Raw genomic sequence first — 576,716 nt, 5'->3', positions numbered from 1 at the left:
CACGGCACTGCCCCTGGATGAAGCGCCAGCCGCATCATGCCCCCCAACAAGCCCCCGATGATGTGCGGATCGTGACATGCCCCCCAACACGCCCCCCCAGGAAAGCCCGGGACTTATGCGCATCCCGGGGCTTTGCGTGCGCCGGAAGCCTATGCAACATAGGCTCGGCGCGCGCAGGGGGTGTTTGGGCCAGGTTTTCGGGGGGGTACGCGCGTATCTTACGCACATACCCCTTTGAAAATCTGGCCTTAAGTGTTTTCTAAATGCCAGGAAAGTTTTGGTTTCTTTCCCTCTTTCTCCAGTGTCTTAATATCCTGCACTTTTTTTTTTTTCGGGCATGATTTCTAGGTAAAGCTTTGCCTTTTTTTTATTCTCCTTTTGCCTTATCTCCTGCTTACTCTCTGCCCCTTTTTTCCCTGTTTCTTTCTAATGATCAGGATGAAAAGATTTATATTATTTTGTTTTCCTATATGTGATCCTTTATTTTGATTATATGTGTCCTGTAATTTCCATACAAAGTTGTATACTTTGTTTATATAAAAATACTATAAAAAAAAAGTTTAAAAAAAAGGAAAGAAAAGGTGGAAGAAAGGCTAAACGACTATCAGCATGGTCAAAAGCGGGGTGAGAGAGCTATAATAGCTAAAAGAACATCTTTCAAAAAATGGAAAAGGATCCAAAAGAAGGAAACAGAATAAGCTGTGGCAAGTTAGATGCAAAGCACTGATAAGGAAAGCAAAGATAGAATTTGAAATGAAGTTTACCCTGGAAACAAAAACTCATAATAAATACGTTTACAGATACATTTGAAGAAAAAGTCTGCGAGAGAGTCAGCTGGCCCATTAGATAATCAAGAGGTAAAAGAAGCACTTAGGGATGACAAAGCCATAGCAGAGAGACTAATTGAATACTTAAGTCTTAAGGAAGTCTTGAGGAAGATGTAAGAGAGACACCCATACCAGAAATAATATTAAAAAATGATGATGCAGAGGAACTGAAATAAATCTCAGTGAACCTGGAAGATGTACTAAAGCAAAGTGACAAACTAAATAGCAAATCACTGGACCAGATGGTATATGTCACAGAGTGCTGAAAGAACTGAAAAATAAAATTGCAGACTTGCTATTGGAAAATTGTAAACTATCATTAGAATTGTCTATATACTTGAAAACTAGAGGGTTGCCAATGTAACTTCAATTTTTAAAAAGGGATCAAGGGGTGTTCCAGAAACTACAAACTAGTGAGTCTGACATCTCGCCAAGCAAAATGATAAAAACTATCAAAGAACTAAATTGCTGAATATATAGATAGGCTTAGTTTAATGGGACAAAGCCAACATGGATTTAGCCAAGGGAAGTCTGGCCTCACCAATCTGCTACATTTCTTTGAGGGTATAAATAAACGTATTGATAAAGGTGAGCCAGTTGATATAGAGGTAGATTTTAAAAACATACGCGCGCGTACTTTTGTTCGCGCACCAGGCGCAAACAAAAGTACGCTGGATTTTATAAGATACGCGCCCTATCTAGACCCCTCCCTACCTTTATCGGAGAAGTTACTACTGCCTCCGGGCAGTAGTAACTTACGCGCGCCGGCGCAGCAGGGCCCGACACAGGCCGCTGTGTCGGGGCACTCAGCCATGCCCCCGGACCGCCCACACACCCCCGATCCCTAACCGCGCCCCCTGGCCACGCCTCCGACTGCCCCTTTTTGCAAGCCCCGGGACTTACGTGCGTCCCGGGGCTTGTGCGCGCCGCCGAGCCTATGCAAAATAGGCTCAGCGCGTACAGGGGGGGTTTGGGGTAGGTTTTCGGGGGGTATGCGCGTATCTTACGCACGTACCCCTTTGAAAATCTACCCCATAGTGTAACTGGATGTCTGGAAAACATTTGACAAAGTCCCTCATGAGAGACTTCTTATGAAATTAAAAAGTCATGGGATAGGGGGCATTGTCCTCTTGTGGATTATGAACGGGTTAAAAGACAGAGAGTAGGGCTAAAGGGTAAATTTTCCCAGTGGAGAAAGGTGAATACTGGAGTGCCCAGGGATCTGTTCTGGGTCTTCTGCTTTTTAATATATTGGAAATGGGAATGACAAGTGAGATGATCAAATTTGCTGATGACACAAACATTCAAAATTGTTAAATCACAAGAGGATTGTGAGAAATTGCAAGAGGACCTTGCAAAACTGTGAGACTGGGTATGCAAATGGAAAATGAAATTTAATGTGGATAAGTGCAGTGTGCTGCACTTAGGGAAGAGTAACCCAAATTATAGCTACACAATGCAAGGTTCTATATTCATCACTCAGCAAAAGGATCTAGGTGTCACCGTTGATAGTATGTTGAAATCTTCTGCTCAGTGTGCAGAAGCAGCCAAGAAAATAAATAGAATACTAGGGATTATTAGTAAAGAAATGGAGAATAAAAGAGAAAATATCATAATGCCTCTTTATCGCTCCATGGTGAGACCTCATCTTGAGTATTGTGTGCAGTTCTGATCACTACATCTCAAGAAAGATATAGCAGAATTAAAAAAGGTACAGAAAAGAGTAACCAAAATTATAAAGAGGATGGAATAATTCCTCTATGAAGAAAGGCTAAAGAGGTTAGGACTCTTCAGCTTGGAGAAGAGACAGCTGAGGGAAGATATGATAAAGGTTTATAAAATAATGAGAGGATTGGAACAAGTTAATCAGTTGTTCACTCTTTCAAAAAGTTCAAAGACTAGGGAACACACAATGAAATTACTAGGTGATACATTTAAACTAATAAGAGAAAACATTTTTTTTTACTGAATGCATAATTAAGCTCTGGAATTTATTGCCAGAGGATATGGTGAAAGCTATTAGTGTAGCTGCATTTAAAAAAGATTTGGACAAATTCCTGGAGGAAAATCCCATTAACCATTATTAAGGTGGAGTTGCAGAAATCCACTGCATATCCCTGGGATAAGCAACTTGAATCTATCTACCCTTTGAAATCCCTGCCAGGTACTTGTGACCTGGATTGGCCACTGTTAGAAACAGGATACTGGGCTTGATGGACCTTTGGTCTGATCCAGTATGGCAAGTCTTATGCTCTTAGGCCCGGATTTTAAAAGGCCTACGCGTGTAAATCCACTGGATTTACGCATGTAGGAGGCCTTACGCATGCCGGGCCTATTTTAAAAATGGAGCAGGACTGGTCTCCTGGTTCATAGTCCACTGCTCTAACCACTAGGCTATTCCTCCTCCCCAGACAATGGCCAGATCAGGAGATGCTTGCAATAATGCCAAAGCTCTAATAAAAAATTAATTTAAAAAAAAAATAATCCTCTGTGCCTATCCCAGGCTTTCTTGAATTCGGATACCATTCCATTTTTGCTTCCACCTTCTCCCGTGGAAGATTATTTTTTGTATCCGCCATCCTTTATTACCTGATTCCTTAATCTAGTCCCCTCTAGGCTCATAGCGAACATTGCCTCTCATCTGAAAAATGCTTGTTTCCTCTGCTTTATTTATACCTTTGATGTATTTGAAGGCCTCAGTCATATCCTTCCTCTCCCTCCTTTCCTCTAGGTTATGCACATTTAAACTTCAAGTCTCTTCTTCTAGGGATTTTGGTACGGACTCTGCACCAATTCATCCATAGCAAGGGGACACACAGTCTGGGTCTGTTGTTTTGCAGCACCACCTTTATTCTATAACTACTAGCTGAGAAAACAACTGTTTCCCCAGTGGTATGATCAGACCACTTCCTAATATCTCTTGTGAGAAAGGGAGCTTCAGCATGCCTTGCCACCTCTAGGCACTGTTAATTCTGTCACCCCACCCCCATAAGGTCAGAACAAGAGGGAGCAGAAGGTCTCTAAGGCATAGCCCACAGTTTCCTCAGGGGTGGATTATGTGGCACGATTTAAAAATTCTGAAGCATGTTGGCAAACATTTCCCTTTTTTTTATATTATGTTATAAAAATGAAGTAATTTTCCAAACGTGCTCGTTTATTTTTTTAATTGGGTGAGGAAAAGAAATCGCAAGCATCAGCAGAGGGAGGAGATCTCAGGAATCAGGAGAGGAGAAGTAGAGGATGAGAGGACCAGGGATGGGAAGAGACGGGAGGAAGAAGAGGAATGAGGAATGAGGTGAGGAGGCGAAAGGACTGGAGATGGGTGGAAAAGTGTGATAAGCAAAGAGGAGTGAGGATAGGGAGGATGGGAGATAGGGGGAATTAAGGAAGATCAAGACTCTGGGAAGGAGAGAGCGGGAGGGAGGTTCTGGGATTGAGGAAGGGGAGGATGGCGTAGGAAGGGTTGGGGGTGAGTTCCAAGATCCAGGGCCAGCGCGGCCTTTAGGCGAACTTAGGAGGTCACCTATAGCGCCAACCAGTAGGGGGAGCCGAAGAGCAGCCATGTGGTGCCTATCCCACTCATGACAAAGAGCAATAGAGATTTGTCGGGCCTTGAGCAGCGCCCAACCTGCTTGCAGCCCTGAGAAACACACAGTTGACAGCACAAATGAGGTAGGAGTTGGGGCACGATCAGAGGGCTGGGCATCACGACAGGGGAGGGCCAGCCAGGGCCGGTATTAGCTTTTTTGCTGCCCTGTGTGAAAAATTACTGTGATGCCCTCCCCCCCCCAACACACTCACACACCTTTCTTTCATTCTCTGTCCCGGGACCACCCAAAAAACACCCAGCTCCCTTCAATGATACAAACTTCAACTGACACCATTCCTCCTCCTCCGAACCAATGGCTAGTGAAAGGGTATTAGGTGCCCTGGGCAAACCTTATGGCCTTGCACAACACCCCCTGCCCCATTCCACACACACACTTAAGAGTTATGCATTTATATATTACATGAAAAATATCAAAGTACAGCAGTATACTGCTGTGATGCCAACCAGAAATCCCTGCAAAAGAGACACTTGAAACCCATATGCTATTAGGCCTATTGTGATGTGTGTTGGGTATGCACTTGATCCTCCGAAAATCTTAAAACACTAATACTCTCCCTATTAGGAGAATGCCTCACCTCAGTCACACATGCAGAACATAAACCTACCCTCACCAAGTATAGAACAGAGCAACTATAAAGTCAAAAAACAAACATGCAGACAAAAACTGAACTGGACATTGAGTGTCTGACAAGACGTCAGACACTCAATGCAGTAAAACAATGAAAAGACAGAATCATTACTATTCCTCAAATATCAAACAATAAAATCAAGAAATAAAATAAATACATAATCATAATACTAAAAACATTAATAATATTTCAAAAAAAGCTGATGAATAAAAGATCAAATAATTAAAAACTCATAGACAAGTTTTTTTTTTAAATGTCCCAAACACCAATATTTATTTATTTATTTATTTATTTATTTATTTATTTTAAAACTTTCTATACCATTGTTTAAGTTAAATAACCATCACAACGGTTTATAGAAGGGCACAATAATGAAAAATATGGGTGGTATAGCTAACAAATTAATCATGTGCCATCATAGTACGGTAACAATTTAAAATAATAAACAATGGGGTAGATTTTCAAACCGCGCGAATTGGCGTACTTTTGCTGGCGCATCCCGGAGGGAGACGTAAATCCCCGCGCGCCAGCAGGCCGCTTGCACGCCGGGACGTGACCTGGGGGTGGGTACGGAGGGCGCGGCCACGCCCTCGGACCGCCCCGGGCCGTAACCACGCCCCCGGGCCCGCCCCCAAAACGCTGCTGACACGCCCCCAAAACGCCGCGCCAACCGGGCCCGCCCCCGACACGCCCCCCTCGCCAAACCCCGGGACTTACGCGAGTCCCGGGGCTCTGCGCGCGCCGGTAGGCCTATGTAAAATAGGCGCACCGGCGCGCAGGGCCCTGCTCGCCTAAATCCGCCCAGATTTAGGCGAGCAGGGCTCTTAAAATCCGCTCCTAAGTGTGTAAGTTAAGCCTGTTTGTTAGGAACATATTAGGTGGTTTGATTTTAACATTAATTTGTTTGTAGGTTAAAAATAACAACTTCTAGCTGGGTGCGTCCTTATCCATCAACTGTTTTTCTCATTTTCTTTATCTTTGTAAAAGGCTTGTTTAAAGAACCAGGTTTTCAGATTGGTTTTGAATATTTTCGAATTTCTCTGCAGCCTTATTTCGAGTGGCATGGTGTTCCATAGTACAGGACCAGCCAGCGACAGTGCTCTTTCCCTTACTTGCGTGAGACGTGCTGATTTGACAGAGGGGACAGTTAGTAGAGCCTTATTCGCAGATCTCAGGTTTCTTTGTGGGACATGAATGCGAAGTGCAGTGTTAAGCCAGTCGGCTTTTTCATCGTCGATTAGTTTATGGATTATACATAGTGCCTTATATTGTATTCTTTGTTCAATTAGAAGCCAGTGTAATTCGGCGAGTGTTCCTGTAATGTGGTCACTCTTTTTTTTGCCTGTCAATATTCTAGCAGCGGAATTTTACAATATTTGCAGAGGCTGAATCATAGATTGAGGTAGTCCTAATAGCAGGGAGTTACAATAATCTGTGCTTGCGAATATCATTGCCTGTAGAACTGTGCGAAAATTGTTTAGCGTTAATGGAGGTTTTAGTCTTCTCAGTATCATTAGTTTTGCATATCAAAACAGCAGACACAGCAAATAACACCTGAAAAATAAAACAAAAATGATTTAAAAAATTCACGCTCTCCATACCTGGGAACTTTGATTTCCAGTCCACCCCGAGATTGTCATGGATTAGTGGAAGAGGGATGCACAAACTTTCTCCTCTCTTTCTTATATACACACACACACACATACAAGCTCATACACACATTCGCTCCCTCTACAAACCCATGGGCATCTCCAGTTTTTCTTTGGTTGGGATCTACCAGCAGCGTCAGGCCCTCATCTTCATTTCAGCAGCTGGCAGTTTGGAATCCTCCTGCAGCTCCCATTCTAACACACACACATGCATACACACACACACACGCACACAGAGCTCCCATTCTAACACACACCCACATACACATGCACACACAGAGCTCCCATTCTAACACACACACACACACACACACACAGCTCCCATTCTAACATACACACACACACAGCTCCCATTCTAACATACACACACACACACACACACAGAGCTCCCATTCTAACATACACACACACACACACACACAGAGCTCCCATTTTAACATATACACATACACACACACACAGAGCTCCCATTCTAACACACACACACATACACATGCACACACAGAGCTCCCATTATAACACACACACACACACACACACAGAGCTCCCATTCTAACATACACACACACACACACACAGAGCTCCCATTCTAATATACACACACACACACAGAGCTCCCATTCTAACACACACACACACACACTGAAGACAAACCCCCCTCTCTTTCTTTTGCCAGCAACCTCAGAGCCTCTCCCGTTCTTCTATTGCTGCTGTCACTGCTGCCATGTGGATACTGGGGAGGCGCCAATCGCTGCTACTGGCACTGAAGCCCCTTCTGCTGCCTCCTCTGTGCAGGCCCCGCAGTATTAAACATTTGCGAGGCTTCCAGTTCCTTCATGCTGATCTCGTACATTGCGAGATCGGCATAGAGAAAGTGCTACTCTTGCACATTCTCAAAGGTAACATACACCAATCACTAAAAATTCAAAATGATTTTTTTTTTTTTACCTTTGCTGTCTGATCTTAGTTTTCTAATCTGTTGGTCACAGGCTTTTTTTTTCCACCTTCCCTTTCTTGGACTTTTGCTAATTCATTTTACAGGGTCTCTTGTTTTTCTGATTCTTCTCTATCCATCTGTCTTCTTCTTTTCTTCCCTCAAATAGATAGGCTCTCACACGCTGGCTCTCTCTCTCACACACTCAGGGTCTCATTCTCAAACACTGTCTCTCTCTCTCTCTCATACATACACACACAGGTACAGGCTCTCACACTCATATGTTGTCTCACACACAGTTCTCACTCTCAAATGCTCTCTCTCATACATAAATACACACTGTCTCTCCTTCACATGCTGTCTCTCACACACATACACAGGCTCTCTCTCACATGTTGTCTCACACAAACACACAGGCTATGACTCTCATATGCTGTCTCACACAAACACACAAGCTCCGACTCTCACATGCTATCTCACACAAACATACAGGCTTCACTCTCACATGCTGTCTCACACACACACACACACACACACATGCTGTCTCTCTGATCATACAGGTTTTCACGCCCACACACAGTCTCTCAACTCACTTTCTCTCACACACAATCTCTTAACTCACTCTCATTCACACACACACAGTCTACAGGGCCTCAGCCTCTCTCTCACCTCTTGACCTCCTCTTCACGGGTCGGCGCAAAGCAGAAGGTTCGCCTAGGGCATCTAATACTCTTGCACTGGCCCTGCCAAGATCTGAGGAGAAGGGAAAAGTAGGAAGAAAGGGAGGTTCCAAGATCTTGGAGAAAAAAATCTTAGGTCAAGAAACAGCAGATCTGAATTGCATTGGTGAAGATAGTAGAGATGTGAATCGGAACCAGAATCGGTTCGGATTCCGGTTCCGATTCACATGTGGGTTTTTTTCCATTGGGCCCGATCACGGTTTTGTTTATTGACTGCGCCCGAGCCGATAAACAAAAAACCCACCCCGACCCTTTAAAACTAATCCCTTTGCTTCCCCCACCCTCCCGATCCTCCTAAAAACATTTTACAGGTACCTGGTGGTCCAGTGGGGGTCCCGGAAGTGATCTCCCGCTCCCAGGCCGTCGGCTGCCACTAATCAAAATGGCACCGATCGCCCTTTGTCCTTACCATGTGACAGGGTATCCGTGCCATTGGCCGGCCCCTGTCACATGGAAGGAGCACTGGATGGCCGGCGCCATCTTTAAAAATGGCGCGGGCCATCCAGTGCTCCTACCATGTGACAGGGGCCGGCCAATGTCACGGATACCCTGTCACATGGTAAGGGCAAAGGGCCATCAGCGCCATTTTGATTAGTGGCAGCCGACGGCCCGGGAGCCGTGTCACACACATCTGCCACCAATCCCTTCTCTCTCACAAACATAAAGCCACTACCCTCTTCCCCCTCTTGCCTTCTCTTTCATACACAGACATGTCCCCCAGCAGATCCCCTCTCATTCCACAGCTTCTTTCCTCATCTCTCTATAATCTCTCTTCAGCCCTTCCTAACCTCCCCAAAATGTTTCTCCTTTGCTTTGTCTGCTCCAGGCTCACCACTGCTCCCCCCTCCCCCCTATCCTGTTCTCTCCAGGTTGCCTGAGAAGGGAGGAGAGGGACTAGATCAGGAAACAGAGGGCTGTTCTCTGCTGTGTGAGATTCAGCACAGCTAGAAGGCAGCAAATCTTCTGCCAGCCTGCTGTCCCCCAGATGTTTGCTGCCCTTGGTATAGGCTTGGTGTGCCAGTTGACAAATCCAGGTCACACATAAGAACATGCAGAAATATAGGACAGGAAAAGACCTTACAGCAACCAATCTGTATACCCCGGAAGAGAGAAGATGCAGAGGGGATATGATACAGAACTCTAGAGACCTGAAAGGTTTTAATGATGCATGAACTTCGAACCTTTTCCGTTGGAAAGGAATCAGTAGAACTAGGGGTCACGAAATGAAACTTCAGGGAGGACGACTCCGAACCAACGTCAGGAAATATTTCTTCACGGAGAGGGGTGGTGGATGCTTGGAATAGCCCTTCCGGAGGAGGTGGTGAAGACAAGAACAGTCAAAGAATTCAAAGTGGCATGGGATAAACTCTGTGGATCCTTAAAGGCTGGAGGATGGAAATGAAGGAAAGGGTGCATGGGGGTAACTTGGTGGTGTGGCGGTTTCTACCCTTAACCAATAAGCCTTCATACTTTTGATGCAACTGCAACATTGCTCTCTTCTTCAATGGCAAGGGGTAAAGGATAGCTGGATTCAGACAATAATCATCACGGGCCTTGACATTTAAAGTCTGGGGAAGTGATAGGCATGGGGGGGTAACCTGAATGGAACCTCCGTTACTATCCTTAACAGAAGGCATAGTGATTACTACCCTTAACCAATAAGCCTTGATGCTTTTGACGCAACTGCAACATTGCTCTTTGCGTTGATGGCAGTGGGTGGTGGTGGTGGTAGAAGAGGAATTGGATTCAGACAACAATCAACATGGGCCCTGACTTTTATGGTCTGGGGTACTGATATGCAGAACTAAGGGGAAAAAAACAAAACACAGAACTGCTTCTAAGGCCAAGTCCATAAGCAAAACATGTCAAGCAGCACTGTCTGAATTTTCATGAAAACTCATCAGCCAGTAAAAATGTTGCTAGCAGTAAATTGTTTATAGGTTATCATAAGGTTTGGGAATAACTGCACGGAGCGGCAGTTGCTACCCTTAAGAGAAACATGGGGATAACCAGCACGGCACCGCAGATACTACCATAAGAAGCTTGCTGGGCAGGCTGGATGGACCATTTGGTCCTTTTCTGCCATCATTACTATGTTACTATGTAATATAGCCACAGCTTTAGAAAATCCAGACTTCCTCCCTGAGAACATAGACATCAACATTGTGGTAGACAACTGGAGCCAGACCAGAAAACAAATTAGCTCCAATTAAGACAAAAACAGCAAACTCCGTGAGGAACTAAAAGATCTTAAAAAAAAAAATAGGATGAAAACTTGAAAAGATCTGGTCCACTTGTAAACAAAGTAAGCAAGCTAATCTACAGATGCCACCTGTAGATCAGAAAACGTTAAAAAAAAAAAAAGCTAGTTCTCAAACAAAATATCCCAAGCTGAAAGCAGACCAAATAGTTTATTTATGGCTTCAAAAAAGATAAGTAAATCTCCTGCACAACTAACCAAGGGCAACACAATTCCAGAAAACCTGACAGCCACTGCCTTCTCAGATTTCTTCAAGGAAAACGTAGAGAAGATCTGGACAACGCTCGAAGAGATCCTATTGGACTCCTCAGAACCAAGAATGTACTAAAAATACCCACATTGGACTCTTCAAGGCCACCAGTTGGAACTTCACACCAGCCAGACATCCTCCTGTAAACCGCACTTTGGCAAGGAAGTCACACTTCAGAGGCTGCAGAGCACTAACCGCTCAGTCTAACCCCTGGAAAAGCAGGCACGGATTTGCTCTGTGAGGAGCAGGATTGCCTGTGAGGCCCAAGGTGTCCTGTCTTCACAGGTGTTTTTCTGTTTATAAACTGTTGTCCTGCTTTCACGGTGTCCTGCTTCTACAGCCATCTTTCTGTTTCTGTTTGCTAATGCTGTGTTCATGCTTTTATTCTGAGAGGTCAGGTAGGCTTCATGCCTGCCCGACCAAGATAATATGGCGCCAGGCTCGCTGATGCAAGCCTGGCTGGTGTCATGCAGGGTGGAGGGGAGCCTCGAGGTGGCTGGCTGGCCCCCGGGCTCCTCGTGCTTCCTGCTGCTCTGGGATTGGTAGTTCTTTTGAACCACATAGTGGTGGGAGCCGATTGGCTCCTGTGGTGTCTAGTTGGGAGGGGGGAGGAGGAGTTGGAAGAGAGACTACCTGATTCATCGGGTCTGTCTCTCTTCTCGGCCTGGCATCTGGCGCTGCATCCCACCCGCCCATCCTTGTTATTATTGTTTGTTGTGGGGGGTTTTATTGTTGTCGCACCTTCATGGGGGGGGGGGGGGTGGCGGGTAGCCCAAGCCGATTGGTGGGGGGTTGTGCTGTGGTATCTGGTGGCTGACCTGGCAGGGGGGCAGGTCAGTGGTCCCTAGCCAAACAACTGGGTGCAGTTGTGGCTGGTACGGCTCCTTGCTGGACGGTGGCGGGGGTCGATTTATTCGGCTCCTTGCTAGACAGTGGTGGGGGTCGATTTATTCGGCTCCTTGCTTGATTGCGGCGGGAGTCGTGGGAACGTGATAAAAGTGGGTTAGCCTGGGGAGCGCCCATCTGGCAGGCTGGGATAGCCTGGGTTTATACAATTTGCAGGCTGGGTTAGCCTGGGTTGCCCATCTTGCTAGCGTGCGGAGGATGGGTGTAAATGGGGGAAATTCAAGGTTATATGTGTATGGCTCGGGCTCTGGGGTGTTTAATAAAGCTGCGGCCTGTTGACTCCCAAATCTGTGTTTGTGTATTATGTGGTTGTAAAGGGGTGGGCTTGGGCAGAAGCGTCAGTCCTGGCTGCCCATATTATGCATAGTTTCTTGTTTTCTGTTATACTGACAACTGGTGGTCAGCCTGCATTTTCACAGCTTCTGCTGTATTCAGTGTAGTTGGCTCTAAAGGGTTAATCTCTGATATGGAAGCAGAGGATCCTGGGTGTTTTTCCTCATGTTTTTTTTAGATAGCTTTGATTAACTCTGTCCTGTCTGACCTGCATAATGCAGCAGTTAATCCAGCCTAGCCCTGCAAAACAATGCTTAGTTTGCCTGTCTTTATTTCTGTTTCCCAGTGTTAGAGGGAAAAAATGTGTTACTGCTGATCTTGAGCCAGGGTCTTCCTGGTTTGGGGTCAATGACTTATGCAGAGAGCCACAGAATGCCTCAGAGAATGCCAGCCTCAGATTGCAGATAGCCTGCACTATGGCTCTGCCCCTGATGATCCAGATTTATTCTCAGGGGATTCAAAAGTAGTGTAGGAACACTTGGAAGGTATTCCTTCTGCCTTGCCTTGGGGCCAACTTAGGCTTTCTGCCTTGCCTTGGGGCCTACCTTGACCTTCTGCCTCGCTTTGCGTCTACATTGGCTTCCATTCCAAGCTTACCTACCTTACTCAGTATCTTTCCAGGCTTTTTGGCCTTACTCTGCAGCCTTCCAGGCCCCACTCTGTGGCCTTCCAGGCCTACCTGGTCTTGCTTTAGGCCTTTCCAGGCCTTCTGACCTTGCTCTGTGGCCTTTCAGGCTCATATGCCATGCTCAGTGCCCTCTTGGATTTTCCTGTCCAGCCTTGTGGCCTTTGGGTCTTCTAGAGTCACCTAGCCAGCCTTGTGCCCTGTTGGGATTTCCTGTTTATTGTTGCCTGTTCTATCAAGTCCTTGTCCAGTCCTTGTCTGATCCTGTCCTTGCCTTGCCCTGCCTAGTCCAGTCCCTTATATGCTTTCCTAGGCCTTGCCTTTGCCTCTGGTTTCAACCTGTACCATGTTCCAGCTCCTAACCTATACTGGGTTCCAGCTCCCAGCCTGTACCAGCTTCCAGCCCTGCCTATATCCATCTCCTGCCTGCTCTCAATACCAGCCCATCCTCCAGCCCTGCCTGTATCCAACTCCCAGCCTATGTCTAAATCCAGCACCAGCCATGATGTTCATGAGAAGATGAGTCCTACCAGCCCCCAGAACTCAAGGGTTCAACCTGCAGGGAAGGGGGATGGTTAGGCAGAAGACCAGCTCCAGTCCTGTCCGGCAGCCATGTGCCACTTCTTCAGGGATGATCCTTGACTCCAGCCCACTGAACCATGACAAATGATATGTGTAATATTGCAAGCACAGCAAGTAAGAAAGCTGTGAGCCAGCTTAGGTCCACTTTCAGGAGCTCCCAGTTCCAGTCATTAGAATATCTCACTTTCCTAACATGGATCAATTTGGGATAAGAGCTTGCAGCAGCAATATCTTCAGCAAAGTATTGATCAGGGACATGACAGTTTGATCAAAGAGATTAGAGTGGAAGTAGAATCTCAAATGGAATGTTCAAAAGAAACTGCATCTCCGTGCTCCAGGTCTTCTAGACGCACAACAAAATCCTCAAAATCAACACATTCAAACCTATTTTCAACACGTGCAATCGCCGCCAGAGCACATGCTGAAGCAGAAGCCACACAAGTATGTGCATCCTGCAGCAGGAAAAAGACAGCCTTAAAACTAAAAAGAGTCAGAGTGGAGGAGGAGGAAGAGTGAAATGCTGCCTCCACCTCTGCACACAAGAAAGTAGAGTTAGAAGCTAATCGAGAAGTATTACAAGGAAAAAAAAAAAACCAGCTGCAATTAAGGCTCAGGCTGAGATCTTTGAACAAGATGGCAGGAGAACTGGATTAGTAAAATTGCCTCAGAGGATCCAGTTCAGCATACCAGAGAGTATGTGCTAAACTATTCTGCTAGATAGTCCAGCTTGCCCTCTCAATATGATGAGGAGGTATCAGATGTTGAGGTAATGCAATGTTTTCATGAACATCACTCCTGACAGAGACCAGCTTAACACATGCCCTACTATGGATGCAATATCACTGGCTCCAGATTCAAGAGCATCTACTCGGAGGTACATACAATTTCCTGCACACATTCAACTACCCCACATGAAAAGGGGGGGGGGGGGTGTCATGGTATAGCTGCAACCTTGCCTCCACCAAAGATACCTGACACACACCCTTCACATGGCCAGTGTGCACCTGAGCAAACTTGCCCTACCTTCGTATTCAAAACTGACATGCTGGGTGATGAACAAAGACATGTAACTTCCAAGAGTATCCCATAAGTATTTTATCATACATAGACTGAGGCCACAGGCGGGTCAGATCTTGCCTAGTACATGATTCGTCATGAGCTTGTCAATAAAGGGCTCACCAAGTTAGATGATCACCCGGAAAACTACAGATCATAGAAATCTATATTCAAATAAAATAGAACTCACTCTCCCATATATAAATACTAGCCGTTAAGCCCGTGGCTACATTTTTTTTTTTCAGTCCATTTTCGAACACAGCGGCCTTCTATGCTTTTTCTCCCTCATTCCCCCTTCTCCTCGGTCACTCACCCCCTTCCCTCCCCTCAGTCTTACTCACCCTCTGTCTCCCACTGCCTCCCTCCCCTTACTCTCACCTCCCTCCCCTCACTCAATCACTCCCCACCCTCACTCTCATCCCTCCAATCCCTCTCAGCTCATCCACAACCCCTTCCCTCTCCCTCAGCCCTCCCCCACTCCCTCTTTTCTCTGCTCCACAACTTCTTACCCTTCCACTTACTCACATTCTCTGTCTCTCATTCTTCCCCTCTCACCTCCCCTCACTCTCACCCTCACCTCCCCTCACTCTCCCCTCCTACCTCCCCTCCCTCCCCTCACTCTCACCTCCTACCTCCCTCCCTCCCCTCACCTCCCTTCACTCTCACCTCCTACCTCCCCTCCCTCCCCTCACTCTTCCTCCCTCTCTCACCACCGGGTTCACTGCTCCTCGCCGACGCCGCTGCTGCTCGCAGCCTCTACTGCTCCTCACTGACACTGCTACTGCTCGCGGCCTCTACTGCTCCTCGCCGCCACCATGTTTTCAAAGAGCTGACACTCTGCTCTGACTGACGTGCTCGCCCGCACATTGTCTTATATATAATCATCTGGTACAAATGATAATCTTTTTCAAAATAATTTTTTAAAGTTGCATTTAAAAACTTATCTGTGCTTAGTGTTCAGAAGATACATATCCCATCCCGACACGGTCCGCGTTTTGAAACTAACGTTTCTGCATTGGGGATAATTTGCTTGCGATTCTTTACTTTGTATTTTTCAATTACATTCAGTGACAGCATTCTCATGAAATGACACCAATCTATATTCAAAGGCATCATCTCAGAACTGAATATTACCCTAAATGAGGAGATTCACCTGGTGAAATGGTTGGGAAACAAATCTTCAGAGCGCATAAAGAGACTATTGTAATTTGTAAGTGCCTGACCGTAATGTGGCAAAGACTTGAACAATGCTATGGTAGCCAGAAGTAACTCAGAGTGCTCTGTTCAAGAGTATTTAGAACTTTCCAAAAATCTCAAACAAAGATAATCACAAACTCTCAGGCTGATACAGAAAGAAACACGGGAGAGCAGGAGCGGCGGCTGTCAGCGAGTTTGACAGCTGACACTCAATTTTGCCGGCATTGGTTCTCAAACCCGCTGACAGCCACGGGTTCGGAAACCAGACGCTGGCAAAATTGAGCGTCCGGTTTTCAACCCGCAAGCCAATTTAAAATTTTTTTTTAAAATTTTTGATTATTTTTAACCTTTGGACCTCCGACTTAATATTGCCATGATATTAAGACGGAGGGTGTACAGAAAACCAGTTTTTACTGCTTTTCTGTGCACTTTCCCGGTGCCAACAGAAATTAACGCCTACCTTTGGGTAGGTGCTAATTTCTGAAAGTAAAATGTGCAGCTTGGCTGCACATTTTACTTTCTGAATCGCGCGGGAATAGCTAATAGGGCCATCAATATGCCTTTGCATGTTGCGGGCGCTATTAGTTTCGGGGGGGTGGGGGGTTGGACGTGCATTTTCGATGCGCTATTACCCCTTACTGAATAAGGGGTAAATCTAGAGCGTCAAAAACGAGCGTCCAACCACGGGTTAATAGTGCGCTCCACCGGAGCGCACTGTACTGTATCGACCTGTCTAAGAGCTTGGAATCTACTACTGGAACTTAAGAAAGCTAAAACTGACTCATATCTTCCAGACCTCAGCTATCTAGACACTGCCCATGGAGTAAGGCTAATCTTAAAGAAGCTGCAAAGGAGTTGCCGATTTGATGAATAAAAATATTTACACATTTAAAAATCTTTGAAACTTGGGACTGACTTTATATCACTGCATCTCCTTGGTGACTTGATTACTGATTTTGGAGAGCAGTATCCGCTCCGTCTGATGTTTGTGTATTTATTTATTTAGACATTTTATATACCATCGTTCCATGTATGGATCACAACGGTTTACAAGTGACATTCATAGTTATAAATTCAGAAAACAATCAGAAACAAAACAATTGGTTACAATATTGTTAATCGTCTGGAGGTATTGATTTCCATCTATCTAAAGACGGTACTCCCTCTAACCATGTACTTCAAAAATCAACTCCCCCAAAGTTTCTATCTCAAAGTGTGGCAGGGAGGGAGCATTACCAGAAGTCATTCCCAAATGCACTAAAGTTTGTGGACAAGGACATGGTGGCAGATCCTGCTCAAATATGTCTTGTTAAGGTACATCCTAAGGGCAACCCTAACAGATCAGTAATTATGTACGAAATCTTGGATAATCAGAGAATTAAATCACTGGCCAGGTCAGAGTTTTTCGACTTGTTTAAAATTCAGGAACATGTGAAAGGACAATAGAGACTACTGGGAGGAGGGTGACTAGTTATGTGATATAAGGTGTAGATAGCAGCATTGTGCTACCTTTCCCTACTCTTATACAGGCCTATCCAGTACCGAGCGGTAGGAAGAGCTGCGTTAGTGCCTACGGCACCCGCGGTTACCGCCCGCACAGTGCAGCTCACCTACCGCTCGATCCTGAAGCCTAATTATATGTAAATGTAAGCCGTGTCCGAAAAGCCTTAGGCCCGCGCAACCCAGGATACTGGATAGAGCGCCTATACAGGATCCTGGGTGCACGGGCCTAAGGCTTCACGCCACGCTGGTATCTGTCATTTCAAATGTCATTTGAAATGACAGATACCAGGAAGCAACGGCGGCGACAGCGCAGAAACAACGGCGAAACGACTTGTCAGTGTCCCCCCTCCTCTCGGAGCAGGGCGCGAAAAGCCGCCTTGCTCCGGGAGGAGGAGGGACACTGACAGCGGCGAAGCAACGGCGAAGACAGTGGCGAAGCAACGGCGAAGACAGCGGCGAAACGACTTTTCAGTGTCCCCCCTCCTCTCGGAGCAGGGCGGAAAAGCCGCCTTGCTCCGAGAGCAAGCCAATTGCACGCTGTCCCCGTGCAGGCGGCCAATTGCACGCTGTCCCCGTGCAGGCGGCCATCTTGTCGGGAGGAGCTAAGGCAGGCCAGATCGTGTTCTTGCTCATGGCTGGCTGCAAAAAAGTAAGTTTTTTTGCCGGCGTCCGGGCTGGGGGAAAGCTTCGCCGCTGTCATCTCTCTCCCCCCCTCCCGGAGCAAGGCTGCTTTTTGCGCCCTGCTCCGGGAGGGGGGGAGAAGAGATGACAGTGGCGAAGCAACTTACTTTTAGCTTTTAAGTTTTTTTCGCTTATTTTTTGGATTCGCCGCTGTCATCTCTTCCCCCCCCCCCCCCCCTCCCGGAGCAAGGCTGCTTTTCGCAGCCCTGCTCCGGGAGGGGGGGAGAAGAGATGACAGTGGCGAAGCAACTTACTTTTAGCTTTTAAGTTTTTTTCGCTTATTTTTTGGATTCGCCGCTGTCATTCTCTCCCCCCCCCCCCCCTCCAGGAGCAAGGCAGCTTTTCGCGCCCTGCTCCGGGAGGGGGGAGAAGAGACAAGCGGCGAAACAACTTACTTGCACGGGGGGAAAGCGGTCTCCGTGGCAGCCCCAGTCCTCTCCCCTCCTCCCGAAGCCAAAAAAAAAAAAAGCTTTTTTTTTTTTGGCTTCGGGAGGAGGGGAGAGGACTGGGGCTGCCACGGAGACCGGCACCCATGATCGCGGCCGGGGCAGGTGAGCGGGGGCTGGGGGAAAGCTTGCCACCTACCCTTACCCATGCCTCTACCGCCTGGGTCAGGGTAGGCGGTAAGTTTGCAGGTTAAACGCGCGACAAAACGGCAGGGAAAGGTAGCGTTAGTCGGGGCGCGGGTTACGGGATGCTAGGGGAATAGCTAATTGGCTCGTTTGCATGCAATATCGAGCTAATTCGCTCGTTTGCATGCAATATACATGCCGCGGGCGGAAGGGGTTACCCGGGGAATTTAGGACGCGGTAGGAGTAGGTTAAAGGGGATTCGGGATCGCAGGAAGGGCTAACGCGGCCGGAACGTGAGTTAAAAGCGGCTTAGGAGCAGGGTAAACGCGGCCACACTTTACAGGATAGGCCTGATAGAAAGCAATCAGATACCAGACAACAGAAATGAAATCCCTACACCAGAGGCTGCATGGTATCAGCCCTGCCTAAAAGCCAAAGCCAATTTATCCCACCTATAGATCATAATGCACAGATCCTGCTTCTACTTGGTAGGGATATTCTGAGACTTCACATCGTTTATCAGCAATGTTAACGTTCCTTATGCCCAAAGACTGGCCCTTGGCTGGGTAACAGTAGGTGATGTTCGCATTGGCAGAATACGCAAGCCAGACAGCATTGATGTTTTCACTACAAGTGTACTAGAAAATGAATAGATATCTTTTTGCAAATCAAGTCCTAATAATTTCTTCATTAAAAAAAAAAATGTCTGGCTACAAAGAACAACCAGGTCATCCTGCACAGACCTATCTGAACACTTTCACATAAGGGTCTTGGAAGCACAGCATTCCAGACTATGGGAGTCATTTTCTATTGCTTATCGTGTGCGATAGCTTGCTGGGGCAGAGTCGGGGCGATGAGGAGGCGGACACTGCGATGTCTTTGCTGGCAGCGATAAGGTAAGCACCGTTATCATCGCTATTAGCGTGTCTAATAGCACCACCTTTCACAATAGCGCTATTGGGTGCAAAAGCCGGCAGCGATAACACCACGGTGGTGCGATGGCTGCTGGCTTTCGCAGGCCCGCCTTCCCTTCGCCCCCCGATTTCGTTAGAGTCACCATTCTGCATTACCTGGTGGTCCAGCGGGGGTCCCAGGAGTGTTCTCTCGCGCTCGGGCTGTCGGCCAATAAATAAAAAACCCACCCCGACCCTTTAAAACCACTCCCTTAGCCTCCCCCACCCCCCCCACCCCCCCCCCCCCCCAAAAAAAAAAAAAAATTTTAAAATTACCTGGTGGTCCAGTGGGCCCCGGGAGTGATCTTCCGCTCTCGGGCCATCGGCTGCCACTAATAAAAATGGCACTGATGGCCCTTTGCCCTTACCATGTGACAGGATAGGACACCTTTAAAAAATATTCAGTTCTGTCCATGTGTGCCATGTATGATATTCAACTAAATACAAAACAACACAATCAGACGCTGGTAGGAACCTGAAAATGTCCCAGATAATTTTGTATATATATATATATATATGTATAGAAGGTAAAGACCTCATATAATACTGTACAGAGTACACAAATTGTGTACAAATAGCTGAAATAGCTGAAATACAAATAACTGAAATAGCCACATACTTCAAAAAGAAAATCTCAAACCTCATTGCGCCGCTCATGAATAACAATCTAACTCTCCCTCCACCCCCCATTACGGCATCTGCACTTCTGAATACAAAACTTGAAACCTTCGAGCCTACCTCATCATTGGAGATAGAAATCATTCTCAAAAAGCTCAAACCAGCATCTCACCCTTTGGACACGATTCCAACCAATCTACTCATCTCCATATCTAGTACCATTTCCAAACATTTTGCAGAGATCATAATTGCTCCTTATCACAGGGCCATGTCCCTGACCCCCTTAAACTTGCTATCCTAAAACCGCTGTTGAAAAAGCCTAATCTATCGCCGGACGACCCAGCCAATTTCTGCCCTATTGCAAACCTTCCATTCCTCGCCAAAATATTGGAAAGAATAGTAAATCAGCAACTCACAGAATTCTTGAACAACAACAAAATCCTCTCCCCTTATCAGTTCGGATTCAGGAAATCCCGCAACACTGAATCCCTCTTAATCACACTAACAGACACCATACTCATGAGTCTGGACAAAAAACAACCTTGTCTTCTCATTCTCCTCGACCTTTCTGCGGCTTTTGACATGGTGAACCAGGCCTTTCTCTTAGATCGGTTATCGGACATTGGCATCAAAGGCACCGCCCTTAGCTGGTTCAGGTCGTTCCTTCAAAACAGGACCTACAAGGTCAAAATTAACAACAAAGAGTCCCACCCCGTCTGCTCTACTTTGGGTGTACCACAAGGTTCCTCCTTATCCCCAACCCTCTTCAACATCTTCCTGCTCCCACTCTGCCAACTCCTCTCCAAACTAAATCTAATCTATTATCTATATGCAGACGATGTACAAATTCTCCTACCGATCACTGAATCTTTAAACAAAACCCTTGACTTCTGGGATACCTGCCTTAAGTCTATAAACAGCCTTCTATCAAGCCTCAACTTGATCCTGAACACTAACAAGACGGAACTCCTACTCATCTCTCACAACGGAAATCTCACACTGCCCATCCTTCATCCCGCAACCCTTCCTACCTTCTTCCCCCAAGTCAGAAACTTAGGAGTCATCATGGATAAACAACTGAGCTTCAAAAGTTTCATCAGCAACACGACTAAGGACTGCTTTTTCAAACTTCAAGTATTAAAATGATTGAGACCTCTCCTCCACTTCCATGACTTCCGTACAGTGCTCCAGGCAATCATCTTCTCAAAAATAGATTACTGTAACTCTCTTTTGATCGGCCTACCTGCTAATACTATCAAACCATTACAGATGCTGCAAAATGCAGCAGCCAGAATTCTTACCAGGACCAAAAAAAGGGACCACATTATTCCCATCCTGATGAACCTCCACTGGCTCCCTATCAAATTCAGAATCTTGTACAAAGCTCTTACCATTACCCACAAAGCGCTCTACAACATCACTCCGCTAGAGCTCAAGATCCCTCTCCGACCGCGCTTACCATCCAGGCCGGTAAGAGCAGCATATAAAGACACCCTCCAGGTCCCCCCATTAAAAACCACATTAAGAAAGAGAGCCATCTCATCGTCTGGACCAACACAGTGGAACTCTCTTCCGCCAGACCTCCGGCTTGAACATTGCCCTGTCACATTTAAGAAAAGACTCAAAACCTGGCTTTTCAAGCAGGCCTTTGCTTAAATCAGATGCCTGTTGAACCAAATCAGTTCACTCACTAGTAGTCCATTGGCTTTTCCAACCTTCTCTCGATATAGACGAACACTATTTGTCCATCTAAAGTCCAAATCCCAAGATCATTTGCCAATACTACTGTCTCAAACCAATCATAACCCTACCAGACTTTTAATATTGTTATTGAGTTATACCCTTGGTTTTTTCATCAATTCATGATCCTAGTTTTGTATACCCTTGGTTATACCCTTGGTTTTTTTCATCAATTCATGATCCTAGTTTTGTATTCCCTTGTTTCAATGTAATTGCACTCTCTGAGGCACTGTTACTGTTACAATGTAAACCAAATTGATTTGTAACCTCTTAAAAGAATTTCGGTATATAAAACTGTTAAATAAATTAAATAAATAAATAAATATGTGCTCACATATTTGTACACAAATATGTGTTCACATATTTGTGTACTCTGTACAGTATTATATGAGGTCTTTACCTTCTATACATATATATATATATATATATATATAATTATCTGGGACATTTTCAGGTTCCTACCAGCGTCTGATTGTGTGTTTTGTATTTAGATGTTACAGGTTACAGCACATTTGCAGTTAATCTGAAGTACATGTATGATATTCAGTCAAGTGTATTTTTCTCTGTCTTGTTTAAGTAGGATACAAGGCAATTTAAAAGAAAAAGGACTGTCCTGTATAATGCAGGAAACCTGGCCACCCTATGAGGTGAGATGTTGGCTGTTTTCGTGTGATTGAACTAAGGGAGTCCCTCATATTGGAAGTAGGGTTAGGAAGTAATTACAATATACTCTCTAAGTGGGGATAAAAAGCTCAAGCTACAAACTTGAAAAAATGAACTTCAATCATAGATTTTAAGATGAACAATTGGTTAAAAATGTAAAGGGAGAAAAGGGATGAACCATTGGATGAAACACCTATTGGTTTAGAACTTAGTCAATCTACAATAATAATAAAAGATATTGGAGGTTGCCCTTCTGATTGAATGAAAGTCATACCACAGGCTTTGTGACTGATATGATTGGTCACATTTAAAAGTCCTCAGGATATACAAGCACTTAACCATAAACTGTCTTTGTAAGCAGTCGAGATAATGAATACGGCAGAATCTCAATAGGAACAATGAGCAGCATTGCCCTGAAGTAGCTGATTTGCAGTGTAAAGTATGCCATGTTGACATTTTTTCAGCATTTAAAGGTAGATCTTCAAACGATACGCGAGCACGTACTTTTGTTCGCGCAGCAGGCGTGAACAAAAGTACGCTGGATTTTATAAGATACGCGCGTATCTTATAAAATCCGGGGTCGGCGCACGCAAGGCTGCGCAAAATCGGCAGCCTGCACGCGCCGAGCCGCGCAGCCTGCCTCCGTTCCCTCCGAGGCCGCTCCGATTTCGGAGCGGCCTCAGAGGGAACTTTCCTTCGCCCTCCCCCCACCTTCCCCTCCCTTCCCCTACCTAACCCACCCCCCCCCCCCCCGGCCCTATCTAAACCACCCCCCTTACCTTTGTCGGCAAAGTTACGCCTGCTGAAAGCAGGCGTAACTTTGCACATGCCGGCCGGCAGCCCCGCTCCGTCCTCCGGTCCCGGGGGTTGGTCCGGAGGCCTCGACCACGCCCCCGGGCAGGCGCCACGCCCCCTCCTGCCCCTTTTCGAAAGCCCCGGGACTTACGCACGTCCCGGGGCTTTACGTGCACCGGCGGCCTATGCAAAATAGGCGCACCGGCGCGCGCAGTCCTTTTAAAATCCGCCCCTTATTGAGACGCGCAGCCTGCCTCCATTCCCTACGAGGCCGCTCCGATTTCGGAGCGGCCTCACAGGGAACTTTCCTTCGCCCTCCCCCCACCTTCCCTCCCCTATCTAACCCCCCCCCCTTATCTTTGTTGGCAAAGGGCTTTCAGCAGGCGTAACTTTGTGCGCGCCAGCCGGCAGGCCCGCTCCGTCCTCTGGTCCCGGGGGTTGGTCCGGAGGCCTCGACCACGCCCCCGGGCCGGCGCCACACCCCCGAAATGCCGCATCGTTTCGGGAATGCCCCCGGACACGCCCCCTCCCGCCCCTTTTCGAAAGCCCCGGGACTTGCACGCATCCCGGGGCTTTACGCGCGCCGGCGGCCTGCGCGCGTAAATCCTTCTGGATTTACGCGCGCAGGCCTTTTAAAATCCGCCCCTGTATGTTTACAGTTTTGACTATCTCATGGCTCTATAACATTGGCAATCCGTTTTTCAGAAATTATGAGTATTTGGAAGAAGAATAAGCCTTGATGAGATAAGCCACATTTTAAAAAGAGATATGAAAAGTTTTCTGAATATCTTTGTGATACAAACAAGTCTATGCTACAATATAGAGACATGTTATTACAGATTCTAGGTCACAGAGGATAAAATTATAGAAATGAGATTATAGATCACAGAAACAAAAATATAGGTGTCACAGAGGAAAAGGTTATAGACAAGTTTGTTTTTTAAAAAAAATTATGAATAATCATTAAGTATAACACTAAATAAAAAAGAATTCAATAAAAAGAAAATATAAATTTAAAAGAAAAGGAAGGATGGAGGTTTATATGACCAATGACTTACTTCTAAGGTTGTTTGAAATCTGTGAAAATCAGGCTGGTTTCTGAGGACTTTTCCTCCGTTTAAAAATTAAACAATTAGAAGACTGAAAATTAAAATTATCAGATATTAATTGAAGTTACCCCTTCAAGGCTTAAAACAGTTTTGGAAGTTCATTTTTTCAAGTTTCAAGGGTTAAGAAGTATTACATTTTGTTGTAGATAGACAACCCACTGTTATTTTTTTTTTTACTAGATATCTTTATTAATTTATAATGTTTTCATGGTAATGTGCCTCCTATGTGCATTTTGTACATTATTCAAGAGCCCTCGTGAATTATGTCCTGGTATTGGAGTCTGTCATCATCTCATTATATTGCAACACATCTTTGCATCCCTGTGAGGATTTGGTTTGAGAGGAAAACTATTTTTAGAGCATTTTAGGGAAGTATCTACATTGTTTACAGTATTTCCAGGGCAATGGCCCTGCCATTCGGAATTTAGATTCAGTTTCCCAAACTCCGTGGAACACTTTGTGATGTCATCACATTGTGGTATCTATATGAGGTCAGGGATTGTGAGAACTTTCATGAACCTCAGAGAAAGCATATAAGAAGTGTGCAGTCATCATTTATTTAGATCCTAATAGAGAAACATGACAGCAGAAAAGGACTGTATGGCCTATCCAGTCTGCCCATCCGCTCAACTAATTTAGCTTTAAAATCCCATTATTTTCTCTGAGATTCCCTGTGTTTAGAACATAAGAACATAAGAAATTTTGCTATACTGATCAAACTGAGGGTCCAACAAGCCCAGCATCATGTTTCCAACAGTGACCAATCCAGGTTACAAGAACCTTGCAAGTACCCAAATAGTAGATAAATCTCATGTTACTAATGCTGATAATAAGTGTGGCTATTTCTGAAATCAACTACTGCCTTAACCACATTCTCCAGCATTTAATTCCAGAGCTTAATTGTGCATTAAGTGAAAAAAAAATTCTTTGATTTGTTTTAAATGTGCAACTTGCTAACTTCATGGAGTGCCCCAGTCATTGTATTATCTGAAAGAGTAAATAAATGATCCACATTTGCCCATTTTAGTCATCTCAAGCTTTTATAGACCTCTATCATATCCCCCATCTCATCTCCAAGTTGAACAAAGCCATTTCTTCCCCTTTATCAGTTTGGTCGCCCTTCTGTGTACCTTCTCCAATGCAACTATATCTTTTTTGAGATATGGCGACCAGAATTGCACACAGTACTCAAGGTGCAGACTCATCATAGAACAATATAAAGATATGATGACATTCTCCGTTTTATACACCATTCTTTTCCTAATAATTCCTAACTTTGTTTGCTTTTTTAACCACCGCCACACACTGAGCCAAGCATTTCAATGTATTGTCCACTAAGACACCTAAATATTTTTTCTATGTGGTAATTCCTAAAATGGTACCTAACTTTGTGTAACTACAGTGTGAGTTACTTTTCTCTATGTGTATCACCTTGCACTTGTCTCACAAAATCCTACAATTTATCACAATCAGTTTGTGAATTAATAACTCTGAATAATTTTGTGTCATCTGCAAATTTGATCACCTCACTCATCATTCCCTTTTCCAGATCATTTATAAATATATTAAAAAGCACCAGTCCCAGTAGTTTCCTGAGGCAGACCACTGTTTACTTTTCTCCAATCAGAAAAATGACCATTTAATCCTACTCTCTGTTTTCTATCTTTTAACCAGTTTGCAATCCACAAAAAGATATTGCCTCCTATCGATGACTGTTTAATTTTCTTAGGAATCCTCATGAGGGAATTTGTCAAATTCCTTCTGAAAATCCAAATACACCATATCTACCAGTTCATTTTTATCCACATTTATTAACCCCTTCCAAAAAATATAGCAGATTGTATAGGTAAGACATCCCTTGCATAAATCTTTGCTGGCTGTGTCCCATTAAACCATATCTATCTATTTATTCTGTCAATTTGTTCTTTAGGATAGTTTCCACTATTTTACCTGGCAATGAAATCAGGCTAAACAGGTCTATAGTTTTCCAGATCACTCCTAGAACCCTATTTTAATACAGGGGTTACATTGGATGTCCTCCAGTCTTCAGGTACAATGGACGATTTTAATGATATGTTACTAGTAATTTGTAACCTAACTAAAATTTCATTTTTTAATTCTTTCAAAACCCAGGGGTGTATATCATCAGGTCTGGGCAATTTGCTACTCTTCGGTTTGTCAATCTGCCCTACTACATCTTCCAGGTTCATTGTGATTTGGTTCAGTTTATGTGAATCATCCCCCTTGGGCAGTGGAGTGCCTCAGGGATCTATATTGAGACCCGTACTTTTCAATATTTTTATAAATGATCTGGAAAGGAATATGACGAGTGAGGTAATCAAATTTGCAGATGATACAAAATTATTCAGAGTAGTTAAATCACACGAGGATTGTGATAAATTGCAGGAGGACCTTGTGAGATAGTAAAATTGGGCATCCAAATGGCAGATGAAATTTAATGTGGATAAGTGCAAGATGATGCATATAGGGAAAAATAACCCATGCTATAGTTACACAATATTAGGTTACATATTAGGAGCTACCACCCAAGAAAGAGATCTAGATGTCATAGTGAATAACACATTGAAATCGTCGGTTCAGTGTGCTGCTGCAGTCAAAAAAGCAAACAATGATAGGAATTATTAGGAAGGGAATGGTGAATAAAATGGAAAATGTCATAATGCCTCTGTATCACTCCATGGTGAGACTACACCTTGAATACTGTGTACAATTCTGGTTGCCGCATTTCAAAAGAGATGTAGTTGGGATGGAGAAGGTACAGAGAAGGGCAACCAAAATGATAAAGGGGATGGAACAGCTCCCCTAAGAGCAAAGACTACAGCGGTTAGGACTGTTCAGCTTGGAGAAGAGGTGGCTGAGGGGGGGATATGATAGAGGTATTTAAAATCATGAGAGATCTAGAATGGGTAAATGTGAATCAGTTATTTACTCTTTCGGATAATAGAATGACTAGGGGGCACTCCATGAAGTTAGCATGTGGCACATTTAAAACTAATCAGAGAAAATTCTTTTTCACTCAACGCACAATTAAATTCTGGAATTTGTTGTCAGGGGATGTGGTAAGTGCAGTTAGTGTAGCTGGGTTTAAAAAAGGATTGGATAAGTTCTTAGAGGAGAAGTCCATTACCTGCTATTAATCAAGATGACAGAAAATAGCCACTGCTATTACTAGCATCAGTAGCATGGGATAAACTTAGTTTTTGGGTTCTTGCCAGGTACTTATAGCCTGGATTGGCCACTGTTGGAAACAGGATGCTGGGCTTGATGGACCCTTGGTCTGACCCAGTATGGCATGTTCTTATGCTCTTATGTTGAAAACCATTTCCGGAATGGGTATAACCACAACATCCTCATTAGTAAACACCAAAAGAAAGAATTAATTTAGTCTTACTGTGTTGGTCTTATCTTCCTGTAAGTGCCCCTTTAATACCTCATTCATCTAATGGTCCAACTGACTCCTTCATAGGCTTCCTGCTTCAGATATGTTTTTTAAAGTTCTTATGAGCTTTTCCTTCTATGGCCAGCTTCTTTTCAAATTCTCTCTTCGCCTATCTTAAGAATACTTATACTTTTTCTTATTTTCTTCAGATGGATCTTTCTTCTAATATTTGAGAGAAAATGGCCTCTTTCACCTCGCCTTTTAACTATGCCAGCAATCATTTGACCTTCCTTCCATCTTTTTTAATGTGTGGTATAATTCTGTACTGGGCTTTTAAGATGATATTTTTAAACAATGTCCTCACTTTTTGTACACTCAACCTTTGTAGCTGCACCTTTCAGTTTTTTTTCTATTTTCCTGGTTTTATCAAAGTCTCCCTTTTAAAAGTTTAATGCTTGAACTGTAGTTTTATTTAATGTTCCCCTTCCAGTCATTAAGTCAAATTTGATTGCACTATGATCTCTATTGCTAAGTGGCTCCACCATCATTACTTCTCACAGCAAACCCAGCATTCTACTAAGAATTAGATCTAAAATGGCTCCCCTTCTCATCAGTTCTTGAAAAAATGTCTCCATCAGTCATTTATTCCATCCAGGAATTTTATGTCTCTAGCATGTCCTGATGTTACATTTACCCAGTCAATATTGGGGTAATTGAAATGTCCCGTTATTACTGTGCTGCCAAATTTGTTAGCTTCCCTAATTTCTCTTAGCATTTCATCATCTGTTTGATCATTTTGGCCAGGTGGTCAGTAGTATACCCCCATTGCTATAATCTTCACCATCACACATAGGATTTCTACCCATAACAATTCTACTATGCATTTAGTCTCCTGCAGGATTTTTATTCTGTTGGACTCTATGCCATCCCTAACATAAATTCTCCACTATGTTGTTCAACCCTATCATTGTGATTTGTCCCCTTGTATAGAACTGTCCCATTGGTTTTCCTCCTTCCACCAGATCTTTTGAGATGCCAATTTTTGTCTACCTCTTCATTCACTGCTACACCCACTAACTCTTCAATCTTACTTCTTAGACTTCTGATATTTTTGTTTCTATTAACAACCTGCTTATCAGTTGTCAGGGATAATTCGGAATCTTATAACTCAGGTGGTTCTTTACTTATAGGTACATGGACTACTTTTGCTTTTATTCAAACCTCGCAGTTGGGACATGCTAACTCTCTTGATTCATTAATATCTTTCAAAGATACCTCCCTCCAAACCATGTGCTACTGAGTGACTGTCAGCTTTCCCCTTTGTTCTACTTTAAAAACTGCTTTCTTGAATTCAGATACCATTTTTGTCTCCACTAACCTCTTTGTAATTAAATATTTTCTAAGATTACTCCTGAGTCTGCCTCCTTTCACCCTCATCCCATGACCCTTTATTGCACAGCCTCCTTTCTCTTGAAAGAGGCTTGCCTGCTGTGCATGGAAACCTTTGAGAGATTTAAATGTCTCTTATCATATTTCCCCTTTCCTCTAGGGTTACATGCTTAAATCTTTAAGTCTATTCCCATATGCTTTAGAATAAAGAACACTTGCCATTTTAATAGCTGCCCTCTGGGCTGACTCTAAGCAGTCTATATCTTTTTGAAGGTGCAGAATTGTACACAGTATTCCAAATGAAGTCTCACTAGGGACCTATACAGGGGCAATATCACCTCCCTTTTTCTGCTTATTCCTCTCCCGGCGTGCGCCTAGGCCACTCTCCTGGGCGCGCAATCCACTAAATAAATTTATGTAAATGAGGGCCCACGGTGAAAGCAGGCGCTAGGGACACTAGCGCCTCCTTAGCGCCTCCTTTTTGACAGAAGTGGCGGCTGTCAGCAGGTTTGACAGCTGACGCTCAATTTTACCGGCATCGGTTCTCAAACCCGCTGACAGCCATGGGTTCGGAAAACGGAGGCCGGCTAAATTGAGCGTCCGTCTTCCAACCCGCAGGCAGATTTTTAATTTTTTTTTAATTTTGGGGCCTCCGACTTAATATCGCTATGATATTAAGTCGGAGGGTGTTCAGAAAAGCAGTTTTTTCTGCTTTTCTGTACACTTTCCCGGTGCCAGCCTTTGGCTGCTGTTACTTTCTGGATCATGCGGGAATAACTAATAGGCCATCAACATGAATTTGCATGGTGCAGGCGCTATTAGTTTCGGGGGGGTTGGCCACACGTTTTCAATGCGCTATTACCCCTTACTGTATAAGGGGTAAAAATAGCGCATCGAAAACGCGTGGCCAAACACGGGCTAACAGTGCGCTCCACCGGAACCCACTTTACTGTATCCGCCTGCCTATGCAGCCAAGCATCTTTCTGGCTTTTTGCCTTCACTTTATCCACCTGTTTGGCCAACTTAAGCTCATCAGATACAATCATCCCAAATAACTCTCTTCTTTGATGCTTAGAATTTTACCTCTAATACTGTACCTTTCCCTTGGGTTTTTTGCATCCTAAATGCAAAACCCCTAAATTCTGCATTTTTTTTAACATTAAATCTTAGTTGCCAGACCCTAGTAGACCATTCCTTGAGTTTTGCTAGATTCCTCCTCCTGTTTTCCATATTTTCCTGGCTGTCTACCCCATTGTGGCTTTTGATATCATCAGCAAAAAGAAAAAACTTTCCTGTCAATCCTTCCACTATGTTGCTCACAAAAATGTTGAAAAGAACCTGTCCAAGAACCAGTTCCTGAGGGACACCCCTAGTAATGCTTCCCTGCTGAACATCTGAGTAGATCTGCAACATAGATTGGTAAGGAGATATGTTTCCTCTCATTTTGGTTTACCAGCTTGTTTCACACAGTACCATATGCGCTTGCACACACACATTTCAGTGACAGAAAATGAGTTGCCCCTAAGAGAAAGATACCAACTTCTAGAAGAAGGAACTGGATTATTATGGCCATGTGTACTCTCTTCAATACAGGCCTATGTATTATTTGCTCTAATTAAAGCAATTGCATGCTTTCACCTGCTCAGGATTGAATCATTAGACAAGCACTGAAGCAAATCATCATTTCAATCTCCTTAGTGGACGCTAAACTATACAACGATATTGGGAACTACTCACATGTAAAATTGGGTGGGCAGGGTGGGGAGGATTTGAAACTTAAATTTGTTTTTCAGTCTTCAAAGAACAAAGTAAGTAATGCTTAGTGAGAGAGAAATTATCTCTGGATGAAACCTTTCGGTGCCCAGTCTAAACAAAAACCAAAAAAATAACAGCTGTTTCCCAGAATGCAGGACAAGGTAAAATTGTGGTTTTACACCAAACTACTTGGTGAAGCTAAACTCTGGTGATTCTGGGTGAGTCATGATAACAGAGTGTGTAGGTGCCTCTCCTGCAGGAGGAACAGGGCAAATATTCTCCTTAGTTTTGTTATGCTTCTTCCTTGGAGCTATGCAATAACAACAAAACATAAATTTCAACAATCACATAAGCCTCAATCTTTGGTCTCTCCATAAATGTAGAGAGCTATTAGATACAGTGGAAATCTCTCTGTATATTTAATCGGTTGACAGAGAAAATTGCTCCAATGAGTAAGAGCTGCTGTCAAGTCTACTTTAGCATCAACAAAAAAAGAGAGCTGCATGCACGCTTCTACCAGAGAAAGCAGTCAGTGCTTTCCTACACAGAAATGCGTCACATGGTATTATCCACCAGTACCACGGAAGAAGCATGTAGCAGCATTTTTCTAAGATAAAAGGTTTTCCTTTCACTGAAAAAGCTGAATGAGTGCGGTGTTTCCCCACCTCCACTCCGGCGACAAGCACCGATGTAAACAGTGGCTCACGCCGGCGTAAAGGGCAAGGGTTTTTTTTTGTTTTGTTTGTTTTTCACCTGAATCATGTGCATTTTCCACAGAAACACTTCTGCCACACAGGCCTTTGCTCATTTCCCCTTCAGCCAACATCCCCTCCCCCCACCAGCTACTACGGTGTTTACGGTAAACAGAACCAGATCATGGCCGTGCGTATATAGTTTAGAAGAATCCGTGGGACTCGCTTACGGTCTTGCACGTCTCACGACCTAAATAACCAAGTGCGGGGGTGCAAACAGGCACCTTCTCTTTGGGTTTTTTTTTTGTTAAGAATAACTTATACTGTGATCATGGGAATAAAACATGCAGTAACTCCCAGGACAGGTTAGTGCTTAATTAACTTTCAGCTATGATTTAAGCTTCTGGAGCAGGAAGGAAGCAGAGCACAAACCCAGCATTACAGCTGCAGAATGTAACAGAAGCTAGGAAGTGCTTCAGATACTGCAGCTTTCAGATAGTGGCTGTCAAACTGGGAAAATGTCTTTCATTGACCTGATCAGCCTTTACTGAAAATCTGACTTCCCACTGGATTTGTGATTGCGCTTGCACCTTCTTCCAGGAGAAGCCTATGGCCTGTGGCCCTGGCCCCCACACCCCCTACCATGGCTGGGCTAGACGTTTCGGCAATGGGGCCCTATAAAATTAGGAAAACCGTTGATAGTTGCTAGTGGAAGCTCATGGCACCATAGCACAGCAAAAACCGGTTCTGACTGAGCTGAAAGTCGAAAGAAGCAGGCGGAAATTGCCAGTCCCAAAAAAATAAATAAATGATCGGTCCACAATGTCATGTAGCACAACTACTTATTGTTTTATTTCTCTTCTCACGCTGTAAAAAACAAATACTGTATTTTTTTTTCCAAGATTGCTTAGGCCCCATTTGTCCTAATCCTCTGTGATAAAATTCCACTAATATACAACTGCATATATATACATTTTGCCCTTATTTTCCTCTCCAATATTATTGTTATCTTTTTGATCCCAACCTAAAAAATATGGTCGCATCCCTCCCTGCCAGTTATCGTGTGAACTGTGAACGGGAGCTGCACCTGAAATAAGAATACAGCAGTGATCCTAATGTGGATCCCGTGAAACGAGAGATGGCATTCCTCTGTCAGTTGAGGCCGTCTGTTACTGGTGATGGTCAGCACCAAGGCCAGCACACCAAGCAGCTTTGGCCATGGATGGAAAGAGACACGATGCAAGCTTGCTGCTCGCACATGCTCCCTTATATGCCAAGGCAGTGGCTCTCAAGATAGCACAATGAAAAATATAGGCTTGTAATCTAAGAACAAAGTCAATTTGCATATTATGGTTACCCAAAAACCAGACCTGTTTCACAGTCATAAGAACAGGAGTTAAGGTCTCCTGCCCCCAAGGCCAAAAACATTATTTACACAACGCGTTTGGTTTTACTGCTGGCTGCTGAGCACAGGCCTTCTACATGAAAGAAAGCTGCTGCTGCTGCTGTGCACTCAGTGAGGTCCCTATTACTTAGATGTATTTTCTTGTGTGATTATCTTGCCTTTTTTAAAGGCAATAATAATATTCAGGATTTATACAGTATACTTAGTGTACCCAAGACCCTACAAGAAAGCCTCTTGCTTACAATGTCCTTGGTTCCACAGAGCTCAACATCTGTCCCTGAGCAAAACAAGGTTCAGTAACTTGCTTAAGGCCGCACACAAAATGGCATCTAAGGGAAGCTTCCAGACTGCCTGAGCTCTGGGCTCAAACCATAAGCTACAGCAGAGGTCGTCAACCCGTTGGCACCCTGCCGCTGTCACTCAATTTGAATGCCAACTCCCAGCCTCAGCAAAAGCTCTGAGCCGTCTGCAAGCGTTTTCAAAATCCATGGGCCGACATGTCCTGAGTGAGCTGATTCTGCGAGGGTCAAAAAGGCTTGCAGGCGACAGAGCTTGTACAGAGGCCAGATTGAAGAGGCTGCATGTTAGGTAAAAGACACTCCCCCCCCTCCTATCACAAAGGAGGCAGAATTACTGGGAGGAAGGCCCCCTCCCCTCCCTTCAGCACAGCAACACCTCTAATAGCAATTTTGCCGCTTTTTTTGGCATTTGGGCAAAAGAGGTTGCTGAACTCTGTGATACAGAAGGTACTGTCTGACCGCAGCACTTCATTCTGCCAGAACACGCTGGCATCTAAAGACAAGTACCACACATCAGTCTCTCCATAGTGAAGCCCGGGTGCTGTGAAATATGTATATTCCTGGAAGGAAAAGTGATGTCAAATACACTTGAATAGGGTACCTGCCAGGAAACAACTGCTCACTTTCAAGCAGTGACCTGGAGAATGTGCTGCTCAGCACACGCAAGCTTCCATGCTCCTCGCCTACTACCTGCCAAGGTGGCACGGTGTGCAGGAGGCTGTAACTCAGCCCGATAGGCTTCCATCCTAGGCAACACTTGAGGTGTGGAAGAATGATGCCACCTTTCACGAGACTTTACAGAAGAGCCAAGCGCTCACAACCCAGAAGCTGTTTTATTTTTTCCTGACCTTTTATGGTGCAACAGAAAAAAAAAAGATAACGACCAAAAAGTCAGTAAGACTCAAGTACAGCAGGATAAATACTGCAAATTAGCCCGTGTCGCTCCATCTTCAGTCATGTAGAAAGAGTGCAGCCACCGAGCCTCCCCTCAGTCCCCTGAACACGGGGCAGTTTTTCCTAATTGCTCGTACATCTAACAAACATTTTAAGAACAGCAACACAAAGACAGCAACCTCAAAATACACTAGATGAAATAAAGCATTATGAAATTTTTGGAGGTAAATCTTACAGGCAATGTTTAAAGGTTTCCAGGAGAATTCCTATACAATTCACAGTTGTATTCCAACACTCAAGTAACCAAATGTACATTTGCTCAGCACATAACTGTTTTATGCATTGTTCTACTATGGGCACTTGCATACTACTATGAAGAGGGTTCCCTGACGCTGACTGCTCTAGATAGTACTCTCAATAAAGATTCCTGTGTTTTGAAGTGTTTATAATAATAAAACCATAACTGAACTGAAAAGAGGTAAGCTTGGTCTTGTAACCCAGCTTGGCAGGCGAGAGCAATCTTGTTCTAAAAGACCTTGGGCAAGCAGTGATAAGAAAGAAGGTCACAGAACCTACATTTTCAAAAAATGTAGCATCAAGCAGCTGCAAATTAAACACAAAAACAAAGCTTGAGCTGACTAAAGCTTTTGGTTGTACCTCAAAAATCAAGGTATCTGATTCACTCCCAGACCAGAAATACTATGCAATGCCAAAAAAAAAAAAAAAAAAGGCATAATCTCTTTGGTAAGAAAAAGAGAGTGAGAGAAAAGGGGATGGGGAAGAAAGATGAAGAGAGAAAAGATGGTGGGATATTATATCCCAGATTATTTTGCATCTCTGAGATGCACAGATATATTTGTGATGCACATATCTGAAGCCTGATCAAATATAACTGTTAAAACAAGCATTTCTTCAAGGGAAAATACATTATTCAGTACAACAGATATCTTTGTTCAGAAACTGAAAAGAAAACAATACAAGCAAAAAAAGAAAGAAAAGTGAAGTCCTTTTTCACAATCAAGCAAATAATAAGTGTCTGCCCTACACTGTCCTGCCATATTGTGTGCTTTCTTTGGCAACGGGACAGATCTTTGAAGAATTTCCTGAGTAATATTCTACAAACTAGTTTTGATAAATATTCACAAACGAGCAGTACAGTTCAAGACAGCATGCTCGGCCAGGACCTCCATGGTGTAAGCCAGCTGAGAGCGAGCACATGCACTGGACATTCACATTTTCTGTCCCATATGCTGCTCCTGCAGCTGGCAGAAGATACTGGCCTCTCCTGCCCCTTCTAGTAACGTGGTGATCCTAAACTGCTTGCGAGGGGCTGCAGTGGGGTTATAAATGGAGAAATATCTCACCTAGTTAAGCTATTATCTTAAGGAAATGGCGGGGGGGGGGTGGGGGGGGGACGACAACAGATAAGACAAGGGCAAGGAGAGGGAAGGGGAGAGGAGACCAGTGGGGAAAGGATGAGGAGGAAAGGGGAGGAAGGGTTGAATCTACAAAAAAATGCAATGATCCCCCAATAACAGACTGAATAGCATTTGCCGAACCTTTTTGCTAGAAATGCCAGCATGAATTTATCGGCTTTTGGCTTCAGGCCACGTGAGTAAACACTGAGGTCTTATGAAGGGCCAGAGAGGCATCGCTTCTTTCAGCAGTTACCTTCTGGCGTGGCTCCCAAACAAGCTGAGCAGCCACACTGATAACCGAGCGACTTCCGAGCTGCTGATTTACAAGTGGTCAATCCTTGCAACAAAAATACATCTTTAAGAGGACTAAAAAAAAAAAAATCAAAGTTTTTTCTTGGATACTTGAAAAATGTACACTGAGACAGGTAGAAAAATAGAAGTACATTGCTATCGGCGATTCTGAAAGGTTAAAATACTCTGATAAAACAATTTGCCGCGCAGTATGGGGGTCCATTTGCAAAATTAGTCAAACTCTTCTGACTAACTTTGGCAGGAGATTCAGTGGTGCAGGCACACCACCAAATATGCCTAACAAATATAGCCGGCTAAAGTTATCCAACTAACTTTAGGACTATTCTAAGGCATGACCAGAGCTAGTTGGATAACTTATCCAGCAAACTTAACTCTACTCAGGTACACCCCAGAACGCCCATATGTTATCTGGCTAAATTTTAGCCACGTAAATGCCCAAAATATTCAAAAAAGTCAGCATTTAGCTGCATAATTCACAAGTTATCCAGCTAAAAGCTGTTGCATATAGACCCCCCTGTATTTCTGCTGCCGATTTTCACATGGGCAACATTTTTCTCATTTAGATACAGAAACTGTACTGGGAATCAAATGCTACCAGCCCTGAGATTTAGTATAACAAATAAATAGCTCTTAAAAAGGCACATGTAAACATCGCTGAATGCAATTGTCTTGTCAGTTTTCAGTTAAGCCTTTGAGACGGCGGAGCCTGGTGCCCAGGCATTAGCTGAAGACCATCTCACCGTGTCATGAAATTCTGGTACTAGCAATACCCTTGTCATGTTTCTGAGTCCTTTTGTAAGTCTGAGCACATCCAGCTATGAAAGAATCCCTGCGACCCATTCCTGTCTGATGCTCTTCTCTGCGAAATCTTTCCGGTGCAGTCAGGTCACCCTTTTTTTTTGGCACGGCGAGATTGGGGGGGAGGGGGGGGTGAGGGGCAGAGAGGCGCTGGCATTTATTCCTGAATGGAGGAATGGCGAAGAGATCTGTGGTATTCCTCTGGGCTGTTGATGTGCTCTGCCAATTCATAACTCCTCACAAAATGTCCGCTGTTTTGCTGAGCAAAGTAAATCAGCTGTCTTGCAAGCATAGGCGTGATCTAAAAAAAAAAAAATATATATATATATAAGATGGGAAAAGTTATTGGTACAAATGCTGCAAGACTCTTTAAGAGATGTTCACAGCCCACACTGCAACAGATTTTTAAAAAATGAGGGAGGGGCCGAGGGATTAAATAAAGCCCTTGCATTTCACTGTAGCCCCAGAGCTCATAATGCCACGCTGGGTCACCCCAATGGTCCACGGAGCCCAGCGTCCTGTCTCTAGCAGCAGCAGTCTGGGAAAACCCAACAGGGAAAGTTCCTTTCCCTATTGCTCCCTCCCAAAACAATGAAGTGGAGGCACACAATCCTATCTGGCTTGTAATGGTTTATGGTCCTGTAACTCAGCTGTACTGCTAGACTTGATCGCATGCTCTGGCAACAAATTCCATGGCTAAATTGTTTGTGGGCTGACTTTTTAAAATTTGTGATTTAAATCTACTCCCTGTTATTTTCATGGCATGCCCTCCCAGCATAGTATTGTGTGATCGAGGAAGTAACTGGTTTCCTATTTAATTATTCTACACCACTCAAGCTTTTGTAAACCTCTGTCGTGGCCCCCTTTCAGGCATCTCTTCATCGAGTTGAAGAGCCCTAACCTTTCAGAGCTGAAGTGCAGATGGTACCTAGCTTTCCCGGTATCAGTTCATTCCCACGTGGACAGGAGCCCATGTAGAGATGCTGCAAAAAAGTGACCCACAGTGCTTCTCCCCATGGGCGGTACTTGTGAGCCGCTCTGCTTGCGGCGTGACCAGCCAGCTTTCATCCTTCCCCCTCCCTTCCCCTCCACAATTGCCAAGACGAGTCCATTCGTCTCCGATTATCCATAAAGACTTGACTGATTGTTTCCCTATGCTTCTCTCCTTCAGACAAATATTCCGTTTCACTTTGCGAAACGGAATATTACCAGGATGTTCCTAAACTGCATGTCAGTGATTTGGCGCTGATAGGCGAGAACGAGCCACTAGTTTTCTGTATTAACATTGGTTTTAACCTTGACAACTGTACATTTCTAGTCCATTTACTTATGCATGGTAGGGAAATGGGTACATCACTCATTTATCAGTTCTAACTTCTAATGACTAACAATAGTCCCTTGGAGCCCAGTTCTCCCTGGATATAATGTTGCTTTTTTGTTTTTTTTTTCCCCAGTTCTCAGTCACATCCACACAGTTAAACATGTGGGCCCTCCTTGGCCACTAGAGGTGTACTAGCAGTGTAAAGGAATGGGTTTATCGTTTAATACTGAGAATCTTCCAGCAGTGGAAGAGATCAGAGGTGTTCTGGAGTGTTTCTATTTGCTACTATTGGGAATCATCTAGCACAGGAAGCTCAGAGGGAGCTCATGAGGGTGCATGCAATTTATTGAAGCGAGAGAGTGGGTCTTCCACAAAGGGGATGAATAAAATTGGGGAGTATTAAAATGCCTCCCACGAGGCACAGGGTAGAGTGTTTTGGAGTTGATATTTTCATGCGCACCGGAGAGGCCTTTTCTGTGAAGCACCGGTGCATGCTGAGTTGAGAAGCAGTGACGTATAAGGAGCTGGGAGAAAGGGAGGAAGAAGAAGAAGAATGTGTCTTGGCCTGCCTCTGGGAAAGAAGAGAATGTTTTCCATGGGGTATTCCTGACGTGAGATATGGAACATCTGTCCACCTGAACAAGGGAGGATTCTCGTGATCATCATCATCTACTGAGCTGTGAGTACTGTATGAAAGATCAAGGGAGACTCTGTACTTTATTTTTGGTAACAACAGATAACTTGTGAAGGAAGAAACAAGGTGCAGAGCCTTACAGAGCATAAGATCTGCTTATCTGAAGAGTAATGGTAGAAGAATGTCTTTTCTATCTGGATTTGCCTGCTATTTCTACTATAGACTTTTCTATGGGTTGTTTTGGGGTTTTTTTTGCTGTGGACTTTTGTTTTTATATTGCTGAAACTGGTTATTTTACAAGTAAGCATTCTTTCTATTTGGAGCACAAGGACTGATGTGGACATTTCTTTTTTGGAGGCAACTTCTACCTCCACTCCACAGGACCCAGAGAGACTTCTCCCCCACCCTGGTTGAGCAAGCTCAGGGCTCGGAAGGCGACCCCTGGTGAATGGTGTGGGGGGGAAAGGTTACAAACCGAAAAATGGTAGCTCAACAGGAGAGATAACAATGCTCAGCAAGCATTCACCGCCCAAACAGAAGCTAGGAAAGAACTCGTCCAATCCCCTTAACCTCCTGCCACCCTCAAATATGCTGCTACCACAGGAACGGGCGGGTGCCGTTTCTGTATCATTAAAGGCTGAGAACAGATTTAACCAGCTCATACTTGGGCTGTGATGAGCTTCCTCTGCTTCTGTGGGTCCGGAAACTCTTCACCAAAACATAAGACAATCTGGAATCGTGGCATAGGGTGCCCATGATGGACAAAGGCTTGCAGTTCTAAAACAGAGAAAAAAAAAATGGTGGTTAAAAGTGGAGCAGTTGCTGCTTCTAGTGTTTAACTAAAATTGGTTGCAGGGAAACTCCATATAACAATGAAGCTGCTGCACTGGCTTGCGGTGCCGGACATTTATTGCTCAGTCTCTATTTGTTTTTTTTAAAATCCCAACACAGAAACATATATTTTTATTTTAAATTATTGTTGTATGTTATATGTTCTCATGGTTTTATGTTGTGCTGACTCGTATTTTTTTATATTATGTATATTTTTACCGTACCCTGCCTTGAATTGTAGAACAGCGGGCTATACATTTTTAAATTAAAGTCACATATTCCCTGTGAAACAGATCTTGACAAAATATTTTACTATTGAATTAGGTACCTGGCATCTGTGGCTTTAGAAAGAGCAATTTGTCTGATTAAAGATGACAGAAATGTACTAAGCCAGTCCATAATGTAGAAAGGTAACATGAATGCCTAAGGGTCACATTTAGGGATAAAGTAAAAGAAGTCCACAAGTCGGTTCGCTGACACAATTGTAAAGTAGCACATTGCCTGCCCAAAGCTTTCATGTCCCGCAACAAAGCTGTGCAAGCAAGAACTCATGCAATCAGGACTGCGGGACTTTTTCTCTCTCCTCACTCATGCGCCGTAATGGAAAAGGCCTCACAGCGCTTTTCTTGCACAGTTTATGCTACAAACATAGAACATGACTGCAGATAAAGAGCATCCAGGCTGCCCAGCCACATCTCCTGCTCAGCTCTGTAGTCCCTTCCTATCCCTCACAGATCCTCTGTGCTTCTCCCATATATATATTTATTTATTTTTTAAGTCTGACACTGCCCTCGTCTCCATCTACTCCACAGGGAGGCAGTTCCATGCATCTGTAGAGTTATTTCCTTATATTACTGCTGAGCCTACCCCCTTTCACCCTCATCCCATGACCTCCTCATTTCCGCTGAAAGAGTCTCGCCTCCTGTCCATTTATGCCAGGTCAATTCTATGGCAGTTTTGAGTCTTGTACTCAAAACTGCCATAGAATTGACCTGGACATGATGTTTTTTTTCACATTTATCAATTTACATTTATTAAAAACTATGTTACCGAACCTTATGGCACCTTTGTAAACTGAAAGATTTTAATTGCATTACTTTTATGTGCCTTTATGTAAACCGTTGTGACGGTACCCACCTTAACGACGGTATAGAAATGTTTTTAAATAAATAAATAAAATAAAATAAATATTCCTTGGAGGCATTTAAATGCCTCTGTCGTATCCCCCCTTTCCCTCCAGGGTATAGACATCTGCCCCCATTTGCTTTGTGATGAGGACCATTCACCATTTTATAGCTGCCCTCTGGACCTGGGGATGGTTTTCCCTTCCATAAGTTACTCAGGTTGCCTCCTGACCCAGATCCAGGTCTGGATTGTGCCCCCGTTGTATCTAGGCCTGCCTTTCTTAAGAGAAATTGGAATTGCTGAGTCCATAGACATAGCAGGCAAAATCAGAAAAAGGATCACCCTGGCAGGAAGAATCTGGGTCCGATGGCAATCCTACAAGCTGCTGGAAATCAGACCCTTGGCCCAAAGAGTCATTATTTCAAAACTGAGCCAGCAAACTGAATTGCAGTCTTTCTGCACTTTTTTTTTGGGCCTTGTTTTTTTAACCAGTGATTAAATCAGACCCTGTGTTTGTTTGTTGGTTTTTTTTTTGGTTTTTTTTTGGGGGGGGATGTTTCTAGGCACACCAGCAACATTTATAGAACAAACATCTGACTGCTCCGACTACACAAGATCTGGGCTTCTTGACTACCACTTAAGCTACCTCTTTACTCTTAACTGTCTCTGCAGCTTCAGTAGCAGCCCCAGACTGAACAGGAAATATTGAACATGCTTTAAATTCAGAAAGAACAAGCTGTGGTAGCCCAGGCTGCCACACTTGCCAGTCAGTCTGGGAATGTCCATCACAGCAGTAACCGCAGAATTTGGAAGATTTCCGTGTTATGTAATACGGGGGGCGGGGGGGGGGAGGGAAACGGTGACATTGAGGAGTTACTGCCACCAGCTCTCAAGATATACAGTCAGATATTCTATGGGGCTGTAATTACTTCAGTCATCTGCGCCCCTTGAACTGAATGCTATAATACTTCCAATAAGAAGTGATAATCTGGCCCAAGGTCGTGTAGGCACCTGACAGAAGGCACGCAGTGCAGCGAACAGTAGGGACAGGGAAGACTACAGCAGGACACAGCAGTGCTGAAAACAAACTGACAAAGAAGAAGGCTTGCAACTAAGAGTCAGGATACCATATCTGTGTAACAGATATCAGCACCCCCCCCCCCCCCCCCCTCCCAGCAGCAAGTCAGGGTCTCACTACCGGCCGCTCCCTAAGACAATATCCGTGCTGTGCTGTCGGTGAATTCCACAGATAGTCAACAAACTTCAGTGCATCTCTTTTTTCAGTGTTCAGAAAAGAAACCACACTGCTTCACGTTTTTCTAAGGATTTTAAACACACAACCTCTTCTATTTCAATACCCTTTCTTACCACTCACTATACCCAGAAGCAAGGTACAACCCACACATCAAGCATGTAAAACCCGCTTCATTCACGCACGGCTGGGGAATCCTCAGCAGGGCGCATCTACGCTTTACTTTCAAATGTTCGAACCATTTGGCCCCCCCCGAGTATCTTTCCCAATTGCTGCTCACCCCCCATTTCCTCGAGGGAACGTTTTTTTTTTTTTTTTAACCACCAATAACCTCTTTTCCACTCCCCACTCCCTCATCACTGGCAGCAGCTGGACTCTCATGCACAAGGCTTCGCACATTTAGCTACTCTGCACCCAGAATTTGGAACCAAATACCTCTACTGCCATGCCTGGAAACTTGTTACCTTACCTTCCACAAAAAAAATAATAATAATAATAAAACGGTTATTTGGCCAGGCCTTTCCCTAGACTTCTCTAGAGAGATTCTTCCCACTCTCAGCCTGTCTTCCTAAACCTTTAACCCTAGATTCCCCTGGTTGTTCCTTCCTGATAGTATTAGATTCATTATTCATGCACTCAGTGTACCTCACACCCACTCTACAAGGCTTATATCTGCAGGTATGCATCATCCATGGGCTCTTGCTTCTTTGTAATCTGCCTTTTGCCTTGCCCTAGGAAGAGGCAGAACCTCAAATGTATATTAAATAATAAAATCAGAAACACCTGTCTTTTCTAGGGGCACGCCATTGCTACAAAGTACTGTTTATTGTTAGTCCATCTATTTTGGGAGCCTTCTCTGCGAACTTATTTTACCAAAATTTGGTAAGGGGATCCCCTTCTCAAGTTCACAGCTGTCCTGCCAAATTTCAACCAGCTCGGTGCATACAGAAAGCCCCCTTCACATGGTAGGGGGAACAGGGCCATATGAGCCATCCGAGGAAACTGCTGCCTACCCACCACAACAGGACGCTTGTGAGGGATTTGTCAATCACAGCCCCACCAAAGCCACAGAAGTAACCAGTGACTGTACATTGCCCAGAGAAAAGAAAGGCAATTTGGTCCGATACATTCACCATCTAAAACACTAATGGGTAGATTTGAAAAGGGTCATGCTATTTTATAACCTATGCACAGCCCTTATATCTGCCCCAGCTCCTTGAGAGGGGAGAGAGAGTGAGAGCACCTCTGTATGGGGTCAGTCTGACACTCTACTTATGGACCAATGTAAGGGGGCACTTTGAGTCAGATTGAGCTTTCGGGAGATGGGTTGGGGTTAGGGGAGTGTGGTTACAGACACATTCAGAGGTATCCATTGTAAAATTGACATCAGTAAAGAATTTTTGACCTTATAAGTGATGAAAAGGAGTTGATTTGTACAATGGAGCTAGCGGAGACTGCAGGGTACAAATCAACTCCTCTTGTTAGACTTTTCATTTTTTTATAGAGTCTAAAATTCTTTAATGATGTCAATTTTATAATGGATACCTCTGAGTATGTCTGTAACCACACCCCCCCTAACAAGGAGTTGTAACAAAGTGGCGCGCATAACATACGCGCACTGGCCGAGGAAAAATTGCAGTTACGTGTGCCAGTGCTGGCCCCGCCTCTGGAACGCCCATGCCCTGCCCCTTTTCTGCGGCGTGCATACATTCAGGTACGCGCGCCCTTCCTGGCTATTAAACATTCACGTAGCCCCTGTGCGGCCCACTTTTGCACACACAAGGCTTTTAAAATCTACCTCCAAGTCATACATCTACATTGTGTTACTTCTCCAACTTGTTTTTTGTCCTGCACATTGAAAGTGGACGTATACCACTATTGTTAACAAGAAGGTGACTGAAAGTTCCCGAAGCATACATGATATATATTAGAAATATGAGTTGCATATATAAAATATAGCATGTCAGTAATATATTGCCTTTGGACTTGACTTTATCCATAATTTAATTTAATACAATTATTTATATTTCACCTTTTCTAGTGGAGGCTATTTCAAGGTAGATTACAGTATATAATATTAAAAAATAACACACAGTCACAGAAAACACACAACTGACAACTAGCACCCCAAACACCACATCTATATAGTGCCCTCATCATGTTGTAACAGATTAAAATGAAACATTTAGTAATGTACAATCATAAAAATACAAGAACATAAATGCCATATTGGGTCAGACCAAAGGTCCATCAAGCCCAGCGGCCAATCCAAGTCACGAGTACCTGCTAGGTTCCCAAAGAATATATCCAATACTTCTTGCTCATAACCAGAAATAAGCAGTGGCTTTACCAAGTGGCCATTGGCTAATAATGGTTTAAAGACTTCTTCCAGAAACTTGTCCAAATCCTTTTTAAACCCAGCTAAGCTAATTGCTTTCACCATTTGCTCTAGCAACAAATTTCACAGTTTAACTGTGTGCTGCGTGAAAAAATACTTTCCCTGATTTGTTTTAAATGTACCACCTATTAGCATTATAGAGTGTCCCCTAGTCCCAATACTATGTGAAAGGGTTAAATTACCGTTCCCTGTTTACCCATTCCACCCAAGATTTTATAGACTCTTTCTATCATATCTCCACTCAGCCCTATCCTGTTTAACTTTTCCTCATAGGGAAGCAGTTCCATCCCCTTTATCATTTTGGTCATCCTTCTCGATATCTTTTCTAGGTCTGCTATGTCTTTTTTTGAGATAGGGCAACCAGAAATGCACACAATATCCAAGGTGAAGTCACACCATGGATCAATGCAGAGGAATTATGATATCTTCTGTTTTAGTTTCCATTCCTTTCCTTATAATACCTAATATTCTCTTTGCTTTTTTGACTGCCACATACGCTAGGCCAAAGATTTCAAAGTAATGTCCACAATGATTCCAAGATCTTTTCCTGGGTGGTGACGCCAAATATGGAATCCAGCATCGTGCACCTATAGTTTGGATTATTCTTCCCTATATGAATTACTTTACACATTCATTTTCAGCTGCATTTTAGATGTCCAATCCCCCAGTCTTGCAAGGTCCTCCTGCATTGCCTCACAACTGGCTAGTGATATGACAACTTTATGCCATTTGCAAATTTGATCACCTCACTCATCACTCTGTTTTGCAGACCATTTCTAAATATATTAGAAAGGTGTGAGCAGTAGTCACAGTACAGATCCCTGAAGCACTTCAATATTTACCTTTCTCCGTTGAGAGAAATGACCCATTCAGTCCTGTTCTCTGCTTCCTATCCTTTAGCCAGTTATCAATCCACAGTAGGACACTGCTTCCTATCCCAATGTTTCCCAACCCTCTCCTGGAGGCACACCTAACAGGTCTGGTTTTCAGGATATCCATAATGAATATACATGACAGATTTACATACCCACTGGATCTCCAATATATGCAAATCTCTCTCATGCATATTAGCTGCACAAATCCTGAAAACCTAACTGGCTAGATGTGCCTCCAGGAGAGGGTTGGAAGACACTGTCCTATCCCATGACTTTTTCATTCCCTGAGGAATCTCTCATAAGGGACTTTGTTGAATGCCTTCTGAAAATCCAGAAACACTACATCAGCTGAATCACCCTTGTCCACGTGTTTGTTAACTTCTTCAAAACAATCTAACAGATTTGTAAGACAAAGCTTCCTTTTGCTAAATCCAAGTTGGCTCTGCCCCATTAATCTCTGTCTATCCACATGGCAGGTAATTTTGTTTTTCAGAATATCTTCTGCCATTTTTCCCAGTACCAATTTCAGGCTCACTGGTCTATAATTTCCAAGATCACTTGTGGAGTCCTTTATAAAAATGGGCATTAAGTTGGCCACCCTCCAGTTCTCAGGTACCACAGCTGACTGGAATGAGAAGTTAGACATTACTAGTAATAATTCTGCAATTTCAGCACTCTGGGGTGTCTATCAGCCAGTCCCGGTAATTTGTTACTCTTCAGTTTGTCAATTTACCCTATTATATCTTCTTAGGTCCCTATGATTTGATTCTGTTCTTCTGAATCACCACTCTCAAAGAATGTTACCACTGTGGGTATCTCCCTGACACCTTCCTGAGTAAAGATGGAAGCAAACAATAAGTTTAGTTCTTCTGGTCTGGCCTTGTCTTCCCTGAGCGCCCCTTTTACCCCTTGATTATCTGGTGATCCAACCGAGTCCCTCACAGGCTTCTTGCTTTGAATATACCTGAAAAAGATTTTATTTAAAGTTTTTGACTCTTTGGCAAGTCTCTTTTCTAATTCCCTTTTGGCCTGCCTTATTAATATTTTACATCTAAGTTGACAGTGCTTATGCACGTTCCTATTTTCTTCATTTGGCTCCACCTTCCAGTTTTTTTAAGTCATCCTTTTGACATTAATAGCCTTTTCGCCTCACCGTGTAACCATGCTGGCCTTCATTTGGTCTTCTTTATACTTTTTTTTAATGAATAAAATCCATCTAGTCTGGGCTTCCAAGCTGGTGTTTTTAAACAGCATCCACACTGCATTCATACTTTTAGCATCTCCTTTTAGTTTTTTCTAAATTCCTTATTTTATTATAGTCTTAACTTTTTAAACTTAAATTCTACTACTGTTGTTTTTTCTTAATGTCCTCCCTTCAGTGATTATGTTAAATGTGATTGCATTACGATCACTATTGCCAAGCAGCTCCACCACTGCTAATTCAGCAAAGCTGAACATGGTGGTGGGGGGCTGAAATAATTTGCTAGCAGGAGAGGTGCAGGCAATCTTTTTGGCACGCTCAGGATAGTGGTGGGAAAAGTGTTGAGGATACCTAAAAGACTTGGAGGGAGGAGGGTGGTGGAGTTGGGTTGCCTATTGGTTTTCTTTGTGCATACACTGAAATTGAATGAACTTCTAATGGGTAGATTGGATGGACTATTTTGGTCTTTATCTGCTGTCATTTAATATGTTACTATATTAATTCTACCCCATTACCATGCCTATATCCCTCCCTGCCATATTAATCTCAATGAAGCCTTATTAAAATTGCAATACCCCTTATCAACGGCCTAGCCTATTTTTCACACTAATTGTTGATTGCCCAGCCCAAAATAAATGGCCACCAACACAGAGCCCTTACATGCTGCAAAATCATGTTTCTTTAATTGTTTAATCATGGATATCCATCAGGTTTCGAGACAATGTGCCAAATGTAGCAAGTTTTTGCTCCTGTGCCAAGACTGCTCCAGTTTTGCACCAGCCAGTTTTTTTTACATTGAAAATCCTGGGAAATTGTCATTGAACCACCTGGAGAAATCTTTTGCAGTGGAGCAAAACTGATACACATCTGCCTCAAGTTCCTCAAATAGCTAGGACTAGTTTAAAAAGTGAACAGGTACTGGAGAGGGGCTTTACCCAATATGGAAATGTATTCTTAACCAAGTTTTTTGAGTCAGGGAGGTAAAGTAACACATCTGGTACACTGGAGAGATTCAAACACATGTGTACGTATCATACAAGTCACAAGACTCATTAATTGCACTGCCCAAGAAACTAAAAACTCTCTTTCAACTGACTTAAAGGTTAAGGGACATGTTGAACCTATCTCACACCACTACTATGAAGGTACATTGCTCTTTGACTGGCAGGATACACTAAGCATAGTGGGAATGAGAGAGAGGAAGAGGCTGTCTCTGATTCAATATTGAAAGTTACTCATGACAGATGGCTTTCTTTGCCCCAAATTTACCAGACTCTGCAAATAAGAATGCTGAAGAAGCAAATAGAAACATACAGCTCCTTGTGGATCCAACCTGCACCCAAAACTGAAACCTAGAAGAACAGACTCCACCTATTGTCCTCTCAAGCTGATATGCACAGCATGCCACAATCATTTCTAAGGCTCCTCTTCATGAAGGGCTCCGTTTCAAAATGAAAACAGTTGGCAAATCCCACAATACATGTAAGACCACATTAATTAATAAGACAAGTCAAAACGGGGCCTGGCCCACACCAGCCAAGAAACAGGCACCTGGAATTAATTTCTTCAAGTTACTAAACATAGTTATTTCAAGATTGTTTTTAAAATGCTCAAGTGTATGACTTTATAAGGATGCCAATTTACTAATAAAACAAACCCTAATCAAGGCTCTTTGTCCCATCAACTGTAGAACACCTTGCTAAGACAGTTCTGCATGGCAGAAAGAGAAGAGAGAACCTGGACAGCAGCAGGACCAAATAAATGACAAAATATCTATTTGTTCTGTTTTTCCAGCTCCTCTCATTCTTTGCAGGCTGTGATACCTTTTCTTTATTGAGTTAGTTATTTTGGCTTATCACCTGCCCGATTGCATCAAAAGATGCTCTTGGTGGATTATTATGGATGGTGATGAGCAGGAGCTTTTGATATCATAAAGGTCTCCAAGTCACATCTAAAATTGTGACCTATGTGGTTTTGAAAGCTCCAGTACATTGTCATCGTTGGGTAATTCTTATGTTGGCACCATGAAATGCACCATAAGCAGTGGACATCCCAGTTATCATCAGCACCATAATGGCAACTAGAGCTCTGTATTCCAGGTCACTATACATATTTTGCTATGAGCTACTGTATAGAATCTGGAAACATTCTTTAAAAACAAAACAAAACACAATTCAGCCTTCACAAACAGCACAGAAATTGGTCTAAACAATGAATAATGATAACTTATGTTTTACTTGAATTAAAAGTGAGTGGCACAAAATAACATCATAGTGGGAAACAGCATTTCACAATATATCATGCTGCTGAATATCACTATAGCAAATCTACCACCTAAAATGGTACTATTGCATGACACATCATAGTATTGTGTATCGTGGGTCATTAGATGGCATCAAAGTAGTAACATTTAACATACTACTCCTCTACTATACATAAAATACCTGAGCAAGAGTAAAGCACTTAAGACACAGTGAATGTATTTAACTTGCTATTTTCTCCTCTATCAAGTCTTCCTAGGATTTTGACTGATTACTATATGAAAACAACAAATTACCTGTTAAAAACTGTTGTGTATCAAAAAGTTTGCAGGTCTGCTCCCTCTCCAGCTTGTTAGGCCGGTCATTGTACACAGACAGGGGCCCTTCCCAATAGATTCTGCTTTGACACAGTCTTTTGGCATAAAGCCCATCTGGTGCCATCCAAAGTACCACGCCCCGATCTAGGTGGCTGAGCAATTTTTCGATGTTCTTTCTCTGGCCATTATCCTCAGGATATGGGAAAAGAACCTGGTCCAGACGGCCGCCCTCATAACTTGGATTAGGTGCGATTCTGCAGCCCTCTGGACTTGAAGTGGTCATCTCCTCAACCAGTGTTTCACGGTAATACAAACTAATATGCAACCGGCAGTCTGTGAAAATAAAAAGATGATTACTGGAGTGCTGCACAGCGTGAAAGTATTTATAAACCAGGAATATCCATTCGCTGTTGCCGGTCCACTGCTTCGGAATTCATTACCAGAGGGTCTATAATCTGAAGGATGTACAAAAGCCTTTAGGAAAATGATTAAAGGATTCCTATTCAAACAGGCTTTTGAAGGTTGAGTTTCTCCAGTTTATTAGTACCGTGCTGGCGGATTGGCAGTAATTATCTGTGATTTAATGTGTTTGGCAAATACTGGTCTTGTGTCGATTTTAAAGTGTGTATGTTCATTTGTTATTCATTTAGGAATTTCTGCTAGGAGTGTTAAAAATAGTTTTAATAAAAATAAATAAAATAAAAACCTAAAGAATGTGGTTAAAACTTAACTGTGGCCAGTACTGAGAAAGGCTATTATCATGTACTACAAAATAAAAAGAAGAGGGGTGTGAAAAAAGGAGACACATAAAACAGGAAAGGTACAGCAAAATGATACATGTGAGAGAAACCCATGCACATCAGGAAATGAGACAGAATGAGAAATCTGAGAACCAAGAGTCTGGAAGGAAAGAGACATGGAACGAATAATGGGAAAAGAAGTGCAGAGTGCTAGAAAAAGAAAGAGATAAAATAAAGAATGGGAGACAGAAATCTAAACAACTGAAGAAGATAAAAGGCTGCAGATCATTCATTCCCCCACCCTACCCCTACATTAATTCAGTAAATAAAATATAGTTGTTCATAAAATAAATAAGATTCATGAGTAATAACAAAATAGAAAGAAATCAAATTGGAGAAGTGGGTGTTTGCAGAGGAACATATTGGACAGGTTTCATAGTCTACCGATTCTTCTGTAAACTCAAGACAGAATAGTCCTGGTGTGGGCGGGGCCCTGGGCTGAGTGGGAGGGGCTAGAATTGTGACCTCAGCAGAGTATGCTCAGCCTTGAGGAGCAGTGAGAGTTACAAGACCTGGTATATAGATGCAAAACAAACAGGTCAATAATCATTTTAGATATATACTGTATGGTTAAAACCTGAAAGGTCTCATTTTTTGGTTTCCCTTGTCCCTTTCGAAAAAGGGTGCAGGCTGCTTGCAGCAGGGCATCACATATGTGGTACAGCTGGACAAACTACCAATACCTTCAGGCGCTTTCCTACATTATGAACTGTCCCCGCAAAGTCCAACAATGATCAGTTCGTCATGCGGTGCTGTCTGGTCAACGCTAATGATCTGCTACATACAAAATGATTTACATTTCAGCACAATTCTGTTCTGATTTGGGTTTAATATATTAAAGTCAGAATGAATACAGCCCCTGATTTCTGCCAACTAGCCATGTGTTTTGGCTTCATTTTTCTTGTCAATGTGTTATCAAATATTTATCACTTAGATACATGTTTTGCAAAGCCTCTCAGTTGCTTTTTTGAGTACTAAGGCTGTACAGGAGCCAGCTGCTATTTCATTTCCTGCCCCTAATGTTTCTATCTAAGCTTTCTCAGTCCTTGTATCAATTAATATGTTGTTGGCCTGCCAATAAGAATACCTGTCTTTCCTATTTGTCATGCTTTCCTAGTATTGAGTACTCCTCCCTTCCATTAGTTGTGGATTGGCAGCATTAGTGATATGGATAACTTATTTATCTTTTTCTAATTTAATTTTCTTTAGCATTTTTCATTTTTGCACACTGAGTTATATACAAAAAGTGATTTCTTGGCTTTGCATTAAAAATACAATAAACAGAAAATAAAACTGAGAGCCGGCATGTCAGTTACACTTCACCTGAGGCATTGGCAGTGCCAATCTTTGTATAGGATGAGCTGGACGGTTGCCATGAGCAACATGAGCTGAGGGGTGCTCGGGGCACTGCCAGCATCACTCATCCTGTAGTGGTTGAGGAGAGGCCTAGCAGAGCTGCAGTGAACCCCATCCCGCTATGGCCTGAAGAGAGGCCTGGTGGGGCCATGGCAGACGCCATCCCACCACAGCCCGAAGAGACACTTGGTGGGCTGCAGCAAACACAATCCAACTGTGGCCCAAAGAGGGGGAGGCTCTGAGAATGGGTGTCTGTGTCTGAGAGAGCATGAAAGCCTGTGTGTGTAAGCCTATGTATGTGTGTATGTGAGAGAGAAGGGGTGTGTGTTAGAGCCTGTGTGCATGTGATTGTGTGGGAGTGTGAGACTGTGTCTGTGAGAGAGAGGGAGATTGTATGAGAGAGGGAGTATGTGAAAGAATGAACGCATGTAAATGTGTGTGTGTGAGAAATCCTGTCTGCATGTGTGTGTGAGACCTTATGTCTCTCACACACACATGTGAGTGTGTGCAAGAGAGTCTGTGTGCATGCGTGTTAGACAGAAAGAGCCTGTGTGGTAGAGAGAAGGAAAATGTGTGTGCATGTGTATGAGCGAGAGAGAACCTATGCATGTTAAAGAGCAGGAGTTGTGTGTGAGCATGGGCATGTGTATGAGAGAGGGAATGTGCGAGAGAATGAACATGTGTAAACGTGCGAGTGTCTGAGAGAGTATAAAGTTTATGTGGCCCCTTCCCCCAATCCACAATAATCTCAGGTGACTGGAAATAAAAAAAAAAATCCCAGGTATGGAAAACAGGAAATGTTTAATCCTTATTAGTTTTAATTATTGGATGTTATTTGATGTTTGTGGTTTTGAAATATTTTATTGGTGTTTTAGGAAATATATATTTTTTAATCATTGGATGTTCAATTCATCAGATGTTTTGAAATATTTATTTTTTATTTTGCTCCATGATTTATATTTCTTGATTTTATTGTTTGATGTTTTATGAGGAATGGTAATGTTGCACTACATACAGCATTTGGCTTGTTGTGATTTCCAGTTCAATTTATGTTTGCACATTTCTATTTATGTTTTATGGTCTCTTTATTTTGTATTTGTCTCCACCAGTTAATTGATATCTGAGGGCATATTTTGTGTTACATTATCTGAATAAGATATAGTATCCATTTTCTAAAATTGTTGATGCGATGCTTTCAAATGACTTAAAAAAACAACTGTTTTGCTGGGTGGCTAGAACTGGCTAGGGTTTTATTGCACATAAGTGCCCTTATGAGTTTTTCTTGCAATGTCTTATAGCCAAGTTGCCAGCTACAGGACAGATGTCAGGCCAAGATGTGATTAGTCTAGGGGTGTGCTCTACTTCTTGGTTATTTAAACATTTAAAATTTGTGTTGGAGAACTTGTGGCTTCATTCTGTTGGTGATTGTGATCCAGGAATACATGATTGACAGAAAATGTAAATATATGTCTGTTTTTTTTCTCTATAGACATATATATCTAGAGAATATATTATATATTTCTAAGGCCAGCAGTGGAATGGGGAGAGTGCTGATGTTGGGAGGAGATATAAAGTGTGCCCACCACTGCTAATCCATATCAGTCTGAGTGGGGAGGGCTGTTCGCCCTTCTCCCTCCCCTCCCCCACCTGCCTTCCTTATCCTTTGCCCCAGAGGAGCAGGGATCAGCTGGGGGGAGGGCACAATCAACAATTTCCAACCAGGGTGCCATTTTCCCTAGAGCCGGCCCTGGCTGTTGGGGTCAAAACATACCTTAAATACCTTGCTTTGCTTATGTAGCTGTCAAATGTAAAAAAACGGCAAAATTGAAGTTGCTGAGCTACCTGTGATGAGGTTAAATCTAATTTAATGTAATCTCATATAATGTTGGAAATATTTCTTCAAAGACAGTGGAAGTGATGGAGATGAGAACTGCACTGGAGTTTGAGACAGCGGGCGACGAGCAGAGAGTGCTCTCAAAGTGGGGAAACTCATTTAAAGCCGGAGAGCAAACAGGGCCTACGGGTCCCTCTGGTAGGAAGAGAGAATGTGAAGGCCGGATAAGCCCGGAGTTGCTTATTTGCCATTACAACATTTGCTCCGACAAAACTGTGAGAGGAAAGAATCCTTTTTTAAAACTGGAACATATATCATTCATATTATGAGAATTTAGTGCTCCTGAAAGATGCCAGACTGAGAACACGAGATGAAAGACTCTGGTTCTCTTGAGAACAACCTGGGTGTGGGCAGCGACAGTTAAAGACTCCCTGTGAAGCCTTATGCATGAGCCTTGAGTGCGCTGTGGAAAGAGGGAGGAATTCAGTCTTAGCCAGACCGCGCCTCTCTGCTATGACTGACAATGCTGTTGCCAATGAATGCTAAATTGTGATGGTGAGGGAGGGTTTTTGTTTTTTTTTGTAAGTGGGACACCTGTCCAGCAGAAGCTCATTTGCAACAATCAACTCATTTCACATAAGCCAGCGAACAGCTGTCAGAGAGTGATGACTCTGGGTAACTACTGACCTGAGTCAGATTTAAGCTGGTGATGCCCGGACGAAAAGGCTCTGTGACCCTGGTGCCAATCCCCTGGGCCATGCAGTGCCCCGGCAAAGATACTTCTTCACATTAATATGCGTTAGAACATTATTTTAAAAAAAGTTTACAACTCACTTTTTCTTAGGGAATTTTGAAATAGCCCATCCTTTGTCTAAGCCTTAAATTTCACCCAAGGGAATAAAATTGTACGCACACACAAAAATAGAACCATGCAAGCAAAAACTTGTGCAAATAAATAAGAGCCACGGTAGTTTCGCCCAATGATTTAGTTTTTCAAAGCTGGCAACACTAATTGGCTGACTTGCACTTGAAAATTGGCTCTGAAACAAACCATGAGACTAGGGCAAAAGTAAAAACGACATGCTTACCTGACAATGCAATCGCCTCGCCAGACCTCATGCTCGTTTCTACTGGAATCCCAGGAATCGGTGATTCAGAGGGTGCGCAGGCAAAAAAGGATCCAGTCACCTTATAACCTGAATTCACAAACAACAATCAAATGCTAGTTCCCTTACTAGTATCAAAACTGACAAGCTGAATTTGTTCAGCCAGAGGTTTGCAACTCCTGATTTATAAAAGACAAATAACCTTACGTTCGCCTGTTCTTCAAGTGCATCTTTAAATTCACTGCATTACAAAAGCCCCAGACCCTTCAGCTAAGATTCTTTAGGGAGAAATTTCACAGAGTGGGTGGCCTAGATCCATCAGAGTGAAAAATCTGCTGTTTATAGCCGCTCAAAACACAGGCATTCTGGAAGGCATGTTCAGGCTTTAGGTGGGGGGGGAGAAAACTATGTATGTATACTGGATTTTCCAATATATGCACATAGAGGTCGATTTTAAAAAAGTGTTGCTCGCGCCAAAATGCCCGCATACACACGTATATGGGCCTCATGCGAGCAATGCGGATTTTAAAAAGCTGGAAAATACACACACCTGTGCATGTGTTTTAAAATTTGCTGACCCACCCGCGTAAAAGCCAACAAGATCCTACGGAAGAACCGCGCGCGCTGGCTGAGCTCGAGTAACCTCTTAAAATTAGGACACACTTACATGCGGTTGATGCATTTTAAAACCTACGTGCGTAAGTGCACGCACAATTAAAAATTCCAGTGTGTCCTCGCTCGCACGTCGACATGCGCGTGTATGGGTGCATGCGCGCTTGTTTTCAAATTGCCATGATAGCATTACCACTTATGTCAACCTGCTAGAAAAACAAGTTTGTACTCTGGATAGTCTGCATATGAAAATCTGCCTGAAGTTGAGGATACAAAAATATCCGTTTCTTTTTTTTTTTCTTAAACACTGAGTGGGTTTTTGAAAATTGCCCACTTAAGAGCCAGATGTACTAACTAGAGGGTTTTCCCCATTCTGCTCCAGATGTATGATACGTTTTTTCCCCATAGACACAAAATGGGAAAAACCCTTTACGGCATCTGGCCCTTTGAGTTGCTTAGCACATCTGGCCTTTATATTTGCAGCCTCACTTACTGTAGCTCAGTTTGACTTATTAATTCTTAGGGGTGTGCATTCGGTCCCTACATATTGGCAATCCGCAACGGATGTGGCCATACTCGTTGTATTCGTGAGGAAGCGAAATGTATCGCGATTCCCCACGAATACACAAATCTTCGCTGAATTATTCGGCCACCTAAAGAAACCAATTTAAACAAACCCCCCACCCTCCTGACCCCCTCCAAGACTTACCAAAACTCCCTGGTGGTCCAGCGGGGGGGTCCGGGAGCCATCCCCTGCACTCACACCCTCGGAGCCGGTTTCAAATGGCACCGATAGCCTTTGACCTACTATGTCACAGGGGCTACCGGTGCCATTGGTCAGCCCCTGTGACATAGTAAGGGCAAAGGCTATCGGTGCCATTTTGATTACTGGCAGCCACGGTCCGAGTGCAGGAGGTCGCTCCCGGACCCCCGCTGGACCACCAGGGACTTTTGGCAAGTCTTGGGGGACCCTCCTGACCCCCACTAGACTTGCCAAAAGTCCAGCGGGGGTCCGGGAGCGACCTCCTGCACTCCGGCCGTCGGATGCCAGTAATCGATGTGCGCACACGAGTGCGAATCCCATCTCGGGCGCATAAGGGGGGGGGGGGAGGAATTTTAGTAGGTACGCGTGGCGCCTCAATAGGCCCATTCTCTAGCCTAATCCTACTTTATAAAGTCATTCTTGAAGCCATCCAAGGCCTTGATGTAAAGAATGGGATAGAAACGAACCAGGAATGTAAGAGCAAAAACTGACGCTGCCTAGTTAGTTGGGTTGAAAGAAGACCAGAGATCTGTTGAGCCCCAACCTTCTCACTGCCCAACAGCTCGCTGTCTCTGCAAAGTAAGCTAGGGAAGCTGACGCAGCAAAGTCTCTTTCTAGATATTTGCTTTCTCTTCAGAAACAGGTGACAGAGACTTTCAGTCCTGTTCCCAAACTAGTTGTGCCACCAACAGAGGAAACCTTTCTGGAAACAGAACAGGTGCACGCTCAAAAAGCAAAACATTTTGACTATGGTAGTTAACTGCCCCTGAGAGCCTCAAAGAGCTCTGCTTTCCAGGGTAACAGAAAGAGACAAATCAGCTATATTTTGATTATTAGAGCCAGGATATACAAAATCATTTCATGAATATTCATTATGGATACCCTAAAAAGCAAACTTTTCCAGCCGTTGAGGATTCAGAGATGGCCACTCCTTTTGACAACAACATGTGGTCTGTCTGCCAACTGTAGGCAACGCCAGTCTGAAATCAAAGGTGTGCATTTCCGGCCTTCAGCAGCCACACACACACCCCGTTTTCTACACTGAATATTCATGAGATATATTTTGGCCTCAGTAAGAAATTTGTATATCATGGACACCCTGGAAATCATACCGGTTTGCTGTCCCTGAGGGCTTGTGTTGTACAAGCAGAGTGCCGCAACACACATGAACCAGATGCATTGGTTTCTTTTTTGTTCTACGCAGTTCTAATTCCTCCATGGCAGAAAAGAACACACCTACGGCTCCCCGAGGAGTGGCGCACGGCTTCAACGTTGGACTCCTGGCAGTCAGTAGCCTACAGCAAACACTGTACTTATTAAATCCTCCAAGCTCAGGTTATACCTCCTTTCATTGCATGACAATCTTCTGATTTCCCCAAGTAAAGCAGGGCTACGTCTTCCTGCATGCAGCATATTACAACCAGCGCTGGCCCAGCATGGCCCTTGTGGCATGAAGTTGTGAGGTCAAGCTAGTTAGAAGGAAATACCGTGATGCTCTCAGGACGTGGTACTGTCCACTCAAAATCAGACAGTATCATTCTAAATAAAGTACAAACTGCCCAAAGCATCATTATCACATCATCAAAAGAGCTGCACTGTGATTAAGGCTTGCCACCAGCATGTTTCTTTCAAAACTCTTAACGAGAAATAAAACAATGTGGTCATTTTTGGAGAGCGGAGAGAATGGGAGTTAGTTAAGCTGCTATAACACACTAGAGAAACGCACAGTAGAGAAAAGAAAGGGGAGGTCCTTGATGACCACGAGTGGATTGCGCGTGGCGCCTCTCTTCCCTCGACAGAAATAGCAGGGAGCCCTAGGATGGGGCACACTGCCCCTGGGCTGAAACTCTAGTACAAACCACACCCTAAAAATCCCAGAGGCCCACGCCCTTACCGTTATCACAAGCTGAGCCTTGCCAAGGGTGACTCCGTGTTGGAAAGGGAACGCTGGCACACTGGTAGGAAAGCTCCGGGTGAGGCTGCTCAGGCGCATAGTCTCTCCACTCGTGGCTCACAATGAAGTTGGGCATCTGTTTAAATTACCCAGAAATATGCATTTTAAAAGCCAGCTGTGAGATGGCAAGGATACACTTAAGGCTTGCCTTTCCCTAATTCTGCATGCCTGTGAGGTCAGATATCTAAAAAAGTTAATCAGAATTTTTTATTTTTACGTTACAGGGAGAAGGCTTCAGAGGGTCTGTGGATGACCCTGAAGGCTCTGTTCTTTGTACTCTTCGCTCTCGCTAATCCTCAATCACCTCCTGCATTTCTTCCTATCAGTTCTGCCCCTCTCTCTGCCTCTAATTCTGCTAGGAAATAGGAATCTAGGCGCCATTTCTTCATTCCACTTTTACCTTTGCTCTGGTATCTTTACTATCTGCCTCAAGGACCAGCTCCACAACTCTCCAGAAAATTCATCCTTTGGTGTCCTTTGATACCTTTCACCGTTTACATGCCATCTTGCTTTCATATCTTGCCTTCAATAGCATTCTTGCCAGGCAATCATGATTTCTTTATGTGCCCATCAACGTCTACAGAACTCAGCTGCCTGCTTCCTTCACCAAATGTCCAAGTGCTCCATCTCCCCTCTCCCAGTGGCTTCCAACTAAGTTTCATGGTCTACTTAAACTTCTGGTCTATTTATGAAATGCATGCATGGCTCCCCTGCCCCATCTTTTTGCTCCCATCTGCCTCTACTCTGCTCTTCGCTTGCTCCTCACACACAGGCCGATACAGTACAGTGCACTCCGGCGGAGTGCACCGTTATTCAGTAAGGGGTAATAGCACGTCAAAAACGCGCTGCCAAACACCCCCCCCCCCCCGAAACTAATAGCGCCCGCACATGCAAATGCATGTTGATGGCCCTATTAGTTATTCCCGCGCGATTCACTAAGTAAAATGTGCAGCCAAGCCGCACATTTTACTTTCAGAAATTAGAACCTACCCAAAGGTAGGCGTTAATTTCTGCTGGCACCGGGAAAGTGCACAGAAAAGCAGTTTTTACTGCTTTTCTGTGCACTTTTCTGTACACCCTCAGACTTAATATCATGGCAATATTAAGTCGAAGGTCCCAAAAGTAAAAAATAATTTAAAATCAGCCCATGGCTCGCGGGTTGAAAACCGGACGCTCAATTTTGCCGGTGTCCGGGTTTGAGAACCGACACGGTGTCAGCGGGTTTGAGAACCGATGCCGGCAAAATTGAGCATCGGCTGTCAAACTCGCTGACAGCCGCCGCTCCTGTCAAAAAAAGAAGTGCCAGGGATGTGCTAGTGTCCCTAGTGCCTCTTTTTACCATGGGCCCTCATTTGAATACTGAATCGCGCGCACAGGAAAGTGGCCTGTGCGCTCGCCCGCTCTCCCGCGACTTTTACTGGATTGGCCTGACAGCCACTTACTTTCCTCGCTGTTCCATGCATTAGCCAAGCTACGTAACATTATTATATCGCTTCCGTTCTTGCTTCTTCACCATGGATTCTGCCTACTAACATCCAAACCTCTCTGTCTCTGCCTGTCTTCCAATCCAGGCTCAAAAAACAAAGTTTTTCACACTGGCCTGTTCCTAACACTACAGGTTTTTTTTGTACACCGTGCGTCCCTGGACTTATGCACTTTTAACTATGTACCATATCCTGGCTGTATTTTATCTCCTTTCTGTAAGGTGCTCTTGGTGGGATGTCAGATAAATATAAAAATAATACTAGCAACAATAACAATGAGATCTCAATAGTCTTAATAGTTTGCATCTTTAAACACTGGTTAGCCTTAAAGCAGTGTCACCTCGAACTAACTACTCTAGAACACATTTTAACTCCTTCACTGCCAAAGTGCTTGGATTCTCCAAAACCCAAAAGAATGTTGTGTTTTTGAAATAAAATGTTTAAAGCAGAATAATTTTTCCATGTATATTTAAGCCAGTGATTCTGAAAACCGTCCTGGGGGAACTCCAACCAGAAAGGTTTTCAGGACACCCACAATGAGCATGCAGCAGATAGGCCTGCAATGAAAATCTGGCTTGTGGGGTCCCTGGGACCAGTTCGGGACGTCCTGAGACAGACTGTGCATCAATATGTGTTTCCTGTTCTGTCCTTTTCTTCCTGGCCACATACAAGATACCCTTTCTACCCCCAGCTCTGACTTTCATTACTGTTCCTTTGATTTTCCTCCCTTTTCCCTTTCCTTAGGGTTAGGACACTGCTCCACCCCTTAAGCCCTTACTTGTGGTCCTCAGCAATGCTATTCTGCCTCAGTCCCTAGGACTAGCCTCAGTTTCTTCCTGTCAGGGTCAAGAGTTCAGAGAAGCCACACAGTGGGGCAGCAGGAAGAGCAGAGAGCAGTTGCAATAGTGTTTGTTTATTCCCCCACCCCAACAGGGCCCTGGAGATCACATCAGATGTGATCCTCCATAGTTACTCTATCGTACTGATTTATCCACTGCCAGTCCAACAGAAAACTGCATCCTACTTCAAAATATGAGGGGAAACCTGCAACCACTTCTACCAAAGCCAGGGCAGTAGGCCTTCAGTTCTCATGTGATGGAATAACTATTTCTTTATATCCACAAAAAGGCTTATGTTCCCCGGCCCAGATAGACTAGGACAAGCAATCTTTAGCAGAGTGGGTTTTAGCAAGGGCGTGCCAAAAGGAAGCAATTATTATCTACGTGTACAGCCCAATATGTGAATTTACAGAGACCCACCTGGGTTGGTAATGGAGTGAAGGAAGGCGGCATTGAGGGGAGGGAATGGTTCAGGATTAGTTGCTGATCATCCATGTTGAGTTGTTTTGCTCCTGTTAAGAACATATCAGTTAAAGACAAGCTCTGGGCCAGCTCCAGAAGACAGGAAGATAATGCTGTGCCTGACTCTAAAATAGCACTCTTGGTGAATTCCTGAGTACACTGCAAGGGGTAATCTACTGACTGTTTCTTTGTCTTTTCTTTTTTTCAGTCTTCCTCAAAAGCTGAACTTCCAGCCACGTCAGAACCTAAGATGCAATGGTGCTACCCTGAGTAGGCCCTACTCTCCTCCTTATTTCATCCATCCAACTCAGCAGCTGTCCTCGGTAGTAAGCCACAGGCTGCAGCCTCCTTCCTGACTCCACCCATAGGTGTCACTGTTATACAATGGATAGAATTCCCTCTGCAACGTCCCCCAACTCTTGCCAACCTGGAACTGAATCCAGACCTCCCAGATAAGAGCACACAGCGCTGCCTCTGAGCTGTCAGACTGGCACAGATATATTTGTTCTGTCCTTGAGTTTCCCTTAGCACCTGACTGTATCTCATCTTGGGATTCACATGCAAGCATCCCAAACTCCAGGAATAGCTGGCGACCACTTGCTCAAAGTACACGCCCAGCCCTTACCATTCCCTGCCACGCCAAAGCTCGTTTACTGAACACAGATCTGACCAGCAATACAGCTTCTGTAAAATAACTTACCTTTTTTTGATCCTTCCGGCACTATTTTGTATACTTTGTATGGGTCAGAGATGTCTAGCTGGCTTCTCTCGACCAATTCTTCAAAATCATTGCTTTTGTTTAAGGCACAGCGTAGCCTAGTTTTCCAGGTTGGAGGATCTGGTTTATCAATTCCCTCTCTGAACTTTCCTTTAAAAAGGGCCCAAGCCTGGAAGATTTTCAATGGTTAGAAAAAAAAAAAAATCAGACCATCTGTTCACAGGACATTACAAATACACCTGCCCATATATTAAAATTACTCCATGAACATTTGTGCCAATTTAATCTTCATGCATCAATATGAATTCATATGAATTATGAAAACTTCTAGCACAGTGAATGTTTTTGAGTTTACAGTTAACACATATCTATAAGTGAGATTTCTTTTGCTACATTCTTTTTTTCCAGCAATTTAGAACAAAAGAAGCATATTAAGAGACATGATTAGTAGCAATAAGTGAAAAATCAACTGCTCTTCTATAATAATCATTACAGCTGAAGCGCAGTAAACTGTGCAAGCTATGTTTATGGTCAGTTATATTATTTCACTCAAGACTGCAGAAGCATCTCCTCCTGACTGCATGCCAGTTTCAATATTTCCATAAACATGCAAATTCATGCACTCTACCTGGGGGACAGCGTCTACCTGGGGGACATGCACTCTACCTGGGGACAGCGTCTTCCCTAACTGTGTGCAAATCCCATCATGCTAAGTTACCGCGGCACTATTCCTCTTACTTTAGAAATTTTCCTCCAAAAAAACTTTGATAATTTTACTTCACAGGTACGGGAAGAAAAACATTTTTTCCTTCATTGAAAATAGTTGGGAGGTTCTTCTAATTAATAGTATTACTTTTAAGGGCACTGCATGATAACTGTTCGTACAGGAGGTTTATCCCCTCCCAGTTTGGTCAGGCTCCAAACAGTTTTGTGTCTTCAGTGGGGGATCGGATGGCAGCGAGTAAACCACCCCATGTAATAAAAGTTCTCACTTTTTGCCCAAAGGCCAAAAAGGGACAGTCCTCAGTGAATGACTCAGATCTTAGGCTAGATCTACCGGTACTTCACAGAGAACAAAAAAAAGACACGCACACACAATCTACCCACAAGATAAAAATCAAGTTAAAAATATTCACAGAAAAACCATTTTGCACTACATATTGAACATCACATGAATTAGGAATACTCTGAAAGGCAAAGTTGTCTCTCTACCCTTTGCTTCTCACACCCCTAAAGGGCATACACCAACCATCACCACCGCTGAGAAAAAGAGAATTGGCTGCAGCCTCTCTGCTTCAAAACCACGAGGCTAGAGTTCACTCCCCGGCACTGGGTTGCTGTAACCCAGGACAAAAAGAATAGTAAAAAAAAAAAATGCTGCTGCCAGATTTAGATCTGCTTATCGCGTATGAATTTGCTCCCATCTGAAACAAATGCAATAAAATATTTTTAAAAATGAAATCAATAGCTGACACAGGGGTGGGAAAACACAGCAATGGTCAAGAGCTCTGGAGCCCCCACCTTAGAGGAGCACAATATTCTCTTTATATAAAATTTTGAACTGCTTCTTCCTCCATCCCCTCCCCCGCCCAAAAAAAAACAAAAAAAAAAGATCATTTCTAAAATTAGCAAAAAAAAAAAATTAAAAAATCCCGATGACCTGCTGCAGGAGGCATTAATAGGAATTTGGTCAACTTGATGCTCTTAGAAGTGATTCCGTGCAGGACCCCCGCCGAGTGCAGGGAGCGGGAAGCCACCGCCTCCCCCCTCCCTTCCTTACCTTGAAGAGGGCGGCGTCCTCGTCGCGGTTGTAGTCCTGCTTGCCGGCGTGCTTCCAGGGGATGCGGAAGATGCTCTTCTCCTCGTTCTCCCACACCAGCCCCGGGTACTTGCCGCTGTCGATCTGCTCGATCAGCCACTGCCGGAGCTTGCCGTTGCCGCAGCTCACGGGGGCGGGCGAGGACATGGCGCGCCACCCGTCCAGCTTCAGGACTGCCGTCCCGGAATCGAGGTCCCGGCCGGGGACAGTGGTGGAGGAGAAGCGGGCGAGCGAGCTGGCACAAAAAAAAAACAAAAAACATACAAACAAAAAAAATATATAAAAGCAAAGCAAATAAAATCGGCGCCCTGAAAAATAAAATAAAGCATAAATACTAGTGCGGGCCGATCGCCCAGGTCCGCAATCTGAGGCTACGGTCACCGTCTTCTTCTGCCTTCGTGCGCTTTGCCCCTATATCCCGCTTACCCGTGGTCTGCACTGCACCCCGCCCTGAAACCCACCCTGTGCACAGAGGGGAGATTCCCTACCCAGGGCTTGGGTTCCCCGAAATACTTTTTGGTACTTTGAGTTTCTTTCTGATCAGTGAAGCGCAAAAGCCACAAGATATCTCCCCCCCCCCCCCGCAAACTCGGTGCAGAGTTCAGCGCATGCCGGCCCGGAGTTCCCGCCGCATCTATCACAGCAGCTCTGCAGCGCTACATTTTCCGCTCTAGAAGGAATTAAGACTAATTTATTTTTTTTTAAGTATCATGCCATCCAGCCCAACCTTTGGTTGGAAGTCCTACAGTAAAACCCACTTTATGAAACTTATGGAGTACTGCATTTTCCCTGGTTTTTGGTTTTTTTTATTCACCTGAAACGAGTGAAGGACTACACCTCATAAGCATCAGTAGGAAAACAACGCGTCGCGCAGCAGTCACAGATTCATTATAGGCAAAAGTTGCAATAGTCCTCACGTATGGGGAGGGAGGGGGGGGAGTTGTCATCTGCCTCCACCGCATGTGCTGGGGGATTCTCTGAGGTGGGGGGGGGGGGGGGAACGCTCGCAACTCAGCCCCGACGGCGTCCGTCCGGAAGAGGGAGAGGGGATCGGGGGCTGCCCTGCTCTGGCCTCCCCGCGCCTCTCTCTCATGGGAACCTTCTATACGTGCTTATTACTATTGCAACCCTTGCCTATAATGAATCTCTAACTGTGGCTGCTGCACTACTCATTGTTTTCTTCTTCTTATTATTATTATTCCCTACAATAAAGGTCCGCATTTTTAAGACAGAAAACGTGGCTTGGTTCTTTTTGAAAGTGGCCTTACCTCTGGTCTGACCCAGTATGGCATTTTCTTATTTTAGGGCAGGGGGAGCTGCAGGTTTCTAATAGGATGTAGTGAATGGGAGAGGGGGGGACGACTGCTCTCCCCCCCCCCCTCCCCGAACCTCCCTCTTTGAGCTCGGAATCTTCGATCCGTCCGGCTCTCATCAGGCACCCCCCTCATGACTCTGCATGGCACTCAAGTTAGAAGGCAGGCGACCTTCTTCTTCTCTGAATCTGAGGAGGGGTCGCCTGCCTCCACCACTTCTGCAGGGGGGGGGGGGGAGATGCTGGCACTCAGCCCCGACGGCGTCCGTGTGGAAGAGAGGGAGAGGGGATCGGGGGCTGCCCGGCTCTCGCCTCACCGCGCTTTCCTCCGACGGGACACGGGGCAGCGTTTTCTCACCGCCGGAGCAGGAAGCGATGGGCCTTATCGGCGGGGCTGAGAATCCGCAAGCGGCCGGGGCGGGAGGAGGAGGACGGGTGAGATCTGAAGGAGGAGGTCGAGAGGGGTGGGGGTGGAGGGGAAGAGATGAAAGGGTTGGCTTCAGCCTCAAGGATCTCCGAAGCTTTAGCCAGGAGAGCAGCAAGTGGGTGCAGTGGGCTGGGCTGCAGTTTGCTACTGGTGCGAACGGGGAGGAGGGGAGGGCGCGCCCAGAGACGAAGCGTCTTGCCGGCATCGCTGCACGCGACCTGTCAAAAGCCTGGTGTGACTTTTGGCCAGAAAGAGCGCCTTCGTGAGCCCAAAACAAGTTTCTTTTTCTTTGCAGCAGAAAAAAAGAAATTGTATATTCCACTCTCCTTTCCCCCCAACAGCGGAATCTAGGGAATCCCTTGAATGTGTCCTGCATCTTTCCGGCCTCCTAACCTTTGGCTGTTTAGATTTGCACCACTTTTATCTTTCCTGACAGCGAAGCTCGCTTTTTGTACATTTCAGCTTAGTGAATTGTTCTGAATTTTGCGTCCCAATGTTCACTAAGAAATATTTCCGGAGTTTTTTGTTGGGTTTTTTTTTGTTTTTTTTAATTCCCCACCATTGAGTTCCTAAGGAAAGGCTTCATTTTCATAGCCAAAAATCTATTAAAAAAAAAAAAAAAAAAAAATATATATATATATATATATATATATATATATATATATATTGACCTATAAAGGGATTTGCCAAAAATGTTCATTCCATCACCTGTTCTTCTATTTAAAAAAAAAGCAAAACAAATAAATAAAGTTAAATGGTTAAAAAAAACTGTAGTATCATGTTACATCCGCCAAAGAAAGCTAGAAGAGGGGCTGGTTTCTTACCTCTGTAATGTCGCCTGAAGAGGAGCGAGAGCTTGCTGAGTCGTTTAAGAGGTGAGAGAAAAGTGAACCCAGGCTAGAAAAAAAAAGGGAACTTTATACGAAGGCGTGCAAAGAGCCAGAGTCGAGCAGCAGGAGGGGGGCGGATCCCCAGCCCAGCACGAGCCGGCGGGGAGGGGGCAGACAGGCAGCGCCGCAGCCGGGACGCCTGCAACTGGAGGCGCTGCTGAAGTAGCCGGGGGAATCCCCGCGCTCACAGCACAGGGGCCCAGCTAAGAATCAGGCCACGTTATTCCAGTAAAAGACCACCGGCCTGCAGATCGGCTGCTCCATTTCGGCTGAGCGGGGCGAAAAGTCAGCCGAGGAGGAAAGAGGGCGCCTACATTTGGAAGTTCTGCTGAGGGTTGGTTGCTGCACCTGCATAGTTCTCGGCTTCACAAGATCATGGGGAGGACATAGCCAACTTTCTTTAGTGGCTTGCATGAAGGACTGCCCCTGTTGTGCTGAAAACAGTCGGTAGTTCTTGCAAGGGGGAATAAAACGAATAAGCAATGCAAAGAATAATTTAACAAAACCCCATCACTGCAAACTGTGAAGCACTTAAAAGACGTGCGTTTCGCCGCCGGAGCTGAGGTGCGCTATAGTTTTGAACCAGAGGGTGTAGCTAGAGTTTCAAGAAAGCATGATGCACTTTAATTGCACAAACTTTCATTGTACTTCGAAAAGAAAAATATGGTTTTAAGGATTTTATTATCCAAAAGGCTGTTAACTGAGAGGAAAGAGATTCTTGAAATGTGAAATCCGCGTTTTGTACAATAAATGTAGCCGATAGAAGTATTTCTTTAAAAAATTAAGATCGGATATGTGTCCTTGCCAGGTTGCATTAGGAAATCACCATCCCCCGTTAGTTTGCAATCTTCACAGGTACTACCCACTATGTCATTAGCTTTCGTCATCTTTTTGGTGCTAAGACATACCATTTACTTTGCAACTATGCCTTTAACTGCTGGAGGCAAATGTAATATAGCTAATGTCCGAGGAGCCGGGCTGTGGCATCGTTCCTAGACCCCACATTTTAGATGTCGCAAGAACTATGTGAAGCTTGGTCATGCAGAGGCTCCGGAAAATCACTGCTTGTGGAGAATAGTGTGTTTATAGCCCTAGCCCCTTTCCCAAGAGTGAAGAACTGGAGTGGCATGCTGGGTCAAGCTAATATGGTCTATTGAGCCCAACACCTTGTTTCTGACAATGGCTAATATGCAAGTACCCCTTAGATCCTCCTGGGGAGATCATTCCACTCCCAGAAGTAAGAGCTGGCAATCTCCAAGTCTACCTGGCTAATAATTTACATCCAGTCTAAACTGCTAGCCTTGACTACATCCTCTGGTAACAATTTCCTCAGCTTTATTGTGCCTTGACCGAATGTTACTCTTAAATTTGTTATAAATCTGCTTCCAGTTAGTTTCATGCAATGTTCACTAGTTCTAGAATTATTTGGAAGAGTAAACTACTGCTCTCTATTGACTTGTTCCACACCACTACTGATTTTATAAACTTATAGCACATCTCAATCTCTTCTCCATAGGGGAGCCATTCCATTTTCTTGTCTGTACCTATCCTCGTTCAGCTATATCTTTTTAGAGATGGGGCGACCAGAGCTGTACACAGTACTCATAATGCCATTGCACTATGGATTAGGGATGTGCATTTGTTGCAACAAAATAGGAAATAAAGACAACATTTCCTATTTCGTTGCATTTCAGGGGGCTGACAAAATGAAAGGAAAACCCACAACATTTGTGTGGTTTTCCTATCATTTTTTTTTGGGGGGGGGGGGAGAAAGAGCACATTAAAAAAAAAACCCAAACCCACCCAACCTTTCAAATTTAATTAGTTACAACTCTCCACCGGCCTGACCCTCCAAGACTTGCCCAACCCCCCCCCCCCCCCATGACTTGCCGAAAGTCCCTGGTGGTCCAGCGGGGGTGCCGTCGGCTGCCACTAATCAAAGTGGCGCCGGTGGCTCTTTGCTCTTACCATGTGACAGGGGCTACTGGTGCCATTGGTTGACCCCTGTCACATGGTAGAGGCAATGGATGGCCCACACCATCTTAAAAAATGGCATTGCTCCTACCATGTGACAGGAGCCGACCAGTGGCACCAGTAGCCCCTGGACTTTTAGAAAGCATTTTAAAAATTTCCTCATGAAAGATTTCCTCAGGAAAGATTCTTCAGGAAATGAAAAAGTTATGGAATAGAAGACAATGTCTTGTTGCAGATTGATAATTGGTTAAAGGATAGGAAACAAAAAGTCATACTAAATGGTCAGCTTCCCAATGGAGAGAGGTGAATAGTGGCATGCCCCATGTATCTGTACTGGAACTAATGTTTAATTTATTTAATAATAATGTGGAAAAGGGAGCAATGAATAATGTGATCAGATATGCAGATGACATAACAAACATTATTCAGAGTAGCTAAAATACAGGCAGACTATGAGGAACCTTGTGAGACTGGGGAACTGGGTATCTAAATGGTAGATGAAATGTAATGTGGATAAGTGCAAAGTGATGCACAACAGGGGTCAATATTGACTGACTTGCCTTTATCCACATGATTATTTTCACCTTCAAATAATTCTAATAGATTAGTGATGCATGGCTTTCCTTTGATAAATCAACACTGGCTCTTTCCCTATATACCCAGTAATTCTTTGATAAATTCTTTGATAAATTCTTTGATAAATCAACACTGGCTCTTTTCCCTATATACCCAGTAATTCTGTTCTTAATAACTTCCACCATTTTGCCAGGCCCTGACAACAGGCTTCTCAGTTAATAGTTGCCTGGGTAAGCACTGGTGCCCTTTTTAAAAATTGGCTTTACATTGTACCCTCCACTTCTCAGGTCAGTGACACAAGTAGTCTATGGGTACACTGTCACTCAAAACTGATGCCAGCCAATCAGCATTCACTTCTGGTCTAAGCCTTGCCTGCTCCCAAAGAAATGAACGGGTATAGCCTTGCCTACTCCACATCCTTCCTGCCCCAGCCATGCCCCTCCTGCCCCTGATTATGCCCCCTAGCTCAGCCCCTTGCTCCACCCATGCTCCTCCCACCCCATAGAAGTGAATGGAGTGGCCCCCTCCCAACCCTGCCCCAAAACCAACCCCCTATGATGTAACTGGCATGACATCACCAGAAGTCCAACCCTTACCACACCCCCAAAAATTACACCTCCCTAGAACATCATCAGAAAAGGCCCTGTCACTTTTTAATGACAACAGAATTAATGGACTCTGGCCATTTTTGATGATCTCACTGGAAGAATAACCCAAACCAAACCCACACCCAAAAATGCACCCCCGACAATGACATCAGAAATGTCCCTGTCACTTTTAATGTTTACAGAGCCGGAAGCAGGTTTCTTTCTAGCCCCTTTGTTTTAAAAGTTACTAGCTGTGACATGGCAGGAAGCTTTCTCTCATTCTATACACAGTGACAGGGAGAATCTCCCCCTTCCCTTATCCCCTCACTGTAGATACACATGCCCAATGGCCCCTATCCTTGCAGAGAGAAATTTCCAGTCGGAGCACTGAGAGCAGAGAATCACCTTGCTGGTGGCTGAAAGGAATCAGTAAGTATGTGCTTAGGACTTTTTTTTTGTAAGTATTGGGGAGAAGTAAACTATTGGGGTATATTATTTAGTGTATTTGTGCTTTTAAGAGTCAGTAAGGTAGCTAATAAACAGAAGTTAGTGTGTTTATTTTTAAATAGTCAGTAAGGCAGCATAAGCAGAAGTTAGTGTGTAAGAGGCGTGGACATTGTTAAAAAATACCTTCCTAGAAGCACAGTCCAGATGAATTCCACACATTAAGAAAGGTGGAAGGAAGGCAAAATGATTACTAGCATGGTTAAAAGGTGAGGTGAAAGAGGCTATTTCAGCCAAAAGATCTTCATTCAAAAATTGGAAGAAGGATCCAGCAGAAGAAAATAGGATAAAGCATAAGCGTTGGCAAGTTAAATGTAAGACATTGATAAGACAGGCTAAGAGAGAATTTGAAAAGAAGTTTGCTGTAGAGGCAAAAACTCACAGCAAAAACTTTTTAAATTATATCCAAAGCAGAAAGCCTGTGAGGGAGTAGTTGGACCATTAGATGATCAATGGGTTAAAGGGGCAATTAGAGAAGATAAGGCCATTGCGGAAAGATTAAACTATTTCTTTGCTTCAGTGTTTACTGAAGAGGATGTCGGGGAGTTACCCATTCTGGAGAAGGTTTTCATTGGTAATGATTCAGATGGACTGAACCAAATCATGGTAAACCTAGAAAATGTGGTAGGCCTGATTGACAAACTGAAGAGTAGTAAATCACCTGGACCAGATGGTATACACCCCATGGTTTTGAAGGAACTAAAAAATGAAATTTCTGATCTATTAGTAAAAATTTGTAACCTATCATTAAAAACATCCATTGTACCTGAAGACTAGAGGGTGGCTAATGTTACCCCAATATTTAAAAAGGGCTCCAGGGGTGATCCGGGAAACTACAGACCAGTTAGCCTGACTTCAGTGCCAGGAAAAATAGTAGAAAGCATTCTAAAGATCAAAATCACAGAACATATAGAAAGACATGGTTTAATGGAACAAAGTCAGCATGGCTTTATCCAAGGTAAGTCTTGCCTCACAACTCTGCTTCACTTTTTTGAAGGAGTTAATAAACATGTGGATAAAGGTGAACCGGTAGATGTAATGTATTTGGATTTTCAGAAGGCATTTGACAAAGTTCCCCATGAGAGGCTTCTAGGAAAAAAAGAAGGGCGAATGCCAAGCCTAAAAATAACCACTTTTTTTTTCTTGGTGTTAACCTGTTGGGGGGGGGGGGGAGGAGAGAGAGAGCCTCTAGGACAGCATGCATAATTGTCATCTATATATACCACTATACGTGGGTAATCTGGTAACTCGAGGTGAGGTTTTGGTGGTGGTCTAGGGTTTGGGGGCCGATTTTACATGCGCAGTGAGACATACGAACAGCACAATACACATCAGTGAAGATTTGATCAAGTTACTAGCTTGCCCTCCTATAGTAGTATAAATAGTTGACTATTATGAGATTCTGCAGGTTCTAAGAAGTGAAATTATGACTGGTTTTTAGTTTTCCAAGAAACAACTTGGACAGATGTCATCAATTTCATGGGGGTTTTTTGTTTGTTTTTTTTAAGGCAAAATCTTCCAGAAATAGTAGTTCTTGTTTTTTCTAGGGATAATAAAATGTACTTGTATAATCATCAATTCTTCCAGTCCACTGTTCCAAATCACAACACATCAAACTAGTCTTCGGGATACACCTAGGCAGTCAGGGTTTCCACAGTGAGTATGCATGAGATTTGCCTGCACTGCCTCCATTTCATATTAATCTATTTCATGCCTATTCGTTGTGGATATCCTGGAAATCTGACTGGTTGAGTGTGTTCTGAGGATTGGGTTGAGAACCATTCATCTGGAGGTCCAATTGACTCCCTTACAAGCTTTTTGCCTTGAATGTATTGAATGGGAATCCCCACACCCAAGGAGTAAAATGGTTGGTCAAGGAAATAGCAGAAAAACTAAATCAGTTTTTTTTGCCTTGATCTTTATTAAGGAAGATGTTAGGGATATACAAACGCCAGAAATGTTGTTTTTTTGATGGTGATGAATCTGAGCAATTAAAGCAAATCGCTATCACCTGCAGGTGACAAATCACAAGGACCAGACAGTTTTTACCCCAGAAGTCTGAAAGAAATCAAACATGAAATTACAAACTTGTTAATAGTAATCTGTAACCTATCATTTAAAACAGCCACAGTACCTGAAGACTGGAGGATGGCCAATGTAACACCAATTTTTTAAAAAGCTGTCTAGGGGTGATCTGGGAAGCTATAGACTGATGAGCCTGATGTTGGTGACAGGCAAAATGGTAGAAGCTATTCTTAAAAACAAAATTATTGACCTATATGAGGTATATTTGCATTTACTACCACCACTGTAAGCAAATATATCTCCTGCATATGCATTGTGAATATCCTGAAAACCAGACCTGTTTGTGGATACCAGGACTGGAGTTGCCTACCCACAACATAGATAGGCATAGCATAATAGGGAAAAGTCAACGAGGTTTTAGCGAAGGCAAGTCATGTCTTACCAATCAATCAGATGTTTGTGAAGATGTAAATAAACATGTGGGTAAAGGTGAGCCAGTGTACATGGATTTTCAGAAAGCATTAGACAAAGTCTCTCATGAGAGACTCCTCAGAAAATTGAAAAGTCATGGGCTAGGAGACAGTGTCTTATTTGAGGATTGGTAACTGGTTAAAAGACTGAAAAGAGAGTAGGATTAAATGGACAGTTATTATCCATATGAAGAAAGGTCAATCGTGGAATTCCCCCAGGGTTCTGTACTGGGTCCTTTGGCTATTTAACATATTTATTCATGATCTGGAAAAGGAAGCAATGAGTGAGGTGATCACATTTTCAGATGACAACATTATTCAAAATTGTTAATACAGCAGCAGAATTGTGAGGCATTGCAGATGGATCGTGACGACTAGGAGTATGGCATTTAAATGGCAGATGAAATTTAATGTGGAAAGTGCAAACAGCAAAGTGATGTTCATTGGAAAATAATAATCCCAACTCCAGCTACAGAATGCTGGGTTGCATATTAGAAATCATTACCCAGGACAAGGATCTTGTCAACAATACTTATCAAATCCTCAACTCAGTGTGCGGTAGTGGTCAAAAAAGCAAATAGAAGTAGGAATTATTTGGCGAGGCATAGAGAATAAAACTGAGGATAGCATAAGGCCTCTGTATCGATCCATGATGTGATCACAGCTTGAGTCCTGCATGCAGTTCTGTTTGCTCCATCTCTAAAACACATAATAGAACTAGAAAAGGTGCAGAGAAGGGGATAGAACAATTTTAAAGGGGATAGAACAGCTTCATTATGAAGAAAGGTTAAACAGGTTATGGTTCTTCAGCTTGGAAGAAATGACTGAGAGGGTATATGATAGAGGTTTATAAAATCATGTGTGGGGCTCTACAGGTAAACGGGAGAATCATTATTTACCCTTTCAAATAATACTAAAACAAGGGAACACTCCGTGAAATGAACAACCAGCAGATTCAAAACAAATCATAGAAAGTATTTTTTCTCTCAAAGCACAATCAAACTATAGAATCTGTTGCCAGAGGACATGGTGAGGGCAATAAGCATGGTGGGTTTTAAAAGAGGTTTGGGCACGCTCCAGGAGGAAAAGTTCCAAACAGACTAGATTATGTGTGACAAGAAAATGTGCATTTTCCATTGCTGCACCTATTTCTGGGGAAATTAGATCAGTAAGGTGCCCAAATAAATTTAAATCTGTTTTAAAAACTCATTTAGTTAAGCAGACATTTAACTTGCCCTAATTTTTAGCCTAACTAACGCACCCCCAGGCACCTCTCCTGGGGGCGTGATGCAATATTTAAATTAGGGCGATTGCGCACTCCTAGCGCCTCCTTGACAGCGTGTGCCAGAGAGAGGTCCACTGTCGGCAGCTGTCCCCCGGTTAAGAAAACAGATGCTGAATTTAGCGTCAATTTTCCTTACCAGCGCACATGCATAGGTTAGGAAAATAGATGCTGATAAATTCAGCGTCCATGTTCCCAACCTGACTACCGGCACCAGAAGGAGTGTATAAATCAATATTAAAGTGTCAAGCACTTAACATTAACTTATTCACTCCTTCACTTATTGCCGATTGGTCCCTTTACTGTCACATGTCAGTGAAATGACCAATCACTTTTCAGAAGGTGGTCCTGAAAGGGGATTGGTCCTTTCACTGACAAATGTCAGTGAAAAGGACCAATGGGCAATAAGTGAAGGAGTGAATAAATTATCAGCGTCCGTTTTCCTAACCCGTGCATGTGCCAAGGGTTCAGGAAACAGACGCTTGTCAAGTGAGCGTCCGCTTCCTGCACCTGACTGCCAGCGCTTTTTTAAACTTTTTTTTAATTATTTTTTTAAAGAGTTGTTCCTCCTACTTAATTATTTTTTTAAAGAGTTGTTCCTCCTACTTAATATCCCAACGATATTAAGTAGGAGGCAGTACAGAAAAGCAGTTTTTGTCTGCTTCTCTGTACTAGTTTTAGTAGTGCTCAGCAATTAACGCCTACTCCAGGCAGGCGTTAATTTCTGATCGTTAAAATGTGCGTCTTAGATGCACATTTTTATTTTTTTTTTGCATTGGGAATGAATAGCTAATAGCCTCATTCACATGCATTTGCATGTGATGAGCGCTATTAGTTTCACTCCATGTTGGACATGCATTGTAGAGGCGCTAATCCCCTGATTGTATATGGGGATTAGTTAGCGCCTATACAACCCGTGTCCAACTGCAGGTTATACAGTGCGCTCGGCTGAGCACACTGTATTACATCAGCCCCAAATAGTCTTGTGATGCTGTTATTTATATTGTATTTGAAGGTATCATTTACATTTTTATCTGGTTTTATTCTTTTATTTTTTACAGTTTTTATGTTTTAAGATTTTATCCTTATGTCTTTGTTCCATGTTTAACTTGTAAGCCATTGCAAGCTTCGGTATTAGTGGCCTACAAATGTAATAAATAAATAAATATAATTATCCAGATAGACGAGGGGGTAAGTATCAAGAAATAGATCTACTTTTTGGGATCTACCGAGTACTTGCAACCTGAACTGGCCACTGTCAGAGACAGGATCCTGGGCTTCATGGACCTTGGTCTGACCCAATAGGGCATTCTTTATGCAACAGACCCAGCACAACTGGGTGTGCATACCAGGCATTTGCACAGAGCGGCACACCCAGGGAGGCGGCGAGCCGGCGGCAGCTGGAGAGGCTGCGGGCCACCGGTGGAGCCTAATCAGCCGGCGGCTGCAGAAAGAGAGAGCGCTGGCACACAGCTTCCACTCCCTTCCCCCCCCCCCCCCAAGCAGGAAAATAGATGGGCCCGAAATGGGCCCGAAGACAGGAGGCCCGCGGGACCGTGGTGGAGTCATCCCACGAAGGCCCGATGATAACAGGAGACCATGTGCGTGAGATTGTATGTATGTGTGAATGAGTGAGAGCCTGTGTGTCTGAGAGCCTATTTGTGTGTGAATATGTGTGTGTGTGTGAGACTGTGTAAGAGCCTATGTGTGTGTGTCTGTGTGAGAACCTGTGTGCCTGTGAATGTGTCTGTGTGAGAGCTTGTGTGTTTGTGTATGTTTTATGCCTGTGGTATGTGTCACATATAGGCTCTCACAGGCACGCACAGACACACATATAATGTATCTTCGAGGGTGAGGGAGAGGCAGCCTGCATATGTTAGAGGGAGTGTGTGAGAGAATGAATGTGTTATTGTGCATGTGTGTGAGAGAGAAGATAAAATTTGTGTAGACCTACCTCCTCCAATCCACGACAATCTCAGGGTGACTGGAAATCAGATCCTAGGTGTGGAGAACAGATTTTTAAATCCTTATTAGTTTTAATTATTGGGTGTAATTTGATGATTCTGCTCTTTTGAAATATTTCTTTGGTGGGGGAGGGGGACTAGAACATGTTTTAATTGGATTTTTTATTCATTAGATTTTTGAAAATTTTTTGGTGTTTGGGAAATTTTCAATATTCTATTCATTAACTGGTTTGAAATATTATTTTTATAAATATGACTTTACTATTATGATTAATGTTTTATTTTTCTTGATTTTATGTAATGTTTTATGAAGATTGGTAATGTTTCTATTTTTCCATTGTTGCGCTGCCTATAGAGGCTGGCTTGTTGTGGGTTCCAGTTCGGTTCTTCTCAGCACGTTTCTGTTTATACTTTCTGATCTCTTTATTCTGTATTTGGTCAAGTGTTCTGCATATGTGACCATGTTGAGGTATTTTGCTGGCATGTAATTTCTGTGTACGGATCTATAGCAGCCTGGTTTCCTAATAAGAGTTTTAGTGGTGTTCTAGGGCCTGGTGTAATATGTGCAGTGTTGCCTTTTCATACATAAGGTTGTTAGGGTTGTTTTGGTATGGGAGGTTTACTATATTGTAATGGTAATTCTGTTTATTCATGGATTTCTGAGGGCCAAGTCCACACCCAGCATGCATTACAAAATGTCTAATTCCATAGGAGCTCCAAGAATCTTTTTTGCAGAGTTTTCTGGTTGGTACCACAGGAGTGCATGCATATATAATATGCATGTTGTGATATTTTTGCCTCAGAAGACTGTACTTTTTGAATGTTCTTTTTCATGTAAAATTTGTTATAAATGTCTAATTTAATTGTGTGCGTCTGTAAAGGGTGTGGGAGTGTGTGTGGGAGGGAGGGATGTGTGTGCAAGGCTGTAAGATTTGCCCGGGATACTTAATATCCTTCGCTATCCATGGGTTTGGAGGGGGGGGGGGGGCGTGTCAGTTTTTATAAATATAGTTTGCAGGATGGAGCTGGGCTTTATTTGATGGGCCCAGGACAGGCACTGAATGAAATGGGGGGGGGGGGGGGGGGGCACAGTAATTTTTCAAACAGGGCAGCAAAAAGGCTAGCACCGGCCCTGTATAGTAACATATTATTGATGGCAGTTAGGTCCATCTAGACTGCCCAGCAAGTTTCTCTTGGTAGTAACTGCCGCTCTGTGCAGGTTACCCCCATGCCTTATGTCTAGGGTAGTAATATTTACAATCAAAACCAAGCAACTGTCAAACCCATAACAAAATTACTGCTAGCAATATTTCTACAGGATAAGCAGCCTTCTTGTTAATTCAGACAATGCTGCTTGAATGTGCTTTGCTTTTGAACTTGACCATAGAAGCAGTCCTGCGCTTTTTACTTAATGTTTGTGTTATCAGTACCCCGGACTGTAAAAGTCAGGGCCTAGCACTGTCTGTCATCTGAATCCAATTCCCCTTCCCCTCTTCCCCCCCCCTGCCGTCGAAGCAGAGAGTGATGTTGCAGTTGTGTTAATATCAAGAAAGCTAATTGGTTAAGGGAAGTAATCCCCAAGCCTTCTGTTAGGGGTAGTAGCTGCTGCTCCATGCAGGTTACTCCCAAGAACCTTTTTCTTCATTTCTACCTCTAGCCTTTAGGGATACACAGTGTTAGATCATGGTACACAAACTTTGCTATTGTGGACCATAACTTAAGGCAGCAGCCATAAACAATTGTTTAAATCACTTCATACTACTACAGTATACCATCGAAGGCAGTGCAACACATCACTGTGCAGTGTGTATGGGGCATATACACCAAGTATTGTTTCCTGAGATAGAAAATGGGAGAAACCCTTAGTACAGCTGTCCATGAATCTCCTCGCACACTTTATTGCTTTTCTATAATTTTTGTCTTGTCACCCTTTTCTTCAACATGCTTTCACAAATGCTGTTTCCTATGTCATCTTTAAAAGATACTGTAAGTGATTTTTTTTTTCTGAGTTAATACTTTATGGTGTCTTCTGCAGGTGAAAGCTGTTTAATGTTTTTGCCTTTGAACAATGTCATCAAATCCTAAGCTGCAGTTTCATTTGGAGCATGTACTGACCATTTTCTCAGGCAAGCCCACACTTTTGTTTTTTATGAAAAGCAGTTATGGAAATGTACCCAGAGTGAGATGAAATCTCTGTAGTCCCACATTTTGAACAATGACGTCAATTATGGAAGTGTAATACACTCTTGATGGCCATCGTTGTCCTGGCTCCCTTTCACTTCAACCTGTCATAAACAGAGAACACTAACTTGATCTGGTTTAGGATTAACATATAACACTGTAATCTAGAGTTCCACGGGCCAGTATGGCTCCCAAATGTGAGCTATCAGCTTTCACACCCTTTGAGTAGAAACAAGTTGCATGCTTATCTACTCCGTTCATGCACTGCAGCTCAACCATGTTTCCTCATTTCATATGTCTGTCACGGCCTTGGAATTTCCTGTACCGTTTCAGTCCCCTGCTTAAGGAACACCACCTGACTCCTCTAGGCAAGGAGCAACAGCTTTCTCTCGTGTGTTTTGTGCATGATGGTTCTATGACTTCTATTTGTTGGAAATTCAGGAACAGACACAGATAGAAAGTGTATTTTAATAAGAATCAAATCAGTTCATTTTTTGACCACACATCTGTGTTGCAGAAGTGAACCCTTGGACCGAGGTGAGACTGGCACTACCCACCGGTAGGAGCCCTGCAGGTCCTCACTGTCAGCAGGTGGAGCTGGCTGGAGCAGAGGCCCAACAGGAACTTCACCAAAACCAGCCCTCGTTCCCCTTAGGTTGAGTCCTCAGGTGCCGGGGCCAGCTGGACTTCGGCGCGGGCCTCTGTGAAGAGATGAATCTGTAGCAGGAAAGATAGTTGGCCAGTGGGAAGAGAACAAAGTCATTCCAAGCAGAGGTCAGGGCAGGCAGCAGCCAGCAGAGACAAGCAGGCCGAGGTCAGGGGCAGGCAGAAGTCCAACATGGTTGAGAAGAGATCCGAAGTCAAGCCAAGAATCCAAATGAAGACAAAGTCCGGGGTCAATTCGGGGGGAAGAAGGCAAGGCGGAACAGCAGGAAGACACCGAAGACAGACAAGGGGCCACAAGACGAGAACATAGGAACTCCGAAGAAGCAGGAAGGAACCAGGATCATGAAGACAAGGCACTGGAACAGAAGCAGGATCAGGAACCAGGAACAAGATGGCAAACAGTTACTCTGAGGAGTTTGACTTATTGCCGAGGCTTCTGAGGCAGAGCAGAGCAGGCCTTATATAGGAAGAGGCCTGTGATGTCAACCAGAGGTGCCACGGAGGATTTCCCGCTGCGGGCCCTTTAAAAGTGCTCGAGTCGGCGCATGCGTGCGAACCTAGGGACGCCCCACTCAGCTGAGTGGTGCTCCTAGCATGGCATGTCAGACCTGCATGGTGGCCGGCCATGGCTGGAGGTAAGAGCAACTGGTCATGGGTCAGACCCACGATGGCCAAACGCAACAAACAATGCACTGAGAGTATGAGACTTAGTTGCTGGATTTTGCTGGGCATGGCCATGCAACGTTCCAGTCACCCCAGAAGACTTATTCCCCCAATTTATGGTTAACACATGGGCAGACAATGCTGTACTGTACACTGCTATGGATCGTCAAGATCAGAACAGTGGTTCCTCTGTATAACCCTTACTCTTTGACTTTGTTCATTTGTTATAAAAAGGATTTGTTGTAAGAAAAATTGACTGCTATTTCTGATAGCTGTTAAATATTATTTTGAGGAAAAATTTCTGTTTGTGTGTCAAATAAAGGTATGTCATAAAAGGTTTTTGTGTTTAAGAGGGTTGTCCGATATGTAATCCTTTCCTTTATTAAGGGAATTTCTGAAATGCAGTGACGTGATTGGCTGAGGGCTAGACAAATGCATTAAATTATAGCACCACGATCACATAAGAACATCTAACATCTCAATGTTTCTCAAAATGAATTATCTAGCCTTCAACCCCACCTTTTAAGAATGAATACATCGAGAAAAGAAGCAAAGAAAACCTGAATACAGATCAGTTTACTAAAAGCAATAGGCCATTCAAGGAAAAGTGCTGCTTCCCAGGAAATTGCCTTACAACATGCATAAATCCAATGACCTGTGGTTTAGCCGTATAGCTAGATAAGCAGACTCCTGAGATATTTATTCAATGGAATTAAGAAATACAAATATCTACGCCTGGTTTTTACAGCCAAATTTATAAAAAGTCTTTAACAATTTAAGATTTCACAGTTAGATAACTACAGTGAATATGCCCTTGGTGTACATTATACTGGTAACTGTTTAGATGATGGGTTCCCTAATCCCTGTTGTAGTGCCTCACTATCCCAAGCTTCAGAGGTTGAAAATCTTTTTCAAAATAGGATGATATAAAATGTCTAGGAAGAAGTTTTGAGAGTAATTTTGAAAATTGACCCCTCTTTCTCTCTCTCCATAATGCTAAAAGTATGTGTGTGGGGTGGGGCAGGGGGTAGGCTAGGGTCAGGTGAGGGAAAATACACACAAAGTGGGTGCAAAGTATGGGTAGGGGGCTGCAGACCCCACCAACCAGAATTTTCAAACTCTGCAATGAGTTTCTCTTTTAAAAAAATAGCTTGCAGGCCCACAGAAAGAAAGTCATTTTTGAATTTTTACCCAGCCTCTCCAAACAATGCTCAAAGTAGCTTATAGCACTGTTAGTATTCAGGTAGAATAAGTCCCTGCCCCAAAGAACTTACCATCTAAGTGGGTATCTCTAATGGGAGATCAAGTGACTTGCCTAAGGTCACAAGGCATATCAGTGGAACAACATAATTTGAACCGTGGTCTCCTTGATTCTCAGACCATTACTCAACTCGCTAGGCCACTCCTTCCCCAGGGGTAGCTTACAAATTGCCCTCTTTATATTTGACACATTAGTCGAGGGCAGGAGAGTGATCTCTTTATCCAAAACCCAAATTCCATGAGCAAAAAAAAAAAAAAAAGGAAGTCATCATATTTATGAATAAATTCACTAATAAATATAAGGGGACTTATGCATTTATGGCTATTAATAGCTAATGCCATGTATTAAGCTCCTAAACATGTGCTGTTTGTACATGCGTACATTGGATGGCCTTTAAAATGCTTGAGCATCACTACTGTACTAAATGTAGCATGAGAGAACCATGCTACAAACCAAAGAAAACATTTTATAAAATACACCGTCAAAGCAAGTAGATAGAGGTTATACTTTTATTAGACTAACATGTTTACAAATGCAAGCTGTCAGAACTACGAAGATCCAGTCCTGAGGACATAGCCTGAAGGAAGGGATGTTAGTAGTCCCCAAACAGCCTTACAGGATATACCATTTACTGTGATATAAGAACAGATACAAAGGTGCACAAGGTCAAGGTCAAAATTGTCTCCACAATTTTTAAGCATAGAGTCATTCTGGAAATATTAACAAAGCAGGTGCGCTCCTAATTAAAGAAGGCACCCTAATGATGTAAAGATTTTGTCATAGCTTTAAAAAGAAGTAGGGGAGGAGCACATTAGTGAACTCCTATAATATTATACCACGCAGATAAACTGGCATGTGGACCAAGACTAAGCTTTCATTTCTTCTTCAGACAAATAAGCAAGTTCTACAAAAATCCACAGGAAGCCTCCAGTTTAGCAGGCTGGGATACCATATTTAAGATTTAATATTGATTTACTGAGGGAAGCAAGCACAGTAAAACTGTAGTGGTAGATATTGAGAGAAAAAGTTCATAACAAAGAGACAACGCAGGTCCTTAAAATTTTCTGTAACATATCCCAAGTCCATCACCTACTCTCCTCTTTCCTGTGTCTTTTTCAAAGAGCTTCTTTTATCCAGAAAATAAACAAGAACCAGGTCTCTTTGGCGTTAATTGTGGTTTTAAATGACTTACCTCTGTACTGGAACCACCACAGTTTTAAATTCACATCTTTTTTTCAATATTAGAGAAGCAGCAAGGAGCAATGCAAGGAAATTTTCCTCGATCGTACAGAAGAATGGAAGTGAATTCTACTCTTGCGAAATTCTGTGCTGCGACCGTTGATGTCGGATCACAATATTTTTGTTAAACTTACAGCTGCAATGTCTGCTGGCAACTGATATAATTCAGATGGGCCTTTTCATTAGTTCTAATATGTGTCCCATTATGAAAAAAAATGTAGTATTTCTATGCATGGTTGCTCTTGTTTAACATTAACAGGAAGGACATGCAGAAGGCTGAGTAATTAGTGAGGGGTAAACACATTTGCTTTTACAGCAACATAAATTTGTCCGTGTCAGTTCTGATGCAAACCCAGTGTTGCATAGTATGGCTAGCTTAAAACATGGCAGAAAACACCCAGAATTTCCCTCACCCACTCAATAGTACTCATCTGTGCTTTGTGAAATTTTTGCTCTTCTGAATTAAATCAGGGGAATAATATTCCTCTGAATGTTCTTAATTTTTTTTGTGTTTCTGGTAAATGAAACTGCAGCATTATTATGGGCAAGATTTAGGAATCAAACCAAAATAGGGCCATATAAATGTATGCAAAGCCATGAGTCAACTATACTTGCCCAGTTTTGAGAGAGCATATTTTTTTGCTTAAGGCTTTCCTTTCCTGCAACCTCAGGAAGGGAAACAATTCCAGGCAAACATTCCCCTTTAATGAGCTTTGCAGATAACCTGCAACCATACTGCTTTGGGCTTGGACACTTGTGTGGTCTCAGAAGCTAACCAGGGCTAGGCTAAGTTAGAATTTGGATTGGATATATTCAGAGGTCGCTGGGAGCCTCAGAATATGATGCAATACAGATGGCTCAGGAGGAGGCATGCTGAATCAAATACTCAAATCTATGCCCCGGTACAGGGTTAGGAGGCATTATGCTCTCTTTTGAATAAAACATTAAAATGACATTCTGCGTTCGCTGGACTGTGTCATTGCATCTTTTATAAGCCTAGGGATGTTCATTCCAGCACCATGGAGCACAGGTTGCACGATCTGGCAACAAAATTCCTCAAACAACTAAACTAGCTCAGCAAAGACTGTGAGCAGCAGAAGGGTGACCCTTGACTCAGAAGTCTCCTCTTGCTTCTTTGGGCTTCAAGCTCACTCGGAACCAGGATTAGGATCTGGTGCTGGAAGCAAGAGCCTTCATTCATAACGACCCAGGGATTTTTCCCCTCTGTTGAATCCCCTCCCAGCTCACTTTAGTCCAGTCATTGCAGTGACAGTCCTCAGCAAGGCAGTATGCATCAAGGCTACTTCCAAAACCCTGCAATCAGGAACCCTAAATCTGGCCACTAAGTGTCACCATTCCATGATGAGTGGGACTCCCTCCTCCCCAGCGGCTGTGAACACTACCTCCACAGCATCTCTAGCCCTGGTCGACCCAGGCGACAGAAGACCTAAGCCAGAAATCAAACCCGGGACTGCCATATAGTACTGCACAGCACTGCAACTGAACAATTGAATCAGCCCAAGACTACATTTTTTTTTATTCATTCAAGAGGCATACACACACACACACACACGTATATTTTTTTTTTATTAGTCTGAAGGGGACAAATATGAGAAAGTATTAATTTCTGTGCAAACATCTAGTGCCATAAAATATATTCATCATAAAAGTTGAGATATTTGCCTCACATTTGGAAAACTATTCACAGCATGTCGGAGGCATGGTCTCCTGTAGTCCATAACCTTAATTGGCCTATGTGGAGGGATTCACTCAGATCTGAACACAGCTCTTCTGCTCTCCAGGAGGCCTAGGGGCTGAATATAACTGTTTTGGTTCGATGCCACGACCACACAAATTCAGTCATTTCAATGAGCATGTTTCCTCTGGGAAGAAAATAGCTTCTTCCTGAAATTCTCCTCCTCTTATTTTCCTGTTTCTTAGCTTAGTGTCTTTTGGTGGTTTTTTTTTAATTTTTCCATCCTCCATGCCTGTGAGCTTTAGGCTCCTGTGGCCAAGGTCTTGCTACTTTTCTGCCTGCTTAATGGTATGGTCTTCTTTTAATACTGATGACTTCTTTTTCCTTCCATTCCTCTTTTTTTCTTCTTCACCCTTTCTTTGAGGATGTTCCCCTCAAAGCTACTGTTCCATCCCCATCTACCATCTCGTCATGCGTCCCTCTCACCTCTTCCTTTCTGTGTTTGTCAGGTTCCCTAGCCACACCGGTACAAGTTGGGTTGTTGCAGGGAGAGGAGGCTCTCGGTGGGCTGGTGCATGCAGCTGGAGCTGGGGGCTGGCGTTCGGGGCTAGGACTGGGGCTGGAAATGGAACCAGAGCTGGGTGAGGACCCGGGCCAAGGATCAGAGCTTTGATGTTGTATGGGGAAGAGTTCGCTTCGCCAGAGAGCTTGGTTAGCCTTCTTGTTGCTGGGGCCATCTTCCTGGTTCCCAGCAACCCCCATTTATCCTGGCTTTGCCCAATCCAATATTCAAACTGCCCGCATGACTGCTAGGTCTGCAGGTACTTTTTTGCGCACAGCCTTTGCCCCGGGAATGCCTCTTCCTAGTTTGACTAAAAGTATCCGCATTGTAGAAACCTGCAGTGGGCAAGTTTCTGACAGCCCTTTTACCGGGTAAATTGGCTTTTGAAAATTACACTCTAGATACCTTTTTCTCTTAAAGCTGCAGATGCTGTGTCCCTCTTTTTCTATATACTATTGTATTGATGCATTTTGATGATACTTTGCTGTGAGCCACACAGGGTTTTGTTGGGTTGGGGTTTTTTTTGAGAAGGGCAATACATAAAATGTAAAAGTAATGTAGAGGTCCATATATTCAGCCAATGGCTGGCTAGGAAAGTTAGGAAGACATGTAACCCCCATCCCCGGGTGTGGACTGCACTCCATGGGGCCATAAAAGAATTGATAAGGTCTCTGGGGCAGGAACCCAGGCTAGCTCTTCCACCTTCCTTCCTTTCTAGGGGTGAGTCTTCTCGGTCCCCAGTGCGGGGTGACTAACTTTCCCTCTGGAATTCCCTGGGTTAGGGAAGACCTTCCCCCCCTACTGCCTCGGTGAGGAAGGGGGGGTGCCAGTGACCTCTTGTGAGCCTCCCCAGAGTTATCTTCAGTTTTGCAAGCCTACTTTCAAGATCCAGTTGCAAGTTCTGACTGCCCTTCCCTTCCTGCTGGGAATGTTGAGAATCCTGCTCCAAGGGATCCCTCCCATCAGGGACTTAAAAGAAAAGGATTGCCTAAGAATAAAGAAGGTTTGAATCATCTAACAGTGAGAAAAGGCAAAGCCCACCATTCAAGAGGACACCCATCTGGTGATTCTCCAAGTCACTGGGGAGAGAGAGAAGTTTAACTCTCTGTGCAGCAGCTTAGTATTCCTGCCATCTGGAAGGCGTGTTCTGCCCATCCATAGGACACCCTACTCACCTGGGGACTCTATTTTTTTTTCCAAGCCCTGGAGGGTAGAAGTTCCCCCGGCTGTGGCATAAGACATTCCTGCACAGATTGAGTAAAAACCTGTAAAGAGCATATTTATGGTGCTGTGGACCAGTATTGTGCCATTTTTCAACTATTTGCAACAGTAAAGATTTATTTGGAAACTAACACCCTGGTCCTTTGACTTTTTGGCACACGGCGCATAGCACACAGAGTATCAGAATTTCCCTAACCCAGGGGATTCCAGAGGGAGACTTAGTCACCTCGTACTGGGAATCAAGAGGACTCCTTTCATCCCCCAGTTGAAAGAGCCCGCACCCTGGGAAGGAAGGGAGGTTGGAGAGCTAGCCTGGGTTCCTGCCCCAAAGAACTTATAAATTATTTTATGACCCCATTGGAGTGCAGTCTGCACCCGGAGATGGAGTTACAGATAAATACAGTATATCCAGCTATCTTAAAATTAGTCAGATAAGTCCTTCAGCTGGCCCAAAGTTATCCCCCCTATGTTAGCCAGATATCTGGCTAATTTTGGCAGATAACTGACCTGCCCCAGAACACCCCCACCCCACCCCACTGTGGACTTATCCATATAACGTTTTGTCCATTTAAAATGTAGTCTGATAGGTCTGCAGCAGGTAGACTGGACTTGGCCAGACAAACAGGCTGAATATAGACTTTGTAATGTCATGTAATATAATTGAGCTATAGCGCTATAAGCCTTGGTTGGCAACTACCTGAAGTATTTCATATCATTTTAGAATCTTCATTAACCCGGCCATTGAAGTGACTGTCACTGGCCAGGAAACACAGACCATGATTTCCTCTGGAATCTGGTATGCAGGCACCCGGAGTCTGGCCAGTAGGTATCACCACTGAACAATGGCTGGGACTCCCTTCTCCAAGGGCTTGTGAGAGCTGCCTCTGCAGCATCTCTAGCCCTGATCAGCCTGAGGATTGAAAGCTGGGCAAGGAATCAAACCTGGGTCTTCCTTATTGCAGTGCAAAGTACTTGTTGCTGGCCATCGGGCCAGTGCCCAGGCCAGTACCATCTTTCATACTACCCCCTTGTCTCCCCTTCCACTCTCTTCATCTCTTCTTCACATACTACTTTGCGCTTTTCCTTTTCCTTTCCAATTCTGACCCTCTCTTCATATTTTTTTTCTCTTCACTCAGTTCCTTTTGGTTTTCCCTAAAACATTCCATTCTTAGCCTTTGGTTGGCATTTTGGTTACTGTAACCTCAACTCACATCAGGGCACATAAAGCAATGAGAGGTGCTGACCCTATGAGAATGAAGTCAGATTTGCAAATGTACTTAGTGGCTTCAGGTATTTGCAGATGGTGAAGTGGACCCGGCTAGAAATAGCGCGGTCCGATCACGCTCACTTGACTGGTCAGGGAGAACACTCCCTTTCCCCCTTCCATGAAACCTGGTCCCTGAATAATTCCACAGTGCTGGCACAAATAAAGCATATGAGCAAGGGCACATCACACTCAAGATAATCCAAACTCATAACTTTATTTTTGGTTTTCCAACCAGTCACTATGTGCAGGATAGACACAGGTGAGCAGTTCAGTACTGAATGCATCAGAATCCATGGGCTATAACAGTCCCACTGTAATGTCCCACAGTACACTATGTGGCACCCCAATAAAAAAAAAACATGCCAATCACTCAGCCTTCACTTGGTCAGCAATTAGATATCCCAATTCTCCACATCAATACTGTTCTAGAATGTATGGCTTACATCCGTTTCCATTAATGTATTTAAAATCATCACATGTTAGGTACATTTCCCATCTCATCCCAACCCAACCGACCATAACTGCATATAATACTGCCAGATTTCTCATCCTCTTAACTTTAACTTCCGTGTGGGACATTAGCGTTAAGTTCATTACTCCAGAGGCCTCTAATTCCATATCCCATACTGTTACAGCTCCTCTTGTACTTCTGGTTGGCCTTCCCCTCTCCATCCTTCCAGCAGTGTGCAGGGCTCCCCAGTCACCTCTACTCTGTGGAGATCACTGGAGTCTTCCTCAGTTTGGATCACCCTTTCTCCTTCCCATGCCATCTTCTTCCTCAGGCGGAAGAAATACCTTGGCTCACTGTTGTTCCTTTCCAGTTTTCTCAGGAGGAGGAAATCCTTCCTTCGCCATGGCCTCAGGCCTTTTCCCTTAAAGGGGAAAGCCCCTGCAGGGCCCCACTCCAAACTGGGATGGTCTTCTCCAGGCCCACCCGCCTGTGGGCTGGCTACTCCAGGTTGCCTTCATCCTTTAGGTCCTTCTCTCTACCAATTCTAGCCTAGAAAGCGGTAAACTCCTGCCATATGGCCCAGAATTTATTCCTTCCAGGACACATCTTAAATGTACTGTATTCACATTAAGAATATCACACAGACCTTCCCCACAACTAAATTCATCTTGTGGTCATTCGGTGGTATTAAACACTCAACTAGTTTAAACATTTTAGATAAACTTTAGCCAATGAGAATCCTGGGGTCTCCCCCAACCAAAATATCTTTTACAACTAGAACTGAAAAGGAGCACAAATTTGGAGGTTTCTACACATTACAATACTTTGCCCTATACTGTGTATTACCTTGAACCTCCATCTACATTCAGTATCTCGCTCACACTCCAATGCGTGCGCACGCACACACTCATACATATTTCCCGTAACCTTTGAAAGGGAAAAAAAATATTCCTGAAAAAGAATTCTGCAAGCAAAATCTTCTTGCTCTGTCTGCATGCATTTGGTGCAGACACATTCACTTCCACAATTTCAATTCATTCTCACTCATTCTTTCAACATGAACGTCACATCATGACTAAAACTGAGATGGACACTGCTGCTGCTGCTGCTGCTGCTGCTCCTGCTACTCTGGGGACAGGTGTGGGGTAGGGGGATATCTTAAAAGGAGGTTGTTAATACAAACAAAAAACACACTTTAAAATGTCTGCATGCCAATGCCAGAAGTCTAAGAAGTAAGATGGGAGAGTTAGAATGTATAGTAGTGAATGATGAGAGTGACATAATTGGCATCTCAGAGACCCGATGGAAGAAGGATAACCAATGGGACAGTGCTATATTAGAGTACAAATTATACCACAATGATAAGGAGGATCAACCTGGTAGGGGTGTAGCATTTTATGTCCAAGAGGGTATAGAGACCAACAGGATAAAGATAATACAAAAAGACTAAATACTCAGTAGAATCTATATGGGTAGAAATCCCATGTGTGTTAGGTAAGAGTATAGTGATAGGAGTATACTATCGTCCACTTGGCCAAAATGATCAGACAGATTATGAAATGCTAAGAGAGATCAGGGAAGCTAACCAATTTGGCAGCACAGTAATAATGGAAGATTTCAATTACCCCAATATTGACTGGGTAAATGTAATATCAGGACATGCTAAAGACATAAAATTCCTGGAATAAACAACTGCTTGTTTGTTCAGGAACCAACAAGAGAGGGAGTTATTTTAGATTTAATTTTTAGCAGAAAGCAAGATTTAGTGAGAGCGGTAACAGTGGTGGTGCCAGTTGACAATAGTGATCACAACATGATCAAATTTGAACTAATGACTGGAAGGGGGACAATATGTAAATCTACAGCTCTAAAACTAAATTTTCAAAAGGGAATCTTTGATAAAATGAGGAAAATAGTTAGAAAAAAACTAAAGGGACAGCTTCAAAGGTTAAAAGTGTACAACAGGCATGGACATTGTTTAAAAATACAATCTTAGAAGCTCAGTCCAGATGTATTCCACGCATTAAGAAGGTGGGAGGAAGGCAAAACGATTACCAACATGGTTAAAAGGTGAGGTGAAAGAGGCTATCTTAGCCAAAATAAATCCTTCAAAAATTGGAGGAAGGATCCATCTGAAGAAAATAGGAAAAAGCATAAGCATTGTCAAGTTAAGTGTAAAACATTGATAAGGCAGGCTAAGACAGAATTTGAAATGAAGTTGGCCGTAGAGGCAAAAACTCATAATAAAAAGTTTCTAAAATATATCCAAAGCAAGAAACCTGTGAGGGAGTCGATTGGACCGTTAGATGACCAAGGGTTTAAAGGGACTCTTAGGGAATATAAGGCCATTGCAGAAAGACTAAATTATTTGCTTCTGTTTTTACTAATGAGGATGTTTGAGAGATACCGGTTCCAGAGATTGTTTTCAAGGGTGATGATTCAGATGAACTGAACCAAATCACTGTGAACCTGGAAGATGTAATAGGCCAGATTGACAAGCTAAAGAGTAGCAAATCACCTGGATCGGCTGGTATGCACCCCAGGGTTCTGAAGGAACTAAAAAATGAAATTTCAGATCTACTAGTTAAAATTTGTAACCTATCATTAAAATCATCCATTGTACCTGAAGACTGGAGGGTGGCCAATGTAACCCCAATATTTAAAAAGGGCTCCAGGGGTGATCCAGGAAACTAATAGATCAGTGAGCCTGACTTCAGTGCCTGGAAAAATAGTAGAAACTATTCTAAAGATCAAAATCACAAAGCATACAGAAAGACATGCTTTAATGGAACACAGTCAGCATGGATTTACCCAAGTAAGTCATGCCTCACAAATCTTCATTTTTTTGAAGGTGTTAATAAACATGTGTATAAAGGTGAACCAGTAGTTATAACGTATTTGAATTTTCAGAAGGCGTTTGACAACATCCCTCATGAGACACTTCTAAGGAAACTAAAAAGTCATGGGATAGGAGGCGGTGTCCTTTCATGGATTATAAATTTGTTGAAAGACAGGAAACAGAGAGTAGGATTAAATGGTCAATTTTCTCAGTGGAGGGGGTGGGCAGTGTGGTGCCTCAGGGATCTGTACTAGGACCAGTGTTTTCAATATATTTATAAATGATATGGAAAGGAATATGATGAGTGAGATAATCAAATCTGCAGATGTTACAAAATTATTCAGAATAGTTAAATCACAATGGGATTGTGATAAATTGCAGGAGGACCTTGCGAGACTGGAAGACTAGGCATCCAAATGGCAGATGAAATTTAATGTGGACAAGTGCAAGGTGTTGCATATAGAGAAAAATAACCCATGCTTTAGTTACATGATGTTAGGTTCCATATTAAGAGCTACCACCCAGGAAAAAGATCTAGGCGTCATAGTGGATAATACATTGAAATCGTCAGCTCAGAGCGATGCAGCAGTCAAAAAAGCAAACAGAATGTTAGGAATTATTAGGAAGCGAATGATGAATAAAATGGAAAATGTCATAATACCTTTGTATCGCTCCATGGTGAGACCGCACCTTGAATACTGTGAACAATTCTGGTTGTCGCATCTCAAAAAAGATATAGTTGCGCTGGAGAAGATACAGAGAAGGGTGACCAAAATGATAAATGGTAGGGATGTGCATTAGTTTTTCATGAATTAGACAATTTCAACGAAATTCTCTAATTCATCCTGGTTTGGAAGGACCGAAAAACGAATGCAATTTTTCCGAAATTTCAGAAAAATTTGTTATTTGGGTTAGCGCGTGCGAACTCCCGTTAATGGCTGCTAACTTTAAAATGTTAGCGTGCGCTAACCTGAATATCGGCGTCTCGAAAAAAAAAAATCCTGAACCATGGGAAAATGACATTTCCCGGGCAGGCCAAAAACAAAGCCCAAACCAAAGTGCAGTATCGCTGCACATCTCTAATAAATGGTATGGAACAGCTCCCCTATGAGGAAAGGCTAAAGAGGTTAGGGCTGTTCAGCTTGGAGAAGAGATGGCTGAAGGGGGATATGATAGAAATCTTTAAAATCATGAGAGGTCTAGAACAGGTAAGTGTGAATCAGTTATTTACTCTTTCAAATAACAGAAGGACTAGGAGGCACTCCATGAAGTTAGCAAGTAGCACATTTAAAACTAATCAGAGAAAATTATTTTTCACTCAATGCACAATTAAGATCTGGAATTTGTTGCCAAAGGATATGGTTAGTGCAGTTAGTGTAGCTGGATTTAAAAAAAGTTTGGATACATTCATGGAGAAGTCCATTAACCTGCTATTAATCAAGTTGTCCTAGAGCAGGGGACCCCAACCACCAGTCCGCGGACCAGTACCGGGCCATTGGGGGTTTTTTGCCGGTCCGCGGCACCGCTCTCCCCGGCTGCCATTCATTGGCTGCCGCTGTTGCGGGGAGGTGGGGCGAGGCTGGAGACCGGCCTCCTCCAAACCCACGACCCAAAAAGCAAATTAGCGCTTCGCGGCTGAGCGGTGAACTATGTTGCCGGAGCCGCGCGGGCAGGAAGGAGGAGGAGCTTCAGCCGCGGCAAGAGAGGAGCATTGCGGCCCGAGAAGACCAGGGCCGCTGCAGAGCCCATCCTGCAGTGGCCTGTGAAGAGGAGGCCCAGAGGTGAGAGAGAGGCTGAGGGTCTGTAGAGTGTGTGTGTGTGCGTGTATGAGATGAGTTGAGCGATTGTGTGTGAGAGTGAGTTGAGAGACTGTGTGTGGGAGTGAGGACCTGAATGTTTGCAGAGAGCATGTGAGAATCTCTGTGTGTGTGAGAGAGACAGCATGTGAGAGTGAGAGCCTGTGCTTGAGCAAGACAGCATGTGGGAGTGAGAGAGAGCCTGTGTGTGTGAGACTCAGACAGCATGTGCCAGTGAGAGTCTTTTTGTATGAATGATTGTATGAGAGAGAGCCTGTGTGTGTGTGAGAGTCAGACAGCATGTGCCAGTGAGAGACTGTGTGTATGAATGATTGTATGTGTGTGTATGAATGATTGTATGATTGTATGATAGAGAGCATGTGAGAGTGAGAGCGTGTGTGTTTGTTTGTGTGTGTGTGTGTGAGAGAGAGAGAGAGAAAGCATGTGAGAATGAGAACCTGACTGTGTCTGTGAGGGAAGAAGACAGATGGAGAGAAAAGAAATAGAAAAAAAGGCAATATAAAAGGAATTGGCAAAAAAATAAGAAAGGGAAGGTGGGGAAAAAAAGCCTGTGACCAACCGATTAGAAAACTAAGATCAGACAGCAGATGTAAAAAAAATAAATTACTTTTTACTGATTGGCACATGTAATCTTTGGGAATGTGCAAGAGTAGCACTTTCTCTATGCGGATCTCACAATGTACGAGATCAGCATGGAGAAAGTGGAAGCCCACGGGGCCTGCAGAGAGGAGGCAGCAGAATGGGCTTCAGTGCCAGTAGCAGCAATCAGCACCTCCCCAATAGCCACGCGGCAGCAGTGACAGTGGCAGCCGAAGAATGAGAGAGGCTCTGAGGTTGTGAGGGAGCCAGTGAGAGTGAGAGCATGAGTGTGTATGAGAAAATCCAGGGGAGTAAGAGTGTGTGTGTGTGTGTGTGGGGGGGTGTGTGTGGATTGGGAGAGAGTATCTTACAGCCTGAGAGTGTGTCAGTGTCTGTGAGAGCGAGAACTAATGGTTGGGTATAAGAGCATGAATGTGTATGTATGTGACAGTGTATGTGTGAGAGAGAATGGACATTCTGAACCTATGGTGAGGTGAGTCATATTTACATTATAAATGTCATAATTAAATGATAAGTATGCACTAAAATCCAACCCCATCCATAACCCTGCCCCCATATGACCAAAGCCCCGCCCCTGCCCCACCCCCACCCTGCCTTGCCGGGCCATGGAAAAATGGTCTTGCTTGAAGCCGGTCCCTGGTGCAAAAAAGGTTGGGGACCACTGTCCTAGAGAATAGCTACTGCTATTACTGGCATCAGTAGCATGGGATCTATTTAATGTTTGGGTACTTGCCAGGTTCTTATGTCCTGGATTGGCCACTGTTGGAAACAGGATGCTGGGCTTGATGGACCCTTGGTCTGACCCAGTATGGCAATTTCTTATGTTGTTATGGGGCCTCCCTCATCTCTTTCTCCGTGCTCCTCCCGCTATAGGAGAAATAATTTAAAGATTGTCTATAAAGGTAAAACACAACAGTATGACTTATTCTTCTCTCACACCTGCTTCACCCTCTCCTCCTGTTACCCATTTCTCCTTCCCCTTTATTTCCCTTTTATCCCTGCCAACCCCCCCCCCCCCTCACACACACATACACACACACACACACACACACATACACACACACACACACACACAACACTCCTATTGTTTTTCCATCCTTTCTTGATTTGTGGCATAAAGACATGGGTTCTGTTAGGGTGGAGGACCCACCTTGGCTGGGGAACCCCCATAGGAACAGTCCAGGACTCCAGGGGCAGACTAGACTAGGGGATCTTCGGCCCATACCAACCACCTTCCCCGTAGGTTGAGCCCTTGGGTACTGGTGGCTGGCAGGACTTGAACAAGGGAGGAGACCTAAGGCTAAAGCAGGACTGGAATCTGGAGTGAAGAGGAACAAACCCAGGTGAAGCTGAACAGGCCTGAGGAGTCAGGCTGCAGGGCTGGAGACAGATATCAGGCAGGACTGAAGGGGCAGGCTGCAGGACTGTAGGCTGATCTCAGACAGGACTGGAGACAGAAGCCAGAGCAGACTTGGGATGCAGGCTGCAGGACTGAAGGCCGATGTCTGATGGGACTGGAGCTCAAACAGGAACCAGGGTCAGGGGTGGAACACTGGAGCAAGACAGAGGTTACTAATACCGGCAAGCTTTAGACAAAGGCTTAGGGAAGCCGCAGAGCCAACTTGAGACAGGTGGCTTGGGAGCCAGGGAGCAAGCTTGAAACAGGAAGGGATTGGAAAGACACAGAGCAAGCTTGGAAACAAGGTGGCTTAGGGAAGCCACAAGGTAAGCTTGGAAACAGGAAGGCTTAGGGAAGCCACATGGCAAACTGGGAAACAAGAAGGCTTAGGAAAGCCTCAAGGCAGAAGGCTACAGAGAGCCACAAGGATACAGAGACAGGGGGCCAAGCAAGGAGCCAAGCAGACTCAATGACAAGGTGCTGAATGTAGACGGAGGCAGGGCTAAGTAGGGAGGGATTTGCCGAGTCATGAGGTCAACGAGACCAAAGCTGAAAATGGGGTAGGTGCAGCTCCCAGAGGACCTCTGGTGGTTGGGAGGCTGCATGACAAGCAGAATCACAACAGGTTCTGAAACTATTATTTAGTTATTTGGGACACAGATGGGGCTTGGGTTCAGATATTATCTCATTCATATTAGAATCAGATATGGACCATGGTTATTGTTATTGTTACTGCTATTATTTTTGGCCTGGTTTGCCTTTCTCCAGACCTGGGCTTCTAGCCCGCTGTTACTTATGACATGAGAGTCTGAAGTTGAGGTGCCGTGTGCCTTCATTCACAGCCTTTAGGGCTCATCCCCGATTAGAACCCCACCTTTTCCATCTCTACCCTGGCCTAGCCATTGCAGCGACAGCCTTCGATAGGGACCCACAGCCAGTGGCTTCCATTTAGAACCTGTGCATTCTGAGACCCAACTGCTGGTGTCACCAATTGCTAGAAGTGGAACGGCTTGCAGCAGCATGCCATATTAACTCTTCTTTTTCTGAACTGTATCACATCATGTATTTATAGTCATGATATTGCATTAAGAACATAAGAACAAAAGACTTGCCATACTGGGTCAGACCAAAGGACGTTGCAGCTTTTAAAAAAGATCTTAAAACATGGCTATTCAAGCAAGCATATAAGAGTTCAATGGTAACATAACATTCTTGCAAGAGGAAAACTTTTAAAAGTAAAATTAGTTGAGGCCTATTTTATTTTATTATATTTCTTATTTTTATATTTTATTTGTTTGACTTCTGTTATATTTTATTATTATGTAATTGGAAGATCTTATATTTTCTTATTTTAATCTGTCTTTTTATGTATTATTTTACTTGTTATACTAATGTTAATGGTAGATGGTTTTAATTGTTTATATTTGTAAACTGTTATGATTGTCAAACAGAATAGTGGTATATAAATCTAATAAATAAATAAACAAACAAATAAATAAATAAAATCAAGCTCAGTATCCTGTTTCCAACAGTGGCCAAGCCAGGTCACAAGTACCTGCCAGTATCCCAAGGGGTAGATTGATTCCAAGCTGCTTATCCCAAGAATAAGTAGTGGATTTCTGCAACTCTACTTTAATAATTATTAATTCACTTTTTCTCCAGGAACTTATCCAAACTTTTTCTAAATGCACCTACACTAATAGCTTTCACCAAATCCTCTGGCAACAAATTCCAGAACCTAATTATGCATTGAGTAAAAAAATATTTTCTCTTATTAGTATTAAATGTTTTGCCCAGTAACGTCACTGTGTGCCCCCTGTTCTTTGTACTTTTTGAAAGAGTAAACAATTGATTAGCATTTACTCGTTCCATTCTACCCATTATTTTATAGACCTCTATCATATCACTCTTCAGCTGTCTCTTCTCCAAGCTGAAGAGTCCTAATCTCTTTAGCCTTTCCTCATAGGGGAATTGTTCCATCCCCTTTATCATTTTGGTTGCTCTTCTCTGTACCATTTCTAATTCTGCTATATCTTTCTTCAAATGTGACCGAACTGCACACAATGCTCAAGATGAGGTCACACCATGGAGCAATACAGAGGCATTATGATAATCTCTGTTTTATTTTCCATTCCTTTCCTAATGATCCCTAGCATTCTATTTGCTTTCTTGGCTGCTGCTGCTGCTGCACACTGAGCAGAACATTTCAGCATATTTTCAATGATTTCAAAAGGTAACATGTGTTGCTGAAAAAAATGCCCCCATCCACCCCTATTTCTGCCATTGGTGGGTCTGGTAGATTCAAAAGCACAGAAGCTGCTGTACATCTTGAATCATGGGTAACATAGATAATCTTCACTTTCTCTCCATAAACCCTTGTGTCAGCATAGGCTACTTTGAGGTATAAGCTGATGACAGAAAAAAAAAACAAGCCCTGAGGAGTCCCTCTATAGCCAGCACTGCATTCCTGCTCCCTCTAGCTCCTTGTCTGTGCAGCTTGCAGGCTTTTTGTTTAGAAATTAAGTGCCCTATCAGGGCAGGAGAAGACCGCAGCTGTGCTTTTCTGTGACTCATAGTGGTGCTGCTGGTGCACAGAGAGGAGTGAGGAGCCTGCAGAGGAGGAGAAAGAAAGAGCATGCAGAGGGCTAGGGACAGCCCTAAACATGAAGATGGAAGGTTAAGAAATATCACCAAAACAAGTGATAGAGGAGGAGAGCAAGGCAGGGCAATGAATGGCCCATTTGGGAATCTGGGGACGAGATAGGGTGGGAAAGGGAGACATGAAAGTGAGAAGAGGAGGTGGAGGTGGAGGTGGAGGGATAAAAGATGAAGATGATAGTTGGGAGCAATAGAGAGGAGGGAGGTGAAGAGTTGATATTGAAGGGAAAGAACTAGCTGGAGACATTAGATGGATAGAAATGAGATTAAAGAAAAATGCTCGAGCGGCAAATGGGGGAGGGACCAGATCAAGTAAGGAGGAAGAGGGCAAGAAGAAAAGACAACATAGAAAGGAGATCCAGGGAATGACCTTACAAGACAATATGAAAGCAGAAAAAAAGACTGAGAGGAAAAGAAACACTCAAATAAGAGGGGTGAAAATACCACACAAACCACATTTCAGGAGCCCATATCTCAAAAAGGATAAAGACAAGTTGGAAGCAGTCCAGAGAAAAGCAATCAAAGTGGTGTGGGGTCTATATTGGAAGATCTACAAGGAGAGGTTGAAGGATGTGAATATGTACACCCTGGAGGAAAGGAGGTGTAGGGGAGATATGATACAGACCTTCAGATACCTGACAGGTTTTAATGAAGCACAAACCTTGAACCTTTTCCACTGGAGAGGAAACTGTAGAACTAGGACTCATGATATGCAACTCCGGGGGGAAGACTGAGAACCAACATCAGAAAATATTTATTTACAGAGAGAGTGAGGGATGCCTGGAACACCCTCCCAGAGGAGGTGGTGAAGAAGAGACTAGTAATGGAATTCAAAAGGGCATAGGACAAACACTGCAGATCCCTAGAGGCCAGAACAGTGGTTCTCAACCTTTTTCCCATCGTGACACACCTGATAGGCCACGCTCACTTGTGTGACACACTGCTCATTACAATTCACGGCGGAAATAAAAAGTAAAGGTCCGGTAATTATTTTTATTGTTTAAAATGACACAAGGAAAAGATACGTATTCTGTCTGAACAAAAAGTACATAAATAGTAAACTTCCCACACCAAAACAGCACTTAGGGCCTCATTTTCCAAGCAGTTTACCGTGTGTGATAAATTTGCAACTCGTGTTAACTGCCAGAGAGAGCGCGAGAGAGAGCCTTCCTATAATGCCTATGCCCTAGACAAGTATTTGTATCCCTATGGGAGGGCCACCTAGTAACTCGAGGTGGGGATTAGGTATGAGCGTCGGGGGTTGGGGGCCACTTTCGCATTCCACATGAGACGTACGGAAAGAACAGTGGTCTCTAGTGAAGATTTGCTGGCCGTCGGAGTGAGGAAACACACTCCAAGAGGAGATTTGGGCAACGTTCTCTCCACCTAGCTTGATGGACACTCTACCTGGGCAACAACAAGCTAGGTGGAGAGAATGTAGCCCAAATCTCCTCTTGGAGTGAGTTTCCTCACTCCGACGGCCAGCAAATCTTCACTAGAGACCACTGTTCTTTCCGTACGTCTCATGTGGAATGCGAAAGTGGCCCCCAACCCCCGATGCTCATACCTAATCCCCACCTCGAGTTACTAGGTGGCCCTCCCATAGGGATACAAATACTTGTCTAGGGCATAGGCATTATAGGAAGGCTCTCTCCCTCCCTCCCTCCAGGATACTGAAACAGGCTGCTGGGAATACTCCTGGCTGGACACTTTCGCAAAAACATCGTGCACCACGATAAAACAACCAATGAATCATCATGGTGCACAATGTTTTCGCGATTTGCGACTCCAGTTCCGCGAATGGCAAAAACATCACGTGTGGCGATGTTTCCCCACTGCACGAAAAATGCCTTATTTGCATAGGACACGCCTCCTCATGCGTTACTGCTGCGATATTGGAAAATGAGGCCCTTAAACAGTAACCACCTTACCTAACAAAAGGCAACACTGAAAATATTACACCAGGCCTTAAGACACCAATACATCTCCTATTAGGAAAACGGAACAAGCCAGGCTACTATAGAGCCCTACACAGAAACTACACGCCAGCAGAAAACCTCACCTGAATCACATGTGCTGACCCTCACCTAACAAAGAATAAAGAGACCAAAACTCATAACTAGAAGCATGCAGACAAAACTGAATTGGAAACTGCAACATGCCAGAGTCTCTGTATGCAGTGTAACAAAGGATACATCACCAGTCCTTATAAGACAAATCAAGAAATATAAAATCAGTAGCAGTAAAACCATACTAACAAAAAGAACAGATTCTTTCAAAACAGCGGATGAATGGAATATCCAATAGTTAAAAACTCATATCAAAAATTTCTAGATACCAATAAAATATTTCAAAATAGCAGACACAAAGACCCAGTAATGAAAAATAAGGATACAAAAATGTTTTTGCTCTACATACCTGGGAACGTTTGATATCCGGATTAGGGATGTGCAGCCAAAAAGTTTTCGTTGCATTCGTGATTCGGATTCGTTGGGGCGCAAATACGTTACATTCGGCTGTATGGCGCCCCGATGCGTTAATACGGCGAGTTAAATTCGTGTCCCGGCTAAAATTAAAATTAACGACAACCCCCCACCCTCCTGACCCCCCCAAGACTTACCAAAACTCCCTGGTGGTACAGCGGGGAATCCAGAAGCCATCCCTGCATTCTCACACCCTCGTTTGCCGGTTTTATCACGGCGCCAATAGCCTGTGTCACAGGGGCTGTCACATAGTCACCGGCGCCATCTTGTGCTCCTACCATGTGACAGGGGCTGACCAATGGCACCAGTAGCCCCTGTGACATAGTATGGGCAAAGGCTATTGGCGCCATTTTGAGTCCTGGCATCGGACGGCCGGCATGAAGGAGGTCGCTCCGGGACCCCCGTTGGACCCACAGGGACTTTTGGCCAGCTTGGGGGGGCCTCCTGACCCCCACAAGACTTGCCAAAAGTCCAGCGGGGGTCCGGGAGCGACCTCCTGCACGCCGGCCGGCCGATGCCAATACTCAAAATGGCGTCGATCGCCTTTGCCCTCACTAAAAAGGAGAGATAAGAAGAGAACCAAGACAAGACGGAGTTCCGAAATCCAAGTGAGGTCAGAGTATCAAGAAATAGGTAGTGATCAGCAGTGTCAAAAGCAGCAAGTATGACAAGGATAAGGATCAAGTAAAGCAGGGGTGTTGGATGACTGCTGAATTTGGTGGCATACCAGAAACTTTACTGCTGCCAATGTGACTGAAAAAAACAAGAATTTTGAACTCCTCTAACAAAACTATATCTCACCCTCTCACAGGCTTAAAATCTCAGCATTGAACTATTTTATATACTCCAGCCCATAAAATGTTAAATTAAACATCTATTTATCTTTTTTATGTAGTTCTTACTTTAAAGCTTGTGTTAAATTAGAATGATTTTAGTATTAGAAGAAATCAGGCACAGTACGTCTTACCTAGTCTTTGCAGAGTTCGGACTTCTGGGTATGGATGTTTGTAACCAGCCTTAGGCCTTTGGGACTGGGTGTTGGTAAGAGGTAACCAGTCTTGGGCCTCTGGATCTATGAAGATTCAGCTTTTGTAGTCTGAAGAATTCCAGGAAGTTGGTGAAGCTGTGGTCCCATTCAGGAGGCAATAGGCACAGTTCTCAAGGATAGTAGCTTGTCTGAACAAGGTTGCACAGTTCCTGAGGATATACTGTCTAGGCAGAAACAAGACAGAAGGAGGTCCATATTCAAAAGCAAATAGCCGGCTAACACAGAAGTTAGTCAGTTAAAGGAATATTTGGGCCCATATCCAGCTAAATTCTAGTCGGCTAATAAGTTAGGTGGCTAGAATTTAGCCAGATAAGTTAAGGGCATTCTGGAGGCATAACTGGGAGGAGTTGAGTTAGCTGGCTAAATCTAGTCAGGCCAAAGAGCCTCCTAAAGTTAGCCAAATATAGATAGCTGGCTAACGTTAAGATAACTGGCTATATTAAATAGTGCGGCTGCACTACTGAATATACCTCTAAAGTTAGCTGGATAAGTTTATCTGGATAGCTTTGCTATCTGGTCTGTGTCTGAATATGGACCTCCTCCAGTGTGTAGTAAAGATCCACAGCAAGGTGGCTGGGCAATCTCCTGGCTGCTGGGCTTAGAACACTTCCCAGAACAGTGGTTGCGATTGTAACTGGGTGTGTTCTCCAGTTCGAGTGCAGCTTACGGATGCTAACATTTGAAAGAGGTTGACCTGTGTCTTATTTGGATTTGGTGAAAGTTTATTTACAATATGGTAGTGATTCAGTCTAGCTAATGCAACTGTCAAAGTGGTCTTGATCTGAGTGCAGTCTGCCTTTTCCTATCTTGCCCACTTTCAGTCATTTAAAAGGGAATATGTTATGACCATTTGAAACCCAGCCATCATTGGTGCCTTTTCTATCTCCTGTCTTGTTACTCTCCTACCCCGTCAATCTCCTGAACTCCATACAATATGATCTTGCCTGTGCTCTGCCAGTTTCTGTTGTAAAATAAATCCAAGAGTCAATCTTATTCAGTCCATTATAAATCTCTGTATACTGCATTTACCACTCACAACTCTTTCCACAAATAAATCACAATTTTATCAGTCTCTTCTGCAATCAGGACTTGTGCAAGAGTATTTGGCGCCCTAAGCAAACCCTTCAGTCTTGCAACCCCTCCCCCAGCTTACCTACTGGTGGCAGCTCCAGCACAGTGCCCTCTCCTCCTGGCAAGAGAGGGCACCTCTCTGGGCCTTGCGCTGGTAGGATTTTGTAAACCCACAAAATTTTGGTGCTCTAGGGATTGCTTAGTTTACCTAATGGAAGCATCCGCCCTGCCAGCAGTCTTCCTTAAATCAACCTCACTGCCTTTACTTCATCTTTACTCCACCAGCTGCCATCTCTATTACTTCCTATCTTCCTTTTTTTTTCATAACTTCTTCCTCAGTAAGGTTTCCTCAATCTGCTTCTCCACTCTATGCTCTTCCTCTACCTAGGTCCATAGTGCTCAGTCGTGAACAGGTACTACCAACTTTAAAAAGGGGAGTGCTGAGCAAACCAACTTTAGGCGCTGTTGCCTCTGGTTCTTCCCCCCCTCTCCCTCAGGCACGATTGTTCCCCCTGCTTGCAGGTGGTCAGTGACTGTGACTCACCAACCTCCACAGCTTTCCTGCTAGGGGTTGACATCCTTTTCACACAGGAAGCCTGCTACCATCACTGTGTGGTTTGCCACAGTCCTGTGGAGAGGAGAGGCAGGTGGGCATATACGCGCACGCATGCACAGTGTCAGGACACATCACTTCACCTGCCACTGTCTGGGATGTACTTTGCTAGGAGGAGCCAAGGGCTGCGTAAAGCTTGAGGAATCTGAACATTGCAGGGACAGTCAGGTCAGTGCTCACCACTTTTCTGCCTTCTGCCACTGTCTTCTATCCCTCAGCCAAGCTGAGAGTGGCTGCATTTGCAAGTGCTAGTGAGCCAGGAAAAGGCAAGCCTAAAATGGATCATCTGTTTGGAAGGCTCTGGGGGTTCTATGGGGCAGGGTGAGTGTGTGTGTGTGTGTGGGGGGGGGGGGGGGGGCGCGCTGCTGTCTGAGCGATGGATCATGTGTTGGGGGGGGGGCTCAGGGATGTGTACAGGGGCTCTCTGGGGGGGGGGATTATGTGTTTGGGGGCTCAGGGATGTGAATGGTGGGATCTGGGAAGGCTCTCTGGGGGATGGATCATGTATTTGGGAAGGCTCAGGGATATGTATGGGAGCTTTTTAGGGAATGAATGAAGTGTTTGGGGGCTTTATGGGGGCACTGTCTAGGCAACGGATCAAATATTTGGGGAGTTCAGGGATGTGTATGGTGAGGTCTAGGGAAGCTCCCTGGGGAATGGATTGTGTTTGGAAGGAGGGGCTCAGGGATGTGTATGGGGGGATTTCTGACAGGGGTGAATGTATTATGTGCATGGGGGGCATGTTTATGAGCAGATGTTTACAGGGGGAGGGGGAGAGCTCTGCAGGCCTCTGGCCAGGGCAGCAAAAATATGGGGGCAGCACTTGCTCAGGAAGGGGACCACACCATGGCCTCACAAGGGTTGAAGAATGCAACAACTTCTGTGTCCCCACTCAATATGATCCTTGGGGTCTGAGGTTTGCACTGCCCTCATCCCAATGTGGCTGAAGACCTTAAACTGATTCCCCCATTCTTCCCACTGATATTTCTCTCCCCACTGCTGATCTGGAGTGGCAAGAGGAGAAGGTGAGCAAGCAGTGCTTGGGGCCACATCTTCTAGGGATGTGAATCGTTTTTTGATGATTTAAAATATCGTCCGATATTTTTTAAATCGTCATTAATCGTTAAAGAGTGCGATACAATAGAAATTCCACCGATTTATCGTGAACAAATCGTTAATCGGGTTAGTGCACACTAACGGGAGTTAGGACACAACCTAAAAACCCACCCCGACCCTTTAAAACCGCTCCCTTAGCCTCCACCACCCTCCCGACCCCCCCAAAAACGTTTTAAAATTACCTGGTGGTCCAGCGGGGGTCCCGGGAGCGATCTCCCGCTCTCGGGCCGTTGGCTGCCACTAATAAAAATGGCGCCGATGGCCCTTTGCCCTTACCATGTGACAGGGTAACCGTGCCATTGGCCGGCCCCTGTCACATGGTAGGAGCACTGGATGGCCCACGCCATTTTTAAAGATGGCGCCGACCGTCCACTGGACCACCAGGTAATTTTAAAACGTTTTGGGGGGGGGGGGTCGGGAGGGTGGTGGAGGCTAAGGGAGCAGTTTTAAAGAGTCGGGGTGGGTTTTTTGTTTATCGGCCAACAGCCCGAGCGTGAGAGAACGCTCCCGGGACCCCCGCTGAACCACCAGGTAATTTTAAAACTTTTTGGGGGGGTCAGGAGGGTGGTGGAGGCTAAGGTAGTGGTTTTAAAGGGCCAGGGTGGGTTGTTTATCGGATCGGCGCAGCCGATAAAAAAAACAAACCAATCGGGCCGGACAAAAAAAAATGCACGATTTGAATCGGAACCGGAACCGAACCGATTCCGGTTCCGATTCACATCTCTAACATCTTCCTCTTTGGCTCAGAGTCTGACTGGTGCTTTGAACCACACAGTACATCTCAGTGCAGCTCACTTCAAAGCACAAGTTGGGCCCTGGATGGCAGAAGAGAAGAATGCAACCTCTCTTCCTCTTCTTCCCTTCCCTCCATCTCTGGTCTTCTCTCTGTCCTCATCTAAGTCTCCACTCCTTCCCCAGTCCCCTCTGTCTTCTCCCCCCTCCCCCACCCCATCTCCTTGTCAAACCCATCCTTGTTCCTCTCACTCTCTCCTTCTCCTCTGTCCCTTTCTCTGAGATCAATGCATGCAGAGTCTGGTTCTTGAAGGTCTCCATTTCACGTTTTGTCTGCACATTTTCTAATTTTGTGGTCACTTAGTCCACATTTAGTGATGTACTGTCTCTTGGAGAATGTATCCCTTTTGGGTGCCATCTCATCCCTCACCTCAGTCAGCTGATTACCTTGAACCACCCGTCAGCACCAATTACTGATAAAATAAAGCTCTAATCCTGCTGCCTCCTCCAGCCTGATGTCATCATCAAAGGCTGTCTCAACAGTGCGTGTGTTGGAGTGTCAAAGAGTATTTTGGGCCAGGCGTTCATTGATGGCATCAGGCTGGAGAGGTAGCTTAGAGGGTTGGCAACCTGGGGCCATGTCATGGCTGTGGGAATTTGCATAGTCCTTTTTTGTTGACCTCTAAGACCCACTGTAGCGGTTTACTTAGAAAGGAGGATTATATATGTTTTCTTTTTGTAGACTTCATATGGATGAGGGCTTCTCTGCATGTTTAAGAAGAGTGAGATCCTCATTTTGTTATTTTCTTACTTGACTAGTCATACTGATGTCTGGTTGGAGTAAGTTACCATATTTATTCATTTCAAACTGATGTTTAATTTTATAAATGTATATTGTGATGAATTACTGTTTTCTGTTAATGTAGATATAGATTATGTTATTTATAGCCCCTGCCTCATCTCTCGGGGCATGGAGACTCATGGGCCAACTTGGGTCCCATGCCTCCCAGAGTTCCTCCCAAACAGAGGGGAAAGAGTAAGTTTGTCAAGGCCTTAGGGTTTTTCTCACCTAACCTCTGAAGCTCTTCTACACATCTGTCCAGTCAGGAAAAAAATACCACACTGCACATGGTAGATGTTGTTCAAAAACAAAGCAAATGTTGCTTACCTGTAACAGGTGTTCTCACAGGATAGCAGGATGTTAGTCCTCACATATGGGTGACATCACAGGATGGAGCCCAATCATGGAACACTTTTGTCAAAGTTTCTAGAACTTTGACTGGCACCTACTGGGCATGCCCAGCATGGCACTAAACCTGCAGCCAGCAGCGGTCCCCCTTCAGTCTTGTTTAAAGCTACAGGAAGTGCCGAAAAATAAAATAAGAAAACTTTATGAACCCAACACCGTGGGGCAGCGGGCGGGTTTCGTGAGGACTAACATCCTGCTGTCCTGTGAGAACACCTGTTACAGGTAAGCAACATTTGCTTTCTCACAGGACAAGCAGGATGGTAGTCCTCACATATGGGTGAGTACCGAGCTGAGGATGTCCGAGAAATGCACGAAATGTACCCAGATGTGCAATAGGCACTAGAACTGGGGTGAAATTTGGTAGAGGGCATCCTGAACCCTAACGGGCAGGTGGAAGGGTGTTGGTATGTCAAGTTACAAAAAGGTTGCGCAAGACAGATTGGCCGAAGATGGAATCTTGTCTTCTGGCTTTGTTTAAGCAATAATGGGCTGTAAAGGTATGGAGAGAACTCCAGGTAGCAGCCCTGCAAATGTCAGGAAGCGGCACCAAGCGTAGGTGTTCTACTGAAGTCGCTATGGCCCTCACAGAGTGTGCTTTAACACGGTCTTGAAGTGGAATGCCTGCTTGCTGATAGCAAAAAGATATGCAGTCCGCTAACCAGGAGGAGAGAGTCTGCTTACCCACAGGCTGCCCCAATTTGATGGAATGAAAAGAGACAAACAATTGAGTGCTTTTCCTGTGGGCAGCTGAACGGTCTAGATAGAACGCTAGAGCCCATCTACAGTCAAGGGTATGCAGAGCTTGTTCTCCTGGTTTGGAGTGGGGCCTGGGAAAGAAGTTAGGTAGTATAATGGATTGATTAATGTGAAGGCCGGATACTACCTTAGGGAGGAACTTAGGCCTGAAGATTGGGGTGGCGTAGGCACCCGTCGTTCTGTGTGATCAGAAGCGGGTCCTTTCCCAAAGGAAAATGCCTGCGAATGGAGAGGGCCTGAAGTATTGGAAACCACACTTGGCGAGGCCAGTGAGGTGCTATCAGGATCATGCGTCCCTTGTCCTGATGTAACTTCACGAGAGTCTTTGAGAGAAATGGAAGTGGAGGGAATGCATATAGGAGACCTATTGCCCATGAGAGGGAGAACACATCTCTTGGCTGAGAGTGTTGGCTTCGAGTGAGAGAAAAAAAAGTTCTCTACTTTGTGGTTCTGAGGTGACGCAAAGAGGTCGATGTGGGAGTAACCCCAACATTGGAATACTGAGTCTGCTACAGTGGGGTTGAGGGACCACTCGTGCGGTTGAAAGGCACGACTCAGCTTGTCCACCAACACATTGTCCACTCCCGGCAAGTAGGTGGCCCTGAGGTACATCGAATGGGAGAGGACCTCCGCCCATATCCGTGCAGCAGTAGGTAGGAGCCCGTCCCTCCCTGTTTGTTGATGTACCACATGGCCACCTGGTTGTCTGTCTGAATGAGGATGACCTGGTTGGAAAGTTGATCCTGAAATACCCTGAGAGCATATCTGATTGCTCACAGTTCCAGGAAATTGAATTGGTGTTTGGCTTCCTCTGGAGACCAAGTTCCTTGTGTCTGAAAATCGGCAACATGGGCTCCCCAGCCAAGGTTGGAAGCATCAGTGGTGAGAATTATTTGAGGGTCTGGAGCCTGGAAGGGCAGGCCTTGGAGGAGATTGATCTGATTTTGCCACCAGGCTAGAGACTGACGAAATGAGTCAGTGATGTGGACAGTGGTCGATAGAGACTGGACGGACTGAGTCCATTGTGACCTTAGAGTCCACTACATGACTCTCATGGCCAAGTGGGCCATTGGGGTAACCTGTACTGAGGACGCCATGCGTGCTGTCGTGCGGTGCTGAGACTGTAGCTGGTGTGCGAGAGAGATGAGAGTGAGAGCTCGCTGTTGAGGCAGAAATGCCTTTGCCTGCAAGGTGTCCAAGTCTTCCCCTATGAATGATAAAGTTTGAGATGGGACTAAGCAGGATTTCGCGTAGTTGATGAGAAATCCTAGTGAAGTCAGTGTGCAAAGTAAGACGTAGGGACGACAGAGCAGCTTGCTGATTGGGAGCCCTGATCAACCAATCGCCTAGATAGGGGTAGACATGAACATCTTGAGTCCTGAGGAAGGCTGCTACTACTACGAGGCACTTGGTGAAGACTCGTGGTGCAGGTGCCAGGCCAAATGGTAGCACACAGTACTGATAGTGCTTGGGGGACTACCAGAAATCTCAGGAACCTGCGATGAGATGGTGTTATCGCAATGTGTGTGTTCGCGTCTCGGAGATCGAGAGAGCAGAGCCAGTCTCCTTTTTGTAGAAGAGGAAGGAGGGAACCCAAGGTCACCATCTTGAACTTTTCTCAGTGGAGATACTTGTTGAGGGCACGTAGGTCCAGAATTGGACGAACGCCGCCTGATTCTTTGGGGATTAGAAAGGGAATAGAATCCTAGGTCTTGTTGGGAGTAGGGCACTGGCTCTATTGCTCTGGACTGGAGGAGGAGGGAGACCTCCTGCTCCAGGAGAAGTGAGTGATCGGATGTTCTCCACGGCGGTAGAGGTGGGGAGTCCGGTGGGGTGGAGAGAAAGTTCAGGTGATAACCTTGCGAGATTATGGCAAGGACCCATTGGTCTGAGGTGATCGTGTGCCACCTGTTGTTGAAATGGCACAATCGACCTCCCACTGGTATCTGTGGCAGTGGAAACTGGCTGCTGCTCTCTATGCAGAAGTCAAAATCCTGAAGCAGGACCCGGCTGAGGAGCTGCTTGTGGTTTTTGTTTCCGCGATTGACAAGACTGGACCTTTTGGAAAGGTCTCATGGAACGAGTTCTAGACGGTGGTGGATAGGACTTCTTTGGACGGAAGAATGACTTTTTAGTATCCTTCCTGAAAGGCTGTTTGGAGGAATACCCAGAGGGCATCAGAGAGAGCTGGCGAAGGGTCTCATGATGGTCCTTGAGTTCCGCCACCGTCCGCTGAATCTGTTCGCCAAACAGATTGTCTCCTATGCAGGGCAGATTAGATAATCTGTCTTGTACTTCAGGGTGCAAGTCTGAAGACTTAAGCCAGGCCCATCTTCTTGCCCAAATAGCAGTTGCAGATGCCCTGGAAGCAGTGTCGAAGATATCATAAGAGGATCTTATTTCATGCTTCCCTGCCTCGAAACCTTTGTGTACCAGGGTTTGAAGTTGTTCCTGGAATTGCTGAGGCAGGTACAGGTTACCCCAATGGCCCGCTTGGCCATGAGAGTCATGCAGTGGACTCTTAAGGTCACAACGGACTCATCCGTCCAGTCTCTATCGACCACTGTCCACATCACCGTCTCACTTCGAGAGTCTCTAGCCTGGTGGCAAAATCAGATCAATCTCTTCTACAACCACAGATTGGTGATCCAGCTGAGGTTTCTGGAATCCTGGGGCTGACTGGACCAAATAAGTGGTATCAGCTTTTCAGTTGACTGGAGCAACAAAACCAGGGTGTTACCAGTTCTTTTAAAGGAGATCCAAAAGAACCTGGTGAATACGGATGTAGGTTATTTCCTTAGGAGCATCCAGGAATTGTAACAGCTCCATCATTTGGTGCCTATCATCTTGCTCAGTCTAATTGGAAGGGAACCAATTCAGACATTTCCTTCACAAAATGCATTTATTTATTTATTTATTTTATTTATTTAAATTCTTTTAATATACCGATGCTCAAGACCAGGTCTTATCGTACCGGTTTACAATAAACTAGGGGGAACCAGTTAAACAATGAAAGCAAAAGTTACATTATAACAGGGATAGTGGAACTAGGCTTGTTAGAAAAAAAGGATAGGTTAAACAATTTCTAACTGGAGAGCAGGGCATGTAAGCAGGAGAGAGTGCTTACATGGTGAGAATTATATGCAAATTTACATAGTGTATTATGATTAAGCAAGTTATATGAAAGTGCAATTAGCCAAAAAACAGTTCCTTTGAGTTGCGGAAAGGAACGCAACTGTGGGGTATGTGACTGTCTAGGTGACCCTGAGGCTTCTTCAAGGGTATGCTTGGGCGAACAGCCAAGTTTTTAATTTTTTTCTGAAAGTGATATGGCAATGTTCCTGGCGGAGTTCTGGCGGGAGAGAGTTCCAGTGATGCGGACCAGCAATTGATAGTGCTCGTTTTTCAATCGTGTTGTGAAGAACGGATTTTTGGGGGGAAACTGGAAGTCCTCTGGAGGAGAACGCTTCCTACTTTCAGTAGGAGAAGGTGGCGATGGTAAATCATCGGTGTCTTGAGATGAATCGTCAGTCCAGGTGTCAAAGGGATCAGAACCTGTCCCTGTAGGAATCTGAGAAGATCGGGACGATGGTATTCCTGAAGGTCCTGATCTAGGATCTGAAGGCATTGAGGGAAGTACTGGAGGCAACGATGAAGGCATCGAGGGCACCAGTGCAGGCATCGAGGGCATCGATGGATGGATCGGTGGCACCGATGGGCGCAAAGGCAACGATGGTTGAGGCATCGAAAGGACTCCCGATGGAGGAATGCGGAACGGTGTTTCCCCTCCTGATGACAGGGTAAGTGGGGAAGGCACCGGAGCCATCGGTGACCCAGGATCCATCGGTGGAAAAGCGGCTATGAGCGCTTCCATCTTCGAGAGCAGAAGGTGCCAATGCTGCCGGAATGGGATCGATGGTCGGTTCCATGACCGGCACCGATTTCAGCGCTGGGGGGACCTTGGAGTCCTGAACCATCCGGTCCAGTTCTTCATGGAGACCTGGAGCAAGCAGCCCCGGCTCCGGAAACGAAGAAGGAGGCAGAGGCATAGCCGAAGGGACCATCGTTAAAGGCGGAGTCGCAGCTCCCAATACCCTTCCGGGTGAGGGTTGCCTCAGTGACTCGATCGCAGAAAGGGTCGGTGCCTTTTTTGGATGGGGTTTCTTCGAAAGCGGCTCAGACGATGGCGAGGTCAATGATTTTCCTTCATCGATGGTCCAAGACTTCCAGTGTTGATGCCGATGTTTTTCTCGACGATCCCCTCGGTCCTGAGAGGGAGTAGAGATAGTTGAAGGCTGAGAAGTTGTCGATGCCGGACGGTCACCAATATTGGCACGAAGTGGTTGGTGCCGGTTCAGAAGACGTCGATGCAATAGATGGCTTCGGAGTTTGAGAACGGAAGAGAAGTTCCATTTTCTCCATTCTGGCCTTGCGACCTTTTGGTGTCATTAAGGCACATTTGGTGCAAGTCAGGACATCATGCGCACACCCGAGACACATTACACAGACTTTATGCGGGTCTGTTATGGACATGGTGCAAATACAGTCTGAGCACTGACGGAACCCCGACGCCATGGCCTTTGAAAAATGTACCCGCGGTACGGTCGATGGCCAGTAGGCCACGAGGGCCAAACTCGACGGGAATCGACCGAAAACAGGTAAAAACTTACCAGAGTACCGTGGAGTCAAAAATTCAAAGGAGGGACCCCTGTGGGGTATGAAAGTTTTTAGTAATTCCGTGAGGAAAATTCCTGTCAGGAATCTCTGTGGAGCTCCTTAACCCACATGGCTACTGCTGCGCGGAAAAAAGAAGACTGAAGGGGAACCCCTGCTGGCTGCAGGTTTAGTGCCATGCTGGGCATGCCCAGTAGGTGCCAGTCAAAGTTCTAGAAACTTTGACAAAAGTGTTCCGTGATTGGGCTCCATCCTGTGATGTCACCTATTTGTGAGGACTACCATCCTGCTTGTCCTGTGAGAAAGTTCTTTATTAGTCACTGACAGCAGGAAACAAAATCCACAAAATGACACACCAAACAATACAGGGAAATAAAGTCCAAAAGCAAAAAAAAAAAAAAAAAGGTTTTTCTTACAGTAGCAAAATGCTGTACACCCTAGCAGGAAAGCTGTCATGGGAAGGAACCCTCTCCTTCTGGGCACTTCCTGGATGCAGTTCTCTGTCTCACTCTTTTCTTACTTTATCTAATATTCCAAATAAAAAAGAAATCAGGCAGATTCATTTAAGTCGATAAACTCTTCAGGATCTTTCCTTGTTAGACAGTTTCCTCTCTGAACTCCCATAAAGGTAAAATCCTTCCTCTCCAACTTCTGAAGCACTCTCCCTACACAGATGAGAAGTAGGGACTTATTACATCTCTCTTCCTTGAGACTACCTCTTACCTTCACCAACTTTCAAGATTCTCTCTGCAACACCAAGACCCTTGTCTCCCAAAATCCTGAAAACCTATACACCCCAACCTTGGGCCCCAGACACTTTCCCAGAACAGAATACTCCTTCAAGCACCTTTCTATTGAACGAGGCACCCATTGCTTGGACCTTTCCACTTGGAAGGAAAGACTCCACATCCAGTACCTCTCTATCAAGCGAGACAATGGGAGGAGTATTGGAATGAGTGTTGGCTCACCTTGCTTTTGTCAAAGCTGATTCCACCACCACATCCAAACTCATGTGGGTGTTGCACTTCTTGATGACCAGGACAAGGTTGCATCTTGTACTTAAGATCTAACTTCCTCGCTACAGGTAGTGTAGATAATAGCATTTACCACATTTTAGTTTGGAGATTCTATAATACTGTATGTACTGGAACTGTCACTACTTAATTGGGGGACTGGATATTGTTTAGGACTCCAAATATATCTTCTCAAGGTTCTGTGTCCTCCTGTAAAGTAAATGGAATGGGCTTAGCTATCTTTTGGAGAAAAGCTGGATATTATATGTCCTCTGGAGGAGATGTACTTCTGGGAGATTGAGGAGAAGGGTCTGATGGAAGGCCAGTGGATTGTTCATCAGAATGGTAGGAGAAAGAATCATATGATGATTGTGATCCCTACTCAGAATCCAATAATATTATAGATGGTTCTTCTGTTGTTGTCTTATTCCTGGAGAAATGTGATCTTTGAGACCTAAAATGTGGACCCGGGTGAAGGCCATCTTGATATGGTGGATTAGTAGATTGTGTTTCAGATTTTTGGTCCATGGATTCCAAAATAGGGGACTCCAACTGAGTGGAGATCCAGGAATGTTAATGAAATAATTTTTGAAAAAGTCAAGCCACATTTTCCTCACAAAAACATTTTCTTTTTTCTATAAGAGGAAGAATCTGTAGAAAAGCTATCTGATTCTGGAACTATAATTGGCATATTTTCCTTAGATTCCAATGTAATCACGATTTTTGTTTACTCAGTGCTAATGTCTGTGTTTCACAACTGAGAAATGTATGGTGCTGACATGGATATGGTTCCTTTGCTAGCTGATGGTGCCAGTGAGATGAGCGCCAGGGAGTAGGGATGTCTTGATCTTATACACGGACTCATCATTGGCGCCCACCTGTTTTGGTACTGGAGTGCACAGCTTGTCTCCCTCAGCTGAGACTTTGCCAGGTCATGGTGCTTTGAATGAGAGGACTCTGGCCTTTTTGCTTTAGGCACTGGTCCTTTATCTGGTGATTTCCTCTTTACTGCTCCAGATGGTTGAGAAGAACTTAAATATGACTTATGAATTTCAAGACCCCAGGGGCCATTAGGGCACAGGCAGTGCACTTAGGGATATCATGCACCTGTCCCAAACATCGACGTAATGGTCATGGAATTTTAGTAGAGGCATTTTGTAGGAACATTGAGATATTTTTTAAAGCTTGATTTTTTTTTATTGCCATGACAGAGGCAAAGCTAAGATAGTAACTTTAAAATGTGTCTATGGGCGCACGAGTGCACATATGCAAGAATTTTAAATCATGTGCAGGTGCACACAGATGATTTAAAATAACCTACCAAGCATATGTGTGCTCCTAATTTTAAAGTGGTTACTCAAGCAAACATAATTCATGTATCTTCCTTAGAACTTTGTTAGCTTTAACATGCACAGGTAAGTGGATTTGAAGACATTCCCAATTTTACCAACTAGTCCACCAATTTGCCCAGTCCATCTCAAGGTAACATCCAGTCTTATAGCAGGAAATAATCAGGAAACACCCAGGGCTTCTCCCCTCACCCTTGTTTCCCTTCCTCATACATGAAACAATAATGAATAACAGGGAACAATAAGTACATAACATATATTAGATGCAATGGCCACAGCTGTTTATTAGATACTTAAAGGAATCTAATCTGGGATGTTAGCCTTATGCGCTTAACTGAACTTGTTTCATGGATCAGTGACCCTAGATGTACACTGGAGTATCTTCTCAAGCAGATTGTCCAGAGGTCTCGCTCCTGTGAGCCCCAAAAAATACAGGGAGGCTGTCATCCTGGGAGGAGTCCTCTGTAGACTGCCGCACAGCAAGCCCACCCAGGACCCTCCCCGTCTCCTTCCGGCCAAATCCCTGGGTCCTACATCACCTCCCCCCCTCTCCCCCCGCTTTGCCATCCATTGCATGGTGCTCTAGCCAACAACTTCTTTAAGGGCACCTATTTGCTCACCATCTCCATTGCCCTACATCTCTCATTCTGGACTCTGTCATCCCCGATGGGACAAAGATAACATGTAATCATTTCAACAACTAACAGCTTGTCATGCCTAACTACTGGGTGAACTGGATGGGAATCGCCACGTTCAGGAGCAGAGGAGGAAGAGGAAGCTCTATGGAGCTCAGTGGAATTTTACATTTTGTGCTGGACTGCCTACTCTTCCCATCATAATAGGGCCCCTTTCGGCGAATCACATGGTCTAGTGCCTGCCTGGTCGTGTAAATATGACATAATTGCGTGTGACACCGGACCACTCAAAAGAGGCTGCATCATTATCTGTCGACCAAGGATATCCCACTGCCTTGCCTTCCTGCCACATTGCACTGTCTGCTGACACCTAGGTAAGTATGCATAGGGGAGTGGGAGGGGGGCAGCTGCTCACACAGGTGCTTCATGTGCCCATTACTTGCAGCACCCACACATCCGCGCTGGGGAGTTGCCCATCTCTATGAGATGTTTGTCAGACAGTCAGAAGAAAAGAAACCCAGATTTATCATGTGAATCTTTAACAGATTGGAAAAATTATGCATTCTTTCACTTTTGTCATTTCCTGACTTTCAGCCTTAATCAATTTCTCTCCTCCTGATCCAACCCTCAAACCCCTCTTGCATCTGATGCCTTCCTTCAAACACCTACCTCCTCCAGGCCAGGGTCAGTGACACCATTTTCTTTTGGGCCCCAGACCAAAAGTGGATGACAGCTGGTGAAAAGAGAGGGCTGACTGATGACAGGGATGGATTCAGAGGTGGTTGAGGAGAAAGAAGCAGTGGGAAAACTCCACTGGCCCATGCATAGTCAGCCCTCCCTTCCTCTTTTGATTAGACCCAAGTCTAACAGTGATCAAGTGGGAGAAAAATTAGCAGTGGAAGTCAGCATGGGACCTGTGAATTAAAACAACCTGCAGTGGCCCCAATCCCTCTTTGTGCAGGACTTCCCGTTACCACAGAAACTCATGCAAAGGCAGGGCCACCACAGGGCCTGTATGTCTTGCTTCACAGACCCCCAACACTGACTTCCACTACTAAAGCTGCTGCTAATGGCTGAAAGGCGCTGCCCTTTGCAGCACTTGTGACCTCATTTGGGGGTCCCAGCTCAGTTTCGGAAGCTCTGCTCTTGCACCTGCTTGCCTGGATTATGCAGACTTCTGCATCCACCTGATTGTTCCAAGGCACCAGTTGCCAGCATTACAGGCCCCTATGGGATATAAACAGATCTCCAACATCACCCAATGGTGAAAATTTGTATGGGGAGTATATGTGTGCGAATAGGCAATCTCATGTGGGGTTAAACCACAGGGAGTCTAGAATAGCAGCATGTGAGATTGGGAGATTTTACTTTGAGAGGTAAATCACAAGGATTGCTGTAAAATAGTATTTAAAGGAGGAAGGCCTCTTTGAGAATGAATTATCAAAGTATTAGACAGCAGTATATTCAGGTAGGGTTCTGGTTTTCTCCCAATAGCCACCCCCTAAGACTGATCTGGATGGTGGAGCATACTATTCTTTTTGATGCTGTGCTTTTTCTCCTATTACTCTTTTTATGCACTTTTCTGAATTATATAGCCTACATTTGGGGTGTAGTACACTAGGCCAGATTCAGAGTGTTTTGTGATAAGTTTTTTGTGGACTGATCCCAATAAAAGTCATAGGGTACTTTTTTTCATTTAGAAATATTATAATCTACTCCTAATAAATTTATGGGATCAAGCTTTGTTTCAGTATTTGAAAAAAATTACTCTTTCTATAAGGTATGGCATATTATACAATCAGATGTCTAACATTTTAAATCTTCGTACACATTTGGCTGTTTCACCTTAATTCTGATTTTGCACCTGCTAAGAAAATTACTGTTAAACCCAGAATACTTACACCAGAAACTCTGTGAAAGATTTGCAATTTCACAATTGCAGAAAGATTAACTCTTTATGAACACAATTTGCATACTTGGGCAGAAGAAATGACACTCTGAGCTTGCAGATGTTCAGGCATGTACTGACAAATTGTCTTGATGTAAATGAGAATACAGAACAGCTGTGCAGTGATGAGAGCTTTTTTTTTTTTTTATTTAAATTGGATGTGCACAACTACACAATACATGGGTTACCTCTAACATAATCCCATCCACTTGTTTTTATAATATTTTTCTTTCATTGTGTTAGATAACTATATAAGTGATGGATCAAAATAAACAAAGCTTAACTTTCCAATAAAATCCTAAATATCATAAGGGCATCAAGAGGGTACTTTAAGTGGATAAGATGAAATAACTAAGCAAATTAATCTCACAAAATTACATTCAATGAAGTCACATGTTAGAATGTAATTTTATGTAACACAATACCAGTATATACCATACTACTGATCACCAACACTACATAAATCACAGACAACCTAAGAAGAAAAATATATGTAAATGAGCCCTGGTATGTGTTTGGGTAAGGAGGTGAAAGGAAACTGAATATTTATTTGATCAAATTTCTTAAAAAAAACCCCAAAACTTTCCAAAAGTAACCCAAGGAGATTTACAATGCAGCTATGATTGTAAGAACAGATTATGTAGCCCCATCAAGCCAAACCTAGGGTCCTGAGGATAAGCAATGTCTAGTAAAGTTTGGTAAATGTATGGATTGAATTGCATTTTCTGATAAATAAGGAACAACTTGCGTTTCACATGGAATTTGTTGCCAAAGGATGTGGTTAGTGCAGTTAGTGTAGCTGGGTTCAAAAAAGGTTTGGATAAGTTCTTGGAGGAGAAGTCCATTAATGGCTATTAATCAATTTTACTTAGGGAATAGCCACTGCTATTAATTGCATCAGTAGCATGGGATCTTCTTGGTGTTTGGGTAATTGCCAGGTTCTTGTGGCCTGGTTTTGGCCTCTGTTGGAAACAGGATGCTGGGCTTGATGGACCCTTGGTCTGACCCAGCATGGCAATTTCTTATGTTCTTAACTTAATGTCAGATAATGCCATTGCAGTTGCCCTGACAACATAACCCTCAACATTCTCCTCTAGGTTTCAGAAGAATGAGAAATGCTAATTGAAATTAGTTGTTTACCCAGAGGAAGAACAGCTTTGTTAGAAGCAAAAGAAACGAGAAAGATGACCTTTAGTCTGCTCCTGAAGTTGCCTTTCCATATGTGGTGAGCAGCTTTTCATAAGAGCAAGGAAAAATGTTGAAAAGTTGCCTGAATTTTATGGTGGAATTTCACCATCATCTGAAGTAAAAATTTTGAAGTATGAGCAAGCACCACCTCACCTTTCCAGCTTGGTTCCTATACCGTGAATCTACTGACTCTGTAGGTTGAAGTAACTAGAAGTAGGTGCTGCCAAGTCAGGCACAAGTTCACATGCGTTACTGAAGGGGCTTGTCTCATCTTGCCCCCCCCCCCCCAAGAACTACTTCCCCTTATCACTCTTTTTCTGTGAGAATGGCACTCTCATCGTGCCTGCCCCTTGACCTGTAACTTTGGGGTCAGAATTGATGCTTCGCTTCCCTTCTCCACATACATTAAAAACTGCTACAGCATGCTACTTCTTCCTCTATAATATCACTAAAGTTCATCCCTTCCTTTCTGAGTATGCTACCAAAACACTCATCCATTCTATCACCTCCCTCTTAAAGACTACTGCAACCTGGTCTTCACAGGTCTCCCATTCAATCTTTCTCCATTCGAATATATTCAAAATTCAGCTGCACAAATTATCTTTCTTCAGCGTTATGATGATCATATAACTCTTCTGCTTGAGTCACTTATATTGACTTCCCATCCACTTCTGCATACAGTTCAAGATTCTTTACTCATCTACAAATGCATTTACTCTACAGCTCATTGCCTAACTTCTCTTCTCTCCATACCTTTAATCATGAACTTGGTTCATCTAGCATGTCACTTTTATCTATGTCCTTCTCCAATGGCAACTCCTGATGCTGCACTTTCCACCTTGCTGAGTCATATACTTCCTGAGTTGGTGCATCATAATCTCTCTCTAGTCATATTCAACCCAGTCCAAAACTCACCTTTATCAAGCTTTTAGGATTTGATGTACAAAGCAACTTATGCACATAAAACCATGCTTTGGAAGTCCACGCCATTTCACACATATTTTTACCCACATTAGCAAGAGGTGATCGGAAGGCATACTTTTGATTTTCAAATGTATATACATATATATATATATAAATGACTCCAAACCCAGTGTCACAAACTAATTGGTACAAACTATTTTTTCCTTGGTAGTAGTCAAAATGTACACCAAAAATGAAAAAACTAACATACCACAAACATTTTTCTTAAATTTTTTATGACCATCATATTGGGCATAACATGTGTTCATGGATACACATCATTTAATGTGCAGAGCACATCTTAAAACTTTGCCTCCTCATTCAGGAGAAACAGCCATAGCCACAGAGCCCCCTGTTTTCTTCCTGGAACAAAAAGCTGGTACATACCTGTGCAGGATTGTAGGAGACAAAGATCCACCTTGAACTCACCCCATTTAAGGTAGATACAATTTGCCACCTATTAATCCGGAGACCCTTTAAGTAATTTCAATTTTGCCTATCAGCAAAGATGATTCTTCCAGCTGCTATGTCTATGGCAATTAGAATCATTCCATAGGAAAGCCTAAGCCCACACTTTGTAGGCTTTCTAATGCATGTGGTTAGACCATGTTTAAACCTGCTAGTTCATTTAACTTAGAGTTGGTTTTCTTCACCAGGAAAATTTTGCTGGATATCCAATTCCTGAAGGTCTTCAGCAGGTTTAGAACAACTCTAATATCCAAGAATTTGATTAGGCATCACAATTCTTTGAATGACTTGGGCTACAAAACTCCTTTTATATGAGCTGCCTAGCCTAGTTTGGAAATCCATAATTAGGGCAACTTGAGGATGTGGAAAGATGAAAACCAAGGCTTAAAATGGAATAGAACTGCTACCAGATCATACTAACATAATTTTCCATAACTTACATGAGATCCTCAAGGCTTTCCATGTCCGCAACTTTATGAAGTAGGAAGAAAAAATAATTTGCACCAAGCATTTTTTCACCAGATAAGCACGATGTGCATTTACAAAAAAACATATACACCAAAGAGATGTTAAATAAAAAAAATGTCTGTATATTATAAGCAGTTTTAATACATGCTCTTGGAAATAGCATAAAGTATGTTACATTTACAAATACTGTCAGCTAGAAAAAAGGATCACAGAGTACAGTGTAACTGGATAAATATATATTAGAGCTACACTGAGTTGCTAATTCATATTTATTATAAAAAAAAGGATGTTTCTTAAGCAATAGAAAAGCAAAATATTGTTTTAAACTAAATAAACAATAATTCTGAAATTATGTTAATAAATAAGAGAAACATTGTTAGGATAGCAAGTTTGCTTATCTATAGATAGAGTTCTCTGAAGGCAGCAGGATGAAATAATGCTTGGGTGATGTCATCTGATGGCAGCAATACGGTCCCAGTTCTCAGTAAAACTTTACTGAGCAGGCGCAGGAGTTTTTATGTGCAGTCTCATAAGCCCCTCGTGCCTCTTCCAGAATTTAAGCTTTAGCAAGACAGTCAATTCTCCAGGGAGATGGGTAGCTATTAAGTAAGGATAATTTATCCTGCTTTTTTGTAGAGAAGTCCGTTTATGGATAAGCAAATTTGCTTTCTCCATTGACAAGTAGGCATGGATTAGCCATAAGGTGTGGGAAGTCCCAAGCTGAGGGTTGTGCAGTGGGAGCACATATTTAAAGACAACCCACTCCACCAGGTAGAGAGTGGACTAATCTGAGATCAGACTGCACAAATCTGCTTTCTCACAGCTACTGTCTTCCCTCTGATGGCAATTCCATTCCCAACAAGCTTAAATGAAGATTAAAGCTGAACCCAGATCTCCCATATCACACCGCACAGCATTACAACCTGTCAAGATCATGGTGGGATGAGAAAGGGGTGAACTGATGACCAAGTAGCAGCTTTGCAAATGTCTTCAACAGAAGTGGCTCTCAGAGAAGTCACTGAAGTTGCAATGGCTCTTACTTAATGAGCCTTTAGTCTGTAGTCTGTAAACTAGCCAGCATGTAAAGCAGAGTTGCTTTCCTGTAACAGGTGTTCTCCCAGGACAGCAGGATGTTAGTCCTCACATATGAGTGACATCATCAGTTGGAGCCCTATCACGGAACACTTTTGTCAAAGTTTCTAGAACTTTGACTGGCACACTGAGCATGCCCAGCATATCACTAACCCTGCATCCACCAGGGTTCCCCCTTCAGTCTTGTTTGTAGCAAAACGTACGAGTAAAAAAATAAAATAATAAAACTTTAGCGAACCCAACTCCATGGAGTGGCGGGTGGATTTCATGAGGACTAACATCCTGCTGTCCTGGGAGAACTCTTGTTACAGGTAGGCAACTCTGCTTTCTCCCAGGACAAGCAGGATGGTAGTCCTCACATATGGGTGAATAGCGAGCTACAGGATGCCCGAATAGAGGCAATCAAGCACACCCAACAATGTGCAACAGGCACAACAACAGGGGTGCTGTTGGCAGCCTGAATTTCATAGTGGGCCATAGGTAGGAAGTTGTGTCATTAAACTGGAAACAAATTACGTAGTACAGACTGACCAAAGATGCAGTTTTGCCTGCCAGTTTTGTCGAGGCAGTAATGAGCTACGAAAGTGTGGAGAGAGCTCCAAGTAGCGGCTCTACAGATATCAGCAATAGGTACCGAACGGAGGTGCGCTACTGATGTTGACATGGCTCTAACTGAATGCGCTTTCATGTGTCCCTGTAGTGGAAGGCTTGCTTGTTGATAGCAGAAGGAAATACAGTCTGCCAGCCAGATGGATAGGGTCTGCTTGCCCACTGCAACTCCCAATTTGGTCTTATCAAAAGAGACAAAAAGTTGGGTGGACTTCCTATGGGCTACAGTGCGATCCAAATAAAAGGCGAGCACACACTTACAGTCCAAAGAATGCAGGGCCAACTCCCCTGGGTGTGAGTGAGGCTTAGGAAAAAAGGTGGGCAGTATTATGGATTGATTCAAGTGGAAATCAGACACTACTTTCGGCAGAAATATAGGGTCAGTGCAAAGCGCTACATGGTTGTGGAGAAACCTTGTATAAGGTGGGTATGTTACCAGTGAATGTAGCTCACTGACTCGCGAGCTGATGTTATCGCCACTAGAAAGAGTACTTTCCAAGTGAGATGCCGGAGCTCGCAGGAATGTAGTGGTTTGAACGGGGGGTCGCATGAGCCATGCCAGCACAACATTGAGGTCCGATGCCGCAATTGGGGGACGCAGTGGAGGTTTCAGTTGTAGCAAGCTTCTCAAATAGCACCCTACCAGGGGTTGCTCCGAAATTGGGGCATCTCCTTTACCTTTATGGTAAGCGGCTATGATACTTATATGTACTCGGATGGAGGAATTTTGTAGGCCAGACTCCGAGAAGTGCCAGAGGTAGCCCAGGAACCTTGTGGTGGGGCAGGAAAAGGGATCTATTTCTTTTGCCATGCACCACAAGGAGAACCTTTTCCATTTTGAGTGGTAAAATCTAGTAGAAGGCTTCTGTGAAGTTACGAGGACCTGGGACACATCGTTAGAAAGATTAAGGGACTGTAGAATTAACCTTTCAATATCCATGCAGTCAGAGACAGAGACTGGAGGTTCAGATGACGCAGCAGTCCGTCGTTCTGCGTTATTAGGGTTGGTGTTGTGCCCAGGCGAATTGGATGCTGGACCGACAAGTCGCGTAGAATGGGAAACCAAACTTGACGTGGCCAGTATGGGGCTATGAGGATCATTGTGCCTCGGTCTTGTAATTTCACGAGCGTCTTGCTGATGAGTGGAATAGGAGGGTATGCATATAGAAAACCCATGCTCCATGAGTGGGCGAAGGCATCCAGTGGTGGTGCCTTGCGGCTGCAGTGTAGAAAGTAGAAGCGGTCTACTTTGCAGTTGTGAAATGATGCAAAGAGGTTGATGTGCGGACGACCCCACTGGTGAAAAGTTTTGTTTGCTACAGTGGGATCTAGGGCCCATTCGTGGGGATGAAAGGTCCAGCTGAGACGGTCTGCCATCACATTGTGTATACCTGCCAGGTAGGTTGCTCTCAGCAGCATGGAATGTGAGAGAGCCCAGACCCAGATCTGCACTGTCTCTTGGCATAGCATGTAAGAGCCTGTGCCCCCTTGCTTGTTGAGCTACAACATTGCTACCTGGTTGTCTGTTTGGATTAGGATTACTTTTTTGGATAGGCAATCCTGAAATGCGAATAGGGCATATCGTATCGCCCGGAGCTCCAGAACGTTTATCTGGTGGTGTGCTTCCGCCGTGGTCCAGGTTCCCTGGGTTTGTAGTTCGTTGACATGGGCTTCCCAACTGAGGTTGGAGGCATCTGTAGTCAACATAATCTGAGGATCCAGAGGTTGAAAGGGTAATCCTATCTGGAGATTGGACTCCTGTATCCACCAATCAAGTGAGTGGCGAAGCTGGCTGGTTACGTGGACAATCTGTTACAGATCTTGGTTTGATTGGGACCACTGGGACTTTAAAGTCCATTGTGTTACTCTCATGGCTAGTTGAGCCAGTGGGGTAACAAGCACTGTAGATGCCATGTGACCCAGCAAGGTTTGTAGCTGACGAGCTGAAGTTGACTGACGAGTCTCTACTGCTTTGGCTAATGTTGAGAGTGTATGGCTTGGTCCCTTGGGAGGAACACTTTGGCCTGAATGGTATTTAGATCTGCTCTGATGAATGAGAGGGCGCGGGACGGAGTCAAATGAGATTTTGGGTAATTTATGAGAAATCCCAATGACTGTAGCAGTTGTATGGTAAGACGGAGGGATTGAACTCCTTCTCTGGATGGACCCGAGTAGCCAGTCATCTAGATATGGGTAGGCATGGATACTGCGTTGTCTCAAATAAGCTGCCACGACTGCCAGACATTTCGTGAATACTCGGGGTGCTGATGCTAGGCCGAATGACATCACTCTGTATTGGAAGTGTCTGTGACCTACTATGAATCTGAGATATTTTTGATGAGGAGATCTAGAGAGCAAAGCCAATCTCCCTGTTGCAGGAGGGGGAGCATCAAGTCCAAGGTAACTATTCTGAATTTCTCCTTGCGAAGATGTTTGTTTAGAGCAAATTGGAGAGAAGATAGCCTTCGAAGTATCTTTCTGGAAGGACTATCCTGAAGGGTGAAGGACAAGCTAACTGCACGGGAGCTTCCTGAATATCTAGACATGCTCATCCTTCTGACTGGATCTACTGCCGCCTCCAGCAGCAGGCCCGGGAACTGCGACCTCCGCGGATGCAAGTAATGATGGCCCCATCCTTCTCACATCCGCTTACTGCAGTACCGGCAACACCCCCTACCGCTGCCAGGCCCAAGGAACCTATGCAACTGGGACAGGGTTACCTCTTTCCGCAGAAGAGGCTCCACTGCCGCACCTTGAAACTCTGCTTCTCCTGTGCCGGGAAGGGGTACCAGTTGGCACACTGCCCCCTGAAGCCGGGAAACTAGCAAGCCTAGGAGCCAGTGGGGAGATGATCCTAGGCTTTACCACTCCTGTTCCCCAACTTACCCTTCCAGTGTCTATCACTGCAGGCAACCACAAATTCCCCACCCTAATGTTGGTGGACTCCAACGTGGGAGGGAACTTTATCATGAAGGCCCTCATGAACCATTTGAAGCTGCCTTTGCTTCCCTGGGAACCACTTCTAGGCATTTCTTGCATCCACAGAAAACTACTTCCCGGTTGGAAAACCAAGGCCACAGCTCCTTTGCAGCTCCGCATCGGCATACTGCATGCAGAAAGTATAACTTTCTACATCATTAGAAAGCGGTGCTCCCCATTGTGCTAGGGTTGTCTTGGTTGCAGCTCCATTCTCAATTTGACTGGGGATTGATTCAGCTTATGAGCTGAGGGGCTTGTTGCCATGACTCATGCCTTGTACGAATCAAGCCCACATCAACTATTCCCCCTGGGCTACAACCTCTTTGGGACTGCTACCTCAATATGCAGATTACATAGATGTGTTCTCCAAAAGCAAGGCTGAGTCGCTACCTGATCACCGTGTATTCGATTGCACCATTAATCTGGAACTCAGCGCCAACCCACCACGAAGAAGGGTATATCCTTTTTCAATCCAGGAGACCGAAGCCCTGTCTCAATATGTCAAGGAAAACCTTGACCGGGGTTTTATCAGGCACTCTTATTTATTTATTCATTTTATTTATTTAAAAATGTTTATATACCGCTTTTACAATTCGAAAGAATTAATCAAAACGGTTTACAACCAAACATACATAATGAATAAACATAACAAATAAAACAGATTAAAAACTAACATTAAAAATAACAAGGCAATGAACATTCATGTCCAGCGGTTTTTAAACAATAAAATTAAAATCGAAATTAAATGAAAGAAGGTTATTTCTTGTGAGTAATTGTATAAATTAAAAGAGATATTACTATTGTAACGGAATAAGTGAATATTAGTTTTCTGGGCTAGTTGATAAGTTGTAAGCTTTCTGAAATAAATAAGTTTTCAGTGATTTTTTGAACTGTTGTGTAGAAGAGGTAAGACGGAGATAATCTTCATCTCTAGCTGGGGCAGGGTTCTTCTTTGTGTCCAAGAAAGACTGTTCCCTACATCCTTGCATAGCTTACTGGGGCCTAAACATGATAAAGAAAGATCACTACTCATGTCGGAGCTTTTTGACCACCTTCAGGGAGCTAAAGTATTCACAAAGTTGGCTCTCCGGGGGGGCCTACAATCTTGTTCGGATAAAGCAAGGTGACGAATAGAAGATGGTGTTCAACACACAGGACAGCCATTATGGGTATTTGGTAATGCCCTTTGGCCTATGTAACGCCCCCATAGTATTCCAAAGCATGATGAATGAAATCTTCAGAGATCTTCTGTATGTCTGTATCATGGGTTACCTCGATGACATTCTCATCTTCTCAAACAACCTCCCATCTCATCATCAAGACCTTCGTCAAGTTCTCCAGTGACTATGGGCCAATAAATTATATGCTAAACTGGAAGAGTGCATCTTTGAGAAGGAGAGCCTACTCTTCCTGGGATACATAGTTTCCAGCAGCGGCTTCCATATGGTTCAAGAGAAGGTCAAGTTTATCCAGGATTGGGCTCAACCTTCAGGCCTCCCCGCATTGTAGAGCTTTTTCTGCTTCACCAACTACTACCTGGTCTTCTTCTTGCTGGACTATTACTTCTACAACAGATCCATCTCCACACAGAGATCCGCGTCTAAGTCCAACCAGCCCCAGCACCCAAGGACTCAACCTGAGGAGAAAGAGCTGATGAAGTTCCTGTTGGGCCTCTGCTCCAGCCAACTCCACCTGCCAACAGTGAGGACCTGCAGGGCTCCTCCCTGTGGGTAGTATCAACCTCACTTCGGTCCAAGGGTATAAGCCTGCAACAGTTCTTTCTTGAATTTTGATACCAAAGGGGGGAGAGAGATCAGAGCCCCTTCTACCTGCTAGTGATATGCTACACTGGCAGTGAAATGAACTTTGACTGAAGAGGTCCTAAGGTCTGAGGATGAGAGGTAGAACTGAAACTGAAGCAAGCCCCTTGAGTCACAGCCAGCTGTTTTTCACCAAGTTGAAAACCGCTTAAACCTATTTAAAACTAGAATATTGTATGGTGGATGGTTTCCTAGTGGAAATCAAAACATCCTCAATCTCTTTGGGAAGGTGAAGACTACTGCATATTCAACATTCATGCTGTGAGGGCCAGTACTCATAGGTTTGGACTGCAGAGCCTGCCTTCCTCCTGTGTGACGAGAGTCTGGGATGTTCCTAACAAAACTGGAGAAAGAACAGACAGCCGTAAAAGATATGGATACCACACTTGCCATTGCCAGGCTAATGCTAGGAGGATTATCTTTGCCTTTCCCCAAAGGACCTTTTGGATGGTCTTGGTGAGAGGAATCAGTGGATATGCATAGAGTATACTGATGCTCCAGTCGAGTACAAAAGCATTAGGAGTTGACCTTGCGCTGCTCAGATGCACAAAACAGATGTTCTTGATCTTTCTGTTATCATCTGAAGTGAAAAGATTGATCACTGGCTTTCCCCAATGATTGAACGAGTCATCAGCAATCCATAGATCCAAAGACCACTTTTGCAGTTGTAATCTGCTGAGGCAGTCCACAAAAATGTTCTGGATTCCCAAAAGGTAGGTCTCCTGGAGATAGACATTGTGATGATCTGCCCACAACCAGATTCAGATGACCTCCTGCCAGAAGGCATAGAAGCCCATACCTCTTGCTTCTTTATGAAGAACATGGCCATTTAGTTGTCTATTTGGATCAATATTCTTTTTCCAGAAATAATGTTAAAGAAAGCTCTTAGTGCACAGTGGATGGCTCACAGCTCTGGTTGATTTGTAGATAACTTTCCACTTCTCTGGTGTGCACCTCCCACCCCTTGCTAGAGGCTTTGGTAGACAGTCACTTGATGTAGTAGAATGCATAGTGAAATCCATTGCTATCACTTCTGGATTCATCTGTCGTTGCAGGGATGCTCTTATCCCAGGAGTCACAGAGATTTATTGGGATAATGGCTGACAGTTTATCCCATTTGCTCTTAGGCCCCAGATGTGCAGATGAGTCAGAGGAACCACACATATCACAGAAGCCATGTGTTTGAGGACTCTGACAGACCTTGCTCACGCTCGACCCTGTTAACTGACACAACCTTACTGCAATATTCTCTTTTGATAGGAAAACATTTTTCTTGAAGCGAGTCTATCCTGGTTCCAGTGAACTCTGAGACTGAACCAGGTTTGATGTCAGAGTTTACCTGGAAACCCAAGGACTGGAGGAGCTATATGGTCTCTTCATGGAACTCCAAAACCCCTGATGGAGATGAATCAGTCACCAACTAATCATCCAGGTAAAAGAACATGCAGGTCCCTACTGATGAAGCTGTGTTGCCATTACTGCAAGGAATGTTTTTGAACACCCTCAGGGTCACAGAGAGGCTCAAAGGAAGCACCTTGAATTAGTAGTCTGTTCCAATGGGCAGGGTAAATGGGGATGTGTGCCTAAGTGTCCTTCAGATCCAGAGCACACATCTAATTCCTCAGTTGAATGAAAGGGAGAATTGCCTGGAGGGAATTCATCTTAAACCTTTCCTGCACCAACTTATTTTAAAAATGTATTGGCTGCACATCATCTATAACTTGCTCACTCGCTGCAAGTCCAGGACAGATCTTAGATTGAGGGGCTTATGAGGCAGCGAGTACGCAAAATCATTTGCATGCTCAGAAAAGTTTTACTGAGCTCTGACAGCTAAGTTCAAGTCAGCACCATTGAATGACATAACCCTCACATAGGGATCTTGGTTTTCAATTTTTATTTTATTTTTCCTAGGAATTTCAATATTAGAACAAAAAAGAAATCAATGGAAAAATGACTTTTAAACTGATTTTTCTCCCATATATTATATCAAAGTAATTTTTTCACTGACTTTTTTTTTTTTTATTATAACATTGAAATTCTCAAGCAAAATAAAATAAAAACTGAAAACAAAGGTCCCTACCCTCACATAATGATTAATTCATGTCTGCTTATCGACAGAAAACAAAAGATACAAAGCTGTTGAATAATATACACATTTGAATTTGGATATAAAAACACATTAGATGATTAACTTCCACCTCATCCCTCTTCCTTCTCATTTAGCTTGCAACCTCCCTGTTTTGGCCGTTCATGCTTTAAAGTTCAGATGAGATACTGTATATTAAAGCACATAATGCTGCAATTTGTCCTTTGGGTCTTTTTTTGTTTGTTTTTGTACATTTCCATTACATTCTTAACAACAGCCTATTAAATTATTGACTCTGGTGACGAAATTGATTAAAAAAAAAAAAGATGCATGCCACAGCAATAATTTATTAAATGATGTTAACAATGACATTGCAGTTCGATTGAAGTATATGTATATATAAATAATTTTCTTTTGTTTTAAGTACACTCATGCACATCATGGCAAGTTGTCCTCCATTGAGGTCCTTAACTGGCTGCAGTACTTGATGTCTGCATTAGTAAGAAAGAATACAGGCATAATTCATGAACGTGCCTTTACAAAAACATAGACGATGTAAAGCAATTCAAAACAAAACGGGTTTAATTCTTCATGAGTAAAACATACAGGCTAGATCTTACAAGAAAGGAAGGTAGGCTAAATCAATTGTTTATTGCAGGGGTGGCAACTCTGGTCCTTTAGAACCACAAAACAGGCCTGGGTTTTAGGATGTCCATAATAAATATGCATGAGATATAATAGAAGCAGTGCATTCAGATCTATCTCATACATATTCATTGTGGATAGCCTATAAACCAGACCTGTGTGTGGATCTTGAGGACTGGAGTTGGCCACCTCTGGTTTATTGAGTCTCTTTATACACCACAGAAACTAAAGCTGCTCCGTTTTCTACAGTTTATTGTACCCTGCATTGATTAAACAGATCCCTTCTATCACCTTTTGGCTAAGCTAAAACTATTAAGGGGAAAGGGCAGAGGGAAGTAGCTGCTATGATGCTGGGCAACACTTTTTCAAAAGTTCACTGCAAAATAAAGAGCTCTTAAATTCACACACCGGATGGAACACAAACACAGATAGATGCTTGCTCACAAAATAGAATGTCAGACAGACAGTGTCAAATCTAATTTCCATTTAAGTTAAAATTAATTAATCAAAAAAACACTTTGGAGAAGGCAAAAAATGAACTGGTTACAAACTGCACACACTTACTTTGAACTGAATATTTCTGTATTAAACTGTATACACATCTATCTATATATACACACAGCTCAATTTTTCTTTTAAATACATTTTTCTCCTCCCCCAACCGCCCAGTTTACTTGCATACATGTCACACAACTATACTACACATTCTGTGTGATGGATATACTGAACATGGAAATTATAATTCTTATTACGTTTGCATCTTTCCAAGAAGATTTGTGACATTTTTTTTTAAGCTAAGACAGATTAGTGATAAGGATACATTGTGATTGTCATTGAACAATATTCAGAGTTATTAAAACAATTAACTGATTCCCAAAAACACAGAATATCAATATTGATTTAAAAATTTACATTTAGATTTTTTTTTAAAGTGTTATGTTTAAGAACCTTCTCTTTTCCTACAGTATGAAATATTTTCCTGAGCCCTCCTTTCTCTGCATCAAATACCCAATACGAAAGTTTTATTCTTCACTCAAGACTTAATAAATTTGACCTGCCACACAAACTTTTGCATAAACTTGAATTACTAGAAAGTATGGAAAGTACAATGCTTTTAAAACTGCCAGAGTGGATGGAATTAATGGGGTTTCTCTACCATGTGTTACTTAAACAATATCTGAGTGACTTCACCCCACTGAAAATGCCTAAATATGTAACTTAATACTTATTTTTCATCTCTGGCAACATATTTTGATGATTGCACATTGGGTAACTGACTGCAAGGATTAGCAGTAATCACAATGGTGCTCACACCGTTTTGAGGTAGTTGAGGTGAAATATAAAAACTACAGCAAAAGCTAAAATTTTACAATGGGACTGCTCCAAGTGGTCCTCTTTGAAAATGGTGATGCATGTTTTATAGGCACGCACATTAGAAAGGGTGAGCTTTTAATTGGCTTTAGTGGCACTGAGAGGCAGCATATGGCAACCTTATAGCAGCACTTGGTTATAAACTGCACATTTATGTAGAGAGCAAATATATTTTCTTTTAATAAAGAGCTTCCATAAATTAAATTTGATGGTAGCTTCTACCTACAGTTCACAACCACAACCCCCAACCCCCAAAAACATACACACTTTTTATACTCTTTTGGCTTAAGAAGACAGGAAAAAGCAGCTAATTAAGTGCCTAGAGCTTATGTCTCTGAGGTATAGTTCCCATAAGGTAATGATGACAGTGATGTAAAGTGATTGCTCCATTGCCTCCCAGTAGTCTGAGGTTCTGCTTGCTGCTCCATGTGCTTAACCTGAAGGGCTCTGACTTCCTCCTGATCTTGGAAAGGACTCTCTCCGTAAGTTTCCTTTAGCCATCTTCTGAACTGAAAGAAATGCAACATTGAGCAGGACATTAATAAAACAAAAAAAAAAAAATCACCACACACAAGCATTTGTTTTTTTTTTCTGGGCACGTAGAATATAAAAGCTGGCAGTATAATTTGGACATTGCAAGACTATAACACAGAGGTACAACAAATTAGTTGGCAGCTAAAATAAATTGAGAGAGTTTTGGTTTTCTCCTCATTCTTGTGGAAAACTACATCTGAAATTTATGAAAGTTCCCCACCAAACCACTTCCATTATATACCCTTTGCAAGTGGTGATACTTTTTATTGGAGCAATATATGCTGCATGAAAGATTAGTTGTCTTTTGACACATCATATGAATATTGAATAAATAACCGTATTGGAATGTATCAAGATTTTTGTGGATATTTAAACAGTTTAACACACCTTTACTTTAGAATGGATATTCATTGATGGTTGGGTACATCACTGTTTGCTTTTGCCAAATCCAGGACCTGCTATAGAAGGCCTAAATCTAGCCAGCCAGATGTCTCTTTATCCTGCCAGACTATCAATGTCGGGCAGGGGCCAAATGTCCCATACCTAGTTTCCCCCATGATCCCCTCTTCCTCCCGATCCAATATTGAACGCAGGTGGGGAGGTCTGAATGTCCTCCCAGAATCCCTCTCTCTCCCAGCCCAATGTTACATGTAGGCGTAGGTGAGTGGGGATTGGGGGGGGGGGGGGGGGGGGGGGGGGGTCCAACCCCTCCCCCAACCAGAACACTCTTGAAAATTCTCAAAACCAAGCTAGGAAAACTATATCCACCTCTTAGCTTGTCAAGGAGTTTTTTTTGGGGGGGAGGGGGGGATAGTGGCTTCTGAGGAAGGGAGGAGGTCAGAGTGCAAGGGTGGGGAGGCAGCTGGCCCCCTGTCTGCATTTATCATTGGGCCAGGAAAAAGCCATGATGGGAGCTGTTGAGCCCTCCGCTCTGTATTATACTGTTCTGTAACCAAAATGCTTCCAAAATGAAATAATGTAGTCAAACTTTACTAAATCTGGGTCACTGAGAACGAAAATGATGCTTAAAATTATTGATTGGCTCTAGCTTTCAAGTTATACCACTGGGTCAGAATATATGACCTTTGATTTGGGAATTGCGGAGGATGAGTGAGATAAGAAGGGGAAAGATCTCAAATTAAATCATCTTTGACTGAATCTATGAATAAATCTATGACTGGGTTTACATGGCAAGGAAAAGGTGGGATGCAAAGCCTTCCAGTTAGTGGTAACAAATTTTCTTGGACACAACAAGGCAGATTACAAGATGGTGGAAAATCTCAAGGCATATAAAAGCTTTTGCTGCAACATATTAGTAAAGATACATTTTTTGCACTCTAGATTTTTTTCCACTAAACTGCAGAACAATGAGCATAGCGAGTGATTTCACCAGGATATTGTAGCAATGGAAAAACAGTATCAAGACAAATAAGCCCATCAATGCTTGCAGATTATTGCTGGACAGTGTTGACAGATGCTCCATTTAATGAATCCAAGAGACAAGCCAAGAGCTGAATAGCCACTGAATAAGGACTAAACTATACATAGTAGTTTTGTCCTTTGTTTCATAGTAAATTTTATTTCTATAATTATTTTGCTGATTTAATTTTTAAAGTGTTATAAACAGGACAAGTGAAATATTATGCAACCATAAATAAATGAAAAGACCTAATTTTAACAATTTATGATTAAAGCTCTGCTATCTATGCACTATCTACACAATAGACAGATGTAAAATATAAAAACAAACATTATGGAAATAGTAACCACTCAGCTGATTTGTCATATTTGAATTCAGCATATCAACATCAATAATACCTTATAAATGGGCTCTGACCGACGGCCCGCAAATGCGCAGTAGAGAGCAGCTCTACCGCGCATGTGCGGGCCAGCACGTTGGTCAGAGCCGTGCGTGCCCGAAACAAAAAACATGGCGGTGGGGCCGCAGGAGCGGCGGCGGCCGCGAAGCAGGAGCGGGAGGAGGAGCAGAGGCGAGTGACACCCCCCTCCGAGATCTGCCGGCAGGAGAAGCAGCGCCGCCGCGCGCGAGTGACACCCCTCCCCCGAGATCTGCCGGCAGGAGTGGCAGGAGAAGCAGCGCCGCGCGCGATCGCGGGAGTGACACCCCCCCCCCCCCCCCCGAGATCTGCCGGCAGGAGCGGGAGGAGAAGGTGGTGAGAGGGAAGGTGAGAGAGAGAGAGGGAGGTGAGAGAGAGAGAGGGAGGGAAGGTGAGAGAGAGGGAAGGTGAGAGAGGGGGAGGGAGGTGTGAGAGAGGGGAAGGGAGGTGAGAGAGTGAAGGAGGAGGGAGGGGGTGAGAGAGTGAAGGAGGAGGGAGAATGAGGGGGAGGGAGTGGGAAGGAAACGGACCGAGCCCGTTGTTACGGGCTTAACGGCTAGTCAATAATAAATTACATTTTATTGCTGAAGCAGATGACTTCTAAAAATGTGTATACCAGTGTTATAAAACTTTGGGCGGCTGGGAAGAGAGATCCAGCTCTGCATTAACATTATATTTGAGTGGGTGAGAGTTGACCTTGCTGGCTAGCGCTGATATTCAGCTAAATTTAGACAGAGTATACTAATTCTAGCCAGCTAGATTTATCAAATTTTGACAATCTTGCATCTCTAGATTTGGATATTGGAATTGCTAAGTTAGTTGATAATTGGAATGAGTCCATCACTTTAACTTTGGATGAGATTGCCTTTTCCAAATGGCTCTCAGATGTAAACAACCATTGCTTTGGTATAAGGAAGAGCTTGAAGTGATGAGAAGACACGTCTGATGCTTAGAACGCCAATGGAAAATATCTCAACTTCCCTCGGATCATATGCATCGGAGAAAATGGCCGATTCTTATAGTAAGTGCATGATAAAAAAAAGAAAGCATTCTGAAATGCCATAAGATAAGCAAATATTACTAATAAGGAACTATTCAGGATAGTTTGAATTTTATTGGGTCAGGGACATGAGATTAATAAGAGTCATATTTGATGAGGGATTTCTACCCTGTTGAAGCAGCTAAGCAGGCTTCAGACCATTAAGCTTGTCAAATCAGGTGAACAGTTTTTATGTGGAAGATTTGTTGGCTTTGCCTGGAATAGTCTTTGAAGCCCCTCAGCTAGTTGAGTTTTTGCTAATTAGCTGATTTGGGTTAAAATCAGTGATAGGTAGTATGAGACATGTTAGCAGAAGTTTGGATCTCTGTTCTCTATACTTTATTACACTCATTTCTGGAGGCAGTTTAAATTGGTTATATAAGATTTTCAATACTTCTTTTACTGAAGGGCTATTACTAACTTGTCTTAAAAGATTTGTGGTTAAATCTATTTTGGAAAAAAAAACTGTTGGATCCGCTACATTGTGAAAAGTACAGACCTATTTCTAATTTACCTCTTTTACCTAAGCTTATTGAGAAGGTAGTTAATACTCAATTATCAACTTATTTGGAGTCTTCTGGTGGTCTGGCCAGTAATCAGTCATGCTTTTGACCTGGGCATAATACAGTCAGTTTTGTTGTCTCTGGCTGACAAAGTCATGCATATTTTTGATGCTAGATACTCTACACGTTGTTGGTCTTGCTTGATCTGGAAGACCATCAGCTAATTGGTAAATGTCAGGAAGTAGGGATTACAGGAGAGCCTGTGCATAGATTTTTTTTTTTTTTTGACAGATTGGATTCAGGTAGTACAAGCTCTTGTTCGTTGCCCTTGGCAATGAGTACTGGAGTCCCTCAGGAGTCCTGTATCTTTTTACTCTTGTTTAATATTTTTATGACGCCATTAGATTAATTTTTACAGGAGCTGGGTGTCACTGGCAATATCTATGCTGATGACATCCAGTTCTTGATTTCAACTGAGGATCTGAATGATGCTGTCATGTTTTTTTTTAACATCTGTCTAGTTAAAAATCACATCTTGGTTACAAAGGAGCAATCTGGTTCTGAACATGGGTAAAACAGATATCCACTTGGTGGGCAAGGCCATCGAGAGGCTTCCAACCCTGACTGTTCAACCAGAGTTTTATCTTATTTAAGATCAAAGGTCTGGGGATCATGTTTTCTATGGAGTTTTACATTCATTTAGTTACACAGAGGACCTACTTACAGCTTAAAATACTATGTCATCTTGGACCTTTTTTTGATTCTCAGTCATTAAAATCTGTGGTACCTGCTCTAATTATTTCAGTCTTCAATTATTGTAATGTTTTATATGTTGCTTTATCAGCTAAATTTGCCCATAAACTTCAGGTATCACAAAATAGTGTGGCATGGTTTATCTTTGGAACATCTAAATTTGAAAGGGCTTCTCTCGTTAACACTCTTCATGGGCTGCCAATCATAGAAAGGGCAAAGTTCAATTTAGTAGCCATTGCTTTTTAGTCCATGAGAAGCAATGGCCCTAAGTAATTGTGGGAAAAACTGGCCTGGTATAAGCCTGGAAACATTTTGATATATTTGTAGGGCTGTTTGTTAACAGTAGCCTCAGCTCAAAAAGTGCATTTAAAATGATATGCTGCTCAGCCTTTTTTGGTTCTAGTCCCCAAGGTTTCAAATATCTTACATAAGAACATAAGATATGCCATACTGGGTCAGACCAAGGGTCCATCAAGCCCAGTATCCTGTTTCCATCAGTGGCCAATCCAAATCACAAGTACCTGGCAAGTACCCAAACATTAAATAAATCTCAAGCTACTATTGTTTATTAATAGAAGTTTATGGATTTTTCCTTCTAGAAACTTATCCGAACCGATTCATATTCAGGCAGTCTTAAACTTCCTGATGTTCTGTAAGTGAGTCATGGCATAGTTGTTCCCTAAAGTGATGTGATTTTTGCTGAGAAAGTGTTTTTTGTGATGGTTCCAGTATCTGGTTTTTATGTTTCATTTGTTTCAATCAAATTTCTAAATTTATTTTTTTTGTTTTCATTTAATATATTTGTATTTATGACCATGCATGTATTTTGTGAACCATTTTTATTGTTTTTATTAATTATGCAATACATAGAAGTTTGTAAAACACAAAATCTAAAATCTAGCCTGCTAGTCAACTGAAAGTCAGCTAAATTTGGCTGGCTACATGAGGGGCTCTGTCCTTTTTTGAAAATTGACCCCACAGATTATAGAATTAAAAAATTAAAACTCAAGGTAAGCATTGTTTTAATAGACAGGTTCAGCCATAAGTACATGCTTTTTAATTATTAAAGAATGTTGTAATGTAAGATATAGATATGAGAATTAAAAACAAGAGAAAAATTGGAGTTGAAGGGGGAAGGTGAATGGGGAGAAAAGGAGAAGGGCAATGGTGGCCAACTTTCAGTTGTAAACTCTTCAGCAAAGGGATTTCAGAATCCCAGGATTTACAATACCTTGGCACTGTGTACTTTGAAGATAGATAAGGAGAAATTGTCTTACCTGATAATTTCCTCACCTTTACTTCTCCTACATAAGTCCAAAACCTATGGGTATATCCTCTCATCCAGCACACATGGAGGCAGAGTTCTATTATTTATTTTTTTAAATGACATCACCAGAATATATTCAATGTCTAGAACTAATTCAGCCAGTTTACTACTGTCAGAGCTAAAAAACTAACAATTAATAAGAAATCTGAAACAAATAAAAGAACAATAGACAAACCAAAACTAATTTGCAAATATATATCTTGCAGTGCCACAGCCTAAAAAGCTGAGGCAAATAAAACAACAAAAAAATATTATACAAAATTCTTTCTTGAAAGGAAACAAAATCCATATGCAACACCCAGTAAATATGAAAATAGATAAATTTGAAAATTTGTCCAAACTCTTATCCTATTTATATATACATGGAGTGGTTTTGGACTGGTGTAGGAGAAGTAAAAGAAAGGAAATTAACAGGTAAGACAATTTCTCCTTCCTCTACCTTCTGCTCCTCCAGTCCCAAACCTATGGGAAATACCAAAGCCCTTCTAAGGGTGGGTGGATGACAATCCCGCCTTTACATCTGAAGATCCAAAAATGGTATCTTGCCTAATGAGAAGATCCAACCTATAATGCCTTGCAAATTTCCCCAGAGAAGTCCATGTGGCTGCTTTACAAATTTCCCCTGGACCTGCAGCTGAAGAATCAGTACATGCTCTGCGATGTCATCTCAATCTCCTTGTAAGGCATGAAATGCCTGATGTAAGAACTTGAAAACAAATCAGGCAAAAAAGCACCAGAGCTGGTACTATGAACTTCCTGTTTTGCCTCAAACAGGAAAATCTAACACCAGAACTAATTTGGGAGGTCCTTGACAAATTGGGACCAGCCCTCGATGATGACATTCTGGAAGAATCAACCAAATGGCCACCACTTCTAAGTCAGCCGTTAGAAAGGCTGCCGCTAACGACTCTCTGGTGGCTGGGACTGCTCTTGAAGGAGGCTTTTGCTTACCTGAAGCCTCAATAGAAGGTATCTTTTTAGCAGAAGCAGAGGCTTTCACTAAATCTGGAGAATTAGATTTTCTGCGGGAAATGGAACATAGGCTCCCTTCAGATGAAGTGCGCTTTGCACCACACCCCTTGCAGCAGGGACTTTTTTTCAGATATCAAGAGGCTATAAAGTAGCTCCCAGCTGTGACAGAGCAAGCTGCTTCAAAAACTGCAGGTAAATTGATCTAATTCTCACCAAAAACAATAGCAGAATTAGAGAGCTGAACTCCACCTTGCCAAGAAAAAACGGTAAGGGAGTAAGAAAAAACACAGATTAATGTTGTCAGGGCTCAGTTCACTGTGAGAGTAACATCCGCAGAAGCATGGCCCAAATCTCTAGCCCAGAGCTTTCCAAACTTTTCATTTTGGTGACACACTTTTTAGACAATTTCCCGACACAATAATTCAGTCTACTAGCAAACCAGAGGTTAAAGGTTAAACGAACAAAATGTATTTCGACAATTTATGTATGTTTCCTTAAATATATACATACATTTTTGTGGATTACATAATGTTACACCCACACTGACCCCCAGGCAGCTCCCATTCATTTTCAGACCGCTCTCTCCCCACCCCCCAGGCATGCACACATTCATTCTCACTCACACACACACACCCAAGGCAGGCAGGCACCAATTTATTCTCCCACACATACACTACACACAGGCAGGCACCTATTCTCACACAGACAGACCCCAGGAAAACACCCATTCGTTCTCATACACAAATACAGCCTCAGACAGGCACCCATACATTCACACATATACACCTCCAGACAGACTCCTATTCATACACTTGCACACACTGAAGGTAGACCTCCCTCTCTTTCTTTTGCCAGCAACCTCGGAGCCTCTCTCATCCCTCTACTACTGCTGTCTCTACTGCCGTGTGGATATTTGAGGAGGTGCTGATTGCTGCTACTTGAACTGAAGCCTGTTCTGCTGCCTCCTCTGTGCAGGCCCCGCGGTATTAAATATTTATGGGCTTCCACTTCCTCCATGCCGATCTCGTACATTGCGAGATCGGCATAAAGTGCTACTCTTGCACATTTCCAAAGATAACATATGCCAATCCTTAAAATGTAATTTTTTTTTACCTTTGCTGTCAGTTTTCTAATCGGTTGGTCACAGGCTTTTTTTCCACCTTCCCTTTCTTGTTTTTTGCCAATTCCTTTTACAAGGTCTTTTTTTTCTATTTCTTTTCTCTCCATCTGTCTTCTTCCCTCACACACACAATCAGGTTCTCATTCTCACAGTGGCCCTACTACCGGGTTTCCTCCTCTTCTCGGGCCACCGCGACGTGGGATATGCGGTGGCCCATTAACGCTGCTCTTCTTCTGTACACGGCAGATGCTCCTCCTCCTTCCTGCCCACACGGCTCCAGCAACGTTTTTCTTCTGAGGCTGCCCACAGGCAGGAAGGAGGATGAGTGAACGTGACCCTTTTCTTCAGGCCGTGGTGAGGTAAGCTCCACCATGGCCCCGCTGATCTTCCTGCTGTAGTTCCCTGCTTCCGCTGGCCCTGCTGCTATGTGGACTGGGCGACACACCTTCACACTGCAGGTGACACACTTACGTGTCACGACACACAGTTTGGAAAGCTCTGCTCTAGCCACTTCGACAATAGTAAGAAGGCTGAATCTCTGGGAAAATCCTCTCTATTTTTTTGTTTTGTTTTTGCACTATAAGAGCTGAAGTCCAAACTCCCATCCAACGGCTGGAGGCAGAGAACACTGGCTGAATTTCTAGACATTACATATATTCTGGTGATGTCATTAAAAAATATAGAACTCTGTCTCCATGTGTGCTGGATGAGAGGATATAGCCATAGGTTTATTTTATTTATTTATTAAAATTTCTATACCGGTATTTGGTGGGAGCCGTCATATCTGTTTACAAGGTTACATAAGAACATTTAAATTAAAAATCAAATCAAACATTTACAAATAATAAAATGACAATTCTAATATGTTAAAAAGTCATACAATTTTGGGGACCTCCTAAATTTCTATCATGACGCTCAGAGTCGAGGCCAATTCCCAGCAGACACTACCAAGGCATATATAACGGTCCTAGAAAAACCGGGCAAGGATCTCTCCTCCCCGGCCGCATACAGGCCGATTTCATTGCTTAATGTGGAGGCCAAATTGTTTGCTAAAATTATAGCAGATAGATTAAGTTTAGTCTTTCCGGGCATAATTACACCTAATCAGGTGGGCTTCGTTAAAGGTCGGGCTATCAGTAGGAATATGACGAGGTTAATTGTGGCTATGGAAGAATGTAAAAAACAAAACAAGGCAGCGATGTTGGTGGGCTTCGACTCTGAGAAAGCCTTTGATAGGGTTTCTTGGGAGTATTTGTTTTCAGTGCTCATGAGGTATGGCTTTACAGGGGAGATACTTACCAATATAAAGATGCTATATCACGACCCTCAATCTGCGATAATGGCGAATGGGCAACTTTCCTTAGATTTTGGTCTACGGCGGGGTACGAGGCAGGGGTGCCCGCTCTCTCCACTCCTGTATGTGCTATCAATTGACCCATTATTACACAAGATAGCTGAGGATCCACACATACAGGGCTTCATTTGGGGTTCCCAAGAGTTCAAGGTCTCTGCTTTTGCAGATGATGTGTTGGTTTTTCTGACCTCCCCACAGAGTTCGTTAGAGAGAGTACTGCAACATCAACTGTTATTTGGGTCCTTTGCAGGGTTAAAAATTAATGTAGACAAATCAGAGGCCCTGGACCTTAGCCCGGTAGTTAAACAAGATTGGCGGGGGGCTTTTCCGTTACGTTGGGTAAGACAAGAGATGCGATATCTGGGGATTCAGCTGACCCGAGACCCGATGAAGCTATATGAGGCTAATATAAGGCCTTTACTGTCCCGTATGATAGATAAGCTTAACTTGTGGGAATCCTTACCCCTGTCTATAACCGGTCGCTTAAGTCTACTGAAAATGATGGAGCTGCCTAGGTGGCTGTATGTTCTACAACAATTACCACTGTGGATTACGCCAGCCGATATTAAACGTATTGAAAGTAGGGTGCGAAGGTACCTGTGGGGGGGACGAAAAGCCAGATTGTCATTGGGCATGCTAAAACTGAGCAAGACACAGGGGGGTTTGACATGCCCCAGTTGGAGGGATTACAATTTGGCCTGTTTATTAAGGCATATTCAAGATTGGCTGACGGGTGCGGAGAAATATTCTCTCCTCTCATTTCTCCTGGAGTGGATGGCACCTTATAGGCCGGATGCCCTCATGCAAATAGCTAGCGCTCAGATACCAGTGCGATACCGTCAACATTTGATAGTTCTGTCTAGTTGGAAAGCCTGGCGTTATCTCTGTCTCTCAAAGTTACGCATGGGGAATGTGATCCCCTTATATATACCTCTGAGAGGTAATCCGCAATTCCCAGCGGGGTTAGACAGTGAGGTTTTCAAGCAATGGCAGGGGAAAGGGTTACAAAGGGTTCACCAGTTCTTTATGCCAACAGGGGGGCATATATGGAGCTTTCAGGAGTTACAAGCCCAGTTTAGGCTCTCGAGAAATGACTTTTATGCTTACCTACAGGTACGACACTATTTACAAGGAATGTCTGGGCTGAAACAGGTGGAGGACTATAGGAAGGGTCTTCAGGATATATTTATGGATGCGCATCGAGGAGGAAGGGCATACTCGTGTGCTCATTTTTCTAGAGCCTTGCGAGAGTTACCTGATCCCACAGCTTATTTAGCTATACAAAATAAATGGGTTAAACATGCTAACATTTACTTATCTCAGAAAGATATTGCTCTGTTGCTGGATACATATACTAGGGTCTCGGAAAATGTAACCCTGTGCGAGATGGGGTATAAAATATTACATTGTCTATATATCTCCCAAGACAGGCTCTTTGCGGCCAACCTATGTGACTCTGATACATGTTTAAAATGCCAATCAGCTACGGGCACGTTCTTTCATAGCCTATGGTAATGTACGCAAGTAACTATATTTTGGGGGGAGGTTCTGGATGAACTGGATAAGATCTTGAAGGTACTGATTCCTCGAACACCACGAGTCTGCATTCTGCGATTACTCAAGGATACTCTCGACCAACTGTCGGATTTGGACCATCTCTTTTTGCAGAAAGTGTTGAGTATCGCAGCCCAAACGATCATGCACCAGTGGATCTCCAAACACCGACCCACGGGAGCTCAATGGAAGGCACGCTTGGAAAAGTTATTAATCCATGAGTTGTTAACGGAGGCTACGAAACAACCGGGCACACAAACGACGTGCCATGCAGTATGGAATTGTTTCTGGTGGTCACTCTCTGCCTCAAAACGGGTCCTTATCTCCAAAGCCACCACATATACCTATAGAGACTCCAAAGGCTCACCGAGGAATGCGCAGTTATAGTCAGGACTACCGCTTACCTGCGAGTGACAGCTGGTGATTACTGCTTGGGAGGGATAGGGAGGTGGGGGGAGGGACGGAAGAAATACTAGACAGCATGAATGGATGGAAGTTGCTATGTATAATGTATTTGATTAGGGTTGTGATGTGTACAGTTATAATATGTTAAAAAGTTAATAAAGAAAGGTTTAAAAAAAAAAATTCATACAATTTTCATAATAATGGCCCAACAGTGAGATATTTGGACAACAACATTCAACAGTGTGACCAGATCAGCAATGTTTCACCTCTGCTTTTAGTTCTTTCCTTATTTTGTGATTTTTTGTTTCACAAATTACTTTCACCATCATGAAACGCTTGCTGAAAAAGCCATGTTTTAACTTTTTTTCTAAATGTCGGGACTGGTGGAGCAGAAGGTAGAGGAAGGTAGAGGAAGTAAAAAATATATTTAATTAAGGACTTTTGTACTGGAAGGAACTGAAATCAGGCTTTTTTGGTACAAGTAGCAAGCAAGTAAATATGAGACTGCAGAAGTAACACGTTGACAACTGCAATGCAATATATATATATCAATCCTTTGTTCACTTACCTCACATATATCATGTTTTTCAAACTCCTGAAGCTGCTTCTGGAAGCCCATGTTGGGGTTGGCGCATGTTCTTGCGCCTTTGACAGCAGACAGTGCTTCCTCCCAGCCAAAGTCTGTAACCGTCATGATATATGCTACAACCAAAGTTACACTTCTGGAGACTCCAGCGAGGCTAAACCATGAAAGAAAAAAAAACACATACAAATTCTTTCTAAAGACTAGGGGGTACATTTTCAAAAACAGCGCGTGCGCGAACAAAAGTACACTGGTTTTTATAAGATACGAGCGTAGCTGCGCATATCTTATAAAATCCGGGGTCGGCGCGCGCAAGGGGGTGCACATTTGTGCAACCTGTGCGCACCGAGCCCAGCGCGCCCTGCCTGTTTCCTCCGCCTCCCCTCACCTTCCCCTCCCTAACCCACCCCCCGGCCCTATCTAAACCCCCCCTCCACCTTTGTCGGCAGATTTACGCCTACCCGAGGCAGGTGTAAATCTGTGCGCGCCAGCGGGCTGCTGGCACGCAATCACCCGACCCGAGGGCTGGTCTGGAGGCCTCAGCCACACACCCCGGGCCCGCCCCGAACCGCCCCGGACACGCCCCCTCCCCGCCCCTTTTACGAAGCCCCGGGACGGCTATGTGCGCACCGGCGGCCTATGCAAAATAGGCGCGCGCAGGGCTTCTAAAATCCAGCCCTAGGCCTTTATCCTCTGTGCTAAACGTGCGTGGGGCTACATGATTCTGAAATGGCAGAATCCAGTACATTCTCTATTAGGGCTAAGGTAATTTTTGTAAAAATTATTATTAGAACACTGCTGGTGCTAAGGATCATATGATGTACAAGAGTAACAAGACTACCAATACTACTCACCATTACTATATTTTTTGTTTTCATTAAAAAACTGTATTTCTTTTTAAAATATGTTTTTAACAATATCACAGTTTTTAATGGACAGAGTTTGTTCCTGTGCCAGAATTCCAAGAGCAATGAAAGTGATATTTTATATAATATCTCATCAATATTTTGTATACTTTTAAAATTCTGGATGCTGTATCTCCGAAAGAATACAGGCAGGCTGGAGAAGGTGAAGAGAAAGGCTACCAATATGGTATGTGGTCTGTACCAAAAGCCATATGAGATAAGATTTAAGGACCTAAATATGTATACCCTAGAGGAGATAGAAGGAACATGATAGAGACAGATATCTCAGAGGTATAAATCAGGCATAACACACTAACCTTTATTAGAGGAAAGTAGAATTTAGAATAAGAGGCTAAAGTATGAGACTCAAGGGAGTAGACAAGTAGAAACAGGTTACAGAAAGGGTGGCGATATGTGGAATGGATTCCCACTGAAGGTGTTGGACAAAAAACAGCAATGGAATTCAATAAAAGAATGAGATAATCCCAGAGGATATCTAGTAGTGAAGATGTGATTGTAAAATCAGGGATCAATTTGTGTTTAAGGCACTGCATCAGGAAAACATAAAACAGATTAGATATGCCTAATGATCCTCATCTACTGACATCTATGACTATACTAGGAACAGGGTTGGGATGTTGCAATATTGCAAACAACCTACCTTTTTACTCCCTCAAGAGCAGAGGCAAAGGTAAAGGTGAAAAAGATAAAAGAAATGGTTGCAAAAGGAACCACAATCTAGCAATACTTCAGTCCAAGGGGTAGCCAGATTGGCATCAGATGGTTACAACTCCTCAGAAGCTAACTGGGATAGTACTGGCAGGTTCATGGTGACTGGGTACTGTCCAGCAATGCCATAGGGACGTAGGAGACTTGATGTTGCAGGAACAGCTTCACTAGTTTTGGAAACTGTTCAGATTATGGCAAAGCTTGGTAGTAAATATAAGTGGGGTGGGATGGGATTGAGAGGAGAATGTGTGCTGGATTAAGTATGAGGTTTTATATGCACATCTACCTAGGATGGTAGAGAACCATTGAGAAATAACAGGGAAGCCTGGTTGGGCCAACTGATTTTTTTCTGCTATCATCTACTGGGAAATTAAAATACCATGAAAAATCTGCTGAAAAAAAATGGGTATCAGGTGCAGTTTTCACTGAAAAAAAAATACTGTATTCAGTTTTTAAAATATAAGAACTAGGACACCTGTGGAAATTCCTCATAGGCCCCTATGAATTACTTTCCCCTCCCAGCCCAGCGCTCCCCCCCCTCTCTCCGCTGCCCTAGGAGTAGCACAGCTAACTTTCCCCTGCTCAGCCCCAGCCCAGGCTACCCCTTCCAGCCCAGACACCAATGGAAATTTTCCAGATGCTATTTATTGCCCTTCCCCCTCCAGTCTTCCTCCACCCTTGCAGCCCCAACCCCATCATAGCCTGCCCTCACCCTCAGCAGTCTCGGCATAGCCTGCTCCTCCCACCAGCCCAAACCGCAGCCACTATAGGCTTCAGATATTGGATTAATTCTCCAAGGCTAGGAGTTCTTTGTAATGAGTGCACACATACAGCCTCTCACCATTAACACTCTGTGTAAAAGACTGAATAGCTGCCCCCCCTCCCCCCCCCGCTGGACTACTGTCTGTATCTTAATTTTGTTCAGCTGCTGGTGATTTAAAATTTCTAAGGAAGCAGGGATGTTCAAACTAATCTAAAATCAATTTTCCTTCTCCCAGTTAAGGCATCCTTGTTATAATGTAACTTTTATGCTCCTTTAAAGTGTCCCTTGTTAATTGGTTGACTATTGTTCTGCTTAGTTCGATGTAAACAGAGTTGATTTGATTTGTATCAAGAAAGTCGGTATATAAAAGCCTTAAATAAATAAATAAATAAATAAAATGCTTTTAATCTATGGGTTTATTTTATATTTGTCTATCAATAATCTTCAAGAGTCAACAATTACTTATAACTACCCTGTCACACACCTTCTTGATGCTTCTTTTGAACTAATTTCCTGTTATTGTATCAAATAAAAAAAATTTTTGCTGAAAATTTATAGGTAGAAGCTGTAAAACTAGAGATCATGATATGAAACTCCAAGTGGGTAGACTGCAAATATCTTTTCACGGAAAGGGTTTTGGATGTATGAAATGCTCTCTCAGAAGAGGTGGTGAAGACCATGAAGGGTAATGGAATTCAAAAGGGCATGGGATAAACACAAAGGATCCATAGTGACTAGTGGAGGAAAATGAAAAAAATAACATAACCTCTGTTAATTTTAGGAGCAACAAGGCCAATGTTCAGTAAGCCAGGGTAGTGGACAAGTTAGCCAGATAACTTGTCCTATGCATTCAGAATAAAAGTCCTACTAAATATACTAGCTAAAGTTACCTGACTACATATAGTGTTTGAATATGGCTGGTTAGGCCTAAAGTTATTAGGCCTTGTGTGGTCTGATAACTAGCTACTTAATCAGATATCTTCAAAAGATATCCAGTTAAATTGCCATCCTTTAAAAAAAAAAAAAAAAAATCCCATAAAACAAAACATCTGCAGGCCTCTTGGGCCAATTCCTGCCCCCGACCACACACATTAAAACTCACCCATTGGCCAGAACTTCCCCACCCCCCCCTCACTGAATTGTCTATAATAAATATATCTCTTTCTGTCAGGCCCAGCCCTCCCTTCCCACTAGATATACCTTAAATATGGCCACTTAATGGGATACCGTTTGAAGACATTCAGTTAAGTAACTAGTTATCCAGCCACACAAGGCCAGAAAACTTTAGAACTGCTCTGAAGCAGGTTTAAAATTATCCAACTAACTCAGACAGATATATCTGAAATTTGGCTAAGTTGGCCAGATAACTAAACCCCTCTCCAGAATGCCCCCCCTGAAACATTTTTTAAACTGGTTAAATTACAGCCAGATAATGACTTATCCAGCTATAATTTATCTGGATAAGTGGTTAAAATAAGGCAAAACTTGTCATTTAGATCGATAACTTGTGAATTATTAATTTAAATGGCTTTTGAATATTAACCTCAACATTTCTGCATGGCAGTTACTACCCACAGCAGACAGCATGGGGTAACCTGTACAGAGAAGCAATTACTACCCTAAGCAAATTGCTAGGCAGATTGGTTGGACCATTATGGTCTTCATCTGCCATCAATGATTCTACATACTCTTCATATATGTCCATCTTTGGGAAGAACTCAGACTGTGGATCACAGATGTCTGCTATGTTCCAACCCTGGAGAAAAATGTTATCATACACTTATGATGCAGAAGCAAACTGTGGTGGCATCAGGTGGCAACATAAATAGGGATTGAAGTTTATGATTGTGTCCACTTTTGTGAGGACTTTACTGTTATGGAAGAAGCAGCCAAAAAGACAAAACAAATAAACTATAGGAGATGCAATAATGAAGAGAACAACATTGGGAAATAACCATGGGAAGAGAGAGGTGAGGCTGAATGATTACAAAGCAAGGCTGTTTACCTGTAATCAAGCTTTTTTGTAGACAGTAGTCATAACGTGTGGGAGATGTCATCTGGTGGTACCAACACTGACTCAGGACTCAGAGCTCAGTAAAGAGCATGTGTGAGTTCCCACACATGCACCTTCTCTCATTGGCCCCTCAGTCTCTTCCAGACCTTAAGCCAGGGGTCGGGAACCCATGGCTCGCGAGCCAGATATGGCTCTTTTGAGGGCTGCATCTGGCTCGCGGACAAGTGTCGCCACACTTCGCGGTTCCCCGCTGACCCAGCTGCTCCCCGGTCCTCCGCCGCCCGGGCTTAAAATGCTGTCAGCCCGGGCGGAACGCGGCAGGACAGCTGGAGTCAGCGGTACCGGCGTGCTCTCTTCTCCTCCCCCCCCCCCCGCGGCCCGGAAGAGGAAGTGGAGAGCATCGGGTGCCTGCGCGGGAAGAAGAGACCACACTAGCGTGGTCTCTTCTTCCGCGCAGGCACCCGATGCTCACCACTTCCTCTTCCGGGGCGCGGGGGGGGGGGGGGGGAGAGGAGAAGAGAGAGTCAGCGGCACGACTGGAGTCAGCCGGGTGCCTGCGCGGGAGTCATCGGGTGTCAGCCGGGTGCCAGCGCTGGAGTCATCGGGTGCCTGCGCGGGAGTCATCGGGTGTCAGCCGGGTGCCAGCGCTGGAGTCATCGGGTGCCTGCGCGGGAGTCTTCCCGCGCAGGCACCCGATGCTCACCACTTCCTCTTCCGGGCCGCGGGAAGAAGAGAGCACGCCGGTGCGCTCTCTTCTTCCCGCGGCCCGGAAGAGGAAGTGGTGAGCATCGTGTGCTTGTGCGGGAAGAAGAGGCCACGCTAATGTCCGACGGGAAGAAGACTGCAGCGCGGCTCGGAGGAAAATGAAGAGTTTCAACCGCGACCGATGGGACTCCGCCTTCGCCTCCGCGAGGGCTGAAAATGAAGGAGGTTAGCGTTGGGAGGAGGCTGCTGCTGCCGCGAGTTCCCGGGGTGGGGGAGAGAGAGAGTGAATGAGCGAGCAAGCATGTGTGTTTGAGATCCTGTGTGTGTGAGTGAGAGATTGCATGTATGTGATTGATTGAGAGCCTGTATATGTAAAAGAGAGTATGTCTGTGATTGAGAGCCTGCCTGTGAGAGAGCGAGCATGAATGTAAGTTTACCATTGGGAACCTGTATGTGTAAGTTTGTGATTGAAAACCTGTTTGTGCGAAAGAGTATGTGTGTATGATTGAGATCCTTTGTGTGTGAGAGAAATCATGTGTATGTATGATTAAGAGCCTGTGTGTATAAGTAAGATAGATATCATGTGTGTCTGTGTCTGATTGACAGCTGGTTTAGGTGAAGGAGTATGTGATTGAGAGCCTGTGTTTCAATGAGAGAGAGAGAGACCATGTGTGTCTGTGTGTGATTGAGAGCTGATTTAGGTGAGGGAGCATGTGAGTATGTGATTGAGAGCCTGTGTTTCAATGAGAGAGAGAGACCATGTGTGTCTGTGTGTGATTGAGAGCTGGTTTAGGTGATAGAGCATGTGAGTATGTGATTGAGAGCCTGTGTGTAAATGAGAGAAAGAGAGGACATGTTTGTAAGCATGTGAATGAGAGTCTGTGTGTGAGAGAAAAAGACAGCATGTATTTATGTGATTGAAAGCCTGTGTGTGTGTGTAAGCGTGAAAAGATAGACAGCATATGTGTAAATGTGTAATTAAGAGCCTATATGAGAGAGAAAAAACATGTGTATATGTGAGTACTGAGAACATGTGTGTATAGGTGTGTCATTGAGAGCCAGTGTGAGAGAGAGTGCTGGTATGTGACTGAGAGAGGAGAAAGTTCCAAGCAAACCACCCCACCTCCTGCTAATTCAGAACAATCTCAGGACACCTGGATATCAAACGTTCCCAGGTATGCAGAGCAAAAAAATTTTTGTATCCTTATTATTTTTCATTACTGGATCTTTGTGTCTGCTATTTTGAAATATTTTGTTGGTATCTGGAAATGTTTTATATGAGTTTTTAATTATTGGATATTCCACTCATCAGCTGTTTCGAAATATGTTCTTTTTGTTAGTACAGTTTTACTGCTGATGATTTTATATTTCTCGATTTGTTTTATAAGGATGGGTGATGTTTCTTTTTTCCTTTGTTACACTGCATACAGAGACTCTGGCTTGTTGCAGTTTCCAATTCAGTTTTTTCTGCATGCTTCTTGTTATGCGTTTTGGTCTCTTTATTCTATGTTAGGTGAGGGACAGCACGTGATTCAGGTGAGGTTTTCTGCTGGCGTGTTGTTTCTGTGTAGGACTCTATAGCAGCCTGACTTGGTCCGTTTTCCTAATAGGAGATGTATTGGTGTCTTAAGGCCTGGTGTAATATTTTCAGAGACTTATTGTACATTAAAAGTGTGATCTTACATAAAATGCACATATTTACTTGTATTTAGTTTTAAACATATTGTATGGCTCTCATGGAATTACATTTTAAAATATGTGGCGTTTATGGCTCTCTCAGCCAAAAAGGTTCCTGACCCCTGCCTTAAGCGATAGCTAGACAGTCGAATCTCCAGGGAGGCTGTTGGGTATTTATAGCTAATTCATCCTGCTGTCTACAGAGAATCCAGTTTACACATAAACTAACTTGCTTTTTCAGCTGACAAGCAGGCATAAATTAATCATTATACATGGGGATTCTCAAGCTGAGTACATATTTAAGACAACTGATCCCACCAGGTGGAGAGTAGACTACTGCGCAGAACTGCTTGCCTCCATTTACTAGAACATGCTATCCAGGCAGTAATGGGAAGTGAAGGATTAAACAGATGACCAAGTAGCAGCTTTGCAAATGTCTTCAAAAGATGAATCCCTGATATGAGCCACTAAGTCACCATGGCTTTCATTTGATGAGTCTTGACAAGAGTATATAATCTGTAAACCAGTCAGCATATAACAGTATGTTGTATGGATTGCTAGCCATTTAGACAGAGTTTGTTTGGCAACTGCCCTTCCCAATTTATTTGGATGAAAGGACAAACATTTGAGAAGCTCAATGGTGAGGCAAAGTCCTCTTTAGGTAATATGTCGGGATCTCTTCCAGAACAAGGAGTGAAGAGCCTGTTCTCCTTTGTGTACATGTGGTCTTGGAAAGAATGGAGGTAGCAAAATAGCTTAATTAATGTGAACCTGCAGATAATTTCAGAAGAAATTGGGGAGAATTCGTAGAACCATCCTTTTATGATAAAACTGAAGGCAAGGGGAATATGAAACCAGATCCTGTGTATTTCACTTACTCTTCATGCTGAAGTGACAATCATGAGAAACAACACTTTCCAGGGGAGAAAGTTCAAATCCACTGACTCGAGAAGCTCAAAAGGAGGTTTCATGATCTGAGCTAAGACTACACTGAGGTACCAAGGCAAAGAATATTTCCTGTCTGGAGGTTTGAAATGTCACAGATCTTTCATGAACTTTGATACCAAAGGGTGGAGAGAGAGATTGGAGCCCTTTCCACTTGCTGGTGATATGCTGCAATGGCATGGAGATGAACTTTGACTGAAGAAGTGCTAAGGCCTGAGGCCGAGGCAAAATAAGATGTAGAAGCAAGTCACTCAGCCACAGGAGAAGGGATCCAGTTCACTCTTCCTACACCATGTTGAGAACCTCTTCTATTTGAAATAGTAGCATCTTCTAGTTGAAGGTTTTCTGGCAGAAATCAGAACTTCATCCATCTTTTTGGGAAGGAATAAGGAGGAGACTACTTGGTATTAAACATCCACATTATTGAGGACAAGTTCAAATGGCAGAGCCTACCTTCCTCTTGCATGATGAGAGATGGAGACATTTCCAATGGAACTGGAGATTAAATTGACAGAGGTATGCAATGTGGATACTGCACAAAAATTGCTTGAAAAATATTCACACATTACAATAATCCTTCAAATAGCAAATTCTTAAAAAATTGGAGGAAAAGACCTCATAAACCTGCTCCATGTAAAGACACTGCAAGCTCGCACACTTACTAAAATACTAAACCATTTGAGGGAATATTGTAATTTGTGAATATTTTAAAGCAATTTTTGTACATTATCTGAGGTTTTAGTTGCTTTGTGTTTTTGATTGTGAGATATGGATATCACACATGCTGAAGATTATCCTCGTTTTGTCCTGAAGGATCTTCTGGATAGTCCTTGTGATCACAAGACTTGGTGGATATATATATATTGTGATGTGGTGCAGCCCGGCCGCAGGCAGGAGCTGCCAAGCCACCTTAAAAGCAACGCGAGTACCAAACCCAGACAGCAGGGGGCGCAGGGAAAGATGAGAAGAACTACGAATCCCAGGTTTCCTGAAACACCACCTGACTTGGGAGGAGAGCCTGAAGGTGAACAGGTGTTAGACATAGACCATGATGAGCTAGACACTGATGAGTTCATGGAAGTGGAGGAAGAGGGTGTGCCCACTTGGTGGGAATGGCCACAAAAGCCCAACTCTTGGGAGTCAGAAGAGGAAGAGATGGAGGTAGGTTCAGGGGGAGAAGAGTCCTCCAGTTCGTATATGGATACTGAGTAAGTTGGGGGAGGGGAAGTACACTCCGGAGGCTAAAGGGAAGGCCAGGGAGGAGGGCTCTAGAGGGGCCTGTTATGTTAGATCTGGTAATATGCGCCGGGCATAAGAAACAAATGGTTACTCCCTAAGAGGCCTGCTGGTAAGAAAACCGGAAGGCTGGAAGGGGATGGGAGGAAGCCTCATGTACAGGTTTGTGTTATGTTATAAAGTGCTTGAAAGGAACTAGCGAGCTCTCGGTGTTGTCTTTGGGGATTGGGGAAGGGGTTCACCTACCCCCAACCCTGCTTGAAGGGAGCCTCGGAGCCCCGCCAAACCAGGGCCAGCGGAAGCACGGACCCAGGGATTTGCGTGAGTCGTCCAACTCTCGAGGCCTCGTTCGCTGGGACGGAAGGTGGAAGGGCGATACCTGAGGCCCCAAGGACGGTGAGCAGTGACACTATATATATATATATATATATATATATATATATATATATTGGATTAATATTCCAGTCTAGCACGAAAGGGTCAGGGGCTGATCTGTATCTGTTCAGATGCATAGCGCAGAACTTCTCCACCTTTCTGTTGTCTTCTGAAGCAAATCAGATCAATCGCCAGGATTTCCCAGCAACTGAACAAGTCTTCCCTGATTCCTTGATCCAAGGACCAATTGTGCGATTGTAACACTCTATTGAGGCAGTCTGCCAAAATATTCTGAATTCCTGGAAAGTAAATTGTCTGGACATGGACATTATGATGTCCTGCCCATGACTAGATTCAGAGAGCCTACTAAGCAGGGGCATTAAAGGCCTGTACCGCCTCACTCATTTATGTAGAACATGGCCATTTTGGTGCCCATCTAGACAGAAATTATCTTTCTTGAAAGAAGGTGAGGAAAAGCCCTTAGAGCCCAGAGGATGGCTTTGTAGTTCCAGGTGATCGATTTGTAGATGATTTTCCATCCTTGGGTCTACATCATTCCAGGGTATACCACCTACCTCTTGGTGGAAGTATTGGTAAGAGAGTTACTTGATGCAGTGGAACTTACAGCAGGAGTTTAGAACTTCAGGATTCATCTGCCACTGAAGAGATGCTCTCAACCTGGGGATCATGGAGATCTGGTAGAGTAATGGCTAACAATGCTGATCCCATAGGCTTCAGGAATCCCACTGAAGGCAACATATGTGCAGACAAGTCAAAGGAATCACGTGCACCACAACTGCCATGTATTTGAGAAGGACCAGGACCAACCTTGCTGAGGCTTGGTCCTGTTGAAGGAAAGATTTTATTAGGCTCCAATAGGTGGGTGGACTGCAGGAAAATATCAGCCCAGGGGATTTTTTCAAAAGTGGCCCATAGGGTAACTGACTCCCTTGAGTGCTTTCCCTTCAGCACGTGTTTCAACTGTTTCTAAAAGTATGCAAATCTGAACTTGTGGGGTATATCATATGATCTGAAGGCTGATAGTATTGAGCTAAAAAATCCAACATTATTTTTTTTCCCCCCTAAATAACTTAGAAGTAGAGCATACCCTAGACCAGGGGTGAGCAAACTGAGCTGCAATCCCTGTTTGATTCATGTAAATCGGTCCATGAAACAATGGCAGACAGGGAGGATAACTAAAACAAATGTGTGTAACAGCATAAGAACATAAGAAAATGCCATACTGGGTCAGACCAAGGGTCCATCAAGCCCAGCATCCTGTTTCCAACAGTGGCCAATCCAGGCCATAAGAACCTGGCAAGTACCCAAAAACTAAGTCTATTCCATGTAATCATTGCTAATGGCAGTGGCTATTCTCTAAGTGAACTTAATAGCAGGTAATGGACTTCTCCTCCAAGAACTTATCCAATCCTTTTTTAAACACAGCTATATTAACTGCACTAACCACATCCTCTGGCAACAAATTCCAGAGTTTAATTGTGCGTTGAGTAAAAAAGAACTTTCTCCGATTAGTTTTAAATGTGCCCCATGCTAACTTCATGGAGTGCCCCCTAGTCTTTCTACTATCCGAAAGAGTAAATAACCGATTCACATCTAGACCTCTCATGATTTTAAACACCTCTATCATATCCCCCCTCAGTCGTCTCTTCTCCAAGCTGAAAAGTCCTAACCTCTTTAGTCTTTCCTCATAGGGGAGTTGTTCCATTCCTCTTATCATTTTGGTAGCCCTTCTCTGTACCTTCTCCATCGCAATTATATCTTTTTTGAGATGCGGCGACCAGAATTGTACACAGTATTCAAGGTGCGGTCTCACCATGGAGCGATACAGAGGCATATATGTGTGTATACAGCCGGAAGCACATCTACACAAATATTTTATAAAACAAGCGTATCTCTATACCACAACAATTGCGCAAATATTTGCAATGCAATGCATTGAAACCACCTATATCTCTGGCGTTGAATGCACATACTTTTCCTACCTATTTTAAAAATATATGCGTGCTCATTTTACGCACGACAGTAAAATAAGACTTCTTCATGTAAGTTGGAAAATTTTAAAACATGCACACAGAAATTAAATTAACCAGTTTACCAATTAGTCCATCAATTCACCCAGTCCTTCTACAGGTCATTGAGATCTTCCCGGTTCATCAGCCTGAACTCCTTCAGGTCACCAAGACCACCCACCAAATTAGTTCTGCACAATAAACACGTTTAATATCACTTGCGCCAGATAATTAGTAGGTGTAAAAAATACGCAGTAAGTTGGCAAATGTACATACGTGTCTTTTAAAATAGCAAATTATGTGGGTATGTATTGGCCCTGCCCAGGAACGCCCCTATACTGTCCCTTTCTTATGCACATATAGGTGCATGCAAAAGTAAAGTTATGAACACATTTTCAACTTTTATAAAATATAGAATATGCGAGTAGATGCTACTTATGCACATATATGCTAATTTTTACACATCTAACATTTTAAAAATTCACTCCAGATAGTGTAACTGTGATGAACATCCAGGCCTTGAAGCCATTGACCATAGGGTTACTGACTTTGACCTTTTCCATATTCATTTAATTCAATTTTTTTTTTTTTTTAAAGAACTGAAAAGTTCTGTTTGAGGGGCTGCGAAACAGTGGCAGAAAAACAGAAGACACAACGAGGTAGTATAAGAGCACCAAGGTAAAGCAACAAACAAGTATAAAGAATAAGAAAACAAATACAGAATGATCAACATCAATTACAGCCATATCCACAAAAACAAAAAGCAAAATTAGATGCATGACACTTTTCTGATAAATAAGGTTGGCTGGAAAATACATAAGGAAATTCTTCATGGAATATTCTGAAGCATCAGTCATACATACCAGTGAACGAGACAGCCCTCACCTTCAAGTCGGCATTCATGAATAAACTTAATGCTTTCTTTAAAGTGTCTTGCCCTGAGAAATGAAAACAAATGTGGGTAATATACTAATTTTTTAAATTCAAAGCAGCAACCTATGAAAAAAATTATCTTAACATCTAAGAAGAACATATTCGGATCATATTTGGAAATATTTCTTAAGCAGCCCTCTGATGCAACATTGTATACCTATCTTATCAGATGCAGTACAACCTGTATTTGAGGCTGGGCACTATTATACAGATATAGAGGATTAAAATTAAAAATTGATACCACAAGGTAAGTAAATATCACGGGTGGTTATGATGAGGAAAGCAAAAAGGCTGAATGTATTATTGAACTCTGAAGGTGTTAGGTTAGGGTTCCCGCACATTCACACACACAGTTCTCCTCAGTAATTAATGCAAGGGTTCCTTTCATCTTCAGGTCAAAAAAGGGTTCCTTTCATCTTCAGGTCAAAAAAGGGTACTAAATCCAGTTCAGTAATTACTACTCACTGGGGTAGATTTTTAAAGTTCTGTGCGGGCGTAGATTTGTTCGCGCAACCCGGCGTGAACAAATCTATGCCCGATTTTACAACATGCGCGAGCTGCTGCGTGCATGTTATAAAATCCAGGGTAGGCGCATGCAGGGGGGTGCACAATTGTGCAACCTGGAGCGGCCTCGGAGGGAACTTTTTTCCGGGCCCCCCCCCCCCCACCTTCCCCTCCCTTCCCCTATCTAACCCACCCTCCAGCCCTAACTAAATCCCCCCCTACCTTTGTTAAGAAAGTTACGCGCGCCGGCGCACCATTCCCCGGCCCAGGGGCTGGTTCGGAGGCCTTGACCACGCCCCTGGAACGCCCCCGGGCTGGCACCACGCCCATGACCCTGCCCCGGCACGCCCCCCCCCCAAGTAAAGCCCAGGGACTTACGCGTGTTCCCGGGCTTTGCGCGTGCCGGCGACCTATGCAACATAGGCGCGCAAGTCCCCTGCGCGCGTAAATCCGGTTGGATTTACGCGCGCAGGGCTTTTAAAATCTGCCCCACTATGTTTTAGTCCAGGTCCAATCATCCCATTTTATTTCATAAGAACATAATAAATGTCATGCTGGGTCAGAGCAAGGTCGATTGAGCCAAGTACAGTGGCCAGTCTGAGTCATAAAGTACCCAGAAAATCCATAAACTAGATACAGTTCCTGTTACTCACTCCCAGGGATATTAATAGCTGTTTTAAATATCTACCTGGCTAATATTTTGTGGCCTTTTCCTCCAGGAACTTGTCCAAACCTCTTTTAAACCCCATTATGGTGATAATCTTAATCATATCTTCTGGCAACAGATTCTATGGCTTGACTGTGTGCTGAGTGAAAAAGTACTTCCTACGACTGTTTTAAGTCTGCTGGTTGTTAGTTTCTTGGAATGTCCCCTTGTTTTATTATTATTGGAAAGGATAAATAACCATCTTTTATTTACCTGTTCAATCCCCAACTCATGATTTTATAAACTTCTATCAGGTCCCTTTCAGCTGTCTCTTTTTCAAGATGAAGAGCCCTAACCTACATGTTGTCTCCTAATAGGGGAGCAATTCCACACCTTTTATCATTTTTGTTGTCCTTCTCTGCACCTTTTCTAGTTCTGCTATGTCTTTTTTAAGATAGGGATGACCAGAACTACATGCAAAACTCAAGGTGCAGTTGCACCATGGATCAATATAGAGCTTTAATACTCCATTCCTTTTCGGATCATTCCTAACATTCTATTTGAATTTTTTTTATTTTTTTTTTAAACTGCCATCACACACTGAACCGAGGATTTCAATGTGTTGTCCACAAGGTCCTTTTCCTTGTGGACAACACATTGTGGCAACTCCCAATACAGAACTCAGCATTGTGCACCTGTTTTTGGGATTATTTTTCCCTAAGTGCATTATTTTGCACTTGGTCACATTAAAATTTCATCTGCCCTTCAGATTCCAGTCTCCTCCTAAAGTACCATGCAATTCCATGCTATTTTAACAACTTTGAATAATTTGGTGTCATCTGCAAATCTGATCACCTCACTGGTTGTTTCCAGATCATTTATGAATATGTTAAACAATACAGGTCTAAATGGTACTCTAATGACTTTCTTCCATTTGGAAAACTGACCATTTAGTCCTACCCTTTGTTTCCTTTCTTTTAACCAGTTAATAATTCACAATAGGACACTGCCTCCCATCCTATGAATTTTAATTTCCTAAGGAATCTCTCATGGGGGACTTTGTCAAATGCTTTCTGAAAATCCGAATCCACTATAATCAACCAGTTTACCTTTATCTACATGTTTATTTACACCTATAAAAAAAAAGTTTAAAAGATTGGTAAGGCAAGACTTCCATTTGCTAAAACCATATAACTCTTCCCCATTATGGCATATCTGTTTATATAGCCAGTGATTTTGTTTTTAAGAATAACTTCTACCATTTTGCCCAGCACTGACATCAGGCTCACCAATCTGTGGTTTCCAGGATCATCCCTGGAGCCCTTTTTAAAAATCGGCATCACATTGGTCACCTTCCAGTCTTCAGGTGTTGCGACTGTTTTAAGTTATAGGTTACAGATTACTAGTAACTGGTTTGCAGTTTCATGTTTGAGTTCTTAAGGACATTGGAGAGGATGCCATCCAGTCCTTATTATTGATCTCTAGTTTATCAATTTGATCTAATACATTCTCCATTATCCTAGAGATTTGTTTTAGTTGCACAGAATCTTGACCATTAAAGAATGTTTCAGTTGTGAGCATGTCTCAAACATCCTCTTCAGTAAAGACAGAGGCAAAGAATTAATTCGGTTTTTCTGCAATTTCCTTGTCTTCCATGAATACCCTCTTTACCCATGTCTTCCATGAATACCCTCTTTACCCCATTGACTCCTTTCAGAGGTTTATTACTTAAAATATATTTGAGAAACTTTTTTTATATTAGTTTTTGACTGAGAAACTTCTCAAATTCTCTCTTGGCCAGTCTCATTAGTCTTTTACATCTAACCTTCATTTTTTTGAACAATTCCCTTTTGGATTTAACAGAATTCTATTTCATCTCCCCATTAAACAATGCTAGCAGTCATTGTTCTTCCTCAACCTTTTTTAATGCATAGAATACATTTTATTTGGGCTTCTAAAATGATATTTTTAAACAATGTTCACGCCTCGTAAAATTCAGAGCACAACCCAAGGCACTGGAGCTTCACTTCCTGGCTTCCACAGCACAGCCCTCAGCCATTAAGCTGTGGGAACACTAGATCTTTCTCAGTAATCTCTTCTTGAATCTGAGGACCAATCCAGATGTCAGAGGCTAACAATCGTCTATGGCTGCCTCAACTTAAGGAAGGTCTAAAGAAACAAACCAGAAACAGGTCCAATATTGCAGTAGCAACCAAGAAAAAAGAACCAGTAAACACCAAGGATTCTCAATTCTTTATTCAGCACTAAGCATCAGGCAAGCCCGACTCAGGCCGAGTTTCGCTCAATAGAGCTGCTTCAGGGGCATTGCTGAAAACACTTAGGGGCGGATTTTCAGAGCCCTGCTCGCGTAAATCCGCCCAAAACCGGGCGGATTTACGCGAGCAGGGCCCTGCGCGCCGGTGAGCCTATTTTACATAGGCTCACCGGCGCGCGCAGAACCCCGGGACTCGGGGGTTCTGCGCGCGCCAGAGGGAGGCGTAAATCCCCCGACAAAGGTAGGATGGGGGTTTAGACAGGGCCGGGCGGGTGGGTTAGGTAGGGGAAGGGAGGGGAAGGTGAGGGGAGGGCAAAGGAAAGTTCCCTTCTAGGCCGCTCCGATTTCGGAGCGGCCTAGGAGGGAACGGGGGTAGGCTGCGCGGCTCGGCGCGCGATAGCCTTGCGCGCGCCGATCCAGGATTTTAGCCGATACGCGCGACTACGCGCGTATCTACTAAAATCCAGCATACTTTTGTTTGCGCCTGGAGCGCAAACAAAAGTAGGCTGTTCGCGCTCGTCTGAAAATCTACCCCTTAGATGGGAAGTACTAAAGACCACCAAAGTGAGAAGGACAGAAAACGCAGCAAAAATAGAATTAAATCCCACGGCAACCAACGCGCCTTATTGAAAGTATCTAAGACAGCCAGCGAAAGCGGACCACAAACAGACGCCGCAGCGACTAGTGAAGCGCCAAACCGCTGGCTGTCTGAGATACCTTCAATAAGGCGTGTTGGTTGCCGTGGGATTTAATTCCGTTTTTTCTGCTTTTTCTGTCCTTCTCACTTTGGTGGTCTTTAGTACTTCCCAAGTAAGTGTTTTCAGCAATGCCCCTGAAACAGCTCTATTGAGTGAAACTTGGCCTGAGTCGGACTTGTCTGATGCTTAGTGCTGAATAAAGAATTGAGAATCCTTGGTGTTCACCGGTTCTTTTTTCTTGCCTCAACTTAAGGCCCTCTACATGTAGGGCACCAGTTTCCCCACAGAGCAGACCCTGATTCAAATTCCAACCAAAACATTTTTGTACTAATAGGTCACATGAACTCTGAGTAATTTTCATAGTGATCTGGCACAAATCCATATTTTTCTTTAACCCTGAGACTGGTAATTGATTGATTTTTAACATATAAAAGCATTCAGATGTATACAGGGTCAATTTCATTAAAATGCATTGGAAAATGGCTGGCCTTATGACTTAATGGCAGGGACCCAGGCTTCCCTTCCCTATGTCAACTAGGGCTGAGGATGCTGCAGAAGCAGTGCTCACTGTCCGTGGTTTGAAGGGGGAAGAATAACGGAGGTAAAAGTCATCACAATCCTAGATGTCATGTCTAGGGCCTATGATAGCAGGGTTCCAGAAGGAGCTGTATTACATGGGTCCCAGCTGAGGACAGTAGTTGCGATGACTTGGCTGAATTTAAAATACACATTCATTGACGCTTCAGATTGCTCTTCTAAATGTAACATCATCTCATATTACACTCAATCCAATATCACTATAGTCACACGTAAATCATAAAAATGTTTGAAGGACTCTATCAATGGAACACAATCGGGGTGTGAAATGTTCCTGAAAAAGGGATTTATTATTGTTAATGATTGAAATTCAACTAGATTGTAACTAAAAGAAGTCAATATTACTCTTAAGATCCGAGAAACTTCTAAGCGGCAGCATGTTTAAACATTTTTATGATTTACACGTGGCTATAGTGATATTGGATTAAGAGTGTAATATGAGATGATGTTACATTTAGAAGGGCAATATAGTCTTTTATCAGATGGATTAATGAGCAGCGTGTTGAATTCATTGTATGTATGGTGTGTGTAATAAATTGGTAATATAATAATATGCAATTGATGCTGCGGTTTTTAGCATGTTTGATATAGAAACATAGAAATGACAGTAGAAAAGGACCAAACGGTCCATCCAGTCTGCTCAGCAAGTTATGGTAGTATCTGCCATCTGTACAGGTCGCTCCCATACTTATCAGTTTCTCAGACTGTAAAAGTCAGGGCCTTTGTTTATTGCTGTCTGAGTCCATTGACCCGTTATCTCTTGCCGTTGAAGAAGAAAGCAATGTTGGAGTTGCATCAAAAGTATCAGGCTTGTTGGTTAAGGGTTGCAACAGCCGTATCAGCAAGTTAGCTCCAAGCTTGTTTTCCCAGACCATAAAAGTCAGGGTTCTTGTTGGCTGCTGTCTGAATACAATTCCCCTTTTTCTCTTTTCCCTCTGCCATTGAAGCAGAGAGCAATGATGGAACTGCAACAGTATGAAGGATTATTGGTTAAGGGTAGTAACCACCGCACCAGTAAGTTACCCCCATGCAATTTTTTCATTTCAATCCTCTAGCCTTTAGGGATCCACAGTGTTTATCCCATGCCCCTTTAAACTCTTTCACTGTTTTTGTGTTCATCACCTCCTCTGGAAGGGCATTCCAGGCATTCACCACTCTCTCTGTGAAGAAATATTTCACGACGTTGGTTCTGAGTCAATCTCCCTGAAGTTTCATTTCGTGACCCCTAGTTCTACTGATTTCTTTCCAACGGAAAAGGTTTGTCGATTGTAATTCATTAAAACCTTTCAGGTTTTGATTTAAGATTTTAACAATAGTTCATAAGATTGTCTAGAAGCTGGACAATGAATGGTTGGGAACAAGACTCCAGGTATATATATCTCAAAGAGAGTTACGATCGATGAACAAGGGTTTTTTGGTAATACCCTCTGTTAAGTAAGTTCACTCATGCATGATACATGAAAGGGTCATAATCAGTGGCAAGGCCAATACTCTGGAATGAATACCGGAAGAGCTATGGTTATTGAAAGACCAGAAATTGTTTGAAAGCATCTCTCTACTTTCTGTAAATTCCGTAGAAGGGATGCTCCAATCCACATCTGGAAGTTTAAAATTTCCTACGAGCAACACTTCTTCCTTTTTTCCCACCTTTTGGATGTCCTCAATCAGGTCTCTGTCCAGTTTATCCATTTGGGTTGGTGGTCTATAGATCACGCCAGTAAAAATGGAAGCACCATCTTCTCTTTTTAGGACAGTCCATAATGTTTCTTCTTTACCCCATGTCCCTTGCAATTCAGTTACTTGTGTATTGTTTTTTGACATAAAGAGCTACTCATCCCCCTTTCTTAACAAGTTATAGCCCGGAATGGCCTTATCCCAATCATGACACAAAGTGAACCATGTCTCTGAGACAATTTCCAATTCCGCCTCTATAATTAGGGCCTGCAGGTCTGAGATTTTATTGCTCAAACTACGAGCATTTATGGTCATAGCTTTCCAGCTGTTCTTCCTAGTTGCTTTTTCTGGGTTGTTTGTTTTTTTTAACTGATTGATTTTGTTACTTTCTCTTCCCACTTCCTGTATTGCTTGGGGGTGAAATAATTTCTCTGGCCACCCCCTGCCATCCCCACTCCCTAGTTTTAAATGCCTGTTAATGTATGATCTGAATTTTTCACTTAGCATCCTCTTTCCTGCCACAGACAAATGTAGGCCATCCCTACCATATAAACTTTTATTGCTCCATACATGGCCCCAGCCTCCACTGTATCCAAAACCATTTTCCTTACACCAGGTTTTGAGCCAGACATTGAAATTATCTATATGGCATAACCTTTCCTTTCCCTTTCCATGAACAGGTAATTCTTCTGAAAAGTCTTTGCTATGTATCTTCTGTAGCATGTGTCTAATCGTCTCCCCTAGATTTTGGAAATCTTCCTGTGCCTTGTGGACACTGTTTATAGTGAGATCATTGGTTCCCAGATGGATAACACTGATATCAGCATGCATATGATTCATTGATATTTGTAATAAAATATTTTCTTTGTATATATGACAAAGTGTCATTGATGGAGATACTCATATACATAGTTATAAAAATTTATTGAGTACCCAAACGCTGGAAGTTAATTAAAGCCAGAATTCGATAGGTCAATTTCACCTTTGCCATGCAGAAAATCCTGTAGAAACATCTTATAAGATAGAACACTAACAGTAAACATAGTGTTTACTCCTGTGGGAATTCTGCACTACTGTGGAATGCAGAATTTCCGTAGAGTTCCCCCTTTGCACAGATTTTCACATTTACCTTGCAGAATTCGCTGCTTCCAGGCCCCATCATCGCTCTGACCTCAAATGTAGGCAGGATCGTGGCAATAATGACTCTGTGAGCCTGTTGGAAGAGGAGGGGCTTTAACTGCAGGACTCCAGGATTCCCAGAAGCATGGGCCAGGCTCATGGGAGGCAGCGCAGCATGGGGGCAGGCTTGCAGGAGACAGTGCAGCACAGATTACAGCTGAGTTCTGTGAACTGAAGAGGCCCAGGCCCTGACAGAGTGTATGTGTAAGCCCATGTGTGTTGTGAACCAATGTGGGTAGGTGGTAATTAGGTGTCTGCCTGGGAACCTGTGTGAGAGTGTGTGTGTGAGATTACATATTGTGAGAGAGTGTGTGTGTGTATAAGTCTGCATGGGACATAGAGAGACTAATTGCTTCTCAAATGAAGAAGGTAAACATTCTCTCTAAAGTTTGATTCCTTCTGCTGGAAGGAAATCACAAGCAGGTCGATCCAGTAAAGTGTGCTCCGTCGGAGCGCACTGTCACCCTGCTCTGGACGCGTGTTTTCCCTTACCCCTTATTCAGTAAGGGGAGGAAAACACGCGGCCCACCCGCGGCACCTAATAGCGCCCTCAACATGCAAATGCATGTTGATGGCCCTATTAGGTATGCCCGAGCGATCCAGTAAGTAAAATGTGCAGCCAAGCCGCACATTTTACTCTAAGAAATTAGCGCCGCCCAAAGGTCGGCGCTAATTTCTTCCGGCGCCAGGGAAGTGCACAGAAAAGCAGTAAAAACTGCTTTTCTGTGCACCCTCCGACTTAATATCATAGCGATATTAAGTCGGAGGTCCCCAAAAGTAAAAAAAAGTAAAAAAAAAAAAATAAAAAATTTTGAATTCGGCCCGCGGCTGTCGGGCCGAAAACCGGACGCTCAATTTTGCCGGCGTCCGGTTTCCGAGCCCGTGGCTGTCAGCGGGCTCGAGAACCGACGCTGGCAAAATTGAGCATCGGCTGTCAAACCCGCTGACAGCCGCCGCTCCTGACAAAAAGGAGGCGCTAGGGACGCGCTAGTGTCCCTAGCGCCTCCTTTTCCTCGTTTGCACCGCGTCACCTCATTTAAATACTGGATCGCTCGCACCGGCGAAGGGCCGGTGCGTGCGCTGGGAGAGCGGGAGTTCGTCCGCTCTCCCACGGACTTTACTGGATCGACCTGTAAGTGAGAAAAATGTGAAGGCTCTTTGTTTTCTGTACTATTATTTAAATGGAAATACTGAATTGCACTGAAATGTAGGATGATTATTTTAAAAAAATACTGTGTTATTTTGACAAATAAATGTGCAAACTTTTGCAGAATTTACAGAATGCGTGCGCAAAATTTTCAATTTTTTGCCGCAGAATTTCCTCAGGAGTAAATTGCTGAATATGTATTCAGTCACAGTGAATTAGTGAAGCAAAATATTAAATTGTTAAATGTTTAACTGTTAAGTATAGTCTTACCATTTAGTCATGGGCCCTGCTGTTTAACTGTTTAATATATTACCAGTGAGGAGAACCTGCTGGAAGCAACCAGGAAGCACTAAAGCTGGGGCTTTAGTGCTTCCTGGTTGCAAGCCCGATGGCAGGATCTAGGGGCAGGCTGCCACTTCTTACATGGCACTGATGTAGTTCTGCCAGGCCAGGTGAGCTCTAACAGCAGCTTTTGCTATTTCTTTCCTTCTGTGTTGCAACTGCTGCCAGGCTTGGGTCTGGCTCTGGCTATGCTCCAACACTGCTCCCCCTTGGGTCTCCTGCTCTGCGCATCTTAGCACTTACAATTTCAATTGTTTAAACAAATACCTTTTAAAATAATATTTACAACCCTACAGTGAACATCTTTATTCTTTAAGCGACCCTCCATAACTAGCTCTGCTACTTCGCTCTCCCTCTCTCATACACACAGTTCCACAGACACTGTGTCATGAATTGGTTGAACAGCACAACCTTTGCCTCGGTACTAACTTGCCAACCTACCACATACCTTAAATTTCAGCCAACTCTTGGGCAGCTCAAGCTTAAAAATTTCCGGCATGTTCCCAAGTTGTACCTTTGACTCTGATTGTGTCTGTTTGTTTTAAAATTTAATAAAAAGATTTCAAATATAAACATTTCCGGCTAAAGACTGTTATAGTTCTATTTTCGTAAAATGTTTCTTTGTTCTTAGTTTATATGTATAATTTTAGTTGTGTATGTGAAATTTTACAGTTGTAAACCTCTGCGATCAATGCATGTGGTATATAAATAATTTTAAAATAAATACAATAAAAATAAAATGTTTTCTACAGGTACAGCATGTGAGAAACTCTTTCCAAAAAGTGCCCTTATTGACCTGCACCTCATGTTTGAAAATGAGTCCTATCATAGAAAGGCATGTGCTGCAATGCTTATATGGGTTATGAACACCAATACACCCATTTTCAATGTGTCTAACTTATCAAACTCTTTTGATAGACAGGCTGTCAGGTATCAGCTCCTCAATAAATCAATTGTTAGGATCCTCTCTGCTATGCAGTCAACTGTTAGGATCCTGCCTGCTGTGCAGTCTCCCTGCCACCAGAGGTCTCCATGGAGCTACTCCCGCTCTCATTCCAGCCATAGTGTCCATGGGCTCATGACTCAGCAGGGCTTGGCTTATTTAACCTTGCATCTTGCAATACATGATGCCTTGTCATCGAGTCTATTTAGCTCCCTGCTTGGCCCTGTTCTACCTTATATTGCTCTGTCTTGCCTAGATCTGTGGCCTCCGGGCCTTCCAGCCTTGCCTTCTCTAGTCTTATGGCCTTTAGGCCTTCTAGCTCTGCCTTGCCTAGCCTGCAGCCTCCGGGCCTTCTACTTAGTAGCCTACGGACCTTCTGAACTGCTGCCTTCGGGCCTCTGTGTTCTTTGTTCTGTTCTGTCTTGTTTAGTCTTGCTGTGTCTGGTCCTACCCAATTCTTTCCCTGGTATTTGCTCCCTGTACTGCCAGTGCTTTGCCTTGTCCCAGTCTGCCCAGCTTAGTTCCACATTTGCCCAGCCCTTGTCTCCAGTCCTGCACTGCCTCAGCCTCCAGCCTGTGTCTCCAAGTTCCAGCCTGCACCTTGATTCCAGCCTCAGCCTAAGACCTGCCAGCCGCCAGAACCTAAAGGCTCAACCTGCAGGGGAGGTGACTGGTACAGGTGGAAAATCCTCTCTGCCTTGTCTTGAAGTCTTATGCTGCCCCTGTGGGGGTTCCCCAGCTCTAGGTGGACCCTCAGTTGTGACACCAAACTGCTGTGATCCATCTTCTTTTTCCCAAAAGACAGGTAAATAAGACCTAGATGCCATAATTTAAAGTTAAATATCTATACAGTGTGAAATGGTGGTCCTAAAATGGTGCTTTCCTTCAACAAATAACCTCTTCTGTTCATTGCTCAAGTGCCTTTAACAATTTCACAACAAAAAACAAAACCTTTTTACAATTATTAACAGCCATTAACAAAATCTCTCACCAGTCCTTTGAAAAATGGGCAAGAGCTATGTCCATAACAAAATATCTGACCAAATAGTTTTGGGGTTTTTTTTATTTTATAAATTGTTTTTAAAGTTCTTTAGAGTTAGGACCTAAATTTCCCCTGCTGAAGGAAATAATTGTGAACTATCCACAAGCAGCAGAATTGATGGACCAGAGGCAGCATGGTTTCACCAAGGGAAGGTCCTGTCAGCCAAATCTGATTGACTTTTTTTGATTGGGTGACTAAGGAATTGGATCAAGGAAAAGCGCTTGATGTCATCTACTTGGATTTCAGCAAAGCTTTTGATACGGTCCTGCACAGGAGACTGGTGAATAAAATGAGAAGCTTAGGAGTGAGTGCCAAGGTGGTGGCCTGGATTGCAAACTGGTTGACAGACAGAAGACAATGTATGACGGTAAATGGAACTTACTCTGAAGAGAGAGAGGTGTTAAGTGGTGTACCGCAAAGATCGGTGTTGGGACCGGTCCTGTTCAATATCTTTGTGAGCGACATTGCGGACGGGATAGAAGGTAAGGTTTGTCTTTTTGCAGATGACACTAAGATCTGCAACACAGTGGACACGCCGGAAGGAGCGGAGAGAATAAGACGGGATTTAAGGAAGCTGGAAGAGTGGTCGAAGTTATGGCAGCTGAGATTCAATGCCAAGAAGTGCAGAGTCATGCATTTGGGGTGTGGAAAGCCAAAAGATCAGTATTTGATGGGGGGGGGGGGGGGGGCTTTTGTGCACGGAGCAGGAGAGAGGCCTTGGGGTGATAGTGTCTAACGATCTGCAGTCGGTGAAACAATGTGATAGCTGAAGCCAGAAGGAAGCTGGGCTGCATAGAGAGAGGAATATCAAGCAAGAAAAGGGAAGTGATTATCCCCTTGTACAGGTCCTTGATGAGGCCTCACCTAGAGTACTGTGCTCAGTTCTGGAGACCATATCCCTAAAAGGATAGAGACAGGATGGAAGCAGTCCAGAGAAGGGCGACCAAAAACGTGGAAGGTCTTCATCGAATGACTTACGAGGAGAGATTGAAGAATCTAAATATGTACACCCTGGAGGAAAGGAGGAGCAGAGGTGATATGATACAGACTTTCAGATACTTGAAAGGTTTTAATGATCTAAAGACAATGACAAACCTTTTCCACTGGGAAAAAATGAGCAGAACCAGGGGTCACGATTTGAAACTCCAGGGAGGAAGACTCAGAACCAATGTCAGGAAGTATTTCTTCACGGAGAGGGTGGTGGATGCCTGGAACGCCATTCCGGAGAGTGTTCCAGGCATCCCCCTGTGATGCCTGGAACGCGTTCCCCCTGTGAAGGACTTTGAAGGACTTCAAAGGGGCGTGGGATAAACACTGTGGATCCATAAAGTCTAAAGGATGTGAATGAAGAGAAGAGGCATGGGGGTAGTTTGCGGGAATTACGGCTACTACCTGGAGATTAATACCTTTATTCAACAAACATACTCACTGTCAATGCAACTCCAGCATTGCTCTATGCTTCAACGGCAAGAGGAAATGCGGAAGAAAAGGATTTGCATTCACAAAAAAACTAGGGAGTAGCTGGCTTGTTGCGGCAGTTACTACCCCAAACCAAATAAGTCTGATACTTCAATGCATATCCAGCATAGCTCTCTCCTTCAACGGCAGGGGGGAAAGAAGAAAAGAGGATTTATAGTCAGGCAGCAACCAACAAGGAATGAATTACATAGTCTGGGCAAACAAATAATTATGGGAGTAGCTTGCTTGTTACGGTGGTTACTATCCTGAATCAATTAAGCCTGATACTTCACTGGGAATACATATCCAGTGCAACGCACTGCTTCAACGGCATGGGGAATAAAGAAAAGAGGAATTATATTCAGACAACAAGGACTGAATAGCACAGGCTGGGTAAACAAATAAGCGTGGGAGTAACTACCACTTTATTTGAGAACTCAAACCAATATCAAAAAGTTCAAGAAAGATCTAAAAACTTTCCTTTTTCATACAGTCTACATTAATGATCATCTATATCAACAATCCATCTACAATCAACTCAACCAACCAAACCCAGGCACGAAAGAAAAAGTATCTACAGCTAGCATCAACCATATTCATTACAATTCGGAACTTATAAGAAGTAATGATAGAATCCCTCCTTTATGATAAATTAATACTATTACTGTTACTTCCCTTTTTTCCCTTTTCCTCCCTTTTTCACCCCACCATCTTCCCCTTCCTTCCATTCCCCCCCCCCCCCGCCATTGTTACTTTTTTGTAACTATGTATAATTTATCCTTTTTTGTTTGACTTTGTAAACCGTTATGATGGCTGAACCGAATGACGGTATATATGAATAAATAATTAATAAATAAATAAATAAATAAATATTGCAGCAGTTGCTACCCCTGACCAACTGAGCTGGATGCTTCGCTTGGATGCAGCTCCAGCACTGCTCTCTACATCGATGGTGGGGGTGTAGGGAAACTGGAACCATGGGGTTGCTGATGGGGGCCAAAAGTAACAGATAAGTATGAGGAAAAAAAAAAGTGTGAAAGCTTGCTGGGCAGACTGGATAGGCCGTTTGGTCTTCTTCTGCCGTCATTTCTATGTTTAAATCACCTATCTTAAAGCAAAGTGCCACATTATACTCTTAAATAACTGGATATTATTACCCACCAAAAGCTGGCCTTTTTGTAATAGATCTAAAGTGTTCCATAAGCGCCAAGCTTAGTTAAGGCTTCTCTTGTGCCATATAGGTGGATTGGGTTTCAGTCCCTGTTAAGATTCCCTAGGCTAGCCAGGCATATGAATACAGCTATAGTAGCACTCTACAGTATAGTTCTGCATGCAAAGATACCCAAGTGCTGCTCTTACAGCTATACCGTGATCAAAGAAAGTGCTATAGTACTATTAATGTGGATATGGGAGAAAAATGGAAAATATCGGGAGGCTATGCATGAATGGAAATGAGTACATAAAAAAAGTTTTGCAGAGAAGCCAATACAAACATTTTGCTTTCTAACAAAAGCAAAATGTGTCACATCAAGAAGTGAAAATGAGGCTAGGAAGACATTTACTAATATTGATACATTTTACATGACTGATTACTGGCTGGTAAAAAAAAAAAAAGTGACAATGACAATAGAAAGGCAGGCTCCAACAAAATTATTTGCTGAAATATGCAGTAAAAGACAATCTAGGGGTGTTTACAAAAAAAAAATAAATTCCAAAATGACAGCATGTGATCCTTCACCACTCAATCAAATTAATCTCAACGCTCTCTGACCTCCAAAACAGAATCTTAACATCAGAGCTAAACAAAACTATTTCAATAGAGGCTTTATTATTATAGATATAATTACATTTATATTATATTTCAATTATTTGAGACTTTCTATTAAAGAAACATTTTACATTCTGTACCTCACTAATCAAATAGTTAATTTTAAATGTTACAACCACCAATCTCTACTAGAAAATCAGCAATGCACGGATCATTTTGCAACATCACACAAACTAGCTGGTAAATATGCACAGAAGTTATACCATTTTTAAAAAATGTTTTACATGTAAAACTCCACTTCGAAATTATCCCACCAAACCTATCCACACACACCGTTATACTTGATAAACATCCGCTCAAATTTCCCATGAAAATTTACGTGTATGCTTTTTAAAATCCCAAAGAATGTACCTAAGTGCAAACCTCTCCCCAACACCTCTGCTGAATGGAAGTAAGATGATGAGTGAACTGGACATATGTGCACAGATGGGCAATTTTTAAAAAGAGAATTTCTGCAGGTAAAACACTGTGCTACCCTTTAAAAGACTCTACTATAGCCTTTAATGATGTACTTGGTATTTCTTACTTTCCAATTAGATCACATTATAAATTATTATAATTACCCTCAAGAATTCAGACTAAATATCTGGCTAACACATCATGCTTTAAAAATGGGTAAACAAAGAAAACCTTTGCTTCTGCAGCAATTTTAAGGTAAAATGCTACAAAAAGCATGTTATTTATTGCAATGGTCTCTGTTCCTTCTAGTCTTGGTGCCTCTTGCTTTTCTTCTATTTACACAGAAATCATACTGTCGCTTTTATTGACATTCAGACCTCCTTCTGAAAGGCATACATTTCTCAGGCTGCATACATGGAAAGGCTGCAGAATATAAGTAGAGAAGTATTTTTCCTTTCGTTAGAGTTCAGATTTATTACTGCACTGATGTTAATTGCATTGGGCCCTACTGAAAATATTTTGCAGGGCATGTATATATATATATATATATATATATATATATATATATATATATATATATATATATTTAAGACATATTAAGCAATGCTTTTTTCAGATGCTAAAATACATATTAAAAAAAAAAGCAAGCAATAGAGAGACTGCCAAATTGTCTATCATCATACCAATTTCTTTTTTGGTGAAACTTATCACTTGTAATATTTCCTTCTGTTTTTAACAACCCCCACCATCCACCAAACTCTCCTCCTCCAAATCAAGCATTTCATCATTTAGACTCTGCTCAGGCGATCACCCTTGCCACAGAAGTGTTCTCATTCCATATGTAATATATTAAAAAAAGCAAACTGTCAGTGCAGGAATAAGCAGTGTTTTTCTATCCTCTTAAAGTACTATAGGCATATTACATATTCATATTCACAGCATACAGCACAACAAAAAAAATGTGAAAATAGATATAGTAGAAAAAACTCAGTAAACAAACAAAAAAACAACCCAGCAGATTTAGAATGTACACATTTTCATTAAGAGGAAATATAAGAAACCCAAAATATTTAATTTAGTGCTACCTTCTCTACATCCAAAATTAAGTTAAAATCACTGGAGAATTAGTAGTCCATGGATGTACGCACATTTAATTCACAAAAGACAATCTCAAAGTACAGTGTTGCACTCTATTCCAGAGCAAAAACAAGCATTCTAAAAATGTTCCCCAAGAACATCAGCCAAAATATTGACGTGATCTAAGAGAAACCTAGTGCCGCACTTCCTTCTTCAGGCACCTTTTCAACCACTTCTGTTTCTGGTGCAGAAGTAGTTGGCAGGGAAGTGGTGAAAAAAATAATACATGCAGCGAGCACTTAAAAAAACAATTGGCATCTAAGCATGCTTATCAATTATGTGTTAATTTTAGGATCCTTGCTTCCTCTAATCTGCAATGACCTGGCATCTTCTAGGTGCTAAATTAACCTGCTGATTTTGGAATAAGTTTTCAGTATTGACAGAAAATGCTAACACCTGGAAATTGGAGTACATCATAACATGAAATCACTTAAATAGTTCAGCTGGTTCTGGAGGCCTCTCAAAAATGCAAGTACTCTAAAATGTGATGAATTATATCTGCTTTCTCAAGAAATATATATATATATATATATATATATATATATATATATATGTGTTTGGGGAGTAGGAAAGGAAGGAAAAGAAAGATAACAGCACTCCCAATTGGTACAGAATAGATCACATACATTGTACTTATCTGTCGGCATTATAAAATTAGCTACTCTCCAGTCAAAAGTTCACAAATAGGGACCTTGGATTTCAGTTTTTATTTTATTTTTCCCTGGAATTTATCTGCATTTATTTAATTAACAAAAACAGAAGAAATATCAGTATAAAAAAAGAACATTTTTTCACTAAAGTTCTCCTGTTTTTCTTCATTACAATAAACATGGATAAATTCCTAGGAAAAACAAAATAAAAACTGAAAATGAATATTCCCTTTTCATACAGAAGGCACTGGTCAATGAAGAAATCAAGAGGTCCATATGCAAAAGCCACCTAGATGGAGTAATCCATCTAAATAGCTTACCTGGTTATATTTAGCCCATATCCAGGCTAGCTACCCGGCTAGAATTTGGCTGGATATGATGGGGGTGTTCCGAGGAGGAGCGGAGTTTTTTGGTTAAGTTAACTGGCTAAGGGAGGGGGGGGGGGGGGCGGGCCTGCAAAAGCCAGCACCCTTCGCACCACGGCGGTGCGCCACCTGCCGGCTTTCGCACCGAATAGCGCCTCCGTGAAAGGTGGCGCTATTCGGTGCGCTACTGTTGACGATAATGTTAGTAACATTATCGCCGGCAGCGAAGCCACCGCCGACTCTGCCCTGACTTCCCCCTCCCCCTAATTTGCATTATATCGCATGCGATATGGCCCTAACGCGAGCGATAAAGCTTTAGAAAATAACCCCCTAAGTCTGATATTTGGAGTGACAACTGGCTAACTCTGGTCGGGGCCATAGGGCTGTCCTAAAGTTAACTTTAAGTGACTGTGCCACTGAATATACCCTGCTAGTTAGCCGGATATGTTTATCCGGCTAACTAGCTGAGCCTCACAGCAACAGAAAATGGATGTCCTTTTATTTTCAGTGAGAAATATTATCATAAATTAAATACAGATTGGGCCAACCCCATGGCTTAGTGGGTCCCTGATTTGATCCCCTAGTTGGGTTTTCTCCCAAGTTAATTAGGGCAGGGTTCTCCGTAGATGCCACATTTACAGTTCCTGAGGGAATCATGGTCATTGCTGGTCGGATTCAGAGCCCCTGAATACAGAGTTTTGGCAGGAGCCTGGCCGCCTGACCCCCAGCCAAGGACTATCACTGCAATCACCAGACTACGGACATGGCATATGGGGGAAGGAGGGATATCAAATAGGAGAAAAATCCCCAGGTAGTTGCGAATGAAGGCTCATGCTGCTGCCAGATTCAAGTCCTGGAAGTATACAGTAGCAGGAGGAGAATTGCTGGATTAAAGTAAAAAATACATATTGCCATATTTACTCAAAATTATTTGCCTTTTTGGAGAGAAATTAATATAGCCTAAAACTGATATAAACCTTCTTTGTCCCTATTGTTTTCTTCAATGATAATCCATATTTGACATTACTGACATCTTGAATTATTAATATGATATACAGGAAATATCACCTACAAACTAAGCCTTAGATTCATCAAAATGCTATAAATATAGTGGAAATAGCACCCACGAGAAAAGAGGTGGCATGGTTAGGTTAATTTCCCTGCTCCCGCATCGCATAGGTAATTTCCACGTGATATATTTATCGCACCCTTGCTATTTTTTACGTTGCACGCTGATTAATGCAGACGTGCTATCGACCGAAAAGGTTTTTATCGCAAATGGCAGTTCGGGGGAGAGGGAGAGAGAGCCTCTGTAGAGACCAATATGTAAGTTTGCTATTTATACCACTGTAAGAGGGAGGTTTTGGGGGTGGGGTAGGTTTTGGGGGGCAGTTTTACATAGACAGTCAGAGGTAGGAACAGCAAAGTTGACATCAGTGAAAAGTATAAATGTGTACATACAGACGTATACCATGAAAAAGGTCCATGCTTTATTAAGCAGTCTACAGTTTGCGTGAGATTAATATAGATATTAACACAATATCCAGGAAACATCACCACAAAAAAAATCATGCTGGGTCATTTATCATTTCATGTTAGGGCCTTAACGCTAGCTAGGTAGAGTGCGCATTGTACAAATCGCTCCAAATGACAGAAAATCTTCACTGATGTCAACTTTACTGTTCCTACCTCTGACTGTGTATGTAAAACTGCCCCCCCAAACCTACCCCACCCCCCAAACCTCCCTCTTACAGTGGTATAAATAGCAAACTTACATACTGGTCTCTACAGAGGCTCTCTCTCCCTCTCCCCCAAACTGCCATTTGCGATGAAATCTTTTCAGTCAATAACACCATAATAACAAGTCTCCATTATACACCTTTTCTAAAATTTTCTTGCAAACATGTTTGATCTATGACCACTTGCTGATGTGATAGCATTTTAGCTTGCTCTAAATCTGGGGTAAGCAATTTCAGTCCTGGAGTGCCACAAACAGCTCTGAGTATCAGGATATCCACGATGAATATGCATGAGATAGATCTGCATACTACTGAGGCAGTGCAAGCAAATGTATGTTGTACATATTCATCATGGACATCCTGAAAACCAAACCTGTTTGGCATTCCAGGACCAAAGTTGCCTCTCTCTGCTCTAAATACAGCACTGGTAACCAACTAGATTCCTGAAAATATCACTCCATTTTCTTGGCTCAATTGCTTATTTTTTTTGGTCCTAATCCTTAGATTTCATTTTCCAGTATATTTGTATTTGCATTTCATTATTTGTTAGGGAACAAAGGGGTGTATTTTGTTAAATTATAACTCATGACTGATTTTTGAGGTGTGTAACCACAGGGTGCAATGCTCAAGGGGGCACCATTACCCAGCACCATTCCATATGATATCTACAAGCAATAATACACAGGAGGAAGGACGTTTCTAACTGTAGAAGCTGAAGGATCATCTTACAGAGAGGAGGAGGAGGGGAGCCAAGAAAGAGGTGGATGTGGTTGGGTAAGAAATGGGAGAGAGAGAGAGAGAGAAGAGAATGCTAGCAAGAGAGAAAGGGGATGTTGAGTACTGTAGGCAGAGGGAATTCTGGTGCTGGGCAGAGAAGAAGACAGTGTGGGGTAGATTTTCAAAGGGGTACGCGTGTACAATACGCGCGTACCCCCCGAAAACCTACCCCAAACCCCCCCCTGCGCGCGCCGAGCCTATTTTGCATAGGCTCGGCGGCGCGCGCAAGCCCCGGGACGCGCGTAAGTCCCGGGGCTTGCATGGAGGGGTGTGTCGGGGGGCGTGCCGCGAGTGACGTGGCGTTTCGGGGGCGGGCCCGGGGGCATGGCGCCGGCCCAGGGGCGTGGTCGAGGCCTCCGGACCAGCCCCCGGGTCGGGTGATGGCGCACCAGCAGCCCGCTGTCACGCGCAGATTTACGCCTGCTTTCCGCAGGCATAAATCTGCCAACAAAGGTAGGGGGGGGTTTAGATAGGGCCGGGGGGGGGGGGGTGGGTTAGGTAGGGGAAGGGAGGGGAAGGTGAGGGGAGGCGGAGGGAACAGGCAGCGCGCGCTGGGCTCGGCGCACGCAGGTTGCACAAATGTGCACCCCCCTGCGCGCACCGACCCCGGATTTTATAAGATACGCGCGGCTACGCGCGTATCTTATAAAATCCAGCGTACTTTTGTTCGCGCCTGGTGCACGAACAAAAGTACACCCGCGCGTACATTTATAAAATCTACCCCTGTGTGTGTGGCAGGGGAGGTGAGAGATGGTTATACTGTGCAGGAGCCACCGTCACTGCTGAAGGACAGAGTACTGTGCCAGAGCTGCCACCAAGGGGGTAGGAGGCACAAATGTCAGTTTTCACACACGGTGTCTGTTAGCCTAGAGCCAGTTCTATTATAACTAAACCCCATTTATAAAACCTGAGTCCAATTTTCAGCTGTTCATGCTATATAACTTTGCAAACATCAGTGTGATACTAATGTTGTGGTTAGTACAGCTGCTTCTCTATTTACTCAGATTGATAAAGGCAGGAGTAGCTAAGCAGAAGCAGTTTTAAAATTATTTATATCAATTTAAAAATACAAACAATATCTTAACATATGCAAAATAAAGGAAATAAAAAAAATCCTCATACAGAAATAAATCACACCCCTACAATGAGACCACAAAGGGGGGATTACATAGGAAAATTAGAACTTTATGACTTAAAAATGAAGTCTCTCTACTATGAAAAAACAAAGTTTAAAGTCCATTCTTTGTCATGTTCTAATGCAATCATTACTAAAAGGGTGGCTTGAGATGCAGTATCTGCCAAAGAACCAATAGAACCATTAGATAAATCAAGGCTATCTAATGAATCTTCAGGTCTAATTCTATCTGCATTTTTACCTTCCTCTAGATTCTTTAACTGGCAAATAAAATGCCTTAGTTAAAGGAGGGAATGACTCAGATGGAACATTCAAAATCTGTAACTAAAACTTCCTCAGCATATCTAGAGGAGAGATGGTATCCACTTTAGGAAAATTTACAAATCTTATATTTAATCTTCTAGTATAGATATCTACATTTTCAGTCTGTCGATGGGACCAATCCCTGCCTTTAATCATGAAGGAATCACATTTTTGTGAATCTAAGATCTGTTTGTCCAAATCTTTAATTTTTTCATCATGTTCTTTCAATGCTTGACTAGTGAGGTCTCCATAGATTGATATCACAGAATCCATTTTTTTTTCACATAGAGATTTCCCAAGTCCTACAATAGCTGACCAAATAAAGTCCACTGTAATCACAGCTGGTTTGGAGGGAGATTCAAAGGTAGAGTTCAGGATATTTTGGAGAAGATTACCTCCAAACTGACCCTCCAGCAATTCCACCTAAACCAGAGTTTTCCCATCACTGGAACAGGTGTGAAAAACAGCATTAGTTGAAGACGCACTGCCCCTGGACTGAATGGTGATCTCAAGCCTCATTGTGGGTGGCGTATGAGAGTCAGGACCAAGGGAGATGGATGATCCATGAGAGGTGGCATTAGACACACCAAGCCCAATCTGACCCAAATTAATGCTGATCTTGGAGTCAAAGGATTCTGGAATAGTCACAGCTGGGTCATATTAAGGAAAGAGGCAGAATCAGATGGGATAGGTCTAATGGTTCCCTTCCATTTCTTCCCCATTGACTACTCAATAAAGAATGAAGAGAGTACTTAAAATGATATCCTGTTCCACAGAAATCCACGCTACAGGGCATGCCCCATGGCGTGTGGTTTTAGCTGTGTGCCGCAGGCCTGTATGTGTTATACAGGCACAGCCCAGAGCGGTTCAATGATGTCACGGCAATCTCAGCAGGGAGGGGGGGAGGGAGGAATGCTGGAGCAAAAGGGCAAGCCCAGGCAGGAAACAACACAGGAAATGTAGCAAACAAATTCTCTTCAAACAGCTCACTCCTCGCAGAAGCAGCTTTTAATAACACCAATATCTTCAGAGACATTTAAAAAAAGCAGAACATAAAAAGGGGATCTCAAATGAAACCTGCACTTAGGAGTACACATGACAACTGATAACATATTTTACTGCCAAGTCATTGTTCTTGAGCAGTTTCTTTGCGCTTCTAAGAGCAGGCATGCCTAAGCCAAGTGAGTGACAAAACTAGCTCACCTTCGCTGGATAAGTTTGACTCATTCTAGCTACCATGTCACACAAGACACCACGCACGGAGTATATGGACCAGATTACATTCCATGCAAGATCCTTTGTGACACAGAAACTCCAAAGGGCTCGAAGGAACTGCAAGGAGGAGAGCAACTTAACAAAAATCCTAGAAATGACTTTACACTAATAGTTTTCCACTTGATACGGATTTTGTATTAGTTATCTGCCGCCTAGCTGCAGATAAATGACTATCCAAAGTTTTCAGTATGAGGACCTCTTTGGATCTACTGATAGGTCAGATGAGTCTGAAGTGGGGGGGCAGGGGGAGATCCACCTCAGAGTCTGAGTTTGCTGAGGGCAAGTCCCCTTGCAGTATGCTAAGCAGCAGATTAATAAACCACAGGTACAATTTATTTATTTCAACTTAATCCCTGCCCCCAGCAGCCCCCTTCCTTTTGGCCTCAAGCAATCTCCTCCGCTCCCATCCCCAGCAGCCTCTTCCCTTTGGCCTCAATCCACTCCCCAGAAATCTTCCCCCTTCTGACCTCAATTCCCCCTCTCCTCTCAGTCATTACCCTCTACCTCATTTTTCCCTATTGGATTCCTGCTGCTGCCTTCCCAGGCCTCCTCCACTTCTTTTCAGAGACCTTGGGAATCCCACTGCTCCAGCCCTGCGCCTTCTTCATTTCTTTGCCGATGGGGCCTTTTCTGGTCCACAAATGTCTGAGAGGAGGGGCTCTCTGTGGAAGATCCCTTCAATTGTATGTGTTTCTCACATCACTTGGCATCTCCCTTTCACACCCCACCAACACCTCTTCATGACTTCACTAGTGAGCTGCTTAGGAAGGGGTGGAGAAACGGAGAATCATCATCATGTGGGAGCAGGAAGCTTCCCCACTGTGAATACCTTCAGGCCACAGACAATGTAAAATTTCCAGGGCTCAGCAGCCAGAAAAATATCCACTGGCCACAGTTTGTGCCCCCCCCCCCCAATATAAATAAACCATAACTGTTGCTACTCCCATTACTTTGAGAACAGTATTATAGCAGGACCAAGCATGAGCAAAACAATTGCATCTTCTGCCATACCAACTCTGTTAAAAATCCCTCAGATTTAGATTTTTCGCCTTTTCTTTTCAAAGGAATTAAAGAAAATACACAAAAACTTACAAGTCTTGCGATGGTGAATCAGATGCGGGAATGCAAAGATATTTCATGCCCTGTACAGAAAGCAAAGATGAATACATGTTAAGAAACATCCTAGTAATAAAGCATTATTACTTCTTGAAGAGATGATCTCAGAAGGATTATGTTGCCAAAAGAGATCTGTAAGTCACAGCTATCAGTAGTGTGCTCTCTTGGGACTTATGTCTCCTTCACATGCAAAAATGCTTAAAACCTAGACAAAATGCAGAGGAGCAAGAAGTCATGTTTTAAAAGGTTAAAATAAAAGTACAAAATTTGTTGTTGAACAGCCGAGTTGCACTGAAATCCATATAACGCACAGCTGTCAGTACAAATACAAGTAACAAAGCAGAAACAGGGGCCACACAAAACTTATAAGCAAACTCTGTTTGGGTGTATATCTACTAGCAGGTGACATAAGACAGAAGTAGTCTCACACAGAAATTCCCATACATGTCAAAACATACTTCTCAAAGGTTAAAAACTCCTTGAAACCATTGTGGTTTCTGAGCAGCTCCGATATTCTCTAATTCCAGCTGTTAGAGACCCAGACAAATAAAGGGTGTTTGATTATAAATTTTTGCATGCCACGTTTTAAATTGTGTTTGTACTGAATATAGTCAATTTCCATATTCATGTTATCATTTGTATTTAACCCTGAGCTGATTAGAAGAAATTATTGGGGCATTACATCATTTCTGACAATATGAGTTTTGAAAACACTAAATTTTGCATTTTCTATTGCATTTTGATACTATTAATCAAGAGCAGACCATGCAAGTCAACAAATATAGAATTAATCAGTACATTATAGCTGTGTTTATAATTGCCAATTATATTCCACATTTCCTTAACTAAGTCAAAAGAAAAGGTTCTAACTTGTAACTTCACTGACCCCAAGAATCTTGTTATTTTCTATCTGTGAAGTGTCCCTTACTTTGGAGATTGCACAATATCTTTACTACTGTGGAGACCATTTTTGTCTGTAGAAATTATGTATGTTTGGCAGAGTTGTGTTGCATAGGACTAAATGACTCACAATGGTTTCACTGAAGAATAATGAATCCTAGGAAAAGGGTGTTGCAATTTTTTTTAAAAAGATGAATCAGATTCAAATTGTGCTGCTTCAGAAGATCTCTCTCTCTCTTGTTTGGAGTTGAAGCGCGAGTGGGTGGGCCAAGTCTATTCAGCTTCTAACTCTTCCAAAAGCAGAGTGAGTATTTCGATACATAAGACTTTACAAGTGTTAAAATCTAAAATGGATGGGAAGGAAGAGATGAATACTACACTGTAGCCTATACTCACAAGAATTTGTGCTAGAAAATGTGCCCAGTGATGATCATGGTCCTTTTTTTTTTAATGAGCTTATCAAAGTCTTGAGTGAATTTGTAGGTCCTCTGATAGTTCTGGGGGCAGGGGAGGGAATGTTTACTTAAATCTTCAGGTAGATTGTTCTCACTCAAAAGCATATTGTACAGTACTGGCACTATTACTTCCTTGAACACTATCTAGGGATTTATTAGATATTTGGTGAGAAAAGTATCCTTCCAGTAAATACTATCCCTATTTCTTTCATGCTGTAATTCCTACAGCCATTTAAATTTACTTTGTTTCTCTAATTTGGAAAGAAATGTTACTCATTGTGATATTTTGACCTACCAACTTTCAAATCATCACCCAGTTTTGTTGAACCTATTAGACCATACTTCAAGTTCTTTGCACACATGGAGATTAAATCTTTCTCTTTTGGGTAGGGATGAATTTCTGAAATTGATTAAAAGTGTAATTGCAGATTTTAACTTTTACTACAGTAACCAGGAAAATGACCCTTCACTATGGTGGAAAACTCATAAAGCTGCATTATGGAGTAGAGTAATTAGTTATACCAGCCATGTGAAAAGAGTTAACATGAAGGAGCAGAGGAAGCTGGAAAAGGAGATAGCAGAAACAGAAAGGGAGATAAGAAGAGTTGTTCTCCCAAGGTTTATAGAACATTGTTAATACAAGATCTTATTAGAGCTTTACAGATTCATAAAGTGGAGGCAGCTTTGAGATATATCCAGGACAGCAGGATGTTAAGTCCTCACATGTGGGTGACATCAGAATGAGCCCAATCACGGAACACACTGAGCATGCCCAGCATGCCCCCAACCCTGCATCCAGCAGGGGACCCCCTCAGTCTCGTTTGTAGTAAAAAGCACGAGTGAAAAATAAAATAAGAAAACATAAGCGAACCCAACTCCGCGGGGTGGTGGGCGGGTTTCGTGAGGACTAACATCCTGCTGTCCTGGGAGAACACCTGTTATAGGTAAGCAACTCTGCTTTCTTCCAGGACAAGCAGGATGGTAGTCCTCACATGTGGGTGAGTAGCGAACTACAGGATGCCCAAATATAATAAGCCAAAAACACCCAACGACATGCCACAGGCATAACAACTGGGGTGGTTTTGGTTAGGAGGGCAGCCTGAATTTCACAGTGGGTCGCTGGAAGGAAGTTGGGTTATTAAACTGGAAACAAATTACGCAGGACAGACTGACCGAAGATGGAATCTTGTCTGCCAGCCTTGTCGAGACAGTAATGAGCTGCAAAATTATGAATAGAACTCCATGTTGCAGCTTTGCAGATGTCAACAAGAGGTACAAAATGTAGGTGTGCTACTGACATTGCCATAGCTCTTACTGAATGTGCTCTCACGCGTTCTTGTAGCGGAAGGCCTGCTTGTTGGTAGCAGAAGGAGATACAGTCTGCCAGCCAGGTGGAAATCTGACACTACTTTTGGCAAGAATTTAGGGTGTGTGCGGAGGACCACACGATCTTGAAGGAATCTGGTATAAGGTGGGTATGTTACCAGTGCCTGTAGTTCACTGACTCTGCAAGCCGATGTTATAGCAACTAGAAAGATCACTTTCCAAGTGAGGTGTCGAAGCTCGCAGGAATGCAGAGGCTCGAATGGCAGTCGCATGAGCTGTGCTAGAACAAAATTAAGGTACCACATTGGAACTGGAGGATGCAATGGAAGCTTTAGTTGTAGTAATCCTCTCATAAAGCGCCCAACCAGGGTTTGCACCGAGATCAGGGCATCTCCTACACCTTTGTGGTAAGCTGAAATGGCGCTGATATGTACACGGATGGAGGAAGTTTGTAGGCCAGCTTCCGAGAGATTCCAAAGGTAGTCCAGGAACTTTGGAATGGAACAGGAAAAAATATCTATTTCCTTAGTAGCACACCATATGGAGAATCTTTTCCATTTGGAATGATACGATCTCCTAGTAGAAGGCTTTCGTGAAGCTATGAGAACCTGGGACACACTGTCAGCGAGGTTGAGAGATTGTAGGATTAACCTTTCAACATCCAAGCTGTTAGAGATAGGGCGTGAAGTTTCGGATGACACAACAGCCCATTGTTCGGCGTTATCAGGGTTGGATCTGTGCCCAGGCGAATTGGTTGCTGGACTGAGAGGTCACGGAGGATGGGGAACCAAACCTGACACAACCAGTGAGGGGCTATGAGGATCATTGTGCTCCTGTCCTGCCATAACTTCACGAGAGTCTTGCTGACGAGTAGAAGTGGAGGATAGGCATACAGAAGACCCATTGCCCACAAGTGGGAGAAGGCATCTCATGGTGGTGTGTTGTGGCTGCGGGTAGAGAGCAGAAGTTGTCCACTTTGTTGTTGTGAACTGATGCAAAGAGGTCTATGTGTGGGCGGCCCCACTGGTGGAAAATTTTGTTTGTTACAGTGGGGTCTAGAGATCATTCGTGGGGATGAAAGGTCCAGCTGAGATTGTCAGCTATCACATTGTCCACACCTGCCAGGTATGTCATTCTTAGTAGCATGGAATGGGAGACAGCCCAGGCCCAGATCTGTGCCACTTCTTGACAAAGCAGGTAAAAGCCTGTGCTCCTTGCTTGTTGAGGTATCACATTGCTAACTGGTTGTCGGTCTGAATTAAGACTACCTTGTTGGAGAGGCAATCAAGAAAAGCCAGTAGGGCATATCGAATTGCTCAAAGCTCCAGGAAATTCATATGGTGCTTCGCTTGTTTGGACCAGGTTCCCTGGGTTTGGAGGTTGTTGACATGTGCTCCCCAACCCAGATTGGATGCATCTGTTAGAGTAATTTGAGGTTCAGGCGACTGGAAGGGTAGTCCTGTCTGAAGATTGGATTCCCTTGTCCACCAAGCTAGAGAGAGACGTAGCTGGTTGGTGACTTGGACAATGTGGGACATGGGTCAACTTGACTGGGGCCACTGGTACTTTAAAGTCCACTGTGTTATCCTCATGGTCAGTCGAGCCACTGCAGTGACATGAACTGTAGAAGCCATGTGACCCAAGAGGATTAGGAGATGACGAGCTGTGGTTGTTTGACACGTCTATACCACTTTGGCCAAGGTTGTTAATAAGCGTGCTCGGTTGTTTGGGAGGAATGCTTTGGCCTAGAGAGTGTTCCTATGAACGAAAGGGTGCGTGAAGGAGACATATGTGATTTTGGTTATTGAAAAGGAATCCTAAGGATTGTAGTAGGCTTATGGTGAAATGGAGGGAGTAGAGCACTTCCTGCCGGGATAGGCCTCTGATGAGCCAATCGTCTAGATATGGATAAACGTGAATGTTGTTCTGTCGGAGATGAGCTGCGGCGATTGCGAGGCATTTTGTAAATAAACGGGGTGCTGACGCTAGTCCGAATGGTAGCACCCGGTACTGGTAATGATGGTGGCCTACTACAAACCTTAGATATTTCCAATAAGGAGGATATATGGCAATGTGAGCATAGGCCTCCTGGAGATCTAGAGAGCAGAGCCAATCTCCCTGTTGTAGGAGAGGAAGCATGATGCCCAGGGTTACCAGTCTGAACTTTTCTCTGCAAAGGGGCTTGTTTAGGGCACGCAGGTCTACAACAGGACTAATGTCTCCTGATTTTTTTGGTATTAGAAAATACCAAGAGTAGAACACCTGACCCCATTGCAGTCGAGGCACCGGTTCCACGGCGTTGGAGTCCAGAAGAGTCAAGAGCTCTATCTTGAGAAGCGGAGAGTGATTGATGGAAGCTACCACCGGACAAGGAGAGGTGTTGGGTGGCAGAGTGAGGAAGTTTAGACAGTAACGCTAGTTGACCACGGAAAGGACCCATTGGTCCATAGTAATTGTGCGCCATATGTTGTGGAAAAGGCACAAGCGGCTTCCTACAGGAATGGTGGAAATTGAAGGTTGGCTTCTGCTCTGTAGAAAAGAGTCAAAAACCCGATGCTGGACCTGTCTGCGGGGCTGGTTGGGCTTTTGCAGCCCTGGTTTGTCTAGGTTGGCCTCTCTGGGGAGGTCTGGTCTGCCGGGCACGGGACAGAGGAAGATAGTACCGACATGGTTTATAGGAAAATTTTCTAGGATCACGTCTGAAAGACCTCATGGCTGTAGCTAGAAATTTCGAAGGAAGAGAGGAGAGTTGACGGAAGGTGTCATGATGGTCTTTTAATTGTGTAACCATCTCCTGGATTTTGTCACCAAACAAATTATCTCCGGTGCATGGAAAGTCTGATAGCCTCTTTTGGACCTCCTGGCGTAAATCTGATGATTTGAGCCATGCCCAGCGCCTGGCACTTATACCTGCTGCTGACACTCTTGAGGCAGTATCAAAACATCATATGCTAACCTTTCTTCATTATTTCCAGCATCTAGTCCTTTCTGAAGGATGGAGTTAAAGCCTTCTTGATACTCATCCAGTAGGTTTTCAGAAAACTCCTGGACCTTTTTCCAAAGATTCCTGGAGTATTGCGTCATATAAAGCTGATAAGCTGCTATCCATGCCATCAGCATGGAGCCATGGAAAACTCTGCGTCCAAAGGCATCCAAGGACTCTTGTCCTTTAGCTGAAGGGGCAGAAGTATGAGGTCGAGATCTTTTCAATCTTTTATGAGCAGACTCAACAACAATATATTGGTGGGGAAGTTGGCTTTTTTGAAACTCCGGAGCTGCCTGGATTAAATAGGTGGCATCAGTTTTTCTATTTACTGGTGGAACTGTGCCTGGGTGTTCCCAGTTGCGTTGCAGCATATCAAGGAGCACCTCATGAATTGGAACTGCCATAACCTCTTTAGGTGCATCGACAAATTGTAGCACCTCTAGCATTTTGTGCCTGGTATCCTCCTCCGTTTGTAACTTAAAAGGGATGGTTTCAGCCATCTCCTTGATGAAGTTAGCAAATGTAAGATCTTCAGGAGGGAAGTGGCGGCGTTGTTCTGGGGGTGAAGGCTCTGCCAGGATCTCATCCGAGTCTTGAGTGTCGGAGGAATCATCACCCCATCAATCATAAGGTGCGTCTCTCCAGCACTTTGAGGGCATTTAGATGGAGGTATTAGTCCAAATCCAGCTGGATCTGGAGATGGCACCGATAGAAAGGATGGAGGCAGTGAAGACATCAATGACATCAGTGCTTTCGATGGACGTCGGGGTGGCAGAAGACCCGATGGTCCTGGAACTGGCTCCGGCATTGGTAAATTCTGTTCCTCAGCGAAGGATAACAGAATCTGTATCAGTGGTCTCAGAGGTGCCGATGGCATGGCAGGAAGCGGTGCCAATGGCAAAGCACCGATCAGGACAGCGAGACGGTCAAGCAACGGAGCCAGCATGGTAGGCAATGGATTGGGTGCCGGCATGGGGGCCCGGTGGAGACTGGAACGCTCAAAGTGCCTGGAGAACTGCCTCTTGGACTATCCTGTCCAATTCCTCCCTAGAATCTGGCATAGGTGGCACAGCTATTGGGGGTGAAGGCTCGGAAGGCGTTGCCGGAGGGTCCACATATATTAGTGGAGTCTCGGCTCCCAGCACCGATGCCGGTGGGGAAAGCCTTGATGTCCTGGGTCCAGAAGGGAGTGGGGCCCCCTCTCCCCAGGACTTCTTCGTCAGTGGTTCCTTCGATGCCCATGGCTTGCTGGTGGAGGCATCGACCAAAATGTCTCGTCAATGACGGTGATTCTCTCGATGCTCCATCCGGATCTTGGGGTAGATTTTCAAAAAACGCGAATAGGCGTACTTTTGCTGGCGCATCAGGCGCCAGCAAAAGTACGCTGGATTTTAGTAGATACGCGCGGAGCCGCGCGTATCCACTAAAATCCTGGATCGGCGCGCGCAAGGCTATGAATTCTGTATAGCCGGCGCGCGCCGAGCCGCGCTGCCTACCCCCGTTCCCTCCAAGGCCGCTCCGAAATCGGAGCGGCCTTGGAGGGAATCCTCTAACGCCCTCCCCTCATCTTCCCCTCCCTTCCTCTATCTAACCCACCCGCCCGGCCCTGTCTACACCCCCCCCTTACCTTTCTCCGGGGATTTACGCCTCCCGGAGGGAGAAGTAAATCCCCGCGCGCCAGCGGGCCTCTTGCGCCGGGCCGCGACCTGGGGGCGGGTACGGAGGGCGTGGCAACGCCCCTGGACCGCCCCGGGCCGTAGCCACCCCCCGTACCCGCCCCCAAAATGCTGCCGACACGCCCCCGAAACGCCGGGCCCGCCCCCCCGACACGCCCCCGACACGCCCCCCTCGGAGAACCCCGGGACTTACGCGAGTCCCGGGGCTCTGCGTGCGCCGGTAGGCCTATGTAAAATAGGCTCACCGGCGCGCAGGGCCCTGCTCGTCTAAATCCGCCCGGTTTTGGGCGGATTTAGGCGAGCAGGGCTCTGAAAATCCGCCCCCTTTTCCGGCACCGAGGAAGAAGACGTCGATGCCTTCGAACGTACTGAGGATGGTGAAGGGAGGTCATCGATGATTCGATGTCATTGAGACTTTGACGGCGACGGAGTCGATGAAGACTTACAACTCAATGTTGCTTTCACTGGATTAGTTGGAGATACTCGCTTAAAGAGAAGCTCCATCTTTTCCAAGCGGGCCCTGCGGCCTTTTGGCATCATTTCGGCACAGTTAATGCACTAGTGGATGTCGTGAGCAGGGCCTAAACATAAAACACACACGTCATGAGGGTCCGAAATTGACATCATCCTCGGGCACTCGGGGAACTTACGGAACCCGGTTGCCATAATTTTTTTAAAATATAGGCGTAGCGCGGTCGGTGGCCATTGGGCACCAATGAAAAAATACCGCCAGGAACAGACCGAAAGGGACGAGGTAAACTTACCAAAATCAACGGGTATCGGCAGTCAATGGGGTCCCTGGGATGGGGGAAACGTTTTACATTTTTAAAGTTAATTTCTGTGAAGAAAACATTGTGAGAAATTCTCAGAGAGCTCCAAGATCCGTGAGGCTACTACTGTGTGGAAAAAAAAAAGAGACTGAGGGGGGACCCTGCTGGATGTCACCCACATGTGAGGACTAATATCCTGCTTGTCCTGGGAGAAAGTGATACTATGAGCATGGTAATAAAACTGGTGCTTTGTTGGCAAGGACTGTGAAGAGAAGAGTGTCTCACACATTTATTCATAAGTTGCAGAATGTTAATGGAGAGGTTACCACAGATCCCCAAGAAATGAATCTTTTGGTTAAGCCATATTTTGAAAAATTATATAGGAATGTCAATGATTGTGACAGTGGCCATATACAAATGTTTTTGGATAGCATTAAACTTAAAACACCAATTACTGAACTGGAAATCCAGAGGGCTATCGGTAGTGTGCCTTCTGGAAAAGTCCTAACCTAAATGGTTTTCAGATAGATTTTCATTAAAAAAACATGTGTGGGGGGACCTTGTGCAGTCTTAAAGAGCATTATAATCATCTAAGGTTGCTCCTCTCCTCTGTTCAGGATTTAAAGGATGCTCATATTTACACAAAAAAACAGGCAGGTGAGGAGGAAGTGGGTTCATTCATATCATCCTATTTCACTGATTAATACTGATATTAAGGTATTAGTCAAGGTATTGCAACAGAGGCTGGAATACATTATGCCTTTTATTATCCACCCAAACCAGATGGGATTTTAGAAGGTAGATGGTCAGTGTATAATTTGAGGGGGCTCTTTAAACTTTTACATTTAAGCAGCTGAAAATGTCTGGGGCTGTTGTGGTGTTAAGACGCCAATAAAGCTTTTGACAGAATTTAATAGAGATATCTGTTTGCTGTGCTTGAGAAATTTGGGCTGCTTGAGGAATTTAATCAATGGTTCAAGTGAATGGCACTTTAACATCTCCTTTCATAATTTGTAGTGGCACTAGAGAGGGATGTCCTCTCCCTCCACTTTTTTGATATGGCTATTAAACTCTTGGCGCAAGCCATAAGAGATAGCAAAATTGCTTACCTTGTAATAGGTGTTATCCCAGGACAGCAGGATGTATTTCCTCACATATGGGTGACATCACTGGATGGAGCCCGATCACGGAAAACTTTCTGTCAAAGTTTCTAGAAACTTTTGACTGGCATACTGAGCCCACTGAGCATGCCCAGCATGCCATGATCCCTCGAGCCACAGGGGTCTCCCTTCAATCTCGTGTGTAGCAATAAGCGTTAGCAAAAATAAAATAATAAAACGTATCGGACCCAAATCCGCGGGGTGGCGGGTGGGTTTTGTGAGGACTACATCCTGCTGTCCTGGGATAACACCTATTACAAGGTAAGCAATTTTGCTTTATCCCAGGACAAGCAGGATGCTTGTCATCACATATGGGTGATTAGCAAGCTACAGGCTGAGTCATTCTTGTATTGGACCAACAGTAAACAACTTGTAGGAAAGCACAACAACTGGTATACTGTTGGAAAGGCAGCCTGAAATCACAGTAGGTTGGATGCGAAAGGAGTTGGGATTACGCTGGAAACAAGTTCTTTAAGACAGATTGTCCGTAGGCTGAATCTTGTCTTCCTTCTTTGTCCAAACAGTAATGAGCTGCAAAGGTGTGAAGAGAACTCCATGTTGCAGCTTTATATATGTCAGCTATTGGTACTGAACGATAGTGTGCTACTGAGGTTGACATTGCTCTTACTGAGTGCGCCTTTTACTTGCCCTTGGAAAGGAAGGCCTGCTTTTTCATAGCAGAACTCTATACAATCTGCCAGCCAGTTAGAGAGTTTTTGTTTGCCCACTGCTTTACCTGGTTTGTTCTTATCAAAAGAAACAAAGAGTTGAGTGGATTTCCTATGGACTGCAATGCGGTCTAGGTAATATGCAAGTGCACGTTTACAGTCTAAGGTGTGCAAAACCCTCTCACCTTGGTGAGCGTGAGGTCTTGGGAAGAATGTGTGCAAGACTATTGACTGATTCAAGTGGAATTTTGTAACTACCTTGGGAAGGAATTTAGGGTGAGTACGGAGTACCACTCGGTCATATAAGAACTTTGTATAGTATGTGACAAGTGCTTGCAACTCACTAACCCTTCTAGCAGATGTAATAGCTATTAAGAATATAGCTTTCCATGTCAGAAATTTAGTATCACAGGAGTCCATGGGTTCGAAAGGAGAACGCATGAGTCTTGTTAGTACCACATTAAGGTCCCATTCTGTAACTGGTGGCCATAACAGGGGCTTAAGGTGAATTAGAACTTTCATAAATCTACTGACAAGAGGTTGCACTGATATCAGTGCATCCCGTATTGTATGATAAATCTTAAATGTACCCTTACTGACGTGGTCTGTAGACCAGAGTCTGAAAGGTGCCAGAGATAGTCTAATAAAGATGATGTGGGGCAGGAAAAGGGGTCAATACCTTTTTGAGCACACCACATCATGAATCGTTTCCACTTAGACAGATCGGTTTTTCTTGTGGAAAGTTTACGTGAAGCTACAAGCACTTGAGAGACATTAGCTGAAAGACTGAGTGGTTGCAGGATCAAGCTTTCAACATCCAGGCTGTTAGAGACAGGGATTGAATGTTGGGATGGCGCAATCTGCCCTGATCCTGAGTTATGAGAGTGGGAGCTGTAGCCAGGTGAATCGGTTCTCTGGTCGAGAGGTCGAGAAGTATGGGAAACCATACTTGTTGAGGCCAACATGGGGCTATGAGTATCATTAACCCTTTGTCCTGTTGTAGCTTCACTAGAGTCTTTGGTTATTAGCGGTTTCGGGGGATACGCTTAAAGAAGGCCTGAATTCCAAGGGCGAGCAAAGGCGTCCTTGGCTAACTGGTTTCTCTGTTTGTGCAGGGAGCAGAATCTATCCACTTTGTGATTCAGTTTGGATGCAAATAGGTCCACTTTTGGATGACCCCAATGTTGAAATATCCTGGTCGTTACTAAAGGATCCAGGGACCACTCGTGAGGTTGGAACAGACGACTGAGGCGGTCTGCAATTACGTTGTGAATGCCCGCTAGATAAGTGGCCCGAAGAAACATGGAATGTGTCAGGGCCCCAAATCTGTGCGGATTCTTGACAAAGGAGATACAAGCTCGAACCTCCCTGTTTGTTCAGGCACCACATGGCTACTGTGTTGTCTGTCTGTATAAGAACAGTCTTGTGTGAAAGGCAGTCCTTGAACGCATAGAGGGCCGGATTTTAAATGCCCTGCGCGCGTAAATCCGGCCGGATTTACGCGCGCCGGCGTGCCTATTTTGCATAGGCCGCCGGCACGCGCACAGCCCCGGGACACGTGTCCCGGGGCTTCGTAAAAGGGGCGGGGAGGGGGCATGTCCGGGGGGTCAGGGGGCAGTTCGGGGTGGGACAAAAGGTAGGGGAGGTTTAGACAGGGCCGGGGGGGGGGGCCTCGGAGGGAACAGGCAGCGCATGCTGGGCTTGGTGCACGCAGGTTGCACAAATGTGCACCCCCTTGTGCGCACCGACCCCGGATTTTATAAGATACGCGCAAAATCTACCCCAGAGAGCATAACGTATAACTCGAAGCTCCAGGAAATTTATTTGAAATGTTGCTTCGAGTTTTGTCCAAGTACCTTGGGTTTGGAGATTGTCTATGTGTGCTCCCCAACCTAAGGTGGATGCATCTATAGTTAAAGTTACTTGCGGAACTGGTTGTTGGAAGGGTAGATTTTTGCGCAAGTTGTTCATGTTCGCCCACCAGAGGAGAGATGAACGTAACTGGTGGGTTATGTGTATTAGAGACTAAAGCGGTTGAATGGCTTGGATCCACTGAGATCTTAATGTCCGTTGTGTTACTCTCATGGCTATCCTGGCCATGGGAGTGACATGAACCATCGAAGCCATGTGGCCTAGCAGAGTTAGAAACTGATGGGCTGTTGCAGTGTCTTTTGTGCGCAGAGATTGCCCTAATGTAGAGAGTGTCTCTGTGCGGTCCTTTGGGAGGAAGGCTATTGATATTGTTGTGTTCAACTCTGCTCCGATGAACTGCAGTAGGCAAGATGGCGTGAGATGGGATTTTTGGTAATTGATTAGAAATCCCAACGAGTGGAGTAGGTTGATTGGGAGCTTGAGAGAGTTGAGAGCTCCTTGCTCTGACTGGTTTTTGATGAGCCAGTCATTTAGGTAAGGGAAGACCTGCATCCTTTCCTTGTGTAAGTAGGCTGCTGCTACTGCCAGGCACTTTGTGAATACTCGAGGTGCTGAAGCAAGCCCAAATGATAGAACCCGGTATTGAAAATGTTTATGCCCCACTAGGAAGCGCAAAAATTTGCGATGAGGAGGAAATATTGGAATGTGAGCGTAAGCGTCTTGAAGATCCAGAGAACAGAGCCAATCTCCTGCTTGCAGAAGGGGAAGCAGGGTGCCTAAGGAGACCATTCTGAACTTCTCTTTCCATAGAAATTTGTTGAGATTGCGGAGGTCTAGGATGGGTCGTAGGCCTCCTGTTTTCTTTGGAATGAGGAAATAGCGGGAGTAGAATCCTCTGCCCTGCTGAGGTCGGGGAACTGGTTCCACTGCCATGGCTCTCAGAAGGGTGGATAATTCTGATTGTAGAAGAGTGATATGATCTCTATGTATCCAAAGAGACTTTGGTGGAGAGTCTTTTGGTACTGTGAGAAAATCCAGATGGTAACCTTGTGTTATATTTGATAGTACCCATCGATCTGTTATGATGTTTGCCCAATGTGGCTGAAAGAAAGAGACCTGACCTCCCACTGGTAACTCTAGGATCGGGTTGGTGGAGTGGCTGCTGTCCTCCGTCAGGTTTTCAAAACCCTGATGCTGGGCCTATCTGAGAAGGGGGCTGAGGCCTGGAAGCTCTCGGTTGTCTAGGCTGAGATCTCTGCACAGGTCTGGATGCTCTATTACGAGGTGCTGGTGGGTAGTACCTATGTGGTCTATAGTAGGGCTTTCTAATATCTTTCCTCACTGTCCGACGTGTGGCAGATGAGGTGTCCTGTGGGATAGCAGAGAGTTTACGCAGTGTCTCAGTGTGCTCTTTTAACTGTGCTACTGCATCTTGAACCCTTGTTCCAAAAAGGGTATCACCAGCACAGGGTAGATCCACTAGTTTTTCTTGAACTTTAGGCCTGAGGTCTGAAGCTTTGAGCCAGGTCCAGTGACATGCACTGATTCCCGTTGCAGCTACTCTTGAGGAGGTCTCAAAACTGTCATAGGCAGGATGAGCCAGTCATTTAGGTAAGGGAAGACCTGCATCCTATATATGACCGTGCTTTCCTGCCTCTAAACCCTTGTGAATGATTTCATTTGCTGAGTCCTGGTATAGTTGAGGCAAAGACTCAGCAAACTGTTGCATTTGTTTCCAGAGGTTATGTTGATACTGAGTCATATACAGTTGATATGACGCTATCCTGGAGACCAGCATTGAACCTTGGAAAACTTTCCTTCCTAGAGTGTCTAAGAACTTTTGTTCTTTGCCTGGAGGAGTCTATGAATAGGGGTGTATCCGCTTAGACTTTTTCTGGATGGATTCAACCACCACAGATTGGTGTGGGAGTTGGGCCCTCTGATAACCAGGGATGTGTTGCACCAGATAGATGGTATCCATTCTTTTGTTCATTGGTGGTACTGAACATGGGTGTTCCCACAATCTGTGTTGCAGGTCCACCAGGACTTAATGCACCGGGATTGCTAGGAGGGTCCACAAACTGCAGAACCTCTAAGGTCTTCTGCCTGGTGTCTTCCTCTGATACTAGTTGAAAGGGAATAGTATCAGCCATCTCCTTTATAAAGTTGGTAAAAGAGGTCCTCTGGAGGTGACTTTTTTCTGTCTTCAGGTGGGGATGGCTCAGACGTGTCGGTGTCTCTGTCATACCAAGTATCCGATGCAGGACGTCGTGGAGAAGCATGAGGAACAAAAAGTGGCATCGATGGTTTTTGTGGAGGCATCAATGGAGGAAATAAAGGCATCGATGGAGATATCGGTATTCTTGGTCAAGGAATTCCGGAAGGCCCTGGTATGGGTTCAGATGGCGGAGAATACCCCGAGGCATCATCGTCATTGACGGGAATCAGAGTTTTAGGCGCTGATGGTTGTACAGGGAGAGTTCCGATGAGGGCATAGAGCTTTGTCAGAATTGGCTGAAAAAACTGAGAGAGGTCGGGTACCAGCATCGGCACCGGAGCCGGCATCAGCATAGGAGAAGGTATTGGCATCGGAACAGGCATTGGCCTCGGGGATGGCACCGGCATCGGCTCCAGCAATGTTGATGCCCGAAGATCCTGGAGAGCTTCTTTCACTGCCTGGCGGATAAAACCGTCCAGTTCTTCCCTTATAGCTGGTGAGGTCAGAGCAGCTATAGATGGTGGCAGAGAAGGCGTAATCGGCACTTCCACAGGTCCCTGTGGTGGCTCGATACCTGGCACCTTTGCAGGTGGAGATTGCCTTGGAGTGGTTGGCCTCGATGGCTCTTGCAGACGAGACCTCTTCGGTGATGGTTCTCTGGACAACAGTAAGGCCTCTGGCATCAACGTCCGTTCGATGCCGATGTTTTTCTTTGTGTTCGGTGCTTTTCTTTTCAAGCATGGATGTTGATTTTACCGATGCCCCGGGCGGAGTCTGTGATAGTCGATCTCCAGAGCCGTCAGTGCGATGTTTTCGAACGACCAATCTTTTAGACGCTCTGGCCAGAGACGATTGGGTCGACGTCGATGGAATAAGTTGGATATGGAAGTGATGTCCCATCTGCTCTTGTCGGGCTCTTCTGCCCTTGGCGGTCATTTCTGCACATTGAGGGCAGGAAGAAACATCGTGAAACTCACCCAAGCACAGAACACTGTCGACATGCGGGTCGGTGATCGACATTGTGCGAGGGCACTTCGGGCATTTTTTGAAGCCCGTTGTCATTATGAAGGCCGGACAGCCGTCGACGGCCTTCTGACAGAAAATTTCTTTTAAACCCAATTGAAGCAGGAAAACTCTGTACTCACCGGCCGGTGGAGACAGGGAAACCCCTAAGTAGGGGTTGAAAAGGGAGATTTTTAAACTTTTTCTCTCAACTTTATGTGTGAGGAAATCACACAGGGCTCCTTCACCGCGAATGTAACTGCAGCGCGGAAAAACAAAGACTGAAGGGAGAACCCTGTGGCTCGAGAGATCATGGCATGCTGGGCATGCTCAGTGGGCTCAGTATGCCAGTCAAAAGTTTCTAGAAACTTTGACAGAAAGTTTTCCGTGATAGGGCTCCGTCCAGTAAGGTCACTCGTATGTGAGGACTATCATCCTGCTTGTCCTGGAATAATGCTAAATCCTTTTACACTTTATGATAGATAGTGTGGAGCACAAAATTTCATTATTTATTTTTTATTTATTTATTTATTTATAATCTTTTTATATACCGAATTTTTCATGGAAACATATCAAACCAGTTTATATGCTGACAATGTCCTTCTTTTCATATTTCAAGTGGGGATTTCGGTCCTAAGCTGATGTGGCTGCTGACTGTGTATGGGGTGGTGTCTGGGTGTCAAAATAATTTTACAAGTCAGAAATACTCTTTCAGAATTATATATAGGGGTATTCATCCTGCTGTATGGCTGGATTTAAGTTGGTTGAAGGTAGTTTTGCTTTTATTTAGGTATTAAGATTTCTCCTAATTTGTGTGATCTGTATAAATTTAAATTTTATACCTGTACTGTGTCAGATTAAGAAGGATCTTAAGGACTGGACAGGTCTTTATTTCCTGTGGAGGGAACATATTAATTTGCGTTCCAGCATACTCCATGTAAGATACCTCAGTTTTTACGGAGAGATAGATGGCAAAATAGGGTTGTGTACATTAACTTGGCTACTTTGTGCAGGCGTAAGTGGCAGGGGTTATGGAACTTCTTATGTGCGAAGTTATTATTGGTCCGCACCAATCATCTGTATAAAAGATTGGTCTGATACACATTCATCTGCATTGCTTTATCTGGAGAAAGTACAGGCGAAGAGAGTGGATTTTCTTTTATTATTAATTACGTCTGATGCTTCTTATACTGTGCAAAACATTCTCAGGGATAGCTACATCCTGGCACATATGGTTCCAATCTGGAGAGCAATCTGTACATTTTTAGAGATTCCTGAGGAAAATGTCTCCCATCTGGACAATATCCCTGGATTGGCAAAGAATCCAGGGATATCATACAGTATCTTTTTTCCTGATATGGGTCATTGGGTTTGTGTGGCAAATCTGGTGGGGATTTGGCTCTTTTTGTGATTTATGGGATAAATATCAATTGGATCCCTTTAATCACCATTTTTATTTGCAGTTTAGAAATATACTAGAGAAGTTAGTGGATAAGGGATGGTCTTCTCAAACTACTTAGTGGAAAGATTTCTCAGTGATAAGTCTCTATCAGGCAATGTAGACTGAATAGCAGAAAAGGGTCTTAAAATAAGATGGATAGTGGAGGAGTTTTCAGTGGATGGGAACAGTGAGTTCTGAGGAGTCCGGTATTGTGATTTTTTAAGAGTAAGTTTTGGTGCATAACAAAATATGTTTAAATATATTTTTTTGGAGATTGTTTTTTGGGTTTTTTTTTTGTATATATTTTTATTGATTTCATAAGTACAGACCTTTGGTTACACTTAAAAGAATAGAGAAAGCTTGTAGGCACCGGATCGGAAGTATTCAGTACTACATATTGAGCCTGCTGGAACCGTACTAATGTAGGGCATACGCCCCTCGCCTTACTTTCTAACAATATAATAACAATACATGAGTAGAACCAGAGCTCTAGCAGAACAATGGACAGTGTTGTATACAGTCCTTGAATAGTCAAGATACGGTCCAGAAACTTAAACTGAAACATAAACATGAACATGAACATTCAGTCTCTAGCAAGTTATACCTTTGTTTGCCCCCTCCCTTCCCTCCCTCCACCCCACCCCGAGGTACTTGATGTAATCAATAAACGTAATTGCTGTCTGATATGTACAAAGCTGCGTGATGGATCTACTTAAACTATATATTTGCTGTTAGATATACGAGTGTCATACGTGCATATGTGGTGTACCCAAGTGTATTTGCGCAATTCCCTCTGTCTCCTAATCCACAGTGCCAATTATAAGGGATCTATTGTGGTGGTCATCTGTACCATGGTATCTTGATATTGGTGGAATGACCCCCAAATCTGAGACATCATCTTTTTTTTCTGGTCTGCCTGTGTTTCGGCGGTCATTTGTTCAAAAGTGGCTAGCTTAATCATTTTTTGCATCCAATGATTAAAAGTGGGAGCACTGTCGGAAAGCCAGTGTTGTAGGATTAATTGTTTTGCCAATAGTCCTGCTTTATCTATGAACAAAGCAATGTGTAGTGGTGGACGAGGAAAAGGTAACATATATGAGCCCAGAAGCCATGCCTCCGGTGTTAGTGGAATATCAATGGCACAGATCTTGGAGCAGAAAGTTTGTATGGAGGTCCAAAAGTTTAACATGGACTGGCATGCCCAGAAACTATGGAAGTAACTCCCAACCTCCATTTGACATGTAAGACAAAGGGAAGAAGAACACACTCCCATTTTAGCTGCTGTTTCTGTTGTGACATATATTTGCCATATGAATTTGAACTGTAGTTCTCTTAATTGGGTATTTTCAGTAATCTGTGGAGATCTCTTAAGAAACATTTTGATTTGGGGTTCCGTTATCCTAACTCCCTGTATGCTCCCCCACTTCCCAGCAATCCGCTCCAAACCTTTTGTAGTACGGTAGGGTTTCAGTACTTTAGAAAAATTGGAGCTAGAGTAGAGCACCGGCCTTCCCACTCCCAGGACAGTATTTAAGTGTTCTCTTTGAGCCCCTGGTATACTTGTGAGCTCACTACTGTTGAGGAAGTATCGCAACTGTAGGTAGGCATAAAAGACCGACCTTGGGAGATGATACCTGTCTTGCAAATCTTGAAAACTATATTGGAGATTGTTTATCATTAACAGCATATTTACATCAGATTAAATTATGAGCCTTAAAAAAAAAACAAAGTAGCGATATTAAATGAGAAGTTGATGACTATTTCTGAAGGTTACACAGAGATACTGATTTTGGAACATAGAACTGAAGTTGTAGATATGACAGTGGGACTTGAAGAAAGAGCCGTTTGAAGAATGAAGATGATGAATAGTTTGTGAAAATAACTTGAAGGAATATTAGTATCTTGGGGAGTGGGAAGAGCCATACCACGGAACTATTTTGTTGATTTATATAAATATAGATGTAAATTGAATTTTTTTTAATAATCCCCTGAGGAAGCCTAATATAGGCGAAACAAAAAAGATCCTGTTTTGTAGGGTTTCTATGTGGATAATTTTAACATGATTGTATGGTATGAGTGATGGTGTGAATGGAGTATTAAATATTTTATGTGTGGTTTTTAAGTGTTATGATGGTAATTTTATAATAATAAATTTATTGTTGTAAAATAATGTAAAATAAATTATAATCTTTTGTATATTATTGTTTAGTTTGAAATGTTTCCTTAGGTTTTTTAGTGTTGATTATTTTGGGAACAATTGATGTATACCTTCTGTCAATGTATCACCTATGCTGTTCTTTATATACATGTTTTCTTGTATGACTGTGGTGGCTGTTGATTTAAATAAAAAGTTTTTAAAAATCCACTACTGGTTTTGACTGGGTGGCCATATGGAGCTTAGTGCTCCTTTGCTTGCAATGGCAAGATCTCAAATCCTCTTCTTAAGAATAAGTGAGGCCTGGAAAGTATTTCTTCAAAGGAAAAAAAATGCTTCCTGGGCAGGCCTCTATGGCTCCCCCAGATGGGGGAAAGTGGTTTTGAAGTCCTGCGTGAGTATTGTGGTTATTCTTCTGTACAGCTCTGCCTCAGTGTAATGAAGACATTACCAAGATTAGCCTCACAGGAGACCAGATATCTTCTATAGTTCTTCTGCAGGTCAGGTACATATTTAGGGGCTCATTCAATAAGCCACGGTAAACATAAGCTATTACCATGTGGTATTAAGGGCAAATACTGGACAGTAATAGCTTATGTTTACCACGCATTCAGAAAGACAAAAGAGGCGTGATTATGAAATACTATGCAAAGCAATATTTCATGCATAAAAGCCAGCTTTCCGTGTCTGCTATTTTGAGGGTTGGTCAGGTGTTAGAAGAGAGGAGAGGCATGTACAGATTTTGTCATTACCTTTTCCATTGTCTATAGTCTTTATCTGTAGGTGAAAGAGTGTGTGTGTTTGTTGTGCTTGTCTGTTTGTCCTATTTGTTTAGAGTATGAAAGGACAGCTTGTGTGTGAGTACTAGAGGTGAGGATGGTGAGTGGCGGGGAAGTGAGTGGATATGATAGATGTGTGACTGGGATGAGTAAGGATAGGGAGAAGGGGAGAGAACAGAGGGACAGGAGAGAAGGGTGGGCCAGAAGAAGACTGTGGAAGAGATGAACCAGAATGGCATGCCTGCAAGTTCTCCCAGGAAGAAAATATGGCATGCTGATCGAGGGAGTCCTTGCAAACTGACCAGCTCTTTGAGTGGCACGTAGCCAAAACCTCAAAGGGCATAAAGATCCTGATCAGGAGCAGGACTGCTCACAGGATTGCCAGTGAGGGTGGAGGGAGACATAATAGCAAGCAGGTGGCCCACAGATTTTGGGACTTTAAGGGCAGCCTGAGAAACAAGGATTGGAAAGTACGAAAGGGAGACCAGAGGATGCACCCCTTGACAGCAATGAAACTGCACCTGAGAGACAAACCTGGTCCAGATGTCTGAGGGATTGGCGCCAGATCTGGATGCAGCAGATGATAACATGGCAAGCAAATCTTGGGAAAGTATGAGTGGATGGTACAAGAGGATTGGTGCCAAATTATAAGATAATCACATTTCTATTCAGAAACGTGAACATCTTATGTTATACATCAAGTCTAAATTGTGGTCCACGTCACTCAAACTCTTCAGCTTCTTTTCACAGGACCCAGCATCTGGCAGGCCACCCAAGAGACAGTAGAGCAGGAGGCGCAACAGCAGCAACATCAAGCGGGAAAGACCCAGCCAGAGCCAGAGGAGCAGAAGGAAGACAATGAAGAGCAAGACCTGGTGGATCTTTCATTTACAAAGCTTATTCTCAATCTTCCTTGGGACAAGGAATTGCACACTTTTGACTATCACCAGCACACCACGCTGTGTGCAGGAGGAGGACAGCCAGGATGCAAGAAGAGCAGATGGGATGCAGCACAAGCTTCAAAGCAGTGCATACATTGCCAATGGTGTTACCCGTTATCCAAACTGCTTGGCCAAAACTACAGGCACCCCCACAGCTGGCAGATGTCACAATGCCCAAGATCCAAGAAGACATACGTTTGCAGCAGCAAATGGTGACACTTTCCCAGGGATTCAATATTCATAAGAACATAAGAGTTGCCACACTGAATCAGACCAAAGGTCCATCAAGCCTAGTATCCTGTTTCCAATAGTGGACAAGTCAGATCACAAGTACTTGGCAGGATCCAAAAGACTGATAGATTCCATACTTCTTACACCAGGGTTAAACAGTGGATTTTCCCAAGTCCACTTTATGGACTTTTCTTCCTGGAACTTGTCCAAACCTTTTTTAAACACAGCTACACTAACAGCTTTTACCTCATCCTCTAGCAACAAATTCCAGAGTTTAATTATGCATTAAGTAAAAAAAATATTTTCTATTTGTCTTAAATGTATTACCTAGTAACTTCATTGCGTGTTCTCTAGTCTTTGTACTTTTTGAAAGAGTAAACAACTGATTTGCGTTTACCCATTCCACCCCACTCATTATTTTATAGACTTCTGTCACATCTCTCTTCTGCTGTCTCTTTTCCAAGCTGAAAAACCCTAACCTCTTTAGCCTTTTTTCTTCATAGGGGAATCGTTCCATCCCTTTTATCATGTTGGTCACCCTTCTCTGAGCCTTTTCTAATTCCGCTATATCTTTTTTAAGATGCGGGACTAGAATTGCACACAATACTAAAGGTGCGACACAGAGGCATTAGGATATTCTGTTTTATTCTCCATTGCTTTCCTAATAATTCCTAGTATTGTACTTGCTTTCTTGGCCTCCACCGCTGCATACTGAGTGGAAGATTTCAACATATCCATGATGCTGCCTAGATCCTTTTCCTGGGTAGTGACTCCCGATGTGGAACTTTGCATTGTGCAGCTGTAAGTTGTGTTGCTTTTCCCTATGTGCATCGCTTTGCACTTGTTCACATTAAATGATAAATGTTTGTGGGCCATTCATTGCTCCTACCATGTGACAGGGGCCGACCAATGGCACCGGTAGCCCCTTTGACATAGTAAGGGCAAAGGCTATCTGCGCCATTTTGAATACTGGCAGCCGACGGCCCGAGTACAGGAGATCACTCCTGCACCCCCGCTGGACCACCAGGGACCTTTGGCGTGTTTTGGGAGGTGTCAGGAAGGTGGGGGGGGGTTGTAGTTAATTAACTTTAAAGGGTTGGGATGAGGTTTTTTTGTTTTGTTTTTTTTTCGCAACAAAGAGAATGATAAACATTTTCTGATCCGAGGAGTGGACAGAAATGGCCCTCCCCAACCCATAAATGAAATGGGGACCAAAAAAAATGTTATGCCCTCCCCTAATTTGCTCCATAAGACGCACAGACACCCAGGAACAGAGCCGGTTTAGCATACCATTATTTTTTTTATTTTTAAATTTTCCTGCTCTGAATCCTAGGAGCATCTTAAGGTCAGGTGTGTCTTATGGAGCGAAAAATACGGTAAATTTGAACATGACCATGTTGGAGGCAGTACAAGCCTTTCAGTAGGTGGTCCCCAGGACAGCATCTACCAGCAGTCCTAGGCTTTCTGGCCATGGCCTGGGCAAAGGGTTGATAAGCCCCATGGCAAAAGGCTCAGATGAGGGCAGAAGTAATGAAATCCTGCACAGAAGAGTTGCCCGTCATCAGGGTTTCCTTTGTTAAGTCATCCTAGCATCTGGGCCTGCCCTGGCTTAAGAGTTCATGGGTCTGGGTATTTTGTATAGGTCCTGAAATGATATCTATGGCATATGAAGACTAGTGTAGTGTGCTGCCATCAGGATACAGATGGACTTAGTCATGCATGCTGTGGTTCTACTGTCTGAGAAGGTGGCAGAGTTGCTGACGAATAGTATAACTATATGTGCAGTGGATTATTGCTGACTCAAAATTTCTTCTTACACAGTAAGCGGACCTCTGTTGATCTTGTGTTAGTGGACATGCCCTGTATAAAATTAGCATGTCTTGATCTCCCTCTCCATCCTCCTGCATCTGCCTTTTTCTTGGCTCTTGTAATTTATAATTGAATTCCCATATACCTCTTTCTACACAGCCACTGGCACTTGGCTGCCTGCCCCACACCTCTGAACTCTTAACTAAACGGACTCTATTGCACTTTGCTATACTGAACATGATGTCTGTGCTCTAATAGATAGGGGTGCTACTTCCTCTTAATGTGCCCAGTTATTTGGGTTCACCTGTGTGGTTAAGGATAAGATGATGTGTTTCCAATGTAACCTTTTATCTGTGGGCCTATTGTGGTTGTCTGTATCTATGGCTTCAAATCTGTAAGACGAATAGAAAATCTTGGCTTTTGTCACTTGTTCTTCTTCTGTATGGTGTATTCTTGCAAAGAATAAATGCTACCGTTTTTGTTTTGAAAACCAATTAATTGACAAAAAGATTATATTTTCTGCATAACCACCTCTGGCCTTGTGTGTGTTTTTTTTTTAATTTTATTTATGCATTTTCAAAATATAAACAAGAGATTATATCTTGAAAGTACAAAAATGGAAAATTGAAATAAAGAAAAAAAGAAAAACAAAAGAACAAATGTTAAGAAAGAGAAAAAAAACCCCATTTCATTTTATCATTCAAGGTCCACTAATTGAAGAAATCCAATACACAACTCAAGGAGAATTATATATTATAAAAAGGAAAAAAATCAGTATAAGGCACCCTATATCATAACAGAGATCTAAGTGGAGAGGCTCAAGATTGGGATTTACCAGAAGGACTAACAGCTGGCATTTTATCAATCAAAAATTGGGTCAATTGCGGAGGGGGGGGGGGGGTCAAAAATGTAGGAGTTATTTTGATATTTAATCAAACATTTGCAAGGAAATTTAAGGAAAAAACTACTCCCTACTTGTTGAACCTGAGTACGCAAAAGAAGAAATTGTTTACATTTTCTCTGAGTCTGTTTAGAAACGTCAGGAAACACCTTCACTTTCAGATGTTAAAAGAGTTCAGATCTATGACGAAAAAATAATTTTAATAGCCAGTCTTTATCAGGTTTGAGGACAAAAGAGACAATTAAAGTAGCAGGGAGAGCCAATTCTGAATCAGAGGTTTCAAGCAATGCAGAAATATCCAAAGTAGTATGATCAGGAGATTCCAAAGATACAAAAGCTTTGCACCTCAGAGTTCCTCTTAAATGATGGCGAATAAAATATTTTAGAAACCGGAGGAATAGCAGTCTCAGGAACATGAAGAATCACAATAAGATACCTCCTGAACATCTCTCTAGGTAAAACCAAAGGCATCTTAGGGAAATTTATGAACCTAAGATTCTTGCTTTTAACTATATTTTCAAAACTTTCCATTTTTAAGGCTAAAATTGAATTTTCTTTCATAATCACCTTGAGTATTTTTTACAGCATTTATTTCTAAATGAACTGAAGCAAGTTGTTGTCCCAAATCTAAAGTAGTATTAGTTAGAGTCTGACATCGTTATTCCAATCCAGTATAATTTTGAACCAGAGGAGAAAGCTGCTGAGATAAAGAAGTATCCAGATCAACAATGGAGTCCCAGATAGCTTCAAGAGAGAAAGAAGAAGATCTTCTCACCAAAAAGGACAGCTTAAGTGGAGGTAAAAGCTCAGACATATCACCAACATCTGAAACTGTCTCTTCCTAATCTTCCGGCACTAATATTTTCTTCGCCCGAAGGTTTAGGATCACTGACAAGACATGCCAAGGTTGAACTCTCCATACCATTCCTTGCAGGAGTTGTTGGCTCAGCAGGTACGTTTGCTGATGCTCCTAATGGCCCTCAGGAGATTCAAACCATGGCAGGATTATTGGGCAGCGTTCTCTGAGCCGGGCTAAGCAGTGACAAAGAGCCTGAGAGAGAGGGGAGCTAAGATTCCCCTCCCACTCTCTCCAATGGCGAGTTCCCTGGCAAAATTGAGTGGCTGACAATGTGGGCATCCATTGGACCCGTGAGAGGAGGCTTTGGATGGACCACGGGGAAGTCTCCATTCTTAGGCTTCCTTTTGCAACCCATAGCAAGGAAAAAAAGAAAGCAGGAGAATTTGAGGCAATTGATCCGAGAGAGAACCAATGCTGCCGACTCTTGGATCCTTGGTCTGGTGTGTTTTATGTTAGTGATAAGGTGTCATGTTTCTGTATTCTTGGTTTTAGCATCCTCCCTTTTACAGAGTCTCAGTTTGTCAGCCCTTATGATTACATCTCACTCATGTACATTCCATGTGACTCAGCCCCTTTCACCATGCATTCTGCCACCTTCACAGAGGATGTTACTTTACTCTGGAGATCTGGGCCTCCCATTAAGAAGAATATAGCAGAGTATGTTCTCTGAAATGCTGCTTGCTGGATGTTACCATGCCTTAAGGTTAGTGGGGAAGTCTTCAGTTATAGAGACCAGGCTCCTGTCCAGCATTCTTCCTATTTCTCGGCATTGGGCCTGGCCTAGGCTGAGCCCCTGGCATCAGACTTGGGGATCTGGGTCAAGGCCCCGGCATCAGAACTCGGCTTGCCAACTTGTTTGGATACTTGACGGATAGGTAAGTGAAACTTTTCGGGGGGATTGGGTCTAGGCCAAGACCCCAGGGTCATGCTCAGGCCTAGGCCACAGCCCCTGCTTTGGGCCATGGTCTATGTCCTAAGCGAGGCCCCAGCCATGAGCCTAGGCGCCAGTGTCATGCTCAGCATATGCTGCAGCCCCTGATTTGGGCCTTGGCCTTTGACCTAGGCCAGATGCATTCTTTTTAAACACATGCAACCAATAAAGTTTGGTTGCAATCGGGGAGCCCTCAGTTTGTTTTGGAGCCCCCTGAATGAAACAAATTGCCCGTATTCATCGCATTTTGCACATTCTTTTAAAACAAATGCACATCCCTTATTGATTATCCAGCTACAGTGCATTTGAGATTTGTAGATAATTATGGAAGCACATGTCAAAAACAAAAGAAACATAGATATGACTGCAGCAAGCTCATGGCAGCATCTGCCGTGCCATACAATTCACCCCATACCTAACAGCCTTTCAGACCATCAAGCCAGGGGCCTTGTTGGTTGCTGTTTGAGTCCAATTCCCATCACCTCTTGCCGTTGAAGCAGAGAGAATGATGGAGTTGCAGCAACAGTATGAAGGCTTATTGGTTAAGGGTAACCGCCATATCAGCACTCTTTTCTTCATTTCCATCCTCTAACCTTTAGGGATCCACAGTGTTTATCCCATATCCCTTTGAAATCTTTCACTGATTTAGTCTTCACCACCTCCTCGGGAAGGGCATTCCAGGCATCCACCACCCTCTCTGTGAAGAAATATTTCCTGATGTTGGTTCTGAATCGTCCTCCCTGGAGTTTCATTACATGTCCCCTAGTTCTACTGATTTCTTTCCAATGGAAAAGGTTTGTCAATTGTACATCATTAAAATGTTTCAGGTATCTGAAGATCTGTATCATATCCCCCCCCCCTGCACCTCCTCTCATCCAGGGTATACATATATAAGATCTTCAAACTCTCCTCATTAAGACACTTGATGGAGACCCCCCCCCCCCCCCACACACACACACCATTTTTGTCACCCTTCTCTGGACCACCTCTTTCCTGTCTCTGTCCCTTTTGAGATATGGTCTCCAGAACTGAACACAATACTCCAGGTGAGGCCTCACCAATGATCCTGTACAAGGGGAATATCACCTCCTTTTTCTTACTGGTTATTCCTCTCTCTATGCAGCCCAGCATTCTTCTGGCTTTAGCTATTGCCCTGTCACACTGCTTCACCATCTTCAGATCGCTAGACATTATCACCCCAAGGTCCCTTTCTTGCTCTGTGCACAACGGCCCTTCATCTCTCATCATTTACAGCTCTTTTGGATTACCACACTCTAGATGCATGACTCTGCACTTCTTGGCATTGAATCCTAGCTGCCATATCTTCAACCACTTTTCAAGCCTCCTTAAATCACGTTTCATTCTCTCTACTCCTTCCAGCATGTCCACTCTGTTGCAGATCTTAGTATCTTGTGAAATCAGGCATTTAACATGCAATATACTGTGAAGTAACTCTCTATCACAGTTTAGTGAACGAGCCTCTTAGATTGTAAGCTCTCTGGAGACAGGGAAATACTTACTATAGCTGAATGTAACTCACCTTGAGCTACCAATGAAAAGGTGCAAGCTAAATCTAAAAATAAATAAGTCCACGGGCTGCATACTGGATCTCTGAAGACTAGCACATTCTAATCTATGGTTCTAGAGCTGTCCCTCAGAGCGCAACAACAAAAGATTAACGGGTGGATTTTAAAAACCCGGCATGCGTAAATCCCGGGGTTTACGCACATGGTCTGGCCTTATGCACACCAAGCGAATTTTCAAAGAGGCCTGACCACACACTTAAACCCCGGAATGCGAATAAGTACCAGGCCCAGAGAAAGGGGAGGTCCAGGCGGTGGGGAGGGGCTGGAGGCAGCTGGTACCGCAGCCATTTGCTGCTCTGCCAGGAAAGCACGCGCTGGCAGGCTGCCGGTGCACGCAACTTGCTACTGCTCCTGATGAGAAGCAAAAGGTAAAACAAAAAAAATCAGTGGATAGAATAGGGATGGGGGCGGGGGGGGGGGGGGGAGAGAGGAAGGGGAAGGGAGATTAGGTAGGGAGTTAGGGTAGATCCCTCCTAGTCCGCTCCTTAACTGGAGTGGACTGGGAGGGAACTGGGGAAGGCCGGGATGCATCGCCGTGTGGAAATTGCATAAGTTTCCCCCCCCTTGCGCACACGGATTATAAAATCTGGCGTGCATGTGCACACAGCCCCCCGATTTCATAACGTGCGCTCACTCAGCTTTTTTTTCCCCAATTCTGTGATTATAGCCATACATGCTTAGCCAATTAGGTCCTAAGACGGTGCAAAGGAAGAATGCTACCTATCACTGGACAACATGTTAACCCAGCCAGCCACTGAAAAGCTGCTTTAATAAACCTGGAAACACATATTTTGAGACACATCCTATAGTTAACATTCTAAGTTTCACCTATAGGTCTTACAACCATAAAGAAGCCAACTAGATTAAACTGCTCTACTGCATGTGCATAGCACTATAACATAGCATCTTCCAGCCCTCTGCAGGAGATCTCAGTATCCCCGGGAACACTCAACCAAGCCAATTAAGATGGAAATGAAATTTCAATCAGCAGTGGTGAAATTATCTGTCACATGGTTTTTATACTTTTAAAAAACTGCACAAATTGATAATTAAAAAAACACACTCAAACACTCCCCCCCCCCCCCCCAACTAACTTGGTTAAGATTTTATAAATGGCTACTCTTCCTTGTACAAAGTGTATTTTAATTATTTATATTCTATTTTTCAACACTTCAAAGTGCATTACATTCAGGTACTGTAGTTATTTCTCTATCCCCAGAGGGCTCACAATCTAACAGTAAAGCTGATTCAGCGGGTTGGATGCACCTTTTCTGCCCCTTACTGAATAAGGGGTAAGGGAAAACGTACGTCCAATGACAGGTTAACAGTGCGCTCCGATGTATCGGCCAGATAGTTTGTACCTGAGGCCTGAGTGGGATTTGAACACTGGTCTCCCTGGTTCAGGGTCTGCTGCTCTAACCACTAGGCTATTCCTCCACTTGTCTAAAATACACATTCATTAACTGATAAGAATATGATAGATTGCTACTGGCAATTCTTTTGGTAGCTAAACTTGAAGCTACAGAGCCACATCTAACTTCAAAACACCTGCGCTTCTTGTGAAAAAACGCACACATAATAATAGTTCAGTGTGTTTCACATACAGTGCTTTTCTCCTCTCAGAAATTATTTTTCAGGTTTCAGGGCTCTTCAGTGACCAAGGATCCTCATCTGTTTGAGGTCTTTAAATGCATTCTGGTTTCAGTTTAGTAATTTTAGATATTTCCTCCAAATTAAAAAAAAAATTCTCTTGTCTGTAATAGCTGCACAAACATGAAAAATACATTTACTTTTTGGCACCTTGTGAACACTGCTTCAGCATTACCATTGGCCATTCAAGACAAAATCCATGCACTACTCAAACAAATTGATTCTTAAAAAGGAAAGAATTATTATTATTATTATTAGTAGTAGTAATAATAAAACACAAACTGTAAGGCTGCACAGATTTCAGTAAAATGTTCTCATAATGAGCCTTGCTGCATTAAGTTCTCTTTTTCTGTTTTCTGATATTCCAAATAAAAAAGGGCAAGTCATCCATGACCGGGCTCCCAGTTTATAAATAAGGCAGTTTGGCAAGTCTTTACTAAGCTGGCGGTCTGCGAGGATGAGGTTTCACACTATTCAAATGCTCAGGATTCTGCTGTCATAATAATCCTTCACCCAACAACATCCACACAAAAATAAAAGGCTATTGACCTAAAAAACACAAAGGAAGATATGGAAAAAATGTATACAGAATATAGAAACAGCATCAAATAATGATTAAGCCAAACATAGTACTCGTCATACCCCTTTCTAGATCATTTATAAATATATTAAACAGTACCGGTCCAAGTACAGATCCCTGAGGCACTCCACTGTCTCCCTTTTTCTACTGTGAAAACAGACCATTTAATCTGTTTCCTGACTTTTAACCAGACTACAATCCACAAAAGGACATCTCCTATCCAATGACTTTTTAGTTTTCTTAGAAGTCTCATGAGGGACTTTATCAGATGCCTTCTGAAAATCCAAATCCAAATACACTACATCTACCGGTTCACCTTTATCCACATGTTTATTAACCTCTTCAAAAAAAAAAAAAAAGTAGCAGATTTGAGGCAAGACTTCCCTTGGGTAAATCGATGCTGGCTATGTCCCATTAAATCATGTCTAGCCACATGTTCTGCGATTTTATTCTTTATGACAGTTTTCACAATTTTTCCCAGCCCTAAAGACAGACTCACTGGTCTATAATTTCGCGGATCACCTCTGGAACCCTCCCCCCCCCCACTTTCTTTATTAGAGCTTTCATATAAACCATGACACAGTGAACAGATAGAAGCTCAAGAAGAATACAATTTTACAGTAAAACCAGAAATCGGAGCGGCCTCAGAGGGAACTTTCCTTCCACCCCCCCCCCCCCCCCCCCGCACCTTCCCCTCCCTTACCCACTCCCCAGCCCTATCTAAACCCCCCCTCTACCTTTGTTGGTAAAGTTACACCTGCCCGAGGCAGGCGTAACTTGCGCGTGCCGGGCCGGCCGCCGGTGCGCGAGTCCCCAGCCCGGGAGCAGTTTCGGAGGCCTCGGCCATGTCCCCAAAACACCCCCGGGCCAGAACCATGCCCATGGCCCCGCCCCCGGATGACGCGCCGCCGACATGCCCCCCAGGAAAGCCCTGGGACTTAGGCTCGGCGCGTGCAGGGGGAGCTTGGGGCAGGTTTTCGGGGGGTACGCACGTATCTTACGTGCGTACCCCTTTGAAAATCTGCCTCTAAGGGTTTATAGGAAGAGGATTCATAAACCCAATCCCGAATATGATGTAGTAAGCAGACCAGATTATAGACTTGTAGTTTAGGGCATTTCAAGCCCCCCCCCCCCCCCCTTACTTCCATCTCTCATCAACTCACCTATCTTAATTCTAGCCTTACACCTTTTTCAGATAAAAACATTTTAGAATTAGGGTTTATAAATATACTTTGTATTTTTTTTCTTATCTTTTTTTTTTTCTTCTATTTTACTAATTTTCTACACAATTTTTTTTACTAATTTCTTGTGTGTTTATTTATCTCAACCATATCTTTCCTATGGACGGCCTAGCTGTCCTTGCACGAGATGTAGGTGGGTAGTATCTGCGTGGGCGATAAAATGTTTTTTTAGGATCCCTTCTTGATGATCTTCTCGCAGAAGAAGGGGCCTCGGTGGTCACTGTTGATAATCGACACAGTGTTTCATTGTGGTCTTTCAATTGAGTCACTACATCTTGTATTTTGTCACCTAATAGGTTTTCACCGGTGCAAGGTAAATCTGCAAGTCTGTCCTGGATTTCAGGTCTCAGGTCAGAGGCTTTTAGCCAGGCCCATCTCCTGACACTAATTCCTGTTGCTGACATACGAGAAGCTGTCTCAAAGGAGTCATAAGCAGCACGAACTTCATGTTTACCAGCCTCAAGGCCTTTATGTAATATGGCATTGAGAGCATCTTGTTGTTGTTGAGGAAGAGCTATCCGTGACACCTGCATAGATCCTTGAAACATTTTGCGGCCTAATATGTCAAGGAATTTTTTATCTTTACCAGGAGGATTGGAAGAATGTGGTCTCAGTCTTCTGGATTTCTTTTGTGCAGATTCAACTACCACTGACTGATGGGGTAGTTGTGGTTTTTGGAATCCAGGAATGTGTTGGACAAGATAAGTTGCATCTGTCATTTTATTTACTGGCTGAACAGCACAAGGATGCTCCCAGAGACGATGCTGTAGATCTACTAGTACCTCGTGTATTGGTATTGCTACGACTTCCTTTGGAGCATCAACAAATTGGAGAACTTCCAAACTTTTGTGCCTTGTATCTTCCTCAGTAATGAGATCAAAAGGAATTGTCTCTGACATCTCCCAAACAAAACTGGCAAAGGAAAGGTCTTTTGGGGGAGATTTTCTCCTTTTCTTCCGGAGGAGATGGTTCTGACAGAATATCCTCCGTGGAAGTGTCTGTGTCTACATCTTCCCATGTATCAGAAAAGGTCTCTGGACGAGATCCTGTAGGTGGGAAGAAGATTGGTACTGTAGGACGTATTGGCACCAATGGATCCTTTGATGGCCTCGATGGATGGTGCGATGGCATCGATGGAAAATGCGGGCCTGTCTGTCCTGAGAGCCCTGATGGACCAGGCATTAGTTCAGGCATCGTGAAATGGGACTGGAATCCATACCCTCCTCGTCTGAAGACCCAGGAATTGGAATCGGGGCTTTCAGAGAATGTGCAGGTTTCTTTGGCATCGGTGGTCCCGGTTGCATTGGCAGGGCACCGATGAGTGTATCCAGCATGGTTAGCAATGGTTAGCCCCCATACCGGCCCAGTGTCTGGGTTGGTATGGGGGCTGTAGGTCTCTGAGAGCATCAAGCACTGCCTGGCGGATAAAACCGTTCAGTTCCTCCCTGAAAGCTGGTGTAGTTATCGCAGCTACAGGGGATGGCAGGCTAGGCGATACTGGCACCTCCACAGGGCCCTGTGGGGGCTCAGTACCCAGCACCGATATCTGTGGGGATCGCCTTGGCAGTTTGGGTGGAGAGGGTATTAACTCCTCCACCCGTGTCCTTTTCGCAAGCGGCTCGATAGCCAAGGCTGATGCGGTGTCTGTGCCGGCACCAAGTGAAGACTCACGTCGGTGCCAGTGTCTGTGTTTTACTTGGTGCTCGGCCTGGTCTTTCCCCAGCGCAGAGGTAGATGCTGTCTATGACTTAGACGGAGTAGGTGACGGACAGTCACCACTGCCCTGGTGGTCCCGGCGAGGTTTTATGATCAACTTTTTCGATGCTCCTGCCAGTGAAGATTGGGTGGAAGTCGATGGAGTCAGTTTAATTTTAAACATGGTCTCCATCTTGTCAAGGCGAGCCCGCCTACCCTTAGGAGTCATTTGGGCACAACTTGGGCAAGTAGATATTAATACGTCGTGATATGTCATGTGATGAGCCAAGGCACAGCACACAAGCATCATGCGGGTCGGTAATCGACATGGTTCGGGGGCATTCCGGACATTTTCGGAAACCTGTTGCCATGATGGCAGAGGTTGAGGCCCAAAAAACGGTCGATGGACTGCGGACACTGAAAGAGTATAGTGGGAACTGACCCGGATAGTACATTTTTTACTCACTGAACGAAGGGAAACTTTCCCCAATGGGAGACCCCCTTTGAGGGAATGTTTTTCTGAGGTAAATTTTGAGATTTTTCCGTGAGGAAATATGTGTGAGAAATTTCACAGAGCTCCTAACCGCAAAGCAAACTGCAGCGTGGAAAAAGAAAGAGAGACTGAAGGGAGAACCCTGTGGCTCAAGGGATCATGGCATGCCCAGTGTGCCAGTCAAAAGTTCTAGAAACTTTGACAGGAAAGTTTTCCGTGATAGGGCTCCATCCAGTGACGTCACCCACATGTGAGGACTACCATCCTGCTTGTCCTGGCAGAAAGCATTTTACCAGCTTTGTTTCCAAAGCGGAAAAAATTCAGTTCAGAGAACTGAATAGCCTGTTGCGCATGCCTATGTAAATGCTCATTGAGACTATTTAGTGCATTATGATATTCTGTCTTAGTGTCTATGTTAACTTGAATTGCTAATTTTTTTTTTGCTCTTTGAAGCCTATTTTCCCGCATGAGAATAGTTTTAGTAAGCTGTTTCAGTTTGCTTAAATATGCAATAATTTCCCCTCTTAAAGCTACCTTACTGGTTTCACAAAATAAAACTGGAGAATCCTTATGTTGAGCATTATTCCTTGCAAATGCCTCCCATCTCTGTTGTAAAAAAACATTTGAAATCCAGATCATGCACAAGCTGAGCTGGAAACCTCCAAATTCTCTACCCCCGTCTCCTGAAATCAAAATACAATTCTGCCCATACCATTGCATGATCAGCTATTTCTATGACTCCAATACCCGCTTGTCTGAACATTTGAGAATGATGATTCAGAAGTCAAAATATAATCTATGTGAGTCGTCATTAGATTCGTCCGAGACACATAGGTGTAATCCTTAGCTTCTGGATGTAGAAGCATCCATACATTAAGTACCTTTAATTGCTTTCATAAAAAAAAAAGTGATGTCCTTATCCTTCCCCAATCAGGGAGACACAGCACTAGAGGATTTATCCAAAATATGATCATGGACAAAATTAAAATCTCCAAGCACAATTAATGAGCCTTGTAGATTTTCTAATAAGACATATGACAACTTAAGAAAAAAGGAATGATTGTACACATTGGGGGCATATACATTGCATATAGCAGAGTTGCTTACCTGTAACAGGTGTTCTCACAAGACAGCAGGATGTTAGTCCTCACATTTGGGTGACATCATCAGGATGAAGCCCAATCACGGAACACTTTTGTCAAAGTTTCCAGAACTTTGACTGGCACCTACTGGGCATGCCCAGCATAGCACCAACCCTGCAGCCAGCAGGGGTCCCCCTTCAGTCTCGTCTTATAGTAAAACGTACATGCAAAAAATAAAATAATAAATCGTAAGCGAACCCAACTCCGCGGGGTGGTGGGCGGGTTTCGTGAGGACTAACATCCTGCTGTCCTGTGAGAACACCTGTTACAGGAAAGCAACTCTGCTTTCTCACAGGACAAGCAGGATGATAGTCCTCACATATGGGTGACTACCGAGCTGAGGATGCCCGAGCAATGCACCAAATGTACCCAAAGATGTGCAACAGGCACAAGAACTGGGGTGGAATTTGGTAGAGGGCATCCTGAACCCTACCAGGTTGGAGGAAGGATGTTGGTACCTCAGTTCGCAAATAAGTTGCGTAGCACAGACTGGCCAGAGATGGAATCTTGTCTACCAGCCTTGTCTAAACAATAATGGGCTGCGAAGGTGTGGAGAGAGCTCCAGGTAGCTGCCTTACAGATGTCAGCAAGCGGCACCAAGCGTAGGTGCGCTACTGATGTTGCCATGGCCCTGACAGAATGTGCTTTAACACTGTCTTGAAGCGGAATGCCTGCCTGTTGGTAACAAAAGGAAATACAGTCCACTAACCAGGAGGAGAGATTCTGCTTACCCACATGTTTGCCCAATTTGATGGGATCAAAAGAAACAAACTAGTGCATTTCCTGTGGGCAGCTGTACGGTCTAGATAAAATGCTAGAGCACATTTACAGTCAAGGGTATGCAGAGCCCATTCTCCTGGGTTTGAGTGGGGCCTGGGAAAGAAGGTGGGTAGTATAATGGGTTGATTGATATGAAACTCCGATATTACCTTAGGCAAAAACAGGGTGAGTGCGGAGTATTACTCTATCATGCAGAAGTTTAGTGTAAGGCGGGTAGGTAACTAAGGCCTGTAACTCACTAACTCTACGAGCAGATGTGATCACCAAAAGAAAAATCACCTTCCAGGTGAGATGGCAGAGATCACAGGCTTGGAGAGGCTCAAACAGCGGTTTCATGAGCCGTCCCAAAACCAAGTTGAGGTCCCAGGAAGGGGCCAGAGGGTGCAGTGGAAGTTTAAGGTGGAGCAAGCCCTTCAAAAAGCGTGTTACAAGGGGTTGTACTGAAATAGGTACACCCCGGACACCTTTATGGAAGGCGGCTACCGCAATGACATGTACTCTGATGGAAGAAGTTTGGAGACCTGACTCTGACAGATGCCAGAGATAGTCCAAAACTTCAGTGTGGAACAAGTGAAGGGATCAATGGGCATGGAAGTACACCATACCGTAAACCTGTTCCATTTGTAACGATAAGACTGCCTTGTGGAAGGCTTTCGTGAAGCTACTAGAACACGGGAGACCGGCTCTGAAAGGTTAAGAGGTTGAAGTAAGTAACTTTTCAACATCCAGGCAGTCAGGGAGAGGGCCTGGAGGTTGGGGTGACGAAGGCAGCTGTTGTTCTGAGCGATCAGAAGTGGGTCCTTTCCCAGAGGAATGTGCCGGTGTACTGATAGGTCGTGGAGAATTGTAAACCAGACCTGGCGTGGCCAATGAAGGGCTATGAGAATCATTAGTCCCTTGTCCCTTCGCAACTTCACGAGAGTCTTCGAAATGAGTGGAAGTGGAGGGTACGCATAAAGGAGACCGCTGGACCACAAGAGGGAGAAAGCGTCTCTTGGTTGAAGGTGTTGGCTGCGAGTGAGAGAGCAGAAGTTCCCTACTTTGCGGCTGTGAATTGACACAAAGAGGTTTATGTGAGGGTAACCCCAACATTGGAATATTGAGTCTGCTACAGTGGGGTTGAGGGACCACTCGTGCGGTTGAAAAGTGCGACTCAGCTTGTCTGCCAACACACTGTCCACTCCCGGCAAGTAGGTGGCCTTGAGGTACATTGAGTGGGAAAGGGCTTCCGCCCATATTTGTGCAGCTTCCTGACACAGGAGGTAGGAGCCTGTTCCCCCTTGCTTGATGATGTACCACATAGCCACCTGGTTGTCTGTCTGAATCAGGATGACCTGGTTGGAAAGGTGATCCTGAAAAGCCCTGAGAGCATATCTGATTGCACGAAGCTCCAGGAAATTTATTTGGTGGAGACCAAATGCCCTGAGTTTGCAGGATTGCAACATGTGCACCCCAGCCGAGGTTGGAGGCATCTGTTGTCAAAGTTATTTGAGGTTCTGGAGCCTGAAATGGAAGACTTTGAAGAAGATTGGATTGGTTTATCCACCAAGCCAGCGATAAGCGGAGCTGGTTGGTGATGTGGACAATGGTGGACATTGGCTGAGAAGACTGAATCCACTGCGATTTTAGAGTCCACTGCATTACTCTCATGGCCAGGCGGGCCATGGGAGTGACATGCACTGAGGAGACCATATGACCCTGTAAAGATCAGAAAGTGACGTGCAGTTGAGTGTTGTTGAGACTGCAGTCGATGGGCCAGAGAGGTGAGAGTGAAAGCTCGATCCTGAGGTAGGAAGGCTTTCGCTTTTAGAGTGTTCAAGTCGGCCCCTATGAACGATAGGGTTTGAGAGGGAACTAGCCTGGATTTTGGATAGTTTATGAGAAACCCTAGGGAGATCAGGGTATGGCATGTGACACGTAGAGACGTCAGTGCAGCTTGCTGAGTAGGAGCCTTGATCAATCAATCGTCGAGATAGGGGTAGACGTGAACACTGACTCCTGAGAAAGGCAGCTACCACTACGAGGCACTTGGTGAAGACTTGCGGGGCAGATGCTAGGCCAAATGGTAACACTCGATATTGGAAGTGTTTCAGGCCTACTAGGAATCGCAGGAATCTGCGATGTGTCTGAGTAATTGAAATGTGTGTGTAGGCGTCCTGGAGGTCTAGACAGCAGAGCCAGTCTTCCCTTTGGAGAAGGGGAAGAAGAGAACCCAAGGTCACCATCTTGAACTTTTCTCTTTGTAGGTATTTGTTTTAAGGTGCGAAGGTCCAGTATTGGGCGAACACCACCTGACTTTTTTGGTATCAAGAAATACCGGGAATAGAAACCTTGCCCCTGGTTGGGAGAGGGGCACTGGTTCTATTGCTCGGGACTGGAGGAGGAGTGAGACCTCCTGCTCCAGAAGCGATGAGTGGTCGGATGTTCCCCACGTCAGCCGAGTGGGGAATCCAGTGGAACAGAGAGAAAGTTGAGGTGGTAACCTGGGAATAGCCGGAAGTGGAGGCTGGGTACTGCTCTCTAGGAAGGAGTTAAAAGCCAGACACTGGACCGGGCTGGGGGGCTGGCTGTGACTTCTGAACTCGAGGTTGCTTGGATTGGCCTTTTTGGTAAGGCTTAGAAGCTCAAGCTCTGGACGCTGGGGGATAGAATTGTCTCTTGGAGTCTCTTCTAAAAGATCGTTTGGAAGAGGAAGAGAGATCAGAAGGCAGTAAGGAGAGCTGGTGCAGAGTCTCTTGGTGGTCCTTGAGCTGCGCCACTGCTTCTTGAATCTTTTCTCTGAAAAAATTATCCCCAGCAGAGGGCAAGTCAGACTTCAGACCTGTACTTCTGGTCTGAGGTCTGAAGACTTTAGCCAGGCCCATCTTCTCACACTAATTCCTGCCGCCGAAACTCTGGAGGCAGTGTCGAAGATGTCATATGCCGAACGTACTTCATGTTTGGCAGCATATAGACCCTTTTGTGCTAGGGCATGAAGTTGGTCCTGGAATTGCAGAGGTAAGGCTTCAGCAAATTCCTGAATCTTCGTAAACAGGGCCCTATTGTACTGGTCATGTATAATTGATAGGAAGCAATGCGAGAGAGGAGCATTGACCCATGAAATACTTGTCTTCAAAACACATCCAGAAATTTCTGTTCCTTTCCTGGGGGAATGAAAGAGTGGGGTTTGGAGTGTTGTGCCCTCTTCTGAGCTGACTCCACAACTACTGAATGATGATCTAGTTGAGCTCTCTGGAAGCCAGGGGCTGGCTGAACTAGATAGGTGGCATCTGCCTTACGGTTGACAGGTGCCACAGAGCCAGGGTGCTCCCAATTTCTCTTTAAAAGGTCCGAGGATGTCATAAATAGGGATAGACATGATTTTCTTAGTAGCATCGAGAAATTGGAGAAGTTGTAACATCTGATGCCTAGAGTCATCTTCGATCTGAAGCTGGAATGGAACTATTTTATTTAACTTCTTTTACTATACAGACACTCAAGACCAGGTCTTATCGTACCGGTTTACATTAGAACAAGGGGAAAAAACCAATTAACGTATAAGTGGAAATGAGAAGTTACATTAAAACAGGGAGAGTAAAAACATGGATGTCGGAAGATAGGACAGAATTAAGTAATCAAACAATAAGTTAACAAAAATTCCAAACTATAAATTAACATAAAACAATAAATTTCAGACATTTCTTTAACAAAGTTGATAAAGGACAAGTCCTCTGGAGGAGAACACTTCCTTTCATCAGGAGGAGAGGGCTGTGAAGGCAAATCATCTGAATCCTGAGACGAATCATTGGTCCAGGGATTGTATGGCTTATCACCAGTTCCCATATGTTCATCAGAAGGGAGTAATGGTGATATTCCAGAAGGTTCGGGCCTAGGCATCGATGGCCTTGGAGGTGGATCCGAAGGCACCGATGGAATCTGTGACATCGATGGATGTGTCGGCGGTAGCACTCCGGAGGGTGGAATGGAGATCGGTGATTCTTCTTCTTCTTCTGATGACAAAGGTATCAGTGAGGAAGGAATCGGAGCCATCGGTTCCTTTGGATGCACCGGTGGAAGGGCAACGATTAACTTATCCATTCTTGCCAATAGCGGTGCAAGCGCCATGGGTATCGGATCGATGGCCAGAGCAGGAACCGGCACAGGCATCGATGGAGGTGTGAACCCCTGGAGTGCTTTACCGATGGCCTCTTGGATCATCTGATCCAATTCCTCACGGAAACCTGGATGGATGGATACCCAGTTCCGGAGTAGGAGGCAGCACTGGCGTAGCCGGAGGGTCCACTGGTGAAGGAGGAATCGTGGATCCCTGCACCTGTCCAAGTGGGGAACGCCTCTGTGACCCAGAGACAGAAGAGGATGGGGCCTTTTCTGTTCGGGACTTCTTTGTCTGTGGCTCAGACAACGTCGATGCAGAGGGCTTGCCTGTACTGGTGGCCTGAGCTTTTCGATGGTGGTGTCGATGTTTTTCTCGATGTTCTCCTCGGTCTTTCTCCTGAGGAGGAACAGAGGGGGGTCAACACCAGCGGAGTTGTCGAAGCTGGTCGGGCAGCAGCGGTTTCCCGGTGCTGGCGAGAAGTAGATGTTACTGGTTCAGACGACGTCGAAGCTATCAACGGAGTCTGGGTTTTTGGCCGAAAGAGAAGTCACATCTTCGCCAGCCTAGCCTTGTGACCCTTTCGTGTCATTTGGGCATATTTGATGCAAGTAAGGACATCATGGTCGGACCCCAAACACATCACACAGACCGTGTGAGGGTTAGTGATGGACTTCGTTCGAGTGCAGTCAGGGCACCAAAGAAAACCCGAAGCCATGGCCTCGACAAACTTTAGCCGCGGTGCAGTCGATGGCTGGTAGACCACAAGGGAAAAACTTGACGGGAATCGACCGCAAGCAGGTAAAAAACTTACCGTTCGACCACGGAGCAACGATATCCATAAGGGGACCCCCGTGGGGTAACTTTTTTAACAAAGTTCCGTGAGGAAAATTCCTGTCAGGAATCTCTGAAGAGCGTGGCTACTACTGCGCGGAAAAAAGAAGACTGAAGGGGGACCCATGCTGGCTGCAGGGTTGGTGCTATGCTGGGCATGCCCAATAGGTGCCAGTCAAAGTTCTGGAAACTGTGACAAAAGTGTTCCGTGATTGGGCTCCATCCTGATGATTTCACCCATATGTGAGGACTACCATCCTGCTTGTCCTGTGAGAAGGTAGCAAACTTCCTATTAATTGTCCCCACCAAGATCATATACCTACCCTCAAATTTTATTTCTTTACTAACTTGAAAACCGGTACCTTTTTTAAATCAAAACCTGCTTTTTTCCCCAATACGGGAGAAAAGTAGCATGCCTCCACCCAGTCTTTATTCAATTTAAGACTTTCAGCTATAGACAGGTGTGTTTCCTAAATGCAGGCAATATCTATTTTGTTTTAAAGCTTGCAGTACTTTCTTCCTTTCCATGGGGGAACCCAATCCATCAACATTCCATGATATTAATTTAAACTTAGCCCCAATCAATGATGCAGATGAGCATCAGAACAGTACAAATCTGAAGATCAATTTGGGTGAAGGGCTTCCAGCCCTGTCCTCCTCCCATTAATGGGCCTCGTATAAGGCTCCCTCGCAGCTCCCATATACCCCAGAATGTAGTTAAAGCAGTAGCCCCAAAACCCCACCCAGAACACTGACTGTTTAACCTGTCTGTGTCCTTTCCTAACCCCTCCTAACCCCACCCCTTGCCAAGCCCCCCTTCCCCTCCCTCCCTCAAGCTCCCTCATATAATCCCTGAATGCAGGGAAATAGGATCATCTTAAATGTGACCAGGTACCACACCCCATTTCCCTGAAAACATTTCTCCACCACAAAAAATGTATAAGCCCTTACAATTTCCGTTATATCCAACCACAGAACAGTAATCTTTACTGAGCTCTAAAAGCTGGATCTATTTTGGTGCCGTTGGATAACATCACTCCATTTGTAATGGCTAATTCATGCCTGCTTGCTGATGAAGAAAATTACCCTTCCTGTGTCCAACAACATTTTAACACAAAGGACTAAAAAGAGAAGATGACAAACTGACCTGGGTAAGGAGTGACATCCTGCAAGCGGTCAAGTTTGTACAGGGAGATATCCCTAGCTAGAGCTGCATAGATGGAAATAACTAGCATACATGGTGGACCAATTGGGCCTCATCTGTTATTTGTTTTTATAGTGAACTACTTTTTGGAGGATGAAAAAAGATCAGTCTGCAAGAAGATTCAATTGTATTTTGATTTAGTGAAACACATGAGTTATATGCATGAATGAAAAATATTTCCTCATGACTACCGCCTCATGTCTGACACCTGTAAAATAGTTACACTGCTGTCCCAAGCTTACTTTCAGCGTGAATCAGATTTTTCATTGTTGGACTGAAACAGATTTAAAAAATATCCGTATTTCTGCAAAAGCAACACCCAGGAAACCAGTTAATATGATTTTAAGTAATCGGTGTGATGCAGACCTTTCTGGTCAGTACTGCATACCCCCGAGACATCAGTCTTTTCCTGTGTATCAACTGAACAGATAAACAGCATCAAAGAAACTATCCCAAAGTGATCTACCATCAGTTTGAAGAGTTCACAAATATTTACTAAATGAATAGTACTAAAAAAGTGTGCTCTCTTCTCTAATTTCTCACTGGAAGGAGACCGATGAGACACACAAAAAGCACAGTTGCTTACCTGTAACAGATGTTCTCCTAGGACAGCAGGATATTAGTCCTCACATATGGGTGACATTATTCGATGGAGCCCAGCACGGAAACCTTTTGGATAGCAGACTGAGCGTGCCCGGCCTGCTACTATCTGCGTGTCCATGCAAGGTCCCCCTTTAGTCTCATAGCATAGCAAGCTGAAGAGCGAAAAATAAAATAAACCGAAGGTGAACCCAATCTCATAGGGAGGCGGGTGGGATTCCTGAGGACTAACATTCTGCTGCCCTAGGAGAACACCTGTTACAGGTAATAACTGCGCTTTCTCCTAGGACAAGCAGGATGGTAATCCTCACATGTGGGTGAGTACAGAGCTCCAGACTGCCCCATACAAGCAGAGAGACCAACAGCAGCCGAACAAGGTGCCAATGGGCACAAACAACTGCGGCGCTGTGGGGAAAACAGGTGGTCTGGTCCCACAAGGAGCACAAGTAGAGACAGTTGGGTTCAGGTCTGAAATAGGTTGCGCAGGATGGACTGACCAAAGGCACTGTCCTGACGGCTATCCCTGTCAAGGCAGTAGTGAGCTGCGAACATGTGGAAAGAACTCCAGGTTGCAGCCCGGCAAATTTCTGCAATGGGGACCACATGCAAATGGGCCACAGACGCTGCCATGGACCCCACAGAGTGAGCCTTCACTCTGCTGGCTACCTAGAGGCCTGCCTGCTCATAGCAGAAGGCAATGCAATCCGCCAGCCAGCTCAACATCCAAGCCATGAGGGCCAGTGCCCGGAGGCTCGGGTGGCACAGAGTGCCCTGGTTCTGTGATATGAGGTTGGATGCTGTCCCCCGTGGGATAGGCGCATACACCGACAGGTTCTGGAGAAGTGGGAACCAAACCTGCCAAGGCCAGGAAGGTGCCACGAGAATCATGATCCCCCTGAAGTTTCAATAGTCTTCAGGAGGAGCGGGAAAGGTGGATATGCATACAGGAGGCCTTGAAGGGAGAAGGCATCACAGGCCGGATGGCCGTTCCCCGCTACCAGGGAGCAGAATCTGCTCACCTTGTGGTTGAGAGGGGATGTGAATGGGTTCACATCTGGTGTACCCTAGCAGCGGAATAGGTCAGTAGCAGCGTTGAGGGACCACTCATGTGGCTAGAAGGACCGGCTGAGGCAGTCCGCCACCAAGTTGAGGTGATCTGGCAGGTAGGTCACCTGCAGATACATCCCTTGGGAGAGGACCCAGTTTCAGACCTGCACTGCCTCTTGGCAGAGGAGGAATGAGCCCGTACCGCCCTGCTTGCTGATATACCACATCGCGACCTGGTTGTTGTACTGATCAGAACTTCCTTGGACGACAACTGGTCCCGGAATGCCCACAAGATGTACCATATCACTCGAAGCTCCAGAAAGTTTATCTGGCAACATGCTTCGGCGGCGATCCAAAGGCCTTGAGTGTGCAGGCCGTTCGTGTGAGCTCCCCACCCCCGAGGAGAAGTATCGGTGGTGAGGATCACTTGGGGTAGCATGGGCTGGAAGGGAAGTCCACATTCTAGATTGGGGAGGGCTTCCCACCAGGACAGAGATAGTTGGAGAGGATCCGTCACCGTGACTGGAGCTTCCAGATCCTGAGACACCTGCTTCCACTGAGACTGCAAGGCCCACTGAGGGCTCCTCATGCGGAGGCGGGCCAAGGGAATCATGTGGATGGAGGCCGCCATGTGGCCCCGCAAACTGAGCAGGAGACGGGCTGGTACCCTCCTGCTGGTGTGAACAAGGATGGCCAGCGAGGAGAGGGCAGGAAACCTTTTGCTTGTGCCGTGCCCAATCTAGTGTCTATGAAGTCTAGCTGCAGGGACAGATAGAGGTGCGATTTGGGGAAGTTGATAACAAATCCCACTGTCTGCAGGGTCTGAACCATCAGAGCCAGAGCTTGCACGGCTCCGGAGGGGGAGTCACTCCTGACCAGCCAGTCGTCCGGGTATGGTAAAACATGGACCGGACGACGCCTGAGGTAGGCAGCCACCACCACCAAGCATTTGGTGAAGACATGTGGGGCTGATTCCAGCCCAAAGGGCAGCACTTTGTATTGAAAATGTGCATTCCCCACCATGAAGCGGAGGTACTTCCTGTGGTTGGGGACAATCGCAATGTGTGCGTATGCCTCCTTCAGGTCGAGGGAGCAAAGCCAGTCTCCTCTTCGGAGGAGCGAAATCAGCATACCCAGAGAGATCATTTTGAATTTTTCTCTTACGAGAAATTTGTTGAGCGTCCTGAGATTGAGAACAGGGTGCAAGCCGCCATTCCTTTTCAGAATGAGGAAATACCTTGAGTAAAACCCTTGGCCCTGTTGTCTGTGAGAGTTTCATTTGTAGAACGACCAAATGGGCAGATGAACCCCACGATGGAGATGAGGGAGAGGCCTCTGGGAGCCGGCTGAGATGCAGACGATACCCCTGGCGGACGATGAAGAGGACCCAGTGGCCCGATGTGATCCCTTCCCAATGCTGGGCGAAGCTGAGGAGCCTGCCGCTGACTGGGGAATCGGGTGCCAGGGGAACTGTCAGCTGACTTAAGCTCACTTGCCGCTAGACAAAAGCCAGTGACCGAGGCTTGCTGGGGTGACACCTGGAACTGGTCCAGGTTGTGCAAGTTTGAATGGCTGGAGGGTAATACTTCCTCTGCTGGAAGAAGGGCTTATGAGAACCTTGCCTGAAGGTTTTCCTGGTGGAGGATGGCCCTTCTGAGGGACTAGCAGATAGTTGCTGGAGGATCTCATGATGATCTTTCAGCTGCGCCATCGCATCCCGGACCTTGTCCCTGAAAAGATTCTCACCTGTACAGGAGAAGTCGGTGAGCCTATACTGGACCTCCGGCTGGAGGTCTGGGGCTTGGAGCCAAGCCATCCATTTGGCACCGATGCCCATGGTGGCTAAGTGGGCTGCAGTTTCAAAAACTTCATAGATGGGATGCACTTCTTGTTTTCCTGCTTACAGGCCCAGTGAAGCAATGGCAGCAAGTACTTCCTGCTGTTGATGGGGTAGACCCTCCACAAAATCCTAGACACGCTTCCAGAGATTGTGGTTGTACTGAGTCATGTAAAGTTGGTAGGCAGCAATGCGGGCAACCAGCATGGTGCCTTGGAACATTTTTCTCCCTATGGTGTCAAGTTCCCTATGTTCGCATCCCGGAGAAGCAGAGGCATGGGTGCGGGAATGCTGGGCCTTTTTTAAGGCGGACTCCACGACCACTGACTGGTGGGGGAGTTGCCTCCTCTTGAATCCCATGGTCTGTTGCACCAGGTAGGCAGCATCGGCCTTTCTGTTAACTGGGGAGGTGGAGATAGAGTGTTCCCAATACGGAGGAGGAGTTCCTTAAAAATATCATGGATTGGAACTGCCACGATCTCCTTAGGAGTGCCAATGAACTGGAGGACTTCCAGCATCTTGTGAAGTGCGTTCTCCTCTATGAGGAGCTGAAAGGGGATGGCTTCAGCCATAGCCCTGACAAACCCCATGAACGACAGGTCCTCAGGTGGCAACCGGCGCCTCTTCTCTAGAGGAGAGGGCTCCTAGAGGGGGTCGGAATATTCGGAGGATGAGTCTGTGGAGTCATCACCCCCAAGGGTCATAAGGACACTCTTCCTCACTTGGGCCAGGGTGCTGAGGACGAGGGCTATGAGGGGCATCAGCCCTGGGTTCCAAGGGCTTCGGAGGCCGCAGGGGCACAGACGGCACCAATAAGTCCCTCAGCATCGAGGGGATCATAGGCCATGGTAAGCTGGAGGGGTCCGGCGGTGGCTCGAGGAATCGTGGGCGAAGGCAGCCGGTCCTGGCAGCCTCATCCTCCTCGGAGACCCGAGGATCGGGATCGCTTCGGTGGGGGGCATCGGAGGCCCCATGGGCACAGGTTGCATCGGTAGAAAACCAAGAAGGACGTCCAGACGCTCTAACAGAGGTGCTAACATCGATGGTGGAGGCTCGGGCACCAGTATGGGGGCCGGTAGCGCCGGAAGCTCAATGCTGTGCAGCGCTTTGAGCACTGCCGATTGCACCCTAAGTCCAACTCCTTCTGGAAGTCCTGAGTGGTCAGGACTGATGGAGGGGGAAGAGGCATCGCCGGCTCATCCTCTGGTCCCCGAGGTGGCACGGCACCCTGCACCAGTATCAGTGGGGAATGCCTCGGGCTACTGGGAGCACCAGAGGTTGGGGCCTCCGGTGGCCAGTGCCACTTTGATGGTGGCTTGCCAGCCGCCGATGCCGCTTAGGAACCAGAACGTGTCGGGACGGTGATTGGTGCCGGTGTTTCGGGATCTTTTCCGTGCTCGGCCCGGTGTTTTCCCAGTGCCAAGGAGGTCAATGACCCCGAGGTTTGGGGGCGGGGAGAGACTACTGAGGATCGATCCCCTCTCCCTGATCCTTGGGGGTGCTAGCTAGAGGGATCTTGAGAGGTAGCGAATGAGATGGTTCCTAGCGATCCTTGGGCGTTGAAGAGACTGACACAGGCGTGGAGGATTTCGGGGTTCTGAAAAGTTTCTCCATCTTGTCGAGGCGCACCAGTCGCCCTTTGGGTGTCATCTGATCGCACAGATGGCAGCCACGGACATTGTGCGAGGCCTCCAGGCAGAAGATACAAACCTTATGTGGATCCGTAACGGACATGTTCTGGTCGACGCCATGAAAAAGACCCGACGTGCAGTTGATGATCGACGGACATCGCAGGGCGGAGAGTCAGGAAATCAACCACAAGATTGAAGAAAATGGCCAAAAAAGGACCTACTGTAACGGGAGGGCACCAACCGTGAAGGGGTACCTGACGAGGAACTGAAAAGGCAACTCGAAAAATCGAGGAAAGATTTAAAAAAATTTGGAATTCCATGGACCGCGAGGCAACTGCACCATGGAAAAGAAGAGACTAAAGGGGGACCTTGCATGGACGCGCGGATAGTAGCAGGCTGGGCATGGTCAGTCTGCTAGCCAAAGTTTCTGTGCTGGGCTCCATTGGATGTCACCCACATGTGAGGTCTACCATCCTGCTTGTCCTAGGAGAATATAAAAATTCACCTGGAAATACACACTGTTAACTATCATATTCCTTATGGATATTTTAAAATCTATTAACATTAAAAGGGTCTAGAGTTACTAACAATCCATATCCAAATGTATTCACCTGGGTGTGTACATTACTTTAAGTAAGAGAAACTTGATCTAAAGCATTGGTTCCCAACCTGGGGTCCACAGAGCCCCTAAGGGCCCACAAAACCATTATGGGTCCACTAGAAAGGTGGCAAAGTGCTGCTGCTGAGAATAAGAATGGGCTGACCTCTGCGCTAAGGTTGCTACTAGCTAATCCCACAGTAAGAGGAAACAGATTATGGCCCGGAGGAGCCCAAACCCATGTAGAAAAGAGGAGGGGAAGAGTGCAGCTAATCACTGCCATAAGAAGCTCAAACTGTCATGGAGAAGAGCCAAGGAAGAGTGGGGCCAATTGCCATCATGAGGAGCTTGAAACCAGCTAAAAAAATGTGCTGCCAGCAGCACCTTTATTAGCCTCTGCTCCACATGAATTGTAGAGGAGTTAAGCAGAGCCATAATTCTGAGGAGCATTTACAGGCACTGTGACATGCTCTGGCTGCCCTGATGGCTTGACAGTGAGGGAAAAAAGTTGCAGAGAGTAGTTTGACCAGGAGTGGATTGGGGGGGGGGGGGGGGAACCCTCAAGATAGGATCATGGGATAGAGGGCAGGAGGAAGGAGCACAGGAGGGAAAGCACTTGAGAAGGAGCCTTGAGGAAGAGGAGTAAGGTATGATACATCACAGCATTCAAGAAGGAGAAACTGGAAGAGGTCAGAAAAGAAGGCACTTGAGAAGGGACCATGCAGGAAGGCTGGGAGGAAAAGGACTGGAAAAGGGGCTGAAAGGGGCAGATGGCAAGAAGAAAGACAATCAGGAAGGGGCAAAGAGTGGGAAGAAGCAGAGCAGGAGAGAAGGCACTCAAGGAAGAGCCATGGGAGAAGGCAGGAGGGAGAGATAACCACTAGGGATCATGAGGAAGGTGGGGAAGTCAGCTGCCAGAGATTAAAGTGGGGGTGGGAGGGGTAGAAAGATCTTTCTGAAATCCCTGCATGTAAAGTCTGTGAGTACTAAACTACCTGTGATACTACCAGTCTTGGAATTTTCAAAGAGAAACTCCACAGGGAATTTTCCTTTGAAAATTCTCTGACAGGTCTATTGGTACAAAGTATAGAGATGACTGCTGGGGAGATGTTGAAAGGGAAATAGATTGAATGGGGAGGAGCTAGAGACAGATCGAGATTGGTGGGAAGAGGTTAGAGAGAATGGGTGGACTGGCAGCTGATGGGGGTAACCTGCATGCAGCAGCAGTTACTATCATAAGCAAATTGCTGGGTAGAGTAGATGGACCATTTGGTCTTTTTCTGCCATCATTATTACATTACTATGTTACTAACTTTGCCTAGACTATTTTGTATGAGACTTCGTGCCTTCTTACCTCACTTTCAGGAAAAAAGCTAATGCATGGCTCTTTGGCCACACCTTCCCCTACAGCCCCCTCGGCAAAGACCATCAGCCTTTTTTACCTATCTACCAGAACTGTCAAGCAAGGATTTTAAGTCATGCACCCTGGCCTCTGAATGTTATCCACTGTAAATTTGATTCAACTGTGAGTGTAAATGACCTTTGACCAATGTACTATAACTTAGTTAAAACTTGTTTTGTAATTCACCTGTGTAAAAAAAGTGAAATATAAAATGTCTATAAATAAATAATACATAAAGGGGCTGGGAAAAAGTGAAACTGGTGGGGCAAGGCTGAGGGACAGGGAGAGAGATTGTCCCTCATCACCCCTCAACAACACCTCCTCAAACAACCCAGGAGTCATACACACACCATTCACAAGAAACCTAAGCGTAACTCTTAACAGCCAACTCAATCTTAAACGCCACATCTCCAACACGATTAAAGATGGATTCTTCAAGCTGCAAACACTGAAAAAACTCAAACCCCTTCTTCAGGTGCAGGATTTCCGAACAGTCCTACAATCAATTATTTTCACAAAACTAGACTACTGCAACTCACTTCTTCTTGGCCTCCCAGAGATCCACATCAAACCCCTCCAAGTTCTGCAAAACGCCGCCGCTAGAGCCATCACAAACATAAAAAAATCCTCCCACATCACACTCACACTAAAAGAACTCCACTGGCTGCCCATCACTCAGAGAATCCAATATAAAACCCTCACCCTCATCCACAAAAAAATAAACAACAACAAAATGAACTGGCTAAACACCGCGATACGCCCATACTCCACACAAAGAAATCTCAGGTCCACAGACACTGGCCTTCTTTCCGTCCCCAACTCCAAAACTGCACACCTCAACTCCACCCGCAAACGAGCCATATCAATAGCGGGCCCAACTCTGTGGAACTCCCTCCCTCCCCAGCTCAGAAATGAACCCTCCACCCAAGTGTTCAAAAAACAACTTAAAACATGGTTATTTAGAAAAGCCTTCCCGCCAGACCCTTAACCCCCCTCCCGTATCCATCACACCCCCCCCCCAACGAAACCCACCTGCCAAATACACCTCTCCCCCCCCTGGCCCTACGCACACTCCCTCCCTCCCCTGCCCCCTCCCACACCTCCCCCCTAGTCCCCCCCTACCCACCCTCACCTACCACCCCCTGCTCCCCACCACCATCCCCTTCATTGTTTCCTCCCCTTCCCATCCGCAAGCTACTTCACAGCAACGTAAACTGCCCTATAATTCCTTAATGCCTAACTGCATAGCAATTCTGTATTTATATATTATTTATGTTATATTGATTACTATCACCTCCTATCTTACATATGTTTAAATCCTAAGGTTTCTTTATGCCTAACTGCATAACATCTCTCTATTTATATTTATATATCATTTATGTTATATTATTTACTATCACCTCCTTTCTTACAAATGTTTAAATCCTATTAATGTTAAAATAGATACCCTTCTCATTGTTATTTTGACTAGTTACCATGTTACAATGTAAAAATAGGGCGGACCTCGCCCTATTCTCTCAGTTATCTGTAAACCGATATGATATCTCGATCGAATGTCGGTATATAAAAGAAAATAAATAAATAAATAAATAATGGAGGAGCCAAGATAGAGAATGATGGGTTAATACCTGGAAGGTAGAGAGACTAGTGAGAAGGAGCTTGTAAGAGAGTGAGAGAGTGATGGGAAGGAAATGGGGAAAGAATCTGGTGGAGAGAGACTGAAGAGAAAGGGGCAGGTGGGGTGGCAGCAGAGGGACGAGAAAAACTAGAGAAGATGTGCTGGGATAAGAGAGAGAGACTGGTGAGATTAGCTGGGTGGAGTTGAGATGAATAGACTTCTGGAGAAGGGCTGGGTAGGGAGTGAGACTAGGGAAAGGCTGAAGATGGGAGAGGTTGATAGGGAGGGAAGGGCTAGTGGGAGAGAAAGACTAGTTAAGGGGCAGGGAACAAGACTGGTGAGGATAGGATGGGGTCCCTAAAATTTCTGGATGTTGAAAAGGGGTCCCTGTACCCAAAAAGATTAGGAACCCCTGATCTAGAGAGAAGAGAAATGGTTTTGTAAAAAGCTACGTAGCAAGAGGTTCAAAAGGACAAAGGCTGTCTTCAGTAACAGAATACTCAAACGTAGAGCTGTCAGTGTTAGCTGTCAGTGATGAAAAACAATTCTCAAAACTGCATGAGAACCCATGCTTAGTAAAGCTCACAGCAGACAGCTTCATGTTACTCCTACATACTCTATGCAGCAATTTCTATTATTTATGTGCCAGGATTGAAAGCCATCACCTGTCCATTTCTAAGCAGGAACAGTGTGTAAGGGCAGGGGAGGATATCCTCCTCCTCTATATATACATACATTTTTTTTTTAATACAACTTTTATGTGGGCACAGGGGGAGAGCTTCCCAATCCTCTCCCTCTGCTTCATGCTGCCATACAAAATGTTTGTCGCTAAAACCTGTCAAAATGTTGGTATTTATGCATTAATTTGTCTGTAAGTAGGACTTATCCAGCTATCTAGCGGCCACTGAATATTCAGTTAAGGTCAGCAACCACTAGATAGTCGTATAAGTCACTTATCTGGCTATCTGAACTGTTAGAAAGGCAGTGGGCGGATCGGGGTGGCGCTGCTATCCAGGTAAGTTAACCAGATAAGTTAGACCTGCCATAGAGCACATCTAATTTAGCAGACTATAACTTATCCGAGTAAGTAGCAACTTCTATTTGGATACTCAGCGGCATAGCCGTGTTGCTGACTATCCCTTGTAACTTAGTTTTATCCGTCTAAATTACATACTCTGATAGTTTTCAATATTGATCTCAAGGGTTTTCATATGGTGTTACTGCTGCTTCAGTTGTAATATTTTCTTTTCACTCTTTACTACAGCTACAGTACCTGGGACTTATCTCCTTACTGTACACACTAGTCACAGCAAGTCTCTTGCCATCAGGTAATAATCATTAAACTCAGGCTGTGTTTCACTACCTGCTGTTGCCGCTCTCCGCTATAGTGAAAAGTACAATACGCAGTTAAAAACCTATATTTTTTTCAGTTTTGTATTTCAATAGACAGTAACCACCAAAACTAGATTTTATGTTTTGTACTCTGAAACTGATATTTACAGTTAAACCGATACAGTGAGAGCGAATAAAAACTAGAGCAAGTATTAGGATTTCAAGTTTGTCAAAAGATGAAACAAGAGAGAGTTTTAAGTAAAATTTCTAAAATTCACTGTTCTCTGCTAAACGCTCAGCCTGTCTGCACAAGCTAAATACAGCTACATAATCAGCATGCTATGAAAGGTGAGAGCACTTTCTGAACACGACACTTTCCCCAAAGCAGAAATCATTTAAAGGTGAAATTTTAGAAGTTGGGTATGTGCCAAAAATTGGGAAATGCATGCACATTTAGGATATGCGCGCATGTGCTGAATTTTAAAAGCCACCTTCATGCGCGGTGTGGTTTTGGCGGGGAATGGTCATTCCAGGTCAGGGCCAAGAGATGTGCGTGCAAATACGTGCTTTAAACCATTCAGAAATGACCGGTTTGGGGTTTGGTTTTTTTTAAGTTACACCTCCTTCATAGCAGAAATAAAGTTATGTGGCACTGGACTTGAGTGTAAATATAGGTGAAATAAAGCATATCCATAGTAGAACATGCATGTGTTGCAGATAGAGGAGGGTGAGAGCTTGAAACCTCAGCACGCGTTGTGTCAGTGCAAACTGCCCACTCAAATGGGCAGATTACATGAGCTAGTCTTTATCTGCTGCCATCTATGTTATTAAATGTCTGCAATTTAGCTACAATCACCGCAGGCAACAGATTTATTACAAGTTTAATCTGAAAATGCTATACTAATCCATGTACAAAAGCAACCCAGAAAAATCCTTAAAAACCTTAGGAGGTAATTTTCAAAGGCGTCACATACATTAACATAACATACTATTATAGCAATTTTCAAAAGCCATTTACTCAAGTAAAGTGCATTTACACACATAAAACCCAGTTTTACATATGCTTTTTAAAATCAGGCCCTTAGGAAGTACTATAACAGTATACATGCTGGCTGATACTCTTAAGGTGCACTCGTCCGAGCGCACTGTTTAACTAACACGTGCTTGTTTTCGACACGCGTCCACTACCCCTTATACTGTAAGGGGTTTAGCGTGTTGAAAATGGGCGGCCACCCCCCCTCCTCAGGAAACTAATAGGGCACATCACATGCAAATGCATGTTGATGAGGCTATTAGTTATTCACCCGAGATACTGAAAGTAAAATATGCAGCCAATCCGCAGGCGTTAACTTTCTGAGCAGCCCGAAAAAGTGGTACTGAAAAGCAGAAAAAACTGCTTTTCTGTACACGCTCCAACTTAATATCCTAGCGATATTAAGTTGGAGGAATCAAAAAATGTTTAAAATAAATTAATTTTAAAAAAATGTATGTGCCAGGCGGTGAAGTTAGAACGGCGCTCAATTTTACCAGTGTCCGTTTTCCTAACCTATGGCTGTCAACGGGTTCGGAAACCGATTCTCGTAAAATTAAGCGTCCGTTTCCTGAACCTGCTAACAGCCACCTCTCCTGGGTTGCTGCTGATACAGAGGCCCTAGGGACACGCTATCATCCCTAGTGCCTCCCTTTTAGCGCAACCCCTCATTTAGATACAGGATCGCGCCGCCCAGGAGAGATGGCTAGGCGCACGTTGTGAGAGTGGGCGCTCAACACAGAGCGCTCGTTCTCCCGTGCTTCTTATTGAATCGGCCTGATGGTATGGTAAAGAAACCAAGGATCCTGCCTTTTAACCTTTCAATGGTCCTGAAATTAGGTTAGGGATGCTTTTAAAGAATCCATCTTTTAAGCAACTGATCCTGGACATCATTAAAGCCCAGTCTGAATTAATACACGATTCCTCAGAGGAAGAAAAACATTACATTTTAATCAGAAGCCTCCAATAAAATTTGTGAACCCTCAAAAAGGACTATCAGAGTTTGTATGAAACATTTAAGCTTATAAGAACAAATTATCACTTTGCTAATAGTACAACTGAATAGCCACTCACCACTCACTATTGAAAATGTGATCAGAGATCGATCATATATGATACCTGCACCATTTAGTTTAGTGCTGGTGCAAATTTTTAATCATGTCTCTTCCTCTTGAAAAATATTAGTGATTACTCTTTTAAAAAATTTTTTTTATATATATTTGCAAATAAAATCCTTTAAAAAAATTATTACTCAAATCTCTATACTTATATCATTTCATTTTGCTTGCTTGTTCATGAAGCAGGACTCTATTTGTATCTTTACATTTCAGTTGCTTGTTCATAAAACAGCATAGTGAGAAAACCAAAAATATTAAGTCTTAATATGTTCTCTTCTCTGTATGTATAACTGCACAAGACCAAAACATGTCAAAGTTTAACTTTCTGAATTGATATGAAGAATGCCATCAATGACTTCCAAGAAATGTACTTTTTTTTTTTTTTTAACTTGGCGTTAACCCCTGGTTTAAATTTGTACTGTCGGATGCAAATAATAAACCTCTAACATCTGGTGCGTTCTTTCAAGTTAGTAAAAGAAAAAAAAAATCACACGCTATCAAGCCACAATATGAGAACTGCAAGATTTATTTATATTTAGAAGAATTTCAGTATACTTTAAAAAAAAAAAAAAAAAGAGACATGGGCTTTACATTTGATAAAAGTGACAGAGTGATTTTTTTTTTTTTAGTTGCTTGAAGAAACCGTGAGAGTCTGAACAGGATGTCCAGTCCACCTCACTGCCGAAAACCTGTCACCAGTTTGTCCTCTGTGTTAATTTCAAGAACAGCATTAAAGCTGTTGAATTCATGACTCATGCAAATGTGTTTACTTTTCAGTAAATAAACCAATTTGGCTGCACTGCTAATGACTGCATGCCACCTTTCTATTAATGCTAAAACTCAAGTTAGAATAATTATAGATCTATCTGACTCCTTAACACCAAGCTCAGATAACTTATCTGTTACAACCCCCTCACCTTTCCTAACCAGAAAACATCAGCTTCACTGAACTCAGACATAGAACTCCAGAAAGCAAGAGAGATCTTACATAAATATTCTCAAACGACACATTCTTCTGGGAGAAAAGGAAACAAGGAAACAGCATAGCGAAAAGAAATCACCCAAGTCCTAAAATACCAAAGTAGTAGTATAACTCATAGCAGTGTAGGGATGAATGATTTGCTCATGAGCACACAGAGGACTCTAGATGGACCTGATAGAATTCATCAAACAAACAATTCCAGTAATGAGAATAATGCTGCCATATGAAAAGCTCTCTAGTGCCTGAAGTATGCTGAGAATGGCAAACATTTTGCAAAGGGAGTGAAGGACAGTCTATAATTCGTCAGCAAATACAGTATTAAGGTTTCCAGATCACCATGTGTCAATGCTGTAACTACAATAGTGCTGGAAGGGGTGGGGGAGAGTGGACACACTTGGCAAAAGAAACCCATCTGATTATGTGTGACCAAACCTTAGTCCCAACACCTCCACAGCATGTACTCATCTGTGGAGAGAAAGGGAAAGTGACCCATATAATGACCTATGTTAGATGATGGTGGTGAAAAGTAATAAGTAAGTAAACAAACAATGGCAGATCAGAAAGGATTTGTACTGCCCCTCCCCTAAATAAAAGAGGGAGGTGATCAATTCCCTTAATATATATGTCGTAAAACCTATGATTTTCCTACATCTAGCATATTAAAAACAAGCCATATAATACCAAACAATACTACATAAAGCATACAAATACCTGCAATACTATCACCCAGTGGTAGCTACCACTATGATAGAGCAGATTATTAAGTTCTATTATTCTGCGTTTCCCCATGCAGGCTCATTAAGAGTAAAGTCAAGGGGTTGATCCACTGGCATGCAGAGATAGAATGAGCTGAGTTTGATTGCTCACTCAGGTTTTGTGCTTCTTGGGTTGGCTGGGGCTGTTATGGGAAGCAAGGTTCATAGCCCGTGTACGGGGGAGGAGAAAGAAGTTCTAGGATCTATAATTACATTGTTCTGAAAAAAGTCCAGAATGCATGGCCTCTGAGCAAGGACTGGCACTGCAATGACTAGACTTCAGTAAATTGGAAGGAGATACAAAATAGGGGGGGGGGGGGGGGGGGGGGGGGGGAGTCTCTGGAGAGTTTTTAATGAAAGCTTATGGCTCCAGATCTCAACAAGGTTCCAACTGAGCTAGAAGCTCAACAAATCAAGAGGAAACTGCCAGTTCAAAAAAAGAAAAAAAAAATGGAAATTCAGAATGATTTTATTTTTTTTTTTTTGCCTTTACATGTCTTGATATTGTTAGTCTGTTTAAAATGGGGAAAAACCCACAGCCAACCGAAGAGATGAAAAACGGCTTCACTGTTAATTTGAGGACAACTCTTGTTACCTCCCAGAACTTCTGCTACATTTGTTCATTCAAGCAGCAGGATGCAAACAGGTTTCTATGCTTAATCATCTCTATAATATCTATCTGAGTCATGAACATTCACACTTCATTTAAAATATACCCTTTCTTCCTAATGTTATATATACCTGAAAGACTAATAATTGGGGTTTAATATCTCCAAATTTAGCACCTACAAAAATTTCCAGCACAAAGATGTTTATAAACGTCATAAAATATTTATAATCACATCCTAAATAAAATAAAAACAACAAAAAAAAAAGAAAGATGAGTCATGTGATGTGAATGAGCTAGGAAAGACATGCCTTCCTTAGCTCCAGGCGTCACACTGCCACTACACACCTTTTCAGAGGCTTTACCGACCTTCTGACGAGAGAAACCTACAGCAACCATATCAACACATGTCGATGACAACTTATATGCATAAGTCCCCTCCGATAATGCCAGTTTGTGGAGGGAAAAAAGAAAGAGAAAAACTCCGAGGCCCCGAGGACAAGATGGCGGTGGCGACACCAGCAAAAGACTGAGCCTCGGATCAACCTCCAAACGACCATATGCTGACAGAAATTAAAGAGATCGTCTGGAAAGCACTGGGCAAGAAGCTGGTGGGGATCTCAACCCAACTGGACGAGGTGAAATCGGCACTAGCCGACTTTGGACCCCGTATAGAACAAGTGGAAGGGCGCATATCAGTCTTAGAAGATGACTCCCTCCAAGCAACTGCTAAAATGGCAGCCCTTGATAAAACTATGGAAGAACAAGCATCTAAACTAGAAGACCTGGAGAACAGATCAAGGCATTCAAATTAAAGATTCCTAGGCTTTCCAGAAATGATCAAGGACTACAAGCTAGGAGAATTATTGGAAACTTGGATTCCAGAGGCCTTAAATCTTCCTGAACTTAAGAACCAGCTTCACATCGAGAGAGCACACCGATTAGGTGCCAAAAAAAACTATCGACACGCGACTGCAGATAGTCATCGCTAAGCTTCTTAGCTATGCACACAAAGCTAAAATTATTCAAGCTGCGCGGAAATACCCCAGACTAGAGTTCCAATCGCACCGTATATGGATCATGCAAGACTACTCAGTGAAGGCGGTGGCGCTAAGGAAGACATTTTCCCCAGTTTGTTCCAGCCTATTTAAACGACAAATAAAGTTTGTTCTCATTTAGCCCGCTAAACTGCGGTTATAGCACGACTGTCAAGCTACAACCTTCGAGCTCCCGGGTGAAGCTCAAAAATTTCTGGATGCACTGCCAGCAGGAGGATCCTAAAATGAAGTCCGAGTTGCCAAAGTAAATGACCTTATGGTTCTGTTTACTGTTATGGACATATGGAAGATCGAGGACTTGGATCTTAATCAACAAAAAGACAAGAATGAAACTTTCGGCTTTATTTGCAGTAGTAAGTCACACCCACATTAGGCATAATTTACCTATGATTTCTTGTTTCAGGTGTTGACTGTCTCCGCCCAAAGCCTCTTTAGAAGACCAGGGCCTACAACCAAAGAGAGCTATCTCTCTTTGCTATGTTATTTTCTCCTCACTCTTGAACGCTAAGGAGGGCCAAGAACTTGAGCTATTGCCACGCTAAATTCTTTCTTTTTTATTTATGCTTTCTATTTTTGCTTTTCATTACCGAGTGGTGACTTAACAAAAGTATACTAGAGGCGAACCCCTCTCAAGATGGCAAGGACAGACACCTAGTTGGAGACTACCGCCCGTGCAATTTGGAGAAATAAGAGATGATAGAGCGATATTTAATTATTTAACTATGTAAGGTTTCCCTTTACTTCTTTTCTTTTTTTTTTTTTTGTGTAAATATCTTTATTGGAACAGTCAGTAAATAAACAACAAGAACAACACGGGTGGACATCGGCTGAGACATATCACCGCATTAAATTTCCAAATAAGGGGGTCAACCATATGCTCAACGATACCAATCCCCCGTAGCACATGTTACACGGTACAACCAGCTGTTAACCATTTTTTCATATTACACTAAGACACAGTATCCCACTTTTCCCCCACCCACTCTGCACTGGTATCAGATAGAAAAAACGAAAAGTCATAAGTAATGAACGTGTTGATGTAACAAGGCTCCCAGATCAGTTAGGTATGCCAAGTAAAGAAAGCTCAGACAGGATGGAAGCCAGATGATGCTTGACCCTATCATGGTAGTACTCCAGAGTCCTCTGCTGGCAGAAGAGCAATATATGCCTGCCATAGAAGGCGCACTTTCGTATATTTTGCTTGAGAAATAGATTTTGCCATCAGCAGTTCCATATGCATTAGTTTATTAAATCTGGCCGTCCACTCCTTATTATAAACCGGTATTGGTTGTAGCCATTGAGCCAGAATCGCATCCCGGGCAATGAGGATGATCTTCCGGAAAAAACATTGTTGGCTGCTGGTAAATATTGAGTCTGTTTTTCTGGAAAACCCGAACAACCAAAGGAGGGGGTCCAAAGGAAGAGGAATTCCCCACATGGAACGAACCAGCCGCTGCAAAGATGTCCAAAAGACCTGCACCGTGGGGCAGATCCAAAAGCAGTGGTATAAATCTGGGTGCCCAACAGTACACCTAGTACATTGCCTGTCCTTGGTGAGTCCCATATAATAAGCTTGACATTGAGAGTAAAAGGCTTGATGCAAAAACTTGTAAGTCTGAATACGAAGAGTAACATTGGCCACCAGTCGAGGTATAGAGAGAAAACAGTCCTGCAAATCGTTAGGAGATATATCCTGGGGTAAGCTCTTATTCCACTTCGCTACGACCCTGTCCAAGTGCTGTATTGGAGACAACGTCATCAGAGCCATGTAATATTGTGAAGCTGACTGGCGTTTCCCATCTTCCCCCAGTAGAAAGTCCCACACTTTGTATCCATGTGCGAAAGCCGGATTCGCCCTCTGCTCCTCCAACAGAAAATGTCTAAGCTGTAAATAGCCGTAAAAGTCAGTTTTTGGAACAGCAAACTTATCCATTAAATCCTGGAAACTGCAGATCTGAGATTGACCGGTCCCCTGCGTAAGCAATTGCAGCAGACTGTGCAGTCCTTTAGATGTCCACGTCTGAAATATCAGTTGCGTCATGCCAGGTGGAAATAATTTATATCCCCTTATAGGTAAACAAGATGATGATCCCTGAGGCACCTTGAGCTGCTTACATTGTGATTGCCACATCTGGCGCATAGGTCGTACCACCACACTGCCACTTATTAATTTGGGAAGTAAAGAGTCTGATAGGTGCAGAGTGGCACCCGGGGCATGTGGCGACAACCAAGCCGTGTAATGGTCTGTTGGAGAGTACAGAGTCGAATGACATACCCAGTCTCGGAGATGGCGGGCCAAACATGCGTGATTATAGCGTTCTATGTCCGGACAGTTGAGTCCCCCCTGACCTTTAGGTAACATTAACATTTTAAGAGGTATACGGGCCTTCTTGCCATTCCAGAGATATTGCTGTAACCCCTTATTGATGTCTTTAACGTCCTGTTTCCGAAGCCAAACCGGTAGCATATGAAAAAGGTACAACCATTTCGAGATTTCCATCATTTTTACTAACAGGAGTTTCCCTGAAAGGGACAGTGGCAAATCCCGCCAGACCAGAAGATTTTTAAGCATTTTCTGCTTCATGGGAATAACATTTAACCCAATCAACTGACTAGGGGAAGCAGGGACGTGGATGCCCAAATACTTTAAAGAAGCAGTTACCCACTTTAAGGGAAACGCACCATCCCAGGTGGATTTTAAGGTCCCCAATATATCCAAAGCCTCAGATTTTTCCACATTAATTTTTAACCCAGCAAATTCCCCAAACATGGCTTGGAAGTGTAAAACATGGGGAAGCAAGACAGCAGGATTGCACAGGAAAACCAACATGTCGTCGGCAAAAGCCGCCACTTTAAACAACCCATGCTTGTAATGAAGACCTTGAATAAGAGGGGATTCTGCCAATTTCCTTAGTAGTGGATCCAAGGTCAGAATGTATAATATAGGGGACAATGGGCACCCCTGCCGCACCCCATGTGCAATACAGAACGCTTCTGAGATGGTATCATTCGCCACAATGTGAGACAGTGGCGTCTTATATAAAATTGAGATCGCTTGTATCAGCTGGTTAGGGAACCCAAAGCGTCGAAGGACTGAAAACATATATTCCCAGGAGACCCTGTCAAAGGCCTTTTCTGAGTCGAACCCCACTGCCATTGATTCAATATTATAATAGTGTGACGTTTCTATGGCAGAGAGCAACCTGATGACATGGCCGCCCGCATTTCTACCTCCAACAAAACCCGCCTGGTAAGGGGAGATGATAGAGGGCAAAACGGAGTTCATTCGCAATGCCAGAATCCTAGCATACAATTTCAAGTCGCAATTCAAGAGAGATATGGGGCGATATGAGGACGCTAAAGTAGCGTCTTTCCCCGGTTTAGGGAGAATAGTAATATACCCCGTATTGAATTGCGGGGGGAAACTATTCGTTTCGCAGGCCTGATTGTAGAAAGCCGCTAGAGGGTCCACCAGTGAGGAGCTGAGAATTTTGTAATATTCTATGGTGAACCCATCAGGCCCCGGAGCTTTGTGGTTCTTCCCAGCCTGAATAACCCCCCTGACCTCGCCGGCAGTAATGGGCCTACTAAGAAATTCCCATTTATCCGCAGGGACCTGAGGCAGCAGGAGACCCTGGAAAAACGCCTCTTCCTCCGCCTTGCCCCCCTTTCTGTCTTCCGTATATAAATTTTCATAAAACTTACACAGAACAGTACAGATATCCTTTCAAGAAGTGACCGAGTGGCCCAGGTGGTTCTTGAGACCCCCTATAAAAGTCTTCCTCCTTTTTATAGCCACCATCCGAGCCAGTAATTTACTGTATTTATTCCCATAGTGAAAGAAAAATTGGTCAGAGGCCTTTAACGATTTCTGTGCCCGGAGATGAAGATGAGAGTTTAGGGCAAGAAGGCACGCTTTATATGCCTCTTTATGGGACTGAGAAGGGGATTGCGCTAATAAGCGCTGTGCTGCTTGGAGTTGCGAGTCTAATTGCAAAATACGGGCATTTAGCTTTTTCCGCTGTGCAATAGAATAGGCTATCACTTCCCCTCTGAGAACTGCCTTGCTCGTTTCCCAAAACAGTGCGGGATTGCTCCTATGCTGCTCATTCGCCTGCGCAAAATCCTCCCACTTCCTGTGCAAGTAAGTGTGGAACTCCTTATCGGTATGCAAGGACCCAGGGAAGCGCCATGTCTTTTGTCCCCCCTTAATAGTAGATAACCAAAGGTCAACCCAGACCGGGGCATGATCTGCAATCACAATAGACTCAATATTTGCTTTATCCACCTTGTCAAACACAGATCTAGGAAGCAGTATGTAATCTATTCTGGACATGGTAGCGTGCGCCCTGGAGACGTGAGTGTACTCTCTGTCCCCGGGATGGAGCAGACGCCAAACATCCAAGAGGCCTAGTCGTGTGGAAAACTGACGAACCCCGGAGTCTGTTGTTTGTTTAAAACTTTTTGGGATATTGGATTTGTCCAGTTCAGCTTGAAATACACTGTTAAAGTCACCAGTGAGAAGGATATCACCCTGTGCGTTAGCTAATAACAAATTGACCACCTTGGTAACAAATAGGGGATCTGGCACATTCGGGGCATACAGAGTACCAATGGTTACCATTTTACCCGCTAAGGTGCCGATAACAATTAGGAACCGACCATCAGGGTCTTTCATTTCCCTAACAAGGGTAAAGGGCACATTCTTGTTTACTAGTAGTGCCACACCACCTTTTTTCCCTTTCGCTTCAGAGAAATAGCAGGCAGCGGCCCATTCCCTGCAGAGTTTCTTACTTTCTGTCACAGTTAAGTGGGTTTCCTGAAGACAGGCTATCCCCACCTTTAACCGCTTCAAGTGCTGGAAAACTTTCTTCCTCTTAATAGGGGTGCCCAAGCCGTCCACGTTCCAGGAAATTATCCTGCACTTACTACCCATCACTGCCAGCTTGACCCGTAAACCATGATATCATGCTAATGAGCAGAAGGGCAAGCTCCCAGCCTAACTCACCCTCCCAAACCTGTCTTAGGACTCGCCTAATCAAAAAAGCCCTCACACCAACATACCATAGAGAAAAAAGAAAGAGATGATTCAAAAACATACACATAACAAATGATACCAGTGCCCTACCCCCCACCCCCTCCCCTTTATCCCCAACAACAAAATACCCTCCCAGACACATAGGTCAGGGTAGTGGAGTCAAACATGAGTGCTCGGCGTCCCAGGACTCTCCCTCCGCCTCCATATGGTAGTAACACCTCTGTGTGAGGCTGCTGCTCATGAACCGGTATTCAAAGTATCAAGAAATTTCGCTGCTTCCTCGACGGTTGCATATGTACGCCATTTCCCTTCGTGGTTGATACGTAGCTTGGCTGGGAATTGCATTGTGAAACGCAGATTTTTCTCAATTATCTTGCTACACACTGGAGCAAACGCCCTACGCTGGGCTGCCACTCGCGCTGAGTAATCTGGCGCTAAACGGACGTTTGCGCCCTGAAACTGTAGTGTACCGCATTTCCTCGCAGCTTGCATTATCAATTGCTTGTGGTGAAAGTTAAAGATTTTCATAATGACCACTCTGGGTCGCGACGGATCTGAGCCCCTGGCTCCCACGCGATGTGCCCGCTCAATGTCCAGCACCCCTTCCAACTCCGGTAGGCCTAAAGCCTCTGGCAGCCATTTTAGAAGGGAGGGCCGAAGTTTCTTCCACCGTTTCAGGGACACCCAGGCACCTGATATTGGACCTGCGAGCCTGGTTCTCGAGATCGTCAGTCTTTGCAATCTGTTCCTGGAGCAATTGATCAAGGGTACTCACTTTCCCCTGTAGTGCTGTAATGTCATCCTCCATCGCGGACGTCCGTTCCTCCACATGATTGAGCCGCGGAGCAAAGTCAGTAAGTACTTCTCGGAGAGCCCCGATTTGGTCCGATATTCCGGTAAGTTTGCAGTCCAAAGCTGCTAAAACCGCATCTTTGATTTCGGTTACAGTGAGGGATGGCGATGCAGTAACCTGCAAATTTCCGTCCGGCACCTTTTCCACCGCCGCGGGCGCCATCTTGGGATCTGGCCCCTTGCTTTTGTCTTTCTCGCGTTTCGCCAATTTGGGAGGCATGGGCGAGGGCGACTTGGACATGAAGGAGGTAATCGACATAAGCTGAGCGTTTCAGTTCGAAGAGGCGGCGTTAAAACGGGTTTGACCAGCTAGTGGAGGAGAAGGGGAGCCTGGTCGACCGGAGCGGGTTCAGAAACGTCCGATCCCGTTCACCACATCACGTGACTCCCCTTCTTTTTTTTTTTTTATCTCTCATGCTATTATTATTTTTGTTACATTGTGAGTTTATGGAACTTACAGTTGCATGGGGAAAGAAATGATCCATCCTATAAGACTTTTGGCTGTGTTTGACTCTCAATGAGTGGACGGACTACATATCTATGTTAATTTTTTTTTAATACAAATAAGGTCGGCCTGAACTGCTTGGTTTAAGTACTAGCTGATGATCAAAATGATGGAATCAGTGTTAATACATTTAGTATAACACTCTTATCAGGTGGGGTGTGGTGCCCAATCACAGTATTCACACAACTCCATTCCCCTACGAGTTATGGGGAACATATTTGTTGGGAGGGATTTACGAGGAGGGGAGGGCTTTTTGGGAAGGGTGTTTCAGTTACCAGTGTTTGTATATTCTGTATATTAATCAGAAGGTACCCAGTCTCTGTATACTTGTGTCTTTGCTGGTTGACAATATTGCTGTACTGCAGCTTCACAAATCATATGCATTACATAACGATATCACTAGACAAAGTCTCCACTAAGGAGACACCGCCAAAACAGGGAGGCCAGCTGGGGTCTCCACTGAATTATAGCATTACGGAGCTTAAACACAAACATTTACTCATATCCATTAGGTATGGATAAAACACATTTTTTTCCTAGAATGTAAATAGGTTGGGATCTCCCATAAAAAGGAAAAAAGTATTGCAACATCTGAAGAGATGTGGGGCCTCCATAGCTTGTCTCCAAGAAACACACTTATCAGTGGCAGAAAGTGCTAAGCTGCGTAGCAATTGGGTGGGAACTTGCTATTCCTCGGTGGCCAAGGATAAAAAGGCTGGGGTGACTATCCTACTGCATAAAAAACTAAATTTTAAAATACTTCAGATCTTGCCTGATAAAGAAGACTGGTACATTTTCATCAAGGGATTATTAAATGAAAGGGAACTTTCTATATGCAACATTTATGCCCCCAACAAATACTCCCAACCTTTTTCTCCCAGCTCTAACTTGTTGGTACTAAATTCCCAAGGGAATTTATTTCTGATGGGGATTTCAATTGGGCCGCTGATCCCTCCATTGACAAATGCCCACCCACGGAAAGGGGAAAAACACTCAAGCAGAAAGGACAGACTTTCCTATGCCAACAGTTGGGATTAATTGATGCATGGAGAGTCCTTCACCCAGGTGAAAAAGATTTTACCCATGTTTATAGGGCCCATGCCTCGCTTTCTCGAATTGATTACATTTTAGTCTCCCAACAAAGTTTCCCGATTATCTCCCAAGCAGAAATTGGACAACAGGTTGTTTCAGATCACTCTCCCATCTGGGTCAAGCTAACTGCTCTGGGTTTAGAGACAGGACCAACACCTTCTGGAGATTTCCAAGCTTTCTGAGCTCAGACCCAGAAATCCAAACCTTTTTGAAAAATAAGTGGGAAGAATTTATGTTTCATAATCAGCAGCACGCCTCCGATCCTCAACTCCTATGGGAGATGGGAGACGGGAAAAGCAGTTATGTGATGCGAAATTATAGCCTTTGTAGGTAAAGAGGAAAAAACTTCTCAATAACTCCATTCTTTAACTACAATCAAACTTAAGCAAGGCCAAGGACAACCTAATAAAGTCTCCCACCTAGGAAAATAAGTATGTTTTTACATCGGCATTAGAAAGTCTCAATACACTCCTTCATCGTAGGGCCCAACACATCCTATAAGTGTCTGAGCACAATTTATTCAGATACGGTAACAAGGCAGGGAAGCATCTTGCCAACACACAGATCGATACTCTAAGGCCGCAGTAGAAACAGTGCGGCAGTGCCGGGTGCACCCTCGTTCCCCGCACGCACAGTTCTCTTCACCTACCGCTCGATACTCTCTTCTAATTGCATGCAAATGCATGCCGCGGCTGCGAAGCGTTAGGCCCGCGCAACCCATTTTACTGTATAGGCGCTAATACAGCGCCTATACAGTATCCTGGGTACGCTGGTACCTGTCATTTCAAATGTCATTTCAAATGACATTTGAAATGACAGGCACCAGGAAGTGGATGGTTCCCCCCCCCCTCCCGAAGCAAGGCGCAGGGCGAAAATTAATATTAACATTGCAGCGTAAGTTGTTTATATATATGTATAAATACCTGTCACTTTCCGAATCCCCCAGGCGTGCGGTCATCGAGGCGGTGGGAGCCGGTGGGCGGATGGGCGCCCGTTCATCCAGGCGGCGGTGGGAGCCAGCGGGCGGGTGAGCGCTCGTTGGATCCAGGCGGCGGCCGGGTGGGCGTGCATTCATCCAGGCAGAGGGAGGCGGCGGCCGGGTGGGCGTGCATTCATCCAGGCAGAGGGAGCCGGCGGCGAAAGCGGCCTCCGGAGGCCGCTTTCGCCGCCGGCTCCCTCTGCCTGGATGAATGCACGGCCCCCGCCGGCAGTGAATAAATGCCCGTGCGATTTCGGCGCTCAAGGCAGTCACATGCCGTGACGTCAAGCGTCGTGACGTCATCCAGGCAGAGGGAGCCGGCGGCCGCGCTTTCGCCGCCGGCTCCTCTGCCTGGATGAATGCACGGCGCCCGCCGGCCGTGAATGAATGCCCGTGCGATTTCGGCGCTCAAGGCAGTCACATGTCGTGAAGTCACGCCTTGAGTGCCAAAATCGCACGGGCATTCATTCACGTCCGGCGGGGGCCGTGCATTCATCCAGGCAGAGGGAGCCGGCGGCGAAGGCGGCCTCCGGAGGCCGCTTTCGCCGCCGGCTCCCTCTGCCTGGATGAATGCCCGGCCACGGCCTGGATCGAACACGCGCCCACCCGCCTGCCGGCTCCCGCCGCCGCTTGGATCCAACGCGCGCCCACCCGCCCGCCGGCTCCCACCGCCGTCCCGCCTGGATGAACGGGTGCCCATCCGACCACCAGCTCCCGCCGCCGCCTCGATGACCGCACGCCTGGGGGATTCGAAAAGTGACAGGAAAGTGACAGGTATTTATACATATATATAAACAACTTACGCTGCAATGTTATCCATGGTTTTTTACACTTTACTCCCTTTGGTTTTACTCCCATTTTTTACACTTTATTCCCGTTTTAATTTTCGAACACCACACTAACACCAAGTAGAGGGTAGGCGGTAAACTAACAGGTTAAGGACGCGGCAAAATAGCGGGTTACAAAGGAGATAATCTGAGCGCGTGTCACAGTATCGGAGGGGAATAGCTAATTCCTTCATTATACAGCTAATTCGTTCATTTACATATCATATACATGCTGCATGCGGAAAGGGTTATGCGTCTGTTTTAAGAAGCGATAAGGACGCGTGAAACTGGAGACTGTATCACTGGATTGCCTTACGCGTCCGAATTGTGCGCTCACAGCACGTTACAGATGGGAAATATTCAACCGCACGTTACAGTATCGACCTGACAGTGAGGGTAGCACGGGGAAAAACTATTATTGAACATATGAAGGCAACCTCCGGTAAAGTAGTATCCTCCAAGGAGGAGATTTGTAAGTATTCAAACAGTTTTACGATTCCTTATACACCAACGACACACAGTGACGGTCGAGGGAGGAGGAGTTCTTTAAAGACTTGCCACTACCTAAACCTTCAGAGGTCCAACTAACCTTTCTAAATAACCCTCTTCGGATGTTTGAAGTCCTTAAAGTTATCTCTGAAAGTAAATCAGGAAAATCCCCAGGATCCGACAGTTTATCGTATGACTTTTACAAAATACTCAAATTTCATATAGTCCATATGGCAGATTTTTTTTTTTTTCTTTTTAAATCAGTGCACAAGCATTGGCTCCTTCCCACCAGGGTTCAATACGGCACATATTACCATATTAGCTAAACCTGGAAAAGATCCTCAAAGCCCTTCTTCCTACCACCCCATCTCATTGCTAAACTGCAACTGTAAAATATTAGCCAAAGCCCTGGTAAACAGTATCAGTACTATATTAGCTATGCTTATCTCTAACCACCAGAAAGGTTTTGTTAAAGGCAGGGCAGCAAGTTCATATATAATTACATTACTCACAGCCTTGCGGATCTGCCAAAACAGCTCAGCTAGACCTCGGCATTAGCCATAGGTTTCAACTCGAAAAAGGCTTTTGACAGAGTCGCTTGGCCCTATTTATTTTCTGTCCTGCAAAGATTTGGCTTTCAGGGGGGTATTCTGACATATATCTCCCTACTTTACCAAAACCCTCTTTCCTACATCATAGCCAACGGCTATAAATCGAACCCGGTAAATATAGGGAGAGAGGTTAGTGTTGGGTTTGTGGCATAGTGTAGACTCTTAGTCGCAGTGGTGATGATTCCTCCCAGGAGAGGGGCCCCGTGGGGAACCAAAGTGATAGGCTAGACTCAGAAAGCAGACACTGGAGATGAAAAGCTTTATTGTACTGCTGTAGATAGATGGTAATTGTGCAGGAAGGAATGGCATTGAAGTCCAGCAAGATGCCAATATGCTCAGACAGTCTCAGATGTAGAAGTCTCACCCGGATTTACAACGTTGGTAGTGTTCCGCAGAGTGGGATAAGCCAAATCTGGTGGGTGGAAATGGAGAGCTGAAACAGAGGTACTCACTGAAGAGTAGTGCAAGAATCCTCCTGGTAGCTGATGAAGGTGGGACCCGAGGTCCGTGGTGCAGGATACACTGAGCCTGCCTGACCCATGACACTAAGAAAGTTCACGATAGGTTTGCAAATAGTTGCATTGAAAGCACTGTGGGATGATGTAGCGAGGAAGGAGAAGCCTGTTCAGATGCTTCAAGCGATAATGGTGTCAAGGCTCAATGTATCAAGTGGTTTAGGGCTTGATGTGTCGAGGACTTAAGCGTCAATGGGGCTGATATACCATCCGTCAGGGACTGATATGCCGGAGAGTAATGCATCAGCTGCATCAACAGTGCCAAGACTTGGTGTTTTTTCAGCCCGGGTGATTCCATAGAATATTGCTTTTGTCTTTGGTTGACCCTGATAACTCAGCTTCATTTGCCAAAAGGGAAGATATTTTGAAGGAGCTCCTGCTCAACTCCATAGGGGAGAGGCAGATGATGCAACATTCTGGGAAGAGGATAGAATGCAGCATCTCAGAGATTTGCACAGTTCCTCCATTTTCCAGGTCCTCCATTTTTGAGAACGTGGGAACATCAAGCCACAATGATAACAGTTGGCCTGGTTGTGGTTTGGACCAAGGCAGCAGTAACAAACATAGCCATTTTCTGAAGAAAATATTCTTCTTTTTTTTTTTTATTTATAGCACTGAAAAATGCTGTTTGGAGGCTGTGGAGGCAACCTTGATAAAGCAAATGTTGCTTACCTGTAACAGGTGTTCTCACAGGCAGCAGGATGCTAGTCCTCACATATGGGTGACATCATCAGGATGGAGCCCAATCACAGAAAACTTCTGTCAAAGTTTCCAGAACTTTGACTGGCCCCTACTGGGCATGCCCAGCATGGCACTAACCCTGCAGCCAGCAGGGGACCCCCTTCAGTCTTATTTGATAGCTACAGGCAGTGCCGAAAAAATAAATCAAGAAAACGTTACGAACCCAACACCGCGGGGCGGCGGGCGGTTTCGTGAGGACTAACATCCTGCTGTCCTGTGAGAACACCTGTTACAGGTAAGCAACATTTGCTTTCTCACTGGACAAGCAGGATGGTAGTCCTCACATATGGGCAAGTACCGAGCTGAGGATGTCCGAACATGCACCAAATGTACCCAACGGTGTGCAACAGGCACAACAACTGGGGGGAATTTGGTAAAGGGCATCCTGAATCCCACCGGGCAGGCGGAAGGGTACGTCACGTTGGAAATAGGTTACGCAGGACAGATTGACCGAAGATGGAATCCTGTCTTCCGGCTTTGTCCAAGCAATAGTGGGCTGCGAAAGTGTGGAGAGAACTCCAGGTGGCAGCCCTGCAAATGTCAGGAAGTGGCACCGATCGTAGGTGTGCTACTGAAGTCGCCATGGCCCTCACAGAGTGTGCTTTAACACGGTCTTGAAAAAGAATGCCTGCTTGCTGATAGCAAAAAGATATGCAGTCCGCCAACCAGGAGGAGAGAGTCTGCTTACCCACAGGTTGCCCTAATTTATTGGGATGGAAAGAGACGAATAACTGAGTGCTCTTCCTGTGGGCAACTGTATGGTCTAGGTAGAACGCTAGAGCCCGTTTACAGTCAAGGGTATGCAGAGCCTGTTCCCCTGGGTTGGAGTGGGGCCTGGGAAAGAAGATAGGTAGTATGATGGATTGATTAATGTGAAACTCCGAAACTACCTTAGGCAAAAACTTAGGGTGAGTGCGGAGTACCGCCCGGTCCTGCAGGAGTTTAGTGTAAAGCGGATAGTTAACTAGGGCCTGTAACTCACTAACCCTGCGAGCTGATGTGATAGCCAAAAGGAAAATCACTTTCCATGTGAGATATTTTAGGTCACAGGAGTGAAGAGGTTCGAATGGTGGTTTCATGAGCCGCCCGAGAACCAGATTAAGGTCCCAAGAAGGGGCCGGAGGACGTAAAGGTGGCTTGATATGGAGCAAACCTTTAAGAAAACGTGTTACGAGGGTTGTACCGATATAGGGACATCCCCGACACCTTTATGGAAGGCGGCTACCGCACTGACAAGCATTCTGATGGACGAGGTCTTTAGACCTGATTCCGATAAATGCCAGAGATAGTCCAAAAACCTTGGGATTGGACAGGAAAAGGGATCAAGGGACTGCAAAGTGCACCATGATGTGTACCTTTTCCATTTATAGGAATAAGACTTTCTTGTGGAAGACTTCCGTGAAGCAATCAGGACATGAGAAGCTGAATCTGAAAGGTTAAGTGGTTGAAGGATTAACCTTTCAACATCCATGCCGTCAGGGACAAGGTCTGAAGACTGGGATGGCGTAGACATCCGTCGTTCTGAGTGATCAGATGCGGGTCTGTTCCCAAGGGAATGTGCCTGCGGATGGAGAGATCCTGGAGTATGGGAAACCACACTTGGCGTGGCCAGTGAGGTGCTATCAGGATCATGGTTCCCTTGTCCTGATGGAGCTTCATGAGAGTCTTCGAGAGAAGAGGAAGTGGAGGGAATGCATAAAGCAGACCGGTTGCCCACGAGAGGGAGGATGCATCTCTGGGCTGAGAGCGCTCGGTCCGAATGAGGGAGCAGTAATTGTCCACTTTGTGGTTCTGAGGGGACACAAAGAGGTCTATTTGGGGATGACCCCATTGCTGGAAGAGAGAGGTCGCTACCGAGGGATTGAGAGACCACTCGTGCGGTTGGAAGACACGACTCGGTTTGTCTGCCGGCAAATAGGTGGCCCTGAGGTACATCGAGTGGGAGAGTGCTTCCGCCCAAATCTGTGCAGCTTCCTGAGACAAAAGGAAGGAGCCTGTGCCTCCCTGCTTGTTGATGTACCTCATGGCCACCTGGTTGTCCGTCTGAATCAGGATGACATGATTTGATAGGCAATCCTGAAAAGCTCTGAGAGCATATCGCATTGCTCGAAGCTGCAGGAAATTTATCTGGTGTTTGGCTTCCTCTGGAGACCAAAATCCTTGTGACTGTAGATCGTTCTCATGAGCTCCCCATCCGAGGTTGGAAGCGTCGGTGGTGAGAATGAGTTGAGGATCTGGCACTTGAAAGGGCAGTCCCTGGAAGAGATTGTTCTGATCTTTCCACCAGGCGAGAGACAGACGGAGTGTGTCGGTGATGTGGACATTGGTTGACAGAGGCTGAGTCGCTTGAATCCATTGTGATCTCAGAGTCCAATGCATGACTCTCATGGCCAGGCGGGCCATTGGTGTGAGATGGACTGAGGACACCATGTGTCCGAGAAGGACAGGGAATTGCCAAGCTGTTGCTGTATACTGACCCTGCAACTGGTGAGTGAGGGACATGAGGGTTTGCACTCGTTGTTGAGGTAGAAAGGCTTTTGCCTGTAAGGTGTCCAAGTCTGCCCCAATGAACGACAAGGTTTGAGATGGGACTAAATAGGATTTCTCGTAATTGACGAGAAATCCTAGAGAAATTAGAGTGTGTAGGGTCAAATCCAGGGATGATCGAGCAGCTTGCTGAGTTGGGGCCCTGATTAACCAGTCGTCTAGACAGGGGTAGACGTGAACACCTTCTTTCCTGAGAAAGGCTGCGACAACTACGAGACATTTGGTAAAGACTCGTGGTGCCGATGCTAGGCCGAATGGAAGCACCCGATATTGATAGTGCCTTGGGCCTACTAAAAATCTGAGGTACTTGCGATGAGCTGGAGCTATCGCAATGTGGGTGTATGTGTCCTGGAGGTCCAGAGAGCAGAGCCAGTCTCCTCTTTGTAGAAGAGGTAGAAGCGAGCCCAAGGTTACCATCTTGAACTTTTCCCGGTGAAGGTACTTGTTGAGGGCATGTAGGTCCAGAATTGGACGAAGCCCCCTGGATTTTTTGGGGATCAAAAAGTACCGGGAATAGAAACCTAGGCCTTTTTGTGAAAGAGGAATGGGTTCTATTGCCCTTTATTGGAGAAGAAGGGAAACCTCCTGCTCCAGAAGGACAGAGAGGTCGGTTACTCTCCACACTTGTAGAGGTGGTGATTCCAGTGGAAGAGCAAGAAAGTTCAGGTGGTAACCCTGAGCAATGATTGTTAGCACCCATTGGTCGGTAGTGATTGATTGCCACATGCCGTAAAAGTGGCACAATTGACCTCCCACTGGAATGCCTGGAAGAGGAATCAGGCTGCTGCTCTCCAAGGGAAAGTCAAAAACCTGAAGCAGGCCCCGGCTGGGGAGCTGCTTGTGGCTTTTGCTTCCGGGGCTGGCGAGGCTGAGATTTTTGATAAGGCCTCGTAACTCGGGACCTTGTTGGTGGAGGATAGTACTTCCTTGGGCGGAAGAATGACTTCTTAAAGTCCTTCTTGAAGGGCTGTTTAGAAGGGAAGTCAGAAGTTATCGATGAGAGCTGTTTGAGGGTCTCATGATGGTCTTTTAATTCAGCCACTATTTGCTGAATCTGTTCACCAAACAGATTATCTCCTATACAGGGCAGGTCAGAGAGCCTGTCTTGTACTTCTGGGCGAAGGTCAGAAGACTTGAGCCAGGCCCAGCGTTTTGCCCGAAATGGCAGTTGCAGACACTCTAGTGGAGGTGTCGAAAATATCGTAAGCTGTTCTTATCTCATGCTTTCCTGCCTCAAACCCCTTGTTGACAAGGATTTGAAGATGTTCTTGGAATTGGTCAGGCAGGGTTTCAGAGAAGTCCTGTATTTGCTTGAAAATGACCCTGTTGTATTGGGTCATGTACAGCTGGTAAGAAGCAATTCTGGAGATGAGCATGGTCCCTTGGAACACTTGTCGACCAATATTGTCTAGGAACCTGTGTTCCTTGACAGGAGGGGTAGAGGAGTGAGGCTTCGTCCTTTTTGCTTTCTTTTGAGCTGATTCTACCACAAGTGAGTGGTGGTCGAGCTGAGATTTTTGAAAGCCAGGGGCTGACTGTACTAGATAGGTAGTGTCAGCCTTTCTCTGTACTGGGGCAATGGATCCAGGGTTTTCCCAGTTCTTTTTGAGGAGGTCAAGAAGAACTTGATGAATGGGAATAGAAGTGATAACTTTAGGAGCATCCAGGAACTGAAGAAGCTCCATCATCTGGTGCCTATCATCTTGCTCCATCTGAAGCTGAAAAGGGACCAATTCTGACATTTCCTTCACAAAATTAATGAAAGAGAGGTCCTCTGGAGGAGAACGCTTTCTACTTTCAGTAGGAGAGGGAGGTGAAGGTAAGTCATCGGTGTCTGTGGAAGTATCATCACCCCAGGTGTCATAAGGATCAGCAGGCTGACCTGTAGGACGAGAAGGGGGTTGGATACCCGAAAGGCCCGGCTGAGGCTCCGAGAAAATCGAAGGAATCACCAGGGGCACCGTGGACACCCTGGGGGGTATCGGTGCCGGCATTGAAGGCATTGATGTCGCCGTTGTGCGTATCGCCCCCGATGAATGAATCGGTGGCGAGGGACGACATGGCATCGATGGCTGAGGCAATACCCCCGAAGGAGGAATGCGGAACGGTGTTTCTCCTCCCGATGAAGCTGTCATCGGGGAGCACACCAGAGCCATCGGAGACCCGGGAATCACTGGTGGAAGGGCAGTCATGAGCGCCTCCATCCGGGACAGCAGCAGTGCCAGCGCTGCTGGAATCGGGTCGGTGACCGGTTCCACTCTCGGTGCCAGTGCCGGAGGAACCTGGAGTCATTGCATCGCCTTGTCGATGGCCTCCTGGACCAGTTCTTCCCGGAGACCTGGGGCAATCAGCCACGGCTCCGTGATGGAAGAGGGAGGCTGAGGCACAGTCGGAGGGACCACCTTGACAGGCGGAATCACGATTCCCAAACCCCAATTGGGTGAGGGTGGCCTCGATGTCCCGGTCGCAGGAGTGGTCGGTGCTGTTCCTGGACGGGGCTTCTTCGATGGTGGCTTGGACGGTGGCGAGTTCGATGATTTCGCTCCCTTGACGGTCCGAGACTTACGATGCCGAAGGCGATGTTTCTCCCTACGATCCCCTCGATCTTGAGGGGGAGAAAGGGAGTCGATGGCCGTGAAGACGTCGATGGCGGGCGGTCACCGGACGGTTGTCGATGCTGGTGCGACTTCAACTGTGCTGGTTCTGATGACGTCGATGCGATGGACGGCGTCGGGGTGTGAGCACGGAAGAGGAGTCCCATCTTCTCCACTCTGGCTTTGCGACCTTTTGGTGTCATAAGGGCCCTTTTGGTGTCATAAGGGCACAATAAAATAAATAAATCATGCTCACGGCCTAAACACATTACAAAGACTCCATGAGGGTCTGTAATAGACATGGTGCGAGTACAGTCCGGGCACAGACGAAACCCCGACGCCATGGCCATAGAAAAATCGAGCCGCGGTACGGTCGACGGCCTGTAGGCTGCGAGGGCCAAACTCGACGGTAATCGACGAAAAACGGTGAAAAACTTACCGGAGTACCGTGGCCTGAGAAAAGTTAGAGGAGGGACCCCTGTGGGGCAATTTAATTTTAATTAACTCCGTGAGGAAAATTCCTGTCAGGAATCTCTTCAGAGCTCCTAAACCGCGAGGCTGCTGCTGCGCGGAAAAAAGAAGACTGAAGGGGGACCCCTGCTGGCAGCAGGGTTAGTGCCATGCTGGGCATGCCCAGTAGGGGCCAGTCAAAGTTCTGGAAACTTTGACAGACGTTTTCCGTGATTGGGCTCCATCCTGATGATGTCACCCATATGTGAGGACTACCATCCTGCTTTCCTGTGAGAAACCATTTTACTGAAATTGTTCAGTAACTTGGGATCCCTGGTGGAGTATTTGCTTTGCTCTTTTACGAGCAGATTCTCAAACTCTGAGGATTTCTGTACTCTACATTTGAAGTCTATTTTTTACTCACTTTCTAATTTGAAGCAAATGGAGATCAGGGTAAAGACCTCAGTGCCTTTAAGGGTAAAGATCTTGAAGGGAAACAAGGTCACCATACTCCATGTTTTACACTGAAATTTGGTTGGACTGACTTTCACAGTCAAGGCCATGAGAGTATGGTACACCCCCTTGCGGAAGTAAAAAAAAACATCTTTCACTGGAACAAGTTCAGCTTGTGGCTATAGAGGGGATATTCCTTTTATAACCCAAAATAGATTAACCAATGTGCCCATACCAGGCCTCTAGGGACATCCATCTTTGATGCACTCCTAGTATACAGGTCTCCAGCCTATAGGGTGCAGTGATTGAAATGAAAAGGGAGAGAAACGCCATCTTTTATATGAACACTGTCAAGAACTCTGGAGATTTCTGCAATGACTCTCTCTTGAAACTTTTGTGTTGATGGTACCATGAGCAGGGCAAGCTTTGATGGCGCCGTAGTGGCACAAGCTTCAATGAAACTTGGAGCAGCACAAGTTTCAACAGTGCCATGAGTGGCATTAAGCTTTGAAGGTAACATAAGCTTTGCTGACGCATAACTGGGGCTTGCGTTGATGGCATCATGAGTGGTACAAGCATCACTGATGCCCTGGGTAGCACTTGCTTTGACAGCGCCATGACTGACTGACAGCGCAGTGACTGACTTCAACAACACCATACGGAGTGCTTACATTAATGGTGCTGCTCTTGCACAGACAGCACTATGGGTGTGATTTGCAGCGATGGCACCATGAGTGGTATACGTGTTGATGCAGAAAGCAGAGTTGCTTACCTGTACCTGTTCTCACAAGACAGCAGGATGTTAGTCCTCATATATGGGTGACATCATCAGGATGGAGCCCAATCACGGAACACTTTTGTCAAAGTTTCTAGAACTTTGACTGGCACCTACTGGGCATGCTCAGCAATGCACTGACCCTGCATCCAGCAGGGGTCCCCCTTCAGTCTCATGTTATAGTAAAAGTACTTGTGAAAAATAAAATAAGAAAAAGTAAACGAACCCAACTCCGCAGGGTGACGGGTGGGTTTCCTGAGGACTAACATCCTGCTGTCTTGAGAGAACACCTGTTACAGGTAAGCAATTCTGCTTTCTCACAGGACAAGTAGGATGGTAGTCCTCACATATGGGTGAGTACCGAGCTGAGGATGCCCGAGCAAAGCACCAAATGCACCCAAAGATGTGCAACAGGCACAACAACAGGGGTGGAAATTTGGTTAGGAGGGCATCCTGAACCCTGAACAGGTTGGTGGAAGGATGTTGGGAAGTTAAGCTGAAAACAGGTTGCGTAGAATAGACTGGTCAAAGGTGGAATCCTGTTTGCCAGCCTTACAAAGGTGGAATCCAGGTAGCAGCCTTACAAATATCAGCAAGCAGCACCGAACGGAGGTGGGCTACTGATGTCGCCATGGCCCTGACCGAGTGAGCTTTCACATGGTCTTGTAGCGGAATGCCTGCTTGCTGGTAGCAAAAAGAGATGCATTCCGCCAACCAGGAGGAGAGGGTCTGCTTTCCCACAGGATTTCCCAATTTGATGGTATCAAAAGAAACAAACAATTGAGTGGATTTCCTGTGGGCCGACGTGCAGTCCAGATAGAAAGCTAGAGCACGTTTGCAGTCCAAAGAATGCAGAACCTGTTCTCCTGGGTTCGAACGGGGCCTGGGAAAAAAAGGTAGGTAGGATAAGAGATTGGTTAATATGAAATTCCGACACTACCTTCAGCAAAAACTTAGGGTGAGTGCGGAGCACTACCTTGTCATGCAGAATTTTACTGTAAGGCGGGTAGGTAACTAATGCCTGTAATTCACTAACTCTGCGAGCAGACGTGATCGCAAGAAGAAAAACTACCTTCTAGGTGAGATAGCGGAGATCACAGGAGTGGAGAGGTTCAAACGGAGGTTTCATGAGCCATCCCAAAACCATGTTAAGGTCCCAAGTAGGGGCAGGAGGGCGCAGTAGAGGTTTTAAATGGAGCAAGCCTCTCATGAAACATGATACTAAGGGTTGTGTTGAAATAGAGACATCTCCTAAACCCTTATGGTACGCAGACACTGTACTAACATGCACCCTGATAGAGGAAGTTTTTAGGCCTAATTCTGACAGGTGCCAGAAATAGTCCAGGAACCTCGCAGTGGAACAAGTGAAGGGGTCTATGGACATGGAAGAGCACCAGACCAAAAACCTCTTCCATTTAGAGCGATAAGACTTTCTCGTTGAAGGCTTTCGTGAAGCCACCAGGTCTCGGGATACAGACTCTGAAAGGTTAAAAGGTTGGAGTATTAACCTTTCAATATCCAGGCCTTCAGCGACAGAGCTTGGAGGTTGGGATGTCGCAGATACCCTTCATTCTGAGTGATTAGAATGGGATCCTTCCCCAGAGGAATGTGTCGGCGTACTGATAGGTCCTGAAGGATTGGAAACTACGCCTGGGATGGCCAGTGGGGGAGCTATCAGAATCATTAATCCTTTGTCCTGCCGGAGCTTCACGAGAGTCTTTGATATGAGAGGAAATGGAGGGTATGCATAAAGGAGAATGCTGGCCCAGGAGAGGGCAAAGGCATCTCTTGGTTGCAATTGGTGACTGCGAATGAGATAGCAGAAGTTGTCTATTTTGTGGTTGTGGACCGAAGCAAAGAGGTCTATGCGAGGGTAACCCCAATGTTGGAATATCATGTTTGCATTTGCAGGGTTGAGAAACCACTCGTGCAAATGGAAAGTGTGACTCAGCTTGTCTGCCAAGACATTGTCCACTCCCGGCAAATAGATTGCTTTGAGGGACATCGAGTGGGAAAAGGCCTATGCCCATATCTGTGCAGCTTCCTGTCACAGGAATTAGGAGCCCGTTCCCCCTTGTTTGTTGATGTACCACATCGCAAACTGATTGTCGGTTTGAATCAAGATAGCTTTGTTTGATAGGCAATCCTGAAAGGCCTTGAAGGTATATCTGATTGCCCGAAGCTCCAGGAAATTTATCTGGTGTTTGGCTTCCTTAGAGACCAGGTTCCCCGAGTTTGTAGGTTGCCTACATGTGCACCCCACCCAAGGTTGGATGCATCTGTTGTTAAGGTAATTTGAGGATCTGGAGCCTGAAATGGAAGGCCTTCAATGAGATTGGAGTGGAGTGACAGACGGAGCTGTTTGGTAACCTGGATAATGCTGGAAATTGGCTGACAAGCTTGAATCCACTGGCATTTTAAGGTCCACTGCATTACTCTCATGGCGAGGCGAGCCATCGGAGTGACATGCACCGAGGACGCCATGTGACCCAGCAGTAGGGGGAAGTGAAGATACTCGAGTCTGCAGTTGATGCGCCAAAGATGTTATGGTGAAAGCGTGATCCTGGGTGAGGAAGGCTTTCGCCTGTATAGTGTTTAGGTCGGCCCCTATAAAGGATAGGGTTTAGGATGGAACTATAAACAAAATAAATAAATGCCAAGTGCTGTTGAAGTGGCAGAGCCAACCACCAACTGGAATGGAAGGGAGAAGAGGGTGGCTTACACTCTCTAGGAAGAAGTCAAAACCCTGACGCTGGTCCAGGCTGAGAAGCTGGCTGAGACATTTGAGGCAGAGTCTGCCTGGATTGACCTTTTTGGTAAGGTCTGGAAGGGCGTCCTCTAGGAGCCGGAGGATAAAATTTCCTTGGCTTGTAGGCTGGCCGCTTAGAGTCACGTCTGAAATTTCTCTTAGGGGCAGATGAGAATTCAGACAGGCACAGAGGAAAGCTGGCGCAGAGTTTCATGGTGATCCTTCGACTGCGCCACAGTTGAAGGATCTTTTCCCCAAAGAGATTATCGCCCACACAGGGTAGATCTGCTAACCTGTCTTGGACATCTGGTCTTAAGTCTGATGATTTGAGCCAGGCTCATCTTCTGGCACTAATTCCCGCTACAGACACTCTAGAGGCCATGTCAAAGATATCATATGCAGCGCGGACTTCGTGTTTCCCAACATCTAGACCTTTCTGAGCCAGAATATGAAGTTGAGACTGGAGTTGCTCTGGTAAAGAATCAGAGAAGCCCTGGATCCTTTTAAAAAGGTCTCTGTTACACTGTGTCATGTTTAACTGGTAAGAGGCAATGCGAGATATGAGCATAGAGCCATGGAAGACACGCCTGCCAAAGGCATCCAGGGATTTTTGTTCCTTCCCTGGAGGTATGGAGGAATGAGGTTTTGAACGTCATGCCTTCTGGGCTGATTCAACAACCATAGAGTGATGATCCAACTGTGATTTTTGGAACCCAGGAGCTGACTGCACCAGATAGGTGGCATCTGTTTTGCGGTTGACTGGTGGGACCGAACCTGGGTGTTCCCAGTTTCTCTTCAGGAGATCAAGCAGGATTTCATGAATAGGTATAGACATTTATTTATTTTATTTATTTATTTGCTCTTATATACCGACATTCGTTGGCGTACATCACATCGGTTCACATAACAACAATTGGAATAGTATGACAAGGGTCGTACTATTTTACATTTAACAAAAACTGGTTGGAACTGAGTATACAATGTAATAAAAATTTAGGGAACGAGCTTTAAATAATCGAGTGGCGGAGAGTCTTGAGGGGGCACATGTATCAGTATAAACATTTGAGCAGGGGAGACGGAGGGTGTTAAAAGGGGGGGTGGGTTAGGTGGGGTGGTGGTAGGCGTTTAGAAATAACCAGGTTTTTAATTTCTTTTTGAAAGAGTGGAGGGAGGGTTCCAGTCTGAGTTGGGGGGGAAGCTTGTTCCAGAGTGTGGGGCCCGCTACAGAGAAGGTGTGTTGTCTGGGGGGAGGGATGATAAGAAGGCCTGAGTTTTGAGATTGCAGATTTTTCTGGCTGATGAGTAGTTGGGGAGGGTCGTTTGTCCACTTGATGTTTTGGTTGCTGATGGTTTTATGAAGTAAGGTGAGAATTTTGTATTGTGACCGGTGGGGTATGGGGAGCCAGTGGAGTTCTTTTAGTATAGGGGTGATGTGTGCTGAGCGGTTGATGTTTGTGAGTGATCTGGCTGCTGCATTTTGTAGCAGTTGGAGGGGTTTTAATGTGGAGGCAGGCAGTCCGGTGAGGAGGGAGTTACAGTAGTCTAGCTTGGAAAGTATGAGGGATTGTAGCACAGTGCGGTAATCATAGTGGAAGAGGAGAGGTTTGAGCTTTTTTAGGACTTGTAGCTTGAAGAAGCCCTCTTTGATTGTCCTGCTGATGTGTTTTTTCATATTGAGATCCGAATTGAGGGTGAAGCCGAGATTTCTGACCTCGTTGGTGAGCATTTAGAAATTGGAGTACTTCCAGCATCTTGTGCCTAGAGTCCTCTTCCGTCTGAAGCTGAAAAGGAATGGTTTCAGACATTTCCTTGATGAAATTAATAAAAGACAGATCCTCTGGTGGAGAGCGTCGTCTTTCATCTGGTGGAGAGGGCTCTGATGGTAGATCATCTGTATCCTGGGACGAATCATCGGTCCAAGGATTATAGAGTTGATCTCCAGCACCTAGTGGGTCTCCAGCAGAGAGAAATGGTGCTAATCCTGAAGGACCAGGCCTAGGCATCGACGGCATCGGAGGAGGCACCAACTGCATCGGTGACATCAATGGACGAGTTGGCGGTAAAATCCCAGATGGTGGAATGGGTAACTGTGTTTCCTCTTCATCCGATGATAATGGAATCGGTGTGGAAGGTACTGGACCCACCGGTGCTCTTGGTTCCATCGGAGGTAGGCCACCGATCAACGCATCCAGTCTACCCAGTAGCTATGTGAGTGCTATGGGAGTCGGATCAATGACCGGCTCGGGGACCGGTACTGGCATCCATGGAGGATGGAAGTCCTGAAGTGCTTTACCAATGGCCTCTTGGATCATCCGATCCAATTCCTCGCGGAATGGGGCATGGAACCCCGGCACCGGAGTAGGAGGCAGCACTGGCGTAGCCGGAGGGTCCACCGGTGAAGGTGGTAGCATGGATCCCGGCACTACTGAAGGTGGGGAATGCCTCAGTGACCCGGTCACAGAAGAGGATGGGGCCTTTTCTGGACGGGGCTTCTTTGTCGGTGGCTCTGTCAATGCAGAGGACGTGCCTGGATCGATAAACTGAGTCTTCCGATGCCAGTGTCGATGCTTTTCACAATGTTCTCCTCGGTCCAATCGATACTTTTGGAATCGTCGACGCTGGAACAGCAGAAGTGTCCCGGTGCTGGCGAGAAGTCGATGGTATTGGCTCGGACGACGTTGAAGCTATCGATGGAGTCAGGGTTTTTAACTGAAAGGGAAAGTCCATCTTCTCTAAATGAGCCTTTTGGCCCTTCGGTGTCATTTGGGCACATTTGGTGCAAGTAAGGTCATCATGGCCGGACCCCAAACACATAACACAGACCCCATGCGGGTCAGTGATGGACATTGTTCGAGTACAGTTGGGGCACCGACGAAAACCCGATGCCATGACTCAGACAAAAATTTAGCCTTGGTGTGGTTGCTGGCCGGTAGGCCCTGAAGGGATAGCTCGACGGGAATCGACCGCAACAAGGGTAAAACCTTACCTTTCGACCGCGGAGTATGGATATCAATAGGGGTACCCCTATGGGTAAAGTTTTTTGAAAATTTTTGAATGAAGTTCAGTGAGGAAAATTCCTGTCGGGAATCTCCAGAGAGCTCCTTAACCCACGTGGCTACTGCTGCATGGAAAAAAGAAGACTGAAGGGGGACCCTTGCTGGATGCAGGGTCAGTGCATTGCTGGGCATGCCCAGTAGATGCCAGTCAAAGTTCTAGAAACTTTGACAAAAGTGTTCCATAATTGGGCTCCATCCTGATGATGTCACCCATATGTGAGGACTACCATCCTGCTTGTCCTGCGAGAAAATGGTGTTTCCGTTGGCAACGCCATGAGCTGTGCATGGTTCGATGGTCTGAGAGCTGCGCTTGTATTGAAGGTGCTGTAAGCGTGAATGTTCCTAAGTCTCAACGGCGCCTTAAATGGCACATCCTAGGCGAGGCCTGAATGGTATGCACAACTCAAAAATGTCATGCCTCCTTAATAGCACCAAAGGTGGCCTTAAGTCAAAGGGCACTAAAAACTTCTGCTGCTCCTATGGAGCTCCATCCAATGGTGATTGGTCAATGGGGCTGAAGCGTCAACAATACCTTTGCGCCAGATGTCCTGAAGTACCAAAATCTGTACTGTGCTCCCACGGCCTACTCAACCGCAAGGCAAAGGCAAATCCGGAGCCATGGGGGAAGGGGATTCTTGCACAAGGAGCACCACTCAGCCTAGCAACTTGAAAGCTAGAATTCCTAGATGAATTTTCAGAAGCCACAGGGAGCATACCTCTGGTAACAAGTCTTCTTTGTTTTTCTTCTCTTCATTTCTTCTATTTCCTTATTTTTATTTTTCCTTTTTTCTTGGAGGGGACAGCATTAAGTGCTGCAGAGGGGTTGCCATCAAAGGGGCAGGGGCAGCTAAAGAAATAAACTTGAATACAAGCCCGAAGGCCAGCAAAAAATAAAACAATCTTGGAATCTTCCTTTTTTCTTTTTAAAGTAGGACTAAAAAAATGCTGTTTAGGGGCTGCTGAGGCAGCAAGGCAACTTTAAAGACAAAAATTATATAAATTTTCGCAGAAAAGCAGAGATAGAGGTACATGTCCTTGCTGGTATTTGAACAAAAAAGACTGAGGGGCCAATGCAATAAGACGCACATTAAAATGGGTGCTCATATTGAGCGCCTGTTTTCCTAACGCACGCATGGCCGCATCCCCTGGGCACCCAATACAATATGTAAATGAGGGACTGCATAAAAGAGGATACGCAAGGGAAGAATTGTGCATTCCTAGCACTCAAATGCATTGGGCGCACATCTGTTTAATCCTGCTTCAGGCAGATTTCACCTCTTGCTATTGTACATGTAAAGTGTGAGTCCAGAATACATTTTTTTTTTTTACTTTAATCCATTACATTATACCTTTATTTTTAAACACCACAAACTGTAGAATTAAGTGTTGCAATGATACTAAGTAGGAAGAAACAAAGAGGACAGAATTTTTTAATTTCTTATGAGCCCTTGTCTCCCAGATTAACTTAACTCCACCTCCAGAGCTGGAGTTAAATTTTCCATGCACAAAGGTGTGTGTTGGGCGCCCAGCGATTTTTTTTTTTTGCATTGGGTGGGGGGCAATAGCCTCATCTATATGGAATTTACATGTGATGAGCACTATCGGCTACACATTTGTTTAGGCATGTATTTTGGACACGCTGATCCCTTTATTGCATTGTGCGTTAGTCTAGCACATCCAAAACACGTATCCAACCGAGCGTGGATACGCGCTAGGCTGGGCGCACTTTATTGCATCGGCTCCTGAGGGGGCTCATAAGGCAACACCTGCATGGGAATTCCCACACATGCTCAGTAGTGCAAACTTTCTACTAGCTGGGAGAAAGGGGTCTATTCAGTGCCACCAGATGACGTCATTCATATGTAAAGGCTAATTCAATCTTGCTTATTGCTGGAAAAAGTAGGTGCGTAGTTTAATTATGCACACACTTTTTCCCCCACACTCACAGTAGGTGTTCCACAAGGTGGAGAAAGCATTTGCACACATACTTTCAAAGTATGTGCATGTGTACACGAAGAAAGTAACACCTGCTTGGAAGCAGGTGCAACTTCCTGCATGTATGTGTAGGCTCATGCCAAGTACAAGCCAAAAATTTTCAAAAAGCGGACTTATGAGCATAAGCCCTCTTTGCCAATTCGGGCCCAAGTCTGCAGGAATTTGTAGCCACATACTTTGCCAATACGTGGGCTGCTGAAAATGATCTGTGTGTTTCTGTCCTGGTCTTAGCATATGAAGTTTTTCTACTATAGCTGCTTTTTCTTCTCTTTCACCAATGACTATACAGAGCTTTTATCCTTTTCATTTTATTGTGATAAGTTATTTTCTCTGTCAACTCTGTGAAATGTGCATCTCTGCTACCACTGTATTTTACAGCTATCAGTGAAGGGACCAATCATTGGTCTTCTCACCCAAATGAAGTGAATAGATTCATACTGTGTTGGGAGCAGTCAGATCATACCTCTAAGAGGCTGCTATGGTAGCTCAGTTCTTGGGGGAACCAAAGGCCTTATGTTCGGAGGCCTTGAACATGCCCTTCCCAGTCTAGGTGTAAAGCATTGGTATTTAGGATCAATTGGAGGAGTAGCCTAGTGGTTAGAGCAGTGGGCTACGAACCAGGAGACCAGGGTTCAAGTCCTGCTGTTGCTCCTTGTGATCTTGGGCAAGTCACTTTACCCTCCATTGCCTCAGGTACAAACTTAGGGGGTCATTTATCAAACTGCGGTAAGGCGTTTTCGCATGCGTTAAGGGCTTATCGCATGCGAAAAGCCCCGTTTTCGCATGCGATAAGCCCTTAACGCATGCGAAAACGTGTTTACCGCATGCGATCGCACCATATCGTATGGTGCGATGCAAATTACAAAAATGGGAGGAGTAGGGGCGGAGAGTGGGCTGGGTTAGGCTGGCTGCGAAGAGGTATCGCACAGCCATAACGCAAATTTTAACAACACCTCTTTCAGATGCATTAGGCTGTGCGATAGCAGCCGTGACCATGCGATGAAGTGTCTTCGCCATTTGCGATGTGTCCCTAAGGCTTAGTTTAGACAATTTGAAGGCTCCAGAGCCCCGGGGGGAGGGGGAGAGAGAGAGAGAGCGAGAGAGAGAGCCTGGCCAGAATAGCTGGTTGACTGCAGGAAATACTTGGCACTTATCGCAGAATATGAACTGGTATCGCACTAGCTCTTCGCACAGGTATGTATCGCCAATTGCGATAAATTCGCAATTAGCATAAAATACGCCCCTTTTCCTATCGCGTGCGGTATTTACCACATTTTGATAAATCCAGGCCTTAGATTGTAAGCCCTCTGGGGATAGAGAAATACCTACAGTACCTGAATGGAATATAAAAATGAAATAAAAAATTGATAGTCCCTCATCGTTCAAATTGCCATCCGTTAGCAGGAACTGTTAATTTTACTCTCACCAAGAAAAATTAAACTAGAGTCCATTAGAGAAATAAGTTTTTCCTATCTAGTACCTTGCTTGTGGAACTCTCTTCCTTTGGCCACAAGTTTGGAAAAGAATTACCTTAAGTTCAGGAAAGCTCTGAAGTTTTTCTTCTGTTTTGCAAGCTTTCACATCCAATTAGTTCTTTTTTTGTCAGTTTTTAGCATATTTTGAGCAATGTCTATCCTTGCTTCCTATTTAAGTTACTTACTGTCTCATTTAACTAGGAAGTCTTCTAGGAATTGCCATCCGTTATCAGCTAGATGATTTTCTCCTATGCTTTAAACCAGATTCAAGATTTTTACCTTGATTATATTTATTTATTTGTATTATGTTATGATTATTTATATTATGTTTACACTTTCACTCTGTTTAATTTGACTGATGCCATTTTATCCAGTTTGACTGATGTTATTGGTTTATGTAGTTTGTTTATTATGATACTGTTTAAGATTGTCAAAATAGAAATAATCTTCATCTATTCAGGTTTTATATACAAAACTGCAATAGATCAAACTAATAAATAACAATAATAATTGTTCATTAGAAGCCACCAAGAGAGGTTTTTTTTGTTTTGTTTTTAACTCTTCAGTAACTTATTTGGTGCTGCAGGCTTTCAATGACCGATTTCAATGGGATTTCACTGTCCATTGGGATTGTGTCTTGTGGAATGTAGCCAAGGGGATAATGTGAACTGTTGAAGCCATGAAGCCTAGCATTCAAAGGACACTGCAAGCTGTGGCCATTAGGCTTTGAAGTACCTTATTCACCAAAGATGGTGGGAAACAACTCCATTTTCTGTGAATCAAACAGAGCTCTGATGAATTGCGGCTGAAATGTTGGATTTTAGGTAATTTACAACAAACTCCAATAGTTCGAGGAGATTTATTACAACATTTAATCCCTCCACTGCTGTGCATATTCATTTGGGGTATCCTGAAAACTAGACAGGCTAGGTGGTCCCTAATGACTAGGTTGAAAACCATTGCTTTATAGCATAGTGCTGAGTAAAATATTTTTACAGGTTTGTTTTTTTTTAAGGCTAGGATGGCTGAATATGTGCGATAGACTATTTACGGTCTTTCTGTAATGCACAATCATGTGACATCAGGACTGTTTTGTCTGTTTTATGCCTCAGAGTCCAGCTGACGACGCACATTCATATGATGCACCTTCCCTGAACCATGCATGCTGCAGCAGGTGTTGGCCAGTTACTCTACGACTGGAGATAGTCATTCACTCGCTATGCATATGTGCTCATGGTCTTTGAAGTGTTACAGGCTTTCCTTTCTCTCTTTTGCCATATTGTCAGATTTTATTGGTTACCATGATATTTTCTGTCAGGTTATGATTTCTGCTATCCTCCTGAAAAGCCTTTGCTGCATTACTGTTATTGATCCTAGACCACCTTAATTAAAAAGAATTAGCTGGAAAATGATTCAATTTTCTTTTTATCTTCACGTAAATGAAGAAAAAAAAAAAACTTTTAATACTGAAACTTTCATGTACGTGCACAGGTCACAATCATACTTTCCAACCGTCTTCCAAAACTTGGTTTAAGACAGCCACAGGCACAGATGTGTGAACCTAAACAGGCTCTGGCCCCAGCATGCAAATAAGTCCTCTGAGATGTCCTGCCTTTTCTGCATACAACAGAGAAACTCCATTTGTTAACACTTTTGGCAACAAATAATGTAACTGTACAGAGTTCTAGCAGTCTTATTAGTACTAGAGAAAAACAGATTTTTTTGCATGCTAAGATACCTTTTACTGGAACACCATAAGACATAAAGATGGTGCTACACAAGTGCTTTTGAGACAGCATTAGTCCCTTTATTCAGATGTGATATGGACATCTAAACGCAGAAAAACTGTGTACTCTCGAAAGTCAGCGAACAGTAGCCCTTTGGCTAATTCTTGTGTGTGTCTAATATAAAAACATCATAGCATGCAAAGTATCCATAATAATGCATGTTAAAATGAACTGGTCTAATGCTACTTTTCAGCCTTGGCATCGATGGTGAAATACTGTAAAAACTTAGCAATGATAATGCTTTTCCTCCATCAGAATCACACATCATTTCACCCAGACTATGGAGCTGGATGCATCAGGACAGCACTGATAGTTTCCTCCTGGTTTTCAGTCTGGATAATTGGTATCCTTGGAGAATTTGTGTGTGCTGATGTTCGGAATGGTGAGGAAGGTCCCCTCTAGTCACCTGCCACTGCAGATTACACACAGTTTGGAAATGCGAAATAGTGCAAAGGAAAAGCAATTGAAAAGGGACAGATAACTGGCAGCAAAAGGGCATGACATTAAAAGTTATTATAGCAGTTACATTGGGGAGTTAACAAGGACCTTCCAACAAGTTTGAGAAAAAGTTCCCCAACTCCATTGTCCACATCTTCAGGATTCTATCCCCTATCTCTCAATCTTTCCCACCATCTCCTCATTCCTTATAAGTTCTCCTGCTCTTCATTGTCCCCTCTTGTGCTCCTACAACCTCCCATGTTTCACCCCCTCCTCTTACCATTCTTAGCCCCTAATATTCTCCCTCCTATTCCCCCACTGCTACCCCTCTGGTCTCCATCCATAGCCCCTTCCCTCTTTCAACCTCAATATCCCTCATCCTTTTCCTCTAGGCCCCCCCATCACTATACCTAGGAACTTTTGCATTATGTTCACACTAAGATTAGCATTGTGCAGAGTATGTTACACTCAGAACAATAGTGCCAGAAACTGTAGTGCAGATGCTAATATACCTACAGCAGGAAAGGCTCATCAGTGCCTACATGATGATTTCTGGCACTATTATATTCACCAGAAAACACCAAGGACCTGTTTCCACTCTCTATTAGACTTTTCCTCTCAACCACTATCTCTTTCCCTCCAGTCTGCAATTTCTCTTACCTTCCTCAGATCTGCTTGTGGTCCTCATTTCCCATCCTCTGAAGACCCCTGACTTTCCTTCCCTATTCCCTCTTTCCTTATCCCCTCACTCTATACATCTCCCCTCTCCCTTTATGCACCACTATACCTCTCTCCCCCATCATGCCTCCCTGTATCAGGTACTCCTTCCTGTTACCTGTCACTTTCCCTCCAAACTAGAAAAGCTACATGACAGCTGGCTATACAGGATAAGTGTCAGGGAAGCTGAAGCATCCTCTCTTGTATGTTTTGCTACTCACATTAAGCAAAAGAGAGGGAAGTGCATAAGTGCAACAACATGGTGCACTTATGTGCATGGTGGTCCAGGTCCATGTTGGCAGAGTTAACACCCAGCACCATTTGGAAGAGATCCTGCTCCTCCTCCTCCCCATGTTTCCACTTCAGAATGGAAATATGGGCCACAGAAGAAGGGAAGAAGCAGCCAGAGGAATAGCAAATGTGTGTGTGATGGAGCTTTTCCAATACTACTGCTATCCCTGCCAAAATGGGTCTCCATGTAATATCACAGTTGATTGGAGAGGCACTAACTCTTGCCAACGCAGGCTCAGGTTTCCTTCTGGCGCCTGCTGCATGTCCAGACTTCTAGTCAATCCAGGGTCACCTGTCCTAGCTGCAGCAAAGAGGGCTGGAGATGGCAGCCTCTGTGTCTACTACTGCAGATGCCTTGGAGGCAACGGCCCCACCACACTGTGAAGGATGCAAGAATGTCCCAAACACCAGTGTATTTTAAATGTTTATCAACAGTAAGTTCTCTTGTTCTTCTCTATTGGTTAATTCTGAAGCCTCTCTTTTGCACAAATAATGCTGGATTCTTTAAAATATAATTTAGCATTTGTACAACCTTCAGTTCTATAGATTAGCGATTCTCAACCAATGTGTCGCGTGCTACCGGTCTCCCGCCGTTCTTTCTCCTCTTCCTTCACCAAGCAAGAGATGGACAATCTTCCACTGCTGCCATTGCCACCCGGGCTGTCAGCACGTTCAAGCTCGGATGGGAACAGCAGCAGTGTTAGTGGAGGCAGGCAACTGCGGCTGGGCCTTTTCTTCTTCCCGCATCTGCCCCCGTGGCCCGGAACAGGAAGTGATGTGCAGTGGGGTGCACGGGAAGAAGAAAGAGCCATGCTGCATGGAAAAGTAGTGGCGGCAGCATCAGCCCCGAGCAGTAGCATGGGCCCGGAGCAAAATCCGAAGCAGCTGGCAATCGGCAAAGGAGACAGCAGAATTAGCCTCCCGTGGCCGATGGGATTCTTCTTTCTTGGCCTGCGGGGGCTAGAGGAGGCTGCTGCTGCAGCTACCATTTGTGCTCGGGGGGGGGGGGGGGGGGGAAGGAGGAGGGGGGGCAGGAAGTGAGAGAGAGAGAGCCAGCCTGTCTAAGTGAGAGAATGTGTGTGTGATTGAGAGAAACTGGTCAGAGAGGTTGTGTGTGTGTATATATGAGAAACAATGGAAGTGACTGGTCAGGGAGATGACTGGAGTGTGTGTGTGTGAGAGAGAAAGTGATTATGGTATTGAGAAGTCTGTGCATGTGGAGAGAGCTAGCATAGGAGTGAGAAATCGGGTGTGTGTGAGACACAGCATGGAAGTGAAAAGCTTGCATATGTAAGATAGAACATTGGAGTGGGAAGTCTGTGTGTGTGTGTGTGCGCATGAGAGAGAGAGACTGTTCGGAAAGGTGTCTGGTGTGTGTGTAAGAGAAAAACTGGTTGGGAGATGATTGGTGTGTGAAAGACAGAAACTGGTATGTGTGTGTGAGAGAGACAGAGAGACTGGTCATGGACCCTAAGGAAGAGGACCATGAGTACAGAGCTTCAACCACTACTGCTGCTTCTGGTGTGTGCTACTGGCCTGCATGGAAGAGGAATAGGAGAGCTGCTGGAGGGGGTAAGTAAAGGTGGCTTTTTAAGTTTATTTTTCTTGATTGACTGCCATTTTAAATTACTGAATATTATATGATGTGTCTGTTTTGAAATATTTTATTGGTGTTTGGAGAATTTTAAATAATTTTTAATGAGTTTTTAATTGTTGGATATTGTTCTCTTCATAGTTGTTTTGAAACATTTATTCTGCTTTTTAGTATAGTTATACAATTATTTCTGTGTTGGGATCTATAGCTGCTTGGCTAGTTCTGTTTTCCTAATAGGAGGTTTATTGGTGTTTAGGGCCTGATTTAATATTTGTAGTGTTGCCTTTTCATAGATAGGGTTGCTCCTGTTTGAGTGTATTCCATAATACAGGTATAACTGTGTGCGGATTAGTTTATGTGCATTACTGCAGATCCTGGGAGTATGTTAGGTCGGTTCTGTGATTGTGACCGAGGTGAGGTATTTTACTGTATCAGTCTTATTTGTTCTATTTTCTCAAGAGGACATATCTTTTCATAAGTAGGGCTATTGAGCCTGGTTGTAGGAGTTTGTGTTGCTGTAACCGAGATGACACCAGAACCAGAAAATCTTTTTTTGTAAGGTGAGTTGTTCGGGGAATGTCATAATTCTGTTTTACATCCATAATTGTGGGTCAGGGAGGTTCCTGTGGATGCAAACTGTACTTTTACATTTAGCCCCATGATGGTCATATGTTCAATGTGTCATGCATGTGAGAATCATCTGTCAGGCCTGTGTCCCGACAGCAAAAAGGCTGAGAACCACTGCTAAGGACTATTACCTATTCGCTGCTCAAGATACAGACATTCTTTTCTATGAAACCAAGACAAGCTGGAAAAGCACATAATCTATACCCAGTACAAATTTACCAAATTTCTCATTCACTCTTCTTTTCCCACTGGGTTCCAGGTTGCCAACTTGCCTGTGTGGTGAGGAACAGGTCCTAGTTAGCAGCTCCTTCTCTTCCTGTGCCACTATAAATCAGGCACCTTCCCTGGCACACCCCATCCTCTGGGATCTGTGCTCCCTGCCCGAGTTGCCATTGCCTCCATCCCATTCCTCTCCAAGTACCTGCCATTTCTGGCATAGTGCCATTCATTCTGTCACAGTATCCCCAGAATCAAGAAAATGTTGTGCCCATCCCAAGCCCCACTGGGCTGCTGCCACCCAGGAAGACCCGACTGGTGGATGGCAGATGAGATGCAAGAGCAGGATGAAGGAGCCATGGAAAAGTAGAGCTTTAAGCTCTCTCAGCAGGGAACTGTCCTACTCCTCACCTGGCCTATAGTAACCATCAACCAACCTCCCCGCTCTGCTTTCGCCATGTCTGAAACATCTGCACCCAGTACACACAGATGGGCATATAAAATGCAGATTAAGATTACAGGCAGGTTTGTTTGATTCTGAAACGTGCCTAAAATGTTCTGCAGGGGATGAACAGCTACTGAAACTTGAGTTTGTGCAGGGAAAAAAAGTTACTATTTTCTGGTAACTGATACTAGGTTCAGCAATTCCTGAAAATATTATTGCATATTGAACCTAACTTGTAATACAGTCATTGTACCTCTGCTTCCCCCCAGGTCCCTCACTTTGGGGCCGATGCAATACCGCACGCAGCAGCTAGCGAATGGTTTATCACGCGACTGGACGCACATTTTGGACACGCATCATAACCCCTGATGCAATACGGGGATTGGCACATCCAAAATGTGCATCCAAATCACCGTGTAGCTAAATAGCGCTCATCACATGTAAACTCCATGTAGATGAGGCTATTAGCTAAACCCCACGTTGCAAAAACATTTCCTGCATGGCCAATGCGCCCATTGGAACGCTGCAAATTTTACACCAGCCTGGGGCTGGCATAAAGGTATGCCACGCTCAAGGACACATTGAAAAAAAAAGAAAAATCCTGCTTTCTGTGATTCCTTCTAATAGTATCGTAGCGATACTAAGTAGGCGGAATCAAATAAAGCAGATTTAGTTAAAAAAAAAAAAAAGTTTTTGAAAAAAAAAAAAAATTATGGACCCCAATAGACACACATAAGATACACCCACTTGACAGCCACCTCTCCTGTGTGCCCGATGCCAAGGAGGCACTAGGAACCCACACATTTTCTCTAGCGCCACCTTTTTTGCACAACCCCTAATTTAAATATTGGATCACATGCCTAGGAAAGTGGCTGGGCACGCGTTAGGAAAACAGACACTCAACACTGAGCGCCTGTTTTCTGCGCACAAATATTGCATCGGCCCCTTTGATATAACAGATAAAAAAGATTTTAAAAGTCGGTTTGTAAAACCTTGAACCATTGTTTTCCTCTCTGAAATAAGCCCTCCTCCCTACTTAAGATACCTGAAGATACGACAGCCAATTTCTCAAAACAACTTATGCAACACTGCTTCAGATTAACCATAGCATGAAGCCCCAAGGGTAATAGAAAAGTCACAGAAATTCTAACTTCCTCTTTTCTTCAGTTCTCCTCCCTTCCTCCCCTTAAACAATAGTTTTAAAGCGAGTAATAATTCCTGGCGCTGAGGTGCATGGATTAGGTAACAGCTAGAACAAATTGTGGATGTAAGCAATTAAACACATGTGAAATGCCACTTAACATACAACACTGGGGGACTTTGGAGACCCAGGCTTTGGTCTCAGGGATGGTGTTGTCCAGGTAGGGGTGGAAGACAAAGAAAGGTTCAGCTTAGAATGAGGCTTCTTTGCCAGCACATAGACCATTTGACAGATCAGTGATGGTGGAGTGGGGAGGAAAGGAAAAGAAAGAAGCCATGATTTCTCACATCTCTCAACTTCAAATGCATTGTGGCATATTCAGCTGAGCTTTTGCCTTGCTGTTTCCCTCAGGGAGTTGTTGAGAAAACCATAGGGGAGCATCTTCTCTGAAAGCAAGGAGATTCTTCCATCCCAACTTTTAAAAGCCAGACAAATATCCAGCAAAATTTCTGTGGTCATCTATTGCAAAACACTGCTAAGTAACCCCTCCCCCCGACACACACACACAAATATGGTCACCAGTGTGCATACCTGGGAACTTTTGTCTTCCAGTCACCCTGAGATTACCATGGATTAGCGGGAGGAGGGGGAACGGGGGGAGGGCAACTGCACAGTAGGACCAGATGCTCTCACATGTGCTCTCATAAACACTCTTACATGTTCACACTTACTTTCACTGCTCATTCTCTCACATTCTCACATGTCCATTTACACCTTTACTTCTGCCATTCTCCCAACACACACACACACACTCACTCACGTCTCTCCGTCTTCCATACACGCATGCTCACTTGCACTCAGCTCTCTCCTACTCACCTACATACACTCTCAGATCTCTTCTTCCTACACAAATACAAACTCACTCACTCTCACAGACATGCTCATTCATTCTCTCTCCCCCCCCCCCCTTTCAAAATACACTAGCAACAGCAGACTAACTTGGGCTCCAGGAGTTTTGAAGTGGACGCTGCCTATTTCTTACTCCTCGTTTGATGCACGGGCAGGAAATTGCAATGTTGATTGACCAAGGCAAATAGGATGGGGTGGGCAAGTGGCTGGATACAGGAAACAGACTGTGCAGGAGCAGGTGGTGTCACGAGGAAGCGAAGTTAAGAGTTAAAAAGGTCCAGAGATGGTAGAAATCACTGTCTAGTTCTTCCTTTTTCAGCCGCGCAAGACCAATGACATTCCTTTCTTCTTTCCAGGTCCAAGCAGATTGGTTTTGCTGCAACACTCGGAGATTTCCGGTATTGGCCCACAGACCCGGTAATTCTTTTAGAATTCCGGAGTCTCTGGGTCAAATCTGGAGAGTTCCCAGGTATGCCAGTGTACCAGATTTTCCATGTAACAAAGAGTACAGTTCCTCTATGGACAAATGGAGAAAGTGCAAGGAAATGAAATCTCTGAATCAGTGAATATGCTTCCCAAAACAAAAAAAATAAACAAAACTAAACCAAACCAAAAGCTTTCAACCTGTTGACCTCTGGACAGAAATAGCTCTCCTCAGCCTCTTTTTTACACATGCATTTATATTCAAAATTGAGAGCAGCTTTAAAAATAAAATCAAGCTTTGAGTGACTTTAAAAAACACTATTTATCAGAATCAAGTGGAATCTGCGTCACCAAATGCCATTTGGAAGGGACCACATACAGCATTCAAGCTATGAAATTTTATAAAATGTAAAAGCAGAGCAGGAGGAAAAAAAAAAAGATATTCCGTGCTTTATACAAGTCAATCTGCTGAGCCCAATGGGCTTATTTTGGACATCCTCTCAGAAGTATTGTTCATATCTCGATTCAAACAACCAAACAAGGTTTATCAAATGAAAAATAGTGGAAAACAGGGGGCAGAGAACTTTTTTTTAGTGTGTGTGTGTAGGGGGCGGGGGAGAGAAATGGAGGAAGCAGAGGTTTTATTTTCACAGGATTTCCTGATTCTGCTCCGCAAAAGCCTTTAGTATACCACAATATGTGTAAGTTAAAGAGATCTTTGTCCAGCACGGAACATACAAAATGCAGGGTATAGAAATCTGCAGGGGTGGGAAACTTTTTCCTAACTTGAGCAACAGCCCACATTTTAAGGTGCCAGTGTAAAAGTTATATTTATTTGTGTAATTAGTTCATGCATGTTCATCGGTAGTTCAAGGTGAGTAACATTCAGGCACCTCCTGTCGAAAGCAGGCTGAATTAGCCATGCTGAATGGGACATCCTCTGGCGGCCCTTAGGCGGAGTTTCTCTCATAGACCACAGAGCTTTTGCTGTCAGGACTGTGGTCTCATGTCACCCAGGGCCTAGAGGCAGCGAGCCCAAAAGATCACGCACCTTAAAGGACATAGGCACCAGCTCCTATGCCCCGGCGTCAGAGCATCACTCGTCCCACTCATTCCCGGGGCTGAAGATGGATCGCCTGGAAAAAAACATTCTTCCCTGGGGCTTTAGGGTAAGCAGCAGAGCCAAGGGGGATGTGTCACCCCAATGCTCCCTTCCTCCCATGGCCCGTGAAAACACTGGGAGTCAGGGGATGCACCAAGTCAGGTGCTTGTGGGCGTCAGCTGCGCTGTAAGAGCAGCACCGATGCATGTGTCAAAATGGAGCAGGGACAATGCTTCATGCAAGAAGGACTTGGCGCTTGCGAAGAAAGTACATCCCAACACATGACACAGCGATGCGTCAAAGAGCCATGTGCTCCGAAGCGTGCTTCTCTGGGCCTGCTCACATCAATGCAGATACCGGCAAAACAAGCATCGACGCACATCCACGACTCGACACATCAGTCCATGACACACCTGATGCTGACAAAGCATGTGTCGAGTCAGAGCCACAGGGGTAAGGTGGCCAGCACAGACCTCCCCAGGAAAGGCCTTCGAAGAAACAAATGTCACAGCAGGACCCTCAGGTCATCTTCTTGCCAGAAGAACTTCTTGAATTTGATTTTCCGGATGTGGACCCACTCTCTGATTATCCCTTGTCGGGGGGATCCTCTGGCTCATCCCAGAGGGTGTACTCAGATATATCTTCAGTGTCCAGGAGGAAGAGACATTCACCCCAACTTCAAGAGCCCCTGTCGAAGAGAGACAAACCATCCCGCGAGGTTGAGCCTTCTATGCCCCGCAGTAAGGGACCTGACTCCAACATCCTCTTGGCTGCAGTGCCCTCACCGTCCAGGAAGTCCAAATCTGCCCTAGGCAGGGGACAGGAAGGTATAAGATCCACTGCCCCAACGAGGGAGCAGTTAACCCCCACGGAGGGAGGATTAGCTTCCCAGGCAAAGTCCCAGATTTCCACGATTCTACACAGCTTCCTTACATCCTTGGATAGAGCAAGCAGAAGCATCTGCCACCAAGCCCCTCAGAGGAATTGTCCCCAGGGAATGAATCCCCTTCCCCGCAGCAGGAGGTCTACAGTCCGCAAGAAGAGAGGGGATCCCATCCGCAATTCTCCCCACAGCTGGTCTCGGAACCCAGCAATTTCCCCCCCTATTTCTTCAGGGTCATCTACTGGAATACCGTCAAAGGAACCTCCAGAGCCATTTTCACCAATAGAGGACCTCCCATACTCCAAATTCATTGACATTTGGGGGTGCTACTCAAGGCTGAGACCAAGAAAGTGCCATATCCTAGAGCGGAGGTCCTCGGCATTTTAAAGATCTTCAAGGTTCTGTCAGAACAGACAGCGCTGCCTTCCCATGCGGTCCTGGATGCAGTCCTGGCGATGTCCAGAAAAACAGATCTTAAGTTTCGGATAAGGAAGTCCCCTTACTATGGTATGGTGCAGCTGCCACATGCCTTGATAGTGGTGGAGTCAGCCATGAAAAAGGCAAAAAAAACCCCCTAGGCTCCACTTCAACATTCCGCCTGGGAAGGATAATAGTTACCTGGATGAGTTTGGGAGGAAGGCCTTCCAGGCGGCCATTTAAATGCGAAGATTCAGCAACATCAGTTCTACATCACTAAGTAACTATGAGGGCATAGCCAACAATGTGCTACCCCAGCCCTTCATGGATATAGAGGAAGGACTGCATCAGCTCCTTCGCACGATATATGAGGCTTTTGAAACATCGGTCCGTAGAATGGCCTGGTTGAGGGCCAGTGCCACCCGTGAAGACATGCATGAGAAGTTGGCCAATCCACTATGAAGGGGCAATAACCTCTTTGGGGATAAGCTGCGGAAGATAGTTTCAGGCTGAAGGAACAGAATGTGGCAGTCTTGTCCCTGGCTTCCCTGAATGAGTAACCATCCGCTGCCAGGAGATATTACACCAGATTCCTGAAACCCAGTTACCAGAGATGCCCTTTCAGGCCGTACACATCTTATCATGTACTGGCTTTTCCATAGCCCAGACAGCAAACGCAACATTCACAGCCCAGGAATAGACCAAGGGGCCAGTGCCAGCAGAGCCAGCCATCTAGTGCTGGCCAGAAACCGCTGCAAAGTTTTTGAGGACGGCCAGGCCACAACTACCGCTATGGGAGGGGGAGAGGTGAATAGCCAATTTTTTCAACTCTTGAACAGTAATCACATCGGACTGTTGGGTATTAAGTATTGTCCACAAGGGTTACCAACTGAATTTCAAGACAATCCCAACTCTCCCGGTGCCCTACCCCTTCTCTGTGGAACCATGCACAAACGTTAATTTTGCAAGAAGAAGTGAGCTCACTACTTCAGCAATATGAAATCCAAATGGTACCTGTGCACAGGTGCAAAAGGAGTTTCTATCCCCAATACTTCCTCGTCCCCAAAAATCGGGGGGGGGGGGGGGGGGGGGGAGGGGTGTCTCCACCCAATCTTGGATTTACGGGCCCTCAAGAAGTTCATTTGAAGGGAGAAGTTCAAGATGACATCCCTAAAATCCATTCTGCCTTTTCTCCAACACACCATTCTTTCTGGCATTACCTGCATTTCCAGGTCGTCAATGAATGCTCCCTTTTGGACTATCGTCAGTCCCAAGAGTCTTCACCAAGTGCTTAGTGGTAGCGGTGGCTCACCTCAGACAGAAGGAGATTAAAGTGTTCCCTTATCTGGACAATTGGCTTCCAGTGGCCTCAGAAGTGAATGTTCTTCAGACTCACTTGCAGAAGACGAAAGATTGCTTAGAAGCGCTAGGATTCGTAATAAACTATGAGAAGTCCAGCCTTCAGCCAACGCAGATTCTTCAGTTCACTGGAGCCAAGACAGACACTGTGGTAGGACTCAATGGACTCAATTCACTCAACCAAGACAGTGCTATTAATCAGGGTCATGCAAATAGCATGGTGGCTGTCCCCACCAACCCTCACAGTGGGAGCCCTGATCCGGAGCCCGGCACACCAACTGGTTCTGACCACGGACGCTTCCCCCAGAGGCTGGATAGCGCATTAGGACCATCTAAAAATGCAGGGGTTATGGTCATCATCGGAGATCACGTTCCAGATAAATCTGCTGGAGTTGAGGGCGATTTGGAATGCCCTTCTCATGTTTTTTTTTACGTTCGGGTAAAAAAAAGTCATGGTCCACATGGCCATGTTTTACATAAAGAAGGAGAGTCAAGTTCCTGGACCCTATGCAAGGAAGCGATTCAGATCCTCAAATGAGCAGAGGTGCATTCCATCTCCCTACAAGTGACCTATCTCCCGGGTATTGCAAATATCGAAGCCAACTGGTTCAGCAGGGTATTCCACCCACACGAGTGGGCTCTAAACCAAAGGGTGGCAGACGGTCTCTGAGGCGTGGGTTCCCCGTTGCATGGACTTCTTCGCAACAGTACAGAACAGGAAAGTTCGGGCATTCTGCTTGGTTTATCCAAGCCAGGAGCAATTTGCACAGGATGCATTCCTCATCCCTACATGTTTACCCTCCGATACCGCTCATCTCTTGAACCATACAAAAATGCATTATGGACATCGCAGACCTGATCCTCATTGCTCCGGCGTGGCCAAGACAACCTTGGTATGCCTATCTAGTTCAGCTGTCCATCACGCCTCCTATCTTGTTGGGAGACAGTGCGGATCGACTGATTCAAGAAGGGGGGGACATTGCTGCACTCCTCGCTTCATCTCACTGCTTCGAAATTCAAAGGAGAGTATTAAACCACATGTGGTTATCAACAGAGGTCCAAGATATTCTAATATAGTCATGGAAGTCTGCCACAAGGAAGAACTATCAGGGCAAGTGGTACAGTTGCAATACCTGGTGTCAAGGCCATTCTCCTGCTCGCCTGAAACCTTACTGGAGTACCTGCATATGCTCTATAAATCGGGGCTGGCAATGGCCTCCGTCAGAGTTCATGTGAGTGCTATTGTGACGTATCACCACCTATACAATGGCCTTCCGGTTTCGAACCATCCCTTGATTTTTCGCTTCATGAAAGGAATCTTAAAACTAAGACCACCAGTGGCCAAACCTCTGGTCCCTTGGGACCTTAACCTGGTTTTGGAACAGCTCATGTTCCCATCCTTTGAACCAATGGACAGTAGCTACATGAAATACCTGACCTGGAAAGTAGTGTTCCTGGTCGCAGTAATTTCAGCAGGATGGTCCAGCGAATTTCAGGCCCTAGTTCACTACCCTCCATATTTGCAGTTTGACCACGACAAGGTGACCATACGTACTCAACCCTCCTTCTTACCTAAGGTGGTATTGGCTTTTCACCTGAATCAAACCATCATGTTGCCAACATTCTCCTCAAAGCCACATAGCAATGACAGGGAATGTCTCCTTCACACCATAAACTACAAAAGAGCTTGAACTTACTACAAGCGGAGGACACATGCAGACAAGAGGACTTCTCAACTCTGTATCTTTCAATCCGAATACACCTGGGCTACCAGTGGCAAAGAGGACTCTGTCAAACTGGATATCCCAATGCATTCAATTTTGCTACTCCAAAAAGTCAGCAGAACTTCCCAACAAAGTCAAAGCGCACCAAGTACGGGCAGCTGCTGCTTCAACTGCATATCTTCATATGGTAGCGTTGCTGGACATTTGTAAGGCAGCCACGTAGTTATCGCTGCATACCTTCACGGCACACTACTGTCTAGACCAGCAGGCATCTTCAGACGCAGTACTAGGTTCAGCAGTGTTGACCTATGCAACAAAATGGCGAGGCTGTCCACATCACTGGCGGGTTGTGCACACAAGAATTATCTACAACTGCAAGGGGTTGCCATCCCCTACTTCAGTGTGCAGAACACAACCCTAAGCTAGGAACTCCCAGACAGCACGGCTAATTCAGTCTGCTATCGATAGCAGGATGAAATTAGCCATGCTGACCCGCCCACCTCCCTGGACAGCCTCTCTGATCTCCACTCTGCTGGATACACTGAGGAGGAGATGGCGATCACGCAGGAAGACGTATGCAGCCACACAGAGCAAAAGCTCTGTTATCTCTGAGAGAAGCTCCACCTTAGGGCCGCTGGAGGACGTCCCAGAAAGCATGGCTAATTCATCCTATCTACGGAAACACCATTTATGGTAAGCACATTTTCTTTTCTTCTCCGTCCTCAGAAAATGTAAGTTTGTACCTGAGGCAATGGAAGTTAAAATGACTTGCCGAAGGTCACCAGGAACAGCAGTCAGATCTGAACCCCGTTTTCCCTGATTCTCAGCCTGCGGCTTTAACCACTAGATTACTGCTTCACTCAGAACATGTCTTTTTAGCTATTTTTTTTTTGTTATTGTTTTTTTTCATTTTCTGCCCACACCCCCACCACCCCTTCAGCCTCTCTTTGTGTTCAAAATGAGAAGCTGCTCTCCCCAATTGCACAATCATGGCTCCTTGCCTGCATGGATCCAGCTCCTCTCCCAGGCGGGAGGTGCCAAGTTTTAGACAACTGGGATACCTGGTGCCCAGGAGATTTCTTGGGTATCTGGATGGGTTGTAAGACAATGGAATTATAATGAAATGAGAATTTTCAAAAGTGATTTATTTACTACATGATTTACTTGTTCCTACATATAATGAATATTTATACTAGTAGGGTAGTTAGAATGATGCTAGTATGTACAACTTTATACTATATTAGCAAAGATTGTGCCATACAGAAAGATGCATGGGCAGACTAGATAGAAATAGGACAGCAGAAAAAGACCATTCGGCCTATGTTTCTATGTACTTATACTGAAATCAGCATCATTATTTTACATTATCATAAATCAGTTGTCAAATGCAGACTGCCAATCAAGTTTTATTCATTCACAGCTCAAAATCCTAAAGGAAGGAAACATGCACCAATGATGCACTGGCAGGCAGCATAATTACCTGAAAACATTATTCAGGTATCTACAAAAAACATGGCTAGCCTGATATTCAAGATGTTTTTAATATTCTTTGTTTGGACCACAGCCAATAAATCCAGTTAAAATGTCCAAAATGTCCACCCCCTCCCGATCCATTTCTGTGACATGAACATAGACAAAAGCAGAGCTGGCAGGCTGCAGTCATTAAGCCTGAAAGGCTTCGCTATGTACCACTCTAATACTACTAATTTCTACAGCGCTACTAGACATACACAGGAACTCTCTGTCCTCACCCACAAGCTACTGCACTGTACAGAGAAAAAGTCTTCCTGTACAATATGGTATTTTCAGCGATCACAGGATCTAAATGTGGTTGAAGCATGATGCCTTTAATATCAGGTGGGTTCGCACTAAAGGCCCACCTGTTCTCTTAGGGCTTCTTTCCATACAGACTTAGCATCTGTCTGTGCCTACCAATGATGTCCCTTGCTCACAAATTTCAAGATGAATTGTTACTAGAATTGTATATTGTGGCAATGATCTATTTAGCGCTGTAGAAAATATAAATACATGAGATAAAATTGTGTGTGGAGAGAGAACAAGTTTAATAAAGACCTGCATCATAACTTTCAAACAGAGGAAATACAAATTGCAATAACTGACACTGGGGAAAAAAGTCTTCCAATTAAGGACATTTTAGCCAAGTCAAATTTACATCTGTAGAGAATCAGAGTTTGCTATGCTCTCTATCAATAAAGTTAGACAAAACAAGTGGGATGTAAGTATTGCTAAACCTTTGATAAAAATAAAATGTTATTGCCATTTAGTCATTTACAAGGTTTGCAGCAGTGCAACATGAGGGGCTGAGGTTACACAAAGTGTATGGGGATTTGGAAGGATAGAGAGAGGGTCCTCCTAATTTCCCCTCTTACCTCAAGCATAGGCCGGGCACTGTCATGGATTGAAAGAATGTGAGTGATGTTATTCTTGTGCAATTCTTCTACATCTCTAGCATCTGGAGGAAAGAAGAAAACAAGCAAAATACATATATATATTTTTTTTAAAATCATGCCAGAAAAATCAACAACAAAAAGAAAGCCTAAAGTACATTGTGTGCAAAATCTTGACAAACAGGAGGGTTGATCTGGGCTTTTTACACACATGCTGAGAAACATGACCACTAATATTTTTTTGAAACTTTGTGAACTGAAAGAACAACCGGAAAAAATATATGGTTCCAAAACTGATCAAACACCTTTCGCAGACAAAAAATAAATCCTAAACAAATGCTGCAGCTTGCAGTACTATATAAAGCACACTGGAGAAAAACATTTTGTCAACAAAATAAGTTTTTTTTATGTTGCCCTTTTCACATTTTAAAGTTACCTGCTGCCATCCTCTTGGAGAACAAGGAATTGCTCTCTTATTAATCAAGTGCCTAATTATTAAATGGGAAAGGGCTAGCAGAACCATTATATTCACTGCTGCATGTGTGTCATATTCAGCTGTTGCCAACTATTTACCTAAGAACATGCCATACTGGGTCAAACTAAGGTTACGTCAAGCCCAGCATCCTGTTTCCAACAGTGGCCAATCCAGGCCATAAGAACCTGGCAAGTACCCAAAAACTAAGTCTATTCCATGTTACTGTTGCTAGTAATAGCAGTGGCTATTTTCTAAGTCATCTTAATTAATAGCAGGTAATGGACTTCTCCTCCAAGAACTTATCCAATCCTTTTTTAAACCCAGCTACACTAACTGCACTAACCACATCCCCTGGCAACAAATTCCAGAGTTCAATTGTGCTTTCAGTAAAAAAGAACTTTATCTGATTCATTTTAAATGTGCTACATGCTAACTTCATGGAGTGCCCCCTAGTCCTCCTATTATCCGAAAGAATAAATAACCGATTCACATTTACCCGTTCTAGACCTCTCATGATTTTAAACACCTCTATCATATCCCCCCTCAGCCGTCTCTTCTCCTGTTGCACTAGACACTTAAAGTACAGGAAATATTAACAGACATACAATTTAAATTAGCAACAATCAGCAAGAGTAAGAAAGTCTATTTGTTAAATGACCATGCTGTTTTTTTATACATATTTTCATCTACTTGAAAAATTAAGCTCCTTAATTTAGTCATTTATGCAATGTAGTGAATTTCCAGTTAATGAGCAGCACTCACATGCAGTCTTTGTAAGATGGGGTGTCAAACTGCAATCCTGAAGGGCCACAAACTGGTTTAATTTTAAGGATATCCCTAATGAATAAGCACAAAATATATTAGCATACAACTGAAGCACTGCATGTAAAGATGTTGTACATATCTGTTTGTGGGCCTCAAAGACTGCAATCTGACAACCCAGGTTCAGGTGTATCAAAGCATCAACCTAGAACTGGACCATAAGCCCACAATCTAGAAGTACAGAATTTTTACTCAGATTCCTACAGCTCAGGGGTATTTAGCCATCAAAGTTACTTTAAATAAATCCACCCCCTCTTCCCATAAGCTGAAAGACGGACTTCATGTGAAACAACTTTTCTTTTTTACCCTAGTTGCAGATTTCAATTTCTAAATGAACTCAAGAGTTTCAGAAGACAAACTCCAAATAAACGTGCTGCAACAGATAATGTGCAGAGAATGTGACTGCCCCACCTCCAATGGAACAGACTAAAGAGAGCAACACATATCAACTCAATGCTCCTTTACAAACACAAAAATAAGCCAGACATGTCATCTATCACACCTTCACCACAGTCACAACATCAGAGGAAAAGTAGAGTAAATAACCAAAAAGTAAATTATAGCCGATAAAGCTGATCACATACGCACACTTTTTCCATCCTATAGCATTCTGGAAACACATATACACGTAAACATACATTTTGATATGGGTCACTTTCTACCATAATATGGGACTCCAATTCAGATGAACTTTGTCCCACTCCCACTCTAATTTATTAGAATTTATTTATTTATTTAGTTCTTTTTTATACCGACATTCATGATACAGATCATATCATAGAGTACAAGGTTAAAAGTATCTTAGGCCTTCATTTAAGAACATCAAAAAAGGTCATACTAGGTCAGATCAAGGGTCCATAAAGCCAGCATCCTGTCTCTTGACACAAATACCCAGTAGGATCCCAAAGAAAAGACCTGAACCTTCTTGCTTATTATCAGTGATATGCAGTGGCTTCCCAAGCATACTTGGCTAATAATGGTTCATGGACTTTTCCTCCAGGAATTTAACTAAACTCATTTAAAACCCAGCTAAGCTTTCACCACATCTTCTGGCAACACATTCCAAAGTTTCATTGTGCACCGAGTAAATAAATACTTGTTCCAGTTTATTTTAAAAGTGCTATTAGCTTCATAGAGTGTCCTCCTAGTCCCAATACTATTCAAAAGAGTAAATAACCATTTCTTGTTTAGCTTTTCCATCCAATTCAAGATTTCAAAGATCTCTATCATACTTCCTCTCAGCCATCTCGTCTATAGGCTGAACAGCCTTATCTGTTTAGCCATTCCTCACAGAGGAGTCATTCATTTTGGTTAACCTTGTTTGTATCTTTTCTAGTTCTGCTATATCTTTTTTGTGATGGGATGACCAGAAATGCACACAATACTCAAAGTGTGGTTGCACAATGGATCAGTACAGAGGCATTAATGCATCGTCTATTTTCCATTCCTTTCCTAATAATACCTAACATTCTATTTACTTTTTTTTTTTTTTGACTGCTGTCAAAGATTTCAAAGTATTATTCACAATGATTTCAATATTTTTTTCCCAAGTGGTGACAAAGATTGAACCCAGCATCATGTATTTATAATCTGGATTATTATTCCTTATATGCATCATTTTGCACGCGTCCATATTAAATTTAATCTGCCATTTAGATGTCTAATCTCTCAGTCTCACAAGGTCCTCTTGAAATTTCTCACAATTGATTCAACACAATTTAAAATTGTATTATCTGTGAATCTGACTATTTCACTCATCACTCCTTTTTCCAGATTATTTATAAATATATTAAAAAGCACCAATCCCAGTACAGATCCTTGGGGCACACCACTTTTAACCTTTCTCCATCAAGAGAAATGACCATTCAATCCTACTGTTTCCTATCCTTTAGCCAATTGCCAATTCAGAATAGGTCATTGATTCCTATCCCACGATTTTTCAATTTCCTGAGGAGTCTCTCATGAAGGACTTTGTCATATGCCATCTGAAAATCCAGATACACTGTATCAACTGACTCACCCATTGTCTATGTTTGTTAACTCCTTCAAAAAAAAGTCTAACAGATTTGTAAGGCAAGACTTCCCTTTGCTAATTCCATGCTGTCTCTGCCATATTAGTGTGTCTACCCAGATGGTCAGAAATGTTGTTCTTCACAATAGCTTCTATCATCTTGCTCAACAGCAACATCAGGCTCACTGATCTGTGATTTCTTGGATCTCCCCAGGAGCCTGTTCTAAAAAGGGGCATTACGTTGGCCACCCTTCAATTCTCAGGAACTGTAGCCAATTTGAATGAGAAGTTTGGGATTACTAGTAATGAGGTAAAGTTTTAAACACACACATGCAGTTCCCAGCATGCGCACATGTTATAAAATTGGCTACCCACGAACGCAAGGGGGGGGGAGAATTTTCCTTGAAACGAGCAACAACGTGATAAGGCCTTCCCCAGTTCCCTCCCAGTCTGCTCCAATAAAGGAATGGACTGGGAGACAACTTAACTCCCATCTACCCTGCCTTTTTCCCCTCTCCGCCCCGACCCCTAAATCCTTTCTACCTAGCATTTTTTCTGTTTTTATACTTACCTGCTCCCCCCGAGCAGTAGTAAGTAGTGCGTGCCGGCTGGCTGCTGGCATGCGCCGCCCTGGCCCATCCCTTTTTCCACAGCCAGCTCTTCTGCACGTACCGGAAGACATGTGCATGGCCACGGCAGTTCTAAAATGCCCGTGGCGCGTGCGTGGCTTATCTTGCAGTTCTTACACGTGCTGGCATCTGAAAATTTACTTGAATGAGTCTTCAATTTCATTTTTTAGTTCTTTCAGCACTCTGGGGTGTATACTGTCTGGTCCTGGTGATTTGTTTTTTTTCTCTTTATTAGTTTTAAACAAATACAAAGCAGACAGAAAACTTTGCACAGAAACTCAGCAATCTTGCCAATATTACATCTTACTTCAAGAGGAAATTTGAAATTTAAATAAAATTTAACCACAATCTATGTGTTTGAGGGGTGGATAATAGATTTAAAGGGAGAAAAAAGAAAATTATTCCTTACCTGCTAATTTTCGTTCCTGTAGTACCATGGATCAGTCCAGACGGTGGGTTATGTCCCCCGTCCAGCAGATGGAGTCAGAACAGAGCTCGAGGGCTCCGCCTCCTATACCAGCTCACCCTCTGCTGGAGCTCAGTATCGTGAATAACAAAGCCCAAAAGAGCAATAACAAAACAATTTGGATCAAAACCCTGATGACAATCAACATCAATAACCATAAAACAGGCATGACCTAACAAAAAGAGGTCGCCAACGTCAACTTGTGAGGAGCTTTACAACTCTGAGAGAGAACCAGAGAGAAGAAAGAAGAGACAGGAGATAACAATGAATCCGAGCAGGTCGCAAGATCCCAGCGTGGTGGGCGTCTGGACTGATCCATGGTACTACAGGAACGAAAATTAGCAGGTAAGGAATAATTTTCTTTTCCCTGTACGTACCAGGATCAGTCCAGACGGTGGGATGTACCAAAGCTTCCCTACTATGGGTGGGCCCTTGAGAGCCCTGCTCGGAGAACCTGATCGCCAAAGTGTCCAGGACCCGAAGGCGCCAGGTGTAGGCGATAATGCTTAGCAAAGGTATGCAGCGACTTCCACGTCGCCGCCCGGCAAATTTCCTGTGGGGAGATGGCACGAGACTCCGCCCAAGACGCTGCTTGAGAACGTGTAGAATGAGCTCGAACGCCCCTGGGCGGATCCCGACCGGCCCCGATATAAGACGACGAGATGGCATCCTTGATCCAGCGGGCGATGGTCGTCTTTGAAGCTGAGGAGCCTTTCTTAGGTCCCGACCAGAGCACAAACAAATGATCGGAAACCCGAAAGGCATTGGTAACCTCCAGGTAGTGGAGTAAGACTCGTTTGACGTCCAAGTTACGAAGAGACCTCGACTCCTCTGGAGAGAACGCCGGGAGTTCCACCGTCTGATTCACGTGAAACGAAGAGACCACCTTCGGGAGGAAGGAAGGTACTGTACGCAGCGAGATCCCCGCCTCTGAAATGCGAAGGTAGGGTTCCCTGCAGGAAAGAGCCTGCAGCTCCGAGATTCGACGGGCAGAGCATATTGCCACGAGAAAGACCGTCTTCATAGTGAGGTCTTTAAGAGAAGAGTCCTGCAGGGGTTCAAAAGGAGTGCCCGCTAGGGCCCGGAGAACCAGGTTAAGACTCCACGACGGACAAGGGTCCCTGACCGGCGGCCGTAGATGTTTGGCCCCCTTCAGGAAACGGGCGATATCCGCCTGGAGAGGAAGGGCGACTGGTGTCTGTACCAGAACATTCAGGGCCGCTACCTGCACACGTAGGGAATTGTATGCAAGACCCTTATCTAGCCCGTCCTGCAAAAATTGAAGGATCAGAAGTACCGACGCCTCTGTGGGTCGGGCCCCATGATCGGTACACCAGGCCTCGAAGACCTTCCACACTCGCACATAAGCAACAGAGGTAGAAGGTTTGCGGGCCCGGAGCATCGTAGAGATTACTGCCTCCGGGTAGCCTCGTCTGCGGAGGCGGCGCCGTTCAAAAGCCAAGCCGCAAGACAAAAGAAGCCGCCTGCTCGAAAAATACCGGACCCTGCTGCAGGAGCCGAGGAAGATGACTCAGGCGTAATGGTCCGTCCACTGTCATGTGAAGCAGGTCTGCAAACCAAGGACGACGCGGCCACTCCGGAGCTACCAGAATCACGGGACCGCTGTGAGTTTCTATCCTGCGGAGTATCTTGCCCACTAAGGGCCAGGGAGGAAAAACATAGAGTAGCTGATCTGCCGGCCACGGCAGCGCTAGAGCATCCACCCCCTCCGCGCCGCGCTCCCTTCTGCGACTGAAGAAGCGTGGGGCCTTGGCGTTGAGGGCGGTCGCCATCAAGTCTAGTTGCGGCGTTCCCCAACGGCGAACCAGGAGCGTCATCGCCTCGTCGGAAAGGGACCATTCGCCGGGGTCCAACCGCTGACAACTCAGGTAATCCGCTTGCACGTTGTCCACGCCGGCAATGTGGGAGGCCGCGAGCCGAACCAGATGAAGTTCCGCCCATTCCATCAGGAGCGTGGTTTCGGCGGAGACCTGTTCGCTCCTCGTCCCGCCTTGACGATTGATGTACGCCACCGTGGTGGCGTTGTCCGAAAGAACCCGTACCTCTCGGTTCCGAATCAGGGGGAGGAAACGTCTAAGTGCGAGGCGTACTGCTCTGGTCTCCAGACGATTGATCGGCCACCTCGCCTCCTCCGGGGACCACGTCCCCTGTGTGGCGCTTCGTTCGCAGACAGCACCCCACCCCACGAGGCTGGCGTCGGTGGTCACGATCACCCAAGAAGGAACGTCGAGGGAGACGCCTCGGGCCAGGTGAGCCGGGACCAGCCACCACTCCAGACTGTCTCGAGCTGATTGAGGGAGGGGTAGAACCACCTGATACTCCTGTGACACCGGTTTCCATCGCGACAGCAGGGACGCCTGCAGTGGACGTAGGTGAGCAAACGCCCAGGGCACCATGTCGATGATGGACCCCATCACTCCCAGAAGCTGTAGATAATTCCAAGCGGTGGGTTCCGACAAAGTCGCGAACTGACGGACGTGCCCCCTCAAGGAGAGTGCCTTGTCCGCACGCAGGAAGACCATGCCTTGCTGAGTGTCGAAGGTCGCCCCCAGAAAATCCAAGCGTTGGGATGGGATGAGGGAACTCTTGGGGAGATTCACAACCCAGCCCAGAGAGCGAAGCATCTCCAAGACTCTGGCCACCGAGGCCTGTCCATGCGAAAAGGACTTCGCCCGCACCAGCCAGTCGTCCAGGTAGGGGTGCACTAAGATCCCCTCCCGCTGGAGGGCCGCCGCAACCACCACCATGATCTTGGTGAAGGTCCGCGGAGCCGTTGCGAGCCCGAAGGGTAGGGCCTGAAACTGAAAGTGCTGACCGAGGATCTTGAAACGTAGGTAGCATCTGTGGTCCGGACGTATCGGGATGTGCAGATACGCCTCCGTCAGATCCAGGGAAGCCAAAAACTCCCCCTGGTGTACCGCAGCAATCACTGAACGCAGCGTCTCCATGCGGAATCGGTTGACCCGCAGAGAGCGGTTCACTTCCTTCAGATCCAGTATGGGCCGGAACGAGCCGTCCTTTTTGGGAACCACGAAGTAGATGGAATAATGGCCCGAGCCCGCCTCGGTGAAAGGAACGGGAACGATAGCCTCTATGACTTGCAGACTGTCTAGTGTCTGTTGAACCGCCATCCGTTTGAGGTCGGAGCCGCACGGAGAGAAGAGAAATCTGTCCCAAGGAAGATGGACAAATTCCAAGGCGTAACCGTATTGGATGGTGTCCAGGACCCACTGATCTGAAGTAATCTTCACCCACTCCTCGACGAAATCTGTGAGTTGGCCCCCGATGGGCGGACAGGAGGAGTGGGTCGGTCTGGCATCATTGGGTAGATTTGCCGGGGGGGTTCCCCTGGCCCGAGCCCTCTCTCGCGGGCCTCCGCCCACGAAAGGACCGCGACCACAGTTGGGATCTATTGGGAGCAGTGCGAGGATTGGACTGCCGGTAGGATCTATAGCGTCGCTGTGCTCGAGCCCTGGTTCTGGTGGAGGCAAACGGCCTATAAGGCCTCTGCCGATCTTCGGGTAGACGATGCACTGCATTTTCCCCCAGTGACTTCATGATCTGATCCAGGTCGTTCCCAAAAAGAAACTTCCCACGAAAGGGAAGGGATCCCAGGCTCGATTTGGAGGAGGCGTCCGCAGACCAATTCCGGAGCCACAAAAGGCGACGAGCCGCCACCACCGACACCATGGAGCGGGCCAGAACGCGAAAAAGGTCATACAGAGCATCCGCCCCGTAAGCGATGGCAGATTCCAGGCTGTCGGCCTGAGCTGCTTCTTCCGGAGGCAACTGTTGTGACGTCAGGAGTTGCTGGACCCAGAGAAGACTAGCCCTCTGGGTCAAAGAACTGCACATAACAGCTCGCATCCCTAGGGCCGAAACCTCAAACACCCTCTTGAGGAATGTCTCCAATTTGCGGTCTTGTGTGTCCCGTAGGGCCGTTCCGCCCGTCACCGGGATCGTAGTTCGCTTAGTCACCGCTGAGACCGCCGAGTCCACCTTAGGGAAACGGATGAGATCTAAGAAATCCTCTGGCAAGGGATATAATTTTTCCATGGCTCAGGTGACCCTCAACGCCGCTTCAGGGACGTCCCATTCCCCCGTGAGGAGCTGGAGAAAAGACTCATGGACCGGGAAAGCTTTGGCCCTAGGTCTGAGGGCGGCCAGGACCGGGTCCCCTTTCTTGGAGCATGTTGCGACCGCCGGAGCCACAGGCGCCGGGGGGGTCCGGTGGAGGATCCAGATCTAGCTCTTGAAGGGTCTGGTGAAGCAGGTCTTCTAGTTCCTCCTTATGGAAGATCCGCAAGGCTCCCGGGTCGTCGCCCTCCGTTTGCCCCTCCAATTGCGCCGGATCTGGAGAGTCCGAAGGGTCAGGGCCCGAGGAGGGAGCCGCTCCCGCCCCTGGAGGCTGAGATGGCAAAGCCGAGGAGCTTGTGGCTGGCCCAGCCGAGGTCAGGGGCCCGGAGGCCGGAAACGAGAGCTTGGGAACTTTGGGAGCAGGAGGCCCCGAGGGGGCTCCCCCTGGCTCTGTGAGGCCCTGCAGGTAAGCCATGTGCATCTTTAAAATGAAGTCCGGGGAAAAAAACGGCAGGCTGGCTGAAGTCGCAGCCGCAGGGGCCCCTTGCAGTGGTCGGGCCGGTAGAGCTTCCTCGGGGCTTCGGTGCAGGCGGGGGGCGCCCCGAACTGCGTCTGTTTCCTCCGGAGCGTGTTCTGAGGGAAAATCCCGCTCCAAAATGGCCGCCGTTCCCACCATTGGCGAGGACGTGGCCGGCCCGCTCATCCCTGGCTGTGGTGAGGAGGGCGCTGGGCGCGAACCCGAGCCACGCGAACCACCTTCCCCTTCAGGGAGGCAGCGCGGGCAAAATCCCTCCTTCGAAAAACGAGACCCTGCCTCACCGCAGGTCTCGCAGCGGGAGAAGCGCGGCATGAAAAAGCCGCTATGAGAAATCGCCTCGGGGGGGGGGGCCAAAAAGGAAGCGCACCGCGGGGGGGCCGAAAGGCCGACACAACCTGCCTGACAGAACCTTAGGCGCCGGCGGGAAAAACCGCTAGCGGCGCGCCCAGGCCCGAGATAGCGTTCGCCGGGCCACAGGACTGTCAAGAACCGCGTGAGAGAGCCGGGTGTACCGGCAAACGCCGACAAGTGAAGAGAAAAGCTGCAAAAAACCACACAGAGAATAACACTTACCCCCAAACGTAGGAAAGTGAAACTGCAGGAGGAGGCAGAACAGAGCAGCAAGCCTCCTCAAATCACTGACAGAATAAAAACTTTTTTTTTTTTTTCAATTAACTTGATCCAAATTGTTAGCTAGCAAACAAAAGACAGGTAGAACTCAAAGAAAAGTAGAAAGAGACTCAAAAACCTGTCAGACTGGGGAAGCACTGTTTCCCCAACTCACATCTGCTGGAGTCAGAAAGATACTGAGCTCCAGCAGAGGGTGAGCTGGTATAGGAGGCGGAGCCCTCGAGCTCTGTTCTGACTCCATCTGCTGGACGGGGGACATAACCCACCGTCTGGACTGATCCTGGTACGTACAGGGAATGCACAATATGAAAACCATATCAGTAATTAGTAGTATAATGGGTACACACTTTTTGCCTTAACCTCTACTTTTGACCTTCAACTCTGCTCTGCCGCTCCTACGCACCAGCATGGCTGCTTCCTTAACACACAAGTTTGACCTTCATCTCTGCTCTATTGCCTCCATTGATCAGCTACACTCTTTCTGCCTTAAGCACTACTTTTGACCTTCAACTCTGTTCTGCTGCTCCTACTCACCAGCATGGCTGCTTCTATAATATATAAATTTGAACCTTCCGCTATTCAACAGCATAGAAACTGCCTTGACTTAGTCCTTTAACTGCTGTCTCTGAGTTCTTCATCTCAGTTCTTTCCTTTTATGGTAATCATCTGATAACTTTCACACTTAAATACCCTTCCCCACAGCCTCATCCAATCACCACCACCCTGCTCATAGCTGGGTAATGGAGACTGACCCCGTGCAAAACGCTCCTTCATCAAGTTGTGAGCGTTTTTTGAAAGACAGCAAAGAAGGTTTAATTTGTGAAAAATATAAAATATAATGTAATTCAGTGATAAAGTATTTGATTTTAAATTAAATGTATTCAAATTGTTGATATATCTTAATACCAGATGCATTACACCCCCATTTTTGTAAAGGGCTTGTAGTTAAAGCTAATTGTATAGATACATTTCTTGGGCTATTTTAAATTTAGAGATTCAGAACTACAAATTATTCATAGTTTCATTCATTCCTGTTACATTTTTTATTTCAAATACTGACATATATTTTGGATTTTGATACCCAAAATATAGAATTCCTAGACTGTCTTTTGGTCTGGTTTCAAAGTGGAGATTATTCTCAAATTGTCTTTATAGATGTTAATTAAATGTGATTTGCAAAAAGTATTGCAATTATTTTTATTTTTTCTGTTTTTGTGCTTTTTCACTGATGACAGACAGGCAACAAAGAGCTAAAAATAATTTATTTTTGTATCTCATTTTTCCTTAAAATTGAGAATGTTTTTGAAAGAAAATGAGACTGGCTTTTGAAGGTGTTTTCTGAGAAAACAGACTAAAGGATAATTATAGCAATAAAATCAGATTGTGTAGATAAACTCACTGTATTAATTATAATTACTACTCCAGTCTAATAAACTTTTAAAATAAGAATCATAAAATGTATACATGTGTACAAACAATACATACTAAAGAAAAAATAACTAAGGGGTAGATTTTTAAAAAGAACATGCGTGCATCCATGTGCTCGCACTATTCGTCACGTGCACATGGACGCACAATTTTATAACATGCGCAAACATGAGCACGGGATTTTATAATCCACTCATGCATGTGTGGGCGGCGTGTGTGTGTGTGTGTGGTGGGGGGGGGGGGGGGGGGGGCTATTTTATAAGATTACACGTGGCGATGCAATTGGGCCTCCCCGAGTTCTCTCCCAGTCTGCTCCAATTAAGGAGCGAATTTGGAGGGAACTTCCTACCCTCCTATCCATTCTCTCTCTCTTCCCCTCTCCTCCCCACCCCCTAAACCCTTTCTCCTACATTTCGTTATTTTTGTTTTGATGCTTACTGCTCCGTCTGAGCAGAAGCAACTTGCGCACACCGGCCAACTGCCGGCACGTACTTCCCCAGCACAGTGGCAAATGGCTACTGTATCGGCTACCTGCCTTTTGTCTGCCCCAACCTTGACCTGGACCTCGACACCACTTGCTTGTTGTATGCCCTGATCTCGGCTTTCCACGTGACTTTGTCTGACTGCTCCTTATAGGACTCTCGCCTAAGCCCTGCCAGCCCCTGGAACCCAAGGACTCAACCTGTGGGGAACAGGGTTAATATAGGTGAAGTCCTAGTCTTAGTCCTTGTAAGAGTGCGTCCACCAGCTGTCGGTGTGGAGATATAGAGAGTTCACCTATTAGGCTACGTCAACCATGCCACAGCCAAGAGCTCACATCCGTATCACAAGGCAATAGAAATAAGGCTCCCAGTAGGGAATGGGGTCCCCTAATCAGCAATGGTTCCCCCTTCCCAAGATTAGAAAAATACCGGAGGTCAAAGATATTCTCCAAAAGACTGAATCTCCCAGTTCTTTCGGTTTAAGAGACAGAGACCCCTATGAGGGTCTCTAAATGAAATCCTTAGAAGTTCTCTACTCTGTACTGAGATGTTAACTAAATCTTTCTGGGTAAAAGGCCCAAAAATAAAAACTACATAATATGCCCATGTAAAAAACCTGCGATAGGAAAAAAAATGCGCCAAAACCTGCATTAAAGCCCTGATGCAGAAAAACCACGGGAAAAAACAGCATTAGAAATAGCACTAATTTTAAAAATGCTGCAGCATTCCTTATTGGCTGGTAAAAGTGACATGGGCCAAACTGTGATGTGATTGGTATTAAGAACATAAATAAATAATAATAGAATAATAAAAATGAATAGTTACCTGGGACTGAAGCAGGAGCAGGACAAGCAAAAGCAGAGTTCCAGGGGTAGCAAGAATTTTTTTTTTAAAGAAGTAGAGCTGTCATTGAGGTTATTTTTTGTGTAACAATTGCTGCACTTGTAGGGAGGAGTGTGGACAAGAGAGAGAGGGCTTTGAAAGCCCCAGTGCTGTTTAGGCATGTCCCAGTGCTGTTCGAGGCATGTTTGTTTTGTTTATTTGGTGCTCCGATGTCTGAGAATGTTGGCAAAGCTGGCAGGGTGATGTCTGCTTTAATGCAGATGAAAAGAGGGTGTTTCATATGTTTGTTTAGGTTAAACACCCTCTAGCAGGAGGGGGGTCTTGTCCTGCCTGAAGCAGGGCACTCTTTGCTCTGATGCTGAAGGCAGGCAGTGGGTAAGTACCTGATGTTTGTCACTGAGGCTGACCGCTGCTGCCACCTTGTCTATATAAAAAAGGAGGAAACTGACAGCGGAGCCCTGATGGAGAAGTGAAGTGTCTGGGCCTCTGTGCAGATATAAGTGGTGACATCAGCAGGGCACCCATTACTCCGAGTTGGGGGGGGGGGGGGCTATAGCCGTAGCCAGGGCTAACGTGCGTTTGGCTTCCCTGGTTACAAGTGAAATGGTCAGTGATTGCTGAAGGACAGTTTAGAATTTCAGCAGATCTGAGGCATCATTTAAGCGCCTGAAGTCAAATGTATCAGAAGTGCTGGAAATGTACTCTGACTTCAAGGGCCTACCTGAGGGACTATAACCCAGCCAGGCGCTTCCAGCTCACTACTGCCACCTCTGGTGGTTCACCATATTGCCTAATAAAAGAACTAGTGTGTGTCTGTCTCCTACACGAAGCCTGACCAGTGGTCCCTCTCGGGATTTCCCCCGAGGGCGTGGTCACCTGCCACTGGTCCAAGGATCCACCCACAACTACTCTAAATAACTAAAGATTGCTAAACACCAGCCTTAACAACAGAGCTTCCTGACACTAGGGTGGGAGTGATATCTCGGAAAGAAGGTGGGTAAAACAATTGACTGAGGTGGAAATCTGTCACCACCTTAGGCAGAAACTTAGGATGCGTATGCAAGACCACACAATCATGGAAGAACCTTGTGTACAGCGGGTACAAAACCAGGGCCTGAAGCTCACTGACTATGAGCTGAAGTAATCGCCACCAGGAAGATCACTTTCCAGGTGAGGAACTTCAGATCACAGGATTGAAGTGGCTCAAAAGGAGAGCGCATGAGCTGTGCCATGACAATTAGAGGTCCCAGGATGCAACAGAATGCCGGTGAGGGGGCTTCAATTGGAGGAGGCCCTGCATAAAGGAGCCTACTAACGGATGCACCGAAACGGGCATGCCAACAACACTCCAATGGTATGCACTGACAGCACTAAAGTAAACCCTAACCGAGCTGGTCTGAAGTCCAGACACTGAGAGATGCCACAGACAGTCCAACAGCTGGGGAAGGAAGCAGGAGAAAGGATCTAACTCATTCCCCTTACACCAGACAGAAAATCTTTTCTACTTTAAGCTGTAGGACTTCCTGGTGGAAGGCTTCCAAGATGCCACCAGTACCTAGGAGACACAGTCTGAAAGCACCAAGGGCCGAAGGACTATGCGCTCAACATCCAAGCCCCCAGGGCTAATGCCCGGAGGTTAGGATAGCACAGTGTGCCCTGATTCTGCGAGATGAGGTTGGGCACCATCCCCAGCTGGACGGGTGCTCGCACCAACAGGTCCTGCAGGAGCAGGAACCAGAACTGTCAGGGCCAGAAGGGCGCCACAAGAATCATGGTCCCTCTGTCCTGTTGAAGCTTCAGCAGTGTCTTCAGGAGGAGTGGTAGAGGTGAGTACGCATAGAGCAGACCCCCTCCCCCAGTGGAAGGAGAAGGCATTGCAAGCCGGGTGTTCGCTCCCCGACCATAGGGAGCAAAGCCTGCACGCCTTGAAGTTGTGTGGGGAGGCAAAAAGGTCCACATCCGGCATACCCCAAGCAGCAAAACAGCTTGGCCGCTACCTCCAGTTAGAGGGACCACTCGTATGGTTGGAAGGACTGACTCAAGCGATCTGCCAGCACATTTAGATGACCTGGTAGGTATGTCGCTCATAGAAACATCCCTTGTGACAGAGCCCAGGAACATACTTGTACCACCTCGTGACAGAAGAGGAACACGCCTTTGCCATCCTGCTTGTTGATGTACCACATCGCTACCTGGTTGTTCGTCTGGGTCAGGACTTCCTTGTGCAACAGCCAATCTCTGAACGCCCACAAGGTGTAGCAGATCACCTGCAGATCCAAGAAGTTTGACAGCAGGTTTCGGAGGCGGTTCAGAACCCCTGCATGCGGAAGCCATCCACATGGGCTCCCCAGCCCTGAGGAGAGGCACTGGTTGTGAGGATCACCTGAGGCGGGGCGGTTTGGAAGAGAAGTCCCCTCTCCAAGTTGGGGAGGTCTTTCCACCAGGACAGACACAGCCGCAAAGGTTCCGTGACTGCAATGTCCAGCCTGGCCCCTATGAAGTCCAGCTAGAGAGACAGGCAGAGGTGAGGGCTAGTGCGCTCAAGGCTCCCGCGTGGGACTTGCTCTTGATCAACCAGTCGTTAAGGTATAGGAAAACATGTACCGCTCAACGTCTGAGGAAGGCCACCACCACCGCCAGACATTTGGTAAAGAAGCAGGGGGCTGAAGCCAACCTGAAAGGCAGCACCCTGTACTGGTAGTGGCATTCCCCTCCACAAAATGGAGATACTTCCTGTGGTGGGGAAAATGGCTATGTGAGCACAAGCTTCCTTGAGGTTGAGGGAGAAAAGCCAGTCTCCTCTTTTGATAAGGGGAAATCAGCATACCCAGGGAGACCATCTTGAATTTTTCTCTGGTGAGAAACTTGTTCAACGCCCTGAGGTCGAGGGTGGGGTGCAAGCCGCCAGTCCTTTTAGGAATGAGGGAGTACCTCGAATAGAACCCTCGGCCCTGTTGGGGGAAAGGGACCGGCTCTACAGTGCCCGCTGCAAGAAGAAGAGCAGAGTCCGTCTGAAGTATGGACTTGCTGGGCGGACAAACCCCACAATGGACATGGGGGAGAGGTCTCCGGGCGGCGAATGAAATTGAGTCAGTACCCCTGATGAATGATGGTGAGGACCCAAATGGTCTAATGTAACATCCTCCCAGTGATGGGCAAAGCTTAGGAGCCCGCCTCCTACTGGGGTATCCGATGACAGGGTACATTCTGCTAACTTTCGCTCCCTCGCCGCCAGTAAAAAGCCCATAGCCGAGGCTTGCTGAGGTGCCGGCTGAGGCCTGGGTTCTCGCTGCTGGCGAGGGCGACCCCTAGAGGGAGCACGTGCCGGACAAGTCAGAGAGGCAGGAGGATAGTATTTCCTCGGCTTGTAGAAAGGCTTCCAGGACCCCGGTCTAGAGGATTTCCTGGCTGAGGAAGGAGCATCAGTGGCACTGGCAGAAAGCTGTTGAAGGGTATCATGATGGTCCTTCAACTGTGCCACCACATCCCGGACCTCCTCCCCAAAAAGGTTTTCACCTGTGCAGGGGAGGTCGGCCAGCCGTTTCTGCATCTCTGGGTGGAGGTCAGATGCCCTGAGTCAGGCCATTCTCTGGGCCCCGATGCCCACCGCAGCCACATGGGCCACTGTCTCAAAGACGTCATAAATGGAACACACCTCGTGCTTTCCAGCTTCCAGACCTATCAAGACAATGGCTGAGAGAGAGCTTCTTGCTGCTGTTGAGGCAGACCTTCTGCGAAGTCCTGAACACATTTCCAGAGGTTATGGTTATACTGGGTCATGTACAGCTGGTAGGCAGCAATATAGGCCACCAGCACAGCGCCCTGAAAGACCTTCCTGCCCAGAGCATCACGACCTGTTGCACCAGTTAGGAGGCATCAGCCTTTCTGTTGACGGGGAGATAGTAATAGGGTGCTCCTACATCCAGAGGAGGAGGTTTTTGAAGATAACGTGGATAGGCACTGCCACGATCTCCTTAGGAGCATTGACAAACTGGAGTACTTCCAGCATCTTATATCACGTATCCTCCTCCGTAAGTAGCTGAAAGGGAATGGCTTCAGTCATGGCTCTCACAAACTCCGCAAAAGGACAAATCCTTTGGGGGTCAACCGGTGCTGTTCCTCCGGCGGGGAGGGCTCCGAAAGGGGGTCGTCTGAATAATCAGAGGACAATTCCGTGGAGTCATCTCCCCAAGGGTCATAAGGCCCTTCCTCCTCACAGGGGGCCCACATGACACGGGCGCAGCCAGCAAGGGGCATTGGTCCTGGGCTCCGAAGGTTTCGGAGGCCGCGAGGACATTGCGGGAATTAGTGGTTCCCCAGGCATCGGGGGGACCGGAGGCCGCAGGAGTCCCAAAGGACCCAGCATGGACTCTGGGAACCGTGGTCTAGGAAACAGATCCAGCTGTATCTTCCTCCTCGGAGGACCTGAGGATCGGGATCGCTCCCGGTGGGGGGCATTGTGGTCGTTGGGGAACCCGAGGGGCCCTTGGGCACTTGCTGCATTGGTAGGGCACCTAAAAGGACGTCCAGACACTCCAGTAGAGGTGCTAAAATAGATGGCAGAGGCTCGGGAACCAGTAAGGCGGTCGATGGCACTGGCAACTCGACGCTCTGGAGTGCTTTAAACACTGCGGATTGCATCCTGCGGTCCAGTTCCTCCTGAGAATCCAGTGTGGCCAGGAATGACGGAGGACGACGAGGCATTACCAGCTCTTCCTTGGACCTCCAAGGTGGCACAGATCCCAGCACCGATGTCGGTGGGGAACACCCAGGACTCCCAGGGGCATCCGATGGCTGGTGTCGCTTCAATGGCAGGCCCGGCAGCCGCCGGTGTCGCGTTTGGACCTGTGCCATGTGTTGACAGCAACCAGTGGCGACACTTGCAGGATCTCCCATGGTGCTCAGCCTGGTCCTTCCCCAGTGCTGAGGAGGCAGAGGATCCTGATGTCCGGGAGAGTGGTGAAATCACCGAAGCTCTGTCTCCATTCCCACGATCTTTCGAAATGCTAGCAAAGGGAATGGCGATTGGAAGAGTATCCAGAGGCTCCCCATGACCTCTCGGCATTGAGGGTTCCAACGCAGGAGTGGAGGGAGCAGATTTGGAGGAACCAAAAAGTTTCTCCATTTTATCTAGGCGCGCCCGATGCCTTTTGGGGGTCATCTGATCACACAAATAACACCCATGGATGTCATGCAAGGCCCCCAGGCACAGGATGCAGACCTCATGTGGATCCGTGATGGACATGGTACACGGGCACTGGGGGCACAGTCGAAAACCGGTTGATGCCATCAAAAACAGTCGGCGTGCGGTCAATGACCGGCTATCACCATAAGGCAAGTAGTTGGGAACAGACTGAAAGGTTGGAAAAAAGCAAGAAAATTACCTTCACACCAAGGAGGCGCCAACCTCAAAAGGGGACCAGACGAGGAAGACTGGAAAAAACCTGATATTTGTTGAAGAAAATAAGGAAAAGGAGCTCAACAAACCACAAGGCAACTGCACCGAGGAAAAGAAGAGACTGAAGAGGGACCTCGCGTGGACACGTGGATAGCAGCATGCTGGGCATGCTCAGTGTGCTGGCCAAAGCTTCTAGAAACTTTGACAAAAGTTTTCTGTGCCCAGCTCCATCGGATGATGTCACCCACGTGAGGACAACCATCCTGCTTGTCCTAGTAAAAAAAGAGGGTGTCCATGGCTCCCTGTGCTGGTAGAACGGAGTTGTGCCAGAGAATTGTTTTCTAACTATATATTTATTAGATTTTAATATTCAACACAGCCAAAATACTTTGATTCATAAACACAATTGAAAACAAATATTCCAGGAAATACAATCCACAAAGAAAATACCTTCAAATCTAAACAGTCCACAAATAAGAGCGGGGGCAGAAGAGAGGAGATTAATTTCCTAATTAAACATAGGAAACTGCTAGTACCAGAGAATTTTATGTCAGGCACTTCCAAGCTAGCTCTCAACCAATAAAAGGAAACAGGAACACTTAGACCTTGAGGAGCTGGAGAGAAAAGATGTGGAAATGCACAAAAACAAGAGTCCTGTGTCTTGAGGACATCTTCAGGGAGATGTGCTCCAAGTATCTTCCGAATCCCATACACGCACGTACACACACAGCCCTCTCAGCCGTAATTCTGGCAATGCAGGCCCCCCTGAAAGGAAGGGGAACTTGAGGCATCTGATGAGTTCTACCACCTAAATGAAAAATGCAAAGGTTTGGCTTGGAGTTCTTTTATGACCTAGCTTAATTAGAACATTTCCATTCTGTGGCACACCTCCTGGACTCACATTTAAAACTACAGCATTTGCCATGTCAGAAGTCTTTCCTGGAATAGGATGGTCAAATATATGAGTTTCTGCACGAGTAAACATTAGAAATGCACTAAAATCTGGTCAAACTGGCATTCACTGGAAGTTAAACTTTGAATCAATCTGGTAAAGTAGGACAAACTGCAGGATCCAGACCAGTGGGGCAGGAGGCATCACAGTCATCTAGCCTATGCCTAATACAGATTAACTTTTTTTTTATAGCTGACAAAATCACCATAAAAAATAATTTATCTTGCCAAATTATGTTATCCTTGAAGAGATATGATATGACAGCAATAGGTACTAAGAAATAATCCTATTTTAAAACCAATCACAGACCAGGAATAGAAAAAGTCTGCTTACAGTAAACAATGTTTTCCATAGATACCAGGATAACTTAGCCATAACATGTGGGCAACATCATCCAGCAGCACCAAATGGACCTTACTCATAGCTAGTAGCGCTTTTGCTCTGAGCATGTGCAGGAATTCCTGCTCAGGCATTGCCTCGTAAGCCCCCTCAGTACATTTTAGAGCTAAAATCTAATTAGGTAGTCAATTCTCCAGGGAGGTGAGAAGGTATTTAGTGTAACTTATTCAAGCTAGTATCTATGGAAAACACTGTTTACAGTAAGCAAAGTTGCTTTGCCTGTCAATAAGCAGGGCTGAATTAGCCAAAGCATATGGGGAGTACCAAGCTGAAGGTTGCAGAATAACAGTTACTGAATAAGCAACCCATACCCCACCATGGAGCATAGACTACTAGGTGAACAAGCTATGCAAAACTACTTGTCCAAATTTACTGTCACTATTTGACCAATTGTCCAGATAGTAGTAGGACATAAAAAATGTGTACTGACAAGCACACTGCCGCTTTGCAGCTGTTTTCAAGAGTCATGGCTCGCGGATGAGCCACTGATGCAGCCATGGCTCTAACTTGATGAGCCATTTGTATGCATGCTAGCTTATAGCTGTGCACAATGCAGCCTGCTAGCCAGTTGGACAATGTACTAACTATGCCCAATCTACTGGGATTATAAGAGACAAATATTGAGAAGACTGACAATGAGGCCTCTTCTCTTGTAGTAAGCCAAGGCCCGTTTATAGACTAATATATGAAATGCTCTCTCGCCTTCATGTGCATGAGGTTTTGGGAAGATCATAAGTAGCACAATGGCTTGTTTAATAAAAAGAGCTGGCAAGATCTTTAGTAGAAACTTTGTGTGGGTGCAGAACCACCCCTATTGTGAAAGAACTGCATATACAGAGGATAATGAACAAAGCCTCAAATTTGTTAACTCTTCTGGCTGAAGTTACTGTGACCAGAAATATTACTTTCCATGTTAGAAACTTGAGTGAGACCATCTCCAAAGGTTCAAAGGGCAGCTTCATCATGTGCACCAAGATTACATTTAAATCCCATGGAATGAGAGGTTTCCTAGTGGTTTAGTATGCCACAAGCCTTTCATGAATTTGGAAACTAATGAATGGAGATACCAGCTTATTGTGTTTAAAGTGAGGGTAAGCCTATGTCACTGAGATGTTCTCTTACCAATGAGGTGGCAAGGTCTGATTTAAAAAGCAAGAGCAGATAATTGAAGAACTCTTTTGGTTTACATGTGAACAGATTTAAATTGTTGTGTTGACTCAACGTAGAAAACTTTTTTCATTTGAAACCATAACCTCTTTTAGTTGAAGTTTTCTGGTAGACACTAATATGTCCTCCATTGCTTTAGGTAAGGACAAGTCTTTTATTATTGAGTGTTCAACAACCAAGCCATCAAGTTGATGGAGGGAAGGTTCGAATGAAACAGATGTCCTTTTTATTGAGTTAATAAGTATGTATCAGTTCCAAGAGGTATCAGAGGATGTACTGGATACGCAAACCAGACTTGTATGGTCATCGCTAGAGAGTTATGAGGATCAGACAGGTCCAGTCCTTCAGTACTTTCTACACCATTATGGCTATTAGCAGAATCGGTGTAAAATCGTACATAAAATCTGCAATCCAGTCAAGCAGAAAAGCGTCCTTGGCGGATCTGAGTTTTCTAGAAGAATAGAGCAAAACGTTTCTAGTTTTCCATTTTGCTATGATGCAAATAGGTTGACTGCTGGAAATCCCTAGAAACTAAAATAGTCTGTTGCTTGAGGATTGCTGAAGGAACTTTTAGTGTGGATAAAAGATTTTGCTGAGGCAATCTGCCAACATGTTGGAGATTCTGGGAACATAGGTCACTTGCAGTACAGCTTGACGTCCGCATGCCCATTCCAATATTTTTATTGCTTCCTGGCAGAGTCTAAGATCCTGTGCCTCGTTTGTTTACATAGAACATAAGAACTTTATTGTCTGGATGAGAATGCTCTTTCCTTGAAGGAGAGGAGTGAAAGTTGTTAAGAGAGTGTATCTTATCACTCTCAGCTTGAGGAAATTGATCTGAAATTGTTTCTGCTGGAAAGACCATGTCCCTTGAGTTTGACAGGGGACTGTGTAGGCTCCCCAATCCTTTGTGGAGGCAACTGTTGCTAAGGTTACTTGGTGAGGAGATGGTCGCAAGGCAGACGGGTCACTGATACTATATATATTGCTGTCGCCATGTAACCAAGAACCAGCAGCACTTCACTGGCAGTTGACTCAACTGTGTTCAGCAGTCTGTAAGCCAATACCCCGAGAGTTTGTGCTCAATCTGAATAAAGGATAGCTCTGCCCTGCAGAGAATCTATTCATTTCCTAATGAACTTGATTTTCTTGGATGGAATCAGAGTTGATTTCTTGAAATTCACAAGGAAGTCAAGTGACTGGAAGAGACATAATGATTTCTACAGAGAGGTTAGAACTCCCTTTTGGGAATTCAATGTCACAATCCAGTCATCCAGGCAAAGGAGCATCTATGTGCCCTGACAGCGTAGATTCGCTGCTACTTCAGCTACACATTTGGGGAGGACTCTCGGTGCGGCTGAGAGGCCAAAAAAAGAGCACTTTATATTGATAATCAGAAGAATCCACATAGAACATAGGTATTGCCAATGGGAATGGTGGATGGGAATATGAGCAAAAGCATCTTTAGGTCTGGATGAAGGAGAAGATTGTGTGGAGGGGATTCAAAATTAATTTATCCCAGTGTATACACTTGTTCAGGATTGGTCTCAGTCCACAGGTTTCTTGGGGATATGGAAACAGCAGTCTCCATAGAGATAAGAACAACTGGTTCTATTGCCCACTGTTTGCGGAGCAACTCCACTTCCAGTTAAAGTTGTGTCATGTGAGACTGATCCAGATTGAAGACTAAGCAGTGGGAAGCACAGAAAGCCAGGAGAAAAGCAAACAATATCCAGACTCCACAATCTTGAGAACCCAAAGATTTTTGGTGATCTTGTACCATTCTTCTAGGTAGTGTTAGAATCTCCCCTCTACCAGAGAAGATAGTTGCTGGGTCTGAGATTTGGCTAAAAAAACTTGACCCAATCTTCAGCTGACCTGTTGTGCTGCTTTTGGTTGTCGGTGAGCGCGAGTTGGAAGTTGTTGCGGACGTAGAGATGGCATCCGGTAGTGCTGGAATTACCAGAAGGGATGTTTGTGGAACCAAGGGCTTTTGAAAGAGTAGAATGGATGCCTTGCAGAAGACTGCTGTTCCGGACCCATGGAGAGGGGCTATACTGCCACATGCTGTTCCTTAATATCTGTGCCACTGTTTCTCTAAGCTCTTCTCTGCGGCAGGACACAGTCAAGTTTTCATCTAAACATCGCCATCCTCCAACACAGCCTCATGACAAATTGAAATTCATCACATCTATGCTCTTCTTAAATCAGAAAGAGCTCATAAACTGAACTTTATCATTACTTATGTTATTTCCTAAGCCTTATAACAGTTTGTACTTTACAACCATTGTTAACCCCCCATTTCCCTATAACCTATTTTGTAAACCGTTATGATGGCGTTATTTTAACGTTTCCGAATGACGGTATATAAAACTCCTTAAATAAAATAAAATAAATGTAGGGTACTAACTCAACTAGGCATTGTGGCGAGCTGCAATGGAATTCAAAGAGGACCATGAGTCTTTATCGAACATCTCATAAACAGATCGAAGAAGCTGGCATATACAATCTTCAGCATCCAGTAGTGGCTGAGGATCATTGGCCGGAATAAACGGCTTCAGTTTTTGTTTACTGTCATGCAAATACTGGACCATGTGGAATTGATGAGCAGTGATCTGTGCATTAAGCATGGAGCTTTGAAAATATTTTTGTCAAAACTGTTCAGAAGACTAGGATCTTTCCCTGGCAGTGTATCTGAATATATTCTCATTTTCTTTGCTTGGTCTTTTAAGGGATGATTCTGTCACTACAGATTGATAAGATAATTCTAATTCCAAAGCATTTAGGTGTTTTTTTTTCCTTTTTTCACTCCATACTGAAGGTCAAGTTTTCTTGCTACTAGGGCACAGGAAATGGGATTTTCCCACATTCTCATTTTAAATCTTGCAGGATATGATGAACTGGAATTACTGCTGGGTCCACTGGAGCTTCCAGAACCTGGAGGCGGCCCAAGATATTTGTACGAGGGTCTTTGCCCTTATGTTCACTCCAAGGGATTTTCCTAATTTGGAGTAAGAAAGGTCATCTGGGTGGGGGGGGGGGGGGGGGGGGGGGAGGAGGTTGTCAGAGGGGATTTCCAAAGATCCCTCTTCAAAGCCTAGAGATGAGGAAACACTGATCTAGGACTCCAGCAATGAAGCTGGTGATCCGAAGAGAGATCCTCAGTCGCCTCGGAGGAGAGAACTCCTGGTGCATATCTTTGGAGTGGCTAGAGTCTCCTGCATGCGAATGCCATGGGCTAGAAACACATAGTGGGGGTTTTGATGAAAAATCCACATGTACTGGGGATTCTGGTACTCCTTCTTGTGAAAGTAAAAATGATATCTTGTAAAGCAAAGGTTATATAGAATCCTCTTTATCTTTAGCCACTGAGGTAAAGCAATCTTCACCATTTCTGCTACTTGGTCAAGTGGCTGACATGCTTCTGACCTGGTGTAGGTGGTGGAACATCTTCTATACTAGAATAGAATGTTGCAATTCTTATTAAATATAGATTACTATTACCATCTTCTGGGCTTTGTAGAATTTGAACTGGAGGCAGACTGCAAATAAGAGGCACCAGAGAGCAAACGAGATCTGCTGTTTCTAGAAATAGTCCCTGTGACAGCAATATTTTTGGCGAGAGTGTTCTCGTAATAGGTGGTGGAGGGAAGATCATATCCCCTTCTGCTCCTATGGAAAGCTTCCATGACCACTATATATAGTTACGTAGGAAGATCTGCAGTATGATGCATGAATGTTTCCAACTGTTTAATTGGCAAAGGTGTTGATGATCGATGTTCTGGGGCTCGATTCATTGAAGGTTTGTGTCAGTGGTGCTTGGGCATTATGCTTTGATGCACTGATGTAGCCTTGTGTTTGAATGATGCTAACTGTGCCGAAGGACTCAAGCCTCTGTGCTTCGTTGGCACCCGATGCTCTGGTGGTTCTTCAATGCATGGTGGCTATGTTTATTTACCCTGAGGAGTCAGCCGGTTCCACTGAAAGGGGAGATATTTTAGAGGAGCTAATGCTCAACTCTGTTCCCAGTGAGGCAGAGGAGGCTGCGCTTCGGGAAGAGGACAGACTGCAACTTCTAAGAGACTTACACAGTTCCTCCATTTTCCAGGCCCTGGACCTTTGTAGAACATCCATCCACAATTTTAATAATTGGCTTGGTCATGATCTGCTCTCGGGCAACAGTATGAGAGTACATGTCCATCTGTAAAGGACATTTTCATGCCACAAATACAGTCTTACCCACTTACTGTAGCTTTTTATTGATAAACATTCTGAAAATATTTTTTTTTTAAAGAGCACTGAAAAGTGCTGTTTGGGGGCTACTGAGGCTATAAGGCAACTTTTATCTTTAACATTTTGAAAATATCTTAGAAAAAAATAGAGAGACACAGGTACACATCCATGCTAGTGCTCAGACAAAACAGACACAAAGACTGAAGGGGCTGACGAGGAAACACTTGAGTAGGAATTTCTGCAAAAGCTCTACAAGTTATGAGAGAGATGACCGTTCACTGCCGCTGGATGTCATCCACATGTTATGGCTAATTCAGCCCAGCTTATCAATGGAAAATGGCAATAAGGAATGGAACTTATGCTGCGGGTAAGCAAATACTAAATGTATGTTTATATAAGATCCTCAACAATGTTTGAAATTTAGATAACCACTCCTCCTCTTCCCCCCAAAAAAACAAAAATTAATACATCCATTGATGGCAATACAATAAACAATGAAAAAGAAGAGAGAAAAAGAATAAATACCACAGATGTAAAAATAAATAAATAAAAATCCCGAGCAGGGACAAGAAAGAGAAAGAAAACCAACACAAGAAGTTTGCTAGCCTAGGGGGCAGCCTAGTTTGAAAGAAATTTTCAGGCCTTTTTTGTAGATGCTTGGGGACGGAGCTTGAAATGCAGCCACACTGGAGGGACAAGAAAACAGGCATGGCACAGAAAGAACAAGACAGGCAAGTTAGGACTCTTGAAAATAAGGGAGGGATTAAGTTGGATAGGCTTCCAATTACAGAGGTGGTAAATATGATCATGCTAAACCCAGGTCATTCAAGAATTGGTTAGCCTACAGCAGATGGCATGTGTCATCTTTTGGGGTTTCAGTCCTTGAATTTAACTAGCACTGTGTTTTATTTCATGCTTGGTATATCCTAACTTGATTGTTCTCAGATTTGGGTATTTACTGGCATTTTTGTTTTACAGAAAGATGGATTATAAATCAAATAAATAAAGTCACTAGCCAAGTGTCTAGAAATTAGGTAGGCAGCTGAATTCTGAATCACAGACAGAGGCTTAAGCAAAAAGCAATACCAGTCAGAGGGGAGGGCATACATCAGGGTTTCCCAAAACTGTCCTGGTGACTCCACAGTCAGTTGGGTTTCAGGATATTTACAATGAATATACACATATTGGAGACTCAGTATACATAAGTTTATCTCATGCATATTTACTGTGGATATCCTAAAAACCCAACTGGCTGATGTCAACCAAGACAGGTTTGAGAAGTCCAATTATATAAAAATACTACATATAACAATCATATTAAGATACCCACATCCGATAAACTGATCATACCTTTAAAATTTCCAATAAACAGGCCAGGAAGAACCTATTGGGGGAAAAAAAAAAAAGATAGATCAATTGGATACATTTTGGCATTCTACAAACCCACAGTAGTTGAAGATAATAACTTGAATTTTTGCCTTTTCTCGGCCTCAAAATTATGCCATAATGCTTTAAAGCTATTGCTATTGATAGTGTAAATTTTGCTGACAAAATTCCAAGAGTCAGCAGACAGAACACAAGTGCAACTACTGTTGTGTTTCTTTAACAAATATGAATTTTAGGAAACTAAAATCATTTGCCAAGATATTTAACATCAGCAGCTTGTTAGACTCTCCTGAGGAAACTGTGTAAAAAAAATTTTAATTTCTGCATATAATACTTACGAATTCTGAAAAATTCTGCATACTTTGTCAAAATACCATAATCACTGATTTTGAATGATACTTGATTTAAAATACAATAAAAAAAATTAAATTGATTTCCACAATTTTCACTGGAGTACTTTAGTGCATCATAAGGCCTGGCTCCCAGGCTTGAAACAACCCCCGCCCTCATTCTCTCTCTCAGGCTCAGCCACCTCATATCTCTCTCTCCCCTTCCACATCTTGGACTTGATCCCACAGCTCCCTCTTTTCCAACCCAAATTCCCAGGCTTGACCATGCTGAGTTCACTTTCATCCCTAGGTCTCTCTCTCTCTCCCCATCCTCCCTCCCCCTAACCCTTCCTCCCGTAAAGGCTTGAAAACCCCATTTGTTTTCTCTCTCCAGCTCTCTCCCCCAAGCCTCAACTTCACTGATCCCCCCCCCTCCCCCAACTCATGCTATCTGCACCCCCAGACTCCACCCTACTACACTCACCCTTCTATTCCCCCCCCCCCCAAGAATCATATCCTCCTCTCCAGGTTTCATCTCCATTAGCTCTCTTGCCCTCCCTTAAGTGATCCCCTCCAACTCTGACTCCACTACTGCTCACCCCCAGTTTCCATCCCACTGCACTGCCTCTTTTCTTCCCAATTATGGAACAGATTTTAAAAATTCTGCATGAATTTTAGAAATTCTGCATCAGAGGAGAATTCTGCACTGCACAATTGCACAGAATTCCACCAGGAATATAAATTAATATTCTGACTATAAAAGATTATATTACACCAAATCTGAAATCTTTACACTGGCTACCAGTCAAGTTCAAGGTACACTACAAAGTGCACACTCCATATCAGTATTGTTTTTGTTGAAGTGCACTGCACTTATACACTCCACCACGAAATTTAAGATCAGCCAATAAGAGTTTACTACAAATACCATCACTGCATTCTGCTCATTTAAGTGAGGTCAGGGCAAGAGAGATCTCAATCGCTGAACCGAAACTATGGAATTTGATGCCAGGCAAATTACATGTCCAGAAGGACATAAAGCTCTTCAAGAAAGATTTAAAAACTTGGTTATTTATTCTTGATTATGCTGGCTAGGAGAAGGAGGGTGAATCAGAAGTACAGGGATTTAAAGCTGAGAAAACGGTTTCATGTATAATGAAACCTTATTAGCAATAGTGATACTGAGACATTTTGTAAAAGTGCTATTGTAATTACTGTTTTTATTGATGTCTTTTTATTCTGAACCACCATAACTGTCTACAAAATGCCAGCATATAAATAAATAAATAAATACACAAATAAATAAATCTATCTTGCTAACGTAGTAAATCATGTAAATGCAGTCCAGGTGTGTCAGTACCAGTTTATTCACTCCTCTTAAACACATAAGTATTTGCAATGATGTGCTAAGAGCAATTTTGAACTGCTTTGTTTATATTTAAGCACAGTGGATGCTTTCAGTTATGACATCAGAAAATCGCTGACTATATCACAGTGCATTTTCTTAAAGTGAAAATGACTGAAAGTCATTTTGGTGGTATTTCTCTGTTTTATACTCGACAGCTGAGGTCTATTACAACATTCTTCAGTTCAACAGCATTAAAAAGTCAGCTCTGCCCAGTCTGTGTGTATGTGCGCACACAGGTAATTCTAGACCAGCTGAGGCTGCACTGCCCTGAAGAAGTACTTGCAAGATTATAAGCCACAATTTAGGAGGTCATTGTTCTAATTAACTATTGTACAAGTCTTTCAAACTTAACATCCTGAAAAGCAATGCAATATAGGATTAAGTAAAAACAATCTTCTTTTAGCCCATTAGCTGACCTTAGCAACATGCTGTAAAGCAAGTTTGCTTACCTGTAAACAAAGGTTCTCCACAGACAGCAGAATGAATTAACAAGGTTATTTTAATTAGGTCTTTGGACTGATTGATAATGTCAATCCTAGCAGAAATTGACTGCTGTACTTGTTTTTGATATTTTGATATTTTATTTAATTATACTATACACCACTTTGACCTGACTTGCTCTGCTTTAGTGGTATAAAAAAAAACCAAAAAAAAACAAAAAACTTTTGGGTGAGGTCATCTGATAGCACTGAAAACCCATTTCTTATAGCTCAGTCAAACTTTACTGAGCACGTGCAGTGGTTCCCATGTATGTGCTGCCTCATGAGCCCCTCAAATCTTTTGCAGATATTAAGCTTCAGTTAGGAAGTTGACTCTCCAGACAGGCAGATAGTATTAAACACAGCTAATTCATCCTGGAGTCTACAGATAACCCTGTTTACAGATAAGCAAATTTGCTTTTTCTGTCAATGAACAGGGCTAAATTAGCAATGGCTGGTGGGGAGTCCCAAGCTGAGAGTTACAATGTGGAGCAATTACTGTAAAAGCAGCCCAGCCTCCACCAATGGAGAGTAAACTATGTAAAACTGCTTTCCCAAGTCTACTGTCACTTCTTGATGTGTTGTCCAGACAGTAATGGGATGTGAAGATGAGCACAGAAGACCATGTCATATTTTTGCAAATGTCTTCAGTCCTTAGGTGAGCCACTGAAGCCACTATGATTCTCACTTGATGAGCCTTAACGGTATATGTAATCTGTAAGCCAGCTAGCACATAATTGTGCATAATACAGTCTGCTAGCCAAATGGACAGCATTCTCTAGGTTATTGCCTCTCTTAGTCTATTAGGATCAAAGGACACCAACAGTTGAGAAGTTTGATGATGGAGTCCTTCTCAAATAATATGTCAGAGTCCTTTTATAATCGAAGGAATGAAGAGCCTTTTCTTCTTTATGTACATGTAGTCTTAGAAAGAATGTTGACAGTGCAATAGCTTGGTTAATGTGAAAACCTGACACCACCTTTGGCAGAAACTTGGGGTGAGTACGCAGTACCACCTTGTTGTGGAAGAACTGAAGGTATGGTGAATATGAGAACAGTGCTTGCAATTCACTGACTCTATGAGTACAAGTAATCGCTTCAAGGAACACGACTTTCCAGGTGAGAAACTTTGAAACTGACAATTCCTAAGATTGAAAGGGAGGCTTCATGAGTTGTTGCTAGCATTACATTAAGGTCCCAAGGCACTGGAGCTTTACTAATTGGAGGCTTGGAATGTCAGAGTCCTTTAATAAATTTGGAGACCAAAAGGTGGACAGAGACTGGAGCTCCCACACTGTGATAGCGCTGAGGTGAAACTTCACTGAAGAGGTACAGAGACCTGAAGAAGACAGGCAGAACAAGAACTGGAACAAATCCCTTGACCTATAGGAAAAGAGAGCTGGACTGACACTAGGATGTGAATCTCTTCCACTTGAAATTGTAGGACTTTCTAGTTGAAGGTTTCCTGGCCAATACTGGTATATCTTCCACCTCTTTTGGAAAGAGCAAAGAAGAGACTACTGTGTGTTAAACAACCATGCTGCGAAAACCAGGAAGGATAGATTTGGGTGGCAAAACCTGCCCTGATGCTGTGCAATGAAAGTCTGAGAAGCTCCTAGGGGAACGGGAGACTGAATTGACAATTGGACTAGATATGGAAACCACATAAATTGGAGCAATCAGATGGTCTCAGGACCACACACCTGACAGACCATGCTCACATGTGTGACACACTGCTCATTACAATTCATGGCGGAAATAAAAAATAAAGGTCCAGTATTTTTTTTATTGTTAAGAATGACACAAGGAAGAAACGTATTCTGTCTGAACAGAAATTGCATAAATAGTAAACAGCCCACACCTAAACAGCACCAATTTCCAGCACTTAACAGTAACCACCTTACCTAAGAAAAGGCAACACTGAAAATATTACATCAGGCCTTAAGACACCAATACATCTCCTATTAGGAAAATGGACCAAGTCAGGCTGTTAAAGAGCCCTACACAGAAACTACACGCCAGCAGAAAACCTCACCTGAATCACATGTGCTGACCCTCACCTAACAAAGAATAAAGAGACCAAAAGCATAACTAGAAGCATGCAGACAGAAACTGAATTGAAACCGCAACCAGCCAGAGTATCTGTATGCAGTGTAATAAAGGAAGAAAAGAAACATCACCAGTCCTTATAAAACAAATCAAGAAATATAAAAGCAATAGCAGTAAAAACCATACCAACCAAAAGAACAGATGATTTCAAAACAGCAGATGAATGAAATATCCAATAATTAAAATCTCATATCAAAAATTTCTAGATACCAATAAAATATTTCAAAATATCAGACTCAAAGACCCAGTAATGAAAAATAATAAGGATACAACACATTTTTTTGCTCTGCATACCTGGGAACGTTTGATATCCAGGTGCCCTGAGATTGTTTTGAATTAGCAGGAGGAGGGATGGTTTGCTTGCAACTTTCTCCGCTCCCACACTGGCTCTCAATCACTCACATATACACATGCCTTTTCTCTCTCTCTCTTATATAGGCTCTTTTACATTTACACACATGCTGTCTATCTTTTCACGCTTATACACACAGGCTTTCAATCACACATACATGCTGTCTTTTTCTCTCACACAGACTCTCATTCACATGTTTACAAGCATGCTCTCTCTCTTTCTCTCATATACACACAGGCTCTCAATCACATACTCCCTCACCTAAACCAGCTCTCAATCACACACAGACACACATGCTCTCTTTCTCATTTACACACAGGCTCTCAATCACATACTCACATGCTCCCTCATGGTTGAGTGACCATTTGTGAGGGTAGAATATCAGACTCAGCCTGTCCGCCCGAGTACTGACCACTCCCGGTAGGTATGTCACCTGGAGGTGGATGGACTGGTGGTGCACATAAGATGAGAAGTGTCTCCCTGCAAAGGGACCATGAACCTGACCCTCCTTGCTTGTTTATGTAGAACATTGCTGCTTGATTGTCGATGTATACCATCATTCGGCGACCTTGAAGGTGAGGGAGAAAGGCTTGCAAAGCATTTCGTATGGCTCTGAGTTCCAGTAAGTTGATCTGTAAATTCTGTTCCTGTCAAGACCACTGCCCTTGTGTTTGCAGATGGTCTAAATGTGCCCCTCAATCTTTGCGAGAGGCATCGGTGGCGAGTACTGTGTTGTGCAGGGGAGCATTGAATACAGCACTTTTGATCAGTGCAGTCTTGTTGAGCCACCAATCTACATCTTTCATCATCTTTGAAGTTAGGACCACCCTTTTCTGTAACGGTTGTGAGTGTTGCTTCCATTGTCGATTCAAACCCCACTGTAGGCAACGCATATGTAATCTGGTGTTGGGTACAGTGTAAATGGCTGCTGCCATGTGTCCCAGTACTGTAAGTATCTGATGTGCTGAAGGATTCTGCATTATTTTGCGGGAGCGCAAAAGACGCTGCATCTCCAACTTCCTGTCCTCCGGCAGGAAGGCTCTGTTCCATGTGGTATCTAAATGAGCTCCTATGAACTGAAGAATTTGTGTTGGGGTTAAGGTGGACTTCTGGTAGTTGATTACTAACACCAAGTGGTCCAAGCACTCTATTATCTGATGAAGATGACCGATGAGTGTTGTAGGATTCGATGCTACTAACAGCCAATCATCGAGGTATGGGAAAATTTGCATGCCTCACTGCTGGAGTGATGCCACCACCACGACCATACACTTCGTGAAGACTCTGGGAGCCGCTGATAGGCCAAACAGGAGGACTTTGTACTGGTAATGCCTGTCCCTGAATTGGAAGGAAAGGTAACACCACGAAGATGGGTTGATAGGGATGTGGGTATAAGCATCCTTCAAATCTATCGAGCACATCCAATCGTTGGGTTGAAGAAGGGGTAGAATGGTTTTTAAGGATACCATTTTGAACTTTTCTTGGAGATCCAGAATCGGTCGAAGGCCATCGGATTTCTTGGGAATTAGGAAATATGGCGAGTAAAACCCCTTGTTGTGGGCATAACGTGGAATGATTCGAATGGCCCATTGGTGTCATAGTGATGCTATTTTGGTCGCTAGTTAGGGTTGGGGTAATCTGGGTCTCCGAACTCCTAGATGAGGAAGCGGGGATCTGTTTAAGAATTGGAGTTGATAGCCATGTTGAACAATGTCCAGAACTCAATCTGTTATAGCTTCCCACGCCGCAAAGCGCAACGTTATCCTATCCGGTGGCGTGGGCTCTGGTGGTGGTGACTGTAGTCCTAAAAAAACGGGGGTGTTTTGGGGAGGCTGGCGGCTGCTGGCCTTGGGTTCGCTGGGACCTAGGGCGTCCCCTCCTGTTTTGCGGTGGCATATGTTGCGTCCGCTGAGGTGGTTGGTATGTGGGAGGCTGATATGAGGGATATGGTTGGAACGGCAGACGTTGAAATGGTTGCTGCGACCTGGCGCGAAGTAACGCCTTGGCACGGTATACGTAGTAGATGGATTAATTAGAGACTGCATCGCTACCGACTGTTTCTTTAAGTTGGCCACCGTTTCCTGAAAACGATCTCCAAATAAAAGTTTTCTCCTTTACACAGCAAGTTGGCTAACTTGTCGTGCACGTCCTCGCAGATCGAGCTAGCTCAGAGCCAAGCCATTCTCCTAGCCACTATGGCTGATGCTGATGTTCTTGACGAAGTCTCAAATGCTTCATATACAGTACGCAGTAGTCTGTTCTGTGGTCAGCATTCTCTTCACTGCCTGTAAACATTCGTATAAATATTGCACAATATAAAACTGGTGCTGTTGTATCCGAACCGAAAGCATAGCAGCTTAGAACGCTTTCTTCGCAAAGTTGTCCAGATAGCAATGGTCTTTCCCAGGGAGTGTGGACGCATGTAGCTTGGACTTCTTCGCTCGCTGCATGGCCGATTCTACCACTATCGATGTGTGAGGAAATTGTGGTAGGGAATAATATGGAGACTGCTTCATTTTGAACTTTAAGTCCGCCTTTCTCGACACTGGGGGTGTGGTAAATGGTGTTTCCCATGACTTCTCCAATACGGCATCTAACACCCTATGCGAAGACAAGGAAGTGGGTTCCGCCAGTAAGTCAAAATTTTTTAGCAGGACCAAAGTCTCCGTCTTGGACCTGGTATTTTTTGTACCTCCAAATGAAGGATGGACTCTACTTTTTCTAAGAACTTAGGGTATGATAAGTCCTCAGGTGGGGAGTAGGGTTCTGGTGGATCTTCCGGAGGATCAGATGGATACCCAGTGGATGTGTCTGGAGAAGATTGAGGCAAGTCGGGTCTTAAGGGTAAAGGAGGCACCTGTGTAGATAGCTGAGGTCAGAGTGGTTGTGCCAATATGGGGAGCTCCGCAGAGGACTCCCTTGAAGGCTGTGCCGACTTTAGCGGACTTGTGGTAGGCGAAGGTGGTAGGGTTAAGTTAGACTGTAAAGTCTCAAAAAACCCCGAGAGGGCTGCGGACAACTGCGAGAAAGCCTGCTGTGTCTGAGGCGGCATATGCGGCCTTAGAACATAAGAAATTGCCATGCTGGGTCAGACCAAGAGTCCATCAAGCCCAGCATCCTGTTTCCAACAGAGGCCAAACCAGGTCACAAGAACCTGGCAAGTACCCAAACACCAAGAAGATCCCATGCTACTGATGCAATTAATAGCAGTGGTTATTAGCTAAGTAAACTTGATTAATAGCACACAACTCTGACACAAGTCACTGTTCTTAACCTTGCAATGCACTTCACATACACTTCTATAAGCCCCTTGTATATAAATTACTACCTTGTATAAAGTTACTACCGTTGTACATAAGTTACCACTAACCCTCTTGCTACACCATAGCAAGAGATTAGCCAGTTGCTATTTGCGCTTTCTCTGCAAGTTTCCTGCTGCAATTACTTGTGTCCCCTCCCCCCCATTAATTGTACTTTCTGTCTTTCTAGTTACAATGTAAACCGGTATGATGTTTGCACACTGTCAGTATATAAAAATCTCAAATAAATAAATAATGGACTTCTCCTGCAAGAACTTATCTAAACCTTTTTTAAACCCAGCTACACCAACTGCGCTAACCATGTCCTCTGGGGGCTGATTGGAATCCCGTGGTGGCACTGCTGCCCCTAAGATATCAGAGTCTGACATCCCCGCTTGACGTCTTTGTGGGTGTAGTTCATCTACCAGCCTTCTCTTTTTTGCCAATGACTCTTGGAGAGCGAGGCCCAGAACACGGCGTCTAGAGACAGACGATAAGTCCAAGAAGACCTGTGACGGCGATGATGTAGAAGAGGAGTGGGATGGGATGTTGACCTCTGATTGAAACCGGAGCCCCGGAGTCTGCTGCCCTAAGGATGAGGTGGATGGTCTGGAGAGTTGAGGTCCCAACACAGGTGAGTGCTCGCATCTCGAAGCATGTTTAGTTTTTGTGGAAACTGTATCTGTGGATGAATGTCTGGATACCTGTGTATCCAAGTCGGTCCTTTTGTGCTTTTTAGGTAGACTGGTCCCAGCCTTAGCCGATTTGCCTGAGATTTGTGCGGTTGCTTTGGCTTGTCATTGGAGTCGAGCGAGACGCATCGTGGGTCGGGGACGCCGTTCTCTGCGTTGGTGGTGCTTGCGTGTGAGTTAGTCCTGTGGTGTGCGTCGATGGACGCTCTTGCATCGATGGGTGATGCATCAACGCCAGCACCCTTGGCCGACTCTGTTCCTGTTTAGACTCTGTAGCGGTATGGTGCTTCCAGCTTTGCGTCGTGGGACCCGGGTGCGATCGACGCACTGATTGGGACCTGTCCCAATGGGCTTTGGACTTGGAATTGTGGGGGTCTCGACCCCTATGGACGTCTTTGGGCCTCTTATCCCCTCCAGGCCTGGAAGTAGATGGGTCCACCAACTAGGCTCTCCTTACCATTAAGCCCTGTGGTTTAGATGGCCCCGGTGAAGAATGGGCCTCCAACGACAGGGCATATGAGCCCTCGGCACGGATCCTGAGATCCTCTATCTTCTGCGCCCGTTGTCGCTGGGCCCTGGGCGACATGCGGCCGCAGTACTCGCATGCGCCCTGGTCGTGTTCGGGCCCCAGGCATCGATAACATTTCTTGCTGCATCTAAACGGCTTGAATCCCAATGGTCTCTGGGTCGGTTTTTTGGACATTACTGTTCATCAATCTTGAAAAAACTGAGGAAAGTGAAGCTCCGCGTGCGTCCCCGTGCACGGAAAAAACCAGACTGAGGAGATTCTGTATCCTGCGCGGGAACACACGCACAGCCACACAGAGCAAAGCTCTGACCTCTTCTTTGGAAGCTCCGCCTCCCGGGCCCTGACTGACAGTTCCCATGACAGTATGGCTAATTCAGCCCGGCTATCAACAGGAAAAGCTAGTGCATGCAAAACTATCTCATGGATATTCATGTTTGATATACTGAAAACTAGGCCCATTTTTGGCTCGAGGACTGGAGTTGATCACCCTTGCTCTAGTTCAGTGATGGCCAACCTTTTGAGCTCAGTGTGTCAAAATTCATTTAAAAAACGAGCATAACTCAGGTGGTGTGTCACTTCTAGAAAAATCCATAATTTTGTGATATTTGTAGCTCTAATAACAAAAAGTAATAATTTTAATATATGTACTGTATTTATTAATAAAGCAAAAACAAATAATTCTTTACCTTACCTGCTTAGTGACTTTTTTGTTGCTGAATTTCATTGGCTAAATCTTCAATTAAAACACTCTCTCCCCTTCCACCCCCCCCCACACACACACAAACTCTTACTCCCCTGGATTTTCTCATACACACTCCTGCTCTCACACTCACTGGCTCTCTCACATACACACAAACACACACACCCAGGCAGGCTCCCAGTCATACACACACACACACACACTGAGCCCCAGGCAGGCACCCATTCATTTTCACACATACACTCCCAGGCAGAGTCCCATTCATACACATGCACACACTAAAGGCAGACCCCCCTCTCTTTTGCCAGCAACCTCGGAACCTCTCTCATTCCTCTGCTGCCATTGTCACTGATGCCGCATGGCTATTGGGGAGGTGCCGATTGCTGCTACTGACACTGAAGCCCATTCCGCTGCCTCCTCTGTGCAGGCCCCATGGGCTTCCACTTTCTCCATGCTGATCTCGTACATTGCGAGATCCGCATAGAGAAAGTGCTACTCTTGCATATTCCCAAAGATTACATGTGCCAATCCGTAAAAAGTAATTTATTTTTTTTTTTTACCTTTGCTGTCTGATCTTAGTTTTCTAATTTGTTGGTCACAGGCTTTTTTTTCCACCTTCCCTTTCTTATTTTTTTTTGCCAATTCCTTTTATATTGTCTTTTTTTCTGTTTCTTTTCTCTCCATCTTCTTCCCTCAAACACACAGTCAGGTTCTCATTCTCACATGCATTTCTCTCTCTCACACACACTCAGGCTCTCACTGTCACATGCTCTCTCTCATATAACCATTCATACACTCAGGCTCTCACTGTCACATGCTCTCTCTCATATAACCATTCATACACACGGGCTCTCCCTGTCACATGCTGTCTCTCTCACACACATAGAGGCTCTCACATGCTGTCTCTGCAAACATTCAGGTCCTCACTCTCACACACAATCTCTCAACTCATCTCATACACGCACACATGCACACTCTACAGACCCTCAGCCTCTCTCTCACCTCTGGGCCTCCTCTTCATGGGTCGCCACAGGATGAGCTCTGCAGCGGCCCTAATCTTCTCGGGCCGCGGTGGCCCTGCTACTGGGCCTCTTCCTCTTCTCGGGCCGCTGCAACTTGGGATTCACGGCAGCCTGTAAGCGCAAGCGCTGCTTCTCTTCTGCACGTGCTGATGCTTCTCCTCCTTCCTGCCCACGCGGCTCCGGCAACGTTTACTTCCGGGGCCGCACAGGCAGGAAGGAGGAGGAGCATCAGCGTGTTTAAATGCAATCTTTTTCTTCGGGCCGTGGTGATGTGAGCCTCACCACGGCCCTGCCTATTTGCCTGTTGCTGCGCCGCATGAGCCTCCCTGTGCCCGGGGGCATTGGGGGGGGGGGGTCCGGAGGGTGGGGGGATACTAAAAAGCTAACTTTAAAGGGTCGGCGCAGCCGATTAAAAAAAAAAAAAAAAAAAAAGGCTCGGCGCAGCCTATAAAAAAAAATAATAATTTCCCGATAGTCCACGAAACGCTGTGCGTGTCAGCAAAAACGTCTCGGCGTGTCACCTCTGACACGCGTGTCATAGGTTAGCCATCACTGCTCTAGTTGATCCAACAGCTGACAAACTCCAATCTATATTTGGTCTCCCATTAACACGTATCTCTGCATGTTACACTTTGGGTGGCTTTCATCATGTCTGTAATTACCTCTTTTAATGTCATCCCTTAGATAACGAGTATAGACTTTAGAACCCTTTAATTCTCCAAGGAAGCCCACAGCAACTCAGCTGCTCCTTGCTCACAGGATATATCAATGGCTTATTTTGTATCTATTCTGCCATTTTTTTAACCTGTCTTGTCTTTTCTCTAAAAATTATATATTGTAGTATCCCTTCCCAGTACCAATTATCATCCAACTGTGATTCAGTTACTTACTTCAACCATATTAAGGTCCTTTTTCACCAAGCTGGCTTCTCTAGGTCAATGATTTTGTTCAACAGAATGAGTATTTATATACAAGACTTTTCTTGATTCTTGCAGTAGCAAGAATCATCACAAACGCCCGTAAATCTGACCACATTACCCCCATCCTCAAAGACCTTCACTGGCTCCCCATCCCATCCCGCATCTTATATAAAACCCTCACCATCATCCACAAATCATTATACTCTCATGACTCCAACTGGCTCAATTTGCCTTTCAGTATCACAAACCCGATTCGACCCACCAGAACAACCAATAAATCAACCCTCCATGTGCCTTCCCTCAAAAAAGCTCACCTTTCCTCCACAAGGGATTGTGCCTTTTCTATTGCAGGTCCCTCACGATAGAACGCCTTGCCTACAAACCTCCACCTTGAACCTTGCTCCTTCAAATTTAAAAAGAAACTAAAAACATGGCTATTTAAACAGGCCTACCCTGACTAACCTCCTTGTATCGCCTTTCTGAAATCAGCCACGTATATTGTACTGAACCCTGCATATAGTACCGAACCCTTGTATATAGTCTTGTTTTTCGATATCGTTTTTTGCTCGCTGTTACACATATGGTTAACTCTTTACAGATATTCTTGTTACTGGCAGTTTTAATGACCGTTCTCTATATTTCCACCTTGGCCTCTTCATTCCTCTTGATCCCACCCCAAGCCCTTGTTTTATGTATTTCCATCCTTTTTGTTGAATGTGAACCGGCATGATGTGCCCACTAATGCCGGTATAAAAAAGTTCTTAAATAAATAAAGACTTTCCAAGTTATTTTTCTCTTCCCTCTCTATTGTTTACTATCATTTCCAGGACTTGACCAGCCCTTTCCTCTGCCCAGTTCAGTCTTATTTTCCATCTGATATTTTCAACGTCTTAAAAGTTTACAGTTACATGACTCTGTACACTCTCCCAATCCCAAGACTTCAGTATTTTACAAGTCTTATTTGCCCAAGGTTTTTTTCCTGTCCTCCAATGAACCTAGGTTAAAGCCAGACTCAAGAGGTTGACGAGTCTATGAGCAAAGACTTGATCTATTTCTTGACAGGTGGATTCAGTAGCATAGTGGGGGGGGGGAGGGTCAAAGCCCCCGAGGACTGGGCTGTAGGGAGAGCTCGAGGCCACTTTTGTATTTTTTTTTCAGCCGCTTGCAGGTAGAAGGCAAGAAGAAGGTGTTATTGGATATGTATGCTGTTTCTGTGACCATAAGCATTTCTATGAGGATGGTGGTGATGGGAAAGGGGGTGGAGGGGAGGCAACACAAATGTATTAGCCCCCGGGCTCCAGAGACCCTTGCTATGCCACTGGGTGTATTACATCTTTTCTCAGTAGACCTTCTTCACTGAATATCAGACCATAAGCCAAGAAACCAAAACCGGTCATTAACACTATTCATCTCCCAGATAAGTCTGTCCCTTACCATGAATTTACCCTTCACTAGAAAAATAGATGTGACAACCACCCGGACCCCTGCTTCTTTCATCCGTGCTCAGAATGATAAGTAGTCCTGACATGCTAAGTGTCACACCTTCTGGTACCATTGGTGCTCATGTGTATTAATAGCAATCTTTCAGTCTCAGATTCAGGATTCTAGCAGACAGCACAACTTTCTAGACAGCAAGTGTTAGCATCTGCAAATGAGTTAAACTGAATGCTGGCTTTACTGCACTAGCTGCTCCAACTGGCCCAGAGAGAAGAAGTGATCTGGGAATCAGGGCTTACTTTAAAGACCAAAAAGGACGAGGAACTGTGGAGGGGGGGGGGGGGGGGGGAGGTGAGATGAGTGGAGCCAGGGCCAGGTGTGACCTGTGCAAAGGAGCGGGACCAAGGCAGGGTGTGCACTCTCACACACACATCACACTCTTAACATGCTTGAAGAGCACTGGTAGGTGAAGGACAGCTGACGGTTGGGGATGCAGGATCACAGAGGTAAGGAAAAGGCAGATAGTATGAGGCTTGTTTCCTCTTACCACCTCCACTCTTTTTGCCCTGGTACTCCTGGTCCTCCATCCTGAGCTCACCTATAGTGGCCCTAAAGCCTCTAAATCCTTGGTGATCCTTGAGCCCCTCCTCTCCCTGGAAAATTGTCGTCTCCAGAAACTTTATTCCTTCAGCCAATAAAGTACAGACCTCCACTTGAAGCCAAAATCAGCTGACTCACCTCGGCTTTGGATGGCAGAAGCAAACTGGTGTTTACTAACTGCTGTTCTCAGTCTCCTTAGACAGGGGTGTGGAGCCTGGAATTCAAAAACATAGCCTGCTTCTTTGCCTCCACTCACACTCTTTATTCCCCCTCCCTCTACCACACAAATTATATCTTCTAGCCTCCTTCACTCTTTCTCCACCCCTCTGATCACGTCACTCAGACTTCCCTCCACTGATCATCTCACTCACATCTCATATCCTTCCAATTCCCTGATTGACACCCTGCAGCACATTTTATTTCTTGCCTCATTCTTTCCCCCAAATGAACCACAGCCTTTCTGATCTTTTCATTCACTCTTTTCCCCTCCCATATCGCATCACTCACTCCCCTTCCCCACATCCCCTCATTCACTCTCTTGGTCCTTTCACCAGCAGCAGAATCAGCTGGGCCTGGGATGGCATAACAAACAGGAAGCCAACATACTCAGGAGGGACAGAAGTAGTGGGGCTGATAGGCATTCACCCTATATCTTTATTTAATGTTGGTTGTTATCCCTCATAACTTCTAAACTGTGCTGGGAAATTGCACAAAAATCAAAGCCATGTGGCTGCCCTTGGCTCAGGGTAAGCAGCTTCAATACTTTTATGTTCTTCTCTGTTTCCTCCAAGAGCTAAAGAGATCATAAATAATCTATGCCACTACTGTCTCTGTTCTGTTTCCTCAGGGGAACCAGAATTGATATACACTGCTGGCTCTGCTCTCCCTTCTTGGGTCCCAGAAAAAAGGTAGCAGAACACCATTCTGGATTGTTTTGCCAGAAATTAAGCCTTTAGTAATAAACACAGAAAGGGGTTGAATTAGCACAAGTTTGAAAGTTGTGAGCAGCAGTACTATTCATCAAGGCCAGGTTTGAAGCCTTGAAAATGTGCATTATTGCTCACAAGTTTCAAACTTGTGCTAATTCAAAACCTTTTTGTGTCTGTTCTTTGATCTGCAGTGTCTGCTTCAGTATCACCCCTTTCCCTTCTATTCCCTGCAATACAGGAGGAGAGGTGGGGGGGGGGGGGGGGGGGAGGTGGAATAAGGAAGAGGACCTGGATTAGAGAGCAGAATGGCTGTTCTCTTCTCTGTGTGCTCCAGGCTCTCACCTCCTTCCCTGCAGATTGTATGGAAGGGAGGGGCTGGCGAACAACACCCTTGCTGTTCTGCCTTTTATGCCTGAAAAGTGCCAGAACTGCGTTTCTGGCCATTCCCTCCACAAATTAAGCACTGCTAGGAATTGATCCAAAGTCATCTGTATAGTAGTACCGTACAGTACAACTAAGCCAGTCACTTCATGATAATAATACTGCCAAATACCAACAAAGCTGATATTAAAGCAGCATAAAGATAAAATAATTACATGTCTTCAGCCTTGTTCTCAGGGTAGAAAGTGGTGTGCAGCACGTGAGATACTGAAAGGTGTCATTGTCTAAGATAACCTCACTAGCAGACCAAGGCAACATGATGAACTGTGGTATATCAGGGATCCCAAAATAAAGAATTTCAGAAAACAAATCAAAACTTATTTGTTCAACCTGTCTTATTGTTAATTCTTATTTTTTTGTTTAATTTATGCGTTTTATTTTATGCAGTGATTATTAGTCCGCTCTTAACTTTATTTATGTTTTTGCCTTTTTGATTAATTTATATGAATGTGTCATTTTGTTTGATTTTATAATTTATTTTATATGAATGTTTTATTCTGTTGATATATTTTATATTATGATCGTACTCTTGTTCATTGCCAGAACTTTTAAGTGTTAGGCGATTCATAAAAGTTTTTTACATTTATTAAAACAAGATCCATGTAAAAAATGTAAAATTTGAAGTAAGTCCTAAAACCAGAACACACAATGCTGAAGCTTTGGTCGAGTCTGATCTGCTTTAGCTGGCGAAACTTACTATCATATCTAAAGCATTATGCAATATAAGCATTCCTGTACATCAAAATGTTCATTTAATGACTGATCCCAGGGAAAACAGAATAAAGTACTGAACATATATGCATAATACATTTATTTATTTATTTGAAAACTTTTATATACCGACATTCATTTGCATATCACATCGGTTTACAATCAACGGGGATATTAAACAAGGATTAGGAAAGCAAAATAAAGTTACATGTAACAGGGAGATGAAGGAACAAGATGGGAGAGGAGAGGAAGTGAAAGGGTCCAGCGGACTAGAGAAGGGATAGTAGAAGAGATTGATAAACTATTTACAAGAATCTGTATTAAACTAAGTTCAGAATTAACTGAATGTTAACTAGATAAGGCATCAAGGTTCGTTTGGGGGTGGGGGGGTGGGGGGCAAGGGTGGTTTTTTGGGAGGGGGAGGATGCATTGGGGAGAATATAGGCGGGGGTGCTGTTATGTGTAGGCCCGTTTAAATTGCCAAGTTTTTAGGTATTTTTTTAAGGTTTTTGTACAGTGTTCTTGGCGTAGATCGGGGGGCACGGAGTTCCATAGTGCAGGTCCCGCTATGGAAAAGGCGCGTTCTTTGGTGGAGATGTGTTGGGTGAGTTTGTGAGAGGGTATCGCCAGGGATCCTTTATAGGCCGCTCTGGTGGGTCTGTTGGATGTGTGATAAGCCAATGTATTCTCTGGTTGTGTAGTGTTTTGTGGATGATTGTGAGGGTCTTGTGAAGAATTCTAGAGGGGATCGGAAGCCAATGGAGATCTCTGAGGATTGGCGTGATATGGTCTATTCTATGGGAGTTGGTGAGGGTTCTAGCAGCTGCGTTTTGGAGCATTTGGAGGGGTTTTGAGAGGTCGGGTAGGCTTCATGCTTGCCCGGCCAGGATAATACGGCACCAGGCTCACTGATGCAAGCCTGGCTGACGCCGTGCAGGGGGGAGGGGAGCCTCTAGGTGGCCGGCCGGCCGGCCACCAGGGCTCCTCATGTGTCTTGCCGTGCTAGGATTGAGTGGTTCTTTAAATTATAGCGCGGCGGGAGCTGATTGGCTCCTGAGGGGTTTAGTCGGGGAGCAGTGGGGTGGAGCTGGAAGAGGGATTACCTGACGGCTTTGGGTCAGTCCCTCTTCTCAGCTGGGGCATCTGGCGCTGCATCCCTCCCACCCACCCTTGTTGATAGTTTGTTGTATGAGGCTTTCTCGTTGTTGCAGCTTCAATGGAGGGGGGGGGAGGGGGGCGGGTAGCCCAAGCCGATTGGTGGGGGGTTATGCTGTGGAAAATGATGGCTGACCTGACTGGGGGGGGGGGAGGGGGCAGGTCAGTGGTCCCTAGCCAAACAACTGGGTGCAGATGTGGCTGGTATGGCTCCTTGCTGGATGGAGTCATATGGGGGGGGGGGGGGGGGGACATGATCAAGGTGGGCCCTTCATACAAGCTGGGATAGCCTGGGGAGCGTCCCTGGCAGGCTGGGACAGCCTGGGTTTACATGCTTTGCAGGCTGGGATAGCCTGGGCTGCCCATCTTCTCTCTTGTGGCTGATTTATTTATTTATTTAACAGTTTTATATACCGACCTTCATAGTAAATAACCATATCGGATCGGTTTACAATAAACAAGAATATAACTGGGGTAGCAATTCAAGTAAACGAAAGGTAAACAATGGGTAGGAATGAGTCAAAGTTACAATCAACAGGGTAAGAGAACTTGGAAGCTGGAAGGAAGCTGGAAGGAAGACGAGGCAGGAAATAAATAAATTAGATGCCAAAATTCTAATTACACAGATCTAAAAATGTTATCCAAAGTTCTTCAGGAGCTGCTCAAACAAGTTAACCCAAGAACATTCCGATCCACAAGCAGAAATGTTAACTACAGCACCACTACTTTCATTAGCAGCGCAGAGCTGTGGTTCTATACGTCTAGAGTCATCACTGGCTATAGATCATAAAGTTCACTGCGGATTGTGTAGTTCCTCAGAATTGTGGGTGATTCTTAATGTTTGAATGGCGCGCTAGAACGCGGACTGGTTCCACTTTGCCTCGTGAGCTCTGAGTCTAGTGGCCAAATAGTCACGTCATAACCATGCTCCAGCAAAGCAGAGAAACAGTCAAAAGTTACAACTTCCACGTCATTTTCCGACCGACAACTTTCAGTTTATGTTTTAAAGTCAATAGATAGCGTAAGAAACGTGCCCGGTGATTGGTTCGGGCATCGTTTCTTATAGCAACCGGCGAACTCTGCGTTCCGGAAAGTTCCCGTTGATGTGCCTTCTTTGTCTCTCTCGGCCAAGTCACCCTTGAGTCACGTGTCTCCGTTCCCTTGCTTCCGTTTTCGGAGCCGCGGAGTTCGGTGCAGTCCACTAGCGGATGAGCTGTGAGCCCTGTAGCAGCTATGTCCACCAACAGCCTGTCGTACGGCGACCAGAGCGGAGAGGCCACCGAGCTGGGCCAGGAGGCGACTGCTACCGGTGCCTCTGCGGGAGGTGGGCTCGGTCTTTTCAGTGCCGACGTGAAAAAGTAAGGCTGGAAGAAGGGAGTGAGACATAGGCCGCTGCCATCGCGGCCGTATTTCCGGATATCTTTATGGTGTGTGCGGTGGACCTCCTGAGTGCTTGGGATCTACCACCGCCCCGGCACGGGGTTTCGGATGCGGCTGCCCTGTTCTCGTTTCTCCCATTGCGTGCAATGAGTACCCATAACCTTCCTCTTCCCCACAGGTTCTCCGAGGCAGGGAGTCCCTTGCTGTGCTTTGAGGCTTTGACAGAGGCTGATGGGCAGAAATGGGGGAATTTCAAGGTTATATTTGTATGGCTCGGGCTCCGGGGTGTTTAATAAAGCTGCGGCCTGTGGACTCCCAAATCTGTGTTTGTTGATTATTTGGTTGTAAAGGGGCGGGCTTGGGCAGAAGTGTCAGTCCTGGCTGCCCATATTATATGGAGACTTATGAAACATGTCTGTATATATTGTTAAATGAACAACAATTTATTCCTCTGGAAACTCTACAAGTTCCAAACAGCAAAGAGAAAAAAAAAAGCCCTCTGAATTAAAATTAGGTCTATTTATTTATTTATTTAAGGGTTTTTATATACCGCAGTACGTAAAGAAATACATCACCGCGGTTTACATTTAACAATAACTTAGCAGCAGGCTTTACATTGACATTATTAATAGGTGTTACATATACTAAAATCGATATAACAGTTTTGACGGAAAACAGGCTGGACAGACTGTGGACCATCCAATAATGTATAACATGCAATTAAAATATTGATGTAATTATTAAACCTTAACAAACCAACACAAAAACTAAATAGTATCTAATACAATACAGGTTCTGAGAGTGGATACAATTTCTATATTGTACAGAGGATATTTCTGTTATTTAAAGCTAATTAATATCATAAGGGGAAGGGTGGGCATGTAAGGTGAAGAAGGAGATTGAGGAGGGCATGTGGTTAGGGTGGGAAACAGGGCATGGGGAGAGGGTGGAAAATTGAATGGCATTTCAGTTAAACGGATATCATTGTGTGAATGCTAGTTCAAATAACCACGTTTTGAGTCCTTGTTTGAATTTCTTATGGCAGGGCTCCAGGCGTAGGTCAGAGGGCATCTTGTTCCATAAGTTGATTCCCGCTATGGAGATAGAACGGTCTCTTGTGGTCACGTGTTTGATGTTTTTTGTTGGGGGGGCTGCCAATTTAGCTTGATGGATATGTCTTATGGGTCTCTTAGAGGAATGGAACACAAACTGCTCCGAGAACCATTGCATCTCTTGGTTATAGATCGATTTATGTATGAGGGAGAGGACTTTAAAGGTAATTCTAGAAGCTACTGGGAGCCAATGCAAGAACATGAGAGCAGGTGTTATGTGATCATGGAGATGGGTATTGGTGATTAATCGAGCTGCTGCATTCTGTAACATCTGTAAAGGTTGAATTGAGTTTTTAGGGAGACCTAAGAGTATTGCGTTACAGTAGTCAATTTTTGGTAGTATGGTAGCTTGCAATACCGTCCGGAAATCTTGTGGATGTAGAAGAGGTTTAATTCTTTTTAGTGTGTGAAGTTTGAAAAAACCATTTTTTATTGTAGCTGAGATGAATTTCTTTAAAGTGAAATGGTTGTCAATAATGACGCCAAGACTGCGGACTTGCTGTAGTAGGGGAAGAACTGAAGTAGGATGATGGGAAGTGCTGGAGGGGATATTATTGTGTGGCGAGATGATGATGAGTTCTGTTTTGGTAGTGTTTATAGCTAAGAAGTTTTCAGTGAGAAGCTTTTTTATTTCAGTTAGTGCTGATTCCCAGGTTTTCAGGGCATTAGAGAGGGAATCATTAATAGGGATAAGAATCTGTACGTCATCGGCATATATGAAGTGGTGGAGTATTGCTAGGAGTCGACAGAGAGGTGCTAAGTAAATGTTAAACAGTGTTGATGATAGCGAGGAGCCTTGTGGTACACCTTGTAGCAGATTTCTTGGTTTAGATATTTGGGATCCCAACTTGACACTGTATGTCCTGTCTGTCAGAAAAGATTGGATCCAATTTAGTGCAGTGCCAGTGATGCCGATTTGAGAGAGGAGGGATAGAAGGATATTATGATTGACCGTGTCAAATGCCGAAGAAATATCTAGTAGGGCAAGAATGTATGAATGACCAGAATCAAGTATTTTTAGAATAGAGTCTGAGAGGGATACTAGCAGCGTTTCAGTACTATGGAGCTTACGAAAACCGTATTGTGACAGAAATAATAATCGGTTATCGTCTAGATAGTCCATGAGTTGTTTGTTTATCACTTTTTCTATGATTTTTGACACGAATGGGAGGTTCGAGACAGGACGATAATTGGCCGGTTCAGATGGATCCAGGTCTGGTTTTTTGAGAGTCGGCTTTATAATTGCATGCTTAAGTTGCGTAGGAAAAACACCAGTCAATATAGATTTGTTGATGATGTTGGAGATGGGAGGGGCAATCCTCGTGGGGATGGAAAGGAGTGTTTTAGTAGGCATAATATCTATAGGGTGCAATGCAGGTCTAGTTAAACTCTAGTAACTCACAAAGGTATACCCGCATTCATTAAATAAAGATTAAAAAAAAAAAAAAAACACTTCTCATCCCAGTCTAAGATAGGTGCTATATGTAGCTCTCCCAGATAGGGTTTGACACCACTGTTGTATAGCAAAAAGCTGTTAAATAACTAGTTGTAAAAAAAAAAAAAAAAAAAGATAGGCATACGTTTTAAAGACTGTAGTAGGACTACAAATAAAAATATTTAAAAATATAAATATAAAAAAAACAAGGTCTCTGATTCGCTGGCCCGGTTTTCCTGCATGATTTGAATATTTTCAGAAAAGGCACAATCTATTTAAAATAAAAGATTACATACGCATAAAGCACACCCACTGCATATATGTATATGTGTGTGTGTGTTGACACATGTACATAGTGCCACTATATACACATACAAACAGCATAATATTTTGATATCGACCAAAGAATAATCACTGCTAAATATCTGTGCCTGAATGAGTGAGGATGGAGAAGTCAGGGAAAGGAAATCAATCTCGGCGAAGGATTTTGGGGGCTGAGAGAAGCTGCAGGTGCCCAAGAGACCTTGAGAGTGCTGGCGGCGGCGGCAGCAGCGACTACTGGTGATGCAAGGCAGTGTTGCCCACCTGTGCACCCAAGCTTGCAGCACGGCTCCCGGGGCCACCGAAACCTCCTCATCCCACCGCACACGCGTGGCTCACGCAGCTTGTCAAGTGGGGGGGAGGAGGAGGAGGAGGAGGCGGAAGTGGCTCCACTCAACCTCAGCCGTGCTCCAAAAACATCAACCGTCCCCACCACTTCAACCTTGTTCTTATTTAATCGATGTATTTAAATCGATATCAGGGGGGCGGTGCTCAGTATCACATTATAAAGAGAAAGTCCAGGGAGAAAGGGAGTGTAACATAAAGAATAACCGTCAAACTTCAACCCCTCCCCCTCATCTATAGGAAGAAGGGGGGGGGGGTGGGGGGCCGCACCGGCGCGTTACCTTGTTCATGCCATTCCCCATGACTCTAGCGGGCTGCAGGCAGGATGTCGGGAGAAAGTAGCGGCAGCGGCGGGAGGAGGAGGCCGCGCTAGGGCGTGTCTGCTGCACGTGCACACAGGGGCATGAAGGCAGCCCACGCACGCTCGCACGTGTACTGTATAATAGGCTCTACCCCCCCTCCCCTCCCCTCCCTCCTGACAGAAGCGGAGGAGGAGGAGGAGCAGCGGCTGTGGCGGCAGAACGCTACACGCGCTTCCTTAAACAGGCATTTACCAACGGCCGCCTTTTCCCCTTGGGCTCCTGGGGCTTGTAGTTTCCCACCTACGCCGAAAGGCGTGAGTGCGCGCAAAGGACGTGCTGGAACTACTGCTACCGGCGTGCAGCACGCTTCCACGCGCCCCCCCCCCCTCTTCTCTTGTCGCTTCGCTGCGCGACCGAAACTAAACCTGGGCCGCGTGAGCGGCAGAGGTCCCGTTCTCCGAAGGTCGTGCGGCTGGGTCGCGGCCTTCGCCCACGTTCGTTCCTGGAAGGATGAGTAAGCGGCGCGTGGCTGCTGGTTTTGCTGAGAGCTTCTCAGCAGCGTTGGCTGAAAGAAAAGTACGGCATATCACGCGGAAATATCGGGGATTGTGTTGTTTCCGTGTGAGCCACTGCGGAAGTTTTGGCTGGAGTTACACCAAAGGCAGTGGCTAATGCTAGGAAAGAACTGTGGTTCGGGATTAACACGTGGTGCTTCGCAGAATAGTGGGTGGCTGCTGCGCTGCTTTCTGTGGCTGGTATAAGAGGGGCATTTCTTAGGTTACTTCTGTGCAGCATCTTGCTTCAGCTTTATTTATGATGGTATGGTTCTTGGAATCTGATATATATTGTAAACGGCAAGATTTGTATATTTTCATTTCATATAGAAGTTAGTTGAGTTTGTGAATGTGTTGTGTCTAGCAGAGTAGTGGTTAGATTGTCAACTTTTCCACAGACTAGGACTGGACACTTGGACCAGGGAGGGGATTTGGGTGTGTTCCCTCCTCTTTATTTGCATACATTTCCAGATCCTGTGCTTGGAACCCATGTGATGTTAGGTCTTCTCTATAATAGGTGTTGGGTGAGGGCTTGATCCTCAGAAAGCAGTGAGTATGCTGAATTACAATGTAGCAAACCTCCCATATCTAAACAGCACTGACTGCTAGCACTCAAACAGTAATAGCCCTATTTATGAAAAAGGCAGTACTGCAGATATAACACCAGGCCCTAAAACACCAATATATCTCCTATTAGAAAACAGAGCAAGTCAGAACATAAGAACATGCCATACTGAGTCAGACCAAAGGTCCATCAAGCCCAGCATCCTGTTTCCAACAGTGGCCAGTCCAGGCCATAAGAACCTGGCAAGTACCCAAAAACTATGTCTATCCCATGCTACTGATGCTAGTAATAGCAGTGGCTATTTTCTAAGTCAACTTAATAGCAGGTAATGGACTTCTCCTCCAAGAACTTATCCAATCCTTTTTTTAAACCCAGCTATACTAACTACACTAACCACATCCCCTGGCAACAAATTCCAGAATTCAATTGTGCTTTCAGTGAAAAAGAACTTTATCTGATTTGTTTTAAATATGCTACGTGCTAACTTCATGGCGTGCCCTCTAGCCCTCCTTATTATCCGAAATAATAAATAACCGAATCACATTTACTCATTCTAGACCTCTCATGATTTTAAACACCTCTATCATATCCTCCCTCAGCCGTCTCTTCTCCAATCTGAAAAGTCCAAACCTCTTTAGTCTTTCCTCAAAGGGGAGCTGTTCCATGCCCTTTATCATTTTGGTCGCCCTTCTCTGTACCTTCTATATCGCAACTGTAAATTATTTTTAGATGCGGCAACCAGAATTGTACACAGTATTCAAGGTGCGGTCTCACCATGGAGCGATACAGAGGCATTATGACATTTTCCGTTTTATTCACCATTCCTTTTCTAATAATTCCCAACATTCTGTTTGCCTTTTTGACTGCCGCAACACCCTGAACCAACAATTTCAAAGTGTTATCCACTTTGATGCCTAGATCTCTTTCTTGGCTGGTAGCTCCTAATATGGAACCTAACATTGTGTAACTGTAGCATGGGTTATTTTCTCTATATGCATCACCTTGCACTTATCCACATTAAATTTCATCTGTCATTTGGATGCCCAATTTTCCAGTCTCTCACAAGGTCTTCTTCCAATTTATCACAATCCACTTGTGATTTAACTACTTTGAATAATTTTGTTTCATCTGCAAATTTGATTACCTCACTCGTCTTATTCCTTTCCAGATCATTTACAAATATATTGAAAACTATGGGTCCCAGAACAGATCCCTGAGGCACTCCACTGCCCACTCCCCTCCACTGAGAAAATTGTCCATTTAATCTTACTCTTTGTTTCCTGTCTTTTAGCCAGTTTGTAATACATGAAAGGACATCACCACCTATCCCATGACTTTTTACTTTTCCTAGAAGCCTCTCATGAGGAACTTTGTCAAATACCTTCTGAAAATCCAAATACACTACATCTGCTGGTTCACCTTTATCTTCATGTTTATTAACCCCTTTAAAAAGTGAAGTAGATTTGTGAGGCTGCAGTAGATCCCTACATACTAGCAGAATATCTCACCTTGGGCACACATGCAGAATACAGAAAGACCCTCACCAAATATAGAATAAAGAGACCATAAATTATAAATAGAAACATGCACACACAAATTGAACTGGAAACTGTAAAAATACAGACTTTTTATGTAGTGCAACAGAGGAAAAACAGAAAACACCCTTCCTCATAAAACATCAAATAAAATCAGGAAAAAATGAAACACAATACAAAAACCATACTAATAAAAAAAAAATATTTCAAAACAGCTGATGGGTAAAATATAATTTTTTATACATGTCCCAAACATTAATAACTTGCTCCGAACCTTGCGGGATGTGGGATACAAGTACTTTTTATATAAATATGTCAGAACTGCAGACTCATGAAATAACACTCAATAATTAGAACAAAGGATTAAAACATCTCCTGCTGTCCGTACCTGGGCATTTTTGATTTCCAGCCACCCTGTGATTGTTATGGATTATTGGGGTGAGGGAAGTTATACACACACATTCATTCATGGACATACACCCACACATGATCACTCTCACATGCTCTTATTCACACACACACACACACACACACACACATATATGGTCTCTCATGTTGACACAAGTTCATATGCTTTTAATGACATGCTCTCACATTTGCTTTCCCTGATAGTCATGCTCACACATTTTCACATATGCTTACAGGCACACACACTGACTGCTTACATATGCTCTCACTGACACATCTTCATGTTTTCACTGACACCCATGCTCACGTATGCCCTCAAATATACTGACACACAGACATGCTCTCAATGCAGTGCACACGTTCTCGGTGTGACACGCAAATGGGAAGGAATGCCTCAGTCCAATATGCATTGTTTGTTTTTGCAGGCACTGGGTCTTTCTCCCACTCCCAGCAGCAGAAGCATTCTGGAGCAGGACACTGTGGCCCATTTCATTATTTCCTCCCTCTCCCCTTTCTACTCAGTACTTGGCAAATCAATAGCACACTAGGGAAGCGGGCTGCGGACAAAAGTGCTGAGGAACAGGGGAAGGGGAGCGAAGTGGGTGTTGTGTTCGCATTGCTCTGCTCCACCGCAGCTGAGAGAAATCACCAGCAGGCAGCAGCACCGCCAATGCCTTCACTTCTCATCCTCGCGTTCCCCCTCACTGCCATAATAACTACATCCAGTCCCAGGTAGGGCAGCACGGAGCCTGCTGTGACTCCTGCTGATGCCGCTGCTGCAAGTCAAATGCCCGGAGGTAGGGGAGAAAGGTACATATGGGTGGAGCCACATGGGTCAGGACTGTTTGAGGTCAGAGGGAAGCAGTGTGTGTACCTCAATTTGCAAACTTACTAGTTGAGTAACGCCCACTAGTGAGTGACTCTAAAAATGGCAGGGGCAAGATACCGCAGCTGCGGGAGTTACGTCTGCTGGCAGAGGACATCAGAGAAGAGCCAGAGTGGGGAATTAAAGGAAGCTTGGGAACCAGGGCCTGAGGTCTCCTGTCTGAGGCGAGAGGTCAGGACAGGTGGGCAGGCAGCAGTTGTCTAGGGGCCCGATTGTAATAAGGTGCGCTGAAGCTGCAACGGGTTTGTGTGCGGATGTATGCACAAAGCCCTATATGGGGATATGGAGAAAAAAAAGCACATACCAACGCACTTACAGACCCATGTTTTTTTCTGCATGAATGCATGCTAATGGCATGCAAAGGAGACAATTAGTTATTCATAGGCAATGCAGGGAGCCATGCTAGCGCAGATTTTTTAATGCAGGTTTTTTTACACCATGGTCAGGGCACGAGTTAAGTGTCAGCGCCGACTTGGGGGGGAGGTGTCTATGTCAGCCTCCGAGCATCCTGAAAACCACCTAGCCTTATCTCGGCATCCAAGTGGCCAGCTTTGCTAGGTGCTTTTCTGGGTGCCTGATCTTATAAATTCGTGGCCAAGTGCCTAGCTCAGCGCCTGAGCGGCAAGATTAGCTAGGCACCTTTCTGGGCGCCAGTGTCCATATTCGCTCCTAGCTGAGTGCCTCTGTAGGCACCTGAGCATCCAGATTGATGCCCATCTGAGCACCAATTCTCACTACTATGCCAGTGTGAATTAGCATCCATGAAAATATTTGCCATGTTTTCTGCAACACAATTATTGGAAATATTAAAAATACTTTCCATGGTTATACTTTCACTTAATAGGGAGACCTTTTCGCTTGCTTGCTTTTATGTGGGGATTATCTGCACGGGTTTTGAGCGTGGATGCGGCCACTTATTAAAGAGGCCCTTATCACACTTGGGTACGTGCGTGGATTTCTGCGTGCAAATCATTTGCATAATTTTTTTTTTTATATCCCGTGGAAGCACCAGCTTCAGTCGCACGTGGTGATTAAAACCCATGCTCGTAACTACTGCCTGTTTTGCCTCAGGTCTTATTACATCAGCCTCTAGGGAGAGGGAAGCCTGACTTGAGCGAGGGAAGGGAACAGCTGTCAGGCCAGCCAGAATAACAGAAAGCTCCTTGCAGGGTGTGAGTAGTGAGCAATGAGCAGCTGTCTTTCCCCACTCTCCTGCAGCTGCATAGCAGCAGGTGTCTGGTGCTCTACGAATCTTGACGTGCCTATTGCTGATTGGCCCCTGGCCTTGCTTGACTGGATTTTATAGTGTCCGGTTACATTTGTATCTGGACACTGTATAAGTGGCTACAAAACCTGGCAGTTGGTCACCCTAGTAGTGGTGGGGAGGTGGACAGCACTTTGTGCTTTCTCCCCCTCCACAATTGAGGCGGGGTCATGCCTCCAGCTAGTATATTGGGATGTCAAAGCAGATAGTGGACTATGTACCCCTGCAGGATAGCTGATATGCCATGGGGATATAGCACTCGGTGTGGGCCAATATAGAGAGGTGGTGTGGTGGCTACTCAGGCCTTTTCCACTAGTATAGTAATAGCTCAAACTTAATGTTCTGGAAGGTTGTTGATGAGCTTTTATAGACTTGTTAAATGCTTGTCATTCTGCCTATTTTTGAGGCCCTGGATGAATTGGTTATTTATTGTTTCGGATAATACAAGGACTAGGGGACACTCCATGAAGTTAGCAAGTAGCACATTTAAAACAAATCAGAGAAAATTCTTTTTCACTCATTCACACAGTTAAGCTCTGGAATTCATTGCCAGAGGATGTGGTTGAGGCAGTTAGCATAGCTGGGTTTTAAAAAGGTTTGGATGATTTCCTGGAGGAGAAATCCATAAACTACTATTAATCAATAAGGAATAGCCACTGCCTGTCACCACCATTAGTAGCATGGGATCTGTTTAATGTCTGGGCACTTGCCAGGTACTTGTGACTTGGATTGGTCACTGTTGGAGACAGGGTACTGGGCTTGATGGACCCTTGGTCTGACCCAGAATTACATATCTTATATTCGTATGGGTGCTATGGCCATATACAACAAAATAATTTGTTAGGGTCCAATAAACTTTTCTGAAAGTGTACAGTTGTGCAGGCATCAGTAACTGCGGGCAGAGCCTGCTATTCATGGTCCTGGTTCTCGCCAGAGATGCCAATAAAACAGGCAACTCTGCCCCTACCCCCCTCCCCTTTAGCAGGTCCAGATCATTTGTCTGAATAACAGTGGCTGTATAGGGCTCTAGATTAATTATAGTGGTGACCAGGCATGGGCACTAGCAGGCACAGTTGGCTTTCTGATCCCATCTGGAAGCAGATGTCTTCTGGCCTGGCCAGCTGACTCAGCCGTTTCACTAGGGTATTCCCTCTACCAGCTCAGGTTTCCCTTGCTGGGTGCTGATAGCTCCTGAGCAGGTTTTAACCTGTAAGGCCTAGCCTAGGTCACCCTTGATGGAGCTGTGTGTGTGTGTCAGTGAACCAGAGATGATAGATGCTACAGCAGTGTATGGCATAAATTTGCTATTGTCCTGTGATCAGGACATTAATTAAACTAACTGACATGAATAGCTGAATATGAATTTGTTGCTGAAATGGCCTTCACAGACATTGTATCCCTCTAAGCAACATACTGATAAATAGGCTGTGTTATGCGAACTTGCTGGCAAATTAAAATCAGCTTTTAATCATCACAACTCCTCTCCCATTCCCCCCCCCCCCCCCTCTAAATGATATCTATGGATAGTAGCATAGATATCGGTGCCCATTTTTGGGGTTGGGAGGAACATTCACATCTAATCCGGGAACCATTAAAATCTGGAGGAAAAAAGAGAGAAACTGAGACGTAACCTATGGAATTTTTTTCCGGGACTTCTCTCTTTAAACCTCTGTCCCTGTTACAAGGCTCCTGAATGCCAGATTGGCATACTCCCTGTGGTCTCTACCTGTCTGCATGAGCTGCAAGCCAAACTAGTCTCTAAAGTCTTATGGTTAGCTTGCAAAGCTGCATCTGCTGGTCTTCCCTTGTAGGAAGCCCTCTGCCTTCCTAGGACTGACGTTTCCCGTTTATATGGACTTGTGGAACTGTTTCCAGCTAAGCTTTGGGGCTTAGTTAAAGACCTTGGACTGGACTGCTGCTGAGAGATTGCAACACACTTCTTCCTGGCCAAGTCTACATAAGACCTGGTTTACTATTTCTCTGCTGGGTATTTAGTTTGCAGTGCAAGTGTGGAAAGCATGGAATGGACCTGATTTTTGACAGCAGTAGAATATGCATTTTTTGAGTCCAGAATGATTTGTAGCTGTTGCCTAGCAAGTCAAAGCTGTGTTGTCATAGAATTCTGTTTTATTGTGAATTATTTTATGTCACAATATCATGGAAACAGAAAAGAGATGAAACATAATTCTGATGCCTAATCAGCTACTGACTGGAACCTAAACAGTCTTGGCAATTATCTATGCATGCCTTCCTCCCAAGAATGGGCTTCTTTGCCCCATTTGTACAGGCAAGGAAGAAGGAGCAATCTATATGGAAACAGGATAGATCTTAAACTCCTTGCTTTAACAATAAAGAACTTCTGATTTTCAGAGGGATGGCCATGTTAGTCTGGTGAAGCAAAAATGACAAGAGGTAGGTGGCACCTTATCGAATAACCAGTTGGTTACTTCTGATTGTTTCTGTACTATTGGGATAATATAGTCTGTTCCTGCATGTCCTTTCCAAGGGGTGCATGAGAATCCTGGGCTTTTTATGGCTTAGAAGTAAGGAAGCTGGCTAGTAAGTGAGCAGATTGGTGGAGTTACTGCTAAAACAGAAGACCATGCAGTTTCTGAAATTCGGTGCATCACAAGATCTGAGGCAGCATGGTTTTTACCAGAGAGAATTCTTGTCAGATGAATCTGATCAATTTCTTTGGGTGACCAGAGAGCTAGATTGGGAAGAACACTAGATGCAGTGGATTTCAGTAAGGCTTTTGACACTGTTTCACATTGGAATAGCCTCTAAAGTGACTTGTTAGAAACTGGTTGAGTGGTAGTGGTAAATAGAGTTCATTCCGAGGAGATGGGCATTACTAGCAGTGTGCTGCAGGTATCTATTCTTGGACTGGTTCTTTTCAACATTTTCATTGGCAACATTGCAGAAGGATGGTCAGCAAAAAGTTTTTGTCTTTTGCCCATGATACCAAAATTTGCAACAAGGTGGACAGCCAGAAGGTGTGGAAAACATGAAGAGGGGTCTAGTGAAGCTCAAAGAATGGTCTAGGGACTGGCAATTAAGATTTAATGCTAAACTATGCTACGTTATGCATTTGGGCTGCAAAAATCAAAGGCAGCAGTACATTTTAGGGGCAAAATTCTTCTAAGCATGAAAGAAGAGCAGTGTATAGGGTGATTGTATCTGATCTTAAGGTAGTCAAACAGGTGAGTAAGGTGATGGCAGAAGCCAGAAATATGCTTAACTGCATCGGGAGAGGAATGGTCAGCAGAAAAAAAGGTGATACTACCTCACCTGGAGTACTGTGTTCAGTTCTGGAGACCGTGTCTCAAAGGAGACAGAGGCAGGATGGAGGCGGTTCAGAGAAGGGCAGCCAAAATGGTGGGTGGTCTCCAACGAATGACTTGAGAGGTGGAAGAACCTGAATATGTATACCCTGGAGGAGAGGAGAAGCAGGGGTGATATGATACAGACCTTCAGATACTTGAAAGGTTTTAATGATCCATGGTTGTCAACAAATCTTTTCCATTAGAAACAATTTAGTAGAACTAGGGGTCACGATTTGAAGCTCCAGAGAGGAAGACTCAGAACCAATGTCAGGAAATATTTCTTCATGGAGAACATAAGAACATGCCATACTGGGTCAGACCAAGGGTCCATCAAGCCCAGCATCCTGTTTCCAACAGTGGCCAATCCAGGCCATAAGAACCTGACAAGTACCCAAAAAACTAAGTCTATTCCATGTTACCGTTGCTAGTAATAGCAGTGGCTATTTTCTAAGTCAACTTAATTAATAGCAGGTAATGGACTTCTCCAAGAAAGTATCCAATCCTTTTTTAAACGCAGCTATACTAACTTCACTAACCACATCCTCTGGCAACAAATTCCAGAGTTTAATTGTGCGTTGAGTGATAAAGAACTTTCTCCGATTAGTTTTAAAAGTGCCACATGCTAACTTCATGGCGTGCCCCCTAGTCTTTCTATGATCCGATAAAGTAAATAACCGATTCACATCTACCTGTTCTAGACCTCTCATGATTTTAAACACCTCTATCATATCCCCCCTCAGCCGTCTCTTCTCCAAGCTGAGCAATCCTAACCTCTTTAGTCTTTCCTCATAGGGGAGCTGTTCCATTCCCCTTATCATTTTGGTTGCCCTTCTCTGTACCTTCTCCATTGCAATTATATCTTTTTTGAGACGCGGCAACCAGAATTGTACACAGTATTCAAGGTGCAGTCTCACCATGCAGCAATATAGAGGCATTATGACATTTTCCATTTTATTCACTATTCCCTTTCTAATAATTCCCAACATTCTGTTTGCTTTTTTGACTGCCGCAGCACACTGAACCGACAATTTCAATGTGTTATGCACTATGACGCCTAGATCTCTTTCTTGGGTTGTAGCACCTAATATGGAACCTAACATTATATAACTATAGCATGGGTTATTTTTCCCTATATGCATCACCTTGGTGAATGCCTGGAATGCCCTTCTGCAGGAAGTGGTGAAGACTAAAACTGTGAAGGATTTCAAAGGGGCATGGGATAAACACTGGATCCCTAAATGGCTAGAGGATGGGAATAAATAAAGCTAAAATGGCACGGAGCGGCAGTTATTACCTTGGGAAGCTTGCTGGGCATACGAGAGGGACCATTTTGGTCTTTTTCTGCCATCATTACTATGTTACTATAAAGAGCACATTACTCCCATGCTCTGGCATCACCTATATGATCCAGTTTAAACTCTTGACCTTAGTGTTTAAAACTCTTCAAGCAGTTGGTCCTGTTTACTTGCCGAATAAATTGGTGCGATGTGTTCCTCCACATGCTTTATGTTCAGCAGACAAAGGCTTGCTTTCAGTTCCTACTTTAAAATCTGTGTGGCTGCAGGCTTCTCACACAAGGGTATTTTCAGTCAGTGGCCTTATTTTGTGGAATTCTGAACTCGCAGATTAATGATTACAAATGTTTTAAGATAAAACTAAAAGCACACTGCTTGCACTTGGCATTATGTTTTATGCTTTGTTGGAAACCGCCTAGCACAGGCAGTACATACATTTTTTTTAATAAAATTTGTTCTGCACTCTAGAGGGTGAAGGAAGTGGAGATGAATGTCTGAATAAATGATCATAGATGATACCATGTTTCCCCGAAAATAAGACATCCCCCAAAAATAAGACCTAGTAGAGATTTTGCTGAATTCTTAAATATAAGACCTCCCCCGAAAGTAAGCCATCCCTTGTAAACAGGGGCGGATTGACCTATCGGGGGATCGGGCTTCCCCCGGTGGGCCGGTCAATCCTGTGACGTCATTTTTTTAAAATAAAGTTTCCAAGGTATTAGGGGCAGGCGCGAGCAGTGGTATCCCGAGGGGAGCCAATGCCCCCGGGCGCAAGGAGGCTCATGCGGCCGCTGAGCCTCCTTGCCCAAAGAAAAAGATCGCCTTCAAACGTGCTGATGCTCTTCCTCCTTCCTGCCTGTGCGGCCCCGGAAGTAAACGTTGCCGGAGCCGCGTGGGCAGGAAGGAGAAAGAGAGCATCAGCGCGTGCAGAAGAGGAGCTGCCGCGGGCTGCTGCGAATCCCAAGTCGCAGCGGCCCAAGAAGAGGAAGAGGCCCGAGAAGTTCAGGGCCGCTGCAGAGCCGATCCTGCGGCGACCCGCGAAGAGGAGGCCCAGAGGTGAGAGAGAGGCTGAGGGTCTGTAGAGGGTGTGTGTGTGCGTGTATGAGATGAGTTGAGAGACTGTGTGTGGGAGTGAGGATCTGAATGTTTGCAGAGGCAGCATGTGAGAGCCTCTGTGTGTGTGTGAGAGAGACAGTGTGTGACGGTGAGAGCCTATGCTTGAGCAAGACAGCATGTGGAAGTGAGAGAGAGCCTGAGTGTGTGAGAGTCAGACAGCATGTGCCAGTGAGAGACTGTGTGTGTATGAATGATTGTATGAGAGACAGCATGTGACAGTGAGAGACTGTGTGTGTATGAATGATTGTATGAGAGACAGCATGAGACAGAGCCTGTGTGAGTGTGAGAGAGAAATGCATGTGAGAATGAGAACCTGACTGTGTTTGAGGGAAGAAGACGGAGAGAAAAGAAATACGGAAGAAAAAAGGACTATAAAAGGAATTGGCAAAAAAATAAAGGGAAGGTGGAAAAAAAAAAGCCTGTGCCAACCGATTAGAAAACTAACATCAGCCAGCAAAGGTAAAAAAAAAAAATAAATTACTTTTTAGTGATTGGCACATGTAATCTTTGGGAATGTGCAAGAATAGCACTTTCTCTATGCGGATCTCACAATGTACGAGATCAGCATGGAGAAAGTGGAAGCCCACGGGGCCTGCACAGAGGAGGCAGCAGAATGGGCTTCAGTGTCAGTAGCAGCAATCGGCGCCTCCCTAATAACCATGTGGCAGCAGTGACAGTGGCAGCAAGATTACTGACGTCTGGGGATGGTGGCAGTACCAGTCGGGGGACCCCTTCCAAGCAGTGTGCAGAGGTTCAAAAGCAGCAGAGTCAGCCCAAGCTGACTACCATGAATGCTGCACACTCTTACCTCTCTCTGACAGCACACTGGTGAGGCATGGCTGACGCAGGGGTAGCCAGCAGCTCAACGGTATTAGACATCCCCTGAAAATAAGGCGTAGTGAATCTTTGGTAGCAAAAATTAATATAAGACACTGTCTTATTTTTGGGGAAACAGGGTAGCAGTGATTCATTATTTGAGGGATATTTAGTGATAATCCAAACTATCTTCCAGGGGATGACTGCTCTGAACCTAAAAATTGCATTTGCTATGAAAGTTCTTCCAGCAGTGATTGGGGAGTAGTTGATGGTGCCAGCAGCCAAAATGCCATGCCGTCCAGTGGTACGGGGAAGATGAGCCAATATAATAGAGGCAGACCTAGGGCTTCACAAGCCAGCGAAGCGCAGCCAACAACCCTTGAGAATATCCAGGATGATATCAGTATAAGATGCAGACATGGCAGTTTGTGGCAAAAAGCTCGACAGCAGGTGCAAAGGAAAATGATGGCTAAAGCCGTTATGCATGAAAGATGGACCAAAATGAGCAAGCCAGGAGGACAATATGCAGTAGCTTTTGTCCTATTTGTTTGACAATATTTTGTCAATAATTCTGAGATAGAAACAGGGACGTAGAATATAAACATAAGGAGTGGAATGAAAGTTCTAATAAAAGCAATGAAGCAGCTGAATGATACTGAACTGAAGGTGTATATAAGCCTTCTCATTATGAGTGGCTTGTCCTTTTGTAGGCCACAAAACCCTGAAAGAGTTGTCTTCATGCACAAAGAATTCTTGTTTTTATGTCGCAGTGAGTAGAAAGATGCCAATAACTAGCAGTGTACGTGCATTTTCATAATAAAATTAAGCTGAAGGAAAGGAGCGCTGTAGACAAATTTGCTGCCTTCTGTGAAGCGTAGACACTTTGTGGAGGAATGTCCAAAAATGGTATGCACTATGGATACACCTGACTGGCAAGCAGCTGTTAGTTTTCAGGGGTTGCTGATCGTTTAGACCAGGGGTGGCCAACTCCTCAAGAGCCACAGACCAGCTTGGATTTCAAGATATCCACAATGAATATGCATTAAGTTAAATGTACAGTCTCCATCCTAATGCATATCTATCTCATGCATATTCATTGTGAATATCCTGAACACTGGGCCTGTTTGTGGCTCTTGAGGACTGAAGTTGGCCACCCCTGCTTCAGATAGTATATGCCCAGCAAACCCTCAAAATGTGGCACCAGGTTCTGTGGTATGGCAACAGAGTACCCCCTAAGTGGGGATATCAGCTTGAACAAAAAGCTGGAGAATAGCACCAGTAGCCATGAGGTACAAAAATGTGTCCCTGGTACATATCAAAAAGGAATCTTGTAGGTCAGTGGGTCTCAACCCAGTCCTGTGGGCATACCTAGCCAGTATGGTTTTTTAGGATATCCGTAATGAATATACATATGAGAGTTTTTGGCATGCACTGCCTCCATTGTATGCATATCTATCTCATACATATTCATTACGGATATCCTGAAAACCTGACTGGCTAGGTGTTCCCTGAGGACTAGGTTGAGAACCACTGTTGTAGGTAATAACTTTTACCAAAACAGATTAAGCAGAAAAATTGCTAAGTAAAAACCTGATCTACCTGGGCACCCTCAGGAGAAACCAGGCTGACATTCCAAAGGAGATGCAGCCTGATGACAAATGAGAGAAATTCCACTGGGCAACAAATTTTCACAAAAGTCATGTTACTGAAATGAAATTAGTTAATTCTTATAAATTTCCATGTGCTAAACCCGAATGTGACTGTGAAAAGGCAAAATTGGCTCTAGTTTTTTTTGTAATATGCAATAATATAATTACATCTTGAACTGCATGCCAATAGTAGGAGACCTACGGTTAATACTGTTTGAAAAATGAAGTCATAGACTACTTCTTAGATTTCTTTGCTTATCTCTTGTACACCTGTTTGGGAGCATCTCTGCGGAGTGTCCAGCTGTAGTCAGCCAGCATGAATATTTCAAATGCTCACCCTTTTTGACTGGGCTTCATATAGTACACTGCTGACGTCAGCTTACTCAGCAGCAGCATGGCAGTAGAACTGCATTGCATCAGAAAATGATGTAATAAACTCTGGATGATGTGTGCATGATGGTATTATGCAATATGATGCAATATTACATCATTCTAGGCTTATTTACAGTCCTACTGGATAAATTTACATGACTAAACATAGAAAGTGAACTATATTAAATATCTTCAAAACAAGAGCCAATAAAAACTTTTCATGGTCATATTCATGTTCAGCACATCAAGATACTACAGCGAAGGACCTTTTTAGGTCAGTAACACTTTCATTGTTGCCCAGTGTTCTCATCCAAATGTGCCCAGGAAATCTGAAGCAGTAAAATTGCTATTGGCAATGCACTGTGATTATGACAGTAGTAGTTGGAGAGGAAAGAAAACGCCTTATGACTGTAATAAAACCGAATGTGGGGTGGACAGTTTGGATCACATAGTACAGGGGGTGGCCAATCGGCATCTCATGAGTCACATGTGGTTCTTTGGAGGCGTCTAGGCAGCTCTTGGAGCTAGCCCCGAAATTATTGTTATATGGGCAGCAAGCATAGCAAGAGCAGCAAAAGCAGTGAGTGGCGGCATGGCTTGGGCACCAGCGGGGGAACAGCGTGACTCAGTCTAGCAGCAGCATGAAATTGGCACTACACCAGCAAGTCTATCACGCTTCTGCACGTGGCAACCTTCCCCGTTCTCAGCGGCCTGCCCACGGCACAAGTTAGGTTATTACAACTTCCGCTGCAAGCAGGCCACTGGGAATGGGGAGGGTTGCCACATGCAGAAGCGTGAGTGACTTGCTTGTTGTACTGCTGACTTTGTCGCTGCTAATCTGTAAGCCGCAGTGTTCCCCCCATGGGTGTCTGAGCCATGCCCCCCACTGTTTACTGGTGAGGCTGTCTTTCCCATGTTGTTCTTGCCACGGCTATCTTCACAGTGTCATTTTGAGCTCTCGCCACCGAAGACTTGCCGGGCCAGGAATCTCTTGCTCCACTGCCTCTGCTTGTCCCCCGCTAGGACACGAATTCAGCCTCTTGGGTGGGGATGAAGGGGGTGAGGCTGGGGCAGAAGGGAGATGGAGAGAGAAGAAAGTTGGGAGAGAAGAAAAGAGGGAAATGGAGAGGAGAAAATTGAGGAAAAGGAAGAAGGTTGAAAAGAGGGAGTTGGAGAGATAGAAAGCAACACTGGGCAAAGAGAGTTGGTGTTAGGGGCAACTAGGTCAATTGCCCCATACTCCATGCCACCCGGGGACCCTGTATCTGCCCAAAGCAAGCAGAGCTTGATCTTGGGCCCAGTGGTGGCAGTGAGGGAGACTTTCAGGTGCAGCTATAGCACAAAAAATTAGGACAGCACTGGGCCTGTGTCGGGCATGCACTCACAGGCCTTGCTGTGGTCCCATACCCTTTTACTGCATGGGCATCTTTTTACCAAGGAAACCCAGACAAGGGAGCATGGCCACTGCAAGGTGTGCTGTAGCTGCACTTGAAGGTCTCTATTGCTTAAGCCCAGGAGCACCCATGATCGAACGGGAAGGCTGGAAGTACATTGGAAGAGGAGCCATGGGATGGGGAGGGGAGTGTAGAAGGAAGGGGAAGATATCGTGGGGGAAGAGGGTGGACAAGAGGGAGAGGCAGAGAAAATGAAGGTAATGCCATTATTATCACTAACAGGTCTGCACTATCAGGTTTGCAAACTGCAAGTGCTTGGGGCGGCACACCCAGGAGGGCAGCAGACAGAGCCCACCAAAGGGAGTGGTGAGAGGCCCAAGTGGCCATTGGTGCACCCCATCCCACTAGAGACTGAAGAAGAGAGAGAGGCCTGCACTCCAGCTGAAGAGGGAGCTCATTTTGTGGCTCCTTGTGTGCCGGCCGGCCCGCCCCACACTACTCAACTTGGTGCTAACGCTTTCTTCCTGTATACTCATCTCGTGCATCGCAAGATGAGTTATAGAGGCACTGCTAACCCCACGAGTACCGAATACCACGTGGCAGCTGGCACATGAGGAGGAGCCACAGGAAAAACTTCTATGGCACTGCAAGTAATCCTGTCCTCCCCTAAGGAGCAAGGCATTGGGTGGCAGCAGCAGAAGGAGGAATAAGAGGTCTGTGGACCCTGCCTTCATAGAGGTTGCTTATGTGTATTGTGTTTGAATGGGAGTCTACCAGGGATGAATGGATATGAATGTGAGCCTGCCTGGGAAGGGTGAATGGGAGGCTACCTAAGATGGATGAGTGAATGGGGGCCTGCCTGCCTGAGGTGGGAGGTGGTTGGGTATGAATTTGTCTGCCTTTGAGCAATATATTTGCGAATGGGAGCTTGCCTAGTGGGGATGGGTATGTGTGTGAATGGGAGCTTGCCTAAGGGTGATGGGATTACATGGGTGAGTGAATGGGAGCCTGCCTGGTGGGAGGGGGGTGTGCGCCTGTGAATGGGAGCCTGTCTTGGGGGGGGTGGGTGTGTGTGAGTGGCAGCCTGCCTGGGGGGGATGGATCTGTGTGTGTGAGTTGGAACCTGCCTGGGGGGGGGGGGGGATGTGTGGGTTTGAATGGAAGCCTGCCTGGTTGGGATGGGTGGATAGGGGTATGAGTGGGAACCTGCCTGGGAGGATGGATGGGTATGCTGGTGTGCCAATGGGAGCCTTTCTGGGGGGGGGGGAGGAGGTGAGTGGGTGTGAGTCTGCCTGGGGGGGAATGAGAGTGGGTATGAGTCTGCCTGGGAGGGGGGGGATGTGTGAGTCTGCCTGGGAGGGGGGATGAGTGAGTGGCAACCTGCCTAGGGGGGATGCATGGGTGAGTAGGTGTGTGAGTGGCAGCTTGGGGGGGGGGGGTTCTGTGTGTGAATGGGAGCCTGCCTGGGGGGGGGGGGAGCCTGCCTGGGATGGGGTGGGTCTGTGTGTGTGAATGGGAGTCTGCCTGGTTGTACCTATCAGTAAAGAAAACACAGTCTCCTGTGTTTTCTTTCTGGCACATATAGTATCCACAGATTTGGGGAGAAGTGTACCTCTCACTAGGCACACAAGAAAATAAATCTTTCCCCTCCACCTACAAACAAGCCAGCTTTGGGGAAGAGAGGAATGGAGAGGAATGGTGAGGGAGCTAGCTGGTGAGTGGGTCCAGCCCCAAAGACAGCTAAATTCTTTTATGGGCCCATCGGGTAGCAGTTTGTACCTGGGGATGGGGTTACGCTTGGTTCTTTAAGCAGGCCTATGAACTTCACATCTAATGTACATGGAACCAGATATTACTGGATATTTACTGAAATAAGAGATGGCGATCTGTATTAAGACATGGATCAGGATAATACATTTTAGGATTTTAATACTTTTATCATGCTTTTAGATTATAGTTTGTTCAATTATGTATTGCTGATTTTATTTTATGGAACTTTTTGTATATAACTTTGTAAGACTATTTGTTATGTTCTTTGGAAAACTCTTTGATTTATGTTGGCATGGCGGTTTAACAAGACAATAAACTAAACTAAGGCTTAAAAAATTGATGTCCATGTTTTGATTTTGGTTCTGTAGGGGGGGGGGATTGGTAACCACTGTATTTTCGTAGGTGTGATATGGAGACGCACAGGCCTTAATTTGTAGACAAAATGGAAATGGAACTGTGGAGTGGTGTGGAAGGGAGTTGGGCCAGGGCCAGGTGTGAGCTCTCTCCCACACACAGACATGTGCACACTCTCATCCTGCAGAAGCAGCGGAGCTGAAAGGCATTCACCTCGCGTCTCTTCATCCTTTGCCACAGCCTTCTAAATGTGTCAGGAAATTGCACAAAAATGAAGGCTATGTGCCTGCCCTCGTCTCGGGGTGAGTAGCTCCAACACTCTCTGCTGTGCTTTCTCTGAGGCCTGGGAGGGCCAGAAAGGATCTTGCCACCACCATCTCTGCCCTCTTTCTGTGGAGGCACCAGAACTGATTTACTGCCAGCTTGTACGCTCGTCTCCTTCTGTCCTGGGGAAAAAGGAGGCAGAACCCCATTCTTGGTTGTTCCGCCAGAAATTAAGCTCTGAGTAATGGACACAAAAAGGGGTTGAATTGCCACACGTTTTACTCATGGGGGAATTCTGCGCACAAAAAAATTTAAAATTCTGCATACTTTATATTTGGTCAAAATAACACACTATACATGACAGTCTTTAAGTAATTAATTAAAAATGTGATACAGAAAAAAAGATATTACTGAAAGATGCAGAGGTTTTTGGTTTTTTTTTTAATATTTTAAGTAGAATTTTCCTAGAAGTTCACTGTAAGTATGTCTCTTCCACCCTCTCTCCCTACTCCCCTGGCCAGTCTCCTTTCATTTTGCCCTCTCAGGCCCCAATTCCTCACCTGCCACTATCACTCCCCTCCCCCTCTAGGCTCAATCCCTTCTATCTCCATTCCCAGAGTTTGACCCCTCTCTCAGTACTGCCCCTCGTACAGACTCCCTCTGTCCCTCTCTTTCTCACACACAGGCTCCCTCTCTCTAGTGCCTATCCGCACCCCCTCATGACAGCCTCCCTCTGTCTCGTGCACATACGCATCTTAGGAGGGGAGTTCTGCGCTCCTAGGTAATACAGAATTTCCCCATGACCAAAGCTTTTGAAACTTGTGAACTGTAGTGCTTATCAAGGCTAGGGTTGAAGCCCTGACTACTAGCACTATTGCTTATAAGTGTCAAACTTGTGCTTATTCTCAACCCCTTTATTGTGTCTGGTTTTTGCTCTGCAGCATCTGCTTCAGCATTATAACTTCTCCTTTTCCTTGTAGAAGAGGAGGGAAGAGGCTGGATTAGGGAGTCGAGTGGCTGTTCTCTGCTTGGTCTGCTCCGGGATCACACTTTCCTCTTCCCTGCAGGCTGCCTGAAGAGGAGGGGCTGAAGCGGAACCCCCTTGCTGATCTGAAAAGAAATACCAGAACTGTGTTCCAGGCCGTCCCCCCCCCCCCCCCCCCCCCACCCACACACACACACACACACACTCTAAATAAGCCCTGGTCACGCAGCATCCCTTCTATCGATCATGCAGCAGAGTTTTACATTGACTAGGATTTCTGCAGGGTCTTATCTGTTAGACCCATGCACAGTGTTGCAATAATCCGGCCGTGTGTTTACTGTGGCATGAGCAACTGAGTAGGTTTTTCTTCTTGATGAGTGGTTGCAGTCTTCATAAGTTATGTAATGAAAGTGGCCACTGTTTACTGGCACCTGGATTTGTGGGAATTTGATAAACTGAATCCAACCAAGACCCCCAAGGTTTTTACCTGTGTTCTTAGTGGGAGCTCAGGTTCCAAAAAGGATTTTAGATCAGGGACTGAGCTCATGTTTTATATCCAGAAAATCTCACTTTTGTTGGGATTCAGAAGGAATCTGTGTTTAGTCCATTCTTGAATAGCAGTGAGACATGCACTTAGCTTATTTTATAACTGTGGATGGATCTGGATCCATTGGAAGTATGAGCTGGACATCTTCCACATAGATATAGATTTTTATGTTGACAGTTTGAATCAGCTGTGCTAATAGATTTTAATTAAATTTAACAAAATCATATTTTTCTAGTGTTACTTTGTAATATTTATTCCTCTTTGTCCTGCCAGACCAGTCTTCAAAGGGGGTCTTGTCCCCCTACCAGCAAATGCAGGCAGAGATCCTGACCTCTTCCCCAGTTCAGCAGGAAAGGAGTCAGTTCTCTGCCTCCAGCAGATGGTAGGTGGAGCTAGTTTGGCAGGGGAAATGGCCGGGGCAAGGGTCTTCTTTGGGATGATGGCCCTCCTAGGGTCCCTTTTCCCTTCCCCAGAATTGGGCAATCAGGCCTTGGGCCTTGCATTTCTCATGCAGGAGAAGTTGAGAAGCAGCAGCAATGGGTATAAGTAGGCCTAGGGCCTAATTCTGCAGGAATTAGCCCAAAGTTCCCAGAACCCTTGCACCGACAGGTAGAATGGAATGAGGCAGGAAGTGCCTGGTGTGCAGCGCATTCTGATGGCCACAGGCTTGTTCTGCTGCAACAGCATGGCAGCCAGCAGCACAGAATCTATTGGCGCGAGGGTGAGCGATACAGAAGAGTGCAGTGGGGAGGCCCAGTGGACACAGTAAGCCTGAAAGGTGCCCACAGCTGAAGTGGAAATCACTAGTCAGGCTCCCGTCCCCTCTCCAGCTTTGAGGGGGAGGGGAGGAGTTCTCGACTGAGTTTGTGCTTTTTAATGCACAAAGCTTATAAGGAGATGCAAGGGAAGCCAATAGACTCAGTAGGCCCCAAAGGCAAAGGTCCCGATCCCATCCCCTCCTGTAAGGGGGAAGGGGAGAAGCCCAGGCTGTTACAGGATCCAATTTCTGACAAACTGGATGACTTCTCCCAAGTGTTACATTTAGGCAGTGGTCAGATGTAGTGAACACCACCTGCAGGGGTGCCTCCGGATGGAGAGAGACAGGGGTTGCAGGAGAGCCTCTGATAATGGCTGGGAAAGAATGTGGTGCAGGCAGGAGTGTATAGAGCTGGGTGCTGGCTGGAACCTGTGGAGCTGTATGCTAGCTGGAAGGTGTCTGATGTACTGGGAGCTGGCTAGAGGGAGTCCAATGCAGGCCGAGGGAATCTCTGATACAAGGTGCGTGAAGGTAAGAGTGAGCTTGATACACAGGAGCAGCATGGAGGTATGTGTGAAAGTGAGTGCAGGTAAAGGTGATCAGGATACTGGAACTGGGTTCTGGTAAGGATGGACTCAGGATAGCGTGCAGGTAAGGGTGATACTGACTGTAGGTATGAGTGACTGGACTAAGGGAACCCGGGGAAGCAAGACTGACAATGACTAGACAGACTAACCAGACAGTACTAACACTGAACATAAAACACAGAAGCCCAAAGGCAAGGCAGAGGCCTGCAGGCAAGGTAGCAAGGCAGAGGCCCGCTGGCAAGGCAGCAAGGAGGCTAGAGCAGGGAGCCCAAACGAGCTCAATGCCAAAGCACTGAAGTATTGGGTAGGCAGGGTTATAAAGGAAGTCAGGACATAGAGCAGATGACTAGGACGGATTGGCCCAGCCAGGAGAGCATGCTCTTGAGGGACCTCTGGTGGTAAGGCAGTTGCACAGCAGCCATAGCCATAACACCAGGTGGATTCCCCAGAGACCGAGAGAGAGGAGGACCTAGGACCAGAGCAGGATGACTTGGCAGTCTGTTTGTTTAGGGCTGATGAGTTAAGAGCCTTTATCTATAGGGGATCCCAGAGGAATAGCCTATAGACCCCAAACCTAAGCGTAATCTTATTCATACGGGCACTAAAAATCTAGCAAGGGTATTTCCCATTCATTCCACTATCCAGGATAGGATTATAGTGGAGTGGTCCACACCAGACCTAACATTGCAGAGTAGAAAAAATATGGAAAGGCTATATGTAATGGATCAGACAGAGTGAGAGTTTCCTAGCCTTCCCTAGAGTAGATGCAGCAGTGTTCACGGTCTCCAAAAAGACGACTATCCCAGTCGAAGGAGCAGGATAGAAGGATCAAGATTCTGCTGAGGAAAGATTTTGAATTGACTAGCCTAGCTCTACGGTCAATGATCTGCGGGGGATACGCAGTGAGGGCTCTGCTCTGCATCCTGCAGCCATCCCCACAAGCAGGCAGGTGGAAGGGGCCATCAATCAAGAGATGGTACAGGCAGAGTCCATAGCAGCCTACATGGTGGATGACCTTTATGATCTCACTAGGATTATGGCCAAACAGGCCACTAGGGGTGTGATGACCAGTCGTCTCCTGTGGCAAAAAAGCTGGGCAGTGGACTCTGCATCAAAGGCTAAGCTGTTTAAGCTTCCCTTCAAGAGGAAGCTATTTGGGGAGGACTTATTTTTATTTTATTTAGATTTTTATATTCCGGAAGGGTACTATCTGGAACTAAAGGGCATCATAAAGAACAGTTCATTCTCTCATCTTGCAGGAGAATAAAGAAGCAAGCAGTTCAAGATGTGGTGGCCAGGCTTCTAGACCTCAAAGCCATTACACCGGTCCTCATCCAGGAGAGAGGAAAAGCAACCCACTTCATATTTTTCAAACTGCCTAAAAAGGACGGGTTTCGCCACCCCCCCCCCCTCCCGTGCTGGATCTCAAGAAGGTGAAGCAAGCACTGAGGATCCTGGATTTCAGAATAGAATCCTTAGGGACAGCCAAGGCAGCAGTAAGAAGGGGTGAATTTGTCTCCTTGGATTTAATGGATGCCTATCTGCACATACTATGTGAGAGTTTCCAGAAGTTTTTGTTTCGCAGTCTTAGGCCATCACTACAAGTTCCAGCCCTTGCCTTTTGGGCGGGCAATGGCACCACAGATCTTCATGAAGGTCTTAGTGGTGACAGCAGCCTCCTCGGGCAAGGAAGGAATCAGAGTTCATCTTTACCTAGATTACTGGCTGATAAGAGACCAGGCAGGAAGTGATCGAGAAGACAGAGAGAGCTATCAGACAGAAGGCTTGTGTTGGATAGTAAATAGGCTCAAGAGCCATCTGTGCCCTTCTCAGACATTGTGGTATCTGGAAGCCCTCTTCAACACAAGCAGAAGGACTCTGTTCCTTCCAGAAGAGAAGATAGTCAAGTTGCAGCATCAGGTGGAAAGGTTATCTACAAGTGCTGGGGTCCATGGCCTCCATCGAAACAGTGCCCTGGGCGAAATCACACATGAGACTTCTACATGACTACCTCCTAGCAAGTGGAGCACCGCAAAATTTGGATTTTGATCGGAAGCTCCCCCTACTGCTGCAAGTAAAGGAAAGCCTCTAATGGTGGCAAGAGGCAACCTGGCCAAAGGCTCATTTAGAACTTCTTCAGTGGGCCCTACTGACGACAGATGCAAGCAACAAGGGCTGGGGGTGCTCTACAACAGACAGCACAAGGGTTCTGGTCGCAGCAAGAGAGGAAATTCTCCAAAACAGGCTGGAGACCAGAGCGGAATGCTTAGCCTTAATCCAGTTCAGATCAAGGGTGGAAGGATGCCTAGTCAGGATACTCTTGGACAACACAACGGTAATCTACATCAATAGGCAGGGAGGAACCAGGAGCCCACAAATGGCAATAGAAATTGCAGGTCCAATGACCTGGGTAGAATGCCACCTCCAAGATATCTCAGCGGCCAACATAGCAGGGGCAGAGAACATTTAAGTAAACTTCCTAAGCCGACAAGACTGGATCCAGGAGAGCAGGAACTGTCAGAAGAGGCCTTCCAACAAATGGTAATCCAATGGGGACATCCAGTATGGTAATCCAGTGGGACTTGATGGCCAAGAAAAGCAATGCCAAAGCAGTCAACTTTTTCAGCACGAGAAGAGAATGAGGGTCTAAGGGGATTGATGTGCTGGCCGGGAGTGGCCCACTGAAACTCTTCTCTGTGTCATCTTCCCCCACCCTATGATAGAGAGGATTCTGAACAGAGTGGTCAGTTATCAGGGACAAGTTATCCTATTAACACCAGACTGGCCAAGATGGCCATGGTATGCAGGCTAAGGATAGAGGAGCCAATCAAGTTTGGCCCGGTACTGGGCCTCATACATCAGGGGCCAGTCCAAAATTGAAAATCCAGCACAATTCTCTATTACAGCATGGCTATTGAGAGGGATAGGTTCAACAAATAGGTTATTCCATAGGGATAATCGCCACACTTCTGACAGTGCAAAAAAGATCAACCTCGTTAGGCTTTACAAGGACCTGGAGACTTTGAGCATTGATGCTCCCAAAGAAACCTTTCTCCAGGGAAGGTGGATAGCCACCATATTGCAGTTCCTATAGGATGACCTGGCTTAAAGGGTTGGTGGTGAGCTCCTTGAGGGTCTAGGTGGCGACTATCACCTGCTACAGGGGGCGGATCAAAGGCTCCTTGGTGGCATTGCTTCCGGACATTGTCTGGTTCTTAGGGGGGGTTGAGGGGAGCAAAACACATACGGCCACCATGCAAACCAGCAATTCTAGTGTGGGACCTGAACTTTGTGTTGAGTGCACTAGCTAAAGTCTCTATGCGCCCCTCAAGAGCATCCAGGTAAGGGGCCTTATGTGGAAGACAGCCTAGTAGCGATATGCTTGGCAAGAAGAATATCTGAGATCCAAGACCTGTCATGCTGAGAACCATCTCTCTCTTTTTTTAAAAGAAAATGCGACACTAAGGCCAAGGTGGTGTCTGAATTCCATTTCAATCGATCACTCTACCTGGATTCATGAAGGCAGATTGTACAGAGGGGAGGAAGGACTAGCATTATTTGGATTATTACAAACAAGTTCAGAAAGTCAGACAAGCTATTTGTGTTGTACTCAGGAGTCCACAGAGGGGACACTGCCTCCAATATCTCAATTGCAAGGTGGATTAGGGAGGCCATTGCCTTTGCATATACAGTGAGTGGCAAGGATGTATTGCAAGGCCTAAGGACACACTCAACAAGGACAAAAGCCACCTCCTGGGCAGAATACAAGTCAGTGACTCCCATGGACATCTGCAGGGCAGCCACATGGGCCTTGGCTCACACGTTTACGAAGCATTACAAGCTGCACCTGCATGCATGAGATTCCCGATTGGAGTCCCAGAAGAATCCCTAGGATGTTCCCACCCAGGATGATGATAGCTTAGGTACATCCCACTGTGAATACTGGCTTGGCAGAATGAAGAGGAAGATACAATTAGATCTTACCTTCTTAATTTTCTTTCCTCAAGACCTGACGGACCAGTCCAAAATCCCTCCCTAAGAAGTTTAAACAAACAAACAAACAAAAAAAAAAAGGAATAGAAAAAGAATGACAACCATAGGAGAGGAATTCAGTGGAAGTCGTACCGCCACTTCTTAGGTAGCTCCACTGAGCGAGACACAAGGGCCGTCCCGAGCTGTCCCAGTCGCTGTTTCTTTTTTGTTCTTCAACCATGGAACAGGCCATGTTTTAATTTACAACTCGTGTTCAAGCTACTCTAGGTGGAAGGGAGCCCCCACCCCCCAATTTTTTCTTTTTTTTTTAAATTTTATAATGTTAAATCCCAGGAGGAGGAGGGGGCGAGCAAGAGATTGGCCTACCCAGTCAGGACACACAACCCACGAGTAATAGTGCCCAGCACATCCTTGCTACTTTCCATGTCACATGTTTGTGACATGGAAAGTAGCAAGCAAGGATATAGGTAATTGTGGTAGATAGCACCAGCTCGGGCAAGAACCTACTGACTCCTTCCCTGCTGAACCAGCCTATATAGAAGAGGACCTCAAAGAAGAGTTCTGGAGCTCTGCCTCCATCTGCTGGTAGGGGGACGAGACCCGCTGGGAAGTCCGGTCTGTCAGGACTCGAGGTAAGAAAATTAGCAAGGTAAGATTTAATTGTACCTTGGATATTTGGACCCTAGAATTGCACCAATGTCCCCAAAACAGTATTAAATGGGGTTTTTTGGGGGTATTTTTTAATGACAGTTGGAGAGGGTTAAGTAGATAGGGAGGTATTGGCTATTAGCATAATGCAAAAATCATAAGATATTTTCTTCTCTTGGAAGCTATCTCCTTCTCAGGTTTGCTTTACACTAAAGAAAGTAATTATAGTAGTGAAACAAGATTATTAGAATTAGCAAAAATTTTCTCCGGCAAATGTTTTATCATTTTATGTCATCTCCCCACTCAATAAACATACTCTGTGACTGGCTCAGAAAATGTCATTTCAGTCTTCGATATTGGAACCTTGCTGTGTAAGTGTACTAATAATCTTTAAGATCATTGCCAACACTGAGTAATCCTGGTATTTAATTTAGTTGATAATGTCTAAGTACTATATTCTAGATGTAACCACTATAGAAATGAAGGTGAGTTTCCTGTGTGACTTACAAGACACTGTACCCCAGGGCATTTTGCAAACTGTGCTCCTAGTGCATAGAAATGTTTCCATTCTTTCAATTAATATGTATATACTGAAGTAAATGGCATAGACAAACTCTAGAGATACAAAGAATCACATACACTTTAGTTACTTTTGAGTGCTCATCTCTGGGAACCAAAGAGCCAATATTGAGGTACTGGGTGCATCTCATAATACAAAGATCATGGTTTATAAAACACCTGCTGGAAGGTTGAAAGAGATTAAATATGTGTTTAATCTTTGCATAAATGAAAGCCATGTTTGATTGAAATAATAGTTGGAAACTGTCCAGAATAAATGTTGTGGGATAATATGGGCTCTCCTTTTTCTTACTAATTGCTGCTTTGTTTTAAGGTTAGTACTTTACTTTAGCTCTGATAGGGACTGATGTAAATATGCCTCGCTGAGCTTACCCTGGGTTTTTACTTGGGATTTAGCGCTAAGGTAACCCAGTTTTGAATATGGGTTTTAGTTCCTCCCCAAAAACAACCCACACTAAAATCCTGCAGTAAGATTAGCATGGGTGTATGCAAATGCCATGTAAACAAAGGCATTAGCAATTACAGGACAATGCAGGGAGATGCGTTAGCATGGAGACATTTTAGTACGTGTGTGCTTGTTTTTTAATGTGGGTCAGGGCAGGATTAGAAGTTAAGTCACAGTTCTGGTGGCCTATTTTAGTCCACCCTGTGGTAGTGTGTAAACTGTGTATAGGTGCTTCTCTGTGGAAATATGGTTTACATTATTCTTTAATGGTTTGGTACACTTTGCGTGTGAACTGAAGGAGTAGAGCAGAGGATGCTGAAGGATAAAGGAGAATGAAGACGCTTTATTGCTGAAGAAGGAAGGGTATGAGAAGAGCGGGTTGTCCTGGTTCAAGCCATTCACAGAAAGGCATACAGGCAATGGATATTTCGCCTGAGGACAATACTGCTGGGGTTACCAGAGACAGATGTGGTCTGGACGTATAGACTGAGCTCCAGGGCAATTCTTTCTTTCTATGAAGAAATCAGAGGTATTGACTCTATAATTAACCATGGTCAAGCTTTTCAGTACCCTGCATTTTCTGGCCACTGGCTCTTTCCAGAATATAGTGGGTGTATTGGCCAGTATGGGCCAGGCATTTCAACTAGATACTGAGGGAAATGATGAAATGGGTCAGGTACCCACAGCAGCTTATGCAGTGGCAGGAGATAAAGTGCACTTTCTTCAATATAGCTGGCATCCCGAATGTAAATGGCTGCAACCTATTGCACTCATGTTGCTCTCATCCCCCTCCCCTTCAACACGGGAGAGAAATGGCATACAGTAACAGGATATCAAGATATAGCTGTTTGCCATATTGTGTTAAGTGGATGACAGCAATGATTAACTTCTATGGAGTTGACATTTAACCCGGGATCAAAGTGAGAGAGAGAGACTGGATTGCCTTAGGTGACTCCCTGAAGAAGGAAGACTTTCCCGAAACCCTGCAATGTCAGGTTATCCATGGGTCTCTAGAAATTACATATGCCTAGCAATAATCTCAAAGGCAATTCCCAGAAGCACAATTCCCAGAAGCACATTACAAGCACTAAGATAAGTATGGTTTCTTATATGGATTCAGCAGTGTTTTATATACAAAAAGAACTTGCTTTAAAAAAAAATATCTCCCACAGTTGAGACTGTGTGTGTATGTGTATATGTATATGCATAATTATACTCCTGAGCACAAAAAATAGGACTATTAAACAAGAGTCTGTGTTAGTCTTGTGCTGAAAATAATGATAATCTTTTATGATCAATATTCTTATTCATTAGAAGTGAGATCATATATTGATATCATTTTGATTATTCTTACAAAAGCATTTCCACTTCCTGAATGTACACCTTGTGTGCATTGTGCACAAGAAGATCCTAAGTGTTGTCTTCCAAGTTTTCTGGAAGCAGTCATGAATCCTTTTACCTCATGCAGTTGGTGTTGGCTCAACATTTCACCAAAGGGAAATACGAATGCTGGTTGTTCATTATATTTGAAATAAAAGTCAAACCAAGTGTAAGCTAAATGTTAAAATGTAAGCTCTCTGGATTGGGTGCCAAAAGCAGAAAAAGTATACTTTCCAATTTTTTGGCAGGAAATGCTGTTTATGGCTGCTCATGCCCCTGGCTGCATCACGAACAGCAGCTGAAATCCAAAGTAACAAGAGCAGTCAGAGTGTACATTTGGCATTTTGAAAAGCCAGTTCCACTGCCTTGACCACTTTGGAGGAGTGCTACAGTATTCACCAGAGTTGCAGATATTGTCATGGTTTCCCGTATGCTTCATGATATCGCCCCCAGGGCTTGGCATTCCTCAAAAATGTGGATCCAGATTTGGAACCAGAGCCGAATAAGTGTGCACCTGCTGTAGCCGGAAATAGGTCAAAGGGGAATGAGCTCCATTGCAAAATCATAGCAGATTATTTTATTTTTTTATTATTTCAGTACATTGGGAGGGGGGGGGAGGGTGTCTGGAATAGAGAGTGTTCTAACTCCAACATTTGTCTCTTCTCTGTGGAAATATGGTTTACACTGTGTTCATCTACTTTGTTTTTTTAATATGTTGCAGTTGTAAATGTGACTTATAAAGTTGAAATATGCTTTAGCCATGTACCTGTTTTTAAATATGTTCCGATTTAGATCATTCAACAATGACTCACGTGAAACCCAATTATAGCGGATTAAAGTACAGTGGCAGAATACAAATATGACAAAACAGAATGCCAGAAGTACTATGCAATTATATAAAGGACGCTTATGGTATTATTGACCAGTCATAATAGGCTTCATCTTCTAAGCAAGATTGCTGGATGGTAAGCCTTATTTTTAATCATCGGTCAGAGTCCCAAGTAATAAATCAAAAATTTTTTATATTTTCATTTGCTCTGTATGTAGTTCATGCAATTCATATAATTCCAATAACTTAGCTTGTAAACATCGCTGAAGCCATGGGTTGTCAACATGCCTGACATGGGTCCATGTTTCAAATGCTCATCATTCTTTATCAAGGGCTGGAGTTCAGCGTCTAAGAAATCAAACCAGTGTTATCTCAAAAAATATGAAAGATTAAAAAATTAGCTGTAGTGGGCAGCATGTCAATGTTCAATCAGAACAGCTTGGCACTTACTGTATTTGTAGTCCGTCTGGATTCAAGAATTCAACAATGGCGTTTCTGCGTACATTTCCTGTGCTGTCACTGGAAATGTTGTCATTAATATATGCAAGGATGACGTGGAATCGCAATCAATTGATGACATAAAAGTCATCATCAAATAAGTGTATACCATTCCACCGCAAGGTTTAGCCCATTAGGATGAACTGAATTCAATTTAAAAATCCAATATTGTTCTCTGTAGTTGAGAGCAGCTTTTATATTACCTCCTCTGGGATTAATTCGAACCAATTCAATTATCCGCCATTTGATTTCATGAAATGAATGATGATATTGTACACAGTGAGAAACAATTGGAGCTTGAAGTTTGAAGGTGGTTAGACAACTCCGATGTTCAGTGAGTCTAGTCTTAATAGGACGTTTGGTTCTACCCACATCCAGTAATGAGTAGGGACATTGTACTTCAACTAATGTGATTTATGTTTTACAATCAGTCCGATAATAAGCAGTATGAATATTACCACAAGGATCTGTCCAATGAGGACCCATGATAGCCTGACTGCAGAATGAACATTTGTCACAAGTCCAATGTCCTACAGTGTCAATATTTGTGGTATTTGAAGGGCTCGGTAAACAAGAATGTGTTAATAAGTCCTTCAAATTTTTACCCCGATTGTAAGCAATAATGGGAAAATTTGTAAAAATGGAATGCATTTTTAAAACGGGCCAATGATGGAATATCAATTGAGAAATCTGTGGAGAAAATATAGAGAAAGGTAATACACACGTTAAGGCAGGTGCCTCTGGTTCTTTGTTCTCAAGCAACAGCCATTCTCGTGTGGCAATGTAAGCCTGTTTGTAGGCTTTTTTTTTCCATATTTGAATGGATAACCTCGCTGTAAACATTTTTTTATCATAATTTGAGATTGTGAAATGAAATCAGTTTTATGAGTACATAATCGACGTAACCGAAGAAACTGACTAATGGGTAGATTTTTGCATAGATGAAAGGGATGAAAACTGGAAAAATGTAAGTAGGTGTTCTTAGCATTCACATACAGATTAGAGGTAAGATGTTGATTCTCTTTGCAAATAAGGATGTCAAGGAATTCAATTTTTTGAATATCATAGTGAAGGGTAAATTGCAAATGACTATCCAAAGAATTCAACCACTCTAAAAAACAAAAAAAACCAAAAAACCAACCCATGAGGGACTGTTCATTCGAATTCCACAAGAAAAAAACATCATCTATGTAGCGATACCAGTGGGAAACATTGGCAAATTCTGGTGCTCCATACAAAAATTTTCTCTCAAATGCCGCAACATATAAATTTGCTATACTGGGGGCCATGGTGGCCCCCATAGCCGAACCTTGAATCTGTTTATAAAATTTATCCTGAAAAATGAAATAATTCTCAGTGAGTGCTAATTGCGCCAATTGGAGAATAAATTCTGTGGGTACGCGATGTGGTCTTGGTCTTTATTCCAATATGTCTAACACTATTTCTAGAGCTGTTGTCTGGGATATATTGGTATAGAGGGCTTTGATGTCCAAGGTGACCAGAATTTAATCTTTTGCACAATAAATGGATTGTAAAATAGTAAGTGTTTAGTATCTTTTAAAAAAAGATGCTGCTTTAGAGATGAATGGTTGCAAAAAGGCATCCACAACATTTTTAGATCAATGCTAATTTGGTTTTAGGAACTTTTTTCATTGATATTTTACTGGTAAGCAGTACTGACTACATTAGAAGAAACTGGGATTTGGGAAAATGTGTAATTTTAGTGCTGCTCAATATTTCAGCAGCATTTGATATGTTTAATCACCTTATTGTCACTTTTTTAAAAGACATTGGTTTATCTAGCAATATGCTAAACTGGTTTACCTCTTACCTTTCTAACAGAAGCAATTGTGTTTCTTTTGCTTCTAATCAATCAACCTGACACTCTGTGGATACTGGTGTGCCACAAGTTTCAGCATTGTCAGCCACCTTTTTTAATACCTATTTTGCTCCACTCTGTATGTTACTGTCTACTTTGGGCCTGAATTACAAATTGTGTGCAGATGACATCCAATTTATGTCCCCCCCCCCCCCCCCCCAAATATTCTACATGGCAGGCGACCCATGGTTATTTATCTTTATTTCTTGGATCAATTGGAGTTTGGCTGTCTCATTATTACCTGTTGTTAAACGTGGGAAAAACTGAGATCATTCTGCTGAATTGTGCTCCCATGGTAATTTCCCGTTGAGCTTTACCTTTAATGATGTGACAGGTTTAGTTGCCTCTCAAGTGATAAACTTGGGTTTTCTTGTTAGTGAGCTATCAATGAAGCCACATTCAATCTATTGTATGACTGTTTTTTTTATAAAATGAGAATACTTCGATACCTTAAACCTCTGTTACACGTCAATGATTTCGGTCAGTCCTGCAGACATTATTACCAAGCCTTGATTATTGTTACTCCCTCTTTTTGGGTTTAGCAGTGGCTTCCTTGAAAGCTCTTCAGATTGTGCAAAACACTGCTGCCAGACTTCTCACTGGCATCAGTCATTCCATGTTAAAGAGGCTACACTTGCTCATAAACTGATTTTATACAATGAAGTAGCACTGAAGATAGGTGCAATTTTATGTATTTGTGTGCCCAGTGTGCTTTACAATCTGCCAGAAAAATAGTTTTAGAGATACAGAACAGTGCATCTAATTGTAGCATGTAAAAGAGCTTTGTCTTTAGCTGGGCCTATACTTTGGTACACATTACCTGAGAACTTGTGTGCGATAACAAAGCCAGTTTTCTTTTAAAAAAACAAAAACAAAAAAACCCCAAAAAACTATTTTTGTTAAAAAAATGCATTTGGGGAAGAGTTTTTATAAAATCAAGCCAATATTTCAGATGATGACGTGTTAAAATATATGGCAGTTTCGATCTTGTGGAAGGTGCATTTTATTATGTATTTATGTATGTTTAAGATACTGCTGCTCCGTGGGGGTTACCCCCATGTTTCTCTTAGATTTAGCTTTTTTATTTATTCCCATTCTCTAGCCTTTTAGGGATCCACGGTGTTTATCCCACGCTGCTTTGAAATCCTTCACAGTTTTAGTCTTCACCACTTCCTCCGGAAGGGCGTTCCAGGCATGTGTGTGTGTGCGTGCATGCAACTAAGGGCAGGTGGTGGTCAGCAGTGTGTATGGATGGTGGTGTTCTGCCACGACAGGCCTCTGGCAGTGTCAGTCAGTGGACGGGAGTGCACGTAGTGGCTCGCGCTGCAGTCCTGCAAGGCGCCAAATGCAACAAGAACCATCTGCGTCAGAAAGAAGACCTGAAGTAGAATCACCATTTCCGCAAAGAGCAGCACCGAGCACCAACGATGCACCCACCTGAAATAACAGGAAATATAAAAATGAGAAATGAAAATTGGGATATCAAGAGACAAGGTTGAGCACCCAGCATGGAGTCAGCAAGAATAGTTTTCAGAAATGGTACATAAACACAGGAGGAAAGGAGACTAGCATCAATGCAAGGGCTAGCAATGGCACAAATGAGGTGTCTGAATAGAAGAAGCCTCTATATTGGAAGGCAGAGCAGAAGCAGAACCACTATCTTAGTTAGCAGCAACAGCAAGCCAAGAACCTGCAATAAAAAGTCAACAGCATGAGCAGCATTCCCCAACTGAGCGCAGATGGGCCTACAAGATATATGGAAGTATTACTCAACCAAGATCAGCTTCAGTAAGTAGCAGGGCGGAAGCACTATTCCCGACAGTGGGCACAAGGAAGCTGAAGGAAAGGGTGACAGGTAGAGAAAAAAGTTAGAATTATAGCAGCAAATAGCAGCATCACAGTGCCCTGTAAGAGATTACACATGTATACCCAGAAAAAATCTCTGATACTTACAAAGCACACAATCATAACTGAGGAACACAGGTTCCCACCAAGTAACCATGGTGTTTACCCAGAACCACACCATTGGAAAATATAGCCTCTCCCACCATGCAGCCTTAAGAAGTGCAGTGGGGAAACACTTCATGGCATTTGTGCAGACCACACCATGGTTGACATCCAATTGTAACCAGATACCTAGGACACCAGCGCTGCCATTTCATTTGCTATTGGCAGAAGATCTTGGTGATTAATATGATTGTTTGCACATTGGTTAGTCCAGTGTGGCAGTTGTCAGCTAAAAGCTACAAGTTGTGTTGTGTTGCTGTTCCTATGTGAGTTGGTTCCTGAGGCAGTATAGTGTCCTCTGCTCATCCAGAATAGTCATTGGTAGTCCAGCATGGGCTGTAAGGACTGTCGGACACAGTCATTGGTGGTCTGGTGAGCTGGTTGAGTGCAGGATAGTCAGTAGTGGTGGTCCAGCATGGGCCTAAAAACAAAAGCAGACAATATAAAAGGGTCTGTCTCAGTTCTGCTCTGATAGGCAGCTCTAAGTGAATGAGACTTTTATAAGTAGTCCCCTTATAGGTTACCCTTTCTACTTAGAACCCCATGTCTCACAAGGTTAACATAACAGCGTTCCTTAGAGTTGATGCATCATGTTGAGCTTAGTTAATTATGAGCTCAGAGCCACTCAATAACTCGGTCAGATATATTCTTAAAGAATATGATTTTTTATTTCACATGAGGAAAGTATTTAATTGATTGTCATATAATAGATACAGGAAAAATCAAATTGGTTTCTTACCAAATAAGAGTTAAATCTTCCAGGGTCTCGGGTATGCCATACTCTGGATAGAACAGTAGCCTAGACCGTCTGAATGTCATGGTATATATACCCTTTCTCTTGCTGTCCTTTATGGCTTATACTAATTTTATTTCAAAATAAGTCAAGTTAAGCTATCTCAGACATTTGGCCTCATGTGTTCTAATTACTAAACAATTCCGTATGTCAGGATGCATATCCAGGAAAATTAGGTATAAAAAGTTCTTTGATCTTTACATCAGATGTGCTTCACCTATGTGCCTTGATCTTGCTTCATCAATCTAATTGACAGAAGAGCACCTGATTACTTATGTATTAAAGTTAGAAATATGCAAAGTACCATAGACATTGAGCATCTCAAACTCCTTATGATTAAATATGTTAAATACTATTTGTAAAAGGCATATGTCTATACTACTACTATGCCAGAGGTTGAGGTTCAGGCGCCCTTTTGGAGAATTCGGACAGGATGAGAGGCTTAAGTAATGAGACGTGGAAGATGTTATGAATCTTGAGTGATGTGGGCAGGCGAAGGCTGAACGTAACTGGGTCCAGGCGACGAAGTGCGGGAAATGGCCCAATGTATCTGGGAGTGAAGCAGGTTGAAGGCAGTTTCAGGCGAATGAATCGAGTACTAGTAAGCCATACTTTATCACCAGGATTGAATTGAGGGGCTGCCCGATAATGGGTATCATAGCACTTCTTGGACTTCTGGACAGCTTGTTGTAGAAGTCGTTTAGTATCGTCCCAAAGTTGATGCAACACTTGGGCAGTGGCCTGCGCCGCAGGAGAGGCCACTGGCAGAGGTAGCAGAAGCGGAGGCAGGGGCTGACGTCCGTCTACCACTTGGAAGGGTGAAGACCAGGTGGATGCGGAGAGATGAGAATTAAGGGAAAACGCAGCCCACAGTAGTAACTCGGACCAGTCATTTTGTTGTGAGTTTACGTATGCCCGGTCCTTCTGGGTAATTTTGTTTAAGCCGCAGTAATCTATACACGGCTGGAGGGAACCGTCCTTTTTTCCCACGAAAAAGAATCCCTCTCCAGCGGGAGACTTGGAAGGCCAAATGAAGCCTTTTGCCAAAATCTCTTGTATGTAGTCTGACATAGCTTTAGTCTCTGTTAGCGAAAATTGGTATACCCTTCTGCGAGGAGGCTCTGAGTTCGGTAGCAAATTTATCGCATAGTCAAATGAGCGATGAGGTGGTAAGGAACATTTCTCCAGCTTGGCATACAAGGAACATTTCTCCAGCTTGGCATACAAGCAATTGTCCCTTAGGTGCTGAAAAACATTGCAGATGTCTCGGCGATGATTCTGGAGGTCTTGTGAGAATAGCAGGATGTCATCCAAATAGACTGCAATGCACTGGTAGAGCATGTCTCTCAATACCTCATTCATCATATTCTGGAACACCGCTGGAGTGTTACAAAGGCCGAAGGGCATTACCACGAATTCGAAATGGCCATCACAGGTGTTAAAAGCTGTTTTCCATTCGTGACCCTGGCATATCCGGACCAAATTGTAAGCACCCCTCAGGTCCAATTTGGAGAATATTTTGGCCCCCTGGAGCCTGTCAAACAGTTCAGAGATTAGTGGCAAGGGGTATTGGTCCTTCTGGGTAATTTCGTTTAAGCCACAGTAATCTATACATGGCCGGAGGGAACCGTCCTTTTTCCCCATGAAAAAGAATCTCGCTCCAGCGGGAGACTTGGAAGGCCGAATGAAGCCTTTTGCCAAATTCTCTTGTATGTAGTCTGACATAGCTTTAGTACTTGAATGAAGCCTTTTGCCAAATTCTCTGTATGTAGTCTGACATAGCTTTAGTCTTTGTTAGCGAAAGTGGGTATACCCTTCCGCGAGGAGGCTCTGAGTTCGGTAGCAAATTTATCGCACAGCCAAATGAGCGATGAGGTGGTAAGGTGTCTGCAGCCTTCTTCGAAAACACGTCTGCATACGCGGAATACTGCAGCAGGAGACCCAGGAGAGACGTCATGGTAGTTAGGCAAGGCATGGGTGACACGACCTCCAAGCAATCCTTATGAAAAGAGTTGCCCCATTGGGATAGTTGTAAGGTGCTCCAGTCGAATTGCGGAGTGTGAAGTTTCAACCACTGTAGCCCAAGAACCACCAGGTGGATGGCCTTGTCCAGTACCAGAAAAGAGATGGTCTACATGTGCATGGATCATGTGTGAAGTCAGATGGGGACTGTGGAGCAAGTAACTTCGCCAGGTAACAGCTCACCATGGATGGAGGAAAGCAGTAATGGCGTGGGTATATGGACTGTGGGGATCCGGAGATGCTCCACCAGCTGTCAGAGGATAAAATTACCACCAGCCCTAGAATCTACTAAGGCCAAGGTATGGAATTCCAGGGTACCTGAGTTGATGGAAACAGGTAACGTTAATGGAGGAGAGGGTGATGTCAGGCCTAAGAGAAGTCCTCCGGTAGAACCTAGGCCTGAGAGTTTCCCAGACAGAGTAGGCAGGCGGGTACCGCGTGTCCTGGCTGTCCACAATACATATACAGACCTGACCGTAGGCGGCGGCGCTTCTCCCTTGAGGTTAGATGGCTGAGGCCCATCTGCATCAGTTCCTCTTCATCGGTATCTTGTGAAGCAAAGGTCTTCGTAGAAGGTGCCGAATGGATGCGGGGAGTACCAGTAGCCACCCGCTTGGGTCCTTTGGTCTCGTACGAGCATTCATGAAGGCAGTGGTCAATGCAGCCTGTGAGGTCCACGAGAGCATCCAAAGTGTCAGGAGGTTCTCGAGCTGCTAGCTCATCCTTGATGCGCGGACTCAGCCCTTCGAGGAAGATCACAAGCAGACAGCCCAGCAGATCCCAGTGCAGTTCAGACGCAAGAGACCTAAACTCGATGACGTAGTCGGTAAGGATCGGGAACCTTGATGCAGGTGCAGTAGTGTAGAACTGGTGATAGCCTTACGAGAGAGGTCATCAAATACAGAAGAGGGTGAGGAAGCCCAGTAGATCATGAAGGATCGGGTCTGCTCATTCCCACATGGGTGACGCCCAGGCCAACGCCCATCCCTCCAGAAGGGATAGTATGTATGTCGTCTTGGTAACTACGTTAGGAAAGTATGCAGGTTGTAAAGAAAAGTGCATGTTGCATTGGTTCAAGAAACCCTTACAGGACAAGGGGGTCACCTGAAAAATAAGGAGGTGCCGGTAAGGGCACTGATGGCCGAAACGGAGGAGTCTATGGAGCTGGGCTCAGCTTGGCAAACATTGAGGCAGGGTCCAGCCGGTTATTTAAAAGATTTATGGTGTTGGCCAAACTCTCCAAACCTTTCTGCTGATCTGAAATCTGCTGGGCCAGGCCAGGGATGGCCTGGAGGGCCAAGATCTTTGCTGGCAATCTGTTAGAATTTGTGGGTATGAAGGCCCTTTGGCTGAGGTGAGAGATGGTACCGCCCAGGGGAGGAGCTCCACTGAGCCTCACCGTCGGGAGGCGAGGTTTCGGCTGCGGGATGGTATACAGTAGAAGTAGAGAAGGAGATGGCGAAAGAGAGGGTGACCCCAGGAGGCGGGCCATGGAGTGACAGTGCAGGTGCTGACGTCAGACTCAGCTCGGGACAACTGGAGTCAGGCATTAGGTGCGGCACTACCCAAGGAACGGGGTTGCCGAGCCAAAGTACAGTCACTGAAGTCACATGGGGTCTGTAGAAATGGTACGTTCCTCGGTGGGAGGTCACGGTCGTGGTCCGCAGAGTGGGGTACACCGGCAAGTTTTTCTAGGATATTACAGCAAAGGTCCACAGAGCGGGTTAGACCTGGAGAGGGCTCCTCTAGCGATATCGTGGCAATAGTCCACGGAGCGGGGTACACCGGAGAGGATTTCAATGTGGATATCACAGCAATGGTCCACAGCGTGGTTATTCACAGTGACTGAAGACAAAGGAGTAGTTCCGTAGAAAGCCTTGGGAAGCAAGGCAGACAGGAGTCTGTGTGAAGGCCCTCCGAAGAGTGGATAGCTAAGAGACGAGGAAGGCCCCCGAGGAGCGGGTACCCAGTAGTCTCACACCATGGAAGCAGGAACCGGAACAAGTACTGAAGTGAGAGTTGGTGGATTCAGCAAGATGAACTTGTTGCCAAGTCGTCGGCTGTCTGGGCTGGCGGGTTTAAGTATCCAAGATGAGTGACGTCAACTGAGGGGGACGCCCCCGAGGTTCCCACTATGACGTGGTTAAAGCAGGCCCGGGAGTGCAAGCACGTGCCTAGGGGATCCCCAGGGCAAGATGGCGGTCGGCAGCATCCATGCTGCTCAGGTGGGCCCGGGAATGGAGGCAGGAGGTAGCTGGCAGAGGCCACAAGTTCGCCCAATGGAGCCAAGGCAGACAAAAAGGAGGTGAGCAACAGAGGTTGCAGCAGTCTGTGACCGCAGAGTGTAACACTTACACACAAGCTAGACTGTGTGACCCATGGATGAAAAGGTCTGGAAGATTCTGGTGGTTGTAGAGTGCAGGAATGGGAGCACCAGTGGCAAAGGGATGGTGGGGATGCAGCACAGGAAATAGTGTGCATCTACAGTACTGTCAATATGAATTGAACCCTCACTTATATCTGCCTTACCACCACTGCTACTGTGGCCACCACAGAACAGCTCTCCTGACGTGCCAAAGCTACAGTTGTTGGTGGTAGAAGAAATGATTTTCCCTTTCCCCCAGCAAATAATACCTCAGTACAAATGTCACTCACACATTGTCTCACAGAGACCATTGAGAGCGTGGCCAGTGATGTAATAGCATATTGCACATTTAACGCTGCGGTCTGGCCAAGGTGGTCCAGCATTTTCTTTCCTCACCAACCAGTGTGTTCAGTGAATGAGTATTTTAAAAAACAGGGGACATTATGAGTGCTAGAGTAGATGAAAAATGTTGGTCTTCGTTTAAAAGAAACCTCCCTCTGTTGGGTTTTCCTGAATTTCAATGTGAGTGGCAGGAGGACCTAGTGCACAGCTATTCCAGGCATGCAGTGTAGCAAGGTGGAAAGTACAGAGTACAGGTTTTTAACAATTCATTTTTATTCTGCAAAGTGACCCCCTTAGATTTATTTTACCATACAGTACAGAATCTAGCTCTTGTAGCAATTAATTTCCTATGGACTTAAAGTATTTGGGACACACTGCTTGGCATATGGATAATTCCTAGGAGGACCAGTATAGACCACAATGGCTGAAGCTAAATCAGCCGGTCAACAGCAACAAGCTACAGCAGCTCAGGGTCAGCTCCTGGAAGTTAGATGCCAAAAGTTATGAAAATTAGTGTAGATATAAAATGAGCAAAACTATTCCTGGATGAATTTCCATAAAGACAAGCTACCTATGGAAGGATAAAAATATTTTATGAAGAACATTTGTCCCTGGATGTTGAAATACATTGCTGATTGATTGTGGTTATTTTGATGTAAGAAATGATGAGGACAACTGAATACCAATCTACATGAAGAAATAAGGCTGCTCTTGCTCGCATTTATCATCACTTTAATCTGGGTGGAAATAATTATGTAACAATGTTGAGACATTTTGGGGAAGGATAGGTTTGGACATCATATAACCAGCCAACTAACCATTTTGATGCTAAACAGAAATATGTGCATCATTTAGCACAGATAACATAAGAAATTGCCATGCTGGGTCAGACCAAGGGTCCATCAAGCCCAGCATCCTGTTTCCAACAGAGGCCAAACTAGGTCACAAGAACCTGGCAATTACCCAAACACCAAGAAGATCCCATGCCACTGATGCAATTATTACCTAAGTAAACTTGATTAATAGCAGTTAATGGACATCTCCTCCAAGAACTTATCCAAACCTTTTTTGAACCCAGCTACACTAACTGCACTAACCACATCCTCTGGCAACAAATTCCAGAGCTTAATTGTGCATTGAGTAAAAAAGAATTTTCTCCGATTAGTCTTAAATGTGCTATTTGCTAACTTCATGGAATGCACCCTAGTCCTTCTATTATCTGAAAGTGTAAATAACCGATTCACATTTACTCGTTCAACACCTCTCATGATCTTAAAGATCTCTATCATATCCCCCCTCAGCCGTCTCTTCTCCAAGCTGAACAGCCCTAACCTCTTCATCCTTTACTCATAGTGGAGCTGTTCCATCCCCTTTATCATTTTGGTTGTCCTTCTCTGTACCTTCTCCATTGCAACTATATCTTTTTTTAGATGTGGTGAACAGAATTGTACACAGTATTCAAAGTGCGGTCTCACCATGGAGCGATACAGAGGCATTATGACATTTTCCGTTTTATTAACCATTCCCTTCCTAATAATTCCTAACATTCTGTTTGCTTTTTTGACTGCTGCAGCACACTGAGCTGACGATTTTAAAGTATTATCCAATATGATGCCTAGATCTTTTTCCTGGGTGGTAGTTCCTAATATGGAACCTAACCGTGTAACTACAGCAAGGGTTACTTTTCCCTATGTGCAACACCTTGCACCACCTTGCACTTGTCCACATTAAATTTCATCTGCCATTTGGATGCCCAATCTTCCAGTCTTGACTCTGCCTCTGCTTTAGTAATGTAAGAGCAAAATACATCACTTTTTTCTATCATACACTGCTTTATGCAGATTTTACCTTGATTATTTGGTCGCCTTGCCTGTGTTATATTGGCCATAATTATGGTTGCATATTGTTTTTGTTTTAATCTGTACTGTTTTTGGGAATATTTTTTATTTTGTTTTACATTGATTGCATTTGCAACTCTCCTTCAGTACAAGATTATATAGGCAGGAGGAAATATAATTAAACAAAATGTGATATATATAACTTTGTACATTAAATTTCTCAGGGTTTTTGTTTTCTGATAGACCTAGAACAGGAGAAAATGATTCATAAAGCAATCTGAAGCATATTATATAATAAAACCGGAAACTATAAAGCAAATTATACCACAAGCAGCACAGTATCTAAATTACGAAACAACGGTTAGCTCTTAGATCATTTGTTGGTACTGGTTTTATATTTCAGCTTTGGTTATGTGCAGTAATTTCCACTGCTTTCATGTAGCATGACCCGCTTTATCATTTTTTTCAACATTATTTTATTTGCTGTAGGTGCTGCACTTCACACTGTATGTTAAAATTCAGCAGTGCTCTTGTATGACAGGAATGAGGGTATATTAAGAAAGTAACTACTGGAACTTACCACCACACTCAAAAACAGTTGAGAAGCTTTAGGAGGCATAAGAGTCTGGGGGTTTTTATGCATATGTATATCGGCTCTGCTAGTTTTCATAAGGTAATTTCCTTTGGTACAATATAAGGGAAGAAAATGTCAAGAACTGAATGCATGTTGGTCTATTATCGCTGTGGGAATGTGATTTATTATAGTGACCTGCTTTGGCTTTTCATATCTAACAGTGACATCTGTTGTTTGCACAGTGTCAGTGCAACTGCTGTGGCGTTTACTATTCAGCATGCCACCTTAGTCTATATTCAGCTTCCCCAGCTAAAAAAAAAAAAGTACTCTCTGATCTCATATGTTGCTTTCATTAATGAATGGTCATAGTTAAATTAGTAACATGGGAATGACGGCAGAAAACAAACCAAAGGTCTATCCAGTCTGCCCACCAAGTTTCTTATGATAATAACTGCTGCTCTAGGCAGGTTACTCCCAAGCAACTGCCAAACCCATAACAAAAATACTGCTAGCAACATTTTTATGGGGTGAGCACTGCCTTCTTGATAATTCAGACACTGCTGCTTGAACTTGCTTTCCTTTTGGACTTGGCCATAGAAGCAGCCCTGTGCTTTTTCCCTATTGTCTGTATACCAATATCCCCAACCGTAAAAGTCGGGCCCAGCGTTAGCCATCGTCTGAATCCCATTCCTCTTTTTGCCTGTTGCCCCCACTGTTGAAGCAGAGAACAATGTTGCAGTTGCTTCAAAAGCATCAAGGTTAATTGAAGGATAGTAATCCCCATGAGTAACAAAAAAAACATTTTGCCCTTAGGATGCAAATAAGACCTAGAGCCATGCACAAGAAACACAGGACTCCCCACCAGAACTGCTCAGTTTGCTGATATTCTTAGTCTGCAAAATGGTACTGGGTATAAACCACCAGGAATGGGACTTCTGCTAACTTTATCATAACATAGTAATGACGGCAGTCTCCCAGCATGTTTCTTATGGTGGTAGGAATTTATTTCCAAAAGCCTCCCAAAATAAGAATCATTCTTACCAAATGAGTTTGGAAACTGTTTTCAAACTCTTCAGCCATTATGGCGTGCTTTCAAATGCATCGTATTGTCAATTAATTTTGGACTGTGCTATAAATTTACTTTGAAAATATTGTTTATTTTTCCTGTAAATGAGACTTAACTTCTCACAGATTGTTAATGCCTTAAATTGCAAATTTATAATCTAATAATGAAAATATTACATTGTTGAACATTTAACTCCTGATTTTAATGTAGTAGAACCCCCCTTTCCCTAATATAGGGAGAGTAATTTGAAATAAAGATATCAGTGACCTAGATGTTGTCTGAGAAAAGTGCTGAATCTGCTTTGCTGTTTATCCTTGTATATGCTGCTCAACTCCATCAAGCTGGGGTGACATAAAAATTATGCATGAAAGTGCTACTAAATAAAATAGTTGCCACTGCTTCAGTATGTTTCATGACCTGTGATACTGATTATTACTCTAGCACAAATTCTTGAAAGATGGAAAGCACTTTTAGTTTAATTGTGTTATGTTGTTGTTGCCTTCCCACAGTCCACAGTCAGATGTTATTGGTAATTTCCAAAAGAATTGGAAATAATGGTCATGGGCTAACTTTCCATATATATATGTGGACAAACATGGCAACCACCTTACTTTACAAAAGAACCAGAAACCTCTAAAGTTAGATGCATGGAACTATGTGAATTCCAAAAGTGTAATTTTGGCTGAACCTCTTTTCATTTAGGGAAACACCCCAATACTGGTGCAAATAATCAAAGGAGATCAAACCCCCAGGGAATTTTTTTTTTTTTTTTTTAAATCTTGCTTCTACCCTGGTAGGATTCAACAAATGTATTTAGAAATATTTATTAGGTGCACACTCTGGTGATCATGGTGGCTCACAACATTACATCTATAATTCAAACATAAAACCATTAACATTACAATGCAATCAATAAAAATATAAAAATGAATCTATGTAGTTTTTTTTTAAATAAATTATTATTTACTGCTAATACAAGATAATCCCCTGTTCAAACTGATGTACAACATAAAACCTGGCCCATCTGGGTACAATTTTCAAACTAATAAAATGCACATAAAGCCAATAGCCTGACAAATACACAAATAACACACTTCAAATAAAAGTTTGTTGAACTTTAATAAAATTGAGAGGCACTTCTTGTAGACAGATTCTGTAAACAGGCAAACAGAGACTTAAAATTAATAAAGTTAGCAATGGTGATGTTGGGGAAAATACTACCGAAATATATGCATATGCTGACTAATAACATCCTGACTTATTGGTGATGGGATATATTCATAAGACAAACTAAAGCCCCTTTAGTAAGTGATGGTAAGTGGTAACTAGTAATGATAAAGTAAAAACAGAATTACACCAACAAAGCTGTAAATTATGATAAGCCATGGCATTTCTCTTTATTTGCTTCTCTCTTCCGCCCCAAACCATTTATATCTGAGTAATCTTGGGCAAGACACTTTATCTTCCCGTAATACAGGATTCAATTAAAAACAAAGCTTTTGACTTAATTCTGGCTTTCCAGGTCAGCAAATTAAACTGTTACCTATATTATGTTTCTACATAAGAACATAAGAACTTGCCATACTGGGTCAGACCAAGGGTCCATCAAGCCAAGCTTCCTGTCTCCAACAGTGGCCAATCCAGGCCATAAGAACCTGGCAAGTTCCCAAAAATTAAGTCTATCCCATGTTACTGTTGCTACTAATAGCAGTGTCTATTTTCTAAGTCAACTTAATAGCAGGTAATGGACTTCTCCTCCAAGAACTTATCCAATCCTTTTTTAAACCAAGCTACACTAACTGCACTAACCACATCCTCTGGTAACAAATTCCAGAGTTTAATTGTGCGTTGAGTGAAAAAGAACTTTCTCCGATTCGTTTTAAATGTGCCACATGCTAACTTCATGGAGTGCCCCCTAGTCCTTCTATTATCCGAAAGAGTAAATAACTGATTCACATTTACCCATTCTAGACCTCTCATGATTTTAAACACCTCTATCATATCCCCCCTCAGCCATCTCTTCTCCAAGCTGAAAAGTCCTAACCTCTTTAGTCTTTCCTCATAGGGGAGCTGTTCCATCCCCTTTATCATTTTGTTTGCCCTTCACTGTACCTTCTCCATCGCAACTATATCTTTTTTGAGATGTGGCGAACAGAATTGTACACAGTATTCAAGGTGCAGTCTCACCATGGAGCGATATAGAGGCATTATGACATTTTCCTTTTTATTCATCATTCCCTTTCTAATAATTCCTAACATTCTGTTTGCTTTTTTGACTGCCGCAGCACACTGAACCAACGATTTCAATGTGTTATCCACTATGACGTCTAGATCTCTTTCTTGGGTAGTAGCACCTAATATGGAACCTAACATTGTGTAATTATAGCATGGGTTATTTTCTCTATATGCATCACCTTGCACTTATCCACATTAAATTTCATCTGCCATTTGGATGCCCAATTTTCCAGTCTCACAAGGTCTTCCTGCAATTTATCACAATCTGCTTCTGATTTAACTACTCTGAATAATTTTGTATCTTCTTCTACATAATTATTATTTTTATGCATTGAACCTTATTAAAGACACACAAACTGAATTAAACCATCATTAAAACTACGCTTGTATTATTTTCTGATGATAAGAAATAGGTGACATCACTAATGTAAATGTATCTGCACTCAATTAGAGATTTTTGGCTGCAGCCCTTTTCAGTTAAATACAGTCATCTGCTTCCAACTACTTTTGATGTAAATAGTTTTAGCATCATTAGTGGGGAAATACATGGGGGGGAGGGATTTCCCAGATAAAAAAAAGGTCTTACCTATTTCTGCATTCTAAAGCAGCACTCTTGTTCTCTATGCATCAGTGCTTAGATTTTTTTTTCTTGACACATACAGAACTTCAGCAACTGATGGAAATTTCCACTTATTAGAGCTTTTTTTCATGCATAGGGCCCTAATCTAACAGCGGAAAGACCCTGTCTGAGAACAACAGTTTAGCGCCATAAAGTGATGACCCATCCAGCATATGTCAAAGTAAATAAATGTATTCTGAACATAGCCAGATGGATTTGGGTAATTTTACCAAAGAGGAATACAGCACTTTACTGGAAACCGCAAAACAAAACCCAGAACAAAAACATTGAAGCCACACTGGCGGGCTCAAGAGGAGCTGGGTAACGTGTTATCCAGCTAGCTCGGAGGTGTTTTGTAGAGACCCAGTTATCCAGCTATGTTGATTATGATTGTACTCTGCACCGAACATAAGATGGAGGTTGCAGACTATAAAGACTGCTAAATAAATAAATGAGCATCAAACAGATGCAGTACTGTCTTACCAGGGATTTTCACTATGCCAGTAAACATGAATATATGCACGAAGAGAATGGTGCAATCAATGATGCTTCGTATTAATAATTTAGATAAAGAACTAAGCAAAGCATTTTATATAAAATAGCCAAGCAGTTCTAGCTACGATGTAGTAGAAGGTTGATGGAAATGTCTGAAATGTTGTTGTGGTCATTGCAATGACAATTATATTTTTCTCATGCTTTTGTTATTCTCTCAGTGCTAGATCTTCCCTTATAATATTAATAATTTTGTATTTCTAGATTGCCTTTCCAATTCTAGTGCGGAGCAGTTTCCTGATTCTACCTGGAAAATAATGTAAATTATCCTGTATGACCTCCAGAATTTTCATTGCTTTTTCCTAGGCACCCTCACCCCTCCAAACTTGCATTGAAGAGGGGTGGCTATATAGGTCCATGGGGGTCAGTTCAGAGATGCTGCTATATAATTCATTTCACACTGAAGAGGAAAGGCCTCAACAGTGTGATAAGAGTTTCCTTATGTAGATAGGAAGAAAATATTTGCTGTAGATGTCCATAGTGAGTAAGCGAGTGGGAAATTATCTGTATAACTTTGGAAGAGGTATTTGTCTGACTAGGACTTACCTGGCTGTCTCTTTGTCCAGGTGGTGCCAAATATAAGTGCTACCCAGAACATGTGGAACCGTGCCCTGGGAATGCCCCCTGTGGGTTCTTTTTACATAGGTAAACCATGGAAACTCATTGCCTTGCAAAACTCTAGCCAGGGACCTGGGAGAAATATTCTCAGATTTTGTCCAGTTAACTCCAAAAGTTTGCCTGACAAATTCTTTGAATATCACAGACATCAATTTTCAAAGGATTTAGTGCCTGACCGTGGCAGTTTGGCTTCTAAATCGGTCCTTTTTGAATATATACTAGAGCTGAGATTATAAACTTAAGTTCCTAGTTTTACTAGGGTCCTAAATTCTGGATTCTAAATTGTGGGTGGTTACAGGAAACATATAAGAACATAGAAATGATGGCAGGAAAGGACCAAATGGTCCATCCAGTCTGCCCAGCAATCTTATGGTAGTTTGTGCTGTGCCGTGCAGGTTACCCCCATGCTTATCAGTTTCCCAGACCATAAAAGTCAGGACCCTCATTGGTTGCTGTCTAAATCCAATTCCTCTTTACCCCTTGCTGTGGAAGCAGAGAGTAATGTTGGAGTTGTATAAAAAAAACAAAGGCTTATTGGTTAAGGGTCGTAACAGCTGCATCAGCAAATTACCCCATGCTTATTTGTTCCCCAGACTGTAAAAGTGGGGGCCCTCTGTTGCTGTCTGAATCCAATTGCAGGGATGGAGTTAGGGTGTGGAAAAAACATTAGGTGCTTAGCACTATCAGGTCCCTAAATCTAGGCAAATACTAGCAGGCCCAAGTTTTAAGACCCTAAATATAGGTGAATTTTCAGCCTAAAACTTAGGCTGCTGAGTTCAACTGAAAATAGGGACCTAATTTAGAATTCCTAAATTTAGGAGTTCAGCTTTTTCTGAACATTAGCCTCATAGATAACAACAGAAACACAAGCCTGACTTTCATTGAGTGTTATCATAAATGCAATTATCTATTAGAGTCAAGGGGAAGACTAATCCTTTTATTCTCCAATTGGAAAACAAAAACCATTTCAGTATATCAGTATTCAGAAATTTTTCTAAGTGGTATGACACTTTGCTTTTCTAGATTTGTGGAATCACTTGGACTTGAGCTTTTCAAACTTTAAACAGAGTTGGATTACCTTCATGGCTTCCAGACTTTGTGCATCAGAAAACTCTCCTAGGCTGAGACTTTTTTTTTTATATCTAGGAAGCTGTTATACTACCAGGTACGATCAGGACACAACCCTTTTCTTCCTTACAGTTATTTTTTTTTTGGCAGTCAGTTCCTAGCTTCTCCTATTAGTCGCTAGTTACACCTTGTTAGGCCTCCTTTTATTGAGTCTACCTTCCATCTAGAATGACTCAGCAATAAATCCCAGCCTGGGCATTTTGATATTCTTCCTTAACACGTTTTCATTAGATCTTGGCATGCAACTTTCCAATCTGGGAAGTATATGTCTTCACACACTTAAGGTGCTGTTGCCCCATTCTGTTGGCATAGTGCTGTTTGCAAAGTTTCGATGTTTAACAGAGTGTCCAAAAATTCATATGCTTGTTAACATAGTTTTCTTAGTCGTTTTAAACATAGTTTGGTTGTTAAATTGTACAGGTTAACTTACGTGCTTTGGATTGGTTCTGTATGTTTATAGGGAGGGAAGTTGTAGCATAGAGTCATAGGGTGTTTTGGTAGGCTTTGGTGAACATCCAGGTTTTTAGTTCTTTTTTGAAGGTTTTTAAATTTTGTTGTGTTCTCAGTTCGGTTGGGAGGGAGTTCCATAGTTCGGGGCTTCCTAGGGATATGGCTCTCTTCCGAGCTGATAAGTCTTAAATGACTAAGATGTATTCTCTATACTATCTTAGTCTCATGGGGATATGAAGATATCTCTGTCAAAATCCTATCTGACAGAAATATCCTCTGGCTGAATGATATTCTTTTGCTATGTTCAGTACTCTTTTTCTATTTGGGCATACAGCATTTCTGCTTTTGTAAGAATGAGAGAACAGAATGTTACTTGCTTGAAAATGTTGTGTTCAGGACTCCTATGCCATAGCTGCATGCACCAGTGCTCATTTCAACACTGTTGATAGATTAAGGCTGAAGGACATCATGAGGGCTTCAAATACCATCTGCTTTAGACCTTCAAAAACTGCTTGCTGAGGCTGGCCCCATATCTATCCATTTCCTTATTTCAAGAGCACAATTAAGAGTTAAGCAATTTGAGAAACCTGCAATAGATATCATCCTAAGTGGTCCACTATTCAAAGGAAATGTTTGAGCTGCTTAGAATTTTAAGGAGTGTCTATGTTTATATTTATTTTCATCCTTTTTTAGTTTGGGGTCATTCCCTCTTTTCCAAGCAGTTGTCCTAGGAATTCCAGTTGAGACAGCCTGAGCTGGCATTTTTCTTTGTTTAATTTCAATCCTGAGATTGCTCTTGTTTCAAGTACTTTCTCCAGGTGGTTGGGTATGTCATCCATATAAGTCACTATACCATCATGGCCTTTAAGACGTTTGGTCATCTTCCGCTGGAACATTTCAGGGGCTGAAGTCAGGCCAAATGGGAGTCTTTGGAAGCAGTGATCTCCCCATGGCATTAAGAATACAGTTAGCGTGGCACTCTCCCCAGCTAACAAGATCATCCAAAATCCACTGGCTGTGTCAAGTTTGGAGACTACAGCTCCTTCTGCCAGCTTAAGGTGAATTTTAAAAGCCGGATGCGCCAATATGTCGGGCTTGCACGCGCAGAGTGGATTTTAAAAGCCACATGGATACGTGCATAAATGCCGCTGCGTGCACATCTCGGAACTTCTAAAATGGGGTGTGGGTGGAGCATGGGCAGTACCTGGGTGTTTCAGGACCTGAACCAGATATTTGTGTGTAAATACTTACACGATCCGGCGTGCACTGAGGCCCCCCTGCCAGATAACTTTACTTCTGCTATGATGCCATGCAAGTAAGAAAGGTAAGAAAACTAGGCAGATCTGTGGGGTTTAAAGGGTTGGGACTAACTAGGGGGAGTTCAGGCTATAAAACTAGGGGGGTTTGGAGGACCTCTCTAACTGGGCAAACTCAGAAGAAACTGCTAAAACAGGCAATGGTGTCGGCGCATCCTTTTTAAAATCCCTCCCCCCCCCCCCCCCACACACACACTTATTTGATAGAAGCGGGATTTGTGTGCACATGCACACGCCCGCTTAGAATTCGGCACACGTGTGCATGGCAAGACTGTTTTAAAACATTTGCGCATATGCACACGTATGTTATAAAATGGTTTTGTCCCTGGACATGGGGCCGATGAACGCACACATGTTCGCCTATGTGTCAGTATGAAAGTTACCATCTTAGGTGTTATCTCTGCTAATGTGTGAAGGATGAATTTCCCCCTTTTGACATTTTATTAAGTTAGGCAGATGTTCTCGTTTCATTTGTTCACCGGAGCCACAGATACAATCACTCAGTCAGTTCAGTTACTTTTTCAAGTCATGTCAGCCAGCTCCTCCTTGACCTTTTGGTAACATACAGCAGGTACTGGGATATAATGGGGTTGCTGTACTGTGAGGTTCTGCTGCTTGTTTTAATACAATATTGATTAGCTCCCACACAAAGATGGCGAATACCATCATCCTGGGATTTAAATCCCCGCTCACTTGAGGAAACTTCGCGATACCCGCACCCCCTGTCATGGATATGCTACTCACCCTCTGCCGATGGCTTCATTGGGGAGGGCTGGCCCCTGATGACATCCCAACGCAGCGAGTAACATTTGGGCTGAAGAGATGGGGAACGGCAAAGGTGTCTTGTGCCATGTTAAGAATGGCCCGCATGCAGGTTGCGCGGGGACCTTCCTCATCTCACCAAAGTCACGTATTGCTTTGAAATGACGAATAAATCCTATTCCCTTCCTATTCCACTATTCAGTAGCTCTTCTCCCCTTGAATCCATTCCTGGTAGTTGGAGAGAATATCCCTGCAGTCCATCACAGATGTTGAAATAATTATGTGCTATGAACTGACATCTTATGGGTACCACATCCCCTGGAGTAATCAAAATCATGTTAACTAGCTTAAAGGGAGGTTTCTTATGTAATTATTCATTAACAGTCGCAATTATGATAGAGGTATCTGCTTCAGAATCAAATTTTAATTTTATTGGAATAGCTAGAGGTTAGAGCAACAGGCTAAGAACCAGGGATGCCAGGGTTCAAATCCTGCAGACAATCATTGTGACCTCTGTTGCCTCTGGTAGAAACACAGGCCCTGATTTACTGACCTTGGTAAATCAGGGTCTTAGACTGTAATCCATCCGGGGACAGGGAAATCTGTACTGTATCTGAAGGTAACTCATTTTGAGCTACCAATGAAAAGGTATTCATACATTTTTTAATCGCTTTCCAGTTTTTACAATAAAATCTTTCAAAGCAATGTACATAATCACAAAATAAAATTTGAGACACTAATAAAATACAAAAACAAATAATAAATAAAACAAATACCAAACATATAATACAGCCATCCTTATACTCTCTTCCTGATGATTTCGCTACCTTTATCCGTTAACAGGTTTGTACCTATCAGGCCAAAATCACACCAGAATAAGTTAGAACCAACTGCTCCCTAATTTATGAGGTAAATATAAATAAAAATGCCATGCTAACTCCTGATCCAACATTAACTTTCTCACAGTCAGCTTGTTGTTGGCTGTTTCTTGTGTTACAGATCCTAGAAACTACGAGGTAGATTTTTAAAGCATTGCTCACCCAAAAATTCCCACATATGCATGTTTGTGGGCAATATGCGAGCAACACAGATTTTAAAAACCATGATTTATGCGCATATGTACCTATGTGCACACCAAAAATAAGGGGGCAGAAAGGGCCAACACAAATCCATATTTTAAAAGCAGAGGCTGCAGCACGCATCAGCTTGTTAGCCATGTAACTTTACTGCTGCTTCTGATGAGCGAGTCTGTAGATCTCACATTTTAGGGCTTATAGGAGAGGGACAGGGTGAAGGGTTTGATCAACTGGGAGGTGTGCAGGATGAAGAACCAGAGGGGCCTGGAAGACTTTGATATTGACTGGGCAAACTGATAGACTAACTGGAAAAACTGGGAATGTTCTTCATGCGAGTAAGTTTTAAAATTCATTTGCACGCACGTGTTAAAGCCAGAAAAGTCTTATGGAAGATATGCGAAGTAGGTTTGCTAAAGTAACCTCTTAAAATTAGGAGCATACTTATGTGCGGTAGGCATATTTTAAGTCATAAACATGCAAGTGCGCACATGATTTAAAATTCCAGCATATCTCTGCAAGATAAAATAGCACTTATTTGTGAATAGGTTCATTGTTAGTTGGTTTATACTAATCAGATGTATTTGATGAGTAGAGATTCTGGAAATGGCCCCAAAACTATATCCAAGCAAGTGAAATACAAGAGATGTGGGGAAAAGAGGAAGCTCTGTGGGGTTTTTTAAAAAGAGGCAATGGCACTTCCATTTAAACAGGTGTGATCTATAGGCCTCTGATTCCAACAGATGAACTGGACAGAAATCTAGCTGAAAACATCCAAAAGGATGAGAGGTGTTGCTGTTTGGAGATTTGAATCTTCCGAATGTGGCTTGCAGTAATCCCTTCTGCGCAATCTGTAAGAAGTAGAGAGATTTTGGATGCCCTTCAAGAGACTCTGCTTAAACAAATGGTGATGGAACCCATGAGGGACGGGGCGACACTAGACCTGTTAGTTATAAACAGCGACAGTATCTCTAAAGTACAGGTAAGTGCAAAGCTGAGCATCAGTGATCATCAGATAATATGCTCTGATATAACAGCCGAGGCAGAGGAAAGTCACATGAAGCTCAAAGTTTTGTTTCTCAAAAATACTGACTTATTGCGCCCGTCGGTCGCAGATGGCTGCGACCTCTCATGCTCACCTCTTTTTTCCCTGCACCAGCAATTCTTGGATGAATGGCGGCCTCCGCCTGCAAACGCCACCTTCCCTAGCGTCCCCGGGACGGCATGGGCGATCCCGTCCGCCATCTTGAATCTGGGATAACCTAGGGCACGTGTGCGCGCGCCAGGCCCTCTCTTGTACACGTCATGGCGGGATCCTCGGGGACGTCCCCTCCACATGACACCACCCGCCAGTGTACTTAAGCTGCTTGGCCCTGTCTTCTGGCGAGTTAGCAAGGATTTCCTTCCTGCTGAATTCCATTCCTCATTTGGAGACGCTTTGTTGCTTTACTCCATTCTACGTTGGGACTTGTTCCTGTTCTCCGGGACTTGGACGCTTTAGGTACCCGCTCCTCGGGAGCCTTGTCGCGTTCCTGCTATCCGTTCCACATTATTTACTGTGTCCTTCTCTGTTGAGACCACGCCTATCGTGGTGTCCCTACAGGGCTCGTCCCTGTGGGTGGAGTCATCTCTCCCTCGATCCAGGGTTCACAACCATACCAGAACATAACAATGGTAAAGTGGGGAAATACCATGAGGAGGAGCTAGAAAGCTGAGAGAAGATGGGTGAAATGGAACAACAGTGGGCTGATCTAAAAGGAGCTAATAATAAAGGAAACAAACTTTTGTGTAAGAAAAGTGTAACAGAAGGAAGGCCAGAAGTGAACTTGTAAAATTGAAGAGACTAGAATCAATGTGTTGAGACAAATGAGGATCAGAATCCTGAGCATCAGGATTTTTTTCTATTTCATGTATCCCTAGCAGGGGTTGTTACAATTAGAAGAGTGTGCAGGTGACTCAATGGCAGGTGCTGCACATTGCCATGCAGGGCCGGTTCTTCCATTAGGTAAACTAGGTGACTGCCTAGAGTGCCAACATTTTGAGAGTGGCAAAATCCAGTTAGCAAGAGGCTCAGAGGGATTTTATGGTAGTCAGTATTGCCAAAGATTGGGAGGATGGGGAACATCATCTGTGCACCCATCTGCTTTATCCTCTCTCCCAGAGCCATGAAGGCATTTTTGATATGATCTATGTGGTACCTGGCAGTATCATTTGTGCCAGCATGGATGAGCAGCATCAGATAGTAATCGGTAGGGCTTGAAGATTTTTGGCAATCTCTCGTAATGTCTTCAAATTCATAAACTATAAGAGATCACAGAATGAGGAAAACAGGCAATACTATCTAGAAAAGCTAAAAGAAGCTGGGGAAGTAATCAGCAAATATTGTAAAATGAGAGGACAAGAATTTTTTCAAATATGTAGCATTGTGAGACTCAGAGGTGAAGGAGAGGAATAAGTAGAGGCTGATGAGGAAAAAGTGAAATTGCATAACAAATATTTCTCTTCAGTGTTCACTGTAGAAGGACCAGAAGCAAGACCACATAAAACCAACACAAATATGATTGGAAGTGAGGGAAACCTCAATCTGTTTTCAGAAAAGTGTGCCCGTAAGGAGCGAACTAAATTTAAAATAGATAAAACAATGGAACTTAAAGATTCCCCAGGCCTCATCAGCTAAAAAAAGGAGTAGCTGGGAGATGGAACATTTTTTTAATAATTGACTGTTAGTAATTGTTACGATCGTGGACCCTTGGGCCGGTCAGAACAGGGGATGGAGCGCTGTGGAGGGCCACAGCAAACGTCCCGACCGGGAGGCGGCTCGATGGACTTGAGGAAGGCTTGGATACTGGAACAAGGTGGAGCCCTATGCGACCAAGGACTCGGCAATGGGGCGGAGGACGGACGACGTTGGGCCCTGTAGACTGAGGAACCTTCACCCTGGAGACCGGTACGCCCCCGAGAGGAGCTCGTAGGAGTCCGGCCGCTGGGACTTTTGGAGATTCACCCTGGAAGCCGGAGCCCCCCCAGGAGGAGCCCGTAGGGGCCCGGCCGCTGGGACTTAGGAGAATCTTCGGGGCTGGCGAACACAGGAACCAAGGAACATCCGAGACGGGGTCCAAGAACAAAGCCAAGTCGAAAAGCCAGGAGAAGAGACAAGAGGCGGAGTCGTGGACGGAGCCGGGTCAGAGCCAGAAGTCAGAAGTAGCTGGAACCAAGGGGAGAGACGAAAAGCAGAGTCGTGGACGGAAACGGGTCAGAACCAGAAGTCAGATGACGAAGCCAGAGCCAAGGGAGAAGACGAAGGACGAGTCAGGAGTCAAGCCGGGTCGTAGGTGATGAGCAAGCCAGGAACGCAGCAACTAGTATTCAGGGAACCTGAGGAACCTCGTTGCAAGGCAAGGGGAAGGCTCCAGCTGCAGGGCTTAAATAGCCCTGCAGCGTCTGACGTCATCTGCAGGTGAATTAGTGCTTTCCCACGCTGGCCCCTTTAAATCTGGAGCCCTAGCGCGCGCGTGCGCGGCTAGGGGGTGGGGCCAGCCGCGGGAGGACGCCGGCTGCTCCTCCAGAGCGGGAGCGCGGCGTCAGAGGCCTGTGCAGGCCCAACGGAGGTGGAGGCGGACCGGACTCGGCTTGGGGGTGAGTGGCGATCCCGGGGCTGACCCGGGATCGCAACAGTAATATTGTATCTCAGGGGCTCAGATCAGAGTATTGCTGGTTGTTTAGATTATTACAATGTTTTGTGGTAGGCCAAGAGAAATGTGGGTACAGGAAGGAAATAAAAGGAAATCTTGTATGTTCATCTATGTAATGTGCTGGAGTAACAAGAAAGAAGGCAAAAAAAAAGACTGCCTTAGATAAGGACCATCTGCAAGAGATTTGTCCATAACGTGGACAGAATTACTAGGCAGACTAGATGGATCGAGGTCTTTCTCGGCAGTCATCCACTATGCTACTTTGTTGCTATGTGATTGTGGATGGGAAACTGGACTGGAGTCCTACGGGGCCCACTGCTAAAAATTTGCTATGAAACCCAGCAAATTTGCTATGAAACCGAGTCTGCATCAGACGATGATCATGATTCTCCTGAGTCTAAGAATATGTCAGTTGCCAGTGATTGTTTGAATTTTTCCTGCGGCATCTGCCAATTTTATTGATATTCTTGAAGTTGCTTGAAGAAGAAAATTCACACAAGTATTGAAAAACTTTGTAAAGCAATAAGGGAAACTATATGTGGCATGAAAGTGAAAAAAAAATTATACATCTGTCAGACTAGTTCTCCTTAGCTGGCACAGATGTTGTACCTCCTGTGCATAAAGGAAATCACGTAGTTCATCTCTGGTTTATGTGCCTGCATAGGAGGTACTGAAAATACCATTGGGCTTTCTTAAGTTCCGGCAGGGTTGTCTTTTTGCACTTTCCATTTATCTAAATCTCACATACCTGGTGTACTGCTCTATCAATAAACAGCACATGAACTTGGAATGGCTGAGACACAATTTGATCTTTTAACTTGTTAGGAAATGTAAACAAAAGAGATGCCCTAAGAAGAAATTTGGGGTATCACTATCAGGTGCTGCGTAGAAATGTATCTGGGGCAATTTTCCCTAGGCTAGGTATGCACACACTTTATTATGTATATACCATAGTAATTTCCCTTTGAAAATGCGCTATAGGTCTATGTGTCCAAAGTGTCCATTTTCTTTGCCTCTGCTGTTTCTGTGGGTGGAAGAAAGGGGGTAAAACAGCATGTGCACGTTTGAAAATGCAATTGTACATGTGTGTGGTTTTCCTCCCAACCTAAACACACCCCTCTGCGGACAACTCTTTTTACATTGTGAAAGTCTACTAAGGAGTGTGGCCTAGTAGCTACTAGGGATGTGAATCGTGTCCTCGATCGTCTTAACGATCGATTTCGGCTGGGAGGGGAGGGAATCGTATTGTTGCCGTTTGGGGGGGTAAAATATCGTGAAAAATCGTGAAAAATCGTGAAAAATCAAAAAAACGTAAAATCGCAAAACCGGCACATTAAAACCCCCTAAAACCCACCCCCGACCCTTTAAATTAAATCCCCCACCCTCCCGAACCCCCCCCCCCAAATGACTTAAATAACCTGCGGGTCCAGCGGCGGTCCGGAACGGCAGCGGTCCGGAACGGGCTCCTGCTACTGAATCTTGTTGTCTTCAGCCGGCGCCATTTTCCAAAATGGCGCCGAAAAATGGCGGCGGCCATAGACGAAGACGATTGGATGGCAGGAGGTCCTTCCGGACCCCCGCTGGACTTTTGGCAAGTCTTGTGGGGGTCAGGAGGCCCCCCCCAAGCTGGCCAAAAGTTCCGGCGCCTCGCTGAATGACCTCCTGCAGTCGATCTCCTGCCGGCGCCATTTTCCGTACGAAAACGATTCGCGGCGGGAAATCGCTCCCTGACCCCCGCTGGACCTCCAGGAACTTTTGGCCAGCTTGGGGGGGCCTCCTGACCCCCACAAGACTTGCCAAAAGTCCAGCGGGGGTCCGGAAGGACCTCCTGCCGTCCAATCGTGTTCGTCTATGGCCGCCGCCATTTTTCGGCGCCATTTTGGAAAATGGCGCCGGCTGAAGACAACAAGATTCAGTAGCAGGAGCCCGTTCCGGACCGCTGCCGTTCCGGACCGCCGCTGGACCCGCAGGTTATTTAAGTCATTGGGTGGGGGATTTAATTTAAAGGGTCGGGGGTGGGTTTTAGGGGGTTTTAGTGTGCCGGCTCACGATTCTAACGATTTATAACGATAAATCGTTAGAATCTCTATTGTATTGTGTTCCATAACGGTTTAAGACGATATTAAAATTATCGGACGATAATTTTAATCGTCCTAAAACGATTCACATCCCTAGTAGCTACCGTAGGTCATGAAGGGTAGAATAGAATAGAGGAATGTACCATCTTTGTCACAGCACCCCCAGTTTCAATGTTAGCAAGTGATACCTAGTGTCTGTGTGGATTTTTTGGGCTTTCCATTCCCCTATGTTTGTAGAGCACAGACCCAAAACCTTAGCTGAGGAGTCTTCATCCGTAAAGAGATTTATTTCAACTGATATTCTGTGGTTGATAATTTCTCTCTTTTTTGTTTTTCAGTAGTTTACTCATTATGTGATCTTTGCTCGGAGGAAGTTTTTATCCTCCTTTCCTACTCTAGAGAAAGGAGTGAAAAGAAGAAGTTTTTTGTTAGTCATCCTGGTGTCCTTCAGTCCTAGATATTCTCTTAATAATCCAGCAATTGGTTGTATAGGAGTGGCTACCAATCTAGTGCAATACACAGGAGGAGAGATGAGGAAAAATAGCCACAGCCCAGGTACTCCCTTAGAGCTACTGAGGTGCCTACTAGGTACAGGAGAGAGGAAAGGAGAAAACTAAAGAATTCAGAATCGAGCAATGAATCCCAGGTATTTCAAGGGGCATAAGAAGTTGCCATACTGGGTCAGATCGAGGGTCCATCAAACCCAGCATCTCGTTTCCAACAATGGCCATTATAGGATACAAGTAACCAAACATTAAATAGATCCCATGGTACTAATGCCAGTAATAAGCAGTGAATATTCCCTAACACACCAATTTTAAAATCCTGGCACATGTTAAAACCGGGAGATATGTGCATGGTCGGGCCACATGCGCATCATGAGGATTTTCAAAGGCCCGTGACCATGCACGCATCGCCCAGTATGCACTGAAGAACTGGATTAGAAAAAAGGGGTGGGCAGGCGGGGTCTGGGCAGGGCAGGGGTGGGTCATGGGCAGGCTGGGACAGCACCATTAGGTGCAGAGGTAGCATATTTTATAACATGCGCACATCGACGAGCACATGTTATAAAATTGGCACATCCATGGGCACGTGCCAGGAACTGTGTGCACATGGACGCCCACTCATGGGTATTAAAATTTCACTTTAAGTCAACTTGACTAATAGCAGTTTATAAACTTCTCCTCCAGGAACTTGTCCAAACCTTTTTTTAAACCCAGATAAGCTAACTGCCTTAACCACATCCTCTGGCAACGAATTTCAGAGCTTAATTATGTGCTGAGTGAAAAAGATTAGGAGAACCTTTTCAAGTTTGCCCAGAGAATCCTTACTTTCCATCCAAGGAGAAAGAAGGGACTCTAAGGGATTGCAACATAGTGAAAGACAACAGATAAAGACTAAAATGGTCCATACAGTCTGCCTAGCAAGTTTCTTTGGATAGCAGCAACTACAGCTCTGTGCAGGCTACGCCCTAATATGTGAATTTTAAAAGACCGTGCGCCAAAACTGGGAGATATGCGAGTCTCTCGGGCCGGTGCATGGCGAGTGAATTTTAAAAGCTGCCTGAGTATGCGCATATCTCCAGCTTTGGGCACAAAACTTTTTTCTCAAAATCGGGTGAGGCAGGGGCAGGGTCAGGGCGGGGCCTGGGCATGCCTTAATTTCTCAATGAAACCAGCGTGTAAATACTTATGTGCACAAGCATGCACCTGGATCCCCTATCACATAACTTTACTTCTGCTATGGATGGCGTATAAGTCCTAAAACAAAGTAGAGAGGTAAGCAGGGTTTAAAGGGTCAGGGTTAACAGGGTAAAAGGGAAGTTTTTTAACTAGAGTGATTAGGAGGTGCTATCCTTTGCCTGGGAGAACTGGGAACTAACTGGGAAAATGGCCAATTGCGTTGGCGGGCATCCCTTATAAAATTCACCTACTTACGTGCTAGAGGAGGCAATTGCGCGCACATGTGTGTCTCCATTATAAAATTGTGCATACATATACATGCATTCAGTCTATTTTACAACATGCACTCATATACGCGCATATGTTATAAAATGGCCTAGACCTTTTGTGGGAGCCGGCATACGCATGGACATGAATAACCATGTGCTGGTTTTAAAATTCAGCTTCAAGCCTTCTGTTAAGGGTAGTAGCATCTGCCGCTCTGTACAAGCTACTCCCACCTGTAAAGGGTTGTAGCAACAGCCACTCCATGAAGGATATTCTCAAGCCTTCTGTTAAGGGGAGTAATGCTCTTCATAGATTAAGGGACCACAGATTCAAAGATACTATCTTGATAGATTAAGGGACTACAGTTAGATACTAAATGCCAATTTCTGTATATTGAACCATATCTTCAGTAAAGCTTTATATTAGAATATCATAACCATGTCCAGCATCTTTACACACAGAAGAAAACCCAGGTAATGCCCTTGGCCTTGGAAATGTATCCATCCCCCAGTGAAGGACCTGCATTCAGGACTAATAGAAGAAGTCCAGGATTTAGCCCTAATAGTGATCATGGGCCTCTACACCTTAAGAAAATTGTGTGTCATGGTTATATCTGTGCATATGTTTAGTTACTCTGAAGGGTGCAATTCCCATCCAAGGGGATCTACCGTAGTTAACTAATTCCTTAGTTATCTAGTTAGATTCAATTCATAATTGTCTATAATTATGATTTGATGGGTCTTGTGATCTTTATTTATAGAAGTTTGTGAAAGGATATTGTTATGTTCTGTTAATGTTGTGAACCCTGGATCGTAGTGAGAGCTGACTCCACCCACAGGGAGGAGCTTTGTGGGGACTCACTACGATAGGCGTGATAAGGACTCTGGTGTAATGAGACTTTATTAAACAAGAACTGAGATGAAAATACCCACAGAGTGGGAAGTGAGGCACAGTTCAAAGTAGCGAGGAAGCCCAGCGATGATATCCTCGGTAGTGGCCCACAGAGCAGGGTACGCCAAGGAGTCCCTCTAGATGATGCACCTGCAAGGTAGATCCGGTAGTGGCCTGCAGGACGGGGTATGCCGAGAATCTGCATTGATGCTGGTAGCAGAGATGCAGGGAATCAGTAGAACTGAGTAGATGACAGACTCCATCTGAAGAGTGGATGAAGGATTGCTGAGGCTGCGTGGTAGTGGCCCAAGGCACGGGGTATGCCAGAGGTCCCATCAGCAAGATGGTAGCAATAGAAGTGTACTCACAAGGCAAAGTCCAAAATGTGAGTAGGAGAATTCCCCAGGAAGAAGGCCCTCTGAGGAGCGGATAGCCAGAACGCAACTAGGCCCCCGTGGAACAGGTACCAACAGCGTTCAAGTCCTGGAGTGCAGGAACGAAGGTCAGAGTAGCAAAGCATCTCCAAGTAGAGTGGAATTCAGTAGGAAGGAAGTCTTTGCTAACTCGTAGGAAGCATAGTTTGTAAGGCTTAAATACACTGGCGGGTGACATCATGTGGCGGGGACGCCCCCGAAGTTCCCGCCATGATGTGAATAAGAAAGGGTCTGGCGTGCGTGCCCTAGATAATCCCTGATTCAAGATGCCGTACGGAGTCGCCCATGCCATCCTGGGAACGCTGAGGAAGGTGGCGTCTCCAGGCAGAGGCCGCCAATCTTCCGAGAATCACTGGTGCAGGGAAAAAAAGAGATGAACAGCAAAGGTCTCAGGTGTCTGCGACCGACGGGCGCAACAGTACCCCCCTTCTTAGGGCGCCTCCCAGGGGGTTTCGGCTTCCTTGGATGAGTTAGGTGGAACTGATGAATCAGGTCTTTGTCAAGAATGTTCTTAGCAGGCTCCCAACTATTTTCTTCCGGCCCATATCGTTCCCATATCCTTCCCAGTGCTTGCCATGCTTACGTACGTCTAGAATTTCATCCTCTTGGTACGTGATGTCCTCTTCGGCAGAAAGAGGTTGCGGGTCCGGAGTCTTAGTAGAAAACTCGGAGAGGATGAGAGGCTTCAAGAGAGATATGTGGAAGGCAATGTGTACCTTCATGGAAGTAGGTAGTTGCAGACTATAAGTTACAGGTCCCAGGGCAGCGGAGTATAGAAAAAGGCCCAATGTAGCAAGGCGCGAATCGCACAGATGGCAGCTTGAGATGGATAAACTTGGTACTGAGCCATACCTTGTCTCCTGGTTGGAATTGGGGGTGCTGGTCTGTGATGAGTGTCGTAACACTTCTTGGCCTGTTGTCCTGCCTTTTGTAAAAGGCCTTTGGTTTGTTTCCAAAGCTGGTGGAGCTCCTCTGCCGAAGCCTGGGCTACAGGAGATGAAACCAACAAAGTTAACGGTAATGGAGGTAATGGCTGACAGCCGTACACTATTTGAAATGGTGTAGATCCAGTAGCGGCTGAGGGATGCGAATTCAAGGCGAACTCAGCCCACGGGAGCAATTTTGCCCAATCCCTTTGTCTGGAGTTGACATAGAAGCGGAGAAACTGTTTAAGTGTACGGTTAGTTCTTTCGGTTTGTCCATTTGATTGTGGATGGGATGCTGATGTTAAGTCCAAAGAAATATCAAATTTCTTACAAAGAGCTCTCCAGAACTTAGCCGTGAACTGTACACCTCTATCCGACAGGATATGTTTCGGCATGCTGTGCAGGCGAAATATATGCCGTATAAACAGCTTTGCCAGTTCTGGAGCAGATGGTAGCTCTGGTAATGCCACGAAGTGTGCCATTTTCGAGAAGCGGTCCACTGTGACCCATATGGTGTTATTTCCACTGGATACTGGTAGGTCTATATGGGTCCATGGTCCATCTGGAGTTGGTAAAGTCTGAAGAAGTCCCGAAGGGTGACTGGCCGGAGGCTTCTGTCTTGGGCAAGTGGTGCAAGATTCAATGTATGCTCGTACGTCCTCCTTCATTGAAAGCCACCAATAATACCCTTCCAAGGTGGATAATGTACGAGGTTGTCCAGGGTGACTGGCTAATAGGGAATCATGAGCCCATTTAAGAAGTTTCTTTCTCAGGGTCCTAGGAACCACCGTCTTCCCAGCTGGAATGGAATGGGTAGCGGCCAGAATCACCTTTTCAGGGTTGATGATATGGCGAGGTGCGTCTGGAACATCTTCTGACGTGAAGGAGCGTGAGAGGGCATCTGCCCGGGTTTTTTTGTCAGCAGGGCGGTATTTGAGCAGAAAGTCAAACTGATTACAAAACAAGGACCAATGGGCTTGTCTGTGATTCAGTCGCTGCGCTTGACGCAGATATTCCAGATTTTTGTGATCTGTGTATATAGTTATCTGGTGTTGTGCCCCCTCGAGCCTTGGTCACCACTCCTCGAATGCCAGCTTGATGGCCAACAGCTCTTTGTCTCCTATACCATAGTTTTGTTCAGCTGGAGAAAAACGCAGAGAAAAAAAAAGAGCAGGAATGCAGTGTCTGGGTATCCAACTCCGACATCGGAGGCATCAACCTTGACTATAAATGGTCGTCGAAGATCTGGGTGGCGAAGGCAAGGTTTTTCGAGAAAAGTCTCCTTAAGTGTTTGGAAGGCAGAAACTGCTTCTGGAGATCACTGTGAAGGATTGGCTCCTTTCTTTGTCATGGTGGTGAGTGGTGCAGTCAAGGTGGAGTAATGTTGGATGAATGTGCGATAATAATGGTGAAGCCGAGAAATCGGCGGAGTGCTTTAAAACCAGTGGGTTGAGGCCAGTCTTGTATGCTTCTGGTCTTTTGTGGATCTATTTGGAAACCCCTGCTGGACACCATGTAGCCCAAAAATGGAACAGACTCTTGGTGGAAGGCACATTTTTCTAGCTTAGTGTAAAGACGATTCTCTCGTAGCCTCTGCAGCACTCTGGTGACACCTTATGTAGATCTCGGGAGAAAAATAATATGTCGTCTAAGTATCCTGCAGGATCTCATTCATCATATTTTGGAATACGGCCGGAGCATTACATAGACCAAAGGGCATGACCAAGTATTCAAAATGGCCATCGCGAGTATTAAAGGCCGTTTTTGACTCATTCCCTTGTCGGATGTGGACCAGATTGTATGCTCCTTTCAGATAAAATTTTGTGAAAATCTTAGCTCCTGGAGTCTGTTGAATAACTCTGAAATCAGAGGTAAAGGGTATCTGTCCTTTATGGTGATTTCGTTGAGTCTTCGGTAGTCTATACATGGGCAAAGGGTTTCATCTTTCTTGCCAACAAAATAGAATCCGGCCCGGGCAGGTGACTTGGAAGGCCTGATAAATCCTTTTTGCAGATTTTCTTGAATGTAGGATTGCTGAGGCTGCACGGTAGTGACCCGAGGCATGGGGTACACCGGAGATCCCGTCAGCAAGATGGTAACAATAGAAGTGTACTCACAAGGCAAAGTCCGAAATGTGAGTAGGAGAATTCCCCAGGAAGAAGGCCCTCCGAGGAGCAGATAGCCAGAACGCAACTAGGCACCGTGGAGCTGGTACCAACAGTGTTCAAGTCCCAGAGTGCAGGAACGAAGGTCAGAGTAGCAAAGTGTCTCCAAGCAGGAAGGAAGTCCTTGCTAACTCGTAGGAAGCATAGTTCGTAAGGCTTAAATACGCTGGCGGGTGACGTCATGCGGGGGGGACGCCCCCGAGGTTCCCGCCATGACATGAATAAGAGAGGCTCTGGTGCGCGTGTGCCTTAGGTAATCCCCGATTCAATATGGCGTGCGGAGTCGCCCATGCCGTCCCGGGAACACCGAGGAGGGCAGCGTCTGGAGGCGGAGGCCGCCAATCTTCCGAGAATCGCTGGTGTAGGGAAAAAAGAGGAGAGCAGCAAAGGTCGCAGCCATCTGCGACCGACGGGCGCAACAGATATGAGTAAAGCATGTCAAGCTGAAGAAAAATGTGCTCTGTCACCAGTAGTTACAAAGTTATGGAACAGGAGAGTGAGGAATCCAGAGCTTAAGGAGCACTACAAGAGGAAACTGAGGTCAGACACGTATGGCATGAGCATGTGAAGAATTTTTAGAATTAATAAGTCAGTTTTGAATGGAAGTCTGAACAACACATGTCAATGAAGGCAAAAATACCTTAGATATTTCATACTGTTTATTTCTGACATATTTATGAATGTTTTATTGTACCTCATTTCAATATTTGTAGAATGTAATAAATATTTTAAATAAATAAATAAACAAACAGATGTGGCCTCTGATGCCTGAAGAGGCTGCAATTTATTTATTCACTAGCTGAATGAGCCCATCATAAAATGACAAGCAGGCACAACCTTTGTATGTAGATACAACAGCCTGAAGTGGCCCCCCCCCCACCTCTGTGTAGCAGAGCAAGCCTCTTCCTGGTACTGTTCCCCACTTGGCTACCCTGGCCTACCGAGGTCCAGGCAGGCTGTTGATTGTCAGACCCCAGACAGCCCATGGAGGCAGAGGTATGCACAACGAGTGGCTGATGCATGCAAGGACATTACTATGCACATATGGACGCATTCTGAGTCAGCCACTGTGAGGTCAATATTCAAAGCCAATTTGACAGACAAATCACAAGTTATCTATCTAAATGGCACGTTTTGAGATATTCAGCTGCTTATCCAGCTACATTTTAGCCAGAAAGGTCATTATCTGGCTATAATTTAGCTGGATAAAAAAACAGGCAACAAACTGAGCCGATTTTCAGTTGTAACCGGCTAAGTCAAAACAAGTCAAATGTTATCTGGCCTTGTGTGGCCGGATAACTTCCGATTTAACCAGACATCTTTATTTATTTAGTTAGTTTATATTCTGCCTTTCAGCCATTTCAAAGTGGATTACATTCAGACTTATCTGGCTAATATATGAGATATTAAGTAGCATGTTTATGCTGCTGACTATCCTGCAAGAAATTGCTACTTAGCTGGATAAGTTAAATCCAGCTAAGTTAGACCCGCTCTATGGCAGAATAAAGCCAAATATCAGCACCTATCTAGTTAAGATAACTGGATAAGTAGCCCTAACCCAATCTGCCCATTGCCAACACCCAATATATCCAGATATCTATAATACTTAACCAGATAAATACTTATCTGGCTAAGTGGCAACCACTGAATATAGCTGGATATTCAGCTACCACCACTTAGTAGTGCTAAATATCAGCCTTCCCGTCTTTTCTTGTACCTGTGTATCTCTCCGAATAACTTCTGTGTTTTTTGTCCTATCCATACCAAATTTCCAGAACATGTCAGGGGATCCAGCAGGCTCCTGATTCACAAGCTAAGTGTATGCAGAAGTGCAAGTGTTTTCCAGGCATTAGGCTCCAATGGGTCTGCATGCAACTTCTTCTTTTTAAATAAATAACTTAGATACATTAGTAATGGTGCTCTACATAACAATATTTGGGTGCTTTTTTCTAAGCATTTTCCCACAGACACAAAATGAGGGAAAACATTTAGTAAAAAAAAAAAATAAATGTCCCTTTGGGCTTAAAAACAGAAGCAATCATTGGCCAACCAGCACTAAATTAAATATTCTCACAAGCTCCAAAATGAGTAGTTCAAAGTTTATTACAGTGACTTAACCTGTTTAAATTTTGACTCAATGTCTTTTATCATGGGAACTTTTCCACAATTAGCTTCAAGAAAGGCAGTGAAACATATAATATAACTCATCTTAATGCAGGAATCCAGTCATCATCATTCAACCAAATTCATCCTCACACAAGGGCCTTCAGCCTCAAAGTGAGTATGAAATAGATGAATTCTCAATGGTTAAGATGCTTTGGGACCTCACGGAAGGATATTTTGTTGTACAGGAGCAGATTATAGGGATGTGTATTCATTTGAATGGAAGGTTATTTTTGGAATGAACTAAATCAACAGTGTGTCCAAAGACAATGAAAAATGTTCATTTAGATGCATGCTCGAAAGTTTATGCGTATAGGGGCGGATTTTAAAAGGCGCGCGAATAGCCTACTTTTGTTTGCGCTCCAGGCGCAAACAAAAGTACGCTGGATTTTAGTAGATACGCGCGGAGCCGCGCGTATCTGCTAAAAACCTGGATCGGCGCGCGCAAGGCTATGGATTTTGTATAGCCGGCGCGCGCCGAGCCGCGCAGCCTACCCCTGTTCCCTCCAAGGCCGCTCCGAAATCGGAGCGGCCTCGGAGGGAACTTTCCTTTGCCCTCCCCTCACCTTCCCCCCCCCTCCCCCTACCTAACCCACCCGCCCGGCCCTGTCTAAACCCCCCCCTTACCTTTGTCGGGGGATTTACGCCTCCCGGAGGGAGGCGTAAATCCCCGCGCGCCAGCGGGCCTCCTGCGCGCCGGGCCGCGACCTGGGGGCGGGTACGGAGGGCGCGGCCACGCCCCCGGACCGCCCCGGGCCGTAGCCACGCCCCCGTACCCGCCCCCAAAACGCTGCCGACAAGCCCCCGAAACGCCGCGACGACCGGGCCCGCCCCCGACACGCCCCTCTCGGAGAACCCCGGGACTTACGCGAGTCCCGGGGCTCTGTGCGCGCCGGGAGGCCTATGTAAAATAGGCTTCTCGGCGCGCAGGGCCCTGCTCGCGTAAATCCGCCCGGTTTTGGGCGGATTTACGCGAGCAGGGCTCTGAAAATCCGCCCCATAGTGTATAGTTGTGCTCACATAGAAACAGAAATGATGTTAGGATTTAATCTGATATACAGCCTTATCCTACCTTCATGCTTCCTCCCCATCAGCAGAGGCCCTCAGTATGCCTCACCTCTAGCCTTGCCAAGCTGCTCCTCATTGCCTTTGCCATGCCCAAATCCCAGCCCTATGTAATCTGACCTTGCCTGTTTTTGTCTTCTCATGGTGTTGCTTCTGGCTCCATGACCTGGCCATTATTCTTTCCTTGTCTTGTGGCCAACTGCCCTTTTTGTTCTGCCTTGCCTTGCATCCTATGGGTCTTCTGCCTTGCCTTGTGTCCTTCGGACCTTCTGTCTCTTGCTTTGACTTGAGGCCCTTGGGCTTATCTTGCCTTGCTCTCTGTCTTGGGGCCTTTGGCATATTCTGCCTATTCCAAGCCTTGCTGCCTTTGGACTTTAGTGTGTTTTGTTTGGGGTTTATCTTGTTTGCCTTATCTAAGCCCTGCCCTAGTCTGCCTTGTTGGTCTTTTCCTGTCTGTTCCAGTCTTCAGTCCTGCCTGTACCAGAGCCCTGTCCTTGCCTTGTCTCACCCTTGTCTTGTCTAGTTCCAGGTCCTGCTTAATATCCATCTTTGCTTTGTCCTGCCAGCCAAGTCTGCCTTGTCCTGCCTACCAAGCGCTGCTTGCTTTTTTCAAGCCTTGTCGGTCCAGCCTTGCCATGGCAAGTTGTGTTCCTGTCTGTGTGGACTTACAACTATGATGTACTGCCGCCTCAGAGACCTCCTGGCCCCCAGAACCCAAGGGCTCAACCTGTGGGCAAGGGGGCTGGCTAGGTGAAAGACCAGCCCTTGTCTTGCTCTGAGTCCTGCCTTGCAGTCCTGTGCTGCTCATCAGGTGGGTTTCCCAGACTCCGGGGCCCGTAACAAATGACGGCAGAAAAGGACCAAATAGTCCATCCAGTCTGCCCAGCAAGCTTCTTAAGGGTAGTAACTGCCACTCTGTGCAGTTATCCCCAAACCTTATGAAAATTCAAAAAAAATTAAGAACATAAGAAATTGCCATACTAGGTCAGACCAAGGGTCCATCAAGCCCAGCATCCTGTTTCCAACAGTGGCCAAACCAAGCTACAAGTACCTGGCAAATACCAAACTTGTAGCTAGCAACATGTTTTACTGGGTGATGAGCATTGTTGAAAATTCAGACAGAGCTGCTTGACGTGCTTTGCTTATGGACTTGCCATAGAAGCAGTCCTGTGCTTTTTCCCTTATGTCTACGTATCAGTACCCCAGATTGTAGAAGTCGGGCCCTAATGGTTGTTGTCTGAATCCAATTCCCCTTTTTCTCTTGTTGTTGAAGTGGGGAGCAATATTGCAGTTGAATTAAAAGCATCAAGGCTTATTGATTAAGGTTAGTAATCCCCATGTCTTTTTACTAAGGGTAGTATCTGCTGCATCAGCAAATTATGCACATTGAAAATGGTGTATATAAACTGGCAATTTTTGTACACAATTTCCAATATATGTGCACAAATTGCTTTTTGTGTGCACAACTACGCATTGCACACACAAACTTCCAAAAATAACAAAACACAAAAAAACAAACAAAAAAGAGAATGAAATGAAAACAAATGAAAATCCTCACCGAAATGAACCAAATTAAAAATCTTTGGCCTGCAGACTGCTTGCAATTTTGAAGGAGTGACACCATACAAAATAAAAGTTTATAGACAGAAGTGATAAAGAAGACAAGAAACATGAAAGTTCTAGGAGAGATGGAGGAATTTTGCAGTGATTAAATGAATGAAAATTTTATTCTTAATACTAATTACAGTGTATGTTTGATTTTAAAAAAGGCAATTGTTAGGAACTTGATGGGAATATATGTGCTTGAGATTCAGAGAATCTGCTGCTGTTCATTATTGTGAACACAACTATTTGTGTATATATATATATATATATATATATATATATATATATATATATATATATATATATATATCATTCAATACATGTTAAACCACATACAGTATTATAGACGCAGGCTAGTTTGCTTTACAGTTGCCAATGCAGCAGGCATGCAAAACATTTTTTGAGTTTCATATCTTGTGCTTAGGAGACAGGAAAAAAAAGTTCATTCTTGGGTGGAATGATGTGAAAGGTTAGTACAATAGGCTGTTATGCTGAAGATAACAGACATGTTTCTCACAATGAATATTTTTCTATATTATTCATTAACAAAACAGTTGAAATGATATTTAATTCAAAAAGCAATCCCTAAAACATTTTTGTATAAATTAAGCTAAATAGATAACTGTATGATAATTGCAGATATTGAGCCTATTCTGCATTTTTTTCTAGGAGGTGGGGTGGATGGGGGAGAATAATTTTGGAAGGGATTGTGCGTTTACTTATTATTCTCCACTCATTCCCTATTGTAAGTTGTATTACAAGTTCAACATGTAATTGTGTTGGATAGAGTCACCTAGCCATGATCACCTATTAGCTGCACAGTTGAGATGAATATTTTTCCTGAGCCTTGTAGCATCTGTGTTCTGAATGTCAACAACATATTTTTAGTCTTGCTAATTCACAACGACAAGACCAGTATTGAATATCCAAGTGAAATCTTCTCAGTGCATACAGCAGGACTCAAAGATACCTGTCAACAGCTACTATAGGAACCTTGTTAGGAGGAAATGACTACAGCTATAATATCAGGTATTTCTCTCTTTCATAACTTTTTTTAGTTGCCATGCCCCTGACAAATCAATTGGGTCACTTTTTGGCCTTTTGTAGGCTGAGATCCAAGGACAGGGTCTGTGCTGTGCTGTGCTGTGAGATATGGATGGTATCTTTTTGGCCTTTTGGCTGAGTTGAGAACCTTTATTATATATGGAAATTGAGGGAGGGGGGTGTTAACTCCCCAGGGAACCAACTGCAATGTATCTAACATTGTGACATTGAATGAGTTGCTTAACTTTTTAGTTCAACTATTTTAGTAAATGCATTTTGCAATCTGTTAGCTATAAAAGTTAGGCAATCAATCTTTTATTTACTTGTAATATATCTGATGATGTCTTCATGTTCAAAACTTATGAATTAATATTTTGTATCAATAAATTGTTTTAATTTAAAAAATATTAGTCACCGAGGGGGTAATTTTCAATGCCAATAGCATACATAAAATTTGGTTTTATGCATGTAAATGGCTGTTACAAAATCGGCCGGGGCTCAGCTCAAAGCATAACCTGGCTTTGTTCATATTTTTTTGCCAAATGAGTAGAGGCTTTTTGATGGCCAGCGTTTGGGGCAGAATTGGCATTGAGACATATTATTTTTTTCATTTTAAAATGACTGCACACAAATTATGCCCTCCAAAGAGGAGATGAGGTTCTCTGCATGTACCTGGGCCACTCACCCGCAAATGTTCACAGCAAACTTAAGATCGCTAGGAAAATCCTACATTGTTCACACAGACTTTACCACTGTGCAGGAAGTTATAAAATTACCCTGTGAATGTTGGAAAGCTGTGTGATTTACAGACAAGCAGACACGGCGGCAGAGGAGGCTTGGAAAGGTCAAAGGAAAATAACGTAGAAATAAAAGAAATTTCTTAAAGTTCAATGCTGTCCAAACTCTGCTGATTCACGGCGTAGATGAAGAGGTCTGGGGAAATTTCTGCACCCTGTATCTACGCTTCAGTAGCTTGTAGTAGGCGGCGTACAGGAAATGAAGGGAGGAGGTGATGGGGCAAAGAGCATCACAGATGTACATTAAGGAAGTGAGTCTGAAACGTGCAAGGTGTTGCTCTGAGCGGTGGTGGATCTGGGAGAATGATTATGAGGTCTGGAGAAATTAGAGCTCTGTGACAGCGTGGGAGTTCTCAAGGGGTGGCTGGGGACACCCAAAGTGATGTAATGAAATAAAAAAAAACAAAACAAAACAAAACACACACAACAAAACAAATAGAAGTATATTCCATGCCATGGAATCATGTGGGACAATTTCAAAAACTGTATGGGTCAGGGGCGGATTGTAGGAAAATATCTGCCATGGGGACTTTTTTCAAAATAGGCCCACAGGTTATATGCCCAACACCCTTGGGCGCTGTCTGTGCAGTACAGCTACCAAAAGCATGCCAAGCCGACCTTCGCGAAGTCCTTCATGTGACATGCAGCCAAAATATCCCTAACGTAAATTCCACGTTTTTCCTAAATAACTAAGAAGTGGAGCACTCCCTAGCCCAGGGATGAGCAAACTGAACTGCAGTCCCCTTTGCATCCATTCAGCTGGTTGGTCCTGTGCCCCTCACAAGTCTGGGTAGTAATACAGTAAATGACAGCAGAAAAAGACCCAAGAGGTCCTTCCAGTTTGCCCAGCAAGTTTTTTTGTTTGTTTGTTTTATGACCTTTAGGGCAAAAGCTGCTGCTCCGTGCAGGCTACCTCTTTTTCTCATTTCTGTCCTTTATCCTTATACTCTTTTGAACTTCATTACCTTTCCTCTAGGAAGGCATTATATGCTTCCACCATCCTTGTGTTGCACGTCCCGGCCGTGCTGGTGCTTAGGCCGCCCCTGCTCACTTCGGCTCCCCTCCGCAAGGCCTGGTCTGTCCTCCCTCACAGCCACTGCCAGTCCCCGGTGTCCACGGCGTCCTGCGGCGTCCTGCGGCGTCCTGCGGCCTATCCCGGGCCTTCAGGGCCTTCGACCTCACACTGCACCTCACGTCGGGACAGGGCTCAGGCTCCAGTTCCTTGCCTTGGCAAACGGGTCATCTCATCATTGAGAAGCTAATTGCCATCCTATGTTCCTGTGTTCCTGTATTCCTTGCTTCCTCCAGTGTTCCTGCGTTCCTGTGTCTTCCAGTGCTCCTGTGTTCCTGTGGTCCTCCTTGTGCTCCAGCGTCTGTTCCTGTTCCGCTACCCAGGTTGTACCTTCTCAGACTGACTTCAAGGAACTGACCTCGGCTAGCCTCTGACCACACTTGGGCAGATTCACTGTGCTGATCCGATTGTTACTGACCACGTCTGAACCACTGCCTGGAACTGATCTCTGCTTGCCACTGACCACATTTGGACTGCTGCCTGGAACTAACCTCTGCTTGCTACTGACTACACTCAAACTGATACCTGAAACTGACCCTTGCTTTGGCTGACCACCCTCAGACGGATACCCTGGCTTTGACCCTTGTGCTCCACATGGACACTCTATTTGCTCCTCCTGTGACCACCAGGCCTCCCTGCTCTGACGTTACCCACTGCCTTCTACAAGCTAGACCACTAGGCACTGCCTACCCTGACTGGAGGTCTTTCATTTTCTGTCTCGTTCCAGTGGACTCCGGTACTCTCTGTTCTGGTCTAGCTCATCTGTTCTCCAATTGCCGCTCACCCTTGCTCTTGGTGGGCACACCTCTCCGCTACCTCTCCGGGAGATCCTCAGAGGCCCACCTAAGCCCAGGAGGTCCGGGAATCCAAGGGCTCAACCTGCGGAGCCCCCGGACTGTTATTGGTGAAGCTCCAGCTAGCCTTATCTCCTTGTGTGATCCGCCTCCTGGTGGCAGGTGCCCTCTGGGAACCCTTGGAGAGCCGTACCAATCCTGTGCCAGGCCAAGGGTCCACCTCCAGTGCAACACCTTGGAGAAATATTTCCTAACACTGTTCCTGTTCCCTCGTAGTTTCATATCATATCATGACCCTAGTTCTACAGATTACTTTCCATTAGAAAATGTTTTATTCTTGTGTATCATTAATAGCTTTCATGAATTTAAAGGTCTGCATCATATCTCCCCTATCTCTCCTTTCCTCCATGGTATACATATTCAAGTCCTTCAGTTTCATCTCATATGGCTTTTGATGCAGACCCCTTACTATTTTGGTTGCTTTCTCTGCACTGCTTCCATCTTGCTCTGTCTCTTTTGAAATACAGTCTCTCTCATGTATATATATATATCTTGGATTCCTGACCTGTTTAAGTCTTTTGCCAATCAATTAGCTCTTGAACAAGTTGCCAAGTAATAAGGCAACCATAGTGCCAACCAGGGCTGGCGTGTCCAATAGGCGAACTTCGGCGGCTGCCTAGGGAACCGAGCTGTAGGGGGTGCCGAAGAGCAGCCACGTGGTGCCGAAAGCGGGGCCTATCCCGCTCGCGGCCCTGAGAAGCACACAGTCGGCACCGAAACAGGTGGGGGGGGGGGGGGCAGTGCAAGGGTCGCCTAGGGTGCCCAATAGCCTTGTACTGGCCCTGGTGCCAACAAGTGGCTCAGACACATATTCTGCTGTTGTGCTGCTGCTCATGTAAATGTAACATATCATCATAGCAATTTTCAAAAGTCCATTTATGCACTTACAGTGCACTTATTCATTTAAGACCTATTGACAATTCAATGACATATGTTGTAGTAATTTCCAAAAGCCTACTTACAGGAGTAAAGTGCATTTATTCATGTAAAACCCAGTTTTAAGCATATAAATCCTTTTGAAAATTACCCCCTAGTGCAGTGATGGCCAACCTTTTGAGCTCAGTGTGTCAAAATTCATAAAAAAAAAACCGAGCATAACTTGGGTGGTGTGTCACTTCTAGAAACATCCATAATTTTGTGATATTTGTAGCTCTAATTAATAACAAAAAGTTATAATTTTAATATATGTTCTGTATTTATTAATAAAGCAAAAACAAATAATTCTTTACCTTACCTACTTAGTGACTTTTTTGTTGCTGAATTTCATTGGCTAAATCTTCAAGTAAAACTAATAAGGATTTTAAAAAGTCCCTGCTGTCCCCTTCTGTGGGAGCTCTTGATTTCCAGTCACCCTGATATTGTTGAGGATTAGGAGGTTATCCTCTCTCTCTCACACATACTCACATGTCCATTCTCTCTCATACATACACTGTCACATACATACATATTCATGCTCTTATACCCACCATAACCTCTCGCTCTCACAGACACTGACACACTCTCAGGCTCTAAGACACTCTCTCCCCCTCCACACACCCCCCTCCGCCCACACACAAACTCTTACTCCCCTGGATTTTCTCATACACACTCATGCTCTCACACTCGCTGGCTCCCTCACATACACACAAACACACACACCCAGGCAGGCTCCCAGTCATTCACACACACACACACACACACTGAACCCCAGGCAGGCTCCCATTCATTTTCACACCACTCCCGCTCCATCCTCCAGGCAGGCACCAATTCATTCTCACACACAGACCCCCAGGCAGGCACCCATGCATTCACACACATACACCCCCAGGCAGAGTCCCATTCATACACATGCACACACTAAAGGCAGACCCCCCCCCCCCCCCCCTCTCTTTTGCCAGCAACCTCGGAACCTCTCTCATTCCTCTGCTGCCACTGTCATTGCTGCCGCATGGCTATTGGAGAGGTGCCGAGTGTTGCTACTGACACTGAAGCCCATTCTGCTGCCTCCTTTGTGCAGGCCCCGTAGGCTTCCACTTTCTCCATGCTGATCTCATACATTGTGAGATCCGCATTGAGAAAGTGCTATTCTTGCACATTCCCAAAGATTACACGTGCCAATCACAAAAAGTAATTTTTTTTTCTTTACCTTTGCTGTCTGATCTTAGTTTTCTAATTGGTTGGTCACAGGCTTTTTTTTCCCACCTTCCCTTTCTTATTTTTTTTTGCCAATTCCTTTTATAATGTCTTTTTTTCTGTTTCTTTTCTCTCCATTTTCTTCCCTCAAACACACAGTTAGGTTCTCATTCTCACATGCATTTTTCTCTCTCTCACACACCCACCCACACACACACACACACACACACACACACACTCTCACTCTCACATGCTCTCTCGTACAATCATTCATACACACAGTCTCTCACTGGCACATGCTGTCTGACTCTCACACATACAGGCTCTCTCTCACTCCCATATGCTGTCTTGCTCAAGCACATGCTGTCTCTGCAAGCATTCAGGTCCTCACTCTCACACTCAATCTCTCAACTCATCTCATACACGCGCACACACACACACACACACACACACCCTCTACAGACCCTCAGCCTCTCTCTCACCTCTGGGCCTCCTCTTCGTGGGTCACCGCAGGATGGGCTCTGCATCGGCCCTGATCTTCTCGGGCCGCGGCGGCCCTGCTACCGGGCCTCTTTCTCTTCTCGGGCCGCTGCGACTTGGGATTCGCGGCGGCCCGTAAGCACTGCTCCGCTTCTGCATGCGCTGATGCTCCTCCTCCTTCCTGCCCACGTGGCTCCGGAAACGTTTACGTCCAGGGCCGCACAGGCAGGAAGGAGGAGAGCATCAGTGCGTTTAAACGCAATCTTTTTCTTCGGGCCGTGGTGACGTGAGCCTCACCATGGCCCTGCCCATCTGCCTGTCGCTGTGCCGCATGAGCCTCCATGCGCCCGGGGGCATGGGCGGGGGGGGGGGGGGGGGGTTGGGGGGGTCCGGAGGGGGGGGGGATACTAAAAAACTAATTTTAAAGGGTCGGGCTGTGTTTTTGGGTTATCCATGAAACGCTGCGTGTGTCAGCAAAAATGTCTCGGCATGTCACCTCTAACACGCGTGTCATAGGTTAGCCATCACTGCCCTAGTGAGTGCCCCCTGCATCATTATGTAAAGTTCTTGCTTGCTGCCAGCCCTTCACCAGCCTGCAGCACCCCCTCCCTTTCCCACTGTTGTAAGTTTGACATGTTTGTTGACTCTAAGTAGCTAAGTACCCAGAGATAGTGACGTCATGCAGTGGGGACGGCCCCGAGGTTCCCGCCATTACGTGTTCAAAAGAGAGGGTGGCGCGCGCGCTTGCCCTAAGTGGCCTCAGTGTAAGAATGGTGAACGCAATCGCCCATGCCAGTCCGGGGATGCAGGAGAAGTCAGCGGAGAGAGGCGGAGGCAGCCATTTTGCCCAGAGGAGAGGAAAGAGAAAGAAAAGAGGTGAGACAGAGAGGGCGCAGCCGTCTGCGTCCGACGGGTGCAACACCCATCCCTTCTCCGCACCCCCACTTTCCAGGAGACTCAGTTGTTATACAGTCATCTGCCTCTCTCAGAGCTCAGCCCAGCCACCTCAGACAGAAGCCTCACTAGCAATGCACAGGCATTTCCTCCTGACTCAACCCCTCCCTTTCTGTGACTGTAGCTTGCCTCCAATTCTCTCCCCACCCCCACCCCTCCTGCTATTCCAGTGCTTTCCCATTGATCGTGTGGTAAACGGTGTGATGCTTTTACAATTATGGTTCTCCAGGCTCTGCTCTGCCTACTTTCTCCTGGGTAGAAAGGACCAGAAGTGATCCATGCCACTGGATTTCTCTGGGATTATAACAAAGAAAATTTAGCCTTAGCGAAGACTGCTCACATCACTGCTGTGACTGAGACTGGGGATACCCACTGACACAAAGATCAAGATGGATTCCTGCTTTCCCACACGGAACCAGTGCAGCCAGGCCTGGTGCATGGATATTAGGCCTTGCACCCCCACCCTCCCCAGACACAATTAAAAATTATGCACGAAAAAGGAGATTCAAACAGTCTTCTGAGCTTAAACATCATTTATAACAACATGTATACTATATTTACATGCACTACTGTGGTGCCAACCACAAAACCCTGCAAAAGACATTTGGAACCTATATGATATTAGGCCTATTGATAGGCATGTTGTGTGTGGACTTGGCCCTTGGAATGTTTTGCATAAACTGAATTACAATATAGTAAAGCTCCCATACCAATGTAGCGGACCCTGCGGTCACACTACCAGTAAGATCTGGGTGAGCCCTTAGTTCAGCTAGAGGGAGTTCCATTCAAATGCAGCTCCTCCCTTTGAGGAGTTTGGAATGGCCGTCCCTCCTGAGAATCTATTTAGAAGCTCTATGGAATGAGTTTGAAAGGCAGTCCCTTTAGATCAGGGGTCAGGAACCTTTTTGGCTGAGAGAGCCATAAACGCCACATATTTTAAAATGTAATTCCATGAGAGCCATACAATATGTTTAAAACTAAATACAAGTAAATGTGTGCATTTTATGTAAGATCACACTTTTAAAGTACAATAAGTCTCTGAAAATATTACACCAGGCCTTAAGACACCAATACATTTCCTATTAGGAAAACGGACCAAGTCAGGCTGCTATAGAGTCCTACACAGAAACTACACGCCAGCAGAAAACCTCACCTGAATCACGTGCTGCCCCTCACCTAACATAGAATAAAGAGAACAAAACGCATAACAAGAAGCATGCAGAAAAAACTGAATTGGAAACTGCAACAAGCCAGAGTCTCTGTATGCAGTGTAACAAAGGAAAAAAGAAACATCACCCATCCTTTATAAAACAAATCAAGAAATATAAAATCATCAGCAGTAAAACTGTACTAACAAAAAGAACATATTTCGAAACAGCTGATGAGTGGAATATCCAATAATTAAACACTCATATAAAACATTTCCAGATACCAACAAAATATTTCAAAATAGCAGACACAAAGACCCAGTAATGAAAAATAATAAGGATACAAAATTTTTTTTGCTCTGCATACCTGGGAACATTTGATATCCAGATGTCCTGAGATTGTTCTGAATTAGCAGGAGGTGGGGTGGTTTGCTTGGAACTTTCTCCTCTCTCAGTCACATACTAGTGCTCTCTCTCACACTGGCTCTCAATTACACACCTATACACACATGCTCTCAGTACTCACATATACACATGTTTTTTCTCTTTCACTTTTATAGGCTCTTAATTACACATTTACACACATGCTGTCTATCTTTTCACGCTTACACACACACACAGGCTTTCAATCACATAAATACATGCTGTCTTTTTCTCTCACACACAGACTCTCATTCACATGCTTACAAACATGTCCTCTCTTTCTCTCATTTACACACAGGCTCTCAATCACATACTCACATGCTCCCTCACCTAAATCAGCTCTCAATCACACACAGACACACATGGTCTCTCTCTCTCATTTAAACATAGGCTCTCAATCACATACTCACATGCTCCATCACCTAAACCAGCTCTCAGTCACACACAGACACACATGATCTCTCTCTTACTTATACACACAGGCTCTTAATCTTACATACACATGATTTCTCTCACACACAAAGGATCTCAATCATATACACATACTCTTTGAAAACCTGTTTGTGTGAATCACAAACTTACACATACAGGTTCCCAATGGTAAACTTACATTCATGCTCTCTCTCTCTCACAGGCAGGCTCTCAATCACAGACATACTCTCTTTCACATGTACAGGCTCTCAATCATTCACATACATGCAATCTCTCACACTCACACTCACACACACACACACAGGCCCCCCCCCCCCCCCCCCGCGGCCCGGAAGAAGAAGTGGAGAGTATCAGATGCCTGTGCGGCAAGAAGAGGCCACGCTAGTGCGCTCGGCATCGGCCCGAAGAAAAGAAGACTGCAGCGCGGCTCGGAGGAAAATGAAGAGGTTAGCGTTGGGAGGAGGCTGCTGCTGCCGCGAGTTCCCGGGGTGGGGGTGGGGGGGAGAGAGAGAGTGAATGAGCGAGCAAACACATGCTTGCTCGCTCATTCACTCTCTCTCTCCCCCACCCCGGGAACTAGCGGCAGCAGCAGCAGCCTCCTCCCAACGCTAACCTCCTTCATTTTCAGCCCTCGCGGAGGCAGAGTCCCATCGGCCACGGTTGAACCTCTTCATTTTCCTCCGAGCCGCGCTGCAGTCTTCTTTACTTCGGGCCGATGCCGAGCGCACTAGCGTGGCCTCTTCTTGCCACGCATGCACCCGATACTCTCCACTTCCTCTTCCGGGCCGCGGGGGGGGGGGGGGCGGGAAGAAGAGAGCATGCCGGTGCCGCTGACTCTAGCTGTCCTGCCGCGTTCCGCTCGGGCTGACAGCATTTTAAGCCCGGGCGGAGGAGGACTGGGGAGCAGCTGGGTCAGCGGGAAAGTGTGGCGACACTTGTCTGCGAGCCAGATGCAGCCCTCAAAAGAGCCATATCTGGCTCGCGAGCCATGGGTTCCCGACCCCTGCTTTAGATTGTCAGAGAGTGCAGCGGTGTAGAGAAGTTTAGCTTTTGTTGTTTTGCAGGCCTTCTCAGTAAAAGCAGGTTAGCCCAGCAGCAAGAAGGGTGCTTTCCAGTCTTTTGCATTGGGTGTCACATGTATGATTTTTTACTCACCAGTGAGAGATTATATGTGTGCACTCGGTGCAATGAGCTCCTGGCTCTCAGGGAACGAGTCCGATCTCTGGAGGCTAGAGTAGCAGACTTGGAGGAGCTAAGGCAGACAGAGAGGTACATTGATGAGACCTTCAGGGACATAGTAGCCAAGTCCCAAATCCAGTCTGGCAGCCCCAGTGCTGCTTTGGATCAGAAAGGTCTCCCAGTAGGAGAACATCACCCTGGTGTAGCAGGAAGTGATCCTGTAGCAAGGACCTGCTCTCCAAGTGATGTATTGTCCTCTCACACTGAGGACAAGTCTCCTAGGGCTACTGCCCAGGAGGGAAGGGTTAGGCCGGTCATCATAATTGGTGATTCAATTATTAGAAATGTAGATAGCAGGGTGGCTGGTGGACATGAGGACCACCTGGTAACTTGCCTGCCTGGTGCAAAGGTGGCAGACGTCAGGCGTCACCTAGATTGGATTATAGACAGTGCTGGGGAGGAGCCAGCTGTCATGGTACATGTGGGCACCAACGACATAGGAAAATGTGGAGATTCTGGAAGCCAAATTTAGGATTTTAGGTAGAAAGCTGAAATTCAGAACCTCCAGGGTGGCATTCTCTGAAATGCTTTCTGTTCCACGTGCAGGCCCCCAGAGGCAGGCAGAGCTCAATGTGTGGATGAGACGATGGTGCAGGGAAGAGGGATTCAGTTTTGTAAGGAACTGGGGAAAATTTTGGGGGAGGGGAGACTTTTCCAAAAGGATGGGCTCCACCTTAACCAGAGTGGAACTAAGCTGCTGGCACTAACTTTTAAAAAGGAGATAGAGCTTAGACTAACTTTTGATAGGCAATTCTCATTTCAGTTTTAAAGCCTACCACCAAATCCTAGAGTCCATCAAGGGTCACCACAGGGGGATGGCTAGAGTCACCGCCGGTCGAGCCAACTACTTCATTTTCCCCCGTACCTGCTACATCTCTCAGACCGGGTTCCATGATTTTCTCTCCGGGTCGTTGGTTGAGCCTCGATGTTTCTGCTCCTCCAGCTTCTTCCACTCTCTCTGCTGACTCTAGAATGGAGTTTACCTCCGGAGGTGTCAGGTTTCGTGGCACCACTCCAGCAATACTCCCCTCTGCTTCGCTTCCGCGTCCGGAAGTGAGGTCATTTCCCGGACCTTCTTCGAAGTCTTTGCCGTTCCCTCTCTGTGCCGGCAGCCTTCTCAGATCAGGACTCAGTAACGCCTCATCTAAGGGCACAAGAGGCTCTCCCCCACCGCTCTGCCCACCAGGGTCCTCGGCTCCTGGATTTTCTCCAACAGGTACAGACATAAAGTGAATAATTTCAAGTTGAATAGGTGAGGGTAAAGGCTCTGTTGGGTGTATCCTCACCTTACCCTTACATTTAGGTGGCATAATAATATTTTTCAAAGAGAGAATTCTTGAAATTTTAACACTGATCTTACAGACGTCTGACTTATGCCGCCATCTTAACCAGAAGCAACATCAGGAAATATCTGAAATTTGGGAAAAATTGAATTCTTCAAGTAAAAAGATCTCTGAACTTGAGAAAAAAGATGAAAAAACTCAGGAATTCAAAGCATTGCTAGTAAAAGACCGAGAAGCAATGGCGAGACGTATTGAAATTTTGGAGAAAATAGCTAAAAGTTTAAATATTCGTATTTTGAATTTTCCACGCATAGCAGGAGAGACTCCATATATTTCACTTAAAAAGTTTCTTAGTGAGATTTTGGGTTTCATGGATTCTGATATGCCAGCTGTGAACACATGTTATTTTTTGCCTATTTCTAGAAGGGTAAATAGAGATTCCAATATACCATTCCAAGATGACTTGACAGATTTTCTGGAGCAGCCTGATTTGGTGGTAATGGATAAGGGAAAGTTATTAGTTTCTCTTATTACAGGCTTTGATGTTAATAAAATAATGAAAACATATTTCAGAATATATCATATAAAGTTTCATGATTTGAATGTTATAATATTTCCAGATTTGGCGTTAATAACGCAGCAAAGGCGAAAGAATTTCCTTGCTTTACGCCAAGAATTGATTTCATTAGGATATACGTTTTTATTGCGTTTTCCTTGTAAATGTCTAGTAAAAAGGAGAGATGAATGCAATATTTTTTTTTCTCCAGATCAGTTAGCTAGGTTTATAGATTCTAAAAAGCATCTTACATCATCCCCAGAGACATAACTATATGTACAGCAGAAGTCTTGAGTTATTGCTACTTAATGTTTTCCTTTAAAAATTGTATTGTATATTATATAATTCCCATATTCTACAGCCTGAGACTAGCGTCATTGACTGGTCAATAGGATATTGTCAATAGAAAAATATTCCAGAGAAATGATATAATAAGTAAATGTTGAAAGTGACATACCCTTTATTTTCTCTTATGAACTGGAATTGGTTTGAAAAAATTTGGAAAAGCTAATAAATAAAGAATTAAAAATAAAAATAAAAAGGAGATAGAGCAGCTTTTAAACTAGAACAAGGGGGAAAGCCAACAGTCACTCAGCAGTGCATGGTTCGGAGGAATGTATCCTTGAAAGATACTAATGAAACAGGAGAGTAAGAGTATAGTGATAGGAGTATACTACCGTCCACCTGGACAAAATGGTCAGACAGATGATGAAATGTTAAGAGAAATCATGGAAGCTAACCAACTTGGCAGTGCAATAATAATGGGAGATTTCAATTACCAAATACAATACTCTCTTAATAGAAAATCCCACGATTTGAAATGAACTATATGAAAACACGTGGTATTTAGAAATCTTTTAGAAAATAACAACGCTGTAGAATTTTCTCATATAAATTTAAGGACCATCATACCACTCCCAGTGCTCACAAGTTGAACTTGCATTTCATGCACTTTCACAGGGTCACATTTAATCAATTGGTCCAAGGAACTAGCATCAAAGTTCAATTATTTGTATTTTTTGTGTTTTTTACTATATATTTAAAAAGGGTTGACTTTCCTTATTTGTAGGTTGTCGGGGTTGCTCATCCCGTAGCTGTCGGAGTCACTTGTCCGATGCGCGCGTTTCGCCACACAAGCTGCTTCAGAGACATCCGTTTCAAGCTCTCCTGATCCAGCACTTCCCCTTGCTTTAGCGGGGATATAAAGCAGATCTTTAAACAATGATAATTCATGCAAGATGCTGCGGGTTCGTCAATTTTTCTAAGATATAAAATTTTTTTAGTTAAAATGAACTATAATTTCAGCGATTTCAATTTTATGAACAAACAACATTTAACGATGTATACTTGCAAGTGGGAGGGAGCAGGTAAACAGATTTGAACTCACCGAACGCCGACACAGTCTCCCTGCTTAGAGATTTCAGCAGTGAGGCAGCTCGGGTCGGTCTGATTTTTAAATGCAGAGGTTTTTGGCAATCACCTGACAGTCAAGTGATTCCTGATTTCGGCGGGCAATCACCAAAAATGGAACCATTCAATGTCTTTATTTAAACCACCAGGGATGACTGATTTCAATTGAAAAATCCACTTCTGTTCACATTGTCTTAATGACTGTATACGGTTCCCACCTCTCCAATGTTGATTAATGATTTCCAGCACAGTCCATTTAATATCATCAAACTCATGTTTAAATTCCTTGAAATGAGCGACCAGAGGTTCCTCAACTCGATTTGTGTTGATACAACACTTGTGTTCAGTGAGACGAATCTTGATTTTTCTTTTTGTCATGCCCACATAGATTAAGGGGCATGGACAGAAGATTGCATAAACGGCATGGGTGGAATGACAGGAAAATTCAGGCAATGCAATCGTCTTCCCCGAAGTTATAGTGATGTGAGACTGAGAAGATTTTAAAGGACAAAATTTGCATTTATCACAAACTTGAACTGGTTCAATGTTCAATATAGGTTTGGAGCAATTTGAGCGCACAACATGATCTCGGATGTTTTTGCCCAGAGAGTATGCAATTCGCAGGGGTTGATTGAATAAGGGATGGATTTGCTGAATGATCCTCCAATGTGTTCTCATGGCTCTGCTGATAGATGCCGGCAACAGAGTGTGCTTTAGAACCATGGTCTGTGGGTTTGATCCCGGCTTGGAATTTTTTGGCAAGAACAAATATTCTCTATTTGAATAGAGTGCACGCCGGTAAGCTTTTTTAACGCATTGTGTGGGATAGCCACATTGTAAAAAGTGATTAGCCATATCTTTTGCTTGAATTTTAAAATCATCTTGATCCGTACACAATCTCCTCAATCTGAGGAACTGACCCACAGGAAGATTAGTTTTGAAACTGGTTGGATGAAAACTATCAAATCGAAGTAGGTTATTCTGGTCATTTGGTTTCCGGTATATAGACGTAGCTAAAGAGGTGTCTTTTTTCTGGATCAATATGTCTAGATAGGCAATGTGGTCATGATGGTGCTCCATGGTAAATTTCAGACAGGGATCCAGGCTGTTCAGCCATATATGAAACTCCTGTAACATGGGTAGGGACCCTTCCCATATGACAAAGACGTCATCAATATAACGTTTCCAACATTTTAGATGGGGTGTCCAATGGCAATTATCTATATGTAGGGCCTCAAATCTGGCCACAAAAATGTTTGCCACATCTGGAGCCATGGCAGCTCCCACAGCTGTTCCTCGAATTTGTACGAGGAACAGCTATGGGAGCTGCCATGGCACTATTGCTCACCTCTTTACCTCCCTGACACCGTGGGGTAGACTGGCAGCCTCCGCCAGCTGCCGACAGCCTTCCTACTGCTCCCAGGCCTCCCGGGGCAGCACGGACGCCACCGACTGCCATCTTGCCATCGGAATCTCCTAGGCGCGCACGCACATGGGCCAGTCTTAAACACGTCATGGCGGGAACCTCGGGGGTGTCCCCTCCGGATGACATCATCCCTTCAGGATATTTAAACCAGCTGGTCCTGCTTACTGGTCCTGCTTACTGACGACTTGGCAAAGAGACCCATCCTTGCTAACTCTGCCTCACTCTCAGAGGAGTCCGTGTTCCTGTTCCTGCTTCCTCGCGTAAGACGTCTCGGGTACCCGCTCCTTGGGGGCCCTCTCCTCATCTTGGCTATCCGCTCCTCGGAGGGCCTAAGGCTTGGGACTTCTGCCTGCCTCGTACCTCGGGGATTCCCTGGAACCACCTCTACTCTTCTCGTAAGTACCCCACTGTGCAGACCTTATCTTCTCCACGGAGGACTCCCTCGGGCCTATCCTGCCCTGCAGGCCTTCACCAACTCTACCAAGGACCTTGTTGTGACCGTCGCTGCTCGACGCTCTCACTCTGCCCTCTTTACCTCTGTGGCGACTCCCTCCGGGTCTGATGGATGGCTGGCTGCCGCGGCGACTCCATGTGGTCTCCCTCCGGTGTCCCCGGACCGGCTCGACGTTGCAGATCCGCCATGTTGCCTGAAGACCTAGGGCGCACGCGCGCGCTCTGATTGAAGTACCAGCAAGAGCGCGAACCTCAGGGGCGTCCCCCTGAGATGACGTCATCTGCTTTCAATATTTAAAGGTCTCTGTTTTGCTAACAATCTGAGTTAGCAAGGACTCACTTCGGCTGTCCAAAGCTACTCTGCCTCCTCAGACTTACCAGAGTTACCCGCTCCTCGGGGGCCTCGCTCCTTTTCTTTCTTTCAGATTACAGATAGGAACCAGTACTTGCTCCTCGAGGGCCCATGTTCCTGGACACTCTGAAGATTCGCTACTGCTTGGAAGCTATCGCTGCTACAAACAATTGTGAGTTACCATCGCTCTCTCAGAGCTTCCCTGGAACCAGAAACTCGCTTCTCGAGGGCCTAAACCTTTCCAGCTCCTGAGCTTCCTTGGGACCTTATGTGAGTTTTGTCATCTAGTTCTGTTCATGAACTCTCCCTACTCTGCCTACTCACTTTCTACAGTTTCTCAACAGCTCAGCCATTCTGAATCGCTGTTCCAGTACCTGAGGGACTACAGCCCTGCTGGGCATATCAGTTCATTACTGCCACCTCTGGTGGTTTCAAAAACCTGTTTAATAAAAGAACTAATGTGTGTCTGTCTCCATACTCAAGCCTAGCTGGTGGTCCCTCTCAGGATATCCTCCCGGTGGCATGGTCATCTGCCACCGGCCCAAGGATTCACCTACAACTATATCAGATTCATTACAGATTGCTACTCCTTAGCAAGATGATATCTGAGACACTACAATTTTGCTACCTCACAGCTCCATCACAGAGCTTTCCTAACAGATTGCTACTCTTATCTGATTGCTCCTCCCATCAGATAGCAGATCTATACGCGATTGCTAACTCCTCCCTCTTTCAGGAGCCCGCAACACAGATTCCTAACAGACCACTCTAGTGTACCCTGCTCTGCGGACCATTACCATGTCTACTGAGGACTCTATTGGCGTTCCCCGCTCTGCGGACCACTATCATCTCTACTGAGGACCTCCTCCAGTATACCCCGCTCTGCGGGCTATGTTACTCTATCTCTTTAATAAAGACTCTAGACTGATACTGTGTCTGACGTTAGCAGAGACTCTGCCTCCTGACGGTGAGGCTCACGGGGCTCCTCCTTGTGGGCAGTACCACCTCTCACCTCGGCCCAAGGGCCCACACACACTAACTAATCCTAACATCATGTTAGCTAAGTTAAAGAACTGAGGAGGACCTTGTATGATGGCTGAAATGTGAGATAATCCCACACATGCTCAGAAGAGCTATTGAAAGCCCTAGAAACTGTGAAGTCATGCTGTTGACCATAGCATCACCTACCTCTGAGGTCTTCCATCATGTGATCCTTGGAGAACATCAGCTACAAGTAAGTAACATACTTTTTCACTCAATGCACAATCAAGCTGTGTAATTTGTTAGCTGGAAGATGTGGTCTAGGCATCTGGCACAGTAGGTTTTAAAAGCGGTTTGGACAAATTCCTGTAGGAAAATTCTATAAATATTATCAGCCAGATAGACTTGGGAAAACCATCCCTTATCCTTGGGAGTGAGCAACAAGGAGTGGATCTTCTGGGTACTTGTGATCCTGATTAGCCAGTCTCAGAGACAGGATGTTGGGTTCAATGGATCTTTGATCTGATTCAGCATGGCATATCCTATGGTCTTATGTAAATATTTTAGTTAAGCCATCATTACTATCTCATTACCATCTCATCTTCCTAGATGAGAGAACATACCAAGTAAAATTCAAAGATCAGATATCTGACACCTTTCAATGTAACACTTGAGTCTCTCAAGGATCAGCTCTCTCTGCTACACTATTCAACATCCACATGCTACCATCATGTAAAGTACTCATAGACCTTGGTCTAAACTTCTTCCTCTGTGCGGATGATCTACAATTTTATTTTCCACTAACAAACTCAACAGAAAACACAGCATCATTAATCACAAAATATAGGACAATGATAAATGAAAAACTATCCCAGCTTAAACTAACACTAATACAAAAAAACCTGAAATCATATGGCTAAATTGAAACCCCCAAAAACACTACCACCCACTATAGACCTAGGAAATTGCCAAATTAATCCATCGACGCAAGTGAGAGACCTAGGACTACAACTGGATGGAAACATAGCAATGAAAGGGCTTATCAGTAAATTGATAAAATCCATCTATAGCAAGTTGCGGATACTAAGCTGCCTGAAACCTTTACTAACTACTACAGACTTCAGAACTGTTCTACAAACACTAATATTTTCGAACCTTGACTACTGCAACTCCCTGCTCCTTGGTCTTCCTGCTTGTCACATAAATCCACTACAACTTCTGCAAAATGCAGCCGCAAGACTGTTATCTGGAGCCAAAAAATATGATCACATTACTACTACATTGAAAGCACTACACTGGCTACCAATTCAATCTAGAATCCAGTATAAAACATTAACGATCATATTCAATATCATTAATCTAAATAATAATGATCTGCTTGGAATACCTCTTAAACAACACAATCCCCAACGAACAGTGAGATCACAAAATAAAGGTCTCCTCTTGATCCCTACATTACAAACCTGTCACAAATGTTGCGCGTCCCGGCCACGCTAAGGCCACGGCCGGGCCTGCTCACCTTGCTCTTCCCTCTGGGGGCCCCAGTCCCTCCTCTCTGGCTGCTGCAGCGAGTCACCTGTGCCCCAGGTGACCAGCACAAGTACCTCTGGCTCCCTCCAGCTCCCAGGCCTCGTCGTGGCATGGCTCGCGACGGGGCTCTGCGGCCTCGGCCTCGGCCTCCTTGCAAATGTTATCTATCATTGAAATCCACAAAAAACTCCCCGACACGGGTCCATGATTCATGTGCCTTCTTCAGGGGGACTATTTCATAATCTTAGCAAGTCCTTTTACAATTGATATGGCTGCACATAGCATTTCTTTCATTTTCATATTGATAGGGAATTTATGTGAAGTTTGTTGTTTAGGGACAGTGTTGTATATCTTTACATTTGTGGCACTAATGTTAGAATTTTACCTTATTTAATATGGCCATTTTATTTTTCTTTGTCTCTATAGAATAACTCTTCATTGAATAAGATCCTATGAATTTAAGAACACCAGAGTTGTTTTTTTTTGTCTCTTGTCAGAACCCCATGCAGGCATCATACTGAATGCAAAGGATGAATATAACATAAACTATAGCCTGTGAAAAGAATGGAGTTCTTTTATTTTAAACAACAGGTGTGATCATAATTAAAGGTGTATACAAAGTTGAGATAACAAAGAAAGAAGACCTCGGAATAAAACAATAAGGATGTGCATGGAAAAATGGTTCATTTGATTCATTTTCAGATCAAACAAATATTTTCTATATTTGTTCCAGTATGCACATTTGTTCAGTTTGTTTTTGGAATTTAATGCATATAAAGCCAGATATTTAATTTTCTGCACGTAAAACATTATATGCACATATTGCCGAAAAATGATTAGAACAAATGGACATCCCTATAAAACAAAAAAAAGAGCAACAAAGTCAAGAAACAGGCAGATGTTATTTGGAGAAATCTAGGGCTGCTTCTTTAAAACTGATAACACTAATAATACAGAATTATACGTTTATTCATATTTATCAGAAGGTGTTTTTATTTGGGAGGGCAAGATACACCTTAAAAAAAAAACCTCTCTAACGAACTGCATGTGAAATATAGTAATACTGAAAGCTTTCAGGAGATAGTAATGATCTTGTGTAAGATAACATTAATTCACTGATGAAATCTCTCTACATGATGCTTGCTTGTTTAGAACTGTAGGTACAAATGCTTTCCAAGATGAAATTTATGAATCAATTATTTCTTGCTTTTTTGACAGTGTCCCTTGGGCACCCAGTCAGTCTCTTACCTGAGGAAAATTGAACTTGGCTGGTTGACTGAGTGAGTGAACAGGAACTTTCAGCACAGTCTCCCTGATTCCAATTCACTAGCAAATGCAGGATAGTTATAGCAAAAGAATAGCAACAGAATAGCAAGATAAAGACGACACCATTTTCTAAAATGAACACATGTTTTAGGAATCAAGCTATCTGGATTTTCAAGATCCCTTACCCAGTATAAAGCCATGGAACTATGATGAGTTGTTCTTGTTTCCTGGGGGGGAATGCTTTTCTGCAAAGCAAAAAAAAAAAAAAAAATCCTGGCTCAAGGAAGTGCACAGAGATTGTGGAGGTGCGGGTGAATGGAAGCAGAGGAACTAGCTGTAAGGAGCTGTTAAGTCATGCGGCATAATTATTCCATGAAAGGCGTTTCACTGTATACTGAAACTGGTAGTCAGGAGACAGTAGATGCAGTCTTTTTTTAAGTGTACTTTTGGTGCACAATTATGTTTAAGACATTTGGAATCTGAGGACTTGCTCGCAGTGGTGTGTAGCTAAAACACTTGTATTACATAGGGGGGCTACAGGTTTCCTGTGTCTTCTGTATAATTGCTGGAAAAAGACAAGGCTGGCTGGCATGTTGCACCTCGCAAAGGCAAAGATTTTATAGGCAGTGTTGTAGATCTGGTGCATCCCAAAAGGTAAATGGAATTGCTTGTTGCAGTCAAAATCACATTAATCCTCTGCATGCTGCTACTTTATTACAACCTTTATACATGTCAAATGTTATAATATGCATTTCTTCATTTTGCTTTTGAATTTTTGTTTGCTGTTCCTTAGGGGTTTGTCCCTTCAAATGTGACAACAGGCCCTAGAACATCAAAACACCTCCTATTAGGAAACTAGAATAAGCCAGGTTGATATAGATCCCTGCACAGAAACTACTCACTAGCAGAATACCTCATCTCTTTTATACATGCGGATTAGAGATAACTTAAAAATATAAACAAACGCACACAGTCTAACATACATATTCATTCTCACACACTGTTCACTGACAGACTTTCTCACGCTCACATGCATGTTATCTCCTCAGGCTCACACTTACGCTCTAGAGAGCATTCAACATAGTACATCCTTGTATTGGGAGGTGCGGGTTAGACTGCTACAGAAACTACACAATAGCAGAATAACTTGCCTAGCTACCCAGATGCAAAACACAGATTGACCCTTACCAAATACAGAACTGATCACAAATTAGAAATAGAAACAGTGAAACAAAGCTTAACTGGAAAACCCAAAATGGCAGACTCTGTCAAGAACGTAACACCAGAGAAATAAAAAAAAAAAAGAAAAAAAATGTTTTTCCTGTACTGTACACAATAGCAATATTCAAAGATGAACATTTCCCAAAAATAAGAGAAAATCAAATTCTTCCTGCTTTCTATTTCAGAGAAGCAGAACCAAGAGAGGCTGTCACCCCCTCTCCCAGGGGCGGATTGTGGGAAAATAGTGGCCCGGGGGATTTTTCTCCATACTGGCCCATGGCTACCCAATAACACATACAATTTGGTGAGTCACCAAATACAGAATAAAGGGACCATAAAATATACACAGAAATGCACAGACAAACTGAACTGGAAATCACAACAAGTTAGACTGTTAGAATGCAGCAATGGAAAAACAGAAAATACCATCATTCCTCATAAAACATCAAACAATAAAATCAAGAACTATAAAACAATCACAATAGGAAAATCATACTAAAAATATATATTTCAAAACTGCTGATGAATAGAACCTCCAGTAATTTAACTCACATACAAATTTTTGAAAACTTCCCTAACACCAATAAAATATTTCAAAAACAGCAGACATCAAATAATAATCAATAATTAAAACTAATAAGGATAGAAAAAATCCCCAGTTCTCCATACCTGGGAACCTTTAATTCCAGTCACCTTGAGATGGTCATGAATTAGTTGTTCTCTAGCACAGTGGTTCTCAACCTTTTTTCTGTCTGGACACACCTGACAGATGGTTTTTATATACGTGACACACTGAACACATGACTATCATAGGGCTAAATGTAAAAGTACAGTTTGCATCCACAGGAACCCCCCTGACCCATAATTATGGATGTAAAGCAGAATTATGACATTCCCCGTACAACTCACCTTACAAAAAATATATTCTGGTTCTAGTGTCATCTCAGTAATAGCAACACAAACTCCATCTACCAGGCTCAATAGCCCTACTTATGAAAAGACAGCAGTTTATCACTACTGCATGTCCTCTTGAGAAAATACAACAAATAAGGCTGATACAGTAAAATACCTCACCTCTGTCACATACACAGAACCGACCTAACATACTCCCAGGATCTGCAGTAATGCACATAAACTAATCTGCACACAGTTACACCTGTATTATGGAATGAACTCAACCAGTAACAACCCTATCTATGAAAAGGCAACACTACAAATATTAAATCAGGCCCTAAACACAAATACACCTCCTATTAGGAAAACAGAACTAGCCAAGCAGCTATAGATCCCAACACAGAAATAATTGTATAACTATACTAATAAGCAGAATAAATGTTTCAAAAACAACTATGAACAGAATAATATCCAACAATTAAAAACTCATAAAAATTATTTAAAATTCTCCAAACACCAATAAACTATTTCAAAACAGCAGACACATCACATAATATTAAATAATTAAAATGGCAGTCAATCAAGAAAAATAAACGTAAAAAGCCACCTTTACTAACCCCCTCCAGCAGCTCTCCAGTCCTCTTCCATGCAGGCCAGTAGCACACACCATAAGAACATAAGAACATAAGAAAATGCCATACTGGGTCAGACCAAGGGTCCATCAAGCCCAGCATCCTGTTTCCAACAGTGGCCAATCCAGGCCATAAGAACCTGGCAAGTACCCAAAAACTAAGCTGAAGCTCTGTACTCATGGTCCTCTTCCTTAGGGCCCACGCCCAGTCTCTCTGTCTCTCACACACACACACACATACCAGTTTCTGTCTTTCACACACCAATCGTCTCCCGACCAGTCTTTCTCTTACATACACACCAGTCACCTTCCCGATCAGTCTCTCTCTCATGCCCACACTCACGTCCATGCTATCTCACACATACCCAGGTTTCTTACTCCTATGCTAGCTCGCCACATGCACAGGCTTCTCATTCCCATAATCACTTTCTTTCTCACACACACACTCGTCATCTCCTTGACCAGTCACTTCCATTGTCTCCTATATACACACACACACATCACCTCTCTGACCAGTTTCTCTCAATCACACACACATGCTCTCCCTCATACACTTTACATAGATGATCTCAATCAAATGCTCTCACACACAGGCTCTCACTCACAGTTACACATGCACACTCTCAATCACACATACATTCTCTCACTTGCTGTCTTTCTCTCATTTCCTCCCCCCCCCCCCCCCCCCGAGCACAAATGGTAGCTGCAGCAGCCTCTTCCTCTAGCCCCCGCAGGCCAAGAAAGAAGAATCTCATCGGCCACGGAAGGCTAATTCTACTGTCTCCTGTGCCGATTTCTGGCTGCTTCTGATTTTGCTTCAGGCGCATGCTATTGTCCGGGGCCGACGCTACTTTTTGGTGCAGCATGGCTTTTTCTTCTTCCCGCGCACCCCACTGCACATCACTTCCTGTTCCGGGGCAGGTGCGGGAAGAAGAAAAGGCCCAGCCGCAGTTGCCATCCTCCACTAACACTGCTGCCGTTCCCATCCAGGCTTGAACGTGCTGATAGCCTGGGTGGCAACGGCAGCAGTGGAAGATTGTCCCTCTCACTCGGTGAGGGAAGATCAGCAGGAGACCGGTTGAGAAGAGCTACTTTGGAGGGAGGGGGTGGCCATTTGGTTAGGAAGGCGGCTTGAGAATGAAAGGAGCCTGCCGCAGAGGAAAGCTGTGGGAGCTGGGAGGCAGGCATTCAGCCCGTGGTGAGGCAGCGGCAGGAAGTGTGCTGGCTGCCGCTCGCTGGCAAAAACGCAAGCAGCGCAGGCGCAAATGGAGGCGGCGGGGCACGGGAGAAGTGCTGCGGGGAAAATTCAAAAGCAGTGTTTAGGGAAATTTTAGTATTACCGCACCAGTATCATGGGGGGGGGGGGGGGGAGAAAGAGGGAGACTATCTACAACACTCTCATACTAATGAAGTATTTATATCTCTACAAGCCGTAAAGCCCGTTAAAACGGGCTACATCCCTCTGTCTCTCACCTTCCCCTCATTCTCTCTCCCCTCACTCTTCACCACCCCCCTCCCCCACCCACTCCTCTCCACCCTCCCTCTCCTCTCACTCAGTCCCTCCCTCCCACTCAGTCCCCCCTCTCCCTCCCTCCCACTCACTCAGTCAGTCCCCCCTCTCCCTCCCACTCACTCAGTCCCCCTCTCCCTCCCACTCACTCAGTCCCACTCACTCAGTCCCCCTCTCAGTCCCTCCCTTCACCCGCCTCCATTTCCTTCCGACGCCGTACTCGCGACTCCTCGCAGCCCACACCCACCTCCATTTCCTCCCGGCGCCGTAAGCGCGACTTCCCGCAACCCTCACCCGGCTCCATTAACTCCTCCCGCTCCTGCCGGCAGATCTCGGGGGGGTGTCACTCCCGCGCGCGCGGCAGTGACCCCCCCCCCCCCCGAGATCTGCCGGCAGATCTGGGGAGGAGAAGTAGCGGCACCGCGCGCGCGCGGCGCCGCTACTTCTCCTCCCGCTCCTGCGGCCCCACCGCCATTTTTTTTTTCTGACCGACGTCCTTGCCCGCACATGCGCAGTAGAGCTGCGCTCTACTGCGCATTTGCGGGCCGTCGGTCACAGGCCATTTATAAGGTAGATAGGAGGGCCATCTAATAGGTCAAGGTGGTGTTGGTGGTGGTTTCGGGTTTAGGGGCCAGTTTCGCATGTAGAGTGAGACGTGCAAACAGCACACAGTACACCTTGCTGAAAATTTAACATCATTTGGAGTGAGGAAAGTCTCACAAAGATGAAATTTTGTACTATGTTATCTCACCCTAGCTTGATGGTAGAGTCCATCTCTTGTACAAGCTAGTTAGGAGCTGTGAACCCTTGTTACAAGTTTTTATGTCATTAAAATAAAAAGGAGAAACAAAGGGAAAAAAGCACTTACTCCAGGTGTGCATATTCAAACTTCCTTGAAAAAAAGTGTTTTTTCTTGTTGTTTTCTCTTTCTAGTTGTCTGAACACTACATTGACTGATGAGCTCTTGAGGAGGTCTTTCTGCACTACCAGGAGAGTGACATTGTCACAGCAATATAGTTTGCCGCCTGCAGATGCTGCAGAGTTTTTGTGTGCAGCATCTCATCTTATGCAGGCACAATCCACAAGACTGAGCCTTCCCACAGCACCCGCTAAATGGCAGGTATGATTTCTTTTCTCTTGCAGACAGATTCACTTCTTAATTTGCAAGAGCAGCAGAAATGTCTCACAATGACTTTAGCTTATTCCCACTGACATCTTGTTCCGTCCGTTTCCTGTCAGTGGCTTTTCTTGTGCTGCAAATCTGCTTGTTTTCTCTTTTTGTAGTGGGGAAATGATGTAAAAAAAATAAATAAATTACTAAGTCTGGTAAAAGAAATCCTGGAGATATACAGGTGTGCATTTATAGATAAACAGCCACAGTGTTTGCTATAAACGGGCCCAGACTTGTCCCTGGCTTGCCTTAATTTGACCCCCATCACCAGGAGCAGAGCAGTGGCCTAGTAAGGTGGAGGACTGATGCAGCCAGGTTGAGCCTGTCCTGTCAGGCCGCCAGATCTCCTGGCTTCATATGAGAAGTGCTGTGTGCTCTTCAAAACCAGAGAAGGCAGTTTGGGGCAGCTGGGCTATTTCCCCATGGATGTTCTTCCTCATCCTCTTCTTCCCCTCCCTGGGGCTTGCTTCAGGTTTAAAAATTTAAGTACACACCCTCCCAAGGAAAGGAGAAGCAGGCTGCAGCCTCAGGAACAAGTCTCAAGCTATTTGTTTGTCTATTTTCATTGCTGTACCATGCTTTGCTATTTTTTTTTCTTTTTTATGAGAAGTGTCAGATTTTATTAACTTAATAAACAGACAAAAATACAGTGCAATGGAATAAATCCCAGAGGTCCCCTTTTGGTTTCCATTTTATCTCCGAGACCTTGCCAGAAACGGTGCTGGCTCTATCATTACTACTTCAGATTCTTACTGCAGTCCTCCAGCAGTTTGAGCTGGATACTCTCTACAAGTTGCACCCATAGAGTCCTCACCAACCTCTCTTGCCCAAAAATAAGAATGCAGCTTACAGCTTTGGATTTCAAGCACCTCCCTAGAGATTCTTGGCCACAAAAGATTTGCCCAGACAATTGAGCTTTCCTCCCTTGGTGCAATAAAACAAAGTGAAAACTCCCATTCCCACAAAATATATAAGAAAATAGGGGAAACAGGCCCACTCTGTCTCTGAAAAGACAAGCGGCTATCCATCTGAAAAAAAAAAGAGAAACTGGAGAAACGTCTCCAGAGAACAGGCCAGTACCCTTGCTGCCTCTTTCCAGTCCTCCAGGCCTTCGACCTTCAACTCCTCCCCAACCCCGTGTCTTGTGGAGACAATTATATGTTCTGAGAAAAGAGCCCTACTCCTGGAGGTGGCATGGATGATATCAATAACTTACTGCTGGCTATACTTCTCGTCCCACGCTTACTGCTGGAAATTTCTGTACGTTAGTCTATATGATAAAGGCTTAACAGCTTTACATTTCAATATCTGATTATGATTTAGGGAGTTTACATTTATTGTAGGATGCATATTCATTTTTAGCCTCCTTTCCAAAGGAAGAAAAGTAGGCTTATGAGTTAACATGTCTGTCTGTCCCTCCCTAATAACTTCTGTATTTGGAGTCTTATGCAGACATGTCAGAGAGTCCAGAAGGGATCCTGTCTGGGATTTTTTTTTTTTTTTTGGGGGGGGGGAGGATTCATATGTACATATGGATGTGCATGCAAACCGGAAAGTAATGTAACCCCTTTTCCACTCGGGGTCACCTTCCTAGTCTCAAGGATCAATGGTGTAACTCTCCCAGGGTGGGGTGCACTCTCTCTGGGCTGTAGACTGGGGACAGGTTTCCCTGCAGAGCCAAACTGAGCCGAGGACACACAAAACAAAACCCACTGTCCACACCAAAATGTTGCATTCCAAAATAGTTTATTTTGCAAATGTGTCAGATCAGAGAGTAGTCCAGAAAAATCAATCACAGCTCTTAACCAATACAGCAATGACTGTTTCAGCAGGAAAAAAAAGTTCTGAAGGTAAATAAAACATCCAAAAATCACAGGCCACTTTTCCCTCAAATAACTCCAGTTTAATCATCTTTTTCTCTCACCCCAGACCTGGGTTTGGATTCAGGCCTCAAACCCTCAGTCTCTTCCCACATAAGTTGTCTTGCAGTCCTTCACAAAGTTTTATCTCCTCTTCTGCAGATGGAAAGCAGTTTTCCCAGCCCTGCACAAAGACTCCAAGATGGGCAAAGATCTTCTTCTGGTCCTGCTGGCCCTCCTTTTTTACTTTATCATACTCCAAGCTTGAGTCTTAGTTTCTCCGTACTTCTCTTGGGCTTCCTGAGATCTTGGGAAAGCCCTCCACATCTTCCTTCCTTCCCCCTTCTGAAACCCATGGAGAGAGGGGAGGGAGTGTGGGTTCCACTACATCCTCCTCAGCACCCCACACAGCAGAGAGAGCCCTGTAACCACATGGGAAGCGTATTATATACTCCCCTAGGGGCTGAGCCACCTCGTCAATCACACCCACTGTCCCTTAGTTGAACTTTCTTTCCTGCACCCTTTCCCTAAGGAAATATCTTATAGTTACAGAAGACTCCTCAGTCTCTTAACACCCAGGGGCCACAGTAGGCTTTATTAGTTCTGTGCGGAGCTTCTTGTTATGGCTGCACCTCGGGGTACCAGACACAGCTGGGGGGGGATCTTGGGAGCCGCAGTTCTATAGTTTGCTATCAGGCTCAGGAAAGCCTTGGTCCACCTCTGGGGATATGGTAGAAGACAGACAAAGGCACGGCTTCTGCTGCTCTGCTGATTACCATTTTTTATGTTTTTATTTGAATGTTTGAGAAACTAAAATATGCTAGAATTATGCTTTATAGAAAAAGATCAGTTTTATCAAACCCTCAGGGAGTGGTTTGTACCCTATGATGTGAAAGAACAATCTATAATTCAGGCATATGATATGTTCCAAAGAAATATTAAGGGTGTTAAAAAAAAAAACAAAAAACATTAAATATAAGTATAATATACCAGGGGAAGGGGTTGTAGCTCAAGGGATTCAATCACAGGCCACAAACTAGGTGAAAAAAAAAAATCCTATCTAGGCTGGTCTCATGACTCTGACCTGTAGCTCTGCGTTTCAAGTTCCCTGTGCTATGGAACTGGCAGGGCTCGAGTGCCGACATGGAGGTGATATTCTTGAGCCCTGGGTGGCGACTGCCATAATGGTTGACCCCTGCTGACACAAGAGTTGCTCTGTGGAGATAGCCTTGGAGGAAACATCTCCTTCAGCTCTTGGCCAGCAAGACAATCTGAAATCATCTAAGCAAAACATTTGGGTAGTGGGCAACTGAGGGGGCAATAGTAAATTTAAAAAATAGGAGGGTGAATGATCTCTTTAAAGTAATGCAGTAATTCATATCACCACCCTCACCACTGTACAGTCGTTTTTCATTAAAGGATGAGCTTCATTGACTATAACTTTGGTGTCTTTCATTTACAAGAAGAGCTTTGGTCTGTTGAAATGCACTGAGTGGCAATAGGACTTTAGGAAAAAGTTTAAGTCTGCAGGTAAAATAGCGTCTTCCCTCCCAGAAATAGGCTTTTTGAAAATTGCCCATGTTCTATGGGAATAACATGCACATTGTTCAATAGCACATAGAATTTTTACCCACACTCATTTGGAGGCATTCCTGTGTGTAGGGTTGGGCTGGAGGAGGCAATAACACCCCTCGTTTTGGTTGGGGGGAAAAAAAAGCAATTATACAGAAGGCAGGCCCAAAGATCTGCAGCTATGTTTGTCCAGAGGCAATAATCAAAGCAGAGCAAAGTTACCCCCAGAGTTTGCATCAATGCAGCTAGTCTGGTTATTAGTCGCTATAATAGACACTCTATGACAGAGGTCAATTCTATAGTGCCACCCATTTAAGGATCACAAACAGACATGCCTATTGACTATTGCAGTTTATCTTGTCAGTCTTCAGTGAGATTGACCACGGGTTCTCATACCTATTTCCCATTATTAATTGGATATTACTGTGTTCAGAAAGTGAGTTTATTTTTTTTAATCAATCCTAGGAAAGAAGGTACTCATCATCTATGCACATCAAGAGCCCAAATCAATGAATGGGTCTCTGAAGAACACTGCAGTGGACATTTTGAGCAAGCAGGGTTGCAGCGTCACCGTATCTGATCTGTATGCTATGCAGTTCAAGGCAACAACAACCAGAAATGACATCACTGGTACGGTTCATAATAACATTTTCTCCCTCTAAAATATCGCTCTTGCTGCTTATTCAAATGTAGTTGTCGTCCTTTTTTTTTTTCTCTTTTACAAGCTTATAATAAAGTGGTATCACTGACACTATACCCAGTTTCAGTGGTGCCACATAAATAGAACTGATTGTTGTATAGCTGTGTGAAGCAATGTCCTTAGGGTTCACCTACTTACCTATGCAGGACCAGGTTAGATGCCTGGTCCACCTTAAATCCACTAAGGAGTGTATGCTCTATGGGCAGGATCCTGCAGAACAAGTGGGGCTCAGAGGGTGTAACCAGAAACAGGGGAATAAGAGCTGGGATCCAGGTGGGGATAACCAGACCAGGCCCATGTCTCCAGGAGGAAGGCAGCTCCTGTAACGTAAAGCTATCCAAACACTGAGCTGAGACAAAGCAGTACAAACTGAATAGAGAGCGTACACTGTCTGAAGGTAAAGGCAATCTACTGTTGTGTATATAATTGAAGCAATAAAGACTATGTTTTAAGAAAGGCTGGAGTTTGACTAGTTCATATTTCCAGGCCTGTGGGAATTGCCACTCGTTCCCACAAGCTGATAATATCATAATATGGTTATTTAAAAACAATATAGAAAATATTAGTTATGTATTTCATCAGCTATACAAGAACTTATGATAGCATGATACTTTGGTTTTTCCGTCTCATTTTCTCTTCTTCATACTTTATTGAAACTGACAAAAACAAACATTTGAATATTTAATCGGATCTCCCACTTCCTCGTTCTCTCTTTTTTTTTTTTTTTTGTAATGAATATGTTTGGGGTTCCTTTTTAGCCTCTTTGTGTAAAATTGTGTTACAGGCCTAGTACCATTTTTGTAGTCCTTCTCTGCAGTGTTTCCATCCTTTCAGTGAAGCTGTGAACTAAATGTGGTATTTTAGATAGTCTCACTAGTGAGTTATACGTGGGCAATATTACCTTCTTTTTTTCCTGCTGATAATACTCTCCTTGTATATACGAGCACACTGTTAACTTTCCATGCCGCTTTGTTACACTAATTGGCAACCTTCAAGACATCCAATATGATTACTCCTAGGTCTCCTCCTTGTTTGACAATAGCCAGTTTTTGTTCTCCTGATAGATACTGATAGTACTTACTCTGCTCCTCCCAGTATATCTAAATTTTGCAGATTTTTTTTTTTTTTATATAAAATAATTCTAGTGGTAAAAAACAGACAAAGTTTATCAGTTACATTTGAAACAAAAAGCATGCATGTAAATAATTCCTCTCATTGTTACTGCCTAAATTATTGCTTCTACTGTTCTTCTTCTCCTAGTTCCATTTTCCCTTGTTTTATTGTAACTTACTTTTCTGCCTCTCTACACCTGTTTATCGTTCAAAGTTATCACTCCCCTTGTTTTATGTAAACCAGCATGATGTGATTTTATCATGAATGCCGGTATAAAAAAGCCTTAAATAATAATAATAATGCGAGGGAGTCAGTTGGACCATTAGATGATCAAGGGATAAAAGGGGCTCTAAGGGAGGACAAGGCCATAGTAGAAAGATTAAATGAATTCTTTGCTTTGGGCCTTACTGAGAACTATGTAAGGCAGATACCCATGCCAGAAGTGATATTTAAAGGTGATGATTTAGAGGAACTGAAACAAATCTCTGTTAACCTGGAAGATATATAGGGTTTAATTAATTATTTATTGTAATGTTTTTCTTTTTGGGACAAAGCACCAATGACTGTCCCAAAATCTGATGTAAACCGACGTGAAGTGTATACAATATGTTTGGTATACAAAAATGCCTAAATAAATAAAAACTAGGATAAATTGATAAATTTTAAAAAGTAGCAATTCACCTGGATCAGATGATATACATCCCAGAATGCTGAAAGAACTGAAAAATGAAATTGCAGACCTACTGTTGGTAGTCTGTAAACTATCATTAAAATATGCTATAGTACCTGGCCACACACCAATCTTCAATGTAACGCCAGTTTTTTAAAAAGTTGCAGGGGTGATCCAGGAAACTACAGACTGGTGAGCCTGATGTCAGTGCCAGGAAAAATGGTTGAAACTATTCTAAAGAACAAAATTACTGAATATATAGATAGACATAGTTTAATGGGACGAAGTCAGTATGGAGTTAGCTAAGGGAAATCTTGCCTTGCTAATTTTTGGAAAGTGAGAATAAACATGCATAAAGGTGAGCCAATAGATATAGTGTATATGGATTTTCAGAAAGCATTTGACAAAGGTCATCATGAGAGAATTTTAGGAAATTGAAATGTCATGAGATAGGAGGCATGTTCTGAAAACTGATTAAAAGATAGAAAGCGGAGAGTAGGGCTAAAATGGTCAAACTGCCATCTGGAAACTGGCATCCAGATGGCAGATGACATTTAATGTGGACAAGTGCAAAGTGATGCATATAGGGAATAGCTAACCAAATTACAGTACATAATACAATGCTCCATATTGGGAGTCACCATCCAAGAAAAGATTTTAGGCATCATGGCGGATTTGTTGAAATCCTCTACTTAATGTGTGGCAGCGGCCAAGAAAGCCAATAGAATGCTAGAAATTATTAGGAAAGGAATGGAGAATAAAACAGAGAATATCATGATGCCTCTGAATTGCTCCTTGGTACAACGACACCTTGAGTATTGTATGCAGTTCTGGTCACCGCATCTCAAAAAAGACATAGCAGAATTAGAAAGGGAATGTAACGATTCCCCTATGAGGAAAGGCTAAAGAGGTTAGTGCTCTTCAGTTTGAAGAAGAGACTTCTAAAGAGATATGATAGAGGTCTATAAAATGAGTGAACTGGTAAACACGAATTGGTTATTTACTCTTTCAAAAAGTACAAAGACTAGGGGACATTCAATGAAGTTACTAGATGATACATTTAAGATAAATAGGAGAAAATATTTTTTTTACTCAATACATAATTAAACTCTGGTATTCCTTGCTGGAGAATGTGTAAAAGCTGTTAGTGTGGCTGGGCTTAAAAAATGGTCTGGACAAGTTCCTGGAAGAAAAATCCATAAACCATTATTAAGGTGGACTTGGGGAAATCCACTGCTTGACCCTGGGATAAGCAGCATGGAATCTGGGTTAAAAAGAAGCATTCCTAGAAGTGTATTTAGATCAGGGAAGGGAACAGTTCATGTACATTGATATTTTCAGTCATAGGTATTGGTATGGGGTGGGCCACAATGGCCATGACCCCCACCAAAATCTGGCTCTTCCCACAAAATCACTATAGAAGAACCAGGGCCAGGTTGGGCAGGCAGCAGCTGTTTGGTGGCAAGATCCTCCACGTATGCAGCTCTGGGCTTGACTGCTTCTTTGAACCACACGAGACTCTCTGTACAGCTGCACGATTCAAAGCAACTGTCAAGCCAGACAGTAGAGGATAAGAGCATAGCCTAAGCCTAAGGCATAGCCTAAGGCCTAAGGCATCACTGTTCTCCTCCTCCTGATCAGGCTGTGGAGGGGGAAAAGGAAGAAAGACTGAGAGATGAGGGTGGGACTGGGGAAGGGGGGTTGTGGGGGCAAGGGAGAGTGCGAGAGAGACCAGTAGGGGGGGGAGGGGGTTATGGGGACAGAGGGGAAGGAGTTGGTGGAATTTGGTTGGCTTGGCCCCCGGCCCAACCAAAAAGGCGTTGTGCTGCCCCGGTTTTCAGTTGTGCACATGCTTTTTTGTCCTTGGTCCAGTGCAAAACATATGCATCATTTATACGTGCATATGTACACCATTTATATGTGCATAGTTGCAACAGTTTGTAAAGGGGAACTGCCTGTATAGTTTCCCTTTTGGAAATTTTGGCTGCAAGGTGTATGCATAGCAAAGTGCGTGTGTACATTGCAATTAGGCTGACTCTGCAAAGTTACCTTCACGGTAGCTCTTAGTAATAGGCCTGGTCGCAGCCACAGGAACTGACTTGTTCAAAGGAATTGTCCCAAAGCCTTTCACCTCTAGGTCACTTTTAGCAATCCAAGTCAGGTCAGTTGACTTAAAATGGAAGCCTGGGTTGAACAAGTTGATGGTCTCAGGTCCAGTTCCTAGAGGACGCATTCACATCATTTGAACCACCATCATAGTTTACCAACAATGGTGATAATTAGTGCCAGTCTCAGCAAAAGCAGCAAAAAGGAGAGGCTAAAAGCCAACCAACAAGATTTATTTATATACTGACATTCGATCTCAATTGAGATATCACACCAGTTTATATTCAGGTACTGTAGGTATTTCTCTATCCCCAGAGAGCTTACAATCTAAGTTTTTGTACCTGAGGCAATGGAGGGCAAAGTGACTTGCCCAAGGTCACAAGGAGATGCAGTTGGACTCGAACCCTGGTCTCCTGGTTCATAGTCCACTGCTCTAACCACTAGGCTATTCCTCCTCTGTCAGAGAGATGTGGTGGCAGCAAAATGTAAAAGTAATACAAAGAGGATAAACAAACGATGCTAAAATGGATTTTATAAATAAAATGAAACCTAAAAATATATGCCATTGTGGACGAAGGCTGAGTGTCTAGGACCCCATCCCCTGTGGCTTACAGTGAGAATGAGGATCCTTTTGACTCCTGGGGGATGACACCACGAGTCCTGGCTCTGAGGGTCTCTCCTAAGAGCCTTCTCCTCCAGAAGAGTGAAATAAGTCTCTGCCTGAGGACTTGGCCTTCACAGGGTTTGAGAGAGTGATGACGGAAGCCATCCCATTTCAGTTACTGACAGAGGAGGATGTCAGGCACAAAATGCTTGAGATCCTCCAGTTCGTGTTGCCTCTTAAGAGAATGTGGTGGTCCTGATGCACAATATCCTTAGAGTTGCTGCTGAGGATATGGGACACCCCCTCACAGTGCCTCCCGTTTAATAAGAAGGAAGATGGGGGTTTACCTCGTCTAGAAGGCTGCTGGATTCGAAAAGTGTCAGCTGCCTCATCAATTGGTGGTGGTCGAATCCGTTCTCAAGAGAGCCAAGCGTTCTCTGACCCATTCCTCAGCACCCCCAGGGAGGGATCACAGAACGATGGACATTCTTGGGGAAAATGGTATTTCAGGGAGCCATGCTCATTGCCCGCATAGCTTCCTGTCAGCTCTATATGAGCCCGTACTCGCAGGACATCTAGATGAGAAAGCTGTTGTTGTTAACTTATACTAAAGCCTGAGAGAGAGTGAAGCCACAAAGCGTGCCTGAAATTCGATAAGAAATCAGAGGGAAGGAACATCAGTGCTTTCACAAACATTTTTAGTGTATAAGGAAATTTAGCAGAGAGAGAGAGCTCTGGATGTGATGGTGCAGGCTGATCCTTTGGAAACATGTAAGCTTTTTATATCTATGTAGTAATTGTTATCTACTATTACTTCTGTGTAATCTGATTTTATTTTGTTCTATCCTCCTATTGCTCAAATAAACTCACTTTCCTAAATACCTGGAACCGTGATATACTGAATCAGTTTGTGTGTGGTGCTTTGTGTTGAGAATAATCTCCTGGATTCAAACCCCCAGGTTTAATCCCAGTAATTGTATGTGTTTATATGGGATAAGCCCCTCAGGTAGCCCTCAGTGAAGACCTCATTGAGATTACCCCCCCCCCCCCCCCACCCAGGTCAGAGCCCCTGGGCAGAATACCAGTGTGCACGGTCTGAGCCCGTAAAACTAGGGCTCATCATCAACTTCCCAAAGTCCCATTTCAACCCATCAATTCAGTTGGACTTTATAGGAGCCCTGTTAGACATGGCTCAAGCTATGGTCTTCCTGCCTCATCAACAGGCTGACAATTTGAGGACCATCTCAGCAGAGATTCTGCAGAGCCAGTAGGTGTCAGCCTGGCACAAATTGAGGCTGTTGGGCAATATGGCTGCAACCATCCATGTCACTCCCTTGGCACGATTACACATGCACAGAGCCCAATGGACCCTGAGGTCAAAGTGGAGCCAGGCCACGCAGAACCTCCAGGGTTGCATCCGAGTCACCTCACCCCTTCGGGATTCTTTATCCTGGTGGCAGGTAATTTCAAATCTGGAATGGGGGATCTCTTTTTAGAGTCCTCCTACCCAAATTGTCCTAACCATAGATGTGTCCACCCTGGGCTCAGGAGATCATGTAGATGGGCTCAGCACCCAGAGTGTCTGGTCTGCTCAGGAACACTCTTGTCAAATCAACTTCCTGGAGGTTTGGGTGATTAGGTTCGCACTATGGGCTTTCAGAGATTGGCTGTACAACAAAGTTGTCCTGATGCAAACGGACAACCAGGTGGCAATGTGGTATGTTAGCAAGCAGGGAGGCATGGGATCGTACCTCCTGTGTCAGGAAGTGGTCCAGATCTGGTCATGGGCCCTGTCCCATGGGATGGTCCTCAGGGCCATTTATCTGGCTGGAGTGGCAAAGTGGTAGCTGGACAGACTGAGTCGTGCCTTCAGACTCCACGAGTGGTCCCTGGACCAGGGGGTTGCAAATCGGATATTCCACTTCTGAGGGAGCCCAGACGTGGATCGTTTCATGTCTCTTTGCAACAAAAAGGTGCCTCTGTTCTGCTTTTTGTACAAGTCTGATGGCTAACCAACCTCGGATGCATTTGCCTGTCATTGGGGCAAGGGCCTTCTGTATGGGTATCCTCTGATTCCCTTAGTGGTGAAGTCTCTCTTGAAGTTTCGTGAGGACAAGGGGGGAGACTATGATTCTAATAGCTCTTATTGGCCAAGACAGATCTGGTTTCTATTCCCCTGGGAGTTGTCAGTGCAGAGTCTGATCAGTCTGGGGACTTTCCCAGATCTCATTATGCAAGATCAAGGCAGGTTGCAACATTCCAATCTCCAGGCCCTGTCGGTGAGAGATTAATCCTGCAACCGCTTTGTCTCTCAGAGGATGTGTATCTGGTCCTGGTGGCTTCTAGAAATCCTTCAACTAGAAAGTCCTGTGGACTGAAGTGAAAGGTTTTCCATGTGGTGTGAGCAGAAGGTGATAGATCCGTTCTCTACCCCCCACAACAACTGCTTGATTACCTTCTATGCCTATCGGAAGCTGGCTTAAAAACCAACTCCGTTACAGTCCATTTCAGTGCAATTGGCACATACCACCATGGTGTCGTTGGTATACCCATCTCTGTACAGCCTCTAGTTGTACGATTTATGCAGGGCCTGCTTCAATTGAAGCCTTCCCTAAGGCCTCCCGCTGAGTCTTGGGACCTCAACATGGTGTTAGTTTAGCTGATGAAAGCTCCTTTTGAGCTACTACACACCTGTGACCTGAAGTACCTGACCTGGAAGGTCATATTTTTGGTGGCGGTCACCTCTGCGGACAAGGTCAGCAAGCTCCAGGCCTTAGTGACTTATCTACCATACACTAAGTTTTATCATGAAAGGGAGGTCTTGCATATGTACCCTAAGTTCTTGCCTAAGGTTGTGATGGACCTCTATCTTAACAAAGTCATTGTCCTGCCAGCATTTGTTCCCAGGCCCCATTCGCATCAAGGCGAAGAAGCCCTACACGGTTTGGACTGCAAGCAAGCCTTAGACTTCTGTCTGGAACGGACAGAAGCCCATAGACAGTCCATCCAACTTTTCATTTCTTTTGATAGGAATAGGTTGGGTATTGCCGTTGCCAAACAGACGCTATCAAATTGGCTAGCAAATTGCATCTTGTGTAACGTCCAGGCGGGACTGCATCTTGGGAGCCATGTCAAGGCTCATTCTGTCTGAGCCGTGGCAGCGACTGTGGCCCACATGCGAGCAGTTCCCGTGGAGATCTGCAAGGCTGCGATGTGGAATTCTCTCCACACGTTTATTTAGCCATTTTGTATATCGTTGTTACAAATTTAATATTGCAACAATTTACAACATGACATTAATATAATAGATTGACAAATACATAGACTAATGTAATCAGGGGTGATATAGATCTACAGGAATGTTCTAGTACTTTTTAACTCATGGTACCGGGATATAAGGTTGGTGGTTTATAAAATATGTTTCAATTTTATTTATTTGGATGTTGAGATGTGATGGGGTATTTAGTTCAGTTGATAGGTTCTTAATGAATTAGTCCTTGTAGGTGCTTATTCTGTGTTCAGATAATTTGAAGTTAGGTTATAGGCATTTTTAAATAACCATATTTTTAGTTCACATTTGAATTTCTTTCTCACTGTTGTCTGGATAGGGATGGCCGACACAATAGTAAGAAACTGTTTTGAGGTGTAGAACCCATCTGTCCCTGCCTAGGGCCCATTGTTTGGTTTCAGGTTGACTCCCTCCTCTGTTACCAACAGTACCAAGGTTGTGCCTGTTGGCACCTGGTTGGGTGTCTGTTGGTCCCCTTTTTATGTTGGAAAGCAGCCTGTAGCTAGGATTCACTCATGTGAGGACTACCATCCTGCTTGTCCTCAGAGAAAGCAGAGTTGCTTACCTGTAACAGGTGTTCTCTGAGGACAGCAGGATGTTAGTCCTCACAAAACCCGCCTTCCACCCCGCGGAGTTAGGTTTCTTATATTTTTGTTTTTATAAGACTGAAGAGGGACCCCATGTGGACATTTGGTATAGCGCAGGCTAGGCATGCCCAGTGTGGCAAGTCAAGGTTCTAGAAACTTTGGCATAAGTTTGCCATGTTAGGGCTCCATCTGATGATGTCAGAGGACTAACATCCTGCTGTCCTTGGAAAACACCTGTTACAGGTAAGCAACTCTGCACTATCCCCTAGAGATGTGCATCGTACCAGCAATCGTTTCCGATTTTGTTTCCCGCGGTTCTGACCGGTTATTTTTTTTGCTGTCCCGATCCTTCAAATTTAGTTATTTACAATCCCCCCACCCCCAAAAAAAAACAAAAAACAACAAAACAAACTTGCCTAAAGTCCCTGGTGGTCCAGTGATGTCTGTAACTGGGTTCTGTCAGTAGGTGGCTGAACACTCCCCAAGAGAACAGGAGGGATTGCCTTGCTGGTTGAGGAAGAAGGAGGAGGCAAGTCATCTATCTTCTCATACAGAGGGAAAGAAGCAGAGAGCTTGGGAACGGTTCTTGACTTGGAGCTCCCTCCTATGCCTGATTACTATGCCTCAGGTTACTAAAAGATACCTGTGAGTCCTAAGGTTTCCATATGGAGATTTGAAAGAGCAGAGAACTCTAGGGCTCCTGCCTCAAGAATCTTATTCAGTGATCATAAGAATAAGTGCTGTAGCTAAAAAGAGAAACTGATGGTAAATATTTGGTCTGCCTGTGGATTTTTGTTTGTGGACTGCTATTAACTTGTTATCCTTGACTTTTTTTTTTTTTTTTTTTTTTTTAGAGTGAAGGAATATAATGTGGGGATCTCAAGCTTGTTATCCTGTTATAGGAGGCCCGCCTCTTGAGGCATGGGCCGTATAACTGGGCAGACGTGCGGCAGGTAAGAGGGAGGGGGGAGGGGGCACAGCTTAGGTGCGGAGAGGGGCGGACAATAGGATTAGGGGCCAGTTCAAACCTGGGCATGAGCCAATGAGACAAAGAAGGCGGCGTCTCTGAGCTCAGGTACTTAGAGGTAGGGCGGGGTGAGGGGAGCACATTTGCAGCCGGGAATCGAGAGCAACAGGCTGATCTCAGCACGGCTGTGCTGTAACAGGCTGACCTCAGCACGGCTGTGCTACAACAGTTTTGCTTTTACTTTCACTTTGCCTCCAGCACGGCCGTGCTGTAAGAGGAGCAGATCAGCTAAAGGAGCAGGAACGATTTCTTTGATTACATCATTGGGTAAAGTACATAGATTTTGTGGCTTATAGGCAAAATGTTGAGAATATTAATGGTAATTGTGTGTTGCTAAGGTCTGGAAGGTATGCTCACCCCCCCCCCCCCCCCTTTTGCATTGAACTGGCTCTGCATTACCAGTACTTTATTTAATGAAAAGGCTTTGAATGCATGGCTGTTTCTGCCTGGAATGTTATTTTATTTAAGGAAATGCCTTAGCACATGGCTGGTTATATATATTTTAACTAATATATATTTAGTGAAATGCCATGGGCTCTCGGCCACACTTTACCTGTTATTATATATATATATATTTTATGAATTCATGGCTGGCTTCCAGCACAATGCTTGCTCCGCATGTTGCTGTATTTATTGAAAGGGCAGCGAGTGCAGGCCTGGTTATCTTTCACTTGTAGCCTCTTAGAAACGCCATTGAAGGGGTCTGCACATGGTGAATGCATAGGTGGTTAGAGCACATGGCTGGCAGTAGCAGGCTTGGTAGCTCAGTGGTTAGAGCACTGATCTTGTAGGCTTACTTTACTTTAAAATCGATGTTTTCTATGTATTGCTTTACCCCTCGCTCTCTAAATTGCTAGGAAGTGGGCAGGCTTCATGTCTACCATGCTACCTCAACATCCTGTGGATGTGCTTTGTTATACCTAAGTAATCTGACAATTAAAAAGTAGCCAGCATTCCGTAGTTGGGAATTCTGATGATATGTCTGTGGGACAGCGGTATGGCATTTGAGTGCTCAGCCAGGTTAACAGGATGGTTTTATATTAATCCTAAAGGTGATATTTAGCATTCGGTTACCATTTAAAGGGACAGCTGTCCCATGTGCACGTTTATACTGAATTATAAGGGGTACAGGACCCTCAGCTTGATAGATATGATTTAGGCTGCGCTAGGCAGCTCTATTCAAAGTAAATTAAATTATTAATGAAAGGTTGGATTACATCTTAGCATGGTATTGTGGTTCTCATGGGAAGGGCTTGCCAGCAGAGGTCAGCACATGGCAGCGGCCATTTTGGGAGTTTAGCACATGGCAGCGGCCATTTTGGGAGTTTAGCACATGGCAGCGGCCATTTTGGAGGTCAGCACATGGACTTTCAGGATTTTTTTTTTTTTTTTTTTTTTTTTTTTTTTTTTTTTTTATTACTTTCCTTTTACTCCCCAGGCCCCCCCCCCCCCCATGCGCTGGCACTCCCGCCTCCCCCCAGAGTCCGGCCGCCCCTCGCCCCCCCCTCCACCTTCCTCAGCTGCCCCCACCCCCATCCTGTTCCCGTCCAGCCCCCCCAAACTTGCCGGGCCCCAAACGTGCGCCCAGCCCCCCCCCCCCCCCGGCTCCTTGCACCCTCCCCCACCCCCCCCTTAGCAGGTGTGCGCACACCCACATTTGGCTACCTATTCATATGCCCCCCCCCCAAAACTGTGCGAGATCTAACCATTTAATATGTCTACACAGCATGGCTACCACTCAGTTTGCTATGGCTTTTGCCCCGTCCGCACTTATGCCGGACCAGGCTCAGGCTCTAGCCAAGCGAGCACGTCGGAAGCCAAGCAAATTGCAGGAAAACTTTGCGGCAACGCCAGAAGTCGAAAAACGTAAGACCAAGACACAGAGGAATAAGAAGAGGAAATCCGCAAGCACACGACAACCGCGTAGCATCAGCCATTTGGGCTGCTATGTGCCGGAGCAGCCCCCTCCACGGGGCATGACCCCTGCAGCACCGACCCCTGCAGCACTGCCACGAGAGAACTTCGGCAATGTTACCGAACGACAGCTGCGTCAGCTCATGGACCAAACCTGGTCAGCGGCTGCTATCCATGGCACGGACAGGGTGAAGGCAATGCTGGATGCCTTAACGCATACCACTAGCCCATCCCCTGGCTCAGTGCCCATCGGTCCACAGCACGGTGCAGCGGGCAGCTCCAACAGTTCAGCTGGCAACACCCAGCCACCAGCATGTCAACAGACAGCTCATGGACAACACGGGCAACCGCAAGAAGGACAGAACTGTGAGTACCCTGATTTAAACCGGGGCCAGGGTAATGTGCAGGTACCCCCAACACAGCCCAGTTACCCACCACCAAGGAATGGCAGCGAAGTGTGGCTGGGGCCACAAAGCGCTCCTACTGACAATTTCGCTGCTATGAAAGCTATTTTCGATAACTGGCATGGGCAGGGTAATGCTAACACTAGCCCAACACAGGAAACAGGGCAGTCAGGACGACCCATGGGGGATATTTTACTTGTGACACCAACCCCAGCCCCAGCTACAGCTGTTGGAACACCAACCACAGCTACAGCGGTTGGAACAACGGTGGGTCAGCTGGGGACCAATGGGCACAATACCACTGGTAGCTCAGCCACGAATGGCAATAACGCTGCACAATACACATGTACAGTGGGCTCACTAACCGCGCATGTGTCAGAGGCGTTAAAAGAGAAAATATGGCGCAGCGAATATGTAGATATATTCGAGCTGCTCAGGAAAGAAGGGGAGGGTTCCGATCCCAAATGCCACGAAGCGTGCAAACTCTCAGCTAGGGAGAAACCCTGCATCGCTAAAACGCTAGCTAATTGGTCAGCAGGATTCAGAATTCTGTCATCCATCATAGGTCAAAAATTTCCTGAAAAATGTTGCTCCTTAATTGCTTACCAGGACGTCATTTGTGGTGCTTATCGCACGTATGGCGGTACGGCTTGGTTGGAGTATGGTGCAGGAGGTTGTCCCTGGCTTCGCTGGCAATGCATACCAGCCGAGTACATGGTTAACTCCTCGCCAACATACTTTTACGGGAAGATTTCCATTTCGGCAAGGTCAGCCCTTTCGTCAAGGGCAAAGGTGGGGGCAAGCCACTAGATTTAGGGGTGGGGGGACTCCCATCTGTAGGCTGTTCAACTCTGGTTTTTGCAGATTCGCTGCTGCCTGCAAATTCAGACACGCCTGCATGGGATGCGGTGCAGGCCACCCTCAAACAAAATGCTCAAGGGGAGGAACCATCCCCCACACAGAGCAACAATAAATTCATTAGAGCACCTACCCCCATTAAGATACATAGCTTGCAGGTCTGTTTAAAGGGTTATCAGCCCAAGGAGGCCAGATGGCTATACGAAGGGTTTTCCCAAGGTTTTCATATACCTTTCATGGGGCCAGAAACCGCCACAGAGGCTAAGAATCTCTTATCTGCGAGGAATAATGAAGAGGTCATTGCACTAAAGATCAAAAAAGAAAGCGACATGGGTAGGTTGGAAGGCCCATTCAAGGACAAACCTCTACCTCATTTTAGGATTTCCCCTCTGGGGGTGGTTCACAAAAAAGAGCCAGGGGAATTCCGAATGATTCACCATTTATCCTTCCCAGAGGGTGGGTCAGTGAATGATTACTTGGACCCCGAAGCATGCTCGGTTGCCTACGCCTCATTTGACCAGGCATTAGACATGGTGAGGCATTGGGGGCAAGGGGCATGGTTGGCAAAAGCCGACATTGAATCAGCCTTCCGCTTGCTTCCAATACATCCAAGCTGCTTCCATCTGTTGGGGTTTCAGTTCCAAGGTAAATATTACTTCGATAAATGCCTCCCGATGGGCTGCTCTATATCTTGCGCCTACTTTGAGAGGTTTAGCACATTTGTGCAATGGGCTGTAGAGCAGGACATCGGGAAAGGGAAAATCATATACTATTTGGATGATTTTCTGTTTACCGGCCATAGGGACACACAGGCCTGTGCGCAAGCCCTCGAAGCATTCACCCGGAAAACTGACGAATTAGGCATTCCGCTAGCTAAGCACAAATCAGAAGGACCGTCACAAAAATTGTCATTTCTCGGTATCAAAATTGATACTCTGCAAATGGTCACACGCCTACCGCCCGCAAAAATAGCAGCGTTACGGGCCAACATATCTACTACCGAACAATCACGCTAAAACAAATGCAGTCACTCATTGGTCACCTCAATTTCGCTTGCAAGATCATGCCCATGGGTCGCCCCTTCATGAGAAGATTGTCCCAAGCCACAGCAGGTATTCGCAGGAGCCATCATTTCATTAGAATCACCAAGGAGCTCAGGGAGGACCTCATAGTATGGAAGACATTCCTAGGGGAATATAATGGGCGGACAGTTTGGAGGGACCCGATCATGACCAATAGGGAGCTGCAGCTCTACACCGACGCAGCGGGGAGCGCTGGATTCGGGGCCTATCTGGCTGGGAAATGGTGCGCGGAACGATGGCCAGTACAGTGGGAAGCCATGGGTTTACTCAGAGACATCACTTTTCTCGAATTGTTCCCCATCGTTGCAACAATACACATGTGGAAAGCATGTTTCCACAACAGAAGAGTGGTTTTTTGGTCAGACAACATGGCGGTTGTACAGGCGAAAAATTCTCTCACCGCTCACTCCCCTAGGGTCATTAGGCTATTGCGGGATTTAGTACTGCTCTGCCTGCGCATTAACCTGGTCTTTAAGGCTAAGTACGTTCCGGGGGAAGCTAACGGCATCGCTGATGCATTGTCTCGTTGTCAGTGGTCTCGTTTCAGATTCCTGGCCCCGGAAGCAGAGCATCACCCTTATCACGTCCCTCCGCGGATTTGGGAATTAGGGTGCCCGGAATCGCCTCCATATTGAGATCGGCTCTGGCAGAGTACGGGGAGAGCATATGCACGCGGCGGGAGCCTGTTCCAAAAATTTTGCCAATCAAATAACACGCAAGTTCAAGGGACAATGACAGAGAGAAATGTAATGACAGAGAGAAATGTAACAGAGTTCTTGCTCTACCTCAAGAACTCGGGAGCATCAAGAGCACAGGCAGGGCAACATGTAGCTGCTATTGTTTTCGTCTCCAAACTATGGGGGATAGGCTCAATTAGCAACTCCTTTCTCATAAAAAAGATATTAGAGGGTTGGCGGAGACAAGAACCAGTTAGAAGGGACGCCAGAAAGCCTATCACACCAATGCTGCTACAAGCACTGGTAAAGGAGCTCCCCAGCCTAGTTTGGGACAATTATGAGGTAAAGCTATGGACCGTGGCTTTTTCACTAATGTTCTTTGGTGCATTTAGAAACAGCGAGCTTATCCCGAGGGCAAAGGTGACCACCAGGGCATCGGATGGGGGTCTCCTGATAGAAAACATAAGGCTGTTTAATGAGACAGTACAGATCTTTCTCAGGCGAGCAAAAACTGATCAACGGGCAGTAGGTCGCTGGATTACATTATACCCTGCTCATACGGGGGTGATATGCCCCGTAAGGGCTACAACAGAATACCTCAAAGTACGCCCGCTGGGGGGGAGGGCCCTTTCTAAAACACAAAGATGGCAACGCGCTATCGCGTTACCAGTTTATCAGTATGCTACGCAAAGGCTTGGAAAAGATAGGGGAAGACGCGGGAGCTTATCACACACATTCATTCCGAATAGGCGCAGCATCCTTCGCCAGCAGCGGTTTAAGCGAAGATCAAATTAAGGCGCTAGGGCGGTGGAAATCCGGTAAATTCAAAACATACATACGACCCAATAACCAGACACCCCAATGAACAGTCTCACTGACAAACATAAAAAGCATATATTTACCGTCCTGTTGCACATAACCGTTTTATTTTGTCCATCATAGACTCGCCAGCGGGGAGCGCGAAAGTGATATGGGGCACTCGTACATTTATTGGGCGCACATTAGAACCAAGAGAAAGACCTCCAGCGAGCAGATGGGCATACCTCGTAGCAAGGCCAGCTTATTCTGGCTCGGCAAACGAGGGATGAGGGGTCCAACTAATGCCTTGCATCCTCCAATACGCCAGGCAACTACCACAGCCTGATATCATCTGTCAATTGGGCGGTAACGATTTGGTCGCAGTCAAAAACATTGACTTAATAATCACGATCAAGAAGGACTTGACTGCAATTAAGGCTATATGGCCAGCCGTGGTATTGGTATGGTCCCACATTATCCCCCGATTGGTATGGAGGGACGCGAGGTCGCATAAATCCATCGCAAAAGCAGGCGCAAATTGAATAAAGAAGTGGGGACGTGGTTGAGAGCTATAGGGGGATATGTCATCAAGCATGATGATATTTCACCATCATGTCAAGGCATGTATAGGCCAGATGGGGTCCACTTATCAGACGTTGGGGTAGATATCTTTATCCTCGCTCTGCAAACGGCCACAGCAGCTTTAATTAATTAGTGGGGGTAGGAAACAAATAAGGTTTTACTGTTTCCTACTTTGGCGGGTGCCCTCACCGGAGCATAAGGGGATGTATCACTGCATAGAGGGGAAGTTTTTGGTGTTGGGGGAGGGGGAAGGGGAGGAGCACAGCACCAAGGACTTTGCATAGGGGGAAAGCGGGGGCATGGATATAACTAAGCATGGCAAAGACCGAGATAATGGCCGGTCTGGGGGTGGCCCAATGAAGGCCTGGCATAAGCAATAACCGCGGCCCGCAAGGCCAGCATGGCGGAGACCGAGATAATGGCCGGTCTGGGGGTGGCCCAATGAAGGCCTGGCATAAGCAATAACCGCGGCCCGCAAGGCCAGGGGTGGGAGGAGGCGGCAGAATACTGCACGGAGCGGCAGTAGCCACGGAGGCGTTCACGGAGCGGGATGCCAGTGGCGGGTGTTCCCCCTTCACGGAGCGGAAGGCGGGATTGGCATTCACGGAGCGGGGTGCCAATGGTATACCACCTTCACGGAGCGGAAGGATGGAGGGCTGCCGTCTCCAAAAAAGCATTGGGGTGGGAAGAACAAGCAAGGTACCGGTGAGGGCGTGGCATTTAGCTAATGCCAATTGCGTTTTAAGCTGCTGCAATATAAAGTAATAAGGTTATAATGTTAAATGCTGGCTGTGGCCGTTTCATCCACTTAATAAAAGTTATCTTGGTTTACCTAATCTGTTGTTGCGTGGTCAAGGGTGGGAGGGGCGGGTGTCCGTGAGCTACGGCGTGCCAGAGTTAGGTGATGTTAACAGAATGGAAGTGACCTTACACTCTCACTAGCAGGATCTAACAGGGAAACCTGTGCCCCCTACAAGAAAGGTCCTGGAGTGAATCTTCAATGTTTGTGTGAGCAACATGCTGGGTGGTTACACTTGCTTTGCGGGAGCTGTGCCCTGGAACAAGCACATATTAGTACAATTTGCAAGCATACTCTGTGAAGAGGACACCAGGTGGCAGCAAATGCCTTGCAGTAACTCTATCACACACAGATCTCCCATCCAACAATGGGGTGAAAGAAAACTCATAAAGTAGGAAAAAACAGTGAAAAACAAATAGTTTACTCATCCCTCCACAGCACTTCCAAAACATGGGAGTGAGAAACCAGCATCATCAGTTTCCCTGTCACAATAGTTTTAATGCAGTCCTGTGGAGATGCTCATGCTGATTAAACTACTCCCATCTTCCTCTTCCCCTGTAAGATTTTGAATCCCTCCAGCATACATAGCAGACCTCTCATAAGCAGTTACGGTATTTCCTAGCATTTGTTAGTACTCCAAAATAAAATTAAATGGATCTTAAGTGCATTAGTATAGCATCCTGAATAAGATAGGAAAAAAATAAACCTCTGCTTAAGGCAAGCCAAGGCCAACTGCAAATTATGCAGTTTCTACTTCTGTCTGTGATGCATTTCTGTCTCTTTGCTTGCTGTTTGCATGGCACACTTGGCTCTGACCCTGCACTCTTAGACCCACATTGTGAATAGGGTTGCCAGCTTTTCCATAGACCAGGACTGGATACCGGAGGAATGGAGGGGAAGGGGTAGTGGTTTATGTGCTCATTTCCATAAATTTTAATACATTTACATAAGTGTTAAATCCTGCCTGTGAACTATCTTGCAACCTCTTAGAGCAATGAAGGAGATCCCCCTACTCTCAGTTGCTCCCCTCTGTGGGGCAGGCTGCTATAGATCCCTACACAGAAATTACAAGCTAACATAATACCTCAGCTTGGTCAGACATGCAGAACATAAACAGACCCTCGTCAAATACAGAATAAAGAGACTATAAAGTATAAATACAAATGTGCAGACAAAATCGAAACTGGAAACTGCAACAAGCTGGACCATATGCAGTGTAATTGAAAAACAGAAACCTCACCTTTTCCTCATAATACAACAATAAAAGCAAGACATAGAAAACATCAACCATAACAGTAAAACCATACAACTAAACAGAAAAATATTTCAAAACAGCTCATGAATAGAACATTGAATAAGCAAAAATTTATATAAAATGTTTTAAAATTTCCCAAACACCCATAAAGTATTTCAAAACAGCTGACACATCAAGTAACACACAGTAACTAAAACTAATAAGGATTTTTAAAAATTCCCTGCTCTCCATATCTGGGAAGTTTTGAATTCCAGTCATCCTGAGATTGTGGATTATTGGTGGAGATGTGTGTGTGTGGGGGGGGGGGGTTGTCTCCCTCTTATTTATACAACCATTCATTCTCTCACATGCTCCCTCTCTGTCACTTATAAACACGCATGCTTCCTTCGTTACACATGCTCACACACTCTCATACATGCTGTCACAGTGTCAAAGGAGTGCTGGACAGGGAAAGAGGAAAAGAGTGCAATGTACAAGGTCTGGGAGGAAGGCATTGATTGATGCACTCATCGAGGGGCTGGGTGCCAGCGCTGCATGCCATCACTGTATTGGTATCAGCCCTCCCTAGTCCATATGCAGCTGCTGGCCAATCCTGTCACACAGGGAGGCAGCCCACATGAGCAGCTTTATTCCCTAGGACTGCCTGGGGCACAGGGCAGCCCAACAGGTCTCAGGAAAGCAGGGCGATACTGGGTAGGGAAGTGGGAGACCAAATTCATGTAGGGAGAAGAGAGACCGGGTACAGGGCTGGGGATGCTGGGAAGGCAGAAGGAAATGGGATGCTAGTCAGGGAGGGGGGGGGGGGGGTCACTGCAGTACACTATCATTTTTGTTTAACATTAAGTAATTCCAACTTGCCAAGGGGCAAGTTAAGATTGTTTGTTTGTTTCCGTTTTGTTTTTTCCTTTCTTTATCAAAAAAAAAATGACTTTATCTAGCTGGATTGTCTGGCTGCAGCTGCCACAGCAGCGGTCAGGAGAAGAGATAATAGCTAACCATTGGAGGGAGGGAGGAGTGGTGCCAGCAGAGGAAGTAGAACCAAAAAAAAAAAATACAATAAAACAGGTTAAGGGGGGAGGGAGTCTGCTAGCCCGTAGTGATGCGAGGCTAAAGCAGCCACGCAAAATGAGACCAGGGGGAGAGAATGGAAGGCACAGCCCACAGTGAGTAGCAGAGAGGCAGCCACTGGCACAGCAACTTCAGACCGGCACAGTGAGGTGGGAAGAAGAAGCTGCAGTTCTCATGGGCTGAGCCATGGGATGTTGGAGAGGCAGCTATGGTGGCAGGCGGGGCAGGTCCCGGCTGGGAAGGGGAAGGCCTGCGGCGGGGGTGGGGGCAGCATGACTCATTAAGCTGCGGGAAGCAGAGGCAGCGAGAGGTAGCTGTGGATTCAGCTCCAGCCTGCAGGCACAGACTCTGCACGCCTCTCCCTCCCTCTCTGGCTGTCAGCTTCCTGAGACAAAGAACAGGCAGCTGATTGGAGGACTGAGGCCAGACCTGCTCTGATTGGCCGTGTGCAGCCAGCACAACTCAGATGCTGCCCTAGGGCCATGCAAGTAGCTTCACCGGACACTACAGTTAGCTTGAAAACCAGACTGTCCGGTCCAAGACCAGGCATTTGGCCACCCTGGTTGTGAACGCTGGTTCAGCAGCTGCTGCTGTGGCAAGCTTCTCTCTAAAGAGGAAACTGCCATCTCCGGCTCCTGGGATCTTTTCTGTTTGCCTTTGTGTAACATGTTAGTAAGTCCGTGCTTGCCACCCTTCTGGTGCCTCAGACAAGAAGTGATCAATTTTCAGTTACCTGTAGTGCAGCATGGTATATGCGGACCTTATAGTAAATTTTCAGCGTGAAGCTACCCAGGTAGTTTTCATAGAAATGACAGCAGATAAAGACCAAAATGGCCCATCCAGTCTGCTCAGCAAGGTGGTTAGGGTTCTAATTTTTAGGGGTCTGGAGGTTTTGCTTTTCATTTCATTCATTTTAGTTTTGTTGGTGGGTTTGGTTTTGATTTTGTTTTATTTTATTTTTTATTTCATTTTTTTCTTTAGTGTACATTAAAAACTGTCTTCAGCTCCTCTGAGTAAATGTGTGAAATTTTAGGCAAAAAAGCCATCTGGGATTCTTCACGGGCAGGAGCCAATCCCCAGTTTCTCTTGCCCCACTGGGGCTCTACTTCACAATAGCATAGGCTGACCTGAGACCAGCACCGATTTTGTTGTATGGTTTGTACGCACATTCACGCTGGCTTCACCAGTGCCATTGTGAAGTAAGATACAGCCAACATGCATTTGCACAAGGGAAATCTTGCCTCACCAATCTGCTATAGTTTTGTAAAGGGGATAATAAACATGTGGATAATTATGAGCTGGTGGATGTAGTGTATTTGGATTTTGAGAAGGCGATTGACAAAGTGCTCTATAAGACTTCTTAAAAAAAATTACAAAATCACAGGATAGGCAATGTCTTGTTGTGGATTGCAAACTCATTAAAAGATAGGAAACAAGAGTAGGACTAAATAGTTTTCTCAGTGGAATGCTTCAGGGATCTGTACTGGGACCAGTGCTTTTTAATATACTTATAAATGATCTGGGAATGGGAGTGAAGCGAGATGATCAAATTTGCAGATGACACAAATTTATTCCACGTTAAATCACAAGCAGTTTGTGAAAAATTGCAAGAGCATCTTGCGAGACTGGGCACTCCAATAGATTAAATTTAATGTGGACAAGTGCAAAGTGATGCACATGGGGAGGAAAAGTAACCCACACTGTGGTTACACGATGGTAGGTTTCATGTTAGGGGTTACCACCCAGGAAAAGGATGTGGGCATCATTGCAAACAATACTTTGAAATCCTCAGTTCAGCATTCAGTGGCAGTCAAAAAAGCAAATAGAATGTTAGGAATTATTAGTAACGTGAAGAGGCAAGACCCTCACTCGCATCTCAGTACTCCCTCTCCGCCCCCCCCCCCCCCTCACAAATGACACAACACATATCTTATTTGGTTAATAAAAAGGCCGCAGTTTCTTTCATCACATAACCCGAGCCCCAAAATTTATACAAAATCCATATAAGCACCACCCCCCCACCTTGTTCATCTCTAAGTGCCCACCACCACGTCCCAGTGGTAGAGCTACTTCGTCCTCTCCTCCTCTTACCCCGCCACTTCCCCAGCGTGGGTAAGCTCCAGCCTTGAGCATTGGCTCCCCTCTTGCTCATTGGCCATCTCATGTAGCATCCCTCAAGCTACACAAACCCCCCCCCCCCCCAATGCCCCTTTACAACACAATAATAAACTTAACAACATTGGGCTTGGGTTTACTGCCACAAAAAGACAACCTTGGTTGCCCTTGTTCCCCCCCACTGCGGCCTCCTATAATTCACCAATCAACTGCTCTAAACCTTCCTGCAGAGTAAATTAATACCCACATCTGAAAGATGAACCCCATTGCCCCTGAAAACCCCCTCTATGATCTCCCACGACCACTTGGGTCGCACCCAAAACCCCCCCGTGCCTTATAACACATTTCCCAATCTGCTTATTCAGTTTTTTAACCCCTTTCCTCCATAATGACTCATTCTTAAAACGCCACCGTCCTATGATGTCTGACCATCCTCTTCTTGTATTAGGCAATCCATTCATGACGGACGCCACATCCTTTCAAACCTTAGCCACCAACTCCCTACAGGAACACTCACCTATATCATTACCCCCCAAGATGAATTACTATAATTTGTGGAACCCCGCACTCCAGTACCCGCTCCTGCAAGAAGGATAAACTCCCCCACTTCATCTCCCGAATGCTAAACCATTTGATGTTCCAGTGCCTGGCATCCAAGTTCAGGTGTAGCCCATACGGCCTTCGCTCAGCCCTGCACTGAGCCCAGTGCACAAAGGAATGGCCCATGACCCAGGCACATTCCCGACCCCCGTGGCTCCCCCGCGATTCTGTAAGAAAAGAAAACACTATTAATATCCCTCATCTCATACCACCTCATCTATCATATTGCCAATGCCTGACATATGAAAGAAAAGCTTTCGATCGCCACCGACCTATGGATCAGATTGCCGGTTCAGACAATCCCCATTCCGCCAAAAAAGAAATGTGCGCCCAATGCGCACATTTTTACTCTCCATAATGAATGCCTGCCCTGGAGTAGGTGTTAAATTTTGAGCAGCTCAAAAACTGTACAGAAAAGCAGAAAATACAGCTTTTCTATAGTTCCTCTGACTTAATATCATGGCGATATTAAGTCAGAGGAACAAATAGGAGGAGAAGGTTTTAAAAAAAAATTTAATTTAAAAACCATGTGCCGGTTAGGAGCCCGTTTTCGGCACGCTGATATTGCATCGGCCTGCCTGTGAGGGAGTGGGGGTGCCCCCTGGTATACTGCACCAATAGCCCAGGCCTTATTGGTCATAGGTTAGCTATATCCACCTTACAAAATTGTTCTGGGCCCAGAGAATGACATTTGTATCTATATGATACAGCTTCTGACTCTGAGAAAATGAATACATTGCCCCAAGAATAGAGTTTCCTAACTGGAGCAGCAAAAAGAATTGAAAAAATAATCTGAAAAGTAAGTTGCTAAAAAAAACACACTCACAAACAAACATAGAAAAACACACACTAGGAAAAAAATGCTGCCAATAAATCTTTTTATGCAATATGAGTAAAATGTTTGCCAGAAAACATGTGGTGCCAATTGATGATCAGTGTGTTAAAGCTGCACTCGGGTAAGGTAAAACAAACAAAGAACCTGAATGAATTCTTTGCATCGATGTATTTATTTATTTTATTACAGGCGGATGTTCTTCCCCCCAATTAGAACTATTCTTTCAGGGCATAAATCCAAAGAAGTGGCTCAAACTGAGGCAGCAGAAGAGATTTTAATAACACATTGATATATTAAACAGTAGCAAATCACCGGAGCCAAAACTACATTGATCCAAGAGTTCTAAAAGAACTTTTAACAAGATTACAGTGCTACTAATAACAGTATATAACCTTTCATTATAAACAACCTCGGTGCCAGAGAAGTGAAGCGTTGCTAAAGTAACACCCATTTTAAAAAGGGTTCCAGATATGGCCCTGGGAATTATAGACCTGCACGTCTAACTTCTGATCCAAGAAAACCTTAGAGACTATAGTAAAAAGTTAGAAGCTTTGGCCACATATGTTGGAGAAAAATGAACAATATTTCTGAGCGAGAAGTAATGCCCCTTTTAATTTGTTAGAGTACTTTGATGACATCAGCAAGCATGGCTGAGAGGGATTAGTTGATTAATGTACTTGGATTTTTTTAGCTTTCACAAAGGCTTTTTAATGAACCTAGGTCCTCAAGGGATTAAAAGAAAAGTTCTCTCATGGATTGAAAACTGTCCTGAGGAAGCTTGCGCTGGCAGCTGGTTGGCACACGGAGTTTACTTCTGCTCCCGAGCAGAAAGTATGAAAATTAAAAAAAAAAAAAAAAAAGGGATAGGTAGGGTTAGTTTTGAGGTTGGGGAGGAGAGGGGAAAAGGGCCCGGCACTTCTGCACGTAACAGCGCATGGCCGGGCTTGTTCTAAAATGCATGCAGTGCGCACAAGGCCCAGCCACATGTGTAACCCCTGCTTTTTATGCGTGCGACCATTTAAAAAAAACAAACAAAAACAAACAAAAAACCCCAAAATCGGACCTTAAGTGTCAGCACTGACCAATGCAAAGTAATGCACATGAGAAAAGCAAACCAAGCTTCTCACGTAAAATAAAGGGCTCTAGTTTAGCTTTTACCACTCAGAAAAAGGATCTTGAAAAACATCTGCTCAATGTGCAGCAGTATGAATGTTGATTATTAAGGAGTGCCATTATTCAAATGCATGGTGCCTCTGCATCTTGAATTCTGTGGTAACTGGGATTAGAACCCGCTCTAATATTTTCCCAGTGGTCATGGCAGGATATTTGTAGGTCGGCTACTTGTATATCCTGCACCTCCCCAGCTTTAGGGACATCCTCTTTTTGGGATGGGTCTGCGTGCTACAAATTGCCACTGAGCACATGAAGTAGCCAGAGGGAAGGCGAATCCGCAGAAGTCAGGAGATCAATACTGGATCTCCCAGTGCAGAGGAGCGGACTGTCGGAAAAGACTTGGGTAGGTCCTCAAGACCTAGCCATGTGAAGAAACTTCTGAGTAAGTTTTCTGAGAGGATTTTTGCATCGGTTCTGGACTGTGAGCCAGGACCCCCTGGAAGGAAGGACTGAATCCCTGTTTTATGTCTTTCGCCCAGTTAACAGCAAAGTGGAAAACATTGTAGTTTTTGAGTATCTTGAGAAGTTTTTTTCTTTGGAGATTTAACTATTTTTGAAGCTGGGGAAAGGTTTTCTATCCTACCCTACCTACCCTTACTGAGGAAGGCATTTTGGACCAGGAACAATTAATCATGAAGAGGGGCACTTTCTTTGGACAGAGAAACCTAATTTTTCTTGATTTGTATTTTCTTCATGATTTTTGGAATCACTGCATGGATCCTGTTTTTCAAGCTTAAGTAAATCTTTTTATTTGAACACTAACCTTGGGCTCTGAGCTGGTTTATTCAAATGTGCCTTTTGGATCAGACCTTTCTCATTGCGAGAACTGAGCTACGTGTAGGAGTGACTGAACCACAGCACCAAGGACACGGCGGCTTAGGCCTCCTTCCTATCGAAGAACCTCCCTTTGGTTGAAGTTTGCTGCAAGAGTATTTTGGAGCTCCGGGAGAGTAAAGACAGCCCTGGGACTTTACTGCATCAGGTACCCTCTGCCAGAAAGGGGGGTTACACTGTGTACAGTTCTGGTCACTCAGTCTCAGAAAGGACATAATATATATTGAAAAGGTACAGAGAAGTGCAACAAGGCTGATTAAGAGTATGGAATAACTTCCATAGAGGAAGAAACTAGAAGGCTCATAGTCTAATCTAGGCAATAAAGCTCCAGATCTGTGAGCCCTAATAGTGAAGGCGGACTTAGATAGTGTTGCTATAACAGAGGCATAAATGGGATATTGCCATAATCATTCTTTTTATCTATTTCAAAATTTGTTTACTGCCCATCCCACATAAGACTACAGAGTAGTTCATAATATATAATCAACAATAAACATAACCTAATACAGTTAAAAAATACATAAGCAAGAAAAAATAAATCAGAAACAATCAAAACTAATTAGGTACTTGCATCCTACACTAAAAATATATGTTAAAAATAAATTGTCTTGGCAACTTGATATTTCCCTGCAGCCTTATAGATACTGCTTTTATGCTCTAATTAATTATTATTTCACTTCTGCTTATATGCTTGTTCTTATTGTTCTCATGACTTCTAATAAAATAAAATTTAAAAAAAACCTAATTAGGTAAAAGCAAACTGAAAAACAAAACAAAACAAAAAAAAACACACACACTTTGCAATGCTTATGAAAGGTCAGTATATCATGAATTCCCTTCAAATATAAAGGAGCAGCATTCTAAATACACAGGCAAAACATAAAGACTCTCCATCTAGTCACAGTCAGACTAATCAGGAGAGAGATGGCAAAAAAGGGGAGGGGGGAATAGTTCTTAATGTAAAAAAACAAAAAAAAGAAACCCAATGCAACTGAAATCAGAAGTATGGAGAAAGGAGGCGGCTTGACACTGCACCCTCTGCATCCCTCCCACCCACACCATGGTTTACCCCATCTGGGAGTCTTGGGGGGGGGGGGGGGGGGGCGGGAGAGTAAGAAGCAATCGTGAGTTGCTCCTGCCCTGCCAGCAATCTACATAAGAACAGAATAATTGTCATATTGGGTTAGACCAAGGATCCATCAAGCCCAGTATCCAGTTTCCAACTGTGGCCAATCCAGGTCATAAGAACCTGGTAACATCAGAAACAGTAAATAAATCCCATGCTGCTATCATGCTGTGATAAATAGTAGCTATTCTCTCTGTCTACTTGGTTAATAATTTATGGACTTCTCCAGGAATTTATCCAAACCTTTTTTTTAAACCCAGCTATACTAACTTCCTTAATCACAGCCTCCAGTAATGAATTCTTGAACTGAATAGTGTGTTGAATGAAAAATAATTTTCTCCAATTTGTTTTGAATGTGTTACTAACTTCATGAAGAGTCCCTTAAGTCTTTGTATTTTTTTTGAAAGAGTAAATAACTAATTCACATTTACCCGTTCTAGTCCTCTCATGATTTTAAACACCTCTATCATATCCCCCCTCATCTGTCTCTTCTCCAAGCTGAACAGCCCTAACCTCTTTAGCCTTTCCTCACAGGGGAGCCGTTCCATCCTCTATCATTTTTTTTTTGCATTGGGATGGAATAGCTAATAGTGCTCATCAACATGAATTTACATGCTATTAGCTTCCCAGGGGGTTGGACACACGTTTTGGATGCGCTAATCCCCTTATAGCATAAGGTGTTGTGGACTTGCGTACAAAACGCGCTTCCGACCATGGGTTAACCAGTGCGCTTGGCTGAGCGCACTGTAATGCATCGGGCCCGATTGTCACTGAAGAACTATCTCCCCTCCATCCAATACAACCCTTGTGCCTTAAGAGTTCTGTGCTGGGGGGGGGGGGGCAGAAAATGAGTTATTACACCTGTCCTGATATCCCTTCTCCCCTTAGGGCCTTCCCTAAAGGTAGGGGAGGGGGATAAGAGGACAGATCAGGACCAACGCTGCTGCCCAGCTCAGAAGGCAGCCTGTGCATCCTCCTCCTCCCCAGGAACAGTGGGGCCAGAAGTAGCATCTGCAGTGAGGACCAGCATGGCTGCGGGGCCACCAGAAGCATCGGCCTTCTCCCATTCTCTTCCCCCCTCCCCAGGCAGTGAGGAGCAGCGTGGTCACAGGTCACAGGGCTGCAAGAAGCATCGGCTTTCTGCCACCACCGTCCCCACTCCCAGCTGTGAGGAGCAGCACTGTTGCAGGGCCGCCAGAAAGTATTGGCCTTCTCCCCTTTCTTCCCCCTGCCCGTGGCAGTCCGGAGCAGGGGGCAACATGAATCCTTCCCCCCCCCCTCACACACACTCACTCAGCAATAAGGAGCAGCGCAGCTGTGGGCCACAAGAGGAATCTTAGGCTTCCCTACAGTCAGGAAGCAAGAGTAGCGCTGCCTGGGGTCTAGAAGAATCTGGTGGGCCATGGGGGCTGAATGAGGAGTCTGCTGCTGCCCCTTTTGCTTCCAGAGGGGGAGACGTGTGAAAGAGCATAGATGTGTATGACAGAGCATGGGAGAGAGTGAACGAGTATGTGGGTGTGGGTATTTGATTGAGAGAGAGTGAACGAGTATGTGGGTGTGGGTATTTGATTGAGAGAGAGTGAACGAGTGTGTGGGTATGTGTATATGATTGAGAGAGAACGAGTGTGTGGGTGTGTGTATATGATTGAGAGAGAGAGAGCGAACGAGGGTGTGGGTGTGTGTATATGATTGAGAGAGAGCGAACGAGTGTGTGGGTGTGTGTATATGATTGATTGAGAGAGAGAGCGAACGAGTGTGGGGGTGTGTATATGATTGAGAGAGAGTGAACGAGGGTGTGGGTGTGTGTATATGATTGAGAGAGAGAGAGTGAATGAGGGTGTGGGGGTGTGTATATGATTGAGAGAGAGCGAACGAGGGTGTGGGTGTGTGTATATGATTGAGAGAGAGAGTGAATGAGGGTGTGGGTATATGATTGAGAGAGAGTGAATGAGGGTGTGGGGGTGTGTATATGATTGAGAGAGAGCGAACAAGGGTGTGGGTGTGTGTATATGATTGAGAGAGAGAATGAATGAGGGTGTGGGGGTGTGTATATGATTGAGAGAGAGAGTGATTGAGCATGTGGGTGTGTGTATATGATTGAGAGAGAGTGAATGAGGGTGTGGGGGTGTGTATATGATTGAGAGAGAGAGTGAATGAGCGTGTGGGGGTGTGTATATGATTGAGAGAGAGAGTGAATGAGGGTGAGGGGGTGTGTATATGATTGAGAGAGAGAGTGAATGAGGGTGTGGGGGTGTGTATATGATTGAGAGAGAGCGAACAAGGGTGTGGGGGTGTGTATATGATTGAGAGAGAGAGTGAATGAGCGTGTGGGGGTGTGTATATGATTGAGAGAGAGAGTGAATGAGGGTGTGGGGGTGTGTATATGATTGAGAGAGAGAGTGAATGAGGGTGTGGGGGTGTGTATATGATTGAGAGAGAGAGTGAATGAGGGTGTAGGGGTGTGTATATGATTGAGAGAGAGAGCGAACGAGGGTGTGGGTGTGTGTATATGATTGAGAGAGAGAGAGCGAACGAGAGTGTGGGTGTGTGTGTATATGATTGAGAGAGAGAGAGCGAACGAGTGTGTGGGTGTGTGTATATGAGAGAGAGAGAGAACGAGTGTGTGGGTGTGTGTATATGATTGAGAGAGAGAACGAGTGTGTGGGTGTGTGTATATGATTGAGAGAGAGAGTGAACGAGGGTGTGGGTGTGTGTATATGATTGAGAGAGAGCGAACAAGGGTGTGGGTGTGTGTATATGATTGAGAGAGAGAGCGAATGAGGGTGTGGGGGTGTGTATATGATTGAGAGAGAGAGTGAATGAGCGTGTGGGGGTGTGTATATGATTGAGAGAGAGTGAATGAGGGTGTGGGGGTGTGTATATGATTGAGAGAGAGAGTGAATGAGGGTGTGGGTGTGTGTATATGATTGAGAGAGAGAACGAGTGTGTGGTGTGTGTATATGATTGAGAGAGAACGAGTGTGTGGTGTGTGTATATGATTGAGAGAGAACGAGTGTGTGGGTGTGTGTATATGATTGAGAGAGAACGAGTGTGTGGGTGTGTGTATATGATTGAGAGAGAGAGAGAACGAGTGTGTGGGTGTGTGTATATGATTGAGAGAGAGAACGAGTATGTGGGTGTGTGTATATGATTGATTGAGAGAGAGAGCGAACGAGTGTGGGGGTGTGTATATGATTGAGAGAGAGAGTGAACGAGTGTGTGGGTGTGTGCATATTCTAACCCCATCCCTGGGTGCGGAGTACAACCTGCTGGGGCCATCAATGAATTTGTTTGTTTGGAGTCTTTGGGGCTTGCCAGGCTAGCTTGAACGCAGTCTCTTATTTTCAGGGCCTGAATTCCTTATTGAGTGGGGGTGGGGAGATTACTTCCAAGGCCCCGTGTGCTAAGGATGATCTTTTGTACCTTTGTTCTTGTCCCTGGGAAAGGGGTAATTTTCTTTTACTGTGTGTGCTGATTTACCAAATTAAACTACCAGAGCCACTGAGTTAGTATCCAAATATAAAGATTTTACTGCTGAAATTTGATGAAGTATGGCACAACAACGTAAGCCACAGCACCACAGAGCCTGTTACTTTTACAATCTGCTGCTATTTCCTCACACCGTGCAGGAATCTCTGGCATCAGAACCAGGGAAACGTCTACCCTCCAGGGCTTGGAAAAAATATAATCTCCATGTGGGCAGGGCATCCCTTAAATGGGCAGGAAACTTCTTCCAAACTGACAAAAATCTAAAGTTACTGTCTCTGCACAGAGAGCCCAAACCTTTCTCTCTCTCCCCAGGCTGAAGACTCCAGATAAGGGTTTCCTCTATGATCTTAAAGTTCTCTCTACTCACAGTTAGTTGGTCTTCTAGGTTTTTATATGTCTTTAGGGATCCCAGATGGGTGGAATCCAAGCTGAAACAGCAGCTTCTCACAACCTTAGGTTTACTGCCCTTCTTCCTTCCCGATTTTCCAAAAGCAAAGTCTTGTCCCCAAAACTGATGCAAACACCGGAAGGTCCTGGCCTCAGGTCACCACCTCCTCTCTCGTCGTTGAGGGTGAGAGGGGCAGGTCTTCCCTAATGTACACAGTCCTAAAAACAGGGTTCCCCTTCCATGAGTCCAGATGGTATCCAGGGTCTCTCCAGGCTTCCTACCAAGTAAAATGTCTTTAAGCCCAAAATATTCCCGAGTTACAACTCTTACCCACCAGGGAGTGGAAAGGAAAAGGCAGATCCCTAACCCAACTTACAGACTACTAGCAGGGTTTGCTGGAGCCCCAGAGCAGGCCACAAAAATCCAACACCACCTACCTTCCAAGAACAAGCTATACTGTCCCCTGAACTCTCTGCGGAGAGCTCCCTTAAAACCTCTGCAAGGGGCTGGCCATTCCGGACCCATCAAAGGGAGGGGCTGTGGATGAATGGTGCCTCCCCCTAATTACTAACTTATTAGCCAGGACTTAATGGTAATGGAATGGTAGTGTCTGTTACAATATGATAGAGGGAGAGAGCGAGAGCAAACCAGCATGTGGATATGATTGAGTGAACCAGAGAGGAGAAATGTTCTGAGTGGAGGAGTGACCTAGTGGTTACATCAGTGGGCTGTGAACCAGGGAAATCGGGGTTCAGATCCCACTGCTGCTCTTTGTGACCTTGGGCAAGTCACTTTACACTCCATTGCTTCAGGTATAAACTTACTACCTGATTCACTAAGGGTTTTTCCCATATTCACGAAATGAGAGAAAAGCCTTAATGAATCTGGCCCGTTAGATTGTAAGCCCTCTGGGGATAGGGAAATACCTACAGCACCTGAATGTAATCCGCCCTGAAACGCCAAAAAGCAGAATATAAAATAAATAGTTAGAGATGTAGGGGAGGAATTGGAGAAGATAGGAGGAGAGAGATGAAACAGAAAATAAACAGGAGATCCAATAAAGGAGTTAAGAAATAAACAAGTGGAAAGCAGGAAAAAGAGATGAGGATCAAAGTGATTAGAAAAATAGAATGTCCAGACAACAACTGTAGAAAAAAGCATTTTATTTTCAGTTTAGTGAATGGAGTATATCAACTTTGGGAATGTGTGGCGCATGATATCTTTATTTTGCATGATCTAGGAGGAAATGCATTTCTGTTTCTATTTCTCTGGTGTTGCATGGGATGCAGGCTCTGGTTTCTTGGGGTTTCCAGTTTAGTTATCTGTATATTTCTAATTTGTGGTCACTTTTCCTGTGTTTGAAGGTCTGTGGTTGATATAATCATGGACTAAAGGCACACGCTCCTTTTTCAAACCCTATTGCTTAACTAGGAGTGAGTAGGCTTTTAGTTGTATGGGCTGGATGGCTTTATTTATAATTTGATGTACTATTTATGTTGTTTATATATTGATGGATGGGTTGTTGTACCTTATTTCAAACGTTTAAGGAAGCGATTTAACACATTTTTGAATATATTTATTTATTTATTTATTTTTAATTTTTATATACCGATGTTCCTGTAAAGAATACATATCGCACCGGTTTACAAGGAACTGAACAGTTGCCTCCAGGGCGGAAATACATTAACACAAGTATACAGGAAAACTATTAAAGAGAACTTTCATAAACTCAATTAAATGTAACTGGGAACCATAAATCAGGAACATATGTACAGAGGTAGGTATATCGTCTGTCGCTTCACCAGATTTTAGCTCTCAGGGAAAGCTTGAGTGAATAGCCAAGTCTTTAGCTTCTTTTTGAATGTCGGAAGGCATGGTTCTTGGCGGAGGTCCGGTGGGAGCAGGTTCCAAAGATGGGGACCTGCAGTGGACAGAGCTCGTTTCCTCAATGAGGTTTTTGTTGGCTGGGTGTGAAGCATGTTCTGGTATGCACTTCTGATTGGTCTATTGGAGATGTGTTGCTGTAGTTGGAAGGATAGGTTGAGGGGGGAGATGTTGTGAAGAGCCTTGTGAATCATCATGAGGGATTTAAATTGTATCCTAAATTTTATAGGCATATAAATAAGGCATATAAACAAGGTAGAGATTATTAATCATTTGGATAGATGTTAATGGTCCATTCTAGTAAAGGTTAAGGATCACATCCATACAGACCGAAGATTGCATTTATAGATTATAAATAAAAATACAGTTATATTAAAAAAAAAAATAATAAAAATCCAGGGTTGGCCCAGTGGCCCAGCTGGTAAATGCTGTACATGCAGAAGGTCCATGGTTTGATCCCTGGGTCAGGTCTTCTGCAAAATCACCAGTCCTGGGGAGCAGAAGCCGTGTTCTCAGCCCCCCCAGGGAAGAGGGAGTCATGGTCATTGCCTAAGAGTGACACCTAGTGATTGATTGGGGACCTAGGATTGCAGGGATCTGAAGGGAGCCCTGGTGCCTGGCCCCCAGCCCAGGACTGACACTGCAACAACTGGAATAAATATCAATTGTGAGGGGACATAATCTTTGTGATTTGAAGGCTTCTGGAACCAGGACCCCAGTACTGGTTCTGATTGAGTTGGAAGTCCAAAAAGCAGGAGGAAACTGCTAATCAAAATATAAATTAAAGCCCCCTACATTTTGCAGAGTCTCCCAGCTCGTGGTGTTGTATGTTGTGTTCAGGTGAGAGCTCACTTTTTCACTTGGCCATAAATGCCAAATGCCTCTGTATCGCTCTGTGGTGCCACCACACCTTGAGTATTATGTGCAGTTCTGTTTGCCCTATCTCAAAAAGACATAGCAGAATTAGAAAAGGTAAAGATAAGGGCAACCAAAGTGATAAAGGGGATGTATCGATTCCCTTGTGAGGAAAGGGTAAAGAGATTAGGACTCTTCAGCTGAAGGGAAATATGATAAAGATCTATAAAATGAGTGGCATTAATCGGTTGTTTACACTTTCAAAGAGTACAGACACTAGGGGTCACACATTGAAGTTACTAAGTTGTACATTTAAAACTAATAAGAGAAAATATTGTTTTTACTCAACATAATTAAATTCTGGAATTCATTGCTGGAGGATGTGGTGAAGGCTATTAGTGCAGCTGTGTTTAAAAAAAAAGTTTTGAACAAGTTCCTGGAAGAAAAGTCCATAATCTGTTAATTTTGGGAAATCCATTGCTTATCCCTAGGATAAGCCGCATGGAATCTTACTGACCTTTTGGCATCCTGCCCAAGCTTCTACTTCTCCAGGCTCTAATGTCACATATTTTAAGACTGGATAGAATGTAAAACAAATGTTATTTTTTTTACTTAGAATCTGCCCTTTAATTCAGATGTTAAAGTTCCATTGAAAACATTTCTTCTGAATAAAGATTTTGAATCACTGTTAGAGATATTAGAACATAATTCTTCAGCCGATATTACCATTAAATCTTTTCCACTTCTTCCTTCTCGTTTTTGGTAATTATGGCAAAATTTCCATTCTTTCTCCTTCAAGACCTATTTCCTGTATAATTTAATGCCATTTATCTTTAAGTAGTTCTACTTTACTAATAGCAATGCGGTCTGCCTCTAATTTAAAAGATTCTCCTTGCCTGTAAAATCTTATTTCTGAAATCAGTACTTGAAAGAAACTTATATCAGGAGGTAGTTGACAAAAGGCATGGAAATGAACTGGCATATCTTTCCAGTGCTACAATTGTGATTAAGCTTTGTTTTTCAAGTTTTAATTTGAGCACATCCGTGTCCAGAATACCTTTAACAAATGTTTTAAGGTGAATGAATAGCTCCAGTATGGGTCTGACGGAAAGTGAAGTGAGCAGTGTATCTTGTCTATTATAGTATTGTATCTCACTTGGCTATAACTGAAAAAATACAAAATGTTGCTGTAGACAGCAAAAAAATGTAATGTTTCCGTACAAGCTGCTGCAGCATTAACTCCTGCAAGGGTTAGTGAATGGGAAGCAGGAGGACATATATTTCAGGTCTGAATACCTTTTTGTTTTCTCTGACTTATTAGAGGTATTATCAAAACCTTGACTTCTACAGTCATCAAGAGGAATGCTATGATTAAGGCTTCTGATTTTCAGTTGAAAGTGGAAAAAAAAAACTGTTCTAACCAAAAATCCCCCACAATAGGCCTACCTACTGGAGCTCTACTGATGTCGCCCATTGCTGTGAGTTGAGCTGAGACTCAAGCGCAGTGGCTGGATGATGTCATCAGAGTGGAATTAGTAGGGAGCCCAAGTCTCGTCAGCACAAGAATGAAAGGAAGGTTCACTGCCTGGAAAAGTAGATCAGCGGAGATGCCAAGCCTTCCTGGACCAGGAACGTGAAACCACAGGGTGTCCAGTTCCTGCCAGTCGAAGAAGAAGCAACACTGGAGGAGTGGAACAACAGGAAGCCCAGGCTTTGCTGGCCAAGAAGAGGTGCTGCAGTGAATGAAGAGGGATTACAAGGAGGGAAGGATCTCACCCCACTGCTACTACCACCCATTTACACCCACACTTCTTGTCACCCCTTTAGCCACATATCTCCCCTGCAAATACCAATGCATACACTCCCATTCTTACCCTTGTTTAGTTTTTAATTATAACGTCTATTTGGTTTTTTTTTTATCTAATTGAATTGGCCGAAAAATGCCCCTACTTTTATTTTTTTGCAAATAAGCACCTAAATTTGCAATTTATAAACACCTAGGATCAGAAACCATTGTTATGATGCTTCAAGCTGGCAGTTAACATATCAGCTCTGTTCTCCATTTTTTTTAAATCAAAGTTGATAAATTCAAGAAGCCTTTAATATTTAATGTACTGATATCTTTGTGAACTACAAATCAGACTATCAACACAAGTTGTTCTTGGTGTGACACATCAGGAGTAGAATGAAGTATAGGGGAATGGCCCTTTTCTCTCTGCAAGGATGATCTTTTGTACAATGTTGCTACATAAGTGATCTGACTCTCCCATGAGAGATAATCAGCCTATCCTTGTATCATTGTGTCTTCTATTTACGTCTCTTTGACTTTTATATTTATTTAAAGACTTAAGATATTACTATTCATATAAAAATGTCAGGGCCTGATTTTAAAAAGAAATTACACGAGTAAAACTGGGTGTAAACCTGTGCTCTAGGCTGGGTGTACTTTATTGCATCAACCCCTCGGGTTGGACAACCCTCTTCATTCACTAAGATGTGTCGCCTTATTATTCCTCATCCTGTGTGCTTTGTGCTCTGTACTTGCAGTAATACCCATCATTCTGCTCTCTCCAACTGCTCTTCACTCTATGGCCTCTGGATTCACCATAATAATCATCAGTTTTCCCAGTTTTATTTCTTACCTTATGTCCTCTGTATTTACAGCCAGCCAGCAGTCTTCCAATACGTTGAATTGGCATCAAGAGAACTGGGGAAACCAGCACACATTTTCTTCTACTGGTTGAACATGCCTTGCTTGTGCTAAAAAAAAAATGTTCTGCTTTTGCTATCAAAAAATGATTAATAGAATTTTGACATCAAAATAACTTATGTATTTAATTTATCCAACTTTGAAACCTCCAGTCCTGACCTCACTGTAGTCACCCAGTGTGCTGTGTAGCCATTGATAAATAAAACATAATATAAAATCATATCTAAAACAATGACATCAATATAAAAATAAATAACATCAAATAAAACAGAACATACACCCATATGTTTACTTTATCTAGATTTGAACCTGTAAAATTATTGTGAGCTTTGAAACTGGAGAGTTGTTTCATTTTAAGTTTGTAAAAATGTGCTTGTAGATCCAAAATAAAAGTTTGAATGAATCAGTTTCATTTGACTCTTTATTTCTCTTACCCAGTCGTTAGACTGTTGGAAACCAGGAAGCCTGCTATCCATGTCAAGGGAGTTGCTCAGCCTTGCTGAGAAAAAGGATGAGAAGGTGTAAATGTTTTTATTTTGGGAATTGCTTATTAAAACCTGTTTTTGATTTATATATTTTAACAATGATTATGTAAAGTGTCCTGGGATAAAAGGCAATAAGAGATAATGGCCTTCTGTGAATATTAAGGGATCGATATTGAGCAAGCTGGGAATGAGGAAGTTACTTGGGTGGATTTACCAGAAAAACTGTTCCTGGATATCCAGCAGAATTTAGCCAGGTTAAGTGTGCACTCAATATACTTGGTTAAAGTTACCTGGGTAGTAATTTTAGGACTCTCTGTTTTCTGTCCAGATTTATCCAGCTTGGGCTGAATATTGGTGCTTTGCCATGACCCTGAAATGTCCTCTGCTCTTCCTCTTTTTATCCTTTGACCTTTTTGCCGGGTAGTGACATACCCTGCCAAAATGTTGCTGATGAAAGGGGCTGCAAAATTCAAACCTTGGGGTTTCTACGGTCAACTAAAGTTCCCTGAACCACACCCTTTTGAATATCGACTTCTTTGTTAATAGATAATTCTGATGAATGAAAAAAGTAGATCAGGATGTGTCTGCTTTTACTTCCTCCAAAGGGAATTTGTGCAATCCCCAGCACTTTAACTATGGAGTAGAAACCAGAGAAGCCTTTCGGCATGGAAGTTTGTGCAAGGATGTGGTTGAAGAGCAGAAGAAGGTGCAAGAAGCTGATTTAGTGATTTTCCAGGTAAAGTTTGTGCTCTCATTTTTTAGTTTGGTACTTTAGTTTCACTTAAAACAAACTATAATCAGCTGAGCACAGCAAAATACTGCACTAGACAGGAAGAAATGGGTAAATGAAAAAGTTGAAACATCTAATATTTTGGATGTTTCAGATTTAGGGTTACACCTGAGTTTGGTGAACAGTAAATTACAATTTCCAGGTTAGTTGTTTTCCGTGCTATTGTATTATTTAAGGGCTTTCAGAACTCCTACTGTAGAATGTCCGGAACTTTGCTGGAGACTCTTGACATATTAGACCAAATGCAAAACTTACCAAGGATCAAGACGTACATGTCATGGATAAAAGCAAGTAATCCACCTAACTCTGCCATTTCATGGTGAATGGATTTTTAGCCACCAGAAAGTATGTGCATAAGTTCATAATGTGTATATTTTTGGTCATATAAAAAAGAGGCATTCTTAATCTCAGGGGCCATTTTGGAGGTGTGTTTGGAAACTGAGGTCCATATTCAGTCACCACACAGCTTTGCTAGTTAACTAGATAAACTTATCCGGCTAACTAATGCTGTTCATTCAGTGGTGCAGCCGCACCACTGAATATACCCATCTATCATATATTTAGCCAGATAAAGTTAAACCACCTAACTTTAGGGCAACACTAGGGCCTGACCAGAGTTGGCCGGATAATTCAGTCAGCTAACTCTGAATATTGAGTTAGCTAGTTAACTTACCCAGCTAACTCAATTCCTCCCCAATCTCTCCATTGCCCGCTCCTGACTTAACCAGATAAGTGGTGCCCACTGATCCTAGCTGGATATTCAGCGGTGCCACATAGCTGGATTGGTAGTACTTAGCCAGATAATTTCCATTTTTGAATATTGGCCTCTCTGTGGATACAATAAAAGATCAATTAAAAAAAACCAAACTCCAAAGTTTTCATATCTGACTCAGGTTAGCCAGATAAGATATTAGGGATATGTAGCTTGATAAATGCTGAATATCCTCAGTTATCGTGGTACATGTTCATGAATAACTTTAATTATATCCAGCTATATTCAAAGAAAGACTATGGCCAGTTAAAAAGCGATAACCATTATGAAAAAAAAAAGTGTGTGTTTGCAGGCCCAATCCCCACCCCAGTATAACAGATGCCATATCTGCTGGTCAATCCCCCCATCCCCCTAAAACACCCAAAATATTTGGAAATTGTTTCTGGGGACCAGTAAGGGGTTTGAAGAATTCTGGGTGTAGCTGGAGTTTTAGGGTTGGGTATGAGGAAAAGGACAGTGGGCTACTGAAGAGGACTTTCATTTGCAGGATATTTTGACAATTTGGGATGTGGTTGGGGTTTTTAGGGGTGCTTGGGAGGGTTTTTTGTTTTTTTTTTTTTACTGGTAATCCATTAATTAACGGGCTATATTCTTTGAATATCTGGGAACATGTTCTAGGATAATTATAATGCTGCTGTTTGCCACATTGTGAGTTAGCAAAATAAGTTATTTGGCTATCTCTAATATTCGGCTAATGCAACTTCATCCCAAATGTCCCCAAAATATCTAAACGTTAACCAGATATGTTATTCAAAAGTCTGCATTTATCTGGATAACTCAGATGATCTGGATAAATGCTTTTGAATATTGACCTCTTAATTTTTTTAAAGGTACATGCTGTAGGTATGAGGCAAACATGCGTACTTTTATGCATGCTTTTAAAACCATGCACATGTACGAATGCACTTTGGGCTGCATGACAAAACACAATATTCAAACACAGTTTCCTCATTCTTCTACCCGACCAATCCAGACAAGGGAGCTTCATCCTCCTCTACCAGCCGCAGTTGGAGGCAGAATGTACTGACGTCCCTCCCTATATAGCCTGGTGCAGCAGGGAAGGCATCGGTAGTTTCCTCTGCCTCCAGTTATCTGTAGGAGAAGCCGTTACAGCAGGACGGTGAAAGGAGCAGGCTACTGGGGCAACGATCTCTTATATAGGTCGCTTTCCCCATGGAGACCATGGCTGAATTTGAGTGGCAACAGTCAGGAAGGTGGCTGTTCTTTCCCCCGGCCAGGGCAATCTGGGTTTGAGCTCCCTGCATTTCCCTATCACATTAAAGCTGTGAGACTGCCCTTTTAAGGAACTTGAGTGGAAAAAAAATGGGAGAAAGCCGAGAGGGAAAAGAGCTTTTCTAGCAGTGTGCAGTCCACGGATCGTGGTGGTGACTCGGCTTAAAGAAACAGTGATTCTAGGAGCAATGCCCCGGCATTTTTTTTTTTTTTTGTGGTATTTACCTCTGGAAGAGAGAGATGACGTAGGGTCCCTAACAGATTCTCAACAAGTATGTCATGAAGGAATGGCAGAACAGTCAGCAAATATGGCAATTATACTTTTTAGAAGCGAGGAGCTAGCACAACCAGTCATCAAGGTATCCCATTCATTAAAGTTGGAGGAGGAGCAGCCTAAACAGGAGGGATCAAAAGGGGCCCCAATACTGAAGGGCATACAGAAGTCCTCTAAGGCATGAGCTTTTACTCGGGGCAAGATGATTTAGTAGGAGAAGTGATTCAGAGGTTACAGCACTGGATTACAGTTCCAGAGAAGCCCCGGCACATGAGTTTAAGAATCCTCTTATGAGATTTGGCAAGTTAGTTATACATAGATTTAGATAGATATATATATATATACAAATCTCAATAAACCTGGAAGATGTACTAGGGCAAATTGACAAACTAAAAAGTAGCAAATCACCTGGACCAGTTGGTATACATCCTAGAGTGTTGAAGGAACTGAGAAATGAAATTGCATACCTGCTATTGGAAATTTGTAAACTATCAGTAACATAGTCTATGGTACTTGAAGACTGGAGGCTTGCTAATATAATGCCAATTTTTAAAAAGGGATCAAGGGGTGATCCAGGAAACTACAAACTGGTGTCTGTCTGACGTCTCTGCAAGGCAAAATGGTAGAAACTATATTAAAAAACAAAATTGCTGAACATATAGATAGGCACAGTTTATTGAGACAAAGCCAACATAGATTTAGCCAAGGGATGACTTGCCTTGTAAATTTGCTACATTTTTTTTGAGGGTGTAAATAAACGTAGATAAAGGTGAGGCAGTTGATTATAATGTTTCTGAATTTCCAGAAATCATTTGACAAAGACCCTTATGAGAGACTTCTTAGGAAATTAATAAGTCATGGGATAGGGGACAGTGTCCAATTGTGGATTGCCAGCTGATTAAAAGACAGAAAAAAGAGAGTAGGGATAAATGGTAAATTTTCCCAGTGGAGAAGAGTGAATAGTGGAAATCTCCAGGGATCTGTTCTGGGACCACTGCTTTTTACTATATTTATAAATGACCTGGAAATGGGAACAACAAGTGAGGTGATCATATTTACCAGTGACACAAAATTATTCAGAGTTGTTATATCACAAGAGGATTGTGAGAAATTGCAAGAGGATATTGCAAAACTGGGAGACTGGGCATGTAAATGGCAAATTAAATTTAATGTGGGCAAGTGCAAAATGATGCACTTAGGGAAAAGTAACCCAAATTATAGCTACAAAATGCAAGGTTCCACATTAGGAGTCACCACTCAGGGAAAAGAATCTAGATGTCATTGTTGAAAATACAATGAAATCTTCTGCTCAATGTGCAGCAGTAGCAAAGAAAGCAAACAAAATGCAAGGGATTATTAGGAAAGGAATGGAGAATTAAAACAGAGAATATCATAATACCTCTGTATCGCTCCATAGTGCAAACACATCTTGAATATTGTGTGCAATTCTGGTTACCACATCTCAAAAAGGTTATAGCAGAATAAAAAAGGTTCAAAGAAGGGCTTACAAAATGATAAAGGGGATGGAATAATTGCCATATGAAGAAAGGCTAAAGAGGTTAGGACTCTTCAGCTTGGAGAAGAGACAGCTGAGGGGAGCTATGATATAGGTTTATAAAATGAGTGGAATGGATACGAGTAAATGTTAATCAGTTGTTTACTCGTTCAAAAATTACGAAGACTAAGGGACACACAACAAAAGTTACTATTGTAATATATTTAAAACTAATAAAATAGTTTTTCACTCAACTCATAATTAAGTTCTGGAATTCATTGCAGAGGATGTGGTGAAAGCTATTAGTGTAGCTGTGTTTTAAAAAAAGGTTTGGACAATTTTCTGGAGGAAAACATCCATTAACCATTATTAAGGAAGAGTTGCAGAAATTTACTGCTTATTCTTGGGATAAGCATTTTGGAATCTATCTACCTCTTGGGATCCAACCGGGTACTTGTGACTTGGATTGGCCATTGTTAGAAATAGGATATTGGGCTTGATGGACCTTTGGTCTGATCCAATATGGCAAGTCTTATATTCTTATATTCTTATTGGGTTTTACAAATGTACAGTCAGGAAAAGTATCGTACTTCTTCCCATTTATTGATAACAATAAAACTATAATTCATTTGTTCATTCTGATTCTTAGTACATTTAGAGCTCTATATTTAACACTTTAAAAAATATTTCTTGGTCTGTCCCTATGGCTCAGGCTGCAGCATTGATTGTTGCAGTACAAAGGATTCAAGTTGGAGTCCTTTGTCTGACAAGACTGGAATCAGGGTTGCTGCAGAAGCAACATGCTGGATCCCAGAGAGAGAAAGATTGGGAAAACAATTGATGCTACTGGGGAGGACCCCTTGCAGGCTGAAAGAGAAGCTCTAAGAGTCATCTGTGCTTGTTCCATTTTGTGCCTGTGGGGAAAATGTGCTTAGTACGTATAGCTCTAAGTGTAAGTCTAGCCAGCATGTGTTTGCAGATCTATCATTTGAGGTTGAGGGCGTGAGGGGTTTACAAAGATGGGGAAAATGGGGTGGAGGGATGTTGCAAAAGAATAAATGAGCAAGCAAATAAAATTTCCCACATACTACATCCACTACCTAGGAAATTGTTATCCCTATCATCTCTAGACAAATATTGCTTAATGCAGTATCCATCCAAAAAATATTATTGTATTGGAAACCTATTGGGCACATGGTAAAATGAAGATTGAGCAGAAAAAATAAATAGCACCAAAAACCCCCCTTCTTGCTAGCATATGTATGCCCATTGAAACATTAGGATTGCTGGCGTGAGGAGCCCAACTACTGAGCCAAGTAATCCTACTGCAAGTAGTGTTGCTTATTTCTGTGGCACTACGAGACACTGACGGTGCCGTACAGATGTATATAAAATAGTGCTATAGATGCTGCACAGATACACACCAGAGACAGTCCCTGCTCTGTGACTAGTCCAAAATCCACAGACAAGGCAAATAGATTTCAGAAAATATATTGATTACAGTAAATGTGATTAAAATTCCCAAAAGTCCATGACCAGGAAGAGCCAGACTTTAAGATTTAAAAGCAATGTTAAAATGGTGGGTTTTTAGACTGGGCAGAGATAGGAGATATGATGCTCCAACGCAGACTATTCCACAACATATTTCAATGCAAGTAGACACAGGGAAAGAGGAGGTATCTGTTTGCTTATTTTCCTTTAGTTTTCTGTTCCTCATTGGATTCTTTTGCTTTTTTTTTCTAGTTTCCTTTGTATTGGTTCAGCATGCCTGCAATTATGAAAGGCTGGCTGGATCGAGTGCTCATCCAGGGCTTTGCCCATGATTTCCCACAATGCTATGAAGCTGGCTTGCTCAAGGTTTGTTCCATTTTAAATATGAAAAATTATTATTATATATGGGGATGTTTCCTAAATTCAGAGCATCCTGTGGGTTCAGTGGGGCGGATTTTCAAAGGGTTACGCGCTTAAGTTATGTGCGTAACCTTTTAAAACCCCTCCTGTGCGGGCCGAGCCTATTTTGCATAGGCTGAGCGACACGCGCAAGCCCCGGGACGTGTGCATGTTCCAGGGCTTGAAAAAATGGGCGGGGCGTAGGTGGGGAATGGGCATGGCCAGAGGCCTCGCCACTGCCGCTGGGCCCGGGGATTGCGTCGGCCGGCGCACGCAACCTACACCTGCCTGGAGGCAGGCGTAAATAGTAAAACAAAGGTGGTGGTGGTGGGGGGGCAGAAGGAAAGTTTTCTCCAAGGCTTTTCTCCGAACGGGGAAAGCCATCGGGGCTCCCCTAGGGCTCGGCGTGCACAATTGTGCACCCCCTTGCACGCGCCGACCCCGGGTTTTGTAACATGTGCGCGACTGCGCGACTGCGCGCGCATGTTATAAAATCGGACGTAGATTACAAAATCTGGCCCAATATGTTTGCAAAAGAAAGAAAAGGTTTAGGTGGTCGAGTTTTGTTTTTTCCCTTGCAATTGATTTTGGGAGTAGCAGAGATCTATCTGGGCTCCCAAATTCACAGCCTCTGACTAGTAGAAGGCATCCCACGTCACATGTAAGGTTATCTTCACATACTGGGGGATTGCATGAATTACAGTAAGGGCATGGGGTGTGGAATGCTTGTAATAGGCAGGTTAATATTTTGTTCACAGTAAACATTTCTGTTTAGTTAAATGCAGAGAGTGATAGACACTATTGTCTGCAAATTCTTCGAAAATTCTTTTTAAATACAAGTTTGTCCACAGCCAAAAGATATATAAAATGTTTAAAAAAAAAAGTAAATTTTATCAAAACCCAAAATGAAGCATTGTTCTGAACTCTTATTTCTCTACATGCTGATGGCTCTTTCAACAAACCAGCCACCTATGACAGTACATATTCAAGCAATTTGTGAATTCCTAATTGCGCACACACACACACACACGTTATCTCACTCATTTCTACTATATACAATCTACCTTTTCACAAGTCTTCCATATTGTAAAAAATATATATATGTATGTAAAATGTATAATCAATCGACTTTTTCAAATTATAACTTAAAACCTCACGAAACTAGTTGACATCAAAAGTATATGAAACCCTTGAAGAAGCAATATATTCCTTTACAAAAGTAATTGAGGCAGTGACGTAGCCAGAACTGATTTTTTTGGGGGGTCCCAAGGTTAACAGATCTAAGTCCTACTTGTTATACTCTCATCCATAAATAATACCTTAGAGTGTGCTTGACAAAAAATTTCTAAGTAGTCTGCAATAGCTGTTATGCATCATGAGTGAAACTTTACAATATCTTAACTTATTATTTTAAGCCTTACCAACCTTAAAAATCTTATCTGTATTAATTTTATATTTATTGTAGTTTATAAATACACAAGAATATCATGTAATAAAAACAAAGAGCACAGACATCAAATCCAATCAATCATGTAACAAAATAAATAATGTATTCTTTCATGAGTCCTCTTTCTAGAAAGGCAGAGATCATCATAACTACATGAGTGCAGAGAATAACTAGGACAGTTCACATTAAAACCCAACATGCAAAAATAAAAATATTCAAATTCTGGTATCACCTTAGCAAAACAAAATTCTTCCACTGTTAAACCTGTTGTGATGTAACACAAAACCCTGCAAAAAACAAGACACCTAGAACCTTGCCATTCCATACAATCACAGCACTAACTCTCAGGAATCAAACAGCACCCTTATTTATGAAAAAGCAGCAGTACAAATACTATACCAGCCCTAGAACACTAATATGCCACTTATAGAGCAAACAGAATAAGCTGGACTGCTACTAATTGCTACAGAGGAATGACACGCTAGCCAAAATACTACACTTCTGTCACACACAGGCAGAACACAGACTGATCCTTATCCAAAACAGATATAAGGGACTACAAATTAGGAATAGAAACATGCAGACAAATCCAAAATAGCTTGAGAAACCAGATGCTGAACAGTGGAACTCTAAAGAGCAAAATACAAAAACTATAAGAATTGCACATTCCCAAAGATGGCAGATTCCAATCACTAAAAAGTCCACATTTTATTTATTTATTTATTTATTTGGTTACTTTTTTACCTTTTGTCTGATCTTTTCATTTTTCTAATTGATTGGTCCTGGTGTCTTTTTTTCCACTTTCCCCTTGTCTGTCTTTTCCTAATTCTTTATTCAAGGTCTCTTTTTTTTGTCTTTCTCACTCTGACACACACACACACACACACCCCAGAAATTAGTCTTGCACTCGCCCCTCATTGCCAGCCTTATGCCTGCTCCTTCACTCTTACTCACTCCCCTTCCCCCTTCCCTCACTCCCCTTCCCCCTTTTCTTCCCTCTTACTACCCCTTCCCTCTGCCACTCCTCTTTTATACCTTTCCTTTTCCTCCCTCTCACTCCCAACCCCCTCCCTTCCCTTCCACTTACTTAGCTCAGTTCCCATTTCCTCCCCTCCTTCTCAGTAGGAAGGAATTGGGAGGGAAGGGAAGCTGAGCAAGTGAAGCAGATGGGGAGAGGAGGCGAGGGAATGAGACAGTCTCACTCTTCCTCCCTTCCCTTTCACAGCCTGCCTCCCTCACCTCCTGTCACATCATCTGGCTTCTCTTCAGCCTTTAGGGGTGGAACTCTCGCGGGCAGGTCTTGAACACGCCGCCGCGCTTCTGCTCCTGTGCCGCAGGGGTTTGTATCCCGGTAGACGGGTCATCATCGCACCGCTGCGGTTCTGTTCCTGTGCGCCATCATCGCGCCGCCTTTGTTTTGATCATGTGCCCGCAGGGAGTGGAATCCCCGTGGGCAGGTCATCACCGAGCTGCTGTTCTGTCGAGCAGCTCTGTTTGTTTGGGTGGGCCTGAGTCCAAAGTGGGTGACCCACCCTTGGCTACGCCACTGAATTGAGGTGCTTGAGATATGTTTGTTGGATCAATTTTGAGAGCTCTCATTGCTATGGTGATTGGTTTCCTACCTGTTCTAAATAGCATTTGGTTTTAATATAGCATTATCTCTCTTTATAAGTGTTGGTTTATGGACCCTTGGGCCCAAGTACTGAGGAGCCCTGCAGATCCCCACAGTCGGCAGGCGGATCCCAGCGAAGCAGAGGTCCAGCTGGAACTTTGCCTCTACCAACCCTCATTCCCCTTGGGTTGAGTTTTTGAGTGCTGGGGCCGGCAGGTCTTGGGTGGGGGCCTCTGATGATGGAGAGATTCATTAAGTTAGCTGGGTGGACGGAGACTGAGGCCAAGCGTATCCAGAGACAGGCTATAGTCAGTGGGAGGTGGCAGACAAAAATATCCAGAAGCAGACTGTAGTCCATGGCAGGCAGAGGACAAGTGAGTCCGAGTTCAAGCCGAGGTCAATACTGGGAGTCCATCCGAAGGGAAGGCAGGACGGATAGGCAGGGCAGGCAGGTGAGGAGTAGACCAGGAGGGCAACAAGGACGACACTGAAGAACTGAAAAGATGAAGATGATGACGACACAGGAGCTGAAGACAGACACTGGAGCAACTAGCACTACTGACAAGTAAAGGGATCTGTTGCTGAGGCGAGTTGTGGCTGTAGCGCTGGCCTTTTTAGGGCCTCAGTTTGTCGTCATCAAAAGGGGCCATGTGGGGGGAGGGGGGAGTTTAAATCCTAGCCAGAGAAGCACGCACACACCTAAGGAGGCCACTTCATGCCTTGAAAGAATCGGTGACAGCATCTTGCCGCATGTATCGCAGGCAGTGGCGAGGTGCCAGGCGATTTCTCCACATCAGGATGTTGTGTGGCGGGCCTGAAACAGAAGGTGCGTGTGGTGGTAACCGGGCAGTCTGTGAGCCGCCGAATGTAACAATAAGAAGTGAGTTGGGAGTCCATGTATTAGCTTGATTTGACTCCCATAATAAAGACTCTTCATGTCTTGCTTTGTGAGAATTGGGGAGGAGGGGGGGGGGGGGGGAGGCAATAGGAGGTTTCCGTTTGATTTAAGTAACATTGGTAACAAAGGGGTTTATTATTTATTTTATTTATTTAAAGCTTTTCTATACCGACTTTCATGATACAGATCAAATCAAATCGGTTTACAGGGAACAGAAGCATTAGTACATTAACCTCAACCAGAAGGAGGAAAAAGTTACAATAAAACAGGGGACTGTAACTGGGAAGATGAAAATGCAGAGGGGGACGTTAACTCTATAACTAATTACAACTATAGAGATGGTGGGTACTTGATAGGCCTACATCAATACTGAATATTATCAAGGTGGTCATTTGTATTTTTCAGTAATCTATTCGTTTCAGTCCACAGAGCCTAAATGGATGTGCAACTGTGCACTATCCTTAAAGGGGGAGCATTTTTTTGCCTTTCCTGTGAATATGGAGAAATTCTGCCAACATGGGGGAGGAACCGATATTCAGTTAGTCCCTCAGCACACACAGACGTTGCAACAACTTGCACTGACATTTAGGCATACTATTTGGCCTCAAAATCAGTGCTGCTAGGTGGCTAAATTGTTCCCCCACCTCTGCCATGGGAATACCTCCAGGTATTCCCATGGCAGTGGCTAAATTTAGTCAGCAAGGAACTAGGAAGCTAAACTTATCCTGTGAGGGGCGGAATTTCCCCATATGGCTTCTAGCCATCTAGCTCCTTAGTTGAGTGACTAGAACCAGCTGAAAATGAACCCGCCTAAACGAATATTGAACTTCTATAATGTACATTTTTTCTGACTAGCAACGTTTTTGGATAAGTTTTTTGCTCGTGTTTCACCAGTAGCCCTTGTTTGCATTGTAGGGTAAACTAGCTCTATTGTCATTCACCACTGGAGGAACGGAGGAAATGTTTTCAAAAGAAGGAGACAGTGGTGATGTCAAGTATCTACTCTGGCCTATACAGGTATGGATGAATTATAGATGGGCATGTTTATCTAAAAACAGAAGAAGAATCCAAACTCCCACGATTTAAAAAGGGTGTTTGAAATGTTTGCAATATGAAAACAATATGCAAGAGAGAGCAGGCTGATTTTGCTTCTTGATGCTTTTTCGTCTCATGTTGTGAATATTTATAATTCATGTTTCTAAGATTTTCCCCTTTCTTTAGTCATAAGATCTCCACAGATGGAGATTATGAATGAGCTCATAATTATTTTGAGCAAATGTGGTGAAATATTTTCAGTACGTTTTCAACTTACAAGAGCTAAGCATCACCTCATAAATGAAAGAAGGGCTATGCTAACCTCTTAGCTAGGATCTGACTCTCAAGTATTTTAGATCTGGCATTGGCAATCATCATTTATTATTATGGTGATTGCATTTGGAAAGCGATTCAGTTGTCGGATCTTAAAATATTCTGTGAAGATCCTTGGATACTCCTGCTTGGCATAGAAACATAGAATATAGAAACATAGAAATGACGGCAGAAGAAGACCAAACGGCCCATCCAATCTGCCCAGCAAGCTTTCGCACTTTTTTTTCTCTCACATAGTTATCTGTTTCTCATGGCTCTTAGTAACCTTTTTTTATTCTATTTCCCTTCCACCCCCCCCCCCCCCATTAATGTACAGAGCAGTGTTGGATCTGCATCTAAGTGAAATAGCTTAATTTAGGGGTATTAACCACCGCAATAAGCAAGCTACACCCATGCTTATCTGTTTATTCAGACTATGTAATTCAGTCCTTGTTGATTGTTGCCTGAATATAGATCCACCTTTCTTCATTCCCCCCTGCCGTTGAAGCAGAGAGCTATGCTGGCTTTGCATTGAAAGTGAAATATCAGACTTGCTCCCCTGCCGTTGAAGCAGAGGGCTATGCTGGATATGCGTGAATTGTCAAAAATTTCCTCCCCTGCTGTTGAAGCAGAGGGCTATGCTGGATATGCATGAATTGTCAAAAATTCCCTCCCCTGCCGTTGAAGCAGAGAGCTATGCTGGATTTGCGTTGAAAGTGAAGTATCAGATATTTTTTTTTGGTTTGGGGTAGTAACCGCCGTAACAAGCAAGCTACTCCCCTGCTTTTATGTGGTTGCAAATCCTTTTTTCCACATTTCTTCTTGCCGTTGAAGCATAGAGCAATGTTGGAGTCGCATTATTGAATAAGGATATTCATCTCCAGGTAGTAGCCAACATTCCCTCAAGCCACTCCCATGCCTCTTGTCTTTATTCACATCCTCTAGACTTTATGGATCCACAGTATTTATCCCACGCCCCTTCGAAATCCTTCACAGTTTTGATCTTCACCACTTCCTCCGGAAGGGCGTTCCAGGCATCCACCACCCTCTCCGTGAAGAAATACTTCCTGACATTGGTTCTTAGTCTTCCTCCCTGGAGTGGGAGAGGGCAGATCATTGTAATCCTTTAGTTGGAACTAGGGTAAAGAGAGCTCTTTAGGGCTTTTATTTCAACAGAAGACTTCTTTGTTAGTTACCTATAAACAAAACAAAATGATCCTCAAGTGACAGCACAAAACCTGTAAAAGAGCGGAGTAACTGGGCATTGGGTTCCCTCGCTATCGAAAGGGGGACGTTGTTGGATCAGTGGTCCCTCACAGTTCCAAAAGGTCCCATGAGTTGGGCCTGGCCCTGTTTCTTGCCTGGACACATTTATTTTTTTTTTCTCTAACATTTCTCAGTTCTTTTACCTTGGGTAGTGGGTTTAATATGGTTTTAAATTCTCCATGAGCTTTCCAAGCCCCTTTGTATTTCCTCACTGAGATTCCTATCTCAGCTCTCTTTGTGGCCCCTTGTTGTAGAGATTTTTGTTGTCTTGATCTCATTACTCTAATCTGATTTTCCTCTGACCTTTATAGGCCCCTCCCTCTTTCAGAGCTCCTCCCCCTGCCTTTCTTTTTTTTCTCCTTTTTTTTTTCTTTTGCTTTGCTTTATTCATAGTATTCTCTCTCCCATTCTTGAGGCTATGATGCAGTTTTTCCTGTTGGTTGTCTTCTACTCCTCCAGATCATGCTTTGATAAAGTGGTTAGTCTATAAGGTGCCACTCAATTCTTGTCATTTCTGAGGAAAGAGAGTCTCTCGATAACAATACTTAATGGCCAAACTCAGGGTGCCCACATACTGGGTTCTGGAGCAAGCCATGATCTGTGGCCCCTCACAGAGCTCTGTCATTGTGAGGCTTGGATTAAATGGAAAGAAGAAGGGGGGTTAAAAAATGGAGGGAAAACCCCAAGTAATTTAATGTAGTGGCCCCCCTCGAAATCCTCTCAGAATAAAAGAGAAAACAGGGCTCCTTGGTTTTCTTTTGAGCTATTAGAAGAAAAGAAATTTGACGTATTTAGCACAAATGTAAAAAAAAAAAAGAATTTCAACAGACCAATGATGCTTATTTCAATAATTTAAAAATCTACTAAATGGCAATTGTGACAGCTAAAAAGAAATATTTTTTAAAATTCAAGCAGTGACGAATCATCCTAAAGGCCTTTTTCTGTTAAGAAATTGATGTCTTGTTGCGTGTAATAATCCTAATGAGGATATCGATTGTGAGGAGTTGGCCAATTATTTTATAGTAAAAATTAGGGATGTGAATCGTTTTTCAACGATTAAAATTATCGTCCGATAATGTTAATATCGTCTTAAATCGTTATAGAACACGATACAATAGAAATTCTAACGATTTATCGTTAAAAATCGTTAAATCGTGTTAGTGCGCACTAACGGGAGTTAGTGCGCACTAACTCCCCGTTAGTGCGCACTAACTCGATTTAGTGCGCACTAACTGAAAATGATACAAATAAACACTTTCCAGGTCACTGAAGGTCAGTTAGGAATGAATATGTGTTCCTATTGGCTGGCTGCCCTCTTATCTATTGATGTTACCAAGGTTACCACTGAGGTGATGGTTGGGGGGATGGGAAATGGAACTGGAAACTAACGAACACCAACAGAAAATGAAACAAAGTGTTCACACTTCCCAGGTCAGTAAAGGTCACTTAGGAATGAATATGTATGTATGTATTCCTATTGGCTGGCTGTGCTCTTATCTATTGATGTTACCAAGGCTAACACTGAGGTAATGGTTGGGGGGATGTGAAATGGAAACAGTTGGAAGCTTGACAAAAAAAGTAATGTAATGATCAGCACTCACGTGACTAGAACTTGTTTGTTTATTATTTTTGTTAGCAGGCACCTGAAATGCTAGTGCATGTTGAATTTGCCAATCACTGTGCATTTTAGAAAGGTGGTCCTGGCTGGAACTGTACACAGTTCAAATATATGTAATTGATTGTTGGTAAGTGTATTTTTTAAGTAGCCACACTGGCACAAGTATGTTTACTTTTCCTCCTACTTAACTCACTAGCTCAGCTTTGTAAGAAGGGCTTCTCTGCTTGTGTGTTGTTTTTGTTTGGTGTGAGGAGAGCAGAAACATCAGATCTTATTCAATCTACTACAGTCATCTCTTACAGTGCCCTATCCCTATTAATACCAGGAGTGTTGTGATCTTCCTGCACACAGTGCCCTAACCCTGATACCAGTCTGAGACAGCTCCCTCCCTGCATTACTAGTGAGAGGCTGGCTTCACAGACAGGGGGGAGCTTCCTGACCCTCACTCCTGACTTCCCCCATGTCCCAGCTAGTGAATGGTGTGTGGGTGAGGGGGGGGGAGGATGGTGAAGTCTGAGACAGCTCCCTCCCTGCATTACTAGTGAGAGGCTGGCTTCACAGACAGGGGGGAGCTGCCTGACCCTCACTCCTGACTTCCCCCATGTCCCAGCTAGTGAATGGTGTGTGGGGGAGGGGGGGGGGGAGGATGGTGAAGTCTGAGACAGCTCCCTCCCTGCATTACTAGTGAGAGGCTGGCTTCACAGACAGGGGGGAGCTGCCTGACCCTCACTCCTGACATCCCCCATGTCCCAGCTAGTGAATGGTGTGTGGGTGAGGGGGGGGGGGGAGGATGGTGAAGTCTGAGACAGCTCCCTCCCTGCATTACTAGTGAGAGGCTGGCTTCACAGACAGGGGGGAGCTGCCTGACCCTCACTCCTGACTTCCCCCATGTCCCAGCTAGTGAATGGTGTGTGGGTGAGGGGGGGGGGGGGGAGGATGGTGAAGTCTGAGACAGCTCCCTCCCTGCATTACTAGTGAGAGGCTGGCTTCACAGACAGGGGGGAGCTGCCTGACCCTCACTCCTGACTTCCCCCATGTCCCAGCTAGTGAATGGTGTGTGGGTGAGGGGGGGGGGGGAGGATGGTGAAGTCTGAGACAGCTCCCTCCCTGCATTACTAGTGAGAGGCTGGCTTCACAGACAGGGGGGAGCTGCCTGACCCTCACTCCTGACTTCCCCCATGTCCCAGCTAGTGAATGGTGTGTGGGTAAGGGGGGGGGGGGGAGGATGGTGAAGTCTGAGACAGCTCCCTCCCTACATTACTAGTGAGAGGCTGGCTTCACAGACAGGGGGGAGCTGTCTGACCCTCACTCAAGCAGAGAAGCCCTTCTTACAAAGCTGAGCTAGTGAGTTAAGTAGGAGGAAAAGTAAACATACTTGTGCCAGTGTGGCTACTTAAAAAATACACTTACTAACAATCAATTACATATATTTGAACTGTGTACAGTTCCAGCCAGGACCACCTTTCTAAAATGCACAGTGATTGGCAAATTCAACATGCACGTGTCTGCTAACAAAAATAATAAACAAAGAAGTTCTAGTCACGTGAGTGCTGATCATCACATGTCAAGCTTCCAACTGTTTCCATTTCACATCCCCCCAACCATTACCTCAGTGGTAACCTTGGTAACATCAATAGATAAGAGCACAGCCAGCCAATAGGAATACATATTCATTCCTAAGTGACCTTTACTGACCTGGGAAGTGTGAACACTTTGTTTCATTTTCTGTTGGTGTTCATGAGTTTCCAGTTCCATTTCCCATCCCCCCAACCATCACCTCAGTGGTAACCTTGGTAACATCAATAGATAAGAGGGCTGCCAGCCAATAGGAACACATATTCATTCCTAACTGACCTTCAGTGACCTGGAAAGTGTCTATTTGTATCATTTTGAGTTAGTGCGCACTAACGGGGAGTTAGTGCGCACTAACTCGAGTTAGTGCGCACTAATCGGAAAAAACGATTTTTAACGATTTTTCAACGAAATAATCGTGCCAAACACGATTTTCTTCTCCTGCCACACGATTTCTATCGTTAAGACGATATGGAAAACGATTCACATCTCTAGTAAAAATTGCTAAACTTCAAACCATTTTGAACTCCTCTAATTCTCCCTGTTTTTCAAGTGCATGTTCTTCCGATAGAATATTATTGGAAAAGATCAATTTGGTATCAAGATTGGAGGTTATTGGATTAGTATGTCAGATGAATCCTTTCTTCTTGTTTAGATCTATGTCCAACTTTGCCAATAAAATGTCTAAGGGAGGCATTTAGCAAGACAGTAGTCTCTATTGTGTTGCTGATTCACTGTGGGAGTGTGGTAAACCCAAAGACACAAGTCCCCAGACTCCTTCCCATAGGAGATTCCCTTCTCTGAAATTCAAACAGGGCTGGTATCTTTCAAATACATTTCCCCTCCCTGTCCTGAATGCAAATTAAATCCCTTCCTTGACAGCATCTGTTTTTCAAGAAAATACAAAGCTACAGGCGCCGCAGATAAGAACATAAGAAATTGCCATGCTGGGTCAGACCAAGGGTCCATCAAGCCCAGCATCCTGTTTCCAACAGTGGCCAATCCAGGCCATAAGAACCTGGCAAGTACCCAAACACTAAGTAGATCCCATGCTACTGATGCCAGTAGTAGAAGAGGTCATTCCCTTAGTAAATTTGATTAATAGCAGTTAATGGACTTCTCCTCCAAGAACTTATACAAAACCTTTTTGAACCCACCCTCTGATGAGGTCAAGTAACCCGCAGTCTTCACCTGTACTAGCCACCTCCTCCGCAGGTTGAACCCTTGGGTTCTGGAGGCCGGTAGGTCTTGGGACGACCTGCTGGAGTGAAGAAGAGAAGAGCAGCAAAATGAAGTCCAGGATAAGGTCCGGGCAAGTGGCTGACGAGTAGAGATGAGGTCCAGGTGGTCAGGGCAAGCTGCAGTCCAGAAAAAATGAAGTCCAGACAAATATAAGGGCAGGCAGTGATCCAGCAAGGCGATGTCCAAGGCGGTCTGGGAGAGTAACTGGTGAGACAGTCTGAGAGGGAGGTTGAGAAGAGAGAAGCAAGCACAGGAAGGCAAGGCAGAGATCCGAGAACATTGGGAGGCAAGGAAGACAAGCTACACGGCCAGGCAGGAACACAGGAGCAATTAAGACCAATGACCAGCATAGGAGATCTGATGCTGAGGCATTGAGTAAGAGCCAAGCTGGTTTTTAAATATGGTAGGGCCGTGATATCATCAGGCAACATTCTAGGTTTCCTGTTGGTGGCCTTTTACATTAGAGAAGAGCGCAGTGTGGCCTGTTGGCGCCTAAGCCTGCTTGGAGGTAAGGGTGCACTGACCGTGTGATGGGCAGCTTAGCTGGTGAAGCATTACACATGTACTGTAGATATGGTTCATCATACAATTCTGCTCAATCATGTTAAGGACCTCAGAATGAGCTTTAGGATTTTACAATAGTTTGAGTCTTTTTTTTTTTTTTAACTGCCGTTCTTTTCAGGTTAGAACGAGATCTGCCTGCTCACTATGGAAACCCTTGATTTTGGAGTATCATAGCTCATTATTTTCAGCCTGTCTATTTAACATGCATGTATTGCTATCAAGTTGTGGCTTTCAGTATCAGATCTATGCAAATGAAATCCAACTGTTTTTTGCCACAACATACTATCCATGAGGTAGCTCTAGCAAATAAAGTTGATTGTAGTAAATCAGTAAACAGCTGGATATCAACAAATAATCTGTCAGTGAATATAAAGAAAACAGATATATCATGGTTGAGTCATTTAACATTTTACTTTGTTTATATGTTTTTATTGCTTGAAACCTCTGAGGATAGCTTATATTAAAATTGCTGAAAATGTTTTAAAATAAATAGACTTGTGGCATCATAGCCCCAGGGTAGGCCAGTTCTAATTTGAGCTGGAAGCCCAAAGTTGCTCAAGGAAACGGATTAGCCAAAAAAAAAAAAATAGTATAGTAAGAAATAACAAGCAACTTTTATTTTGGGAACAAAAACTCCTATAGCTGGCAAAACTGCATGTAAGGATTAAAGTTTACAAACTCCTCTTCTTGTTGAGCACATAGCCATCAATAAAACAACTTGTATAAGTAGGGAAAAAAGCAAATAGTTTAAAAGTTCAAATAGAAAATTAATTTAACACTAATTTGAACTCCATGAAGTTATAGGTAATGATGTCTTTATATAACTACTTTTACTTTTTTGAAGAAGCAAATTACATTAACATTTGTAGGTAATTGTTTTCCTAATTTTTTCTCTAATCAGTGAAATTGCAACATTGATTTTTAAAGCATTTAAACTCCTATCCAAACCTTAAACAATTAATTTTAGAATTTAGTTTATAGACAACAATGATGGTATGATTTGTCTTTTACACTAAAATGTATATTGTTTCTATAATGGTAACCTCTGATAGTCCATTTTTTTCTGGAATTTAATAATGCAATAAAAAAGTTTGTTAGAAACAGTTTTTTTTAATTTTACATTCAACTCCTAGGTCATTAAATTCAAATGTCCTGGATTTGGAAACAGTAAGAGCTCAATATTCAGTGCATTTGTCTGGCTAAGTTCAGGACTTAAGCAGACAAATAGTGGGACTTAAAACTCCTGTAAGCTGAATACCTCTGGGTTAGCTGGATAAAATTTAGCAGGATGACCTGGGGATGCAGTTAAGTTATCTTGCTAAATTAACCAGATAACACCAATATTAAACATTATCCATCTAACTTCAGGGCTGCCTGGAAGTAGTCTTTAGAGCTGGGTATATTCAGTGACACACTGTTAGGGGAAACGTTTGGTGAGGCTGGCCTTGAATCAGGGTCTGCCTGGTTTGGGGCTGGTGCCTTAAACAGAGAGAGCCACAAATTGACTCAGAGAGAGCCAAGATTCAGATAGTTCTTAGGGGATTCAAAAGTGCAGGAACACCTGGAAAGTGATCCCAGCATTTAGATGGCTAGGGGGGGCCAAAGGACGTTTGGGATCCCTGAGGATGAGCCCTTCTCCTGGTGTGTATTAATGTTATAATCTAATATGAAGTCTTGCATCCCCTCTGTAAGTAGAAGTCATGTTTCCCATTGTGTGGTGGGCTGTCTACGAAGAGAATCTACTTTGAAATGATCTAGACTGACTACCTGGACTGGAAGTAAGCTTTACTCAAACACTGAGTTACCTGCTAAGTTTACCTGCAGTGCATATCACAAGACAGTAAGTAAGGGGTTTGAGAAAATATCACCTAGCTAGAAAGCAGGGACACTAGGGACTCCAGCACTGTTTGTTTGTTTGTTGTTTTTTTAGGGGCTGCACTGAGGGGGTCAATGTTTGGGGGCAGTTCTGGCCTGCATATCTGGGGAATGCTAGAAAATATAAAGACTCGGAAAAAGCTGAAAACAAGAAACTTTCAAAATAATAAACATTCAGCTGTACATGAACTCAAAATGAATTGTGTATTCTTGCAACCGTCATATATGGCCACAGGTTGTTTATGGCTTATAATGTCAAGCCCGTACAGCGCTGGGCTTGTCTAATCATAGGTTGCTGAGAATAGCCGGTGCAGGCACTGAGCGAACCTTACTAATGCTTGCACTTATCTTATTCCACCAGAGAAACGAGTGAATACTTTAAATCCTGAAGTGCATATTCCAACACAGCGGTGTTTCGGAGGATCTATCTCCTTCCTCAGGGAACTTCAGGGAATGTGTCTGTTTGGAAAAATAATAATAAAGAGTTCTACAACATGCCTAACAGCTAATAGATCAACACTTGGCTCAGGACCAGAATGTGTAACTTACTGCGAAATGGAAAGTGGTCCGTGAAAAAGCTGGACAACGCTTGTTTGAAACGATGCAAAAAATGCAAACTTGGTCATAATTATCAGGCTTTTTTCTGTACTTGGCAAAAAACAGGCAAACCAAAATCACTGAAAACATCGTATAGGAGACTGAAGCTACAAAGTAGCAATTCTGAAAGACACAGACTCAAATTGTTACAGACGGTGCAGCTGAAAAAAGAGAAATGCCCAAAAACAGTACTTACGTGCACTGTGAATGTGCAGCCTAACAGCGATTGATTCCGCTGAACTGACAGGGGAACGCGGGCTAAAACGCCGGATTTAAAGGGGAATCTACCGACTGAAAGTTGAGCCAGCAGGAAATGACGTCTGAATCCCCAAACAAGGTGATGTCCATATATGGGTAATGACGTTGCTGGGACTTTTCCTACCTTAATTGAAGTCCATAAAAGGGCAATGATGTCATGCTGGCGGCCATCTTGAAAGTTAAAAATGGAAAAAAAACTGAAAAAAACCGAGAGGGGAATGACGTTACTGGGGACGCCATCTAAAACGAATTATTAGATCAGAGAGAACCATTCAACCTTTTCATTAAGCCCCAATGGTTCTGTGGAGCGTAGCCGGAAAATCCAACGGTTTTCTTTATAATTCAACTGCGATGGTCGATCTCCCCCTCTCCAGTGGGGGGGAATGTGTTCAAGAATGGTCCATCTGTAATCATCGAATAGATGTGCATGTGAAATGCTGTGTTGTACCATGGGGGCTTTAATATCTTTGTTATTAATTCTACTGCGATGCTCTATGAGTCGAATTCGGATTTTGCGCTGTGTGCGTCCTATGTAGATTTATTGCAAGGACACTGTAATGCATAAATTACAAAATCAGTGTTACAGTTGACTGCATGTTTATGAATAATTTGAAAGCCTGTTTGGGGGTCTGTCCAACAAGGACCCGTGATGGCTAGATTGCAGCAAGAGCATTTTCCGCATACTGTTAATTCCCCTGATTGTGCGGCCAAACGGGCTCGAGGGGCTGCTCTGACGACCCTTTATTTAAACCACGAGTGTATGCAAACATGGGAGGTTCATGAAAAAAAGTATGTGGGCTGAGTACGTGCTAATTCTTCATAATGGCTTGTTTAATGTGTGATGTGAACTCTGTATATGGAAGAACACATATCAAACTGGGGGTTTCATTGCGATGTTTATATTGTAATAATTGGGTTCTGTCAGAGAAGGTTGCCCTCTTATAGGCTCTACGGATGACATGGGCTGGATAGCCTCTTTCTGCAAATCTCTTGTGAAGTTGTTTGGCTTGTGCATGAAAGTCTTCAATGTCGGAACACAGCCTGCGGAGTCTAAAAAATTGGCCCACAGGTAATCCTTCCTTGAATTTTCTAGGGTGGTGACTTTCAAAGCGAAGGTAATTGTTGCGATCGGTGGGCTTCCTAAACAAGGTGGTACTTATGCCCTGGTGATCCTTTGAGATTTGAATGTCCAGAAAAGAAAGTTGATTCTGGTTATAAACAATGCTAAACTTGAGGTGTGGATTGACCTGATTAAGCCATAGGTGGAACTGTAACAATTGTGCTTCTGTGTGAGTCCAAATGAAAACTCTCTTGAAGGTTTGTGAGGACAGGGGGACTATGATCCTCATAGCCCCTCTTTGGCCGAGACAGGTCTGGTTTCCACTCCTAGGGGAGTTGCCCATCTGGAGACCAATCAGTATGGGGACTTCCCCAAATCTCATCACATAAGATCAAGACAGGCTGCGGCATCCCAACCTCCTGGCCCTGTCGCTCACAGCCTGGATGTTGAGAGGTTAATCTCAACATCAGAGGATGTGTCTTGAGTCCTGGTGGCTTCCAGAAGGTCTTCCACTAGAAAGTCTTATGGACTGAAGTGGAAGAGGTTTTCCATGTGTTGTGAGCAGAAGGCCCTAGATCCATTCTCCTGCCCCACACAAAAGCTGCTTGACTATCTTCTACACCTATTGGAATCCGGCTTAAAGACCAACTCCGTTAGAGTTCATCTCAGTGCAGTTGGTGAATGCCTCCAAGGAGCAGATGGTATGCCCATCTCTGTCCAGCCTATAGTTCAATGTTCTATACGGGGCCTGCTTCAATTGAAGCCTCCCACTGTGTCTTGGGACCTCAGCTGATGAAAGCTCTTTTTGAGTCACTACACTCCATTGATCTGAAATGACTGACCTGGAAGGTCATATTTTTGGTGGCAACCATCTCAGCGTGCAGGGTCAGTGAACTCCAGGCTTTAGTGACTTATCCACCTTACACTAAGTTTTATCATGACAGGGTGGTCGTTCGTACGCATCCTAAGTTCTTGCCTAAAGTGGTGACGGACTTCCATCTTAACCGGTCAATTGTCCTGCTAACGTTCTTTCCCAGACCCCATTCGCACTAAGGGGAACAAGCCTTGCAAAGTTTGAACTGCATGCGAGCCTTAGCCTTCTATCTGGAGCGGATAGAAGCTCATAGACTGTCCACCCAACTTCTTATTTCTTTTGATAGGCATAGGTTGGGCATTGCCGTTGCCAAATAGACACTATCCAATTGGCTAGCGGATTGCATTTTTTTCTGCTATGTCCTGGCAGGACTGCATCTTGGGGGGTAATGTCAAGGCGCATTCTATAAGAGCCATTCTGTCAGAGCCAGTTGGTGGCCCACTTGCAAGCAGTTCCCGTGGAGAAGAACTGCAAGGTTGTGACGTGGAGTTCTCTCCTTACATTCACATCTCATTACTGTCTGGATAGCAATGGCAGACAAGACAGTAGGTTTGGTTTAGTCTTTCCTTCGGAATCTGTTTGAGGTGTAGAACCCACCTCTCCTGCCTAGGGCCCATTGTTTGGGTTCAGGCTGTCTCCCCCTCTATTACCAACAGCACCGGTGGTGTGTCCGTTGGCACCTGGTTGGGTGTCTGTTGGTCCTCTTTTTGTGTTGGGGAGCTGCCTGTAGCTAGGGATTCACACTTGTGTGTAGAATACCATCCTGCTTGTCCTCTGAGAAAGCAGAATTGCTTACCTGTAGCAGGTGTTCTCCGAGGGAAGTAGGATGTTAGTCCTCATGAAACCTGCCTGCCACCCCATGGAGTTGGATTTTTCCTATTTTTAATTTTAATTATAATTCTATGTTACCATGCTGGAGAGGGACGCATGGTATAGGTCATGCTGAGCATGCTCAGTGTGCCTAGTCAAAGTTCTAGAAACTTTGACATAAGTTTTCCACATCGGGGCTCCATCTGATGATGTCACATGTGTGAGGAATAACATCCTGCTGTCCTTTGAGAACACCTGTTACAGTTAAGGAACTCTGTTTTACATAAGCAGAGGCTTGGAACCTATTTGTTCTCTTGTGATAATTTATTTGATTTATTTGCTCCCAGAATCTTTTTTCAAGTCCTGAGGACCAATCCAGTTGCATGGGGTGGAATCACTGGTTCTAATATCAGGCTCAGTTCAAGCTCTCCTAGATAGCCTGAATTTACCAGAGTCACTTGACAGCTTGAAGGCAGGGTACTAATTTCTTATCTGAGCAGGCCCTCAGTTCAAGTCCCACCAGATCCTTGCCTTTACCTGATTCCCCCTTTCCCATGGGTAGACTCGCAGCATCTCAAATAATCTCCATGATCAAACCACCAAGAAGCACTGCCCATTATATGCAGTGCATATTGTGACTAATGGTGATTACTACACAAGAATATGCAGAAACCAAGAAATCTTTTGAAGAGACAGTCCCATAATGAGAGGCAGTCGCTCCAAACAGAACTGGAAAATAAAAGCATCTTTGGAGAAAGGCTTCTGGTGCAGTTTTTGCTTCTAAAAAGTTTTAAAAATATATTTTGAAATTTAGCCCCTGAGTGTGAGCACTATGCAGTGACTTCTGTGGCTTCAGACTCATGCAGGAGCTTATACAAGTTAGGTAATGATCCCTGTCCTACTTGTTTAGTAAAAAGCAGCAAGACAAAGGATAAGTTAACTAGTCTGGTTAATTTTGGAGCAAGGGTTACTCCCCAGTATTTTAAAAAGGACTGCAATACATGATTTGCTTTAAGAAAACAAATTGAAATACTGAGAATTACAATAATACTAGACCAGTGACCAACATTCCTTATCTGGGTAAGTTAATTGAAGAGGTGGTGATGATCTACCTGTTAGACTATTTGGAGGTAGGGATATATTTGACCCCTTTCTGTCAAGATTTAGACAGTCTTACAGGACCAAGATTACCTTGCTGGCCTTGTCCGATAATTTAGGCTAGAATTGGACAAAAGGCAATGCTAGTTTATTGATCTGATCTTATTAGATCTCCATTCAGTGTTTTACACTATTTATCACTTTGTCCTGCTCGAATGTCTGGCCTGAGGAGGATGGGGGAAAGGTTGTGAATTGGTTCATTTCTTTTTTGCAGGACAGGAGCTAATTTGTAGTGTAGAGGATTGTTGTTCTCAGCCCATTCTGTTACTTGTGGAGTTCCACAGGGTTCAATTATTTAGCCTTTGTTGTTTAATCTTTACTTACTTCTATTGGGTAAAATCATCCATGTGTTTCAAATTAGAAACATTTTATTCATATCATCTGCAAATACACCTCTCTTTAAGCTCCGAGTGTTCACATATCTGAAAGAATTTGAGAGTGTTTAACAGCAGTTAGACATTGGCTTGAGAAGAACATGTTGCAATTGAATATGAAGAAACCAGACATCCAATAGAGTTTTAAAGATGGTTCAAAGGAAGTGGATATATTTTGTATAAATGACCAGAAGGAGTTACCTGTCGGTAATGAGATCAGAAATTTGGGCATAGCTATCGATGAGACTCTGTGATCCACCACATTCGCTCAATATGCCAATTATATTTCTCTGTGCCGCAATTTAATTTGGCAGGTGCAGCATTTTTTAAGCTGAGACCAGTCTATAAGGGTGATTCAAGACCTGATCCTTCAAGGCTAGATTATTGTAATAGTCTTTTACTAGAACGCCCCCATTTTGGGTACTAATTGTGAAACAGAATGATCCTTGTATTGCAGAAATTATATTGATTGTTGGTGGTCTGTTGAATTCATTTTAAGATTTTGTGTTTAGTCTTCAAATATATATGTGGAAGATGTGCAGGTTATTTACAGGAATGCCTCTTTCCATATTTTTGACTTTATCTATTGAGATCTTCCCAGGACTTTCTTCTACCCAGGGCTTTCATCTTTCAAATAAGCATGCTTAATCATTATTTATTACTGTGCATTTTGATCTCCATAGGTGGAACTACCTATATGTAGAGTTGCAAAGTGACCACAAATATATTGGAATATCTCTAGAGTCCCCATTCTCCCAGAAAAAATGCCGCGTAAACCTACATGAATGTTGAGTTTTCCTGCAATATATATTTCAGACAAATTCTGAAGATTGTTTTCTGCCATGAGGTGCCTGAAGTATCATAGACAGCCTTCTTGTACTACCTTGTTGATGTACATTATAGAAATTACATTCTTTTTTTGCATAAGAACATAATAAATTTACATGCTGGGTCAGACCAAGGGTCCATCAAGCCCAGCATCCTGTTTCCAACAGAGGCCAAACCAGGCCACAAGAACCTGGCAAGTACCCAAACACCAAGAAGATCCTATGCTACTGATGCCAGTAATAGCAGAGGCCATTCCCTAAGTCAACTTGATTAATAGCAGTTAATGGTCTTCTCCTCCAAGAACTTATCCAAACCTTTTTTGAACCCAGCTACACTAACTGCACTAACCACATCCTCTGGCAACAAATTCCAGAGCTTAGTTGTGCATTGAGTGAAAAATAATTTTCTCTGATTAGTCTTAAATGTGCTACTTGCTAACTTCTAGGAGTGCCCCCTAGTCCTTCTATTATCCGAAAGTCAGGCCAATTCAATATAAAGTGCGGGAGAGCAGGCGCTCCGTGTTGAGTGCTCGCTCTCCCGACGCACGCCCAGGCACCTCTCCTGGGAGTGCAATTCTCTATTTAAATTAGGGCCCGCGTTAATAAGGAGGTGCTAGGGACACTAGCGTGTCCCTAGCGCCTCCTTATTAGCGGAAGTGGCAGTTGTCAGTGGGTCTGACAACCGATGCTTAATTTTACCGGCGTCTGTTCTCGAAACCACTGACAGCCACGGGTTCGGAAAACATACGCTGGCAAAATTGAGTGTCCGTTTTCGAACCCGTGGACTGGCAGACAGATTTTTTTTTTTTTAAGTTTTTCTTTTTTTTTTTTTAAATTATTTTTGGGACCTCCGACTTAATATCGGTATGATATTAAGTCAGAGGGTGAACAGAAAAGCAGTTTTTTCTGCTTTTCTGTACACTTTCCTGGGGCTGTCTATGATTAACACCTGCCTTTGGGCAGGCATTAATTTCTGAGAGTAAAATGTGCAGCTTGGCCGCACATTTTACTTTCACTATCCCGGGCGACTAACTAATAGGCTCATCAACATGCATTTGCATGTGATGTGCGCTATTAGGTTTCGCGAGTTTGGACGCACATTTTCAAGGCGCTATTACCCCTTACTGTAAAAGACGTGTAGCGAAACGGGTGCTAAACGGTGCGCTCAGCCTGTACTGAATTGGCCTGACTGTAAATAACCAATTCACATCTACTCGTTCAAGACCTCTCATGATTTTAAAGACCTCTATCATATCCCCCCTCAGCCGTCTCTTCTCCAAGCTGAACAGCCCTAACCTCTTCAGACTTTCCTCATAGGGGAGCTGTTCCATCCCATCCCATCTCCAAACCCTATGCCCTTGCACAAGGAGTACCTCAAGGCTCATCCTTATCCTCCACACTCTTTAATATTTACCTCCTACCCCTCTGCTACTTACTATCCAAACTAGGCTTTCAACACTTTATCTATGCTGATGATGTGCAGATACTGATTCCAGTTTCTGACACAATAAACAAAGCCATGCAAACCTGGAACACTGCACTCTTCTCCATCAGCACCTTACTATCCAACAATTTTCTCGCTCTCAACACTGCTAAAACAGAACTCATCCTCCTCTCTCCCCCCAACATCAGCCATCCCCTAACAATGACCACCCTTACCAATATATCCTTCCCTCCACACATTCGCAGCCTTGCTGTTACACTTGACAACCAGTTCAACTTCAAAAAATTCATCAACACCATTATCAAAGACTGCTATTTCAAACTACACACACTCAAAAAACTCAAACCCCTCTTACATCTCAACGACTTTCGCACTATACTCCAAGCCCTCATCCTCTCTAAGATTGATTACTGCAATTCCATGCTCCTGGGCCTACCTAAAAACACCCTGCAACCACTGCAACTCCTACAAAATGCAGCGGCCCGCATCCTCACCAACACACACAGAAACGACCATATAACTCCAGTACTCAAACATCTGCACTGGCTGCCTGTATCAGCTCGTATCACCTACAAAACGCTCACCCTAATACATAAATCCCTACACAACCAAAACATGCATTGGTTCAAAGAAGACTTCACCTTTCATAACAGCAACAGACCCACCAGAAAACAATATCTTGCCACTCTTCACATCCCATCTCCCAAACTTACTAAACTACGCTCCACCAAGGAAAGAACCTTATCCCTTGCAGGTCCCTCCCTCTGGAACAAGCTACCCACCTCACTCCACCAAGAAACTTGCCCCAAAATTTTTAAACAGAACCTGAAGACCTGGCTCTTCACCCACTCCTACACCTAAGCTCTTTCCTACCCTTTCCACCCCCCCCCCCTTTTTGTAAATACGTACAATTATCTATACTAGCTATATATGATGTAAGCTTCTCTACCTTTTTTGTAAATATGTACAATTGTCTAGTTTATTTAGATTGCCTTTCCCCCCTACCCTCCTCAGTGCCTTAGTTCTCTGCCTCCCCCCTCCCTCGCTTTCCTTGTTCTACTGGTTACTTGTTACATGTAAAGCCTGTTGCTTGTTTCGTTCTCTGTAAACCGACGAGATGTTCCCAACGTACGTCGGTATATAAATGCCTTTAAATAAATAAATAAATCATTTTGGTTGCCCTTCTCTGTACCTTCTCCATCGCAACTATATCTTTTTTGAGATGCGGTGACCAGAATTGTACACAATATTCAAGGTGCGGTCTAACCATGGAGCAATACAGAGGCATTATGACATTTTCCGTTCTATTAACCATTCCCTTCCTAATAATTCCTAACATTCTATTTGCTTTTTTGACTGCTGCAGCACACTGAGCCGACGATTTTAAAGTATTATCCACTATGATGCCTAGATCTTTTTCCTGGGTGGTAGCTCCTAATATGGAACCTAACATCGTGTAACTACAGCAAGGGTTATTTTTCCCTATATGCAACACCTTGCACTTGTCCACATTAAATTTGACCTGCCATTTGGATGCCCAATCTTCCAGTCTTGCAAGGTCCTCCTGTAATGTATCACAGTCTGCTTGTGATTTAACTACTCTGAATAATTTTGTATCATCCGCAAATTTGATAACCTCACTCGTCGTATTCCTTTCCAGATCATTTATATATATATATTGAAAAGCACCGGTCCAAGTACAGATTCCTGAGGCACTCCACTGTTTACCCTTTTCCACTGAGAAAATTGACCATTTAATCCTACTCTCTGTTTCCTGTCTTTTAACCAGTTTGTAATCCACGAAAGGACATCGCCTCCTATCCCATCACTTTTTAGTTTTCGTAGAAGCCTCTCATGAGGGACTTTGTCAAACGCCTTCTGAAAATCCAAATACACTACATCTACCGGTTCACCTTTATCTACATGTTTATTAACCCCTTCAAAAAATGAAGCAGATTTATGAGGCAAGACTTCCCTTGGGTAAATCCATGTTGACTGCATTCCATTAAACCATGTCTTTCTATATGGTCTATGATTTTGATCTTTAAAATAGTTTCCACTATTTTTCCCAGCACTGAAGTCAGGCTCACTGGTCTATAGTTACCCGGATCGCCCCTGGAGCCTTTTTTAAATATTGGGGTTACATTGGCCACCCTCCAGTCTTCAGGTACAATGGATGATTGTAATGATAGGTTACAAATTTTAACTAATAGATCAGAAATTTCATTTTTTAGTTCCTTCAGAACCCTAGGATGCATACCATCCGGTCCAGGTGATTTGCTACTCTTTAGTTTGTCAATCTGGCCTACTACATCTTCCAGGTTCACAGTGATTTCGTTCAGTTCATCTGGTCATCACCCCTGAAAACCATCTCTAGAACTGGTATCTCCCCAATATCCTCATTAGTAAACACGGAGGCAAAGAATTCATTTAGTCTTTCTGCAATGGCCTTATCTTCCCTAAGAGCCCCTTTAACCCCTCTGTCATCTAATGGTCCAACCGACTCCCTCACAGTTTTCTTGCTTTGGATATATTTAAAAAAGTTTTTATTATGAGTTTTTGCCTCTATGGCCAACTTTTAACCAGTTTGTAATCCACGAAAGGACATAGTCTCCTATCCCATGACTTTTTAGTTTTTTTAGAAACCTCTCATGAGGGACTTTATCAAATGCCTTCTGAAAATCCAAATACTCTACATCTACCGGTTCACCTTTATCCACATCTTTATTAACCCCTTCAAAAAATGAAGCAGATTTGTGAGGCAAGACTTCCCTTGGGTAAATCCATGTTGACTGCGTTCCATTAAACCATGTCTTTCTATATGGTCTATGATTTTGATCTTTAAAATAGTTTCCACTATTTTCCCGGCACTGAAGTCAGGCTCACAGGTCTATAGTTTCCCGGATTGCCCCTGGAGCCCTTTTTAATATTGAGGTTACATTGGCCACCCTCCAGTCTTTGGGTAAAGTGGATTATTTTAATGATAGGTTACAAATTTTAACTAATAGATCTGAAATTTCATTTTTGAGTTCCTTCAGAATCCTGGGATGCATACCATCTAGTCCAGGCAATTTGCTACTCTTTTTAGTTTGTCAATCTGGCCTATTACATCTTGCAGGTTCACAGTGATTTGGTTCAGTTCATCTGACTCATCACCCTTGAAACCATCGCCGGAACTGTTATCTCCCCAATGTCCTCATTACTAATCCTAGAAGCAAAGAATTAATTTAGTCTTCCTGCAATGGCGTTTATCTTTAACCCCTTTAACCCCTCAGTCATCTAACGATCCAACCAACTCCCTCACAGGTTTCTTGCTTCGGATATATTTTAAAAAGTTTTTATTATGAGTTTTTACCTCTACGGCCAACTTCATTTCAAATTCTCCCTTTGCCTGTCTTATCAATGTTTTACACTTAACTTGACACTGCTTATGCTCGTTCCTATTTTCTTCAGATGGATTCTTCTTCCAATTTTTGGCTAAAATAACCTCTTTCACCTCACCTTTTAACCATGCCTTATGGTTAAGAACATAAGAAAATGCCATACTGTGTCAGACCAAGGATCCATCAAGCCCAGCATCCTGTTTCCAACAGTGGCCAATCCAGGCCATAAGAACCTGGCAAGTACCCAAAAACTAAGTCTATTCCATGTTACCATTCCTAATGGCAGTGGCTATTCTCTAAGTGAACTTAATAGCAGGTAATGGACTTCTCCTCCAAGAACTTATCCAATCCTTTTTTAAACACAGCTATACTAACTGCACTAACCACATCCTCTGGCAACAAATTCCAGAGTTTAATTGTGCGCTGAGTAAAAAAGAACTTTCTCCGATTAGTTTTAAATGTGCCCCATGTTAACTTCATGGAGTGCCCCCTTGTCTTTCTACTATCCGAAAGAGTAAATAACCGATTCACATCTACCTGTTCTAGACCTCTCATGATTTTACACATCTCTATCATATCCTCCCTCAGTCGTCTCTTCTCCAAGCTGAAAAGTCCTAACCTCTTTAGTCTTTCCTCATAGGGGAGCTGTTCCATTCCCCTTATCATTTTGGTAGCCCTTCTCTATACCTTCTCCATCGCAATTATATCTTTTTTGAGATGCGGCGACCAGAATTGTACACAGTATTCAAGGTGCGGTCTCACCATGGAGCGATTCAGAGGCATTATGACATTTTCCGTTTTGTTCACCATTCCCTTTCTAATAATTCCCAATATTCTGTTTGCTTTTTTGACTGCCGGTGTGTCGTGACACACCGGTTGAGAACTGCTGCTGTAGAGAACTCTAAAATCATGAGCTTTCCATCCCCCTCAGCCCTTCCCAATCTGGAGGGCAGTGGTTGGACAACTCGCCCTATTTAGCCCAGCCATTTTAGAACTCAGTGTGATCAGTTTTAGAGAGCCTCTGAACAATGAGAAGTGATACTCCATTGAGCACTCCCTGCGAGAGGATCCTTTTCATAATAATTACAGAGAGAGAGATTTTTATGCTGGATTCCCTTTTGGGGCAAAAGGGCTCTTGCCCAGAGGACTGAAGACCTGTGAGCCCACTCTACACTCTAGGTGAGGCAAGCATTCGTGACAGATCCTGCTGAGAGAGAGAGTGTTGTTTTTACCTTTAGAAGTATTTTTTGGACATTTGCTTTGTGGGAAGGTTTTCTTGGGTCACCCCTCCCCACAGGGATGCAGAGTTGAGGTAGTCTGATTCCCCTTTGACTTTTCCTCAAGAGAAGTCCCCAACAACTGAACTAATGAGGATTTGCAAGATCAGGAGACCCTAACCGGATCTTCACCCATGGGACCAGGATGGGTGTCCAGGAAGGCGATGGTTTCAGGATGGACTGTTTTTGCTGTGATTGAGGGGACCCCTTCAATAGGATTCCCAGTTAGCCGTTGGGTGAGCTTTGCACAATTAAAACCACCATGGGAGTTCTACCCAGATGCTGAAATTAAGGACAACTATCTACAGAGAAATATACATGTACCAGCAGTCAGATACATCTTCAGCATTATGGACAAATAGACATTTGTTTAATCATAGCCAAATCAGTAAACTTTATTTTAACACCCAGAGCCTGGTCCTTTCTGATTTCTCCCAGCATCTCATCCCTTGGAATGCACCTACATTCTACACCCACAGAAAGCAAGACATCATGGAATGGACCATAAGCGAGAGCTTCCCCCTATTAAAAGAATACACTATGTGATAAGAGAGTGAAGCATGGGAAGGAACAGGGCCTGGAGTGAAAAAGGGTATCTTTAGAATTCTTTTCTCTAGGAGAGGTATACTTTCTTTTCCCCTGTGAGTGTTGCGAGTGCCAAATAACACATCAGAGACCTTGAGTTAAGTGTTACTGATAGTGAAACAGAATGAGTGTATGGGCACAGCTGACAGAGTCCTTAGAACCACAGATGATCTCTTATTACAGTCTTTCTCCTCTTACTGTGCATAGGTCTCTACCACCAGGCATGGGATACATTCATCCTCCAGGCTTGAATAAATGAAGATGCCAGGTGGGCAGGATGTCTTTGTGTGGGCAGGAAAACCCCCAAACAGAAGAAACTTTCACCAATTAAATAATTTTGAAATGCAAAAGCTGGTTCATAGCAAGGAGGTAAAGATCTCAAACAATGATTGTGCAAGCATAGTAGCTTATTCACTCATTGGTGAAAACACCTCCACCTCCAATGGTTTTTCTTTATTAAAAATCCATTCTTTTATTAATAATATTCTCAATGTTAAATTTTCTGAAGGGTTTTTAATCAAAAAATTTAAATTATATATATAAAACATTGTATTTTTTCGATTTATTTATATATATATATATATATATATATATATATATATATATATATATATATATAATTTTTTTTTTTTTTTTTAGAGGAACCAATCATGCATTTGTCTAAAATAGCCCAAGATTTCCACCCTTCCAAAAGCCAATCTGCACAAAACCTAAACTGTTAGACATATAAATAGTTCATAATGTTGCCGCTTCCAAAAGTTCAAGCTGTGTGTAGATAAAGCTGTTAAAAATGAAATAGACCAGTTAGAGTACACCTGGAAATTTTTGGAAACTTTTTTTCTTCAAAAAATTTAAATGACCATTGAATTCCAAGAGATATATCCTTATAGTCCCAGCGAGGCATATGAATGCATATCATGCACTTATCTGTGTGTAATCCAAGAAGACCCCATGTCCAAAAGCCAAATTTAATGAGAACTTGACTGCCTGAAGTAAAATAAGCCAGTTGAAAGAAGCCAACGCTGGCCAGCTTCTCACTTTTATGCTGCATCAGGGCTAGCTTAGCAATGTAATCAGAAGGTTTTGATGGAGCCGTTGCTCTCTTTGAATTCCCATTTAATTATTTTGAAAAAATATTTACAAAAATTCCACTTTTACTCTAACTGGCCTATTCCATTTTGAACAGCTTTATGCTTAGCTCGGCCTTTTGGAAGTGAGGACATTAACTATTTACATGTATAACAGTTTAGTTTTCAAGCAACTTGGTTTTTGGAGGCATGGATATCTTGGACTATTTTAAACAACCACATGAGTGGTTCCTCTAAAAAAAATAAAAATAAAAATATATATATCAATCATTTTAATTTTTTCATTAAAAAACCCTTCAGGAAATTTAACATTGAGAGTATTATTAATAAAGGAATGGATTTTTAATAAAGAAAGGAGGAATAAAGAACATAGCCTTGTGAAGGCTCGGAGTCTTTCTGTATAATTTCTCTCAACCCCAGCAGGATGTTTGTCTCAGATGATCCTGGTCCCATTTGCTTACGTAGGGCAGAGTGGGAATTATCCTTTGAGAGTCAACTCTTCTGTTTTTTTTCCCCCGCTGCAGCAATCTTCCCTTTCCCCTATTTAACCATGGACCTGAGAACATCTCTTCCACAGTGTACCTGCACTGTTGCCAGCTCAAAAATCTTAAATACAAGTGTTACGTGCCGCACTACCACTGAGCCACTAGTCCGGCCCAAACTACTACAGCGCTTTAAAACTTGCATCTTTTATGAAGTATCAGAAGACACACAGTTTAAATGTGCCCTTCCTGACTTGTCCATGTTTGCATTTTTTATCAATAGCACGGCATGATGCACTTCTGTGGTTTCAAAATCCTTTCGCCTCAGATCAACTTTGCACCCGAATATGTGACGGAGAGTAGAAGGAAGGAAATGTTAACCTCCTGGGCACAGCGGCTGGAGAGCATCTGGAATGAAAAACCTATAACCTGTACTCCACCATGGTATTTCCAGTAATGTTTAAGTACTTCTGCAGGAGAAAAATTTGGAAAGTAAGCAGTTAGCCTGCATGTTTCTAGTTCCCATAGCTTTTCTCATTTTCAATTGCACTGTTTTCCGAAAAATTATAAATGAATAAAAAGAAAGTTGGGACCTTATAACATTCGTATAAGGTATTGTAGCATATTGACACAAAAAATGTAACTTCCAATAAGTTTGAGTGCAAATATTCTATAACAATTCATACATTTGGTTAATTTCTGTAATAAGTACATAATGGCTCAAGCACTTTGCTGGCACAGGCCATCTCAGCAACAGTTATTGTTTTAAAAGATTTCAGAGGAAAATTTATGTAATAGGATCTCTGGTCTCTTATTCTCATAAGAAATTTCAGCATTTCTGATTCTCACCTTTTTAGTACTTTGGTCATTTTCATAATAGACACATGGTTCAGAAGATAATGGTACTGGAGTAAATTTATGTAGAAAAATATTTTTTGACAATGTGATTATTAGTGACTGATAAGATCTTTTTTGGTAGGTTATTACTACTTTCCATTGCAGTGTGATTCTAGGAAAATGATGCTACAAAATGTTTGACCATTGCAGTGTGTGATCTACCACAGTGATGTTTTCTTGGAAAAGTCCTTCTAGTATGACACACTCAAGCATCCCATTCAATTGGCTCTTTGCTTTGTTTTTGTGCTGCCAGAAAGGTCATATTTGGAAACAAAATAGTAAAATCTTGTAAAGATCTGAAAACCCTAAAACAATTGTAAATAAAGCCAATATTACCTTGAGTTGCTGTTTATTATTTTAAGGATTTCAGTAAGGAAAGGATATAAGGCAGCAGTTCCCAAATCTGTCCTGAGAGACCCCCAGCCAGTCAGGCTTTCAGGATATCCACAATGAATATGCATGAGATAAAATGTGCATATTGTGGAGGCAGTGCATGCAGATTTATCTCATGCATATTCATTGCGGACATCCTGAAAACCTGACTGGCTGGGGGGTCCTACAGGACAGGTTTGGGAACCACTGATAAAGAAAAATAGAGCAAATGGTAGAGTCAATATTAACAATTTATATTAACTACCAGCATGGAATACAGTTGTTGGAATTTTCTTTTTTAAGATTTGTCTCCACCCAATTCATGTGGTTTCTTAGCAGTGTGTTTACTGAAATTGTCTGCATTTACTAATTATACTGTGCATGCAAATATTATCGATAGTCTGGGAAAGTCATTAGTTAATAGTTCAGAGGTACAAACTGCTCACACCTGCTCCTTCTGAATCCAACTTCTCTGATAACATCTGCCTTATGCTGAATACTTCGTTCTGGCCTCTGGCTTTTATTGCTGTGCTCTGTGGCACTGTGGTTGTATACCTGGCTTCCATTTAGCATCTGTGGCTAGAGTGACTGGATTACTTGGTGGGATGAAAGCCTTTGGTCTCTAGGAGATCAATTTAAATCTGGTTTCAAGATGTTTTCCTAGCGTGTAGCCAGATGGACCCAGGACTCAGGACCAATGGGTTATGTGCTCCCCTGCTAGCAGATGGAGACGGAGTCAGATTTCAAAGCTGACATCACCCTAGATATACCCCATTCAGTTTCTCTCCGTCTCCTTTCCTATCGGGAACACAGTACTCTTTAGAAGAGGAAATTTTACCTTTTAAATTGGAGAAAGATACCTAATGGTCCTTCCCCCAGTTGAAAATTCCTGAGGCAATTTCTGAGATCCCTCAGAGGTGTGCCTTGCTCCAGAAGCTGGTCCCTGGCATGGACTTTGCTACTGAAGCAGCTGAAAGGCAGCGGGTGCAGGAAGCCAACCGCAGCATGACGGCCTATGCTCTCTCCCTCCACAGCCGGAGTCTGTCTCTGTGCTCAGCTGGTAAGTGCTGAGCCCAGGCAAGTAAAGAAGAACTCCTCTGACTCAGACGTGGAAGGGCTTTGGTAAGTCTTTCCTCTGATATCCTTGCTTGGAGCACCGTACTGACGATGTTGCCGATCCCATTAGGTCAAGGAAAGAGGTTTCCAAGTGGATTGAGTGGTCCCCCGATGGGCTAGGCCCCGCTTCAGACTCGGTGGGTACTCCACGTGGCAGACCGTGGTGGTGCCATCTTGCAAGTGGTTTGGTGTGGCACCATTTTCCCCCCATTGACAGTATATGCAATGCAGGACGGCCCTGTTGTGCACCTAATGCATGCATAAATGCGTGCACACCTGTGCACATACCTGTGCACATAAGTATACGCATACGTTCACGCACAACCGGATGCTTAAACTTATGTGCATCGGGGCAGATTTGTGCGCGCTCGAGCTCAGGTGCTAACTAGCTGATCGCACAAGCTACAGTTAACTATGGCTCCGGTAACAAAGAAGCACAAGAGACACTCCCTTTGTTCTATCTGCCATATTAGGGCTACACAGTCTGACCTAGAATCCTTTCTGTGTCAGCACTGTGAGGAAGCCCAGGGAGGGCTGGACTCTCAGAACTTCTCCAAGCCTGGCCCCTCCCAGTCGGAGAATGGGTCAGCCATGACCTTCTCTGGTAGCACCCCGGATCTGAGTAATCCCAGGGCTGCATCCATGCTTTTAAAATGCAAAAGCCAGAAGAATGCTGGGCTGCATAGAGAGAGGAATATTGAGTAAGAAAAGGGAAGTGATTATCCCTTTGTACAGGTCCTTGGTGAGGCCTCACCTGGAGTACTGTGTTCAGTTCTGGAGACCGTATCTACAAAGAGACAGAGACAAGATGGAAGCGGTACAGAATTAGGGCTGGAGGGTACTGGGAGCCAATAGTAACAGGTGGGAGAGAGAAAAAGGGAAATAAAAATGGATAAAGTGCGTAGCTTGCTGGGCAGACTGGATGGGCCATTTGGTTGTCTTCTGCCGTCATTTCTATGTTTCTATGTTTCTTTGGTTTGGATTTTCTAACGCTGTGCAAGCGTGTGTAGTGTCCCAAACTGCTAAGGAGACGGAGAAATACTGAAGAGCAGAGCTTCCAGCACAGGTATATGTAGGCTGATGTCAGATTGAAATCTGACTCAGTCTCCCATGTGCTATCAGGAGTACACTATAACCATTGGTCCTGAGTCCATCTGATACATGCCAAGAAAACTTTATTTACACAACTGTCTAAAATACAAGAAAATTATTCCTTACCTGCTAATTTTCGTTCCTGTAGTACCATGGATCAGTCCAGAATGTGGGTTATGTCCCCCTTCCAGCAGATGGAGTCAGAGCAAAAACTGAGAGGGCGGTCCCTGATAATTGATGCGCCTTCTGTAAACCTTCAGTATTAAGAATATCCAAGCAATAAGGAAAAACACACCTTGGATGGATCAATACAAAATTGAATATCAACTGTAAACAAGGCTAAGCAAAAAACTTGCAACCTGAACGCTTAATCAGTCCCAAACCGATCCTGAAATTATCACTCAGTCGAGCTGAAAGATTATCCCAAAGAACCCCCAACAATCCGTAGGGTGGACGTCTGGACTGATCCATGATACTACAGGAACAAAAATTAGCAGGTAAGGAATAATTTTCTTTTCCCTGTATGTACCAGGATCAGTCCAGACCGTGGGATGTACCAAAGCTTCCCTAAGTGGGGTGGGCCACTGATAGCCTAGCTCGAATGACCTGAGCCCACGATCGGTGGTTGAAGATTCAAGTGATAGTGACGCGCGAATGTGTGTAATGACTTCCAGGTAGCCGCTCTGCAAATCTCATGCGGAGAGGCCGCTCGGCTTTCTGCCCAGGAGGCTGCTTGAGCTTGGAGAGAATGAGCCTTTATAACGTCTGGCGATGGACGCCCAGCGCCAACATACACCGTAGAAATTGCTTTCTTTAGCCAGCGGGCAATGGTGGTTTTAGAAGTCTTGTTTCCCCTTCTGGGGACCACTCCAGAATGAAGGAGGACGCACTTGACATCGAGGTGTCTAAGCTCTCTGGAATCCTCGTCCTGGAAGGACGGCAGCTCCACCAATGATTCAAATGAAAGAACAAGACCAACACAAGGATACCCCTGAATCCATGAAGTGTAGATAAGGCTCTCTACATGACAAGGCTTGAAGCGCCGAAATTCTGCGAGCGGAACAGATAGACACCAGGAATACTGTCCTGAGAGTGAGGTCCTTGAGGGTAGCTCTCTTCAGAGGTTCAAACGGTGGACCACCTAGAATTTGAAGGACCAAATTCAAGCTCCACGAAGGACCTAAATTGCATATCGGTGGCTTCACATGCTTTACTCCCTTTAAGGACCGGACTATGTCAGGGTGCGATGAAAGAGTAGTTCCATCCTGATGATGGAGGGCACCAAGGGCTGCCACCTGTACTCGGAGGGAATTATAGGCTAATCCCATCTCCAGACCTCGCTGCAAGAAAGATAAGATCTGGGGTATCGTGGAGAAAGTTGTGTGGACTGGCACCAAGACTCAAAAACTGTCCAGACCCGGACATAGGACATGGAGGTGGAAAACTTCCTAGCCTTGAGAAGAGTGGAGATAACAGCCTCTGGGTACCCTCCTCTTCTCAGCCGGTGCCGCTCAAAAGCCAGGCTGCTAGACAGAAGCGATCTCCCTGGTCGAAAAATACTGAGCCGTGTCGGAGAAGGTTCGGCAGATGTCTCAGTCGAAGCGGGTCGTCCACCGCAAGGGTTGACCAAGTCTGCAAACCACGGCCGTCAAGGCCATTCCGGAGCTACCAGGATCATGGGCCCCTGGTGAATCTATTCTTCAGAGCACCTTTCCCACTAGGGGCCAAGGCGGAAAAATGTAGAGCGGGAGGTCCCGCGGCCACGGGAGGACTAAGGCATCGACGCCCTCTGCGCCTTGTTCTTCTTCTGTGACTGAAGAAGCACGGAGCACTCCTTTGAGTGGCTATCAGATTGAGATGGGGAATCCCCCCATCTCGTGAAGAGGAGTGACACTGCTTCCTGGGACAGCTCTCTCTCCCCGGGATCTAAGCGTTGGCTATGCCTGCAATGTGGGACGCCGCCAGATGGGACAAATGGATTTCCGCCCACGGCATTAGCTTGTTAGTCTCCTGAGCAACATGGAGACTCCTTGTCCGTCCCTGACGGTTGATGTATGCCACTGTCGTTGCGTTGTCTGAGAGGATTCCAACTGCTCGGCCTTGGACTAGAGGCAGAAAGCGCTTCAGCACTAGACAAGCGCTCTTGTCTCCAGACAGTTGATGGGCTATGCTGACTCTACCACTCTTAGCAAGTGATCCAGGTTGAGCCACCAGGTCAGGCTGTCCTTGGCTAGAGATGATAGCGGCAGAAGAATCTGAAATTCCCGAAACACTGACTGCCAACAGGAGAGTAATGCTCTTTGCAAGGGACGCATGTGGGAAACGCCTAAGGCACTACACATCTATAGTGGAGGCCATGGAGCCCAGTACCTGGAGATAGTCCCAAGCAGTGGGAAGTCGGAGGTTCTGAAAGCACTGAACCTGAGAGAGGAGAGATTTGGTCCGATCCAACAAAGAGAGACTGTGCCCACATTGATGCCAAAATGAGCTCCCAAAATGTTGAGTGACTGCGCCGGAGTGAGGCTGCTCTTGGCAAAATTGACGATGCAGCCTAGCGACTGGAGGAGAAGTAATACTCTTTCCACCGAGTGCTGGCACATATCCGTGGACTTCACCCGGATGAGCCAGTCATCCAAATCCCTTCCCTCCGCAGGGCCACCGCCCACCACCACCATAACTTTGGTGAAGGTGCGAGGAGCGGTCACCAGGCCAAATGGCAGGGCCTGGAACTGGAAATGTGCCCTAAAATCTTGAAGTGGAGGAAGCGCTAATGCTCCTACAGGATGGGGATATGAAGATAAGCCTCCGTCAAGTCCAAGGAAGTGAGGAACTGTCCCCGGTGTACTACGGCAATCACTGAGCGCAGGGTTTCCATCCTGAAGTGTGGTATCTTGAGAGTCCTGTTGACCATCTTGGGGACTACGAAGTAGACAGAATAATGGCCAAACCTTTGTTCCGGTACCGGCACCGGGAGAATGGCACCCAAATCCAGGAGCTGATCCAGTGTTTGTTGCACTGCGCACTGTTTGAGACCGCACGGAGAGAAGACAAACCTGTCTCTGAGAGGTCGAGCAAATTTTAAAGCGTAACCGTGCTGTAGAATATCCAAGACCCACCGATCTGAGGTGATTTTGATCCACTCCTCGTAGAAGAGGGAAAGATGTCCTCCTATCCTGGGAACCGAAGAGTGGACCGGCAATGTTTCATTGTGTAGATGTAGCAGACGCTCCGTGCATAGAGGAGTTCCAAGCTGGTCTCCGGCCTCGAAAGGAATGAGATCTGGACTGCGACCTCGAAGAGGGAGTCCTGTGAGGCACTGGTCTAGTCTGACGATAACGCCGTTGGCCTCTGAACCGGGTCCGCGAAGTGACGATCTTCCGGCAATTGATGCACCTTATTCCCTCCAAGCGATTTAATGATCTGGTCCAACTCATCTGGGGCAGACTCATCAATGTCCCTGTCTGCATCCTCAAGGAGAAGGTCCTGCGACCCAGGGTCCAGCAGATTAGGAACTAAAGACTCAGAGGAATTAACAGCTGTCCGTCCCCTAGAGGGATCCAACACCCTTGATGCCTGGGGACCTTTGCTGGTAAAGGTTCCTCCTCCTGCCATTCAGCTTCCACTTCAAAAAAAAAAGCTTTGTGCATTAAAATCACAAATTTAGAAGAAAAGGCCTGCTGTCTCTTTAAGGTCCCCCGCGGGGGAGGGGCCGCATTGGGAAGAGAGGCAGGCTCTAGGTCAGCCGGTTACACAGGGCTTAAATTAGGTGTAATAAAAGTACAAAATCAGTAGTAAAATGAGAATTCCCTTCTCCCATCTGGCCAAGAAACAGGTGCAGCAGGCTGGCTCGCCACATGTGGATACAAAATGGCAATCGAGGCATCGGGAGGGAGGGGGGTGAGGGGTTGCCGCAGGAATGGCAAAGTCCTTCTGTGCCCGGCTGCTGTGAGCGGGAGAGAGCGAAAACTGCTCTCCGCTCCTTCCCCCATAAGCTGCTGGTCCTTGTACAGGATACTGATTAATAAAAAGTAAAAACCTTTCCTCTTTTTCCTTTTCCCCTCTAGACAGCCTAAAGTGACAGAGGGATTTTACTTCTCTGACAATGAGAGACCTGAGGTATGAGACTTCTCAGGGGTTTCCACAGGGAAGGGACTGGACCACCCCTCCCCCTGCACCCAGCTCCTCACAGGAACAAGACATTCAGCGCTGCTACCTGTTAGAAACGACCCGCTCTCCCGTTCAGTCAGAGGAATGGCGCATCTCTGCAACTGTTAGGCTGCCCCAAGGAAGAAACAGCATCTCAGGGCAGCAGGGGGTCATGGGGGAGAGGTTGGACCACCAGCATTCACCCATAAGGCAACTGAAATACTGGCTGTAAGAAATAAGTAAACACTTACCCCAAAAACAACAGAAGACAGAAGGAATGTACAAGACAGACCTGTCACTGAAAACAAAGTTCTGCCTGAAAGTCTCCAGAGAAGCTGAACACAGGCTTTTTTTTTTAACTTTATAACTTTGATCCATCCAAGGAAATAATTAGAGGAAAACAAAGAATAAAGAAATTCTGTAAACTATCCTCTAAATGACCTGGGGAACCGAAGGTGCAACTGCCATCTGCTGGAGTCAGAGAAATACTGAAGGTTTACAGAGGGCGCACCAGTTATCAGGGACCGCCCTCTCAGTTTTTGCTCTGACTTCATCTGCTGGAAGGGGGACATAACCCATGGTCTGGACTGATCATGGTACGTACAGTGAAACACATTTTATCCTCCTCGCCCACCCACACAGAATAGAAATGCACACTTTACACTATACGGGTTCTTTGAAAATTGCTCCCATTCTGACCTAAGTCAGTCCAATTGAGTTATGCCAACTGCTTTCTGTGACCAGAACCCCAGGGAGCTAGGTTTTATTGTACACCAGTGGTTCCCAATAAATATGCATGAGAAATTTGCATGCACTGGAGGCAGTGCATGCAAATCTTCCTCATGCACATTCATTTTGGGATATTGTGAAAACCCACCTGGCTGGGGGTTCTCCAGGACAGGTTTGGGAACCACTGCTCTAGACATCTGCAAAGTGAAGAGGAGAGTACTTCAAATTGGTTAACACTTAAGTCAGCCAAATTCAAGTACATCTTTAAGAGTGAATCCAAAGAATGAAACTAATAATCAGTTTTTCAGCTGCCATTTATTTTTGAGTCTTGTATTTTATTTTTTACAGATCATCATTCAAATCATTTGATTTTTTTTAAATGTGCTTATTTGTATAGTTTTTACAGTTTGCTAAGGGGAGCAATATCTTCCAAAGAAAAGTATGCTCTTGGTTGGGTTGTGCCGAATTAAGAAAAGGAAGGGGTGGTCAGCATTAAATTCTTCTTCTCTTGGCATGCAGTTAGCTACAATGCCTGCAGTGGCCACAGCGGCCTCTGTGCCTTCCTCATTCACCTCCACAAAGGACTTGTGCACCACTTTGGAGAGAAACAGGTCACCTACTGCTGACATTCCCAACAAGTTGGCTCTGTTGCAATCAAAAACATCCACTAGACCTAGCTGTGTCAAAGCATCCTTGAGCTCATAGCTATCTTCCAGGTTGAACTTGGGTAGTCGCACATGGACATCAACGGGATGGCCCATGTTTCTGGGCAGTGTCCATTCCTGGATCTTCTCTAAGGTGAGCGCCTTCTCGAGCTGGAATTGGGACATAGAAGAAAAAATAAGAATTACATAATTAGCTACGGATTAAAGAATATAAAAACTGCACTAATAAATGCCTTTGGCTACATTGAATTAAGTCAGTGGAGCTTTTGGGCATGTCTTTGAACAAAACCACAGGACATTGTACTGTCACAGCTAAAGCTATGGTTATAAAGTTTGAATATAGTGGAATGAGGTGGTCTGAAAACCTGAATAAAAGCAGGTGTAATTCAGGAAACACAGAACATATTGAAACTTGTACAATGAAAAGACTACTCAAATCTTCATGACCAAATACTGGCAGAATTTAGTCGCCTACAGGAAAAGGACTGGCAACCAGGGCTCCCGCATCCTGTAATACGAATGCTTATTCAAGACACCCTGCCATGATAAGGTATCGCTCTTTTTTACAAAGCTTTGTTGGAGATCCAAGATATACAAGATCCACCTATTCATATTATCCAACAATGGAATAGCGATTTACATCTAGACTTAGTCAGCACTGGAAACTTATTTGGGAGAAAGCTCACAAGATTTCCTTGTGTGTCAGGCAGGTGGAAATAATGGTGAAGCTTCTTCACAGAGCTTATAGGTATCCTTTCTTTTATACTAAATTTTCTCCCACCTCCACCAGTCGATATTGGTGTGGTTGTGGCCTCCCTGGTTCATACATTCACGTTTGGTAGTCTTGCAAATTCATTGGGACTTTTTGGAAATCTGTATCACAGGTTTGACTCTTTAAAATGGGAAAAGAAATAGCCTTGACTCCCAATATGTCTGTTAGGTTTGTTGAGGAATCATACACTATCACTACTTCACAGAAGAAACTGGCAGACCATTTAATACATACTGGTCTTTTCTCAATTGCCCTTATGTGGAAATCACCTCCCACTTTGGAAGTCTGAGTTAGGTGCATGAAATCGCTACTGTAGAGAAGCTCACTTATAGTCTGAAACAAAATTTACTTCTTTATGATTAAATTTGGTCGCCTTATTGGGAATATAGGAGGACTTTGCTTGTGTAACGGAAGTGATCTCGTCGTTATTATTTAACAATGTGCTGCCTTATCGTGTTTAGGCATAATCTCACACTGTATTTGCTATGCTCATACCAGGGCATCTGTTTTTCTCCAGGAGGGTAAGAGATGGAGTTATTTTACTCAGCATACTAAATGTTGGAATATTATTTTCCCTTTTCTTCTTTTTTGTAATGTTAAAAACACTAAATAAAAAGTAAAAAAAACCCAAAACTATTCAGATCATCTTCTGCAAATTGTGAGGATAGATATTTTTATTTAGGATAATTTTCAAAGGCATTCCCAATGCTAAAGCAGTGTTTATGCATGGAAAATGACTTTTACAAAATTGCCTACTCGATATGTAGTTAAAAGTATACGCATAGGGCTTGTATGCTACTTTGATCTGCAACGTGAAGAGGCAGAGATGGAGCAGGGTTTGGAATTACATGCGCACTGTCGTTTTCTAAATCATGCATGTATTTTTCCTTCTGAAACGCAGGCCTGCGAGGGTGTAAATGTGTGCACACACAGGTGCTTTTGGTGGGATCATTATCCAAAGGAAAATATGCGTGTGCTTTCCCTCTGAAAACTGGTGTAAAGCCTGCAGGGACAGAGTATCCACAGACTTTATACCAATGGAGCCAAAATTATCCCCTGCATCTATTCTTAGCTCAAACTAAATTCCATGAATTTGCAAAAGATTATAAATCAGATATATTAAAGTGTTTCTCTTATTTTGTATCTGCAGAGAAAATGCTTTGTATATACGGCCTTGTTTGGATGAGGATTCCTCCTAGATCTGGGGGTTTTGTGTTAGATTTTCGGTGCTGCACCTATGGTGTAGTTTCTACCTAAACCTTCTGTGACTTTCCTCCATTTGGTTTGCCACCATCAAAAAATCTTTACATATATGCAGGCGTTTGGAAATAGTCGATAAAATGATGGCAATTTTCAAAGCAACTTAACATTGGTAAAAACTATTTTACAGGACTAAACTGGCTGTCTAAAATCTGACTACTCTCACTGTGGCTAAAATCTGGTGAGGAGAATATTGGAAAGATGCCAAACAGCAAGTGTTATATAAGCAGACAAGCAAACAGATTTCATCTGAAAGACTTTTGAGATCCACAGACACTAACTAATAATGCCCTTCACAGACCCCGAAGGAACTGATACACTTGTGCCTTTTATTTGCCTCTGCTCCCATTATTTCCTTTGGGAGCGATTTTGATACTGTAAAACATTTTGTACAGATTTAAAGTGAATAGTAAATGTAGCAGTAATAAACCTTGCTCTTTAAATCTGAAAAACACTGAAAAAAAATAATTTGTACTATTGTTTAAAGGCTGCTTAAACCTTCCCATGGAAAAACTGCTTTTAAAGGACCAAGAACATAAAGAGGCTAATGACATCTGGAACTTAAACCTCTGATAGTCTGAGGTGCCCTCAGCATATTTATAATAAACCATATGGGGTAGATTTTATAACATGCGCGCGGGTGCGAGGACATGTACACCTGATTTTATAACTTGCATGCGCAGGCACGCGCAAGTTATAAAATCCAGGATTGGTGAGCACAAAGAGGTGCACAATTGTGAACCTTGCGCACGCCGATCTGCGCTGCCTTCCTCCGTTCCCCCTAACCTAACCTTCCCCCCCCCAGCCCTATAACCCCCCAAAATATTTATTTCACCTTTTGCGCCTGCCTGGAGGCATGTGCAGGTTGTGGACGCCGGCAGGCTGCCGGCACATGATCCTCCGACAGAGCTGTAATGGCCGCTCTGTCGGAGGCCTCTGGGCCCCCCCCCCCCCCACACCCCTGGAACGCCCATGCCCACCCACACCCATCTCCTTTTTTCAAGCCCCGGGATTTACACGCATCTCGAGGCATTATGCGCGCTGCTGGGCCTTTTGAAAATAGGCCCGGCGCGCGTAACCCCCCCTACACGCGTAAATCCTTGAAACTCTGCCCCTATTTGCATTAAAGAATTTTTTTTAAAGGCAAATATTCAACAGTCTTTTTGCAGTTTGACATCCATTGTTGACGACATCGTTGCCAATATTAAAGCATTAAAGAGTCCTATGTACTGATCTGAGTTAGAAACGGCAGATAACACCCTGATTCTAATGTGGAATATTCCAAAGTAATGTTATGCAGAATGTGCTAGTGCTTTACACTGAATGCTGCCATTATAAAACTATTGCATTGCTTCTTCCACCCGACATTAACTGGCCCCGAGACATGTAATTGGATAATGCTGGCTGCAGGAAATCCAGTTTAGGAAGAATGGAAAACCACCAACATGGGGGCCAGGGCCAATGGAAGGTATTAGGCGCCCTAAGCAAACTTTACAGCCTTGCATTCTCCTTCCCCTCCCCCCACAGCGGCCTTCACTACACACAATCAAAAAATATGCATTTATAATAGATTTTACATAGAAATGGACAAAGTAAAGATTCTGTACTATAACATGTACATATATTTACATGTATTGCTGAGGTGCCAACCAGAAAACGCTGCAAAATAGACAATTTTAACCCATATGGGATTAGGTCTATTGTGATAAGGAGATGGCAACCACCACAGTAAGCTTATATTGTTCTACCCATAAGAAGCCAGGTAATATTCATAGCAGATGATAAACATTACTGGTATGCATCTTCTCTGCTATATTGTCAGAAAGTAAATTAGGTTTGTAACTCCATGACAAAAGTATACCCATTTCTTGAATTGGTGTGCAGCTGTTTGGCTAAATTGTTGGAAAATAATTTAAATTTGTAATGGTGTGACAAAATAGCACCCGCTCCTAGCACTGATTATTAAAGTGAATTCCTCCTTTCATCCCTCCCGAAGCAGCCTCCCCAGAAAAACACGGCCCATGTCAGGGGACTGTACTCTTTTGCAAATGGCCTTCTGTTATGGAGCATTGTGAATAAAACAGCACTTGATTGAAAAGGACTGTCCTTAAGGCTGTTCCTTATGAGTGGAACAGTATAAGCTTGCTTTGGTTATCATCTCCCTTATCACTGCATTCTGTATGTGTTCTCACAGGACAAGCAGGATGGTAGTCCTCACATATGGGTGACATCACAGGATGGAGCCCTGTACGGAAAACTTTTCTGTCAAAGTTTCTACAAAGCTTTGACTGACACTGGCACACTGAGTGCACTGAGCATGTTCAGCCTGCAATTATCCCTGTGAGCCACATGTGTCTCCCTCAGTCTTCTTTTTTCCGCTCTGTAATAAGCATAGTGGCTAGGAGCTCTGTGAGAAATTCTAATACTTTTTCCACACGGAAACACTTAAACTTTTACTTCACAAACACTTTTCTCTGCACGGGTCTCCCTTCGCGTACGTTTATTCGACGCTCGGTGGTACTATGACCTGTATTTTCAGTCTGTTCCTGTTACCTCCTTGGCCTGCCAACCGACTGCGGCCTTGCCTCTCCCTATGTTTCAGTTAGCCACACATAGCCTGCGGGTGTCCCTCTGTGACACTCTGCCTGGTTATTAGCACTATTGGGACAAGGACTTCTACGGTTTCTGTTGCCGCCAGGGCCAGTTGATTCAGGTCCTTCGATTTCCTCGGTACCCTCGCAAAGTCGATGCTCCCATCGCTACCGTCGGTACCCCCTTCAGACCGTCCTGGATTCTTAGATGCCATCGGTACCCCTCCCCCCACAGTACACTAATGCCATCGGTCCCTGCATAGTTTCTATCAGTGCCATCCATGTTTTTCATCCTTGGCACTGATTTTTCCTTGGGTTTCATCGGTTCCATCATTGCCCGGATGGATGCCATCGATGTACACTTTGTCTTGTCAGCGCCATCCATGCCCGGGTCAATCCACCGTCACCTGGGGCACTTCCATCGATGCCAGGGTCATTTCCATTGATGCCATCCTTTATTTTCTTGATGCCATCGATGGCCGGGTCGATACCGTCAATGCCCGTGGTCATGCCGTCGATGCCCGCCTCCATACATCGATGCCCTCGACGCCCACGTCATTTCCATCGGAGTCTTTGACGTTCCTATTGATGTGGTCATCTACTTTGTCGATGCCGGTATCATTTTTCCAATGCCAACAATGTTTTTTCGATTATTCGCTGCTACATCATTCCCATAGATACCTACGCCAATGCTGTCAGTGCTTCCTTCACTGTCATCATTGCTCTGGCCGAGTCATCGACGTTTTTTCATATATATTTTTGACGATACCCTCGAGGCCGCTTCGGCCGCCATTGACACCATCAATACCGACATAGCACCGCCACATAATGCCCTCGCCTAAATACAGTGCTCCATGCTTTGGGTTCTTATTAAAGCCCCGTATTAGCCTACGACACTACATAGTACCAGGAGCAGTGCCGGCATGCTGACAGTCTGTCATCAGTCGCCATCCAAGACAGCGAGGGCATCCATCTCGGCGCTGGGGAAAGACCGGGCCGAGCACCGTGGCATGCATAGTCACCGACACGGTGACCGTCCGCCACCGACACCATCCAGCACATTGGTGCTATCCTTCTTGATGCTGGACAATGCTCGGGCCAAGCAACATCACCACTGCCATCGACACTGTTCCGACAGTATTGGTAGTCCTTGGTGCTCCAGAAACACCGGAATGAGTTCCGAAGAATTCGGCACTGGCGACATGAGACATTGAGCCGCTGCGACAAGGGCCGGGTTCACGAGCTGTTAATCGGCTCCCCTATTCCCGAGGCGTGCCCCACCATTGGTGGGGGATTGTGGCCCTCCACAAAATACTACGGTGGTAGCACCAGCCACGCTCAGCCTGTCTCCTCTATACCTGCACCACCAAACCAGGCATCAGAGTTGAGACGTGCGTCTACTCCCTCGATGACTCCTGAAATCCACGGAGCCAGCAATCTTCACGGGCTTGTCCTTCGGTGATCCATGTCTGATGGTAAGCACCCGCTTCTGCGGCATGCCCATTGAGATGTGTTCTCTAATTCGAGCCACATGGTTTGAAAAGTTCTAGGTCATGTACTTTCCAAGAACCGTATTAGTGCCACATATCGCTATGCCAGCTATGTCAGCCACAATACCAGGAGAACTTCTCTATCATTTCTTTGGGATTGCATCAGGGCTTCCTCCCTTTTTCAGCAATGAGGCTCTGTACTGATTAATGCTCTGGCTTCTGGTTTCTGCTTCAGAACCAAAGTTCCAGGTGCATTCGCTGATCTGCTAAACACGAGATGCAGCAAATACTGCCTCAAGTGCAAGTCCACCTCGAAGCCTGACGACAGGTCTCGATGTCTTCTTGTACAGCACACAGAAATGCAGGTAAGACTTTACCACTCACGCTCCCGTGGGAGGTTACATGATATCCAGATTACATCAGCCCCTCCAGCTGGACACCTCCTGGTCTCCCAACTGGCCGGTTATCAGAGCGGCCACCCCACCTTGTACCAAAGTTCCTGATACACTCCCCCAGATGCTACAAAGCGCGGAGGGGGGGTTGGGGAGTTTTAATTACACTATTCTTTCTTTCAACAGAAAGTAGTTACTCTCCACCCATCCTTGACCTCAGAAATACCAACTTTCTTCAGAAGGCACAAGTAAAATGGTATCTCTTGTTACCATGCTTCCATATCGCAGTAAGTACATTACCTCTAATCTTTCTATGTGCTTCATGGTGAGTCAACAATATTACAATCCCAAGCTCTGCCAGTTGCACCAGCTTCGGCAACTGGGGTATTCATTGAATCACTATCGGTGACTGCTGCTTCTCTGCGGAGTGCATCATCATTCACGCTTTTCCTTGCATGGACAGCTGCATAACCACACTCAGTCCACACAAGGAACTCTAACTTCTTCATGACTCACTATGCATTTACTAACTGGGATTACTGCCATAAATCCCTTTTGCAACACTTCTGGACATCACAGTCATAATGACCTTCCTGTCCAGCATACGTGCAGACATTCTAATAAATTCTTACATGTCCCTGCATGCATTTTCCATAACCTCAGCCCCTCAATTCTTCATTGTCGGGCCATGGGGTTTTTTCACTATGCACTTTCCTCATAGAAAACTGCTTTGAGTTAGATTCAGTGAAATTTCATTATCAGTGGGTCTAAGCTGTTCAACTTCTTTCGTCTCTCATCCATATTGCAGATCTAGAACCAAAACCTAGTCTGATTCTGCTCATGCTTGCATTTACTCAGGGTTGTAAAGTTTGACCTAAAAGCTTCTCAACCCAATATGCATATACTCCACTCCAGGCACAGTTTCATATGAACTTCCTGGAGCTTGTAGCCATGCGTTATACCCTTATGCCTTCCAATACTGCCTCTGCAACAAATCTTTGTGCATACAGACAGATAGAATAGGGACAATGTGCTTTCCAACACACAAGCACGCATAACCTCTTAGCTGCTCTGCAAGGAAGCTGCGCAGCTCTACCCTTGGCCCTTGCTCACTCCATGTATCCTCGGGCTACTTATCTAAGAGATTTACTGAACGCACTAGCAGACCTTCTCCATGTAGGTTTCCATCCTCTCGAATGGTCTCGGACTACATGTGTAGTGGGAAAGATCTAATGCTGAGGTCAACCGAACTTGCCCTCTGAGTCCGAATCGAACCATATGGTGCACAGATTCTACTCCCTACACATGTTTCCAATGTGTTCCCATAGACGCCTTTCTTCCATCAAGGGCCTCTTAAATGTGTCTCTTCTGCTGCCTCTCATAGCCAGCACTCTTCTAATGTTGAACCGGGACGGGGTTCACTGTTCCTCAGACCCACGTCTTGGCCGAGACCAGTATGCTTCCCATACTTCTCAATCTATCACACCAGTAACCAATTCGCCTTCTCACAAGTCAGTCTCAAATTGTAGACTCACTGATGTTCTCAGGTACAGGTAGCGTCACAAAACCTTCCACACCTAAATCCTACCATTCAAAATGGCATGATTTACCACATGACGCATACAAAAGGGTATTTCCCTTTTTCTTTTTCTCCCTCGGATTCTGCTCCCCAGATATCCTCCACATACGTACACCTCTGTTCCAATTGGTGTATCGTTTGGGAGTGGGGATACCCGATTTACGGTAAATCCCTTCTGAGTCAGTTTACCATGGATTATCCACTGATCAAGCTGCCTCTATTTTCACTAGCCACGGAATGGAACCTATATTTTGTGCTTATAAGTCCATATGTTCTCCGTTCGAACCTTCCCATTCCTCTCATTTCACAGTTTGGCATGGCAAATTCTTTCCCTCATAAATGTCATTTCTGCCAACAAGGTCAGTGAGTTACACACCTTGTTACATACTCATCCGACCCTGCGTTCCTCCATGACCGAGTGGTTTTACGTATTCAACTTCATGTCTTTCTTAAGGTAGACGTTGCATCTCACCTTACTCAGAATATACTCTCCATTTTTCCCAACACCGCTCTCTCACCAAAGCGAGAGGGTTTTTTCCACTTCTTGGACAGTAATAATGCACTTGCATTCTATCTAGATCGTACTACATTCCATAGGAATTCCACCTAGCACTTCCCTTTTGTGGCAAGAGTCAAGCTGCGAGTTCCAATGGGCAAACAGACCTATTCCTTCTAATTGATGGTCTGTATCTCTTTTTCCTACCAACAAGCAGACATTCCACTACAAACTGTGTGTAACCACACTCTGTTGCATCCGTCCCAGCCTTATTAGCTTCCCCTTGGCTGCTGCTGCTTGAACATATTTATCAGGCTGCAACCTGGAGTTCTCTTCATACCTTCGCAGCCCATTATTGCTTAGATACGACTAGCCGGCATGCTCCATGTTTGGCCAGTCCGTCTACTCTTATTCTTTTCGCTTTAACTACCCAAACATCCTTCCACCAAACCGTTAAGGGTTTCAGGATGCTCTCCGTTCCAAATTCCACCCCCGTCATTGCACCTTTCACGCGTCTTGGGTGCATTTGGTGCGCTCTCGGGCATCCTCAGCTCGGTACTCACCCATATGTGAGGACTACCATCCTGCTTGTCCTGGGAGAAAGCAAGTGTTGCTTACCTGTAACAGGTGTTCTCACAGGACAGCAGGATGTTAGTCCTCACGAAACCCACCCGCCACCCCACGGAGTTGGGTCTGTATACGTTTTTACTTTTATTTTAGTTTCGCTTGCGCTTTTAGCTATAAGACGAAACTGAGGGAGACACCTGTGGCTCACAGGGATAACTGCAGGCTGAGCATGCTCAGTGCACTCAGTGTGCCAGTGTCAGTCAAAGCTTTGTAGAAACTTTGACAGAAAAGTTTTCCGAACAGGGCTCCATCCTGTGATGTCACCCATATGTGAGGACTAACATCTTGCTGTCCTGTGAGAACACCTGTTACAGGTAAGCAACTCTTGCATTTTCTGCCATTAGGTCTATTGTAACATGTTAGGTCTGGGCTTGGTGCTCAGAAAGCCATGAGAAAACAATGACAAACACAATATAGTAAATCTTCCATACCAAAACAGCACTAACTGCCAGCACTCAAACAGTAACAACCCTACCTATAAAAAGGCAAAACTACAATTACATCAGATCCTAAAATGCCAATGCACATCCTGTAATGAAAGCAGAACAAGCCATGCTGCTATAGAAACTACATGCTAGCAGTATACCTCACCTCTGTCACACATGTAGAACACAGACCTTCATCAAGCACAGAATAAAGTGACCATAAATGCAAACATATAGACAAACAACTACACTTGCAACAAGCTAGACTGTGTACACAGTGCAACAGAAAAACAGAATTACTTCCTTTCCTCATAAAACAAACAAAATCAAGAAATATAAAACAGAATAGTAAAATCATAAAAAGAAATCTCAAAATAGCTAACAAATAGAATAACATTCAATAATTAAAAACTAATTTACAACATTTTAAAAAATTCCCTAAACACCAATAAATTATCAAAAAACTGCAGCCATAAATAACACCCACTATTTAAAAGTAATGAGGACTTTTGATTTCCAGACACCCTGAGATTGTCGTAGATTAGTGGGGGGGAGTGGTGTTTGGTGCGCTACTTTCTCCTCTCTCATATCCACACACATGTTGATTCTTATACACACATGCTTTCTCACATACATGCTCATACACTTACTCCTCTCCCCCTCTGGAATGCACAAGCAGAAAGAGCTGCCCCCATTCAGGCCATGTGGCCAAAGGGATGACTTCTCTTATTTTTTCCCATGGCACAGGCCTATGTGTATCCTGCTTCTTCCAGCCACGGTGATTCTGCTACCTTCTCACTTGCATTAGCTCATGTGACATGACTTCCTTTTCCAGGCCTGCGTAGACGGAAACAATAAGGAGGAGTAGTCGCCACGCCACTCCCAAAACTGTGGCATGCTACTGGACATCTAATGCTTCCACCATCCCTAGTAGTGGATCTCTGTTTCTCCCTTTTCCCAAATAGAGATAAACCGAAGGGCCTTATAGCCTAGGACCCTTCCCTCTTCTCCCCCTAAAAAAAGTATCCAGAATTTTCACCAGTGGGAGGGAGCCTGTTTCTTTTCTTACGAAGATTCCAGATACTTATTTGGGATGGTGAGTGAGGTCTGAGGGTAGGTACCAGGGTCTGGAGGCTGATTTATAGTTTCAGTATTAGTGGATATTAAGACAGTGGCACACAATAACTTTCCAGGCTTAGCTGGACCATTTTGACTATATCTCCTGAGGTATAGTTAACTTTGGTACAGAAGGTGGGCAGCATTAAACCTCATTGGTATTAACGCTGGATATTATATCCAGCAGTAATACCTAATGAGACCAGTTTATTTTTTTCTTTTAAGGTCAAAAGCATGCGTGTTAACATTAATTAATGTTGGGGAATTTGTGGTAATGGGCTAAAATGCAATTAACTCCGGCATTAATGTTAATGCCCATTAAAACATAATCCCTTGAATGCGATTAGAGGATAAAAAAATTAGGCCTACCTGTTGCAGACCAGTGGAGTTGTCATCAATATTATTTGGTAGTAAGATGATCATACTAAGTTCTTTTCCAACATATGGAAGCTCTAGGGCCCGGCACTGTATTTCAGGAATGTGTCTCATGGCAAACTTCTTCTTCTGGTACATCATTTTCACTGGCTTTTGTTTACTCTGCTCAGAAAGAGTTATAGATTTATATTTGGATTGTCATTTTTGTTGGGGGGGTTTTCTGTCAGCAAATTTACTGAAGCTGGCAACTCTGAGCTTACCCAACAGTTAAAAAAAAATCCAAAATTATCCTTATAATGTTCCAAAGTTTGTGATTAATTATATACAGTCACTAGAAATGCATTTCCTTTGGAATTTGAAAGGTAATTGAGAAACTAAGCAATGAGGAACAAATACTGTATGCCCTTTTTCTTACTGTGGAATTCAGTTTCAAATCTATTTAAGGTGAACTGGAAATATGCTTCTTACTAATCTGAGGAACAGTTAAATGAGGAGTATAGGTAGAGACTGCAGATATATTACAGTAAAGGTAATTTTGTAACTACCTGTATACATTTGACAGCAAGTACCTGCATAAGTTACACCAGTTTTATAAGTAAACATACAATACATGCATAAGGTCATTTTGAAAATTATCACATCCAAACTACCCAGACACAATTTTTCATGAAAATGCACACTCTTACTTTTCAAAATGCAAAAGCATGCATATAAATCCCCACCCCATACCCAAGATTGGCTCTGCTTAGTCTGGGGTAAACTTATGCATATACAGGACGTATCCTTGTGAGTTTACCTGCATATCAGAAGGGGAATTTTATAACAAGCCAGTTCCCTGGTAAAGCACAGTGTGGTAACATGGGAGCAGTCATGGCTGAGGAGACAGACTGGAGACAGAGGTGTGACACCTGCCATTTTTCCACACAATTCTTATTTATTTACACAAAGAAAAAATACAAGGAAAGGCTGCTTACCTCAGCAGTCAATACAGCAATTAAACTGCTTTGGCATAAGCTCGGCTTCGACTTTACCTTGGGGTCTTCTCTAACCCTTCTGGACCCTGACTTCTTGTTCCCTGGTGAAAGGAGACTCTCTTGGACCAGAGTCATGTTTCTAATGTAGGACATAGCCAGTTATCTGGGTCCAATTATTTAAGATGTTTTGGGGAAACTTTCTATACACTCCCCCATAAACCCTTTTTCCTCAGCTCAGCCTTGCGAGGGTGAGCATCTGTCTATACTAGAGCCACTTCTCTAGACAGGAAGTCCTGCTTGGCCTTTACTTTCCCTGCTCTATGCTGGATCCTGTAGCTGAATAGTTGGAAGGCCAGAAATCACCTCATAACTACTATTGGATTCCTTGTTCTGCTTCATCCAGATGAGAGGTTGATGATTCAATATGAGTGTGAACTGCTGCCCCAGCAGATAATATCAGAATGCATTCATGGCCTATTTGAGTGCTAATGCTTCCTTCTTGATCATTTAGCACTGCTTTTCAAAGAACACTAGCTTTCTACTGATGAACATGACTGGATGCACTTGGCCATCCCTCTCTTGTGCCAAGATTGCCCCTAAACCAACCTCTAAGGTATCTGTCTGCATAGTAATAGGTTTGGCAAAGTTTGGACATATTAGGTTTGAAGCATATGGCCTTCTTTAAATTCTGGAAGGCCTCCTTGGCCTCTGCAGATCACTGGACGTTCTCTGGACCTTTTTTCTGCAAAAGGCACACGAGAGATTCTGCCTTCTTCAAGAATTTGAGTTTGAATTTCCTATAATCCCCGATGAGGCCTAAGAAGGCCCTCACCTTCATTTTTGTTCATGGAACTGGTACCTGGATGATCACCTCACTCTACTGGGCCTGAGAATGGCCCTTACCCTTTGCTAGGGTGTAGCCAAATTCTTGCCCCCCTAGCAGACACTTTTTGGGGTTGGCTGTCATTCCTGCTTTCTGTAGACTTGTTCTGCTTGGAGTTGGTTAGGTGTTTCTTCCACAATGTCATGAAGGCAGGCAGCTGTATAGCCTTGGTGCTGTCAAGCAAGCACTGAAATGTCGTTGGAGCACTGTATAGTCCAAAAGTTATGACAGTAAACTGGAAGAAACCATTCGGAATAGAGAACATTGTGAGAGGAACTTGCAAGGTCTACTATGGAAATGAACTGGGCCAATCCCAGATGCTCAATGAGATCATTCACTCTTGGCATAGTATTAGTGTCGCGTTTTGACATGTCATTGACTTTCCTGAAGTCTATACAAATCATTTGGCTATACAAACAATTTGGCTTTGGCAGCAGTACAATAGGCAAGGACCAGTCACTGTTATATTCCTCTCTTACTCCTAATCTGAGCATTGCCTTTACTTTGGCCTTGATAACATGGCATCTGGACTCCGGAATCCAATACGGCATCTGCTGGACTACAACTCTGGGAGACTTAGAAATGTCATGGTACACAAGGAATGTCCAACCTGGTAGGTTTGAGAAAACATCTTATTTGGTTCACCAGCTGTTCTCAGTCTACTTTCTGTATAGTGAGAGTTGATCATGGAAGGAACTTGAAGTGACTCTGACTTAGGGAAGGCCACTGGGCTAAACTCCTCTCCCTGGACAAGCCCACACATTAGTACAATACACTTTTTGAGGTATATATGGAAAATCTGAGTCTTCTTTTTATCCGGTAGCTACTTTGTAGTATACAGTTCCTGTTTTCTCTATTACTTTGTATGGCCTTTATCTCAGAGATAAGGGTTTGCTTGCTGATGCTCCTTGTTCTCCAATTTTCAAAGATCTGGTCACCTGGGTGAAACACTCATTGTACCATGTAATGGTTGTAATCTTGGGCTTGGGTAGCCTGTGCCTTCTTCAGGCATAAGCACACAGACTCTCCAGCTTTCCGAAGTCATTCCTGCATCCAGATAACATTGTCCACTGGGTTCTAGCCAGAGGTTGGCTCTTCTTCCCAAGTCTCCTGAGCTATATCTAGGATCCCCTTTGGTCTTCTACCATACAGTAACTTAAAAGGGGAAAACACTGCAAACTCTGAGATACCTCATGGATTGGAAATACCCTATATGCTATTAGTAAGTCCCAGTTCTTACCATCTTCAGCAATACATTTCCTCAATATCTGCCTGAGGATTTTTCACTCAACGCACAATAAAGCTCTGGAATTTGTTGCCAGAGGATGTGGTTAGTGCAGTTAGTGTAGCTGGGTTCAAAAAAGGTTTGGATAAGTTCTTGGAGGAGAAGTCCATTAATGGCTATTAATCAATTATACTTAGGGAATAGCCACTGCTATTAATTGCATCAGTAGCATGGGTTCTTCTTAGTGTTTGGGTAATTGCCAGGTTCTTGTGGCCTGGTTTTTGGCCTCTGTTGGAAACAGGATGCTGGGCTTGATGGACCCTTGGTCTGTCCCAGCATGGCAATTTCTTATGTTCTTATGTTCTTATGATGTGCTCAACAAGACTGTCAGTTTGAGGATAATAAACAGATATCTGGGTTGTTTTTTTTAATTTGAGCAATGTGCAGATTTTTTTTCATTACCTTGGAAATAAACGGGGTTCTTTGGTCAGTTAATAATTCCTTGGGCAGCCCAAGCCAGGGAAAAAACTTCCATTAACTTGGTCATTACCGTTTGGCTCTTCCCATTTTGCAAGGGTACTGCCTCGGCATCTTGTAGCATAAGTAAGGAGCACTAAGATATACTTATTCCCTTGCGTAGATCTCTCTAAAGGTCATATTAGTTCCATAGCCACTCTTTCAAAGGGAGTCTCTATAAACATGTATCAGCAGCAGGGGAGCTGCCCATATCCCTGCAGGTTTGGTTGGTTGGCAGGTGGGGCAGGACTGGCAATTGAGCTGGATTTGTCATTATAGTCCAATAAAATTGTACCAAGATGTTTCTCAGGTTTTTTCCTCCCCAAGGTGGCCTCCTAGGAGATGATTATCGGCTAAATGTAGGACCTGCAAGCAATAAGCTTAGGGAACCAGGAGTTGCTTTATCACTTCATCCTCTAAACTCCCTTTATTACCTGGTACAGTAGCTTTGTCTTCATTATAAAGGAAGAGGATTAGGGTTCTTATCTTTCACCCCAGAAGCTCTTTCCCATCCACCATCTATATATATTCCCATGCAAATTTAAAAGTGTTACCCTCCCTTTTGGCTCATCTAAAGTTGCTGGGGACCTCTCCCTGCCCCCCACCCCCTGTTAGGTGGAACTATTGCGGAGCTGCAATGGACTAACGACCTTTCCTGAACTCTGAATCTCCCTCCACAGCTGCATTTAAGTTAGTGGATGTTTGTATTTTTACTATCACCGTTGCCTACAGGGCTTAGATACTTTAAAGTCTGTAACATATACGTCTGGCTCTTCTCAGTGGAAGACCTCTGGAAATGCCAATTCTCCATTGTCTGGACTAGGGGAACCAGACACAACTGATTCCACAGGGTTCCAAAGTCTGGGTAATCTCACCCTATCACCACTGATTATGGGAGCCAGGGAAGGGCTCCTACTATATTGCTGTAGCCTACCAGCTCTTCAATTGGATTTTGCTGGTTGGATACAGTCACTGGTCCCTGTGGATACAGATAAGTATCACTTTCCTCACGCAGTCTATTTATATTCACTTAACCAGTTCTCTTTGAATGAGCATCTTCATGCTCTCAGAGTCTACTAATCCCTGGGTTTGACGGCCCTCTAGCTCTATGGGAATCACAAACTTGAGAACTCTGCAGTGGTAATGTCTCCAAAGCTGCACCTAGCACACAGGTTAACAAGTGTTTGGATGCGCATTTTGGATGTACGTCAATAACTCCTGATGCAATAAGGGGATCAGTGTGTCCAAAACGCGCATAGCTAATAGTGCTCATCTCGTCAATTTCACTTTGGTGCATGTTTTTTTACGTGCATGATATTGCTTCGGCCTACAAATGTGTTAACTTGGGAGAGGTCAGGGGTGGGGGGACAGGCTGGAGGACACAGATTCCTGCCAGTTCTTCATGCAATTTTTATTTATTTACAAAAAGAAAATACAAAAAAAAGCTGCTTACCTCAAGAGTCAATACAAACTGTTTTGGCATAATCTCGGCTTTTGACTTCACCTTGGGGCTTCTTTAACCCTTCTAGCCTTCATTTCTTATTCCCTGGTGCAAAGGAGATTCCCTTGAACCAGAATCCCTTGCTAGGTGCAAAGGAGATTCCCTTGAACCAGAATCCCTTGCTAGGCAGTTTTTTTAAGGAGGACCAGGCCAGATACCTGGGACCAGTCCTTTTAAGGTACTCCGGTGAAAGTTTCTATTCCCTCCCTCACACACTGTGAAAACGATTTTGAAAATTGTTGAGTTTGTGATTGACCTCACTATGAGCTACAGTGTTTATGATGTTACTGTAGCATTTTTTTTTTAAAAGTTCTTCAAAAAGAAGAAAATCAAGACGTTCCCAAGGGGAGCTGCATTCTTGATAAAATAGTGAAATTGCAGGAAGAGGGGTGTTCTGGCAGCAGGCACCCATCAGTGAAGAATCAAAAGCTGACAGAAGGCAGAGAGAGGATTAATATTTGTAAGGAATCAGAAATATACATCCCCTTGGGAGCTAAAAGAAAATTCCCACAGAAGTCACTTTTAGTACCTGAAAGACTAACTTTTCCCTACTGTAACCTTGCTAAATACATTATCACAAACAGAACAGAATAGAAAGAATATATAAACAAATCATGTGTTTCACTTACCAGACAAAATCTCCTCCTTTATTTTAATTTAAAATCTTAAATTCCATAACTTTCTAGCTATAAGGGCTCAGTATGGATTACAATAATCACAAATATAATAATTAAAATATTGTAATAAAATCCATTAAAAAAAACCTTCACTAATCATAAATACAAACAAATAGGTACAGACAAACAAATACTGCCATCATCCCAATGCCTCTTTAAACAGGATTGCATTAACTTGCTTTCTAAACACCTTCACATCCCTCTCCTCCTGGAAGTAAGCTGGTCATGCATTCCACAGGGCTGGCGATATACTGTGTATGAAAATGCCTTGGCCCTTGTTTGCTGAAGTTTATTATCCTGATTTGCAGGTACCGGAAGGAACGTTTTACCCTCGGAACATAATGTCTGAACTGGATTTTGTTTCTCACTATACATGGATAATTTGGCATAAAGCAGTTTGTGTAAATTCTAACATCTTGAACTTGGACCTAATATTTGACTGACAGCTGCCACAATTCTTGCACAGTGGGCTGTATATGGTAATTTCTTGATAATCCCTTAAGCAAACATATGGCAGCTTGTTCAATTAACTGGAGCATACGCAGTCAATTTTTCAGAAAGGCCAACACATAGGCTACTATAACGCATAGACAACTATAGCCTAGATCTGAACATATCAACTGGTATTAAATATCTTTAACTTATAAAACACCAACTTGGCCAGTTGTCCATGTTGCATTAACTGTGAATCCAAAAGGAGCCTAAGGTTTTGTACTTTGGATATTATGGGTACTGAAATACTTTGAAAACTGACGATGGTCAGTTCACTAGTAGACAAGCTCTTATCCACCCATAGCAGCCTAATTTTCATCACATTAAGACATAGACCATTGTGTACCAAACAATTTTTTATCTGCAGGATGCTATGCTGAAAGAGGTTTACAGGAAAAATACAATGGGCATCACAATGAATATAAATTTGTATGTCATCTGCATGCCTGAAAAGGTTCAACCCCAGATCTTTAAGAATGGTCTCTAGAGGGGAAAGATGCAGATTTAAAAGGGTAGAAGACAGGACCGAGCCCTGTGGTACTCCTGGGTTTAGTTGTCTCCATGAGAACTGTTCCCCCTATTTGGACTAGCTGCCTTTTGCCATGTAGAAACTGTGAAAAGCAACCTAGGACCATGCCAGAGATTTCAATACACTGAATAAGTGATATAAGATCATCATGCTTAATGGTATCAAAAGCATTAGACATATCAAGTTGTACAAGAATCCCGCTAGAAGCTCCAAACTGCACAGCAACGTGTGAAAAAAGAGAACATAGCAACAACTCTGTGCTATGCTGATTTCTGAACCCAAATCGATTTTCATCCACATTGTGGTCCGATATATACACATTATCTAACTGTTCTTCTGGCATTTTTCTCTGGATTTCTATTCCAAGCACCACACATTTATATCAGACTTCTGCCCTATGGAATTCCAATTGTGATCAAGTGTATTATCAGTCTTTAAAAAAATAAAATGGGAGAAATAACAGACTTCAAAAACCTTTTCCTGTTACACACTGGTCTTTGTTTAAACATAAAAGATTCAAACTTCCTGCTTTGGAAATGGACAAAACATCTTCACGTCCCTAATTGGTTTGTGTGGCAAAATATTAACCACCAATGTTGGACAGGTTATCTCAATCTGAGCCAAAAGAAATCCTCTGATCATAGCTCAGATCTTACATGTATCTTAAGTCAAAATGTCAAAGAGCTATATTTTGACTTCACCAAACACTTTCAGATTAAGATGCATGGAAGTGTTGATAATCTGAAATGTAAAATGTAAGCAGCATCCTGATTGTTAGTTAGCTCAGAGAGGAATAATGGAAAGAAGAGTCCTAATGTGGACTGATTTCATCCTTCTCCCACTTGGTGTACCAGGAATTGTGATAGTACAAAGAGTGTGATGTGGGTCACTCTGCTTACTTCCAGGGCTGATTTTGACTCAGTAAGTAGTTGCCATTACTAGTGCACATAATACCTTCCTCCAGAGAGCTTCACTACTCTTCACAAAACTGGTCTTGGCTGTCCCATGGAGAAATAATCTACTGAAAAGATCTACAGTAATCATTGGTGGGCTATCATCTTTGCCACAAATATCTGTTTTTCTTCTAAAATTCAGGACAAAGTGGTATGTCCTTATTTCCTTATTACCTTCGTTATCCTGAATGGCATTTCTAAGGTGTTTTCCTCTTTGAATTTCTGAGCCCAGTCTCCTTTAAAGTAAATGGCATTCACCAGCACAAGTTTGGTTTTATTGTCAACTGTACCTTCACCCAAAAGATTGGGGATTTTACCTGAGGAAGAAAAGTATAGTTACCAAAGGAACACATTTACTGCCACTGCTTTACTATACAAGTGCATTTTCATTGGTGTTCCTAATTAATCCAGCGTACCGGCCTTCATGTTAGCTTGAAATTGAATCAAACATAGTACGTGAGAAGGCCGTAGCACAGGATTAATTATGAACACTGGGTTTTACTTTTATTTCCTCTGATGTAGGCATAACCAAAGCATCAGCTTATGTCAGGAACTGGAATATATGAGAGTACATGATTCCTTAGTATTAGTACCAACATCACTGAAATTTATTGTTCAACCCAGGAGTCCAATAGAGAAATAGCCATGCCAGAAAGAGTACCATGGATCATCGTCCCAAGGAAGTCATCCTTCTCAGTTGAGCACTGTATGTGCAGTTTAGAGACTATTTTGGCAAGTTGAAAAATACAGAGATTTGCTGGAATTTTGGGGCGTATGATGGACATTGAAGAGAGATACTACAGCTAGTAGTGCGTATTCCATCTCTGATACCCCTTTTCTCATCAGCTATAGCAGTAGTTGGTGCATAAATAGCTGGGTTCACACATTCGCTGGAGCTTTAGTTTAGTAATGGCATTTATTCATTTAGGTTGTATACAATCTTCAAACATGTTTTCAGAACCAAGGGCCTGATTAACTTCTTCTGTCTTGAAGCTTACCAGCAGCATAAAAAAAACTGTGTGCGCTACTAAAATGTTAACTGCCCAATGTAGGCATTTTGGGACATGAAAAATTACAGAATCAGACCCTAGTGCTATTCAGTTGTTCTAAGTCTGAACTATCTTGTTGAAGAAAATAAAAAAATGAGTAAGTCTGGTAATGTCACATTGATTTTTGCCCTCCATTACTGTTTATTAACACTTCTGTTCTCTCCCCATTTCCTTTAGTTTCTTCCCATATTTTCATCTCCCTTTCTGATTAGCTTCTTTCTCCATGCCATTCAGGTTTCTCTTTGCTCAATTTTCTTCATCTCCTGTTCCTCTGTGCCTTGCTTCTGTGCAATCTTCTCTCTATACATGCAGTTTTTCTCAGTATAGATACTCACAAACCGTTTTTTCATTCCCTTTTAATCTTGCCTGTTTGTCTTCACCTTCTCTCAATGCACATCCCATCTATTTATGAATATGAATTTGTTTTCATAGAAACATAGAAATGACAGCAGAAGAAGACCAAATGGCCCATCCAGTCTGCCCAGTAAGCTTTGCACTTTTTTTTTTCTCATACTTCTGTTAGTCTTGGCTCTTAGTAACCTTTTGGTTCTATTTCCCTTCCACCCCCATCATTAATGTAGAGAGCAGTGTTGGAACTGCATCTAAGTGAATAGCTTAATTAGTTAGGGGTAGTAACTGCCGCAATAAGCAAGTTACACCCATGCTTATTTGTTTACCCAGACTATGTAATTCAGTCCTTGTTGGTTGTTGTCTGTATATAGATCCACTTTTCTTCATCCCCCCTGCTGTTGAAGCAGAGAGTTATGCTGGATATGATTGAAAGTGAAGTATCGGACTTTCTCCCTGCCGTTGAAGCAGAGAGCTATGCTGGATATGTACTGAAAGTGAAGTATCAGGCTTATTTGGTTTGGGGTAGTAACCGCCGTAACAAGCAAGCTACTCCCTGCTTTTTTGTGAATGTAAATCCTTTTTTCCACATTTCCTCTTGCCGTTGAAGCTTAGAGCAATGTTGGAGTCGCATTAACCGTGTGCATGTTTATTGAATAAGGGTATTATCTCCAGGCAGTAGCCGTCACTCCCGCGAGCCGCTCACTCTTCATTCATGTCCTCTAGACTTTATGGATCCACAGTGTTTATCCCACGCCCCTTTGAAGTCCTTCACAGTTCTGGTCTTCACCACTTCCTCCGGAAGGGCATTCCAGGCATCCACCACCCTCTCCGTGAAGAAATACTTCCTGACATTGGTTCTGAGTCTTCCTCCCTGGAGTTTCAAATCGTGATCCCTGGTTCTGCTGATTTTTTTCCGACGGAAAAGGTTTGTCATTGTCTTTGGATCATTAAAACCTTTCAAGTATCTGAAAGTCTGTATCATATCACCTCTGCTCCTCCTTTCCTCCAGGGTGTACATATTTAGATTCTTCAATCTTTCCTCATAAGTCATCCACCTTTCTGGTCGCCCTTCTCTGGACCGCCACCATCTTGTCTCTGTCTCTTTGGAGATACGGTCTCCAGAACTGAACACAGTACTCCAGGTGAGGCCTCACCAAGGACCTGTACAAAGGGATAATCACTTCCCTTTTCTTACTCGATATTCCTCTCTCTATGCAGCCCAGCATTCTTCTGGCTTTAGCTATCGCCTTGTCACATTGTTTCGCCGACTTCAGATCATTAGACACTATCACCCCAACGTCTCTCTCCTGTTCCGTGCACATCAGCCTTCCCCCCCCCCTCCCATCGAATACAGTTCATATATATTTTCCACATTTATATGGTACCCTTAATTTGAGGGTTTTTACAAACAGAATAACTTAACAACTGGGTGCTTATGCTCCACCTTCCTGTCTTATTTCTCTCTTTTAGATTATTTGCTCTCTCCTGTTGCTATCTTCCTCTCTCTTCTACCCTTTCTAGCTCATTCACTCTTCATAAGAGTACTATAATGAATCGGCCCCCCAACTCTCACATGTCATACTTTTACCAGAAGCCTTTAAACAAATCTTCAGCTGGATCAGGAAGCAGCATGGGAGAAGCTGCAACATTTTAAAAAATGTGGAGCCATTTTAACGAGTTCCTTATGTCCACCTAGGCTTTATCTTTTTATTGAAGGATGCCTCAGTTGGGAACTGACTTTTTTCAATATATAAATGACTGGTCTGCACAACTGCACAACTGCACAACTGCATAACTGTCTGGGATATTTTGTATCAGAGAAGATTCTATTGGTGCTAATAAAAAAATATACTTGGTAGCACTTCCTCTTTTATATATACAACTTGATGCAAATAACGGGAGAAATTCTGGTTATTTAGTGAGCCCGGACACCTGATGAAGGATTGAATCCGAAACTTGGCCATGTTGGGGAAGAGGAAGTGCTACCAAGTAATTTTTCAAGCGATGAAGAGATTCAAGAAACAGCATTGATATGCAGCTAAGTAACAGTAAGTACATTGGTGTATATAAGAAACCATGGGGGTAGATTTTCAAAGAGATACACGCGTAACACTCGAAAACCTACTCCTGCGCATGCCGAGCCTATTTTGCAAAGGCTCAGCGGCGCGCACAAGCCCCGGGATGCACATATGTTCAGGGGCTTTAAAAAATGGGCGGTCCGGGGGTGTGGCGGCAGGGTGGGCCAGAATCCTCCTGCACAGCGGCCTGTGCCGGGGGATGGTGAGCCGGTGCGTGCAAGTTACGCCTGCCAGAGACAGGCGTAACTCAACAAACTAAGGTAGGTGGGAGGATTTAGGTAGGGCTTGGTAGTGGGGGGAACCAAAAAAAAATGGGGAAAGCCATCTGGTCTCCCCTAGGGCTCAGCGCGTGCCAACCCTGGATTTTGTAACATGCACGCGGTAGCACACGCATGTTATAAAGTCGGGTGTACATTTGTGCGCACCAGGTAGCACTCACAAATGTACCCCACGCGCGTAATATTAAAAATCTGCCCCATGGTATTTTAGGACAATGTTTTCACGGTTCTAATTTTGTGTGTTCAACATTTTTGAGTCTTAATTGATCTATATAAAAAAATGGGGGATGGTGGTATGTTTATGATTATAATACAAAAAAGTGGGTAACCTGGATGGTACCTATAACACATTTATATAAAACTACCACTTCCTTCATTCAAAAATTTTTTCAAAGATGTTTTTTGTCAGATTTTTTTTTAAATAATTTTTTTTTTTGTTAAATTGAATAATGTCAGTTTATTTTGATATATTGTGGTATTTACTCACATTTTGGCATTTTTTGTGTTGGTTTGGCATGATTCAAGGCAGCTGGACTTACAAGTCCAAGTCTCTGGATTATGATGTCTAAGCAGTGCTGGTAATGTTAGCACAGGACAAGTGAGGATCCACTGAAGTGGAAGAGCTTGCAACACGGTGTACAGAAATCGAATTGGTCTGGCTAATAGTGGGTACCTTGTGAAAAATTGTAAACAGATTTTACTTATTTTAACCTGCTTGGGTAGAATGAATGACTATATGGTCTGCAATTTTACAAAGTAGGCTAATTTTACACAGTTCTTGATAGGTGAAGAGTCTTTAACGATGTGGAATTTTCCAAACATTCAGATGAATATTCAAGACACTAAAAGTAAGACTACAATATCTCACCTTTTGTCTGTTCTTCTACCCATTTGTTAATCTGTTGTCATGCATCTTCCCAACGAGTTAAAAAATCAACCACTGACAATTCTGCTCCATATAATTGATGAATGGAAACTAAAAATTCCTGGAAAATTCAGACACAGAAAAATAGCATTGTGGTGATTCACCTCCAAAAACCACACACAAATATATACTATACCTTCCCCAGAATACCACATGTAGTCTTTTTCATCATTTAATTCTGAACATGCAGCTACACATTTGGCACTTCATAAACTTAATAGATACAAAAGAACTATTTATTTATGGCTTGAAGAACAATAAATCTGGAAGAAGTAGGCCTTCTCCTCAATACTAACTCTAGCTTATGTAGATTTGGTTTATTTCTTTAAACTAATTTATACACTGCCTTTCAAATGAAGGACTATAACAGATTTAGTACCGCTAATGGACATTGGAAAAAATAAAATATTCTATTAGAGGCCCAAACAAGGGTCTTGTGGATATCTAGCCCACACATGATATACTGCAGGCTCCTTACCTAAGTAGCTATTGGTTTTCTCAAACAGACAAGAAGGTTTGAGCTAAAACTTGTACCATGCAGAAGTATTTGTCAAACAGCAGTCTTTTGTACTTCTGGAGATAAAGCTTTTTTATAGGGATGTGAATCGTTTTAGGACGATTAAAATTATCGTCCGATAATTTTAATATCGTCTTAAACCGTTATGGAACACAATACAATACAGATTCTAACGATTTATCGTTATAAATCGTTAGAATCGTGAGCCGGCACACTAAAACCCCCTAAAACCCCCCCCCGACCCTTTAAATTAAATCCCCCACCCTCCCGAACCCCCCCCCAAATAACTTAAATAACCTGCGGGTCCAGCGGCGGTCCGGAACGGCAGCGGTCCGGAACGGGCTCCTGCTCCTGAATCTTGTCGTCTTCAGCCGGCGCCATTTTCCAAAATGGCGCCGAAAAATGGCGGCGGCCATAGACGAAAAAGATTGGACGGCAGGAGGTCCTTCCGGACCTCCGCTGGACTTTTGGCAAGTCTCGTGGGGGTCAGGAGGCCCCCCACAAGCTGGCCAAAAGTTCCTGGAGGTCCAGCGGGGGTCTGGGAGCGATTTCCCGCCGCGAATCGTTTTCGTACGGAAAATGGCGCCGGCAGGAGATCGACTGCAGGAGGTCGTTCAGCGAGGGTTCCGGCGCCTCGCTGAACGACCTCCTGCAGTCGATCTCCTGCCGGCGCCATTTTCCGTACGAAAACGATTCGCGGCGGGAAATCGCTCCCTGACCCCCGCTGGACCTCCAGGAACTTTTGGCCAGCTTGTGGGGGGCCTCCTGACCCCCACGAGACTTGCCAAAAGTCCAGCGGGGGTCCGGAAGGACCTCCTGCCGTCCAATCTTTTTCGTCTATGGCCGCCGCCATTTTTCGGCGCCATTTTGGAAAATGGCGCCGGCTGAAGACGACAAGATTCAGGAGCAGGAGCCCGTTCCGGACCGCCGCTGGACCCGCAGGTTATTTAAGTTATTTGGGGGGGGGTTCGGGAGGGTGGGGGATTTAATTTAAAGGGTCGGGGGTGGGTTTTAGGGGGTTTTAATGTGCCGGTTTTTCGATTTTTTCGATTTTTCACGATTTTTAACGATTTTTCACGATATTTTACCCCCCCAAACGGCAACAATACGATTCCCTCCCCCTCCCAGCCGAAATCGATCGTTAAGACGATCGAGGACACGATTCACATCCCTACTTTTTTAAGGATCCACCATACAGGGAAATGGGTTTGGCATGTCTCTTGGACTCTGACAGAGCAATTATCTATAGAGACCTGCTGTTGATCAAAGAGAGAGTTCAGTCTCAGAGAAGGCTTATTTTCTAGACTCTAAACAGCAAGACAGTTTGTGAGACTTCAAACTGTTTTCATAGAGAAGTGAACTAATCAGCAAAAATAAAACAGGGATAAAAAAATAAATGGTTTTAATTAAAACAAGTCTAGCATTGTGGGGCAATTTAAGACTGCATTTTCTGACCGATCCATGCAGGGAATGGGGAAAAGAAAGAGAGAGAATCAGGAGTAGGGGGAAAAAGGAGGAAAGAGGATCTGGGAGGGCTGGGTACGATGTTCTAGGATCAAAGCGAATATCTAGATTAGAAGGAGGGAGATGTCCCTCTCTTGGCTCCAGTCCTTCCCTTCAAATTCCCATCCCATCTCTAACCCTCCCCATGTTCATCATCATCAAATTATTTATATTTTGCCTCTCACCCATCAGACACTTCTTGGTAATGTGTTATGCAGTAGGATGTGGACCCTTGATCCAGCGTAGGGCGAGCGTCCAGTCGCTGGAAGGCGAGGCCAATTCCAAGACTCAGGAGAAGCGGACAAAGGAAATCTGGATGCAGGCGCCTCCTGCAGGTCGTGTTGTCCAGATAGCTGGCGCCTCCAGCAGGTCGTGGGATCAGAGGTTGATGTCTCCAACAGGTCGTGGAAGATAGAGCTGAGCTTGCGCCTCCAGCAGGTCGTAAGTTCCGAAGCTGACGTCCACAGCAGGTCGTGGAAGATAGAGCTGAGCTGGCGCCTCCAGCAGGTCGTAAGATCCGAAGCTGACGTCCAGAGCAGGTTGTGGGAGATAGAGCTGAGCTGGCGCCTCTAGCAGGTCGGGGAGTCGGTATGCACAGTCCAAAAATCAGAGCCAAGGGAACTTCCACAGCCGGTCCAGGGGTCGAGAGCCAGAAGAGTACACCGCAGCCAGTCCAGGGATCGAGAGCCAAAAGAGAACACCGCAGCCAGTCCAGGAATCAAACACAGAGGGTCAAACGCAGAAACCAAACTCAGGAACAACCACAGGAGCCAAGATGAAGTCAAGGCAAGGTCTGAGGTGCAGGCCTTGCTTTTAAATAGTTCCTAAAGGCTGACACTACAAGGGGGGAGCCAATCCCAGTGCAGGAATGACTCCTGTAGCGAATCCTCTTCTGCCGCGTATGGCCCTGGAGGGGGCGGAGCCAGAAGCCCCGGGAGGACGACCAACGCCGCGGCCATGTTGAGCGGTGCACATCCGCGGACCCGACCCCCTGAAGCAGGATGCCGTCATCGGAGACTGCGGCGGTCAGCCGCGCTGGTAAGGGACGGGCCCCGGTTGCGGCCTGCCGCCGCTGCGAGTCCTAACATAATTCCTCTCCTGCTTCAGTGGTTGAGTGAAAAATTTCAGTTAGTAGTGTTTTAGATGTTAATAAAAGGGTCACTATCAGATGTTATCAAAGTGCCGATTGAGAGAGGAAAATGTTACTGCTCTTCTTCCAAAGAAATATGGGACAGCACACAGGCAGTCTCCCAGGGATAGCGAGGGAAGACAGAGTCTTGATGAAATAACTTTGATGGAATGCAGTTATATGTAAATAAAGTATTAACTTTTATTTATTACACTTTAGCAAGTTTGAAGAACAAGTATTGTGTAGTAAGTGTATGCAATAGAAATAACAGTGTCAGGATCAACATTTAAAATGTTTTTATTTCAGTAAATAAAAATGAAAAGAATCGGTTCTTTACCCCAAAAGAGTACTTATCAGATAAGTTGGTCTCTTTAAAACAAAGCACTTTACTCTCTTGTAGAGTGTCTTTCTTCACTGCTTTTTCCTTAAAGAAAGTGAGTCTTCATGTATTCTTCTTGTTTTACAGGCAATAATGAAGAAGGTAAGTATAAACTGTTTCTCTCCCTTGTTATTTGATGTTTGTCTCTCTCTTGGTTACTTACCTTATATATGTGAGATACTCTCTTTTTGTCTCTATTGTAGACTATAACTCTTTGTAAGTGTTCTCTTTCTCTCCTTTTTAAAATTTAAATCCATTTAGGTACATACCATGGTCTCAGTCTCTTTTCCTAGGATTCCCTGTGTAAATGTTAGAGATATCTCAGTTTTTCCGTAGTCTAGCTAGACTGTGTTGGTTCTGGGATGGACACACTTAGCTGTTTCCTTTGCTCTGCACTCAATCTTCATCCCGTCCATTAATGCTCAATAATGTAGCTGGCTAAACTGCTGTTAGGGATCACATCTTTTGCAACTGGAGGGACACTGTCACAGGATCCAATCCAAGAGTGTATTCTCCTGGCTTGACTTTGTGCCTAAGCTTTAAATAACAGAAATAGTATACTCCTAATTATATTGGCACAGACAGCCTCTTCCGCAAATGTACTAATTTGAGCTCCCTCAAATTGTTGACCAGGAGTCTTGTTGGACTGGGCTAGCTTAGTGAATAAAATAAAAAATAATTGAGGAAGTTACATCACACTACCTACTGAATGGCCACCTAGAGCACTCGCTCCCGAGCCCAAATTCAGCATCCACAGCTAAGCTACACCATCAAACTGTCAGACATGAGGAAAAAATAACTGGAGAAAGTCAGTGAGTAATAAGGATGTCGACGAGAAAAAAATAAGTGGACTTGAAGCATTTCTCGTATGAGAATGTTACATCCTGGCCTACTGAGGCCTTGCTAATGGAGGAGAAGGAGGGAGAAGATGGCAGCAGTGGGTCGGTGACTCAGGAAAGCAGCGATACGCAATTGCAGACCACACCTCCAGCAGAGTTGCCTCTCTCCCATGGCGATTTTCAAACATGATTCAGAGAGCTCAAAGCTGATATGTGCTCCCTAAAAGAAGAAATTAAGTCTATGGTGACTGATTTAAGACGCGATCATGAGGCGTTGGGAGGAAGGGTAGGAGCGGTGGAGCAACAGGTCTGTGAAACTGAGGAAGGACAGGAGCAATTGCAAAGGGAGGTTAAACAACTGCAAGAGGACAATACCATCTCGAGAGAATGGATTGATGATTTGGAAAATAGGTCGTGAAGGGGAAACTTGATATTTCAGGGTGTGCAGGAGGAAGCGGCATATGCTGACTGTAATGTGGTCATAAGAGATATATGCAACCTTATTTTGTATGCTAATGATCCCCAGGAGGGGAGACCTGAGCTGATTTTGGATAGGGCTCAACGATCCCTGGCAAAGCCCCGCAGGATCCAGCCCCGGGATGTTGTGGTATGTTTTCATGCCTACAGCATGAAGGAGCATGTGATGACACAAGCGCGCAAATGAAAGATATTACATGGCAGGGATATAAAATTGAAGTGCTTCAAGATCTTTCTATCTACTCAATTCGGAAGAGATGCGAATTTAAGGACATTGTAACAGCACTGTGTAATGGTGATTTTCGATACAAGTGGCTTTTTCTTTTTGGATTACAATTCACCATTAAGGGAGTCACCTCCCGTGTCAAGACCATGGAAGAAGCCTAAACAATTCTGCTAGCTGCTGGATTGGAAGCCCCTGGGAGAGAGGGTGAACATCCACCTGTGAGTTATGATCACAAAGGCACACATCAGAGATGGCAGAGAGTACAATCTGGAGGAAAATGGCTGAGACAGAACTCTGGGGGGCTCTGCCTCTTTGAAGGATACTAATAGCTGAACTAGCTTGACTAGATCCAGCTACAATGGAGACTTGATAATCTCTGGCAGTTCGTGGACATTTAGAGTAATCCTTTGCCAGATAGCCAACAGGGCTAATTGCAAATTTCTGCAAAGGAATGATTTTATGAGAGTGGTATTTTCTATATATTTCTAAGTTGATATGTCAAATGGGACGTGTCAAGAGAGCCTAGGGGCAATTGGAGTGGTCATTCTTCAAGAAGGAGATGAGTGCTGGGGAAGGGTTGATTGAAAAACGGGAATGGTGTGAGGGCTGTATATTAGATCATGCATGGCAAAATCTACGAGGATTTGAGGTTTTAGATTTTACTGTCCAAGTCCTAAGGGGGAAAAGCTGGATAGTGGATTTTACACTATGAAGGATGGGGAGCTTAAAAATAATTTTGTGGAACGTCAAGGGTCTAAATACGTACATAAAGAAGAAAAAGTTGTATAAAGATGCCATCGGTATGTATGCAAATGTAATATTATGTCAGGAAACGCATGTTAGAAAGCGACATGAACGTTTAATGATGTCAACAGTTTCCTTGCCAATTTTTTGCCTCGGCCACTAAATTGAATAAATATTGTGGGGTGGGTATATTATTTTCCAAGAATCTGGTGGTCTATGTGATTTCTTTTATTAGAGACATCAATGGAAGATTCATAATAGTAAAATTTCAATTAGGTAACAATCTATACACATTGGGAAACGTATATTACCCCAATGAAGGGCAAGGGAAATTCCTGGAAGCTTTCTCAGGCACACTGCAGCAATGTGCAGAAGGCCATTTAATTGTAGGGGGAGATTTCAATATGATGCCCATTTTTGGACCATAGAGGGAAGGAGGGAGAGACATTCAAATCCAATAAAGCGGGCCTTAAGGCTTTAATGTCGGATTGGGGACTAATCGATATTTGACGTTTGCTCCATCCAACTGATAGGAATTATACATTCTTTTCCAAAGTGCACAATATTTATTCCTGTATTGATTTTATTTTGGTTGAAAAAGTGTTAGTAAATAAAGCCCAGCAATCCAATATTGAATCCATCACATGGTCGGACCATGCAGCACTGTGGTTAAGATTGGGGTAGGACCTAGTCTAGAGTCTAAGGGACACTGGAGGTTAAATGATAGTATACTAGAGGATGAAAATTATTGTGCACAATTACGTGCTGAGATGAGACATTATCTGGTTGAAAACGATATGGGAGAGGTATCTCCGGGTATGGTTTGGGAGTGTTTTAAAACGGTAGCTAGGGGGCACTTGATAGCTAAAGCCTCTCACCTAAAAAGAAATAGAGAGAAAAAAAGGGAGACCCTACTCTACAAAATTGGAAAGTTGGAACTTAGACATAATCAGAATCTTGGGCGGAAGTTAGACGGGTTGCGAAGGGAGTTGCATGATTTAGATGCCAAGACCATCATGTTTCATCTAGATAAAATTCGCCAAGAACACTTTGAGGGTGACAACAAAGCTAGCAGACTCCTGGCGAGGTCCCTCGAGGTTAGGGACATGCAAAATTAAATCTTGAAAATTAGGGATAGACAAGGCAAGGTAGTTACGATCAATGCGCTTATCTAGGCTCGGTTCTCCCAATTTTATGAGGAACTGTCCCAATCAAGAAAAGATATCACCAAGTCCAATATAGATGACTATTTGGCAGGGGTCAACTTTCCTAAAGTAGATGCTCGCGGATTGGACAGCTTGAATAAATTGATAACAGCTGAGGAAGTAGCTCAAGCAGTAGGAGAGTTGAAGCTGGGCAAGTCGCCGGGGATCGATGGCTTTTCGGCAGGATTCTATAAACAATTGGCTGAAGTAGTAGCCCAACCATTAGCTGTGGCATTTAATGAGTTACTTAATGAGGGTACTATAGCACCAGACACTAACAGAGCGTGAATCATGGTGCTTTTAAAACCTGGGAGAGATGGCACAATATGTGGGTCTTCTAGGCCTATTTCCCTTCTGAATCTAGACCTTAAACTATTAGCCAAAATTATGGCTAAACGGTTGGGAAGGATAGCAGGGTAGATGATACACCTGGATCAAACGGGGTTTATTCCGGGGAGATTAGCTGCAGATAATGTGAGAAGAGTGGTAGACCTGATGTGGTGGGCTAGGGAAGCCAAGATTCCTATGGGGACTCCTCATGATAGATGCTGAGAAAGCGTTTGATCTAGTACACTGGGAGTACCTATTTGCAGTGCTAACACGGTTCGGGGTGGGGGAGAACTTCATAGTCTGGATAAAGAAACTTTATTCCAACCCCAGTGCTTGTATAAAAGTGAACGGTGGGTACTCTCCAGCCTTCCCGATAGGCAGAGGAACTAGAAAGTGATGACCCCTCTTGCCATTGTTATTTGCTCTCTACTTAGAGCCTTTGCCAATTAAAATTCGGGAGAACAGGGGAATTCAAGGCCTACAGATAAGGGAGGCTGAGAATAAGTTGTCAATGTTTGCTGACAATGTCTTGTTTACAGTAGCCAACCCAGCTGATTCTCTGCCTTTCCTTATGGCGGAACTTACTCAATTTGGTATCCTGTCTGGATATAAATTAAACACTGAAAAATTGGGGTTTCTAAATGTCACATTACCTCCAGATCATGTGACAACTATTAAAAGCAATTTCCCATTTAAAATTGCTCCTGCAGGAGTCAAATACTTAGGGATGACTGTTGGGGATAAGATGGAAGATTTATATAGACTGAATTATGAGTAGATATGGGGATCTATACAGAGGGATCTCCAGGCATGGGATAGAGCTCCCTTTTCTTGGTTTGGGATAATCTCAATTGTGAAAATGATTATACTCTCCAGACTTAGCTATTTGTTTCAAACTCTGCCAATTTTAATTCCTGACGATAGGATCTCCCAATGGCAATGTAAATTGTTTCACTATATATGGAGGAAGAGACCCCCAAGGGTAAGTAGATCAGTTATGCTCCTTCCCAAAGCCAGAGGGGGAATGGAGGTACCTTGTCTCCAACGATATTAAATAGGGGCACAGCTTAGGTGGTTGTCAGTTGGCACCTTAGCTTAAATATCGGAGCGGGGTGATGTCATCAGGTGAGGACGCCCCCGAGGTTCCCACCGTGACATGGTTAAAGCAGGTTGGGGAGCGCGCAAGCGTGCCTAGGGAACTCCATGGGTAAGATGGCGGTCGACAGCGTCCATGCTGCACAGGTTGGCCCAGGAGCGAAGGCCGGAGGGCCGATGGTAGCTGGCAGAGGCCGCAAGTTCACCCAATGGAGCCAAGGCAGCAAAAAGAGGTGAGCAATAGCGGTTGCAGCCATCTGTGGCCACAGAGCGTAACACTTACATCTTCCTCAATGAATACCAAAGCAAATAATTAATTTAGTCTCTACTATGGGTTTGTCATCCTTAATTGTCCCTTTTACCCCTTGATCATCTACCGGTCCAGCTGAATCCCTTCTCAGGCTTTTTACCACAAAAATGTTTTTATTATGAGTTTTTGCTTCCACAGCAAGCTTCTTTTCAAATTCTCTCATTGCCTTCCTTATCAATGCTTTGCACCTGACTTGCCAGTGCTTATGCTGTCTCCTGTTTTCTTCATTCGGATCCTTTTTCCATTTCTTGGAAGATGTTCTTTTAGATGTTATAGTCTCTCTTACCTCTTAACTATGCCAGTAGTCGTTTAGCCTTCATGTCTGGAATACAGTTGGACTTCCACGATTGTATTTTTAAACAATATCCATGCCTGATCTAAACTCTTATTGTTTGCAGTTGCTCCTTTCAGTTTTTTCCTAACCATTTTTCTCGTTTTATCTTGGTCACCTTTTTGAAAATTAAATGCTGTTGCAGTAGATTTCTTTAGTGTGCTCTCTCCAGTTATAATGTTGTGATCACTATTGTTACTTCTCGCACCAAATCCTGTGTTCCACTAAAGACTAAATATAAAATAATTACACTTCTTGTTGGTACCAGCTGAGCCATTTATTTCATCAAGGAACTTTACCTCTCTAGAATGTCCTGATTTAACATTTACCCAGTCAATACTAGAGTAATTTAAATCATTTATTACTGTGCTGTTGATTTTGTTAGATAATAAAATGCTAAAAGAAATCAGAGAAGCCATTTGTTCATTCTGGCCAGGTAGACAGTATTACACCCCACTACTATTTTATTCCCCTTTTCACCTAGAATTTCTAGCCATAAAGATTCAACATTGCATTTTGTTTCCTGCAGAACTTGTATCCTGTTTGACTCAATGCTTTCTTTAATAAATATTGCCACCCCTCCACCAACTGATCCATCCTATCATTTTGATATAATTTGTACCCTGGTATCACAATGTCCCTTTGGTTATCCTCCTTCCACCAGGTCTCTGAGATACCAATTATATCTACCTTTTCATCGTGCTATACACTAACTCTCTCATCTTATTTTTTGGACTTCTAGCATTTGTATACAAACAATTCAAAGTATGTTTTTCATTTGTTAATAACCTACTCAACCGTTTACAGGGCTAATTTGGAATATTTTTGTACTTTATTTAAAAACACCTGATCCACTTTGGTATTTATTGCATCCTCTCTATTGGGATGCCTTATTTTCCCTGTTCTCTTAGTACCGTTAAAAGATACATCATTCTGATCCATGTGCTTCTGAGCGACTGTCAGGTTTCCTCCATCATCTAGTATAAAAGCCGCATTATCTGTTTAAAGGTTAGTGCAAGCAGCCTGATTCCACTCTGGTTAAGGTGGAACCCATCCTTTTGGAAAAGGCACCTCCTTTCTCAAAATGAAGCCCAGTTCCTAACAAATTTAAAACTCTCTTCCCTGCACCTTCATCTCATCCATGCATTGAGACTCTGGAGCTCTACCTGCCTCAGGATTCCTGCACATGGAACAGGTAGCATTTCCGAGATAGCTGAAATCCAGAACCTCTAGGGTAGAGTTCTACCTAAAACCCTAAATTTGTCTTCCAGAACCTCCCTCCTGCACTTTCCTATGTCATCGGGACCCACATATATCAAGACAGCCAGATCCTCCTCAGCACTATCTAAAATCCTATCTTTGTGATGCACAGGATCCGACACCTTCGCACCAGGCAGGCAGTTACCAAGCGATCCTCATGTCCACCAGCCAGCCAGCTATCAACCTTCCTAATAATCGAACTACCAATTATAATGGCTGTCCTAACCCTTAACTCCTGGGGATGTGCCTCTGGAGACCTATCTTCAGTGGGAGAAGATGCTACATCACCTTGAGGGCAGGTCCTAGCTACAGGACCACTTCCTGCCTCATCAAGGTGATGCTCTCCTTCCAGGTCACCTTTCTCCTCCAAGGTAGCACAAGAGCTACCAGATTGGAGGTGGGATTTCTCTACTATATCCCTGAAGGTCTCCTCTATATACCTCTGCCTCCCTTAGCTTCTCCGGGACTGCCACTCTAGCCTCCAGAGATCAGACTCATTCTCTGAGAGCTAGGAGCTTTTTGCACCTAGTGCACACATACAGCCTCTCACCAGCTGGGAGGTACTCATACAAGTGGCACTCAGTGCAGAAGACTGGAAAGTCTTCCTCTCGCTGCTGGACCACTTTCTGCATCATAATTTGGTTGATTTGTTATACAGTTAAAATTTCTAGGGGAACAGGGATGTAAAGCTAACCTAAAGTATTTTTAGTCAATAGATTTATTTTACATTTGTCTGGCAATGACCCTCAAAACACTACAATTAATCTACCTACGTCTTCCTAGTTACCCACCTTTTTGACTCGTGTTTTGAATTTAATTCCTTTTGATTAAATCTGGAGTAAATTACTCCTACCAAAAACAATTTCCATGTAAAATCAAAATATATAAATCCAAATAAAATAGATAAGGTCTAGTAAGCAGATAAGATATAGCAAGGTAAATGGATAGCAAGGAGGTCTGAGGTGGGCACAGATCTATCATCTCATTTTCAACCCACAACAAGTCCATCTTAATAGTTATTTGAGTCTATAATCCTTCAATCAGGCTACATTTTTGTCCAGAAATGCATTAAGCTGCTTAACCACTACCCAGGGATCACAGCCCAATTTCAAATACAATTTTAAGTCATTTGCATATATAATGACTTGAAATTGTAATCCCAGAACAGTTTCCTTAGGGTTTTCATGTACATGTAAAAAAGTAATGGAGACAATATAGACCCTTGAAGAGTGTCACATTCCAGCAATCTTTCATAACAACTTTCTGGGTTCTACCTGAAAGACAGGACTGAACCCAATTGAGAACTAAATCTGATACCCTAGACAAGTAGCTGCTGCAACAATGGCCAATGAACCAGGATGTAGTAATATAGTAAATGACAACAGATAAAGACCAAATGGTCCTTCCACTCTGCCCAGCAAGTTGCTTATGGTAGTAACTGCTGCTCCATGCAGGTTACCCCCATGCCTTGTGTTAAGTATAGAAACTGCCATTCCATGTAGGTTACCCCCCATGCAAAAATGATACACCCAAAGTTAATATATGTTATTCCATTTGTTCATTCATTCAAAGGCTGCTGTCAAGTCTAGCAGGACCTGCACTCTAGGGGTTCCATCACTCAAATTTTAAATCATCAAGCTGAGATAAGAGTGGTTTCAGTATTATATCCCCTTCTCAAATCTGATTGCAGAGGATCCTGGAGACTGTTTTAACCAAGAAATCCATTAAGTGGTCAGCAACCACCTTTTAAATAACCGTCCCAATAAAAGGGAGATTAGAGACTAGTCAAGAATTGGCAACGTCTTCTTCAGATAACATGGGCTTTTTAAAAGTAGGCAGAACAATAATATGCTCTCTCTTACATGCTTTCCCTGTGATTCTTTATCTCTTACATACATATATCCAGCCTCATCTCTCTTTTTTGCACAATACACCTCCAGTTGATCCCCTCTCTCAAACACAATGCAATCCCCTCCCTCTCCCCCAGCTGATGCAGCTCTTATCTCCCAGACCCTCTGAAAGCCCCATCTCATCCCCTAGCCCAATGTTTCTCCAACAGTCTGCCATGTGTGTCTCTGTTCCCTCTCTACCTTTGTTTTAAAATTTGTAAGAAAACACTGCTGTGGCTTTCAGTGCTTCCTTAGCTCTTCTTCTAGTCACAAGTTCTCACCATGTTTGTATTGCCTGTTCAGCCAAAGTAAATGTACCATAGAATATTTTTGTTAATGTAGGCTTGGAAAGGTTTGGAAACACTACCTTAAGTGATCCTGCTCCCATGCTCCCGTTCAATCCCACTCTCAGCCTCCCATCCAATAACCTTGTCATCCCCAAGCTGATGCCCCTATCATCTTCCCTGTCATTCCCTCCAGACTCTCCTGATTGAGCCTGCAGGAAGAGCGTGTCACTGTATTGGGCCAAGTCCTCCTCCATGGGGCCCTAACTGGCATTTTGAATTATATGGGACACCATACTGAGTCACAGATCAAACTAAAAAGTGAAGCAGTTTGGCAGAGCTCATCCTTCCTAGCCAAAGGCTATCACTGTAGCGGGTGGCTAATACTTCTCTCACCGCCATTGATTGGGCCAGCAGAAGGAGAAGGAGTGCTTTAGTGCACTGGGCCATGTCCTCTTCTGCCACATGAACCCCAACTAAGGCTGTGAATACCTGTACTTCTAGCCCCAGTCTCTGACATCAGGTTTCACAGACAGACAAACTGAAACAGTAGTATATTTTCATAAAATGTGTTTGAAGGTGCTTGCAAGTTTGGTCTACGAGTATGGCTTGGGAAGAGACTTGGGGAGGGAGGGGGGGGGTGGGGAGCCCTAAAGTTGTCTTCTGGAGGAAAGAAATTTCAGTTGTGCAGTATCTGAAAGCTACCACTAGGTGGCAAAATAAATGGTAACTGAATAGATTGCATATGGGTCAATGGGAATGTTCTAGATAATGTTCTGGTTCCTTTAAAAGGGTTGGGAAGAAGATCCTGTGAGAGGAGTGTTCCAGAAGATATATAATCTTATTCAAAATTTGGTGGGAAAGGAGCCTGAGGATACTTCAGCATAGCATAAGAGTCTGGAGGGAGCCAGCCATCTGGGCTGGTGAGGCCCAGGAACCCCTCCATTTAGGTCCTGTAGGAGCTTTCCCCCTCAAGGTGAGAGGCTCGCAACTGGAGTGATCCCATTCACCAAGGCTTACCCTGGGAACCCAGTTGGATTTTCCCACAGGAGAAGGGATCAGGAGGAGTTGGCCCTTTCCATAAAGTTTAAGTAAGGACAGTTTTGACAGAAAAGATTTGCAAAGTTGGGATGTTGAGTTCACTGCACACATGTTAACCTCCCATTACTGTTTACATACTGAATCCTGATTTTCGAGACCAGGGGGGAGAAAAGAAGGAACATTTGGCATAGAGGAGTGGCAGGATGGGTAGAAGTGCATTCTTGCCTTCAAAACCTTAAAATGTGCAGTAGCCATGGTAATCCATTTTGCAACTTGTTAACAGAAAAATCTAATTGAAACACTCAAATAAAGCATCCCCAAAAAGAAAGGTAAAATAGTTATTTGGCTAATATTTTGCATTTGAGCAGAGGGAGCAAGACCCATCTATTGCCTCTCTAAAAGAAGATTGTGCTAAAAAAAAAAAAAAAAAAAAAAGTCACCCTTTTGGGATTTCTAACAACTCTTTCTTCTGATCCAGTTAATGGCAACTTTGCTGCACAGACTGAATTCGTTTTGAGTCCTCCAAAGCTCCAAGGAACAAGACCATGAGGCAGGGGTCAACAGAGGTATCCACCTATTATAAAGTTTCAAAACAAAACCCCAAATAGTGGGCCCAAAAGCTACTGAATTATAAACGGCCTGTTACAGTATGTCACATTTCTCTTTGAAACCAACCTAAAATGCAGCTCTAACGACTCGTATAGGCTTTTAACCTGTTCCAACTTTTGTTTTTGCCCTCTGGAAGAAGCTAACAAACTCACTCACCGGAATGAATTTATAGGTTTGCTCTCCGTACAAGCGGTTAGCAAGGTTCAATAAGTAGGAAGTTCCTGTTTTGTTAATGGCTGCATTCAGGGTCTGAAAGTTTGCATGAAGTCCTTCCACAGCATCAAAATGAAGTGTCTGCATTAAAGAAAACGTCAAACATTATTAGTCTCTTGCTTGAATCATGAAGCAATGCATAACAAACAGTATGTCAGTTCTTCTTTTAATGGATTATTAAATAGAGATGTGAATCGTTTTCCATATCGTCTTAACGATAGAAATCGTGTGGCAGGGCAAGAAAATCGTGTTAGGCACGATTTTTTAGTTAAAAAATCGTTAAAAATCGTTTTTTCCGATTAGTGCGCACTAACTCGAGTTAGTGCGCACTAACTGGGAGTTAGTGCGCACTAACTGAAAATGATACAATTTGACACTTTTCAGGTCAGTTAAGGTCAGTTTAGGAATGAATATGTATTCCTATTGGCTGCCCTCTTATTTATTCATGTTACCAAGCTTCCCACTGACAGTATATGGGGGATGGGAAATGGAAACAGTTGGTAGCTTGACAAAACAAGTAATGTGATCAGTCAATGTGACTAGAACTTGTGCCCTAACCCTGATACCAGGGGTATTGTGATCTTCCTGCACACAGTGCCCTATCCCTATTAATACCAGGAGTGTTGTGATCTTCCTGCACACAGTGCCCTAACCCTGGCACCAGGGGTGTTGTGATCTTCCTGCACACAGTGCCCTATCCCTATTAATACCAGGAGTGTTGTGATCTTCCTGCACACAGTGCCCTAACCCTGGCACCAGGGGTGTTGTGATCTTCCTGCACACAGTGCCCTATCCCTATTAATACCAGGAGTGTTGTGATCTTCCTGCACACAGTGCCCTAACCCTGGCACCAGGGGTGTTGTGATCTTCCTGCACACAGTGCCCTATCCCTATTAATACCAGGAGTGTTGTGATCTTCCTGCACACAGTGCCCTAACCCTGGCACCAGGGGTGTTGTGATCTTCCTGCACACAGTGCCCTATCCTTATTAATACCAGGAGTGTTGTGATCTTCCTGCACACAGTGCCCTAACCCTGGCACCAGGGGTGTTGTGATCTTCCTGCACACAGTGCCTTATCCCTATTAATACCAGGAGTGTTGTGATCTTCCTGCACACAGTGCCCTATCCCTATTAATACCAGGAGTGTTGTGATCTTCCTGCACACAGTGCCCTATCCTTATTAATACCAGGAGTGTTGTGATCTTCCTGCACACAGTGCCCTATCCTTATTAATACCAGGAGTGTTGTGATCTTCCTGCACACAGTGCCCTATCCTTATTAATACCAGGAGTGTTGTGATCTTCCTGCACACAGTGCCCTAACCCTGGCACCAGGGGTGTTGTGATCTTCCTGCACACAGTGCCCTATCCCTATTAATACCAGGAGTGTTGTGATCTTCCTGCACACAGTGCCCTAACCCTGGCACCAGGGGTGTTGTGATCTTCCTGCACACAGTGCCTTATCCCTATTAATACCAGGAGTGTTGTGATCTTCCTGCACACAGTGCCCTATTCCTGATACCGGGGGTGTTGGGATCTTCTTGCACACATCCCGGTATCAGGGATAGGGCACTGCATGCAGGAAGATCACAACACTCCTGGTATCAGGAATAGGGCACTGTGTGCAGGAAGATCACAACACCCCTGGTATTAGGGATAGGGCACTGTGTGCAGGAAGATCACAACACCCCTGGTATTAGGGATAGGGCACTGTGTGCAGGAAGATCACAACACCCCTGGTATCAGGGATAGGGCACTGTGTGCAGGAAGATCACAATACCCCGGAGGAGTGAGGGTCAGGCAGCTCCCCCCTGTCTGTGAAGCCAGCCTCTCACTAGTAATGCAGGGAAGGAGCTGTCTCATACTTCACCATCCTCCCCCCCTCACCCACACACCATTCACTAGCTGGGACATGGGGGAAGTCAGGAGTGAGGGTCAGGCAGCTCCCCCCTGTCTGTGAAGCCAGTCTCTCACTAGTAATGCATGGAGGGAGCTGTCTCAGTCTTCACCATCCTCCCCCCCCTCACCCACACACCATTCACTAGCTGGGACATGGGGGAAGTCAGGAGTGAGGGTCAGGCAGCTCCCCCCTGTCTGTGAAGCCAGCCTCTCACTAGTAATGCAGGGAGGGAGCTGTCTCAGACTTCACCATCCTCCCCCCCCCCTCACCCACACACCATTCACTAGCTGGGACATGGGGGAAGTCAGGAGTGAGGGTCAGGCAGCTCCCCCCTGTCTGTGAAGCCAGCCTCTCACTAGTAATGCAGGGAGGGAGCTGTCTCAGACTTCACCATCCTCCCCCCCCCCTCACCCACACACCATTCACTAGCTGGGACATGGGGGAAGTCAGGAGTGAGGGTCAGGCAGCTCCCCCCTGTCTGTGAAGCCAGCCTCTCACTAGTAATGCAGGGAGGGAGCTGTCTCAGACTTCACCATCCTCCCCCCCCCCTCACCCACACACCATTCACTAGCTGGGACATGGGGGAAGTCAGGAGTGAGGGTCAGGCAGCTCCCCCCTGTCTGTGAAGCCAGCCTCTCACTAGTAATGCAGGGAGGGAGCTGTCTCAGACTGGTATCAGGGATAGGGCACTGAGTGCAGGAAGATCACAACACCCCTGGTATCAGGAATAGGGCACAGGTTCTAGTCATATTGACTGATCACATTACTTTTTTTGTCAACTACCAACAGTTTTCATTTCCCATCCCCCCAACCATCACCTCAGTTGGAACCTTGGTAACATCAATAGATAAGAGGGCAGCCAGCCAATAGGAATACATATTCATTCCTAACTGACCTTTACTGACCTGGATAGTGTCAATAATTTGTATCATTTTCTGTTAGTGTTCCTGAGTTTCCATTTCCATTTCCCATCCCCCCAACCATCACCTCAGTGGGAACCTGGTTAACATCAATAGATAAGAGGGCAGCCAGCCAATAGGAACACATATTCATTCCTAACTGACCTTTACTGACCTGGAAAGTGTCAATTTGTATCATTTTCAGTTAGTGCGCACTAACTCGGAGTTAGTGCGCACTAACTCCCGTTAGTGCGCACTAACACGATTTATCGATTTTTAACGATAAATCGTTAGAATTTCTATTGTATCGTGTTCTATAACAATTTAAGACGATATTAAAATTATCGGGCGATAATTTTAATCGTTAAAAAACGATTCACATCCCTATTAAATTAACCTGTTTTGCACATTTCTTTCTAAATATCACATATTTTGACTACAGCCATACCACTAGGACTACTGATGTAGTATGATTTCAGAATATGAATGAGTCTGGGCCTTCCTTCCCCAACAGAAGAGTATACACACATGCAGCATATGCAGGACTAGTCAAGTACCGGTACTTGACTAGAATTTACCCCCAAACCCTGGATACTATAGAAAGGGGTCTGGATGGCTTAGCAATCTCCTTAGGAGCTGGCATTGACCCAGTGTCACAATGGAGTAATCTATAGAAAGCATTGCCTTTCAGAGGAGACATTACACAAAGCTCTTGCAGGTATATTAACCTTCTTGTCCTGGTTAAATTGCAATACAGTTTGCACAGTCAAATTGGATGAAACCCTATAAAAAAAAGAATTAAATATTACAGAAAAAACACTGCCCCCAATTTATGTCTTTCTAATTAAACTGGCTGCCTGAATATTGCCCACATGTGGGGCTCAACATGTGTACTTTTCCGTGCAGCATAAGTTGGTTGAACTTGGAGACAGGGTTAAGGTCAGGGAAGGAAAGCGGGTATAATGTGCCCTTTGTTTTGCAGTGAAAAAGCACCCATAGAAAAAGCAAGTACAAATCTCTGAGAGTATTTTTTCCCAAGGCAGTTTTCAAAAGGAAAGTACAGGAGTACATTCCCTCTGAGAATTAGGGCAAAGTCCATCGGTAAAAGTATCCGTAGATTTTGCAACTATCTTGTACACATTTGAAAACTGCCCCTAAATGAAAAGCACAATACAAACTTTAGAAAAGAAAATAAATAGTTGTATCAAAATGAGCTTGTCACATAAGGTCACTAATTAGCGCTATGGGGAGAAGTGGGAGAGTTACTGGACCTGAGAAAAGGAGATTAAAGGAGAGAAGAGAGTTCAAGGAGAGGACAAACCAGTCATGAGTGGGTGATTCTGTCCATTATAAACTGGCATGATGTACCCACGAATGTCGATATATAAAAACTAATAAATAAAATAAATATATCATTAAGGGTCTTGAAAGTGCTGAGTGAGAAGATGAGAGAATGGAGCATGGAAGTGCAAACCAGAGAGAAATCTGCCCACCTTGCCTCAGAAGTATACAATCAATCTGACCATGCCCTCTCTACAGTCTGTGAGGGTCTCAAGGCTGAAAGAAAAAGGGTTCTGAAATCAAATCAAAACAAAAGGTCAACTTAAATAAGCTCTGGAGGCCCAGACCACTGTTAATCCTCTAGCTTTGAAGTGTCTACTATACATACTAATAATGGCAATGACAACCAAGATCTTTGTTAACCTATTATTCGTAAATACATGTGTTGTAAAAATAAATGATCCACTGTTGAGTACATCGGGCCGCTGTGGTTTCAAGGTGACACAAGATATTACAGTCCAAGGGAGGCAAGGCAAAACCTCCCCTTCTAAACTCCCCAAAGACCTTTCTTTAGCATCTTCACCATGGTGAACAACGGAGTCAATCGAGCCACTGAGGAAGATACAATGACAGCAGAGTAGGTCTTAAGTCTTCCTTTCCTCTTCCTCCCAACCATCAGATTAAAAATTCAAGATAAAAATTAAGTACGGTAAATCAGCAATGGGAATGAGAGCTTCACTGCATGCAACTTGCTCCTGGCGCCATCTTCACCCCTTTAAAGCCCTTTGATGTCCAGTTCACATTTCTGGTTCAATGGTAATTGGCTGGATGAATCACATCAAGGGCAGCAATGATCATGACAATTATAACTGGCCCCTTTTTCTATACTGTAAAACCACTGTTCCTTATATATTATGAGGTGGTGTCATTTCCTGTTACCAAAATGGGCCCTTTTTAAGGGCAAAGGCCTCCGGTACCAATTCCCCCAGAAGAACAACTAATGATTATGGGCCATATCCAAATTAAAGTCATTTAAAAGAAAACTTTCACATCAGTCCACAACTTCCCTTTTTCTTATTTTGTGAAAGATATCAAAGGAGAACTGGTGGCAATCCCTAAAGCTGTTTTGAATCTCCAAGCACTTACAATCAGTTATATAAATCATATATTCCATTGAATACATATGACTGGATCTCAGCTAGGCTGCAGATCTCCTCTTCCAGTGATGCTGTTTTCCTTGGTTCAAACAGCCACCAACAGTTTATCCTCTTCCTTAGTGGTACAGAATGACATGACTGCCTCCTCCTCCTCCTCTTCCTTAGTGGCACAGGATGATGATGCCACTGTCTCTCTCCAGCTAGCCTTCTGTTGCTGTGGCCCGCTGACATCATCTCCATTTTCACCTGCACCAGCCAAGACACCACCTATATGTCATTGGCCCACATGAAAAGCCTCCTCTTCTTCATCTTGCATGGATCTTTGATAATTCTGGAGTAGTAGGCAAAAAAAAAAAAAAAATTGCAAACCAGGAACCAAGAAAAAGGAATGACAATGGGAACCACCATTGGTTCATAGGCCTTACATTGTATCACACTCTGCTAACGTCTTCTGACCCCAGTTTAGCATGCACACTAGGCCTTTAATGCATAGCAAGGTAATTTTTGTGCAAGTTAATGACCTTAGCATGCATGCTAACCTTTACTGCATAGGCCCCACAGAATTAGGACTGTCACCTAGTTTTATGAATTTTGGAAAGGTACCAATTTAGGGCGGGCTTCCATGTCAATGCAATAAAAGAACAGGCTTTGAAAACTCTTTTGTCCAGCTTCCCTCCCCCCCCCCCCCCCTCCTTAGTTTTATTGCCTTAATGGATTACTCATTGCAGCTTTACACATGACTGCTCCTAAATCCCACAAATCAACAGTTCCATCACTGATGAGAGTAATGAAAGACAGACAGCAAGTCATGCTATTACTCCACATTAATAGCAGGTAGAGTTAATCAGCAGTTGTTTTCTGTCTAGGAGGAGTAGCTATATTCCCCTTGCTTTATTCTAGCAGCTTTGAGTTCTGAATCAGAGATAAACCTTGGACACTCTCCAAGTAATCAGAGGCATCAAGCTGAAGTCATTTCTGTGGAATGCACTAAAAATGTTCATGCATAACTCATTTGGACAGATACTGTATTCTCCACAAAGTTTCTGTTTTTGTGTCCTTCTGTCTGCCTACCTACCTAATTATTGTACAGTTTAAGACACAATGGTTACTCCAAGATAATAACAATTCTAAAATAGAGATGTGCATTCGTTTTTCACGATTTAGCCAATGCCAACGACATTGTCTAATTCGTCATTGTTGGGGAAGTTGGGAAAAAGAATCAAAATTCCACGAATTTTCGGGTTAAAGTCGGTTTTTTATTACTGCGCACTAACGGATGTTAGTGCGCATGGACTATCCGTTAGCGCGCAGTCGCTGGACGTAGTGCGCAGTACATGGCGCCTCACCCTACTGCGCACTAACGGATTATTAGTGCGCGCTAGGTGCATGTCAGTGCGCACTGCGATATGTTAGTGCGCACTAAGGTAAACTGATACTACATTGATACTTTTGTGTAAATTGAAGGTTGAATATGTATTCCTATTGGGTGTCTTCTTGTTTTATTCATTACCAAGGTTACCAACAGCCAAGGTGCTGTTTTTTACAGATTGTTTTATATGGGGGATGGGGAATGGGAATGGGGGATAGAGCTATTAGCTTGAAGTTCTAATCCTACTGTAGTAGTGTGTCTGTGGATATTGTGATTATGTCATCAATCATGTGACTAGAATTTGTTTGATATATTATGCATAATATTCATTTGCATCATTTTTGAATTGGCCACTTAAATTAATAGGTTTATTTTCCCTCCTACTTTTAGTCAATAGGTAGCTATAATAGCTATATAATAAGGGGTGCTCTGCTTATGTGTTGCTTTTGTTTTGTGGGTTTGAGGAGAAAACATCAGTCAATCAGTTTATAGCTAGCTGCAGCTGTTGATTTGATAGCTAATATATTATACAGCCTTTATTGTTAGGGTACTATCTGCTAGCTGGCTTAGCTAGCTGATACTAGTATCAGCCTATGATACTAGCAGCCAGCCAGTAGCTAGCCATTGCCACTAGCCACAGTAGCATATAGCTGCTACTGCTAGCAGCCAAGTACCACTAGCCAAAATAGCCAATAGCCACAACCAGTGAGCTGAGCTGAGCTCTACTCTTTTTTTCTGTTTCTTGAGTGAGCTCTTCGTTCGCAGCATTCCTAGCCTAGGCATAGGCAGGCACCAGCACTCCAGTCCAGCAGCAGGGCTTGCTTATAAAGGACAAGGTGAAGGTAGGTGCGTTGATTGCTTTCTGAACATTGCAGCAGTAGAGTTTTAATAGATTTATAAATATATAAAATTATATAATATTATATTTATCAATATTATATAGATGTATGTGTAATCTACCAGATTTATCACTAATAGTGTTTATAGCTAGCTAGCCATAGCCAGTGACACTATGCTAATAGCTAGCTTGGCTATTAGCCTAGTGTCACTGGCTATGGCTAGCTATTAAAGCTAGTGAGTCACTACTATCAAATCAATTCTACTACTAAACCTATAATTGGCCAATAGTCTGTCCAATATCCTATATTATGTATCTTGTGCTTGGCTTGAGGCTTCTGCTCCTGTGTGTGAGATTTGTGGGTAAGACTTGAAGTGGGAGGGAGAAGTTATTTTAGTTCAAAGAACAGAATAGGCCTGAAAAGGATATGAAAAAATAGGAATAGGACTTCTCTAACCTCAATGCAGAAAAGCCTAGCCAGTCCTGCCAGGAGGCTAATGTAATGAGTGAACTGAAGTATTGCAGCCTAGTTTCAGTCTCAGTCTGCTGCAGTTTGATGCTCTGGCCAATGCATGGTATAAATTGCAATATAATATATTAGTAAGTATACTATATCAAATTATCAATTGTCAGTGTCACTCACTGACTAATAATCACTATATCCTTCTTTGTCCTGTGGTCTGGGGGTAGCCTTAGCAATAGCTAGCTAGCTAGCTAATGCTATTAGCTCAATAAAGTTTTAAAAATGAATACCAAACTAATTTATTAACTTGTTTAATGTACTATTTATTATATATTTCTTTGACCACAGGATCATAATGCCCCTACCAGTACCCTCTGGGAAAAAACGTGTTGGTAGTGATAGTGCTACTGGAAAGAGCTGTCTGCCAGTCCCTAGGAAAAAACTGCGATTTTTTGAGAAGAAAGAGGATGTAGAAGTGCAAGGAAACTTGTTGCAAGGGAAGGAACGAGCAAAATTTGAGGGAAAGGTGAAAAGATTAGATGAAAGAATGGTGCTACAGAAAGTATTGGATGATGATGATGAATCAGATATTGAGGAGGAGGAGGAGGAGGATCAGGAGTTTTTGGCTAGTAAACATTCTGAGGAGAAGGAGGAGGAGGAGAACAGAAGCAATGACAATGTTAGTCAGATTGCAAAACAAACAACTACTGCCAGTGCCAGCAGTATTGCTGGTACCCTGTCCCCTACACCATTTGAACATCCACGTGTGACTACTACTACTACTACTACTATTTCTACTACTAGTATGAAAATGACAAGTATCCAGCCTAGAGTAAGGAACAGTACAAGGACATCAAAGATTTGGAATCATTATCATGTTGTGGCTGACCAGAGATTTGGACAATGTATCCATTGTAAAAAGATGGTGAGCCGTGGAAGAATTATTGGACATCTTACTAACAGCAACATGAAATATCACCTTGAAAGAGAACATAGAGCACTGTTGCTTGCAGAAGAAGCTGGTCCCACCGTGCTTGCCCAGGCTTCAAGTAAAGCAACAGGGAAGCAGCCACAGAAGGAAAGTAGTAGTACTAAAGAAGATACAGATTGTGTGCATCTGCAGAAGCAGCAGTCTCCTCTTCCTCATCCCCAGCAGCAGCGGCAAGCTACCATGGAGCAGATGGGGTGGTGTTCTTCTGCAATGTCACAGAGCAGGAAGCAGGCAATGTCTAAAGTGGGTACACAACATATTGCTGTAATGATTGCTTTGGATGATCAGCCACTGCAGATTGTAGAAAATGAGGGATTTAAGCGGATGCTCCATTATTTCGCCCCTTACTACAAACTTCCTTCAAGAAGTACATTTAGCCATCAGGTGCTTCCTTCCCTATACAGAAAATGTCATGCTGAAATGCAGATTATGATGGCAAGGGCAAAGGGGAGGAGCATCCATCTCACCACTGATGTTTGGACTAGTATGAATGCAATGCATGCATATTTGTCTCTAACAGCACATTGGTGGCAGCTGGATGAGGCATTAATACCTGTAAGCACTAGCAGCATTGGCAGTGGCAGTGGCAGCAGCTCCAAAAAGGTTTCGCCAGGATACCATTGGGCTTTACTGCATGCTCAAGTGCTAGACAAGAGACATACTTCAGAAAATATCTTACATGCAATTCAGGGGATGATGGAAAAATGGAATGGGCTCCTTAGAAGCAGTGATATGGAATGCTTAAATGGATTTTTCATTACTGACAATGGTTCCAATATTATTAAGGCTCTGGCTGATGGTAGATTCAACGGCATCCGATGCTTTGCACATACCCTGCATCTGATAGTGAGGGATGCTTTGGGGCTTAGTGGCAAGGAAGGTGGTACTACTAGTTGTAGTAGTCAACTCCTGAAGCGGTTGATTGAAAAGTGTCGCAAAATAGCTGGGCATTTCAATCGTAGTGTAAAAAGTGGGAAGCAACTCAGAAAGAGGCAAATAGCAGTTGGCGCACCTTTGCACAACCTTCTTCAGGATGTGCCTACCAGATGGAATTCCACCTATCTTATGTTGGAGAGGTTGTCTGAACAGCAGACACCTCTTCATGATTTGGCAATGGCAACTGAAATTGGATTGGAAAATCCTCTTGGATGTCAGGACTGGACAAACATTGCACACATGGTGCATGTCCTCAAGCCTTTCAAAGTATATACTGATGCATTGAGTTCAGCTAATGCCACTTTGGGTGGTGTCATCCCTGTAATAAACTATCTGGAGGAGGTATTAGAGGAATTTCTGCATCATCCAGATTTCTCTAAGGAAGTGTTAATGCTTGTTAAATGCTTAAAAGAGCAAGTTCAAAAAAGATTGAAACCTCTCATGCAAAGGGATTGCTATATGTTAGCCACGATGTGTGACCCACGTGTGAAAGGCAGTATTGCTCTCAAGAACAATGCTCTTACACATTGGAAAAAAATGTTGATTAAAATGGTTGAAAACATAATGTCTAACAGGGTCTGTTCCACTGGTAACGATGAAAAAGAATTAGTATCATCCTCTCAGTCTCCAACTCCATCCTGCTCAAGTACTAGTATGATCAGCTGCTCCCCTACCCCTTCCATAACACATCAAAATATGAGTTATTCCACATTTAATGAACTGCCTGCCATGTCACAAGCAATCACATCAGCTGTTGGCAGAAGAGTTACTACTACTGAGTCCTACCTGCAGGAGAATGTTTCAGAACTGCATGTTAAGAGTTTTCTGTCTGAGCCAATTCAGAGCATGGACTCAGATCCCTTGAGATATTGGGCACAGAAAGCTTCAATGTGGCCTGATCTTGCAATACTAGCACAGCACTTTCTTTCCTGCCCGCCAACAAGTGTGCAAAGTGAAAGAGTATTTTCAATGACAGGGAACATAGTGAGTCCACACCGTGCACGTTTGTCTCCAGACTTAGTCGAGCAATTGGTTTTTATCAAAACGAATTTTCCACAGCTTGGGTATCCGAACTTTCCCTGTGACTGGGAGGAGTGAGCCTCTTGTCGAGGGCCGAGATCCAAGGTCAAGGGGTGGAAGAGAGGCTTGGCTCTATGCAGCTGTGCTCCCCGCATCGCTTGCTGGGGCGCCCGGCCACAAGAGGCAGCAGCGGCCACAACATTGCCGCTGCTGCCTCTTGTGGCCCACAGGAGAAGCCAGTCTGGGAGTCACAAGACATAAACACTCTGTCCTGCTGCGTCTCCAACACAGGCTTCTCACTCCCAGGCTCCTTTCCCCCAGTGTCCACCTCTGAGGCAGGCAAGTCCTCGCTGGGTTCTTCTGCCTCAGCGTCCATCTCCGACAGCATGATTGTGTGAATGAAGTATGAAAGAATTTCAGGCCAATACAATATTAAATTGCACTTACAGTGCACAGAGAGGTTGATACTCTAACTAAGTAGCTAGTGGCTGTACTAGTAGTAGCTAGCTACTACTAGCTACTGGATATCCAAGTACTAGCTACTACTTGGATATCCAGTTTATATCCAACTAGTAGCTAGCTACAACTACTAGCTACTAGTTGGATATAAACTGTTACTGTTATATCCACCCTACTGTAACAATATATTGATTAACCAAATATATACAGACACCCTTGAGTGTAATAAAAAGAGAAAACTGAGCACCCAGAAGTTGTACATTTCTGAAGGATTTTTTGTTCATGAGTCTGCTTTCTCCTAGTCCTTCTCCTTACTCCTACTTTAGTATCACAAGCATTACATTTTTTGCTTCAAATGGCTGTCTTCGTCATGGAGCAATTTTTGGCATTGACGTGTGAGTCATTGCAGTAGCTTGAGTGCTGCACACACTGCACACAGTGCACAATATTGTATTGGCCAGGTTGAAAGATGTGTGAATGGTCAGTAGCCACGGTTGAAGCCTTGACGTTGGCGCTACTGCTCACAAGTATACAACTTGTGCTAATTCAGCCAGACTGAATGTTGTATGGAAGTGTATGACTAACTTAGTTACTACTACTAAAACAATGAAATGTGTTGGATTAATAGACATACATCCGTACATGTCTGCTCTTTGTAATTTAGTAGTACCATACTATATTATTTTGGAATAATTATTATTAGTTAAATGACTAATAAATTAATATATAAAAAAGAACAAGCAAACGTTTACAATGTGTAAACAAATTTATTTTAACATATAAATTTTATATTTCACACACCACCACAGTAGAGAGTAGACATATTAAAACAAAACAAAAAAAAACCAGGCCAGCAGCCCAGGTCAAGGCGAAATATGATGCCTTGACTTCATGATGTTGCAGCAGGGTCAGGCTCATGTGGAGAGGAGGGTGCCGCCACTGGAGAAACCTGCTCTGAAGCAGAGGGAACTGGCACCTCCTCCTCATGAGGCATCTCATGAGGAGGAGAAGCCATTTCCCTCTGCTCCTGAGGGGCCTCCTCCAGGGCTAACAACCTCCTCTCCACATTGCAGACACTGGCCTGCAGCTCTCCGACCTTCTGCTGCAACATCATGTAGTCGGCATCATATTTCGCCTTGAACTGCCGTACTTCCTGCAGGATCTCCTCCAACTTTGAATATTGTGCACAGCAGCACTTACAGGTTGGAGGAGATCCTGGAGGAAGTACGGCAGTGCTGGTGCTGGTGCTGGCACTGGCGCTAGCGCTGGTGGTGGTGCTGGCACTGGCACTGGCACTGGTGCTGGTGCTGGTGGCAGTGGTGGGCCGCTGTGTATTCGCAGGCTTTTCTTGGCCTGTAAAGAAATTAAAAAAAAAAAATAATTCAACATGAGACACAGAACTATACATTATACATACATTACATAGTCAGATATGACAAATAAAAAAGCAAATACTACTGGATGCGTGTGAGCAAGTTTATAAAATAATCTACCCCTTATTTAGTTTATTGACCTTGAGGATTATAGAAAAATGAGGAGTCCATTGCAGGGGAGAAGGAGTGAGGGGAGAGTGGAGGGATATCAAATCTATCAACATAGATTAGAGAGAATACATAATTTGAAGGATTGGAAGGAGAAATAATAGTCAATCTCAGGTTACACAGAATATGATGGTAGGAGATACACTACAAACCTCTTCTTTTTTTTCACCTTCAATTCTTTAGTTTACTATCATAGCCACTCAGTGACATTTAATATATACAAATAAATAAATACACACATCCCCCCATTCCCAATCCCCAGCCACTATAACTGACTGATATAAAAAAAAAAGATTTTGTTTTTCAGCCTCAGATAATATATAGTACTACTGTACTGGCCGTGCCAAGATATATTATTTCCTACCTAGACCACTACTTGTCGACGTTGCTGACTCCATCCTCCTCTGGTGACTAGGCCCAGGAAGCCCCGCCTCGTCCCTGCCTGGGTGTGGTTCTGTACAAGACAAATCAAAATTCAGAGAACAACAGTTAGAATTTTAAAAACAAGAATGAGATCAGACACAATGATTCATTCACTGTTATATTAAAGAAACATTTTTAAACACAAATTCCATTACAATTAATTGAATAGTTGTGTAATGTGTGTTGTTCTTGTGTAGTATTCTGAAAACAACTTACCAGGCATGGAACGGGGCAAGGTTCGGCGGACCTCCTCGAGCCACCTACCCTCGTGCAATCGCAGATGGCGACCTGAAAATTAGAGGAATATACAGGAAAAAGAATAACATTGATTAATTTTTACAACATGCCCATGTTTTGCCTTGACCTACTAGATTATTTTTTATGCAACATACAAAAGTTAGTTATACATAAATACTATTTTATTTATATTTCAATGTGGCTTTCAAAAAAATCCCAAATACCACCATTTCAAAAAGATAAATATAAATATCAATAATATACCACAGATAATTTTATTTCCTTTGTAGTCTAGTTATTAAGTATTAATACTAGTATAGTATAGGGTAAGGGTGGTACACTAGTAGCTAGCTAGCTAGTAGCTAGCTACTAGTATTTCTGTTTTTTTTAAATATATTTACTTAACATTATAACTTTTATTACTTATAGTAGTTAATTATTACATTATAATTATATAACTCACTGTATGCTACTAGTAGCTACTGTAGCTAGTATTACTATCATACTCTATTTAATTTTCTATGACAAAATAATATACATAATTTATAATTGAATAATATGATCAACATTATTATTTCTCACCTTTCTTTTTGAGGTCTTCCACCTCACGAGGGTAGGAGGCCCGCCGGCAAAACTCCTCCTGGAGAGAGGCCCAGGCAGCAGTCTCCCTTTGCAGGTTAGGCCTGCTGCCTGGGGGGGTGTATAGGTTCCTCTCATCCAGGAGCATGAGCCGGGCCAGGAGGTCCACGTCGGCCTGGGTAAAGCGGGGTTTCCTGGACCTTGCTGCCACCTTGGAGGAGGACGGTGGGGAGGAGTCAGACTCCCTCCCCCTGTCACCACCAGACTCCCTTTCACGTTCCATCCTACCATGAGAAAATAAAAAAGGAGATGAAAAAAAGTATGTGCTATAGGACAGCTGTTTGTTCAGAAGCTCACACACTAATGCAGGGAGGGGCTAGGCAGCTCCCCCCTGTCTGTGAAACCAGCCCTCAGCCCTCACCCTCACAGTGACAGTACACTATTCAGTTCAGTGGCTGGGACATGGGGGGAGGGGAGGAGTGAGGGTCAGGCAGCTGAGCTCCCCCCCCCCCCCTGTCTGTGAAGCCAGCCAGCCTCTCACTACGTAATGCAGGCAGGGAGGGAGCTGTCTCAGCCCTCACCCTCACAGTGACAGTACACTATTCAGTTCAGTGGCTGGGACATGGGGGGAGGGGAGGAGTGAGGGTCAGGCAGCTGAGCTCCCCCCCCCCCTGTCTGTGAAGCCAGCCAGCCTCTCACTACGTAATGCAGGCAGGGAGGGAGCTGTCTCAGCCCTCACCCTCACAGTGACAGTACACTATTCAGTTCAGTGGCTGGGACATGGGGGGAGGGGAGGAGTGAGGGTCAGGCAGCTGAGCTCCCCCCCCCCCCTGTCTGTGAAGCCAGCTAGCCTCTCACTACGTAATGCAGGCAGGGAGGGAGCTGTCTCAGCCCTCACCCTCACAGTGACAGTACACTATTCAGTTCAGTGGCTGGGACATGGGGGGAGGGGAGGAGTGAGGGTCAGGCAGCTGAGCTCCCCCCCCCCTGTCTGTGAAGCCATCCAGCCTCTCACTACGTAATGCAGGCAGGGAGGGAGCTGTCTCAGCCCTCACCCTCACAGTGACAGTACACTATTCAGTTCAGTGGCTGGGACATGGGGGGAGGGGAGGAGTGAGGGTCAGGCAGCTGAGCCCCCCCCCCCCCCCCTGTCTGTGAAGCCAGCCAGCCTCTCATGCAGGGAGGGAGCTGTCTGACACTGACAATCTCTGTTAAACTTTTTTTTCACTAAATTAGCATAAAATTAAATGAAGTACTTTTGTGTGTTAAACTTTTAATTTCCCCTAATGTAAGTAACTTCATTTAATATTATTTTTATATTATTTTATGCTACTTCACCGAAAAAAAAGTGCATTAACTATTTAACTTAACCAACTAACTAATAGTAAAGTAATACTGTATAAAAACTAAAACAAAATCTTATATATTTATTATATTATACACTTACAGTGGTAAAGTTGAAGTTGATGATAAATGTGTTCTCTTACTGTGCACAGCTCAAACACAAACACTGCTCAGTGCTCAGCTCACGTCACTCAGTCACTACTGCTGCTGCTTGTGCTCTCTGTCTCAGACAGCACGTAGTAAGAAAATAATTATTAGTGCGTGTATTTTAAGCAAAATGGCCTCTGGGGACCTCACAGAGCATGCTCAAGGTAGCACGCACTAATCCGCGTTTGTGCGCACTACCCAGCGGTAGTGCGCACTACCCAGCGGTAGTGCGCACTAACTACGGATGAGTTAAAATACTGATTCTACATTCCCATTGGCTGTTTTCCAGGTGGTGCGAACCAGTTGGAGCCCAGAACCGTACATTTAGTTAACGAACTCCTTAAAAATTGATACGTTTTACTTAAAAGTTGCAATTTTAGGTAGTGCGCACTATCATTAGTTGGTGCGCACTAACGGGAACTCCGGGCGCACTAACCCCGGTAGTGCGCACTAACTACGGATGAGTTAAAATACTGATTCTACATTCCCATTGGCTGTTTTCCAGGTGGTGCAAACCAGTGGGAGCCCAGAACCGTACATTTAGCTAACGAACTCCTTAAAAATTGATACGTTTTACTTAAAAGTTGCAATTTTAGGTAGTGCGCACTATCATTAGTTGGTGCGCACTAACGGGAACTCCGGGCGCACTAACCCCGGTAGTGCGCACTAACTACGGATGAGTTAAAATACTGATTCTACATTCCCATTGGCTGTTTTCCAGGTGGTGCGAACCAGTGGGAGCCCAGAACCGTACATTTAGCTAACGAACTCCTTAAAAATTGATACGTTTTACTTAAAAGTTGCAATTTTAGGTAGTGCGCACTATCATTAGTTGGTGCGCACTAACGGGAACTCCGGGCGCACTAACCCCGGTAGTGCGCACTAACTACGGATGAGTTAAAATACTGATTCTACATTCCCATTGGCTGTTTTCCAGGTGGTGCGAACCAGTGGGAGCCCAGAACCGTACATTTAGCTAACGAACTCCTTAAAAATTGATTCGTTTTACTTAAAAGTTGCAATTTTTGGTAGTGCGCACTAGCATTAGGTAGTGCGCACTAACCGGAACCTTGGGCGCACTAACCTCGTTAGTGCGCACTAACTCCGTTCGTAAAAAAAAACAAAAAACCACACGCGAAAAACTAAACTTTTAAACGAATCGGTCGACCGAAGCCCGACCCGATTCCTAAACACGAAGCACATCTCTATTCTAAAATGATCTCTCAGTCTGATTCCTGTGACTCAAGGCCAGGCAGCAAACAATGGTGAAGTGACAGAAAAATAGGGAATGTAAAGGAAACTGAGACAATAGTATAAACAGGGGTCAGAGGTTTGTTAGAACCCAATAATGCACAAGTAGGCCTAAAGCAAAACTATTTTAACTTCAGTTAGCTGTTCTTCTGAAAAAGAAGACATGAAACATGCACTGGGGGAACATGTATTTGCTTCTGCCTGTGATCAATTTTAAACTTTCCACATCCAGTTCCTATGAGTGAACCCATTTTTCTAGTGCTTTCTGATGCTATTTCTAGTAGTTGTGTACATTCATAAAAAGTAGAAGCTGTTGGTGATGCTGGCTTTGTTTATATTTCTTGGTAATGGGAATTCCAAACAATTTTACTCATCCATGCTGACCCACATATGCCCGCATGTAAAAGGTAATAGAAATGTTGATGCAATCACCTTTGTTTTATTTAATTTTATCAAATGTAAACCGATGTGATATCCTGGATGAATGTCGGTATATAAAAATTTTAAATAAATAAATAAATAAATAAATAAATATGAAATAGAGGACCTTTTACACTGTGGCTCTGAGTGGCATGTAGCTCACCCATCTTCTGTTTATTATTAAACCTAGGAGGTCCCCATAAACAGAGCTGCTTTTGTTGTTCCTAAAAATCTTTATAAAATTGTAGAGATTTATGAAAACTAGGCCATGTGATACAGAGTCCGGTCCCTGGACTTCGCCCCCATCACATGATAGGGGCAAGGTCAGGTCAATGCCATTTAAGGGGTGATCCGGGCCCCAATGAACACAAAGATATTTTGATGTTGGGGGGGGGGGGGTTTGAGGATCTGGAAGTTCACTATAGATCACCAGGCTTTTCTTTTTTGGTTGGAGGAGAGGGAAGTGCCACTAGACCCTAGGGATCTTGATTTTTGGCAAGGGAGGTCAAGGAGTGGGGGATTACTTGAAAGGGGTGTTAGTTGGTCCGGGGGTTATGGTTTCTTTTTTTTTTTTTTTTTTTTTAAAGGGGAGGTGTTAGGATGAGAGGGCGTTATCGCACAAACATTTATAAATCACAATTTTGGGGATTGCTACTGTCTCAGAAGGCAGCATGGGGATTTCATGTTTCGGGGGAAGGCAGTTTTGGACAGATTGACCCTTTAAGAAACAGCACAGAGGCATCAGGATGCATGTTAGTGTCCTGGTGCCCCCGTGTTGTTTTATCTACACCTCCTTGAAATGACTGTGCTGACTTATTTCTAAGTCAGCCGCATAATTTGCATGGGATTGCTTATTGATGGACTGCTTTTAATACATTAGGTTAATTTAGACATGCAAAGCAGCTCCTTTCAATAAGGGGAGGTAACATGTTAAAATAATGCACAATATCGTGCGATACCATGTTTAATAGGGATGTGCATTCGTTTGCAACGAAATAGGGAATAAAGACGATATTTCCTATTTCGTTGCATTTTGGGGGGCTGCCAAAACGATAGGAAAACCCACAAAATTTCATGTGTTTTCTTATTGTATTTGGGGGGGGGGGGGGAGAAAGGGCACATTAAAAAAAAAAGCCAAACCCACCCCAACCCTTCAAATTTAATTAATTGCAACCCCCACCCCCCAAGACTTGCCTGACCCCCCCCCAAGACTTGCCAAAACTCCCTGTGGTCCAGCAGGGTCCCGGGAGTAACCTCCCCCTCTCGGGCCGTCGGCTGCCACTAATCAAAATGGCGCTGGTGGCTCTTTGCCCTTACCATGTGACAGGGGCTATCAGTGCCATTGGCCGGCCTTTGTCACACGGTAGGAGCAATGGATGGCTGGACTAGATGGTGCTGGCCGTCCATTGCTCCTACCATGTGACAGAGGCCAGCCAATGGCACTGATAGCTCCTGTCACATGGTAAGGGCAAAGAGCCACCAGCGCCATTAAGATTAGTGGCAGCCGACGGCCTGAGAGCGGGAGATCGCTCCCTGGACCCTGCTGGATCACCAGGGACTTTTGGCAAGTCTGGGGGGGGGGGGGTGTCAGGCAAATCTTGGGGGGTCAGGAGGGTGGGGGGTTGCAATTAATTAAATTTGAAGGGTTGGGGTGGGTTTGGGTTTTTTGTTTTGGGGCAGCCGAAAAAAATCAGCCCGAAGTGCAGGAAAACGAAATTTCCCGCAGCGGGCCGATAACGAAGGCCGAACCAAAAGGTTCGGTCAAATCACATCTCTAATGTTTAATGCATGTATCTAACACGCGATATCGCCTTATCGTGGCTTAGTAAATCTAGGTCTAAAGCAGCTGCATAAAGGATGGTGGGACCTGAAGAATTTCATTGCTGTCATTTCGTATTTTCACCATAAGATTTTTCCCTGCAGTTTCCATACCTGAGAAAAGAACATGGAGTGCCAGAGAGAAAAAATGTGAAACATCATTTGCTGACCTTAGACATCTGCTGTGCGATGTTATCTTTGGCCCCCAGATAGATCATGGCCAATGCTGATGAGATACTGACTGGGGAGATAAAGATGTTCCCTGTCGGGTTGGACTCACTCAGCTTGTGAAACAAATCAAGAGCAAAGCAGGTGTTTGCTGCACTCAGTTTCTCCATGTTTTACGTGTTCTGAAAAATACAAAACAAAACAAGTTTTAATACTTTTCTTATTTACCAATACTACTTTTTACAAAATCCATAATGAATTTTGCATGAGCCGTTCTTAGGCCAATAATAGTAGAATCACCAGACCCCTTTGAATGCAAAAGCCATGGAATAAAAAGTCTCAGGTAGTACCATCAACATATTTATACAAAACGTAAGGCACTACTGTACCTGTCATTTTTAATTTGACCCTGCAGGCTCCTCCTACTTCTTTGTACTTCCAGCATAACTGGAGCTAGGGCTGAGATCTGGCACCATAATCCTCAATTCATAAGTACACTGGGATTTTTTTTTACCTATTCTAAAGTCCCTGTCCCTCTAGACCAGGGGCCATGTATCCTTCCGGAACCCTGCAATTATGGATCCTAAATACCACCACTAGATATCACCATTAAGCAATGACCACAACTGCCCCTCCTGCCCCACTGGCTGTGAATACTGACTCCACAGCAACTCCAACCCCAGGAAGCAGAAGACCCAAACCTGGAGACTGAATTGGGGACTGGCTTTACCTTTCAGTTTTTAACTCTAGTGGGTCTTCATGGTAACAATGTTTGGACAAGAGACTCTCTTAAAGAGGTCTCACAAGAAGGGTAATGAGGGTTTGGGTATTTGTCAATATCTAAAAATTTCCCTCTTCAGATTAGTGTATTTAGTGAACCAACTCAGCTCTTTCACACTGAGTATAAAGTAGGATAAATATTCCTGCGTAGTACTGTAGTCTCAACTTTGTTTTATTGTACTTTATTATAATCAACAACATGCAGGCATTTTCTAATTAGGATATTAAAAGTCAAAAGAGAACTGTTCTGGAGATTATATAGTGAAAATGTCCCAGAATGCTGAAGATTCTGGTTGAAAACATATTGTACAGGGTCTGACTAATAAATATGTAACTGACGTCATTAAAGGCTCAAAAATATTTCTTAAGGCGGTGTAAGAAGATTTTCATCTCTTGCTCTCCACGAGTAATGTTTTGCTGGGTTTGGATGATGATCGGGGGAGAAGAGAGGAGCAGGAAGTGCAAGGAATGCAAAGGAGCAGAGGTGGAGAGAAAGGTAACGAGCACTAACAAGGTACAAGAAAAATGAAGTCGAAGAGGTGGAAAGAGAAGAGAGGGAGCACAAGAAAGGGGAGAGGAGAGAGCAGAGGAGTAGGCTGAGGAAATACAGATGAGAAAAATGGATGTGCAGAAACAGAAAAGGGAGGGCAGAGGCAACATATAAACGGCAAATGGAATGAGAGAGGTGGGACAGAAAAAAAAGAAAAGAACCAGAATAGAAAATACGGAAGAATTAACCGAAGAGAGAAAGGAGATTCAGAAAAACTGAACAAAAGAGCACAGATAGGAGAAATAAACCAGAAAAAGAAAAAATTAAATAACAAAGCCAATTAAAAACATAGAAAGAAGATGAACAAAGATCATCACAAAACCCAGAATAAGTGAAAAGCAGCATAGAAGTTCCCAGTTCTATACCCAGCCTTTAAGTTTAAACCATGCAAGATCGGTGTATAAGTCAACCTTATCTATGAGCAAAATAGAAAGTAATCATAAGGTCACAGCTGTTTCTCTCTCAGGCCCTAATAAAGCCACTTTATAAAGCCTAATTAATCTCCCCCCGCCCATCCCTGACACCAGAAGCCCTGATCCATGGATGCTCTCTACCTTCTCTAAAAGCCCTGACATGCTGCATCGGAAACATTATATACATCTGAAGAAAGAATAAACTGTATGTGGTCTGAAAAGATCATGTACATTATATACATCTGAAGAAAGAATAAACTGTATGTGGTCTGAAAAGATCATGTACAATATTTTGTAATAATACTGTCATTGATCCAGTAAAAAGCATCATAGGCTGCTGAAAATCCAGTTAACTTCAGGAGTTACCAGATCACTGTGTTATTTATTCCAATCACCTTTCTTGTCTGGGTATTCCCCCCACAGAACATAAGAACATGCCATACTGGGTCAGACCAAGGGTCCATCAAGCCCAGCATCCTGTTTCCAACAGTGGCCAATCAAGGCTACAAGTACCCAAAAACTAAGTCTATCCCATGCTACTGATGCTAGTAATAGCAATTAGAGATGTGAATCGTGTGCCCGATCGTCTTAACGATCGGGTTCGGCTAGAGGGGGGAAAAAATCTGATCGTGGGTGATGTGAATCGGAATTGGTTCCGATTCACATCGTTATTTTTTTTGTAGTGAGGCCTGACCCTTTAAAATTAACCCCTTATCTTCCCCCACCCTCCCGAACCCCCCCCAAAACTTTTTACGATTACCTGGTGGTCCAGTGGGGGCACGGGGACCGATCTCCCGCTCTCGGGCCATCGGCGCTATTTTGGCTGCCACTCAAAAATGGCGCAGATGGCCCGATAAAAAAAAACCCCACCCAACCCTTTAAAAATGACCCCTTAGCTTCCCCCACCCTCCCGAGCCCCCCAAAACATACCTGGTGGTCTAGTGGTGGTCCCGGGAGCGATCTCCCGTTCTCAGGCCGTCGGCTGCCACTCATAAAGATGGCGCCGATGGCCCTTTGCCCTTACCATATGACAGGGTATCCGTGCCATTGGCCGGCTCCTGTCACATGGTAGGAGCACTGGATGGCCGGCATCATCTTTAAAGATGGCGGCGGCCATCTTTACGACGGCGGTGGCCATCTTTAAATACGGCGGCAGCCATCTTTAAATATGGCGGCGGCCATCTTTACGAAGGCGGTGGCCATCTTTAAAGATGGCGCTGACCAGCCAGTGCTCCTACCATGTGACAGGGGCCGGCCAATGGCACGGATACAGTCATATGGTAAGGGCAAAGGGCCATTGGCGCCATCTTTATGAGTGGCAGCCGACGGCCTGAGAACGGGAGATTGTTCCCGGGACCACCACTAGACCACCAGGTATGTTTTTGAGGGGGATCGGGAGGGTGGGGGAAGCTAAGGGGTCATTTTTAAAGGGTCGGGTGGGGTTTTTTTTTATCGGGCCATCGGCGCCATTTTTGAGTGGCAGCCAAAATGGCGCCGATGGACCAGCGGGAGATCGGTCCCCGCGCCCCCACCTGACCACCAGGTACGGGATTCGTTTTATAGGGTCGGAGTGGGTTTAGGGGTTTTTTTGGTGTGCCGGTTTTCCCCACCCTCCCCCCTCCCCCGATTTACGATTTTTCACGATAAATCGGGGGAATTTCTATTGTATCGCGACTCTTAACGATTTTTGATGATTTAAAATATATCTGATGATTGTTTTAAATCGTCAAAAAACGATTCACATCCCTAATAGCAATGGCTATTTTCTAAGTCAACTTGATTAATAGCAGGTAATAGACTTCTCCTCCAAGAACTTATCCAAACCTGTTTAAAACCTAGCTACACTAACTGCACTAACCACATCCCCTAGCAACATATTCCAGAGTTTAATTGTGCATTGAGTGAAAAAGAACTTTCTCCGATTAGTGTTAAATGTGCTGCATGCTAACTTCATGGAGTGCCCCCTAGTCCTCCTGTTATTGGATAGAGTAAATAACCAATTCACATTTACTCATTCTAGACCTCTCATGTTTTTAAGCATCTATATCTCTTCTCCAAGCTGAACAGTCCTAATCTCTTTAGTCTTTCCTGATGGGGGGGAGATGTTCCATCCCCTTTATCATTTTGGTCGCCCTTCTCTGTACCTTCTCCACTGCAACTGTATCTTTTTTGTGATGCGGCGACCAGAATTGTACACAATATTCAAGGTGCGGTCTCACCATGGAGCGATACAGAGGCATTATGACATTTTCTGTTTTATTCACCATTCCGTTCCTAACATTCTGTTTGCTTTTTTTTACTGCCATAGCACACTGTGCCGACAATTTCAATGTATTATCCACTATGATCTCTTTCCTGAGTGGTAGTTCCTAACATCATGTAACTATAGCATGGGTTATTTTTCCCTATTTGCATCATCTTGCACTTATCCACATTAAATTTCATCTGCCATTTGGATGCCCAATGTTCCATTCTTGCAAGGTCCTCCTGTAATGTATCACAATCTGCTTGTGATTTAACTGCTCTGAAAAATTTTGTATCATCTGCAAATCTGATTACCTCACTCAATGTATTCCTTTCCAGATCATTTGTCCTAATATCTTTTTTCTGCTTTCCTCGTCTTAACTCCTTTTCCAGAGTCTCCTTTCTATTTTACTTTTCTTCTTTCTCCTCCTGTCTCCATCATTTGTCCTCTCCCCACCCCATCTGTGTCTGACAATTTTCCCTTTCATCTAATTTTGCTCCATTTATTTCTTCTCTGCCTCTAAATCTCTCTTTACATAACAATCTCTTAATTTTCTCTATCTTGTCACACACCTCCTTCTCCATCTCTCTGGTTCTCCCTATCTGAACACTTTGCTTCCCCATCTCCCCCTCCGTCTCCCCAGGACTGGTCCCTCTATAAATCTTCTGCTATCTGGCTCGGTTTTCCCCCAAAGGCCACTCTTTCTCTGGTTCCCTCACCACTCCCCTTCATTTACACGCTGAACCCCTCTCTCCTGATAGCCCTCTTATATTCTCTTCTTAACCATTTCATTTCATTCACTCCATCTCAGGTTCTCCCATCCCCTCCAGCCTGACATCTTCATTCCATCATTCCTACTTTGATTCTTAACACCCAATCATCTACTCTCATGATCCCTCTAACCCCTCTCTGATTCACTCACCCTAGTAACTCCTTTATATAATCTTTTCCTTGAGCTCTCTCTCTCCTAAAACACTCCTTCATTACTTTCTGTGGCTCTCTCTCTCTCAAACCCTTTCCCCCATCACCACTTCTGGCATGCTCTCTCTCTCTCTCACACACATCCTTTCCTTCATCACTTCTGTCCCACCGTGCTCCAATACCATCCCTGGCTCTCTTTCACCACATCATCATCTCTGGCCTTCTTTCACTCACCAACCATCTTAATCTGTCTTTTACTTCCTCCCACTTGTTCCTCTGCTCTCCTTTTATTCCATTAACACTCTCATAATTTCCTGTACCCTTCCCACCCTCAGCTCTCATCCTCCTACCTTCCCCATTCTCAGCTCTCTCACACTCTCCCTACCTCCCACCCCACCAGCTCACTTGTACTCTTTCCACCCATTTTGCACTTTTAGCCACCGCATTCTCATTCATCCCTTCTTCCTCCCTGGCTCTCAGTTACCTCCTCTATTTTCTCCCACCCCATTCTCTCTCTTCTGTTACTGCATACATGAAAATGTGAAACTTCAGGAGTTAAAAAAAATACCAGAGAGCCCAAGTTTGCATTTCTAGCTTTAGGAAGCAGGCATTCACCTCATTCTTGGCTTCTTCCCTATGCCTCCCCCCCACCATTCACCCCTTCATCTCCTTCTAGCATTTACCCCTTTCTCATCTCTCCCCAACAATTCACCCTCATCTTTGCTTCTCTCCCTTCTCTGTTCTTTCTGCTTTCTTCGTTTCCTCATCAGTTGGCCTCCTCTTCCTGTCTGTGTGTTGGCAGCAATAATTTGAGCACTTCTACTTTTGCACACCTCCCATATCTGATTGGTTTCCCTCTGCTCAGGAAAAACAATTAGCCGCAGCAAATGAAACATAAGCAGCAGCCTTCTCCGCCTTCTGATCCTGATCAGCATGAGAGAGAGAACAAAGAGGACTCTTGTTATCCTAGTGCCACCCACCAGAAGCTGCTGCCCCATGCTAATGCATAGCTCGCACATCTGATTGCACAGGCCCTGGCTGCTATTTTCGAAAGTAGAATAAAAGTGGATTTCTTATTTTTATATACTAGCTCTGGGCACATAATAAAAATATTACAGGAACATGCAGAGTTGTTTGAGAAGGAAGTTGATTCTAGTAGGCACACAGTGTGAGCCAGGATACTAGAGGGACCAGCAAGCCAGGATATGTCAGGTACTTGATTCCTGGGACTCATCTGATCCACAAGAAAGTGTGTCCAGGAAACTGAATACCCATATGCTAGTTGAAAATATGATCTCCTAGAGTTTAGGGATAAATAGAGCCTGGTCCACAAAATCCTGAGTCACAATGGTTTCATGCACCAAATAATTAGCTAGACAGAGAAAAATTCTGCAGGAAAGAAACCCAAGGAAATTAAATGTACCGATAAGTATATTCTTAGGAGAAGCCCAGACTGAATCTGTACTGTTATACTGTAACAATTAAATTCTTACTAAAGGAGCTCAGACTATACTTATGCACAGCAACTAAGTGTAGACTACACCTGGGGGAATTCTGCGCTACTGCAGAATGCAGACTTTGCACAGAATTCCCCCCTTGCACAGAATTGCCAAATTCTGCACTGAAAATAGCAGAGGAGACCCTGGCATGCCGCGAACAGAGCCTGGTGCACCGTTCACGGTGAAAAGCGAAGGCCCCCGTGTGCCGCAGGACACGCTCCGTTCGCGACGAAGATGAAGGCCCAGCACACCGTTCGCGGCACACGGGGTCCTTCCCTTTTCACCGTGTCGCGCCGGGCCTTCATCTTCACTGCGAACGGAGCGCGTCCCACGGCATGCCGGTGAGAATGTGTGTCAGAGAGGGGAGGGAGGGTGAGAGAGAATGTGTGTGTGAGAGAGGGGAGGGTGAGAGAGAGAAGGAGGGTGTGAGACAGCATGGGAGGTAAGAGAGGGTGGGTGGGGAGGATGCTTAAGTGTGGGTTTCAGAGAGAGGGAGCCCATATGAGGAGAGGAGATGTGGGGGAGGGTGAGAGATAGCTTGGTTGATAAGAGGGGGCGTGGGGGGGATGCTTGTGGGGTTCAGAGAGGGAGCCTGTATGAGGGGAGGGTGACAGAGAGCAGGTGGGTGTGAGAGAGAGCATGGGAGGTAAGAGAGGGTGGGGGGGATGCTTGAGTGTGGGTTTCAGAGAGAGGGAGCCTATATGAGGAGATTGTGAAGGATTGTGTGGTGTGTGTGTGTGTGTGTGAGAGGTTGGGAGCTCGTGTGTATGAAAAAGGGATTGTGTGTATGTGATGGTGCCTACCTGGGTGAAGGGACTGTGTATGAGTGACACAGAGCCTGTGTGAAGGGCTGCATGAGAGAGAAATAGGTAGCCTGTGTGAGGATGTATGTGTGAAAGAGAAAGGGAGCTTGTGAGGGTGTGTATGCAAGAGAGAGGGCCCTGTATGAGGGGATGTTTTGTGTATGAGAGAGTGAGGGAGCCTGTATGAGGGTGTGTGTATGTGGAAGGGACACTCTTACAGTGAATTTCTAGGAAAATTCTGCTCAAAATATTTGAAATTCTGCAACTTTAAGTAATAACTTTTTTCTGTATTAATTTAAAATGTAATTACTTAAAGACTGTCATGTAAATTGTGTTATTTTGACCAATATAAAGTTTGCAGAATTTTGCAGAATTTTCAGTTTTTGTGTGCAGAATTCCCCCAGGAGTAGTGTAGACAGACACTTTAGAATGGACCAGGATTAAGATTTCCTATGGTTTATCATCAGTGGAGGGAGGATGAACTGACTGAAGATCTGCAGCTGCTTATCTCTTGTTTTTCATGCAGATTAGAACTTGTTTATTTTACACTCTTTTTTTTTTTTTTTTGTGTGAGGGTTGGATGACAACCTTCAAGAATTCCACCAACAGCTGCTCAGGTTTTACTTGCACAATCCTCTCCCTCAAAATGCTGCTGAGGCCTGACACAATTCAGTGTAACTCCAGTTGGTTTGTTCTGAACATGGCAGGAAGCAATGGCTTCAAGGCCCTTAAGGAAAAGAAAAGAACTTACAATCACTCTTCCACTAGAGCTGATGTTACAAGAAATATAACAAATTTGAATTACAACTTGCTCAGTGGTGACAACTTGACATAGTAAACATTTCTTGCAAGATGAATTCATAATTAAGAAAAATTGCAATCTCCAATACTCTCTCAAGGTTTCTTTCTGTCATTGGTAAGAAATCCTTTGGAAATGTGCCCTATGGATTCCTGAATTATGTAGGACACCCTTGTACCTGAATTTCCAATGTGTGGACCTGCTTGGATCTCCTTACTTCTACTTTACCTCACTTCTCTATGCGGGATCATCAGATGTCCCTGGTTCTGAACCCTTGTGCTAAGAGTAGGATTCAGGTGGTAGAGGGAGGAGTGCACCATTTTCAGAACAGCACCTCCACTGAGGCTGCTGGAGAGGTCACCTCCTCTGCCCAGGTTGCATCATAGACGAGTGTGGCCGTACAGATTTGATTTGGAGTTGTGTGGGAGTTGTTCCTACTCCTGGAACCAGGCCTCACGGTCTGTGATCTAGGAAAGGAGGTAGAGTTTCCCCTTTACAGTACACAACCTGTCTGGTTGGGTTCCTGAGATTTTGCTTAATTTTTTTTGGAGTTTCTTGCGAAACCCCTGATTCTTGGCCTAGGCAGGGATTACAGAGAAGTCCCTCTTCTGTAGTGTCCAGAGCAGGGAAGACTGATCCAGTTTACAATCTACTTCACCCCCATCTGGTGTCCTGCTACAAGAGAATTCCAGTTTTTGGACATTAGAATAAGGACTTTGATTTTTTGTGGATCTAGGAGGAAGGTTTTTGCTGTCACCCTTCCTGCCCTAGAGTGGGGGAAAATTAGAAAAGTTGATAGTTCCCTGCTGCCTGGACCTTTCATCCAAAAGATCCTGCATGTCATCTGGAGAAAGAGAACTGTGAGTAAGAGCATTCTGAATAGCTTAGAAGACCCCCATGGGGAGTCTTCTCCCTGGGAGAAGAGGTACAATTGGGAGTCATTGTTGTGATTCGATAAATGCTTAAAGCCTGCAGCTGAGGAGAAAAATCTGTTTTTCTTTTTATTAAAGGTATACCTTAAGAAGAGAAAGTAAGAGTGTCATGCAAGTCACCAATACGGAGCTCTCTCTATCACGATTTTACTGACAATAAGGCATTATAAAGGATTTATACTTCCTCACATTCCAATCCCTAAACCAATAACTGGGTTACACAATTGTCAAAATATTTCTATGTCTGGCTGTTTAATTTAAACAAATAATCCAAGTGGCTCTATGTAAATTAGTTCTCACTAAGTATGCAAATGCTCTCTATGAGCTTGCAGCTAGGCTGAAGTGTCACACTGTGCCCATTAATTTTCTAGCTTATGCAGAATTTTTATCTAGCGTCTTCTCTTCTGTGGCATCTGTCTGTCTAGCAAAAGCAAAGCTCAAAATTTAAGCACAAATGCTATAGAATACTTATGAGTAATTAGAATGCTACTTACGATCAAAAATAAAAAACTTAGAACAAGCATGATGATTCCTTGTATGGCATGCCAAAAGTATTTCACTACCTCCTCATCACTCTCCATTACAAATCATGACTGTAATAGGGCTCTTAGCACCCACATCATGATGAGTAGAAATCCCATTTTGTCTGCCAGTATTTTAGAAGGGTTACCCCTATCCATCTGGGAAGTCTTGCTTTTCCAAGCCCTGGAGGGTGAGTTCTTGCACAGATAAAGGAGAGTTGGAGGACTATGATAATCTGTTGTGCCAAGAACTGGTACATATGGAATCCCACTTGCTTTTGAAAAACTACTACAGTATAGTTTTGTTTGTCTGAGAATTCAGAGTATTTTGTTGGTGCTCACATACCTCCAGCCTACAGTTAAGAGAGAACTCCCCAGGCAGGAGTCAACCCCATACTTTGAGCCTTGGACAAATATTCCTTCCCTCCCAATGGAAGAATCCTAACCCTGGGGCTGGGGAAGTGGTAGTGGATTTAGACCTGGGATAACCACCAGAAGATGAGCTATATCCGCTTCTTTTCACTGGTATTACTGGATGAACACTCTCTCCTCATTCCCCTTTGGTTCACCAAGTTCAATACATGATACAAAATTTCTTCACAAAAATATTTGTTGCAGCAGGATCCTGCAGATTCCCAGAACACAGAGTGCTGGTAAGCAGGAAAAAATACATAACATAGGGTCTTCTCCCATCTTGTGACAAATCCTGCGTGTAAGAGCTTTCTTCCCAAGGAAAAGGGCAACCTTCCACCCTTTCACTTCAAAATCAAGAATAGGGAAAGGGCCTACAAGCTAGCTCTCATTAGGCAAGAGACCTTCCAAGGCCATTCAGAGCTAACGTGTTTTATGTCTCTTCTGCACAATCCTGTGGAAAGGGAACAGAGGAAAGCTTAATTTCTCTCCAACTTCAATTCCCTGCTGCCCACTGGAACTCTCTAAGGGTCGTTATATTGCAACACAGGAATGATGAATTGTGGAACGTTCCAAAGGAGAAATGGTTCACTCTCTCCAATCACAATATGTACTCTTTATGAGAAACACATATGCCTGGTAAGGATCGAATGAGTCCTTGCATTTGCATGAGGTGCTAGCGTTACTATGAGGCACCCGTTGCCTCTTATTCACTCCTCCACCTGATGCAAGCATGTCTCCATGCCCTCTGAACCCTTGCAGTGTCACTAAGAGATGCACACTGCTGCAGGACAGACGCTGCATCCTCCCATTCCCTAGAAATTCACTGTATTTATTGATATAAATAAAACATTTTTTAAAACCCCAGTTTCATATATTTATACAAGACAAGCTTGAAAGAAAATAATTCCAGCATCACAAGAAAAAGTACATCAAAATATCCATTCAACTCATAAGTAAACAAAGTGAAAAACATATCCCTATAACTTCACTCGTATGTTTAGTAGAACGCTGCTGGTTATGTGATCCATTGAACACTCTGTGATAAACTAACTCAGAAGCAATCAGACAATGGTATAACTTTATTCATTACCCACAACTGAAAGCAGTACTACACAATCAGTGCCCAATTAACATTCTCACAAACACGCACAAAAAACAAACCTGGTGTCACCCAAGCAGCAGCAAGGATGCTGAGCTCTCCAGTCTCTTTTTTCAATGGGGAAGAGGAAGGTTAAAATGCAGACTTAACCCACAAAATCCTCCACACTCCCTTCCTCATTCCAAGGATAAAGTTACATTCATAACTTTACCCAGATAAATTTAGGACTGTGATTTCCCCTACCAGAAATATATGATGGACCTCCCAAACTGTCCCGTCATTACTAAAATATGGGCTGGAAGACAGTTTGGATGGGGGAGGCCTTTGACTTGTTTCTGGGATCTTATAAATGGATGACAAATTTTTGAGTGTTTGGGTGGGAAAAATGCTGAAATTGCTTTTAACGGTCACTAGATGGCATAGTCAATGATAAAAGAACACTGTGTGTGTAAACCAATGGAAGTCTATGAAGGGAATTTCTAGTGGATTGTATGGAAAATGTCTCCTTTAAGAAATTATGGGAGAAGAATCCTTTAGAGCAGAGGCTCCCAACTTATCCTGGAGGACCCCCCGCCAGTCAGGTTTTCAGGATATCTACAATGAATATGCATGAGGTAAGTCTGCCTGCACTGCCTCCATAGCATGCAAATATTATCTCATGCATTTTCATTGTAGATATCCTGAAACCCTGACTGGCTGGGGCTGCTCCAGGACAGGTTTGGGAACCTTTGCTCTAGAGGAAGCGAATTAACGGCTGTATAATTCTGGATCAGAGTTTGGCCAGAGGAGTTTTGGATGGCGCCACAAGATGCCTGGTGAGCTTGGAGCAGCCTTTCCCCAAGAGAGTTCCACCAGGGCTTTCCTCCTCAAGGGGATAGGGCTGAGGCTGAAGCGGTGTTTCTTCCCATGGAAAAAAAAACAACCAGGGGATGATCTGGCCTAGGTCTAAGAGGAGCTGCAGAAGAAGTATTTGGCCCAACAGCTATGGGGAAGGAGTGAGTGGGGGAAAATCCCTTGCAATGATCTGAAGAGGAAATCTGAAAAGTTGCCTGGAGTGGATGAAGAGATACCAGGGGCAGCTCAAGGCAATCTGCTGCCTGAGGCCAGGGCACCCCTTCCCAGAGGCATGCCACAGGTCAAATCACGGAGAATGCTAAGGTAGAAGGTTCCCACTTGGAGTCTGACCCTTTTGGTAATTTTATACTCTCCATTTGTAGAGGGGGGTGGGCATTAAATACATATGCACATTAATTTTACCTGGAGAATGCTTAATATATGTGCTCACCAGCTGGCCACTACCAAAACTCCTTCACTGACCTCCTTTCGGGGTGTATAAATTTTGTGCACACAAAATGTTGTGCATATGAAGGTATGGGGGGGGGGGGGGGGTCCTCCCCACACAAAATGCATTTCACTATGAAAGATTGGACAAACCTTCACACAGATTATTTCAAGCAGTCTTTCCATGTTTATCTCTATTGTCTACTAGAAAGATATTTCCCCCGGGCTTCCTCTGAGAGCCTGCTGGTGGCCTGTGGAACAACAAGTGCTCCTAGAGCCATAACAGCAGAGGAAGATGCTGCAGCCTGTACAGCTATTACAGTACTGACCGTTTCCAGACACCCAGCTCAAAAACCCTGACTTGGTGCTGAACAGAGACACCAGATCTTGAATGTAACCGAGCAGTGTCGGAGCAACATGTGTAATTACAAAATACTGCGGGGCTGTTCCTTTCCTTTCCCTCCATCTGCCTGTGGGGCTGGGACTCAGACTGGCAGGGAATTAACTACAAATTACTGGAGTCTGTGCAGCCACAAAGGATGTGAACTTAACACAAACATAAGGGGAAAGGGGGCCTGGTCTCAGCCAGATGCTCTGCTAGTAGCACGGAGCGAGAGAGCACAGAAAGACAAACAAGGAATAAATCAGAGAAAGCTTCCGTCCTAGCCTTGCGGAAGTGTCCACCTCTAAACTTAGATTTAGAGGAATTTTCCCATAGACACAAAAAAGGACAAATTATTTTCTCCACTGTTTCTGTTGACAAAACATGAATATCTCTTACCAGCTTCTCCTGGGACTGCTGCTCAAGTGTTGATTTCAGACAGAGAAAGCTCTTGCAGCAGGGACAGGAGGAAAGAGGAAGAGGCGTGGCAGCAGTGGAGAGCAGCCGGAGGGGAGAGCCAGAGGAGGTGTGGCAGCTGCAGAGAGAGGGTGAGTGTATGTACACAGGGCAGGGCTGGAGATTATAGACAGGTACAAAAGTAATACGGTAACTAGGACTTCTACAGGGCTGCATAGAGTGAGTCTGAGCACAAGAAAAAGATCTTGGTCCTTTTCAATAGAAAAAAACAGAAAATCATCAGGGAAGGGAGATCAGTACTACAAGGGAAATTTAAAATATCATCTCAGCTGCTAGATATCCTTCCCTATCCAGGGTTTTTCCTTTCTGGGTTTATGGTTTTAACTTACTGGTAAAGGTAGATTTATCAAACTGCACATATTTGTAATCTGACACCACAGGCACTCCAGGACCCCCAACCTCAACTCCCCCACCCTAGCTTTCTCTCTATCTGACCCCTACAACCTGTCTTCTTCAGGCTCATTCTTCTCACCCCTCAGCAAGATCCCTAGCTCTCTCCCTTTCACTTTGCTCCCCTTCTAGATTCAGCCCTCTCTCCTTCCACAACAAGACCACCAGTTTTGTTTCTCTTCTCCTCTCTATCCCATTCCCCAGGGCCGCCAGAACCCACTGTACAAGATGCGTGCTTGCACAGGGCGGCAACCTGGCACACAGCAGCCCAAGCTCAAAAAAAGTCCCAGCCCCACGGTTGCCTGCAGAACCCAACCTGCTGGGGGCCAAAGAAGCAGAAAAGCTACAGGGCTGCCTGCAGAGCCCATCCCACTAGTGGTCAAAGAATAGGTAAGGCCACAATGGCTGCCAGTAAAGCCCAATCCACCAGCAGCCAGAAAAAAAGGAAAGGCCGCAGGCTGTTGGAAGCCAAAGAAGAGAAGGGGCCCTGTGGACGATTGAAGGAGAGGCCATGGGACCACCGGCAGATCCTAACCCACCAGTAACCATAGAAAATGAAGGCCCATCCTCCTGCAGAACTCAAGCCACCCATGGCCAAAAAAGAGGGGAGGTTAGCCTGAGCATGTGTATGTGTGTATGTGTGTGTGTGAAAGAATAAAGGAAAATTGATTCTTGCCTGCTAATTTTTGTTCCTGTAATACCGCAGATCATTCCAGATCAGTGGGTTTATACCTCCCTACCAGCAGATGGAGGCAGAGAACAAAACCTTGAGGCACTGCTACATAACCAAGAGTGTCACCTGCAGTTCCTCAGTATTCACCTGTATGCAAGCCAAAAGAAAGATCACCCCCTAATAGTAGACAAACTAGAAACTAGGGTTGGATACCCTGAACAGAACAGCTTCAGTGCCGCAGCCAACTGTGCACCTCAACCAGATTAAAAATTCTCAATAGCAAAACTTTTTTTTTTCTTTTGTAGAATGCATTAGAAACCCAATCAGGAATCAGTCTTTTGGCAGCCATATCGGAGAGGGCCTCTGGAATGATCTGCGGTATTACAGGAACGAAAATTAGCAGGTAAGAACCAATTTGCCTTTCCTGTACATACCCAGATCATTCCAGACCAGCACCAAAGCTCCCCTATACTGGGTGGGAACTCGAAAGACCCTCTCATATGGGCCGATACAGTAAAGTCCGCGGGAGAGCGTGCAAACAGGACACTCTCCTGTGCACACGATACAGTATGCAAATTAGGTCCGGTGGTAGAAACAGGTAAAAAGAGGCAGTAGGGACACTAGTGCGTCCCTAGCGCCTCTTTAGGGACAGGAGCGGTGGCTGTCAGCTGGTTTGACAGCCAACGCTCAATTTTGCTGCCATCGGTTCTCGAGCCCGCTGACAGCCACGGGTTCAGAAACTGGATGCCAGCAAAATTGAGCGTACGGTTTTCGAGCCGCGGGCCTACTTAATTTTTTTTTCTTTTTTTTTGTCACTTACTTTACCCTTCAGGACCTCCGACTTAATATCGACATGATATTAAGTCGGAGGGTGCACAGAAAAGCAGGTTTTACTGCTTTTGTGTGCACTTCCCCGATGCCGGCAGAAAGTAGCGCCTACCTTTGTGTAGGCGCTAATTTCTTAAAGTAAAATATGCAGCTTGGCTGCACATTTTACTTACTGAATCACGTGTGAATACCTAATAGGGCCAAATTATGGAGTGAGGTAAAAGTATGGAGTGAGGTAAAAGTATGGAGTATGGAGTGGTAAAAGTATGGAGTGGTAAAAGTATGGAGTGAGGACCAGACAGGTGCCCTGCCCTACAAATCTTCTGGGGAGAAAGCAACTGACATTCCGCCCAAGAGGTCGCCTGCGCCCTCGTGGAATGCACTTTAAGGTCAATCGGGACAGAGTGGCCCTTGCAAATATAGGCCGAAGAAATAATGTCTTTTAACCAGTGGGCCACGGTAGCCTTCAACACCCTTTCCCCTTTCTTTGCTCCACCAAACAAGACAAAAAGGTGGTCTGACCGTCGGAAAGAATTAATGACCTTCAGATAATGCTACAAGACGTGACGAACATCAAGGGGTTGAAGGTCCCTGCCCATCATAGGATCCCGAGACCACTCCAGGAAGCCCGGTAATTCCACCATGAAAGGCCAATACCACTTTAGGCAAAAAGGACGGCATAGTACGCAAGGACATCCTGATGTTAGAGATCTGCAAGAAAGGGTCGCGACACAAAAGGGCCTGAAACTCCAAAATTCATCTGGTGGAGCAAATAGCCACTAGAAAAACTGTCTTCAAAGTAAGATCCTTCAGGATGACCCGATGTAAAGGCTCAAAGGGTGCGTCACAGAGAGCCTGCAATAATAAATTGAGATTCCATTCTGGGCAGACCTTTCTAATTTGTGGCTTTAAATGCGTCACTCCTTTCAGAAAACGAATGACCTCTGGATGAGAGGCCAAAGGCTTGCCCTGGACCCTGCCTCGAAGGCAACCCAGAGCCGAAACCTGGAACCGCAGCAAACTGTAAGCCAGACCCTTGGATAAACCCTGCTGCAGGAAGGACAAAATGTGTAGAATGGAACCCAACAGAGGATCCAAGACAAGCTGTATACACCAGGCCTCAAATACTTTCCAAACCCTGACATATGTCAGGGAGGTAGCTGGCAGCCTAGCCTGGAGAAGGGTAGCAATCACCGGTTCCAAATATCCCTTCATGTGCAAACATCGCCTCTCAAAAGCCAGACCATGAGACAAAAGTGATCCCCACGATCCGAAAATATGGGACCTTGGCGCAGTAAGCCCTGCAGATGACACTAGATCCAAAAACCACGGACGTCACGGCCACTTGGGTGCTAGCAGTACCACCATCCCTGGATGTGCTTCTATGCATCGTAGCACATGCCCTATGAGTGTCCACGAGGGGGGAGACATTCAACAGAATTCCTGTCGGCCATGGACATATTAGGGCATCCAGCGCCACTGCACCAAGCTCCCTTCTGTGACTGAAAAACCTCATTATCTTCACATTGGCCCACGTGGCCATAAGATACAGTTGAGGAGTTCCCCATCTGTTACAAATGTGATTCCACGCCTCCAGGGACAACTCCCACTCCCCAGGATCCAGCTGTTGACGGCTCAAGAAATCCGCCTGTACATTGTCGACTCCTGCAACGTGGGAGGCCGCGATTCCTTCTAGGTAGCATTCTGACCACCCAAAGAGCAGCTGCACTTCTCATGCCACCATGAGGTGGCTCCTTGTTCCTCCTTGGTGATTGATGTAAGCTACTGTTGTTGCATTGTCTGACAGCACCCAACACCATGCGACACCGGACAAGGGGCAGAAACATGACCAAAGCTCTGTGGACTGCTCTTGTTTTCAATTGATTGATAGACCAGGTCTGCTCCGCCAACGACCACAGGCTCTGAGCCGAATGGCCCAGACACACCGCTCTCCATCCCTTGAGACTGGCATCAGAGGTCACCACTACCAAATCCGGGATCTCAAGGTCCATTCCTCTTTCCATTCCATTCCTCTTTCTTCGACAGCCACCAATCCAGGCTGATCCTGGCCTCCTTCAAAAGGGAGAGCGGAAGAAAAAACTGCTCCGACACCAGTTTCTACCAAGATAACAGCACCTTCTGCAGGGGCCGCATATGAGCAAAGACCCACAGAATCAGGTCCAACGTAGATAGCATGGAACCCAAGACCTGCAGATAGTCCCAGAACCCTGGTACTGGTAGACTCAGCAGAAAAGAAACTTGTTCCTATTCCTTTCTTACCCCGTCCACCAACAAGAACACTCAGCCATTCAGGGTGTTGCAATGAGCACCTAAATACTCGAGGGACTGAGATGGAACCAAGTGGCTCTTCGCCACGTTGATCATCCATCCCAAGTTGCTCAGAGTCTACATCACTCGCAGCACCAAATGAGCGCAGTTCTCTTCCGTTTTCACATGGATGAGCCAATCGTACAAGTACGGATGGACCAACTCTTCTTCCTTTCTCAGGGCTGTGGCCATGACCACCATCACCTTTGTGAATGTTCGAGGGGCCGTACCTAGGCCGAAAAGGAGAGCCCATAACTAAAATGCTGTCCCAGCACTTTGAAGTGTAGAAACATCTGATGGTCCTTCTGAATGGGTGTTATTGTTTGTAAGGTTTTGGGTGGACCCTTGGACACTGTGGCAGGTGACCATGCCCACAGGGGGAAGTCCTGTGAGGGGCCACAGGTCAGGCTCAGCATTAGGACACACAACACAGAATTATCTTTTATTAAACAGAGTTGAGAAGCCACCAGAGGTGGCAGTAGTGAGTAGAGATGAACCCGGGCTGGGCTTGTAGTCCCTCAGGACACTGGAACAGTGATCCCTCAACAGCTGTGCTGTAGTGGAGAGAAACTGAGATAGTGAGTACAGTGGAGCATACACAAGGTTCTGGTATAGAGCCTCGTTGGTTGATTACTCACACAGCGGTTTCTCCCGGAAGAGTCATGCCCTCGAGGAGTGAGTACCTGGTTCCAGGGAACAGCTCTGAGAGAATATAGATGGTAACTCACTGATGGTGTAGGCAGCGGTTTCTTCCAAGCAGAAGTGAGCTCAGGCAGCGAGTCCAGGAACATGGGCCCTCGAGGAGCGAGTACCGGTTCCAGACAGCAACCTGAAAGAAAAGAGAGAGGCCCCCGAGGAGCGGGTACCCCGATAAAGTAAGTCCAATTAATGAGAGGCAGAGTAGCTAGGTACGGAGAGCAAATCCCATTCGTAAGGAGTCCCTTCACCACCACCACCTTGCTATCTCGATTAGCTAGCAAACAGAGTAGGCTTTCGTATCTGGGATGTGTGACATCATCACAGGGGGACGCCCCTGAGGTTCATGCCAAAGAAGGGATAAGAAGCAGGATCATGCGGCGCGCACGCCCTATGGCAGCTGAACAACATGGCAGGGTGCAGCGCCCAAGCTGGACCGGGGATGCCGGAGAGGACGGCAGGCAGACGCCGTGGCAGCCAGACGTCCATCAACCGCGGGAAGAGTCGCCAAAGAGGTAAGGAGGGCGGAGTGGAGACGTCGGGCAGCGACAGTTGTAACAATGGGAATGTGCAGATAGGCCTCGGTCAGATCCAAGGACACCAGGATCTTGCCTTTGCGGACCGCCATAAACACTGTATGCAGTGTCTTCATCCTGAAATGCGGCACTTGTAGGCTCAAGTTCACCTTCTGCAAATCCAAGATGGAGCGTAAGGTGCCCTCCTTTTTTGGAACCACAAAATAAATGGAGTACCTTCCCTGCTCCTGTTCATTGGGTGGCACCAGCACTATGGCGTCCAGAGCTATCAATCTTCGAAAGGTCCCCTCTATCGCTTCCTGTTTGTTTCGGGAAGAACAGTGCAACTCCAGAAAGGCTTCTTTGGCATGCTGCGAAAATTCTAAGGCGTAACTGTCTTTCACTACCTCTAGAACCCACTGGTCAGAGGTGATTTTGACCCACTCCTTGTAAAAAAAGGGGCAGGAATGGGCCAGCCTGGTATCATTGGGACAGCTTGCTAGCTCCGGTCCCCTGACCAGCACCACCTCTGACGGATCTGCCAGAGCCCCGAAAGGACTGCTGGCGACCTGACGGCTGCTTGGAACCTGAAGAGGAGGCCCCTCTGCCTGACTGAAAACGTCTCGACTCGCGAAAATGCAGATGAGATAAATAAGGCTTCTTACTGCCCTTTTTGTCTTTCGGCAATCTAAGGCCCTTGGTCTCACCCAGGGATTTCATCAGTTGATCCAGATCTCCTTGAACAGAAGCTTCCCCTTAACAGGCAGATTACATAACTGAGTCTTGGACAACATGTCTGCCAACCAGGTGTACAGCCACAGGAATCGTCACGCAGCAACCTCCAAGACCATAGTCCTGGCCGTCTTCTGCATGAGGTCATACAATGCATCCACCACATAAGCCAAGCATGCGTCAAGGTGCACCACACAATCGGGAGATAGCAATCCTGAGGATGTCAGCTCCTGCAGTTTCTAAATCCAACATAAGCAGGCGTGTTGCATCATGATGGCACCACTTCAAATGCCCTTCCAGATTGCAATCCTGGCCATCCTTTAATGTGGCCAACCCTACTACCGAAATAGTAGTCTTCTTGGTCACTGCGGAGACCGCCGCATCCACCCAAGGTGTTCTCAGATGATCCAAATCCTTGTCCAGCAAGGGATATAGCTTGGACATCACTCTCCCCAACTTCAAGCCCGCTTCCGGGGAATCCCACTCCCGGCTAATGAGCTTTTGAATCTTCTTAGGAATGGGAAAAGCAATGGGAGGATCCCGCAGACCTTCAAGAGCTGGGTTGACGCTCTTGCCGTCCGACTCCTCTGGATCCACCGACCTCCAGCTCATCTAATACCTGGGGAATGAGAGGGTGAACTACACAAGGGTCATCACCATTCACCTCGGAAACCTCCACAGAATACGGATCATCCTTGGTAGCATCAGGGCCAGACTCAGACCCACATCCGGGTCTACCTCTGGGTCCTCCTGCGGCTCATCCGAGTCATTCAGGTCCCTGGGGACAGGATCCAGATGAGAGTCCCGTGATTCACAACACTTGGCACAGCCCAGAGAGCCTGCAGACCCCGAGCATGGTCTCTTGGATGACCCAGAGCATCTCTCCCTTGTTCTCCGAGCACCTGCCTTCCGAGTCAGAAAGGCATCGTATCGGCCAAATAAACTCTAGGGAACAGCCTCCCCAGAGTTTATTTGGCTACTGTATGGAGACTTCTCCTGGTCCTCACAGCATCCTTGCACCGCAAGGAAAGAGGAGAAGGGGATTCAGTGTAGCCGCAATCTCCCGCAGGAGTAGCAGGTGGGGAGCACCCCCCTTTGACCCCTGCTGTGGATCTCCCTGATCGGGAGGCCCTCCTGAGCTTGGGTCCCATGGAGGAGAGCCCCTCCCTCCCTCCCCCCGAGACACAACCTGTGAACAGGAAAAGGGGACTCAGGCAGGTGGACCAGGTTCCACAGGCCTTGCAGGCTGCTGCCCACAGTTTTTCCTGCCATCCTGGCAGAAATTCAATCTCCCCGTTAAGCAGATGCGCTGCTGCGCGAAGTGGGCCTCAGCACATGGTGGCCGAGCTGCCCGGAAGCACTACCAAGGAGCAACCGTTGGAGCATGGGAGAAAGCTGCTTAAGAAACCTGCCTGTCTCAGCCTATCTCCAGAGAGACTGTGGGGAGTCCCTTAACAGCAGAAAATGAGGAGTGTTTCTGTGTTGTTTTTTTCAGACCCAATCAAAGGAATCGGGCACAGCCTGCTTGGGGATGCTGATCAGGGCTGGGAGGGTTCTCCTTTTCCAGTCCACTCCACTGGGTGGGTGGTTTTTCCCTCTGGGTTGATTTTGGGGTTTTGACACATTTTCTTGGTAGGAGCCTTGTGAGACCCTGGGTACCATCTGGGCTCAGGGCACGGGGAGCCCTGTGACTGGGGCTGCCCAGGTTAGGTTCCATGCCCTCAACAAGGAAGAAGGAGCTGGCAACTCGGTGGTCTTGTCTCTTTTCATTTCAGGATATTGGGTACTCGCTCCTCGAGAGCCTTCTTCACATATCCTGCACCTCGGACTTCTGGTCCACCATTTC

The 576,716-nt window shown here is 44.3% G+C and overlaps 5 protein-coding genes and 2 long non-coding RNA genes across 15 annotated transcripts; 3 read left to right on the top strand and 4 right to left on the bottom strand.

Annotated features, from left to right (window-relative positions):
• Positions 1-33,986: 33,986 nt before the first annotated feature.
• On the bottom strand, positions 33,987-65,181 carry IRF4 (interferon regulatory factor 4). The gene is made up of 9 exons (XM_029590527.1): positions 65,120-65,181; positions 62,518-62,791; positions 60,720-60,906; positions 59,978-60,069; positions 57,175-57,310; positions 53,888-53,995; positions 48,789-49,142; positions 39,214-39,326; positions 33,987-36,895 (listed from the first exon to the last, which is right to left on the bottom strand). The coding sequence occupies exons 2-9, from the start codon at positions 62,701-62,703 to the stop codon at positions 36,752-36,754; spliced, it is 1,320 nt and encodes a 439-aa protein (XP_029446387.1). The 5' UTR covers positions 62,704-62,791; positions 65,120-65,181; the 3' UTR covers positions 33,987-36,751.
• A 60,597-nt stretch (positions 65,182-125,778) lies between these two features.
• DUSP22 (dual specificity phosphatase 22) lies at positions 125,779-323,439 on the bottom strand. Of its 2 annotated transcripts, XM_029590525.1 has the most exons (8): positions 323,147-323,439; positions 301,125-301,158; positions 276,441-276,515; positions 275,186-275,268; positions 174,963-175,012; positions 151,688-151,762; positions 139,431-139,602; positions 125,779-127,972 (listed from the first exon to the last, which is right to left on the bottom strand). In XM_029590525.1, exons 1-8 carry the CDS (start codon positions 323,165-323,167, stop codon positions 127,790-127,792), a joined length of 693 nt encoding a protein of 230 aa, XP_029446385.1. In that variant the 5' UTR covers positions 323,168-323,439; the 3' UTR covers positions 125,779-127,789. The 2 variants fall into 2 exon arrangements, with proteins under 2 accessions (XP_029446385.1, XP_029446386.1); XM_029590526.1 differs by lacking the exon at positions 276,441-276,515 and having other exon boundaries at positions 126,007-127,972; positions 323,147-323,435.
• LOC115085014 lies at positions 160,854-228,365 on the top strand. Its single transcript, XR_003854691.1, has 3 exons — positions 160,854-160,929; positions 225,362-225,425; positions 228,207-228,365. It is a non-coding gene; the product is annotated as an uncharacterized LOC115085014 (long non-coding RNA).
• A 139-nt stretch (positions 323,440-323,578) lies between the features above and the next one.
• On the top strand, positions 323,579-490,637 carry NQO2 (N-ribosyldihydronicotinamide:quinone reductase 2). Of its 8 annotated transcripts, XM_029590517.1 has the most exons (8): positions 391,534-391,619; positions 410,355-410,416; positions 415,592-415,778; positions 419,726-419,890; positions 455,893-456,023; positions 461,595-461,708; positions 466,614-466,715; positions 489,683-490,637. In XM_029590517.1, exons 3-8 carry the CDS (start codon positions 415,772-415,774, stop codon positions 489,854-489,856), a joined length of 693 nt encoding a protein of 230 aa, XP_029446377.1. In that variant the 5' UTR covers positions 391,534-391,619; positions 410,355-410,416; positions 415,592-415,771; the 3' UTR covers positions 489,857-490,637. The 8 variants fall into 8 exon arrangements, with proteins under 8 accessions (XP_029446380.1, XP_029446381.1, XP_029446378.1 ...); XM_029590520.1 differs by lacking the exons at positions 391,534-391,619; positions 410,355-410,416 and adding an exon at positions 323,579-323,743; XM_029590521.1 differs by lacking the exons at positions 391,534-391,619; positions 410,355-410,416 and adding an exon at positions 329,180-330,791.
• Positions 433,183-434,905, top strand: LOC115085012. Its single transcript, XM_029590524.1, has 2 exons — positions 433,183-433,450; positions 433,570-434,905. The coding sequence occupies exons 1-2, from the start codon at positions 433,207-433,209 to the stop codon at positions 434,247-434,249; spliced, it is 924 nt and encodes a 307-aa protein (XP_029446384.1). The 5' UTR covers positions 433,183-433,206; the 3' UTR covers positions 434,250-434,905.
• Positions 490,638-498,047: 7,410 nt separating the features above from the next.
• LOC115085008 (leukocyte elastase inhibitor-like) lies at positions 498,048-568,788 on the bottom strand. The gene is given in 7 exon segments (XM_029590514.1): positions 498,048-498,566; positions 509,534-509,701; positions 517,464-517,606; positions 521,914-522,031; positions 536,295-536,432; positions 555,595-555,774; positions 568,631-568,788. Coding segments are annotated over 6 exon segments (1,140 nt in total). The 5' UTR covers positions 555,763-555,774; positions 568,631-568,788; the 3' UTR covers positions 498,048-498,161.
• LOC115085009 lies at positions 548,957-549,904 on the bottom strand. The gene is made up of 3 exons (XR_003854690.1): positions 549,845-549,904; positions 549,570-549,659; positions 548,957-549,017 (listed from the first exon to the last, which is right to left on the bottom strand). It is a non-coding gene; the product is annotated as an uncharacterized LOC115085009 (long non-coding RNA).
• Positions 568,789-576,716: the final 7,928 nt, after the last annotated feature.

The sequence above is a fragment of the Rhinatrema bivittatum genome, chromosome 2 (assembly GCF_901001135.1).
Source record: "Rhinatrema bivittatum chromosome 2, aRhiBiv1.1, whole genome shotgun sequence".
Classification (NCBI taxonomy): Eukaryota; Metazoa; Chordata; class Amphibia; order Gymnophiona; family Rhinatrematidae; genus Rhinatrema; species Rhinatrema bivittatum.
This window is presented reverse-complemented; position numbering and strand designations above follow the sequence as displayed.

Excerpts from the sequence above, each read along its gene's own strand:
- DUSP22 (XM_029590525.1), bottom strand. The coding sequence starts at position 323,167 with ATGGGGAATGGCATGAACAAG. Across the intron at positions 175,013-275,185 it reads GTGCCCGGCCTATGCTTGAG|GGCATGAAATATCTTTGCAT; the intron begins GTAAGAGGGGAA and ends CTTTCTGTACAG. Across the intron at positions 139,603-151,687 it reads GAGGGCTGTCTCGTTCACTG|CCTCGCTGGAGTCTCCAGAA; the intron begins GTATGTATGACT and ends TTCATGGTTTAG.
- LOC115085012 (XM_029590524.1), top strand. The coding sequence starts at position 433,207 with ATGGGCTGCTCTATATCTTGCGCCTACTTTGAGAGGTTTAGCACATTT. Across the intron at positions 433,451-433,569 it reads ACAAAAATTGTCATTTCTCG|GTCACCTCAATTTCGCTTGC; the intron begins GTATCAAAATTG and ends AGTCACTCATTG.
- NQO2 (XM_029590515.1), top strand. The coding sequence starts at position 431,084 with ATGGCTACCACTCAGTTTGCTATGGCTTTTGCCCCGTCCGCACTTATG.
- IRF4 (XM_029590527.1), bottom strand. The coding sequence starts at position 62,703 with ATGTCCTCGCCCGCCCCCGTGAGCTGCGGCAACGGCAAGCTCCGGCAG. Across the intron at positions 60,907-62,517 it reads AGGACGCCGCCCTCTTCAAG|GCTTGGGCCCTTTTTAAAGG; the intron begins GTAAGGAAGGGA and ends AAAATCTTCCAG. Across the intron at positions 53,996-57,174 it reads AGGCTCAGCTTGTGATAACG|GTTATAAGGTGACTGGATCC; the intron begins GTAAGGGCGTGG and ends TTGTGAATTCAG.